Raw genomic sequence first — 464,439 nt, forward strand, 5'->3', positions numbered from 1 at the left:
TCCGTGTAGAGCTTGTCAGCTGGAGAGCAGATCAGTCAAGAGGCTTAAGCATAGGACTGGGAGGTAGCTGGGATGGTTGCTGTCTTGGCTATGCTGATAGATCACTTTAGGCTAGGTACTTAACATCTGTGTATTCTGCTTCCTCCTTCTGTAAAAAAAGGCTCATCCCTCTACTCATGTGTGTTGGGGTTTTCTCTGGCACTGGCCTGTGAAATGATATCTTAATGCCAACAAGGAAGGTGTTGGGAGACTCTGAGAAACTTTGTAAAGCATTCTAAAACTTGTGTTGGGCTACGTTTTAGGTGTTACCGATGCCTTCCCACCAGAATGTTTACCTTTGACTTGCGCCTTATGTAAAACATAGTTTTATACTGCTCTCTGCTCTGCTGAACAATGTTGAGACTTCTGTCATTTTCTCCCTAAACAGGAACTGTTTCACCTGGGTGTGGTAGGCTAGACAAGGATGTCCAGTACTGGAGTAAAAGGCACAGTGGATATAAGACTGGAGATGCCAGGGCTGTAAAGAGAGGACTAGAGCAGTCAACCCCTTAAATTAGTTCCATCAAAGTAGTACAGATTGCTGATCCTAATGTGGTTGATGATTTTTAGAGTTCTCTGAAATTTTCCAGTCCCTTTTGAACTCATGCAGAATTTCAGCATCTCCAACAGCCCTGACACAGAGGTACAGAGCCTAACCAAATCATACATGAAGCAGTATTTCTTTCAGGACATTTAAGTCAGGCAGTGTTAGTTTTATTTCACATGCCCTGCTTGTTACACCAAAAGGCACAACGGATCATTCCCTATATCAGTGGCACTCTGTTTTATAGATTTCTCTGGATTCCCACACCATCATCCCATGCCAAGGTGAAAGCGTCTCAGTCTATTTAGCCATTCCTCATAACAAAAAAAGTGCCATACAAAAGCTACGTCCCACTCTTGACCATCCTTGCCACAATTCCTTTTAAAACTTTTCAGTTCTACCTTATTCTTTTAAAAGAGCAGGGACTAAAGTTGCAACAACACGCATGAGACCAGCACATTCTGGATATTTAAAATGCTATACCTGTGTCTTTGGCTTGTCTTCAGTGACGAGAATGTCATTCATGGGCTTACACTACAATTATTTCAGGTGTGGCAATAACGCTGTTACAGCTGCTGAGGGTATACAAGAGCCACAGTGCTAAGTGACAGGACAGATAGCGGAAGGAACAGTCCCAACCAGCAAGGTTTCCTCTCCATTCTGCCTCGTTTGTGTCTTTGCTGCTTTATGATGCCCCACATTTTATTCGTCACCTTGGATGGTTTTCCTCTTATTGTACATTTGCTAGAAAAGCAAAAAGCCTCTCTAAAACTGCTGGACTGAAAATGAAATATAGGATGGCTGCAGGCTATGTTTTTCTTTGCTGGGAAGCACTACCATGATAATTGTTTCTACAAAAAGAAACTACTACTCTGGCAAAAAGGAAAAAAAAAAAGACAAAACAAAACCCAAGAACCCAGACACCCTCTATGTGCTTGAACCTACCATAAACTATTGCTAGTAATTATAGAAGCCGACTGCACAACAGCTTAATTTGACTTAATTGGCAATTTTTTAAAGCTGCGACACAATAAAAATAGAAAAAGAACTCAGTGCACAGGTTTTGGAGATGTTAAATTTCACTTTATGAAAAAGCTGTAAACCTTCATGCAACGTGTTGCCTTGTAATTCACTTCAGTTGGTTACATAGTATTTTCTTTTTTGTTGTTTTTTTTCTGTTGGGATATGAAAGTGTAGAAATATGCAGCAATAGCCGAAAGAGGACTAAGCTTTGCTTTTTCTCTCAGTGCTGGATTCCAGTCTGACAAATATTTCACAGTGAAAGGTTATTGAGAGACAGAGAGATCATCTGGTAGCCTTATTATTTTGTTAATGGCTGCAAGGTTGGGGCTTGCTTTCTTTATTTTTTTAAAGTGACTAGTAATTCTAGATGGTAATTTCTTTTGTTCTCCCCGAACACTTAAGAAAATAGTGGTCTACTAAAGCGACAAATCCTTTTTGAGCTGCAAATCTATCCATTGTGGGTTTAACTTTAAATAGATTAGTAGTCCCCTTTAGGTTTAGTGGGTATTACAGAAAATTAAGCCATCTGTACACACTACCAGTGAGATGATTTAATTACACAATGTTCTAATATGGTAAGAGAACAATTTATATTAAGTCAATGTTTATTTATTTGAAAGTGAGCTGAGGATTGTCTGTTATAGCATACAGATATTATACGAGTTGATGTGATGACAGAGTAAATTAGTTTATACTGTAAGTACCTAAAGGTTACAAATCTATGTACACAGTCAAAATATCAGGTAAGGATCTGCAAAAGCCAAGAGTTCGAAATTTACATCCAATACCCTATTTTACACCTCTCCTGTCCCACACAAAGCACCTAGTCCCAAATGCCTGAAGAGTGGCCCTGGCCACGAGAATCCCTCAAAGGTCATCTAGGCCCTTCTCTGGGGAAGGTGCTGTAGATGGGGGAGATTTGAGAAAGACCTAGGGCACATCACAGCTGGTGGATGGTTTCTACTGGACATTTTCAGATGACGTAGTTTATTGCAGCTGCAGGCCAGGCAGAAAAGAATCAATTCGTTCACACAATGCATCCAATACTATGGAGAATCTACTCTACACTTTGACATTAGCCCTCTGTTGGCATCACAAACCAGACTCTGCACTTTGTCTAAAAGAGTTCAAGAAAGGTGAGTATGTGAGCTGATTTTAAGCACATTTGAACTTCCTTAGTGCTAGAGTTGGTGCACAGTGAAGGCTGTTTTATGCTGCCTGGTTTCATTTGACCTAACTAGTCATGAGGAGATAAGTTTGCTTTCCTCTTATTTCCTGTGATAGTGGGCAACACGCTCACCAGTTCTCCAGTATAGCTTTGTAACAACGATGATTTGACTCGGTGGATTAAACTGATTCGAAAACTGTCAATAGAAACACAAGAATCATCCCAGATAAAGAGGAAAAATGAGCCCTATTTACAATAAAGCATGTACAAGATTCACACTTCCAGTGGCAATTGTGTGTATATGCAATAGCACTTAGCCACTCCTAGAAACAGACTTTACAGTTTCATACTTGGAGTGCTCTGTACTTATATGCAAGAATTATGCTGGATCGTTAGGCCTCAAATGTTATGGGACTCTCACTTTGGTTTTTATACAAGCTTCCTACACTCTGATGCTTCTAAGTACCATGCTGGAGTGTGGTTTAGTCCTGAATCGAAGAGGTACTGCAGGTAAATTCTGACATCATGTGGTGATGCATACATATACATGCCATTACTCTGTGATTTGCTTTTGGGAATGTTGTGGGTCTTTTTTCTTCTTTAAAGTCTCACTGCTTTATACAGAAAGGAACCATTAAAATGTGGAATTAGCTCTCTTGTACTGTCCAGTCAGCATTTAAAACCTACAGACCAGATAGATACATGTCTTTATGGCTACAGACTTTTCAATGAGAGTGGCAGCATGCTGCACACTCTCCACACTGGTTAGAAAAGAAACAGGAGGAGAATATTTGAGATTGGTGCATTATGAAGCTGCAGGAGTAGAAGATGGCAGGAGCTGTCACACAATCTAACTTTTTACCATCAGCTTTAGCCCTGTTCCATTGGGAAGAAGTTGCTAGCAACAGGAGCAGAACTGGACCTGTTAAATCATTAACACTCCTAACCTGCGTATTTAGTACTTGCCATCTGGCAACAAAAAGTGATTTGTCTGATGTGTTTGCTGAGCAGCAGAGAGCCATGCAGCCTCCATGGGGGACATGCTGTTATCTACTGAAATTTGCTGAGGGAGATATGGGGGGAAGTAGCAAAATCCTAGCTTAAGGACTGTGAATGGAGAGGGGCCCACTTTGTGGGTGCCTTTACAGTATTCCCAAGGCAGATGTAGCATTTGCATTGTTTTGTTGAAATGCATCCCAAGGCAGCAGAGGATAGCATACATGATATGGCAGTTACACAATAAATCAGACTTGTTGAGGTCATGAGGATACTCTGTCAACCACAGAAAACTCTGCACTATCCAAAATGCTTTCCCTACATGTGGTCAGGTCCTAACAACTGTGATCCCAATTTAGAGGTTTAAAATGGCAAGAAAAATTGAAACACCCAGGTGGGAATTTCTTTGAGACTGTCCAAATCTGGAGTGTTCACCTTAATTTCATGTTAACACCGTTTTAGCCAGTAACTTTATTGGGGGTTTTCTGGTTGGTTTATTTATTTATTTATTTATTATTGTTATTATTTCTTCTAAACTGGAAGTACCACAAAAGCGGGAAAAAATAAAGGAATCAGTGGTATTTGCACTTTAAGGGAGTAGAGCAGTATGTGCTCTCAGGCGCACAGAGAATTTAATGATGGCATGAATTTTTTTAAGCCTCGTGGCAGACTAAATATGGATTTTGCTGAAAGTTCTTGTCAGGTTTTTTATGACCTGAGATGGTTTGATGTCCATAGCTGGGATATTTCAGTTGCCACACAAATGAAACACTGGAAGTTTGGATCCAGGCATGGCTTCATCATTAGTGAAGATTAATTTACAAGCTGATTTGCATGTGCTTATCTTTTCTTTCCCCCAATAACACCTGTCTCTGATAAAGATTATTCTCTGTGTTTGAGTGGTTCCCCTAACCTAAATATTCATTTCTTTTCCCTGTACGTTGACATTGCCTCTGGCTAAGACAACTGTACAGAGCCAATGAGTGTTTAAGGTAGAGAGAAGAAGCTTTCAGCTTTCTATTCCCCCCCCAGACATCAAGGTTTCATTTCACATTTCACCTGGGAGTTGCAGGCGCACGTTAAGAGAAAAGCATGACCCCAGCCATAGCAAATATTCAGCCCTATTGATTTTGTTACAAGTTTCATTTCGCCTCTCCAGAAAACTGGACTAATTGACCCAAAACTGCAGCTGGACTGAGCCAGGGTTGCTCTGGTAGCTCAAGGGATCTATAGCTACAGTATTGCTCTCCGTGACTTATGCAGCTGAGAATAGGTCCTCACTCTTTGGTGGATAAATCATTTCAAGATGTTCAGAGCTGTACTTCTGCCAAAGAGTCAGCACAGTGGGAAGCATCTTGGACATGTGTTGAAACATCTCTTGTTCCTCTGAAGGGAATGACACTTAAGAGTGATCATTCATGGTATGGATAGTATAGCTGTAACCCAAGGAGTATTGCATAGGCAGAAATGGAATGCAGATAGGGTAACTGTTTGACACATCAGTGTATGGTTTTGTTCTTATTTCCTGGCATATTGCTCTTTTTCTAACTACTTCAGGGTTAATAGTCTTTGACTCAAGGAGCTGCTTTGATTTTAACACCAAAGTTTTGGCTTTCTGCCTATACTCTAAACTGGTGGGTTTTGGGGGGAAGGGGAGGATTCAACATAATCTAGTAATACAAAATACTGATCTGAATTCCCTTGGACTGGAGAAAAATTCCATCTATTTATTATGCACATTGAGTTTTCCCTAAGCTTTTTTTACTCTACATAAAGCTTGGCATGATGTGCTTAAACTAATACCACAGCAAGAACCATTGAAAAACTCACTTGTGAGTTGTGGATCATTATTTGTGATTACCTCACCTAGAGTCCCCTAGAAAGCGAGCTGCAATTTACCATGTGTTGTTATACTACTCAGGTGTTGTAAAGAGCTCCATTTTAAAAAAATGCAGAGAATTAGTCCACTTATAAAAGGCAGTATTTCCTATTCTGTTCAAATAGTTACATGCCAGAGATTTGCTCACAATGATTAGAAATGCTCTGTAGTGATTTTATATTCTTTTACATTCATTATCTTACATTTCATGACTGAATTTTCTTTATTCTATTTTCTATTCTGCTTTGTCCTGTCCTGTTCTACGTGTGATCAGAATAGGATACTCAAGGTCTTGTCTTAAATTTCTCAATAAATGCGTGGGATTTGGAGCTTATTCTTTGAATTTCTGATTTCATGCTGATTTCATCATAACCCAACAGCTTCTGATCACACTCCTCCCATACACAACCCTTGTTATGAAAGATGTAGCTCCTGTACTTGGGAATTAATTGTAAATGAACTCTTTGACCATAAATGATGTTTGTTCTTAGAGGTACCATGTAAATTTGTTAATGGAGTCAGGCCAAGATGTCTCCAAACAACAAACCTAATAATTTAAAACTCCACACCTCAGAAACAATTCATCTAATAAACCTTCCACTTTTCTTTCACTCATCCAAGAAACTCTTGCTTAAACAGATTTCCTGTAAAAAATTAAGACCAATGAAGGTTATATTTTTTTTCTGATCACTGGATTTTAATTGAGTTTTTCTGATTGATTTTTTTTTCTTTACCTCAGGATATTTGCCTTATATACAGCAGATACTCTTTTGTGATGTTCATTTCATAGTAGACACCTCACTGTTCTTCATCTTCAAGGATGTTCAAAGAGCTTCCAAAGACTGAAGTAGGAAGGGGTTTTCCAAATGTCAGAAGCCACAGTGAACATGCAGGTGAGCAAGGAGTTTCTTTTTCAAGTTTTCAAGAGTATCAAAATCAGTTTCCAAGGAGGAATAGCTTACCAGTGTTTTCTATGGGAAAAAAATGCGATTCTTTTCCCAAACTATGAGCATTTGCAGTAAAATATTTAAGGTAGTGAATAAAACCAAACTGAGATATACATTAAATTCTGGAAGTAATACTTTGGCCATGGCTTTAACGCATGCATTATATAAAGTACTGACAAAGTGATGACTTGATGAAGTACATAATAGTATATCATAGGTTGTGTTCTATCCTAGGCAGAGGAGGACATCCTGGAAGACCTTGACTTAATTCTTGGCTCTATCACAGTCCTTTTATATGAGCATGGACAGGACGCTTCACCTGACAGTGACTCAGGGTTTTTTATTCCATTGATCTATTCTGGTTTCATTTAGTTTATGAACTCCGTAAGGAGGAAATGCCTTGCTCTGTGCTCCTCTATGAAAAAGAAACTTAAAGAACAATAATGTAATGTAACTAAACTTTATTATTTGAAGAGGCTGACTCAGTTCAGTGAGTAGAGTGATGAACTCTGAAGGGTATGTACTTTGTGATGCTGTGTGTGGTTTGAAATCTTATGCAGAGACAGATTGAAATACTGGTATTTTAATGAAGCTTTAGGTATGAGGAATAATACACTGTCATATAAAATGACGGAAGTGAGTTATTTTGCCAATTTGCAAGTTCCCATAACACTGTAAACAAAAATTAAAAAGCCCTACCCTTGAAAGACTTTGAAAAAGAATCAAATCACACAAACCCCTTGTATTTGAGAATAGCCTAAATAGAAGAGTTGCAATATTATCACAATAATTTCAAAGTAAAAGGATAAAGCTAGGAAGCCAAGTATTTTATAATGAATGCAACATATAGCTTTTAAACAGGGCTAACATATGGACCACTAATGTGAATGTAAATGCAAATTAGATACTTTTGATTGCTTGAAATAAAGTCAGCAGAATCCAGGCTTCAAAAAGCAAATTGTGTGGATTTAACTACCTGAGTGCCACAGAAAGAATACTGTTCCTACCATATTTCCATATGAAACAAGGTAATGAAGCTAATTAAGATAATTCTAAGACAAGCTGCCCTAGATAACTTGAAGATGAATTGTATGGTTTTCTCTTGCCATTTTTTCCCCCCTCTTTTGGTTTACCTGGGTTTCTCAGCCCTGGTTTGTTTAACCTTTTGAGGCTGTTCTCTGCTAATTTTGTCACCCAAAGCTACAGGTACATCACTAGTATCTGTCATATTTAGAGGTGATAGAGCTTGTTGCAAATATGTTGCTTTTGTGGAGAATCATAGAATCGAAAGTAACACAACTGGTGCTGACTGGAATAAGCAGTCATTGGGAACTCCTCAGGTCATAAAGTATGATTTAGCAGATAGTTTGATTGGGCTCCTAACTAGTTCAGTTAAATAAAGGGAGAAGATTAGAGGTTGCTTTAACCTTGAAAGCGCTTGCGTAACATAGCACAGCAGGACATACTTTGCATCCAACACTGCTGGGCTGTGAGCAATTGGGAAAACTGGAGAGTAATACTTATTTTCTCCATGAGCCATTGGCCTTCATGCAAAAGCAGTTAGCTGCTCTTGGTGAGAGGGGAAATTAAGTGCCTACCAGGCTACCTCTGGCATAGCTTGTCCCTTTGCAACAGCTATATCATACCCTTGCTGTGAGCAGCTACTTGCAGGTACTGCAGGAGCTGCTGCTAGGATCTCTTGGGTGACGGATGCCCATGGAGCTGCATAGTCTGCAGGGGGAAGACTCTGAAGCCTGGGTGCTAACACATCTCCATTCCTGCTCCATGTCCTGCTTCATAGCAAAATCCACAACCTTTTTCTGTCAAACCATCTCTCCCTCATCCAGGGACACCAGCTATTCTCCAAACTGCTGTTCCCTGCAGTGAAACCAGTCCTTTAGCTCCCCTCACAGCCAGTGTTACCTGACCATGGTAAACATGACCACACACACTCCCTTTTACTGCTGATACTTCTGCAGCTGTGCTGGGTACTCCCCTGATGCCTTCCTACTGCATCTGGAGATCTTAATGCATCAGCAGCCTAAGTTGTTTATTAACATCCTTCTCATGCTTGACCCAGGCACATGGGTACCCAGGCCCAAACCCCTGCAACACCTGCCAGGTTTGGGGCAGTTGCATTAACTTCCTCTCATTGCAGTAACTTGAGGAAGGCTATACTGATCCCAAACTGAAGTTTAAAAGAAGAGGAAAATGACTAAATGAGCTCATTTACATGTTTGCCAATCACTTGCCAATTTGCAAATATGTGAATTAGCGCATTCTGAAATTTGCATAAATTCACACATGGAGCTGTGCAAGACTTGGCAGCTATGAAACAAAAGAGACAAAAATGTATTAATGGCTGTGCAAAAAGGAAAGGAAACTGGTTCCAGAATATAAATGCCTTTATGACTATATGAAGAATGGAGAAATGGCTTTTGAACCTAAGATTGCTTGTTAGATTCAGGACTGGTGAAAACAGATGCAACTCTGTTAATATTGTTGTACCCAATTATTTAAGTCCTGAAATTGAGCTTCGTGATTCAGAGCATTGATTTGGGCCCTCTTCTTTCTTGGGAAACCATGAAAAACATTTGTGAAGACTAGGAAAAAGAATTCTTATGAAAAGAAAAGTGCTGTGCACGAGGCTTTGTTTAGTGTTACTGAAGGGTTTGGGGGGATTCTCTATCTCCTGCACTTCATGTTTCTCACCAGCAGTACTCACCCCTGGCTGCGCACTTGCACTCTGAAAATGCTTTTGATTAAAGCAAATGATGTTTCTAACATATGGCTGTGTTAGAATTTAAACTGAGCCTGAAGGGCTTCTGGACGTCTGTTTTTGCACTCATGTTCACGTGTGGGACTTAGCTAGTAAGACCACTGATCTTAGCCTGCAGCCTGACTTGCAGTTTTCCTTCCTTCCTCAGAGCAAGCAGGTGTGTGGTGTTTGCAGCTTGATCAACCTCAGCTTGCAATCACTGTACAGGGCGCTGACTCCAACACATGCGTTCACATCCTCACCTATTTCAGGGATGGCTGCGTGCAGGCAAACATGTAATGTATAATCCTTGTTTTCTATGCCTTCCCAAGTGCTGCTGTCTCCAGCTAGCTACCTCTCAGCAGGCAAAACTGGCTGATAATATCAGTAAATGTCAATGACATGGAAAGCATCAGTTTATACCACACACTTTTATTAGCAGAGGTGTAGCTCCCATAGGTAGGGCAAGTTGTGAATTAGGGCACATGTAGGTCTGATTTACAGCTATACAAGGGGTACCTGACAGTATGTTATGCTATCAGAACTGGGCTTTTGTCAGTATATTCTGCTTTACCTGTAAAGTTTGGATTAATTGCTACCCAAAAAGCACACTGTCACTCCCAAAAAATTATAATTCCTTTTGCTAGTCCCATATCCTGTTACTGTTACACAAGCTGCTTCCATCATTGGTAGGTCTGACCTCTGTTGTCAACATCATGATCTTTTATGAGTTGACAATTAAAGGCTCAGAGCTCTGTGCAATGCGGTGATTAAGTATCAGTGTAAAGAGTCAAGGAAATCTCTTCTTTAAAAATGCTTTTTCTTAGGCAACTGCACTTTTGACTAGGATAAAAAATTGTAAGTTCGGCTGGAGTTTCCCAAACTCTTAAAAGCAACATTTAAAAAAGGAAAGTCAAAATTGCTGTTATAAATAAACTTATTTTAGACTAAAATTACCTTGTTTTTTTCACAACTGTATTATTTTACAAAAAATGTTTGGGATTTTTTGCATTATTAATATACAAATAATCTTTAGGAGATTTAGGAAAGCAGGAGAACTATTAGATATTGTAGGCTGACTTTTTAAAATTCAACTGAAAATGACCATCTTCATCCTGAAGTGCCTTGATACTGCAGACTTCAGGACCTTGCTAAAGTGTTTTGGATTATTAGATGCACAGTATTCACAAGTTTGCTTTCTCCTAGCTAAAAATGATTGGAACAAGTTAGTGCTTGGCTACCCCTGTTACAGGGCATATATATTTTATACATATATTCAATATACACAGTGAAATATAATTAAAATATTTTTTAATATATTAATGACATGTATTAATGTTTAATATATATGAAATATATTTAAACAAATATATACATGAAATGCATTAGTTATATGTGATATTAATGTATTATAAATAGATTTATATTTCATTGTATATTGCTATATGTTACATATAATGAATTTTTATTCATTATTTATTGTTATTATTCGTATGTTCATTATCATTGTATATTATTATATGTTATATAATATATATAGAATACAATCATAGAATCATAGAATAGTTGGGGTTGGAAAGGATATTAAGATCATCTAGTTCCAACCCCCCTGCCATGGGCAGGGACACCTCACACTAAACCATGCCACCCAAGGTTTTGTCCAACCTGGCCTTGAACTCCGCCAGGGATGGAGCGTTCACAGCTTCCCTGGGCAACCCATTCCAGTGCCTCACCACCCTCTCAGTAAAGAATTTCTTCCTTATGTCCAATCAAAACTTCCTCTGTTTAAGTTTGAACCCATCACCCCTTGTCCTGTCACTACAGTCCCTAATGAAGAGTCCATCCCCAGCATCCCTACAGGTACCAGAAGGTTGCTATGTGGTCTCCATGCAGCCTTCTATATATTTCAAGGGCTGTTTATTAGGCAGTATGTGAAGGTATAATATACAGGGGAAAGGTGGTATAAAAGTCAGTACTCTGTTTTACTTCCAAAATATCTGAAAAGACTCCCAGTCTTCAAAGTCTCATACGTTCTTCACTCCCTGATTTGATTGTCGTCCTCCATGCTGAATATATTTAGATATTTGGGTCACTGACTACCTTGTAGGCTACAGTAATTAATCTAATAATACTCCCTTTGGTGTGAATGACACAATTGAAAATCTGTCCAGGTACAGACAATTATGTAGAAGCGGAAAAACATAATCCTTCTGTCCCTGAAGTGACACAGTACGTATCTGCCACTGTTCCTACATTTCTTCTTGTGACAGTCAGCAACTATTTCCATTTCTCTCACTTTATTCACTTTCAAGTCATGAATAGATTAGAAAATTCTGCGGTTGCCTCCCTACCTTAAAATGCAGGACAGCAGAGCTGAGCTGATTCACTTCTTAAAGATCATTTAATTGCCTTAATGAGTTTGCTTGATTTTTTCAAATCTCCCATGAAGTCATAGCCAGAAGTTGAAATGGTTTTATTTGCCTTGGAGAAAATATATACACTCTGTACTAGACGGGAGGTTTAAGTGTATAAAAACATGTGTCAAAGCAGTCACAGCCTCATCTGTCCACAGCAACGATGAGGGGACTCCCATACTGCCCTTAGCACCTGGTGATGTGCAGATGTAAAATCTAGTTTGTAGACAAGAAATGCCTCAGATTTTCACTAGTGCTAAGTATTCTCAACCTGAAGCAGAGAGGAGCTGAAGGGGTGCAACATCCTGCCAGAATAAGAGCATGTTATGCAAAACTATCCATGCAAATATTCGTATTTGGGGTGGTCAGATCTGGGTAATTTGTTCTTGTATAGGTTTTATTTCTGATCCTCTGTAAAGAGATTTTCTGTTCTTCAGAAAGGAAGGGAAGATGATGCCCTGATGCCCTGATTCAAACTTCCCAGGTGGTCTGAAGCAGGTCATTTATCTTCCCTGAGACTTTATTGTCCACCCACCTAAGAAAGACATAGTGCATAAAGATAAATCCATTAGAGGTTGTGGGGTGCTCAGAAGCTGTTAGAATCATAGAATGGTTTGTGTTGGAAGAGATCTTAAAGCTCATCCAGTTCCAACTCCAACACCTTCCACTAGAGCAGGTTGCTCCAAGCCCCATCCAACCTGGCCTTGAACGCTGCCAAGGGATGGGGCATAATGGATGTGATGTGTTTTAAAACTATTGCAGAAGTAAGTGAAACTGGCCAAGGGGTATCCATAATCTCCATACCCTTCAAGTAGGTAGGTTAAATCTGGATAAAGGTTACTGGTTCAATTTCTGAAACAAATAAATGTCAGTGGGTCTATCTATGCTTGCAGGCTTTAAGACTTCACCTGCTTCTCCGGGCTTTTTGAATTAAACCACAGGAGATTTGTTTTGCGTTTAGGACTAGGAAGGATCCTATCTGCTAGTGAGGCACATAGCAGACATGGAGCTGCTGTGCAATCACTTAAAATACCGTTCTATAATAATTTTGGAAATCCCATCTGTAATCTTATCTGTGAGACAGAATATCATTCTGCTGAGACACGGGATTTCCCTGCATGTAGACGTTACCGTAGCTGAAGAGAGCATACTGGATAACCAAGCAAGAAATCAACCCAGTGGATCTAGATAAGCATCTTCCCAGCAAACTTGTGGGGACAGTTATCAAATACTGGTCTGTGCTCAGGGCTGCAGCTGAGACTGTTTTGTAAAAGACCAGAAGGGCACGAGTGATTAAACAGTGATTTGTTCCCATAGCAAGAACAAATGGCAGGGACTGAGCAGTGTCAGAAGAGTCTCAAAGCTATGTGGGGCCATGTGAGAGCACAGGATCCCAATGGCAAAAGCTGACCCAAGGCAGACAACCTGAGTGGGCTTTTGTGGTTCCTGGCAGGTGAAACTTCTGTGAGACCAGTAACATGAGCATCGTTAGAGTTTTTTAGAGAGCAAGAGAGGAAAAGCAGTGTTGAGCAATATCTGCTTTGTGTTTTTACCTGTCTCCTGGCCAGTTGTGTTACTGGGATTTTGATAGCAGGAGCTGCATGCTGGGGTGATGGTCACCTTATCTTCATTTGCTTTGGTGTGCTGGGTTACTGCATATAAGGCCACCAGCAGCCAGGCCTGGCACTTGGGTTTGTCAAAACCCCTTGCTGTAAGGCTTCTGTAGTACCAGCTGTGCAACACAGGACCTAAAGCAACTCCTCTTTCTCTTTTTCTTTATTCTGTTTCATCTTGTCTGAGAAATAAAAGACTGCATTTCAAGTGCAATAAAGCACTTAAGCGTGTATTTACAATAGCTTTACATATTTAATAAAAGCATTTCACAATGTTTTTGATGCTTTAGACTGTCACAGTAAGAACACTTTTAATAATGTTTTCTTCTTTAGTACTTCAGTGCTGGCCCTTCCTCTCCTGATCACAATTAGAGGAAATAAGGGTAAGAAATAAAACCCAATCAAACACAACCCTTTACACTTTCCCAAAGGTCTGTGATCTGGTTTGTTTCAAGTTCAAATAAAAGTTTGTGTCATTTCTTATTTAACAGCATTGTTTTCCCTTCTCTGAATTAATTCATCCTAGAGGCAGAATTGTCTTTGGATCTTTCTCGACTGCTTTTTAACGTGCTCATAGAACATACATTATTCTAGTGATGTGCTGCTTTTTTGAACGCTGCCTGTAGCAGAGGTCTACTGAGTTTAACCTCTTTGGTCTCTGGAATTAATGAGTGTTCATACTTTGCTCTGTATCCAGGTTGGACTAAATGATGACAGTAGTTGTGATGAAAAAAGTACATTTACTTTGGTATTTAAATTCCATGTCTAACCATGCAGTGAAGTGCTGAGCTGATGTGGGGCATAGAGGACACTAATCAGACTGTGGTAGCTGTATTTTATAACAAGAGTGAGCCTAGCATGTTTCCTGGACAGAAATACTGGCACATGAGCTGCCCAGTAAGCGGACAGTATTTGGGAACATTAGATCTGTTGCATGTAGTAAACGCTGCATGAATCAGATGTATCCTGGAAGTGACGCATTCAGTATACATGGACTCTGAGGTTTATCTATACTTGCTCATTGCTCTTCACCACAAAAACAAGGATAAAAATTTCTGTTTCAAGCAGCAGGAGAAGACAGGTCTGAGGGACCCCAAAACCAGAGCAGCTTTATGCAAATACCAGTTGTATGGTTTTTGTTTGTAGGTTATTTAACTACTTTAGAGATTGTTCATTGGGTGGAAGTGCCTTTTTCATCTTTGAAAGGAACTAAATCACTGTGTGGAGACTGGTGAAAAATGATAAGAGGCTTTGCTTGCGCTGCTTCACGCAATGCACCTAGAATTGTATCTGTGCGGCTTTAAAATTTAATTTAACATCTTTTTAACTCAGATAGAACAAATGTCAAATGAAAAACGACTGGCATCCTTAGTGAAAACATAGGATGTAGCAGCCAGAAAGAGTTTCTGCAAATCTTTTGTGTAAATGGTGGCACTGCTATTGTTGGCATTGCTATTTGAATTATTGAAATGCCTGATGGTTAAGTGAGAGAGAAGTTTTGATTCCTCTACAGGTATTTAGCAATAAACTTTATAATGTCCATATACTGAAGATCATATAGATCTAATTTTATATACCCAATATAAACAAGTACTGTGGTTAGATGAACCCACAGACTGGGTAAATTAAGATACTAAGGAATAGTTGCTTTTCTTGTGACCTTTGAAGTGTATCCCTCTACATTTGCAAATAGCATTTTGCATGCGAAAATGTATATTCTACAGATGGGACTTCAGTTTTTTAAAAGCAAGCTAATACAAAATGACTGCCACAGTATTAGGGAATCATGATCTCAAAATCTTCTTTCATAGGTGTACCAGTCATTGCTTTCCTTACTGCCTGCTACGAGTTAAACCTCCGTCCTAGTCATGCCATCAGACAGCAAGTTCAGGTAGGTTGCACACAGCTGCAGCATTTGAGTTCACTTGTCAGAAACTGCTGGTACTCATGTTTTCCAAACGATGTGATTTATTTTTTAACCTAAGTTCAGTGGGATTTGATCCTTTGAGCTTGCAACCAGCCTGTTTGCTGCCCTAAAAGCATGGCATTCAATCAGGTGCCTCATTTAGCACAAGAAGGGAGCTTTCTTCCCCAAATAGCTCTCCTGAAAGAGTGGGACGTGCCAGTCATCCTCCAGCCATGAACAAGCTTAGGCCTGGCCAGGACGGGCCACTGCAGTATCAAAGGAAATGTGAAGGTGTCACAGGCTGTGCTTGGAAGAGCCTTGCAGCAGGATGAGGATAGCTATCAAAGCAGCTGCTTGTAAGTTGGACTTTGCAATGCAAGAAGAAAGAATTTTTCTTCCCCAGTGAGCTTATGTTTGGAGGCAAGAAATTTATGCTGAGGAAGAGGAAGCAGGACTGTGTTGGCTGGTGAGAGCTGAATGTTGTAGGCAGAGCTGGAAAAGATGAGCATTTCTAGAGTTTCCTCCCATCAATTAGAAATGCAGAGGAAAAAAATAACATTGTTCTCTCACTAAGTAATTTTATCCCAGAAGAAAATGAAAGAATTGTACTCTCATTGCTGAACTTAAGTCCTTCAAAATGGTTTTTGTACCAAGTGCTGAAGGTGAAATTACTGGTTCAGACAGTATCAGTCCTTTATGATTCCAGTGTGCTCTAAGGTAAATATGTTGTTAGTACTTCATACCCTATTTTGTTACAGTATTGGGCAGCTATGGTGGCTTTCCAAACTCTAAAACCAGAGTTCTTCTATTTGTATGAGAGTGTTAGGAGTGGGATGCCTCCCATTCACTCCAGCTGTCTAGAGTGCAAATTTCTGTGCCTGAGATAGTTAACCTGGGTCCCTTTGCAGTCAGTCATTTGGATGAAAGAATCCTGCTCTAGATGTCTGAGATTCATGGGTGTAATATTCCTTTTAGATTTCACGTAGGCAAGATTGGTGGGTTTTATTTTTGCTATTCCACGCCTCCTGTTTTTTGAACTCTATCACTAGGTAAACCCTTTCTCCCATCAGAAACTCGATAATCCCATATGCTGTTGTTCACAAGAAGTTTGTACTGATTTCATTTATAAATATACTAACAGTAGTTTATATGTGCTAGCTGAAATATATTTAGCATTTTTCTAACTCTTAAAGAGCTCAAATATTTGTTTGTATTGATGGATGAGTGAAAACTACACATCTTTTCTTTCCCTCCTAGTTCCCCATACCTTGAGGGAGAAAAGGCAAGCAGTTATGCTTCTTGACTTTCGGAAGCTTTATGCCTCTACTGTCATCACAACCTGTGGTGTAGATATTGAGAAGTCTTTTGCAGTCTTTGTGATAAAGGCAATTTTTAATGAGGCATTTGCTGGAACAAAGTGAGGTACTTGTGTGAATGCTCTTAAGTCCAGGGAATGCACAGGAGATATTGTGATGGGATTTGTTTGCAGATGTAGCATCAGATTGGAGGAAGATGACCTCCCATTTGAGGTAACATCACTTTCTCTTTTTCTTGATCTTCTGTTCTCCCCCGGCATTCAGAAACTATGAGTCAAGCCTCGGAAGAACACCATGAAAAGGAATGGAAAATAACTGACTTGGCATGCTTTTCATTTCTCCATTCACAGTTGATTTTGCAAGCTTTTTCTTGTAATGACGACCACAAATTCACTTCCTGTTCTTGTAGAGCAGCTTAGATTCTTAAAGATTCACAGGACTCCAGTAGCTGGAACTTCAGGAATAATATTGTGATACATTCATTATAACTGAGATATATTCATGGGAGCTAGCAGCTGTGAAATAGATTTGGAGCTGAAAGTGTAAGTGTGAGCTTCCACTTTCCATAAGTGGAAGTATTTTGAGCTAAATGACCTGTAGCCTCCTTCCCTTGGGGTACTTTACTGGGTCAGGGCTGGAGCATAGTCACCTGCACTGCTGCTACATCCAAGTCCAGCTCTTGTTTTGAGGTTGTCCTGGAATGTTCCCCCTCATACTGGTTTCCGAGGATCTCTTTTCTTGATTGCACAATCAAAAAAGTCCAGGGCTCCCTCTGTGATGGGAGCTCAGGCAGCCCAAGAAGGGCACGAGTACCGCTTCCAGTTTGAAATGTACACACACACTTAAAGACATGATCTCTGAGCAGCAGTGGGACTTGTCATCATCATTTCTTGTGTGCCACGGTGACCATTTACATTTTGCAAAAAGCTGTCCCTACAGAATGAATTTTCAGCGTCGGGGAAATATGGGCAGCTTTTTATAGTTTTATAATAATTTATCAGCCTCTCTCCTGCAGTCCTTTGCTGACTGGCTGGCTGCTCTAAAAGCACACAATCAACAAGAGAGCAGTGAACAGAAATGTTTTCAAGAGCAGATGGGATGTACCTTCAAAACCTAGGATTGTCCCAGTGAAACTGGGACATCTGGCAACCCTAAAAAAACCCAAACTAGATGAAATAAAAATTATGAGATGGAGGAGCAGAAAAATATGTCTTGCATTGATTAGTAGGCAAAGTAATTAATCTCCTTCAACTCCCCTTTCAGTCCTTGGTGTAAAACAAGGAGAAATAGGGATATTACTGCTTTGCCAAGCATTAATTCCTGTATAGTGATTGCCGAGCAGTGTTTTCAGACTTAGAAGGGCTATTTCACATAATTTCCTCCTTTTTTCCTTTTACCCCCACTAACAGTCTTGGTGGCATTTGTAAACAAAACCTGCCCCTTGCAGGGCTGGGTCTAATTCAATGTTTTCCTGTTGTCTTTCAGGCACTTTGGACCAAACTCAAGCCCAGTTTTGCTGAGATTGTTATTGTGCAAGACACCAGCACATCCACAGTCCAGTTTATAATTGACTTTCCATCCTGGGACTGCTTTATAACAAGTAAACGTATATAGGCCTTCTCAAAACACTAGACAGACAAAGTAGCATCACTTCTGTAGTTTCACATGCATCATCTCATCCCCCAGTAGGTTTCGGGGTAGGAAGTTCACCATAATGCTGAATGTGAAAGACAGGGACAATTGATCTGTCCATTCAGGAAATTTCATGTATCTTGCTAGAAAAATGTGCTTGAAGTCCATATTAACTATAAAATTTTGTTCCTTGCATTGCAAAAGTTTTGAAGTTCTTTCTATGCCATCAGAAGTAAGTACACGCTTATAGCACTTACACAGTGCAGTGGGACCCTCGCCCATGTGGGATGCGGGAAAAATATCGTGTGATTTTACAGAGAAGCTATGTAGGAATGTTAAACAATACTGGTTTTGTATTGTATTTCTTCAGCAGATAGCACAATATATCCATAGTGGAAACTTGTAATTTCAGTAAAGGGAAAAACTGCATAGTAGAGAGGTGTTTGGTCAGCAAGTGCAGATGTTTTAATGACAGTGTGACAGTGTAGAGGGAAATGTTTTTCTTAGCTTCTTGTCTCCCAAGAGATGACAAAACAATGCAAAAAATCAAAGCTTCTTAATATCCAGCATAAGTGTACTTCCCAGTACAATTATATGAGGAATAGTAACTATTAACTCTTTTCTTATACACATCTATTTATCTGAATCATTGTGTTACTCTCAATGTTCATTTTGGATAATTGCACATTTTATCATATTTCCTATTTCTCTTTGTTTCTGTTTTTAATTTACTACAAAATTCCCATTTTTCTTTGTTCCTGTTGTTAAAGTGTTACAGTACAAAAGGGCAATGCTTTCTCAGGCTCAAGCCATTGCTGTGCCTAAACAGGTATTCCTTATTTTTCAACCTTTTTCCTTTGTTTTTTTCTTTTCCAAATAACAGATCTTATCTTTGCTAAAGCTAAAAACTTAAAACACACTCCCTTCCTAAAACACACCTGCCAGCATGCATTAGTTCATGGTTTGATCTTCAGGTGAATATTATGCATGTGTATGTCCTTGTGGAAACAGTCTCTTTGTCAGACGCCCCTCATCAACAGCCGTACCACCAAGGCAGTGTATGTGAGGGTGGGATTTGGCCTTCTGGGAAGGGAGTCACAGATGATGCTGGTACACACGAGAAAGAAAAGGGAGAAAACAGATGGCTCCCATTTGCCCACTGCATTTTTTACTGAGACTTACATGAAGTTTTAGTGTTGCACAGGCAAGTTTTTCCCAGACAAATATAATTTTTCAGGAAAAATATTTTGGCCATCAGAATTGCTTAAACTGACTGATCCCATACACACAAGTAACGTGAAAGCAGAGATTTTGTTGATATTGGACAGCACATACTGAAGTTGTTGGATCAAATTAAGAGCATTTGTTTAAGCTTTTTAATTTTCATTATATCCAGCCCCAGACTATTTGCCTTTATGAAGAATACCCTGGGCATTGGGACTGGTTTTAAGATATTCCCTTAGATAAAATGACAGAGGTTTTTATGAGCTCCTTAACTCATTCTAGAGTGAAAATGACCTCTGCTGGTGGAAATTTGCAAGTCTGTTCAATTTATCAAGTATTATCCAGCTCTTTTCATAAACATTTTTGTCCAAATGTTGTTATGTTGCTTTCTCAGTGTATTTTATTGCAGCAATCTTCAAAGGGGAACTGGAATATTTCAGAGTTAATGTATGTTACAAGATTGTCAGCTGTCTTCAGTACCAAAAAGATAGATGCCCAAGGAATATTAAGGAGGATGTCACAAATTCTGCAGCACTAAAGAAAAGACAGAGTGACCCCAAAATATTTGTTCTTATGTAAAGCATTTTGACTGTGGGACCCATTTTCTTAAAAGTAACAAACAGACTGCCAGCAAGGATAAAATTAGATCACATAAGTAATAGTAGTAGAATTATTTTACTCTTTTCTCCATGGAATATGGATTTGATTTGAAAGATCAGCATTCTGCACTTTCTTTCTAATCTTTCTGTTGGATCCTAGCTATTATGATGTGAATCATGTTTATAAAATATGTCATTTTCTGTCTCCTTTTCTACCTCTTATAAAGCACATTTAGTGAATGAAAACAACCAACAAACTTTGCATACACAGTGGTATTAATGTATGTTCAGGTATGGAGATATAGAAGATGACGGCCGCATAGATTTTGTAGATTATGGCAGTTTTGACAATGTTAACTGAAGTCATAGTACTAATTTCTAGATACCAGCTCACTGTTTTCTATGTTAGTGTCCACACACTTTTGTTATTGTCAAAGATATGAACATAATCAAGAAAAAAAGTGTGTGTAGGGGGGGGTTACCCACTTTTTTTTAGCTTCTGAGCCATGTTTGCCAGTTGTAACACAGTAGCAGGGTGGGAAAAGGGGATGTGAAAGCCGTGTAATGTCTTTCTAAATGTGCTTCTTTAGAAGCACGAAAACAAACTCCCAGCTTGTGAAAGCTTTATTCTCATACGAGTCTCAGTTTCAACATAACCCCATTTTTCACTGGGGAAAGAAAGCTCTTCGGAAACTTTCCAACCAGACCTCTCTAGGGAGCATGGACAGGGCAGGCCCCGTCGTTTCTATGTTGTTTTCCCAAATTGTATTTAGCACTATGACTTGGACTCTCCCACGTGATAAAAAGGATGCAGAAAAGACATAGCAAAAGCTCAGAATGTGCAAGAGAGCACATATTAGTTGTTTCCCCACCCAGATTTGTTCTTTGCCATGTTTCCATCTAACTTCACGGAGAATGCTGGAAAATATATACTTTCAGTACTTCTAATTTAGTACTCTCCCCGTATGCACCCGTAGAAAAGCAGACACATGCACACATGCAAATAGCTCCTTATTAATTGCTGTCCTGTTGAAAAATGTTCTTTTCTTTTTTTGTCTAGTATTCTAGAAATAGCTCTGAGAGGAATAGTTTCACTTCAGTGTCACGGGTCACCATCAAAACTTCTCTATTTGATTTGTACAGACGGCATCTGTGGCTCTAAATATCTGAGGAAAAAGCTGAATTATTTGGTTTAATTATTTGGGGTTTTTTACAGGAGGTGGGGAAGGAAGATTTTAAAGATTACTGCAGAAAAAATGACACAAAATCTCCTGCTAAAGGGCTGAACGCAGCTTGCTTACTTTCAAGTGTAAGCCTGTCTTCGTCAACAAAACAGTGGAAGCTGAGCTTAATTCTAAGGACATACGTTGCTGCTTCCAAGCCTGAACCCTGGCCATTTGCTCTGGATTCAGTGGGGAAACCAGGAAACAAGGAGGGAAATTTGGTCATTGGGGTGTTTGTGCAGATCCACTCTGTCCACAGAAAATATAACCTCATATTTGTTGGTGCCATCCCACCTTCTTTGCAATGGGTGAGACTGGATCTGCCAGTAATGAATGAGCAACCTTTTAATACCTGGTCTTTGGGATAGTCCTTTCCTGTGGTTCGTATGGATCTGAGATGACAGTATGTGACTTTCATTCTCTGCCAAGGGCCACAACAAAGTATATTCTCTCCGAAGTCCCAGCCAAGGCTTTCTTTATAGAAAGTCAAAGACTACGTGGAGAGAAGGGCAGGAATGAGCTGTGGTTTCCCACCAAATGCAGAGCATTTGCCTGCAAACCTGAGGAGCAGGTTGGGGAAAAAACAAAGAAAATATTAAATAATAAAGGTGGAAAGATCAGGAATATAAACAATCAAAGGATTTTGTATATGGTGAAAGTTTAGAGAGAAAACTGAGAATGCAGTTTGACCCAGCAGTTACATGCTGCAGAGTGAGGTGTTGTCTTTGAAACCCGGTTTGTTAGTCTTGATGAAAATCATCTCGAAATGATTTCCTTGTATAGTCAATAGATTGTGTTCATGACAACAAAAAGTTGCGTCATCCTGGCTGTCACAAAGACATTGAAGTACAGACTTGGCTAAAAAGCTGTGGAAAAACAAGCTAGTTTATTTCTGTTGACCTCTTTAATTTGATTCTTCTGACCTCAACTCTCTAGTACAATGATGCACTTAATGCTCTGAAAATAAAGGGAGGACAAGTGCAGAAAAATTGCTAATCTAGGCTGGGTTCTCCCACTTAAAGAAGCTGTGATTTCATTAGCGAAAATTACGTAATTTTGTGAAGGTGAGTTTGCTTTACGAGCATCAAGAACATCACTTTGTGTTTAGAGACATCCCTGCAGGCTCTGCTGGGCATCTTGCTGCATCTTGCAGCAATATCAAACTAGTGCTGTTAAAACTTGTTTAGCTCTGGTAAAATGCCATGTGATAGTGCAAGCTACTTAGTGCTGTACACCAGGAGTTTGCTGGAGCTCACTGTGATTATGTTGTGCTTATTTCCTGCTTTTTTACATCCAAGCATAAGCGAGGAGGGATAATGAATGGGCTGAAGTCACACGTGAAATCAGTGCTCTGTGTTTTGGACTTCCTCACTGACAAGATGGGAAGCCAAAAAGTGCAGAATACTGGAAGGAAGAAATTGCACTTAATGAAATCATGCGTTATTTATGTGTATTCATGCACGGTATGTAGTTTCCCTCCAGGAGCTCTTACAGAGCTCCAGATTAAATTCCTAGGTTTTCACTTGATCTTGCTTTGCCTAGTCTCGGTATTTGCTTAGTTAACCTACTTGACTACAGCTTCACGATCTATTTCATGTAGCTTTACAGGTTGTATTTGTTGTTTTTCAGGCTGTTTATTTTCTTTTCAAGTGTGATGAGAGCAGCTTTGTAAGCTTTGGCTGCGTTGTTATTTTCATTAGTTTTCAAGTGCTGAGTTTGTTTTGCTTAGTAGGCCTGTGGTTTTTAAAGGATTGTTTGTCCTTGGGATTGACATTTGAGAGTACTTTGTGCCATTTCCATGAGTCGTGAAGGTACCAGGAATTTTTAGTGTACTGGTGAACTCTGTGGTCATTGCCATTCCCAGGCACCTGACTGACAATTGGGCAGGCTGGCTTCTTGCAGACATATGGGCCTTCATACCTGTAGAAGATGGCATGGATTGACCACCTTAAGGCAGTTTTGAATGTTGTTGGGACAACAGCCTGTGTCTGCCTTACCCCACAGGATTGCCCAGAGTGTTTTTCATTCACGTACAAGACTGTGCACAGATAGGTTGTCTTATGGCATCAACAGGGCAATGAGAGGTATTGCTGGTCCTAAAATCTGTGCCATGTCAACTTCCCATATTGCTTTAAGGAAAAAATAAACAGTACAAAGCTTCCTGAACACATTTATTCCTGAATATATGTGACACAGAGTAGATAAAAGGTATTTGAAAAACAAGTTTCTTTTTGGTGTGAATGGTTGAGGATTATGAAAATATCAGCCCAGGTTAGGCAAATGTTTGTCCTCTCTCTTTTAGGAATGGGCAAGCTGTGAGAGGTTTTCAGAGTTGTTGAGCTCAGATGGGAGAGCTGCTGGAGACTATCACTGTCCCTCCTCTGGCTTCTGAAGGGGCATTAGAGGATGCTCTGAAGCTCCAGGGCTCACCCATGTAAGCTTTGTGTCCCTTATTCTTTATTGAAGCTGCATTCGTAAGCCTACCCCAGACAACCACTGCTGGCTGAAGTGTGATGCCAAGGGAAGTATCTTTGGAGGACAAAATTCCTTTTCTACTGTTCCATTGCATGAAAATACACATAACAGAGGGAGAAGGTCTGTCTAACACAGCATGACTGTGTCTCGTACTCCATATTCATGGGACAATGTAATTACCAGCAGCTAAAGCTTGAAGCTTTTGTCACTGAGTAATTAAATATACAGTGTCTAATGATACCACTATCAAAGATGTTAAGCCATGTAGTTTTATTGGTCCGTATAAAGTCAGATTGAGTTAATGACTTATCAACTATACTCTGTTTTCTCAGACAGAGAGGTAGGATTAGCAGTTGTTTAAATGAAATCCTTGTTTGACTAAGGGACATAAAATCTGGCCTACAACACTAAAGATTACATATACTTAGTGTCCCTCTCTGCCTTCCGCTGGTATGCAAAGCACACTCTTACCAACACAGAAAAGGAAAATGTTTGCCCTCAGGGTTTCCTGTGCCAGTACACAGATGGAGGAAATTAATGCTTGTGGTGGCTAGCAGAGTTCAATGTGGATGAAGCCTGAACAGCGTTCTTGGTGAGTAAATTTTGATTCACTTTTATAGTCCCAGAACTAGACCTGAAGCGACTGTCAGTTAAATAAGGAGTAATTCTGGGCAAAGTGTGCCTACTTCCTTGTGAAAGAAATTTAGTTGAAACCTTGAACTGATGAGAAAGAGAGGAGAGCAATTATGGTTAAACACTTGTCAGAGCAATTCTAGTGAGTATGTTCTATTTCTAACCTGTGATAGGAGATCAGCTTCATCTTATTCTTTCCTTGTACACTGACATACACTAAGCATGCTGGCTTCTGACTGAAATCAGCCAGGCTGCTTGTGAACTAACCTAAAGCTATCTGAATCTGATCCAAACTCATGGCAAAACTGGGTATGGCTAGCTGTAAGCAAGCAGAATCAGTGTTTGCTTCTCTGTGTTAGGACATTACTGAGTTATGAATGAAATACATACCTACCCCGTAAATCTGGTACTGGCTTTTTGAACTGTTGTTGTCCAATACAAAGTTTGAGCTTATATATAAGGGTGAGGTAGGGAGATAAAGGTTGGTGAGAACCAGATTCCACTTGAACTGTGTGGCTATAAATGGCAAAAAAAAAAAGTAAAAATAGTTTGCACTGATGCTATACTTTGAAATGAGCCTTGTAAGAATGACATTGCGAGGGCCAATACACTTCACTATTTCTGTATCCTTGATGACTTAAAGATCCTAGTTTTATAGAGAAGATAAAAACCAAATGTTCCAAATTTCAGTTCTGTAAATTTAGCTTTGTCCATAAGAGTTAGGGTGAGTTATTCTTAGCTCTGACAATGCCAAGAATAAAACCAGCATGGTGCTTACCTCTTCTGGACTATCTGTCCGTAACTCCCTTGAAACCAGTGGAAATAGCAAGGTATCTACCATTTATAGATTCAGCATTACCATATAGAATTTGCTGTGGTGCTGATGTGGGGAAGCAGGGAATGATGCTTTTCCCATCCCTCTTGTGGTTGTGCACGATTAGTAGAATTAAAGCAACAAAATGTTTTTTACTAAAATAGAGGACTGAACCCCCAAAGGGAATGGACCTATTGACTGGTGGACTGAGCCCTAGCTTATTTTCAGGCATTAAAGAAAACAGTGCTTTTCATAGATTATTCACTCCAAGTCATTTTGTCACTTGAGAGACTTAGCATCCTGCCTGCCTCACTGCGTCTCTACTGGCTTGTGTACTGATTCTTACAGAAATGCCAAGAAAACTGTTTTGTAATCAATTTTGTTGCAAAGGAAGGACAGGCTCCTGCAGGGCAGGAGGATGGAACTGAAAATAAACAAAATGCTAAGTTCATATTTCAAGGAGACCTACATATGGTCCGCATTTACATGTGCTTTGGCCTGACAACACGGGCTGGCACCAGCATTTTCTACTCTTCCCTGTTGCTGCTGCAGGATGCACCTGGAAGAGCAGTAAGAGCAACCCATGGATGACTTCTCCCCGCTCTGCACTGTTGCAAGGTGAGGCTGAGGACTTGAAGCTGTGGAGAGTTGTCAGAGAGAGCATGCAGAGAGAGCTGCCTGTCCAGGTATTTGCTCCCATTTCAAGTTCCATCCTTCTCCCTCTCCCTTCTTGACCTGCTTGATGCAGAAAGGGAGGAGGACATAGTAGACCCAGGGCTTTATTTCATTACTAGGTGCTCTGAAAGATAGAAAAAGACTGAAGCGTGTGTGTGTATAAAGTCCAATGATGCTTACACATGCACCAATGAGACTGCGAGACTGAGGCAGCATTTCTGTGGTTATCACTTACCCCCTTCCCCAGCAGCACATTCACTGGAAGGCCAGACAAAATCTGTCTCATCAGTAGCTAACTTAGCATTAGGGTTGGTGGAAATGCCTGAAATAATACTCAGGGTACATGAAGGTGTTGGTCTGGTGATGATGTTGCTGTGCACCTCTAGCACCAGCCTCAAGGGTGTATATTGCTGTGTCGCTATGGGATCTGGATGTGAGAGTTTGAGGCTGGACACCAGAGCAAAGAGGCAACTTAAACCTTCTGCAGAGCTCCATGTTCTTCACTTACAGTGTTTGCTCAGGGATACCATGGCTTGAGCTCCCTGTGAGCTTGGTGTTAGGAAATGTATTCGGGGATAGGCTTGGAGCCAGCTGCTTGCGTTAGAAGAAAGGGAAAAAGCTTCTGGGGCTGATGCTTCTCTCACTTGCAGACACCAGCAGAAAACAAATCCACTGATGTGAGTGGGATTATGTTGGAGCAAAGCTGCTATTTAGAGGACCTTTTGGTGAGCAAATGAATGGCGGTGGTCATCCTAATTGTCCCCCTGTACCCGTAAGGAACAGTGGTGTAAGGATAGAGGGAGATCTAGCTGCACCCTCCTTATCAAAGGAAAGCTACTTAAATGGTGCTGGTGCCCTGTCACCATCTGTGGGCCACTCTCCTGGACTGGGAAGCCAAGAAGAGTATCCTGGAATGATATAACTGCCCTGGCCCTATCAGAGATGTGCCTAGTTCAGTGCTAAGGGAGGAAACAATATTTTTGCCAAACGTCTGATCTACTGTCCTGGTTAATCCATGCCTAAAATCCCTTGGAAAGGAAACCCTTGATTCATGCATGAGGGCTAATCATTTGGGATCCAGTTACTTTTTCACTCAAACCTATGGCAATTTGGCTATTTCTATCCATAGAAGAAGGGTCAAGTATTCCATGTGAGTTGAAATAAGAATGATGTGTAACTATATATCTGGCAGAGCTTAAAGCAATAATAATTACTGACAATTAGCAATCTAATAGACAATTATTTGTAATTTGTTATAGGGAAACAAGAAAATTTCCCTCTTTGTTGTTAACTGTACTATGCTGGTTCCTACTAGGTCTGCTTAGGGGACTGCTCATGTTGCTCAGTTAACTGGCTTTTGTATAAAATTAAGGTACTTTATAGAGTGCTTCTGCAGGATGAAGAGGACACCTAGCTGGATAAAAACTGTTGCCATCAGAAGATTTGTCCGCTTCCTATTCCATTCCAGTGCTTGTGAAAATTGCTTGTTCCAGATTAGCAGCATATTGATTCAGCTCTAGTATCCCAGGGGGAAAAGCTCTAAAGCTGAATGACCACCATACCTATCTACTAGCTATTTCTCACAAGAAATGCCATTTCACCTGCAGATGTGCATGATTCTGTCTCTTCCTTCTTCATCTGAAACACAACATCCCTTAGCCTTGTTCTCTTGGTACCAAGCACAGACTCAAAGTTGGTGGTTTTTTCACTTTTGATCAGTCATAAGGAAGAACCTGGAACGCTCTGTGGCCAGAATATCAAATTGGGTGTCCTTCACTGCTCCTGGTCGTTTGCAATGCAAATGGTAGGCTTTGTCTCACATAGTGCCATATCCATGGTAACCAAATGAAGACAAGTTTGCGTTACTTCCTTAGCAAAGTGTAATCCTTCCCCTGGTACATGTGCCAAAGAGGCATACTGCGTTAAAGGGACAGCAATATATTTATTGGGAATGGAAGCAACCAAAGAAACTTCTGCTTTCTTTCCCTAATCCCCGTTGAGTTATCACTGCCTGTAGTTCTTCACTCTCTCTTTCTCATCTTTTTCTAGAGTTCCTATTCTTAAATCTAGACCTGTCCATGCTTCTGCTTTGAGGCTAGCAATCAATCATCTATCTGAACTGTCAACTTAAGCACCACTTCTTGGCAAACAGCCTTTCCTTGCCCTTCCTGGTATCTTTAAAGAAAAACAACAACAACTAATAGGAGTACAAAGCTAAGCCAAGAACAACAGTTCTTGTCCTTCAGTTTTGCAGACTTTGAGTCGGTGGCAGAGCAGAGGCACAGATGCATCAGCCTTCAACTATTCCATTATATTAGCAGCTGGATTGAGCCATACAGGTTGGAGCTTATCAATTTTTTCATTGTAGTGGTAAAAAATTTTAGAAAGCCTTTTTTTTCTTTTCTGATCTGTAATATGTGATGTGGGAAATATTTATTTATTTATAATTTCTGGATTTAAAGAGCTTTGATGTATTTCATAGCTTCTTTTGACCAGCCAGAGTGTGTTTTTTAGCAAAGGGATCAGACTCAAACTACATATACTGCAGCTATTGTTGTTTCTGTTTTCACTGTTGTTCTTCTGCCTAGTCTGTGACAACCTGTGCACTGAATTTATGCATTTTTCCCTTATGTATCTGGAAGTTAAAATACAACTCTTTCTCTCCTTCAGTACAGTTTTATGCAGTTTCAAATGGAAACATCTTTAGCTATTGTTATTTACCGTTATCTGTAATGTTTCTTCTCAGTTAAGAGTGAGTTCCCATTGTGATTAAAATGCAGCACGATGATACCTTCAGCTTCCAATGGGGTTATTCACAATGAGCAACACTGATTTTCTCAACCAGCCCTAGGACTTCTACTTTGAAAAGAGCAGAACAAGTTGATACTGTAGCCTCTGAACAGGAATTTTACCAAAGACTTCACACAGACAGAACCCTTCACAAATTTATATTTACCAAAATATGAGAAGGCTTGAAGTGTTATTACAGTTTTCACTACCTGGCATACTTCCAGGAAGGCTTCATTCCCTTGTGAGTTTTCACATGGATGTTGCAGGGGTGCTTTGCATATCAAACTGAGTGTCCTTCCTTTCTTTCAATGCAAACAAATGGTAGGCATGCTGAGACAAAATAAACTAATACCTTCCTACAGTAGCTGTGATTTCAGTGTGCTTAACAACTCAGACTTTGATAGGCAGGGAAAAGGGACCTCGACTTCATTTAGCTGTCCAAAGTCAGATCCTAATGTTAAAGTCTGAGAAGGCTTTTGTCATCTTCTTTTGTTTCTGAGTAAGACAGAGTAAAAGCAGGAGTCCTCAGTCTTCAAGCAGTAGCTTGTTGCTCTAAATGGCAACTGAAAAGAGTGAATATTACAGACCAGAAATTATGATTACTGAGGGCACCATGCTAGCTATATCTTTCTTCTCATTTACTGGAGTAGAGATGGGTAGATAGGTACTGTGAGCTTTCTCCCTGATGGAGCTGCCATAAAAAGCATAGCTTTTATGCAGAATGCAGAACACAACTGCATCACATAACGGGCTCCACAGTAATAGTAGGAAGAATCTTCTTTGTTGTTTTCCTGCCATTTTTTCTCTTTTTTTAAAGGTTACTTAAATGTAGCAATTGATTCAAAACTATATAAGAGTTCATAGAGTTGATAATGGAAAAACTTCTCATCCTAGCTATGGGATCTGAAAAAAACAGGGTTTTTTCTCCTATTTATTCCATGTTGCACAAGCATACTTAGTGTTCTGCTGTCATGCTGAAACAGAGCAGTCACCATAAATATGCTTAGTTACTTTTCTGGATGGATATGGAATGTCTTGGGAACGTAAAGGCTTTCCTAACTCCAAGTATCTGAGACTTGCTGCTAGCTCCTAATTCATGTCTGTATAACTGTAAGTTTAGTTGCATAGTTCTCAATATTAAAGTTAACTGTAGGCTGTCTACTCAAGTATTGGTGCATATGGATATGGAGATGTTTGCATTCATAAATGTCTAAAGAAAGTGGATAAATTCTAACCAAATGTGACTGAGTAATCACTTGACAAATGGAAAGAGAAGAATAATATTAACAGCATTATCCAGTAGGTATCATACAGTGTGAGGAATATGGTGTGAAGCTGATGAAGTTCAAGATCCTGTTTCAGTGAAACAAACACACTTTACTGTAGTTGGTGGCAAGGAGAATTGTTCCGTTAAATGCTGGCAACTGAAGTGAGACAAATCTATCTGGGAACCTGCCATGAACTGTTTATGTGTTGATCAGGTTTTAGAAACTTCTTATTTCTTGCATTTTGTTGTAAAGAGCTGATACAAATTTCTTGCTGGTGCAGGGTCCTCAGTTTCTGCCTCGGAACCTCCTTGGAGGATAGGGGGGAAGGAAAAGAAATAATAATAAAAAAAAAATTTCCAAGATGTTCTCAGTGTGTTATCAAATGAACAAAACACACAGAACATGGAAACCAGCCAGTCATTCATTCCATCGACAGATTTGCAGAGCTAAATTTGCTTCTGGAGAGCAGTTAGAAATTAAAACACACAGATGATGAGTGGTGCTGGCACCCAAACTGTGATCAAGAGGACACTCTTGCCTGAAAAGATGTACCCTATCAGATTAATCATTATGTGTTAATTAATTTGAAATCAAAAGGATGTATTCTGCTGTCTACGCACAGGAAATTAATGGTGATAGCACTAATTAAATGTAATGGAAGTTACCTCTGTACTTCCCACATCTGGGGCCAAACTCTTTATGCCCTTCATGTTCTGTCATTTACAGTTTAGTCCTGTTGTAGCATCTTACCCTCATTGTGCCCTGCTGTAAATGGCTGTGCAAAGGAGAATCAGGTGGGTGGATTACTCAACTAGGAAACTAGCTCTAAACTTTGACTTCTAAACTTGAGATGGTGTGTCATTGCATCTCCTCCACTGCAAGTCATCTGAACGTGATAAAATGGTCCTTCTGCCTCACTCTCCTCCTTTATTCCCCCCAGATACTACCGTTCTTTCTTTGACCTCCTTCTGTTGCACTGGCATTTCTCCTGGCAACTTCTTTGGCAGATGGGAGGCTCCGTTTCCTTGCAGTTTTTCTCTTTGTCCAAATGCAGCAACAGATATTTTCTTACCATTATAGTGTAATTGCAATGCTCCTACTGGAAGGACTTTGAGAGGCCAAAGAAAGTAGTCAAGACTGGATTCTCTCTGCCAAAGCACTTGAAAATACAGTTCATGCTGCATATCCCATACTCTGCATATCCCATACTCTGCACAAAGGATGTTGATAGCCCGTTCTTTTGGTCTTTACAAGCCCTCAGCTTAGTAAAGGAAATTACTAGAGCCTTATCCCAGTATTTCTCATGCATCCCAGGATCCACCACAAAAGAAGCAGCACAATAGGGCAGTTAATTGTTATGAACTGATTTGGCAGCACTTTACATAAGAACTCTGCTTTCATTTTTAGAAGACTCTATAGAGGAAAATATTAATCACTGGTTGAATTATTGTGTTTTGTAAGTTTGAGTCACATTATTAATTATTTGTTGCCTGATTTCTCCAATAAGAAATAGAATTTCTGTAATATTAAAGTTTCCAGTAGGAAAATTGTGACCCCTGCTCTGGATGATTTCAACCAGAAAAAGTAGCTTTTTCTTTTGCTCTTTCACAAGTCTTCAGTCTGAAACAATATGTCTTATTTAGGACCTAGTGCCTCGTGAGAAATGTATCTCAGTGCTCTGTTCATTTCCAGAGTATTCTTTGAAGGATAGCATTTCCCATCATGTTTCTGGATAACTTTCTGATCAAGCTATTTGCTATACCATGGGAATTTTGCAATGCTGTGTGTCCCAGGGGAGATATAGCCTGCTGCATGAGCATGATTTATGGCACAAACTGATTACACATACCTACCACGCCTTGAGGCAATGTGCTACTATAGGGAAATACAACTTAACCTTGAACTTACTTAAATTTGGAGGTGTTTTGTGCACCAAAATCTGATGTTTTTAAACTTTTTGTCTTTCTTCAGGATAAAAATGAAGTCTGAAAGACTGGTATTTCCCGTGAACTTTTAGGTATGACTTCATGCACTCACTGCTTCAGCAAGCGCAGCTGAAGTGTATTTAAGTTAGGCGCAGTGTTTTGCCAGAGAAGAAAAAAGAAAATAGAATGATGTTTGGAAGTAAGATGAGAAGCAAAACAAATAATGGTAATTGTCTGCTACAGTCATATCAGCATTTTCCAGTAGCAAGGTAAAGCCAAGTCAACCAAACTCATGCATTGCAGGACTGATGTCATTAATAATTACCATGTCACCATGTGCAGACACAGTATCATATAGATAAGATGCCTCTTATGTGATGCACTGAAAAGGTTTTTGCTTCCATTTTTCTCACTCCTGCCCCAGACATGCTGATTTAATTAGATTCTTGGTAAAATTTAAGTTCAAAAGTGACAGACTTATGCAGAATGCTAAAATTTCATCGGCTTTGCTTTAAGAATTAACTCAAGATTTGAATCTCATCACTTAACAAAGGACAATGTATGTTGAGGAGAAAGTAGGTGATGTTCACAGGCAGAAAAGGTTGTGCCTATAGGTCTGTTTATCTACCAGCCATCCCTCCCAGCTCATCCACGCCTTAAGTGCCCCATCAAACTGTCTCTCCAACGTCATCCCTTCTCAGGAAAGAGTAGCAGTTCTCTTGGAGCCATTAATTTCTTTGCCTTTTTTAATGGTTTTTATCTTACAGTCTATCTATAAGTGAGGATAAGCTGCAAGTCCCAGAGTAGGCAGGTAAGATAGAACGCCATTTATCATTTCCAATAAAGACTCTTAACTGTAAATGTCAAACACCACAGATCTCAGGAGGGAGCTATTAGGAAAATGTAGTACTCATTGATAATCAGCATATTTTTTCCTCCATTTGGTGTCATAGCAAGAAAATTCTCCCATGAGGTCCTCAATAGAAAAGACTTAGGCTCACCTCCACTGGCGTGATTTGATTTTCTTCTACTGAAGGACTGGAGGTCTCTAGAATGGGTTTGCACAGTGGTTTGGAAGTTATGGTGCAAAAGTTTCAAGTCACTGAAATTCTGCCTGACCTGAATGCAGAACTCTTGCTTGTTCTTATCTGCTTTTCTGATTTGGTGGATGTAGTGAGTTCAGACTTTTTTTCAGGAAAGCATACAGAAGCCCAAATCACCTCACTGGATCCCATATATTCCTGAAAATTTTCACATTTTTAGTGCTTTTGGAAGTCCGAAATATTATTTTCAGTGCTTCCGTATCCAGACTTTTTGTTTATTGGGTTCTCAAGTAGAAGATGCAGTTCAACAGTATGTGATTTAATCTTGTTTCTTGTTAATCAGAGATTACTGAGGCTAAAATGCCTTATCTTCCCTCAAGTATCAGAGGCCATGTTTTGCTTAGCAAAATATATTATTCATAAGCAAAGATATACTTAGATGTGCAGTAAACAGAGCACCAATTAGCACCACAGTTGGTTTACAAAGTATTTTCTGTTTGTTTGCTTGTTTGTTTGTTTGTTTTCATAAGGTTTTCTGACAGATTTCTAAAGGGCATTATTTCCCCCAAAGTATCTTCCAGTTTGGTAATGAGATTCAGTGTTTCTTGTGTCAGGAACAAAATACTTACACAGATCAGGAAATGTAAATACCGTACCCTCCCCATTACTATTTCTGTGACCTCTTAAATATGGAGAAAACAAACTCTAATATTTCAAAATGTCAAGCTCTATCCTCGTTAGGAACTTCTCATGAGAGTCTTCTCATTAAAGAAAGAAGTGGAGACTCTAACCATGATTGAAATGGTCCATGCTACACTACCTAGAGGTGCAAAGTTTGTCCTAGTTACGAGGGCTCCTAAGCAGCTCACTACCACTTAACAGGTTAGATGGCTTAGCCTTGGTAACAGTACATTGGCATGTTCTTGACCCACAGCAGTACAGGACAATTCAACTTAGTTTAGCCTACAAATGGTAGTTAAGGTTTCACATCTTGTCTTTGCCTGGTTTGAGAGTACAGCCACATCAGCTACTGCCTCTTACTCAACTTACCGTATCCTATCAAGTTCTGCACGTTTGACTTTTTACTGACCTGCTACTTCCTAAACCTCCTGAAGAAAACAGGTTTCTCATCATTAAATTATTTACTTAACACCCTGGCCAGTGTTTTACAGTACTAGAAGTTTTATTTGGCAGCCCTTTTGTTCATTCACTCCTGACAATATGAGGTATTGAGAAAATCACAGCAGCAGCCAGTTTGTGGTATAATGTTCTGTTAGAGAGAGGAGTGCCTACGTGCTGCGAGGGAAAAATTGTATTAACTCTCACTTTCAGATCTTAGTTTTTGCATTCTCTTGCATTTTTATGGTGAATCTACATCTTCTGTTGGCACGTGAATAGGAAATAGTATACAACAAGTAGCTGATTCTTATTCAAATTATGCTCAATTTGCTGCTAGAAAGTCTTGTTTATGTTACCACGGCAAATTACAGGATGTCAGTAACCTTTATGTTCTCAATTTGGATGGATATCCTTGCACTGAGTAAGCCAGAAGGAACTTATGTTAGAATTTATGAGCGGAAGAATAATCCAGTAGTGAACATGAAAGGATGTTTTCTCCTTCTTTATTGACACAATTTTGTTAAATGGAAAAGAAAACTTTAAAAGCTAGGAAAAAAAAATTATTAATCTTGTGGAATGCAGAAGAAGGTCTACTGCTGCTTGCTAGGCAAATGTTACCCCAACTTTCAGAGGGTCAACAAGTGTGTTATTGCAGTGCTAAGAGGGAAGTGACAACTACAGGCACTGTATATTTGCATCTGATTTATGCCCATTTCATCATCATAAATATAGCACACTTGGAGTCCATTAAACAATGTTATTAGTTCTTGGGCAAATATTTTCTCCTTCAGAAACTCTTGCAAGCATCCTGCAACTCTCAAACACATTTAGAGCATGATGCAAAGCCTAGAGAAATCGATATTCCCAAATACTCACAAAATTTCAGTGAATTAGACTTAAAAAACTATTATACACAAAAGAAGTTGTACCAGTTGTGCTGGAATGAGTATTTAAAATAATGTATTTTAATTGTTGGGAGGGGAGGTACTAGAAAAGCAGAGATTAATTTTTTTCACTGTATTTGCTCTACGTATATCTTCAATGTCTTTGCAGCAGCCAGTGAAACCCAACTGATAGTGCTTACTTTTAAATAGAAGGGGTTTGGAGTGTACTGCTACTGGTTTATGAAATGTAGAGACACCTATTTTCGCCTTCTTATTGACATGTGTTGCATTTACCTATGACTAACGTACAGCGTGCGTTGAGCTTCCCACAATGGCATTGTTCTGCAACTTGGCCACTTGGGTTAAAATGTTTCCTTATGTAATGGAATCAGTCTTTTGGTCTTTTCTCTAGTTTGGTGCATTGTTGTTTTGAGGGGAAGAGAAGGTAAGAAAATGAATTATTTTAATTTCTTCTTATTTGCAGATTCCCTGTCGGTACCAGAAATGGTACAAATGACTGTGCAAAGCTACAGGAGGTAGGTGTCAGACATCAGAGAGATCTGTTATAAATTATTTGTTCTTCCTTTTCCTTTTGACAGAAGAATGAATTTTAGTTTCTTTATTTTTTTTCCTCCCCCAAATTGATAGCTACAGTGTAGGTTCAAGAGTCTATATATGCCTCCAAGCCTGTTTAAGAAGAGTGCTGATGGAGAAGCTGCAATGGTAAAAATATCAACGCAATGCACTGTATATAAACATTTGCTTCTGACCTTGATAGGTACGTGTAGGTAAAGTTAAGCTTGAGTGTAACAAAACTATGTTGTTTTACATACCAAGAAAGACTCTCATGCTGCAGGAAATTTCTTTAGCAGTGAGCAGGCTCTGAAAAGCAGTTATTTATCTGCAGATTAGTGGATACATACACAATGAGAAGCAAAGCACAGAATTGTTCTCAGGTGCCACTCCTGTTGCAGCAAATCATTGTGCCTTGTCTCTCCAAAACTTTGTTAAGAGCAATTATATCTTTTGAAGTAGGTGGCTAGAGAAACCATGCTCCCTAAAGGTTCCTCAAAGATTCACCATCTGTCAAAAGTGAGCCATTCTGCCACCTTTATAATTAGCATTTACTGGTACCTCACACCTACATTCTCACACCTACTGTAACATACTGTTCTTGAGAATAAGTGTATTGCCATGCTCTCATGCCGACTCTCCTTCTAAGGCATCACTATTATGTATCATTATAAACCAAGAGAAAATGCAAATGTTTACTCTAGGAAATAATCATAATGACATCCCAGAGGAGCATATGAGTAAACACATTTCATTGTTGTTTTTTTCAAACCAGGTCCCTCCAAGAGTTTTCAGAAAGTCCGGTTATGTCAAGATGCAAGAGTCTCAGCTCTTCCAACTCTCTTACTGGTGCACCCCAGAGGTTAGTTATTTCCACATCTTTCCAGCTAGGAATATAAGGTATTATACCTTAATATATATATAAGGTATTATACTATATAATACGTTATATAAGTGTGTGTGTATGTGTGTATATATATATAGAGAGGTGTATATATATAGGTATATATCACATAAGCACATCTAGGGATCAACAAATGTGAGTACAATTTTGAATACAGAGTCAAGGTTATAGTTGTAAAAGGCATGTCCTCATTTATTTAAACAAGATCAAAATAACCTTCTTAACAGGTGGCTGGTCTCAAATGCATTTGTACCAATAAAAAACACAAAACCTACCTGAAAGTGCAGTGGGCTTTATCTGTTTTGTGTCTGGAGGGAAGTGAGCTTGCAGAGCTGTGAACCTACATCTTTTATTAGTGTTCTCCTTGATAAGATATCTAGATCCAACGCCATCAAGTTCCTCTGAGGGGAGGAACGTGTGTTAATCTCTTAGCAATGTGACTGAGAATTGCTACTTTCTCTTAAGCAGAAGTCTTCACAAGAAAAGATAGGAAAGGAAGATAATCATTTAATAAAAGTGAGACCAAATGGTAGACACTGCCAGAGAAAAGTGGTGCCAAAACAGTGGTGTAAATAATCCTGATGTTTTCATCGCAGCATCACTGAATGGCTGACGCTCTGGGAAAAGGATCCAGTGGAGATTCTGCTCGATTTGGGCTTTGGTACAGAAGAACCTGATGTCTGCACTAAAATCCCTCTTCGGTTCCTCAGAGGTGCTTCTGTAGCAAAAGGGATCAACATCCGAGTCTTCTTGGAAGCTCAGAAGCAGCGGATGGACATTGAGAGGCCAAACCTATATGGTAAGGGGAGACATTTTGGCGAAAGGAGAAGTTTTAACCATGAATAGCATGGGAGCTCCTATGTAGGGGAAGAATCTTCTGAAAGAAAATTTGTGAAAAAGGAGCATGCATTCAGGAGACATTGAGGATTCTCATGTACCCCTCTCTGGCAATGGTACTTCCTAATGTGACAGAAATATCGTGTGGCTCTCCTCAGCTGTGGGCTCTGATTTATGTGCTGAAGCTACCAGCTTGTGGCATTTTAAAACATAACTACCTATTCCTTGTAACACGTACCACACCACCAGAGATTGTCACTGGTGTTGCAGAGACTGAAGAATTGAGCATGGGCCCGTTACCTCAGCCATGTCACTGGCAGCACGTTAGTGCATGCCCATCATCATTGGTGGTGTAAGCCAATATAGTGGATTTTGAATTCAGCCAGGCCCTTTTCCCTTGGTGGGCACAGGACCCTTCTCACAGGGAAATGCGCAGAGCGGATAAGACCTTAACTTCCCATGACTAGAGCTGTCAAAGCTTGTGCATCAGACCCACAAATCTCTAACTAGAACCTACAGTTTTGTGGTTCAAATATTCCCTAAGATATAAATGAGGATCATATTTTAAGTCCTATGAAATTTCACCATTTAAAACACACAGTCTTTTATTCATTTAGATGGGGTTTGTTCTCTTTTTGTGTATTTTGCAGTTGAGAAATCAATACAAGGTCCTCAGCTTAAAGACATATCTGCATTAAAGCAGCATAGTTATTTCACTGGTATATCACCAATCTGAAAAGTCCAATTTTGACATCATTTCCCCTCATGTCTGTTGCACAGTATAGCCAGATGGCTCTTGAAATCTTCTGTTTACTTAAGATGCTCAGCAAAGCAGGATCTCTCACGTAGCCCATGCGTTCCCATTTAGAATTACACCAAGAAAGCAGTATGGATGGAATAAGAATTGAAACAGAAATGTCAGAGCATTGTGGAAAATGTGTTTTTCTCTCTTCCTCTCTTTTTTTATAGCAAGCTCCGTGCACACATTTCAATATTTACAGCAAACTGACACATCAAACAGGTTTCTCTGCTCTCACTCTCTTTTTCTCTCTGCAACTCCTCTGAGACAGAGGGAGAGGGATCAGAGATAATCAGTGTGAATGGATAATGGATGGAGACCTCAGGGAAGAAGGTAGAGAACAAGAAGGGAATGAAAGCAAGAGGAAGAGCCTCTGAGGGAAGGAGTTGAAGGCAGGCAGTGGTAAGCCAAGGTGTGAATTTAATGACTCGTCCTGCAGTCATCCTCAATGGGAGCTCTCTTAGTACATGCTAATAGCTTATCTGTACGGGGGAGTTGCTATGAAGTAAGATAGGATCTGAATTTCTGTTTTGGTGGGTGTGATGTCCATCAAAACATATTATCTTGCTTTTGACAGTTTGAGAGGGGATTTTCACACCATCTGCTTAGGCCTCCAAGTATGTGCCTGGGCTGAGAACATCAGATCCAGAGAGGTGGAACTGATCCTTCAGGAATACTTACCTCTTCTCTTTTCACTGACTATCTTTCTATATATGTGATGATTAACATAAGCCTGGTTCATTGCACCATATTATAGGCATTTAGCTGAAGCACCATCTCAAGGAGCTTAATCACTGTGGAGTCTATCTCTCCCCATAGCAAGTGAAGAGAGTCAGCCAACTCCTGCGAGTGATCATCCAGATACCACTTAAAACACCTCTCAGAAGAAGCCAGTCTGTCTCAGTGACCATGTAGGTAATCTTGCACAAGTACCTTCCTGTAGCTGGTGTTCCAGGAGAGGACTTACAGCTAAAAAGGGATGTATCAGGAATATCCTCAAAAGGCATTTGTTTGCAAAATGTTGGGATTCATTTCAATTTTGCCAACCTTAGTTTGTCTAATGATTTTTCAGTGATGTGTAGCAAGAAGGAGAGAGTGGCAAATTCATGTTTATTAGATTTTAAAATGTATTGCCTCTTAGAGTGGGACCTAATCTATCTGTCTTCAGTACTAAAACTGCACCTGTATTTTCAGGCATCTAAAGAACTGGCTTTTCTAAAGCAGATGCCTACATTGTCTTGTAAGGGCAAAGAGGAGAACAGGTGCTTTTGAATGTCTCCAGAAGATGACTCAGAAAAAAACTTTCAGTAGAAGGTTCAAGTCTAGAGATGTCCCTTGGCATTTACCTCTCCATGAACAAATAAGGGAACTCTAGATTCCTTACTGTTGGAGGACTTCTTCACCAGTGCATTGGAATGAAAGTGCCAAAATGAGGCAGACCGTGCAACGCCTGTAGAGATTCCAAGACTGCATTGAATGACTGTTCCCAGAGATGTGCTGAATGAATTCAGTTATTGTCACCCTGTTAAGTTTATTATCACTGAGCCATTTCAATGCAAATACAGTCTGAATCCCTCTCATTTGTCTCTAGCCATGGAAAAGGAAGAAATTGTTTAATCTGAGTTAGTGAATACCTGAGAGGTTACTTCGTTGTCAGTTTACTTTCTCTTGTTCTCTGAATCAGCAGAGAAACTTAATTGATTTAGTGCAATGTGTTATTCAGAGAAAGTGAGAAACAAGAAGAAAGATTATAGTTACAGTATGGAAGACAAGCAACCTGGAAGAAAGAAGGAGAGAGAGGTGAAAGAAACCAAGGACTTCCATAGTAGGGTGTTTCCTCTCCACTTTCATACTTAATTCATTTCCCAGTGCAGCCCTTTTCTGTTTATGTCTGGCTCTTCCCTGTTGCTGAATATAGTTTTCTAGGCATCCTTTACTGCTGATTAGACCTTTTAAAATGCATGAGGATTGCTATAGAGTTACTTATTAATTGTCCCCTCACTTGGTTCTGTTTCTCCACCATTGTCAGAGAGTTTTTAAAAGGTTTCATTCACAAGAATGAGGTGCATTTTCAAAAACGTCGGTCACCCTTTCAGTTTCTCAGCCAAATCCAAAAGAAAAGTTTATCCCCATGGTTAGACAGCAGCAAAAATTTTACTGACCTCATTAGAAGTGATATTTGACTTCCCAGCTGAGAAAATAGCCTCTTGACAATCAGAAATGATCTCAAGTGAAAAGTAGTTATGCTTCTGAATATATTGCTCCCCAAATTCTTCGAAAACTTCAAGTTTCTGAATGCCTTGGTTCAGAAACGTTGAAATGTTTCAATCTGACACTTAATGATATGAAACCGCACCACATTTCAGTGCCACCTGTCCTGACTGCCATATCTAAATCTATGTGGGGTTTGGTGTCTTGTTCCAGTGGATTTTTCACACTCATTTTCAGACTCATTTCTGTCTCAACTGCTGCAAGCCCCTTACTGGAGCTGTAGTCCAAGTCTCACTCTTCTCTGTGAGATGAGTGTATTAGGTGGACACCGTTTCCCATGACACGTGGTTCTCTTGTGACAAACACAGGTCACAGATATATACAGAAGCCTGTATATAAAGATACATGCATCAGCCTGTAAATACAGCCCTAGAAGAAAAATAAAATATAAATTGCTAAATGCATTCTCTGAAGTACAGCTTTGATTTAAGCTTTGATTCAGTATTGCCAGGACTCAAGCTGAAACAGTCTAAAAAAAACGAAAAATATTTTAACGTATGACAAAGTAGACAATGCTGAAATTTCATTTTTCCTTTTCCTGAGGAGAAAGAGCAATTCCATGTCTTGATTTCCCCACTGAAAGCTTTGGGCTTTTTTTTCCTCTGAATTCTGCCATTTGCTGTTCAAAAAAGATCTTGATTGCAAATTTCCTGCTGGCTTTGGCAATGCTCTATGTTATTTCATTCCACTGTGGGCCTACTGAAGACTTTTCAACTCTTTCATGCATGTAACTATGTCAGCCTATGTAATGTCACATTTAAGGTAGGAGGAGCAAAATTGTGAGCTTCCCTTCCTGTATTACAAAGGGGTTGATTGTAAAGTCATTAGCAGCCCTATAAAATATACAGATTCTATTGAAAATTCATTGATCTTTTTTTACAGCACGGCCATTTGCTCTTTCGGCTGAAGTTTCTAGTGAAAATAAATCCTCATTTATGTCCTTTAATATGTCATCTGTGCTACAGTTTGAAACTGGTTTGCAAGGACTAAAGAAATCTTATAAGCCTCTTGCTTATTTAAGGCATGATCCTTGGAGAGCACACCTGAAAACTGAAGGGACTGCTTGCCTGGAGGGAAACAGTCCACGGAGCAAGGCTGCCCCTGACATAATTTCTTTATGACTCATGTATTTATTATAGTGCACATGAGCAATGGGATTTTTTTCTGTTGTTCGTTTACTATTTCTGGTGTAGTTTGATTGGTTCTTTAGGTGTCCCAAGCTCTTTGAAATAACTCACAAAAGCTAAGCAGTGTGTAAAAACTATTTCAGATTGCAGCAAGTCTGGTTCTGGTTCAAGTCCAAAGAAGGACCGGACTGCTGTGCCACTATCAGTCAAAGGAGATTAGCACTTTGCATTTTTATGGCCTGATGTAGTGGGAACCAGATGAAATACTGAGGATAAAATGTGCTTTACAAAAAAAGCATGTGGTAGCACAATGAATGTACTAAACCCAAAATTGCTTACTCTGATGCCCCAAATTTATGCAAATGGAAACTACACAGCGCTGTAACTCCACATCAGATGAAACCTTTGCCTGTATCTTAAAAAGCAGTCATATTTTCCTTCAGTGTTACAAATCAGCCAATGTCTGGGACAGAGACGAAAAGGAATATTCCTGAGATATAGTAACTATCAGGAGATATATGTCACAGTATTGGTCCCCAAAGCAAAGCACCAGCTCAGATCCATGTTAAATATCCCCTTGTTGTCTAATTGTCAGTGAAGCAGCATTAGCAACAGCCTGCATGCAGACTGCATGCAGTAAATTTGGCTGCTCTCTAAGAGAAGTGGCAGCCAAGAAAGTTAGCATTTGCCATCTACTGTCCTCAATGAATCGCTCAAGGAAGGAGGAGTCCTGGTGACATGTTCATTGCCTCAGGATAGGTACAAACACGACATGCAAGCAAATGCGTTGTGTTTCTTTGTATGAATAACTTCATAATGTTGTACTGATGGAAATCTCCTCGTCCCTTTGAGAAAAAATTATTTTTTTCTCTTTAGATGTTATGCTATGGAAAAAATGACCCTGAAATTACAGGAGGTTAATACAATGAAAAGAATCTGGGAACCTTTATTCAACATCAGCTATGAGTTTCTGGGGAATAAGGGTTTTGCTATGTGCTGTTATGAAAGCAGGAACACAGCTTCTGTGGTCATTTTTTATCAGTTAACGCCCATATGCATTTTGCAGTTGTCCTGGACAGGTGCCAGCTGTAAACATTGGAGATCAGATTTTAATAACTTTATTCACATGAATTTTAGTAAGTCCTCAAAAACCAGCATCCAAGTCTGGCCCAGCCAACCAGAGAATTTCAGGCGCCATTCTATAACCTTTATTCACAAAAAACAGCATTCAGCTGCACTTGACCCAACAAATTCAATGTTGTGTGTTTGCCTAATAAAAAGAACTATGCAGTGACGTTTGTATGTGGCCTCAATGGATCCTCTGGAAGCCAGTGGAAAAATGTAGGCACTTCTGAATGAGGTACTTGTTATGTTTCTTGGCAATGATAAGTTTGATAATCGTTGTACCTGATTATTTCAAATTACACTTTTAAATAACCATGTTGCCTTCCATTCTGCCAAACTTAAGAACGTTTTCGACAGCTGGAAGTACTTGACCATGTAACGAGTGCACTCTCATCGTTGCTGACCGGCATCAATACCCAGCAGACCAGTCTCCTGGATACTACGAGGAGCAGACCTGTGGTGACACAAGCAAAGCGGAGAAGAATAGAACAGCTCCTGAAAAGGGCTTCTCGGCAGACACTGCTGCTGAAACAGGGCTTGCTGGCACCTGAGGAAGCCAACTTGCCCAGCAGGAAAGAGCAGCCCTGTTCTAGTGCAGACACTGCTGAGAGCGGAACAGTCCAGGCGTACTCTTCTGCACGTGTTACATTGAGCTGTCTGACCCAGGAGCAAACTCCCAGAGACAGAGGTGCCTCGGCATATCCCACATCCCAGTGTTCACCAACTCCATCAGGCAAAGCCTGGGCTCCATCACACCTAGTTGTGAAACCACTTAACCTTTCTCCTGCATCTGAGGTACCTGCTAAAGGCAGGCCAAGAAAGGAGCCACCTTTGCTTGTAGCCCACACACTTACAAAAGTGGCCAACCTGAACTGCAAGCTGCCAGACTCATTTGAAATGGAAGAGGTGAGGTGTATTGTGCTAGCAATGTATCACTACCCATATTTACGGTGTAAGTTTGGATTCTCTTTTTGAAGACAGAAGCTAAATTATTTCAACAAGCACCATGCAGCAGCATTATGGGGAAAAGCAGTAGGATTTACAGTGCTCATTGGGGTTTTGATTAGTTTAAATTGTCTTTGTGTTAGGAGACTGTCAAAGAAGTTGGCACTGAAGTTACTGACTTAGGATTCATTCAACCATTATGATAGTGTGAAGATGCCAATGTGGTTTATGTACTGCTAGGTTGGGGGGGTTTAATAGAAAGAGGTTGCAGGAACACTAATACATATGGTAAAGGATATTTTTATAGATCCAATCATTAACCAGGTTTGGGGATTTTTTTCCCTATTTTTTTTTTCATCCCCTCAGCTCATTTTCTGGTATGCTCTTTCCGAAAGTTTCATCACAAGAGTAGCCTTGATTTTCTAGCAGTGTTTGAAATACTTTATCGCTCTGTAAGCTGAGCATCTTAGAACCAGAATAACTCAGAACAGCAGCTTGTTCTCATATCCAGTCTGCGAAGTCCGTGATACTCAGCTCCCTGTATGTTTTAGCAGCAGTGGGCTGTCAGTGGGTGTTCAACATGAAGTAGCGGAGACCAGGATACTTGCCAGTCTCTTTCTTACATCCAGAGTTGTTATATGAGCAGCAGTTTTTCTGGCCATATATTGCAGAAAAAGGGCAATGACAGGATACTCTCCAATCATACAGACTCCACTGGGATGCCAACAGGGATACTATTGCTTTTCCAGCCATACTTCAAGAACAAGGAAAAGGAAGGAGTCCAAAACATAGGCTCTACTGTAAGAATCAAAGAAAGGAGGAGAAATGGAATGGTTGGAGGTCCCCTGAAAAAATGTGGAGAATGAGAAGGAGGGAGGAAAGGAGAAAAGAGAGGGGAGGAAGGAAAGGAAAGAGAGAGCAGCAAGTGACAGGAAAAGGTGGGAGGTTTAAAAAAGTTTTCAATTCCTTAAAGCTTTGGAAAAGATCAGGTTAAGATGGCATTCTTCTTGAGGAGAGAATATTTATCTTTCCAAGTCCTTCCAAAGGTGTATCTTGTATTTTTCTGTGAAAGGTTTGATGCAGCTTTCAGACTCAAGAATCAGCATGGGCCTGATTATCAGCCACCATGGGGAAGAGGGTGTCTTTCAGAGATCTCCAGCACAGTAAATTTATAGTCTCAAAGCAGCCCATATGTCTCTGTAAAGTACTTAGCATGCTGAAGGCCTCACTTGGAGTATTGTGTACAGTTCTGGTGTCCTCAACATAAAAAGGACATGGAACTGTTGGAACAAGTCCAGAGGAGGGCCACGAGGATGATCAGGGGACTGGAGCACCTCCCGCATGAAGACAGGCTGAGAAAGTTGGGGCTGTTCAGCCTGGAGAAGAGAAGGCTGCGTGGAGACCTCATTGCAGCCTTCCAGTATCTGAAGGGGGCCTACAAGGATGCTGGGGAGGGACTCTTCATTAGGACTGTAGTGACAGGACAAGGGGTAACGGGTTCAAACTTAAACAGGGGAAGTTTAGATTGGATATAAGGAAGAAATTCTTTACTGAGAGGGTGGTGAGGCACTGGAATGGGTTGCCCAGGGAAGCTGCAAATGTTCCAACCCTGGCAGTGTTCAAGGCCAGGTTGGATGAGGCCTTGGGTGACATGGTTTATGTGAGATGCCCCTGCCCATGGCAGGGGGTTGGAACTTGATGATCTTAAGGTCATTTCCAACCCAACTATTCTATGATTCTATGATTCTATGACTTGCAGCTCTGTGAGTAGAGGCTCACACAAATGTGAGGACATTGACTGAGCAGTAAATGCTGATGAACATAAACTGCCCAGTTTGATGTCCAAGACAATTTGGTGAATGCTGCATGTTCAAATTAGACAGGGCATGTATTGTTTAACTTCTGAGTGTTCTCTATCTCATCGTTAAGTTAAGGTTGTAAGAACAGTGTAATGGCTGAAACAATCAGGCCACCTAAACTGTTAGCCTGGCAATGGCCAGTAGGAGATGTATAGGGCACATATAGCGCAATCCTTCTCTTGTATTGTTGTAGCCTTTGACAATGAGGGGTTTAGAAATCTCTTGAGCTACACAACATGTGCGTTCATGTGTTACTTGTATCTAGAAGGTCCCCTTTTCTACTAAGCATTTTTCTGAAGGAATTTATGCAGCACCGTGACAAGATGTTCCCTTGATACTAAGAAAAAGTCAAATGGGTCTTCGTTCCTAGAGCAAAAAGAAATCCCAACCTTACATGCACTCTCTGGCAAGAATTTGCTTCCATATGGTTACATTTCCTTGGGTTCCTTCTAGTAAGTATTTTTTTTTCCCTAGGGATATTTCTTTGAGGCTGTTCAAACAAGATTTTCAGTGCATTTACGTGTTGGGAACCTTCATGTGTTGAAGACTTTGAGCAAGGCTTGGAAAGGTTCTGAGACTAGAGTGTGGTTTATGACAAGAACAGATATTTTAAAGAGGAAGCAACCAAAAAGGAATCGTCTGAAAGATTTTACATTTTCACATGGAAATGTCCAGAAATTTTTTTCCTGTTTTTAGTTCTACCCCCCCTCATAAGAAGGCATAATCATTACCATCATTAAAAATTGTTCCTCCTCTCTTCCTTTTCAGATTCAGAGTTTTGAGGATGAAACACTGTATGGAAATGCTCCTGACATCGCTTTAGGTGAGTGTTAAGAAACAGACAGTTTGGCCAGTTTTGTTTTTAAAACACTGTTCCCATGTAGCTGCTTCTAAAGTTTAGCCGAACAATACATTTTCCCTCTGTTCCCATCATCTCTGGCATTTGGATGTAGTACTCTAGATGTGGCAGTCTAGAATAACGATGATATGACCAGATAAATCATAGGGGTGTAAAATATACTCAGCTTGTCAGGCAGATGCAATGAGTGCACATGAAAAGGGTACCTCGCATGCACAGCTTTTGAGTGTGTGAGGTCCCTGTCTGATGCTCTAAGCAAAGCTTTCTACTCTTCCAAGCAATACCAAAGCTTTGCTCCTGCTTGATGAATTAGTTGTCAGATTCAGATGATCCTTCACCTGCCAGGTCTCAGACCTCTAGGGGATAAGTCAACTAGGAGACTGGAGATAGTGGCTGTGCAACTGCTCTGTACCCAACTCAACCAGGACCATGCAAACAGGTAGTTGTGTTGTCGGCATGGCCTCTATCCCATTACCTGAATATCCAGTATTACATAGACTATCACCCCATGAGCTGACATAGCACTGAATCATGCTAGAAAATAAGTGATTTGAGGAGTCTATGAAAGGATTAAGAGCAAAGCTGTTAGACCAGATGTTATGCTGTCATTTGGGGCAATCTGAATTTGGATCCTGAGTAGCTTTTGCTGTCAGTGGTGGCAATATTGGGGAAATGGCTGTTCAGCCTCCAGAGCAGGGAGCGCCTGGCCTTGCTCTCTAGGGACCCTTGCTAACCAGTGCTTAAAGCAGGACTGGCATGGGGGGGGGGAGAGGGGTATTATTGTCTTTTTTAATGGTACAGAAACTTCATGTGAAAGAACTAATGAATAGCAAGAAGCAAATAGAGGGCAACAAAGGTGAAAGTTCGATGAGCCTCACTTTTTAGGGACTACATTATATTACTTTAAGGGAGCCAGAACAGGTAATTAAACAACCCAAGTTCATACACAGGTATCTAAAAAAAACAACTCAGATATCCACTGGTGCTGGTCATGCACAGGTGCCATTGGCTAGAGTGCCATTGCAGGAGTGATATCACGAACCTCTTGAAGGTGGTGGCATAAGTCCTACTGACTTCAGTGAAGCCAGTGTTTTCATCAAAGTGGGGGGGGGGGTTCTTAGTAAATACTAGAGCTGAGTAAAGGTGGTGGAGTAAATGAAGAATTCCTTAGTTCTGAAGGGCTCATTTTTTTTTTGCATGTGACCTGTAAGCATACATTTGCTGTTTTGCTAGGGGGCTTTTTAGCTGTGTAATAGATTGCATACCTATGACATTCGGCTGTTCTTGCTGTGTCTTCTGGCAGGGTTGTATGTGTTCAGTCTATGTGTGGCTCCAGTGACTTTTGGGGCTTAATGTCAGGTCCTTGTTGTTATTCAGACTGTATGATTTGTCACCAGAATTCCATGAGGTTATTTTGATTTTATTTTCTGATGGATGTCTTGATCTTCATGAACAAAGACAAGCCTTCATACCAGTATGCTCGTAGCAGTATCTATACAAAGAATAGCAATTTCCCAGGACTGGTGCAGTGAAAAACACCATTTGGACAAACATTCAGTGAGAAATTAAAAAAAAGGAGAATGTGGACATAGACCAGTGGGGAAAAAAAATAAAAATGTAATAACATAGCCACAAATGCTTCTTTTTTCCTTTCTTTGTCCATCTCTAAAACATGGCTGTGCTATTTAATGATGAAGGGCATGAGTTAAAGGATTTAACAGATTGTATAGGTATAGCAATCACAATGTAAGGAGAAAAAAATAAGTATGTGCCCTGAATACTCTTTTAAGACACAGGACTAAGCACGTCTTTAGCAGTAATTTCATGACAGAAAACACAGAAAGTAATTATTTGGTTTGAATTCTGATAAGACTATAACCCACGTAAGTGGTCAATCAAAGTCATACAAGTCAACTGAACTTTTGTAAGGTTTATGCCTTTGCAGAACCATAATACTATTTCAGAGTTTTGCTTAAGCACTGGAATATTTCTCCCTCACCCTCTCTCTCTTTCTCTGTTGTTTTAGTGTCATTAATGCTTGGCCTAAATTTAAAGCGGAGATTTCCGGCTGGTTTTTACAGGCTTTTTTTCCATAGTCTTTCTCTTTTTCCCACTGCTCTCAAATGGTGCCCCCCTTCAGACCCACGGGAGTTTTGTTGCAGTTTCAACTTGCTCTGCATCATGGAAACAGCCTAAAAATGGCCGTTTGTGAATGTGGTATTGTTGGTAGTGAACAATACCTCTCTCTTAAGAAGGTTCCTACCAAATTCAGAAAATGTGTCTCAGATCCGTAAGCAGGGGTCCTCAAAATAGGCGTGAGTAAGAAACAGAGTCCATCAGGAGGCTGTCCAAGGCAAATTTCAGCTCCCAGGAGATCATGCCTGAATTTAGGGTTTGGCTTCCACATTCCCTTGGGCACAAGCTGCCTGTTTTTCAAGGCTCTTGCAGTGCCTGATACCATAAGGGCCCGTTCTTATTTAGTTGTAGGCTCTGTTGGAAAGGATGTGAGTGATGATGAAGATGTGAGAGCCTGATATGACCCTGCTGAAATGGGAGCTCACCTGAGCAGGAAAGTGCAAGGTGCTCCCTGTGAGAAGAAATAGAGATCGATAGGAACAGCCTGCTTTGCCTAGATGGAGCATATTAGAGACGAGTGACTTATGGAAGTGCTTTTCCCAGTGGTATTGTCCCTTGGCTCTGTAGCCTGGCCTCAATTTTAGTCCAATTGCTTAATTTTCTACACTCCCCATGAAAGCCAATTCCCTGGCTGCTGTGTGTCTTCTTTATATTTCTCCATAATGTAGATTCTGGCTGTTTAACTGCAGTAGGCTTTATGATAAGGCTTTTTTTCCCTTCTCTCTTGGCAGAATGCTGAGACTTAATTTTAAAAGACGCTCAAACCCCCAAACATCTCCAAATGACTTACAGGGAATTCAGAGTGTTTTCTAGCTCTGTTTTAAAAAATATTACAATCTTTTTTATTAGGCAATTTTATCATTGTTATAAATAAGTAATTGTACTGGGGAGAAGGGATAATCCTTATTTAATTAAATTCATCTATACTCCCAGGTTGGCAGCAACCAGACATATGTGAGACTAATACCCACAGCCTGCCTGTATGCATGTGCAATTAAAAATTCACTCTACAGTAGCACTGGCAGTTTAGTGTTGCTTTTGGCATTTACAAATTCTTTTATTTTGTGACTTTTTTTTTTACCATACACATATGCTGGAGCAGATGTTGCTTATTTGTTGTTTATTCAAATCTGTAGGCTCTGGCAGCTAACTCCATTGTTCTGTAATGAAGCTTTATTCACTGTCCTGTATTAGGACCCAGCAAATGCATGACAGGCAGAGTTAGCTCTCAGCAGGAACTACAGTTATTGTCCTTACTTATTGGCTGTTTATATTCTAAAGCTCACAGTTGAGAAAGCTGGCTGGGCAGGGTAAGGGGCTGGGGATGATGTGTGCAGAGGAAAATTACTTGACTCCACTCACTGTATCTTTGCCCTGATGAGCTGCAGGCTTGCATGTAAACTCATCTGTTGCAGGATTTCATATTCAGCTCTTGAAAAATAAAGCTGTTCTTTCCCTCCACCCCCTCTTCTGCCTTGTTCTCCCCCACCCCACCCCTGCTGCTCCTTGCTTTTTCAATTAGCCTTTGTAAAGCACTGAGTTTAACTAAAAGATGTTTCAGTGTTGCTCACCCCTGTTAACTCAGCACGTGCCAGAAAATTCATTAGCAGCAACGCCTATTAGGGAGGCATCAGAAGTCGGTGCTATTTCGGTGTGCATTGGAGTCACCCGCTCCCCCTTGCTCCTTATTTACTTCCTTCTCCATCTGTGGGACAGCCACGCGCCCAAAAGGCAGGAATTCCTGCACGGTGCTGACCCAAGCGGACACACCGCTCCCTGAGTGCCAACAGAAAGGCATTAGCCTGCTGGAAAAGCCCTTGGTAGCCCAAGAGGCAATCAATCAGGGAAGTAACCACCTCCATCTGGCTCACTGTGACATGGTAGCTCACTACCGAAGCACTTGTGATTCATCTTGTCCCAACGAGTGACGCCAGGGATTGCATCCACCCAGTTTTTGCAGCAGCTGGGAACGTCCTAGCTTGCCCGCATGCTGAGCTAACACATTAGCTCGTGTGACTTCTCAAGTAGCGATTCCTTCAATTATCACACCTTCACTCCTCCTACTTGCCAACTCCTCTGATGGTTTGGCACCATGGGAATATTTGCAGGATGCAATTGGTATTTCTTTTAATTGACTGAGTGCCAAGAATGTGAATCCTGTTTGTTATCCGTTATCCATTGTAACGTCTGCCTGCAACTGAAAGAACCGTGTCTTTAGAAGTGCAAGAAGAAAAGGCACATCTATTTCCTGTGCTTCAATGGGCACAGGGTTTTCCATGTACCTCTCTCCAGTTTCAGAATGAAGAAGTGAACAGCTATTTCGTATTTTGTAATTGCTGTAGAGCCTACACAACACTTTATGTATGACACAGTGACTTTTAGTTTTAAGTACAGATTAACAGAAAGTGAAAGGCAAAGAGATGGCCAAAAGCAAGACTTGTTAAACTGCAGTCAGAATCTTAACAACAAAATCCTACAACTGCTCTTGTGTTGAGCCTCCCTGACATTTATGTGAACTTCAGCATTGGTTAATGATAACGTACAGTCTCCAAATATGAGTCCTCCTTTCATAAAGCATGATGAATTATAGATCTATAATAGATAGACCCCTCTTTGCAACAGTTTAATTTTCTGCAAGTAAAAGGTGCAAAGGATACTTCCATTTTCTTTAGCTGCTTTGGGTTGCCTCCATTTGTTTCGAGATGTTGCAACCCACATTTTTCCCATCTTCTGCACATGGACCATGGAAAGGCCTTCTTGTTCTTTCTTGTTTCTTACATAAGGCACTTCTCTGTAAGTGAGAGGTGTGCCATCTTAATGCATTTCTTATCCTGAAGTAATCTGGAGGGAAAGTCCTGTGGTCCCAAGAATGAGCAGAGACTGGGAGAAAGAACAGATTGAAAAGCAAAGTCATGAAATAATGAGTCATCAAAACTTCCTGCCTCTTTTCGCCTTCTAGAAACATCCTGAGTTGTCTGGTTCCCTCAAAAGAGTCCTAGAAATACAATTTACTTCTTCAGCTCTCGAGAATGCCCTGGCTGCTTTGCTTTGTCACACTCTTCCTTGGTGTATCTCACGCACTTGCATATGTCAAAGTTCAGCAATGGAGGTGGTGATGCCACGTTCACCAGTACAGAGCCTAGATGGGCAGCAAAGAAATGAAGTCTGGCACCCACCAGTGGTGCCAGGACACCCTGCCTGCAGTCCTCGGGTCCAACCATTCATCCCAAGAGCTTTAGGGAGTTGTATGATTCTTAGTGAGTACATCCCTGAAAGTCATTGCACAGTCATTTCGTTGCATATATGTATCATACTTTAGGTCCTACTGCAGCAGGCTGATTCATCCTAGTAAGAAAGGATATGCATACACTGTATACTTAAAGCAGATGGCCTAGTGAAAGTTATAAAACCTGCTGTTGTTTAAATCATAGGGGGCAAAAAAAGATAAAATACCTTAGGTATTGAGGAGGACAACCAAATACTTAAAGAGACATCAGTTTAGATTAAAAGCAATAGTGTCTTACACAAGAAAAGTACTGAAATGAAATTGGTTATGCCAAAGTTGTGCTGAGATTTTGAAAGGTCTTTTATAATATTTCTTCCTCTGCCTTTTGTTCCCATGCCCTCAGCATGGGAGGATCAGAGCCTTGCCAGTGCAGTTGCAGATCTCCATGTTGCTATAGTAATTGTTCCACTTGACAGCTAGACCCTTTGAACCTTCCTGCAAAATTCATAATCCCAACCCCACATCCAGCTCAGGCTTCAAGGCAGCTCTGTGAGAGCATCCATACTTTTTCTGATGGCATCTCATTGCTTTGTCATGACTGCTATGAGAATGTTGATTCACCTGTCAGTGACACCCATGAGAAGGGTATGTTTGGTGCTATCCTGGTTGTATTTTTATGTTCTGGAGAACTTCAATTTCTTTACAGGTGTGAAACATGATTCTTATTCCACAGATCTTCTAGGTACTTGTCAGCTACTGGGTGTAGCTGTGGCTGCCCCATCCCTGGCAGTGTTCAAGGCCAGGTTGGACGGAGCTTGGAGCAACCTTCTCTAGTGGAAGGTGTCCCTGTCCACGGCAGGGGGTTGGAACTTGATGAGCTTTAAGGTCCCTTCCAACACAAACCATTCTGTTTTCTTCTTGGGAAAGTATCAGTGACAAAGAGAAGAAAGCTTACTAAGCTTGATGCTCTTAGACATCCTGCTCACAGTTTGAATAGAGCTATTATAATTGACTGTTGATTTCTACAAAGAAGCCGGACACCTGTTCTGACCTCCTAATTGCTTTGGGTACTGCTGACCAGGCAGAAGTTGCAAGGCCTAGCAAAAACATAGGGGTTTTCAATCATTTTTTTCTCCAGGGTCTCTGTAAGCTCTGCTGGAAGCCATCCTCCCTTTTGTGAGGTGCTCTCAGTTGCAGAAAGCCCTATGAGGCTCCCTGCAATCACTTATTTTTTATTCATTATCTCTGTGCAGCTGCTACTGGGAGAAGTTGTGATGTAACGTGATCTACAGTGTAGGCTGATGACATTCAGCTCTACCTCTCATTTTCATCAGAAGCAGACACAACCATCACCCGTCTCTCCCGACATTTGGCAGCAGCACGAATCTGAATTAATGACAGTTGGCTGAAGCTCAGTTGAAATAAGATGGAAGTGATACTGATTCTCAAGGAAAAGTAGGAGGAGGACCTGGCAAAGTTTGAAGCTGTTTCATCAGCTGAGGGAAGATAAAAGACCATTGTCAAAGTGACTGCAATCTCAGGTTTTGACTAGATTCATCACTACTCCTAACCTCCCAGACTGTAGAAACATCATTTATCACAGAGAGCTGCCTACAGTGTTCTCTCTTTTCCTGTCAAATTCAGCCCTTAGATTACTCATTTATACTTCTACCATTTCTAGGGCAGTGTGTTCTTTTGTAGGACAGGCAGGAGATGACGGGAAGCTCTGACTCGCAGGGAAGGCAACTGCCTTGCTCCCGAGCATGGCAGTTTGCAGGGGTGCGTCTGCCACTCTCAGCAACAGCGTGGGAGATTCACGATGTTGATCTATATTACCAAACCTGACACGACCTCTCTCCTCACCTACACTAAATGCTTTATGAGGCTCCAGTGAATCTATTAAAGGAGGTTTACAGAGCTGTGGACCAAATTGTAGTGGGGGTATTCTTGAAAGGGGCAAGGGTGGAGACTTCTGAATGGGGAACCTGTGCCACTAGTGCCCACATACGTCAGTTCTGACCCTCTCTAGAGACGCACAGTGTGATTCACTAGTGCAGGGAATTACACCCTTTTTACATATACAAGGTAGAGAATATACTCCTTCCTTTGCCCATATTCATCTCTGATTTGAGTAGGGAGGAGAGGAAATCAACATTAAGAAAATATTAAATTGTTTCATTTTTCTTTAATGAGTAGCTTTATGGAATATTACAGCTAATTCAGTCCTTCTCCAAAGCTTCCTTCTACACATGAGCTCGGGACAACCTGTAATGTGAAAGAGTGAGAGTGCCAACCAACCCACCCACCAGCCCCAGGCATTTCACAAAGGAGTATATTTATACCTGCTGTCGCGGTGCTGACTGTAGTGCACAGCAGATGTACTGAAGCTAGTTTTAAATCAGTAAATATGTGCACCAGCTTTAAAGCATCCTAGCATGTAGTGTGGGTACCAGTGGCTGTTTAGCCACAGCATTGGGGAGCTGACAGTGTACCCTCTCACCCTGCTTTTCAGGCAGGTTTTGCAACCTGGGCAGTGCTCCAGGCTGCTGTGTTCTGCCTGACGGCTCTGCTGTGCCACGAGCATGCTAGACATAACTGCACTCTACACCGAATCTTAAGCCAAAAACTTGGCTGGAACTTGGTGAAAAACTGCTTTTTTCCTTGAGCGTTCTGGAGGAGGGCTGAAGCTGAATGCTCTGACGATAGATGTAGATTTGCTACCTAGCTATGTCTGTCATACTCTAGGCTGGCACAGTTTGTGTCTTTAATGCTCTGTGACCTGATTCCTACAAGTACTAATAACTGCTATCTGGAGAGCATCTAGGCCAATGTCCTCCAGGGGGATGTAGACACCCAGAGCTCTGCAGGGAGCCAGGCCCTGGGTGAGGATGTGGAGCACAGCGTGTGCACTCCAATGCCCATGGAGCTACACATGTATCTCCTGCTAATGATGGCTGTGACAGCTAGACACCAGTGATAACCATGTAAAGAACCACAGGATGAGCGTGGAGATGAAGCAAGACCAGTAGCTGGTGCTTGTCATATGTGCCCACCATCTCTCATCCCTCCTGACCCTGTGTCACCTCCGCGGGGTGCAGCATACATGCATTCATGTCCCATCTGAAGTGGTTGCAGTCATGAGGACTGCAGGGCTTTCCCCTTCTTGTTTGCAATGAGTCTGGCTTTACACCCACAAAAAGAAAGGCATAGCTGGAGTCCTCCATATGCCAATGGTACCCAAAGTGATGAGGAGAAGATTGCAGACTGGGTGAGAGCTGGGGAAACTGGGTTTTGATAAGCAGAAGGAAATAACTTCAAGAAGAGTCAGGTTTTGTTCACCTTGTAAGCAATTCTGGGCATAGACAGTTCTCCTGTCCCATCTATACAGCATTTATCAGCATAGCGTGGCACAATTAATAATAGAAATTACTTTGTGCAGAGATTTTTAAAGATATATTTTCACCCAGTCACACTGTGTAAGATGATTGACGTGAAATTCCCTTTCAATTCAAAGGGAGCAGGGGATAGACAAATTTAATAGCTACATTTGGTTTTGAATAAGAATAGGAGCTTTTGCTGCACCTAGTGCATTTGGGGGTGTATTATTTGCTTTACAATAATATGACTATTCTAATAAGATGGTTTATTTCATTTCTGCTCCTTTGGAAACACGATTTGCGGTTTATGTGCTGCTGCCATCTGGTGATTGTTCTCCTGAAATGCAGCACAAAACTCAGATAAGATCGCTACAGAAAGGGGCCAGTGCTGCAGCCCTGCTCCAGTCGCAAGCATGACTGGACTGATCTCACTTCCAGACAGGTTATAGAATCGTTTATGGCGTGTGGGTAGAAAACAAATATAAAGTAGATCTTTCTCACGTCAGTTTGCTTGTTCACCATTTCTGCAATGTGGAAAGTGGATCAGGGCTACAGAAGTTGGACAGAAAAAAAGACTTAGATTTTCCTTTTGAGAGATCAGTGGTACAAAAGTACATAGTACAAAAGTATTATGACTACGTTCATAGTCAACAGCCACTAACCAGTGCAGCTGCCTATGGGGAACTACTTAGACTAAGTGAAGACAGTACAGTATGCTGGGAATGAACAGATTTTATGGGACACTTACATAGGATAAAGTTTTTCCACATACATGGGAAACTGATATGAATAACAACATTTCTTTCCACCAAATGCCGACAATCGTACAAAATCATTTCTTCCAGTGCATCCGGTTGGGTAAGCTTCAGGAAGTCCACTGTTCTGGGTAACAGCACTAAAAAAAGGCTTATGCAGAATACGTACTTTCAGTGGAGTTTTATCAGTTTTTAATAGCCATACTGTGGAGTGTGATACTTAAAAATTGGTGGTATCTATTCTTTGAGTAGCAGGAGAGGGGAGTAAGCTGCAACAGCTCTCCCATCATAGGACTGGACCATCTGTAACTGTGCTATGCAGCTGACTTATTCCTCTAGAGCATAGCCAGTTTGTCCTGCAACATCATTTTGTATGGTGCTATAGGCAAGGCAGTGTTGTTAAGGGTAACTTATGGATTTACCAATTTGCAGAGCAGGCAGAGATAAGAGTGAAACCTCTAAAATGAGATGAGATGGATCCAGTTAACTACTCAAATGAGCCCATTTCTGGTTTGAAAGCACTGTTTGAATATGTATTGTTGAAAGTCCCTTTTTGCCATGTAAGACACAAATTCTTGATTTGTTTTGTTTTGTAATGGAGAATCAGAACCTTCACATCTTCTGCTTGCTGCCACTAGAGCCATAATGCTGAGCTGCTTTGGTGGACCAAGCACTTCCAGTATGTGATGCCTGTGTTTGAGAGGCAAAAAACCAAAACATCCAGGATGTAATAAAATACCTATTCAGTTCTGGCACTTCTGTGGACATGGTGTGATCTTCATTCACCACATCTCTTAATTCATTTGACTACCATTGAATTCAACTGTCATTGAACGGATATGTTTCTTAAGACAAAATCAGTGAGATATTTGTGTCTCTACTTGACTCTGGATGTGGGAATATTGCACACTGATTTAAGCCTGAGCCTAGTTTTCCGGCTGAATTTAGCCCAAGTGTTTAAGCTGTAATGAATTAAATGCCTTGAGAGTTTTGCGTGAGAGACACTGCAAAATACCTTTGCTAATAGAGCAAAGCAGAAAAGACATGTTCTAAGTCCTTCAAGCTTCTTTTTCTTTTACAAAGCATCTCACTAAATTGAGGCTTCGGTGCATTGTTTAGTCCCATCTATGTAGCAGATTTAAAAATATCTGAAATTTGAGCAGCGTTGCTAGGTTGCAATTGGCCATTCTGCTTTTTCCTGTGACAGGATGAGCAGTCCAGATTTTCATTTGTGAATTTAAAGTTCATATTTGCACAAATGCTCTTGCCTTTGAAGTTTCTGTGCCTGTGCTTCCTCACGTATTCAAATGATGTCGAAACCAAATATTGAAGTACATTCATCGATGTTAATGTGATCCAAAAGACATGTAAAAAAATGTGCTATTATTTACAAGCAGTATAATAGCTCTCATGGTGTCTTCTGCAGTTTGCAAGTATTCTCCAGGCTGGAAACTAGAAAGAGGTTGTGCCGTTTGCAGCCAAGTCCACAGAAAACCAGCTGTGGAGTCTTCAGAGGAATGCAGAACTGTACTCTAGCACTGATTTTATTACTGATTAGGGAATATTCTTTCATTAATGGTAAACCAAGGAGCCTGATAGTTTCAGAAAGTTTCTGCAATGAAGGCTGCTGAAAATGGGAGCCACTGTATCTGCATGCAAATAAGAGGAGAGAAAATGTCTCTTAATGAAATTGAATTGATCAAGTAAAGGGCTGGAAAGCTGTGGGAGCTTTGGGGTTTGGAAAGCATGTACTTTCTTATACGATACAAAATGAAGCAGAAACCTGATTAGTAAGTTCCTCTAGCCTATTTTTATTTAAAATTCAGGCAGAACAGAAATGGGATGCAGGAGGTAAACTATCCCAGTTCAATTAGCACAGAAAGGCGAACAGCCAAGGTTTTCCTCACCAAGAGCTTCTGGGGCAATCCTCAGGTTTCCTCTTTCCAGCATAGCCAGATGTATTCTCCGCACAGGGCTCAGAGTTGTAATTTTTAGTTCATAGTTGAATACAGTCTGCGTCTTTACTTCTTCTCCAAACATACTTTATCTTTCCTTGGTGTGATGCTCTGCATGTATTTGCAGAATCTCTACAGGTTTGGGTGTCTCTACACACCAGGAGAACAGAGTAGAGCTACATGAATAATAGATACTTTGGTTCAGTGGTTGAACCAAATGGTTGGGGAAAAAATGCAGTTTGGGTAGACTGCAAACAGAAACATGATTTGCTTAACGTTCAGGTGATTTAACCCATTTTTTTTGCACCATTCTTCAAATTAGAAAAAAAAAGAAGTTGCTTTCAGGAAAACAAACCAAAAACTGTTAATTCAAAAGAGAAAGGTGAGAGCATCTAAAAATGTCAAAATAAATTATGTAAATTTTTCTGACCTCCCCTCCCATACATTTGCCCCACTTATATCCCTCTTTTAGGACAATATTCCAGTTGTTAAAAGGCTTTAGTTCATTTAAACATAACGAATTGTTGCTGTGAAGAAGCAGTGACCTTGGCCACTGATGAAAGGGCTTTAGGTGCTAGTCTATTCTGGCACAAGCCACCACCAGCGTCCAGTCTAGACATTTTCAGATACCTGGTAGATAGAGGAATTTGTCCTAGGAGACATAGCAAAGATCCGCTTTGGACCCCTGCAAAGAGTCAGTCTTCTGCTAGAAACTTGGTGCTACGTATATCCTCTCTGGGGAGTAGTGCCTGCCAAGAAACACTGGACTGTTACCATTGGCAAGCTATTAACATTGCTGAAAAGTTCACAAAGAGGGAGACTTGATTCCTCATCAGGAACGGTCTAATTTGAAGTGTCATACAGAAGTTAGGGACACTAAGAGGAAACGAAGTGATCGATCAGCCCACTCCACACCCAAAACACAGTTTCCCCACTATGAAAATTCTGCCTGCCATTATGCAATATATACTTGGCTCTGGTATACAGACATTAAACCAAACTATATTTACATAGATTGAAAGCTAGCTGCCTCAAACTGAAAAGGTTTTCGTGCTTTATTTGGTTTGGGCACATCCCCGGCTTGCACTGCGTCCTGCCTTCCCAGGGCAGCCCGGCTTCGCATCTCTCCCAGGGCCACGTTCTTCAATTTGAAGTCCTTGTGGGAGCACTTTGGCAACCTCTTCATAGCTTTTTACCCACCTTGAATTGGAGACCTGTGTTCATTTTTACTAAGTCTTCTTTAAAATTCAGGCTTCCATTGAAATCAAGGGAGTTGTGACTGGCTTGAATAAAGCATTACAGAGTCAGAGAAACATCCCTTCTTCCAAAAACCCCTTATCCTCACCTGCCTACTTTCAACAGGGCTTGGCATACTGGGTAGGATCTTGCAAGTCCATGTGGGACGTAATGATTAAATTAGGCATCTGAATGTGTTTGGAAAAGAACTGCAGCTCAGACCCTCAGAGACATCACTTTGCACTGACTGTATGTGGAATTTAAGCTTTTACTCTAGGAATATTAGGTCATTGCATATCTAATATGCAGGTAGGTGCAAATTTGAGGTCTAATGCAGTTGAAGGTTATTACTTGGTCTGAGGACAGGAAATCACAGTAACAAGCACAGTTGAACTGTGCTTAACATGGTTTTCCTTCTACTATACTTTTATAAGTTTCTATTTTGCTAACATAAAAAGTCTTAGAAACTGTATTTATGCTCAGAATGGTCATTAGGTTCTACTATATTGCCATTTTTAAATGCATACACAGGCAGCCTTTCAGAGGGCTTTGAACCTTGATTTATTTAGATACCTTGCATGTTTAATCAATGGGAGCCATGATAGCAAAGCAAACATCACACCTCCTTCCCTGGCAAGTCCATGGAGATACATGGAGGTCTTTCTGTAGCCTAACTGCAGTGATATTAACTTGGTATGCAGACGTTTTATCCAGTCTTTAATGGCTCACCTTGTACCTAAAGATCAGCCCTTAGTCCAATGTCACATGTTTTGGGTAGCTCTCTATCTAGTGCAGGAATGTAAATGTAGGTGGGAAGATTGCACTGTTGTTGGAAGAGATACATCACATTTAACTTAATAAATGGGTCAAATTTGGCTGCAGAAGATGAATTCTAGCTGCACTTACTCTTCCATCAAAAGCTACAGGGTTTTCATCTACATGTGGTGTGCCAGCTACTTTGGTATCCTGCACACCTAAGGAGAAAAACAGGCACCTTAAAACATTAGTAAACAGATTATGTGGTCTTCTAACTGCAAACTTTAAAGCCTGAAGTCAGCTGTTAGGGTTGTAGGATTTTGAATATTTGAAACTCAAATAGTTTGAGTCTCACATTGGTTGGAACTACAGCAGCTGAAGCTTTTCAGCTTTTCAAATCTTTCCCTAAGACTTTCTTCATTTTTATGTGTGGAAAACTCTAGACCAGACCAGCACACTGGAAGCAACAGCTGGCAAAGATGCAAAGGGTAATTGAAACAGCTTTAAAAAAAGTTTTGAGAATGTGTAGAGCAGCCTCCCTTGGGGAGAAGCTGGACCATGATGTTGTTTGTGGGAAACTGCAAGGATGAGCTTTGAGACCACCCACAAAACCAGGCAATTTTCAGCAGCATCACTGCAGATTTTGTAACGTGTGAAATGGTAACCACATATTTCTCATCCAAAATAAGAAAGTGACTGACTGGCTGGTGTGCTGAAGATGATACCAGGACTAACAATGCAAGTAATTAATTTCAAAACCATGAAATGATAGCTGCTTTTGATTTTACAGTTGCTGCCTACAAATAGATTGTGTGATTTTCATTAACTGATGTCCAAGATACATTTAATTAGAACATAGTCCGTTAATGTGTGAAAATATAATTTGTAGACTGCAGATTTTTGCATTTTCCAATTCACACAAATGGGAATTAATAACTCGGGTCTCAGAACTGTTTGGTGAATTGTCATTTTCCATGGATACAACCAAAAGATAAAAAGCCCTAGTGTTCAGCAGTGGTTATATATGCAAGGAACAAAAAAGGAAGTGTAGCCAGATTGTCTGTCTCCATTCCTTCCATTCTCCTCAGCCTGCTCCCCCAACTCTACCTCTGGTTTTGTGTCAGCTATCTGAGAATGAGGACCTTATCTGAGGATGAAAGTTACCTGAAAGTGCAAGTTATCCAAGGGCTGAGAGGTATCAGGATGTACAGAATAACTGAGGGTTTACTTTCAAGCATTTGTACTTTTAAAAAGGGTTGCCTTTTATTCATTAAATCAGCCAGTTACTGGTGCATATTTTGTCTAATTGCAAAAGTTGTAGGAAGACTTTATTTAGCCAGATGATGTGGGTGCTAGATTAGAAAACTAGATTAGTAAATCTAGAATACCTTCCTTTTCCCTTTTTGTCTTGCCATGCAATCCTGTATCATCTCTGTTACTGTGATTTCCTGTCCTCAGACCAAAAAATGGCAAAGATGATACATGGTGCTTCAAAGTAGAGACAAACTGGTTTAGGGAAAGGCTGGGATAGATCCCTTTGCCTGCAGGAGTCACCTGGTTTAAGCCACCAAAACTACATAGATATGAATGAGACTTGGTCTGTGCCAGTCCTAACAATCAGAAGTCAACATTTTTTAGCCAAACAAGCAGTTGGCTGCTTTATAGGTTATTTACATGGTATGCATTGTGTGAATATATCGAAATCTGAAATCTGTAGTTGATGATTACACTGGTAAGTCAATGCTTAGTAATATCAGCAGTAGCTATGCTGTGGTTGTAGCAATATTGCAGAGTTCTGGCCAGGATCAAGAATACTTCTAGAAATGGACAGTTTAAAGTGACCCTGCTTAGCTCCACATTCATTTTGGCCTGGTACCGCTTTCTGTCCATCTTTCTAATTTTTCTTATCCTTTTGTTTTCCCCAGAAGACGTGATGGTGACAAGAACAAGCAGCTGCCAGTCAGATAGCAGTGGGTTCATGGAGGAGCTTCCAGAACCTGCAGGTTTGCAAGTAAGAGATGAGCAGTAGTCATCAGTAGGTCTGTGGAAATTCAGTAACCCTGGCACAAGTAACAAGTAAATACATAAAAATTCATGGAGTTGTGAAAGCTTCAGGAAAACATATTGATCCTCCTGTAAAACCTCAGAAGGTGAGAAGCTTTCTCAGAACTTTGTGCACCACACTAATGCAAGATTGGTTCAAGGCTACAGCCATTAGGGAAGAAATACTACAAGAATCTTTGATTCTTTGGTTCATGGAGTATTTAAGATGTATTTAAAGACGTCCTGGGGTGCCAAGGGAAAAATAATGATAGGCAAACCAGTGTGATAGAACAAATGCAGTATTTCAATTCCTCTTGTTTTGTTTTTTCCCTCGCTTCAGAATGCTTCTTCATCAGGAAAGATTAATTTTATTTCTGATATCCGCAATCAAGAAGGAGCTCTGTCACACAGGACAGGTTTCATGTTAAATCAAGATTTTCAACAAAAGCCAGATGATTGCATTGCTAAGGTCTTTATTGGAGCTTGTGAGAGCAATTTGACAGTACCTGGATCAATGAAAGCAAGCAGCAACCAGGGAGAAGAGACTCATCTGCTGCTGACTTCAGAAAACAGCACATATCAGACATGTAAAGCTGAGGCACAGAGTTTTGTCCAAGAAATGGTATGTGACAAGGACAAGAAAGAGGAGAAGACTGAAAGAAAGCAGCTGGAAAAAGAGAGGTGCATAGAAGAGCGAAGAACTTGTTTGAAGGGTGATAGTGAGGATGATCCTGACTTCTCCAAATTTGATTGTTATTTATATTTTAGTAAAGGACACAAAAAGGCGAATGTAACCTTCACTGAATTGAGTGATCTAAACCCTGCAGTCATCAATGAGAACAAAATTAGAGGTGAAGATGAATGTAAGAAGTGCAGGACTGAAAAGGACATTGGAGTTGCATGCAATGAAAGTGCTCATGGAGGTAATACAGGACATGTTAAAGGACCGAGGTGGGATGTGGAAGTTGCCAGCAAAGACAATACCCTGCTTGCAGCAAATGAAGTGACAAACCGGCAGAAGTCGTGCAAAATAGATGGTGATTCAAGCAATACAAAATGCTCCCCCAAAATGGGGGTCCCAGAAACCCTGCAGTGGGGCTCAGCACCACAAAGTGGGAGCAGTGTGGCTTCTCTGCAAGTATCACAGGGGCATCCCTCCTTCCTAGCAGAAGGGCCTGGATTAAGTTCATCTGAAGATCAAGAGACTGGTAACACAGGGGAGATGTTAGGTGCTAACAAATCAGAACAAGGAGATGCTGTCCAAAAAGGTGAAATGGCTTCTGCTCCCCTGAAATATGTTACTGTTCAGATGTTTTCCAGGCTGGAGTTTACTCCAAGAGCAAAGAGCAAGGGGCAGAATGCTCCTCTTGGTGAGTGCCTTGCTAGGGAAGATCCTGTGGACTTCTCCAACATGTTAGCACACTGTTCTGAGGGTGCTTCTCTCATACAGTCAGATCCAGAGGCTTTGAAGGGTGGTGTGAAACAGACCATGGAAGCCTCCAGCCAAACTGATATCCCCGCCAGGAAACCTGGGTGGCCACCACAGCCTTATTCACCCCACACTCATCTGACAAAATCAGCCTCTCTTGACAGCATGGTTTGTGGCAAATACAGGACATGCTACGGGGATGAAGCCTCTGGCACCAGGGGTGCGCAGGGTCGTCGCTGTTGTCACTGCTGCTGTTGCCATGGCTGCTGCCCATGGACCTTCCCCATGGCTGTCTGTCCCCAGTGCCCTGTGGGCTGCTGCTCAAACCATGCCACTGCTGAGCTGCACCTCTTGAAAACATTGATGCCCCTACAAGACACTGCAACACATAACCCTGCTCCGGTGAGTAGCTTTCTCCACACACTTGGATAGCTGACACGTGAGCTAAATGTACAAGCCGCCTTCTTCCTTCCTCTCCTGCCATGCTTGCTTCTTTAGTGAGACATGTCCTGGGAATGTAACTGGGAAAATGAATGGGGAAAGAAACACTCCTTTCTGGGTAAAAATGGCAAACGTATCTCTGTGCCTTCAGTTTTGCCTCTTTTGGTAACTTGTGTACATCAGTTCAATCTTAAAATGGTTACTACAAGCTGGGTGATAAAGTTTACAGGTCAAATGTGCAACTGGAATATAAGAGTGAGCTCCTGTTCAGAACTGCTGAGGGTTCCCCAAAGTTGTGAAAGACTCAGGTTGTGCTGTGGAAGAAAGCAAGCAGGGAAGTCAAAAGTAGCCTTTACATCCTCAGGAAAACACGGTAGGAGCAGCAAACCTCCTGCTAGTTTGCAGGCATTTCCGTTTTCCTCTTCTATTTGCTCTTCATAAGGACATGAAACTTGAACTGCTGTACAAGTTGGGGAAGAAAATTATTAGATAAAAGTTCCAGAAAAATAAATTGATGAATTTTTTTGTTGCTACATCATTGAATAGATCCTCCTGCAATGTCTTGTCTTTGAACAGTATATTGCAAAATACGCCTTTTGTCAGCTGTCTTGCTATTGCCACAAGATGGCAGTGAGTCAGTACCTTATGCTGGACTGGGAAGCTTTTTCTCATTCACTACCATTTTAACGGCCTTCTAGTGGGGGCTAATGGTAATTTGTCTTCTCTAGTCTGTGGACAGGGAATGCGGGAGGAACAGACTTTGCACTGTACTGTTATCCAGCCTGGTCTGGTGGAAGTGCAGAGGGGGGTTGGAACTAGATGAGCTTTAAGGTCCCTTCTAACTTACATTCTTCTATGATTCTATGATCTGTTCTTAGGGATATGGCTTCACATGCGAGTCACTGTGCAATATGTGAGTGAATTTACTATTAGTCACTGCAGAGATTACATCCATGCCTACTTTGTACTTTGCATTACAGATGAGGTAGTTTCTACATCTTTTGCTGAGACAAATTTGCTCAGGTTACATCCCCTTTACCAAAGGCATTGCATGGGGAATGCAACCACCACAGAGCAACTGTTAGAGAGTAGATTTAACCTGCTTACATGCACATTACTTTGAAAAAGGTCTTGCATGAGAGTAGTTCTAGAACAGTTAATTCCCTCTCCATTCCTGCAGAGTGTGAACTCTGACTGAATCCATGTGAACTTGTGCTCTGCAATATACTCAAACAGTAAGTGACAGGGAAGCTGCCTGTACCTCATCCATAAGGGCTAGCATGACTTTGTACCATGGGGCACTGCTCACTTGCACCCCACACACTTCCATCTAGGAACAAGAAAACTGAGGATCAAGATTAACATTTGGGGTGGAGGAAAATGGACAATTTTGGGCAAACCTCAGTCTGCAGGTGCTCATTAACACACCAAACTGCTTCTCAGGGGTGTGATTGCTGCCCTGATCCGCAGCATTAAGAGCTACAGTTGTGCTCCACATGAAGCAGACACATAGGAGAGTTCACCTCCGCTGCAGTCACACAACTGGCCATATCAAACTACTGTTAGTCTCCAAGTAGCCTCTTCTGGTGCAAACCCATGGCTGTTGGGCCAAGACTTTTTCATTTGCTGCTATGGGATGGTTTATTCTGGGTCACTCATGTCAGGCGTGTGCATACATAGCACCTTCATTGAAATGGAGATTGAGAATGAGGTTTTTCAAATGCATGGGGAGCAGCTTTAGCCCTCTGATTGAAGCTGATCCCCTACCAGGGAGGGCTTCATCATGTTTCAGGTTTTACTGGGACTGAGAGATACATTTGAGCACAAACACAGATGTCATCAAAGGATATGATTGCAGGAATCCAAAGACACTGGGCATTTCTATGTTTTGCAAATATGCCTCTTTCTCTACCAGTTCCAGTGGTCAATAATTGAATGCAGGTCATGCACTGTCTTCCCATGGCTTACTAGAGACCAAAATTTGCTAAAATAGGAACATGTCAAACACCTTCTTGCACTTAGAGCACTTTCAGCATAATAGAGGGAGAGAGCACTTTCAGCATAATAGAGGGAGCATGTTTTCAGAAGGCAGACAGTATTGCCTTCCAAATCACTTGGATAATGCTGCCCTGCACAAGGTGTGAAAAGTCAAGCAAAAGTTTTAATGTGGCTTGAAACTCAGACACCGATGGTCTCCAGTTTTATTCTGATGGGCTGCTATCATTGTATTAGTCCTGTGCAGCAATGTAGTAACTTGCAAATCTGCTTATACTTTTTCATGTGCCATTCCTGCTCATTTATGTCCCCTGCCTTGAGAGATTCCTGGTGTAGATAATTACATCAGGGTGGATGTAGATGATCAGTCATACTAGATACCTTTTTCTCAATGAAGAGTAATGGTCACATTTGTGGCATAGGTTCTCTGACCTATTACAGATGTCTGCTTCTGGATCAGAACTATTGCTCTGTTGCAGCACCTGCACATATGTCGTTGCAGTAAATATCCGCACTGGGTTAGATAAATCCAAGTTTATGTTCGTAACTGGTGATAGATGAGAAATTACCAGTGTAATGATTGGCAGAACCCATCATGAAAGACTTTTTCCTTCTCATAGTTGATATTTATTTTCCCTCTCTTCCTTTCTCCTTCTTTCGCTTTTTAAAAACAGTCCAGTGGACAGTAATTTAACCTATCATTAACCCATAGCAACTCATTCTGTTCAAATATGATGTCTGACAACAGGGTGATAACATTAGATTTTGGTACATTGCATCAGATCTTTGATCAAAGTCCTTTTCCCTGTCAATGGCAAAAATGAAATCATCAGGTAGTGCCAGGAGTTGATCCTACATGCTTTAGGGGAAAAAGTGGTGACTGGGATGTGAGTGATGCACCCAGAGTGAACTCACTTGAAGTGCCATCTGGACTTCCATGGCAGCTGCTCACAGAGTCCCTGTTGTGCAGGTAAGAGGAAGACCCATAAGGTTTGGGCTGTCAGCTTCAAATGCACTCAACGTGGAAATGCTCAAAGAAAGGAAGTAAAGTGGGATGTCTTCTTGCTTTTCTGTGTAGTGTACTCTCAATGAGATAGAAGTGATGAAGAGCTCCTGCCAGCACTTCCAGGAGAAGCTGGATGAGATTGAACAGCACCTGACAGAACAGCAGGCGCTGTTTTCCAGCGCTATGCCAGATGAAGGAAGGTAATGGCAGCCCAACACACTAAATTCAAAACTAGCATCAGCAAAAGCCCATGGGCACATGCAACATGACTGGTCACTTGTGGTACCACAGCACTTCTGGTCAGTGTGGGCATCCCGCAAGTGGAAATATATTGTGATGTGGGTTTTTCTCAGAGGAAAGTGAGTTTCTCTCTGCATTGTTCAAGGCTCTTAAATAAAAACTTCCTGAAGGGGAAGATTGCTCCATAGATGTAAGCTAGATTTTTAGCATGGAAATACTATGTTTTAATAACAATAGTAACACAGAACAGATCTCAGTCAGCATGAGCTTGGTGTCCCAGGGAAAGAGGTGGGGATGATGTCTGACAAATCAGTCCCTTTAGGCCATGTATTTAGCACTCACAGTCACTGCAGGGGCAATGGAGGAAAACTTGAACTAGTTCTTCATGGACTCAGCCCAAGTTCACAGTGATTACCAATAAGCCTCAGGTTCACAAGAAGTCACAAGGGGCTTCCAGTCTCTGCTGCCTGAAAGTAGGACATTTATGCAGTGTTTGTGCTGGTGATAAATCAGAAGTGATAAACCTGCCCAGACTCAAGCTGGTTTTGCAACTACAGTGTGTTTTATCTTGCAACTGAGATAATAAAAGAAATGAGAGTCTGGCAGAGAAGGGCTGTTATTCATTGTTTTGTAAGGTATCCTGTGATCATGGGTAAAAACAAGAGTGCAATGGAAGGAGATACAGGCATTATGTTGGAGCTGAAGAAGAGGAGGTTGTTCACTGCTCACTCAAGTGTGTTTTCACTGCTGTCCCTACAGGGAGGAAGCCAGACACCTGCATCTCTTACGGCGAGCTGTTCGTCAGGAGGTTGCAGAGCTGGAATTTCAGCTGAGGGATCAAGCTTGCCAGGTCAGGGAGAGCATCCTTATGGTACGTTGGAGAAGCCACTGCTCTGGGTTGTGAGGGGAGAGTTTAAAGTTTGTCCTGCTATTCATTGTTCAAAGTGCTAACTCTGAGGTACAGCTGAGCAACCCTTTCACTGCCAAAAAGAGGAGGCTTTCCAACAACAGACTTCAGTTTATGTCTTTGACCCTCTTTTCCTTGGCTATGCTGCTTGAGCTCAACTACCCTGGAGAAGTGACAATATTTATAAAAGTGTCTGTATCCTACTCTGCTCTTGATTGCTAGAATAGGGTAACAGACAGTCAGCCTACCTAATCATTGAGAAACAGTTACTGGTCTGTTTCTTTTCTGGTCCAGCACTCTGGTCAATAAGGAAAGGTAAAGAAATGATGGTCAGGGTACTTGTCTTTAATTCTTCCCTGACAAGGTTAGGTTAGAGGGTCAAGATTGCAATGGGCACAGACTGAAGTCCATTTGCAGATTTTCCATTAGGCAATTAGGTCTAACGGTTTGAATTAAATGTCCTTTAGGCTTTTCTCTTCTTCTTTATGGCACCATCACATTTGCCAGATATTGCATGTCTTCTTCGGACCAAGCAGAAGAAGCAGGCATGCTTCATAGACTCTTGTGTATCCCGCTTGATTCCTTTTATTATATTTTTATTACTGCAATATGCTTTTCCTTCTACTTTCTCTGCAGCAGCTGGACCAATTACTAGCAGAACAATCCCATCTGTTTTCTGAGCTCGGACTCTCTGATTGGAAGGGAGAAAGAAAAGCCCGGAATAAACAAACGTTTCCAGATGCTGCTGACAGTGAGCATCCTCGAAGTGGGTGCGCAAAAATGGTGCTCCCAAGATCTCCTAGCAAAACCACAACAGCAACAGGCTCACTGTCTGCCCCAGAGCTGGAGGCACCCCCAATACAGTTTCCCACCAGGACAATGCCTGAGTCAAATTCATTCAAGCCTGCCCCACGGGAGCTCTCTACCAGTGTGAAGGAGATAAAAGGAACTCCCCAAGCAAAAATGGACTTTAAGGCATTTAATAATGTAAGGAGGTGTTTCAGTCTTACCCTCAAGGTTTTAAGTGGAAAGGATCTCTGACCTGCAATGCAATTTTACTATTCTGTGTCTCATTGCCACAGCCTAGATCAAGACCCTTTCCTGCTGTGCTGTGCAGCTCCATCTGAAGGGATGGAGCCTGTGTTTCAGGGCACTTTCAGTTCGCATAGGCAACACAGGCAGAACTGGAACTAGACCTGCTTTGATATTTCTCCATAAACTCTGTCAATGATCTAGATTCTTCAGAGAGAAGAACATACAAATATGTGGCTGGTATTTGGCTTACTTGGATTTTGAATGCAACTGTTTGACTAATTAGTACATCCAACTCTCTCTTTCCTACCATGTGAAATCACTAATTTATGGCTTCAGATTGCAGAGACAATTACCCAGTTTTACAAGGGCAGTAAAGGCAGTGAGCTGGAAGATTTGCTGTTTTTCTGGAGAAATTCAAAGTCAGCATTTCTGACTGCTCTGATCTCACTATGCAACCATAAAAAATTGTTTGCCTGCCTTTTGTAATACAGAATATGCCTCAAAAATCTCTTAGATAGCTGTCTTATCATTTAATGATCACTTCCACATAAACATTCCTTAAAGGATTTTTGAAGGATTAATCATTTCTCTTAAATTAACAATAAGGGTTCAATTCTGCAGAAACTTCATGTAAACACTGTGCGAGGGGATGCTCTTTATTATAGTCTTATAGTACTCTATTGATTTATATTAATATTACCACTGATAATGATGAGCAGAATCGAGTTCTTTAGCACACAATTCAAAGACTGAGAGCCCTAGACAGTGAGGAACAAAGAATTGAAATGTTTGAGGTCATCTTTTGCACCCATTTCCTTTTCAGACTAGCCTTGCTAATGCTTCTTTCCTTGTTCTTTTTTTCCAGTTGAAGAAATCTTTTCAAAATTCTTTAGGTGATGATCCAGCAGAAGGAAAAGACTGATGGAGGACTGACTTAAGGATTTTGTTTCTAGTAAATGTAATGTTTTTCCTGAAATGCATCGTGTATCTCAGAAACAAAGGAACCAAACATTGCATTATAGAATGTTCCGATCACAGCAGGTTCATTTGCAATGAGATGACTGGCCAGAAAAGCAGGTATTTTTAAAGGAATTTTGGAAGAGAAGTACTATGTATTTTGCTATTCTGTGACTGTGAAACCTACTATGCGCCCAATTGCAATCACATGGGATAGGGCTGTTCTCTGAAAAGTCATTTAGAAGGACGAGAAGAAGGCTTATTTTTAAGAATAAACTTCAGATCTTGCTGACAGCCCAGGAGATACCACTAGAAACGTATTCTTCTTGTCGCCAGTCATTTTAACAGAGTCCTTCAACCAATATTAATCCTCAAGCCCACACTACCTTGTATAGTCCTAGTCACGTTCTAAGTTTTATCTTGTTACTAATTTCCTCTCACTAATTTTGTAAAGTTTGTATCTACTGTTAGTGTCAAATCAGAAGCTCAGTGACAAAACACATGTTACACACCCGCTCTGTCAAAATATTGGTGTGAATAGTCTCCTGGCTGCCTTCCTCATATTTGCTTTGTATAAGTCCAATTGAAACCAAAATGAGATGAGAAACACATGATTTTCTGTTAGAAGCCTTGAATCAGAATCCTGGTTCCATTTACTGGGAGTACACAGAGCCTGGATTCACACAGAAAAAGCCATAAGAAAAGACCTCTCACATTTGGATCACAGCAAAGAAATTCAACCGGTTCATTTTCAAATCAGTGTAGTTTGTACAACTGCCTTCAATTTAGCACTTCCCAGACTGTGAGATGTCCTACTAGCTTGTTTGTTTAATGCTCTGGAGGGATCTTAGGTGTCATTTAGGCTTTGGTGTTGCAAATCACAGCTCTGCAAAGGTGCAAATAGAAGTAGCATTTGCACATGTTTAAGGAGAAAATGGAGTCAAGCATGCTGAGCAGCCTCGAGGCTCCCTGCACCTCCACATTTCCGCAGATGTTCAGGGTAATAAAATGATTGGGGGAGAGAGGTACATAACATAGCAACTGACAGGATCCTCCACAGCCTGCTGGGCCATGAATTTTGTCGGTTGAAATTTGCCCCTTCCTTGAGACCCCGCAGGGGATTTGTACACCACTTCCTCGTACCAAGTGCTTCAGAGTTTATATGTCAAGACTTGTGATTGTGACAGTACCTTCAGGCAGCAAGCAAACTGGACCAAAACATCCTTCACCTAAGTTTTGGTGGAACAAGCAATAAATAGGGCTTAATATTTACTCTTTCCACTGGCTTATGAACTGTGCTTGCAGATGTACCTCAGTTTGCTGAGGAAGACAAGTAAAGGATATGGTTGAATGACACACAATGATGCCAGCGCTGAAGTTCTCACAGAAGAAAGGATGACAAAGAAGCTTCATTGCCTCAGCCACACCATGGCTATGATTCTTCCCATGAAACAAGATGTTTTTTGCAAGTGCAGCATGATGCATAAAAGCTCTGTAGGTATGTGATGCTGCAACCACTGTCTGCCTGTCTTATGTCCATGTGTCCTGAAGATGGCATTGGCCGGTGGTGACTTCTTGATTAGAAAGATCACGCAGGACCTCTCGTGACACTTGAATTCTACCATTTGCATTCTCAACCAGGACTGAATCTGACTCCTGCTGACAACTTTGAATGGTCGCTAGACTGGTATGTGCAGTCCAACTCCTCATTTCAATTTAATGATAAAATCAGTTCATGCAAGCCACGGATGGGATAGGGCTGTCCCCTATGCAACACTTAGACACCCACAAATATTGTTACTGTGAACTTGTTTGCATTTATAGGTAGATGACCTTTCAGGCCCCCAATGTTGTTTTAACAGTTAAGCTGTAACCTTGTGCAATAAAAAACATCCTAAGCAATGTGAAAGGGAAAAATCTTCTGACTTACCTTAGAGCACAATGAGTGATATTTCACTTCATAACTCCTCCGAGCATGTTACAAGGATGGCTGGGCAAAGCCTCATAATGCTGCTATTGAAGATGGGAGAGAAAAGAAAACAGGCAGTAATTTTGTGATCAGGAAAGTCCAGAGGTAGCACTGGTGACAGCCAGCTGTGCACCCACTTAACCTCACAGTACTACAAACCCTTTGAATGCTATCGCTTCTTTCCCTTTAGGGCAGTCATAAGCAAATATGGTGGGAATCTTAATGATAACTCCACAGAATTAATGAAATACTAACATATCTGATCGAGTCTCATAATTGCTCTAGCTAGCTAGAACCATAAAAATTAGCTTGCAGGCTCACAAGGCAGTGGGTCATATCTTGGGGGTGGGGGGGACTACATTACTTGCAGAAAGCATTAGCACAAGGCAGTTTGCAAGTTCGAAATGTGAAGAAAACTGTGACACTGAAGGTCTTCAGACAGAAAAAGGAAGAGAAAAAGAGAAAAAAAAAAAGGAAAAGAAATGCAAGTATTTGAGCAGAAGGCTGTTTTCCTTCCTATTCCAGCTCTTTGAAACTGACCTATGTAGAAACGTTGGCTCTGCTTCATAGAACTGTTGAGGCCTCACAAAAGTCCATGCAATATACTTGCTGTGGAAAGGGGTAAGATACATGGGGGTGTAGGTATGTTACAGAAGTTGTTCTCCTCCCTGCTCTCTGGTGTTTTTTCAGCATCTCTTACCTGCAGAAAGCTAAAGCTGCCACCTGAAATCCTTGTAACTCCCTGTTAAATGCTCAGCATTTCCTATGTCCCGGTCCCACCTTCTGGAGGGCAAAGGCAACATGCGGCCTCACTGGAGTAGAAGGGAGGTGGGCAGGAGAGGGTCAATTAAAAAATGTTCCTTAGTGAAGACAGAAAATTCTAAACCTAATGATTGCTTTTGCCTACCCTTTTGTATCACTTGGATTTTACTTCTTTTGTCATTGTCTTTTGCCTTCATTGGTTTTCCCTGATGCCCCATAAATCTTTAAACCCTGAAGCTAAAAGAGGCTGCATTGTGCACCAGCTTGAATATTGATTTTGCTAGAGAGTATGAAATCTAGAGAGATAATAAGGAAATCCATCTAAGGTACCCTGCCAAGGGCTCCCATTAGTTGCTTTACCAGGCATCAATTCAATAAACCCTCGAGAGCAGCACATGAATAAACATCAGAGCCTCTCTGGCATGTTAATGCATCAGTTGCCTAATTGTCAATGCTGCCAGCAGATTCCAAGAAAAGTACTATCTTGGGAGTTCAGACCCTTCCAACTTCAAGTCCAAAGAAGATTTGACACAAGTTTAGAAGGAGGCAGGGCTCAGGAGAGGGTCCGTAACAGCCTAACAACATGGGCACGGCTGCTTGAAATGTAGTGTTGATCTGCTGGATGCAGAGCCCAGCTCTGGGTGCACTGCCTCTGTAATGCATCCCGGTGCATGGTGATGAGGTGCTCCAGGTCAGGCCCACGGTTTTCCCTGTGCAGGACTGGAAATTGTGTTTGGGGAGAAAAAAAAATCTCAAATCTTGGCCTCAAGCAAAAGAAATAAATTGGTCCTGAGCTGCAAGACATGAACAACTTCCTCCTTTAGTGCTACCAGTGATGCACAGTGGCAGGAACTCAGCATCTTTACCCTAGCTCTGCCATGTGTGTTTTCCCTGTGACCAGGACCTTTTTCTTTACCCCATGGGGACCTTTATTCCTGGCACAGCTTCTTTCTGTCTTATCTAATGAGGTTTTAAATTCCTCGCAGAGAAGTTATTCTCTCCTAATGTGTTCATACGGTGCCTGGCACAATAGGGGCCTAATATCAGTTGGGACCTCTACTTGCTGCTGTGATAATAATTTTATGAGCAGCCTTTCATTAAGATCCATTGCTACTTAAGAAACAGCTGCAGTGTCAGTTTATAAGGCTGGTGACTGCTTTAACTGCCTCTGCTCCAGAAGCAAGGTTTTGATGTTCCCTGTAGAAATGGATATGGCTAAAAGAAGCTTGAACAAAAAGGCAATTTTGTTATCAAATGGGAAAATTCTGGATCAGAACATCTCAGACTTCCAGGAATTAAACAAATGTGAAACAACACTGTTCTTACCTCGCTTTTGAATTCATCCATCTTAATTTCTTTCTTTTCCATTGTCTTTCGATGAGCGCATCACTCACTCAATTAGTACAGATCACAGCTAGTAAGAGGGACACAGGTGTGTCCCACTGAGGCTATTCAACCTTAATATGGGAAATATTTATTACCATGACAAATAATGCAGAACACAGGCAGCCTTTTCCTGATTTCCTCCCCCAGCCCCCCTTAAAATACTAAAGAAGCCTGTTACGGCATTGAGGCTTATAGTTAATAGTTATAGTTAATGATAGTCACAGAAGTAGTGAGGAAGCTGGAGGCAGGAGAGACTAAGGGGGTTAAGAAGCTTTTCCCCAACTCATGCCTTATCCTAAGGGAGTGCGAAAGCTCCCTAGGGCTTCACCTGACGCTGTTAACACATGTATCCCTTGCATGTCATGACAAGATCTAGCCCTGTCACCTGCAAAAGGCTTCTGCAAATACATAGACAGGTAAGATATTCCTGCTCCTCTGTGCTCTCTGCTTAGCCAGCTGCCACTAGGAATGGCTACAGTAAGAATTTATTACAGGGACTTCAGGTAGGGCAAGCACCTGCCAAGGGTGGCAGCTTACCAGGGGTCCTGAAAAGGACCACGAGTCAAATACTGGGTGGTGAAGAAAGCTGTGGTACTTACCGCAAATTCCCATGCTCCATCCCATTTCATTTTCATTGTATGAGTTTTGGGCAAATTGCTTTAGGATGCCTCCCAGTCTGTGAGGGTGCAATAAGATACACCTTTCACAAGCAGAGCTTCCTTTCCGACAGACAAGTCAAGCTATTGTAAGCCTACTATGAAACAAGGAGTGTGGCAGGGGAAAAGCCTGTAGTTAAGTATTACCTTGCTGATGAATTGCTTTTTAAAGGTTGACTGGACTTTCCAGAGGTTTTTAGGAGCTACTCGCAGAGAAAAAATATGGTGAGTAAGAAACAGTTATAGTCACTTAGGGGAAATAAAATAAAAAGCTAATTACTTGAAAAATAGGGTCTAAGAGTCTCGGTCACGCTTCTGTAATGTCCTGCATAAGGGCTCCACTGCCCTTAATTTTTGATCTACAAGGAATAGCAATAATGAGAAAATGTTACTCTCATTACATCAAGAGAGCTGTTCCAGATCTAGGGCTCCTCTAACCAGAGCAGAGCACTGTGGAAGCAGGGTAGCCTGGACTCCTCACATCCTTGTCCCATTTAACAAGGTGAGAAGTGGAAACAAGGGCACCCGAGTCATCCAAACCAGGTCAGGCAGATGTGAGAGGTACCTTTCTCAGGCTCGGGCTTTCTGCTGAGTAAGAGTGCGTGTGTGGGGCAGGGGGTGCGGGGGAGCTGGAGTGAGATGTCCAGGGAAATCCAGAGCAGCTGGTGCCAAAGAAATCTCATTCTGGGAGCCAATACAAAAGCCTGGTGGTGTTGGCAGGTTGTATCCAGCTGTTGCCTAGCAAGCCCATCCTCAGAGACAGGCAGCAGGAAGCAATTGATGCCAATGCATGCAGCAGCTGGGCTGACTACCACCCAGGCAGGAGATGAGCAAAGGGGTTCATGAGCAGCATGGGGGAAATGTAGCTATGGATGGGACAGGGGAGACTGGAAAGAAGGGGCAGACATAGAAAGAAATTAAGAAAGAGCAACAATAGAGCAAGTATAATGAAGAGGAGAGATGTGGAATGATAGACCTGAAACTAGACAAAGGAGAGGTGAAGTGTAAGTTCACCTATGAGTAGATTCATCTGTGTAAATGTAGCCTAAAGGTATTAGTCCAATACATGGAGCTCTTTCAGAAATAAGTAAGCTTAGCTCCCACTCAGAAACCTGAGAAAATAAATTCACTTATTGCTTTTTCCAAGAACACTTATGAGCACTTCAGGGTCACAGACTAGCAAAGGGGTTAGAGACCGCAGTCAGATTAAGAGAAAGCACAGAAGAAGGCTTAGTTTAATAAGAAGCACAGTTTAGAAGAAGCACAGTTGAAGGCTAAGTTCTCAATACAGCACAGAGTGGTTGAGAACATGAGAATTTACGGGGCCAGACCACCTCTGACAAGACTACATCTTTGACAGAGAAACTAGGAAATAACTTTTTCAGAAAGAGCCTGGCCACTTCTTTGCAAGCTGCTCTCCTCATATGTCCTCTGCAGCCACAAAAGCTGGAGACGGGACACTTGACCAACTGATGAAGCTCCTGGTTAGTAGGCATCTATCCATGGTGAAGAAAAGGGATGGACATCAGTGAAGCATCCGGTTAGAATCAGTTTGCAGATGTTGGCTAGGACTGGAAGATGGATGAATGATTCTCTTCCTGTGCTGTATGACTGTGCAGATGCTTTTCTGTTACTATTTTCCCCTTGGTTTATAGTTTTACTCCTTTACTGTTTTTATTCTTCACTTCTGCTATGGGAGATCCACTGACTTTTTTATATCATATCCTTTCAGATTCAGTCTTGTTTTTTGTGCCCTGTATTGCAGACAACCTGTCAGGTAAAGCTTTAGAGCCCACAAAGACAACCTCAGAGATCTCCATGGGAATATTTAAGCCAGAGGATGTGTTGGTCTTCTGCTAGGCAGCTAGCGTGTGAGTGCTTTCCCTCAATACAAGAGGGATAATGTTAACACAGTTAAGCATGAATTTAGACTTGTCACTGCTAATCCCTAGATTAACAAGAGGGAAGGAAATGTGTCAAAATAATAAAGTACCTATTAAAAAGGCTGTAGAGACAGACACTGATCCATAGTTAGCACTGATAGATGACAGAACATCGTCAGTGAAGCGTGAGCTGTCATCTGGCAACACTTTGTTCTGTAGAAACCAGATGAGTTAGGGACTTATGTCAGACTCACTGGGGATTTCCAGACATTGAAAGAAAGGAGTAAGGAAAGAAAATTTGGAAAAAAAATATATATTTATGTTAAATCCTCACTTTAATTTGGGGTGTTTAGGACTTCATCCTTTCTTTCTCTGGAAGTACAGTGGGAAGTGGTGATCCAGCAGAGTACTCTGAAGCCGTTTGGAGGAATAACTCAGTTACTTTCTTTAGCTCATACTAGGAAGGAGGATAAAAGTCTCAGAGGAAGTCAGGTAGGAGCCCCAAGAGTCGAAGACATGTGGAGACACTTGGGGGCTATGTGAAGCACAGAGCTTCTCAGGCGCTAATCCCATGTTGCTGATTTAATCAGCTAGCAGCATGTATGTGAAACTGGCTGATGTTGCTTTTTAACATTTGTTAGTGGTTATGCTTTCCAGACGAGAAAAGGGAGTCTATAAGCTGCTTTTTAAAGCCCACCATCCCGTCAGGGGAAGTTGGGGGAGAGCCGTGCTACAGCCCAGGGCAGCAGAAGGTGGATGGTGGTTGGGGCCAGTGCCTTGGCTCTGCCTGACTTCTGAGCAGCATGCTTGGCACCAGCAGGAACTCTGAAATCATTAAATGGAGGGGGAAAAGGAAAAGAAAAGTGTGTGTGGTATCTTTTAATTGCCTTATGGTCTTGAGCCTCATTCAGGATTTTCCTATAAGCAGGTGGGAGGTCTAGGAACTTAGCTGGATGTGTCATTCTGTGTCTCGTTTGGAAAATGAGCGGCATACAGTATTACAAGTGCTTGGGAATATGATCCATGGTAAAATCAAAGGGGAATCTTTCCATCTCTCTTTGCTATAGCTTAAGAAATACCTGCTTGCCATCCTCTTTAGCTGTCTCTTCCCAGCATTCATTAATAAAGCATCAGCTTTCAACGAAAGAAAATGTGGTTTTGCAATCTCTTTTGAAATGTTTTAGGAGTTTTCTTGCTTCTCCTTTCTGTGCTTCTGTGTTCAAATCTGCCTGTACTGTTTGAAAGGTTATGTGTCTATGGGTGGCTTAAGGTATCAACTTGATATCTGTTTTTATAGCAAGGGTGCCTAATTGTACAACTCCAAGAGAAGCAGTTCAAGGATAAAGATTAATTACTTTTAACATTGCTTCATATTTGTTATGCTGCAGATAATGCTTGTTTTAAGTAAGTGGAAACAGGTGTGTAACAATTGATTAAATTAAATTAAACAAGCAAGTAGGGAATGAAATGCATGTGACTATTTTCAAGGAGAGATATTGTAAACACTAATTAAACAGCTGGAAATCAATAACTGCACCAAACTATTCCCTCTTCCCAATTTTATGAGATGGAAGACGCTCTCATATTTTCAATCATTACATGGTTATTTATACTTTGCTGAGGTATGAATAAGAGGTGCCCATAACCAGGCCAGCCATGATACGTAGCCAGCTGAATTTTCTTTTCTGGACCTTTCTGAGTCCTGTAGAGGCCCAAGCAGCATGATGTAGCAACACTTCCAGACTGCCCGTTGATTCCCAAAAGAGAAAGCACTTGTCAAAAGTGAATCAGTTTCAGAACTAATTTGCAAAAATAATCCTCCATTCCCCTTCTGGCTAAAATTAAGTCCTTTTATATGAAATAAGGAATACCTAGTACCTTTCCAGTGCTGAATTACCATGCAAGGCTACTGTCAATTTTGTGTGTATATAAATAAAAAAGGGGACAAATGGATTTGCTAAATTCTCCAAAGGCCTCTATATTAATTTCTGCTCTTAGAGAGTCCCATTAGCATTGACCTTCTTAGTCAATAGATGTGCTCCCCGCAGAAGCACGGGCAGGCTCTTGGCTTTTGCAACTAATATCAGTTTGATGGCTTTTTTCTACTACTGCTAGCAGAATTCAACACAGCTAAGTAAGAGCAAGAAGCTGCTTTCCAGTCTGCTTTGTGCAATCCTACGCACAGTGTTTTACAAAGCTCCTAGCAGCTATCTGTGTGCTGGCTCACACAAGGCAACAAAAGGCTGATGCTGGATGCACAGAAGATCCATGGCAGACAACTTGCCTCATGGGGTTGATTTCACAGGTCTCCCCACGTTGGTTAAGGAGGGGGTTTCCCATTACCCAATGGAGCAAGGCTTGTGCTGGCTGAGGAGGAGGAACAGGTCCTGCTGCAGGTGGCCATCCCTACCTGCTTAGCATTTGTGTTCACAACTGGCTCTGAGGTCTAAGGTAGACCTCAGAGTCTACCTTAAAAAACTTAATATTATCATTATTAAAAATAATAATTGAAAAAGAAAAACGTGTGTGGAGAGGAGAGAGCTGCAGTCTTCTCATTTTGTCCCTAGGAGCTACAGGAAAGGTGACTGAAACTTGTTCTATCTCCATCCATGCACACCATCTCCAGCTAATACTGAATCAAGTCCAGGTATATTTTACAGGCAGAGAGTGGTGTGTCACAGGGTCTGGGTAGATGCAAGCTATCTGGATGGATGGAGCTGTTCACCTGGCATATATAATCAGAAATGAAGTGGAACACAGACTGGATTATGCTCATTCTTGCCTTCCTACATCTTCCTGCCATCATTATATCCTCTCTCTGTTGCTATAAGGGATGGGACGCCATAAAAATACTATTCCTGATAAGGGAGACTTGGAGGGGGAGCAAGTAGGAGAGGAGGCTCTTCTCTCCTGGCTTTACAGGTATTCATCTGCAGTTTTTATTTTGGATTGGAAGTGCATCCAGAGGTTTAAGTGCAAGGCTGGATTTACTTTCACCTGAGCACTTTCAGCAGGGACCCACACTGCTGCTTTCACGAGGTCTCTGGTCCTCCTTCCACATGTGTAGGAGCATCTGTGACAGTTGTTGTAGAAAGTGGGCAACTTGTTGTTATTCACAGGATCATAGAATGGTTTGGGTTGGAAGGGACCATAAAGCTCATCCAGTTCCAACCCCCTGCCACAAGCAGGGACACCTTCCACTAGAGCAGCTTGCTCAAAGCCCCATCCAACCTGGCCTTGAACACTGCCAGGGATGGGGCAGCCACAGCTTCTCTGGGCACCCTGTGCCAGCGCCTCAGAACTGTCACAGGAAGAACTTCTTCCTTATATTTAACCTGAACTTCTACTGTTTCAGTTTGAACCTATTACCCCTTGTTCTAACACTACAGTCTCTGATGAAGAGGTTTGCTTGTGGCTGGAAACTCATGGTGTTTTGTTTAAACATGTCACACCTTTACTGGATGAGAGTTTATGTAAAGAAAAGAAGGTTCAGTTCAGCTTGTTTTCAAAACCTACTTGCTGGAAGATCTGTCCACCTTTTATGCCATGCTTTATGTTAATAATTTCCTGGCCCTGATGAACAAAACTAAGACCTCTGTGGTCTCACTGAACCATTAAAAAAGAGAAGCAGCTCTCACCTGTCTCTGCAAAATTTTCTGATATTAGCAATTATTGTTCTGATGTTTTATCACTGGTAAGCAGGAAATCTACCAAAGAATGAGCATTTAATTAAACTACAGGCAAAGAGGCACTTGATGGTTAGACACTGCTTGAATTGAAGCAGTCTTTATTAACATAACTGAAATAGGTACTGACCATTGCATATCAGCTTCACAGATGTTCCTCTCTGACATTACCTTGGCATTGTTCAATTCACACTACCTAAATGGTCTCTTTTCACTAGGACATTACTTCAGAATACATTTCCCCAATGCCTTGCGGGGCAAAATAGTAGTGCTGAGAGTGGATATGTGCGTGGTTGCCCTCAGAAGAAGAAAAGTTGCCCAGTTCATTCTGGTGATGTCAAAACTCTATATGCGTAACAGAAATTGTATTGCATTAGCTGATTAATCGTGCACATTTTCTGTGTGTCATGGTAATGCTCCTTATTCTAATGGCTGCCTCAATAGAAATATCTTTCTGATAAGGTACCAGATCTGCCTTGCTAAGACAACAGAGAGTTTAATCTCCTGAGGTCTGGACTCCACTGAACTCACTCTTCTGGGAGAGTTTCCAGTTTTTATGTTGTTTTGGGAAATTAACTTTGTGCCATCTTGGCCCCATTAAACCAGTGGGAGTTTTGCCTTGGACTGCAGTAGAATTAGGATATTGTGCGCTCTATAATAATTGAACTGGAAATTATAGGAGCGCAATCTTCCTTCTGCCCTATTAATGAGCTTAACAACTTGCTAGGAGCAAGCTTCTGCAGATAAGGAATCTGTGCAAGTATTTACACAAATCCCACATGAAGTAAAGCTTATATGTTTCTAATGAATGAAATGTAATGTGCCCATGCTGGGCTCAGTGTTCAGCAGCTTGCTGCCAAGCCTTCAGCTGGGCTAAGGTCTATTGATGTTATAGGAAGAATGGATAAAATGCTAATTTCTGACATACCTTTTTGGTATTAGAATTGCAAACTTGAAATGCAGGCACTGAAACTGAGGGGAATTTTAGACTTGGTTTCAATGGAAGCAGAGCTCCTTCTACAAATTCCATCCAGCATGGGGAGGGAGGATTCTGTTTCTCTTTTCTCTATGAAATATTTTGTTATCTCCTTTGTACCATGTCGTGTAATGGAAGAGATTGTTCCAGACAGAGGACACCATCCTACTCTGAATAGCAGGCACCGATCTGTTTATCAATAGGAACTGAACAAGGACCATTAGCATATTTCTTTCCCTCTTCCCTTCATGGGATTGGCAATCTGAAAGTCGAGGTGTGTGAGTGAAGACAATGGGGAAAGCCCTGCACCACTGTTGCCCTGTTGCCACTGGTGATGCAACACTACTATCGTCTGGGCAACTTCGGATTTCTCGGGATCCACCACAGAATACAACATCCTTTTGTTTCCCTTCAGCCTTTAGCACAGCCATACTCTTCAGGAGGCAGGGCTACCAACCAGGCAGCTGTCAGTGGGCTGCAGAAAACCCTGCAGGAAGCCGGGGGCTCTCACTCTGATACCTTCTCTCAGCAGCACAGCACAGAAATGTATTGTAGGGATCTTTTGAGCAAGCTGTTAAGGACAGAGGAATAAAAATAAGATGCCCAGAAGTGGACTGGAAGATGCTTTAATTTGCTTCATTGGTCAACACTGTGGGAATCTTTAGCATTTTTATTAAAGCTCCTTCATTATGCAAGTAAAATTTTTCTCAAATTCTCAAGAATTACAAGTGATAGTATTCACAAAATGCATATATATTCTCTCTCTGTATATACATATATTTATATGTAGATACCACAAAAACAACTGCTTTTTCAAAAGCATATCTTGATGAGAAAACTGCATTCCTCAGCCGGCCATCATCACATGATGGCCATCAGGGCTCTGAAGGGGCCAGCCTTGATCAGGTAAGGACTTACTTACATTAGGTATTAGTCAATGATGATATGAAGAAGGAAAGCCATGGCATGTAGAAGACTGCTTCCTTGAACTCCCATCCTCTGTGTTCTCCAGCCAACAATTAATCTATTATGGTTTCTCATCTACTTAATTTTTCAGGACTATAAATACTGAAAATTAATTTTATTCTCCTTTGTAAAGTCAAAAGAAAAAAAAGAAAAAACCTTAGGGTATGGAAAGATATGTTCTTACCTCTTCTGGCTGAGCGATGCTGGACAAGTCAGCATCTCTGCCCAGAACCCCCTTGAGACCTGAGTCAGCTGCAAACCAAAGTTCATCAGCACAGTGATGTGATCTCATTGAACAGTAGGATGGTGACTAGCAACGAGCTTGTGGTGCTGCCATAAGGTGAAGAATAACAGGTGAGTAATATTCTTGCAGCAAACTGGAGATTCCCAGGGAAGCTGAGAGGAGGCAGTATTCACCTTCCCTGAATTTCTCTGAAAACTCTTCCATGTGGATCACTCTGATCCTTGCTTATTTTGTTTCATGCCCTGGGTTGAAAGACTTTTGGTCTGGTTTCAAACAAGCCCAGCTTATTCCTCTTTTAATCAGGTGTTTACTGGATAACACATGCTGAAATATCCTTTGTCAGGAAAGTTCACAGACATCTTCTCAGATGTCTACATCTCTTTGCCATCCCGCTGCTAGGCGCAGACAAGCAAAGGACAGCCCAACTTTTCTAATGAGTCTCTGTCTCTAGTCTGAGAGATAAGCACACGTTGCAGGCATTGGTGTTTCTCACACCCGTGCCTGTAATTTCTAGTCAGGGAAGTTGTTTTCTTCCCAGGTTGGCAGTCTAGTAAAACAAAGCAGCTGCATGGAGGGTGTCAGAATGGAGAGCAAACACAGTGGTGTTTTAGAAGCTGTTTAATATTTTAAGCTATAAGTGCAGGAGAACTGTGATGATGTTTGAAAAGATAATGTTCAGATGCATAGTTAAAAATGCTGTAATCTTTTCAAGTCCATAGTGTTTCATCAGAAAGACCCTGTGTGTCAACGCATGGGAAGACATGGGCTCAGCACTGAATTAACTGAAGCAAGAAGTTAGAGGGCAGGGTGAGGAACTGCAGCAGGTGATCCAGGAAAAGGAACAACATGGCAGATCTAATGCCCTTGGAAAGGGAAGGAGAGAGACTTCTCTCAGGGCAGCATTCACCTCGCCCCACCTCCCACCTCGCTCCATGCTGCATAAGAGTGATGCATTTATGAAGAAACACAAGTTACATGGGCCGGAGGTCATCTGCTACTGCTTTGTCCCAAGTCTCCCTGGAATATAGTTTTCCACTACCATCTGTCATCTGCTGGATTTTTACATCTGTCTTTCCCTAAAAGTTGCCCTCTCAAAGCACCCTGACATAAGGATCGATGACAACTGTGGACTGGGGTCTTTAGGAGCTTGAAAACCATCTTCCTCTCATTTAAAGCCACATCTTTTTCTTTCCTTGTTTTCTGCTGGCTTACTCTTCATGAAGTAAGCATGAAGACTTAGTTAAATTATCTATCTAAATGTAAAAGCACTGGTTAATCTACAATCATTTTCATTGTCAATTTAGTGTGATGATTTTCTCTTCTCTTGGCTTTGCACAAGGAGCCTTGACATGACACTGACTCTTGACATAGAAACTCCCTTTGCCACTCTAAATGGGGCTATTCTCTTGCAGCCTTTTAGGTCTCCTTCATAAGCCTCCTAGCCTTTGATGGGGCAGAAGGAAGGATGTTTGCATGAGAGCCATCTGTCAGGGTCGATAGAAACCCCAGACTTGTCTGGACCTTAGAGACTGCTCCAGCCTTGAAGGCTTCACTCAGCAGTACAACAAACACAGATGATTTCCCTCTTGGACCGGGGACAAACGTGCTGCCTTACAGGACATGGCAATGATTTTCCTCAAGAAAGCCGTCTGTTTAAAAACATGAACTATCTGTATGTTTAGGTCTGTGATAAATGCAACTTATACCCTTTTATGTGTATTCTTTTATATATAAGGGAAAATGTAAATATTTATGACAACTTTTCTGAAAAGTTAAGTGTGCTGAGTGCAGGTTTCAATCTATTGCACTTTTAACCTCCACAGCTTAAAGGGAAACCACCAAAGACAAGTGTTGGCTGTACCTCAACCAATCTGTTTGATAAAAAACAACACTGAACATTGATCTATCAATTGAACTGCTCTGGCTACAAAGTAACTTATTTAATCAACCATAGTGTGTTTTATACCTGTGACAAGTGACTAAATTAATAAATTGATGCTTACAAGATACAATTCCTTAATTCTCCATGTATGAATTTACTTAATATGATTAATACTACCCCACGTATAAATTTACTTATTTTATAAATTTATTTAATTCTCCACATATAAATTTAGTTTGTTCACGCACATGCTTTCAGCGGCTTAGGAGTTGGCATAAACCTGCACCAAACTTTATGTACCATGCATTACACTTTCACACAGAAATAAGCAGCACAGGCTGAAACTGGGCTTAAGCACAATAGGGTAGTGTTAGCCCTGAGTTAGCTCATCTGCAGAGAGTATTATCTCGGATGTAACCACATGTTACTGCATAGAGAAGCCACTTGAGGCTGGATCATTAACAGTTTTCAGATGCCCAAGACCTGTTAAAACGAGATCACCCTTCACCTCCACCTTCTCAGGGCTTCTTATTTCATCTGAAAATAGTGCCAGGGGTTGAAAGTCAAATCTGAACACAACCATAATGTAAGCAGTTGAATATAAAACCCTGAAAAAACACAGTGAAACATCTCCTTTGAATTAAGAGAATGGAGAGATCTCCTTTTGAATGGAGATCAAATACCTTTGATTGTATGCTAGTTTTCTCACAGTCTTCTGCAGTAGATACAGAATATGCAGAGATGACAAACTACGTCATTTTTAGGACAATGGACCTCCTGGTGCTGATAATCATGCTCACCCTCATCTTCCTTTGCATGGGAACATGCTGTGATGTGACTCACCTGATGGTCTCCTGTACCTTGCTCCTCTCCCTTGCAGCACAGTCTCACCCCCTTCCCAGCAGACATCCTTGCATTTGCAGGCAGCTTCAGCAGCTCTGCTCCACACCCGTGGCTGGTAGGCAGCCTTCTTTGTGTATTTGGCATTTTTTCCAGACCATAATGTTTATGAAAAAGGACCAGCACAGAAATCCATCATGTAGAACTATTTTATTCATGGTGGAGAGGAAACCCAAAACCGAGAAATCTCAGGCATTTTAAATGCCCCATGGCATCTGAGATTTGCCGGCCTCAGTGCTCTACTTGGAGTAATTCCCCTTACATCCTAAATGTGGGATTTTTATTTAATGTAAGACTTCTAAGCAGGCAAAAAACCCGCCACATGTTATGAATCAAGACTAATAATGGTTTTGTTCTAGCAGAATGTCCTCAAAACCAACCCTACAAACCCATCATACCAGCCATTTATCAAACTTGTTTATGCTGGTATGAGCACAGCACCAGTAATCTGTAAGGAACAGTCTTTTATCTGGCCACCCCTTCTATAAATCCAGTATTTTAACTGGTCATAATGGACTGCTGCTGTCATGAATGAGATCTGATTTTGGTCTTCAATTTGTACAGATTCAAAATGAGTTCACTGCCAGCAAATTAACAGCTGGAAAAGAATCTTTACTAGCCACCACAGTGTTAAAAAGCCAGCTGTGCTTGCGCTGCAAAACCCACTGCAGACCTACCATTGACCAGCAAGCATAACATCAGGGAGCACCATGCATCTTTCAAGAAACCACTGTTATGCTGTGTGCTGGAAAGCTTCAGTACGCCAAATATTCAGTATAGAAAAGGAAAGTTCTAACAGGAAAAGAGTATCAAAGGCAGGCCAAATTCTCACTGCCCTCTGGACGTTTGAAAATTTGACCCTTGAATTGCAAACCAAGCCAGAAACAAACACAAAAATAACAAATGCACAGATCAGTAATAGCTATACATACATAGACATATGCATATATGTACATATGTGTCTGTGTATATATGTGTTTGTGTATTTGGTTTCTATTAGATTGTCTCCTCCTTTCCCATCTGTCAAAGCTACATCTTCTGTCTTCTAAAGCACTAGCCTGGAAACTTTTAGACATGTGCTTATCTTTAATTACATGAGTAGTTCCCCAAGTGCTGATGGGAATACTCGCATACAAGGGAAGAGGGTTAAAGTGCAGATTTATTACAGACTCAGACTGCTTTCCAGGCTGTGTTTGTGAAACAACTGAACAGGAAGGATTAGAAAGCTGGCAGGAGTCCCAGCCCTCTTACAAGCAGGACAACAACTGCAGCCACTTAAAAGATCAGATTTGGGAGTAAATCCTTCATCACACCGGTGATGCGACAGCCTCTATGGAAAGACCGGGATAAATCTAAAGTGTTTTGTGGCATCATGTGGTGCCACGCAAGAGGTGACTAAGGTTGGATGTGTGATCCCGCTGTGAGTGATAGGCCACTTTCCTCGTGAGTAAAGCTATCCTGTAATATTCCCAAAGCATCCTTGGGATCCAGTGGCTAGAGCAGGAAATGATTTTCTTATCCTCAGGGAATTTTTCCAGTGCTATAAATGACTGACTGACTTCCTCAATCAGGACAATGAAAACATAAAAAGGCAATCTTGAGCTGAGTTTCAAGTTATAATTTCCGATCTGAGCATTTTGCTTCATGAGCTTATTTTTCAGTGATCTCATTCTGATTTTTCTGCGTTCATAGGAAAATAAGAAGTAACTTGTGCTTCTAAGTAAAAAGCATCCCAGTGTAAAAATAGAGGGTGTTTTATCTAAACTTCACTGCAACAGAGAGGTCTTGACAATGTTGAAAGTAAAATCAAAGTCATACGGAAACAATTTTTTCATGGGCAGTATGGGGGTTGTGTGGTTTTGAGCTTTTGGGGTTTTTTTGCCAGTCAGAAATCTTAATCTTACCCAGAAGTTCTTCACACACTTTGCTCAGGAGCCTATGCTCCATTTTGTCAGGAGCCATACAAGCATTTATGAACTTGCTTTTGAAAACGGGTCTCCGAGACACCTAAACACACACAACTTACACTCAGCGAGGTGAGGAATGTGCTTGTCTCTCCCAGTCATGGATGGGGAAAGCTCACGGTCCTTCCTTTAGAGCATTTAAAAGCATGCTTGGCACTTTGTGGAACCACACCTGAAACACACGGGATCTGAGAGTGCTGCACGTTCTGCAGGGCTGGCCATTAGCACTTTCTCCCTCTGGGTTTTCTGTACAATATATTATTTATGAAAAAAACCTTGACTAATTTAAAGCACGCTGGTGCTGTTGAACTGCAGTCGCTGGTGGGGGAAGAGAAGGAGGAGGTAACTACAGCTGTGAGCTGTCACAGGTTTTAACGGTGTTTTAATAAAAGGGCACCGACAAAGGCATCTTTGTTGCAGATGAATACTGAGAGAGGGGCAGCTCACAGCCCCGCCACTGAGTAAAGCATTTCTCCCGGAGCTTTTCCAACATCAGGCGTGTTTGTGTATGTTTTCCCTCGGTTGAAATAACAGCTCCATCCAAAGGCACGGGCTAAAATAGGAGAGACTGGTCTCTGCTGGCAAACAACCGGCAGCCACAGCAGGCTCCGTAAATACCGCGCCTGTGTAACTGGCTGTGGCCAGGTACGTACACAAACCCTGCAGTCACCGCTGAACCCCGGAGCTGGAGACGGTGTCCATCACTTTTAGTGCTTGTGGTGCTGCTCCCAGACACATGCCCTGCCTCCTTGCTCCTCTTTTATCCTCAGCTCTCCCCTGGGTCCCAAACGGCACCAGCCTCGCTCCCTCCCCTTGCCATTTTCTTCGCGCCTCCTGACACTGCTGCCGCAGCTTGCCTTTTGCCTCTGTGTGCCATTGCTCCCGCAGCCTCCCCTGCCTCACTAGAGCAGGAGAGATGCCCTCCTCGCCTTGAGGGGCTGCTGGTGTCCCCGCTCCATCGGCCTCAGGACTGGCGGCAGGGGCGGTGATGCGGCCGCCCCGCGGAGGAGGCCTGAGAGCGGCGTTGCCATAGCGACTTCGCACCACGCTCCCTAGATAAGGCGGGCGGCAGCGGCAGCGGCGGCCCCAGCCCGGAGAGGTCCCGCTGCAGCCAGCCCCGACGGCTCACCGCGATGTAAGTACCGCACCCTGCCCTCCATTAGCGCTCCTCTTGTCCTTTCCTTTCTGTTTCCAGCACCAGCGAGGAAAAGTGGCCCGCTCTGTGGGGAGCGGGCTGGGTATGGTCCCGTGCGGAGAAAGCTGGGGTGCGGCCGAGCTGAGAGTGGAAAGCATAGGTGATGGGGTTACAAGGAGGACAGTGCTTTAGAGATAACTGCTTTCACTAACTTTAACTGCTCAGACAGCTTACAAGCAGCAGAGTGGGAACTGGCATCAGGGCTTCTCACCCCACTAGAGAGGGTTGGAATGGGTGAGTTTGTAAGGAAATAATTATTGTAGGATTTATTATCTTCAAATACTAAGATGGTGTGACCAGAACCTGTGCAGATGTATCTTACTATTTTGTTTGTTTGTTTTTTCACCACCAATCAAGGTTTAACTGTTGGGATTTTCATTTTTACAAGTTGATGGGAAGCAGTGGGAGTCAGTCCTAACCAGGGTTTTGAACTAGCCCATAGAAGCTGTGAGAAGAAACTACTCCCAGACAATTCTGCTATTAGCAGCAAAAAGTTTTGGGTGGAGGGAGGTGCCTGGATTAGGCTTTCAAATACCGAAGTGTTTCCTAAATGCATTTAAATACATTTAAATAAATAGAAATCAGACTAATCTGACAAGAATACCTTGTGAGAGCAGCCTAATGCCCAAATAACTGAAGAAGCTCCGTGCAGCAGCATGAGGCTGTCTTCTGTGCCCGGGGAAGATGTCACTCCAATAGAGTAATGTTAAACTTATAGTAAAAGTGAACAGTTTGGAATGCAGAGCAGGAATGCCCAGACTTTCTACTTTTAGGGCATCTATTTTCTACTCTGGGTAGAGTTTTCTACTCTTGAGATGTGTTGCCTTGCTTTATTCACAAGATTTGCCCAGGAAGCAGCGGTAATGGGGCTAAGATAGGACCAACGTATAAGCAAAGGTGTGCATTTGCTGGTGAAGGAGCCAAAGCTGCCTGCTGAGTGCAGATGGAAGGAGCCGAATCCAGATGATAGTCTCTTATTCCTTCTTTGTAAATGACTTCATGCAAATAAGGGGCCTACTCACACTATGGGACCCCGCAGAGGACATGTGACAGAAGGAAGGACAGGTCTGTCTTTCCCTGCCACGTAGGGAGAGAAGAGTGGGTAAGGATGCTGGGAGCCTGCCTGTCCTTCCTTGCTCACGTGCTCACTGTAACCAGACAGAGAGAGGCAAAGCAATTAAGAGCTATTTAATAATCAAAATGTGTCAGGAGACCATAAGTGTGTGTGTGGTTGGAGGAGAGGCACCAGGCTTAAAGGGCAGACTCTGATGCCTGAGCAGTTCTTTGGGCAGGGCAGTGAAGCGCTGCCCTTGGTGCAGGCTGAACTAACTTTTACAGTCCAACCTCTGCCTCGTGTCTGCATGAGGCAGCACACTGTAAGATATTCCCACTTGTTCCCATTTCAAACTGTCAAGTGCATCAGCAGCACCAATGCCAGGTGCTGCCTGTGGGAATATGGACAAGCATGTGTGTGTGCTGTCCCACCCCAAGGCACCAGTTCTCTTCATTCCGGTTCTTGAACTTTCTTTCTCTCACCTCGTGGCAAAAAAAGTGTCCACATGCGGTGCTCTGTGTCCATGAGAAGACAGGCACACAGGGTCACACAGGCTTCTCTGGCAAATTCATTACCAACCGTCCAAAAAAAGTACTTATTAGATTCAGATTGCCTGCTGTCACCCAACAAGGACACTCTCAAGAGTACCTTTATTAATGTAGCACCCTTATCAACATGCCAATGATTTCTTCAATGGTTATGCATATCCTGCAAACTACTGCATGTTTTTTTTTTGGGGGGGGGGGATTTGGCCAACTGTGGGAGCAAAACATTCCACTGGGGGGAAGGGATGGGGAAAGAGAGAAAAATCAAAATCCACATACTTGTGGACAACAGTTTGTGGAGACCTTGCAAAGGGTTAGTGCGGCAATTCTAAGAATTCAACACACAAAAAATGACATGCAGGTATAACAACTCATGCCCTTAATATACAATGTGAGGACTATTGATGTTGATGCTCACATAGCCCATGTCAACTTTGACATGAATTGCAGATCAGAAATTCTTTTCTCCATCTTCTAGGTAAGAATGATTGCCTACTGATGTCTCATTTGAGTTCTGCATTGTCTCTTAAAACCAGCTACAAATAGCCATAGGTACCTGATTTCCTTCTAGCTGCATAGCACCTACAGCCATTCAAATCCTATGAGAAGACAAGAAATGGAGAGTTAACTTTCCCATATCCAAAGACATTTGCATGCCTAGTTCAAGATCAAATGAAAAAAAGTCCAGCTCTTTAGTTTGGTTCTCAAAGCTTTAGTTTTCTGTTTTATCTCATGAGATTCCATTTCACATTGGTTTAAATATCACAGGATCAGATGGTCTCAAAAAAAATTGCATCATTTTGGTAGAAATATGTGATAGTAGCTTTGCTGAGCATTCCCTGAGCTCTAACCTGATTGCTGGCCACAAATATCTACATTAATGCAGCTGCATGTAGTAATCTGAAATAGTAAACCAAAATTGGTTTCCTGGAACCAGTTACATTGATGACTTTTTGATAGAGACTCACAATTTAAGCAAAAAAAGGATACCCTGTTATTTGCATTTGTAGTGTTTTAAGATAGTGTTCGTGAGTGGTAGAAGCTGTACATCTTTCTCTGGATAACCTTATTTGGGCACTTTAATCAAGCATATGCAGCAACTGAGAACTCTGAAAAAAAAATCTTAAAGGTGCTTTAAGCTACCTAGGAATCCAAAGCAGATATCCAAAAAGTGAAAAGGTCAGATATTTGTCATCTGAATCACTATCTTTTACAAGTGTGTATGCCCAAAGGAGTCTTGTTGCTACATGCCAGTGACTTCAGCATGAGACCTTATCCACGTGAGGATGAAGAGGCTTTTACTCATACCTGCACTTTTCAGGCTGCCTTATCATTCCTTGCTCTTCTCTGTCCCTAAGTAGAGAAAATCCTATTGAATGCCAAATGTTTTTACAAGGAGCAAAAGCAAAACTGTGTAGCCAAAGCTAGAACTTGTCTCAAACAACAGATTGCTCAAAGAAGTGGTAAATGCTCCATCCCTGGCAGTGTTCAAGGCCAGGTTGGACAGAGCCTTGGGCAACATGGTCTAGTGTGAGGTGTTGCTGCCCATGGCAGAGGGGTTGGAACTGGGTGATCGTAAGGTCCTTTCCAACCCTAACTATTCTATAATTCAACCTTTAGGGAAGCATTTCAGGTGTTTATCAGCTCTGCCTTTTCCCAGAAGTAGGCACACATGTCTGCAGGGGGGTGGTATAGCCTAGCTGCCTTGCTCCAAAGTCCAGGCTAAATGACTATTGAGTCCTAACTCATACAGAAAAATCTATATGCATTTCAGGAAGTGTCTCCCACTGACTGTGATTTAGAGCTCCATTGTAACCACTACAATTGCACAGAGGATGAATGTGGATCATTATGTCAAGAGATATAAGAGTGCAAGAAAAATCCCACCTTAGTCCATACTGTGAATAGCAAACACTACCCACCAAGGTGACTGATAGCAGCAGAGAGCACAAGCCATGTGTGAAGGCTGCTAGGATAAGACTTTCATTTAACACACAGAAATCCAAGAAAGTGCTTCCATTGATAAAGGCGTATGAATGACTTCATACAGTCTCCCCTCGTCTTCCTTCCCATCTGAAAGGTTACTGGGGAATCTGTTTCTTTAGTGGCACGAATTGATTTCAGTGGTTTGGGAAAGCACCATTACAGTGCTCACATACATCACCTCTCCCTCAAACGAGCACTTTGTGCGTAATGCGCAGTGACAGGATGCAATAGCACTTGCAGGTTCACACGTCATATGCAGTGGGTATAGACCCAAGATACCGAAACTCATGACACATCATGGCAATTTTTCTCTTTTTATTCTTTTGTCACGCAGACTGTCTCTATGTGCAGTGGGAAAACACTTGAAAGTGAGGCAATGTTGGCTGCAAGCAAACTTTAAATAACAAAAACAGTGCGTGTGTCAGGAATTAGGCTACAGAGCCATATTTTAAAGCACTGAAGGTGCCAAGGGCTCGGCATCTGTGGCTATGGAAATGTGAAGACATCTAAGAGACTTATTTAGAATATAGTTTTTTCAAAGGAGTATAGTAAGAAGAAATAACTAAGGAAGTCTCCTAGCTGGCGTATACCTACATTAAGACTATTTACAAAGCTCTATTTTTATTAGGTGAAATAACTCAAAGAAACACTTCAGTGAAGTCAAACCAAAACTAATCGTATTTTATAAGGCATTTCCAGTCAGTATAATTTACTACCAATCTTACATGTAAATTTTACAATCTAGTCTCAGATTTTTTTGCCTCAAGACCTGTTCAAAACAAGTCCATAGTGTCTGAAATGGTTTCCCTGATTTTACTGAAGACTGTCTAAATGAGTACCCTTCAGGAAAGAACGTTTTTCCCTACTGTGATAATATTTAGTCAGTGTGGCCTAATCAAATCCTATAAAATCAAATGGTACTGAAGAACAAAGCCCCCTTCATCACAAAATGCAGTGTGAGCCTTCATACGGCCAGCTCATAAGTTTGTTTTTTTGCTTTAAATAAAATTGACAGCTTCATTTTAAGCATTTCATTTCATTAGCTATAGCTAATTTATACAGTGGATAAACAGAGCAGCCATGCCATGCTAAGGTGCATTCAAAGGTTTCTTTATACACGGTCTTCCCAAGTGGAAGATGATTTTTTTTCCATAGATGCAGATGGAGTCTCCAGGCAGTGTAATCCTTTAGTACAGATGTGAGGCTGGACTGGGGCAATTCTACAGTGAACAGACAGAGGTCAAACCCCCTATCCAGGCCCAATTCCATCAGGTATTCCAGAATGTATAGAATTTCACAGATTTTGAATACTGGAGGGTTTGGGAGTTAATCCCATACGTACGTTATGAGTCAGCGTTCCTGACCTTTATTACTGTCAGCCAGTGTTACTCCACTTACTTTGAAGTCACTGGAGTTTAGGACATGCTTTTTCATCCCCTGAAGAATTAGCTCCGTGTGTGATTATCAGTGCGACCTTTCATAGTTTGTTTGGCAAACGTTTAAGTGACTGGATTTTGCTTGAGGATTAATTGTTCTTTATATAGATGCAAGTTTAGTCATAGAAATGAGGTTGACTCCCCTACTGCTCAGTTTCTTGTTGACAAACAACCACTGCAATTTACAGAGAAGTAATATAGGTGCTTCCTTTACCTCCAGCAGGATAAAAGCAAACTCTCACAGAACAGTCCTCTACTTTCCCATCCTCCTTTTCGCTGTTTTTCTCCAACTTACCTTCTTTCACCCTTCTATTTACCTGTTCTTCTCCACCTCCCCTTCCTTCCTCCATTTTTCCCCAGTTCTCCCTCTTTCTTCTACTATTTATGTTGTCTCCTGTTTTTTCTCTTCCTCGTTGCCTTCCTACTCCCTACACGTAAACCACGGTCTGCCATTATTCCCTGAAAATGGAGAACAGAGATTGTAAGTAAGAAGCTACCCCAGCTGTTGCTGGCAGAAGGGACATACAGGATCACTCAGGCTGCACCTTCAGGTTGAAGGTTTCTTTTAACATTGCTGTAATGGGTTTCTGTTAAGCAACCACAGAAATGGTCAGCAGTTAAAAATGGTCTCGTTTCCCTCTTCCTGTGAAGACATCCAGGGTGGCCCCAGAGTGAGCGAGTCTGGGATCACATCTTCGCTTGGGAAATGCTGGAGGAGCTCAGGTAGGAGGCTGGGCTCCAGGATCCTCTGCAATTGTGAGAAAAGGGGGATAAAACAGCCAAAACAGTGATTCAGTGGGACTTACAGTGAATAGGTACTTTAACAGCTTTGTGAAACAGGCTCCTGTGCTCTTACCAAGGTGATTAGTAAGTATACTTCATGCTGGCTTTGGGGTCTGCGTGCACTGGCCATCCTTCAGAGGCAGCACTCACATGTGGGTCTTCAGGGGTATCAAAACTCTGTTAGAGGAGCTGGGCTTGTAAGATTAACTCAACAGAATTCATTATTAAAGTAAGATTGTATGAGAAACACCAAATATGATCCTTAGTATAGAGTTGGGAAAAAATGGAAAAAACCAGAACAAAACACCCTATTTCCTAGTGTATACTTTGTGTATGAGATAGTGCTTTCTGTATGCTCAAAGTCAGTATTCTACTATAAAGCCAATGTATTTCCTATGCTAGTGTGGGTTGCTTACAGCAAGGTAGGTGGAAAACCAGGATACTGCATGTGTAATCAAGGCAAAGGCAGTGAATATATGTATCTCTTAGCACATGTGAGCCAGCAGACTGCATGACAGAGAGCAGCTGGAAGACAAGAACTTCTCATAATCTGGCTAGCAAGTGGATACATAACACCAATATGTCTGATTTATGTCAGGGTGCAATTTCTTTTCCTTTTTTTCCTGGTGTAGTGGCTTCAAAGGGGAAGAAAAGCCCATTTCAACGATGTCAACAGAATGTGTTCAGCCACTTGATATCCCAGAAGACAGACTAGACAAGCGAGACTCACACTGTAACCATTTAGGTAAGTGTTATTAGATGATGTCATTGCATTAATTAGAGAGGTGTTGTCTTCACATCATTAGGCCCTGTCCAGTGTCCGTTTTTCCCCTCCAGCAACAAAACTGAGCCCTCATGAAACCCGATAGATTGCACCTTCTGCTGACACTTCTGCTGCCAGATGGAAAGGCAAAGAGAGCTCTTCCTGCATATAAAAATCAGCAAAGCTGGAGAGCAAAGTTAATTAAAGAGGAGAAAGAAAAAAAGAGTCATTGTTCTTTCCCCTGGTAAAAAACATAGAGCAGTTTCTCCATTTATACCACCGTAAAATAAAAGCCGGGATATGGCTGAGCCTTCCCTGAGCACATTTTATAGATGCAATCTCAGTAAAAGATTTCAGACATCCCCTCCCTTTGCCTCCACCGGGTCTGCTTTCTGAATACTTTTCCCCCTTCATTGTCAATGTTTCCTCTCTTGAACCTATTTCATACATAACTTTTGCACTGAGAGCACCAGAGGCATCATTTCTCCGCCACACTCCTAAATACCAAGCTTCATACTTGATAGATGTGCTTGTTTGCATATTCATGGTCTTTGCCTCTCCTTCAGATTCTGTTACTTCACTCCTGCCTTGCAATATTGTCATGAAGATTTAGCAACCCCGAAACAAAAGCCTATTTGCTTGTTGTTACCCTTGTGATGACAATAACAAAACACAAATGCAATCTCACTTCCTTGTCAAAAGACGTGTCTCACCGTAGGCAAGCACAATCTTATAAACTTTGTTTATCTGGCCTGCAAGGAAGGTATCCTAGTTCTGCCTCTGCCACATAGCATTCCTAGCTACAGGCACCACTTATACAATTGCTGGTATACCGAACATAATTGTTTCCATTCTACAGTTAGGAAACTGAGGCAGCGGGAGGTGAAATGATCGCATTAGGACCATGCAAAAAGTCTGTGAGTGCCAGAAAAAGACCCCACATCTTCCTGGGGCTTCATCCTGGAGGTTATCCTTTCCATGTGTATACCCACTTATAGATGTACACTGCTTCAAATAGTGTGAGAGAGCCTGGAATGAAGACCCAGCTGAAGCCAAGCAAGCAGCTTTTTAAGAAATCAAAGCATTGGTTTGTGTGATGATACCAATCATGGAATCACTTAGGTTGGAAAAGACCTTTGAGATCATTGTGTCTAACAATACACTTAATACTGTCAAGTCCACCACTAAACCATGCCCCTAACTGCCACATCTACAGGTCTTTTAAATACCTCCAGGGATGGTGACTCAACCACTGCCCCTGGGCAGCCTGTTGACGGGCTATCATCTTCAATATTTTTGGCTTGCATAAGCACCCAGAAATGCAGATTCTTGCAGAAAAAACATCTGTGTCGTCTGGGTCAAGGGAAAACCAAAAATCCAGTGTAATGTTTTGGAAATCAAAACCAAATACCAACTGCTCTGGAAATAAAGCCAACTCTTGAAGGGAACAATATACTGCCTCGGCTTACCAATACCTCAGGCTGACCGCACACATGTAAATCTTTCCTTCAGAAAAGTGCCCTTGTAACTCCTGAAGACACAGCCTGCACAGTTAGCACGGGATGAAAACAGGGATGGCCATGGGACTTCTGCACACCGTGGTACAGCTTTCCGTCTGCCACATAACACAGAGCTGCCCACAGTCTCGTTCTCTGCTTTATGTCTACCACCTACGACGCAGAAGGACCACCTAGGTCACTTGACTCCCATACAGTATGCCACATAGGCCCCTTGTGCCATATTAAGAGATGTTTCTCCACAGGCATTATAATTTACTTGGATGAAGGCAGTATTATTAAAGCTTTTCTTTTCACCATCTGGTTTGTTATTTCCATTCAATTTCCTTTTTTTTACATCTTTTTTTTCTTTTTCTTTTTTTTTGCCTCTGCAGAGGATCTTTCAGAGCAGCTGATTCAGAGCTGTGGTCTCAAAAAGAAACCAAGAAAAGGGAAAACCATCCTGGCTTCCCAAAACACTGAACAGGACCAAAAAAAGCCAAGGAGAAAAGATACACCGGCTCTGCACACCCCACCACCTCTAACAGGTGAACAATATACCCTGTATATATATATACCCTGGGCAAAGGTCTGGAGACTCCTCATTCACTTATGTTCCCCTGGATGTGGGCAGGAATGCAGATCAATGCTATGTGCACAGTGGTGCTGCCTTTATATGATAAATGATGTGTATTTGTCTGTAGCTGCTGAGCCGTGCTACATGTGCCATTAAATCCAGTTCAAAATCAAAAAGGATCTAGTTCAGCCTCCGTGATTTCTTGTGAAACATGTACCCAGTGCTCAGGGGGAAGCTGACCAGGGATGAGCCAGCTGCAGGATGCTCCTCGTAGAAATAACAGGACTCTTGTGCTCATGGGGACTCTGTCAAGGGCCAGGTGTTACAGGAAGCCAGAAACCACTGCAGCAACAAAAGGGCTCCTTGTAGGATGCTCCCTGCTGCTGTGCATTTACAGACCTCTGAAGTCTGAGAGCCAAATGCCACCAACCTGGGGAAGGGAAGAATGAGCAGGAGACTGTCACTGAAACCTGATGATCTTCCAAGTCAGCAGCAAGGAATAAACGTTTGTCGCCCCTCTCTGCTAACAAGCACTCCTTGTGCTCTCTGGGGAGAGAGCTGTGCTCTTTTATCCACTGCATTGAGTTCTTCTACCCATATTGCACATACACAGAGGAGTTAGCCAGTAACTACTTGCATGGTCCCCTGTGTACCCACAACAAATCACCAAGTCAAGAACGAGAAGCTGGGATTTGCCAGTATTTGTAATCCAGATATTGACTCTGTTCAGCTTTCATATGTATCATCTCCTCAATTTCCTATTAGGGAAGAGTGGTTCAGAGGCTAGAGAGTAGCATTTTGTGTCTGTAGTAGCTATACCATAAAGCATTATTCCACTGGTTAAAATAGGCCACTTCTGTCTGGTCACATTGCTCCCAAGCTTTAAGCATCCATATGATTGAGCTACTTTGGTAAAGATATTTAAGTTTCTGGAATAGAAGATTGCCCTCATCTTTACTACGATTTCTGATGAGCTGCAGTTTAGCGCATTAAGTACAATCAGAAGCCATTTGGCCTGATAGCACCACTGTCGTTAGCTTATAGGATATAATTGACTTGGAGGAAATGTATACCATTGCAAAACCTGAAGAGCAGGTACACCACGCAGAGCAGATCATGCACTCGGCAGCCTTACTTCAAAGTAGTCTTTGGGAAAGTTGCACAAGTGCCTATTTTCTTCGATGTGAGCAAGGCTTAAGTGACATTTTCTTTTTCGCTGTATTTTTTTCCTTGCCTGTAGGCATACTTTCAGACTTTTCTGACAGTCTGCTGAAAAGGTATGGTATCACAGAGAAGCCACAGCGAGAGAGAGTGAATCCAAGCTCTCAGATCACTGAACTGGAGCAGAAAAAGCCCAGGAGAAAAGATACGCCTGCAATACACATCCCACCTTTGATTATAGGTAAGAGAATATTTACGCCAAGGTCCTCCACAGAGGAAGCAAACCGTGGGTAGTGCCAGAGGTGTGTTTGGGAGGAGGCTGGAACCAGGTTGTTATGCCCAGTGTACTTCGCAGTTCCTGCTGAGCTGGACCTATTTGGTCAGTGTATATAATAGCAGTGGTGGCTCATGGAAAGTCTTTTCCATTTCCCCTGCTCATGCTCTGGGGATAGAAGGGAAGGAGAGTAAGAGAAGACATTAGGTCACTTGATTATCCGCAAACACGATGCTACTTTTGTGAAAGGCCAACGACTGCTCTGCTTTTCAAACCTGATCACATGCAAATTTTTAGGTCACCAGCACTAACAGTGGCTCATGCTGCCTTAAACAACCTGGAGCAAAGCTGTCTTGATTAACCTTCTCTTAATTCCACAGTCCTTGACTGCACTTAGGAAACCAAACTGTGATGAACTTCTCATTAACAGCACCTTAAAGACAGCTCTGTGCTTCTGGCATAACAGACAGTGCAGCACCTAAATTGCTTGGTGACCACATGAAGTCAGCCAGCCATGTTTTGGTCCTTAAGACTCTTTGTCACATTTCCCGCACTCCTCTATCACAGAAGAGCCTTAGTTCATCAATACTTCTGAAGGTGTAGAGGTTAATTATTAATACTAGGTAGGGATGCAGCTTTCAGTTGTTTTCAACTATACTTCCAACGACTCTTGCCTGCTGCTGAAGCCATCCTCCAGCACTCAGCATGGATTCAAAGCAGCCTGCTAAACGCTGCCTCTCCTTGTGCACAACTTTTCCAGATCCAGTATTCTGGGTTTGTGTTCTAGTGACTGACTATCTCTGGCAGGCTTGTGCCCATAATGGGGCAAAGTAGCCTGTGTGTTCGAATGCCTGAATTCCACTCCCTCCCTACTCTAAGGATGCACCGTACGGTGTTCTGCTGGTTGAAGTTTGCCAGTGGTGGTTCCATGACTTGCTATGAAAAAGTGACTCATTGTGGCTAAGGACTGCTCCAATATTTACTACTTGTTTACTTTCAGGGTTATCCCATCAGGTAGCAGACAGAGCACAAACAAACTGAGCTCTCTTGTGAAACTGCTGTGCAAAATAGAACCTGAATTATAGACTTGGAGACCTGAGAAGCCCCAGCAGGGCTATGTGTGCTAAATAAATGTAGACAGGCCTTTCTGTCCCTGTTTCCCTGTTACTGGCCTTGTTTGCATGTGTGCTGCATGTATCCCTTGTGACCTGCTAATGAGGATTGTCCCCATGTCTACCATTTCTCCTTCAGATCCTTCCCAAATGCCACTTTCAGATGCCAATTCAAAAACTCCACTTAATTGTTTGTAGTAACAGAGCTTAATTACTAGATTATCTTTTTAAGCAGCTGTCCACACAAATAGCTTTGTTGTAAATGTAGCTAAGAATGGCAGCTGTGTTATCTTTCTCCCTTTTGACCAGCTGGTTATGAGCACTCTAGGACAGTCCCTCACCTTCCTGGGTGCTCACAGAGATATTCTACCACAAACAAAAGTAAATCAAATAGCCCATAAAACGTGATGTAAATCAATGTATCTACTAGATGCCACATGATCCATGAGAGTAGAATCAGTTTTACACCTTGCAAACACCCAATCCAGATAGGAAATGCAGGTACAGAAAGGGGGCTGCTAAGTTAGGATCTTAAGGTCCTTTCTAACCCTAACTATTCTATGATTCTATGATCTGAATGTTACTGTCTGGAGAAATCCATGGCTACCTGTTGTCCACAGAAGGAGCCTGAGGAAGTCAGTCCTTAGCCAGCTTAAATGTCTAAGGATGGGCATCACAAAACTCTCCCCTAGAAGGGTCAGACTTCTAAATGTACATAACCTTCAAACTCCTACTGAAGTGGCACACTGTTCCATGTGCATACAAATGAGCCATGAGCAGAGCTCTCCTCCAATGACCAGTTCCCCTTCAATCAGCCGAGACCTTGTCCTTCTGAAGGGATTAGAGGAGAAGACAAAACACAACCACCATTTTAATGGTGGTTTTTTTCACTCTCACATGACAGCAAATGATTTGAATCTGATCCAGGGCCTGTACTCAGCTCTGGGACTCTGTTACACATCCCCACTTAGCAATATACTCAATTAGCTGAAGCATTTCTGAGAGCTCTCCAGGCCTGTGGGTTTGAGCAAGAATGTAAATACACGTGTAAATATGGGAACGTGGTTCCTGAAATGTGGCTGCTTGGGGTTTCTTAATCAGATCAGGGATAACTTGTAAATCCACAGTTTCAAACCCTCGCTCTTCCTCATGCCCTAGAAAACCAGTTAAGGTTGTCTTTTTAGGATAATATCATCCTCCCCCCTAAAACTCTGACTGACGCAGTGGAAACACAGCAGTGTAATGTCCCCTCTTGCCCTTCTCCTGTGCAAGTGATGCGTCTGGAGCACACCAACACTCTCCCAACCCAGCTGCAGGTGTTGTCTGTAGGTAGTCAAGTGGACCTGGTGCAGTCTTGGTGGGTTTCTGATTTTATAACCCAGGAGGAGTGGCTTAGATCTAGGTGGCACCTGGCAAATGGTTGATTTAAGCCAACTTCTTCTATTGCCTGTGATTGAGCTTCGTAACAGAAGCTCTCATGTCTCTGTGAGCCTTTGAGGTCCTAGTCCCTAGCTAAAAATTGCAAGGAGTTGCAAGTTCTGTTGGGAAAACGTGACTACATTGCATTTCTACTCTGCTTTCTTAAGTCAGACCCCTTGGCAGACACTAACAGAACCACCTAGCAGTCCTTAAAAGAGATCTGCAGGATGAGCTGTATTTCATAATACACACAGCTGGGAAAACAGGGGCAGGGAGGTTACGTGATTTGCTTAAACAGTAATCAGAGAAATACTGACTTACAAATGTTCCCCAAATCCAACATCCTGCTCCTTTAAGCCCAGAATTCCCAAATCGCATTCAGTAAAGCACACTTTCTCCACAAGTGATCGGTGGCATTGTATCAAAGGAAAAAATCCTTTCCCAGTGTTACAAAAATAACTCTAGTTTTGACATCACATTGGTATCCCCTTCGCACTGTTTTGCATTAAAAGGCTGATTTTAAAGGCATATAGTTGTCCTTAAAGTTACTGGTGGGTTGGAAAGTTAATAACCTGCAGCTCTAGGCTACATCCTCCTCTGAGCTTTGGATCCTGAACTCTACTGGAAACCTTTGGAGTTCATCAGTCACCAAAGCGATTTATTGATAATGATACATTATTTTGCTATTGATTGTGGTAAGTGTCTGTCATGCTACTGATGTGGGTCCAGCTGAGAGCTGGGGACCTCTGCTTGGCTGCTACCTTCCAGCTGTCTCTAACATCTGCTGATAAGGGCTGGTTTATGTGCTATAACCATCAGAATTACATAAACATACTTTTCCTTCCTCACTTCATAATTTAAAGAAGAGAGTGTACATGATCACAAGGCACAGTGCAACTTTATTTAACTTACGTTCCTGATCCCTTATTCCTGACTTTACTCCCAAAATAGGTAAGCTCTCATCAAATGATCACTGTAGCTTTGATTTTAAGTGTATTTTAGTCAAGTTTTCCTCATTCCTCAAACGCTCTGTGAAGAAAACAACCACAAAAAAAAACCCACTCCCTTCTAAAAAACACACAACCCAACCCCCAAAGACAACAGTGGAAAAAGAAGTGTCTGTATTTGCTTATGTGAATAGAAGTCTGGGTGGGGAACATTCACATCCATCCCCATAAAACAGCGTGTTCTTTGCAGTTAACAATGGTGTTTTCTCAACTGTTGCTTGAAAAAATGAAGTCTTTTGTGTTTCAAAATAGTATTCATTCGTGCCTTTCAGTCTATCTCATGGTTTCGCAGAAACCAGCTGGTTCACAAGAACTGCATATAAATGAAGCAGGAGCTAACTTAAATGAAGGGCAGTATAAGTTAATATTTCCATTAACTCATGAGCTCTTGAAAAGCCTCCAAAGTTGAAGAAAATCTTCCTGTGTGGTATTGCTCTATTTTCAGACCTCATCAAGACTGAAAGCCTTCTCTGTGAGAGGGCTTTTGATTCAGAGAGAAGCAAAACAGGTTGGTTTGACAGAACAACTCAGCTGGTTAGCACAGACTGAGAGCAAACAGTAGGAGACCGAATTAGGGGGAGATTTTGTTGGTCTCGACACAATGGTAACCCTCATCCTGTTTTTAGACTATGTTAACCTCCACACCAAGAAATGTAGGCATAAAATCTCTCTTACAGGTCACTTGTTTTTTACTGGCAACAGGCAAAACCAACACAATGTGTTAAAATAGGGATCAAGAACATTTTCTGGTTAATGTATTGTCCTCTCTTCACTCTATTCATTTAATATCTAATGAAGAGAGCAGTTACAATAATTACGGTATCTTGGTATCACATAAAAACCTCAAAATCCTTAAGGGGTGGACTTCTGCTTTTATAAAGGAGAGAAAGAGAGATAGAAGGAAGAGAGGCACAGATTTGTGGAAAGTATGATCCAGAACCTGAGTCCTTTTTCACATTGATCTTAATTCTGTTGTTTTTGCAATTTATTGATAATATATAACTTCAGTGGGGATGGCACTTGGCATGTGGGTATTCTAACGCTTGGCTCTTTTGGCAAGATCTAAGTAATAATGCTATATACCTACAGAAAACATACACACATTCACATAAGCTGACTCAGTCACAAAGATCAATCACAGTATTTATTTCATCATGTAAGCTCTTTTTTAGCTTTCCACATGCCTTTGACAAGCAGGTTCCCAGACGAAACTTAGTGTCTCTTTCCACAGGTAGCAGGAGTAACTCCCATGGTGCTGGAAAATGACATTAGCATCAAGAAATTAGAGAGGACTGAAAAACTCTTATCTGGATATTTTCTAAAGAAGCAATATTTTAAATCAACTTCTTTTTTCTCTCTCTCTTTCCTCCGTCTTCTTTTTGTTTGTTTGTTTTGTTTTCTGTGTCCTTCTGTTTTTAAGGCACTAAGCTGCTTACGGAAGAAAAGCAAACAGTGATTATGGAAGATGAAGAAAAGGATGGAGACGCAATCCCCAGTTAAGATTACAGTGATATTTCCAGTAATGCAGTGTAAATAATTCTGGGTCATTCAAAGTGGCAGTACATAGAAAGTAAAAAAAAAAGTCCTTTCATTTTTATAGATAATAATTCTCTTAAGCATGCACTTGAATATTAATTATCTTCAAGTGCTTATCTGCATCTCATGGAATCCCAGCAAGCATCATAGGAGATGATGACAGAAATTTCACTCACATGTGGAAGGATTCTCTCAGTTTGCTAAAAGTGGCTTCCCAGGATTTTTGTCACTGAGATTCCCAGGATTTTTGCCACCTCGGATCAGAACGAGCTTTGTGCATGGTGATAAGGATTAATATAAAGGGATACCACCAGTCAAGTGTACCTGGCACTAGATACCAGAGTGGTTGGTAGCACAGAGCAATAAAACATCAGATAGTGATTCAAATAGCATTTTTCTCCTGATAAATTCACCTTGTTTGTTCAGCTTTCCTCTGCTGGAACATCACTGACCACAGTGAAAATTCGCACACGCAAAGCTGATGGGACAGACGAAGAGGGAAAGAATCAATGCTAGAATCCCTGAAAGGCAAAGCACACGCTTCTTCTGCCCGTATCTGCTCGTGACTTGTGTTTGTGAGGAGAAAAGGGTAGATTTACCATAGAACGAAAACTCAACAGCTAAGGGCTGTCAGCACTGACACATCAAACAGGACAGAGGGCAGAGCTCTCAGAAGAGAATCATACGGGATGTGCAATGCCTGCCTGTTACACCAGTGTAGACCATTGTGGGTTTTTTTCTCTCAAACAGTTTCATGGATTAGTGGGAGATAAACTTGTTCTCCATGGATTTCCCCCCATATTTTTTCCTTTAACATTGGCTTTTTAACTTAGTCCTAGGTTGTCAGTCAGGAGATGAAGAAAATCTCCTGACAAAAATTAAAGATTAAAAATCACAGCAGGAGAGTAAAAATTGAGTTAAAAGGGTACTCAATGGCATACACCCACTGCAAGGTGGAACAGCACCGTGCTTTTTTTTAACAGTTTACCTCATTGATTCAATCAAGAATTGTTTTCACACCCAGCTACAGCCTTCAGCATTGGTACAAACAGAGAGAGGTACTTGTAGAATATTACACAAAATAGGTAGAACTGGGTAGTTTTGTGCTTACCTTAATAGCTCTGTGCACTAGATGGGGCAGCACTGCTGGCTGGACCCTTAGGGACCTCAGCAGAGAGGTTAAAGATTATCTATCTAGCCTGGCAGACTGAATTTAGTTATCATCTTCCTAACATCCTTAGGCAGTCAGCTAAGGAGCACACTAGTTTGGACTTCATCTGCCACAGTGACTGACCCTGCATCTTCCATGAGCACGCAGTCCACTCACAGGTATTCAGCTTCAAGATGTAATCGACAAGCTTATAATAAATAATCATGTGTTAAAGTCTACAATAGGCCAGCTATGTTATTGATGGGATGCCTGGCACCTAGGAGAGGTATTTGGCTTTTACCCTGTTAATCAATCAGCGAGATGAGCTAATATTTAAAAAATAATCAATAGCTCATGTAACAACATTCATGTCAGGTCCACAGTAAAGGATGTCACAGCAAGTGCGTAACAAGAGATACACGATTCGAGTCAAGATTTACCAGTGAAGCTGGTGAACATTTTCAATGCACAGTACAGCAAGAGCGACAACGTGGAGTCCCGAAAAGATTCAAATGGGCATCCGCAGTGGATTAGCTGAAAAAAGTACATGTTTAGATATGAAGACCCTTACCAACACAAAGCAGGAGCACAAACAGGAAGTGACTGACTTCACTGCTCTGAAGATTTGTTTCCAAGCCTGGGGAATGCTGACACAGCTTAATACGAAATAAAAAGAGCCCCCTTTAAGCCTAGTGCTATATGTTCTTCACCAAAGCGGAGTTATGGTCCCAGTGACATCTCTGATGGCACAGCAGCCTAATTTACCATCCCTGCGTAGATCAACTTGAAGCCCAGCCATAAAAAATGCTGCAACATACATCATTTGCTGCAGTTCATTTAAAATTGCATATTCATAGCCTGGTAATTCAGCATTTACTGTTTTTTTCACCCAGGAGCAACATGAGCTACTAAAAAGTAATTTTTCACTTGATCAATCAAGTAAAGAGGGTTTTTTTGCAATGTTCCTGGGAAGTAGTGTGAAGAATCATTTCTCAAAGCTTTCACCTGCCTCACTGCACTTGGTGAAAGCGTTAAATGTTAACTTTATTTGGCAATCAAATATGATCTTTTTCAAATCAGATTAACATTGCCCCTTTCCCCAGAACAAAGCCTCTAGGTGTTGCAGAAGCGTGTGTGGACTGTACAATGGCCTGAACATTGTTTATTGGGTTTATTTATTGCCTTTTGGGCTCTGAACTCTCCCTTTAAGACCAGACAGTGCTAAAACTGTACAGATTGCTCTCCTAGGCAAATGGTTGGAGTTGGTGTGCTCAGAGGCAGAAATGCTTTTGTACTCAGTGTCTACAAGGATCCCCCATGGCCATTACAGCAAAACCAGAAGGAAACAGAAAGCACAGAACAAGATAAGCCTTTCTATGGCACTCTTAGGACTGAGATGCTCCAGACGGAAGTCGCTTACAATGCCTGCACATAGACATGGGCTGCTTGAAGGCCTTAGTAGCTGGACTGCATTCAGATATTTAGCTGGAAGTGCATCTCCCCCCCAGAAGTCTGCACTGGCCAGGACAACCATTCCAAGTCCTCAGAGGGAATGAAGTGCTCCAGTCAGTGGGTAAAAGACTGACTGCAGTCAGGAGGCTGTGAATGGATAATAGTTTTGCAGGGAATTCTCAATTAACCTCTACCTAGAAACTAAGGGACAGGTCTCCATTTACAATAGACTTGGGACAAAGGGATTTAATGGCTTTGCACTGTCAACAAAGGATTGCATCACCCAACTGAAGAGGATGTATTTCTGTAGTGCTAAATATGAGGTGCAGAGGTTAAGTGGTTTGCCCAGCTAAACCTCAGCAGAGACAAATCCAAAGCAACATTCATGATGCTATCACTAACTCACACTATTCACAGCTAAAGCAGCATTTGCATGCATTGAGGTTAGCAACACACTGAAATTTTGTCTGGTTGAAATATTTGTCTTACCAGTTAATAAATCGATAATTGTAGAATGCTTCAACCACTTAAATTAAATAGACGTGGCTGGTTATTACAACCGATTGTCTTCCTGCATGTCCTGTGTCATTCCTGACTTCGGAGATCACATTTTCTATGCATAACCTTACAGTATATTTGTATGCAGGGAGACTGCCCAGCAATTACATCTACAAGCCAAAATCAGAAGTGCATGTCAGTGAAGCAAATGAGAAATTCTGGCTTCTCACTTTTATTTAGATAAGTTCATAAACGCATATCATTCTGTTACTTACATCCCCCCAAAAGCCACAGGTCTCTTAGAGTGAGGTTGTGCAAATAGAAATACCAGTATCCTGGAAATGTAGTTAGCAGATAGAAATAGTGAACATTAAAAGCCAGTTTCTGCTCCGTGACACTCTCTCTGTGGGAGAGACCCACGTCAGTCTGTTAGACTCAGGAGCTGTGAAGGGAAGCTTAACCACCCTTATACCCAACATCCTGAAGAATCCTGAAAAGACATGGACTTTGATGGAAAAGCAGCAGCAAAATTAGAAAGCACATTCCAGAAACAGAAGAAGCATTTTTGATGGACCATTTGTGCTTATTCTTACAGGTGCAATGATCCTGTAAAATACAAGCTGTGTATTTATAACTGTGAGACACATTGCCATGAGCTTTGGATTTTTCCAAGCTGTCGAGTCTTTTCCAACCTTCAAAGTAGGTTTTAGGTCCCCAGGTGGTCTTAGCATCTAGGACAAAGTTATACCTGTCCCAGGTTTGTTTTTCTGTATTCTGTTTAGCCTACAGGAGAGAAATCTTACAGGGATCTTATCAATGTATGTAAATGTCTGATGGGAAGGGGTAAAGAAGAGGGAGTGAGGCTCTTCCCAGTGGTACCCACTGACAGGACAAGAGGCTGCCTCATGACCTAAAGAACTGGAAAGGTCGATCTAAGCTGCTGAGCCACAACTCCTCCTCCCTCTTCCTCTTTCCTTTTCTCCTCATCTCTGCTCTGGCTGCTGCAATCGCCCTTGAGGACGCTGAAGCCAATATTCCTTTCCAGCCCCTGTTTGTGTAGACATAGAAATACACGAAATATAAGGAATGAATACTCAAGAGTCTCTCCATGCCTCACTCACTGTGGATTTTGACATTTAGATTTTTAATTCAGGCTTAATCCTTTTCTAAAATAATAAACAAACAGCTCCCTCACAAATAAGAAAGCACCAATAGCGACATGATCCAGTGATTAGAGCAAAGACTCAGTTCACAAACGGCCTAAACAGAATAAAAGGCTAAATTTGCAAATGTTGATAGTTGCAACAAGTAATTCATAGCAAGTTGAAATGGCATCATGAGTCTGAGCTCATAAGACTTTGCAAGAGGGACAGATTACTCAGACTTCTTTCTGTGCTGGCAACAAGTAGTTGTCTCAGAAATTATCACTGCAGAAAAAGGACGAGTGCGTGGCAAAGCCAGACCTCCCCCAGATAACACAGATTTCATCGCTGAACTTCGCTCTTAGAAAATTTCCCTTCGGTGTACACTAGATGTCAGGGTTGGACTGAAAGGATGAGCCCATCCACTCCACCACACAGCTCTGTGCATCCCGCCGGGTGCTACCAGCACAACTCGTTCTGCTCAGGAATTGCTTTACCTGATATTTACAAGGAACAGTCTGCACAAACATCCTCTCCCCCCGCCTTGCTTTACAGTATTTTGTTTAGGCCAAAAGCCTCAGGCTTCGGAAGAGGGAAGAGACATCCTGAGATCAGAACTACATTACATTTGTGGGAGTCATAAACACTCCCCATGACACCTCAGGTAGGTTGTTTCATTCCCCTGTGTCTTGACTACACAGCTGTACATTCAAAACAGCAAGTTCTCTCTGCTTCATGGCAAGGGAGAGAGTGTGGACCAGGAGTGCAAAGACAAAAATCACAGCCTTCGTGAGATGCCAGTGACACAAAACCAATAATCCCAATAAACTGTTGGTCATAATGATAGGCAAAATAAAAAAAGGATCCCCTTTCAATTTCTGCAAATGCCCCAGTGCTGTCTACTTCTCCATAGAACAGTTAGATGGGATTCTGTTAGGTAAAGTGTTAACCAAAGGTGTTCTAAGAGGAAGGAATGACACAGCCAGAAAACATGTTTGGAAAGACAGTATAATTTTACATTTCTACACAGCCTATTTCTGTAAAACATTTCAGAGTATTCTACAAGCAAAGCACAGTTCTTGGGGAATTCCTAGAGATCAATCACATTTATAAGCAGGCGGCTTTAAAGTGCATTCCTCTTTGCATTTGGCTTAGGCAGTGACCCAGCCCAGCTGCTGGAGTCGTAAGTTATGATGGTGGTTAAGGTCAAAATCATAGACATGAAGCACAGGGTAAACCAGATAAAAATACAGGAAATAAGGTGCCATCGGAGTCCTCAGGCAGTGCAGCAAAACAGTGTGGAACAGCGTCAGGCCTCAGGGTGAGCGTGCATGGAGTTGTAGTGATCCTCTCTAGGGGAGCAAGGGACATCCAAACACCCTGTCCCTTCTCAGCCACGATTTTAATGTGACTGTAACACAGCAGTGCTCCATACACCAGCTGGTGCAGTTTTGATGCTGGACATAGTTACAAACCTGTAGTGTGTGTAACAGACTGTGATTCGCAGTGAGTGAAGTATCTACAACAGAATCGGCAGGGATACTTGAAGAGGGGTCAGCCTAATTATTATAGGAGAAATTTAGCCTCACAAATCTTTGAGACTTCCTTGGAGCAGCCCGCAATGGTTTGCACTTTTCCATTTTGACAAGGTCCTGCTCCAAAGGCTGTCATGGATTGAAAGAAGATCACAACATACAATATTAAGATGGGTAAATAACTGGTTAACAATGGGGGAAACACAAAAGAAGAGAGAGTGGGATGAACTGGTCAGCATTCACAGTAAAGGAGTATTGTCCTCTCTGCCATTTAACATGATTATCCCAAAGATGTGATTCGGAAAAGGTATTGATGGAAGAAGAAAACACACAGGGAACAGAAATGAAGGACGTGAGGTTAAAAAAAGAAGCAGCAGCAGCAGCAGCATCCTTCAGTGTAATTGTCAAAACCACCAATTCAACGTTGGTAAGTGCAGAACAACACACATATGGAGAGGCAACCCCAACTCCCCAACTCTGTATGTGTGTTTGGGCTATAAATTAATCATGATTCATTATAGATAATGCTGCAGAAACTACTACTCAGTGCCCAAGGATGTGCAAAAAGGGAAAAACAATTTTAAAAACTATTCAGAACGGCATGGAAAACAGAAAAGAAAATGTCATTACATTGTTCCACACCTGCATCTTGAGTACTGTGTGCAGTGCTTGCCCTCTTCTTTCTGTAAAAGATTAAAAGACAGAGAAAAGAAGATATAGAGAAAGAGAGCAGAGTTATTTCCACTGCTTCTCACAGTGTAAAACCTAGGGGCAAGAGGAACCTTTTCAGAGGGGGCATGTGCAGCTGTGAAACTCAGGCCCATGGGACACTGTGCACCGAAAGAACACGTGGGATCAAACTCAACTGAATGAATGCCACAAAAGACAATCAGTGTTATTTAACATTCATCGTGGTTTGTGCAAAGAACAGTTTCAATGCTGCGCTATGTCTTCTTTTTCCAACGAGTGAAGCAAGAGGATTATTTGTACTTCAGCCTCCTACCTTCAACCCCCTGAACACCCATCACACTGAGACATTCAGGACATTTCTTCTCAGTACAGCCAGTACTGAGTTCTGTACTCCCATGCTGTTGGAAACAGGAGTTGTTGTCTTACCTGTGGTAGGCAGAAGGTCACATTGTGAACGCTGTAAGGACCCCAACAATCTAGGAAAGCATTGGCTTCCTTAATTTCAGATAGTGGTATACAATCACTTCTTTTAAAGTAACAGCCCAATAATTTAGTACTAAGTAGGTGTCTGCTGCAATAATAAGGAGGCTACTGAGAACATTTCTAGCAAAATGTCCATTATATTGCTTAGCTAAATCATACACTTGCTTTATCTAGAATTGCAGCTGCTGTACAACAAAGTATGGCCTGTGCAATGGTTACACACTGTCTTCTGTCCGGCTGTGAGAAGCGTCCTTCCTCTTTATCTCTTCTGCTATTTCCTATTCCAGCTCTGGGAAATATGTTGGATCTTCTTCATCCTTCCCCTCTGGTCAAGCAGCTTACATCTCACCGGGTGTTCCTCCAGTTTCTTGTGAGAGGCTGGGAAATAGTCTCCTGAGCTATGAGTGGGCCTCCTGAGGTGCCACAGCTGAGGTTTGATGGCTGGTGGTGACAAAGGAAGAACAAGGATGGTTACCATGCCTAGCATTCACTCGCTGCTGGGCAAGAAATCAATTCCTTGGAAGCTGCATCCTTCCCACTCATCACAGCCTATCCGTGCAAAGAAAGGTTCCTCAGCCTGAGAGCCAGGACTCTTTTGGGTTAATGGGTAGTTACAGAGGGTTAGGAAAAGGTTCAGGGGGAAAAAAGATCACAGAATCACAGAAGGGTTTGGGTTGGAAGGGACTTTAAAGACCATCAGTTCCAACCCCCTGTCACAGGCAGGGACATAAATCATAAATATGGATGCAAAAACTCTTGAATGAAACACAGACATCTCCAAAATTGAAATTTGGGCAATTAAACCCTTTGGAATACTTGATCTTGAAATCATGCCCTTATTCCAGCATCCCAGAAGATTACACCAATGCAGGTGAATGCCAAGGAACATGCTCAAGGTTGGGAAACAACAGTTTACACAAAAGATGAAGGTGCCAAAAGTATAAATGAAGAAGAAACATTATACTTACCTAGCTATATGCATATAGCTAAACATCGCACTGTCTTCAAAATACCATTGAGCAAGGTCATTTTAAGGCAATAAATGCAGATTAAGATCACATTTCCTAGAATTCAGGAGAGGCGGATCTGAACGGTTTCATATGATTTTCCAGTAAACTACAGGTCATTGTGAAAGTCATAAGTGGGATACAAATGAATTTGACTCTTCTCAGCTTCTTGACTCTGTTTATTTGAATCTATGCCTTGCTTTCTTACATCTTCACATAGATAGAATAAGAAATCCAACATGACCAAAATGTATTCATCTTCTGCTTAGTTATTATTTGCAAAATAATCAAGTAATAAGTCAATAATTAGCATGACAAGCACTTTAAAGTCATTGCTCTCAGCATGAATCCTAAGCAGCAAAAAGGATTCCCGTGTGAGCTAGCTAACATCAAACGCTAGAACAGTCACACTCTCATCTTGGTAAACTCTTTAAGTGATTAATCATACTCTAAAATGTCTTGGGAAACAAAAAACCTATGGATTTCATAAACTTCAGAGGTCCACATCCAGATTTCTGCATAGTCATAATCTTTCCTGTTCTCAACTAGAGTAGACTGACATTAAAAGCTTGAAAAATATCCAGGTGAGCTACTGTTCTTTGAGGCACATTCACTTTTCAGATTAATTCCATTCTCTGCACTCAGCATGGACTCAGCCAAACTGTTATTGGATTTTCCGTTGTTCAGCATGGGGGAATATTTATTGTTAACTGGAATTTTACTGAAGTTGTTGCCAGCAGAGTTGACTTGGCTAATAGGTTTAAGGGCGTTTATCCAGAACACTGGCGGTGCTGTTTATCATCCTCATACAGTAGTTGATAAAATGCATCCATGACATTTAATTTCTTCAGGCTTTAGTGAGTCAAAGTGATGCGGAGAAGGCTCTCTCAGGGCTCCAGAGGTTAGTTCCCAGATTTCTCACTCACTTCCTGTGTGACCTGGACTATAACATTCACCCCAGCTTCTCCACATGTAAAATGGGAATAAAAATGAGCATACGTGCCTCACAGGGTTTCTGTGGGCTTCACCAGGTTATGATTCTCAGGTGCTTCATGCATGGAGTGATGTATTACAAGTTTCTAACCTTGGTGCTGCTAAGGCTTGAATTTCCCTTTTTTCATTTAAGGAAATAATTCCTTTTTAAAGATCACGGCTACCTTCAGGCAATGAAAGCAGAGAATAGGTCTCACATCCCTGCTTGTTCTTTCCTTTCCTTACACCCCAGCAGTGGCTGCAGCTGTGCCTCAGGAAACAATCTGCTGAGGTGGTGGCTGCGAAGGAGCATCACGCCATGAACAGCTTGGAGAACAGAAACATGCTACTGCACATCTAAATACGGAGCCACACCATATCGCGTCTGCTGGCACAGCAACCACTGACAGTAATATCTGTAGTAAAACTTTTTAAGGACTTTGCTTGAAGTTTGGGGGTTTTTTCTTGGTGATTTCTTGTTATCTTCCTGCAGATTTGCTCTTTCTTTCAGCTACTGTTAATTATACATATATGAATGCCCTGCATATGCACATGCAAAATAATATCTTGTTCACACTAAGCCGTTATTTAGTGTAACTGCTCCATATAACCTCTCGTTCTTCTGACAATTGTGTGGGACAAAGATGAAGGGACTGAGAAAATGGTTATCATGGTGAAATAGAGACAGCAGGACTTGGTACATTTGTGCAGGGAAGGGCACAAAAAGAGCTATGATTCAGCGCATAAAACAGCCTTACTTTTTCCCTTCAGCATCTATGTCCACACGATAAAGGCCCAAATTAACTTGCCAATTGAATTTAAATAGTCTGTGAAGCCTGTACTGCAAGCCACAAAACATAAGGTATTTATCACAGAATCCCAGAGTTGTTTGGGTTGGAAAGGACCTTAAAGCTTGCCCAGTTCCAACCCCCTGCCATGGGCAGGGACACCTTCCACTAGAGCAGGTTGCTCCAAGCCCTGTCCAGCCTGGCCTGGAACACTGCCAGGGATGGGGCAGCCACAGCTGCTCTGGGAAAAAAAACAAACCACCCTGACATGCAATAAAGACCATTAAAAACAACCGTTCATTTGTTCAACCCCGGTGAATGGGTTTAACCAGTGAACGGGTTTAACTTGTTTAATGTGATGTGTAGAAGTCATGCCACATCCGGAGAAGTCATCTCTTCATGTCCATCTCTCAGACAGCAGGCACTGTGAGTGACTATTCTAAAGCTGTGCATATAAGCAAATAAAAGTGAGGTGGTACTGACTGACCTGGCAGTGTAAGGTGGTTTGCTGAGGAGCCAAAGCCCGAGAAGTCAGCTGAACGTCGTGCTGGACCTTTAAAAAGAAAGAGTAGTTTCAGCAGAGATGGATGAACCCGAGTCCCACCAGCCATTCAAACGCTTTTTGTAGTGCGGCCACCACTACAAGGTGTTTGCTTTCCTTCTGCCATTTCTTATCCATGGTTTTAGGTGAGGCTAAATGGCAACATAGCCTCACTTCTGGGGCCTTTTCCATCTAAAGGAGTCAATACCAAACATATCTTTCTTCTTTGTACTCAGGTATCTCTTACACTTACAAGGGTTTGGGTGGAGATACCCGAGTTATTGATTCTGGAAGTTCCACAGAAATTTTGGACCTCTGAACTGCTGTCAGATCCCAGACAGCTTTCCCTCCAGCTACTTCCGTGTCCCACAGAACTGGAAAACACCAGTTTTATTGCCCAGCATGGCTCTGAAGGCAGTTACACAGCACTTACCTTGAGTCTGGGGTGGTTTTGCAAGCAGCTGGCATCACTTTGAGAACCACCAGTTGGTAATGGCTCCAGACATTTGTCACTGGCAAGTCGTGCCAGAGAAAGGATTCTGATACTGTATTTGCAAGCAGAGGTAAGTCACCCGAATCATTAGATGCCTTTTCTCAACCATGTTTTCTCCCTTCTTGCTTCTGTAGCAGTCAGTGGTTTTGATTTGAAGATGACAGTCGACTGCATCAACAACCTCAATATCTATTAGAAAGTGGCAGGGTGGTTTCATCTCTACTTGCACTGGACTGGAGTTACTTGCAGACTCAAACCAAGCTGGTAAGGCATAAGAATGCAAGCAGGTAGAGTGCTGAGCACATTGCATGTTCTTCGGGATATCAATACCAGTGAACCTCCCAGAGAGGAAAGGAGTGATTTAAAACTGGAATTTTAGGCAAAACGGAATGAACAAAACCTTTCACACTTGTATTGAACATCCCTGAACTGCACATCTTCCTTAGAGAGAATGGCCTGGCCTCTGCCTCTCTTCATTGTGATTTTTTCCCTTTTTTAAGGAAAAGATCAAATAGCAAAACAGCAGATGTGAAAATTCTGGTCATTGCTTGTGTGGTGTGGTGATCACTGCACAGACACTGCCTGATTCTACCTGTGGGGTAAGGCGCTTTGTAGAAGGTGCTATGTAGAGATGTAGCTATAAGAGGTCTCTAAGAAATATTGGAGCACAGGACACCAGCCCTGTAGGATTGATGTTCATGCTTCAAGTGGCACAAGAGAAAACATCACACAATCAAGTGTTTGAGTGGGCACGAGTGTGGTGAGCTGTTGTTGGGTTAGATGCTCTTCTCTGCTCTGACTTTAGTCAACAGAGAAAAGGGGAAAGGTGAGGTTGGCATGTCTAACCTGCAAACAGGCAGAGATTTACCTTGGGGTCCTTAAATAAGCTGCATAGTTTCCTGTGTTTAGATATTAGGTAATTCCACTAAATCCTCCTCACAGAGGCAGGGGGTGAGCAATGACTGCTGTCCAAGCAATGTTCCCACTGAAGATGATTATTACTAGTAATCTATGGGGAGCTGGACACTGGAAAGCAAACGACAAGTGCCATGCCTGGATCAGATGTAGAAAGCACCAGAATAAAAGGAATCCTTCTACAGCTTTAATTCAAATGGAGCAGAGACCTTGTTGGTTTTATTTGATAATAGGATGAACATACATGGACTCAGTTACAGAAAAACTGGAATGTTGAGAAATGGTTTATACATTCAGAGACCACAAGCCTCTTCTTTCAAATAAGGAACTAGCAATAAATACATAGTGTTTAAAATTATTCTCACAACAGTTGAGAATACTTGGCATTACAAATGGCATCATTCATTTCGGGTTTGCATTTGTCTGTCTCTTTATGAGTCTTAACAAACCAATGAGGTTGTTTTTCATTACCCTGCCCACCCGGTCCCAGGAGCAAACGAGTTGAGATTTGCTCTCAGCATGCATTTTAACTTCTTGTCTAACCCCTGGTGCAAACCAGTGTAACAATCTGCCTCTTTCTTCCTTGGGAAACGGGAGAGAACAGGTTTCTGTTGTTTATTTTAGTTCATTTCAAGAAAGGCATCTCCATTACCAGTTCTGCTAATATAAACATAGGCTAAAGTTTATGTTCAACTTCATATATAGAATTCCCTGCAGAATCCCAGCTGAGAAAAGGTTATTTTTTACAAGACCAAGATCCTTTAATTTGGTTAATTTCCCTGTATCCTCCCTACCAATAGGTTTAAGGTTTCTTAACATTAGTTAGGACCTGTCACTGTAGGGTTAACCACAAGAGCAGTGGAATCTCCTGCCTCAGATAAGCCACCATGCTGAAGGTAGTCAGTGTGCTGTGGTATGACTTTGCAGTGCATACAAGAAGCAACATCATCAGAATAAAGAGGGGGATGTAGTCTTATATCAACACCTCGAGGTGGAAGCAGATCCTACCACAGCAAAGAAGACAGCACCACCCTGATGCATTGGCTTCACACAGACCACCCTGCGTGCGATTAGCTGTGTATGTTTAGGTTATTTCATTTTCAGCCCCAGTGGTGAGACCCAGCAGGACTTTGCATGCAATTTCCTTTGATTTCAGTGCAACTAAAAGAGCAATCAGGCCCAAGGTGTTATTTTGCTCCAAGCTGATGTTGCAAACACAACGGCTTTTGTTTGCTGGGGAGGAGAAAAGGGAAGGGAAATATCCCTGTGAGAATCTGGGCCTGTAGACAGCCAGAAGGTCTGGTAAAAACCCAACCAGAACCCTACAATAAAAATAGCAAATATTTAAAAAAATTGATATAAAAGTGTATAAAAAATATCATCCAAGCAAGAAGAAAAGGAAAATCCTCGCTCTATCATTCTACTGCTAGGTTTTATCACTAGAAAACCCCAATGGCCATAAGTAAGCTTGTTTGACAGATGCACTCCTACGACCACTGGCAGAGACAATAGCATTACATATATTCCTCCTACCACTGGATAGCTTCTAAACCCAGGGTGTTACGAATGCACAGTAGCTGATACACATACACTTGGAAGAAAATGAAAGAATACAAGATGCCAAGAGTGTGCTGGGAGGCTTGTGAACGAGTGCTGCTGTGCACTTAGGTGTGAGGGTAAATAAACTGCTAAACTGAGCTTCAGGTCCTCAATCAGCTTGCCTGAAACAGCTCCATTTTCTTTTAGCTGCTGGTCAAGTCACCAGAACAGGGAGAGCTGATGCCTTGAAGATCAGCATGTGTCCCAGTCCTGCTAGGGTACAGATCAGATCCCTCTGTGCTTCTTGGGGATCAGAAGGGACATTGCAGCAACAAGAAGGCAGGCTTAGCAAGTGAGAATGCATGGCCAGCGCCTGGCATTGCCTAATGGCATTGGCATTGGTTCTGCCTTGATCACAGTAATCGGATGGAGAAAGGTTGCCTGGGATCCCAAAACTTGTCTGCCTGTGGAAGCAGGAGGAGTACCAGGCACTAAACTGAGTCTGGAGCAAACCTGTGGTGGGTAACAAGAATGGGAAAAATCTCTGTACCTGCTTTGAAGGGAGATGGATTGATGCCTTTATGCCATGTGAAACCATGTTTTTTCCCCCTCCTTTCTACCTGGCCAGCACTGATGCCCACTCCCCGGAGTGATCTGCATGGAGTCAGTGCCTCGGGACTCCTTTGCATCCTCAGCCAACTTTTCCTCCTTTTGAGTGCTGATGTTCAGACCCCACACCAGCACAGCTCTAAGATCAGCACTGGTTCAACACACATGAAACGGGATTGCTCTGCTGTTATTAACTATTGGATTAAAACAGTAAGAGAAAACAACTTGATTATGCTGTCATTTGCTGAGTATAATGGCTACTGCATGGTATAGATCATTAGAAGATGATGAGTTTCATTATTATAAAATGAAATGTGAGGAAAAGGAGCCAATAAGAGATATTTAAGACCATCTCATGAGTTCCTGGAGATAGCCTAGTTTATTCCAGTTGAAATAAAAGAACTAGTGTCTTTGTCAGGTTCCATAATTTTGAATGTGAATAGATTATTGTGCTTTTTAATTAAAAATCTAGAATTGTAGAATTTGCAAGGCCTAACAGCAAATTTGGGTGGTATTTGCCTTTAGCTAGGTGAGCTCAGCATTCTCAGCTATCTAGTCAGAAATATTGCTTCCAGACTGAGCTTGTAAGACTTTGTAAGTACATATGCAACATGTGCATATTCAAAGGGTAGTTTGCAAAACCACCACCATATCCCATTGCTCTCCTGCACAACCAATTACATTTTGGAAAGTTTCTCTCCAGCAACAAAATTTATGCTTGAAAACAAGGAACATGGAAAAGAAGGAATCTGCCTCCTTCATGCACGCATCAGGAACTAGGCTCCTAAATTCCATATTCATTCTGATGCTAAACTTCCCAGTGTATTAATGCATAGTGTGTTTACCAGCCGCATTTCCTACATTGACTACTCTGGAACAGGTTTTCAGTTTAAAATTGTAAAATTTCTTGGGTTTTTTTAATCTACCACCTATTTTATCACCAGCAAAAAGAAAAGTTCTCTTCTGGCATCTTTTTTCTCCACCATGGAAAAGATTAGTGACATCCATCATCTTTTTATAATTAAACATAGAAATCCGACCATATAACTTTGGAAATAATAGTATTTGTGTAGTCTGTAAGGAAAGCTGCTTAATTTAAGCGTTTTGAGAGGGTGCATCACAGGCTTTTACGTTTGAAACAACAAATCCCTTATTTCCCACGTGTGAACACTTCTCGCTTGCTGTCACAGAAACACGTAGTTCAAATCACGGACTGAGTGCATCCCAGAGAACTGGCCACTTAAATAATGAACAGGATACAATGAGAGTGGTTAAACCCTGGCACAGGTTGCCCAGAGGGGTGGGAGATATCCCATCCCTGGAAACATTCGAGGTCAGGCTGGAAGGGACTCTGAGCAGCCTGGTCTAGTCGAAGATGTCCCTGCTTATTGCAGGGGGGTTGGATGAGGTGACCTTTAAAGGTCCCTTCCAACCCCAAGCACTACATCACCATGAGTCAAAGATCTGCTAGTTCCCTGAACACCAATCCCAGCTAAAGGGAAGACCACTGACAGAGATACTGGCAATGGAATCCCTCTCTATTTTAGGGCATAAAGTGACTGGATTCTCCCTCTCAAGTCACACAGCAGTTTCTGGGAAGCAGAAGGTGCCTGGTGTTCTTCCAGAAAGGCAGAGCTTCCCAAGAGCATCAGCAGTCCCTGCACAGAGATGGAAGGTGCATCCTTATCACACAGCTTCCCAGCCTATGCCGCCCTCCAGAAGCAGCACTGGCAGCAGAAGACCCCTCTGTGCCTACTCGAGGGTGCTCCCAAATAACTGTGTAGAATTGCAGCTCGAGGCCAATGGTAAGCTCCTTATCTCTGCAGAATTTTGGGCTTATTCATTGCTTGTATAGTCTTATTGAGGATGGAAAAAGATCTCCACATCTAGGGAAAGACAGGTAAGCGTGAAAACCAGAAATCCTTTCTCACTCTCTATAAACAAAGGCCATCAGCTGATGAATGCCTAATCCTTTTCCACCTTTTCTTTTGTTCGTTTCCTTTTGAGGAATAAAATAAGAGCAAGCAGTTCTGTTATTATTATCTTTTATTTTTATTGGTTTTGTACACAATTGCACAGTGGCTGATCTCTAGTTTGACTGGGAGGTGACTAAACATACCATTCCTTGGCTCACAATGCACTAGCACAATGCTGCAGAGTGTTCCAGGGAGGTGGGGGGGCAGAGTAGGGGGATGGAGGTGTGATCCTGGGAGGGAACCCCAAGACAGATGCTTTCATCTGGCCTAGTCTCTTTGCAGGATTTCAGTTTCTAGATTTCTGTTTCTAGGTTTCACTTTCTGAATTCCCAAAACTAATAAATTTCATGGGGAATTTTTGACACAACAAAAAATTCTAGAAATTGCTAACAATTCACTGTAGCTTATTCAAGTGATTTTAAAAGAGCAGGAGAATGTTAGAGCTAGCTCTGACTGCCTGCATATTGTAAACCATTCTGATGCATACCTTTGTGCTGAGATCAGTAACTCTGACTGTAGCATCTCTTCTGGAATGGCATCTCAGACCTGCAGCCCCCAGAAGATGGCAAATTCACTACTCCCCTTACTAGCTCCTGCTGGTGGTGGATAACCCTAACCATTGAGGAAAATCATTTTCCAGTCTGATTTCACACCTTTGTGCCAATGCATGAAAGAAAAGAACTGACCAGCTGTGAATGAAGCAGTCTGGCTTCGCTATCTGAAAGAAACTACTCCCAGAGAGATAGAAAATATATATCAGAAATAGATGAAGAAAGTGATTTAAGTATAATTAAATAATATTATTATTCTACTGTGCATAATCTAAGGCATCTTTAGTCACTGTATATCAGGTAATTGTAGCTTAAAAAATATTGACTAAACCATCCTGCACCTCTGACCAAACACTCCGTGAGGGGATGTTCCACCTGACTTTAGGGACTGAGTCATTGCTGCAGCATTTAGTTCTGCATTATTGATATTTCAACCAATGTGCCTTCAAAGAGCCTGGTCAGGGCTGGAAGTCATATTCTACCGCTCTTATCCAGGCTGAATGCTGATGGAGGGGGGAAAAGGAAGGTGGGAAAGTGCTACGTGGTGACACAGCCCTCTGCCCGTCACACCACATGGAGCTGGCTGTGGGGGCCACTGCCCTCCCAGCACTCTGCTTCCATTAGAAAACCTACCATTGAACCAGGAGCTCATGAATGGGAACACTACGTGCCCTTGTATTTATCTTACATAAATGAGCTGGTTCAGTGAAGCCAACTGCGAGTTCTAAGAACTGCAGGAGTTATTTCTGTACTTCTTCCTTCTGAAAACATGTGATTGAAGTGCAACCTTTTCACAGCATGAACCTAATCTAAATCTCTGGCTTTGAACAAACTCAAACTCCGGTGTCCAAAAAAAAAAGAACTCAAAATGTCTCTAGCCTCAATAATCAAAATCCCAGATACAAACACTCCTGAGTGAGAAGGTATTTATGTTTAAATGTGGATTTAGGCTGAGCTCACTGCTGGGATTTTTGCTAGTGTCGCAGGAAGCTTGTCCCTGTACATGCACAGTTTAAGCAAGAACAGAGACCCAAGCTCTAATATATAATATAGGCTGGTGGTAAAGTCCTGTGCTTTTGAACATGAAAAGGAAACACCAAAGATTTACCTTCCTAAGCCAATGTTTTGCATGTTCTCTACATAGCAAAGAGCCATGACAGCAGTCTGATTCCTTGTATAATACATACACAACTAACACAGCAAGACCTCATCCTGAACAAAAAGGAGTTAGTCAAAACAGCTGTATGTGTACGTACAAGTCTTGATTTCTGCACAGACAGGTAAAGTTACTTACAATTAATTGGATCCCTACCAAGACCCCAAGTCAGAAAAGCACTCACATACATGTCTGATGTTTCTCATACAAAGATACCTTCCTGAATCAAGGCCTGAGTTAGGTTTTTAACATATCTTCTTAGAAATGGGCCAAAATGATGGCTACTTTTCATGTGTCTAACTCCACTGGATGAGACAGTTTTATCCATTGACTCCAGCAGTGCATTTAGGACATACTGTTTCATTTTGGTTTTGTCTGTCTGTACTTCTCCAGCAATGCTTTTCCCTTTCTTTGGTCTGTCCATTCAGTCAGTCGTGAAAAAAAGACCACACTAAGACGAAAGTAACAACTGATCTGTGTGATTCCCTGCGTGATTCCCTGCTGCCCTTCGTCTCTTGGATCTTCAGGTCAGACAAGGAGTGGCCCATGTACAAACGTGGGGAACAGCTCTTTATCTGTAATCTCAAGTTAAGGCAGGCACATCAAGCAGTACATTAGCACATGCTCTCAGAGTCTGTCAACAAAATTGCCCCAAGGGAATATGGCTTTCATTTAATTATTCCTTTCCTACTACTAACAGCAAAACCAGGGCAAACCAGTGAGTCTGCCTCCTGTTTAGAAACAAAAACATTTTGCTATCATTGCATTGCCTAGGAAAGACATGAAATCCTCACAAGTGGTCAAATGACTCTAGAAATTACCATTCTCATTAACAAAGTCTTCTACAGCAAGGGTAAAACTGGTGGCAAATTCTGCCTACAGCAATTGGAAAGGCTCTCAGGAAAAAAAGTAGAAGTGAAGTATTACCCACAAGGATGATCAGGGGACCGGAGCACCTCCCGTATGAAGACAGGCTGAGAAAGCTGGGGCTGTTCAGCCTGGAGAAGAGAAGGCTGCGTGGAGACCTCATTGCAGCCTTCCAGTATCTGAAGGGGGCCTGTAAGGATGCTGAGGAGGGACTCTTCACTAGGGACTGTAGTGACAGGACAAGGAGTAACGGGTTCAAACTTAAACAGGGGAAGTTTAGATTGGATATAAGGAAGAAATTCTTTACTGTAAGGGTGGTGAGGCACTGGAATGGGTTGCCCAGGGAGGTTGTGAATGCTCCATCCCTGGCAGCGTTCAAGGCCAGGTTGGACAGAGCCTTGGGTGGCATGGTTCAGGTGAGGTGTCCCTGCCCATGGCAGAGGGATTGGAACTAGATGATTTTAAGGTGCTTTCCAACCCTAACTATTCTATGATTCTATTATCAAGTTTTCTTTTTTTATGTATGTATATTCTTTTGCATCATCCTAATGTTGGTTTCACAAGCTGAGCCATAGCAAAGGGCAATACCAGCTTTCAAAGATGACTCTCATGTATTGGTTTGACCTGTCCATAGGAACAGAACCATTGCGCGGTGAGGCACTGGAATGGGTTGCCCAAGGAAGTTGGGAATGCTCCATCCCTGGCAGTGCTCAAGGCCAGGTTGGACAGAGCCTTGGGCAACACGGTTTAGTGAAAAGTGTCCCTGCCCATGGCAGGGGGTTGGAACTGGATTAGCTTAAGGTCTTTTCCCATCCAAACCATTCTGTGATTCTATGATTTGCATCAGGAAACCACCACTTCTTTTTTGCAACAAAAAACTTCCCAAAACAACAGAAAATGCACAGATACAGAATCAAACAAACAAACAAAAATCAAACTGACCCCAAAACCAAGGCCCCCACCCTAGAACCCAGAGTCATTCGCTGTGAAGTAGCCAGTGGGAGGAGGAGTGCTTTGAGAGTTGTTTAACGCCTTCCCCAGAAACTGGTCTTTGCGGAAGGAGGAGAACAGGAATGAAGAAGCTCAGCTAAAATGATGAAAGAAATTTGCAGTCTCTTTTTTTATATGTTTTTACTCTTCTGTATCTGGAAAAAAAAAAAAAGAAAAAGAAGAAGAAAAAGTGTCAAATGCCGCCTTTCTCCCCTTTGTCCAAGGAGCGGGTAATCTGGGAAAGAGAAAGGAAGGTATCAGTTTAGACAGTCCCATTTCCTTCAAGCAGTGCAGCTTTGCTTAGTTGTTGAAAGGCTGCAAGGTGAAGCCCACCAAAGCAATACCTCTTATTGGCTTGACTAGAAATATCATAGTGTCTTACACAAAGTGAAGTCCACTGCTCTCGGACTAACTCTGTGGGAATTCAATCTTTGGCATCAGCAGGATCATGTAACAGAACCCTGCATGCTTAGACTGAGATCCCATTAGGTTTCTTTGCTGTAGGGTTCTATGATCACCCTTTGCTCACCAGCTCTTTCAGTACCTATTTTGCTCATGAAAGCAACATTGTACATGTGGTTTGAGGTGAAGAAAAGAAAACGCTTCAAACATTTGGACTTGATGATCTTAAAGGTCTTTTCCAACCTCTGATTCGATGATTCCATGAAACATAGAAGATCACTACCTTTTAAAAGCCCTTTCTCCCAAGCAGATTACAATGAGAAGCACAGTCTTAGGCATGGATAAGTGCCTGAGACCTGACAATATAAGTGACCATAAGACCTATGTGCATTCTAGAATCTGCATGATTCCTCTGTCAAATATTTATAATCCTTTGGCCTCAAAATTAGGCTCTATTTGACTAACATTATCCTGAATGTACAAACCTAACTTTTCTATGTAGTTATACCACAAGTGATTCTTCACAATGAACATATCTTCCAAGAAGAAATATAGGCAAGATAACCTTTTCTTCCTTTCTAGTGAAAGAGGACAGTTTCTAATGAGAGAAGACATTCTGTCCAATCCTCTTCATATCCTTCTCTAGAAATCCTCTGGAACAGTTTCAAATGGGAACATGAATATTTTACTGTATTGGCTGTCCCAACCAGTTATGTGAATGTACCTGGCACTCTGCTTAGCTACTGTTATTCTAGCAATGCCTATGCCATCAGTGTTGGAAAGTACACTTAAAAGGGTTCTCTCAACCAAGGGGATTCATCCCACAGAGAGATAAATTCATCTGTAAGGCTGGGCATGCCTTGGAAGATGTGACTACAAAAGAATCTCTTTGGGTCCCTTTCAAAAAACAGGTTTCTTTTGCCTTCATTAATATACTGCTCTATTTTCTTTAAGCAGTGTTTGGGCAAAGGTAAAACAAAGAGCGAATATTTCTACTGGACTGCAATATCTCTGATGAATGTATACAGTGGCTGCACAGATTCATCAGTGAGTTGGTATCATTTTCTTCTACTGCATAGTTAGCAGCAGGACTTCTTTCAGGATGGTCCCCTGTAGGTTGCTACTACAATATCTTGCTCACTGATGCAATTCAAAGACACGGTTGTAAACAACTAGGCTTTCAGCATTTCATTGGATTTATTTAGACTGAATCGTCACATTCCCAGCACTACTGTGGCAGCATAATCTACAACAGGCAATAGTAACAGCCGTAACAACAGTACTACACTTCCTTGATGTCTCTGATCTCAAAAGTTGAGCCTGATTTACTGTCATTAAGAGGATCGTAACAATCCTCTGACAGGTAGCATTAGCCACATTTTCAAGAGAAGAGTGACCCAGAAGGCAAGGTAATCATTTGGCACACGTGGATGAAATGACATCTTTGAGCAGTAATTATTTCTGAATCTCTTAAATGATGCGCTGAATCACACCAGGAATCTGAAACAGAGCTCCAAGTACCACCCAACAGGCTCTCCCCTTCCTATGCCTCTGTACTCACAAGACTTTTAACCCCTTTCATCCCCATCAACGAAGCAAGGGAAAATGCAATGTTTTTTCCAGACTCCAGACGTTCCCTGCGGAGAACTGAGTCATATATTGCTTTTTTGCTTCTGTTAGCCACATCACCAGCTCCAGTGAGAACATTCCCGTACACCATTTGCTTTAAATTGTTCTTCTACTTGGTGAAGCAGATGTGTTGGCTTCCTAGCTGAATTTTCCCTTTGGATACAATACAGCTTCCCTACAACCACGTTAACCTTGGATGTGATTCAGCTACTTTCTCATTTCAGCACAATAAATACAGTGCAAATATTAGTACATATCAACAGGGGTAACTCAAAGAGGAAAAAGAATGAATATGCAGCACTCAGTACACAGGAAAACTTTAAGCAGCTCACTTGGCATGTATTGAATTTCATTATCTGAAACAGCCTCGTCTGAATGCACATCTCAGTCCTTCAGTGTTTCAGATGGGTTTATAATGTTTGCCGAGTGTTGGCCTTCCCCTTGATCATTAATGCAGACACAAGTACTTCTACCTACAACTCTTGATGTGATAAATGTTAACACGTAACAGCTCTTCATGTTATAACAGTCTTCCAGAGCATAAAGGGGCCAAAAGAAACCTGGAGAGGGGCTTTGGACAAGGGCCTGTAGGGACAGGACAAGGGGAATGGCTTTAACCTGACAGAAGGGAGATTGAGATGAGCTCTTAGGCAGAAGTTCTTCCCTGTGAGGGTGCTGAGGCGCTGGCACAGGGTGCCCAGAGAAGCTGTGGCTGCCCCATCCCTGGCAGTGTTCAAGGCCAGGTTGGACACAGGGGCTTGGAGCAACCTGCTCTAGTGGAAGGTGTCCCTGCCCGTGGCAAAGGGTTGGAACTGAATGAGCTTTGAGGTCCCTTTCAACACAAACCAGCCTGGGATTCTATGATGCTGGTTATACCAGCTGGATATGGAGAGCTGACCTCTCTCAACACTGCTTCTGAAGGTGGCAGCTCTGTTGCTCCGGCCAAATGCCTGCCCTTTCCTTTCATCCCTTCCTCTCCAGCTGCCAAAATCACAGCAATGTTCAGAGAGGGCTCAGGACACTTCCCCATAACATCCAGTGCCACGCCAGGCTGTCAGGACAAGATCAATCCCTGTGGTTTTCAAACTGCATTTAAAAGAACACTGCTATTTTTTTCTCCTAACAAATAAATGGTGAGTGCAGACTGCAGGACAGTGTGATGTGGAATAAGGAATTCTGTGAGCAGGGTTTTGTTTTGGGTTGGGGTTTTTTTTCTCACAAACTACTTTGCTCGCTTGGCAGTCCCTGTCAATGGAAGCGTTTGTGAGGTTATTGCATGATCCCAGCTTCATCTGCTTAAAGATGCATTCCTTCAGCATTACCACCATACTTCTTTATGACAGAAGCACAAGATGACACCACAATTATCCAGGATTACACATTTAGATTTTCTTTCTAAGCAGACTGTGGTAACCTTGCAGTTCACTCATGAAAAAGCAGTGCTTAGCATGAGCACATCTCATCTGCTTAGCATGCTGCATGAGCAATTCTGCAGGATGGTTTAATGGTGGACTTGATGGTCCTGGGGTAAAGGTTGGACTTGATAATCTTAAAGTTCTTTTCCAACCTAATTGATTCTATGATTCGATGAACTTCACCACACCACCACATAACACTGAGGTACTATTACCTGAAGATATTTTTGAGTTAAGAGTTTTAATACACAGAAAAAGCAACAGAAGAGCACCTCAGTTAACCATATTCATTCAGCACATCCCTTACTGAGCTCCTTATGGTGATGCCTTTTCGTGCTTTCATAATGTAACATCATAAAGATATCAACCAAAAACATTAGCATAAAAATATATTAAGATGAACATTTTTGCATTTCAAGTAGTTTACTCTTGAAAATTTAGGAGGGAAAAAATGAATTCTACACGTTTTCTCATTGCTATTAAAATCAGATTCTTTTGTTACGTTCCAATAACCTGTGTGTAACAGGCTGTCAGTGTTTGGTCCTAACATAAACAGCAGACACTAAAAGGGATGCACCTGAAGAGAAGTTGAATACACAAAGTTTATGCACACTGACTTTTTAGCCTGAAAAAGGAGAGTTGCAAGGAGAATCTAATAAAAGGTAAACGAAATCATGACTGGTGCTAAGAATGTGAATAGGGAACAATTACTCACTGTTTCTCACAGACCGAGAAGTGGGTTATCAAATGAAACTATCAAGCAATAATTCTGAAACCAATAAAAAGATCTGATTTGTCATATAATGCCTAAGTCCATTATTTTGAATTGTATTGCCTCAGTGCCCAGTACACAACAGAGTACCAGGGCTGTAAAGATACTTAATGGAAGAAAAATCCATCAGAGGCTATGCAAGTCAGAGATTTGACCTCTGCCTTACCCCTCTGAAGACATAAGGTGTAGGGGGGAGGCATTGCTCTGCTTTTGCTCTTTGTTCATTAAGATCTCTGCTACGAAACGTTGTCAGCTAGGTGATGGAGAGCTAAAGGGCTTTTGGTCTGACCCAGCATGGTTGGTCAAGTGTTCCTAGAAAAGTTGGCATCTGAAAGTAGCCTCTACCCTCATTTATTAAAAGCCTAAGCTTTTCAGGATAATAGTATTCCAAACTCTGCCCTCCCTCAGAACCCTGTTCTATCCAGGTAGTGGTTGAAATGACAACAGAAATGACCAATTGTTATATGACATTTGATATCGTAAAGCCAATTACTGTTGATGCAGTGCACAACTAGGGAAAATAATAGTCAAATTACATGTGTCTCAGACACCTCATAATCCAAAAGGCAGTCATCCTTCTCACTACACGTGATGGAAGTATTTGCAACTGGTGGGGCAGATTGCTAAATCTGCCACTTTTAACTCCTTTTGTGACTCGCTCAGCATCTTGCAGGAATGACCCCTTAATTTTGTAAGCTTATTTCCCAAAGCCAGGGTATTTCCTGTCTCCACTGAGTGCTAAAGTGTGCTTAGTCCTAACCTGTCCCCATCTGAACAGCACTGTTAAAGCTACTCCTACTGCTCAGAATAAAATGAAGATGTTGAAAATCGCAGTGCTTAGTTCTCAGCACTGGATGATCCTACCTCCTCCTAAAGCCATTCAAAAGCCTTTTCAAAGAAAACTAAGACCATGAAGAAAGATAGTCAGCATATTTGTGATATTATCTTGCTTCTGTTGCACCAGAGATGAATGAGGCCTAAGAAACATGAAGATCAGTGAAATGAAGAAGAAATATGTGTTACAAGTTAATTCATCTTCGTTATCTGTCTTTTTAATGGATGAGAAATTTTAGAGTGATTATTTTTTTCAAGGAAAATAATGTTACTCAAAGCTGCTTGTGTCCTGTTTAAAGCAAGGAAAAACAAGAATAAATGCTGTTGGGAAAGAGTTTTGAACACTTGTTTTGTAACTGAATTTCATTCTAATTTAGCAGACGACCCAAGCGCTTCACATTCATTTTGCTGGGAGGAAAAATGACATTAACATAGAAGGTATTCTGATTTTTGAGCTTTGGCACATAATTATCCCTAAATCATTCTTGACATCAAATAATTTTTAGTCCTTTTCACACTGATGTTGAGTTTTCTGTTTGCTTGCAGCTTGTATTACCCTTGACCTGAGAGCACATCAGTGATGGAAGAAAGAGATTAGCTTTGCTTTAATATATGTTGTTTGCTTACCTGCACATTATGGAAATATGTAACAGCAGAGAAAAACACAATGAATATATTGGCAGAAGTTTGGTTACACCAAATGATGTTTGAGTTTCCTGAGTAAAGCATGTAGGTAAAAAATTAGACACTCATTACACAAAGCAACCTACAGGAGTAAGGGAGAAACCTTATTCTGTATTTGATAATCAAACATAATTCAAAGCTCTGAACATGTCTGGGGTAAAAGCTAAATCATGGATTTCATAAAGAGCTGTTCCACTGTGGATGGAAATGAAAACCTCTGTGCTTTTCAAAGCACAAAAGGGATGAGCTGCCATAGGCAGAAGGATAATCGAAGCCAACAAAGTTTTCAGCTGAATGCATGAATCAGGATTTTGTCATTAGCACTGGGCAAATAATTGCTTCTTTGATTGAGTGACTAAACTGAAAAATTAGAGTAATGCTTAGCTCTGGGTCAGACACAATTGCTTTCCTTCTCTCATGGCAAATATGACTGCTGGGGAGCAGGTTACTTTGGTGGGAGGAAAGTGGAGAAGAAATGAAAGATCAGGCTGAGCTTTTCATCTAACTCAAACAAAACTTTAATTTTTACTATTTACTTAAAGCTGGCTAAAAATGTGAGACATCACTTGGAAGCAAAAATTCTCATTTGGATATTTTTCAGTGCCTCTTCAGTTTTTGCCAATCACTTGTTTTGAATTAGACATAAATTCCTAAATACTTTCGCCTGATTCAAAATAGCACTTTTCAAGTAATATCACTTCATAGTTTTCTCCTTCTACATTCATTGCTGCCTCCAAGTCCCTGGTTTTGGCATTAGGAATAGGAAAGTAGTGGTTTAGAAACAGAAAAAAGAGCCATTGGCTAGCGATGGATCAATCAATGGTAATAAGTGGTAAAGATTACTATTAGGGTATGAGTTTCAGAAAACAAACCCATAAATTGACTCCCTCTTCTCTTTGTGCACCTTCTGTGGACTGAGTGGTACAGACCTGTCGACTAAGGGCACTGGTGTCCCTTTGCCTCTGCCCCCAGGGAGAGACCAGGCAGCAGGTCCAGCACACAAAGCAAAGGGCATGAAGGTACCCACCAAGCACCTGGCTGGCAGTTTGTAGAGTGCAGTAGAGTTTACATTTGTTGGATGTTGGACTTCCTTCTCCTTAACGCTTCTACTTACACTACCTTGTCAGAATCTCTGTCTGGTAAGATAACTATAGCTGGTATGCTCAGACTGGGAGCTAGTTGTTTCATGAAAAGGGGGATTAGATGAAAGCTAAAGGTCACTGAACTTTGGAGGACCCATTTCATATTCTTCTTTCCCTTTAGGCACGAGCTTGTTTCTCTGTTAGGGCTAAGTGTTACATGAGGAAAAAGAGGCCTGATTGTCATTGGATTGGACAGAAATTCACGGAGCTGGGGAGCAAGGAGGACTTTCCTCTTCCTGAAGTAGAGAGTTTCTATACATCATTGCACAGACAAATTAGCCTAAATGGGGTAAGGAGGACTGTAACAGAAGCAAGGTCACAGCTCCACTCCCTGACTGGTGCAATAAAATGGCTGGCTGTGCAAGATCAATGAGGAATTTCCATCATGTACTGTACAAGTTGTATATTCCTCCATGCTTCTAGGACCATGGATGCTACCCCCAGTGAGCAATGCGGCCATACGCTGTCTATGAGCAGAACTGTATTTAAAGGGCCACAGGTAACCTGAATAAATGTTCCCCCTAAAGTTAACTACTCAAAAAGCTACTTAAGTATCTACAGTGATTTTTTTTTTCACCATGCATCTGGAATGAAAATTCCAAATATTCACTTAAATGTGAAATCAACCCAAATGCCATTCCTGGGGCTGCATGTAAAGCAGAAGCAAAATGCAATCAAACATCCTAAGGACTTTCTAAATACCTGGCATGGCCTGAATGATGGAAAGCAGGCTAGGAGAAGAGATACGCAGAAGTCTCAAAGGAAAACCAGGTGCTTTCCATGAGATCTACACACACGCACTGACAAAACCGACAAGTTGCAAAATCATCTGCATAATTATATAAGGTACCTTTCTACATCCCTATATTCTCATTGAGCATGTATGCTATGGTGATGCAATGTTCCTGAGGTCTTGATGCTACCAATGCGTTTTGCATTTAGCTTCAAAGATCACATCACATTCATCTTCTATTTGATATTAAAACTGTGTAAAACTTATTCAGAGTACAACCGTCTATGTAAATTCCAGCTTGCCTTGGGTGCCACTTGCTAAATTAGATAAACACATTTCTTTCCCAGAGCACAAAAAGTATTTTAAAAAGCATGGAAGCATTTTCCCCCTCCAGTTATCCTATACTGCACTACTATGGAACAATTGTTCAGCAGAGATAAATTAGGGTGAAATATATCTTTTTGGATAGCAAAATGCCGTCATGTTTTCAAGCAAGCTTTTCCAGAAGGTATCAGTACAACACTTTCTGATTTCTAACTTGGGGCAATAATCTCTAATCTAATTCAAATAACAGGCCATAAAAAGAAGTAAGAAAAGGAAGGAAATTGTCTTTATAAGTAGTCTGAAACTACTGTAATTCCAATTTGCCACTGGTGCTGGATTCTGACATGTAGTATCAAAAGCACTATCAAGCCACAAGGAGGAATCCAATGTGTTTGCCTTACAAATTAAAATGGGCTTTCTGCTTCTGACAGTAAATGAAGAGACCAACCTATCTTTTGGAACAGGAATAGAAATGGCACTATTATTTATATGACCTAAAATTTACCTTTTTACCTCTCTCAAGAAGATATAGACAAATACTGCTCATTTATACGCTTGAGTAACCCCTTTTAAAACAACATTGGCATCATGCAGATAACATGAGCAGGGTTTTCTCAGAAGTCTACATAGTGTTCATCACTCTATAGCGGTCTTGGCCAGTCTGACACACATGAAAACTGTATCTGCAGGAGGCTATTCTTAAATGGATGAACACTTCGCAAAAAGCTGCATTCTCCTTAAATGAAGCTGAGAAGATTCTTGTTCATTCAACTCTGTCTGGGATAACTGTGAAGCCATTATCACGGCCCCTTCATACCATCATGTTTCTACACCAAAGGCATTCTCAGATGTGCCAGCTGTGCCAGCTACTCTGTCACTTGATTTCTGGGGACAAGTAGGACAGAAAGAAATGCAGCCCTTCTACTTTACCGTTATCATCAGGGAATTTCCCACTTGCTGATCAAGGAATGATTGTCAAGAAAAATTAAGGCCAAAAGCCAGTTTTATATGTTGGCATGTGCAATGTATAGAACATACATGAAATGCTTTTATCTTCTGTTTAGCAGCAGTAAAGCTTAACAGAATCAAAATAAAGAAAGCTAAAACCTCCATTTCTGGTAAGCCTGTTATGAACTCTTCGTAGAGCCTATTTAAAAGAATACATATTTAATTATATTACATTATATCACGTTGCATTACATTATATTAACTATATCCTATTCTAGTCTATTCTGTTGCACTGCATAGAGAAACTTATTACTGAAATTAAAGCCTGTCAAAACGCAGGGTTACGATTTGACCACGAGGTGGGAGCATTGCTCATCACACATACACAGAGCACATCAGGCTTTCTCTCTCTGTTCTAGCTGTTGAAACCACAAATACTCTGCATATTTCCGTGCTGTAACCTGCAAAAGTGCATGTTACCACCAGAAAAATGAGTTTCCAGAACAAACACAAAAAAAGAGCCTTTTATCTGGCTGTAACTGATAGGCTGAAAAAGAACATCTGAATAAACTGGTTTTTGGTTCCCAGAACAAAGAGTTGTACTGAAAACTTTGGATTAACATTGCAGAATCTATTCCCAGCAGGAAAAAAATGCAAAGATGGTACAGATAACCTATGAAAGTGGTAACCATAGTATCACAGGATAGCTGGAGTTAGAAGGGACCTTTAAAGGTCACCTAGTCTAAGCCCCTTGCAATGAGCAAGGGACACCTTCCACTTGACTCAGTTGCTCAGAGCCCCGTCCAACCTGACCTTGCATGTTCCCAGGGATGGGGCAGCCACAGCTCCTCTGGGCAACCTATGTCAGAGTTTCACCACCCTCATTGTAAAAAACTTCTTCCTTATATCTAGTCTGAAATGGGAGGAATAATTTTCTCATTTGTTGTCAGTTTCGTGAGTAGAAAAAAATTGCAAAAAAGAAGTTTGTAAATGCAGATAAAAATCATTTCCATGTGACTGCTTACAATTTTCCATTCAAAGTGTTGAAAAGCAACTATTTCACATGGGAAAGTCAGGTTTTCCAAAATGGTTTAATAATGTTCTATCCCACAGGAAACATTTGATGAACTACTTGTGCTGATGATGCCTCTGATAGGGCTGTGTCTTTGTGTGGGAAATGGCAGCCCCATCTCCCTTTTCTTGGAACTGAAGAAAAAGGGCAACAGTCCTGAGTAACAAACAGTACCTCTCATAGAAAAAAAAATAAAAGCCAATAATATGAAGATTAGATTAACATGAGGAGGGGACTAGCCTATGGTCAAGAGACTCGCACAGGATTTTGAAGCAGTTAAGACTGAAATCTAAGGCATGACTGCAGCTCACATAGCTACCCTCAAGCTAGCTTTAAAGTAGTTGACTTTGGTACAGATAGACCCAGTTGTATGAAGCTCTGGCTAGATGCATACATAGTTCCTTGGTCTCAGCAAGCCTGATCCCTGTTCCCGGAGGCGTGCCATTGAACTGTTCTTGGGTAAACTCAAGGTAACTCAAATACAGAAGCTACATTTCACACCTCTGAGTACAGTGTAGACATGCAACTTCATTGTCTTTGTGTCCTTGTGTGATAATTATTCTACATGTTCCTGGCCACTTGGTTCCCCATGTAGTAGGACAAACGTATTAGAAATAGTTTGGTGTGTATGTATGCCTGTGACAAGATATTAAAATAACTTCCTTTGTATATGCTCAAAAAGCAACTTGAATGCAGATCCTGCAAAGGTTTATGCAACATATACACTGCAGCTTTCTTCTCTGGATGCAGGATGCTTGTGCAGTAGGACAGGGGAACAGACCGACCTTAGATGGGTGTAGGGTTCCAGCTGATGCTGATGGGCAGAAGTGAGAAAGCTGAAGCCCTCATGGTAAATCTACACAAATGGGCACCTGTTCAGTACAAATACACTCAGCTACATACCACACAGAGGTTGTAAAACCCAAGCACCCTTGATCCTACAAGAAGTTTCACCCACCAACAAACCACATGTGGTGAGTGCATTATAGCTGTAACCTCAATCTTTCTAATTCCCCCACTTAATCTTTTTTTTCCAGCATGTGGAAGAGTATGGACTGGCACATGAGAAAGCATATGTTTGGGTAAACATTTCAGTAGTCTGTAAAGAGCTATGTGTTATCCATGGATAACGTTCCTTTCCCCACATCCTCCACAGCTGGTAAGGAAATTTGCTCTGGAGCGAGTAATGGACAGAACAGGTTGTACAGTTTGTCAAAACAGAACTCGCACCCTGTGCTTTCCTTTCTGAGGCTGATCATTCACGATTTTTCTCTTGTTCTATCAATGAGACTGTTAGCTCTAATCCGTCTACAGAGTCTGAATGAAAAACAGTCAGCCTACATATTCTCCTTGCATGGTTACAGTTGCTTATTCACTGTAATCAACTGGTCCCATGGTATTAGTCTTTTCTCTAAGGGGATGAGCGGAATATTTTCTCATGAGAAAACAAATATACATTAAATTTGTCAACATCTTTGTTGGTGACATGGACAGTGGGATTGAGTGCGCCCTCAGCAAGTTTGCCGATGACACCAAGCTGCGTGGTTCGGTTGATACGCCGGAGGGAAGGGATGCCATCCAGAGGGACCTCGACACGCTTGTGGGGTGGGCTGATGCCAAACTTATGAAGTTTAACCATGCCAAGTGCAAGGTCCTACACCTGGGTCGGAGCAATCCCAGGCACAGCTACAGGTTGGGCAGAGAAGAGATTCAGAGCAGCCCTGCAGAGAAGGACTTGGGGGTGTTGGTCGATGAAAAAATGAACATGAGCCAGCTTCAGTGTGCGCTCGCAGCCCAGAAAGCCGACTGTATCCTGGGCTGCATCAAGAGGAGCGTGACCAGCAGGTTGAAGGAGGTGATCCTGCCCCTCTACTCTGCTCTTGTGAGACCTCACTTGGAGTATTGTGTGCAGTTCTGGTGTCCTCAACATAAAAAGGACATGGAACTGTTGGAACAAGTCCAGAGGAGGGTCACGAGGATGATCAGGGGACTGGAGCACCTCCTGTATGGAGACAGGCTGAGAAAGTTTGGGCTATTCAGCCTGGAGAAGAGAAGGCTGCGTGGAGACCTCATAGCAGCCTTCCAGTATCTGAAGGGGGCCTGCAAGGATGCTGGGGATGGACTCTTCATCAGGGACTGTAGTGACAGGACAAGGGGTAACGGGTTAAAACTTAAACAGGGGAAGTTTAGATTGGATATAAGGAAGAAATTCTTTACTGAGAGGATGGTGAGGCACTGGAATGGGTTGCCCAGGGAGGTTGTGAATGCTCCATCCTTGGCGGTGTTCAAGGCCAGGTTGGATGAGGCCTTGGGTGGCATGGTTGAGTGTGAGGTGTCCCTGCCCATGGCAGGGGGGTTGGAACCTCATGATCTTAAGGTCCTTTCCAACCCTAACTATTCTATGATTCTGTGATTCTATGAAATAACTAACACCACACGAAGACTAACAACTTGCAAAGAACCAAATTCACCCCCTCAAGGATGATTACATATATATAATTCAAGTTCAAGTCTGCATGAAACATTCACTTCTTGGTCCTCCAGCCCAGCTAAATAGGTGCCCCTAATCCTTCTGAGACCTTGAGAGTGCAGGCCTTCAAGTGCAACCTGGTCCTCAAAGTTAGAGACTCCCGGGTCTACTCTCTTGGCTGGGATGATGCTCCTGCATCCTCCTGAAGAAGCCCCAAAGCTCCTGCATCCACCTGGCCCTCTTCACCTGAGGAGTTACGTGCTATTTGAGTATTTGCGCTTAATTTCTGCATGATCGCATGAAGAGTTGTGAGTAGTATTTGTTCAAGACTGTTTTCCTGACAGACACTTAACTCAAGCATGGAAATAACAGGACCTCTAAAGAGTTTTCCTGAAAAACTGTTGCTTAAAAAACCCCCCATATTTATGTGTTTGAAATTATTACATGCTTCTACATGAATATTTCTACATTTTTAAATTGAGATATCACATTTTGTTCTTTTTTATCACTTTGCTAGAGCAGTAGAAATTTCTCAAAGGGAAGCAATAAGAGAAAACACTCTATCATTCTATACTGCAGTACTTACAATAAGGTTGCCTTTCTTGACCACCAAAACCAAGTACTGTATTATTTGAACCTAGGAATAGTTGTGTTTCAGTGGATTCCACTGAGACATACACAAAGAAAATGCTAGCTCTATCATTTGTTTCTAATTTATTTTGCTACATAATACTTTAGCAATGGCTTTTGGAGCAACGTGGGTTCAGATACTATCTCAGAGCCCTGCGGTACAGACTGAGGAGGTGAAAAAAGGGTAAACATGCAACAGACCTAACAGGTGGTTTTCCACTTTGCTGAGGCTACTAAAGCATCTGTGGACCTCTACACTAAACTCAGACTCATTTGAAATTATTCCCAAATGCCCAAGAAAACATCCTATGGCTTGGGATCACTTCAGTTCAACAACGTTTCATCCCTTTTCTATAGCCTCCTTAGCAGGACCTTTATGCTGTGGTTCAACAATGCTTGGCAAATTCCCTCACAGTCAATTAAATCAAGAAAGCTTTGTGTTTGTATTAGCATAGCAGAACAAGCAACCATAAAAAACAGGGACACCTTGGGCAGGTTTTCTCTTAGCTCTGCTTGTTGCACCTTCTATGCAAAAAACTCCCATTCCTGTCCTAACAGAGAGCAGAACATGGCCCAAAACAACGCAAGATAGACCTCACACATCTACATTTCCTATTAAGCAACAGTAAGAATTCAGAATTTTTCCTTGCAGGCATTGTATAAAAGTTGATGGATAAGGCTTACTAACAGAGCAACTAAGTGGTGCTACGCATGATGTGAAAGGTGTGATTTTCCCCGGAATGCCCCAATGGCTTTTTTTGAGTCTAATGACTGTATCTGTTAAGTTTCTTTCTGGTTACCATGCCATTTTTTGGTTTTAGAATAAAGTGCAGATGTTTAGGTAAGAATAAGTTGCATTTAAAAATGGGTGACAATATGTAACAAAATGTTTTCCTTACCATCTGTTTTCTTTGATTCATCCCCCACACTGGACTGATCTTTTTTATCCAACTTATTGTCTTCCTTTAATTCACCTAGAAAGAAGCAATAAGAAACACTATAAGCATTTTAATGCAGACTGCAGTTTATTAATGCCTGTAACTCAAACTGCAACATCCAAAGGAGATGCTCCTTAGGAGAAAAGGTCTGAATTCACAAGGAACTGGATTAACACATTTTCACAGAATAAAGCACCAGATAAAATTTATCATATAGAAAATGAAGCTTTACAATCTATTTTTAAATTCATTCTAATTATTAACACCTTCTTAAGTGCACATGCAAAATCATACTCCCTCTGGTTGTATGTAGGCCATTAAAAACCTGAGCATAACCTTCATCTCAGAATCAGGACTCTGGAACATTTATGCTTCTAAAGGACTAAGACCCTGCAAGACTTCCTCATTAGTCTCTGCATTAGAGAACCACCTTACATCTCCCAGACAGTCCTACATGATTTTGCCTTACTTTCTCTTACCAGTTTCCTTTATCCACAGACTCATTTGGGTTGGTCCTTTGATGACAGTACCAGAGAACAATCATCCCAGTACTGATGACTGGCTTTAGAGTCTCTATAGCAAACCAGGCAAGCAAGACTTTGGCAGAGCAATGTTTGATGCAGAATGAAAATGGCAAGCTGAGCTGTGGTGTATTTTATGAAGCCAGGAAGGTTAACCAGAGTCATTCCAATCTTCTGTCCTCTGTAAGTCACACAGCAGAGCACATCAGACCTCTCCAGACCATACCTTCATTGAACGAGAATGCCCAATGCACACCAAATGAAAACTAACTTAAAAGGAGAGCTCCAGCAGAACAGGGTTCTTTCAGCTACAGTGTCCAAGCAGCAGCAAAGAAGGTGTCCTTCCTTCAGATGTTCAGAGAAGCAACGGCAGCCTGCCCAGATGGGAGCAGGCAACTTGTCCTTCCCCGGTGGAGGAGTAGCAGTGAATGTGTGATCCACAACTCAATACAAAAAGACTCACTTCTGAATTTTGTAACTGTGAGGTATGTTACAGGGCTGTATTAAAGGGATGCTTATTCCATTTCTATTATTAGTTTTCTCACTACAACTAGTTCCTGGCCTTTGGATCCAGATTATATGTATGATGTGTTAAAGAGGAGCTGATCTGCTTTCAAAATAGTCATGGCCAGTGGATATTTTTTTTACAGCTCAAAAAAAGGAGTAATTGCAGAGAAGTAAGGTCTCCCTCTTCCATACTGGGTTCTAACCAGTGGAATATTTGTTATTCTTGGATGACAGAGGATCAATGTCTCTCTCCAATTAAGCTTCATCATAGTATGAGAGAGGAATGGTTTTCAAATCTTAAAATATCTAAGAAGATGGAATAAACATATCCTGTTCAGTTCTCATTCAGTGCCAAAACTTCTCATGCTTTTCTTCCCAAGCTCAGTGAGAGGAAATTGAAAGCATGATACAGGACAAGCAGCGACCTTCTCAGCTGATCACATAGCCACTGACTTGGGCTCCAAGCAGGGCTGAGGTGTCTGCTTGATGAAGGTGGCTTCTAAAAGGAGGACACTGTCTTCAGGAAATTTAATGAAAATGTATCTAGCAAAGTACAAGTCTTCCTGAATTTCCTCCATTGTCATACGGCTGATGGTAACGATGAGCTATTAATGCTGTTTTTCAGCATTCCATAAAGAAGTTGCTTGACCCTAAGTGTGTGCAGGAAAAGATGATGAGCATACACACACACATTATTTAACAGTTTGATCTCTTGGAGAAAGCACACAGGCAGCCAGGGACTGAAAGAGACTTCAAACTCACTCAAAAACACAATTTCTGAACTTTCATTGAATATAACTTATTATGAACATGGGGCTTTTGAGTATTGTAATATCCACCCTGCCATAATGCCAGCAGCAGAGCAGAACGATGATCATAATGATCTTTTTGAAAGGGATTACAAAGGCAGAGAAATAAGAAGGCAAATACTTTACGATGAGATATTAACATATAGGCGTAAAGGGAGCTGTGGTGAACCCAGAGACATTAATGTGAGGATTTCATCAGTCTCCAAAGACTCTGCAGTGATTGTACCTCATAAAGGCCTTTTCCCATAAATTAAGCAGCAGAATTTCTTTTCCTGAGGATGACACTAATTTTCAGAAATCACTATAATTCTTTTCAAAGCATTTCTGACACCTGCAGCAGAGAGACACTGCAGGAAAAGGTACTGTCAAAATCACTAGAGCAAACTTTAATAACCCCGTATTGTTAGAAACATGTAAAACAAAAGATTTCAGAAGAAAAGCCTCATGCAGTTTAGATGGGATTTCAGATGTCCCCAACCTTTTTGCCTCTTGACCAGCAGCCAAGTGAAATATATGAGAGTCACATCAGGAATATTTTAAACTGGATTTCTGCCTCTGCTGCCATCTAAACTCACTGTCTGACTTTCAAAGCCTGTATGCTCAACTCAGGCTTTTCTTCAGAGGATGTCTCCAAGTCTGACTTTGCTGTTTTTGAACTGACTGATGATAGCCAAGTTTGTGACAGGTCTCATGCACTGCCATTTTCTGATAATGGCTTCAAGGAGCAGGAGCTGGGGAGTTAAGGACAGTGAAATGGCCTAGAGACAACTCATCTGTTCTAATGGGGGGCACAGGTTAATGTTTACTGCAATTTTCAAACATATTTCCACCTTTTCTGGGTGTAAAATACGATTTTTATTGTAACTCAGTTGTATAGAGAGTTAAAACCGTGGAAACAAATTCCTGACCAAACAAAAGGCTTGTGACTGCCCTAATAAATGAGCAAAGGAACACTGAATAAAATAACAAAAACAGACAGGACAGAAAATCCTCTGTCCCAAGCCACATTTATATCTGAGGCTCAATTACCTTTAATATCTTTACTAAAATACCTTTAATTTGCCTTAAAAAAAGTTTATAAGCAACCTTTGGCTTGTCCTCTGTCAGTTACCCAAGCACTGAAGCTGTTCATTGAACTAAGAACATTTGTTTCAGCTTTTCAGCCTGTGCACAACAGCCTGCTTCATTTCCACAACAAAAGTCATGTTTTCCTTCCCTCCAAAACTGCCCAAGCAGGTATGATGTATCCCATCTTCAACTGGAAGAACACTACTTGAGAGTTAAATAGTAGCTTCTGGTTCCCATATGCAGATGACTATGCCAGTGGTCCAGGTTCCCCATCACTGAGGTTTTAGGGCTGGATTTACATTTCAACGGAAGAAGAAAACTCACCATTATGGACATGCTGTTTCTCATCTCCCACTGCATGATGAGAGTCCATTCCCCTATCTGTCTTAGGTGTATTTTTCCCTTGAGAGGCTTCATGTTTGTTCACCCCAGTTTGCCGAGTCCCATTTGTATGATTCTGATTGGAATCTGCGCTTTTGTTTTCCCCTGGATTTGGTTCTTTGCTGTTCTCTGTCTTTGCTGCTGTGGTATCTTCAGCTGGCTTCTTTTCATCTTTTTCATCTGTTTTCTTTTCATCTGTTCCCTGATGAGCATTTTCCTCTGCTTCTTTCTTAGCTTTTTCTTCTGCATCCTCAGCAAAGAGAGAAGCAAAACAAGGAAAGAAATCACGATTATCAGTGAATTTGACAAGAATGTTACAACTCACACATCTAAATCTACTTCAGTTTTTCACATGCAAACAGCTTTTACTTCGATAAATGTAGGAATTGACCTGACATGGGAAAAAGAGCACAGAGTAACATTTAAGAAAGTATTCTGAATAATCCCAAACCATGTTGGCCTATAACGTATATTATTTGCATTTCTTTTTTACACCATGGAAGATTCATCTTTGAGAATACAGCACCTCAAGATTCTTAGAAGGCAAACTAAAAAGAGATATTAGCTATTGAAGGTTCTAGGGGTGAAGAGGTAGTTAATTTTTGACACATAACAATCATTCAAATTACATTCATTTTATCTTATACCATACCATGTAACCCTATGCACACAGAAAAACTTGGTTCTTTAATACCTGATTTTTCCCCCTCTTGTTCCAAGTTGCTTCCTAATCTCTTCCCTTCTAATTACAGTTACCTTTTCTTCATGGCTCTGTCCTTTCTTGGCAGACTCATATACTGCTGCTAATACTTGCCCTTCCATCCCCAAAAGCCTTACAGTCAATCACAAATACACAAAGGTGTAAATTCAAAAGTGAGTGTTGAGCAGCATCTCAAAATACTGTCATTCAGAAAAAATCAAATCACAGAGAAGCCAATTTCCCCCTTTCAAGATACTGCTCTTGTTGTTATCCAAATCCTAGGTACTGATGCAACACTTATAACAGAGGTTGCAAATTACTGCAGCTCCAGGTGTTGAGACCACTGTTTCTAGCCGAGGTTGGGTACAGCACACTCCCCAGACTCAGCTGCAAAGGCTCTGTGTGGCTTCCTGCATCTCACTGCAAAGCAGGACACAACCACAGTCCCTCAGCACAGCCCTCAAGCTATTAAACATGGCTGGGTGTGCAGAGACTCTGGGCAGAGACCCCATCATTTTCTTCCCCTTTTCCATGATCAATAGAGACTTCACCTGCAAAAGCAGCTGAGTAGCTCAGCACATGCTCAATTTGGAACCTGTGATCTTAAGCAGCTTCAGAGAATCACATACATCCATACCGAGTCTAAGCATTCAGATGTGACCACCCTATGTATTCAAGGGTCTGTATGCAAGATCTCTCAGTTGGCAATATCCCAGCCCACTCATTACCCCATCGTGGGCAACCAATTGCACTTTGATTGTGATAAGAATGACAGATGTAGGTCAGGTTGGACAAAGTCTTGGGTGACGTGGTCTAGTGTTAGGCACCCCTGCCCATGACAGGGGGTTGGAACTGGATGATCTTAAGGTTCTTTCCAACCCTAACTATTCTCTGATCCTATGTATGTTCTGAGCAAGCTGATTTAGTTGAAGATGTCCCTGCTCATTGCAGGAGGGTTGGATTGGATGGCCTTTGAAGATCCCTTCCAACCCAAAGCATTCCATCTATCTCCTGTTTTCTGAGAGATTGTGTAAGCTGATGAGCAGAGGAACAGATCCCACAAAACACTGAATAAAGTGTTGGTCCTATGGAAGTATTCTTGATGTCTATAGAGATGTTTCACTCATTACAGGAGCAGGGTCTTGGCCAGGGAGTAAAAATTACAAAATAATTTCTATGTCTCTTGTCAAATGGTTCTTATGAGTGAATCAGAACTCATTTTGAGGAAAATATAACAACGGGATACAAGAGAGAAAGGGGGAAATCTGTCTTTGATAAGAAATGTCAATCTGCGTTTCCTTGCCAGCAGCCAAATAAAATTAATTAATTTTTAAATTAATGAATTCTGGCTCACATGAAAACAAAATTAAATTAGATATGAGCCTCCCTCACTTTATTAATAATTCCTGAGATCTATGGTAGCTTCCATTGACGGCTCAGCAATGCACGTTGATGTTTTCCCTGGAGTCTCATGGTATACAGAAGGACACCTCTCATTTGGAGGTCTGAAAAGTAAAATGCTGCATTTTGCACCTGAGCAAGAGAGACATTCAGCTCAGGACACTGGGGGTTACTACAGCACCACTGGATGAGTGCCCCTTGTCAAAATTAGTGTCACAAAATACTTCATCTAAATGGTGCTTTGCACATCGGGGGTTTGTTTATTCAGCTTTTTCATCTGTGAGTATTTAATGATTACTCTTTAAGCAAAAAGAGATCAGGAATAAACCCCACTTACTTTGCCCACACAGTTCTAGAAGTTTTCTATAAATACCACACTCAGGATAAAAACAGCTCAGTGATGCTCCCAGGGACTACGCCATTACCAAAGGGAATAGAGTATTCTACAAAGAAATTATTATTATTATTATTATTATTTTCAATAGTAATTCATGATAGTCACTGTTTAATAATAATAATAATAATAATAATAATAATAATAATAATAATAATGGTTTCCTTCCCTCCCGGTCACCAGTTGCTATCTGCTGTCAATCAACTAGTTAAATGCTGTATCTGTCTTTGTTTAATAATTCTTAGTTTTATTGGCAGAGCATCTTTGATGCATTGGAAGCCACCGGCTTGACAGGGTCAGGAATTTTAACTCCTGCTGTGTGGCAGGCCCTGCTGCATATGGCAAAGACAGGCAAGGCAGATGGAGGGGGGTGCACAGACTTCCTGCAAGTCAGGAGCAGCAGAGCAAAGGTTTTGATGCAAGGCTTTGGGGTCCCAGTTCCTTAGTCAGGTCCCAGTCCTCAGCCACTCTGTCTGAGCCAGACATTTGTATAAACCTTTTAAAGTTAGAAAAATACGCATGGTTGTACTGCTAAATGCACCCAGAAACACAGACATTATGTGAAAGTCAATGAATGCAGATGAACAGAAGCTGAGACTGCTTTCTGAATCTCTGATCCATAAACTGAGGCCCCGATCCAAGTTACTGGTGACGAAGTTTGGCAAAAACATAAAGTAAATCGACTTTCCAGGGCTGAAGGTTGTCAGAAAGGTAAAGATAAAATGACCCACTCAGGAGCTCTCCTGTCTAATAATGCAGACTGTTGAGCTCTCTGCTTTCAAGTGATCAGCTAATTCTTACACAGACCACCCTCAGTAGCTGCTAGAAGGATTTTTTTTTTATGAGGCAATTAAAAATAAAACATTCTCGTCTTCAGCTAAAATATTAAAAACCAAACACTTATCGTCAGGATACCCCGTAAAGAATGGATATGAAATACTGCATCCAGACAAACTACCAGTGCCAGCATTAGTTAAGCAATGTGTGCACATCCACTTGAGTCATAACTTGACATTTACATGTGCACATTTAGGAAAAAGTCTTTATGCAAAGCAGTCGCTGCAAGTGGGTACAAAGCACATTTAAAAACTAAATATCCAGAATCTATTCTGAGCTAATTTATATATTTGTTTTAAATGAAATGTTAGATAGATTTTATTTATTTCCCCATAGGTGTCTCTCGCATGTAAGATTTTTATCCAGCAGATCCTTAGACAGGCAATTATATATGGTACATGTTGAAATTAAATCCTTAAAACTAGTCACCTGGATTGGCTTCATTTGCTCAACACCGCTATTCTCTAAGACACTATGTTAAATGCTCTGCTTGTTTGGTTAGCTTTAATTTGGTTGCTCCACAAAGAACTATTAAATGCCAATTGAAAAAAAAAAAAGACCACACAAAAAGCTACAAAAAAGCCCCTTGCAAAAAAAGCAGATTTTGAATTATGTTTTTGTTTTCATTTTCATAGAATGCCCAGAAAGGCTTTTCCTGAATGGCAAGTTTAAATCACAAAGGAGAATTTAATTTGAATAATAATGCATGCTTTCCTGCACCTTTAGACAGGCTTTTCAGTTGGAGAGGAACAATTTCCTCTGGCAAATAGGAGAATGATGGCAAATCTTCCACCAGCCCTGAAGCCAAGGCCACAGAATACACTAAAATCGCGCTCCTTCCATTTACATGAAATAAAACAACTCCATTAAATACAGGTTTGAGTAACAAACATTCAGCTCGGAGAAGAAATTGTATCACTAACAATTCCATGGAGAAAAAAAAACACAATCAGTGACACATTCCTCCTTTTTTGGTTCCAAAGCTGCTCTAAATCACCTGAGCGCTCTAGGAGACCATGGGCAATCATCCAGCCCCTGGAGGCAATGGGCAGTTGTACATGAGTTCTCAACAGATGGCTGTCATTGATTCCAAAAGATCTCTGACAATAGAGATTTGCCAGTGTCTAACTTATTATTGGTTTGTGATTACTTGCCAATTTTTTCTCCTCTTAACAGCCATGGGTACTTGAATAAAACCAAACCATAGCTCCCTTATTCTGCAGCTGCAGTAGTCTTCAGAAAACTGCTTTGAGCTACCAACAACAGTTATCACTTGCATTGCTGTACTCTGCAGTGGTCTGCAACTGGTCCATGTGTTTCCTGAACTGCAGTGGCCAAAACTGCACACAACACTGCTGTGGGGACCTTGTTACTGCTAGTAAGACACGAAGGATGCCAAGGGGCCTTAGAAGCAAGATCTGGTGATTTTTGTTGTGTTGTTTTGGGGCTTTTTTCTCTGTTTGGGGTTTTTTCCAATTACATGACAATATTGAACCCTGATCAACCTGCAACCAACACAGCCCTCATGCTTCTCTGAAATATTTGGAGTCCCTCCCAGGTTAATGATATCATGAGTATTTGCTGCACAGTTCCCAAGTCATTACCAAAGTTATCACTAGAAGTAGGAAACCAGCTATGAATGCACAATATCCTGTCCTTCCCTGAAAGACTATCCATAGCTCCTTCAATCTTAACAGTGAACAACTGATAACCTATCTCTACAAATGCAGTTCCAGCTATTTTTGCACCCACCCCAGTCTGACTCATGACTTCAGGGGACCTCCCTTACAACTGGTTTTTTCCCTTCCCATTGTCCACATCCTCTTCGTGAAGTACACTTAACACCACATCAGAAGAGTACAAGGCACAGATGAATTACAGTATTCCTATCTTTCTGAGCTCACTGTATGTTGCTGATCTTGAAAAGCAGATTCTTTCAAACTAACAAGTGCTTACTTGGAGAATAATTTGATTGAAGAAGAGCTTGAAGAAGAGGTCAAAAGAATTGTTACTCTTTCCCTAAGAAGCCTGGCTGTTACCTTTGGTGGCTTGCGCTTTCCATTTCTCCCGGTTCTGCTGCACCACCTCAGTCCAGGTGGCTTTAAAACATTTGAAATCCACAGTGAGTATGGAGCAGTTGAGTGAGGCACTTCCTTCGGACCCAGTGCTCTTGACACTTGATCTTTTAACTTCAGAGGGATTAATGCTATTCAGACTGGGACACAAGATCACAAAACACAGAAGAAATCAGTATCCCATTCACCCAAACATAGCTAAGAAGAAATGATGACTGTAAGTCTAAACTTAATAGAGTCCATCAGAAAAACAAAAACTAAGTTTGAAACCCCCCTTTCTCCCATCCCAGGTCTGATATTAAAGCAAACAGTATAACCTGAGACAGTACTAGAAATAAAGGGCAGCTTTTCCCCACTTAGTTTTTGGTATCCATAGTCCCTAAGACATAGAATCACCCAAAATGTTGCCATTACCTTCATTGTGCATCTTCACTCCCTACATATTCTTTGGAGAGTCACACGGTTCTAGAAATCAAGTATGTCAAAGGAAGAGGCTCCTAAAATTCACCAGTGGGAGTCATTAGGCACAGGACAGGAGGCAAACCTCTGTCCAGGTCTTGATGAGCTCAGCTGAGGCTGAAACCAGGCGCTCATTTTGGTTACACACCCCACAGTTGTCTTTCAAGGACGGACACTTCTTTGTGCACACTTTTGTAAAGGCAGCAAGGTAACTGACATAGAAAGATATTAGTGCTTGTTCTTCGTGCAACAGCCCAAGAGTAAAGAAGTCACCTAAGACAGGGAGCCTTGACTTGGTTGCCCTACTCTAGGGAGCACTAGCCATGTGGCGTTTGAATTCCAAGACTTGTCTTGTCCATGAAACAACTAAAAGAGTAGTTTCTCTGCAACAGCAGAGCAAGTTAAATTGGCCAAGACTCTTTACACCCAAACTCCATGTGAATCTGATGGTATTTCACACATACACATACTGTAACCCTATCTACTGTCACTAGGATGTGCTGATACTTCCCAGTCCTCTTCTGTATTTAAATGGCATTGATCCCATTTACACCTCCAGACATGAAGAACTGTGCGCCTCCCCATGACTCCCCTCTACCTTTTTTAGGACATTAGTGACTGAGAGCAGCACTAAAGTTCACCTGACTGCACGGCTAAAACCATTTGTGCTCACTGCCTTCGGAGGCATGGCTCAGGTTTATGTCAGCCTCCCTCTTTGCCCTCCCCTGGGCTGGAGTTTCCCTGCAACAAAGTCATGTCACAAGGTGAGCTGTGGTGTCAGCAATGCAGATATGGGCCTTTAAGCCATGTGGAAGATATACGCTGTGGGGAGGAAACTGGGGGAGTTGGCACAACGGCAGCATGTGCAGAGGGAAGGGAGAGGGCTGTGTTATTCACCTGGAACGCCTGAACCCGGACATGCCAGAGCGGGAAGCTTCGTCGATGAGCGGAGTCACAATCTTCTCAGTCATGTCAGTCAGCACAGTAAAAGTGGGTTCCACGATGAAATCAATGAAACCTGAGCAGAAACACAAGCAGAGTCAAGCAGGCAAGAGGAGGATTTATGTGGAGTCACTGCTTCAGCGATCGCAGACAGCCGCACTGTAAAAGACAGAGTAAAGAAAATTATACCTTGAAAGAGGGATAGGCAAACACTAGAAAAGGAAAACAGAGTTATACATTGATCCAACAGCCTGGATATAGCACACAATAAAAGGTACCTACTTAAACGCTGGAAAGAAGCTGTGGCAAATCAGAACATAAACAGATGCACCAGAGCTTGTTTTATACAAGAAGTGTGATGTTTAAGCCAAATTCCAAGCGGATTTGGCTAAAACCCAGTTTCAAAAATGAAGTCTCTAAAAGCAGAAAATATAACAGTAATAATAGTGCTAAGCTTTGCTGGTGTGGAGTTACATGCAAAACTCCCTTACTGCAAATCAGTGGGTTGCTGTGAATATTCTCTCCTCAGTGTTCAGCCAGCTTGTTCTTGTAGATAATAAAACAGATTTAGATGCTTTTCCCTGCATTTTTTTTAGCATAAAATAATATCTACTTCAGTATCCAGTTTGGCAGAGACGAATATGGCTCTGATCTGAATGTTGGGACAGGCAGACTGAAGGGCCCTATGGCCATAAACTCACAAGATGAGGGAAGATCCAAGCTGCATGATAAAAATGGGGAGTGAGGAGCTTAGAGTACTTTACACCTTCCCCTAAATTCTCATGGGGGACAAGGACTATTTCTAGTGTTCATTTTAGCACTTCACTTAGTAAATTTCTTGGTGCTGCAGGCAGCCAAGAAAACAATAAAGTCTTTAATCCCTTCTAAGGCACGTCAGGATTCAGGTTTTTCCCCACTATTACATTTTTTAAAGATTTGTAATTATCAACTATTGATTCTACATTCATGATATTATCATTTCTGTGACTGGGTCATCGTGTTTCGACAACAGATCCTGGCGATTCTAGGTGGCAACAACAAAAGGAGAAGAGACCACATGGGTCATGCACCTGAATTCACAGCAGCTTTGATCCACACCTGGAGAACAGTCAGTTGAGTATCCTTCTAGTTCCATTTCCCTTCCCTGATTTTGGCTAGATTTCTAAAAAGATGGGTAATTAAGTGCATTTTCATGCCCAGCCAAATGAAAAACATCACTTGCAAGTTCTTAGAATTTCACACTAACATTCTGTAAATGTGGAGAAAATATGCATTCGGTCTTATTTGAACATCTGAATCATGTGCCTCCATAACACTGAGACAGTCTTATCTATTCAAATTTAGGGAACAGGGAATTAGTCAGAAAGGTATGTAGTATAAAGCCGCAAGAGGAAATTGTGTGCTAGATCACAACCAGATAATCCCAGCAAACTTCATATCATTTTTTAAAACACTGGAAATTGTACTGGCTGACAACAGTGTTAAGTGTGCCACAAGGATCTGGAGGACAAGGAGAACCTGATTTACATATATGTGTGTCTGTTTCTGTGTCTTTTCTATTCCCCTTCACTCAGAAAAAAAATTACCTCTTAATGACCAAAGAAACCCAAGTCATGGTACCCTGTCACTTCTGCTTGGCAAGTAAATACCACTGCCATTTGCTCCATCACCACTAACGCAAATCCGTGCTATCAGTTGCATTACTGTGTCACTAACTGCAGCATCAAGGTGGTGGAATCTGCTTCCTGAGATACTCCACATTTGCACATAAACAAAAGGTCCAGTTGTAAGTGTTTGAGAAACAAGTTTTCCCTGGGAGAAGTCTTGCATCTTATCAACAGACAGGGAGAGGTGGCACAAGGCCACAGGTAAACAAACTGTAACACTTAGGAGAACTTTTCTTGAGTAAGTGGTATTTTTATCTCTATTCCCTACAAAATGGATAAGTTATTCCGTATGTTACCTTAAAATAGGGATTATAATACTGCTGGGAAACATAATCTGCTATCTTAAAAACAAAGCTTAGGCCTTTATTAAGAATGATGCAATTTATGCCATATTCTCAAGTGCCTTTCCCCACCCCTGTGTTCTCTCTCTTTGTACCTAAAGACACTGTAATTTAAATATGGTGATTTAGTTTGCTAAGTAAAACCCCTGAATATCAAATAAGGAACATGGGGTTTAAAACCTATTAATGCTAATGACCACTTTATCATCCTTTTTCTTCTTCAGCAAAATAAGCATGGTAAATATTTCTGTGTCCCAATGGCTAAGATGATTTTACCACTTCACAGTGCATGCTGAGGGTGGTTTCCAGGCACATGCCTAATGTTCATTCATTCCACATCAGAACGTCACCATAGCAAACACAGGCTAGAGGACAGTGTCCCTAAAGACCACCACTCAAAAAAAGAAAAAGAATCATCAGCATGCACTCATCAGCCTTTATCCAATGCTTTCTGAAGCTGTAATTTTCTTTCTTGCCAGCCAAAGGACAAAAATAAACGGATGCTGCTACATTCATCTGCAAAAGACAATGAAAACAAAGGCTGATCTCAACTCAAACAAGCTTCCTACAGTCTGAGGCAGACAGAGAAGCTTTAACTCCTGATATTCTTGTTGGGAAATATAAGTCTTAGCCTGGTTTTCTTTACAGTTTGTTTGTCTCTCTCATTTTGATAAGCAGCCCCACTTCTGGACATGAATGTCTCATGATTTCTGTACTTCACTGGGGTATGGAAATATTTACCACACTTACTCCACTGAAGAAGAAAAACAATGACAAACTGGCCATTACCATTAACATTATTAGGTTTGAAACCCCAGGTTCATTATTTGATGTTCAGATTTTTGAATTTCCAGTTTAAGCTCTGAACAAGTTCTTCACAGATTGAAGCAACAGGGCAGAGAGGCATTCTTTCTTTAGAGGAAGCTAGTCTGCATTTGTGACAATCTTTTGGTAATCAACATGCTTGCCCATTGTCACTTGCAGTGACCTTAGAGCAGTAAACCAGCAGCTACAAACAAGCCAAGCCACCAGAACAGGATTTCTGGGCTCTGCCCCTGACAAAATCAAGAGCCCAACTTTATTCTGCAAAGGACAGAGGGGTTTTTATCTGTGGGAACTGATGGTTGCTTGCTGCAGATAACAGCACAATTTGGGATTCAATAAGAACTTAGTTTTGTGAAGAAATGTTGTAATTACTATTCCAGGGAACAATTAGTTGAGGCTATTAATAAAGTAAATAAACGAATGGGAACAGATTCTTTGCTTGAGAATCTAGCCTTCAAAGTTGAAAGCCTTGTCTCAGCAGATATCCAGAAAACATAAGAGGTTTTGCCTTAACAAAGGAGACATCACAGAAAGACACTATGTGCATCAGACTGAGAAATGAACATTTCTAAAGTTATAAGGCAGGATTTATAGAGGGTAGCATGTTAATGTCAACAAATTACTAAACTGCACAAATCAAATATAATGACAAATAGTATATGACTAAGTAAGGCTGCCTTTGAGTGCTGACAAGTGCCTCTTTTATAAGGTTGAATTGTGTTGGTGATGGTTTAATTCATCATTAATTTTGCAGTGGCTGGACACTGGGCATCAGTGCAGAAGTTTCTTGGCTTTCCTGCCCTTCCTGAACAAAGAGGCACAGAAGAAGAGGACACGGAAAACTAGTTTCCAAGCATACACAACCCTATGTAGAGATACACAACTCCTCTTCCCTGTAAGGACAGAGAGACATATCTGAAAGCTAACAGAAAGGATGTGAAAGAGGAGTCTCTGCATGAACTTCCCTCCACACCAGCCAGAAAGAGAGTTTACCTTCTCCCACAGCACAGCAGTACTTGTAGTGTGCCCAGGAGTCCTCAACATGGATTTTAGCTGAGGCTGCAACACTTCAAGTTTGCTGCTGCTTCCCTCCACCGAGCTGCTGGCAGAACACACAGTTGCACTGCGCTTTGCGCACATTCCCACTCTTCTAGGTTTCCTTTGCAGAGCAGGAAATGCTGCATGTCTGGCAACCAGGCAAAGGGCTTTTCAAGTTCAGATTTTTGGCTGAACTGTCTGAACTTCCACAGCCAGAAAAATCTGGGATGGGGTCCCTCAGAGAACGGCTTGCCTAACAAGAACAGTGAAATGATTTGAAACAGAAACAGGCACAGATATGAATCTGAACTTCCCTAGGTTCAGGGATGTCTTTGTCTTGTTCTTTGTGAGAAATTTCATACTTTGAATTTTTTGTTTGTTTTCCTTTACTATATTCTTTCTTTTTCTGCTTCTGGTCTCAGTTCCCTCATTTTTAAGGTCTGTTTTACCTTTCTTTTATTATCTTGTTTGGCTCTCTATCCTCCAGTTGAAGTTAGATCACGTTCTTCTGTCCACTTCACTTGCTTCCTAGGTATAAAAATCCATCCACAAATCCACCTTTTCCATTGTAGTTTTTCTTTGCTTCCTGCCCCCCTGAACAGTTTTACCCCACTTGGCCCCTCTTGTTTTCTCACAAAATAGCAGCCCTGTCGCTCCATCCTTCTCCTACTTTTTCACTCAGTAACTGGAGGAGAGGTAGAGAAAGTGCTGTTGGTGAGTGTGTAAAAAGATTTGTGTTTCTGAATAGGTGGAGTTAGAAAAGGTTTGCTCATTGCTTGGCTTCAGTGAAAAATACTGGTTGGGCTGAAGCACTGGGAGGGATTAATGGTAAAACACACACTAGGTTTTGCACAGGTCATTGAAGTGACCAACATTACATTTTCATATCCACCAATGATACTCAAATCACAACATGTGCACCTCATCTTCGCAGCTCAGAAAATCATCGAGCAGTGTCATAACCAGGCGCTGTAACCATCTCTGCAGACACATCAGAGGTAACTTGGTTACTGCATGGAACCACCACCATAAATTTAATAGCTCCTCAGCTTTGAATAGTTGATCTGGGGAAAATAACGCCACAGTACTTTATTTCCTGTCTTTAAGTTTCAAATGATGAGAGATCCCCATGAACTTAGCCCTACAGAAAGTTTTGCTTTTAAGATGCTACTTTACATGCACCAAAAAGGACATACCTATTTGAGACTGAGCAACCATAGTAGACTTGCGATCGCACAGTGGAGAGAAAGGAAGCCCTAGTTCTGCTTCTTTGTCACCCTGGAGAAATAAAATGGAGAAGAAATGAGAAAAAGAGAAAGACACAAAGACAAGACACACTGCATGTTGATATCTTAGGTCATGACAATATAATTTCACTTTCTTTAATTCACTTTCTTTAATTCACTTTTTATTTTACTTTGATTTTGTTTTGCTTTTACGTTTAACACAAATTGTGAAGAATTTGATTTGAAAAGTTTATGAATTAAGCATCTTGATTCCTGTGAATCTTTCCTCAGAGCTTTCCCTGCCTGCTTCCATGCACCAACTAAAAATCCACTTGAGCATGAGAATGCTTCTCACTGCAAATCTCCAGAGAACTCAGCAGAACTCAGCTCTCAGAGAAACCTTTCAAGAGAAAACACCAGTGTCAGGACTGATGTTTCAGGGCTTGCACTTCTTTGCATGCCTTTTCTAGCCTTTCAGATAAGAATTCACAGGTCATGGCTGGCCAGATGCAGATTACTCTTTTCTCCCAAAGGAAACACTGACATCTCTCTATGACAGAGTAACCTGCTTGGTTGATGTGGGTTGAGGGGTGGGTATTTTCTATCTGGATTTCTCCAAGGCTTTTGATATGGTTTCTCACAAAAACCTCCTAGAGAAACTGATGTCTAATGGTCTTAACAAGTGGTCTGTGCAGTGGGTAGGGAACTGTCTGACTGGTGGTAAATAGCTCCTTTTCAAACTGGCAACCTGTCACAAGTGGGGTCCCCAAGATCAATATTGGGCCCAACACTGTTTCATATCTTCATAAGTGATCTGGAAGATGGGATCAAGTGTGCCTGGATGAAGTTTGCCAATGACACCAAACTGAGTGAGGAAGTGGAGACTTTGGAAGGAAGAAGCACCTTGCAGGAAGACCTGGATTCCCCAGTACTGCACACTTCTAATATTAAGCTGGACAGGATGCTGGGACATCTTGTAAAGACTGTGCTTTTGCCAAAAAGAGGTTGGACCAGATGACCCTTGAGGTCCCTTCCAACCTGGCACTCTATGATTCTATGATTCTGACACTGTCAATATTCTATGTACATTTCATTTTATGGTTTAGTGTGGGGTGTCCCTGCCCATGGCAGGGGGGTTGGAACTAGATGATCTTAAGGTCCTTTCCAATCCTAACTATTCTATGATTCTATGATTCTATGATTTCAGGTACAAAAGTCTAAACACTCTTTCCAGCCCTCAGAACTGAAAGTTTTTGATAAGATCACAAAATGGTCCAGAAGATCAAGTGTTATAATCCCATTTTTTCCCAGCCTTTCAAGTGGCATATTCTCAAAAAGCCCTTTAACTTGGTTCAATCACTCGGTAAGATATTGCTTTATGCTGAGAAGATACATAGGATGACATAGTTGCAATACTCCCCACTGAGAATTCAATTTTAAATAGCTTGTTAAATATACTATAGAATCAATTCCTTAAATCAGCAGCTCACATTAACTGCTCTGATCTTCTTGCCAGTTTTCTGACTAATGTCAAATGCAAGCTAAACCAGCCAGCAAATCAACCAAAGAAAAACTTCTGTAGGCATAAGAAGAGTTGAATTCTTCCTTTGTTAATGTAACAGATGGGAAATGGGGGCACAAGTCCTGTTAGAGTTTTGGGTGAAATAACAAGTAATAGTAATCTTCTATTGCAGAACAATTCTGCTTTATGTTAGGAGTCTGGTATACAAATACCAGGGTAAAACAGAAACAAGCCAGAAATATTTCCAAGTAATGTTCCTTTACTGTGTCAACTACATCTCTCAGGAAAACCATCTCTCAGTACTGGCTCTTACCTAATCATCAGTCTTCTTTTACTCCTTATATCTCTTATAAACCCCAATGCCTACTTCTCTTTAGGAAGGAACCCCTAACTGCCTTTATGACTGCTCAGAGTCACTTGGCTTCTTCTAATATGTTTGGGCAGCTCCCTCATGGCTAGCTAAAGTGCACTAGTAAAACAAATTAATTCATGCAAGATGTTAGTTTTAAGAGATGTTCACCATAGCTGCCGAATGTAAAAATAACAGTACTGTACTCAGAAGCACCACTCACACCTACAGTACGGTTACTTGGTGTAGGAAGACCTGAGTCACATCACAATATACTTGGAAATCAATAGGGCTGGGGACCTGTACTGATACAGGTTAAGTCAGGCTTTATGTCTCCATAGAGCACATAACAGAAAGGACAGGAGAGGGTCTGCAGTGAAGAGCACAAGGAGGTAAATACCTAATCTGAGGCTGGCTCAGCTCCTTATCACCATGGTCCCCTCTGGCTAGTGAACCTTCTCAGCTTGTGAGAAGAGTCTGTGTTGTTTTTCTGCTGTCAGACAGGGATGTATTTATTGATCCAGTACTAAGTAACTGCAATGAACGCAAGTCTATGTTTCATGGCAAGCTTATGGGTTTTCCCAAGGAGATAATTAATATTGCATCTCAATTTGGAACTACAATACAAGTTTTATATAACGCTTTATCTCACAGTAGAAGCATTTGCCATTCCAAATGGAAGTGGGATTTGTTGGCTGAAATGAAATTATTCTTATGAAGACTTATTTTTTGTCTTCAATACACGTGTAAAACAGACAAAACTTGGGGTTTTGTGGTCTCATATCTAGCTAATCCCTCACCAATCTTTAGGAGACTCAGTTGTGGTGTATTCTAACACATTTAGCATAATTTTGAACTGGAAAAACATAAACACGTACAGTTTTCTCTCAAATATATGCAAAAAATCACCCTTTTTGCATAAGCTTCCCATGTGGCAACAGAGACGACTGAAGGTATGATCTATGGTCTTCCAGCTAGTAAACCCATTCTTGGTTTGAAAAACAAAAGAAAAGGTTAATTTCAAAGCAAATTCTTGCAATTTCCTTATTAAGAAGGGATTCCCACAATCCCCTTTTTTAAAAAAAGTTAGAACTTTATTTTAGAATTGTCATATTTTTCTTATTTTGCATTCAGATGAAGTTACTGAACTTTGGGGGGAAATTCAGCACTTGGTTTTCTGCTTAGTTTAGTAATTCATAGTGCTGAAAAGTATCCTAAACACTAAGTGCTTTGTTTACTTTTAACTTTGATTTTTGTTAATAAGGCAGCTCTTTAAATGCTTTTAATTAGTCAGTTGGGGAGCTTATAGCTCTCACATAGAGCTTAATGGTTTGTCTAGATTTGTGTGTCTGTCAACAGGCAGTCGGTCCTTCGTGAGCTATAAACTAGATCAGTTTACTCCACTTAAAGTAAGGGTAATGCAGTTTTTACATCTACCCCCACAATGTAAGTACAGTTGTATTAAGTACAGCTACCTAAATCTGTTTTCTTAGGTTCTACAGCTAAGTAGAACATCACATATTCTATATTTTCTGATCTGAAACACATTAGCTTTCCAAATTGGAACTTCTACTATGTAGAAACATCTTTATCTATAGACAGTGTATGAGACACGAACTTCCCAAGAGGCATAATAGCCAATGCTACTAGTGCCAGATAAGAAAGCCTCGTATCATTTAGGAGGTTCTTGCATAAACCGGAGAAAAAGGAAAAGATCTGTGCTCATGTTTTCCTACTTCCCTGCCCTGTCCTACACATTCCTTCCGTGCTGCAGAAATAGAGAGACTTTCTTAACTTTACCTGTCTGAAGAACTCCTCTAGCAGAGACATGGTCCAGCGATGATGGAGATCCCAGGCCTTGGCTGGATGACTGATATCTGCTGTATGCAACAACAGTGATAAGGCTTTCGGCTTGTCAATTCTGAAAACCCAAAAGATCAAACAAATTAATTGTCTGCTCTTGCAGTGGAGAATGACGAAAATCCTACCTAAGCAGGGAAATGAGGTCATTAGAATCTTTGGCCAGGATACTAATACAGTGATTTCTGTGTTCATAAAACCAGACAGCTATGAAAGATTGTCTCACTTCTCCAACATACTCCACTGCTGTTGTAAAAAAGACATTAAGAAGTGCAAAAAGAAACTTTGCTGAGCTTGGCTGTGCTCCTTCCCAGGCTTGCTTGCCTGCACAAGCAGGGTTGAAGAGCTGCTGTGCTCCCCATTTCAGCTGGGCTGCATTTTATGTGGCTCAGAAGTTGGTCCCTACCACCTTACTGCAGTAAACAGGATCTGATCTCAGGGCCCCTGAAGAGTCTACACAGTAACTGATAAATGTTCCACTGCTAGAAAACTGATGCGGGATCAGAAGGGGATCCTTGCATCTGTTTCCAGATAACAAAAGCCATAACCGAAGAGGCTAGCACAGGATCCCAGTAAATAATGCTTTCTTGGGAGAGGTAGTCTTGCTTTTTTAATTCCAGCTTCTAACTATGTGAAACAGCTGGAAAAGTTGTAGCTTTTGAGAGGACCAAGTGGCCACAGTCTAGTCTGATCTAATTCTGGAAGGCTCTGGACAGACCTGTGTCCAGGGTGGAAAAATGATCATTGCTCAGAGCGTTTTGCCATATAAAATTAATTTTATGGGGAAGAGCTTAGAGAAAATATTACAGCTCACAGTGGCATATTGGGAAGAAGAATAGGCCTTCCCCATACTGCTCCATCTGTTATTTTCCAGTCCTTCCCTCAGTGAACCTCAAGTTGTTTTCATTTCTCCTCTGGTTATGGAGCAGGCCCCTTGGAGAGGTGGCAGCTGATACCATTTGCAGAAGGGCAATGCAAAAGTTGTGTTTTGCAGATCTTTTAACCTTGAGTCACACTCAAGCTGTCAAGGTCACTCAGCTGGATCATGTCCTTGATGTTACCCTGACAAGCAACGGAAAATGCACAGGGAGGCTTATCCCAAAGTGGTGACCTTTGCAAGCTTTGGTCCACCAGCACAGAACAGAGATGTGTGTATACGGGGGTGCCAGTCCACTCTAAGTGAATTCACTCAAAATTCAACAGCAGAAAGAGAATTGATGCAGACATCAAACAGAGTGAGGGCGTCTGGGGAGATGCTTTTGAAGTCAAACACAATGGCAAAGCACCAGCTGAAATGCAGCCCCTCACTGCACAGTGTTGTGAAGTGACTCACCCTTCTGGCTGCTGCAAAGCATTCTTCATGGCTTTGATTTGCTGGAAGTGACAGGACATATCGGTGGCCAACACCATCTCAATCACTAGAGCTCTGAATTCCCTTTTGGATGGCATCACAATGAGAGGAGCAAGGAAAGAGAAACACAAAAACATCAGACACACTGCAGTTCCTTTTGTTGTCTATCTGCAAATTATTGACTGTACTTCTGCTTTTGTACACTGCACTTACCATTAACCTTTCAGGAGTGAGGAAGAGGATGAATGACTATACACACAAGGGAGTCAAAGGGCTGCAAATTAAGCCAGGTTAATCCTTGGTAAGAAAAATCCTAGACGTTTTTGAAGAGCATGTTCAAATTAGCACCCCCTTACAATTAAGCACAAATTGATTTCTTTTACAGGGCATTCTTAGAAGGCAGTACAGAGACTGTTTAAAGCCTCAGCATGAATCAGGTGCACTTTTGAACCTAAATCTCTATCCACTTGACTAAAATTGGTCAATACCTAGTTCAAAGTTTACTCATATTATTAAAGGAAAAACATCATCTTAAATAAAAGCTCGTAGTACATATGATGCTTATATGCAGTCAAGACCTTTGAGAACCTGCATGACTCCCCTGATATTATTCATTCAAACTATGAATTTTTGTTAAGCAAACTGAAAAATATCAGGACATTCTGATCTAGCACTCAATACAAATTTACTTCCTCTTTCTCTCAGTTCAGCTATCCACAGATTGACAGAGGAAGAACACCCCAAGCTTAGCATCCCAGCTCGGGATACAGGAGATTCAGAAATGGGTCACCTTCCATCTAAAAATAAATGTTAGCATTCTTCTTTTCATGAATGTTTCATGAAGAACATGGTCTATTTTGATCATGTCTGTCTTGCCTTTGGTGGCTGTGCTCAAGTTTCAGCACCGAGCCACCACCATGTAGAGACTGTCACGTAAAGAGTGTTCCCTCCCCACCAGGAGTTCTGCAGACATGGTAAGATGGCATCATTTGGCCTTGCTTTCCCCCCAGTATACCCACCATCTTCTGCCCACACTTGTGGCAGTTGCACAGCCAGCAGCATTCAAGATGAGGCTATGCTGGCTGAAAACAATGCATCTTAAATTATTTTGTGTTTTTCTTTTGCCAGGCCTGCTCAGTTCCCTGGTCTGGTTCATTCCTAGCAGCACAAACCTCTGTCAATACAAGCAAGAGAGGCAGAAGAGGAGAACCTGAATGCATCAGAAGAAACTTTTACAAGAAAAGGGTCTGATTATGCTGTGGGAACAATTAGAGCTACATTAGATCCTAAACCAAATGCCACATACAATTTGGCTGTGGGAACAATTAGCGCTTGGGATTATCCCTGGGAAAGAGGAGACACTTTGCTATATGCTCTGGAGTGCCATTCCTTCATAACAGTCTGCATGGGATACTTTGTGAGTAGCTTATTACAGTAGGAATACTAAAGGGAAGGGCTCAGCTCAGGGGAACGATTCACCAGCTTCAGTGCCACAGCCAGTAGGGAACAGGCCATGGTGTCAACTGTCTTTTTACACCTTGGTTTCTCATCAACAGCACTATCAGGTTTGCTGCCAGGTGGAGCCATGGAGCAGACTGGCAGGTATCCAGCACAGGTTACTGCAGCTCAGGGCTTGCAACAGGGATGACATGAAGCTCTGGTGCATCTCGAGGACTTCATATCAAGTTTGCTCTGTACATAAGTAAAACCATGGGGGCTGTTTGGTCTCATTTAAGTGTGTTATTTTGTTTTTCATTTTATCTGCTAGATCATCTCTGTCCTGCTTAGAGAAAAAAAAAAAAACAAACCCAAACTACTCCATCACTTAATCATGTCTTTTCAGGTCCTCCCAGCTCTCTTTAATACTTGCTTTGCTTTACTGGGCTAAGAGATAGAACATGAAACCTTATTCTGTGGTCCTTGCACTGTGGCAACATGGGCTAGAATGGAACAGCACTCATTCATTCACAGGTGAACTGAAGCTCAATTACTAATAGACCAAGAAGCAACAAGGTGGAAAAAGGCAGTTCTGAATGCGCAGAGGCTGAAGGCTGCTGTGCTTGGGCAGCTCTTTCCTTCCAGTCACCTTTTTGGAGCAGAGCAGCAGCATGTGAAAACTGCCCTTTAATGGTTTGAGGAGAAAAAGGGCACCCATTTGCTCACCATTACAATGTAATTCGCGTTACTCAACACTGTATTATTCTTACAGATTACAGCCTTCAGTGCATTTTAATTAGCTAACAGCCCTAAAAGCAGCAGTGACCAATCCAGGATCTCACAGGAGGTTTGAGTATGCATCTTTACTAGTTGCAAACCTGACCTAATTCCTAATTACTTCAGACACAGAACAACTGACACAACTTCAATCAGAATTTGGCAGCTTGGATCAGGCCTTGAGACAGACTGGGACAGACTCCTTCAAAATATGTCTTTAGAAAACACTGCAATTCACAGGAGCAGTCTGCGTTCAACGCAGGAGGCTTGGGACATGTTTACAGGAGGCACTGCCACATGTTGCTGCTCAGGGAAGAGCACCCAGGTCTGGTCTCAGAACTCAAAGCAACATCATTGTGGCTATCAAGAGGCTGAAGGAAGGCAGACCACGTGCACAACAGGTTGTTCCTGAGTGCAAGAAGCTCTACAGCTGTTGAAACTGGCCTAGAAGACATAGCAGGAGCTGCGCTATGCCTTGTTAGCTTGCATCTCTCTGTCCTAGGACTGAAAACCCCACCTCCAGGCCCTGAGGACCTCCCTGGTTTAATATGTAATGTCTAATATCCACTCTGGAATCTTATTTCAGTTTCTCTAGTCCATCTTCAAATGTATTTCTGTTGTTTGTCTCGCTAGCCACTGTGGGAACAAACTGCATGCTAGGTATTTTGGTTTAAGCCTTCTACCCATTCCTGTCATTGCTGTCAGACTTTAGCTGCCTGTTGGTTTCCATGTGAGCCACTTCAGCTGGTTTTGCTGTAGAGATCGGATGGCAATCAGCATCTCCAGAGCATGGTTCTTGTCATTCTCAGATGAGTGGAATGAATTGTTCTCTGGAGGTACTACCTTGCTCCCTTAAGAAAGCAGAGTTTGCTTCTTCACATTAGGAGAAATGAATTCCAACAGAAGTGTGTTGGAAGAATCACTCCAGAGATCTGTGGCAGAGTGAAAAACTGACTTTGGATTTATGATTCATCCTCTTTTAGATCACTGTTTGTGGCAACAAAAATACAGTCACATGAAAGTGGTCGATACTGAGAATATTATGCTCTGCTAGAGCTTTGGAATCAGTTTTCCCGCAGGTCCCCTCAACTGGATATCCCTTGTACACTCATAGTCTTTTTTATAGACCTGGCTGTGCTGCTTGACTGACTAGTTAAGGAATTTAATATTTCTCATTACACTTCCAGATGTTTTCTCTCTCAGTAGAATATACACTTCCCTAAGGCCAGGAGCCCAGGAGACATCAAATCCTCTCACCTAGAGCCTCCCACTGAGAAAAAGTTACAAGTTACCAAATTTGATAATAAATCCTAAAATAACTTGCCCATGCCTTTTAATACCCCTGCAGAATTAGGGAATGGAACAATAAAGTGGAGAGAGCAGGTTGTCAGGGAACACACTCAGGAAAAGCCATTGGAGAAGAGGAAAACCTGAAGTGAATTTCCTGGTTTATTACTGTCACACGCTGAGTAAGAATTCATCCTGTGGCCACTGTCACAGCTTTGATTTTTTTGTTTTCTAACTGGTGGCCTGCAGATGATTCATGAGTAAAGGTGGTATCTGGCACAATCCCATGATCAACAACAGTTCTAGGGTATCTTTACTACAAGACAGACTCAGGCTGACTTCTCATCTGAATACTTCCAAGCCTTGCACTGATCCATCTGGCAAATACCTTAATTTCCTCTTTAGAATAATTACTTCATGGTTTTACCTCTCTTGCCTCAGAGCACATTACACCATTTTGTTGGATGGATCTTCACTCTGCATCAGCGTTCACCTTAGAGCTGTATCCTAGTGAAGGACTCTCACCTCCATGCACTCATGGGAAAGGGACAGGAAAAAGGCTACTTCAGATCACTTAATCCCTATGCTAGGAACCAACAATAACCTCTCCTAAAGTGAGCTGTTTCGCTCATTTTGTCCACTCAAAGTCTCAGTATTTTATTCTAAAAGAAATGAACAGGAAAAATGCTACAGTCAAGGAAACATTTTCAGTGACTGATTCTCACCATAGGTATAATATTCAGAATATGCATGTCCCCATCCTGAATGCATAGAAAAACTTTTGTACGCAAATGGTGTGATTACACAACCACATACATGCTGTAATGTACAAAAAAAGGCTCTGACCAAAGTTGTCTTCGGCCAAAAAACATTCCAAGTTTCTCACCCCAAACCCAAAAGGAATAACACTGATAGACAAGGAGGACTTTGAATTATTTGAGGAACAAAACCCCAAGCAGCTTTACTGATAAAGTCAGTATTGCATTAAAGGTCACTTCCTAAAGCCGTACTCCCATAAAGAGCTAAGGAGATAAACATTTTCCAGATGCCTTTTTAACCCTGTATTTGATGGCAAAGGGCTTCTGCTAAACATACTCTGTCTTAATAAATGCATAGAAATCATTAACAATTAAATACAGTGCCAGAAAAGGCATCTATAGCAGCGTCTTGGAAAGCATCTGTTCATTTTACAGTTTATTTTCTTAATTCACTGTGATCTGTTTCTGTTAGGGTTTCTTCATTTACTCGTTGATGACTTGCACAAGTGGGATTCATGAAACGAGGCAACTCAACTGATTTTCAAATATTTAATAAGCAACAGAGGGTTTCTTAAACAGAGAAAAAAAAGTAGTTTAAGTACCAGCAAGCATTTAACTCTTTTTCTCCTTCACTGTAGCCCAAAAGATTTTTCTGCCTCATCTGTTTTCCTTATAAAACCTGTCCCCATTTATTTTCCAACAGTAAAATGTAGCTCTAACATTCTACATCTCTTTCCTGCGAACACATTCCCTAACTAAATAACTGAATACTACAAAAGCGATAAACCCCACACAGACATATAGGATTGCAAAATCCACTGACCATCAGATTTTCTCTTACTGGTAATGTTAGAAAAGCAGTGAGAGCTTAGCTCATAAAGGCACTTAAGAATTTGCTTTCCAAAACCCATCACCGGGGCTTGCTGAGAGAGATTTATCAGGTATGTCTATAAAACATTAAAGTTACATTTGGACAGGCTTTCATAGTTTCCCAAAGCATCCTTCAATACTGAGGGCCCTACTTCAATACTGAGGGTCCTATTTTTTGAGTGCTAGTCTGGGCAACTCTGGGCTTCTTGGTTTTACTTTCAACACCTGGTGAGACCGCATCTGGAATATTGTGTCCAGTTCTGGGCCCCTCAGTTCAAGAAGGACAGGGACCTGCTGGAGAGAGTCCAGCACAGGGCAACTAAGATGATTAAGGGAGTGGAGCATCTCCCTTATGAGGAGAGGCTGAGGGAGCTGGGTCTCTATAGTTTGGAGAAGAGGAGACTGCGGGGGGACCTTATTAGTGTATATAAATATATAAAGGGGGAGTGTCATGAGGATGGAGCCAGGCTCTTCTCAGTGGCAAACAATGATAGGACAAGGGGTAATGGGTATAAACTGGAACACAAGAGGTTCCACTTAAACTTGAGAAGAAACTTCTTCTCAGTGAGGGTGACAGAACACTGGAACAGGCTGCCCAGGGAGGTTGTGGAGTCTCCTTCTCTGGAGACATTCAAAACCCGCCTGGACACATTCCTATGTAACCTTATCTAGGTGTTCCTGCTCTGGCAGGGGGATTGGACTAGATGATCTTTTGAGGTCCCTTCCAATCTCTAACATACTGTGATACCTCAGATCCTGCAGAAGTCACTCAATGCTTCCAGGCTATGGAACTTCAAACTGGCAGTCAAAAACAAAAGCACACAAATATCACTGTTTTGGAATTAAACCACATCCAGATAATGGCCTTTATCCTGCAGCTGCTGCTTGGTCAGCAGCTACAAAATAATAAAGCCCTATTTAAGAGAGAACAAATCAGCAACCCAAACATCTCAATATCTCTGCTTGGGCAGTTACAATATTTCTTAAAGGGATGGGTTAACCTTTGACACTTTGGGTCTAAGCATATTGCCTTAACAGAGTACACATGTTGACACTACAGAATCAATGAGAAATACCCAAAGCTAGCTGTGATTCAAGCAAAACCAGTTTCAAGCTGGAAGCAGACCATCTTCCTGCAGACCATATCTGTGCAATGAAGCATACTCAACGAGCTGCTCCACTGTTCCTTGTAGACACTGGCTCTAAGGCTGCTGTTTCTACTCAGTTGGTTCCTTCTGTTTTCCCCACCAACATAAAAAGAAGCAGTAATTCGCTGCCAATATTTGACAAGGCATTACCAGCTGTAGCTAAAAAAATAAATTAGGTTTTTAACACCTCTGTGCAGATTTTTTTTCTTCCAAGTTCCTGCTTGCTGCCCACCAGGAGACTGTTTTCTATATTGGGGGATAGAATTTCTCGGGCCACTCCTCCACAACACTCACACTGATTGAAATCAGGCATGTAAGCTCCTGAGTTTTATTCCTGGCGCTCAGCTATGTGATCACATCATTGTCCACAAGTTGAAATACATAGGAACTTCAGGTTACACAGATTAGCAAGCAGAGCCTTCTCTGACCAGCTTGCTATAAACCAGGCCCCAGAGAAGGGCTCATTTCCCCACATTTATATTAAATTAAGACTGCTCAGCATTGTATCACATTTAAGTGCATGCAGGAGGCACTGTGCATCACATAAGATACCACAAATTGCTTCTCCTTCCATGAGAAAGACCACAGAGCAGGATTCTTCCTGTCTAGCACACTGTGCTATTTTTAAAGTACCACCCCCCAGAGTTCAAAAAACCCCACAAAAAACCCAGAAAGCCCTTATTGGTTTGAGCTGTCTGCTATTAGAAAGCAAATCATGGGCTGATTTTGGCACATAAATCATATGTTGCATCGAGGCTAATTTTAAATTACAGCTCCTTACATCACCTTGGCATATATAGCACACTGATTTAAGATCCCTGGACTAGATTCTTTTATGCATGAAGTTGCATCTATAATTTCTAGGCAGGGAGTGTCAAAGTAAATAAAGGTTATGTTGATGCTTTAGGATGAACAAACAGTGGACCAGCTCTACACTCGATTACAAATGAATGTGTGTAAAGGGTGTCTCTGTGACACTCAGAAATTAGATGGGGCTTAGTTTGTATGTTATAATCCATTGTCACAAAGTCTAGTCTCACTACCGGAGGTGAAAGCTAAAAGCAAAAATAAGCAAGAAAAACACCTTTCAAAGCTCTTTTTCTTGTAGTAATACAAATATTAATATGCAATATACAGTAATGCATACTCCCATCCAAACAAGGCAATAACAGCCTATAGCGATGCTGCAATATTCATTTTTACCTCCAGTCATCCTTTGAGAGGTTAGATAAAATATTCATCTCTTCATCATCTTGCAAAAGACGATACGCTGCACTAACGTGGTGATTTTCAAGCACAGACCGGTCATTATATAGAATGGCTGAGTCTGACCTAGTATTTAAAAGAAAACATAGGAAAGGTTGTTTTTTCTCTGTCTAATGAGTCTCACATTCATAAGTTTTCCTTTGATCAGCTGCAGAGATTAGTTCTAAAGCACAGATATGAGCATTTTAAGAGCGCTTGTAACACTTTGTTCACTGCTGTTATTCAGTAGAAGAAAACTAAAGACCAAAATTCACTCCAAATCTATTTCCTCAGCTGAGACTTACCTGGACTCTTTGTTACATACTTTAAAAAATATAAATGCTGAGAGCTGGGAGAGAGGCATAAATCTAGAGTTGAATCATGAGGCTCTTTGCCAGCTCCTGTGTACGTTGCTCTCATATTAAAGCCTGACTGCACCTAAGTAAGCAATTGAAAGATGTGTCCCAGTATTATTTCCAGAACAGCAACTGCTGTAAGCAACATATAACTGAACTGCTTTTTGTCATCTGTGCACTAGACTATGCTGTCTGGAAGACAGTTCCCAACGGGACAGAGTAAGACCAAAGACACTTCGGGCCTTATTTTAAGCACCAGGGCGTAAATCTGAAATTGATGAATGGTTAAACTGGTCTGAAACTCTGCTCTGTTCTCTACTCTGCACTAGTGAGACCCATCCCTGCAGTCCCAATCCAGCTCTGGGGCAACAGCACAAGAGGGACGTGGAGCTGTTGGAGTGAGCACAGAGGAGGCCATAGAGATGCTCTGAGGGCTGGAGCAGCTCTGCTCTGGAGCCAGGCTGAGAGAGCTGGGCTGGTTCAGCCTGGAAAAGAGAAGGCTCCTTAAGGGGAGACCTTGTAACAGTCTGCCAATACCTAAAGAGGGCCTACAAGAAATCTGGAGAGGGACTTTTGACAAACGCCTGTAGTGACAGGACAAAGGGGAATGGCTTTAACCTGGCAGGGGAGATTAAGATTAGCCATTAGGCAGAAGTTCTTCCCTGTAAAGGTGATGAGGGGCTGGCACAGGGTGCCTAGATGAGCTGTGGCTGCCCCATCCCTGGCAGTGTTCAAGGCCAGGTTGGATGGGGCTCGAAGCAACCTGCTCTAGTGGAAGGTGTCCCTGCCTGTGGCAGGGGGTTGGAACTGGATGAGCTTTAGGGTCACTTTACACCCTCTGATGTTCAGTGTTACAGAAATTAAATTACAACAGTCCTTCCTTGAATTCTTCTGCAAGTACTTGAAAACATAGCAGATCCCTAATTCTTGCATGCATGAAGCTGTAAGAAATGGAGTGTGGCTTGGCCCAGAACAGAGACAGAAACATCTTTCTACATTCTCAGGCTTTCCTGAGCATATGTGTTATTTATCCTAGCAACCTTTATATATCTGTGATACACAGCGTGATTCAGCTAACATACTCCAGACATCTAATTTAGGGTAAGATGCAATGCATCTTAGAAATGCCCAAGTGTGCAGCATCAGTTGAGGACATCTAGACATTTTGTCATTGCTACCAGCACACTCCCATTGTCAAAGGAATACACAAATATTAGATGCCAATTACCACTGCAACTAGAGACTTCCCAATCTTTGTACACTTCTGAATCTTGCTGTCATATTCAACTCCTCCACCTCTCTTTCACCAACCTAAAAGCCTTATAGAAGAAGCCAAGATCAAAATGCACCGGTCCAGTCTAGCTTGTGATCAGCTCATTACTGTCTAATAATTTACAAAGCCATAAAAAATTATATCCCTGAACAGGCAATGGTAAGCATATCCCCTTGCTGCAGGTGTGGTTTTCCACTCAAGTAAAAATAGTATATGCGTAGTATTGGTGTTCACAGTTATTGCTGAATTCTTGATCTATGCAGTTAGTGTTTCAGTCTTCAAATTCAACAAGAAGTGTTGTATTACAGTATCTCCTCCAAATACCTTCCTCAAAGTACGTAACTCTGCAGAGCAATTTGTCTTTGGCAACTTTACACAGAAATATTATAGGACCTTCCTTTTTCCTGATTATTAATATAAAACAATGCTCAGAAAGCCAGAATACATGCATTCTATCTTAAATGGTTGAGCAGGAGAAAATGAAATGCAATGTAAGGACATGAGCTTTCCTTCTGTAACACTTGAAGGTAAAAGCTCCTGCACTTTTCTAGGCAGCTGTGCTGTCATCTTCCAAAGTTTTCCCTCTCCATTTCCCAACCTTTCATCATGATTTACAGTGGCCTCACCGCGTCTGGATGTGAAAGTTGTTGGTGGTTCCAGTGTGTTCATAGTCATGGATGGCAGCCGCAAAGATCATAGCGAAGATCTCCAGTTCTGTCAGCCAGTGCTGAAAAGAGATTACAGAGCAATCAGATAAGCTGTCATTTTCCCAGGCATTAAGGCTTTTGTCTTTTAAGGCAAGTTATCCCTTGCTGACAGGCAATGCTGCACGTCACTACCTTTCCCTGCAGCCTGCCAGCTGGTTTAAAGCAAACTTCTCTGGCTGATACACAAAAGCTGAACCAATGTTTTTCCTGAAGCTTCATCTAAATAAATTAAACTTCAGGAGCTAATAGGGCTTAAGGCAAGGCAAAGGGAAACATGTGCAATGTAAAAGAGCAATGTGTGAGGAAGAGGAAGAGAAAGCTCAAGAAAATCAGGGTTCTTCAAGTGGAACTTGATGATACATGTCTAAGCATGCACATAACCAACCGGGTATGTATTTCCGGCTCAGCTGACCTGGGTAGCAGAGCCTCAAATACAGAAGAATATCACTGATTTCCATTGACTGAAAGTCTTCATCAGTCACTGAATCATGAGAATACGGAGCACAACCACACAAGGTGACTTCTTGTTATTTATCACTTATAGAAACATTTGAGAAAGCTCTGAGTTGATTTTTTTTCCCCCTAATTTCCTAATCAAAGCCTTATTTTTCAATGTTTAAGTCACTCTGACTTGATTTCTGAATGACGGATCAAGCATTTTATGTCTGGTTTTCCACTGGTAGCACACAAGGAGTGCTGTTAACATCAAGCGCATCAGAGACAAAGGCTTTAGATACTGTAGATGCTGTAAATATTTGTATTAAATGCTTGAATGTATTGCATTTACACAAAACCTTTACCACGGTTGCCGAACATTTTTGCAACAGCTCACTGTCAACCTGCAAATGTTTTGACAGACCTTCATGTATGAACTGACTTTTAAAACACAGCAAAGGCAGTATGGTTTCATATACCTATTCTAAACACCCACTATAGCTCAGGGACCACCACTGGTCTGTTAACCATGTCCAGGGGAAGCACAGATAACTGTGGGGCTCTGCACACACCAGCCTAGCCAGCTCTCCTCCTGCCTTTGACAGACATCTCTGCATAACACACGAAGAATGAAGCCAGCCTCAATATTAAAGATCTCCTTACATTAAAGATGAGGTTTGAAAATACTGGGCCAGAAATATTTTGTACAATGCCACTGACCATAATCAAGGCAGCTCTTGATTCATTTATGAGGATGAAGTGATCAAGAAATGAGCAGACAACATAAACTATTTTCTCATTTCTACACAATTCCTCCAGGACCAGAATGGACAGCACTAGTGGTGGAGAAATCTGGGATGCTTTTTCTTCCAGGTGTGACTTGCGAACAAGGAATGCTTTACAGATGATGAAGAATGTGATTTCAACTTTCAAGCACCAACTTCTGTTAACTATAATGGGGGGAAAAAAAGGAGCCAGAGTTTCCAGGCTACATGCTTAGACCTGGACCTCCATTCCTCAACCATGTTCTGCCATTTTTCAAAAGGAGAGAGTGCAAATGATAGAAAAAAATCAGGCAGAAGTGCTCAGAACAGGCAGAGCAAACCCACATTATGCTAGCAGAACTAGTTTGGAACTCATGCAGCTAGTCTAATGTATCCGCTTCAGACCTCTGGGCATCATCTGAGAAGTCCCACTCCAACAAAGTCTCATCACCCAAGTCTTAAAGCATCACTAAGGCAATGAGCTCTGTGTTTGAGGTCTCCTACCCTCACCTTTTAAGACACATACAGAAAAAGTGCTAATTTGCTCTCCCTATCAAAGCATCACTTGTTGAACAAGTTTGGGTAATGGAAATAGGGTATAACACACCTGAGGAGAGGTATTAAATATCATGAGAGCATTTGAGGAAGACCACTCAGAATATGGCTTGGGATGATTACAATTGTGAACTGTGGGTAACAAATGAATCACTGTAAGTAGCACAAAGTCAAAATAGGCTTGCAAGTAACAGGAAGGGAACAGCAGGTAAATTGGAACCTTTTAGTTCCTTTTTTTCTGCTACAGCCTTGCAAGGAAAAGTAAACAAAATGGCAAAAAGCCTGCAGAGAATGGACACAATCTCCATCAAAGCAGTGATATTACCTTTCACTAGTCTGTGATGGACTTCATCTTGGGAACAGAGAGCTACTGTTAAAGAACAAAGCCATCACGAACTATTGAGAAAGCAGCAGGACGCTGTTGAAGGTGAAACGAGAACGGAAATGTTAAAGTTTTTAATTTCTGAAAGGTTGACAAAACCAATCCAGAACAAAACCTGTGAACTTTCTGCCATGGTAGGGGGTGAGGGCTGGCAGGGAAGAAGGCAGGAAAGAACTAGTATTGACTTCTAGAGTGGAAACAAAAAAAGGGTAATGAGGCATGACTGCCTTGCACCAACATACAATAAATATGAAGCATTAGCTACTAAGGCAAATCACTGGCATGTAAACAAAAGGATCAATGCATAGAGAAAGAAAAAGGAAGAGGAAAGAGCAGCATTTCCAATGTTAAAACAAATAGATGCATTTCCAAGAAAACGCCACAAAGCAATAATCAGCTTGTTTTCTTCCGCAGACTTTATGGTCTTTTATTCCAAAGTAGCCATCATTTTCAGAGCTCATGATGATCATAAGCTTATTAATCACAATAGTCTGGAGGAGAGGAGGATCTCACTTCCCTTTGGCACAGACAGATGTTACAGAAGCCCTGTGCTTCTGCAGTTTTCCAGGTCTGCTGTGGGAAACAGTCATTCTTGACAATATCAGGGAAAAACTCTGAAGTTTACCATTTGCACCTCATTTTCTGGATTCACAAAGAAATCGTATGACAATTCCTAATAATTGTAAAGATTAATCAGAAAATAATACCAAAGAAAGTAATAATCACAGCTGAACAACAGAGTTAAATAAAGGAAAGAATGAAGTGAGCAAAAGGTGTGCCAGCTCTTAGAAGTTGCTCCTACACATCATGCTTGTATACCAACCCTCTAAGAGATAAATACCAGAGTAATTCCAAATTCGCTTTCAACCTTATGTATATGAGAGAACCCAAAATATTCTATTTCATATGGTAAAGTCTAATGAATTCATTCCAAGCCATCATCCTGAGGAGGAAAAAAACCCCAGCAAAACTGAAGAGGTTTCAGGCACTGAATATGATTAGAGGGAAAGAAGATTTTTTTTAACTGAAGAAAGATGAAACCTGGAATAAAACTGTTGAGAGAGCTTGGAAATAACAGGGAGCATGACAAAGACAAATGAACCATGTAAAGATAAACCAGACAATTCTTTCTTCCCGTTGAGACTAGAATAAATTAACACTATACAGACTATTTAAATCTGAAAAGTAAAAGTGCTTTTTCCACATTGCAAATGACTTGTTAACAAGATAAATGAGGGTTTTTTTCGATTTTATTGTATGACTTTTTCACGTCTTTGTCTTCATTCTATTGAAGAATTAAACTAATGGCCCTAGCACTCCCTCTGAAACCAAAGTCTTGTGCTCCAGCATGTCCAAGTTCATTGCATAGATATTGTGAAAGTGATGATCTGAACAGCAAAGTATGTTAGAGTAAGGATACGATACCGATGTGAGCAAATTCTGGAAACAGGAGAATGTCCCCTACCTTGCTTTACCATGGGGGAACCTACTATGCATGTTAGAAGGTGGCCCTGCTGTGAGTAGGAGGTCAGGAGCACTGACCTCTGGAGCTCATTTTCAGACTACATGAATCTATGCACATTGAAATGGGCTGTATCCTGCAGGGGAGGTGGGGTGGAAACTAAGAAAGAGGGGAAAAAAAAAAAAAGAGAAGAAAAAACAAAGATTAAAAATGGGTTCTAACAAGGGAAGCAAAGCTGAAATGTCATGGTTGCAGTGCAGTGTTGGGAGTCCCCTGTTCCTGATAGCAGGAGTGGTTTCTTATTGTGTTTCATTAGATCCTAAACAAATGCCACATACCATTTGGCTTTTGAAACAATCAGTGCTTGAGATTATTCCTGGAAAAGAGCAGACACTTTGCTATATCCTCTGGAGTGCCACTCCAGCATAACAGTCTGCATGGGATTCCTTGTGAGTAGCTTGTTACAGTAGAAATACTAAAGGGAAGGGCTCAGCTCAGGCAAATGACTCACTGACTTCAGTGCCACGTGTACATATGTTCACACACATAAATGGTAGTTTCCCCCTAAAGATGTCAATTTAGCATATGCACATTATCTGACCTCTGCACATATTTCAGAATATGGTTTCCTCTGAAACAGAGAGGAAAAATACTTCAGATACATGAAGCAAGAAAGCATTTTAATGCTGACGAGCTCTTATTTGTCACTTCAGGCACCACAACAGCAGGTGACTTGGAGAGGTGAGTGGATGCAGACACTTACTGGAGATAGGTAATGCATGAGAGAAAAACTCCTAAGACATATGCTGGGGAAGATAGGTTTGTGCATTTGCTGCCAGGTTGAGATAAGGCTGAAACACATTACAGAGAGAATGGAGGACAGCTATTTATCCATTTCTTGTGTTTGCTTCTCAGTCAGGTTGGAGCCTGGGATGCACACAACTGTTACTTTTTGCTTTGTCCATCTTAAGCACTAAGCTTCTCCGACTGTCTTCAAAGTCTACAAAACACATTACAGTGCTGCAGTCCACATGTTGCAAAGCAGCGTCACCCAGGAGATCTATGGCAGAGTGAAGAACTGAGTTCAGATTTATCATTCATCCTCTTTTAGATCATTGTTAAAAGAATTACCAACATCTTCACCTTCCTTCTATTTCTAAATAAGCCTAAATCTCTACTTTCATTAGCACAGCCATATCAAATGAAGTTTGTCTACAGTGCAAATGGTTTTTACTGGGGATAATCATAATCTCCTTACTGAGTAAAAACTGTTGTAATCTCATTATATATTCAGGGTGCCAACTCTTGTACTTACTGCTATGCCTGTCTTGAAAAGGAGGTAATGGACCGTCTGTGTCACATCTGCAGCGTGCATCAGGTTGTGGTAAGGATTTTTATGTTTGCTGTAGCCAACCTCCAAAGCTTCCACAAAGGACACCAGGGCAGAAATGGGGATCTGAGTAAAGCAATTAAACTCAAATGAATTAAAAACAAAAGAATCACCTTTAATGGCTAGCATTCAGAGGGCAGCATTTTGATATGAGGTCCCAAAGGCAGTTTGTACTTCACAAATAAATAACACGTTAAAATATCTGAAACAGGCACTCAAGAGAGGGTGAATGCAGGTTACTTCCTCAAACAAGCTTTCCCTTCCCTAATTACATTATGGATGACTCATCCCACATATAAACATACACTAGTAAGTACACTACAAAATGCCATCTGGAAAACACACACAGCATAAAAAGTAACAGAGAGCACTTGATTGATTGATTACCCCTGGAGAAATATTTCTAATTAGGCCACAAGCATCTGTCTGTTCTCCCCAAACCCACTGGAATATGTCTCTGCTTTACTATGTACAGTCAAGATTTTCTAACGAACACATCATACAGCAAGTCTGAGATACTCCACTAAGAGGACTATCATTTATCAGACCTCTGGCTTTTCATGCTGAAATCACAGAATTACAGAATCAATGAGGTTGGAAAAGACCTTTAACATCATCAATCCAAACGTTCCTCCAGCATCTCCAAGTCCATCACTAAACCATGTCACTAAGGGCCTCATCTACATGGTTTTGAACACTTCCAGGGATGGCGATTCCACCACTGCCCTGGGCAGCCTGTTCAAATGCCTGAGCACCCTTTTGGGCAGACATTGTTCCTAATCTCCAATCTAAACCATCCCTGGTGCAGCTTGAGGCCATTTCCTGTTGTCCTACCACTTGTTGCTTGGGAGAAGAGACCTAAGAAGAACCATCCTATGTGCTTGCTGTACTTTTGTGACTCCAAGAGTAGAACTGTGCATACTTGAGAAAATGCAATTCAGGGCATTTCTAGAGAGGATACGCAGGTGGTGTCAGTTGGCAGCATAGGTTCTCCAGTTTCATCTCCCCAGAGAGCAAATACCCTGAACGCTTGTATTTCCATACTATAAGGGGAGCATGCAGTTCTGAACATTTAACTTCTTCAAGCAGGAGTAGAGGGAAGTTGAACAGAACCCAAGATGGAAGAAGAGACCCATCTTCTAACTACTGACCTTGAAGCGGTTGATCAGATCATAGCGTGTGAGAAGTTCATAGAAAATGAATTTCAGTGCATGATCCCCACTGGCATCATTTAGTGCAAATACATCAAAGGACCACTTGTCTACATTCTGCAAGAGGGGGAAGAAAAGACAGTTAATATGGTCATCCCTTTTACAATGATAGTTCAATTTCTATCACTTTACATCTACAAAGGGAGACTTAAAGAACCAGTGTAGAATCTAATTTATTCATTGGCATGGTATGACTCACGCTTAAGAAGCTTTCATTAAGAACATGTATGCTGTTTGTTTATTCTAAACATGGCAATTCTCCAGACCAGAATTTAATCAGGAAAGGCTAAATCTCAAAAGATTCAGTATCTCTTGTATCTGAAATACTGGGATGGCCCTATATGATTGATTTTACCACCCCTACCCACATGCTCTGTCTGTGAAAAGGAATATCATCTTTGAAGGAAACAGCAATAACAAAGATGAGCTTTTTAAGTATATTAAAGCCTCTGGATTTTGCTGTCCCTACAGAATTCTTATGACTTTGTATTGTGAGTAAAGCCCTCCAATGCTTTACTCGTGCTTGAAACAGAAGATATAGAATCATAGAATCATAGAATAGTTAGGGTTGGAAAGGACCTTAAGATCATCTAGTTCCAACCCCCCTGCCATGGGCAGGGACACCCCACACTAAACCATGCCACCCAAGGCCTCATCCAACCTGGCCTTGAACACTGCCAGGGATGGAGCATTCACAACCCCCCTGGGCAACCCATTCCAGTGCCTCACCACCCTCTCAGTAAAGAATTTCTTCCTTATATCCAATCTAAACTTCCCCTGTGTTTTTTTGCAGTTAAAAAAGTACAGACACCTGTATTTTTTAGCACGTACTGTTTAATCAACCAAAAGAATAACTAAGTAGAAGAACTACCTTGCTGTACCCAAAGAGCAACTTAAATCCTTCTGATTCTAATATTAATCCTGAATTGCGATTAATGCAGCCTAAACTGACCAAGGACAGCATGATCCTAATTTTCCTTTTTTTTTTTTTTTAAGATAAGTGATTCCATTTGAGCTTTCAGAAAACTACAGAGCAGGAGAAAATTACAGAAAGGTAAATTACAGAAAGGTAAGTGCTAACAAAGACATAAAAGCTAACCTTTATAACAGAAGAGTAAACATGTTGGGAAATAAACATGTCGTTAGTAAACTAGTTGGGAAAGTTCCAGTTAGCTGTAAATGATATTTGAATGTTGCAGGATGGTCAGTCAAGAGACTGAGGAGGGAAAGCTCTCTTCCCAGCTCATAAAGATGAAGTATAAGGTATAAACCTTCTTGTAGATGGTTGAGTTCAAGTCTCAGCTCTTAGGGAAGGCTGTGGGAGCTGACAGCACTCATTATCTAGCAAGATAAAGCTCCTTGATCTCAGAATTGGATGTGCCTGAAACCCTATGAACTCTTCTGTCCTAACAGCAAGGAGGAAAGGTGCAGAAGAAGTTATAGCTACAAGAATGACATACAGACCAACTACACAGCTGCATCTGGCACAGGACCAGATCTCAAACTTTCTTGCCTGCTGAGAGCTTTGATGTACTTCCCACTATCCAAATGACACTCCTTAAACCACATATTAAAGATTGACTTCTACACATGGAAGTTTCCTTCCACTTCCAAACTCTGTTGCAGGTTACCTCCTATTTCCTTGTGGCACTTCCAAGAAAGGACAACTACAGCTGTTCCCAGTGCAAGAAACAGGGTTTGGCTAGACGTAATGTTGAATACTGTTAAGGATTAGAGTCCATCTAAAAATCTGCCATCTTTTTTTTAGCAATTCTAAAAATGCTGTACTACAATCATCTACTGAGCTCTTAAAGCCTAACCCACCTTTGCTGTTTGTTGTCATGGTCATGTTCCAAGTTAGGACCTGACTTCAAGTCAAATGCAAAGGACAGTGACATTTAACCACCTTGTGGTTTGTCACTCACACATCAGCATAGCTACAGGCCTTCTTATGTTCTGAATTAGTCCAATGTATCCTGGTACCCCGTTTCTCCATAATGGGCTGATTCTGATAACCTTCCTACTTGCATAATGTTGATTACATAGAGCTGAGTTTTTCTCTTGTGGATGTACAGTCCACAGAGAGGCTAATTAGTGAGGCAATATCAAGGATGCTGAAGGTGTAGCTCCGCTTTCATCTATCCTAGTAAATCACTAGCTTGCAGAGCAGTTGATATTACAAGCTGTGTGGAGCCACACACTGAAAGCAGGGTCAAGCTTCTCCAGAGATGATTTGTGGCGCAAGTTACAGGAGAGCAATCATAAATTGCAGCATTTCAACACTTTCAGTGGGTGTTGGAGAGGAAAAACAACTAATCAGTTTTCCCCTGAAAGTCATAAAAGGGTCATTATTCCTGAACTGATTGTCACCTTGAAGACCTAAAACTGAGCAATACAAGAAATTCCCTTCTTTCACAGCAACTTATCCTTTTCCTTTTCCACCTCTCTCCACCGATGTTTTCCTTCTTCCCTGTGGGAGGTTGTGATTGATTCCAGCACACCATGAAGACCTCAGTTTAATCACTGTAATCTAGAACAGAGCTGTAACCTTCAAAACCTGATAATGGCCACAGCCTTGAACTCTATTCTTTCCTTTATTGAAAGGATATTCCCTTAGGCCAGTAAATGATTAATGTATGTGAACTAAACTAAATGTCAAAGAGAAGGAAAGAGAAAGTAGCAAGACCCCCTTACCAAGTCAAATATTGCAGTGTTACCTTGATGCTTTGTACAGAACCACCACACCCAACACCTTTTTACTTGGATTACCTTTAGCACTCCAATTACAGCTGGAGGGTAGCTCAAACCAACCATATTTGAAGTCCGTCTGTACATTCTACCAAGATAAGACAGATAAGGTAACACATAAATAGAATTAAACAAAACAAGCCAACCAACCAACCAAATCCAATAAAGCAACACACCATTACAGGAGACCTACTTAGCCCAGGAAACCCTAACTGCAATTTGGGGGGTGGATTTATTCCTCCTTGTTCCTAACTTGCTATTATATAGTTCCTAACTGACTTATATATTCTCTATGCCATTCTTTTTGTATAGCCTATCCTAAGACTCTACACTCCCTGCTATCTCATAGCTTGGTTACCTGACAAGACATCACAGAGAGTCTGCCAAAATCAGGTCTTCATCAGCGGGAAAGGCTACACTCAAATAAACAAGATGTTCCCCATTTGCTGCAGATGACTATACTGCTCTTTCAGTTCCCTCAGTCCCTGCTGATCCACATGTGAGCTAATTCTGAATATACTTCAGAAACCATTTGTTGTCTGCAATGAATCAACTCCAGTTCAGTACAGCTGTTACTGTTGTCTGAGTTTAAGATTGGTATAAAATCTTTTGGGTGTTCACCATGTGTATGTACGAGAGGGAGAAAAAGAGAGAAAGAATAAGGCAATAATAAACATCTGCAACCATACCAAACAAAGTACTGAGTATGTACCAGCTTTTAAACTTGTTTTCAAGCCACGCTGTTTTTAACGGGCACGGTGAATACAGAAACACCATCACAGCTAAAATGCCTTCCCACAGGCCACCCTTTCTTGCACTTAAGAAATGTAGAACTAAAAGGAGATGATGAAAAGTTCTCTTCTCCCATCTGAAATGATCCTGTGTGAAGTCTTCCTCCAATTCCCGCCCCCCCCCCCCCCTTTTTTTCTCCATGCTCTGCACTCAGACCTGAAAAAAGTCATTCCTCTTTGGAGAATTAAATTCACCCATTCCGCAAATTACAGATTTCTTTTCACCCCCTCCTCTGATGCAAATCACAACAGAGAAGAATGAGAGAACTCAGTGGGTTTTTTAAAATCTTCCCTGAGCTCCAGAGTTTTCACATTAGTCATGGACTACAGTTCATTCCAGCAATACTAAGCTACTAGAACAATGTAATTACATGCTCCTTCACCTTTCCACAAATATCCCAGCTTGTACTGCATGGACAATACTCCTGAACCGGGGTTTTTCCTCTGTCCTTTTGAGCATCATCCCCATTTGCCGCGTGAAGGTAGAAGCCAACCAGTCCCGGACCTCTGAGGGTACGGAGTCAGACTGGATGTCACTGAGCTCATCTTCTGTGTCCAGTAAACGCCTATAAAGGGGAGGAAAAAGACGGGTAAACAGAAGAGCAGTGTTGAAGAACACTGCAACATTTTTAACGAGAAAGAAACTCATATATATTCTAATTAAAGCAGTTGTTAAAAGTCTTTGGTTCGTCAGCCTTAATGGAACACAAATCATAAAACAAGTCTTCAACAGATTGTTTATTCTCTTGTATAGTTAAATGTCAGACTGTGAGACTTACTACTGGGCCAACAAAGAAGAAGCATCAGCCTTCTGAAGCACAACTACATCATCATCCACTGACTTCTCGTCTTCAGCTTGTCCATATTCCTGACCTTTCTGCCCTTGAGAGCTCATTTACTCCCAATTAGTATCACACAGTCCTCTCTCATTCTGGTCATCTCAGGTGACTCTACAAATGCATTTAGCATATAACAGAGAGAGGAACTCTTCTGCAACATCTTATCAGTCTACCTCTATCATGACCTTTTTTTAATTTCAAAGATTTGACACAAGTGAAAAGATTTGGAACTTGATGATCTTAAGGTCCTTTCCAACCCAAAATATTCTATGATTCTGTGATTTAACACTATTCAAAAGGAATAGAGAAGTAGGACTTTAGAAACTTTCTGGAAAAGTGGGACACAATTATTATGAAAACATTTCTCCAAGAGAATATATATTAAACGTATGATTGGTTTTGATCTCCTCCCCTACCACAGGAAACTTAAAGAAGCTTTTAGACCAAAGATTAAAGATCTGCTTTACACAGAATACAATATTTTAATGATTGAAAACATCATGCCTGTGAGTAATAAATCTTGGCTAAACCAACTTTTCAAGCTAATGTATAAATTACAATTTTGTGTTGTTGGTAGATATAGATATAAGAAGACTGCTGATGTCTGTAGCTAACTCACCTAGTTTCATCAATATATACTGATTCCAGAACAGTCGCAGCATATTCCAAGTTCTTCTTTAGGTCTACAACTGAAGCTTCCCCTCTCTCTAGCTGCTTTACCAAAGACCGCAACCTAGAGAAAAGAAAAACAAAAATCTGATTAATACAAAGAGAAACAGGTTTGAAAGTGAGTGTCAGTTCAAAACTGGATCTAGCATGAGACCTAGCATATATGACTGTTTTTGTTCAGCCTAGAGAAAGGAAGGCTCAAGGGAGACCCTATCATTGTGTTGCAGTATTTAAAGCGGCTATAAAGAAGATGGAGACTCCTTTTCTACAAGGAGTCACAAAGAAAAGACAGTAGGTAATAGGCACAAGTTATTTCCAGGGAGATTCCATTTGGACACTAAAGAAAAATCTTTCAAAATGAGAACAATCAGCCATTGGAATAATCTCCCTAGGGAAGTGGTGGATTCCCCAACATTGGACATGTTTAAAATATGGCTGGGCAGGGTACTGGGGCATCTAGTCTAGGTCATGCTTCTGCCAAGACAGGTTGTACCAGATTATCCTTGAGGTCTCCTCCAACCTGCTATTCTATGATTCTATGACTGCCAGGTGAAAACTTTTGGAAGTCCATGAGATTCTTTCAGCCATATATAAGAAATCAATAAAAATCCCTTTTCAAAGATCAGTCACAATGATACGAGGCAAGCATGACATTATATTTAGGGTCAAATAAGTCAGTGAGTTATGACTGTCCCCTACTCATACTGACATAAGTTAAAATAGAAATCACTTGGCATTTAACAGAGAAGCCAAGAGAAGGAAATTTCATTCCAACCATAAGAAAGGAAGTAACTTCTTAAGTAGTATCTGTTGGCATATATCCATTTACGAGGATAGGTGTACACATACATAAAATCATAGTACAGTATATTTAAAAATACTGTTGCAGAAATACAATACAAGGTCAGGAAATGCTGTGATTTTCCTTAGATCAAGTGGTTATCCTTAGGCTAACCCATCTACACTAAACAGAATTCACAGAAGTTTTTTATCAGGTTATTATCAGGGATGAGGGGAACAGACTCTGAAAACAAAGATGTCTCTTGTGTCATATACAATTAATATATTAATGCAATTTTCTTTTGTCTCCTCCTCTCCTTCACTCAACTATGTGTGGCAAATTAGAAAACAAAAAAGGGAAGAAAGAGGAGATGAGAATGCAAAAGTAAGAAGCAAAATCTAAATATTTTAAACAATCCAAGAATATCTATGCTTACAATCAGAAGATAGACATTATCCTTCCTTTAAAAGGACAATGGTATAAAGATTTGACATGTTGAAAGTTTTTTGTGAATATCTTCATCCTTGTTAAACAGCAGTTAAATAAACATTAAAATGTATATTTAGCAGTGCAGCAGAAATCACAAGTTGTTAATTTGTCCTATTCAAGATGAAAAAAAGTAGAGGAGTAGTCATGTCATATAAAATCTGTCTTCTACTTAGAGGACAACTCTTCCTCAGCTTATTCTATATTCCAGGGAGAAAAGTACCTTTTCCACAAGGTAATTCAGAGCTAGAGCCCAATACAGAGGTCTGCTCTCACTTTATTTACCATAGTGAGAGCCCAGCCTCCTAGAATAGCCATATGCAAGAAGTTCGTAAAATTAAGCATCTGTATTCCCTTGCTACTGCAATGCCCCTGTGGCATCAGTGCCTTCTAGAGAAATGAAGTCTCCATGAGGCTGTATTCCATGGCAGAGCTGAGGAACAGCCAGTCTGTCCGGTGAACTGCACCAATAGTTCTTTCCAGCTGGGTAACCTTCTTCCTCTCCCCACATAAACAGTGAGGCTGTGGAGAGCAAAGATCATTGGAAATACTGATTGGTCCTCTGGCCAGGTCACATAAACTCCACTTCTACTGACAGTGGTACTGCTGATACAGAGCTACATATTTAGCTTTACATAGAAGCTTTAGCATGAAGTGGACCCTCCATCTCTTGGAGGATTAACTCACCCACTTGTCAGCAGCCAAAAACCCAAAGTATTGTTCAACACTTCCTGCCTGATGTGGGAATGGAGATGGGAAGGTCAGTGATGTACAAGTGTAGTGAATGCAACTCTTCTCATCTTTGAAAGCCAAGTGGAGAGCATTCAACTATGCCAGCACATTTCCTTCCAATCCCGGAACCCAGCCTGGGTAATCCACGGAGCAACCTCAGCCCCACGGAAGAAGAAACATGGCTCGGTACTCCCATATCCCTCTTCTGTGTAACTGCACCATCAGGTGTGAGCAGCAACATGTTGTGTTTGATGAGCAGAGCTAGGAAAGGTGCTCCCCCACCTTTCAGCTTGATTCCATCCTCAGGCAGCACAAGCAGAAGATGAATTCCCTCGAGCCAAACCATTGATCCCTCCTAACCATTCCCAGCTTTTCATACCAATGCAGGAGGGAAGGAAGAGACAAAACCAAAACAACTTTCATACCCAAACATTGGTTCATATGCCTCCCTCTTCCTTCATCCCATGTATGGGGAGTCCATAGGTGTGACCCCTTAACTAGTTACCAGAAACATCATCTGTGCATAAACCACAGGAGTCAAAACTGCAGGAAGAACATTATCTTTGGCTTTTCCTGACTCTTACTTCATTGATTTAAGTACCTGGCAGCTCTGTGCCACAAGTCATTCAAAATTCATGTTCAATAATAGCACAGTGAGTAATGGTTGCTTCATGGCACCAACATTCATCATCAGAGATTATGCAGAGTACTGCGTGCATCAATCATTTGGAAAAACAGAAGTGCAGTTGTTATAATAAAACCTTGTCACACGATCGGCCGCTCTCATGTGAAAAAAAATTACACTGTCTTTGTCTTACCATCCATTATCTACAACTATTTCTGATTCATTGAGTCACAGCAGCTGCTGCCAGTTACCTTTACTAAATAAGACCCTGCTGATAGTTTGTCTTTAATGTATTCCATGTACCCCTGGGGTTTTTTAAGTAGTCCTAAATGCAACCACAAAGTTAAGGCCAGGCTGTCCCACTGAAGGGCATCCAGGCAGATTTATTAGCTGCAAATCTCTGTTTCAGGGTGGATGAAGTAATTCTGGAATTCAATCAAATTCACCAAACCGTTCTGACTGAAATAAAACCATTGCCAGAAACTTTTAACTTGTTTTATTTTTAGGAGCTTGTGTTAAAGCCATGGAAGCACATGGCAAGATGCTCACATCCTATCTTTACCCTACCGACTAGTCATTGCAGTGGAGTCCCATGTAGCGCTTCACAGGAAAATGCTGAGTCTGTCAAGCTGCTAAAAGAAATACGCTGATATAATTATCATCATCAATTTAAGGAGCACAGTTCATCATTTACTTTGCTTTTATTGGGATTGTTTTGTATGAACAAAACACTTTTTTCAACCAGAGCATGTTTTGTTCTGTCCTGGTTTTAAAAGTTCATTATAGACTGATCAAAACCTACATTTTCATTCCACTTTATTTCCTTTTCCCTGCAAATTCAGAACTAAAAATTCACACAGACCTCATTCCACTGAAGCCCATGGAGCCAGTTGTAGGAGAAGCATCCACTGCCTATGCATAAGGAGATTCCAGGCCAGAAGGGAGCTGGAAGAGAGTTAACTTCTTCTGGGAGGTTAACCTAAGCTGGGAGAGTTAAACACTTCTAATATTAAGCTGCTTTAAGACCATGGCACATGCCACGAGTGAGCCAGGCTGTAGGTCAGCCAAAAGGTTCTCAGATTATGGTCATCAGTACAGCAGTTACAAAGAATAGGTTAGTCACACAATGTTAGCTCTAAATCTAGCTGTTTAATTATATTAAGACACAACTAATGCCTTTCTTAATGAGATTTCCAAGGCAAGCTATTCCTCCAGTCTGCAAGTTCTCTGTGAACGTGTGCCAAATATAATGGAAAAGGTCTGACAGCCTTTGTTCAACTCAGTTATTTCATGTTTTAGCCCTCAGAATAATCCCCTAACTACCTAAAGGAAAATCCCAGCCCTGAGCAATGCTATGCATTTTAGCTTTCACTGACCCAACAGGGAGCTCAAGCAGCTGTAACATCTTGGAAACTGGCCCATTCCAAAGTACAGCCTCCCACACTGCCCTTCCAAGGAAAAGATCTGCATGCACCCACCATAAAACCTGGTGGGTTTATGGGTTTTATACTCCCTATCCCTGTGAGTATCTGCAAATTATCCCACTGAATTCAGCAGAGCAATGCATCTGTGTAAAGCAGGAGGGTTGGCTCCTCAGTGAAGGTGAGAGGTTATCCAAAGCTTTTCCGCAGCCCCACTCCTGTTTTCTTTAATGTTTCCCTAAAGTACTTGCTATCGTAAGATTCAGGAAGACAGAAACCAAATGATTAGACAGTGGGCCACTGTCCTCAGTCCATGAAAGTTACACAGCTCGAAGACCCAAAGCCACTCTAGATCCAAACCGAGTAACAGGGAAAAGTGAGGCTGTTTTCTTGAAATATGCAATTTCTGAGTAACTGCTCCAAGCATTGTCCTCTCCGTTATAAATAAAACAGTATCTGTGTACAAATATTTATCTCCTTAGCCAGAGGGCTTGCTTTTATGCTGTTGATATCACTGCAGAGATTAACACCACCACGGTCTGGATACCAGTCAGCTTCTCTTACCATGCAAAGCAAACATCTGAATACTTAAGGCAAGTTCCTTCAACCAGTGTGAAGTGTGCAAAGCTGCGTGGCTGGTCTCTGTGCTTCTTTTCAAAGCTTTATGATTGTGATTCACCACATTTTCAACCAAACAACTCAGCCTTTGGCTTTAAACTGACAGAGGGCAGAATGAGATTGAGACTGACCTCGAGAATTCAGGCAGTTCTTCCCTGTGAGGGTGCTGAGGCACTGGCACAGGGTGCCCAGAGAAGCTGTGGCTGCCCCATCCCTGGCAGTGTTCAAGGCCAGGTTGGACACAGGGGCTTGGAGCAACCTGCTCTAGTGGAAGGTTTCCCTGCCTGTGCAGTGGGTTGGAACTGGATGAGCTTTACAGTCCCTTCCCACGAAATCATCCTACGATTGGGCCAGTTGAGGAAAAAAGCTACTTTGAAAGCACATTAAAAATATCATTACAAATTACCCAGGATTTAATATTTATCCCTGTTTTGATATTAACACCTCAGCAGCTGGATATTGACTGCTGAACCTGATAAATATGTTGTTTCAACCACGATAACCTACTACCTGTCAGGTGAGGTCTGTAGAAAGCAGAGAGATTTTTATTATAGCTGGGAAAAGAGGGCGAGCTGTTGAACACAGCACTGCTAGAGCTGGTCAAGAACTCTCTTGAGACAATGTTCTTTTATCAATTGTCACTGATTCTTTGAACTCAAAAGCCATTCACAAGCCTCTGTTATGTCTGAGACAAGTTTCACTGCCCACAAAGCAAAAGCCCTTATCAGAGAGGGGAACCCTGGGATGAAGTGACTGCCGCTTGGTCCCTTCTAACACATAGTGAAATTGGACATCCTAGAGCTCAGGTGATAGACTGAGGGTATCATCTTTGGTAAGTCAGGCCCTAAAGAACAGCTCGGTGAGAGAAAGGACTTGTACTCTAGATCAGAAAATCCTCATAAGCAGATTATTATTATTATATTATTACTATTATTGTGAGTTATTATATATTATTAGTGTGAGTTCAAAAGTTTACTACAGGTATAAGTTGGAAGACATTATTCAAAGCTTCCCCTTGGCCCAAGGAGAAGCGGAAGGTAGACGTGGTCCACACCACACCAAAAAAAAGGTTTTGGATTCATCTTTCTGCAAATCATGAACATGTTCTGAAAGAACTTTCAGAGATCTCAGCAGCATTAGAACATCTCCTACCATCGCTAGTAGTGACACAGCTAGCTAAAATGAGTGGCTTCCAGTAACCCCAGAAAAGATGTCATTCGTATTTCATTTCACAGACATACACAGTTCATATACATAAATAGAGAAAACCTTTTCATAACACTAAATCATTCCATAGCTACAGCAGTACATGAGAATGTCCTTTCTCATCTCTTTTGTGAGAGTTTTACTGATGTACCAGGTTGTTCCAATGTAAGAACATATGGTAAAAGAAAGTGCTGTACAGAGAACCAAAGGTTATCAATGCCTAACAAAAACAGGTGTATGCAGCAACAAAACATCAGGAGTCGTATCCTGACTGCTGGTTTCCTGTCCCAGGAGAGAATCTGTTCATGCTATTCTTCAACCTTCCAAAGCTTTGGAATCAACTTTTCCATAGGCAGACCATATCCCATTGCAGTCAGTGTAATTCTGACACTGCAGTCCATTACCAAACATTTTGGGGTTCCCTATAAATATAAAGGATCCTGTAACACAGTCTGTAAGAAATCAGGCTTGTTCCCATTGCCTCTCCCTGTTCTTGTGAAGTAACTTTGTGCTGTTCAGTACTTCAGTCTCAAACGTCACCAGCTTTCAATGGGGATAATTGTAAAAGCTGTTGTAGCTGCATATTGGGTAAGAATGCAAGCTGCTACACTCACATAAGAAACCATGTCTAATAATATTGCCTTCATTAATGCTTAGATACACAAAATTCTCCCCAAATACTGTCAGCAATAATTTCAGTATGGGACACTGTTTAGAGTCCTGTTCATCACAGAGGTTCATGAGCAAAAACTGGCACACAATGAGATTCATCCCAGTTACAATAAGGTCCTTCATGAGTTTTCTGCAAACAAAAAGAACATCATTACTATTAGACACCAGTGAGGAACACCTTCAGCTTCAGCAAATCTGTCACTCCGGCCCTGTGGGCATGAGTTAAGAGGTACTTTCTGCTGTCACTCTGTGTTTATGTGGCTTTTGTTAAGTCAAGTTACCCTTACGTAAAGAAAACGCGAGAGAATGTTTTCAAAGACAGCTCATTTGTGATAACATTCTTGAACATTCCAGCCAGCTGAAATAGCTTAAAAAGAATCAAAATAAATAAATCAAATCAACCAGAAAAAACAATCAGAAATAGACCTGACTGCATAAATGCCAGCTTCAGTTTACACACAGAATAATTCCAAGAGATGTTCCTACTGGCTGGAAAGACAAACTGAGCTGAAAGACAACCCCCTGCCTTCTGATCTAGGGTATATTGCCCTTCTCTGGAAAACCACCATCATTACTGCTAGCAATGCAATGGTTTAGTCGAGGTGTAGGGCATAGGTTGGACTCGATGATCTTGAAGGTCCCTTCCAACCTGGTAATTCTGATTCTGATTCTGATTCAATCCAGGAGCTCACTGTGTCTTTTCCTAACAGTCAGCAGGTATGATTCACTTCACAGTCTGCCACATCTTAGTCTAAGGCTCTGTATATATAGTAAGTGTGAACCACTGAGGAAAAGACAACCTAGAAAGCCAGCTCCAGTAATCCTGGAGGTAAAAATCCTGGAGGATTACTGGAGGATTAAATTTGAGTAATCCTCAAAACACAACTGAAAACAGAGTCACTGGCAGCCCGTGACCCCATGGATATGTATTAGGCTGGATAGTTACCTTCTGTCACTGCTTCTGTGTAGAAAAATGCCAGTGACAACATCCAGAGGAAGAAAAAACATGTGTTTGCAAGGAGCAATCACTGAAACACAAAGCATTGCTACACTGGCATTTTTCATCAGAAGAAATTACAAGCAATTTCCCAAGTAATTATTTTGCCTTCCTCATGTTTCCTGAAATATCATTTTTCCTTTGAATAATAATAAAAAATATACAGAATTGAAGTAATCAATTTTGTATCATTTAGAAGCATGAAAGCACAACAATGATAAGTTCAGGGGCCTTGGTAGGATGATGAACAGCTGTTTCAACTCACCTTAAGTCAAAAAAGCTTTTGACCTCATTAGCCAACTATAAGTGAAATCGTGTTTAGTTCATATTTTCACTTCACAGTCATGAATCCCTTCATGCCTATTACAGGAACAAAGTCCTGTTCCCAAACCAGAAGCAACCTTTGGCTTACTGGAGGGTTTTCAATAAAATAACAGCTTATACAACTCCTCAACACCAAGTCCTTTGAATTACCCTTGTCTCCATCTCCTGCTGCTGGAAACCTCTACAGGGTGTGCTCTCCTCTCATGTGCAAACACCTTTCCCATTCTCAGATGCTGAGCTTTGGGAACTGAGTCAGAAAATATAAGCAGTAAAAAGCCATAATGAGGGTAAAAATCTGATGTCAGAGTCTTTGGTGATGAAGTCATTAGAAGCCTTGATCATGGGTCTTTCTTCATTCAAGTCAATTACCTCACCTAGCACCAAGTTTTTACAGAAATCAGGCACACAGATGCTTATGGAAGTCAGGGGAGCCAGGATGAACCACCATCAAAAGCTGTTTGTCATGTATTTCCTCAGGAAAGGGTGCACTGGCGTTCTGATGCACCTTCATAGCCCTACTAGTGATAGAAATGAGCTCAAAGATGAGCTCAGGCAGTCACTGTGGTTTCAGACAGATAAGACGAGGTGAGATCACTGAATAAATTGAGAGCTGAACAAGAGTAAATTTCAGACGTGGGAGAGAAAGAAAGGCTGCTGTATTCTGTCTTCACAACTAGCCATCTTCTAACTGGTGTTTCCCAAAGTAAGCTTTCCTTTTGGCAGACTACTTCTTTTTGGGATGTTAGTGTGAATTAGCTTTTTTGGGAAACTGTAGGATCACTGAATTTGTTGAAAATGAGATCCAAAGATAGCAAATGAGGTCTTCTGGAATTAAGGCTTTCCAAACCACTGGTGCCTTTTATAAAACATGACCTCAGTTACAACATTTCAGGCACAAATCTAATGATTTTTAGTTCGCATCTTTAAAAATAGACACCTGAAAATGAACCATCTACGTTTGCATTTGTGGCAACTAGCACATACTATCTGTTTAGTGTTGATGCACCCAATGACGCATTTCCCTTTGTTTTATGCAGATGGAATCATTTTCTTTGAAACCACAATTATCACATTTCTGGGTCCTTGAACAAGGTCATTCTTCCAAATCATGCTAGCAGATTGCTTTGTGCAGATCTGAATGTCAGAGCTCCACGCTTACTCTTTACTTAATGCTCACTGCAGAGATCAGGGAGAACTTCAACACAGAATTCCAAAATACTTCATTGTAACACTAGTTCTCCCCCATCTGTTACCATTAAAATATCCATGGGCAGAAAGTCTGCAATTATCTCATTCTTTCCAGTTCCTAAAATCAATTATGTTCCAGAGCAGCTTTTAGAAACCCACAGGGCAGTTAGGAATGTATTCAGTCTTCATGCAGAGTGAAGTTCAAGCAGGTGTATGTCCCTACCTGGTATTCAGAAATGCCCAGTAAGGAAAGGCAGGAGAAGTGGCTCACAGGCTGCTTGCTTTCAGACCACCTTCAGCCACCCGCACTTCCCAAGACCAAAGACTGTGTCTCACTTACAACCCATCAGCTATGGCAATAGGCAGGCATAGATCAAAGGCAAATTCCCGTATGACCTTAATGCTCTTTGCTGAGCTCGGGTTTGACAAACTTCTGTTTACTCTAATGGACCTCTAAGCTTCTCCAGATCCCTAAGGCAGCTGCATGCATTGCTGACCCTACTAGAGACAGGCCAGCTAATATAAACCAAAGATTTTGTGCTATACATAATCTGGATTTATAAAGCATATTCTCATGAACGATACATTTGACAAAGCTGCTAACTTTAATTTGTGCTGTCATCAGAGGTAACTCATTGATAAAACATTCCAGATTTTGTTTTATTCTGAACAGGTATAAATGGCAAATACTCAGATTTCTGGTTAAAAACTTCAACCACTTCTTTTATATTTAAAGGCTTATACACTTCATTGTTAGGTTTTGGATATCCAGGCACTGAGGCTTTTAAACATGTTTAAGATGCGGATCCTGACTTTTCTGCCTCTGATTTCCATTTGAGACAACATACTTGCCAAGAATATTACAGAACTAATTGATTGATATTATTTACACAGCTGATTCGCTGGTCTATAACGCAGAAAAATGAGCGAAGTCAGTATCAAAATCTTCCTTCTCACCATATTAAAGCTCTCATATGCACTTTTTGTAGCCTGAAGAAATCAATCTGAGAGTTCAGGAGTTCACCACACTCCTCTGGTAATACTAGCACATGCATTTGTTAGCTCACATATTTAATATGCCTTTTCTCAATACACAGTTTACCCTTTCAACAACTGCCATTAAAACAAGCTGTTGTTCTCCTAAAACCCACAGAGTTTGCATTAAACTGCAAAATCACTTCCCTCTCGGTGGCTGCAAGTTGGCCGGTCTATACTCCTACAAAACAAGCCCATTCTTGCTACCCTTAGTTATCTTCCTTTTGAGGGAAGCATCCCCAAAGGAAGGGGTAAACATTCCCTTGTCTTTTGCTAAGGCTGGAAAATCAAGGCCGCTGCCAACTTCCAGCTGCACACGATGGAGGTGTTGAGCTAGATATTGGTCATGTCAGGAATTTTTAACAACCTGGCCACTATCAGGAGAACCAGACTTTGCAGAGAGACGGCAAGAAGAAGCAATTACAAAATGAAAGCTGGAGGTTGCCAGGCCACAAACTGTAAAAAAAATAGTTCAGATAGGGTCCCAGTCATGGATTTTTGGAATGCAAATGACTCAGAGTATTCTCCACACAGTAGTCTTTACTGACACCCTGGTACTTTTGGGCACTGCAGAGTGCTTCTTTGTCTACTTTAATTACCAGCCTAATAGACCATAGAATCCCAGACTGGTTTGGGTTGGAAGGGACCTTAAAGCTCATCCAGTTCCACCCCCTGCCACGGGCAGGGACACCTTCCACTAGAGCAGGTTGTTCCAAGCCCCTGTGTCCAGCCTGGCCTTGAACACTGCCAGGGATGGGGCAGCCACAGCTTCTCTGGGCACCCTGTGCCAGTGCCTCACCACCCTCACAGGGAAGAACTTCCTAATGTCTAATCTCAATCTCCCTTCTGTCATTTTAAAGCCATTACCCCTTGTTCTGTCCTACAGGCCCTCTTCAGATTTTTTTGCAGATGTTATTGGACTTTTCTTGGTAATATTTCCTTCCTCACATATTGCTAAACAGGCACAATAAGTATGGATTAGCTTGAAGCCTTGGCACCAATACTATCTTCTTTCTGCCTTTCCTTCCTTTTTCTTCCTGTTTTCCTTCCTTACGCTCAGATTCAGCTCCACCATGACTAGTTGAAATTTCACTAGCAGCATCTCAGTGATTAGGTTTGCTTGACCTTCCTAAGGCCTATTTCTGCATCATGTCAATAAGATTGCACAACAACATCAATAATGCAAAATGGGACAAACACATACTGAAGCTGTCCAAAGCTGTTTTAGGTGTCCATCCACCTCCTTCCTTAGCTGATACAGCACTTAGATGGTATGGGAGGTGCTCTAGCCACTTCGTCATCCTCATGGCCTCCTCTGGACTTGATCCAACAGTTCCATGTCCTTGTTATGTTGGTGACACCGGAACAATAAAGCAAAAAATCATGATGAGTTTTAGCCTAAATGATATCTTTTAAACATAGCTGCTTAGGAAAAATGAAGCTGATTCAAACTGTCTCTAGAGACCAACGAGACAATTTCAAATGGTGTCAGAGTCTTCTAAAACATGAAGTTTGTACACATTGCCTGACAATAAATGGCCAGTATACATGACTGAAATCACAGCAACATAACCTCTCCACTATTATTAGACAACAAAGAATCTAGAGAGGGCCTTGACTCCAACACAGAAGAAACCAGACTTCATGACTGCCACACTTTTGATGTCAAAAGGCTCAGTGAGAACATAGTAGTCAGCCTCTCCATCCCTCTGAGCAACTGAGTAAAACCAGACTACCCGGCTGAACATGTATGATAGCTTCAGCCATTTGAAAACGAGAAAGAGGAGGGAAAATAGGTAACATTCCCCCACATTTGATAATTCATTTTGAAAAGCTGCCTCTAAAATTGCCATTGACAAGCAGAAAAGCTGGGAAAACTCATAAAATGCCAATGAAAGTTCTGCTGTCAGAAAAATTGCCTACAAAATTCACGTTCCTCGATGAAAACTGAAGTGGGGGGAAAAGATACAATTTTGGACATTGTGTTGTTTTGACTTAGAATTTACACAGGTCTAGTCATAACCGATGCTCTGCAAGTACACAAAAATACTCAATTTCGTATGGCAATCCCCAACTGCAACCAACACCAACTGAACAATACAACCTCCTGTAGATTCTCTCCTATGTGAACATTGCTTTTGTATGAATTTCCATTTGCAATGTTTTCCTGTCTTTGACACTTGCTGTAAAATTGCATAAGAAGAGAAGCAGAGGAAGTCAAATGCTCAAGCAGAAAGAGAGCTATCCCCATAATGAATTACACTAATTGTTGAGAAGGAAAAAAACACCAAAGCAACAAACTTGAGCAAATTTAAACAAACTTGTAATGTTTCTCTACCCTAAACTCAAAACCTGCTCACATTTTAGAGATAACTAGCTAAGAAAAAGGTCTTTGTAAATATTTAGCCTTACACTGTTGTCAGCATCAGGGGTATGGGAAAAGGGAAAACATTACAGAAGAGGCTTCTCTCAAATGCTTCTGGGAAGGAACAGGCTAAACCCATACTTGTGCTCTTCCCAGAACAATCTGAAAAGGGGCAGCAAAACTAAATACGGAAGCCCAGAATGAATGGATGAAATGACAAGCCAGACACAAATCCCAATTTCTTAACTTGTAAAAGCACTTTGAAAAGCATTTTCTTCCCTAACTCTAGCATCCTTCGGATGAGCACTCTCATAACTGGTTCTTTCACACAGAGAAGTCCAGCTAGAATATTTTAATTTACCAAAGGCCCTTATGGGACTGATGAATCTGTGTAGGGCATATGCTGATACTGGTATGTAACCACTTATGATACTTGCAACATAGCTTGCCTGGGATTCAGGCTCAGAGTCAGTGTTGTCCCATTGGTTTATGGATTACAGTCAGGATAATTTTTTTCCCTGAACGTTTATGCTTCAAGGCTGAAAGTTTGGGTTCTGCTCAGCAAAACCAGGACTTTGGCTTCCAAAAAACACAGGGGTGCAACCCTTGTCTTTATTTCACCATGTTAAGTTAGTGTAACTTGATCATCTTTAGGTAAAAACTTTTTTCCTGAAAGGAGTACAAGGGTGTTGTAAAACTCAAAACAAAGGCTCCTATGTATGTACTAGATTAGAAATTAGGAAGCAATTCTTCCCTGTGAGGGTGCTGAGGTGCTGGCACAGGGTGCCCAGAGAAGCTGGGGCTGCCCCATCCCTGGCAGTGTTCAAGGCCAGGTTGGATGGGGCTTGGGGTAACCTGTTCCAGCAGAAGGTGTCCCTGCCCACGGCAAGAGCTGGAGCCATTCCTCCTTGTCCTGTCACTATATGCCCTTATAAAAAGCCCCTCTCCAGATTTCTTGCAGCTCCATTAGGTATGGAGAGAAATGTGAACACCAGAGTGTGTGCACCATCCTGTAGGAGCTTCATGGCACTGTCACTGTTTCAGTGTCCCAGCACACTCCACCAGTATACTGAGAAGCCTCAGCAGAGTTCCAAACATTCCTCCCAAACGCAGAGTATTCTTGTGCCTAAGGAGAGAACTACAACATAGCCTGGGGACTGGCTGTGTGACTCAGGTCAGCAGTGCTTCAACACAGCTGTACTTGCATCTAGAGGCCAAAAACCTCCTGACACTAGCCTAACAAAGAGAGGGTAAAGATGAGGTAAAGATGGGCATGAGCAGCTACCTGGACTCATCACTGACAATATCAACCATCTGAATCCATGCTCTGTGGCCATTAAGTATTTTTGCTGGTTCGGTATTTGGAGTCATAGTCTTCCACCTCTGGCACTTGGAAGGTGGAAGCTTCACTTCTTCAAGTTCCACATCCAAATATATGCACAGCAGACACTTGGGAACATCAGGACAGAGGCTGAAAAGGAAAGTGAAAACTACCACTGAAAGACTGGCCATGAGGAGAGAAACAAAAAGAGGCAGTGAAATAAGAAGCTTTTGTAACAGCTGTGGAACTTTTGGGTGATGTTTTCTCCAGCTTTTCTAGGGTTTGTGGGTTGGTTGTTTTCCCCTTCTCATTTCCAGGAAATAAACTGTCATCATGGTGAAAGTTTGCATTGATGAATGTTTGCTGTATGAACTTTGTAGTGCTGCTCTGTCTTACAAATGTAAAAGCTGAAGAGATAACAATAAAACGTAATGTGATTGATTTTACAATTATTGTGGCAATAAAAAGAGTTGATGTACTTTCCCATCATCTTTACAAAGGAAGTGTAATAATCTCTCAAACTCTCTTTCTTCAGTAATCACTGCATGTACAATGAGAAGCTGAAATGTCACCATACACTCAAGTCTAGACTTAGGGAACTCTGCAGTTTGGAAATTTCCAGGTCATAGTATTTATCCATTGTTCATGCTCATGGATCAATTTATGTACACTGCAAAGTGCCTGGATGTTAATTAGCTAGCTTAAACAGATACACAGTGTAGGCCGATACCCTAGCAAGAACAGGCTAGGCAACATTTCCATCTACCAACATGCTGGGTTTATTTTTCCTGGGTTAAACAGTCTGAGCAAGGAAAGGTGCTATGTGCCACAATCAATCTAAGAGGAAAATGTTCCATTTCAAGCCTGAGAACTTTTTATCCAGGCCAAAAAAGAATTCCCTGTAGCTGTCAAGTAGGTATCACTTACCGCCAACCTGATTTTTTTAAAGGTGCAAAGTTATCTATAGTACAGAGGGGGTGGAAAGCCACATAGTTGGGAAAGAGCACTTGAGGAAGTCCTTTCCAATGGAAAAGCCAGTGGGAGACATAGCAGAGTGTTCCATTTATGAGACACATCAGATATAAGTACAACTAATTTAGTAACAATTCACAGTGTACTACTCTAGTGAAAATTCAGTAACTGGGCTGCAATGTTGATTAACTTCATCTAGAATCTTACTGCCACATACAGTGAATGTGAGTAACGAAAATAGCCAGAGTTAATTAACACAAATCATCTGGCTTAAACCTTCTTCCTCCCCTTGCTCACTGTCATACTGCCTCAATTTAGCTGGCTACCACTGGGCAACCCTGACTTACTTTATGCCTACTGTACCATGTTAAAATGCCTCCACAGACCATTACAGCGTGCTCATTAAGCACTGGAGTACTTCTAATAAAGGCAGGACCCAGGTGTTCTCCAAACTCTGAGGGTCACTAGATACTGTCACTTAGAATCATTTAGGGCACATAGAATCATTTAGGTTGGACAAGACCTTTTAGATCACTGTTTCTATTAGCTTCAGTGGAAGGCTGCAGGCAATATTAATTCTTTAATGAATATTAAGGATAAGCATACTCAGTTTTACTTTTTCAACATGAACAAGACTACCTCATTTCTGCTGTTGACATGGGCTTTCATCTCCATCCCAGAAACATGGGGTTTTATTTAGAATAGAATAGAATGGTTCAGTTGGAAGGGACCTCCAAGTATTGAAAGAGATTAGTTGTTTAGCTTAAATAAGTAAGTTTTAACTAGAGTGAGACACTTAGAGTTATAATATTGTGTGGTTTAGTATGCTGCTTGCTTAGCTTTACAGAGAGAATCCAATAAAGTGTTAGAAGATCCCAGACCACTGAACTAAAAAAGCACATGAAAAGTAGGTGCATAAACCATAAGGATATAATTGCCCAGGGATTTCTTTGTTTGGGGTCCATCTCTGAAGGCACCTAGCTCAAGCTTCCCCTTTTGCTGTACCACCCGACCCACAGGAGCTGCCCACTGTGAAGGGACTCTGGTCCCAGCAGTTAAAGTCTCAGGTGGTGTGTGTATGAGTCCTTGAGTGGGGGGTGAATGCTTGGGCAGCAGCTTTTCCTTTAACACAACAATCATCTAGTCCAACTGCCTGACCACTTCAGGGCAATCATTTCCCATCTTTAGACTGCAAAGTGTCATTTGTGAAGGAAAGAAAGCACAAAGAGGCACCCCACAGCTTTGATCAGCCATTTTCCAGACGCTAACAGTACAGACGCAGATTTCAACTATTATTTTCATAGGACAAAAATTCTTCCTGAAACATGGGAATATACAGCATCATTTGCCTCTGCTATCAGAGTCTAAATGTAAGCAACAGTACTCTTAAAACTGAAAACTGTTTCTTCTTTTTCTGGGGGGAAGAGCTGAGAAAAATCTAACCAATCCTTTGAGAATAAGTATCTTCTTTAGAGTGCTGTGATGAATGACAGTATGAAATTCAGCTGTTTACGTAAGTAAACATTAATCCTTCTTGCACAAGACCTATCTGAATTGAACGGGTTCTGACTACACTGTCTATCAAGAGAACAGGCACACACTGAGCTATACATGCTGTGCTCAGGGGCATAGAGTTTGACTCGAAAATCAATTATAGTTCAAATGCCTTGGTGTTGTCCCATTCCCTCTCTTTTCCTATAACCCTAGTTATACTAGTTCTATACTAGCCCTAGTAATACTAGTTCTTCCAGATGAATAAAGGTTGGACAGAAGACAGGTTTTCATGTTGATTCTCCAAATCAAGACCTTTAGTACACACTGTTTAAGGGAAGCTGCAGTACTTTGCAGGATCAGGTGCCCCAAGAGAATTCACATATTGAATTTAAGTTTTTATTAGCTGAACACTAATCCCTTTGACCCCATGTTTCCAAACCTGGAAGCCTTATCTTCCCTCAGGGCCTAGACAGCGGTGTGAGGTTTAAGATCAGTTCCCTGCCAGGCAGGTGACTTGGATGGAATGCCACAGTCAAGATTTCTCTGCTCCCTTTCCATCCCACTTCTAAGCCAGTCAAACATGACACTTCATCTGTGGTGGATGACTTCATTCCCTAGAAGAGCCAGTTCACACGTAGGTCCTCAAATTCCTGCTTTTAAGTATCTCTGAAACTAGACAGGATATTTTGACTGGCAACTTTGGATTACAGGTTAAAAACTGAAGTGCAGAGCTATCTCTTGGTTGACACAGCTGCAAAAGTACAGCTTTGTCCAGCCATGTTGCAAGAGGTTAACATTTTCCTAAAGAGGTGGCTAAAATACATACGTGCCTGTATGAAGCTGGGACTTGGCATCCAGAAATCCTTCTTACAACACTAACCACTAGGATTTCCTCTTGCTTTCTTTCCACGTGGCCTCACAAATCTGACATTTCTTTAGGTTGGAGACCTTCCAACCCTGCCACCTTAGTTAGCCTGGGAAGCGGAGGTCAAGGCACTCTCTGGCAACTTGATGTAAAAACCCTTTCCCTCAAGAGGAGGAGGAAAGTCTTGGTGTTGTCTATGCCAGTGCTCTACAAAGGCCACCATGTAAATGGGAAGTAAAAATGTTCAGGTTCTTTTTTGTCTGGTTAAGGTTTTCTTTTATTTGGTTTGGGTTTTTTTGTGGGGGTTCAAATAGAGTGCTGAGTTCTTGGGATATTATAAGAACTTACCTTCTAAAACAGAGTAATTATACCCCATGAACTTACCTCTATGCACTGGTCTCCATCTAGGAGCTAGACTTCTGGCAGGTAGGCACTGTGCTGCCCAACCTGATGGTTCTTACAGTCTTAATGAATACACTGTGTCATGAAATTTGCTGTCTATGCCATGAGAAAACAGAAAAGCTGCTTCAGCTCTAGGAGCTTGAAACTAATTTATTAGGATGACTTCTAATAGACGTTATGTAAAAGTGCCTTGAGATTAATTTTGCAGAGCAGAAAGACCTATTATAACTCCTAAAAATAACTCATCCACGTCTAAAAATACCACACGATCGTAGTCCAATAATTCAAGCCCCTTTAGGGTTGGTAATTAAAAGAAGCACTAATAAAATTGCCATCTATTCTTGTCAGTGAGTGAAAAAAAAGGCACATTTTTAACTGTACAGGACCATGATAAACTGGATTTAGTGTTTTAGTTCCTTTTTCCATGAAGGATAAAGCTTATTCTTCCTGTGCTTGGTGACTGGTACTTTGGAGAAGAAAATAAAGAGTCTTCCAAGCAATGCTTATGCAAAAACTGATAAACGTGGGCCAATGTGTATTCACTGTTACAGTGTGAAATATTGTTCCTTTGTTTTAATCTTCTATTTTAAATTCCCATACATTAACTCGAGTTGTTTTTTTATTCTTTTTTTACATCCATGAAATGTAAGAGCTTGTGCTGCACACTGCTGAGCTAGAACTGCATGAAATAATGAATGACTTTGACTGACAAGAGTTGACCAAGATTTTCATGCTTTGAAGACTTCTAAGCACTCCAGTTATAATATTCAGCAATGTAAATAATCTTGCATTAAACACCTCTGCAGCCTGATAAACCACTTTTATATGGCTCAAAGGCACAAGAGGACTGAAAAAACACAGCCTCCTGCCCCATTTCATACTTTATAATGTACAATTTAATAAAATTATTTTAAGGAAATGTATGGTTTTTAAAAGAAATGTTATATTTGTTGGCAGCAAATCTTAAAGAACAGGGTGAATATTATATATCTATATAGGTTTGAAAAAAAAAAGATGTATCTCTTTCTGACAGCTACTATTTAATATTTTTTTATATTAAATTGAGAACTGAGTCTCCTTATTCTTCAGAATAAAATGAAGTGGTACGAAAGGCTAGCACACTAAAACACCTTCCCTTAGGGGGCATATTATTGGGACTGAAGAACAGTCAGTTCAATCGGAAGCCATTGTTCAGGTAATACTGGATTAAACAGAATAAAGAAGACCAAACGCTATATTTATTCACAGTTGAAAGTATTAATGTTTCTCTGTATATGAATTTCTAAGGTATATTAGCACAATAACTCTTTCTCAGTAAGTATGACAGCAGCTAGTGATATCTTCTTCAAATCTGACCTACTTTCAGCACAGCAGCGCCACATGATACAACCCACCTGCTTTGCTTCTGCAAACCCTCATATAAAATATATTTGCTGTACACAAATAACAGCATAGAAAAGATGTAGATCCACATCTTTGAACTGCTGTCAAGTGTCTCATAAGCCCTTCAAAACAGCCTCCAAAGTGTAGAGGTGAACAAAACAGGCCAATTTGAAGGAATTAACTACTCTCTGTCGCACAGCTTCTGGTAACTTTACTATTATTTGCCATTTGATTCAAAAATCTTGCAGCAGGGGTGACTGCATTTCAGATGCTCGCCATGAGAATCAGTGCCTCAGAGATAACTGCCTGTACACATTGCATCACTCCAACCCTGCAACATTTATCCACATGAGCAATCTGAACCCTAGTTTGATTTACGTGTCTTACATTTTCCAGCACAGCTATCCCAGCAACTCATAAGAGGGATCATAGAATCCCGACTGGTCTGGGTTGGAAGGGACCTTAAAGCTCATTTTAATTCCAGCACCTTCCACTAGAGCAGGTTGCTCCAAGCCCCATCCAACCTGGCCTTGAACACTGCCAGGGATGGGGCAGCCACAGCTTCTCTGGGCACCCTGTGCCAGTGCCTCAGCACCCTCATAGCAAAAAATGGGATGCCAAGGGATGGCAGCTTCACATCTTTAAATAAGCTCTCCACAGACCTCCCCTCCTGGTTCCTGAAGGAGGATTAATGTGGTGATTCACCCCAACAGTCTCACTCACTTTGCCATTGCTGCGGCTGTCTGCACTCCTTCCTCTGCTCATTCTCCAAGCACAGCTGACAATCACATTGGGATTCATTCCAGTGACTTTGAGCTGCTATATTTTACCTCGGGGCAGATGTTCCACTGATTTCAACCAAACCTGCATGTCTTTCATTCAAATTTTTATGTTAGGTTTTTAAAGTGTTCTATAAACTGTATGAGAGTTGGATCACTCCCACTAAAGGTCAGTGGATTAAAAACAACATTAAGGCTAATTCTTTTCCTCCAGACATAAATGATATTCTGGAAATAAGCGTTCATATTTTCTTGTTAAACAACTCGGGATACTTCTACCACCTTTCACCAAAGTTATGACTTCAGTAGGTTTTCTTCTCTTTCAAACATGTTAATGTCAATATAAATCAATGTAAATGAATCAGACTTGCAAGTCTGTAAGTATTATGTTTCAAATCAAGTGACAGTAGAAAAACTCACAGAATACACAGTAATGTTCTGGACCTATAAACAAGCCTAAAAAACCTGATGTGCACAATAAGTCTGATTTAAATTGCATTTAAATATGAGATACTTTTGCTCTCATCTTGACTCTATACTGTGTGAAAAAAATAAAATAAAACAATAGACCCCACTTATTCTTGCCAACTTTCTGAAATTTAAAAGGGATCTGAGAGAAGATGTGGCAAACTTTGTACTTGACCCTCTCAAACATGCAATGGAAGGATCCACTTTTTCCCTAGTGACTCCACACAAGAACAAGGAGGAACAAGAATCTTTCTGGTTACTTTTCATGGACAAGTAGTAGCAATCTAATAGCCAACAACAAAGCTTTGGTGTGAACGAACTTCATTAAGCTAAAACAATTAACATTACAGAAACTCGGTTTATAGATCCGTCAGATAACAGAGACCATTTTCACATGGGTCACATTAGACAACAAGCAATTGTACCTTAAACCTGCACTGTTGTAAACTATCTCTGTCTCAAATTCAGTCCCACGAGTTAACAACCCCTAGTAACTTCTATTTTATCCACATTTCATTCAACTTTTTTAGTCTCTGAGATAGTAATTAGAGATGCACCCAATAGCTCATGCTCCTTCTTACTATAGTCTCTGAGAAAACAAGAGAATTCTATGCTCTTCTGAAATATCTATGCTCATTACTACAGCATCCTGTCCCCTCTAGGGCTGGAAAAGAGGAAATGAAGGAATGATAACAGTGTTGTCAGCAAGGGTTCATGACCGGAGAGTGGTTTGTTGAAAGCTTCTGGAAACATACTGGGAGAATAGGAGAACTAGTGAACAATTCAGTTACGGAATGGTAAAACAAGTTTAATCAGTGGAAGAACTAAATGTTTAAGACCCAGAACTCCTTTAAAAGTAATAAAGTGGTGAGTAATAAAAAAACAGATCTAAACTATTCTTAAAGTGAGAGGGAAATAGTAATAAAAAAATGCCTAAAGAACTGATTTACAAGGTGATTTGCTTCATTAGTTTCCACTGACCTCAATATGCACAGGCTCTTTCAGTGTGTCCCAGGTTGAGGGGGGCTTAAATTTAACATGGTAATTAAAAACAGGAAAACAGGATCTTGAACATACAACCACAGGTTGCTTTTGATATTCTCCCATATATATAGTTTGGTCAAAAATTGTGCTATATCCCTTGCCTTTGTCCTCTTTATTAGCCCTATCATTATGTCTTCTTAAATTAGGGTCTGACCTTGAAACCTTCTGCTTAACACAGCTGCACAACGTTGCAAAGCCAAGAATAAGTATAAACATTCATAGGATCAGTTCAGGCTGTTGCGAAATAGTCCATTTCTTTCTCTTGGGCTTGAAGAAAACAAAACATCTTACTTATTGATTTAAAATAATAAATACACTAAAAAAAAATCTAAAATCAATATTCTTATCCTGCAGTCCGCAGCAGTATCGTAACATTTTATAGATTGGCAACTGAATTTCATTGTCATGAACTTGGTAACATGTCCCTTACATGACAATTATTTTTAAATTCCTAATGTAGGGCATCACATATCTATCCAATAATCATTAAACATAATTACAGCTTGACTCATGCTGTTTAAGCCTAAACCACACTGACCATATTGTGATTACAGCTCTTATTCCTAATCAGTTTCATATTTCTCCTCTCCAGACAGTATTTTGATTTCAAGCTCCTATTTTGCAAATGACAATTTAAAAGCTGTCATTTCAGGAAGATTCACATGGTTTTCCTTAAAAATGGGCTTATTACCATGACAGGTAAAGCATTGCTCGGATAGCTGGAAGCAAGGGATTTGACCATTTACCCTGGATAAGCAACATGCTTCTGGAGAATGTACTACCCCATCTGGTATTACGTCTGGAGGGGCCACAGACCTCTCTATCTGTATTGCAATATGTTGTGTGCACACATCCTGAAGGAACTTGCAATATTTTGATTTGACAGCTTCAGCACATTTCAGTGTATCAGCAAACTGCAAAAACCCCCTTTCATGTGTGTGCAGAAAAACCCCCAACCCTGCCTTGTTTCACTGAACATTTTTCAACTGTGCTATTAACATTTTATAAGCAGTGTAATAGGGGAACAATTATGTGAAAAATGTATCGATCCTGCAGTTACTTTAGATAGTGTTACGGTTCATTGAAGTATTTGAGACTTCAGCTAAATGGCTAATAGCTTTGTATAATGAAAATGATAGCTTTTTTCAGGAAGGAGGAAGCAAACTTTGGAAATTGGCTAATTTTGCCATGCTCAGAGCTGGCCTAACTCTGCCACTAGGGAACACAAAGAATCTTTCTCTGACTACAGAAAAACTCAGATGTTGTATGACAGCCCACCCCAGCATCCTTGCATGGAAGCCGTAATGTGCCTGACTCTGGCTCTCTGACTTTTGCTGCTGGTGCTGACAAAGCTAGAAGTTGGACATAATTTTGAAGAATAAGCCAAAAAAGGTCAGGTTCAAACTGAGACATAGCTGGGGCTGGATTGATTCTTGTTTATAATTGCTTCCTTTTCTTTCCAATTGTCCATGATAACGCAAGAGGACAGGAAAAGTAGAAACCATTATAACAGAAGAAATGCTTTAGAAACAAAACTGTCACATTTGTCAAGGACATTTAGCAATGGCTCTTTTTGTCAGTAACATCCCTATTATCCTTTATGTAGGCAAAGCATTTGAGCCTCACTAATTAAGCCTACACCCACAACAGCATACTAAAGGATATGTGCTGGAATGGAGTGAATCTATCCTAACCATTTAAGGTTGGGTGTAAAAGACTTAACTACACAAATCAGGCCTTCAAATAACACTGGAGATGGAAAAGAATAACCATGTGTTTTGAATATAGTAACAAACAGCCTATTTCTCCATCTAGAGGAATGAATATATACTGTAGATTACCAGTGTAAGTGAACAAACATAACAACAGCAACTTTCCAAGCTACAGTATACAAACAATTTTAAAGAGGCTATGCAATAGCTGTGTGATTGAGAGCACAATCTTTATGAACAGTCAGCTTTTGAGAAGAACATCCCTTTGATCCATCTGGCTTTCCATTCCAGCATCACAAGAACAAGCCTCTCTCACTAGCAGAGAGTCTGTCATATGGACTAAGAACATATGCATTAACATAAGGGTATTCCCATCAGTGAGCAGAAATTGCTCTCTTGATGAAACCTAACCTAACCTAATGCAAGTGAAAGGCAAGGCACGTCTGTGAAGGACAGTGGTAGCAGCACTCTCTGGTCTCCTCTCAAGGTTGACTTTTTCCACTCAGTGATGCAAATTTTGTCTGAAAGTCAACAAAGACTTTCACAGAATCACAGAGTGGTTTGAGTTGGAAGGGACCTTAAAGCTCACCCAGTTCCAATCCCTGGGCACAGACACCTTCCACTAGAGCAGGTTGTTCCAAGCCCCATCCAACCTAGCCTTTCTCCAAGAAGAACAAGAATTCATATATATTGTTCATACTTTAGGGCATGATATACCTTCAAAAAGTTATTATAGAAGAAATCTTACAAGATCTGTAGAAGTCACTAAGGACTAAGGCATTAAGTTACTACTAGAGTCATCAACGAGGATGAATGCAAGACAAAGATAATCAGCTACGTGTCAGCGGAGTGCGTGTCTAATTTTAAACAAGCTCCTAACTTACTAATGCACAGTCAAGGAATCTGAAGGGCAGTGTTGACAGAAACTGTCATTATATTTAGATATGAGCTTTAATCATCAAAAATTACACAGATTTTGTGTAGAAGAATCAGCATGAGAAAAATCAAAGAAGGTAACCAAGTGTAGTGACAGCTTGGAGAGGTAGAGCAAAAAAATTGACCTATTGAAGGGGTGTAGCTCTTCCTAGCCACATAGGGAATGCCTCACATACTAGTTAGCCGAGCAGTTAGAGGGCAAGAAAGCCTCTGTAAGCAGAGGGAAGGACATTCACCAGTAAACAGTTTTACTCCTTTTTTTTTTTCCTGGAAAATGGTTTCATGTTATTTATTCCTATACCAATCTGAGTGCAGTAACTGCTCCTGCAGACTTGAGGCTTTAGGCCACAAAACACAAAGCTCATAGTGAGACACAGTATATTTTATTGGATCACCTAAAAGAGCTGAATAGAGAAAAAAAGAAAAGGTATGCTATTAACCTTAAAAAAGACTAAGTAGTTCTCAAACTTTCTGCCTTTCATCCAAATGGTCTATTAAAGATACTTTCCTTTTCCTTTTATAATACAACTGCTCATATCCTGGTGATGTATGATCACTCCCTCAATAACTTTTCAAACAAATAGACAATTGCAACCAAGTTGGTATCTGCATTGCACCAAGTTTTGAGTAGTAGATGTATACAGAAAGAGACTGAGAAAGGTGCCAGTTACTAGCACAACCTCTCCTAGACCTCAGGGTTTCCAAGCAGGAGTGACACTATGAATGCTCCAAAGACACTAAAAACGCTGCATGTTTTTTGATGTTGTATCTGCCTAATAACAAGCCACAAAGCCGTATGGAACCAGTTTTTGGTGTAACATTCGTCACTGTACCTGTTTACTACTGGAAAGGCAACAGCAGTAACCTGCTGCAATCTTAAAGACATCCCTTGTTGGTAAAGGGGCATTTGATTGATTCAGGAGTGAAACTAGCAAAAAAGGGATAAAAGCTTTCTGATCCATCTGTGTTATGTGTTCTTTCCATATGCTCCTTCTGTTGGCACTTTTACCCAATTGCCTTCAGACAGGTTTTAAGAAATTATGTTCCCCTTTGTATTGTTGCCCAAGGAGTGGGTATTGGATTGTTGTACTCCCAAACACAAGGCCTTTATCACTGTATATTCCCAGGATTGTTCCTTAAACTTGCTCTTTCATCCTGTAAGCAGATTCTTTCTTTCAGCCATTGAAACAGCCTGTTCTTATGATTTTAGAAGGCAAATAGTAGAGTTGGTTGGAACCAGGATAAATTCCTCATGAAAAGTCAAAATAGAAATTCTGAACAGTTTTAGCTATTAAATATAAGTGATTACCAGAAAAAAAACCAATCCTCCAAATGTCAAACACTGCTATTTCTACTGAATTGAGTCTAAAAGCTATAGAAGTTCCCTTTAGCACCTAGTTTCTTCTTAAATCCTTGGGGCTAAGTGTATAGTACAGACACTGGGACTGACAAGACAATGACAGGCGATTGTTACCATGCCTTTTATGCCTTTGTAACATCTGAAGCCCAAGGTTATGGTTGTCACTAAAGAGAAAGGGGGATTAGAGACAGGAGTTAACTGAAACATCACTCAGCCAACAGCCCTTGACATGGGATATTTACAATTTACAATCTCCAGCCTCTCCTTCTGACAAAGCCTGCAAGTTAAAACAGTAACACACCCACAGCTAATAATTAACCTTCTCTCAACTAATGCTAGACTCTTTCCAGGAGACATAAATTTACTTTTCTATTACCTATAGAAAGACTGATGGCTCAGCTGGAAAAGACCCATTTTATATAGGTTGAAGAAAACCCCATTTCAAGACATATTACATTATCAGTGACTGAGAAAAAGATTTCCTCAAACAGAAAAAAACATGAGCAAAATAAAAAAAAGATTCAAAAGTATTTTCCATAGTAAAGTGACCAATTGATCTTTTAAGTAATCTTCCCTTTATTTTCTTTAGCATATTCCCAGAGTCAAAGATTCAGAAAAAAGAATACATTTTCCTACCCTACCAGGTCAGACCTACCTATCATGAAACTCGCCTCACGAACAAGACACTTCTTCACTTGAAGACACTTCTGCAGGTATACAAGTACTTTAAAATCCATACAAAACCCCCTCTTTAATTCCTGGCCCGAATTTATCTGCTACTACGATGTTAATGCATTGTTGGCTTTGCACTACATCCAGTAGAATAGAGGTCATGATACTTCTGGCGTTAACTATTACTGCAACTTTAAGGAATGTTAGTGATGTCATTTAATGCGTGCTGCTGGAAAGCACTTTTTGTGGAAGGACTTTGTAAAAGCCTATAAAGACAAGAATATTTTCAGGAGGTATCTAACTAAGGCTCTGAAACCCTTAAGTGACTTAATTTCCCAAAGTATTAGCACCTACTACAAATGTTTAAACTCCTTGAGAACAGCTGAAGCCCCAGAGCTTGAACAACTTGGTTAGAAAGCTTGAGATTATCTTCTAATTTTCAAGGCATTTCATCTGCCTTGCTTGCCAACTTCTGGCACAGCCAATGAAAACAGCTGTTCTGGTGAAGTGTATTCTCAAATACTCTTTTAAAGATGCAGTAAAAAGCATATTGACTACAAATCTATTTTTAAACTGATTTCTGAGGAATATTTTGTAGCAGTATATCCATCCTGTTATCCAGCAATGAAAAAGTTAAAATTCTGTAAAGGACTATGTGTGTGAAAGCTTTAAAATCTTGAGTTTGGAAAAACACTGTTTCCTTGCTATGCTTACAGACCTTGAGGACAGGTAGAGAACCAATCAATGAACTATCTGGATCAGAACAAGAGTAAACTAAATTCAGGAAGATCAGAAAGAAATCCAGGGTCAAAAATACCAAAGTAATTTTGAAAAGTTCAGCAAAAGAAAGTAAAAGGTCCCTAAAGGAACTTGGTTCATGATAATAATAAAAATCACACCCCCTGAGATAACAGACCCTTGCCCACTGAGACCCTTACCCACAGAACACATGTAGTGAAATAAATACTGTATCTTTAAAGGAAGATGAGAAAATGCAAAAGACAATGATTGTAGATAGAGACTGTTATAAATACAGAAAATACTGATTTTCACTGTTTGAAATGTCTAAAAGTGGATAGCTGGGAAACAGAAGGTGTGTTAGCTTTGTGGAATTACCACCTAACACCTGTCTCTGCACAAATATGAATTGATATCTTGACTTCATGTGTGAGATTGGCTTGTTGCATCCTGGGTGAACAAGCCCATGTTTAGGACAACAATACTAGAAACAGCTCATAACTTTATTCAAGCATATATACATCTCCTAGAACTCAATAACCTATTTGGAAAGCGAATTGATGGCAATTTGATACTCTGTAAGGAAAATTATTCCATCACAGGAAGTTTAAATGAAATGCAGTACAAAGTGCAATTATTGTGTTTAATATTTAAAATCATTGATTCTAATGGCAATATACATTACTAAAAATTGCAAACAAGCTCATTAGATGCAATTTTACATTTCCTACAACACTAGCAAATAACCCTTTCCCTCTAACAACTCTATTTAAAATATAATGCATGTTTGATCATAATGGAGAGAATAGAAACTTCTGCTTCATACTAGAATTACTGCTTCTTATACGACCATTAAATCACTACATATTACTTGGTACCTAAAGCTGTAATTTACTATCTTCCTTTAGAAAATGGGCCTTGGAATAAAAGGTAATTTTATATTATGCATGCACATATGGCCTTGAACACTGCCAGGGATGGGGCAGGCACAGCTTCTCTGCGCAACCTGTGCCAGCACCTCAGCACCCTCACAGGGAAGAACTTCTGCCTAAGAGCTCATCTCAATCTCCCCTCTGTCAGATTAAAGCCATTCACCCTTGTCCTGTCACTACAGGCCCTTGTCAAAAGTCTCTCTCCAGATTTCTTGTAGGCCCCTTTTAGGTATCAGAAGACTAAAGACACAGGTGGACTTCAGTAGTGACTTTCTCATTCATACAATGGTGCCAGGCAGCAGAAAAGAAAGGTCATTTGATAAATAACAGGAAAAAAAACAATGAGGTAAAATATTGACTTCATTATAGATGTGTGCCCGAGAATTAACTGCCTGAAAAGGCTACTCCACTAACAGACCTGGAGTGTGAATTGTCCTCTCCACCCAGAGAAGGGACAAGTAACTGTATTATATTGCTCCTCAGCAACTTAGATAATAAGCTCTATTACTGTGCCCAGTCTGTTCTTGAATTTCTCAGGAGAGACTTAGCTTCATTAATTCAAGGAGAAAGATTGCTCTTATTCCCTACAGAAATATACCCAGAGCAGGGCACAGTAAGAAATGTATGACGTTTGTACTTCCACATAAATACAGGGAAGTAGCAGAAAGGTGACCATTTCAAGCGCAAGCAGCAAATTCAACACCCATCACTGGTAAAAGCATCACGGTTACAAATCTGAAATGGATCACTAAGTAAAGTCCTTTGCTATCAGAGACAGTTATATCATCACTTTTACAATCAGACAAATATGTGTCTTGGGATCAAGGGGACACTTCCTCCTCCTACAAATCCTATCAGAGCACTGTTCCAGAACATCATTGAAGGAATGTGATTTCCTATCTAAATTTATTCATGACCAGTTTATATGCACTGTTCATGTTCCAACCAAAAGGAAAACTGTTTACAGAGAAAGTGGTTAAGCCCTGGATCAGTTGCAGAATGTGCATTTTTGGAGACTTTTGAAAGCCAGTAGCATGGGACCCTGGGCAAGCCGGGCTAACTCTGACGTTAGCCCTGCACTCAGCAGGAGGATGGACAAATTGACCCCATAGGACCCTTCCAGGCTGAATTATATATATGTAATTTATATATGAATTATATATATGTAATTTCCTTACATGAGTATCCTTTTTGTGAGAACTGTGCAAGAACTTGTGTGCTTCTTGATGGTAGTTGGTGTAAAACAGGGAATCACACAGCTAAGCTACAGCTAATAGTAAAAAATGTACAAACCAGTTAATCGTGTGAGTTTTTATTTCCATAGAACAAGATTTACAGAAACATTCCAGTTTTGTCACTGGGAAATTACATATTGCCTCATGTTTCCAGAAGTGTTAAACTGTGTATGTGTGTACTTCCAGGCATCTCCATGGGCAGTGCTTGATTCCACCTAGGAAGACTTCAATAACTGAATGATGCAGAATCAAAGTATACTGCAGGTAAATCAGAAAGACCATTAAACCTAAATCATTCTTATAACAACTCAATATACCCTCTTCAAATCCGAAGAAAAATAAATCAAGACAAGAAAAAAATGTGAATAATATACCTTAATGTATTTCATGGGTGGGGTTTAGGCATTTAATGTGGAAGCTTACAGAGTGATGCCGTAAGCCTGTCTTATAGCAGCCTTCCTGTACATAAAAGGGCCTACAAGGAATCTGGAGAGGGACATTTTACAAGGGCCTTTAGGGACAGGACAAGGGGAATGGCTTTAACCTGACAGAGGGGAGATTGAGATGAGCTCTTAGGCAGAAGCTCTTCCCTATGAGGGTGCTGAGGCGCTGGCACAGGGTGCCCAGAGAAGCTGTGGCTGCCTTATTCCTGGCAGTGCTCAAGGCCAGGTTGGATGGGGCTTGGAGCAACCTGCTCTAGTGGAAGGTGTCCCTGCCCGTGGCAGGGGTTGGAACTGGATGAGCTTTCAGGTCCCTTCCAACTCAAAGTTTATGAGATTTGATTCACATCCACCACAGGCAACAGGGCAAATACTGATGAGGCTGGGAAGAGAAGTCACCAAGCATGTTCCTTTTCACCTCTGTTGAAAACCCACAGAGTGAAGTCACTCAAGGAAGTGAGGTGAAAGCATGAGGCCACACAAGGAGCTGGGGTAGGACTGAAGGCCCTGAACGCTTGCCAATGGGTGCATGATGATAAATAGGAAATCAAGAGATGGGACACTTGGGGGAAACCTCACGCTTTACTGGTTAGGCCAAGTTCTTTCGTAAAGTCATCTAGTTTTTACCCATGTGCTACATTTCTGAGAAGAAATTAACCATGCTGCTAAAACAATGATTATTTTGAGAGATGTCCATCCTCTGATGTCACAACATCCAAACTTCAATACAATCAGATCAGAACTTCTGTGCGGGCTCACCACAAAGGAACTTTTTGATCAGACCAGCCAACTTCACTGCAAGTAGACAACTAAGCATACAAGCTCCAGGTCAAAATGCAGGTTGGAGTGAAACATCTCACCTCCACTGCATCCTTCTCCAAAGCTACTACTTATAGCCCACCCTAACTAACCATGCATTTGGTGGAGCAATCTAGCCTTTGGTCCCAAAATAAACCTGTTGGCTCAGTTTAACAGTTTATCTCCGTACATTTTAGCCTGGCATGAACTATTTTTTCTGGATCTTAAGACAAAGCAGCCTGCAGATGCAATGTAACAGTCAGCCAAACAGTTTTAACAAGGCATCACTAACAACCAAAACTTCATTGCAACTATTGTATGGGATAATTGCACGACTCAGCTAGAGCACTTAGTAAAGATACACCATCATGGAAGACAATTAAAAATCATGCTTCAGAGAAAGGATGCTTTTAATAATTCAGATCGACAGAATAAATATTCAAATACCATCTCTAAAGGCCTAATTGCATTGTTTTAAAAATAATCACAATGATTTCACGGAAAACAAGAGGGTTTAAAACAATAAAAAAACCCCAACAAACAACAAAGTATGATCCATTAGAGCCAGTCTTGATTACTTGATGTAAATGAGGACATCATTATAGTTATATTAATGAACATTTATTTCTTTTTCCTAAGCCTGACTGGTGCCACAGCCAGGGGTTCAGTTACTTAGAGCATGGGACTTGCTTTGAGAAATATGGTCTACTGGGGGTTGACAGAGTACATCTGTCAGAGAAAAGGAAGAATGTCTTTGGTCATAGGCCAAGCTGGTGAAGAGGGCTTTAAATTAAAGTTGCCAGGGGAGGGGTACCTCAATCCATCTCACTTCTACTAGCCTGATGCCAGTGCCAGCAGGAGATGCCCAGAGACTGGAGAGGGATTGCACCTGAACAGCAGCATAAAGGGCATTGGAGTTATTCAGTCTGGAGAAGAGAAGGCTCTGGGGAGACTTTATAGCAGCCTTCCTGCACCCAAAAGGGCCTACAAGAAATCTGGAGGGGGACTTTTTACAAGGGCCTATAGGGACAGGACAAGGGGAATGGCTTTAACCTGACAGAGGGGAGATTGAGATGAGCTCTTAGGCAGAAGTTCTTCCCTGTGAGGGTGCTGAGGTGCTGGCACAGGGTGCCCAGAGAAGCTGTGGCTGCCCCATCCCTGGCAGTGTTCAAGGCCAGGTTGGACGGGGCTTGGAGCAACCTGCTCTAGTGGAAGGTGTCCCTGCCCGTGCAGTGGGTTGGAACTGGATGAGCTTTAAGGTCCTTTCCAACCCAAACCATTCTGTTATTCTATGTTTGTGTAAATACACAGTCAAAACAATTAGGTGAAAAGGTTACTAATTTCGTCAAATGGGGTTGGAACGGACTAGTAAATCTGCCTGTCACCAGTGACGACAGCTCAGAACAAGAACATGGCTGTAGGCCAAGAGGTGATAAAACAGAGTTGCTTTCAGTCTAGTTTTTACCCAAACAGGCTAGGAATCATGAGTTTTCATTTACTGTTTGGGTTGGCCTACAACATCAGAAATTGGTCTACATAAAAATGCTAGAAGCTGGTCCAGTGATGGGAACAAGCATTTTTGTTGCTGGTGGAGCCAAGGTTCAGTCACACGATGTTCTAGATTTGGTGTCTGGCAGCATTTGTAGGAACTGGCGGCAACTCAAGTTGTCAGATCTCAACTTGATCTAACAATGGAAATATCTGGTTTTCCAGAGCACAAGATAAAAGGACTGTTCAAGAGAGCCCACAGGTTATTTCTGGCAGGTAAAACATTGTTTATCCACCTAAATGCAATCAGTTGCACTATAAGAGAAGAAGTTTCTAACAAAAATGGGTATGCATCTATCCAAGGTGGGAAGAAGGCACAGAAATAAACATATTTGGGCCTACAGTTTTTGTAACACTGAAGTTATCCATAGACATGGCATAAGATTGAAAAATTCAGCCATGAGATAGCATATACCTGTGAGGTATTTTGCCTTCAGTGAAAGATAAACTGACCACAGATCTTCAGCCCAAAGAAAATACACTACCTAGAGGTATTGAAATGCACAGCTTACACAAACTTTCTCTTATCCAAGCCCTTCAATAGCCCTCATCACCATCGTATATGAGCACCTCAAACAAACATTAGATGATTTTGATGAGGTAATGATCATGATGATGATCATTAAAATCAAAACTATGATGAGGCAATTTAAATCATTTTAAACATGGAGAGCTGGGATTCAAGACCAGTTTGGCTGTCTTGGTCTGCATGGAAAGAGGAAAATCCTGGATGAAATAGGAGTTGAATAGAGTTGTAATGACGTCAGGCCTTATTCATTAGTCTGATCATACTTCCAAACTTCTGGCTTTCAACACTGAAGCAGAGCACAAACACCCCTCTAATATATATGCTTTTAAGTGGTCTGGGGTTCTAAGTTTCAGATTTGGGTTTATTTGAATACTGGGTCACATTTTCACCATGCCACGTTATTAACTGTAAGATCTCCTTTCATGCTCAACATCAGTAAGGGTGTCTATGAATACAGTACCCCTGAGGGGCATATTTTCTATTGCTGTATTGACATAAAACACAAGTATCCATTTTTCTCCTGATTTCCCTATGTTCCTGTCAGAAGAGGAAATAACTTGTTTAGAAATCTTTACCAGAATGTTTCTTAGGAAGCTGAACACACACCAAAGCACTGAGAGCAAAGGATGTGAGCAGAGCAATGGGAAAAGTACCTCTATGGGCAGAGAAATCTAATGTGGGCCAGGGGAAATCTGCTCTTAATCCCCATGATTGCCACAGGCCTCTGAGGATTGACCCTGCTGAATAAAATTAAAAACTGAGAAAGATAAACTCCTGCCTGCTTTTCCTATCACACAGTTCCCTTAAGGACATCACCACACAGGGAAAACAGTTGTAAACCCTTCGTTTATGGTGTGCACATGCAAACTCTAACTCATTAACAAGGCCTAGGAAATAGGTGTTATCTCTAGTTCACCCCATAAAAGCTTCAATACAATGAAAAAATCATATGCAAGCACACTATTGCTCCTCAGCCTCTTTGAAACAGAATTCCTTCAGTCTGAAACCAAAACTCCCAGTTCTCCGTTTTTAAAATTACTTAAATTACCTCACCATAGCACAGAAATAAAAAATCCTCTAGTTTTTGTTTGAGGTGCTCATATCTAATGGTGCTGAAGGCTATTTATGGCCTTAGATAAAAGCCCCTTCTGTCTTATGGGCCTCATCTTACAAGTCACCCTGGAGTCTTCTCCAGGCTGAACAAGCCCAACTCTCTTTGCCTTTCCTCATAGAAGAGGTGCTCCAGCCCTCTGATCGTACTTGGTCCCTTTTAGGATTCTTGCTCATCCTCCTCTACAGCCCCCCACAGCACCTGTAAGTGTGGGAGAAAGGGGACAAACCAGTGTTAGATGAAGAAGATGAAATGAAGACGCGTACATCTTTCAAAACCTTACTGTTGCAATTAATCCACTGACACCAACCATGGGGTTCCTTATTTTTTTCCAGCTTTCCAGGATTCCCTAAAAGCTTCCACACAAAACCTTTATTCTTTGTAAACAAGTTGCCCACATTTTTAAGGATCCCAGTATATAAACCAAAAGGCAATCTCATTGTCAGGAAGGGCTGAGGATTTTGAGTGGCTCCATTTATTGGAGTGATTACACTACTGCGCTTGAGCTTTGGAAGGACACAGTGCTGAACCTTCTAACTGGAAAGCCCTCTGAAGATATGTGGCACAAAACCTGAGGCTAATAACTTCTAGGAGGAGAAATACTACTTTTCAGCTGCTCCAGAAAACACTACTAAACTTAATCACTGCTGTAGCAGAGTGTCAGTGGCTTTGTGGCCCAGAATTCCCATCAATGGGGCTGCTAAAGAACATGCTTACAACATCCAAGGAAAATGTACTTCAGTTTAATTCTGCCTATCACATTATCTGGTGCAATATCCACATAGCTCTGGGCTGGGTAATTGAGAGCAATATTTCACTGCAAGTGTGCAGTGTACCAGCATTCACCAGAGGAAGCAATATTAGCTATTCCTTCAAGGAAGCAAGAAAGAAATTCCCGACCTAGAGCTATATATGTTAAAAATGGTCACGTGTGTGCCATTCTGCCCTTGTTGCCTTTGTTAGTTTGAGTTTAGATCTAGCCAAAGCTAACAAGCAGGAAGACCTGGAAACTGGCAGTTTACGTTTATACAGAGAAGGCACACAATATGAGCAGAAAGAATTAAACTGACTTATGGGCAGCTAATAAAAGACCATCTCTGGAAGTAAATTTGGTCCTTTCTCTCTTAAGATCAGTCACCAAATTGACAGTTCATAGTGCAATGTAAGAGTAATTGCAGAAGTGAGAACATTTTTATCTAAGACCCAGCTAAAATAATGATAAGGTAGGAAATTCATCATAAAAACTACATATGCTTGCAGATATTCAGATGAAAGATGTCAGGCTAAGGATCAGATAACGAAATTTAGCCAAAGATTTCATTAATTCTTTCTTTTATTTGAATATACAGCAGCTTCTTTCTACGCTAATTCAATGTTTCTTTTCATAATAAGTGGAAATTAGGCCTTAATATCAGAGGAACTTCTTTTCTTTTTTATGCTTAGGTTATTCTCATATATCAACTCATCATTTTATCCTGCCCACAAAAGGAAACTATAGGAAAATTGAAAGTTTTCATGCCACATTCATCTGCACCACCTGTTTACAGAATGAGGGAGGACTATGACAGAAAGGTTTTAAGTTCTTGTCATCAACTGAAAATAATAATGGACACATACAAGAAGGCAACAAAGAAAATTGCATAGAGAAGTATATCTGGCATTCCCAACTTCCCAGTGCTTGGCTCTACAAAAAGACTATCAGCAGTATTGTTCTATGTATTGTCCTAGATGTTTTTGTCCTAAAATAACAAAGCTGAAAACAAACTCTCCACGCAACATCTTTCCCCCCTTTAATTCCATGTATGTGATGGCCTGGGATGACCCAGGATGATTTTTATTCTTCCATGCACAGAAGCAGGTCAGACTTTTCCGTGATAGAAAAAGCCATTTCTGGGTCTCAGGAACAATTCATAGCTGATAACGTTTTTCCACAAACCAGGAAAGTGTCAGTTTCTCCAGTGATTATAATAAAGAATCCCAAGGTTGGTGTATGACACAAAGTCTTACATACTTTCAAGCGCAGTGGCCTAAAACAGAGCTTTACTGAAAACATAACCAGAAACATTATTCTCAACCTGGAAGGATCCTTCAGTATGAAAGCTTTGGGATTCACTGATAAATTCCCTTGCCCCCTACATGGAATATTAGAAAGGGTTATAACTCTTGACCCCAGCATTAGAGCCATAAAATCACCAAAACAGGCCTGTTTCTCCTTTTTACAAGCTTTATTTGTGTCATCTCACTGACTGCCATCAAGTTACTCCTGCTCCACTTAGAAATGAGAGATGACTGCACGGTACATTGAATGCTTCCAAGGTGTCTGGACACGGCTATAAAGCTTCTTCAGTTGTTTAACAGAGAGAAGCAACCTCTGCGTGGAGCTTTTTGTAAACTCTACAGCTATTATAAAAGATGATTTTGCAAATCATGCTGTAGACATCAGGATAAGCTATGGTGTTTTATAGCCAGTGTTCACCTTCCTATGGCTATGCCTGAGCCTCTTATTTTCAATGTAATAACAACATGTCATCCACCGCTGTGAGCAGTTATATCATTCCCCCAGTCTGGTGTGTGTTTTTAAATGTTTATCTGAAAGCAAAAAGAAAAAGGGTCCATTTCACAGTATTATAGACATTTCCACTTCTGAACACCCTGAGTTCTGCAGCCACAGAAGGACTGCCATAATAAATCTGTGCTGCGGCCATCATATTTGGCTGTAGCAAGACATTTCACAGCTAACACAAGTAGTTCTCACATCTTTCATGATGTAATTTTATTGATATTTGAAAAATTTATTTAAGAAAGATTTCATCTTTGGAAGATACTGAAAAGGCATATGGACACAGTCCTGGGCAGCCTGCTCAAGGTAGATCATCTTGGATGATGATCTTGGATCCTGGAGATCATCTTGGACCAGATGATCTCCAGAAGTCCCTTCCAACCTCAACCATTCTGTGACTCTCTGGAAAGCAAACACATCCACTTGTGCAAAGGCAGAAGGTGAACAAGCTTTCAAGACTATATAACTAGTCCCATACTAGCCAAGACAGTTTGAATACAGAAACATGTACAGTCAGTGCTTTCAGTGCTTTCACTGACAACTAGGGAATAAAGAGCATGTGAGGGAAGTTGCTTCTTAACTCCATTCATGAACAGATTTATGTCTTCTGTATTTTTTAATTTCCCCAAATACAACTGTGGATGTTTTCATTATTGAGATAAGTGGATAATCCCTTTTTCTGGATCCTATCAAGCTTCTCAATTTCTTAACCTCACAATAAAATCAACAATCAGCTCTTACATACAATTAACAACTAGCATTTGCCCATGGTGAAGTCACCATACATTTGAATTTGGATAAAAAAGCTACAACTACAATTCCAGCTAATAAGGGGTCATTTTATTTTATGAAGACACAGGAAGTTTAAGCATCTTGGTTTCAGTGTATCTGCAAAACTGCACCTTACCAGAGAGGTTTCATCAGCTCCATAGACCTTGCTGTGCATTTTGCTCCCCGCTGACATGCCTCAAACTTGTGCTCTTCAGCACCACTCAAAACTCCACACAACCTTCAAACACATCATGCATTTCCAAATACTAAGCTTAAAACACTGATAGTTTTAAAATAATTTCACCACTGAAAAAGCTAAGGAGTGGGTAAATTGAATCATAGAATTGTTGAGATTAGAAAAGACTTTGAGATCATAAAGTCCAACCATTAGCTCAACACTACCAAGTCCGCCACTTAACCAGGTCCCTAAGCACCACATCTACAGGTCCTTTAAATACTTGCACAGATGGTGACTCAACCGCTGCCCTGGGCAGCCTGTTCCAATGCTTGACAAGCCCTCTGGTGAAGAAATGTCTCCCAATATCCAGTCTAAACCTTCCCGGGTGCAATTTGAGGCCGTTCCCACTTTTCCTGTTATTTGTTACTTGGGAGAAGAGACTGACTCTCACCGCACTACAACCTTGTGTCAGTCAGTTGTAGAGAGTGATAAGGCCCCCCTGACCCTTCTCTTCTCCAGACTAAACACTCCCACGTCCCTCGGTTGTTCCTCATCAGACTTGTGCTCCAGATCCTTAGGCTTGACAGCACTGTGCTTAGAGATACTTTCTAGAGAAAAGCAAGCTAAGGTCACCTAGAAAACCAATGTCAAAACTGATGTCAAGCTCTGGATATTGCCTCCTCTAGTCTCCCATTCTAAAATCCTCCATCATCACTATCACATTTCAAACACCAATCTGACACAAATTGATTTTGATTGTTAAAAATGAAGAAAGGTTCTCTTACAATGGACTGAATGCTCATTAATTGACTGTCTGACCAGATTGTCTGAGACTGTTTGGACAAACAAGAACAGGAATTCCTAACAGATTTTATTATATTAGTAACTACAGCAAGCTTCTGCTAATACCTACATTTAATAGAGCACATACCTTATTTGTACAGCCTAACGAAACAACCATTAATGTACTTTCTAATCCCATCAACAACACTGCCAGCAGAGATAAAAACATGGGAACTTCAAGGTCCTAAAGAAGTAAGGAAAAATTCTAACTGGGAAGAAGAAGATGGAAAGAGAAGGCATTTGTATCATCCAGTGCTCCCTGCCTCCTAAGTATGTTAAGCCTGCTGTTTGATGTGGCTGACGACACTTATCTCTATGGGCATATTCCTCTTACCTGACTTTAGGGACTTCACAGAGTCTCCTGAATCATGACCTGGTTACTCTAACATTACCTCTGTAACCAGTGAAGAAAGGTTTCTAACCCATGGACCAATTTATGTAGCTGTAATTTATGTAGCTATAACCAATTATGTAGGACTGAGAAACCACCTCTGCAAGTGCTTCTCTTCATTATTTGCCAAGACATCCTTGGCTCTCTGCCATTGGGTAGACAATAAAACTCAGATCAGCTTCACTAGCATTGTTGCTGTGGTTATAATGATGTAGGGCAATGCCTGAACACTTTAGCCCTGACATCAGGGTCCCTTTAATGGCCACAACAGAGATCTCAACTTCTAAAACGTGCTGGAAAACCTGCCTAAGTATTTCTTTGAGTTTCAGCTTGGTGAGAAATGATTCAAACATCCTTGTACTGTATTAAAATCACAACAGCAGGTTCTGCATGATCATACTCAGAAGTCTGAATATGGCAGTTTCTGTCATAAAGATTTAATGAGATGACATGGCAAAACCAGGGACACTTTGCAAGAGCTAAGGATAGGACTTAACATATTTGAGCTTGCCAATTTGACTGCAAGTAACTTGAAGGAGTTTGAGCTCATGAAAACACTTCGGTTTCACTAATACAGCTTTTTAAAAACAAACATTTCGTATCATATTGGTTCTTCATTGGTTCAGAGAAATACCAGCCCAGTACAACAACTTCTGCATAAGTACAGGCTAGTGATACAACAAAATGTTATTTTGCTTCTACTTAGAGTTATTTGAAGAAGAATAAAACCCCAACAATCTATTGGTTCTGCTGCCTAATGAAGCCAAATCAAAGGGCTTTAGAATTCTAGCTCTTTGCTAGAGTAAGAATAAAACAATGTTATACCAGCCAACAAATGGGTCAGATTTCTTGAATCCATGAATTACCAATATATGGCTGAGAAGATGTAGGTCCTTTTCATTAGCCAGGAAAATACTATACATAGTGGGAATATCTCCACTGTACATGTTCATGTATTCTTGCATTTCACATCTATATATTCTTAAAAAGAATGCTTATATATTCTTACTCTTATTGTAGCTCTCTGTCTCTACATATATATTGGTTATGCACGTGTTAGATGAAAAACATGACAGGCAATGCATCATCTTTCATCCAGCACCTTACAGACAACCCTGAGAGCCCAAACAGCACACACCAATCTAAATGTCTCAGCAGGTCCTGTCCTAGCTGTGTCTTTAAAGCACTCTTACAAAGAAAAAGCTCTTCTTCTAGGCTCTGAGCAGCCCACAAGATTAGATGTGCTTTATGTTTTTAGCAACTTGCTTTCCAGATGTTAAATGGCTCTAAGGATTAGATGCATTTTATTAAAACCACCATGTCCCAGCTTTGAGCTGGACTTATACACAACACGAAACACTGTGTATTCCACAAATCATCAGAGAACAGAAGGACACCACTGAAATCACCAGATTAAGGTGAGCGTGAGCACAGATTTAGCCAAACATTTATTTTTCTTTCTCTAAATTCCACAGAAATATCTCCCTTACAGATGAACCTGTTTCCATATTTCCCATTCACGTTTGAAGCACTGAGAAAAAAAGCCCAACAATTCACTTAAAACAAGAGAAAAAAAAAAAGGACAGGTGCAAAAAGCCTGCTTCCATATATACTGCTGTTGGTTGTGTTTTATGTCAAGCCTACAGCTTAGTACTTTTGATCACGCAGTGCAGCAGACTAATTGTTTCCTGTTGCAATTTCCTTAGCTGATGAACAAATCCTTCCACCTTCCAAGGCTGTTTGGTCCCTGCTGACCCTGATCCAGGAGGATGCATTAGCATGGAAACAAGAGACAGCCACTGATCTCAATGAGACGGTGCTGGTGAGTCAATCTTCCCCTGAGTGGAGTGTATGCAAGTGACTTGCCTGGGTCAAGGAGCAGATCCCAGGATTGATAACAAACCCCAGAATAAATCTTTTCACCTCTTTTGTTTTCAGCAAAGCATCTTTCATTTGGGAAATATATTAATGAAAAACAAGCAAAAACTATGAAGTTCTAGTATTTTAAAGGAAATCTCTGCACCTCCCTGCACAGCGAACATGACAGAAAAATGCAACCTGCCCCAGTGTCTCACCACCATCATAGTGAAGAATTTCTTCCCAATGTCTAATCTAAATCTCCCCTCTGTCAGTTTAAAGCCATTTCTCCTTGTCCTGTCATTACACGCCCTTGTAAACAGTCCCTCTTCAGATTTTTGTAGGCCCCTTTAGGCACTGGAAGACTGTTACAAGGTCTTTTTCATCCAAGCCTCCCCCTTATGCAAAATAGGAAATGCTGCTTTGAGTGACATTTACTAGATTAAAGCTGCAGCCAAAGGCAGGTTTTGGATTTGCAGTTGGCCCTGGGTATAAAAAAGGAAACTTTGTCATTTCACCTTCAGCAGCCTCCTTCCAGATCACTTTTTAAAGCCCTGCCATACTCGAGCTTACACTGTGGTGAGCCTTTCTAGACCCCTGCATCAGTAGGAAACCAAAGGCTCTCAAGTTCAGCAAGATGCCTGCTGAAATAGAAAATAAATCCCTCAACAGAAGACTGGGAGAAATGGGAGGCATATTTCACTTGCTGAGAGAAATGACTCACTTCTCAGCAAACCTCATTTCCCTATGGAGCTGCTGGGAGCCAGGGAAGGAGGGAGAGGGAGAAGTGGGAAGTGCAAAAAGTAAAACTGCAAGAGCAAAGCTTTTAGCATTTTCAGAACAGCCCTGATTAACTGCAGCTTGCAGAGACCAGTGGAAATAAAAGACACTTTCATTTTCTAAGCTTGCTTAATAGCACAATGGCACTTAATAGCACTGCATGAAGCACACACATCAGCTCCTGAGCAGTGAGCTATACCACCACATATTGGTCAATGCCTTTGGGCTTATACTAAAGCAATTGCTCATTGCTCATATTTTTTTATTATTTACAGCACCAGCCGTGAAGGAAAGCCCAGAGAGAAACCCCTGAGTTAGAGCACAGTGAGAAATGATGAATTGGTAACCTGTGAGTAGTGGTTATATCCACTAAGAGAAGTGGATATGAGCATATTACAGTGACAAACAAAAAGTAGCTGCTTTTTGCTCAACTAGTTATCAGTATCTGACACCCTATTTCCAACGTTAACCCCTAGAAAAAGGAAATGAAGGGAAGGAATTATATAGAATCACAGACTGGGTTGGAAGGGACCTCAAAGCTCATCCAGTTCCAACCCCCTGCCACAGGCAGGGACACCTTCCACTAGAGCAGGTTGCTCCAAACCCCTGTGTCCAACCTGGCCTTGAACACTGCCAGGGATGGGGCAGCCACAGCTTCTCTGGGCACCCTGTGCCAGCGCCTCAGCAACCTCACAGGGAAGAGCTTCTGCCTAAGAGCTCATCTCAATCTCACCTTTGTCAGTTTAAAGCCATTTCCTCATGTCCTGTCACTACCTGCCCTCACAGAAAGTCTTTCTACAGATTTCTTGTAGGATCTCTTTAGGTACTTTTATGTATTTAAGTATAAGGTGGCACAGTACCTCTTAAAAAAGGACTGAGAAATTAGTTTACATAATTGCTTTAGAAATACTAATCTTGACAATGTTTCTATAAGGCAAGTGAACATATTAGGAACTTTCCCATGACTACAAAAATGGGGGGAGGAGAGACATGGAAATTAAGTGACTTGTGAAGTAGCCAAGACAATGAATAATATGAAAGTCAACATTTTAATTAAAATTTTAAATGACTGAATTTAATTGCTATATCACAACTCTCTCTAGCTGCAAAAATCTATTTCCTTAGGCTCTAATTCACATCTCACTCATAATTGTGTAATACTTTTGCAGATGTCAATGAAGTACGTAAAACTAATTTGAGGAAAGAAAGAGACGATTAGTATCTGATGAAGATGTAAGAAGTGCTATTTGCTGCTGTTTCTGTTGACAGCACAAACAGAAAGGAAATTTCTCAGAAAAGTCCACAAAAATATTCCTGTGACCATAAGAATAAAGGTCCTTTCCAATCCTGACCATTCTATGATTCTACGAATAAACATTGGCAGATCTTCTCAAACAGCAAAAGAATATGTTTATCTATCTAATAATTGCTTGCTAAAGGGAACATAATCCTTGTTAAGAAGAGCAGGCAAAAGCATCAGGCCTGTAGAACCACTTCTTTCCCAGTTGTACTTGCTAAATAGATCTCCAGGTGAGAATGCTTTCTTAGTAATTTGTCTTTGCCTTGAAATGAAAGCTACAAGCTATTTGATAAATGGATCAAAATTGCCTCCCATCCTCCACCCCCAGAGGAGCTATCTAGGAAGAACCTTTTACTCCTTGCATAAAATGCTGTTCGGTAATACTTTACTAGCACAAGGCAAGCACTGCCAAATTAAAGTTTGAAGATTTGAAGAATTCTGAACCACTGTTGAAACAGGTAATGCTTCTGAACCCTTTTCAGTTCTGATGCATGTCTGAGGAAAAAATAGAACATTCTTCACCAGGATATCTACACTGATGTGATAGTATGTGCACATGAGCACTTGAATATGAGGTGCTGAGAAGAGCATCATCTAAAAAAGACATGGAAGTCCTCCAGTCCAGGAATAAAAAACACCACCAGTGACCTTGCTGAGCCAGAAGAAACAGCACGTTATGAGTAGTGAACACCTCTTCAAGTAGTGATTCTGGTGAGTCATTCAGCAAATCCACAGACTGGCATCCTCATATAAACCATCCAGGTAACTATTATAAATTATGAACAAACAAGCACAAATCACACTCTGTTCACTAAATATTCAAGCACCAGGAGAACAAGTGTCCAAGCCATTTAATAAATCATCTCTCAAGAACTGTTGTCCTCTGCTTTATTTCCACCTGCCCACCAGCAGATGATGCTTGATTCTCCCTGGTCTTGTTGCAGCAGCAACATGGGTCTGTAAACACACTGGGTGCCCCACAGCTAGTGTTTTGGCAGTGTTGTGCCCTCCCATCTCCTCTCCACCTCCACCAGGGCCTGCTCTAGAGCAACCTGGGTGGAAAACCGGCTGCACATCTCCACACATATAGTTCACTTCAACCAATATAAAACAGTGATTTTATTTCCCTCTTCATAGAATCATTGGTAAGATGAGCTCATCTTCTTCCTCCAAATTTATCTTTTCACTATTTTATTAACTATGATAGCCACCAAAACTGCAGAATCTGGGTTTTAACAACTTTCCTAAGTTCTTCTCACTGATACTGCCTCTGGACAAGTTTTCTGTTTGCCTTATTTCACCTTGCCTGGCCTTTTAATTATTCTAGCCAACAATCCCAACTTAGTCCCTAAAACCACTCATACACAAAGGTCTGTAATTCAGTAACTTGGAATACAGTGTGCATACAGACCCATTCCTATTTTATTTAGGAATCAGTTTCTTGCAAATGCACATGTCACAGGCTGAAGACTGGATGGTACTCATCTCTGCCCTGATGCTCAGTTCATTGACACATCTCTTCATCTCCACATAACCTTGGGCTGACAAGCAAGAGGCAGCATAAACTCAGCTTAAAAACTTATTTCGTGAAGAAAAGGAAAAACTCTGTTATCGTGCATTTTTGAAGTGTTGTATTTTCCTTTCTTTTTGTGAAAAACCTAGCTCATTCTTTCAAAAGTATCTAAGATGTGCCCAACAGTAGACATGCTGGTACTTGCATATATACCATTGATAAGACTTCTGTGGTGGGTCAGCCTTGAATTTTACTTAAAGGTACAACAGAGACACTCAGAAGTGTATCTGATTCCTTGTTTTAAATATAGGAAATATCTCTTAATCTGTAATCTCTCTAAAGCTAGAATAAATGTAATTGTACCGACTAGAAAGGCAACTATATAAGGCTAATCACAGTAATAAAATAGCAAAATACAACAGAAGTACAACAGACTTTTACAAGCAGACCATCCTATTCCCCAGATTATTTGCTGGTAGAGTTGATCAAGATGGCTCGAGCCAGGAGCACAGGGAGCAAGCAAGACAGCTTCTTCTAAGGGAGTAAGATCAGGATCAGATGAAATATCACTGACACAAAGCAGAGATCATTTAAATCACATGAACCATTTAACTTTTGACCTGAACAATTACACAAGGCCTAATCAAGGTCAGAAAAACCTAAACAACAGCTAACTCTCCACCGTTTTCCCCTTAGCATTTAGAGAACATGGACAGAGGGTTGTAAGTACAGCCCTTCATGGGATATTTTCAGCCAAAATTCTCAGGTCAAAGCTTCAATGTCCTTTCTAGTATATCGTTCAACAGTCAACTCAGATCAGCTTCATAGAACTTCAAGATCAAGTCTTTGTGAGTAAAAAGCAATTTCAGGTTGTCCTAACAACCTAGCCTACAGAAACACTGGTTTTTTTTTTCTTGTTCCCATTGAGTCTACCCACTACCCTCTCCATGTTACTTTCATATCCTGCCTTTCTCTCATAAATATATCTTATCTGAGTAAAGTGAAAGTAACAGCACAAATACAACGGTGCTATTTCATCATAACAAAAAAGATAACCCAACACCTTAGACTTTAACCCAAGTACATGAAAGCTGAGATGGAATCCTTGTTCTGACACATTTTTTCTGTGTCACTGTAGGCTAGAATTTTAAGGTCATTTAAATGTTTTTTTTTTTTTGCAGCTTCTGCCAAAATTGCTTTATTCTCAGTAGCTGTGTGTAAAATAGGAATGAAAACACCTACCTCCTAGCAATAACACCTACTTTTCTGGAGTATGCACCAAAGGCAAGACCACAGACTGCCTGGATATCACAGGAGTGGAAATGAAGTCAGCAGAAAGAGAGACATGCAATTTTAAAAGTTCTTTTCTCAGGACTTACATTTTCATTTCAGTTACAGATTCTTTTCAGAGCATTACGGAAGAACAACTATTCAAACCCAGGGGTTGAAACATGGAATTGTATCGAGAAGCCTAAGTATCACTGGGTATCTCTTGCCCTTTTTTTCTTATTCTGATAACCAAGTTGTTCATTTCCATGCACTCCAGAGTCTTGCCAGTTTGTTTCCCACATTATCTCCCAGTCACGGTGGGAAGGAAACAGGAAGAAAGAGTCAGCTGAAGGAAAGCAAAGGAAGTTTCCCACCCATCCGGTGACCCACATGCTATCTCAAGAGGACTCCTAGTTATAAACCTGCAGTTGAGAAATGAACATGTTGTAAGGATCTGTAGAAAATCATGAGTAAGGAGAAATAAACAAAACAAGTAGAGAGTGAAGCGATTATATTCATAGTGAAATTTTGAGAGGAAGAGCTGGGCAGAATGGTTAAGAAAAAAAAGGACGGGACTGACTATATAGAAAACCTGAAGAAAAATGAAGAGAAAATCTCAGAAATCTTATGAGAAAAACAGTGAAATGAAACCAGAACAAGTGAATTTTCCCAAGAGGAATGCCAAGGGTGCTTTTAATGGCCACAGAGAAACCCCTATTCCCAACCCTCCTTGATATCCTGCAATGCTACTAAAGTATAGAAAACAAGCAGTGGCAGTTACAACGCAAGGAAACAAGCTCCACATCACATTCAGCACAAAAAAAAAAAAGGGAGGAGGGGGGAAGCATGAAGAGAGTAAACCAGCAATGCCAAGAGATGCCTTTATTTCTCGGATCTGTTATATTAAAACATATACTTTTATTACCACATACTTCTGAAGATTGAAGTCCTCTTCAGAGGACTCAAAGGAAGTGGCCCTATGTACAGCAGAAACTACTGCTGTTTCTGTACACCATAGGAGCTAAAAACACCAAATGTCTCTCAAAGCCTCATTTATTATATACACAACAGGCAGCACATGGTGTAATCACTACAAAAATCTGAAATGGAAGCAATTTCCATTCTCTCTCTCTTTCACCCCGCAAGAAAGGAAGAAATACATAAGGAATGTATGTCTTCTGATCTGAAGAGGATCTTGTTTGAGAAAAGCTTTTCTTGAACAGGTACTGGGGAAGTTAAGTCTTCAAGTGTTTGTCAGATAAATGCACTATACAGATAAAGCTTCAATTCATTTAATTCCAGGACATAAGACAAGTGCTCTTGTGTATAACAGGGGTAAACTGTAGTCTCCATGTACAGTCACATCATGGACCTGCAAGTATCGAATCTTTTTGCTCTTATGAATAAAGCTGTAACAGAAGCTTGAAATCTCAATGACTCAATGTAATTCTTCTGAATAAATGTGATAAAGAGAATACATCTATGTTATTATCACAAAAGTAATAGTTGGTTTTTTTTCTGCTTCTTCATTTTCATGGAACTTCAATGCTGATGCTATTTTTTGGGTGACATTCAAAAGAAATCTCCGTAGAAGAAGAAGAAGCTCATGTGAGAAATACAGGTTTTTATCTAACATTTCATTAATAAACCGAAACAAGACAGTACAGCAATGCCAATGAGTAACAACTGAAATATTTTGACAAACATGAAGATGTCAGAGACCCCAGGACTCATCTTGCAATGTCCTTAACACTAAAGTGACCAGCTAATATTTCATCAGCGTTATGTAGGTCAGTTAACCCAATGCACTTGCAGAAGATACACCAGTTCCCTTCATTATCACAAACACTCATTAGTGAACAACCAATTAAAACTGTTTTCAAGACTGGCTGGCATTAAGTAATAATGGAGCAGAAAAAGTGGGGAGCAGAAAGTGGAGAGGGGGGCTAAGAAGGGGAAAACGCTCCAAACAGGGAGAGCTGGCAACCATGAATGCTGCAGCTCTGCACTGAAGAGTTTGTCTTCAGAGGTTTTATTCGAGCCAAGACAACGCAGGCAGAACTGCCTGTCTCAGGGCCTTTTGATTTTCTGCTTCTGCTCAAGCAGACGTTTGAAGAACACACAAAATAAAACAATGTATTAAAGAAAATGAATCACCCCGTTCCACGGAAAACAAATTTTATGTCTAAGGCAGTTCCTGAATCCAATTTGCTCCCCCTATCCCTGCAATAAAGTGGAATCCCTTTGTCTATATCCACAGCTGAAGCTAGGTGCACCATCTGTCGACATTGACCGTTTTCCAGAACCCTGACAGGAATTTTTCTGATTTCTTATCAGGACAAATCTCCTCATTCTGTATAAACACACTGAAGAATGGGATTTAGAGGTTTATTTTCCTTCATGTTTTACTCATGGTCTCACAACATGTGAAGATATCACTCACTTGCATAGCTGCTCTATGTGCACAGATGGTGCTTTCTGTATTGATTCAAGTATTGATTATCCAGAGTATTTGAAGTTAAGGAACACTCAGCTCCCTCCAACTGAAAAAATAGCCAAGTGCAGGGCCAAAACACATTCTGGAAACTGAGAAGAAATAGAAATAAAATGTGTAATTCATTTTAACTGCCTTTTGACTGCTGAGATCCTCAGATAATCCACTCTGCTCTACCTCTCAGGACTAAAAAAATCTCTGATTTTTGTTTCTTTCTTAAAAATAGAAAAAGAAACTCATGGGAAAAAATATGAAAACTGGCAACAGCACATCTCCTTTGGAGAGCAGAAGTCACTCTGCAAAAAGTGCATGTAAAGGTGTTGCAGAAAACAAAGTTAAAAATATTCCTTGGAGAAAGCTGAATAGCAAAAGAATCTCTTTTTGGCAAGTAAAGTGCAAATGGGTCTACAGATGAGATCAAATCAACGCACTGAAGGGATCACATGAAGTTCTATTTACAATTTATAGGCTGGGGCGTTATCAGTGGGTTTATGATTGCCTTTCAGGCTTCAGAATAGAGGAGACAGAAGTGCCTTTCATGAAATTAAAGGTTTAGAGAAGGTATCTCATGTATAACATGAATCATAACTAAACAACATGCTAGGTGAAATTCAGCTGTTGCTTCTCAAGGTAACTGGCAATTAAAAAAACAACTCAGAAAACAATGTTCATTCACTCGTGGTAAACAGAGTGACAGCATGTGGCACCTGTACCTGTGGTATGTGCAAACCTGGTCACCAGGATGTGTCCATCTAGAATGACTATATCATGGGTAAGAAAGCTCTGCAAAGTCTCTTCACGCACAATAGGATACATCTATCCTTTTCAAGTGCCTATCCCACCAGCCCACTAGTCTTCACTTATTCCCCCACATCCACATGCTCCATCTCAGCTCTTGGATATACCCAGCATCCCTCAGGGAAATCCCAAAGCAGAACAACTTCTTCCAGTGTAACTGAACTCCAGGTCCATAATCTCAGCTACCCTTTTCACTACCTCTCTCTTCAAGTCTTCTCTTGCTCCAGTATCATTTCCATAGATCCAGTGGTTTCCTCAGAAGGAGTATGTTCAAAATGATCTGTCCCTTCCCTGGTGTCCATCTCTCCCCAATTCTCCCATCTTCCTTCCCTGTCACAAAAGACTGTTCTTCTGTTGAAGTTTTCTCAAATGAGTCATTAACTTCTGACTGTGATGCCTCAGTGATGATGAAGTTTATTGAACTATCTTTATTTCATTGTCTTCTGATGTTCTAAATGGCAAGATGATAGCCGCTATAGCAAAGAATTAGGATTTTAGAATATAATGCTCTTGTACAAAACCATGAAGATCAAACTGTGAATAACAGTTCTCCCTGAAGGTGGGAAAGCATGCTGGGAGCAATAGCATCCACTTCAGAAGGCAGAAGTCTGTATGATATACCCAAGGGTGCCAACACATAAATGGGTAAGACAGACAAAACAATCAAACAATCAAAACAATCTCTGCCCACACAGATTCCAGCAGGTACAACCACTTGTTTATCTCCCATCACTGAAAATGTTGTGGCCATAATGAAGAATGTCAAATGTTTTCCTTCTTGTTATTCATTACTCCTGTATTCCCAACCAGACGAGATGACAGTACACAAAACCATTCTGGCTCCACTTCATACCCCCACTGGGGAATTATGAAATCATCATTAGGTTGTGAAAATACTTTTACAGCAGTGAAGTAGCATCAGTATACGCCAGAGTCCTTCCCCACTTCTTAGCTGCTTTCTAAATCTCATACATCAGTGTAGACACAGAACAGAAAGAAATCACTGAGCTGTAAGCCACTGGCACAAGCAATCACATCGTTTATCAAATACCAAATCAGATACCAGATTGTCTCTCTCAAACATGTCAAGTCCATCGGAAAACTAGTTGTGTGTCTGGCCCTCCGTTACTTTCTGAGAAATAATTTCCTGAACCTCCTTACATTGCTGGTTAACACCATCTTCTCCAGTCCTGGCCAGGTAAAAACATTTATCATTTACTTCAGCAACACTGTTCATCAGTTCAAATGGTTCTTCTCCCATTCCTTCATCTACTTCTTTGCTGTACTTACTAGCAGCAATTACATTCACTCTAAGCTTTCATTTAGGGATAATGAGCCCGGATCTTCTAGTTCCCACTCAAGCTACCAGTTCTTCTCTGCCTCTGCTCAAAACTTCTTGAGTATGAATGGTGTAGTACTCTACATGGGGACTGAGCAATGGCTTCCTTGAAATCCTACCTCTCAAATGTCTTGCCTGACATTGTCTAAGATGTCAGTTGCCCTTTTCCACTACTACTCATTTCATGTGAATGAACATTGGGCCTAAGAATTTCTCTTCTGTCACTGCCACATTACAAAATTTGAACTATTTTCTTGTTATTAAACATAAAATGTATATAAGATATCCAACTTTGCACTTACATTGCTAAATTTCATCCCACTGTAGTTACTCCACCCCTCAGCCATTGTTTTTCCTACATTGTCCTACACTCCCCTCCACTGAAAGGACTTTCTGAATATAATTTGCTTTTCTTTGAGTGTTCCTGGGACTGAGGTAGAAACACTGCCATTCCAAACCCATTGGTTGGAGCCTCTCCAACGCTAAGCTTTCTTTATATGCAGTATAAACAGAAGTTGGGTTTAATTGCAGCATAGACAAAGGTTCCTCCTTCCTTCATCTCATCAGTCAGCATTTCAACTCTGCCACAGACTGGAAGTGCAATTAAAACATTTTTCCACATGCACCCACTCTCTGGCAGGACTGACAAGTCAACATATAAAATTATGTCATTGCTGAGTAATGGCAGGATACCAAGTGATTGATATTGGTGCCTGGGACTTCAAGGTAACTGTAATGTGCATTCTAATGGCATACATTTCAGCATAACAAACTCTTTCAAGATTACTAATGACTATAAGATTCTTTTTTAATGATGGCTACTAAATAATGGACGGCATAAAGGGCTGAATGATATTTTCAATTACAGAAAACAAATTTATTGACAGCTTCACTGACATTGCAATGGAAATACAGAGACAAAACAAATGCATTTAAATATCCACCCCATCAATTACATGAATTGATAATCTCACAAAACACCCTTGTAGAGTTAGAGCGCAACTGACTGCCAGGATTTTTTCTAACATTTTGCCTAAATGTTTTTATATTATGTCTTCAATTTCTAAAATAATTGAATAATGTTCCTAAGGATAAGGCATGCTCCTTTCGGGCAAGGGCCTGTACCGTGAGCAATTCAGAAAGGGCTGACAGAGTTGTTCTCTGTAACAGCACCTGAAACATGCAAACTCTGGGGCAAAAACCCCAAGAAACAACTCATATCAAGAGCCAGAGGACAACATCCCCTGGACTCTAATAGGCTGACAGTGGTATCATAGAATCCCAGACTGGTTTGGGTTGGAAGGGACCCCAAAGCTCATCCAGTTCCAACCCCCTGCCACAAGCAGGGACACCTTCCACTAGAGCAGGTTGCTCCAAGCCTTGTCCAACCTGGCCTTGAACACTGCCAGGGATGGGGCAGCCACAGCTTCTCTGGGCACCCTGTGCCAGTGTCTATGCCTAACTCGAACACAGGGAACAGCGAAATGACATGGGAAGCAACCCTACTGCTCAGAGATTAGCCTCTCTGGGCAGATTGGAGCTATACAGGCATTTAACATGCGGCCACCGTGGAATAATGATATACTCTACCAGCAACATGTAGTAAGCCAGGCTGAGGACTATGCTAAGCTATGCAGCTTCCATTTCAGAGTTGATACATGTCATGTTGGTGATAAGCAAACAGCAAGCACGTAGCTGTGAACATGCCTGTTGGTGTGCTGTGGTGGAGAGGGTTCTGGGTTTTCTTCTCCATGTTGGGTCCTGCAAGCACAATAACTGCGATAACATCTCAGTTGAGCTGCACAGATAGAGGAGATCTGACCTGGGATATTAGACTAACACAAGGCTAAGCCATCTACCTGATCAAGAGAATGGTTTTAGACTTCCACTGTTGATGCTTTTTAGTTTTGGCAACTCATTTAAATGCAGAAACACTTCGAGGAAGTAGAAAGAAGTTAACAAAATTCCCCACCTCCATTTCCTGTCATCTCCTGGGTCTTATTACACCAGTAACACAACCCCTAGAAACTAGAGAGCTCCCAGTGAGACAAATTAACATGAACAGCAAGACAGAGCTGTCATTCCATGCAGACAGTTCAGCAGTAAAACACACCCCTAAGCGAAGGGATCACTGCTTATTCCTGAGGTACAGAAATGACTCTGAGGAGCCAAATGAGGTTTGGTGGAGTTAAAAGTGCCCCTAAAAGCCACAGGAGCACCCACAGAGCATGACAAGTCTTCAGCAGGCAGCCTGCACTGCTCTCCATTCTAGCACATGCACAGTTAATGTCTCTCTCAGCTCTCCCACCTACCTAAAGAAAGTCTGTTCCTCTTACAGCGTGATATTTCAGGAAACAGGCTTCAATAGAAGTGTCATGATTCTGCTTCTGATCTTTCCCGAAGAAGAGATTCCATAAACACTTTGTTAGACAGTACAATGATGTAACATTACAAATGACAGTCGCAAAGGGAATAGCAGAGCTCAGATACCTCCTTATGGAGACATGCAAAGTTAACAGGTATTTTTGGCAGGAATTCAGTAACACGCTGCCAGAAATAGAGGCAATAGTGGGCTTTACTTTTATCTTTATATCTGATCTTTACCAAATTAAACACACTGAGGTTAACCCATCTTCTCCTCTACCCCTAGCCTTAAGATTCTTTTACTTGAAGAGATATTGGAAAGACTTGGAGAGTGGCATGCACCTCATTTCTGCATTCACTCTCTCCATAGATCCATCAGGAGGTATATTTGAGAATTTTCCAGCCTCAGGTATGTACAATTTTAGCTAACTGCATTTCAAAGTAGATAAAACAATTTAAGTGATATCTACCACCTTTCTGGTTTTGGGAAGACCACATATTGCTGAGAAGGATATTCACTATGAGGGTGCTGAGGCGCTGGCACAGGGTGCCCAGAGAAGCTGTGGCTGCCCCATCCCTGGCAGTGTTCAAGGCCAGGTTGGACACAGGGGCTTGGAGCAACCTGCTCTAGTGGAAAGTGTCCCTGCCCATAGCAAGGGGTTGGAACTGGGTGAGCTTTGAGGTCCCTTCCAACCCAAACCAGCCTGGGATTCCATGATATACTTCTGCCGGTAGGGAATGGCAGAATAACCAGGGACTGCGCATACCTGTAATGAGGCTGGGGTACTTTTCGTTAGAACCAGAGAAAGATTTTTTAACGTGTGAGACAACCCCATCAATACCTCACAGGCCGGACAAGTGTCCTCAAAAGTCTGGACAAGCGTGTTGAGAAGACACCTTGCTATAACCCTCCCCTCCATTTCAAGGCAGCTGGCACAAATCAACATACACCTAGAAGTGGTAAAGAAAATAATACGGTGTTAAAGCCAAGGTTTGCCACACTCGTTTTGTGGTTTGCATCTCATTAACCTATGCCAAAGGATTCACTTGAATGTAGATGGATGTAAGAACATGCTTATTCTTCAAAGCCTGTTATTAGCTGACTTTTTCTGAATCCATCCATTTTCCTCTTAGTCACTTACAAAACTGTAAGCTTTAACTGGCCCACAGGGGTACAGGAAAACTGAAGGTGTCCAACAACAAAAAATCTTGTATATTTGCATGCATGAAATCTCAACAGCTAAGTCTTTGCACCAGCTTACTCTGGGCATGGTAGGACAGAGAGCAGAAGGCCAAAATAAGACACTCTGATTTACAGAAAATCGTTCAACTTACACAGAGAATGGTTTTGATAGGGAAGACACCAATAAGGGAATATATAAAGGAAAAATTTATGACTAAAGCGATGGAAGAACCTAGATTATGGCTGGGTTAATAAAAAGAAGAGGTTGCAAAATCAATACCCGACTAAGAGCTGAAATGACAGGTTGCCACAACATTAGAAAGATCTATAAATTTGCTTTCTCAGTTAAATATACCACTATATTAAAATAGGTCTGGTTAGAAAGACTGCCTAGTAAGGCAGCTAAACAAAAGAAAGGAAAATATTAAAGGATAAAAACACAGAGAATTGCATGCCTCAATATGGAAAAATATTAGGGCATGACAGTAAGCCCAGGAGCAGCAGATGTAATGACTCCAGTGGGAATTCTCTCTTAACTGCTGGCAGAAACAGGTCTTAGCTTGCCACGAGGACTGGGTGCTTCACTGGAGAACGCTTTCCTTATTCACCTGAAGGTGAAACAGATCCAGGGATCTCAGCCCAGGCTCCAGAGGACAGGAGCGTTAGGTGAAGTTAGGTGCAGCAAAGCACAGGCTGGTCCAGAATCACAGAATCAACCAGACTGCAAAAGACCTTCAAGATCATCTATTCCAACCACTCCCCAGCACTGCCAAGGCCACCACTAACCCATGTCACTGAGGGCCTCGTCTGCACGGTGTGTGAACACTTCCAGGGATGGTGACTCCAGCACTGCCCTGGGCAGCCTGTTCCAATGCCTGAGCACCCTTTGGAGAAGGAATTATTCCTAATATCCATGCACACACGTAAGCTCCAGCTTCTAGGAAAGCTTCATCTTTGCTTGCAGTTGTAAGAGTAATAGTGGCTCCACAGCCCCAAGCAGTCTCAGACAGCTACATTTATTGACAGCACTGAGGTTACTTGCATGAGTAGTAAATAATAATAATAAATATCACCACTTTCAGAAAAGGATACTTTCAAACTTCACAGAAAGGACACTTCTAGTGCTCCCATTAAAGGCTGTTGTGTCTGACAGCACTGGAAGAAACAGTCAAAAAGGTTGGTAGTTACTTGGCATCAGAAACACTCACAGAAACACCCAGCTTGGCACATTATGTCTTCAGAACCCCAGAGGATTTCATTTATGCACCTTCCCCAGGCACAAAGAGGTCAATGTGCGCAGGGTGCACGTTTCCGAGAACTGAAGCATCTGACTAGAAAACAATGTAATGAGCAACAGATGCAGAAGCGTAAGAGGAAATTCAGTTGTTCTTTGGGAATGTGGGAATAAATCGGCCTTTACAAAACAAATAATCATAATACAACCCCTCATTTATACACAACAGCCTTCAATTATCAAACATCTAAGTAAGAGGCAAACAGCTTGGAGAAAAGCAAAAATCAACAAGGCCTGGCAAAGAGGGGATCCATGGGAGGAACAAGGCACCTTTGCCTTCTCCTGCTGCAACCCAGCCAGTATGGCAATAGAGCTGCAGTGACTGTCCATCATGAAGGCTGGGGTGGACTCACAAAGGCTAGCTTAGTAATTAGCATAATTATCTGTAATCAAGAGGAAGGAGAAGGTTCCTCTGGAGGGCAAACAGGAGCAGGAGAAACTTAATGTGGTTCTTCAAAGCACCCTCTGTAAGAGTTCTTCTCTCTCCCCCCTCTCCATTTATTTTAGATGGAGACCAGGAAGATTTGCCTGTTCCTCATAATTCACCAAACAGTACATAATAGCTTCAGGGTTTTATTTCATTTCAGGCTAAATTCCGCTGCAACTCGTAAGTGATTCCCAGAAAACATTCCTCAGTCACCACACTCGGAACATGGAGGCAAGCAAAGATCAAAACATGTTCTGCAGCTTTTTCTGTCAGAAACACTTTTCAGCACAAAACTCTGTGATCATAAAGCTGAGTCTACTGGGTTCCCTTAGGTGAGACCTGGGGTCCACTGACAGAGATTGTATTTCCCAGCTTGCATCCCACACCAACGTGTCAATTTCCTCTTCCTGCACCCCAGAGTCATTCAGCTACAGCTTGCACCTAACGTGGATGCCTCTCCTGTACACTGAAGGCAGCCAGAAATCCTTAGACTTCCCTAGATCCTCTCCCTCCCCCTATAAATATAAATAACTTGGTCTCCTTAAAACTAGGCGGTATCCAAGGGGAGAGGAGGAAGAAGAACCTGGGAGGAGAAAGAATGCAAGTGGGTATTGCACAGAAAAACACCAGCATGTAGTGGAAAAGCAGCATGTTTTTCTAGTTGTTGAGCACTAACCCTCAGCTCCTCTGGCTGTTTTCATGCTGATGCAAAGCTACCTGAACTACTTTTAAATGTGGGTACTGGTCACAGTTCAGCTGCAATGATACACTTCTTCCAAAACAGGCTATGAATTCACTCAAGAGCTCACTCCAAGTGCTGCATAGACATGACTAGACAAAAGACACAAAGAGTGTGGTGGTGGTGATGCTACTGAAGATCAGTATTAGATGGAGCCATCCTTTCCAAGTCTGTGGATGTCATCAAATTTGGGGAAGCAGAAGATACAAGCAGGAGCTTGGAATACATAGCTTGCAAGTGGACCTTTCAACCCAAATTCTTCTATGATTCTAGGACACATAGACCAACACAGAGTTAAGGAGCTTCCACTTCTGGTACCCACCACCAGCATAGCTGCTTTTTTTTTGGCAAACTGAAAGCTGGAGGACAAACTAGCTCTATCCTCTGACTCTTCTTTGCTACGTTGCAACCCCATCTCTCAGAAGTACACTAACTGCATGATCTGTGCATGTGGGAAACACTAGTTCTGTGCCTAATGACACCGAGATAATTGGCTGGCATATGGCACCATGAAGGCTGATCCCAGCAGCATCAAAGTGCTGTTTGTTACCTCCTAGAACTGGGTGTTGGCAGAGTAGCAGTGATTGCTTTTTGAATACCATTTGTCCAAATAGGAAGCCTTAGGACTCTTCTGGGCATGAAATGTCTACAGCTGCACACCATTTATTCAGTAGGAACACTTTAATGTTTTTCAGCCTCTGTTAGACTGAACTATTAGGTACAGACAGTTAAGAAGAGGTGAGCAACAGCAGCACAGCCTGTAAAGGTGGAGAAACAGACCTGTACTCAAAATGCTGGTTCATTGGTGAAAAGGAGGGTTCAAGAAACATAGTAAATGTAACTCAGCAAATGCATTGTTGATCTCTTGGAGTTACCTGCTACTCTGAATCCTCCCAGCACATACTTGCTGCTCAGAAAATAAGAAGAAATAAATTTGGGAAACATTGGCTGTAGTGAAACATGCTAAGAGACTGGTATAATATCATCTAGCCTCAATGCAGCATGGAAGAATGTGTTGACAAAGTACTATATAAACAAATGCCTGTTAATTTGCAGGATACCCTCTCCTGTACCATTCACAAACATTCATGTTTCTTTTGCTACATATGTTTCAGGAGTTAAGAGAAAAGAAAGAGAAAAGAGGAGACATCACAGATTCACTCCCTGTACAATACAGACATGCCATTTGAATGCATAATGCAAAATACACACTAAGCATATTCAGAGGCTCTTCAATATCCTACATTTTCCCAAAACAACACAGACAAGCAAGTTTAGAACAACAGCATATATTGCTTTGCATGATGATTCAGAATGCAGAAGGACTAAGCCCATCTTCAAAACTATTATCTTTTTCTCAGAGAGCATTATTTTGACAACTCCAGAAAGCACTATCTATTAAGCCCTCTGCTTATCAGTATTGTTAATTCATTGCATGAATAATGAGTATGCGTTCTTGTCTGAAAGCAAAACTGAGAAAGGATTAAATTATGGAAGGAAAATTGGGTACCTAAGGTGACATGAGCCTGCCACCACTGTGATCCTAGGGAGTCCTTTTCTCTCCTCTCCTTGGGTCTCTGGGGCAGGGTCTGCCCTGGAAAGCACCTAGCACATTTGCAGTGCTACTTCAGGTTGTAATCATAGAATACCAGGTTGGAAGGGACTTCAAGGATCATCTAGGTAGGCAAAGCATGACCTAGACTAGTTGTTATTTTCCCAGCTGCAATAACTTCTATTACCCACAGTTCAGCTACCCAAATGACAGCCAGCCACCTCAAGTGCTTTAGGCAATCCTATAGACCAGGGGGGTGAAGACAACACTGCGATGACAACCTTTTAGCTAAAAAAAGACTCTCATGACAGAGCAACTTCCCCCACTGCTCCTGCTCAGCGGTGCTACTCTTGACTAAACATGAGTGATGCTCAGGTAGGTTTCCAAGCTGCACACACTTATGCCCATCTGTCAGAAGGAAGCGCTGCTGTCAGGCGTGACGGGAGGAAGGATTCTGGGCACAAAAGGCCGATACCAAGAAGGAAATTCTGGGCTGCAATCCGAACCTTCCCCGTGATGCTTGCTCTGCACGACGCTCCGGCTCAGCGCCAGCTCTGCGGTGCCATATGCCTATTTATACTTTATACCATGCACCTATTGGCATGTGCCCAGTTGATGCATGGCGTGCTGGCATGGAACTTAGAGAGGCCTGGGGTCTCCTGGCCAGCTTTCTGATCTTCAGGATGTCACTTATTTCCCCTATGCTGACAGATACCTTCCTAAAGCCCTTGAGAGCCAAACCCAATACGTTTGCCTTCCTCCAGACCTTTCCCATCCTTGCTTTAAATCTCTACGCGAAGTTGAAATACATTTTTTCGAATTTGCTGACAAGACTCTGGAGTTAAAGCTTTCTTTTATATACAGGTCCTTCCTCACCCACTGGAGGCAGGAGGAGCTCTAGGTCTCTCTGAGGATACCCACACCTCCCCAGCTGGCTTTCCCTTGCTCTCACCAGTTGAAAGGACCCTCTGTGCTCAGTACAGGGCTTTCTGCAGCTGCATTCAGGAGCAGGAATTGGATGACTACAGACCATAGTTTCAAGTCATCTCTTTTGATGAGATCGATTTTATACAAGATAAAACTATTCACTGCTACAGTATTTGGGACCAGACAAATGACATTCGCTGCACGTTGACCGTTTTTGGCCAGAGGGATCCTCATTTCCCTCCCAATGACAAGCTGAAAAAGCTTCATTGCTTCACTGTGACAAAGAATCCCTCGAGAGAGAAAATCGTTCTGTCCAGGAACCACATATTCAGAGACAGCCATGCTCCTCGCACCCCAACTTAGCTAGATTGAGCCTGCATTAGTTCTGTGCATGTACAGTTGTGTTTTGTCAGTGGAAAGATAAGAGGGAATATAAAAAGAACAGCTTCATATGAGAAAAAGCTGCCTGCCTGCTTTGTCCATGATGTGGTCATTTGTCATTCACTAAATATTATCTCCTGCCCGAGTAAAAACATGTCATAAATACGGGAAACTTTCAGACCAAATCTTTTATGTGCTTGGATAGAAAGTGAGGATGAAAATAAACCATATGTGTCCATTAAAAATGCACACATCACATCGTAAAGGATGGTAAAAAATACTCCTGCATCTGTCATCCCAGTAACGTACCATTATTGTGCCTCCAGAGCATACCCAGTCACACAGGTTGTGTCTCTATTTTGACATCCATCACTGAAGATATTTTCCCGGCAGAAGCAGTAGATAGAGCATCCAAGAGAAACTTCAGGGTTTTTTGCTGCACATTTTTAAGGAAAAAGGAACTGGTTTTTAAATTCTTCTTTATTTGGTAGACACTGTATTAGGACTTTCTTTTCTGCACCTAATTTTGATGATTACATGTTTTGAGGAGGAAATTTAAAGGCAATAGTCAGCAAACATGCTTGACTTTTACTTTAACTGAAAAGGTATAGCAATATAACTTTGGTAACTATCTGTTATATCTGATGATTATTGCATTAGCACAATTTTTATATCCATGAAATAAATCATAAACCCATGATTCAACATTTGCCATCTGAAATGGATAACTAGAATAAAACCATAACAGTAAAATAAGAAATAAATGGCATGAACTATTTGAAAGCCAAGCAGATACAAAACCAGCTATGAATTAAAAAGTTTACAACCACAGCCTGTGTAAATCAGATAAAATTCAACTAGATTAATAGTCATTCTTTCAATTTTCTTGATTGAAACTAGGAGATGTGAGCCATATTGATATTTAGTGGGTGAACAGAAGCCAATGCTCAGGCCTGGGTCCTGGCTGGGTTCACAAGTCAGAGACGTGGCTCCGAGGATGTGTCTTGTGTCTCACCGGAACAATGCAGCTCAGCCACTAAATGTGAACTTCTCTGGTAGAGGCTTCTTCCAGTACTTCAGGTGTCTGGGTGGTAACCAGCAATCCCTGATAGAAGCCAATCCCCTTTTCCCAGCAATCAGTGACTGAATTTACAGGTACAGTTTTATCTGCAGTGCTTTGCACTCTCAAAACCCAAACTTTAAAACCTGTTTCCATCAAAAAGCTGGAATAGCCATAAGGCAGTGCTTAATGCATATTAGTACAATGGAAAATCATGGAATCCCAGAATGGCTTGTGTTGAAAGGGACCTTAAAGCTCACCCAGTTCCAACCCACTGCACAGGCAGGGACACCTTCCACTAGAGCAGGTTGCTCCAAGCCCTGTCCAACCTGGCCTTGAACACTGCCAGGGATGGGGCAGCCACAGCTTCTCTGGGCACCCTGTGCCAGCGCCTCAGCACCCTCACAGGGAAGAACTTCTGCCTAAGAGCTCATCTCAATCTCCCCTCTGTCAGGCTAAATCCATTCCCCTTGTCCTGTCCCTTGTAAAAAGTCGCTCTCCAGATTTCCTGTGGCCCCTTTAGGTATTGGAAGACTGTTATTTGAGACTAAAGTCTCTGGCGATGTAAAAGAGCTTAATTCCACTGGAGTTTACTCAGATATTTTGTCCATTTATAGAAGCAAGGATCTGGAACATCACACCAATTTCTTCTTGTTTAACTGAAGCTACTCACTTCCAGCTCTGTCAACTACCTTCAAATATTTTGATTAAGGTTTTTCTAAGTGTGGAGGAACGGGTGGGTGAGGGAGTGGAGTAAATTATGGATTGTCATTTGGTTTCTGCCAACTTAAATCTGGCTCAGATCTCATGAAGGAGGTTGTTTGATAGTTTCCTAACAGTCCTTCATAAGCCTCAGAAAATAACCATTCATTTTTTCACTCCTGATTCTTCTTCTTCAAGACAGCATCTGTGCTGGAGGCTGAGAAGCCGTATACTGTGTCTCAAGACTAAACACCTGAAGACAGAACTGTGGTATTCCACTTTTCTCCGGGTGTTGCCCAGGCAAAATGCATCCACCAAATGAAACTAAGAAAGATGATAGCCTATTTAGCTCAGAATCAGTCTGTAATTGAGATGCAGCTGATGCGTAAATGTGCCATGGTTACATTTACATGCACATTTCTGCATGTTGTTATGTGAGTGAACTGCACAGTAAACCTTGAGGACTGAAATAGTTATAAACATATAACATGAAATAGTATAAACAGTTATACTTCCACACTCACCTGCCACAGTCCTGCCAGTGCTTAGGCAGGCTAAATATAGTGTAACTACTAAAGGCAGAGTAGTTTCCCTGATACAAATGACACCACTGGCATGGGGTATAACTACCAGCATTAAGCTCTACTGTATCCACACTGCTGAGTGAGTCCTAGCAGGGAAAACCCCCTTCTTCTTCTACTGTTCTTCTACTAGGGAAGGAGCTAAGAAGAGACACATTTCAGAACGCATTATTAAGAAATGGAAAAGCCTACAGAACAGCTTGTGAGTGAGTGCAAATTTCCTCCACTGATTAAAGCAGGTCTACCACGTCAGCACCGCTGAGTCAGAGCATCAGATTAATTCTAGAAGTGCTCTGTGTAAGAGCCAGCAGTGTTGAGGAAGGTCACAGCCAAAGTTACTGTGTCACTCCTTCAGGACAGGGCTCTTAAATAAGCCATGAGGATCATTTGTATCTGTTCCTAATATAGAATCATAGAATAGTTAGGGTTGGAAAGGACCTTAAGATCATCTAGTTCCAACCCTCCTCTTCACCTCCAAGCCTGATGGCCAGGGCACGGGGGAGAGAAGGCATTATTCATTAATAGAGGTAGCAATTTGAATTTGTCAGCCAGCTGTACCAAAACCAAAACCGAGGTGTAGTTTTTATAACTGGACCCTTTGCTCCCATAATGCTATAGTGAAACAAGCAGCCACCAAGCTCACTCTGCATCCTTAAAGGATTGCGCTCTGCACACCCTGTCATAGGTGATATATATCTGCCTCAAGAACAATTTCAAGTAACCAGGGACTCTAAACACATCTTAAACTGCTCATCAGCAGTTATTAATAAGGGCTTTGAGCTGCAGTGAACAAGCTATTTGTCACATCTACTTACTACAAATCTTACAGCAGTTACTTCTCCAGCATCAGAAAGGAACAATTTGCCTGCATATACATGTAAGCATACCAAACATTATCCATAAATACAACTTAATGTTGTATTTACTTAAATGACTGAAAAGGCACAGGAATATTCCTATCTCTGAAGACATGCTGTTCTTCTTGTGGCATATGGGACAGCTCATACTGAAAGAGTGAAATGAGTGGTGATGCTACTACTGACCTGTTTCGGTACCTTTTTGCTGGTCTTGGTTTTGCTCATGTGTGCAGCAGGCCACAGCCAAGAGCAGGATGTAGAAAAATACCAGACTACGCAGGTCTAATCAGCAGGAGAAACTCAGACTAGCAGAGTTATGAGTTCTCACATACTGCCAGATCGCTTCTGGCCTACACCAGAGTGTGCTTTGCATGGAAGCCCAGGCATGAAGGGAAGGATGGCATGTGAGCCTTATCTTTACACAAAACAGGACTCGGCTGACATACACACCCAAAGTTAGGAGGCAGAAAGCATTCTCAAGCTCCCGAGGGTCAATGTGGTCTCCTTTATATTCAGTACTGTCAAGAATATGCCTGTCTGAATTCAAAAGTATCAAGAAAAACACCAAAACAAAACACAAAATTCTATTCTTCCAGAATGAAGACAGACAGTAAGAAGCAAGCTGTCTTCTTTCGTAAGTTTTGGACTTTTTTTTTTGTTTTCAATGGAAAACTAAAGTTCAGAAATTCAACAATGATGGTACATTTGGACAAGTTACAATGGATGACCATAAGAAAATCTTGACAGAAGCTGTATCAGAATTTTAGCTAGACTTGCAGTATACATAGTTTCAATACAAAAAGCAGAAATCAGTTTCAGTGAGTGGATAAGGCACTTTGGTCTTAAACACAGTATTACAGACCTGAAATAAGTAATAATATTACTGATTTTGTTCCTTCTTGTTACGCAACAAGCAATAATAAATACTTTATCAAAACGAATGCAGGTGGATAAGGTTTTGTTTGGTTTGAAGTAAGGCATTTTAATTTTATTGAAGGTAGAAAAAATGATTCCAGTTTTCTGCGAGTGGAACCTTCGTTAATTTTACTACTAGCAAGCCCTATGATTTTCTGCAGGCAAATTTCACAAACACCAATGTGAATTCACACAGCGTGGGCAGTATAAGCCTGTCAGCTCATATAAATAAGTAGTGCTCGGGTTTTATGGTGGTTCCTATAAACTCCACAAAGTTGGACTGACAGCATGTGCTTAATAGCTAGACCAGTGATCAGCACTTGTGCATTCTTGAGTCTCTTACTAACTCACAACATGACTGGAATGAAGTCATGGGGCTCTCCCACACAGCAGCCTCCCTGACTTCACAATGACACTCCACCATCAGTGTCCCATAAAGAGGATTCTGGGGCCTATTCAGGTGGGGTTTATGGCGTTCTGCAGGTGCTGCCATCAATGTTTTTCAGCTGTAGGGCCTTAAAACACAGTGCTCACACCAGTATTGTGCTCTACTGTTCAAATCAATAAAAATAAATAATTAAAGGAAGTTCACTTATACATACAAATATATAGGTGACAAATACTGGAATTGCATTAATATTGATCTTTCGGGTCTTGCCATGAACCAAGAACAGATTTGAGCACAAAACAGTGAAACCCAGATGTTGTGGCTCTTAGCTTATTTACCTTATTTACCTTAGCTTATTATACCTTATTTACCTGAGCACCCCACCACTCAAAAGATGACATATTTTATTCATCTGAGAAGAAATCCCTGCCAATATACTATAGTAATTTTGCCACTATATCTTGCAACTATACCTTCTCTGTGCATGGTCCCTAAAGGAAGTGCATGGATACCAGAAGGTATGTTGTAATAATATAAAATAAGAAGATGCTTATTTAGCATCTTTTGACACCAGCCTCATTTCTGAATCTCAAAGCTTGGTTATTTTTACAAATAAGCTTTGAGGAGCCTGTGAGCTTTTTGTCCTGTGAATCTGATCTTGGCACAGAATTATAGCAAGGGTAAGACAATATTATGCAAAGCAAAGCCAATTTTTATTAGCCTCTCAATCTTTCCTTTTTTCATTAAGGAATTCTGCAGTCAAAGCAAAAAACAAACGCCAATATACCTTTTCAGAGCAGTCTATTCAATTTTAACTCTAAGTGCCATTCATCACAGAGTTAGTTGCTTCCTTGCAACACTGCAAGTTCCAATTCAAGTACATTAAGCAATTGGCCTTTTGATAATGCAATGACTTGATGGCACTGCAATTTTATTACAGCTGGATTGCTTGTCAAATAACACTTGTAGAAGTCTCTGTCTTCAAATAGGAAGAGTAAGGTAAAGGAGCAGTAAAGGGAATTCACAGAAATTAAGTGTTGTAGTCTACATAAAGCTTTTTAAAATGTGTTCATTTGGTTTGGGGGTGGGTTTAAGCACTGCCTGGGACAAGTATTTTGAACATTTATGGCATATAGGCCTTTAAACTGACTTTTTAATAATGCTGTACAAGGAAAGAAAAGAAAAGCTGGAAAGCTGGTATTGTAGGATGAGACTGCATTGTAAACTCATTGGGAAACAAACAGTACACAGTGGTACACATTGTCACAGTTTTGGCACTCTGCATCCCTGAATTTAATTGTGACCTCCAGGCACTGACAAATTAAAAACAACAAAGAGCAGCTCTAGTGATAGTGAAAAATGATCCCAATCTGGAAATCTCAGAGATCAACTCAAAACACTGGCATTTTTGGGAAAACTTACTTAGGCCCAAATCCGGTTTTCTATTTAAAAATAGCTTAAAACATAAAATTCAGCTTGTTAAATTAATAAGAAAGGCAGGATATTAAATGTAGAAGATTGAAACGTCAACAGAATTGGTAGGCCAGTAAACCACTTTTAAAATAATGAAGGCAACAAAGTATATTGGTGGAAATTCTGAATATGTGCAAACTTCACATGAGATACATAGGGCTATGGATAGGATATCATCAGGAACTTTCAGCTGTCCTTACACTTCTTTAGACTGTCCATAAGCAATAGCTTAAACACTTAACAAAACATAGCTAACTGCTAGAGAAAATTGTTACATCCATGAGAAGAGAAGAGTTTTTAAATGCAAACTTTTCCTTTTTATTGCTTTGTTTTAAATCAAATTATCCATGGGCAGTAAACCAATTTTCTTTTAAAGAACCTTTGCAGTTCATAAGACCTATTTTCAATGTAAATGGCTGTTTCCAAGTCGAGTGCTTGCTTGGCCACTTGACTTAGGCAAGCATCTAAAAAGAGAGAAAGTCAGATGCAAGATAGCAGCACTAAGAGATTTTCTAGATATATGAAAAAATACTATGTTGTGTGGATCTGTGTGATATTAATTCACAGGGATTCTAATTATTAAAGTCATGCTGGGCTTTTTGATACAAGTATCTATTCTAAGCATTACCTTCTCATCTCCTAATTGGTCCTAAGCATAAGAACTATTTTGCTGCATAAGAAGACTTAAACTTTCCCTTTATAATTCATTATAAACTACAATTTCTTGCTGGTATTTAAGGTCCTTACTCACCCAGTTTGCTTCTGTATTGCACCAGAATTCCTCTCTCCAATTGTCACAAAGGAAAATAAGAACTGCCATCCTAATATAGGTCAATGTCTAAATCTACCCCAAATCTCTCTTCAAAGGTAGCCAATAGCAGATGTCTGCAGGTATTAAACTCCCCTTATGGATATCTATGTCATAAACCACTTTTTAAGCACACACGGATCAATTTATCTCCAGTCAAGATGTAAAACTCTGAAGAAGGAGGCATGGCGTGTCTCCAGATTTCACCTCACTGAGCATTAACATGAAAGTGCAACATCTGGATATATAGCACATTCACTGAGTGGCCTGAAGACCACATCCACACAGCCATTTCTATTACCTCTTTTCCTCAGCTACTCTCTCATTTGTCTTGTCCAGCAGTGGCATTGCTGGGCAAACCGAACCAGCTTTAAAACATTTTTAAACAGCCTCTAGCACCACAAAGCACAGACTGGGTGTTGAGCATAGAGGCTTCAGTCAACCCTAAAATGAGCCACATGCATGTTTGGTAAAACTGACATAAGAAATGAAAACATATTTATTTTCTTCTCCTTTCTCTTCCCAACACACTCGTATTTTCTCCCCACAGAATGCATGGAAGTTGCAAGTACAGGTCTGTACATGGCTTCTAGTAGGTCATTCCCAACAAGCAAACATTGAGCTTACTTATCAACAACTCATCTCCAGTTTTCAAGAGGTGATGAGCACAGCAGAAGGGGTTCAGTTCATAGGTGGCAGATGAGCTTTTCATAGAGTTATGAGCTGAAAATCCCAGCCCTGAACCCAATCCTCTCAAACGTGCACACAGGCTCTCCCTAGACTGAGTTTAGATGGGTTCTCTACAACACGTGGGCAATCAAGGAGAAAGCAAACAATGTTTGGAAATAAAGAACCCGTGTCCCCCAGAGAAGGCTGAAATGTTTTCCCAGCCCGTTCCTTCAGCTGCCCATCTGTTATCACACACTGTGTGTCAAACTTGATCTCAGAACCATCGGCACAAAAGGACATGACAGACTCAAGTGGGTGACGCGAATAAGGAGTGACATTTGCAATGTTAATAACACAAGCTGGAGAGATTAATCACTGGCTCCGACCTCTGCTGCTCTGCCCAGTAACTATTTCCATGCCAAAAAGAAGTGAACTACCTCTCTATTACTTTATTACTCCGGATTATGGATTTTGCTGCTGTGACAGATGGAGGCAAAGGTAGTGTAGGCTTGTTTGTCTAAAGGCTTCTTAATTTTCTGTCAAATTTTGGTCCAATAAAATATACTACTCCTCCCTCCAGACTCTGCCTGTTACTGCATGGGCCATTAATATTGCAATTACATATGGCATTCTGTCTAGATCAGTACAATAAAATATCACTTAAAGACTTGACTTCTAGTTTAACAGTCCCTCTCTGCAGCACACTGGGACTGCTTGTCGCATTAGTATTTCATTTGCTACATCCCAAAGCAGCAAATTAATAGACCATCTGCATAACCATCATCCATTCACTGTGCAAAATTCCTCTTCGTAAGCCTCCTTTCAAAGCCAGTGCAATCTGATTACAAGCATCTAATGACAGTTTACACCCAAAATAGGTTGAACAACAATTCGCATTCTCTTCGCCAATTCTGTGTCATGACATAATTCGTATTGGAGGCAATGAGCCCATTACAAAGTCATGCATCAAAAACCTAAACTGAAGTCAACGCATATTTTACTAGAAAGCAGGGTCCAGGTTCTGACATTCTGCTGTGAATGCGTAATGCCCCACTTTGCATGAAGCCCCCTTCATAATGTAAGGACTACACAAGGTGCCAGAGGGTCTGAACAAGAGGAACTCAAGTATGACTCAAAACCAAAGTGTATTAGAAACATCCCAAGTGATTTCCACTGTCATTTTTCTGGAAAGAGTGAGTAATTTTGACATTTCAGAGCATTTTGCAATACAATCCAACCAACCCCAGACTGAAGAATTCATTAAGGACTGTAGTGACAGGACAAGGGGTAATGGGTTCAAACTTAAACAGGGGAAGTTCAGGGTTTAGGTTAGATATAAGGAAGAAGTTCTTCACTGTGACAGTGGTGAGGCACTGGAATTGGCTGCCCAAGGAAGTTGTGAATGCTTCATCCCTGGCAGTATTCAAGGCCAGGTTGGACAGAGTCTTGGATGACATGGCTTAGTGCGAGGTGTCCCTGCCCATGGCAGGGGGTTGGAACTTGATGATCTTAAGGTCATTTCCAACCCTATTCTATGATCTGAAGCATCCAGAAATCTACTGCCCATCAGAAAAATTAGGTAAGCAAACACATGCACCTTTCCTTTTCTTCTTGCCTAAAACCTCTGCTTCCCTTGGTCGTGGTTTGCTTTCTTTTCATTTCATCCTTCTGCCATCCAGTATAAGCTAATGAGCCACACAAGGCATTCAAGTCCTTGAGAGTGCTCATTTCTGTCTAAAAAGTTTTAATGAAAAAAGTTTTCAGGCGCTAAAATTAAATCAAAATAGTGTAGGATCACTTGTGATTTTCAACAAGCTGCCAGCCTCTTTTCTCATCCCTTCTTCCCCCTTACTCCAATTAAAGTGAGTATTTTTGAGATCAGTCTGCAGAAATACATTTCACTTTGGAATTCACACACGTGTTCTTTAAAAATCACTGAGCTGAATGGAATTCATATCTGAATGACAATGAACACAGTTATTTGAAGAGGAGTTCATTTTCTGTACTCATCCTGTATATCGAAAAGGAAAAAAAAAATATTAAAATTGTCTTTTACCCTCACAGAGATATTGAAAAAAATATACTCTGAAAAAAAGTGCGCAGAATATTCAGAGTCTCCATCATCATCTTAAGAGGTTCTAACAGTCACTAAGGTTGCATTCGCATGCTGCTATTCTGGATACCTTGATGCAGAATTAACACTGGTACAATATAATCTTGCTGTTCTTTCACTTCTCTACTAGCCAGGCTTTCTTATAGCGCTTTCAGAGACAGATTTAAGAAGAATGTTCAACTGCTGAACTGCTTGGCTGTTACTCTCACTCAGCATGTCTTGCCCTGTGTACAAACTGTGGCACAAACTGCTCATAAAGCAAAGCGCGGATCCCGTAAGTCAGATAATAGACAGACTTCATGGTCTTCGGAAAAGACTTCTTATATATAAATTAGCTGCAAATGTTCTCATTCTTTGTAAAAGCAGCAAGCACCACTGTGAATTCTAATGAACTGGTTGCCTTACAAATACACAGCTTGATAGGGCACAGTTGTATTTATCAAATTGAAAGAATTGCCTCTCCTTTACTTTTCTTCCCTCTGCTCGTTGTACTACAAGAAAGCGCCAATGCCTGTTCTATGTCACGGGCTGTTTCTAGAACACCAACATATCCACTCTGATTTATCTCATCTTTAAACAAAAGTTTCTTCATCTTTCTAATCTTCCCTCACACAGAAGCCTCATCATTGTCGCCATGAGGCTTAGGAATCCTCTCTGCTCTACTTTTCATACCACAGAGACTTACCATGAAATGCAATATTCACAGGGCAGGAGGCCCATCATTTCCCAGAAGCGCTCTTCAATCTTTTGAATATTATGTCCCATCATCCATTTGCTTTCTGACTACCTCTGCAAACTAAACAGAGCTTGTTCTTCCAGCAAGTCTGTCCAGAGTCAGCATCCCCATGCAAAAAGGGACAAAACGCAAGGCACCAATTAAGAGACCCTTAACCTACGATATATACTCTTGCAAGATATATACAGCTCTGATGCCAATCCAAAAAGGCTATTCCACCTCACTTATTAGTACCAGCCTGTGGCAAAAGACTGGCCAGGCTCCGCCACAATGTACCTTGGATACCAGATGGGCAAGCCTAGAGCCATCACTAAAAACAATTTGCTAGCTAGTAATTTGAAAAAGTCCTTGCAAAAGCAACTCCATTATTTCTGCCAGTGTAAGCAGATAGCCAGGTAGTTTTGATCCTTATTGCCTCCATTAGATGCCACTGCATTCTTTACACTGTGCACATCTGAAGAGTATTCATAGTCTGGATCTCAGGCTGATACAACCATTCCGTACCAGAACTAGAAAAGCTCAGTAGCTTATCACGCATTGAGCTGTTTGGAAAACAAGAATACTGACTCATGAAAGAGAAACAAAAAAGAAAATCAAGGCTTCAGAAGTTTACTTCTAATGCCAACACGGAATGAACTCTTTTTCCAGCGTCTTTTGAAAGCAAAATGGCAACCTAGGGCAGATGTGTGACGATGTTTTGCGTATCAGCTGAGTAACTTAACCACGCAGGCAGTATCCTCCAACTTACCTTTCCCCTGTCCCCTTCACAGGCCTGTCCCAAACCAGATTTGCTTATCCTTAGAAGAAGTTCCATTTTAACCAATATGCTTCTGGAAAACAGCTCTGTTTCATTTAAGAGAAATTTTGAAGTACTCCATCGGTCTAGCCAGAAGCAATAAACTAGGAACAGGCTGTAGCCAAAGTGGGAGGAAAATTGTGAAAACAACACTGTGTGTTGTTTCTGCTTGCTGTGAGGTTGTTCTGAATGGTGGTGGGTGCAAAACCATAAACATGCATTCAGGCATGCCGCAGGCAAAGGTATTATTAACAACATGTGCAAGAATTCAGGAGTAGGGAAAAGTCTATGGGTTTGTGCAGAAACCTTGGAAATCTTCCAGCCCCATGTGGATACATCCCAAATCAACCTGGTCTGAGCTCATTGCTGAGCCTGCTTTTAATAGGAGACTGGAGTAGGGACCTCCTGAGGCCCCTTCCAAGCTGAGGGAATCTGGGGGGAAAACATGCTTTTATTCAGTAGCAATCACAAATCTGTCTGCAAGGAAAAGGTGGTAGTCAGAGACAGATAAATTTGTCCATGTGCATGCAATTATGGACATTTTGTTCCATTTTAGTAAAAATTTCATGCATTTACATGAGACAGAGGTGTTAAAGAGGCTTATATTTAAAGATAAGTATGCACCAAAGTAAACTCCAGATAATCTACCATTAACTAAACTAGGATGACACTCCTACACTTTAAGTTATTCCACAAAAAAGTTCCCTAGTAAGTGTACAACATGCTTGATGAGATAGAAAGCTCAGATTCATAGCCTTGATCCCACAGCCTGCATTATTTTATTTATATGTATATACACAGATGCGCCTGTAGAACTGAGCAGGGCAAAAGCAGGGCTGGAATCACAGCACCTAACACTGGCCATCTAAATAGAATCTTTACTCTCTTCTCCAAGGTCTTCTCCTTAAGCTCACTCTACAGTTGCTCATAGAAGAGTCACCTTCCACTAAATCTCCCCTTGGAAGACAAATACAACTAGGCAAGATGAATTCCACCCTTAACAAGACCTTTTACAACTAAGCAGTTAAAGCCAAACACTATAGTGAAAACAATTGTCCCTAATAACACTAACCAGGCTGTAACTGAATTTATAGCAAGCACATAGCAAGCAATAACTCTTCCAATTCCTCTCATTTACTCCTCAGGGTTTCCCAGTGTGACTTGCTGGTTTAGACCTCTCGTTTAGCCTGTTAAATTCTCTTCAGGGCTGGGGACTGCTCATGTCACTTATCTAATCCAGGACTCCTGCCACAGTTTAATCTCCAACACTTGCATTAGTTGCATATAACTGTCCTGAAAGTCACTCTACCTTTCAGCAATTATCTCTGTGAGATAATTAACTCAGTGCATATACCAAGTTGACTGAAAACAGAGAAGATGACATTTAAAGTGTGAGACAGGCTTTGCACAGAAAAGTTGAGACTGTGAGAAAAACCAAAGGCAGTATTTCTAAGACAGGAAGGCTTTCGTGGTAGTCTCCCTGCTCAGCCCCATCTCCAGCCTTAGCTGCATCCCTACACCTCAGCACCCAGCCTTCACTTGCAGCTCTGCTTTGATGTGAAATATCCTTTCATCTGGAGGTTTATTTTGCAATTTTTCTGATTGAGAATCTTGCCATTTGAGTTGTCACATACGTGGTACGGGAGCTTACACTGTCCCACCCAGTCCAAACTACAGCCTGTGGGGCTATAGCCTGGGTGGGGGCTGGACAGAGAGAAAGAGATGAGGAAAGACATCCAGTCTCCAAAAGCCTGACCTAAGAGAGTTGGTTACACATGGTTAATGTGAATCAGGCATTTAGCAACCAGCTCAAACTGAAATAAGTGGAGTATTTTCTGAAGATCCAGAGCTTCACTGTATTTATTCATTTTCTTCTCTGTAAAGGCACATAAACAGGCTCTTGTGACAAACTTAAGCAAAAACCTTTGCACACTCACACGTGCACACCGTGACTGACCGTATGTGAATGATCAGACTGTGGAGTCGCTCAAATGTGACCACTGTTTCCCAGACCAAGTTCCTGAAACAAAGAAAGTCCGTCAGCTCTCCAGCATTCATCATGCTCCCTTTCTGTAGGGTCAGAAAAGAGCCTGAACTCTAGATGGTGCTTTTATAAAGGCTAGAAGAGCATACACTGTGTTTTCCAAGATACAAGATGGAACTCTTAACCAACTGAAAGCCGCTAGATGCCCTTGAGCATTTGTACAGGGACAAAAAAGAACAAAGTCTTTTAAGCCCCTTGTGAAGTTCAGTGAGGGTTTGACTGATGACCTTTAACCTTTTAAAAATCCTTCTTTAGAATATGAAGGAAGTCTACTATTTGTCTCCATAAATAATACCTTTCCAAGTTTTATTCCTGCCTGGAATGGACTCAAGATTTTAAGTGAAGTAAACATTGTTTCATAACCTGAGGAGTGCCAAACAACAAAATATTTCCCTTCTAATTTGTTTCTGCTGCATAACATTAGTTTATAACATAACAGGCAAGTGAGAGGAAAACATTCGGCAGACCAGTTTTTATGACATCTTCCGAGGTAAGCAGTAGATATGGGGCACTTAAAACTGTTTTTGCACATGACATGAGGAAAGATTAATTAATTATTAAAAATAAATACAAATCAGTAGTAGAATGTGACCTATAGAATTCAATAAACTGTTTAGCTGAGGTTTAGAGATACTCCCAACCAAAAATGAACCTCAGGTCATTTGAAAAGCTTCCCACAGAGCTGCAAACCTGCTGCGGATTATCCCCAAACTAACAAATCAGAGGACGGGAATGTTAAACATCTCACACAAAGCAAAGGGGAAATACGACTTCTAGGCAAGGTCGTGCTACCTAAACCTCAATACTTCCTTGCAAATGTATTTTTCCAGACAGGGCAAACATAACTTCCCTTCTGCAAGGTCTGTATCTTATTATTCTCTGTGATGATTCACACTGTACGATAACATTTCTACTGGAAAAACAAAACCAATGCAACTTTTAAACAAGTACATATTTCCATTCAGGACACTGCATGTTTAAGTTGATGAGCTGTTTGATCCTTTGAAGACCTATATAGTTGCTCTATTTGATAATCTACCCAGTTTTCTAGGTTGTTTTCTCCTTTCATTACAGCTGCATCTTTTGGATAGGATACTGGCATCATACCACTGAATCGTTATAAGACTCTCCACGTGGCCTGTGGCATATGTGAAGTCAAAAGGCAGGTAATAAAAAAGCATCACTGAACTATTCAGCAGTACTGGCAAAGTTTCAAGCCTAAGGTTTCCAAACAGCACAGCTTGGGAAGTGTTGATAAGACCCAGGCAGTAAACAGACACTAAACAAATGTCTCAGGAATGGCAACGTGAAGTGACAATTCAAGCTAACTTACCACAATGAGATTATTTTATCTCTCTGTACTGCGAAAATAATACGTCACCACTGTTCTTGGTAAGTGACAGAATGAGGTGCTGCAGTCCCATGCAAGAGTAAGGAGCTCACAGGGAGGGGAACGACACAGTCTTTGCACAGGTTTCTTCCAGTTCTCACCAAGGATACTTTTAATTAGTTAGAGGGTTTGAGTAGTCACAGAGCCGCATCCACACACTACAGAACAGGCTGCGTGCTGCCTACAAAGCATGCTTTAACATGGCTTAGAAACAGCCACTGTGAAGGAAGACAGATAAGTTATTCCAAGGGCAAGAAGCAAAACAAACAGCTTTAGAGTATCTTCAGCCATAACCATTAGTTTCACTGATGACTGTAAATGTGTAAGGAGAACTTTTCTGAGAAGGAGGCTTGGAACTAGATGAGCTTTAAGGTCCCTTCTAACCCAAACCATTCTGTGAATCTATGATTCCGTAAGACGATCTTCTGGAAGCTTTTTCAGTGCAAGGAAACTGCTGCATGATCCCTATGCATGGATACAGTCACAGAGCTGCATTTAGACTTCAGCAGTTATCCACTGTACAGTTTTCCTAAAAGCTCTGCTTCAAACACATCGGCTTTTAAAACTGAATCACTCCTAGGCAGAATAGTGTTTAATCGACATGCACTTATCTGCTTGGTCATTCTTTCACTGTGTGAGAGGGTGGTGGTTGTTAGAATTGCCTAAGAGGTATTCTTGGAGATGGAAGTTTCTTGCCTTTCCCAGAAAATTCTGTGGCAGTGTCTCTTCACACTAGCTTGGAAGAGCCCTGTGTGGAAATCCATGTCCAACATAGCCTGAAAACAGACAGTACTGCTATATATAATTTGGGATAAAATGGTTTTCAAATAACAGAATGAAAACACATATATATTATAGCAAGCTTTAAACCACTAGAGCAGACAGAGCACATTGAGCCTCCATCTGTTAGCCAGCCAAGACAATTCTGTTTCTCCTTGCTTTGGAGATTCCTCTTAAAGACTTTTAAATGCATACATTAAGATAAGGTGTATGATATATTAAATCCATCTTTTTCTCATCTAGACTAGGCATCATAACTCAGTACCGCTTGTGTGATATGGATATGTTTGTGAAACCACCTAAGGCATCAAACTGATTTCCTGTGAACCACTTGGCAACCTGGACTGGTTTTCATACCATACAACAAAGCTGAACAGCTCTATAATCCACCCTTTGCTTTCCCAGTACTGTTCACTCATTCCCTCCTTTCCTTCTTTGGCTACAAGTACACACACACAGAGGTCACATTTCCTATTGATTTTCCAATATTGTGCATGATTTTGATACTAGAATAACAGGAGGAACATTTAAATAATATCTTTGTCCTGATACTGACCTAAGATGTCTCTCTAGCATCTAGAAATACAGCTTGCGACTGTATTTCTGCCTGACTTTACACAGTGACAAGAGTGATAGTCACCTAAACAAACCTATCTGAAGAGCCCTCAGCATCCAAAGCATCTGCAGTGGCTTGGCACAAAAGACATAAAGAAGACCCATGCTCTTTTGAAGCCAGGGGCCACACGGTTTTGTGAAGCAGCATAGGATTATGTGTGTGTTAGCACTTAAGTCCTCAGTTTGAGATTAAATGTGTGGGAGTTTAACTGATAGACTGGAAAGACATGCTTCCAGACATATAAATCCTTCTTCAGCTCTGAAATACAGCTAGCACCTAATAGCCATGATACCTAGTTTTCTGATCCAGTAACAAGCTTTCTACTTTTGAGGGGGCTGAGCTCAACTCAATTTCAGGAGAACACTACTAACCTATATTCACTCAAGAGAAGGAGGATGGGGAAACACTGCTGAACAGAAACACAGATTTGTTAAAAGCTGTATGACATAGTTATGGCTGTTCAAATGTCTCATTCAATATGTTTGTTGGACATCTTTCTCATGGAAGAGTAATGCCTAACAGCACAGTTAAACTAACTTCACTCGGGGTCCTTTCGTTTTCCCTTGATACAAAACTAGCAGCAATTGAAAGACTCCGCCGTGTATTCCTCACCAAAATATGGATGTCATTTATTAATCCACTGAAAATGTATGTAATTTCTAAATATTAATAATTTTAGTTCAAAGCAAAAAGTTTACATTTTTGTTTCCAGTTGAGTTCATTCTTTCATTAATGTTCTGTGTCTATTCCTCGAGCTGAAATCCCTCCACAGAGACAAATCCATCATATGCTTATAAAACCTGGTGTCTAGGTAGCACATTCCTAACTCAGATTGAAAGCTTTTGCTGAATCCGCATGCATATGATGCTTAGAAGAAATACGTTTTCCTAATTACAGCCTTTCAACAAACAGCTGGAAGAGCAGACAGGTGAATGCTGTAAAGTCTGCTCTTACTATAACAAAACAGGTTTCCCAGTTAAGAATGGGCAGTTACATATACGCAGACATCACAAAGTCTGCAGCTGAAAATGCCAGTCATCTTTTTTACCCCCTTCTGCCTATTTTCTTCAGCATGTAGAACTCTACCAGTTCATTCACCAAGCAAGTCCCTCATCCACTCTCAATACATGGTAATCCAGATGTCAATCACAGCCCTAGTGAAGAGTTACGCTAGAGGACAAGACAGTTAAATATGGTTTAGCTTATGTTACTCCTGCTTCTGCTTCTCTATTGGCTCCTAATACTTTCTTTCAGATGAAGAGGCTGAAGACACTTTCCACCTTTTCTTCCACCAGCACCTTTTACAGCCACAGCATCTCTTTGTGCAGGTCTGCAGACAGCGTGCAAGGCTTCTCAGAGCCATCTACATTTCCACCACTGAATAAATGAGAGCAAGTCACAACTTTCCAGCTGCACATGGCAGACAAAAGTGCTTTTGCCGGTGACATGACAAACTCCCTACATCTGCGAGGTTCTGTGCCACCTTCTCTCATTCTTTTAACTGTCCTGACTTGGACCCAAACCACCTGAGACAGAAGCCACGTCCTCACCACACAACCTTGTAAATGTGTTAGTATGTGGCTGCCCCCTCCCTGGCAGTGTTCAAGGCTAGCTTGGACAGGGCTTGGAGCAACCTGCTCTAGTGGAAGGTGTCCCTGCCCATGGCAGGGGTTGGAACTGGATGAACTTTAAGGCCCCTTCCAACCTGCAGAGTCTGTGATTCCATGATTCTATTATTCTATTAATTGAAGCATTAAAGGATAATAAAGATGCAATTCAGAAATATCTTTACATCTATTCTTTAAACTCCCAAGGGAAGGTTACTAGACAAGGCAAATCCAGCTTTAATGATATTTTCCTTCTATGATGTTTCAGTTCTGAATTCAGATGAGAGCACAGTGCCAAGGCTATGCTGATAAGTAAAGGCTGAACATTGCTTTCGAGAGATAAAAAGTTGAGAGTTGATGTCGATCACCACTGGTCTCTCACTGTTTCTCAAGGATACAAAAAGCAAAGCATTGGCCTGCCCATAGGGTCCCACAGACAAAATAACTGGGATGCTGCGCTCCAAGCTTTCAGAATGTCCAGATAAGAATGGGGGTGAAATTAAACTGAACTAAGCCATACGCATTGGGAATAGTCATTCAGAAAGTCCTGAGAGATTTGGGAGAGGCTTTTTCAGCCATCACTGAACTTCTTCAGGTTTGGCCCCAAAAGAGTCAAAACCTTCAGCTATTTCAGGTATTTTCTTCACACTAATGCACTGCTGTGTTCAGCTAATTCACATCTCACTTTAAAAACAGGACAGATGCATCTATTCCATGTACCTTTGTATCTCCACCCTGATATTCACCGCTTCCAGATGCACAATGCAAGGTAGCTGTGATAATGTGAACCCTGACACTGAACGATCTCCAGCACTGTCCTCCTCCAGGGGAACTGCTGTATGTGCTGAAGACAGAGTCCTTCAGGCTCTGAGGATAAAGCTCTCACCTCTGGACTGAAGTTGAATTAATCTGGTCCAGCTTTTACAGTTTTCTCTAAAACAGCCATCAAAACGCAGCATTGTTTGAGAAAGCAACAAGGCTGCTGATTGATGATACCTACTGTCACTTCAGTCCTTGGTGTCTTTAAGCTGCGTCAATAAACAGATCGGTGCTCAAGCTCTCTGGGCCTCATGAGTCATTAAATTTGAAGCTATAACATGAAATAGAGCAAGTTGTTGTCACCATTGTTTATTAGTGCAGAAACTCCCCAGAAGGAGCATTTGTCATCACAATCTGAAAACATTCAGAGTATTGCCAAGGGAAGAAGAAAAATAAATTAAAGAAATCACAACTGCAAACTGTAATAAAGCTGAGATAGAATCACAGACCCAATTGCATGGGAAAAGACCTTTAAGATCATCAAGTTCAACCACTCTCCAGCACTGGCAAGGCCACCACTAACCCGTGTCACTGAGGGCCTCGTCTACGCAGTGTGTGAACCCTTCCAGGGACGGTGATTCTACCACTGCTCTGGGCAGCCTGCTGCAGTACAACCATCGCTATAGCTTAGCCAGTCTAGAGAAAAAGCAGCAACAAGCAGAATGCTTTTCAGAGCATGAGCAACATATTTTTATGGCAGTCTTAGTTTTCTCTTCTAAGCAAATCTACTCCTGCCAAAAGGTGTTGGATAAGCTGCTAGAGATCAAACTCACTTATTTATCCATACACAACACAGTCGGTATTCATAGTTCAAATGTCTATCTCCTCACTACGCTTTTAATCATGGCCTACATGAGTTCAGCTCAGCAGCAGATGGACTATAGCTTAGTCTCACTGCCTGCTCACCCCTTGAGCATTCTCATGAGGATCAACATGTTGTTTCGTTTGGAAGGGCTTAACCAGATGCTCCAATGCCAGTAATTTACTTCACAAAACCACAGGACCATTACTGTTCTGGGCGATGGATCCCACCAGCTCTCAGAGTGGGTAAGTATTTGCCTTGATTATACTACTTGGCCATGAGATAAAACTGGCAAAGAAGTTCTTAGCCAGTCATCACTAAGTACTGCTGGAATTTGTTGATATGTTATTAGGTAGCTGGGAAAAAAACTCTAATAGAGAAATTACCAGCTCATGTGGAACTCAGTTATAGCAGGATCTGTTTTGGTAGGAACAGAAGTAAAAAACCCCTAGAATTTAAATCATGTTTTAGCAGACAAAGAAATCAGATAAACAGATTCCATGTACAGAGCTAACAACCCAACAAAGAACCACTTCCATCCTATCCACTCATTACTATTAAGGCCCCAGATCTTGAGAAGCAACCCAAGGAGACAGTGCTCTACAAGCCTAGAATAACTGTGTGTTGCCGATCAGGAAGTCCAGAGAGCACTTGCTGCACTGCATGAAGCATTGTTTCTGACAATAAACTTAAGAGAACAGAAATACTTTTCCCCCTTTTAAAAATAGCAGGTATTAATCGAGACAATAATTCAAGATAAGCTGAAAACGTGTTTTATGTAAATACTAATCAAGAAACATTCTAAAGTTATGAACCTTAATTACATGCACCACTAAATCTGAATGTGTTGTGCAGGAGCACAGAAATAAGATACTTGTATATGCAGAGAGTAATAACCTCAGAAAGAAATCATGATTTAACTATAGCACTTCTATTATGTTCAGACAATTGTTATTTCTTCTCTCAGAAGGTATGGTTGTAGCTAGGTGAGGGGAATGTGGGTTTAAGTACTCTATGAATCAGAAGGAAGATTAGGAAAAAGCAGCTATACTGAAAAAAGCACAAGCTTAAAAATAGGTTTTCTGACCAGGCACTGGAGGCCCAGATATCCAAAGTCCTGTGCCTGCATCTTGGGAGAAACCAAAGCACTTCTCTACTATAAATGTTCCCAAAATCCATGGGAGAAAATAACTGAAGATGACACAACACAAAAAAACCACCACACATCTTTGGAAATGATCTTGCCAGTCTTTAATCCTGACAGCTTGGGATAGATTTTACTAAACTGGATTCATCTAACCTACCTATTGTGCATGTACCTGCTCATACATCCACACAACCAGGCATGTTAGTATCTCTGAACACAGGCAAACAAACCCGCAATATAAATACCTCAGATACTTTACAAAGCCCTTGTGAAGCACGGTATTTGCAGGTAAGTAGGTAACAACTGGATGTTTCTACAGGAACCTGCTCCCTAGCAGGAGAACAATTGTTCTGCTGCATAATGACAGCTTAACATCATCATCCACTGGAGCATAACTGTAATTCAAACCTTGGAAAAGTACACATGAGATTCTGTAACAGCATCTGCATCTCTTCCAGTGCATCAGTAGATGGATGGGATTGAGGGAAGGAGATGCACCAGCCAAAAACTAGAGTAAATTGCTTCTTAATCTTCTCTGTGGTGGTGCTCATTGAAACGTGTATTATGGATATTAATGTGTGGTTCCTTTTTAAACTAATGCATGCATAAAGGAAGCCCAAGTTCTTTCCTTCTACTTAAGGCTTAATTTCCATTTTTGATGTTAACACTCGGAAGCCTGCCTGCCAAAATACATTACTAGCCCTGCCGCACTGTGCCTGGGGAGATGGCATGGCCCTTAGCAAGGATCTGCCAAGGCTTTCACAACAGACTCTTGTGGATATTTTCACCTTAATGTGTGATGAATCCCTTGGCACAGAGAGAGTGCAGCATCCATGTAGATATGGCATAAAGATCTGGAGGACTTCTTCACCTGTCACTGAATTAAAAGTTAAATGCCATCCCAAAATAGGAAGGACAACACTGCAAACAAAATACATTTGTTGGAGGTGGGGGAGAATTAGTCATAATACTTGGATAGTCTGTTGAGGATGTGCTAAAGGAAACACAGAGCTTAATCAGCAGAAATCAGAGAGATGTGGCAATGAAGAAAAAGGGTTTCTAGCATTGGTAAGACTTGTCAGTGGCTGCAGTGTAATCCACACTAAAAGTGAGAAATCTCTCTTGAGAACAAGTCACACTGCCAGTAGATAGCTGACTCTCTCTGGGGCACATTATCTCAGCAAGGATGCCTCATCCGTTGCATCTGATAGATGTTTAACAAAATGCCTCAGGATTCCCTCTTCATCATTCACAAGGGAGACACACGTTTAGGAAGTGAGGGATTCTGAAGGCTAGAAACTTATACAGGACTTCACTTATATTGCCCTCCCCCAGAGGAGGTCCCCAAATAAAAGCTCATTCCCACATTACCTGCCAAAATCATGCAAGTCACTAACCATTTTTGTCTTTCTCCCTCTCTTCTCCTCACATCCTCCTCAAATGTTGTCCTTTGGTCTGACTGCCAAATCAAAGAGAGGGATTAAAACAACTCATTATCAATTCAAATTGAATTTGAGTCGCAGCTAAGACATAGGAGTTCTGAATTAGTCATGGAAATGCTGCATCTTAGGGTAATTCAAATGACCAGGTTTTTGTAATTACCCAGCTTGCTGAAAATTGCCTGGAAGTTGCTCTAGCTCATACATTATAAATGCTTGATAGGAAAAATAAATGGAATACCTATCCACTATTTGAAGCACTGGCTCCAAGGGGTCAACTCATTAGCAGCTGTTGGGATTATTGGTTTGACCAGATGCAATTTAGCATTATTCACTTAAAGAAGAACAATCCATTTAGATTATTTTGTTTTCTTCCTTCTAGTGGTGTTTTATTCCCCAGGAACTTTTGGATACGCAACTGAAGAGTAGAGTGATACAGCCTAAGAGCAGCAAGAGGGAGTGAGATCCCAAATCTGAGTTTCCCACTTGTTTCTTGAGGTTTCCCTTGGAGGAATAAGATTCAGAAAACAGATAAGGAGGAAACAGATAAGATTCTGTGATTTTGTGTGTAGTGTGTGTTAGTGGAAGACCAGTGGGATATGGAGTCTCAAGACTAAATCCTTATGTTGTGGATTAGAAAAAAAAATCACATACAGCTAGGAAAGAGGGATGAAATGAACAAAGGAACAGGAAAAGGCAGCTGGGGAAAGCAGGACTGGAGACAGATGTCTTAGCATTTGTGTTAGCTGTTCTTTTCAAGAAATAGAACATGATTTTATCCAGATACTTATGCAGTTTTTCCATGAAGATTGAGAGATTATCAAGAAACTGCAGTGCAAATAAGAAGAAAAGGACAAAAAAAGTTCTATAGAGCTCCAACAAAAGAAGGCCCCTTACTAAGCAGCATAAATCGTTTTCATGCAGACTTGAGAAATGAACAGTCTGATTATCTATAGAAGACTGCGTGAGTTGCTCTTATGTTACCAACATGACCATCAAAGTTAATGTGATTGTCACTAAGGAAGTTTCACTGCGTTGCATGCATCAGACCCGAGTAATTCACTTCTCAAGGGTGAAACAAAACCAAAAAATCAATAATATTTTACAGGAAGATCATGTCTCATAGGCAATAATATAGGGCTTAACTGAATTCTTCATTAGTTTTTATTATCCTTCGTATACAAATTATGTGTACATCATGGGAGAAGAACTCCCTGCTGCATCCCCTCACCAAATCCTAATCTAATTCTCCAAACATGCTTCAGTAAAGGATCTCAGGGTAACTCAAATGGAAATGAACACTTACTGGTTGGTACCTGTGCACCCACAAGCAGACTTATAAGCAAAAAGCAAGTCACTTCAACTTAGCTAAAAATAAGTCACTGGGAAGACTGGATGCCCCTGAAAGAAGCTAAGGTAACCCAATGGGAAGGTGTCTGGAGACTGGGTTTATTCTCCGTGCAGCTTTCCAGATTCATACATGCATTATTTGGCTTGCTTCCAATCGGTGCAAACAGAAGTGCCAAACTATCATAAGGCTCTAGTGTATCTAATCTATATCACCTGGTTTAGGAGTGTTAATCACCCGGGTGTATAGTCAGTGAAAACCTATTCTCCAGCAGCTTCCTTGCAGACAACCTTTCATAACAAAGCCTAGAAAAGTAGTAGAAGGCACAAGACTGATTCTGCTCTGCCTCTCCCCAAGATTTGAACCAGGCACTCAGAAATTTAAAATAGAAAACATCTGTACTGTGCAAAGTCATTTGGGTTTGAACATCTGATACCAAACGTTTGATAGCAGTTTATCATCATTAAAGACTATGACTTTTCAACATCATTTTCATCGTACACTGATCCTATCCTAGCAAAAAGGGAACAAAGCCTGCAAATCTAGGGACTACAAATAACTTGCAACAAATAGACACAAACAGGATCCAGAAAATCTGAATCTAGAGGACATCACAATTCCACTTTGAACACCAGTGTCACACAGAGAGAGGACCAATGCAAAAGAAAGAGTGTGTCACCAGTTCTGCTGAAAAGATACTGAAGTTTATGGCTGAATTTCACCTAAACATGAACAGTTTTAGGAAAAATCTGAACATAACTTTCTTTTAATTGGTAAGAACACTTGCCATCACAGTATGAGTAGCAGAAGCTTCTTGTTTTGTTTTCAAATCTGGCAGAGTCCGTTCCTTATCAAGCAAGATGTGTTATTGTTACAACAAATTCTGCACAAACAGTAATATTTTAGGTATTGTAAATCAGCTGCAAAATTATGCTCAATATAGTCAATATTAGTCATTAATCATTAAAGACTTTTATTTACCGATAATTATTCAGCACTATATAAGATATGGAAAGAAAATTAATTTTAGTAAAATAACAGGAATCACAGAATCCCAAGGGTTGGAAGGGACCTCAAAAGATCATCTAGTCCAACCCCCTGCAAGAGCAGGGTAACCTAGAGTACATCACACAGGAACTTGTCCAGCCGGGCCTTGAATATCTCCAATGTAAGAGACTCCACAACCCCCCTGGGCAACCTGTTCCAGTGCTCTGTCACTCTCACAGTAAAGAAGTTTTTCCTGATGTTCACATGGAACCTCTTATGCTCCAGTTTACACCCATTACCCCTTGTCCTATCACTGGAATATACTGAAAGATTTTATATCATGTATATATCTATAAAATACATAATAATGGAATATAAAAAGAAAGATTTGGTCACTATTTAATCATGCTTCATAATTATTTTGCAGTTGCTCCTGCTCTGGATAAAGAAGTCCCATTACTCATGACAGGGATTCAAAATTTATAGCCTCCTCTTCCAGAGACATCACCTTAAGGAATGGCTGCCTCCGGTTAGAGCAGAAAAACTAAGCAAGATTTCAAAGCAGGGAAAAAACAATATAGAAATGTGTGTATCTGTCTGGAGCTCAATCTCACTGCATCGTCCAGCTCTCTAAAACAGAGGGAAGGAGAAGGACAGAAAGTAGGAGGATATGTAAAAGCCTCCATTACTTTCAGTGTTTTTTCCACTTACAGAAAGTGTCAGGAGAATAAAAGCTGGGATCTTCTAGAGGTAGGCTACCTCCTCTCCTCTCGACATGAAGTTTCCCTACACACAGCCAAGTAATATAAACTCCCTTCATAAATTAAAGCACAAACTCCACTTAAATTTGTTCACTTGAACTACAGCCCCCTTTGCAGAGCTGTGTAATGCTGCCAGTATCTGACTGCACTTAACCTGCATTAGAAGATCACTCAAGTTACACCCAGAAAGCCAGGAAATACCAAATTAAGGTTACCAGTGTCATTTTGATTCGCCCCCTTCACATATAGATTAATTATACACTTTACTTACATGACCACGTTCAATTTTTTCCCAAAGCACCTATGACTCTGCAGTGCAATGAATACAGAGCACTCAACAAATTAATACCTTTCTACTGAAATTAAGTGTTCATTAAATTTAACAGAACCAGCTTCACTTGTAATATTATAGAAATAAGTCAGATCTCCTTTTGCATAATGACCAGCAGCCTTGAACTGAAAATTTAACACCAGTTTCCCTGAAATGGAGAGTTTCAAGAAGTCCTACTGAAGTAACAGGGAGCCAAGGAAGTCTCAGCACCCAAAAGAATTTGGACATATCAAGTCCTGCATTGTGTGTGCACACTACTGATACTATATGTATGTATATATCTATATAAAAACTTGAGCTAAGCGGTATTATAATTACTTTCACAGCGTAAGGAATTAGGGGTATTTTTATTATTTGTAATTAAGATAACCTTGCAAGGTCAATAGATAAGCTGTGGAAACGAAATGGTATCAGAACTAGGGACTAAGTATATTGTCAAATGAAGTAAGTTGATGAATGCCAAGAGTCAATCAGAGCCACAGTGATGTCCTCAAGCACCAAGAGCTAGAAGAGATGACTTGACCTCCAGAGGTCCCCTTCAATCTATGTTACACTATCACTGGGAGGGATAACTTCCACCATATCTAATGCCTTTAAGCAGAGAATAAGCTTTGAGAGAGCACTGATGCTTCATTCCAGTGCTGACCTCTTTAGTGTGTCCTAATAGCACTAAAGGACAAGAATAATCCCAGCACAGTTTTCCTCACAGGATCTGGTCCTGAGTAAATGCCTAACTTAAAGATTAAATAGAATGAGACCTGTGAAGTGATAAACTTGCCTGTATTTTGAAATAATGCAAAAGATGCAGTGGATTCTTGTAATAGAAAGAGGTATAAACATGAGTAACACTGAAAATTACTATCAACTAAAGCTGGCAAAAAAACCCCCACATTTTCCCACTTATTTTGCATGTAACACTGTGCATTTATGGTTTCACGTTTTGTGCTATACATGAGCATAAATACATAATCTTTTTCTTCATTTTTTAATGGACGAACATATTCACATTCACATTTTCCTCCAAGAGTATGTTAACTAAATGCTGGAGCAAACTGGAATTAAGAAGCACAGACATAGATGAGAAAGCATAGGAAAGCATGGGAAAGGGATGGAAAGGAAGATCTCTGCTCATGAGATTCCTGCCTGCTCATCAGAAGGAGAAACAACAAAACCCTCATGAAGATGGGGAAGGCCTGACGTTCCGGCCATGTGATTTGTATCGGATATCAATATTTTTTAATTAGAGTACAATCCTTCTTAAAGAAATGACATTAGTATTTTGCAGGGCCCTTTAGGATGCTTCCTTTAAGGGTCGCAGCCATATTTCAAGGGCACATTGGTTACATTTCCTTTTCTACTTTGTCCTTCATGAAAGCAGTAGCAGGTACTCAGGGAAAAACATCCACCCATCCATAACGGATGGATAAAATATCAGGACTCTTTTTACTTGACTTTTATCTAAAATGAGTTCACTGTAAAAGAATTTGCACCTTAGTAGAAAATTAAACTATATAATTAACCAACAGGTAGCTAAACCAAAACAGCAACACATGCAATTCTGTTACTTGCAGAGTGAAAATGCAAGGCTATGGTTCATAGCCATGTAAGCTAACACAGATTCTATATCTGACAGATTTTGAGAAGATAAATAGGCCTTCATTGAGTCCTTAGAAGTGCAGAACTACCTGCACTATCTGAATGTCACCCAAGCACGAATCTCATCTAGGAGAGGATTGCCATGAGCTACTTGAAAAGCTCATTTCCTTGTCAATATCCCAGGGAGCTGAAGGAAACCACGGGCAGCCAACAGCTGGCTGTCTTCAGGATAACTGGGACTCCCAGCAGACAAATCAAACGTGACCGAGGTCTCAGATGCTCCAGAAAAAGCAAACCCAACCCAGGACCTGACAATTCAGGAGAGCTTTGGCTTCCTGTCTAGTTCTCCCACTTGCTGACTACCCCTCCAGTCACTATTTAATAAGCTTATACCTACTATTCACTTACCCAAAGGCAACTAGATGGGAGAATGATAGATGACCCGACTTCTGATTAAATATCCGGCTTCTCTGGTATTGCTGTGATTAATCTACATCACAGTTCAGCAGTTCAGATGCAATTACTAGGTTGGGTCTAATGAAATTAGGGTTGTCTAGACAGCTGTGAAACTTCCAAGTTTATAAGGAAAATCATATCAATATATTATTGTTACAAAAGCATTTAAGTCAACTCAGTTAACAGGATGATCAATGCAAAAATCAGTGTCTATCATTTCTATTTGCAATTAGAATGGTTCAAATTTCACTCTGACTCTTTCTCCCCACATTTTCTTGCACGTACCTCATCTTCCTTCCCAACAGGTCTGCACCCAGGGGAACCTGTTTCTTTAAACTGCAAAGCACAGAGGAAAGCAGTGTTTCCTTCTTCATACCTAAGTGCTGCTTACTATCACCTCAGCATTCCTATGTGGTAACACTCCCCAAAGAGAAAAAAAAGCAAGATACAAAAGCAAGTGGAAGACAAAGATGCCCAAATGGCTGGAGCAGCTCTGCTTTGGAGCCAGGCTGAGAGAGCTGGGCTGGGTCAGCCTGGAGAAGAGAAGGCTCCTTAAGGGGAGACCTTAGAGCAGCTCCAGTGCCTAAAGGGGCTACAAGAAACCTGGAGAGGGGCTTTTTACAAGGGCTTGTAGGGACAGGACAAGGGGGAATGGCTTTAACCTGACAGAGGGGAGATTGAGATGAGCTCTTAGGCAGAAGCTCTTCCCTGTGAGGGTGCTGAGGCGCTGGCACAGGGTGCCCAGAGAAGCTGTGGCTGCCCCATCCCTGGCAGTGTTCAAGGCCAGGTTGGACAGGCCTTGGAGCAACCTGCCCTAGTGGAAGGTGTCCCTGACCATGGCAAGGGTTGGAACTGGATGAGCTTTAAGGTCCTTTCCAACCCAAACCGTTCTATAGTTCTATGAAGATGGCTCCAGTTCAGCTGTCAGCCACCCTCCAGAGCCCAGCGACACTGGAACCACCAAAATCGTTTTGAAAAAACATAACGAAGGAAAGAAAACTCCACAGCAAATGAATATGGGAAAAGAAAGTGAAGACCTGAGCCAAGTCATCAGTTTATGTTCATTGCTAGAATTACCAACTCAACAGAGATCCTACTTAAACCCAACCTTTAAATGAACTACCGTCCTATCGCTTCCTTTTGCCGGATGTTACACTGCAGCATTGGATGGCAGCATGTGCAATTTCCCATTTAGTACCATACCTTAATGACACAGCAGGTGGTAAATTCAAGTCAGAAGCTCACTATCCAGCTAATTTGCCCTAGGTGCTAGGAAATTATGATTCCCAACCACAGCAGCCACCCCGCTGAGCTGCACAGCACTCCAGCCAGCAGCCGGTGCCCGCTGAGCAAGGTTATCAAGAACAAAGCAAAGTTAGCAAGGCACAAAACATAACCCTGTAATGGTATGTTTAAACAGCCTGACATACTCAATTCTCTGTATGTCATTGATAGAACTGTGTACTGAGCTTGTAGGAGCTTTTAACATACTTCTTCTCTCTTCCAAGGCTTACAGAAAGTCTCCTGTACAGATGCTGGACACAAACCTCTCTGATGCCATGGTTATGTACACAGAAAACACACCCAAATAAGACACACTACTGAGGACATTGTGAGCAGTGCAGAGGGGACACACACAAAGCGCAATCACTGCTCCTGGAAATTATCTCAGCCCCAGAACAAATCCTTTTGCAGCAACTCAAGACCTCTGCCCAGAGACATGTTCATAATTAATTAGCAATCATGGCAGCAGCAAGGGAAACAGGGAGAAAAGTAGAGCTGCAAACAGGACTGGTGTCAGCTCCACATTCAGGAAAACAGCTGGGAACGTATCTACTTTCTCCCTGTTCTTGTGCTCACACTACACAAAGCCCACCACACAGCTCAGAACAGAAACCTCCAAATCGGTATTTCCCACTAAACCGTCATAGCTCAACGCGACTCAAGACACTGCACTTCAGTGTCTAGCAGCTGTGACACACAAGCACACACGCAGCCCATCCAGCCAATGCTGCAGTGGAGTGATCATCTTCAGCGTAGCATGATAGCAAACAGGAGGGGTGGCTGCGACGTCTTAGCCCATCACATCACCATGCCGGCTTATCTGCCAGCTCTCTCCATCATCACATAACATTAAAGGGCATACTCAGCAGAGCTGCAGGGTTTAGTCTTTAGGAAGCACTCTGCAGGAGTCTCAAATCCAGTTAAAGTCAACATGAACTAAAGATGCTCAGCACGTCATGAGATTAAGTCACCAATTAATACTCCCCATGCAGTGAAGGAGGAGTCAGTTTAGCACCAAAAAACTTTGTCCTGCAAAGTGCGGGCTCTGAAACAACCAAATACAAGGGCTCCAAAGAAAGAAAAATGAATCTGTCAAAGCCCCCCATTGGTCCTCTCTCCTGCAAGGAGACAGTACGATAACTAGATCAGGTAGCTGTAATAGGGCCTGTTTATCAACAGGATCCCTGTTTTCCTTCAGTCTCCTGCAAAGGTGCAGATCATTAGCAACACTACAAGCCCACAATCCATTTTGTTATTACAGAGTGAGTAAGCGATAGGAGTTAGAACCAGCAGATCTTGTAGAAGGAACAGAGAGATGTTTCATAGGGCTTGATACCTTCAAGGATAAATATTTCTGTCCTTACTCAGGGAGAAATACCATTAATGGCAGAGGGGATCTGAAGGAATAAATAACGCTAGCAACAGAGGAGATCTGAAGGAACAGCAGTGTAACATGGTCCTTCAGAGGGGGAAACAATCAGTACAAGGGCATTTCCCTGGGAACAAAAACAATCTGGTAATAGGAAAATCCTCCTTCAAACCCCCTAACAAAAAGAGACAGATGACTCACAAATAGCTTCCAGTCCTCTGCGATTTACTCTTACCTCTGTGATGTTTTCTTGTATTTTCTCCTGCAGGAAAAGAACAAAATACAACTGAGATAAGAACACTCTTCTGGTGAGGAGGGGAAAAGGAGAGGGTCAGAAATCAGGAGCTATTACAGGAAGTCACTTCTGCCATGAGAATGCCCCAAATGTGATGCAGCCAAACCCTTCTGCTAACCTCATGGTGGTTGCCACTAAGAAAAAGGTGTGTGTTTGACTGCATGTGCATCTTGCCTTTTCTTGTAAGAGAGGGTTGCTGCAGCTAGGAAAGAATGAGTTACTACTCTAAATGACCTAACAGGAGGCCCAAGTGACAGAAACTTACTTGTACTTACTAGTAGTAAAGTAGTTTCTATGTCTCCATCCAGCAGATAAGTATGGCCTTATCTGTGGAGAGCCCCCTACGATGGCTGGGTGCATCACAGTACCACCACTCCACCTTGGCTGTGGTCACTCAGTGGAAAACTCCAGCGGTTTCACAGCTGCAATGCTCTAAAAATGAAGTCTAAATCCTAGCAAGTTCTTTACTCCATCAAATCCCAGATACCACACCACAGAGCTTCACTTTGTTGCACATATCTTGGGACCTAACTGACCTGAGCCCAGGAACAGGAATGGCAAGAGTGGACAAGCACACTGACAGCGCCTCTTCTCCTCAACCTCTTAATGTGCTTAGCACAGCGGACTGTCTTCTACAGCAGGCAATGGCACAAGCTGCTAACGCTAAGAGTAAGGCAATAACCATGAGCCCTTCTGCATGGTTACCTACATGGCTATAAAGAGGTGTATCAGCACTGTATGTTCTCTATGAGCTCCTCATCCTACAACAGCCTTTTCCAACAGCTTCACACAGTGCCTGGCAAAACAGGGCATTGATTGTATTTGAGCTGAGCTCTGCTTTTATGTTTTAAAATAACACTAATGATCTTTAAGCTTCCCAAGCAGTAATGGGAACAAGTCTCAGTGTCGACTGTGATGAAGGGCGCAAGATCAACACCCTGTTGTTTAGCCATAGAGACGTTCCTCACCTTTTTAATGTGTAGGTAATATTGTTAGAATGGGTGTGCTGTTTTATAGCATCAAGTGCTGCTCTCATACTACTGCACATGGAAAACTGTGGCTAAGGCAGGCCCAGAATCATAAAAATCCTAAATATTTACTTTAAAAGGATTTACAAATATTTCATTTACACTTTACTGTAGGAAGAATTACTTAAATTTGAATAGATGCAAAGGAGTAAAAGAGTGAATGTTCACAGCAGTATCAAGATTATTATTACTATTATAATTATTTACAAGTTCATTCTTTCCCTGAAAGAGTCAGATGGTGTATTCCAGCACTGCCAGAAGTATTTTCCCTACATTGGTTAGTGACTTTCATGTAATCTTATGCAGTGTTTCTCTTTCAGGCAAGCTTCACATTTGCGCAAAGATACCATCCATTAACTCCTGATTACCTGAATTTCCTTGTATATCTGAAAGAGGTGGCCAAGCCTTAGGGTACCTTTTGCATTTCAGTAATAATGACACTTTTCTGATCTGTTACACCTCTTTTTACTCAACAATATTTTTTACTGCACTAGAAAACTGTGTACTATCACAGATGACTACCAGGAAAAAAGCATTTGTCTGGTCACAGAAGTTTTTAAATCCATATATACATTCTTTATTACTGTAGTTTATGGTTTCCACACCTGAAGTTCAATTACAGTTAAGGTTTACATGTACCAAGTGACTGCATTTATAAGCACTGAATTTGCATGTTACAGTTGAAGAGAATATAACTAAAGCTACCCGTGTTTGTAAATTCAGTATTGCTACTGCATGGACTTGCTTCAGAAAGACCACCACTAGCAGATTCTGATATCCAGCAACAAAAATTCCTGTACGCCTGAACTTCCAGCATTTCAAAACCAAGGCCTAACAATGCTACTCATCAATGTTATAAAAAGAAGGAGTTGATAACATAGTCTGACAATAACTAAAGGGGCCTACAAGAAAGCCGGAGAAGGACTTTTTACAAAGGCAGGTAAGGACAGGACAAGGGGAATGGCTTTAACCTGACAGAGGGGAGATTGAGATGAGCTCTTAGGCAGAAGTTCTTCCCTGTGAGGGTGCTGAGGTGCTGGCACAGGGTGCCCAGAGAAGCTGTGGCTGCCCCATCCCTGGCAGTGTTCAAGGCCAGGTTGGACGGGGCTTGGAGCAACCTGCTCTAGTGGAAGGTGTCCCTGCCTGTGGAAGGGGGTTGGAACTGGATGAGCTTTAAGATCCCTTCCAGCCCAAACCATTCTGGGATTCTATGATAGTATAGCCTTCAGTCAACATCCACCTCCTTTATGCTTACAACCCACCACTGACACCTGCCTTTCATTAAATGAGATCATTACAACCAAGGAATTAGAAGGTACCTTGCTTTTAATGCCTCAGCCAGCACCAGAGGCTGGCTGCAACCAGCAGCCATGTGTGAATTAACAAGGGAAAAGTAGTGAGTGAGGATCTGGCCTTGTTTTTGTGGTGTTTTGTTCAGTTGTTTATTTTCTAAGAGATGTGGGACAGACCATCCTGGTTCATCTCCCCAGAAGGAGCCTCCACAGACAGGAACTAGCTGCTCAACTACCTTTAGATCTGGGATAAACCTGGAAACAGACACATCTCCCAGTCAAGATCAAGGGACACATGATTTTCCGAACAAACCCTAGCTATCCCTCTTTCTGAGAAGGGAACAAATGGGACCTGCAGGAGGTGGTGTTCCAGCCTCCCACACCTTTGGGCCATCCTATGCTCATGCCTGCAAGAGGCTTGTTGATAGCACCAGATCTGTGCAAGTTCAGGTTCTTTCCCTGCAGCACACACGCCGTGCTAGAACCGCCACATCCATTCATTGCCTGTTACCTGCTGTGGGATGTATTACTCACAGGTCTACATTTAGCTTACATTAAAAAAATAAGTTAGAAAAAGTAGTTGGTGTTTTTTTCATGCTGAAGAGAATTAGCAGGTGACTCACACGAGGTAGGCCCTGTATTACCAGTGTAAACTAGAAATAACTTCACTGAACTTAATGCAATTATACCTGCACGAGTGTAGTATGAAGTGAGTCAGTCCTTGTGCAAGTAGTCTGCTGGAGCCTAATGAAAATAAACCCAATCAGATGTTTAAAAATAGGTATTTTGTTAACTATCAAAACTAACCAAAGTGGTGGATGGGATGACAATTTTGTCTCAGATGAGATGAAATCAACCAGATTGTTGAGCCCATTTCAGTATCTGCTCTTCTGGGAATGAAAGAATCCTTCATGTGCCCAGAGGAAAAGCAAAATATACTGCCCCAGCACAGAATTAGGACAGACTTTTGAAGGTATTTAAGCACCAACAGGATGTAACTAGCTACAGCCATATGGGCACCCAACTCCCATTGAAATAAATAGACATGCAAAATTTCTCTCTGTGCTTTGATACCCATCAATTTCTTCAAGGATAAGTATCTGTTCCCAGGGTTGTGGTTTTGCCATTTAATTCCAGTGCACCCTCAGGCAAACTGATTTTTTTCCTCTATTTCTCCTTTAGACCCTTTTCCATTGTATTTTCAGCTCTTCGGTGTTGCGCCTTTAGAGGTTTTGCACATCAGTTTATGGCAGTGAGGCATAACTGGAGCTCAAAAAACAGTACTTTTGAGTTGCTGCCTAAAGCTTCCACCCTACCTGTGCGTCCAGAAATGATGAAGATGAAGAGAATTTAATGGAAACACACAAAAACTGTGTCTGAATTTGGTAATGACATTCTCAGGCTTTATTCTTCTGAGAGGTGCGATGGAGTTAATGCAACTAAGTAGGTATGGAGAGGAGTGAGGGTGGGGGGATTGGGGGCATTAAGTGAGTGCCAACCACTCTGGTTTTGCCCCATAATCATACAACTCAGAATATCAGCTAGCTAGATTAATTGCTCTTTCACTCCTACACAGCCTTCAAAGAATAACTGCACCACTTAAATTGCTTTACCCATAACAGAGTTTTGGTTAACGTGGTGTTAGTCTACATTCATTCCACAGGGGTTGGTATTAATGGCATCTTTTCAGCATATGGAGTAAAACTATGGGTTCTGCAGAAGTAATAGGAAGATCTTTGCCTAGCTTCATCCCTGGAAATTTATACTAAAACCAGAAAGTTGATGACCATCACGCTCTGCTCACATACTGCTGCTAGAGACTAAGGGTTGTATCTGCCCTTGGTAAGGTCTCTGCAGGCAGCAATCAGCCTGAGGCCACCAGTGGTTAACATGGAGTTAGCAACCTGAGGTACACCAGGTGACACTTCTAACTGAGTTAATGCTTCGTGGCTCAGGAATGCCAAGTACCACAAGCACATCCTTAGCCTGCTGAGATGGTGAAGTGACTCAACTTTCCAGCTAAAGCTCAGAATCAGCACTGACAGCAGCTTACTCTAACATGTTTTGTTTTGCCTGGCCATTGCAAAAGGTTCAGAGGGCACACACAGCTGGTCTAATCAGTTTAGCAAGCCAGCTATACTTCCGAAGATCTGAAGTCTTTAAACCTGGTGGCCCATGCTCTCCCCTTTGTACCACCAGCTGATAATGCATAAGCCTGGACTGACCACAGTATGCGCTTAGTGAAAAAGAGGGCAACGACTCCTCAGAGAATAGCTAAAGTGAATCTGCTGCAGTGGTTTAAAAACCATTGTCCCCAGCACCCTCAGAGCCTGGCAGACATGGGTGCATCCCTGTGCATCACCTGCTTCAGTGCAAAGTTCAGCCTTTTGGCTTAAACTGCCCACAACGGCGGCTTTAAGCCAAGGTGCCAGGTTTGCTACTGCCACAGCCAAGGTGCGCTCTGTACTCCCCACTCTGGGGTGGAGGCAGAGAAGAAGAAGCTACCAGGACGTAAACTCCTCCAGCTGATGCAGAGAGCCTCGCCAGAGCTTGCCTGCCATACCCCTGATTTTGTGCTGACATTGGTAAACAGGATCAGAGCTACCTGCAGAAAAGGGAAACTGCCTCAAGTGGAACATTTTACATAAGCTACTTCTTCAGAAGAACCACAGTCATTAAAGGAAGCAGTTGCCACAAGCAAATATTTAGTTATTCATAGGCTGGAATAGAAAATGGGACTTTTCCTCTTCTATATTTAGAAGCTTTATAATTAGCATGTTTAAGGTGTGAGTGGGAGCTTAATCATCCATTAACAAAAGCACCCAACAAAGTCTGTCCTTCAGTCCTGGAGTCCCACCACCTCCATAGCTCATCCAAGGCTATTCATCATCTCCGTTTCCCTGCAGGGCTCCCCCCACCAGCTCATTTGGAAGCACAGCGAGAAGAAGCCACCTTACCACAATGAAATGTGGCAAATCGACCTCATAACAAGCACATTCTCCTAAGTCTTTTTCTTTATTTCCTTTCCTGCCAGAGCTGACCTTCTGACAGTAGAATAAGGTGTTAGGCTGTTAAGTTCAACATTACTGAAAGCCTGTAGTTTAGCAAACCAACAGCAAGATAAGCAATGAAATTTGGCAAAAGAGAAACAAGTCTGTCTCCAGGTCAAATCTGGAAGACTCTTCCTGCTGTTTTGTTACCCACCAGTGAATCTATGGGGAAGGAACATTATCCCTCCCCCTTTTTTTAATGTGAGAGATGACCACAATTCATTTACTGCTTTTGTCTCCAAATCCTTCCAGCTCGTTGGTCCAGAATCCCCAAGATTTCCCCCAGTGGCCATGCCTAGGGTCAAGAGTATGTCCATCTCCCAAGACCTCTGTGACTGTATACCAGTGGTGTAGCGGTTCACACTGGGGGTAGATGCCACCCCCCTGTCCGCGGCTCCCAGGGAGAGGCAGCTGGGGGCTCACATCCAGCCACATCTGTGACTGATGGGATCACTTAAATAAATTGAAAGCCTTCCCTCCCAGCAGCTCAATGCTCTGCATCATGCGGTGCATTACCAATTAATCATCATCATCACAGGATTAGTGATGCATTTACGTTACGTTACCAAAGCCTGTATTAATAGCCATGTATAAATCAATCCACAAAACCCCAATCGCACAGCACAGATTACGGAATGGCATCTGCCAAAGCTCAGGATCCCATGGGAGACCTGACCAGAACTCAGGAATATACTGAGATCACCAGACTTCAAAGGGTATGATGCCATCAACTCCTGCTGGGGTTTTAATACCTGAATTGAAACAGGAAGACCAGTTTCTTGCTTTACTCACTCCCTAGTCAATAAAGCACCACCCAAACAAACTCATTTACTTTTCCTTCCACATTTACCAGAATACTGTGCTGAGTTAAAGACAACATGAGCATACAGTGCCAGCAGAAGAGAAGAAACGGGTGCAGGAAGGGAAGATTTCTGCTGGTACTTGAGATTTGATGGAGGATTTATGTGGGATTTTAAAAAACACAAGAGAAGTCATTTTAAATTGGACTCTGAACCACACGGGGACATAGTGAAATCATAAGAGGATGAAGCAGTCACTTGTCTCATTTTAAGTAGATTAGAAGGTTCCGCGTGCTCTGAAGCATGGGCATGTACAGTGCAGGCATACAGACAAGAGTTGTTCACAACCTGAAACAGGTATGAAGATTTCAGCAGAAACAGAGACAAGACAGCTGAGAGGCACAACAGATTTACAGTCAAAAATGGAGAGAGAAACATGCATATCTTGAAAACAGGAAGTACTGCTATGAAGTAGAAATGAGGCTTGCACTCACAATCGGTAAAAAAATGTACGTAAATAATTTAAGGTCAAAAAAATCCTCACTGATTTTGCCCAAGGAAAATGCTATTTTGATGAATTAGCCAATCTGGCTGACCACTGGATTTCTCCAGTCTAGTTACTGAGATCTCTGTATTTACTGAGTTTCCCATTTGCAGTTGGTGTGGATTTAGATTTTTTATATGAAATAAAAAGGAAACAGGGTCTGTTTCTGAACATCAAACCCTTCAGGAAGAATATGATCTACTGCTCATTCTGCTTTTTCTTACTATAGAAGAAGCAAATTCTCTTGTGCTTCATACACATCACATTCTTAAGAAAAGTGGGTGCACAGGAAAGTATATTTCAGGAAAATAAAGACCTGAGGTCTGAAAAGAATAGACAGAAGTTCTCAGTATCCACGCTTAAAAAGCAAATAATACAAAAGATACGGATTGTCAAACCACTGCAGAGCATTCACCATAGTGTACGACCAGCACATATTTACTATTTGAAAAATAGATACAGGCTTAGCCTGACTGAGCGTTGTTTTCTAGCTGGTCACTCCACATGCCTTATGGAACATTTGGCTCTGAAACCAGTAAAGGTGATGACCTGCAAAGTACAGGATGGGTGGTACCTCAACATGCCTATTCTGTAGCCTCTCCCACTGGAAGAGATTGTGGCACTTAGAGCACAATGGGATCGGAGAGGGACAAATACCTCCCTTCTGCTCTGAGCATAGATGTGCTTCACATCGTGCTCGCACAGCAACACTGACCTCCGCAAGCGGGATGCAGCTTCCTTGCTATACAATGTCTCAAAAAAGGGAGTGAATACACAACCTTTCCTGTGCGGTCTTTAGTTGTATCCTGTTCGTTTCCCTAAGAAAACAGCTTGTGAAAACGAGTCATATCGACAAGGAGTGTACAGGGGAACAGTTCCTCTTGGAATAAGGTAAAGCAGAATGTGGCAGAGCACATATAGGAGCAATACTGATGTACTGTGTATGCTGGAAACACGTAATACTGTTTAGTGGGAATTCCATTCCCCCAGTGGCAAAAAGCTGTTAGGTTCTGGAAGAAACAACCATGTACAGATTAAAAATGTACTCTAATCACTGCTGCTATGTAAAATGAACATACCAAATTCTGCAGGAGCCAAACAGACAGCTATTTCATGCAGGGTGGCTCTGTGATTAGTTACAGCACGCACCACGATGGGGAGGGAGAGAATCATTCTTCATACCCTGGATTAAATATCAAGACAGGAAACATGGACTGGAATTACATCAGAGCAGACCAGCCGCGTGTGTGAACTCACCAAACAAATCTGCATCTTGCCCTAAGCTCTAGTAAATCTATTTGGTGCTATTTGTAAATCTAAATGGTGCTTGTTATTGTTATTTCCCCCCCCTCCCCTTCAACACAACCCACCCTCTCTGCTAGTAGACAGCTGGTGTGACGCAGAACTTTAAATCTCATGGTTCTGTGTCAAGCCCTCTTCTGACTCCAGGTTAGAGGCTGGAACACTTGGATTACTGTCGGACAAGCCTAAACACGCGGAAAAAAAATTGCTGCACAAAGATGCAGTGTTCCCTTTCCAAAAGAAGGGAACTTCACTTCCCCATTGCCCCCTCCGAACCCCCCTCTTTCAGCACGCTGGAAGCTTTTTAAAGTTCCTCAGCCTTTTAGCAGCACTACCTTGTGTAGTGAGGCAGGACTGCTATAGCCCTGGCAGTGCCTGCTCATTCATAGGCCACTTACTAAATGTCACTCTTAGGAAAAGGCAACATTGGACAGGCTGAGAGAGCTGGGCTGGTTCAGCCTGGGGAAGAGAAGGCTCCTTAAGGGGAGACCTTAGAGCAGCTCCAGTGCCTAAAGGAGCTACAAGAAACCTGGAGAGGGGCTTTGGAGAAGGGCCTGTAGGGACAGGACAAGGGGAATGGCTTTAACCTGACAGAAGGGAGATTGAGATGAGCTCTTAGGCAGAAGCTCTTCCCTATGAGGGTGCTGAGGCGCTGGCACAGGGTGCCCAGAGAAGCTGTGGCTGCCCCATCCCTGGCAGTGTTCAAGGCCAGGCTGGATGGGGCTTGGAGCAACCTGCTCTAGTGGAAGGTGTCCCTGCCCGTGGCAGGGGGTTGGAGCTGGATGAGCTTTACAGTCCCTTCCAGCCACTCTGGGATTCTACGATTTACCTGAATGAGACAGTGACACAGAAGCAGTGGTTTGTACTGCATTTATAACCAGAGGTGTTCTTGCAGCATCCAGGCTGTCCTTCAAAGTCTTCTATTAGAATCTGAGGCAAAAAATACTGCACTACAAATTGGGCAGCATCTTCAAATATCCTTGAAGGCAGCTCTTGTCCCTGTGATTTTCAGCAACACCCAAACTCCTAAGTTGAGTATGACTTGCATATATGTTGTGCTATGAGCTATTTTAATCTGGAAGGAAACAAATCTAACACTTATTTACGTGCAGGGACCTGAAGAACTCACAGGGCTACTTTTTTATCCACCACCTCGTTTTTTTTAAGCTCTCTTTGGTTCTCCTCTCCGCCTTTTTATAAGCCAGTATGCTCTTTTGTAGATGATCTCCACAGTTCTCCCCTCCCAGCTCAACCCCCACAGCTTCCTCTCTTTTCAGACTTGCTTGAGAAGTGAAGGAAGAGAGTTCTCCCATCTGACTGTAGCTGTCCCTGCTGCATCAGTGTGTGTGTAGAGGCGCATATTTAAATTGTGTATTCAGACTCCTTGCTTAGCAGACACCAGTAACTGCTTACTGCTAGTGAATCCCAGAAAACCAGCTGCTCCACAGGAGGCATGGGAGGAAGTGTGATCTGAGCATCATTTACAGCAACCATCTGAACCGCTCAGCCTTGCGAGGGGGTTTATGCTCTGCTTCTGTTCCTTTGCCCCTGGATGCTTGCTGCAGCTTGTGCCACGCGCACTGCAGGGACTCCCTGCATGCCACAGCTGTAGCTCAGGGGCTCTGAGCAGTCTTAGCTGTTAAAAATTGCACAGATCTGATGTTTAATTTGTGCTTATCTTGGTGTTGAAATGAGATTTGCACTAAGCCAGGATTCGTGCTACAGATGGATGTAGTGCAACTTTCTGTCTTGGATGGGAGTTTTGTGCACAAATAATATCTGTCCCTACGAGTGTAAAAAATCACTCCTGAAGTGATGACACACACCTACTAATAGCCATTCAAAGTGCCACATTAATAACAAATGACCCTACAGCTTGACAGCTATGGAAAAAAAGCAAGCAACTTACTATACATGTCTGTACACAGCTTAATAACTGAACTGGTTCCTACATCTCTGTCTCCTAGAAAGATTACTCTCCAAGAAAGGCCAGGTTGGACAGGGCTTGGAGCAACCTGCTCTAGTGGAAGGTGTCCCTGTCTGTGGCAGGGGGTTGGAATTGGATTAGCTTTAAGGTCCCTTCCAACACAAACCAGTCTGGGATTCTATGATTATGAAAATCCTCTCCCGCTGCACGCCTGAGCTCACATGGAGTTCTGCATCCAACATCACCAATTGCTAGGTGTGGAGGTCCTCCCCAAGAATGTAAAGCAGACTGTTACAACATGAATTGGACTCCTTGGCAGAGACGCTTCCTTCCAAAGCTCTTCTCGACATCCATGTAGAGCAATGCCTCCTGGAGAGCTCTGCAACCTACTTCTTGGCCAGGAAAGTTCAACAATCCCCAACATAGACCTTACCAATTCAGTTGATTACATCTAGTTTGACCAGAGTCTGAGCTGCACTCTTCATCTACTGACAGATTTTCATTCTGGTTTCTTTGTATGTAAAATCACAACTTCAAAATGAATCTGCTTTTCAAATATCCAAGACAACAGCAGACAAATCTTGGCAGAGACCTGGGGTGGTACCGACTGCTGGAAGAAGGACTATTGTTCACCTACAATTCACATTTAAGGACAAAGCTGGCTTTAACACTGTCAGTGAATACTTTGCGTTGTCACAGGGCTAAACAAGTGTTCTCAAGCATCAGTTACTTGGAAAACTTAGATTTTCAAAGAAAACAAACAAAAAAAAACCCAGCTCCAAAGACCAGGAACTGGATTCAAATTTCACCCCTGCAAATGCATTGGTATCAATGGGGTTGCTCTTTCCAATGTCTACAGCACAGTTCAGGAGATGAAAATCAGCCTTAGGAACGCAAACAAACCCTTCTAGAAAACCTGGCTTTATCCAAATCCCCAGTGTTTTAAGAGCATTTTGGATCTGTACAGGTGTTTTACAGCTTCTGTAGTGTTTGAATGGGTCAGCCCTTATACATGAACCTCATCATCTACCAGTCAGGATCAGAGTCCGACCATTCCTAGTGTTCTGAAGGGGCTGAAGTGATTTTGTGATGGAACAAGAGAAGAGAGACTGGAACAGGAAAATCTCACATGAATTGCAGGAAGAGAAAGAAACACACTAAATAAAAATCCTTTCAAGGGCTGAGTTGGGTTCAATTTAGTGTTTGAATCCACCAAAAGCTGGCAGATTAGGAGATGAGCTGATCTCGCAGCCTTTAAAACACACACACAAACACATACACACACAGAGGATTTCCCAGTGCTGTCTTCCATTGGGTTTTATTCCTTTCTGTATGAACTCCTATCCCACCAAGACAGCTTTAAAAAAGAATTCCAGAAAGAGATCCTTCATTTCCCTTTGACCCAAGGTCTGAATGCATCTTTCCCAAAACAACATTTTTTATATCCTTGTTTCCTATGCAGGATTGCAAGCTTTATAGCAGCAATATTTGAAAAGCACTGCATTTAATATTACAAAGGCAGCCCCTTTCTCCTATGACAGACTGTGGTGGTCTTCTTATGACTGCTGGAATCAATAATTGCTTTTTGAGCTGCAGGGATGATTCATTTGTACTACCCCCAGAAGAACAAAATCTTTTTATGATTATGGCAAAAACTAGAGGGTGTATATTATTTCTTAGTCAACATTTTAGAATTAAACATGAAGTAGTCTCTCTTTTGTTACCTGCAGGACTCATCTATTGATTTAAGATTCAAATAAAAGTCACTGGGAGGAACAAAGTAACAGAAGGGCTGTGGAAAAAATGGATTATGTACTGAATTACTACACCTCGAAACACTGCACTTTTTAATTAACTTTGTCTGAAGTGGCTGTTCTGCTATTTATTAGAACATATTCTCTCCCCTGTCCATTTGTTCAGGCTTGAGATTAGCAGCTGGCAGCATTTCTCCTGTTCCCCTTGCTCCTTCAAGGACTCCAGACAGCATAAAACAAGCTGTTACAGGTTAGTCTAAAGGTACAATTCAGCCTTCCTTCAGACTACAGGGAGAACAACATTATGGATCAACCAGACCCTGACAGTCCTTAAAACCAGTTGAGTCATTCCTACCCACAGAGCAGCTCACCCAAACGAAGAATCACTAAGTCACGCTGGAGCAGCGCATACCCAGCACCCCCTCACTAACCATTGAGACCTTCGTAATCCTTCTAGGAATCGTGACAACTACAGGGAAAGTGAAATTCAGAGCTCGGAGACCTACAGAGAGGTTTCCTGACATGGCTCTCTGACAAATAATCCCTGTCTATGCTCATTAGGAAAGCTAAATGAGAAAAAGGGTGGTAGCAGCTCTGTTTAAATACTGGTGAAGGTAGCTCAGTTCTGCTCCCAGGGCTTCAGTTTGAACCTATACCCTGAGGAGGCTCAGGAGGACAGAAACCAAGACCAAAGACAGCCCAAAAGCCCCTCTTGCCTCCAGAAACAAATGAGCATATTCGTGTCTTCCACTTGAAAACTGACTGATTTACATGTTTGCTAGCCAAGTGGTGATTTCTGAGGGGCTTTTTTAACCTCTGCTGCCCACTAAACTATTTGGGGACAAAGCCTACTTTTTGTAGAGTGTGCCTCTGGAATTGAAGGGAGGTCTCTGTTTTTCTGTTTATGATGGTCCCATGTATGAAAACAAAGCAGATCAGGATACTGTCACTGGCAGAACCAGCTGTTCTCTATGTGACATATTTCAACTAAGAAAACCTAAAAATATCATACAGCAAGTACAGATAAGACAGAAAAACAGATAACTGAGCAGTGCCACTCTAATGCTTGCCAGATCGTCTTCAGTCACCAAGGCTCCATGTTTTCTCATTGAAATCAGCTGCTGCTTCAGCACTTCAGGAACAAATCTGGATCTTACACAAATGTTTGCACTGGGACCTCTTCACTGTCAGTAGGACAGCATGGTGCTTTGTAGAGGAAACTGAGGATATGCCCTAAGTGCTGAAACAGTGTTCCAGTTCTTCAGCAAAACCATGAAGCTTTCCAAGACAGTGATTTTCATGTGTTTCTATCTTCTTTTCCCATCAGATTTCTTAGACCAACTTCTACATTGACAGGTCTGAGCAGGAGTGTCCAAAACATGAGTTCAAAATCAAGCATCCTATCCAAGGCACAGTTCAGAGACTGTTGCCATCTTCAGTAGCATGAAGACAAAAGAATTTGTTATGTATTTATCAATTTAACAATGTAGTCCCAGCTACTGGAAAGAAGGTTAAAGTCCATTTTCTCTCCTCTCCTTCTGCAATGTTTCAGGCATTGCAAGGGCACCAGCAGATGCCAGTGATGCTGGTACTATTGCAATAGCTAGAAACCACGGGCTTATTTGTCCGTATAGAAGCAACCAAAATCAAACCAAGAATATCTCCAAGCTGGGTCTTCACATGCCGTAAACGATCACCTCTTTACTGAAACCAGGAAAGCTCTTTGGGTATATGCCTCTGCATTCTCCAGACCTGTCAGGCACAATGCCTAATCCTAGTGTCAAAAAGGGCTTCAGTGCTTCCTCTGTTCTTGAGAAACTGGGAGGCAACTGAAGCCACTTCATGGAGCTTTAAGAGTCCAAACTAACAAATGGGAGTTCACAGTCCTACAAGCTAGGCTCTCAAGGGCTAAAACAAGAACACCCCAACACAGCCATCTCCACTCATACCTCCCTAGAGAAACCATCAGATTGAAAAGCAACCATGCAGCCATATTTTGAAATCAAGTTCTGCCGCTAGCAGTGTACTGTAATGGGTCCCACCTAATCTTAACTGGTATGTTTTTCAGAGCAGAAGGTTTCAAGCTTAACAGAGTTATTAGCAATCATAGGATAGTGGAGGACAGACTCATATGCAACTCCTATGTATACAGTGTCCAAGCCTGGAGCTACATGAGGCAAGTCTGAACAAAAGACTGCCTTCTGGACAGGATCCATGGGGCAAAGAAGACAGAAGAAAGCAAGAGACTCAAGACCCTTTTTCTGACAGCAGCAGCTATTGAGAGCCATAAGCAAACCTGGATGATCTTTAAGGTCCTATCTCAAACCATTCTAGGATTCTACATAAAAGACATTTATTTCACAGACCCCTGGTTCGAGACACCTCAGTATTTTGCCACAGATATCTTGCTGCTCAGTAAGGCAATTTATCACACACCCTTAAACCCGAGAAAACACTATAGGTCTACTGACTTGATTCTCTTATAAATTGCTGCACAGAATCATTAAGCCATGGATTTGTACGTTAAATAAAAACATTTCACTATTGTTACTGCACTAGCATTTTACCTCATTCTTAAACAGTAAAGGCAAAAGGAATCTGTACATGGCCTAAGGACCATCACCTCATACTGCAACCAGGCGCTCTCCTAAGAAAACAAGTCTTGGAATGATACATAAGGGAAAGGAGAAGGAAATCCTTCCACTCCAGAGGCAAATTTAATATCTTGTCTGACTCTTACAGCAACGTATGACTCATGTTGCAACAGACACCTGGCTTCAGCCTCACAAGAACCTGCCCTTTGCATGCTGTCCAAAATATTCCTCCCTATTCCTTGGAAATACACAGCTCATGCTCAAACCTCCAAAGGCCAACTATCCTGCAGGACAGAACTGTACCAGGCATATGGCAAAAAAAGCCCTCACCAGGGCGTCTTAAGCAGAAAACACACTACATAGGGGAATCTGAGAAAAACAACACCCCTTCGCAGCCTTTGGGTTTCCATTCCCTTCGAACCAAGCAAGCTGATGGGGTGAAAATTAGAAAAGCCTCTTTCCCTGTTCCTTGGAAAAGGCAGGTATTGCAAGAGGTGATGACTGAGTCACGGTGAATAAACTCACCAGCTGGCACTGGGGGTGGGAAGATGGAGAGGAGGTACCAGAGTTGCCACAGGTGAAGTCCTACAAAAAGATGTCCAAGCCAATGCTGAGCACCTGAGACTGTTTAAATCATGACAGCCCTTCTCAGTGAAGAAGCTGTGTCAAGACCTCACTACCTGCTGAGTATCTGCCTGCTGCAGACTACAACTCCCCCAGGCAGCTTCAGCCAGCAGCATGCTTGCTCTCAACCTGTATAACACTGTTGTACCTCGTAACTAATCCCTGTGTGATATGGCTGTCGGGGTACCAGGAGCAGGGGGGAGAGGCGCCTGCACAAGTAGTATTTGATCTCTCCAGGATTAAGCATCTTATTTAAGAGTAAATTAAGATGGCTGTGCACATCCAATCGTTCTTCTTACACATACAGGCATGCATAAAAACGGACAAGAAAAACCACGGAACACGATGCCAAACCTCAGTTTGTGTGTGTGAGTATGCATGTGCTAAAAGCCTCATTAAAATGACTGGGAATGGAAAATCTTCTGCAGTCTTTAGTTGGAGCTAAGCACATTTCAGTTTTCATCTTGTGATCAAGAATGCTACAGAAAATCTATCCCCTCTTTAGGCAAAGAAATCCTGCAACTCAGGAGGAGAAAGGATGCATTTGTTACACTCACACACACTGCCAACAGAGAGGGCTATACTGAAAAACAGCCTGAGGTTTAGTTATTATGGACCTAGAATAAGTCTTAAGAGTTTTGCCAAATTTCCAAAAGAGGGAAGAGATCAGAGCTTGACGCATAATACATAGACACTGCCCTGTACTAACAGCATTCTCAACTACAATGCTGCAGAAGAATTCTCTATGAACTTCAGGTAGAATCCAAATCAGCACGCTCCTAAACTCCTTATTAAACAGGAATTCAAGGACTCCTAATACTACAGCATGACACAGACTTGAAAATAAGAGGGTTTGTTTTGTGTGACTGTTCTATTTGGAAGGCTTACAAGACAGCTGTCATCTACTTTGATTAAGTTCCTTCACAAAACAGGTTTCCTGGAGTGATGCCTTGAAAGAAATACATATTCACGCACATCTTAGACTCCTTGGAGTCCTACAGAAGTTTTAGATATGCTTTACAAAATATGCTTTACAAAATATGCCATCCCTGCTCACACAAAATAACACTCAAAGAGCAACTCAAGTTTAACTTGGACCCATTTGTTTTCAGTTATTAGCCTACTCTTTCTACGTTTTCTTGCTTCTGCTGTTTCCCTCCCCCCTTTCCCTGGAGGGCTGAAATCTTAATAACTCTAACATGTGAGGCTGAAGAGAAAAACCAACAACAAACCATTCTGAACACAGGGAGGGATGCAGCTTAACGTGGTAATGCTCCGCTTTGCCTTGGCCAAAAACTGATGGGCAAATAAATGCTTTGCTGCCAGTAATGGATTTTATTGCTGGTAGACAGTATTTTACATACTGAGAATCTGAAAAAGACAACAGACACTCACTCTAAATAAGCTACACAAACTCTACAGCCTATAGACTTTAACTCTCCTGCAGTGTTAAGTTCTTCTTTAAGTACAGGTACTTTATGCAGTGTCCCATCATTTCATGGTAAACCAGGCTTAATGTGTAAATTAGTAAGTACAATCCAATGCATGGGACATGAATTTGCTGCCATTACAAATGCTGGTAGAAATGTTTCCCAATTGTGCCTTCTCTGTCTATTTTACCCTTATTAACCATGTCAGTGCCACGAATGGTGTACACTTACAGAGGGTAACATTATTGAAAACCCGGAATCCAATTAAGCCCCATTCAGGCTACATAACAAAACTTTTCTAGTCTAGCAGCTAAAGTAATTAGCACCTCGTAACTGCTCAGATCTCACAATGCCTCATTAATGACATCTCTACATTCCACCTGGAAAATGTTTGTTCAATGTAACAAGCAGCTCAGTTTAAAGAAGCAAATGGATCTTTTGCTAAGATTAAATCACTGTATTGATGAGAACAGGTGTGGAAACTCCTAGTACCGGCAAGAAAGGAAAAAGAAAAGTGCCACCATCATTTTGACAATGGGAGGAAACGGGAGAAGGGTAAGGGAGGGAAAGGAAAGCACTACTTACAAGCCTCGGAGACGGAGCCAGATTTTCTCTATCTGCTCTGGCTGTAGGTATTTCAGAGAGTTGCTCTCAAATTCTTCGATCTCTTTAGTGGGTGACTCCATAGCTGCGGGTGACCGCTTCGGTTAAAGCTCTGCGAGGACGGCGGCTGCCCCCCCCCCACACAGACACGCTCCCCCTTTAACACTGCCCGGGAGCAGCCAACATTGTTGGCAGGCACTTGTCCCCCCTCCCTGCGTGGGAACCGCGGTGGCGCTCAGGTGGGCACGGGGGGCAGCCGCTCCAGCAGTGCCACCACCATCCGTGGGCTGACCCAGGGGATTAGAAGCTCATCTCCAGATCGCAAAGCCACACGGGGCTTGTTTCTTTTTCCCCCTTTACAATAAGGATACCATCTGAGGGATATTTATCAAGGGAGACGGGGAGGAAAACCCCTCGCTGACAAATGAGCTGCCTGCATGGGTCCCAAGGGCTGCCCACCGCGGTGCGAGCGGCAGCTCCCCAGCAGGTCGGTCAGCCCGGCTCTCCCTGCCCTGGCGTTGTTCTGGTCCCACTTACCAGCAGCGCTGCCGACAGGCTGGAAACCTGACAACTGAGGGAAAAGTCGTCTGTCAGCATAGCCCAGGCACGGCTTCTCTCTCTGCCTCCCTCGCTCCCGCACACACACACACGGATTCAGGCACGGGAGGGAGAACAGGCTATTGGAGAGGGGCTGGCTCTGATTAAAAACCCAACCAAGCCAAACCATTTGAACAGAAAAAGGGTAAATTACAGAAAGTGAGCGCCTCGCTCCTGGCAAACAGCCATCTGCTTCACTGCAGGCAGCCTGCTCTGCTGGGAGAGCGACGCCAGCACGGGCTGGAAGGCTTCAACTGGGGCAAGCCCCACTTGAAAATCAATACATCAAATCAATAAATCATTTAAAATAAATCAATAAATCATCAAAGCACAATTGCCTAAAGCCCCCCCAAACGTGTCAGGGACAGTCTGTACACTGAGGAGAAGTCAAGCCCCACATATTAGTCACGGATATATCACTGCTTTTCAATAAGAACCACAAACAATACATTAAAGGAGAATACACTCTTCGTAAGGCATGAAACTTGAAACAGGAAGTATGGATCAAACTCAAGAGGATCGCACCCAAGAGGTTAAAACCCAATACAATAGGACACCTGCTTTTGGGACCCCCCAACCACAGCAAGGACCATGACATGGAACATCCCTCTGTACACCTTTGGGGTTCCTGTTCTGGGCAGGAGGTAGAGCACGGATTTCCTTCACGGCACCAACCCCATCAATCACCTCTCAAACTCTGCCAAGAAACCCTGTATGCCTCTCTTTCACTACAGTTACTGATGTGATGTTTTCAGCCAAAGCCACTAGAGCAGAGGGAAAGTAACAATCAAAACATGGAATCCCAGACTGGTTTGGGTTGGAAAGGACCTTAAAGCTCACCCAGTTCCAACCCCCTGCCACGGGCAGGGACACCTTCCACTACAGCAGGTTGCTCCAAGCCCCGTCCAACCTGGCCTTGAACACTGCCAGGGATGGGGCAGCCACAGCTTCTCTGGGCACCCTGTGCCAGCGCCTCAGCACCCTCACAGGGAAGAACTTCTGCCTAAGAGCTCATCTCAGTCTCCCCTCTATATCATCCTAGCCTTAACATATTTTGTCACAGATTGCAAAAGTTGCCTCTTGAGAAGCAGAGCCTGCAATGGAGGAAGACAGGCCCCAGTGAAAGTATGCTCACTGGTAATGACTTTCAACTCCAGATGTGCAAGTCCACACAGCAACACTGCATAGCTTGTGGAAATGTGAGGAACACATCAATTAGCCTCATCAGGCAAGCCCCTGTTTAAAGGGCTTAAATCAAGATGATGCAGATAAAAATGCCATTGCACTCAACTGCTGAGGAATCTGAGGGCTGGACCAATATGATGTCACAGCAATGATATTTATAGGAATTCAATGTTTGCAAGAAATGAGGTGACATGCAAAACATGAACTGGGAGAGGAAAGAACATTGGCAAGAGATACACCAGTGTTGGAGCTTGTGGAAGCAAATGGAAAGTCTAAAGGCAGCCACAGAGGAATCAGGAACGTGTCTGAGGATGCTGCTTCTGCCAAAGGCAAACACTTCTACAGATGTGACACTCAGCTGAAGGAAGTTGAGACAAAGACACCAGTTTAGCTGCTCAATGCAGGCAGAGATGGCACTGACACAAGGTGGCTTCCTGCCCCGTTTGATTTACTGTTTTGGAACAATTTGGGGCTGGGATAGGAGAGAGGTCCCTAATGAGATCCCACACAGCAGCACCACTGTGGTAACAAATTAAAAGAAGCTATTAGCAAGAGTTTCTCCCCCTCAGTCTCCATTACTTCTCCATATGGCTTTTTATAGAAGATGACTAGAAAAAAAGTCATTTGGGACTTCCTAAAAATAACCTTTCCTTCCTTCTTTAACAAAATATGACAGTACAGTAACTCTTTTTATCTTCCCATGATAACAGAAACTCCAATAATTAATTAGAGGCAACGAGGAATTCCCAGCAGCTGAAGCAGCATGAGGATCTTAACTTCTACCTGGGTAGAATCAACTTGCTCTAGTGGAATGTGTCCCTGCCCATGGGAGTGGGTTGGAACTGGGTGAGCTTTAAGGTCTTGTTCCAATCCAAACCAGCCTGTGGTTCTATGATTTTCAGAAAGCTGGTTGTTTAACCTTCCTGTTGCAAGGTGCTAAATTATATCAGCCATCACTCCAAGAAGTTTAAATCCTTCCCTAGGAGTAGTTGTTAAGGAGTTGCCCAGGTACAGCACTGTTAACCATCTTCAGCTCTCTACAACCTAGCGAGATCCTCAAATATAAACAGCAGGCAGCTCACTCAAGTTGAGACACATTCAAGGAACAGAGACAAGTTATGAGACCTTCAAAGCCCAAGGTTGAGCCTGGATTACCCTCTGCTGCTCTGTTCCTGGCATAAGATCGAGGCCAGGACTCCTTCCTGAGCTCTGGAAGCAGCTTTTCTTGCCCCCTCCACTCTCTTGTGGGAGACGAGCCAGGATATGTGCCCTGGACAGCTTCTGCATGCTCCCTTCCTATGGTACTATGTCAGCTCACACAGCGAGAGCACAGGATGAAGAGCAATTCTGGAGTCCCAGGCAGGCCAAGCAAGCCCTACACCAGCTTCCTCCCTTATCAGAGCACATATACTGGGGCAAATGGGGGCTTTGCCCTCTTTACCTTCCCTTCCTTAAAGGTACCTCCAGTTCCTTTCTTTTATGTTTTAAGCTAAGACTAGAAAAAGAGTGGGAAGTTCAGAGTCCTCCTTGCAGACTTCACCAGAGCTAAGTATGTACAGCAATAACATTTAAAAGGCCCATTGAAATACATCCCAAAATGCTTCCAAGGCAGCAGCCGACAGAAACAGCAAATCAGAGCAATAACTTCAAACAGCAAGATTCCTGAAGGCTTTGCTGGGCTGCATCAAAACCAGCTAAGGTACCCCATGCCAAAGGGGTAGCACAAGACACTGGAAGCCTGATGAAACATGCCTTTTCCTACCTACCGCCTGTGTGAGCATACGTTTTCTCCCATCAAATAATCTGATTTGACAGAATGAAAGCTCCTAGCGTTGTAACAAGTGCTATAATTAGTACAACTACAATGTATTCGTATGTCCGTCCATGCATAAATAATCTAGAATATATTTCATTCTCTTCCCACTAATGCCTTCAACCAAAGTTGCGGCAGAGTATTTGTCTTTGCCTTCATTATTGTAGGGCTGAGTCTGGATCTCTGAACTTCAGTTGTGGCAAGCAGTGTGATGAGCCTGCCAGTACCATATTCCAAAATATTATGCTAATACTAGATTCAAACAGTTTGTAAAACACTGACATTTCTGCTAATGCCAAAATAAGATGGGCAGATTTTGCTCAGTCTTTATCCTAGCAGGAAGAAAGTTTCTTGCTTGTTTTCAGTTAAGAACAAATCTGTTGTGTTTTGTTTGGAAGGGGCTTAGGAGGAGGGAGAGAGGAGCAGCCGCATCACTGAACTACATTTATTCTAGTCATTCTTCATGATGAAATATAAGACAGTGACAGGGAAGTATTCAGACATCGCACCCAACTTGGGTATGGTTTTGATGAAAATCAGAATTACAGTCCCCTATCCTGAGCGAAACCTAACTTCAGAAGGTTGAACCGTGAGAAAGGTAACCACTGTGCTATGTGTATGAAGGGTTAATCGAAAAATCATGAGGCTCAAAAAGCAAATAAATCAGACAATTCATCTAATAGCATAATTAACTGTCACACTTCACTACAAAATAGATGGTAGTGAACAGAATTACTTGTACCTGATTCAGCTTTTAGCTGCTGAAAAAGCATTAATATTCACCTCAATATTAAGCATTTTTGATAGCGAGAGACTGTCAATGTGTAGATGCCTCCGTCTCATTTAGTCAGGAACATTATACGGCCCTGAGCCTAATGAATGTGCTCTGAAGAGTCACAATTCAATCATACATTGTTCCAGTGTGAAGCAGCAACGTTCCTGTTAGCATCTGGAGTTACACTGGTATGAATGACGTACATTGGTTTCAGATTTTTGTTGCAATTCCACTTTTTAGTTTTATCATACTAGATCTAGGGCTTCTCAAACTGTAGTTTGCAAGTGAAACTTAATCTCTTTTTTCTGCCTAAGGTAAGATTTTAGGGCTTGATGGTAACTGATTAACACCATAGCTGCAGATCCATTAATACCATTCTAAGTGAGGGCTGGAAAACAGGGCTGCAAGGGTTAAAGCTAGCCAAGGAACAGCAATCTAAGGGACTGCTAACTGCCTTTAATTACAAGCAATCACCCAGTTTCCTCAGGGCTGGGAAATTGTGAATTCTGCTGCATCCAGTAATTGCAGATAGTTTCAGCTTCTCTGCCTGGAAGAAGAAGAGATGCAGCTGACCTGGGGAATGCTGCACTTCCAGAAAGCTTCAAAGACAGTGAACTAGATAGATATGTAGAGATAAAATCATAGAGCTCCAGACTGGTTTGGGTTGGAAGGGACCCCAGAGCTCATCCCGTTCCAACTCTCTGCCACAGGCAGGGACACTTTCCACTAGAGCAGGTTGCTCCAAGCCCCTGTGTCCAACCTGGCCTTGAACACTGCCAGGGATGGGGCAGCCACAGCTTCTCTGGGCACCCTGTGCCAGCACCTCAGCACCCTCACAGGGAAGAGCTTCTACCTAAGAGCTCATCTCAATCTCCCCTCTAGCAGGTTAAAGCCATTCTCCTTGTCCTGTCCCTACAGGCCCTTGTCCAAAGCCCCTCTCCAGGTTCCTTGTAGCCCCTTTAGGCACTGGAGCTGCTCTAAGGTCTCCCCTTAAGAAGCCTTCTCTTCTCCAGACTGAACCAGCCCAGCTCTCTCAGCCTGGCTCCAGAGCAGAGCTGCTCCAGCCCTCTGAAGACAGGGTGAGATTGTTGGGCTTGTTCAGTCTGGTGTATAAGTATATATATATATGCACACAAAGATATATATAAAGATTAATATATTGAGACTACTGCTGCATTTCCTGCATCTTAACAATGTGTTCATTTTCAGACTGCCACCAGGACTAGGCATACTATGGAGAATTCCAAGCAGGAATTCTAGGAGAAAGCATTTATAGCTTTTCATCTAAGATAACTTTAAACAAATTACAAAAGTGGCAGTAAAATCATCAGCACAAAAAAGATGCAGCTGATGAAGTTGGTGGAAAAGGTGCTGTGCATTTAAACTTTAAGTGAATAGAGCTGACAGTTTCAATTAAAAGCTCTGATGACTGGCAAGAAGTGTTTTGTCAAATACTATCAACTAATATCACCACCAACACAAGTGAGTACCTCTCTTTAGCAGCGTGTCCTTTTAGACCCTGAGTTGCTCAGTTTTTGTGAAGGCAGATTTAAGAAAACTTGCAGAAACCTTCAACTTGGGAGCTTACCAAAATGAGAACATTTCCATGCTGATGCCACTTGTAATTACTTAAATCACGGCGCTGCAATAGCTCCGCAAAAATTCCTATTACTGTACATGACAGTTTAGGAAGGAGGCATGAGAAAGGAGTGATGGTTAAGAAAACAGGAGCTATACAAACTGTTTTGCCAAAAAGAATGTGAAGAACTTGAAAACTCCAATATGAAAGAGGTGAGGTGTGAGTAGTAGTCCAATCAATCAGTTAGTGAAAAGAAAAACATAGAGGATGAAACAAGAACTGGCTTTCTGGTCTTTGCTTTTTTCACCAGCAAACATCCAGTGATGCTAAAATAGACCATTTTGAGGACATGAAGCCTCTCTACAACATTCTCACAACTCGCTGCTCCAGGTTCACATCTTCAGATGCAAAAGGATTGAATAAATACTGAAGTGTATTTAAAATAAGAGCAAAATTGACTCAAAGGGGTTTTTAGTCACTACTTAAATGTCTGGAAAGAAGAAGTGTGAGATTTTTCCCTTGTCTATGTCTCGTACACAAAGTACATTCTATTACACAGGCCAATGCTGCCCCCTGTACCATCAAAGTGCTACATTTGATCCTACATTCAATATATTCAAACTACAGAGAGTAGACAGAAATCCATCATATAATATCCCTTATGGGATAATATATTATATATATTATATATATTCACCATATATTATCCCTTGTAGAGGTAGGAAACAAATTCATGACTATCATGGAATATCTGTGTATATACCATTGAATTTTAGCAACTTAAAAGAATCTGGAAGTCATTTACAAACCAGACGTCTACTCCCCGCTCCCCCTCCTTTTGTTTTTTGAGGGGTTAGAATCTGCCCTGCTGCTGTACAGAGGAAGATTGTCCAATTGCTTTGTTGGACTACCACTGTTTTTTGATGCCAAGGAGCCCAAGTGCTGTTCCTTCCCTTCTCATCCATTGTCTCCTGGGGGGATAGGTATCCACCTCTAACTGCTCCACTTGCCTTTGCCAGCAGACACAGCCAAGTCAGGGCTATTTAACTAACCAACACTGACAGATCACAGTCCAGATGTCAAATGTTAGCTTTGGGACCTTACGTAGGTCCCTTTCCACCTCCAAACCTCAAATTAAACTAGTATTTCTCTTATTTTTCCATGGACAACATGCACCGGACATGGGCGGAAGTGGAAGCAAAATGCAAAAACATACTACAGAATGCAAGACTGCTCTGAAACCAGGAAGCCCATAACAGCATCATCAAAGACATGCCTGCCTGGTAGCAAGGATGTACAACCTGCAGGGACCTTTTACTGAAGTGATTCACAAAGTAGAAGCTCGTTAGTCTGATCTCAGCAGCGTGCCAGGCATCAGAGCTCAGAGGAAAGAATAATTAAAGAGAAGCAGAATAAAAAGCAATGTCTATTTATCACACTGGATCATGGCTGATTAACCTGGTGTCTTTCTTCCTGAATCCATGCCCTGTGATCACACAAAGGTGGTAGATCTAATGTATTTAGAGTTTACAAAGGCCTCAGTTTCAGTGTTTGGAAAAGAATGAACAGAGAACTGCAATGTGAGCAGGGACATGACTAAAAGCAAGATGAGGATGTGGAGTACCACTGCCACACCTGGCTCGTCTTCCCTACTTGTCCTCACTTATGCAAACCCAAAGGGATCAGCTGCTTCAAGGGAGTAAAAGGAAGGCTAAAACCAATTGCAATTGTGCTCTGTCCTTATCAGAGGTAAACAGCAGGGAAAAAAAAACCCAACAAACCTTTAAATGAACAATCTTGCTGCAAGAGCAAATGGAAATAAACTGGCCTTAAATACAACTTGGAAGCTGGAAGACTTCTAACCACCAGAGCACAGAGCCTCTGGAAAAGCCTCGCAACTGGTGCAGTATGAGTGAAAACCCCTACCTCACTTATTTTGAGCTGAAAGCTGGGATTATACACAATGCAGCAGGCTAGACTCAGCGACCTATGCCAAGTCCTGCGCCCTGCCGACGTTCCTGCTTCTGCACAGTAGAGGTCTTGGGCTGACACCCACAGGGGAGGACAAGCAGCCCATGGCAACCTGCTCGTCAGAGAGGAAGAACACCAGAAGGTAAAAGGGGTTTCCTCTGGGAGGAAGAGGGGCAAGAAATTATTACACTGTTATTCAGTACAAATGGCTCTTTACTTCACAGGGAGGCTGCTCCAAAGTTTTAAGAGGCGTTCCTCAAAGACCACTCTTTCCTCAGCTCCAATGGCCGAGCTCCCTTGAACAGCTTAAGGGCTTTGGGGCTTCCTCCCTTCTCATAAGTTGTCTGCTGCTAAGAAGAGGAAAGGCCTGCCCTTGAAACCTATGTACCTTTGCCCTGTGACAAAAATAAGAGGTTTGTGAGCCTGCAGGTAGGTTTAGACACTTCACTGCAATGACGTAGCTGCAATTAGCCTTTCTGTAATTGATTCTTCCCATGCTTAAAGCCAGTAATGTTTATAATAAAGACAAAAGTTACAGAAAAATGGGATAGCAAGAAAACCTATATAGCTGTGCAGACTCCAGACACTTCCCAAATAACCTGTTTCCCCATTTCCACTGTACGTTACCAAAACCTCGGCCACCAGTGGATGGACTTAAGAAGAAACTGAAGTATTGAAGATGGAGGTGAGTGAAACCATTGACATGATAGCTCCCACATATGGCAATCAACTGGTGCCTGGGAAGAGTGAGGGAGCAAACCATCCCCAAGGGAATAACCATCACTAATTTCCCTCTCATGGCTTGTTGGTAAAGGTTTAATTTGGCAAAGGGTACTTTGGTCCTTACAAGCCACTTTTTCTCACTTTCAGTGTCTGTGTCGCTCTTCACCTGCACATTCAAAGCAATAGAAAATACTTAGAAACCTTTCAGCCAAATCCTATGCAAGAACCTCCAGAATATAACTATGACTATCCTCTCCAGACATCTCAGCTTCAGCTCCATCACATCGGTCCATCACATGAAAATCAGTGTAGTTTCACAATCTGATTAAGAGTTATGTCTGCAACATAGCAGGAAAGGGTTCACTTGTATAAAAAGACACAGGCCATGTTTTGAAAGGTTTCTGAGTACAATCACTACATCTCTGAGATGAAATGAGTTTGGAACTTTCCACAAGTGCCTTGTGAAATTACTTATATAGGTCACACCTAAGAGAAATTTCAGCAGTGCATTTACACACTATAGCACCCCCGAGAAAAGTTACCCAGGAGAGGCATTTTAATTATAAAGACAACTACAATTAAATCACTTTGGAATCAAGATTCTATTACACTACAGTCCTTTAGGAACAGATCTATCTTTGCCCTTCCTTTGGATAGATACAGTGCAGTGTCATAAATCCACCAAGCTGCATCTTAACACAACCTGTGCAGATCAAAGAAGTATCTACTAGCTTCATCCATGCCTCAGTGTTTCCTTCTCACCTGCTATCTTCATTTTTAAAAGATAAGCTCAGCATCAATCAGTTCACTCATACAAATATCTGAATTATATGTTTGAAGCATCTGCCACCACAATAACTCAGTCCCGATCACTTCTAAAAGGATTATTATTGCTTTTGGATTCCTGTGTCTTTAAATGTTTATTGAGTCTTGAATTATCACTTTTCTGTATGTCAGTTGTGACCATCTGCACAGAACCTGAAATTGTATCTGTGTGAAAGCATCTGTGTGTGTGTTTGAGTACAAGGGTGAGACCAAACACAAGGATGTTCAGGTGAAAAAGGCAAGCACTAAAAGTTTAGAAAGAGCCAGTACAAAGAGTGCACAGACAGCCCTAAGAAATTCTGTTACATGCCAACAATCTGAGAAAGCTTTTAGCTATGCGATTATACCTGTTTCCATACTGCACTGTCCACTGAGGTCTTTCCCTATGGCCATTTCAGGGGTATCCATCCCTTCTTGTATTAGGCTGCTCAGCGTAGCAACCAGAGCAGATAAAGTCTATAGTGCTACAAGGCCTGGGAATAGTCTTACAACAGTGATTTGGTTCAGTTTCCACATTTTCACTCAGACACATTAGACACTGATATTAGGAAGGACGAAGTTGGAAATAGCAGCTCTGCTTTATGCAACATCTCATTTTCATCTTCGTTCCTCTACTGTGAGGCACTTCTGTCTCCAGCACCAGAATGAAGCATCATTATTCTCCTGTATTTTCCTCAAATGGTCTTTGTGTTGATTTTTTTAGCTGAATGGGTGTTCTGAACAGGGTATTGGGAGCATATTAAGCACAGACTCTGAATACATTTTAATGAAATATGCTGCCACAAGAGAACTGCCACCCCTGAGTATGTAAGTGTGACTTGGGGCCTGTTGTGCTTATAAAACATATAGTGCTTGGATTTGGCTGTCTGTAAAAATACAAAATATTAATAAACCTCCTGGTGGATCTTGGCAGAAACTGGATCCAGCATCATTTTGTACTGCATAAAATCTCAGTCTATAGGTAAGTGTTGAGCAAAATCTGTGCAGTATTTAAAACTTCATTCACAGTTAAACTGCCTTATCTGCTCAAAGCCCAACAAGTATACTGCAAACCCATGAAGTTGGTATCACTTGTTGTTACTCCCTTCAAAGCAACACCTTCTGCAGTGTGACTCTTTCATGGCATTGATTTATAGCTATGCAAAGGTTCCTGGAAGTCACCTCCCGTCTGTATGTATTCACAGGGAGAAAAAGAACTTCCCTCTTTTCACCAGCTCTGACTTCATGCTAGCAGGGCCACACTCCATTATAACGTGTCCTGAAATGGATGCAGTAAAAGAGTCTGAGCAATTCTAACCTACACGACCTAACAAATTGTGACTCATACTTTTAATCAGAGCTGAGAAACAACATTTTGCTGCAACATTTCATCTTGTGTTAAGAGTGTGTTAAGAGGAAGAGAGGAAGGGGAAAGCTTTTTCTGCTTTCAATTGGAAAATAGGTTACACAAGCTCCCAGAGAATGAATTGTGTGCAAATAATTATTAGAGTTGATGGTATCTGCTGGTCTGATTTAGTCTGAGATTACTATCCAAGTAAACCATAGAAATCAAAAGTTATGGCTTAAAGACAGGAAGGGAAGGAGGGAGGGAGGGAGGGAGGGAAGGAAGGAAGGAAAGAAGAGAAGCACAAAGCACTATGTGAACGCAAAACAATCAGTGGTAGCACATGCCACACCTCACACCAAAAACCCCTCCCATGCAGAAACATGGGAGAACGAATATTACTTTGCTTTAGTTGCAAATATCTCAGTGACCAGGTCAAGAAATTTAATGTACTACATTTTAGTGAAGTCTTAATCGAATTTGTAATTTCCCAATATATATTTGACTGCATTTCCACATGCCAGCCTAAGATTGCTACCAGAACAGGCATCTGTAGTAGGATTGGGCTGGTTATTTCCTCATGGTGAACCTCACATAGGCCTTATGTCTGTGTATTAACAGGCTCGAAATTGGAACAAGGAGTCCAGCTTTGTAAGCTGTGAAGTGCTTCCGATTTTAATTACACAATTACATTAATACAGAAGAAGGCAACAAAATTATTTAACTTAATCTACATTTTTTTGAATATTAGTTTTAATTTTACTTTTCAGCGAAGATTGATCATCTTCGGACACAGAGAGCTCCTGAACGGATTCCAATCTTCTCATTTGTACTGGAGGGCATTAAAAACAACCCTGTATAAACATGAACTCAGTCCTATTGACTTTTGTACGATCATAGAATAAACCAGGTTGGAAAAGACCTTTAAGATCAAGTCCAACCATTCCCCAGCACTGCCAAGGCCACCACTTAACCCATGTCACTGAGGGCCTCATCTACACGGTGTGTGAACACTTCCAGGGACGGTGACTCCAGCACTGCCCTGGGCAGCCTGTTCCAATGCCTGAGCACCCTTTGGGGAAGGAATTGCTCCTAATCTCCATCTAAACCTCCCCTGGTGCAGCTTGAGGCCTATCCCTTGTCCTACCACTTGTTCCTTGGGAGAAGAGACCAGCCACCTCCTGACACTACTACATAGAAGCTCAATTGAAAAGCAAGCCTGCCTGCATGTAAAGAAGTTTCCATCTCCCTTAAGCCTCAAGTAGAATATGCAAAACTGTTTACTGTATAGGATCTAGGACAGCAAGTTAGTGGTCTCATATACAGGTACACAGCAGCAGCTACCAACTTTATCAAAAAGCTTTTCTCTGGCAACACTCGCTCATTGAGTCCCCTGGAACTGGCTTTCAAGCTGAAACCTAGATAAATGTCCACTGTGTGCGCTTCATTTCCAAACACCAGTAGGTGACACAGTTGGCTCAGTTCATAGAAAGGTCCCTCCTGATGTCAGACAACTAAGCACACACTGGAGACCCATACATTGTCCAAACAGACAAATTTGCTTAGAAACAATCTAAGCTTCTCGCTTCAAAGACACTTGCAGTACCCAGCAGGAACTTCATTCAGAGTTGCTCTCAGCAGCAGCAGTGTTGAATAAAACTGGTGGAAATACTGACTGTTTTAACTGAAGAGGTGGCTATATGAGCCCAATGTTTATGGATGGGGAATGTCTCCTCAGAGGCATGGGGTATTTTTCTTCCAAAAAAGAAATGAACCCCCATTGTGGCAAAAAAAAAAACCAGACTCTGGGATTCAGTTGGAAGAAGTCCCATGCTTACATCTCTAGCAGGCTGCCTAGCCTGCACTGATGTCTTGGTGCTGGCTTCTCTGGAGTATTTTCTCCCTGGCAGTATAATATGGAGCCCTTGAGTATTAAATTATAAAGCATCAGTTTGCCCAGGAACCTAAAAAACCCCCAAACTATTATTTTTATTCGGAATCAAATAAAATTGGACATTTTAAAAAAGTCACCCGTGTCACCACAGCACTAAAATAATACGTAAGGCCCCCTGACTCTGGTAATCTTCCTATCCAGGAAGATTACACTTGTGAATCACTGAGGTATGCAGACTGTAAGCAGAATCTGATCTATACCCAAGGTATATGACACTCATATAATACTCATTTACGTACCTGTAGTAGTCAAGTGAGTCAAGATACTCATACACTTCTACATTTGGTAGGATGAAGCACTCAAACCTTACATTTGTATGCCCTTCGGTAAAGCATCTATAATAGGTACATACTTTAAACAGGTTATAGAAAAACAGCAGATACATGCAAGCTTTAATACAGGGAATTAAAATCACGCAACTGAAAGCTCAGCTCAGCAAGAAGCAAACCTACTCCAGATTTGACAAACTGGATGCCTTTAGAGTTTAGGACAGGTGACACACTCAAAATTTGCTAAAGCAAGACAAATGGCAGTAAGGAGATTAATTTACCTTCTAAGATATCAGAAATGTGTCACAAGTATTGGTAGTTCCTTTAGAGAAAAATGATCACATCTGCTGCTAGTTGTCATTTACTGTCTTGCACAGAACACGGAGATATAAACAGGTGGGTTTTAAGCATTCCTCTTCAGTTACCACAAGTAATTCCATGCTGCCCCATCTGACCACAGGACTTTCAAGAGGGTTGTTATGGGGTTTTGAACAAAAATCAGTCATTTGAAACGGCACATTGTTGAAGGCAATTGGATATGAAAGCAATCTGCAGGTCTCCAGCTTTCAAGGTCATATCAGATACGTGTTCCTACAGGATACCTTTTTCATTTCAAAAACTACTCTGCTCCTAAGGCAACTATAGGAACCTTCAAAGGCCGCTACAGGAGTGAAGTCAAAATAAACAATTTTCCACCCACAAAGAGCAATCTGAAATCTCTGGCAAGCTGAAGGCTGGCATTCACATGGGTAACCACACCAGCAGGCCCCTATTCCATGAATTTTTAGTTATCACATGGTCTAATAGATGGGCTAAATGTCAGGACTCCCTAAGTTCAGTGAGTAGACACACAGCAGAGATTTCCCTATGTCAATTTAATTCTAAGGGAAAACATAGCTAGATGCAGCAGTTGAAATTCAGAGGTGTCCTCAAAGAGTTTCTAACCTTTGCTTCAAGCAAGAAAGTTGCAAAACCTCAGACACTGGTTACAATTTCAGGTGAAAACACACTGCCATTAACAAAGCAAAATGACAGAGAGCTATGAAAGAGGGTGACATCTGTATGCATTGATATACTGAGGAACACCACAGGCTTTTGCTCAGATGTATGTGAATTCCTTTTCTTTGTGGTGGCAATATATTTTACAGATCAGCTGTCTTCTGGAACATGTATTCCCACTGCATAATGTCTCTTACATAAAATTAAACTGTTAAAGGAATAATCTATATAATGATTTTAACTTCACGCGATATTTGGAGGCAGAGCTGTAGAGGCAGATGGAGATGTGCTCTATAGATAGAAAATGGTTCTTCATAGGCAAATGATACTCAGGAGGAACCAGTTTTACTGGTAGTATGCTCAATAGTATCCAAACATAAAGAAAATGAAGAACAAATCTTTTATGCTTTCATGTGAAGAGCTGAGAGCATCGCTCAGCATCATTCTGGCTAGCACCATCTCCCGAGAACATCCCAAATCATACTTCCTATCTCACATGTATTTACTCCACTACCATCACCTGTTATGCTCACGTTACCGTGCTTTGCAAGCAACAGGCATAAGCTTGGGCAAATCTTGCTCATAGGAAATAACATCTCTATCCAGATGCCTGCATTTTGATGCTGCCTTCCTCCCTCTCACTACAGCCAAATAGAAGCTTGATTTTTCTGGAAGAGATTCATATTACACAAAAAAATAGCACCTTATGCTTTGCATGACTGACCAGCATTGCTGATGGGGTGGCAGAAGCGCAGTATTTATAAGAGAGCTGCTCATCCTGGAACGACATAGCACAGTTCTGTCCAGACACTCCAGGGCTTTGGTACATGCAGGTATCATATGGTCCTCATCAACCAAAGGATTATATCGTGTACAGTGACCACATAGGATGATATAGAGACAAATAATGAACCTTAATGGAGGTGAAGAATCATTGCCTGGGAAGTTACCTATGAATGTGATGTGAAAGGAAAAGCTCTTCTGTGTTAAAAGACATACTAATGGTCACTGCACACAGATACTGAAATAAGATATACAACAGCTTATTATTGCCTCCATGTGGGAGATTAATATTTAACACCAAGTAAAGAATTTCCCTTAATATAAGGTTCACAGACCCTTGAAGAATTCCAGGGTCCTCTGCAACCCTGGAGGCCCAGCAGAACTAAGATGATCTAGAAGTTCCCATCATCATTTTTTGCTACTGTCAAAATGCTATCACTGTTTGCATTCTTAAAATACAAACTGAAAAGAGGAGAGAGCTCCTATCTGTGTGTGCTTCCATTAAAAGTTGTAGCTGTAGAAAATTCATTTCTTCTTCCTGAACACTCTTGCCAGCTCATTTACAGGGAATCCAGCTAACAGAAGTGCTTTCAACCCAGCATTTCAACTAGGGAGCCTTTTATATGTACAGTGTAAGTAACAGTGTGCATCAGGTCTCAAAAATATAGACGAGGAATGAGAACAATTTTTATAGCTCTCTAAAATTTTATATTGCGAAGGCGAGTTGTACTTATGTATTGAAGGGAGAATGTGCACCCCCCGGGATGTTGCAGCTACCAGTGTGTGCCACGCTGTCACACCAACAAATCAACAGGCATCATAAATTGGGGTATTTCTGGCAAAATAAATAAATGCTCGAGAACACAGTTCCTTACTCCACCACACATCAAACAAGGAGCCTAAAACAAGACCCATCTTAGATGATCCCTTTACGTGTCCAGCAATCACATCCAAAGACTGCAGTTCAAGTACTTTCAGTGGAAAAAAGGACCAGTGATCTTTGCCAAGAAAAGAAAAGAATCTGGAAAAAGGGGAAAATCCTGACTTAATCCCAGCTGACTCCAGGCACTGCAATGCCAAAGGACTTAACCATTCTATGCTGCCTGGGTAGTCGGCAGTGGAAGATCTTGAGGTAGGCTGAGTTATCCCCTTGACATATGCAGTTGCCTACCTTGAGAGAGAGCAAAAATAACTGAAGATTAACCTGAATCCAAATCTCTGAGCCTGTGGCTTTATTCACGGTATTAACCATGGGGAGAGATTAGTCTTGCTTCCTTCCTGTTTCTCCAGTGAGATAAATCATGCATACTAAGAATTCCACTTGTCTCTAAGGTAAAGGTTTTGACCGAATGATATGCCTGCCAAAAATTTCCCTTACAATCATCCTGATCATGGGCACACACGTGGACTGTGTTCACCGCACACTTCTGTGCAGTAAAATGGGTTCCAACAGGGCCAGCAGTATCATCATCCATGTCTCCCTGCCTTTTATCCAGCAACTCATCAGTCAGAGCATCCACTCACAATGTGTGAAACTTCAGGACACTTTATGACTTGTCAGAGGGTCAGCAGCGCTCCAGTCCAGCATCATCTGTGTGGGCAATGCTCTGGGTGAGTCACAGACATTTGGGAGGCCGGTACTAAATGTGCCCGAGGTATTCACTCTTATGAAGCAAAACAAGATGAGGCATCTAAATCTTCTTTCATTTCTATTTTCAGGCTTCTCCTTAGTTTTAGATGATACTTATTTATAGAAAATATAGGTGTTTAGGACATTGTGTTAACCTCACATGAAAATACTGAGAGTTTCTTTAAGAAATGGGAGAACAGTTGGGAACATCAGAAATGCCATTCTGGGTCAGACACATGGTCCATCACTAACAAATAGAGATATTTACCAGCAGCAACAAAAGATGGAATTGAGGGACAGCACACAGGTCTGGATATTTCCATGATGAGTTCATGTAACTGACCTAATACTCTTTTTAAAGGATTATTTGTTTTAACTTGTGATGGATCACTGAGTTACCAGTATAGTTCTTCAACTTTAACACTTGTGTAACATTACTAAATGGATGTGGCCCTGGTCTGTTTAAACAATTATCCTCCCTTTCAGAAAGTTAGGAGGGAAAAAGTGAGCACCTCAGTTTGTACACTGGCTTATTCTTCATAAGTTTTCTATTTAAACATGTGTCAGGCTCCTTCAAACTGTTTTTCTAGGCTGAACTGGTTTCTGTTTGTAACCCCTCTCCTTTGCCTCCTGGGTAGGAATCTCTTGGGTTCCCATCCAGCCATTTCTTCTCTCGCCAACGCAACTGTGTAAAGTGCACTCCTGTTCTCCCTCATGTCACATCTCAATGCAAACTCAGCTCTGTTTCTGATTTCAGTGAGGTTAGTTGAGAAAGTGAGATGGATTTTGGTGGAAAAACAAAGAAATGTAATTCCTGTGTGGAGCTGTAAGTCAATATACTAACGAAACTGCACAAACTGTGGGTGAGTCAAGTGATAGATGTAGAATGACACAAAAATGGAGCAGGATCCAGTTCCCATTAAATTCGTCAGGAAAACTTGTATTCATTTGGGTTAGGTGGCCTCAGACTTCTTTACAGAGGCACAGTAGAACAAAGAGTAAATAGAGAAGCTTTCTTTTACTTATCCTGTCCACAATGATTTACTTTACTGTAATATTCAATCCAACAATGTGTCTCCATACTGGTATTCAGTCTTGAACAGATACCTGCCTCCTCCAAATAAGAGTTTGACAGGTATATTTCTAAATGTTCTAAATGTTTGCTGGCCTGCAAAGTGCCAGGCTCAGAAAAATCAGAGGAGCATTGAAGAAAAAGGAACAAAGGGTACTCCTTAGCTTAAATCATTGCACATCCAGTCTTGCCAAGCATCAATACTCTGGTTAGACAAATGGATTGATATTTTCATTCTGCTAAGATGCTGTCACTATAACACTACAAGTACCTTTAGACCTCTGCACAGTCTCATCTTCATCTGGATCTGCCTGCTGACAGATAATGCTCTTTGAGGCCGAGCTGTCTGTCTCAGGTAACCACCAGAGATCATCCCTCCCCTTGCAGTACTTCTGAATTAACTGATGTCATTTTATTCTCTCTCATCACTCCAATGTTGGGTTTTTTTAATAAGATGAATCCGCATGTTTATAACCCGAACATGAATTAAAGTTGCAGGCTCTCGCATTTATGTCCTTTTAAGCAAATACAGTTCTCTCAAAGCAAAATAAATTAATTGTATACTAGAAAGGCCACTGGAAGAGATAAAGCTGAAAATCTGGCCACATACTCAAGTGCAACGATGCCAGTTTCTAGTAGTTGAGGATCTGGTCTGTATTCTGTAATTAAACTGAAGGAAATATGCTGCCTATTATGCAGCTAAAACCTTCATTTATTTTATATGCAAAAATAGAATTGATCTTGGAAAACAAATATTGTCTCTCTTAGTGAACGCGTTGGAGGACTGTGCTGGCCTCAGCAGTCACATTCCACATCACTGTGTGCCTTGTCTCCAGGCCCTCGCTGTTTTTCCTCTCTTTTTAGACAAAGACATGTAATTACCCACCTTCTCCTGCCCTTCACAGGGCACATAAGGTTTTATGACTGAAGCATGCTCAGAGCAGAGGGCACTACAAGCTCCGTAACACTATTAACAGTAACCAGCTAGATAGGAACACAGCCCTGTGGATCAACAATCCCATGCAGTCAAAAGTCTCCCCTTCCCACAGTTTCACGTTAAAGAAACCTGTTCAAGCTCTACCCTGCATAAGCCTGTCCTTTTCCACAGAGCTCCAAGAACCAGCGCACTGCTGTAACTTGTCCTATTTGCTTCCAGAGTTAGGTCATCCACAATTTTAGACCATTTTATCTATAAAGCAAAATTGTTTTCCAAGGGCTTTTATCAGCAAGCTGGGAACATGCACAAAATGTCTCTCCTTTCACTCTGTATCTGGACAAGACTTAAGTGGTGTCAGAGAAAAAAGCTTTCTGCACCCTCTTGGCAAGTGTTTACAAGCAAGGCTTCTTCTCTGATGTTTTAAGAGCACTTCACTATCCCATTCTCTTCTTACCTCTTCATTCCACCATTGAACTGTGTGGTACTGCATGTATACACGTATGTATGTTTAGAGATGCAGATAACAGTATAAGGTATTAATTTTGTATTTGAAATGTCAGGCCTATCAGGTGTTTTCACATAGCAGACAAAGATGATGTCCTGGATATTTTTATCTATTATTTAGCAATGACAAAAGAAAATGTGAAAATTTGGAATTTTCTCATAAGAAAAAAAGAAAAATGAAAATAAAAAAGAAGAAAATCCAGGAGAAGCAGAATAAAATCTGAGTGTTTTAAGCTTGCAGCAAGTCCAGGGTTTCAGCTGACTACAAATAACTATTTCCACAATGCAGTTTGAGGCAGGGCTTCTTTCTGGTTTCAGTTAATCATTCCGTCAAACAATATAATGGTATAACATTATTTTTGTCATAGAAGAGGAAATTAAAGCCATGAGAATGCAAAGGATGGAAAGGGAATCAACAACACCTTCACTTCCGAGGCCAAATGGCATTTCAGAAGTTGGGAGGCACAAGTTCTGTGATCTTGAATATGACTTTCAACTCACTTTCATTGAGAATTCTGTTCCTATGCATCCATTTTCTTAGCAGAAAAGTCAAAATTTTAAGCAAAATTATCTTTCATAGTGAAAAGGTATTTCATTTCTCCTGACACCACGGCAAAACTGGGTAAGTTCTCAAAAGTTTAAGTGAGGCAAAATTAGAGAGCAGCTCAGAGTATGTAAAGGAGGAAAAAAATACATTCCAATAACTGGTAGATAAGCCTAAGTCACCTAAATAAGCTTGTAAACCAAAATGTGTTAAAATGTAAATGCCTTTGATGTATATTCCTTTAGCAGCTGCACTCATGTTGTTTTGGGGTATATAGGTGCTTTTACAAAACAGAACTGCAGTGAAAATGTCATCCATCTGTAAGGCCTACGACACGGTCCCCCTCAACATCCTTATCCCTAAATTGAAGAGATAAGAACTTGATGGATGGGCTGTTCAGTGGGTGAGGGATTGTGGTTGGGCGGTCAGATCCAGAGGGTAGTGGTCAACAGCTCAATGTGCAGATGGAGATCAGTGACAGTGTATCTCAGAGGTCTGTACTGGGACTAAGCACGTGCTGTTTAATGTCTTCATCAATGACACAGTGGGACTGAGTGCACCCTCAGCAAGTTGCAGACAACATCAAGCTCTGTGGTGCGGTTGACATGCTCAAGGGACAGGATGCCATAAAGTGGACCTGGACAAGCTCGAGAAGTGGGCTCATGTGAGCCTCCTGAGGTTCAACAAGGCCAAGTGCAAGGTCCTGCGCTTGGGTCAGGACAACCCCCCATATCAGTACAGGCTGTGGGATGAAAACATCGTGAGCAGCCCTGCAGAGAAGGGCCTGGGGTGCTGGTGGATGAAAAGCTGGCAGCGGCAGCATGCACTCACAGCCCAGAAAGCCAACTGTGTGCTGGGCTGCATCAAAAGCAGTGTGACCAGCAGGTCGAAGGAGGGGATTCTCCCCCTCTACTCTGCTCTGGTGAGACCCCACCTGCAGTAGTACATTCAGCTCTGTACTCCTCAGCACAGGAAAGACATGGGCCTGTTCAAGCAGGTCCAGAGGAGGACCACAAAAATGAACAGGCTGGGAGAGCTGGGGTTGATCAGCCTGGAGAAGAGAAGGCTCTGGGGAGATCTTACTGCAGCCTTTCCATACAGAAGGAGCCTCAGACACTTTAAGATAACATAGTCTTACAAAATGGGGTACTCCTTTTTGTGCATGGTATGTTTAGAGCAGACCCCACACTTTCAATCACCTAAGCTATATTCCTCCAACATAACCATGCTTGCTCACAGGCAGCACCCACCCCCCATGCCTCACCATCCACGTACTTTAGCAAAGCAAACCTGATGCTGGCAGCACCTCCTATCGACACTGTAACTCCACATACCTTTTCACTCCACTAGAAACCTGTCAGGTTTTTTATCACACATCAAGTCAAGCTGACCTCAAACATCCATAGCAGTAAGTGGCTGAACACTTTCTCCCACGATTTCTACAGGGAGCAATACCTTACTGTCTTGATGAATACTGTGTGATGGTACCTGCTTTATGTGAACTTCAGGAGGATATTGGGGGGTTTATTCCTTCCCAGATTTTGATGCTGATGGCAGTAGGTGAAACTGTAATCCATGCTTCTTAGTTGTCATGGTAAGAGGAAGAAATAAGAAAACTGATTGCTGAAAGGCAACTCGTATTTGTTGCAAATTAGTAAAGGGACTGCAACGTGTTGCACACCAAGCACTGTACAAACTGAAGTTCAATCTGTTTTGCTGAAGGCTTGGAATTGTTTCTTTAAAAAAACAGGAGGATTTGAAGAGTCTACAGGTCATGGTTAACTGAGAGTTGTGTGATGCTGCATCTCCAAGCCTAATCTCAGAGCTGCCTCAGGATAGCCCAGCAAATCGCTTACTAGACTATAAGCTGGAGAGCATCCTGAATCTACCTGGGGCAGGATGCCTGTAACATGTCCTGTCCATCACCTTGAGATATGCACAGAATTAATTAACTGGGTTCATATTCACAACAGAAATGCTGACTGCCATTAATTTTGCCTTCGCTTGCCTGCCACAACACTTCTTTTGTCTCTTGTGCTACACCAGTGTCATAGCTCAGCAAGGCTAGCAGCTTACCAAGAGCTTTTTCATCTCCCACTTCTAGCATTGCTCTATCAGATTTGCTTATAGTAGTTGACTTCCCTCCTCTGTGTTCCACAGAATTATACCACTAATAACCACACACCAGTCAGAAAGACTTGAGTCCAGCTGCTTTGAAAGTTATTCTCCAGGATGGAAGAAGCAAGAAGGAAGACACTATTTCTGCAAGTATCTATAACATCAGGTCTTTTTCATATTGCATAGCTTGATTTAACTTGGATCTCCTGTTATTAATGTTAAGCTATCTGTTCACTAACTCACAAGATACAGAGCTCTTGCCGTCATCAGTTTGCTCCCTCAGATAGTCCTCTGTGTGCTCTGCTGAGCTAAGGTAAGTCTTGACTTCAAGGAGCTTACAAGAGAAAAGCCCCTTGTGGTGGATTTAGTGGGGCTGTTTGAGGACCACCACGTGAAAAGGGGAAGAAAGCCAAAGAACAGTGTAACAAACAACCCTTTATGAGCAGGCCTTACAGGAGTCACAGTGATGTTCGCTTCTTATGTCACAAACTTAAGCATCACAACCATAACCCAATACCAAGACATGAATGGAGCCTAAGTAGCCTTCTACTATCTTATTCTTCACCTTTCCAGGGCTGCTTGTATCCAAAAGGCCATCCGATTATACAAGCATCTGTGACTAACCCAAGTTAGACATGGGGTTGGTGATCACACTGTTGGGTCCATGATCATGACTGCGGTACTGCAGTTTGACCTGTCATTTACTAAGTGACAGTATTGAAACCCTGTCTACATAAAAACGTGTTTTTAAAGCTTTTGTTGGGAACTTGGAAAATCAATGCTACACACATATTTAAAACCACTTAAAAATCACTCTAAAGGCACTTAGGAATCAATGCTATAAAAACCCAAATTAATTTTTCAAAGAATAACAGTGTATCCCATTTACTAAAATGATTAGCTGGGATAGCACATCAGCAAGTGCTCAGGGAATGGAACATGATGAAATATGCTATTACAGAACCGACAGAAAGCTATGGGAAACCATAAAAGACAGCATACGTACCTATGAAAAATGGGTTGCAGCTTGCTACAAATCAGACATAGATAAATATTTTACTTCCAGCCAAACTTCTCTCACAAAACATTTTTGACTGTAGACTCTGGAAACAAAAATATTTAGAGTGTCTCAGAGCAGAGCCCAGACTTATCTTTTCCCTTTTGCACGCTTTTCGAGCCAGTTCTATTTAGCCCTTATGCATGAAAATTCTGTTATGCAAGATGCACTGAGATACATTTTCTTGTTGGGAAAAAAAAAAAGGGGCTGCACGTGAAGATTTCACCTTTGATACAGCCCATTACAGGGGTCAGAAAGACATGTAGAATGAGTTAGCACTTCAATGCCACTTTCAAATGCCTTAAGGTTATGTGTGTTCGTCATGGAGCAAGTCAGTCTCAGGAGCTCTGCCTCCAGCCTTCTCCTTTGACCTTACTTACACAAGGTCTTCTCAGGACTTCCCTTTAGAAAGATGACTGGCTGTGACACAAAGGGAAGATTTACATAGAGGGATTAATTTTTCTGTGTACACAAAAGAAATACCTTAAGAGGAACAGGAAGCATTAAAATAAAATGCAATGAAAGGGCAACAACAATTTAGAAGTTTCAAAATTCATAGAATCCCAGACTGGTTTGGGTTGAAGGGACCCCAGAGCTCATCCAGTTCCAATCACCTGCCACGGGCAGGGACACCTTCCATTAGAGCAGGTTGCTCCAAGCCCCTGTGTCCAACCTGGCCTTGAACACTGCCAGGGATGGGGCAGCCACAGCTTCTCTGGGCACCCTGTGCCAGCACCTCAGCACCCTCACGGGAAAGATTTCTGCCTCATGTCTAATCTAGACATTAGAAATTGCCTGCTTCTTTCCAGTTGCTTTTGCTACTCAGCATGAAGGAAAGGCTCTTTCTGCTGATGCCTGCTCAGCACTTTTAAGGTCTGAAGAGATGCAGGAGTTGCCAGAACTCTGCAAGAATCAAGCTAAAGTAAATGCCATCGCTGCCCGTTGAGCATCTTTTTTAATTCCTACTAAAATGCAAAATTACTATGAAAAAACACTGGCCCTTGGCATCAGGCCCTTATGGTACAAGTTCTGGACAGACAAGAAAATCATAGCTAAGCCAAAACCAGTGAAAATATGCCTAACCTAGTATGGCACAGTGGGTAAATGCTGACTTTCACTGATGACAGGTACAAGGAGCTTTCTTTGCAGTGCCTCAAGTTTACAATTCCTGTTCCAGTACATCAAGGCTCCTGGAATGAAATGACCTCTGACACTCCCCTGCCACTCTTCAGCTCCTCAGTTAATGCACAACTGCTAAAAAGTGGTCTCAAGCAGTAGAACATCTAGATGATTCAAGGAGCAAACAGTAACCTAAATATCACTAAGTGTCCAGACCTCAGTGGGTAGTAAGAGCTTCAAGGAACAGCACAGCCCCTACTGGATTTCCTGGATCACAATTTCCATTTCCCAGGGAAGTAGCCTGCAGAGTCTAATCTTTCACATAGAAAACTAGGTGGGAGTGTAAACTCACAGTATAAATAGGCTGCTTCAGAAACCAGAACAGGGGAGAACAAAATGAATGGTACATCAGAATTGCTTAGCCAGTCTTAAATAAAACTGAACACTTGACAACAGCCTGCTGGGGTCCTGAGGCCAGGGTACCCATGTGAGGTATAGCACAAGACGGTCTGCATCCCATTTACACCCCATTTTGCTTCCAGTAATTGAAGGAGAAGGCTGGTTTAGTGCTGTACTTCAGCGTAACTCCAACCAGCCCACTGAGGAAGTGCTGCCAAAGGCATCCTGCTGCATTCACAGCAACCATAGTGGGCAATAGCAGCTCCTGAAGCCTCCCTCACCCCCAGACGTCCTTCCCCCCAGCATAGCTGCCACGATCCTCCTATCGTTCTTTGACTTCATTTCCAGTCCAGCTCTGTGCTAATTGTAAGTGACAGATGGAAGCTGCAATACTTCTCCAGCTCCAGATCATTAAATAAGATGACCTGTATTTCCTGCAGTAATTAGACATTGCTGCAAGTTACCTCTGCCTCATCTAAACCAGGGCTGGCAAAAGGACCTCTGTGATCATGGAGGGGATTTTGTTTGTTTCTTTCCAAGTTCAAACCATAAGCACTCATATTTCATCCTTTTGTTGGAGCGTTAAAATTTGGAAAAGAATGAGAAGCAGATAGCCTCTAACTGCAATAACAGTTAAAGAAGGAAGTGCGTAGCACCTGTATTTTCCTGCACCTACTGTCAGAAAGACATAAATGCAAAGTCTTAGAGGAAGGTGACTTTGGAGAAGAAAGCATTATCAGCACATGAAGCAGATGGTCTTGCCATTTTGGTGGATTTTAATTGTTTTCTCACAGAAGATCAAGATCACTTGCCTAAGGTTATAAAAGTCTTGCTCGGCTGGAAAACCAATTGGAGAAATTTGAAGTGGAAATGAATGTGCATATTAGGCAAAAAGGAAGGAAAGGGTGCTGTTACCTGTGCTTTCTCCTTGCTTTTCAACCTTGCTGCTGGGAGAGGAGGAGGTGGCTGCTTACTTTGTGCAATGCGGTAGATGTGTTTTCTATTTGTCCTTCCTCACTCCATGGAGGGATTTGAAGAAAGCACCTCAAGAAAGCTCTCATGCCTTCAGTGACCAGCACTGCAGTTGATACTGCAAGTATTTTCTCCTTCGGCCTCTCTCATTGTGGTTATTCTGCTTTGTGAGAAATACTTGAGTAATCCTTGGAGCAGGATCCAGACACTGGTGACTTCACACCATGGATGTGCCCTGACCAGCAGAACAAAGACTCACTCTCCCTCATCTTACTGCAGACTCTTACATCTGCCTGGCTGGTCTGGCAAATCTGGGCATATAGAAGGAAATTCAGGAGCTCAGAGAATAGAGTTGGGCAGGGAAATGGGAGAGAACGAGATGATACTGACTTTAGTAAATGCTTGCTTCCTTTTTGGCTTTATCTCATGTGTATTTGCCCAAACAGTTTGATGAGAATTCAAAACCAGATTTGCAAATAGCTCAAGACTGACAAAGTCTGTATCTAAGGGCAGGTTGTTCACCCCAAAAAAGCTTGTTCAGTCTTCATCCTGAACTTTAATCCCAGAGCTGACATAAAGTCTCCATATGGCCTTTTTTAATCACATGGGCATCTTTAAGGACACAAGCACAGATGGACAGTTTCACAAGTGGCAGTAAAGTAACACTGCATTCATTTCAATGGATTTGTCATTTTTCCTCAGTTTCCTTATCTGTCAAGTAAGCCAAACTGTACTTCCCAGCAGCATAAAGCAAAACACAGACTGATCTCGCCACTTCACCAATGAGTTTCTAACTGACAGCTTGGTAAGACTCAATTTCTCTCTTTATCAAAAGAAGCAGCTTTCCCGCAAATGTATTGTATCAGTAATCATCTCGAATTTGATACACTTCTCGAAACAATCATTTTCTCATATTCTGAGATGCTTTCAGTTCTGTGTCACTTTACAGTCATATGAGATATGATTCGGCAGTCCTAAATGTCTTCTAATCTGTTACACGATCAGGAGAGAGAAGGAGGGAGGGTTTATTCCGTAATGCCATGAAGATGGTACACTTTGCATAATGTAGTAGATATTATATAGCAGAACATTCAGGGGGGAGAAAACCCAACCTCTGACATGTCAACTGTAAGCGGCGACACAAAAGGACACAGGACAAAGCCACTGCAGCATGCAAGAATTTGCAGGCTGTTGGTCTCTCCTGGAAGTAAGAGGGGGAAATGAACCTCAGAGATGACTCAGAAGGTGACCTCATATTTTTTCTGCAACAGGACCTTCAATCAGAGTAGCCTGGTGCTTATACGCAGTGCAAAAGGCAGGCAGAACAGGAGCTTGAAACTGAACTGCTCACCTCAACGTCCTATCTACCAGTGTCTTCAGCCTGAGCATATTTTAATCCCTCTTCCTCCCCCCAGCAATTACCGCTCTCAGAAATCCCTCTTTGCAAGATTGTTGCCACTGTTTTAAGCGAGAGATGCTATTGTCAGCGGTACTACAAATTTCAAGTAGATTGTGTAACTGATCTCGGTTCATCTGTTCATCTAGGTATTCAAGTGCACAATAACACTCAGGTAGACCCCTTTGAAAGCAAACCCCAGATTCCAGGCCAGAATATACTGGGCACTTGCTGCCAGTTACCAAACCATTGTCCATTAATTGCCAAGTGAATAAGCTTTGCAACTTGAAAAGCAGCCACAAGGCCCCAGGACTGCAACATGTCCCTAAATCTTGGGCAGACAGATGGGGCAGCAGTTGATTTGCCACGGGGGCCTGGGTGTTCGTGCTGCACCAGCCCCTTCCCCCCAGTAACCACAGTGGCTGGAAAAGGCATTAAGATTGTGAAAACAAGCCTGTTTCCTTTGAACAGCATCAGTCCTACAGCATCCCTGGATAGCTGCTTCCAATAAAGAGGCAAAGCAAACAGGCATATTACAACCAGACCATACAAACCTAGAACATCTGCCATTGCTTCAGGTACAAAGGAAATGTAAACCAGGCTCTGCCTTTGGTTTTCATCCTCCTTCCCTGCAGGAACTGAGGATGTTCCACCTTTCCTCAGTATAAGCCTCTCCTGCTATCTTCCTATTCCTTAAGCTTAATGTGTACTCTTTTCTAAAGCATGGCATTTTGCAGTTGGACCTTTCATAAGTTTATACGTATCTGTTACCAGGTGAGGGACTAACATCGGCACGCTGACTGTAGCATCTCTACTCTAAGATCGCTTCACAGCATTTTCCCATTGATAACTACTGATGCCAGACAGACATAACTCAAGTAGATGAAGTTTATTCATGTTCTAGAAATACGGGCCCTGCAGTGTTTATCCACTGGGAAGGGACGCAGCGTCCCAGCACAGCCGGCCAGCCTTGCACGGATGAACCAGCCTGCCTGAGGCTCTGGTCAGGTGGAGCAAACAGCAGGGCCACCGCAGCATTCCTCTCTAATCTCCTGAGGTGTTTCCACGAGGCTGGCTATCCTGGTATCTGGGTGCCCTTTTCACAACAGCCCCTCCACTGCCAAAGCACCGACACTGGAAGCAATAAGGCCAGCTACAGTTTCATTACAAAAGACAGAAAAAGGTAAGAGACAACGTGCTTGTGAAAAGGGAAAGAATAACCAGTCTCTGAGGTGTGTGCCTAATGGAAGACTCTATGCAGGTGCCTACAATGAGTATGTGACACAGAAGGGATGGGAGAAAGCTGGACTTGCTTATGCACCCCCTGCCACTGAGGGTGAGGCAGAACTCCAGGCTTCTAGCCCCCTTCACCCTGCAGACATTTCTGCTGGCTTCCCGCATCCCCCACAGCGGTTCTAACATTGCTAGTGCTACAGTCTCCTACAGCCTTGCTAGAAGTTCTTTCAGTGGAAGGAAACAGAGGACAAAAGCTAGCGAGTAGTCTGCATCTCCTGCAGTGTCCTCAGACCTTTAAAACACACAGGCAGAGGCCCAGCAGATCATTTATCCCAGTCCTGCCGCTGCTTTGAACTCCTATTACAGGAAGTCATTAAGGAAGCCATACCCATGAACTGAAGTTTCTGCTCTGCCCTCTGGTCAGTGCCTGTATTTTGAAACGATACAAACATTTCTTTATTCATGGCAAGCTAAAAACATTTTTTCCCCCTAATATTGAATTGTAAACGATGCCAAGCCAAAACCTCAGAGCTGGAAACATCAGCTCGTCTTTCAAATGTCCTCCTGGCTTGCGTAAGTCCTGGAGGAATCTCAAGCAAACATGTGATGCCTCAGCCCACGTGTGTGTTGAGTTATTTGGGCATGCTGGCTAGGGAAGAGGCTGCTGAGATAGAACAGATCTGTGCTGTGCTGCACCACCATGAACTCACAGAAAAGGGGGTGTGTGACTGCTGGGATAGCTCTAACCACCTATACTAGAACTAAGACGATATTTAATTACTTTATGACAAGTGAATTCATTAAAAATGACTAAAGGAGTAAAGTTTTCCTTTCTGCCATTTTAATCACTGTTACATTTACAAGATCATACCGCAAAGTTTCCTCAAAACTCATATTCTTTGGGTTTAAAAGGATAAATTTAGGCAAATGGGTTTTGTACACTGCTCTCCGAAAGCTTCAGGATCCCTCCAGCCATTTTTCCAGCGTTCATGTCCCAAAGGCAGAACACTCCTACCATTACCACTCTACTGCTAGCATAGCAAGTGATGCAGAAGTAAAAGGGAAGATGCTAACTCAGGTATACAGGAGTATTTCTAATTTTACCAAATTCAGTCTGCCTATCTGAAAATCAACCCTGTAATTTCAATTGGGCACAGCGTTCTTTATGTCATTCTGTTCAGTTACGCTGATATTATAAGGCTGTATTTAAGAGAAATGCAATTAACTTAGACAAATCTTTAAGTTAAAAGCTGTATTTAGGAATAAATGAAGTCATTTATACCTGTGCTGTTTTAAGAAGGCTCATGTTAGATATGCCTGGGCAAAAAAAATCCCATTATCTATGAAGACATTCTATGTAAATTTCATTTAATGGCTATTTCCTTTCAACATTGTTTATAAAATATAATGATACCATTTCTTCAGCCAGAGAAAATGATGAGTTGTAGTACTACAAGAAATGGATTCCTGAGGATAGCAGGAAGCTAAATACTTTGCTAGGGAGTTATTGATGGGTTTATTTGCTTTTTACTTATTTAATCTAGTGATGACTTTCCCCTTTGCCTGTTCTGAGCCAGGATTCACTCTAACAGCTGGTGACCAGGCAATTATGCTCAATAAATAACCAAATACCAGGGGCCATCATTTGCATATCCATGTTAATCTGGTTTTCACAGCGCATCCTTTGGTTCACTTATAATAAATAAATCCTACAAAGAAAATAGCAGATGGGAATGAAGGCTGCTGTGCTGCTTTAAAAGCAAAGCAATAGCCCAAGGAGCCTCAGAAGGGCTCCTGCCCCCTCTACTGAAGAGAGCAGCAGCATCCTCTGCAAGCAGTAGTGCTGGTTTCACCAACAGGCCCTGTGAAACAAGGTGCCCAGTATGAGGGTGAAGAAATTGAGCCCCACATCAGTCTACTGCTGGAGCAGTTCCTGGCTGTGCATTTCCCACTACAGTCGAAAGGAAAACTGATTCCAACACTGCAGAGGAACCTTTGGATTTTAAAGCAAACTTTTTCCTCCTTTCCTGTCAGACCCTGGAGCCTGGCGAATGGCTGCACTTTGTGGTGTTCTTGACACATCACTGCTATTGCAAAAGCTGCCACAAATTACTTTTGCTCTCTATTCAAGGAGAGTTTCACCCATCTACAGCAGAAAACAGCAGCTCCAGTTTAAATCCAGCCTGCACTTTGTGCACTACTAAATGGATACAACTAGCTCTTCTATCGCTAGAATCACCACAGAATGCATCTTTGGTGTAATTCCACTCAGTCTGGTTCACTTACTCTGTGGATGAATTTTGAGTCCTTGCATCTTATCAATCTCCCCAAAAGCCTTCACAGTCCATGTAATTCTGCACTTTCCCATGTTCCTATGTGTCCCTTTCACTAAAGTGGATAAACCACCCATTTTGTTTTCAGATCGTATTATCAAATGCCAGATAGGCATTGTCTGACCCAAGAACCCATTAACTGACCCAAGCTTTGCTCTCGATGAGACAAATGCTTTTAAAAAATTCAATATTTAAACGTATTTCATAAAGACCATATATATATCTCCATATATATATATAATCCTCCCTGTTCTAAACAGGCCCCTCTGCCTCTGACTAGACCCACAGATACTACCTGAGGTTGCTCAGAGTACAGTGCTGCTTCATCTTTGTACACTTAGAAGTATCTTTATGAATGATATTTCACAACATGCTCTTGCATGTCCCCTTCAGTTAGCAAAACACCACTGATATGCTCCACATATCAGCATCTGTATTCCTAAAGTTGTCCTGCTTATGTAAAACTGATTTTAAGTCAAGATGTTATGTAGCCTACATCACAGCTGTTCCTTAATTAAATTAGAAACCATAAAATATGATGGAGAAAGTACTACCAGGTTGCTGAAGGTAAATATTCATAGATGAAGTCTGTTCTCCTTAGCTTGAAAAACTATGCCATTTAGGGATCATAACTTCTAAAATTAATCAAAATCTTGGCAGATGTATTAACAAAAATTAATCTTGGTTTAAAAGCCAAAAAACCACGATACCACTTAAAAACAGTCTGCTTTAGCTCAAGCTCTGCTAAAATTACCTGAGATAAAGGTGCCTAACTTGCATCATGTGCAAGAAATTCTATACATACACCTTGTTATACAGTTAGTTACCTGCATTGCTTATCAATATTCATTCCCTTGTTCACACGCCATGCTCATTTGAAGCAACTTACTTCATTAGAGCTATTTTCATTACAGCTTTCTTTGAGTACCATCTCATTGTCAACATCAACTGGTCAACCCCTGGATATGCCCAGGATTCCCACAGGTACCTGCACATCAGTCTCATTTGGTGCATTCAAGACAGATGCTGCATCCTCTAGCCACAGCACAGACAAACACAGGACTACAACTTGTGTGATCCAGTGAATTTATTGTGTGAGAAGGGAGAAAATGGAAGAGGATTTGCCTTCTGAAACTGGACTGTACTCTTTCCAAGAGAAAGAACTGCCACTTCTGCTGTTTTCAGAATCTGCAGCTAAGAGGACTCTTCTTTGAGCTGAGTACTTAACAGTCCTTCTCCACTCATAGGTACTTGACAAATACAAGTGTATTGTCCCTTAGGGTGTGTTTTGGCTTGACTGGGGTTTTGGTTGGTTGGTTGGTTCCAGAAGAAATTATCAGAAAGCAGTAAATGCCAACAGCTTTTCAAGTACTCTTGCATGGGTTTCTAAAGTTTGTAGCCCTGTCTCCAAAAGAAACACACGTGCACACAATTTAGTGTTGAAACTACTTCAGACCGTACTGATGGCTTTTCTCCTTCCCAGACTCAGATTATAATTGTTGGAAGGAAGTTTTCTAGTTGTAAAGTTAGCTGAGCTATTGCAAAAGCCTGCTGTACGTTCCTGTTATGCTGCCATCCACCAGCATGGAACTTACTGTCCTCTAATAACTATATATCTCAGATTATAAAATACATATGCATGTGTTCATAGAAAACGATTGGTTATTTATTTCCTAACTGAAGAAACATATCTCAATGTGAGAAAACAAATACACCCCTACTTGCTCAACTGGGTATAAGCTTCACTGCAACACACCTTCTATTTTTAGTTTATTTCCAGAGGGGATGATAGATAACAGGAATATTATATTTCACCTACCCAGAATGCTATTTCAAGTTATTGCTTTGTGATTAATACAAAGATTATACTGTGCTATGGCTTGAAAGGCTGACCATTTCTCACACACTCTGCAGAGTGCGAGGGTTTGTACATGAATAAGAGAAGGGTGAATCAGCACAGGTAGATCAGGGAGTTGTCTACTTCACACATACAACAAAGTGCTAATAGGTTAATTTGCAACTTACTTTTATCCTTACATCTCTAGCACTGGTAAGCCATTTGGGCGAGATCCTTCAGCTCTGGACTTCCAACTGGTTTACGTTGCACTCAATATTTCCATCTTTAAACACGGACCTACTCAAATCAAACAACTGATTTCAGTTTTAAAACACTTCCAAGTTTGATAGCAGCCCAGTTATATGTGCAACTCCAAAACATCCCTCACCTGTAAATCTATCAGTCTGATGTTTTACATCACAGATCCTTCACTCTTTCACCGAGCACAATGTTCCTGAGGTGGGTATGATGCAGTATGCATCCATGTAAACTCCTTTACGTGGCCAGGGAAGTTCAAAAGATACTTTAGTGTGTTTGAGAATCCAGGTTGGATAGAAAAACACACAAGTAGAAAATGATGATTTACAGAATGTCAAGGCACATCCTTTCATTGCCTGCATGGAAAACCCAAAGCGGGTATGTTATGGAGATCTGCTCCTCCACCCCACCATCGCCTCAAAGGACAAGGGGCAGACTTTTCACAGTGCTTGGGACAGATGCCTCGCTACCCATGAAGATCTATCTATAAATTGGTATTATGCATCTGAAATGACTGCATGCAGCTTCTGCATCATGCTAGAAGACAGAAACTCTCCTGCTGCCTTTCAGATATTCTGCAACATCCAGGCCACCTCAGAGGTCTGCACATCCACATCAGTTCTCCTTGGGTGGACGTTCCCGCAGCAGAGAAATTCCACAAATCCATGGCACGAGAAGGATACCCACCAAAAAATGGTACATTTTCTCCTTGATAAACTCCCTCTGGACACAGAATTCCCTGTCTACCCCTGCTCTGCAGCACACTGGGACACTCGCCCATCAGTTACATCCTACATTTTCTCCATGCTGTTTTTTTCTTGCGCAGCACTTGCAAATAACCACTGGGGAATATGGTAATCCCAAAGCACTGCTGCCTCTATGCTACAAGGTTTTATCATTCATCAACATTAGCTGTGCATTAGTGCATTATAAACTGCTGGCTTATTTGTACAGAAAGTAAAGACAAATGAGGGAGTTTGCGTACTAACATTTTATCAGCCCTGGCTTTGACACACCATCCTATCCTGTTCTAGAACTGTGGAGTTGAAATAAGCTGTACAAAAATTACACATACTCTCTACTTCTAGTCCACTTTCCCCACGATCAAATCCCTTTTCAGATATATAAGAAGACAAGCAATGTAGAAAGCATCTGGAAGTTTACCTTCCTGCTTTTCCAATAAACTGTGTGGGTGGCTGCCTCTGGAAAAGGAGCTGCATCAACACGTAAGGAACCTCAAACTGAGGGACATTTTGGCCTGCTGTAATTGTCACTCTGGCCTGAAACTGAGACATCCAGCACAGCAAAGATCTCCAACACAGAACAAAATCAGCAATGAACAACAATGAAGATAGTTTCCCACACAAAACAAACCTCAATCCTTCTTCTGAACAACTGCAGGTTATTTGCTTAGAGAAGTTTTGTTCAGCTATCAATTCAGCAGCAAAATTGCCATCAAGTAAAAAAACAACACAAAAGCATAATCTTGATGCAGCTAAGAGAGACCCCTGCTGTCTCTAGGAGAACTAAGGTAGATGCTACAGATTAAGTTTATTTTAGCATCAGATCCTGTTATTCACTAAAGTCATAACAGGATCTGATTTCTCTTTTATCAAGCCTGATACACATCTACTTATTCCTAACTTAAAGTGGACACAGTAAAATATGGTTTAAGCATGACTTGTGCACTTATATTCTTAAAAGCAGAGGATTTCTGCCACTCCTGACATCCCTGTTTCCCCTCTATTTAATCTAAAAGCAGCATTTATTGAAACGATCACAAATTACACACTGGCATTTGGCCGCCTTTGTTAAAAACTGTCACAGCCTCATCACAGCTCTCTATTGCCATCTCCCCATTGCTGGAGCTAAATACAGCCAGCATGGCAAAGCAGCTACATCATTTACTATTCATTCAAAGGTAGAGATGCCATAGCAGGTGGATTTGTCAGGTTTTGTCCATTACTTTGTACTTACTTATTCTGAATATTTAATCTGCATACTGTACATTTTGGTAGGTGGAATAAGAACCATTGATCTAAATCAGAATGATTCATCACAGGAATATTTTTCTCTCCTGCACCTCATATAACATTAAATTCTCCTGGATCACTATTAGCACACATCTGTTAATAGCAGAGTCCGAAAACTCCTCACTCCTCCATTAATACTGCTCAGCAAAGCATCCCATGACTGAAAGGTCTCAGGATGGCTATGGAAGCTTTCTGTTGCAGGAACTGAAAACCTTGAAAGACACTTTGATGAGGCCAACAAGATTTCCTGAAGTTTGTTACAGAAAAAGAGTGCTAACTGGTCCAAATCATAGAATCAGAGCACAGTTTGAGCTGGAAGGGACCTTAAAGCCCATCCAGTTCCAACCCCCTACCACAGGCAGGGACACCTTGCACTAGACCAGGTTGCTCCAAGCCCTGTCCAGCCTGGCCTTGAACACTGCCAGGGATGGGGCAGCCACAGTTCCTCTGGGCATCCTGTGCAAGTGCCACAAAAACATATACAGCAAGTTGCCTGTATTTGTATTTCATAACTCAGATGCTGACATCTGAATAACTGGACAGTGAGCTGGAGGCTGGCTGTGTTACACCAGCCACACAGTTCTCCCCAACAAGGCTCCTCTCTTGCCCAAGAACAATAAACTCATATTGTTTAGGCTACAGGAAAACAATTTCCAAGCACTAGAGTAAGAAAAGTTTTGGGTATTTAATTCTGAATAATAATAAAAAAAATGCCATCCGTTAAATATAAACCGACAGGACCTAATTCTTTCTGTCTTGGTGTTGTTCACCAACCTTTCCTTTGCTTTCTTTAATAATACCCATGACGAATTTTAGGAAGGGTTCAGTGTGGATTACTTGAAGTGTAGCAAGGGCTGTGTCCTGCGCCAGAAGCTTAAAAGAAAAGAGAACTGGGGCAAATGGAAAGAATCACAACTGCAAATCTGCAAGCACTTAAGTGATAAACCACCACTGTTTGATATCCTAATGTGGTGAGCAAAGCAACCACAGTGAGCCTGCTCCTGCAGTGACAAGGTGCAAAAGAGAGGACAACCATCAGTCAGATGTTGTGACAAGCCATCACTTCTGCATAAAATTAAAGTGCAACGGAAACAGGCTGAAGAAAGGGAAATACAGAGAATGGGTGTGGAAAGACGCCCCTCTGTGTTACTTCAGACATTCATGTATAGGAAGTGAAGGGAAAAAATGACAGGTGTTGTATTTGTGATTTCTTGATGCTTCATGAGTGCCTGAACTGGCACAATAGCATCTTCCACACAGGTGTGCTAGAAAGGGAACCTGCCCACCTCGGGTACTGAATTCAATTAAAGAGGTGCAAGTATCAGGTTAATGAACTGATCACTACTCACTGCTGTTTTCATCGACAGACAAGGTCAGAGCCTCTGTGACTGAATTTATTTTAATCTACAGGCTTGCAGTTCCTTAGTCTCTCACTTAAGGTTATTCCTGATTTCACTCCTGAAGCAAACAACTGGAAAACAAAGAGATCCCTATCCCCATGGTTACTTGCAACTAATGATAAAAGGATGGTCACAGCGCATACTTTTAGGGTTTTATCTGCCATTTGACAACACTTCCAGCTACTCACTGGTCAGATAAACACTAAAATTAGACACTGCATAGGTCTGGCTTCTCAGAGCTATCACTCCTCTGTCACTGGGTTCTCTTATCCACAGCTTTTGTGAGCCACGGCAAAATAGTCACATGAAAGTAGAGCTGGGCATGACCTTCAGCATCAAGATCACCCATCTCCATGCTCAGAGCAGCAGGGAAGCCTGTGTTCCTTGGTGAGGAGCGAGGCTCTGCAAGCCAACAGAGATATGGGAACACAGTGCCTCCTACCATGGATGCTACCCTGACACTGTCATCACTGCTGTAGCAGCACACAATCATAGAACAGTTTGGGCTGGAAGGGACCTTTCAAAGGTCATCTAGTCCAATCCTCCCCTGCAATAAGCAGGGACATCTTCAACTCTATCAAGCTGCCCAGAACCATATCCAGCCTGGCCTTGAATGTCTTCAGGGATGGAGCATCAAAATGGTAATGACAACAAAAAGTCTGAAACCAACTTCCTGTATTCTACATGAGAGGGAAAAGTATGTGCTTCCCTCCAAACTATGCTGCTTCTCCCCATTTTAACTTAAAATTCAGTTGTTTTTTTGCATCTGCTCAGAGTTGAGCACATGTCTGGTACCTCTTGACAAATTTCACTGCCAGCTTCTTCTAACATCTAAGTTATGTCCTTCAGTACATTTTCAGGCTTCCTACCTGGCTGAGTTGATGCAGTGTGTTCATAGGTGTCAACATATGATACTGCCCTGAAAACAGCAAGATTTCCATTTGCTGATGCTAGAGAGGAAACAGACTTAAGGCTATGGCAGGCCACAATTCCTCTTCTGCTGCCAGAGTGAAAAAAAGCAGGTACTTGGTACCATACACACTATTTTTCCAAGATATGCCACCTTTGTCAGGCTTCCCACAGAGAAAGCTCTTGAAGAGGGAAGACAATCCAAGGGTGAGTTATCCTGGAGGACCACCAGCATCTCTGAGCAAGACCTTAGTCTGACATTCAGGAAGTGGCTCATGGCTCTCCCTGTCTGCACATGAATGCACACAGAATACCACCCATCAGCTCTCACTCCTCATTTTCCTTTCCATGGCATTCCCATTTTTGCTGTCACAAACTAGGTATCCCAAGGAGAGTGTTGTAAGGAAGGTCCTTTGCAAAGCTGGTAAGGTAAGATTATGACAAACCATCAAACAGAGGTGTAAAAACCACAAAGCATATTCTGGAAACCATGCAGTGCTATTTTGCTATGCATTTTTTTCATGCTGCTTGGCAGTGTGCATGTTCACAGTGCATCCAGAAATCCTGATGAAAACATTTTGAAGTGGAAAGAACATCCGCTGTAGGAAAAAGTGCCAAAGAAATCTCAGAAATTCCCAATATTTACTTCCTTCCTCAGAAATACAACAAAATAATAATGATTTTCATTGCTATTTCATTTAACTGAAGTATATTTTCTATCTCATGAAATGGGAAACAAGCACAGCATTACCCTCAGTGTTAACATACTACTCTCAATTAGCTATACCATTATATTAAGTTCAGCTATGAGACATTTACTTGCATGCTTCCAAACATACAGTTGGGTTATTTAATTTTAGAGTCTGTGCTGCCTGGAAACTCTAGAGCCAGAACTTCTTATTTTTTTTCTTAAAGAAGCTTTATTTTAAGGATATATGACCAAGACAAGTAAAGCTGAGAAGAAGGAATTTCAGGAAACGTATATAAATCCAACTTAGCAACCCTCTCTGATCTCTCCAGTGGTTATATAGAGACTCTCCTGTCAAAGCCACTTCGCAGGCTAACTTGGCCATATGTTCACATTGCCTAGGCTGCAGCAGGGCCCCAGCCTTGGCTCAACAAACAGTAAGGCTTTGAAAATATTAGGGTTTTGATACAACTTTCCATTCTGTAACTCGTATGTAGTTTGGATGCATCTTCTGGATTCAAGCCACCTGAAGCATCGCTAATCAATGCACCCCTGGAGAATGGGTATAGCACATGGTATTCCCTGTAACCACTGTATTCATATGGCCAGGTCAGCATGATGCTATAGCCAGTGTGACCCAGAAATCTAGATGCAACAATGCAACACAGCAACTAGTCATGATGTGTTCTCAACACAGACACCAAACAAGGATGTTTATGGTCAGACAGCTGTCACCGGGCTTCATAAGACTAAACTAACACCTGGGACTTGAATGCTAACAAGTCTGAGCCAGATAAAAGCCCTAAAACATGCAGAGATCTTGGACTTGATCAGCAACACAAGCATAAATGAATTGTTTACTGCAGGCATCCCAGTAAAATGGTTAAGTGCCCCACAAATGGACACTATCCTCCAGCAGACACTACACAACAGGAATCCCATGACTTGCCCAGCCCAGCCAAGGCTGGCTTTCTCTAAGATGATCAAGCCAGGTGGCTGTGGTTTCACACACCTGCATGCTTCAACAACCTAGTTGATTCTATGATACCATGATTCCAACAACTCTGACACTGATTGTGGTGACAGCAACTGGAGGCTGCTGCCAAGATAGGGAGGCCACAGAGTAGTGCGAGTTCGGTGCAGACAGAAGAGGATGACCACCCTCTCCTCCTGGCCTGGGCAACCCATCCCAGACCTAGTGCTATTCCAAACTTGCTGCCAGCTCATTTAGCCCATAGCTCAGTCCCATAAATCCAATCCTACCAAAGGATGCTGGTGCCACTCCTCCAGAAACAGCCAAAAAACCCACTCACAACAAAACTGACATGGGAGCTAGACTTCTGCATGTGAGCCAGCTATCCACAACCATGAGGAGGTCACCTCAACTCTTCTTACCTGCAACTCTGGCTGTCCTACAGCTGAACCCCTTCTGCCTGTCCTGTCTTGCTAGTAACATTACAGTGTAAATAATCCTTTTGTGGTCACTCAAGAACAGCCAAGGAGGACACTGAACACTCATAAGAGTGACTTATAAAGGTGACAGTGAGGTGGCCCTGGGGTCCACATGATTACAGAGAAGTCAGGTATGACACAAGCGCTCATCAAGATCACTAGGCAGACATCAGGTCATCAGGTGCTGGGGCATAGCAAGTATCTCTCATGGCACTCAGCCCTTCTGCACTGGAATGCAGAAGCAGTGTGAACATGGATGCAGTTCTATAGTCAAGAGTAGCAGCCATGGGGGCATACTCTGAAAAATGCACATAGCTGGCATTTTATCTCAGAGTTCAACAAAGCCAGTGGTCACATAGCAAACCTGTTTCTTCCACCCTCCGCCCAAAAAAGTATCTCTTATTCCAAAGAAGACAGAAATTGTTGTTATTAGAATCATAGAATGAACTGGGTTAGAAGAGATCATTTGGTCTTTTAACTAAGGATAAACTTTTGACCAAGATGAACTTGATGATCTTAAAGGTTTTTTCCAACATAGGTGATTCTATGATTCTACAAGTTGCCCCAGCACTGCCAAGGCCACTACTAAACCATGTCATTAAGGGCCTTGTTTACACGGTTTGTGAACACCCCCCCAAGGACAGTGATTCCACCACTGCACTGGGCAGCCCTTTTGGGAAAGACATTGCTCCTAATCTCCAGTCTGAACCTCCCCTGGTGCAGCTGAAGGCCATTTCCTCTTGTCCCATCACTTGTTTTTGCTACCTCTCAAGCTTCGAGTGAAGCTAGCTTTTGTTTCTACCACCAGATTCCCTGAAGTTCAAGCAGAAGTATGAAGACACTCAGAAGAGATCAGAGAATTGGGTGACTGATTACCTTTCTGTCTCTCTCTGAAATGCATTTAATTAGCTAATGTCATTCAGCTTGCGACATCTCAGTTGCCTTAGGCATATACTGGTACAGCTCTGCTCAAGTCAGGTACTCCAGTAAATCTGCATGGATAAAACTGGCAGAGAATCTCATCTCATGCCTGAGGCAAAGCCTTGGCCAACAAACCAAACCAAACCAATTTTAGATGCAATAGAAAATATTTAACAGGTAGTTCCCAATACAGTGTCTGGGGAGAGATGAGTTTGTTAAGATGACTTTGTCTTGAAAAGACAAAAGAGTTATAATCACTTTTTGCACATCAATAGACACAAATTCAGTAATTGAAAGGTTAATAAGAGAATTATTTGCTTTTCTGTCACTTTGCCTTATATCATGCCAGAGGAAATACATTACAAAGTTTCCTATGTAGTATGCTAGGCCAAGTTCTCAAGAAACCAACTTTAGTAGAGAGCATTGGTTAAAAACAGATGACACCTTAGTCTCTTATCTCTTGAAGATAAATATTTAAGCAATATTTCTTATGACCTAGAGGAAAGCTCAGCAGGACCCCCATAAATGCTCCTGCAAAAGCAATAAGCAGTAACCTCTGTTACCAGGCTTTGACTCACGACAGATCAAAGCGTTAAGCTGACCCTGGAAATGAACTCAGGATTTCTATGGCTACAAATCTCACTAAGACCCAATTCATGATGACTGATGAAAAAGTTTTCACCAGTTCTTTATGGAAGTTGTCTCTGCCATATGCACTTCCCCTCCCTTTTAGAGCAAACTTTTTCAGACAAATTTAAACTGCATTTGAGGATCTGTATTAGTATCTCACTACATGAGTTTCTCCTTTCTCATCATCTACATGAGCTGTGAACTCAGTGCCATTCTGTTCTGGTGGCTGGGAGACAAAGCTTGCATTTTAATAAACTTCTCTATAGAAGACTCAATTCACAAAACGCCCAGTTTACAGAGGAGAGAAGAGTTACAACATGTTATTCTGGTTTGTCTCCAGCACAGATGGGGAAACTCCAGGGAAAAACCCCAGTTGTAAATCTGCACTGCAAACCTCTACTTCATACTGACGTCAGAGGGAGTTCCATGCAGCAGATGTGTGCAGATGATGCAACAACAATCTGCAATGCAAATAACAGATCTGAAATGCATATCAGACACAAGGACTTTACTCACAGGTTGACAGATCAGCTTCACAGTTCCCACCACAGAATCACAGGAACGCTGAGGGTGAAGGGGACCTCTGGAGATCACCTAGTCCAATCCCCTTGCTCAAAGCTATGTCAGCTACAGCAGGTTGCCCACAACTGTGTTCAGTCATGTTTTGAGTATCTCCAAGGATGGAGACTCCACATGTTCCCTGGACAGCATGTGCCAGTGTCTGACCATCTTCACAGTTACAAAAATAATAGAATCCCAGACTGGTTTGGGTTGGAAGGGGCCTTAAAGCTCACACAGTTCCAACCCCCTGCCACGGGCAGGGACACCTTCCACTAGAGCAGCTGCTCCAAGCCCCATCCAACCTGGACTTGAACACTGCCAGGGATGGGGCAGCCATCCAAGCTATTTCAGGTCATGCCTTATCAACACCATCCTCAGATGCTCCGCAAGTGCCTTGGCTATGTTAGGATCAGCATAAAGCAGTGGAAAATAAAGGCAAGCTGTATGGATTCAAAGTCTGCAGACTGCACTGAGTTTTTGTGAAAGCCAGTGGGCATTCCTCAACTGGGAATTTGCTGGATCTAGCCCAGGCCACTTTAAACGTATGATTCAACAGCATTACTCATGATTCACTCATGATTCAGCAAAAACACTCTGCCATGTTTACCAGATTAATAACATTAATCAAGAAATAAACACATTTTATTGTACCACAACTGTTTTGAAATATCAAGCCACATACTTAGTATGAAGGTGGTGAGACACTGGCACAGAGAAGCTGTGGCTGCTCCATACCTGGCAACACCCAAGGCCAGGTTGGACGGGGCTTGAAGCAAGCTGCTCTAGTGGAAGGTGTCCCCGCCTGTGGCAGGGGGTTGGAACTGGATGAGCTTTAAGGTCCCTTTCAACCGAAACCAGTCTGGGATCCGGTGATACTCAACTGCAGTAAATCAGTATAATGCCACAGAAGTCAACTGAAGTTTATGCCAATTAACACCAAACTCAGCCCACTTACACTACTAGACTCCAATGCTTTTACTCAAGTATGGCTGACATTGCTGATAATTATGTTATGAGCAACTTTAAAACAATTTAGGAAGTGAAGCAAACCCCAAAAAGAGGTACTGTGCCATAGGAAGAATCCAATTTTTTCAACATCTCACCTTCAGAACGAACAACACTCTTTGGAATTAGGGCAGACTTAATTATGACTGCTGCAAGAAGCAGTAGGCTAACAAACATCTCTTTGATTCAGGAGTAGATACTAATGGTGATAATTATCTAACAAAAATCAATCTTGAGGCTCTATACTGGCAATAGAAATGTTGTCTTCATCTTAGAAACTGCAAGTACAGATGCTTACACCGATTTAAACGTGGCTTGCACTCATCATTTAGAAGAAAGGATAGTTTTCCTTCTTACAATAAACACTCTTCAACAGCTGTTATTTAAATAAAAAGAAAAAGAACTTCAGGTCTGGTCTTTTTTTCAGCTGAGCTGAGAGAAAATTTGCTCTGACAAGGAACTTAAGAGCTCACGTGGAAGAGAAGACAGATCAAAGGTACACATATAATAGAAGGAACCACAGGGCACAAGCAGGGTCCCAAACCCTATATTTCTGGATCAATTTCCACTCTTCAACATGAAGATCTTTCCACCAAAAGAAGACAGGAGATTGCTTTTGCCAGTAAGAACAGCATTGGAAGCAAATTTAGACTATAGGCCTGGTTTCAAAATAGCCTGAATCAATTTATAAAGTTTAGATCAATTTCTAAAGTTCAGCTGGAACCCAAGGAACACGATAGTTTTAGCAGTCTTGCTGTGAACACTTCAGTAGATTCAGATCCAAAAATTATTGGAACTAAAAATAAATGTCCCAATCTGCAAACCACAGACACCGTGACTCTGACATCAGTGAGTGCCGAGTACTCAGATGGATACTGTGTGAACTTCCAAATGAGACCTTTCTATTACATAAAAGAGCTTTTAGAAATTGCCAGCAGGCAGCTTAACATGCACAAACCAGAGAAAGATCAGCCATTAGCAAGTTCTGTGGGCAAGGGGTGTTGACAGTTGGCAGCAGCTTTACTAACCTAGATGTTGCTGTATACCTCCCAAGTCACTGGGAGGCTGGGCTGGGAGGTTTTGGCAAAAGCATTACCAGCAAAATACAGTCATTACCAAAAATCATTTTGCGTGAGAAGGAAAACTGGCCAAAACCTTTATTGGAGACCAAAGTCAACAGGCAGATACAGAAAGCAGGGGGTGCCAACCGGAGACACCAAGAACCTAGAGCCTGGTGGTAACACCATACCCATGGGCATCGACAATTTGATCCATTGAGTGGGTGACAACTGTAATGGGTATGGGCAATTCCAATGTATCCCAGGTAAATGGTTAGCATAGATTCTTTCCTGGGTTTCATTAAATAAATAAATAATTCTGAAATGTGTATTTTAATGCATAAGTGGCCAGTATTTCCCCAAAACAGAATACAGTTCTCTAATTGCTGCACTCAATTAACTGGAGCTAAGCATCCTTTTCTCTTCCTCCTTCAAAGCTCTTCACATTAAGAAGAAATGCAGGACATTAGTGAAGCTTAAGCTTTTCTCCATCAGCCTTAAGATTATTTGGGGTAATTTCATAATTGCTGTTGATGTTACTCACTTCAAAATATTCATGAACTCTTACTTGCAGGTTTTGTGGTCCCAAAACTAAACCAAAACTGTTCCTGATTGGACTGATTTGTAGCCTCATCTAGGTGTTCCTGCTCCGGCAGGGGGATTGGACTAGATGATCTTTTGAGGTCCCTTCCAATTCCTAATATTCTGTGATTCTGTGACTGAATATAGAGGATATTTTACCACATGCTTTAGAAAAACAGTATAAAATACCACTTTGCCTTCAACCAGTCATTTAAAAGTAGATGGAACTATACAGGAATTTCCTTTTAGTTACTTTTTAATGTATCTTGCTTATGCAAATCAAAGAACTCAAGATAAAGCTTCAACAAATGATTACTCGAAGACTTCTATCTTCACTCATCACAGTCTCTGACTGCCAAGAGTAAGAAAGCCACTATCCCATTTTATTATTGGGAATGAAACATATACTACGACAAGTCTTAATAACAGGATGAGCAACCTGCAGTCCAAGGGACATGCACAAACTGTCAGGACAATAGATCTGTTCCAGAGCCTGCAGGCCCTCCTCCCAAGTGCCCTTCAAGTACGGCCCACAGGCTGGAGGAACCAGCCATGCAGCCACTAGCCCCTTTCTAATGCTATTGTGCCTGAAAACCCAGCTGTTCTTCCCCATTTGGCGACACTCCATGTGAGTCATTTCACATCAGGAAATCTCTGCACGTGCATAGAAAAAACACAATGGGTTTAACAGATATTCTCTCTCCTGTCCATTCCTTCCCTGGGATCCTTTCTTATCGTACCATCAGTTTTCATTATGTAGGACCTAAGTACCTTTGAGATGTCTATCATTGTGTTAAGCTACTAATGAAGTTCAGCTATGTTTAAGAAGTTAATAGGAAGGCTGACTTGAGAGGCAAACAGCAATTTCCTTAGGAAAAGGATAGCCAGTTTTCCTTAGGAAAATTATGCCAACAGGAAAAGCAACGCATTCCAGTTTGGTATTAGCATGCAAAGGCTATTAATCTCTCATGTGGAGATAACTAAACAGTGCATTATTAAACACTACCTTCAAATACATCTATTTTCCTATATACAACCCTCTGCCCACATCCAGTTTCTTCTGTAAACCTGCAGGGAAGACTGGGCTGGCACCTTCAGTAAGCCAAGCAACTGATCACAGCCCCTGAACAGCCTTGTCCACCCACGAGTGCTGCACAGACATGTGAGACTCACATAGTTGTACAGGTATACCATGTCTGGATTAAAAGCCATATCCACCCACTGCGTGTGGTGGGGGCTAACGCAGTCTATGACAAGAACTGGGCTGACCTGTGTGCTTACAAAGCCAGGACCGGAAACCTTGCACAGCTGCAAAACAGGTGCTCAAACATCATTATGGCACAACATTCAGATGACATACATCAGGCAGAGAAGCATGGGCAAGGACAGGCACTGAACAGTCCTCAAAGCAGGACTTCTTTACTACCTGGAGTTTGCTTATGCATGAATCTTCAGCTCAAGCTCATTCCCATTTGGGAAGTGAGTTTGTTCCCTGCCTTTCAGGGGCACAGCTCTGTTAAGGACATCCACAGTCCATGTGAATTTCTCAGCTTGGGTCTTTTGATGTGACTGGTATTTTACAGGGACAGAATCGCTGGGTTTGCCTGTCATTAATAATACATCTATCCTGTGAAGAACAAGAACACTGTGATATCCAGAAAAAGAAAAGCAAGAGAGAAGTCCATTTCTATTTTAACTGCCTGAAAAAACACCTTCCCCTTGGACCCATGTGGGCATACATGGAGAGAGAGAATCCTGCCTTTGAACTGTAACTGGCATAAATCTTTCTCCTCTGATCATTCCCTCTCTGACTCATAAATCTCCATCTACCACGAAATGAGCACATAGCTCTCACAAAGCATAGCATGCACCTAGAAGGGAGGCAAAATTAAAAGAGAAAAGAGAGACAAATTATGTGGAAGCCCATTTCCTTAATGAACAGAACATATTTCACTACTTATTTATTGCTCTGAGTATCAATAAATAACAGGAATAAGCAACAGGCTTGAATAAAACACGGATGAATTTAAGTTTCATGCAAGTAATATTGTTTTATAATAAGTCTGGATTGAGAAGGATGTTGAGAAGGATGGTTTTCAGAGACTGCTTACCTCCCCCTCTGACTTTCAGACATCACATATCAGCTCATGTAGCTACAGCTGAGCTTTGGTGCTGCCCAGAAAGCATCAACAGAGAGGGAGTAAAGGAGGAGTCCTGCAAGTCCCACATATCTGCCATGTGACTGGAGATGGGCTCTTGGGGCTCTTGCAATGACTCAAGTAAAGGAGGAGAAAAGGTGGCTCATACCCCTTATTCCCACTGATGCCACCTTGACCCACGCATGGTTCAGGCTCATGGGCTGACCCCCAGCACGTGCTGCTGTGACTGAAGTCTTTGCATTTGGAGGACTGTAGTTTCACCTCTATGCTGTACACCAAGTGGCCGGTCACTGGCATGAGCAAGAGTTTACATCACACACAAGCAAACCAGAAACACAGGCAGATTAGCTGCTAGCGTGATTTAAAGCTTCCAAAGCAGAAAAGGAAAGCAAAGCAAATTGTTCTTGGAAAAATAAACTTTGCAGCTGGCATAGCAAAAGTAGCTATTAAGGTAAGCAGCGGCATTACCAGCCTCAAGCTAAAAGCTGGAAATATTTCAAAAGGTTTCAGAATAAGCCACCATGCAAATCTTCAGCTTAAAAACACTGTGACCTTGAAGGAACTGCCTTTCTGGTCCCCTGGCCCTGGACCAGGATGGAAGGTCTCAGATGAGCATCTCCATTCTTCCCTGAAGATCTCAGTCACCTTGTACCAAGGAACCCCTCCTGACACAAGACCCAGTGCAGCCACTATATTGCTTAAGCACCACCACAGTCATATACCCCAATGCAGTGTCCCACGTCTTCAGACTCAGAATAACACTCCATCTCTCATGTACATCAAAAACAAATGAGAGTCCAGAAGAAAACATAAAACCAATGAGGTTGGAAAAGACCTTCAAGATCATCAAGTCCAACCATTACCCCCGCACTGGCACACCTATTATATACATTGTATATATATAAAAATTGTATGAGAAAAATAATTGTATAAGAAAAATATAATAAGTGTATCAGAACACTTTTTAATTATGCACTACATTAATCATGCAGTACACTTATTTGGGGTGCAGAGAAGGGGTTGGTGTCATTTGACTGTTGCTTCACAACTTAAAGATGGATTACTATTGCAGGGAAAGTATGTCTGAAATGACTGAAATAACCACATTCCTCCTTTTATGTTTAAATGTGTTTCAAGCTCATATCTCAATGCTGAACAAAATTGAACATTGATCTCTTCCTAATTTTCCAAGCTACAGAACAGCAAGTACTGCACAGTAGAAAACAAGAGCTAATACAAGAAGCAGCAACTGGGATTTCATGCTGCTTATGTGTATTCACATAAAAGGATACGCAATTAGAAGAAAGTGTGACTCATTTGACACTGGAGAGACATCTTTTTAACTATGCATGAAAGGGATCATATTGCCACACACTGCTCTAACAGCAGTGAATCACAAGCAGCATTTTACAGTTCATAGCAGTCATATTGGAAAAGAAGGCCTGGTTCTTCTCCCTGTAAAATCAGTTCAAACAAGGCCAACACTGGCCCCCAAACCCTCTGAGATTCAGCCACCAGATTCCCAATGAAGGCATTCTTGACTGGGCAACTTGCAAAGCCTGTTTCATTCCCCAAAAGGCAGCAGAGTAGTGAGATCTTCCATTGGTGTCTGGTAAACAAGGAAAGCACAACCAGAGAATCTCTGGCACTCAGACACACCACTCTCACTCTGTCAAAGAAGCAGTTGAAGGTCATGACCCACAAAAGACCCTGATGAATCAATCATGCAACCCATGGTACAAAAGATGCTACAGCCTCCTAAGCCCCAGTTAGCACCATGACATCAACAAGACCCCAAACTGAATAAAACTGCAGTGTTTTCATTTTCTGATGTCTTCAGACAGTAATTGCAATGTACTCTCTTCCACTCCTCTGCATAGCTCAAACACACATGGGACTTCCTTTCCTTATAAAACTAGGCAGTTTCAATTTAGTCTGTAATGACAATTTGTTTGGATTTCCAGCTACAGAAGCCCCCACAAAATGCCACATCATACAGTAATGCATATACTGATGAAATACAAAGGTTCGGTCATGTTTGTAAAGCCTTTTAAACTGCATTAACAGAACTATTTTGCTACATTTTCCAACTCATCAGTCTTCATACCATATACAAGATTACTTCTTCCAAGAGTCACCCCTACTCACACAATCAAATCATGCCATTTGGAACACTGTGACATTATTTTGTTATATAAAATGGTTGAAGTTATCTTGACTATAGCAATGTAATGTTATGAGAAATGAATGCTGAAGAAGAGTTAGATCTCTTGAAATGGTAGACTTGAAATGGCAGAGACACAACGTGTTCAAAAGCCATCAAATACCACAGGTCAAGTCATCATAAAAGGAGGATGAGGGTTCTGAAACACTTGTGCTGAATCATTTCGATGGAAACATTAAAAAATGAAAATGCAAGATGGAATTACAAGATTTATTTACACAGACTGACAAACTCACTTTCTGGTTGATGTGTTTTTAAATGGCAAGCAGTATAAACAAAGTATCTTAAATTACTACCTAATATAACGACTTAAATAAGTACCTTCAAAATAATGATTATATGAAGACTGAAATAAGAATGACAGACTGAGGTACAAGTAAAAATCACTGTAGTCAGAGAGACTTATCCAAAGCAAACCTCATTTTACACTTGCACACATGTCCATTTAGTATAAAAGAAAACAGAGCATGGTTTTTCAAACGGAACAACAAAGCTCAAAACCACTTGGAAAAGAAATCAATTCTGCCACTCTGCTTTTGCTAAGACACCAGCTTCCACATTATGGTCACGGATCCACTGCATGCACACACAGCTTCTCATTTCTACCTCACTCTGAGAAAACTGTTTTCAGAAAATATGCCTCCAAGAAACATTTGTACATCCACATGATTAATAAACAAGAAAAAAACCAGCAACAGATATATCACACACTTTACAACACCAGCAATCGCTTGCAAGCCCCTGGCCAAAACCCTTCTCCTTGACAGAATAAATTAACACTAGACCATTCTCATCAACAGAAGTTTTAGCTTTCCCTTGCATCAATAAAGCACATCATCAGATCTAAAGTGCAAGTCTTCATCACTAAACCACTTTCAAATTAAACAATACCAACCTTCAAAGACATCTTCATATAACAAGCTGTCTTTCTTGACAGTTTTGGCTAGCTACAGGCTTCATATCTGTCTAGCCCATAATCATTTAAGAACGCTAATCAAAGATGTGTCCAGCCAGTATTACTTACAGACCTCTTTCTTTCACTCTCATTCAGTACAAAGATATGCAGCATGGCAGAATCCTTTAGTATCTATATCTCCCACCAAACCCACACTGCAGACTTCATCTTCAAACAATAACCTCTCAAGGATAAACAAAGTAAACTCGTGTCAGTCAGACCTGAAAGATGTTTTCACCAATGCTTCAGGACTGTCCACTGGTGGTAGTTCATCCGCTAGGATTTCTTCAGGAGGTCTAGGGTCATTGATGATGGTCGGCTTTGGCCTTTCCTTGAGGTTGCCAGTTAACCCATCAATAATGGTGTTCCACAAGCAATTTTGTGATTTAGAACCTGCAAAACCAGAGCGAGAAGGAAAATAAATTTACAGGCCTATCATCAGTCTCCCAGCAGTCTGGAAAACAGAGATGGTCTTATCTTTTTGCTTTTGCATCACTACAGTTTGGGATTAAGCCCGAAAGCCTGAAATAAAGCTGGAAGTGGAAGCCAGCACCAACATTCAGGTCATTCCAAACCCAAGGCTGTATTGCTTCCCATAAAAAGATTTGATTACAGAACATGCAGTTGTCACATCTCAATAAAAAAACCATCCTCTCCACATTACATTTATATTATAGTTTAGCATGTATTGATATGGCTGCACTGTAAGATGAAGAGCTAATCAAAAACTAAAGTACCAAATTGACACAATATTTATTACTCATTGATTTTTTTAGACTAGAGTCAATACTGGTTAAATTATAAAGATATTGCTGAAGGACTGAAAACATACTTCTGTTGAAACATCAACTGTTCTCAGTAGACATTCACATGCCAAAATCTTTCTATGGATTATCTTTTTTACAAGGGTCAGCAAGTGCCTCTTGCACATCATTCAGAGAACCCATCCTCCCCTATAAGTCTAATTCCGCTGACAGAGTACAATTAGCATCCTTCAGTCACATCTCCTCCCCGCCTCTGGGGAAGAGGATATGTGACTTACTTCTTAAAATTAATGTATTTGTTTCATACTTTCAACAATTTTCAATAGCTTCTGAATAAATGAGGCAGTTCTGAAAATCCCAGTGACACTACCAAACTGAACACCTGTGGCACATTCTCACTTTAGAGCATTATATTATAGAATATACATGGGTGAGTCAACAGATCCTGAGAGGAGCACCTCAGTACTGAAATACTGATCATTTCAACTAACAGACTTCCCACAACAGAGGCGCAGCAAACATTAATCTTATTGGATCCCAAAGTACTAAGACATATTAGCTCTGCTAGCAGGCATTCTCCATGGGCTTTTTATCAATATACAAAGGGGAGGGAGGGATAAATCTGGTAAATGGCATATTTCTGTAGCCAGCAATTGATTTTCATAAGACATTGCACAGATAAGATTTTCAAATATTTTCCCAGCATTCAGACTTAATTATCCAACAGAGACAATTAAGAAGCAAGTAGTAGACCACACGCATGGATTAATAAGGTTGACTTTTGTTGTAGCACACACTAAGTACATAAGAGGAAGCCAAATAGAAGAACTGTTATGCAATGTCTTCTGAGAATACGTCATGAGGAACTACTCTGTGAGAAGCTGATGCTTCTGATCCTGTTGATGTTGATGCTCCAGACAGGTGATGGCAGCCTTATTTTGCTGGTTGTCCTAAATGTCTTGTTTTCACATCACCTAAATCGTGCAAAGACAGAAGATCTGGAAGATGCTCAACTATCTCCTCCATTCCAAAATAATTTTCAGACTATTTCACAGCTAACCAGGAAAGCTCCATACTCATAGGCTTCTCCAGAAAACCATGCAACATCAATACATATTTATCATTCAAGGGCTTGAGATGTTATGGCAACAGAATAACAGACTGGTTTGGGTTGGAAGGGACCTCAAACATCATCTAGTTCTAACCCCCTGCCACAGGCAGGGACACCTTCCACTAGAGCAGGTTGCTCCAAGCCCCATCCAGCCTGGCCTTAAACACAGCCAGGGATGGGGCAGCCAAAGCTTCTCTGGGCAACTACACGCGCTGTCACTACATGTCCTTGTAAAACGTCCCTCCTCCAGGTTTCTTGTAGCTCCTTTAGGCACTGGAGCTGCTCTAAGGTCTCCCTTAAGGAACCTTCTCTTCTCCAGGCTGAACCAGCCCAGCTCTCTCAGCCTGGCTCCAGAGCAGAGCTGCTTCAGCCCTCATGGCATCTCTGTGGCTTCCTCTGGACTCACTCCATCAGCTCCACATCCCTCTTGTGCTGTTGCCCCAGAGCTGGACACAGAACTGCAGGGGGGTCTCCCCAGAGCAGAGTAAGGGAGAGAGAGAACACCCTCCTTCGACCTGCTGATCATGCTCCTTTTGATACAGCCCAGCACACAGTTGGACTGCAAGCCAGATCATGGTGAGCTTTGTCCTTTAAACCACCACCCAAATTTCTCAAAGATTCTTACTGTTACTTGAAAAGGTAAGCATTCATTTTCCAATTCTATAAGGGGAAATATAAAAGGTGTAAGAGTTTTAAGTTATCTGACCATACCAGCCACTTGTGATGGAGCCAAAAAGACTGTAATTCCCTACAATATGTTGAGGGGACCATTTCTTTTGAAGAGTGCTCAGCACAATTGGAAACAGAAGTTTACCCATCAAGAAAGAAAAATCACTTGTCGACCAGCCATGTATGATGTACACTAAAGCAGGAGAGCAGGATATCAACACTCACAGGAACAAGCTGCTGAGGGCTATTAAAATCACATTGTGTTGAAAAGAGGCTCTCTGAAGCCGTTTCAAATGGTGAAATTTTCCCCTGAAATCGCTGCAAAGAATCTGCTGAGCTTCGTAAAGCATCACCTCCTCCCTGTTTCCTCAGCTGTACCCTTTCTTTTACTCCACAAGCCTTCCAGCTTGTCATGCACAGGACAACTCCATGGTGCAGGAAAAAGACACATTAGCCTTTCTCTACACTTACTAGATACAAGTAGCTCGCTGTTTGCACTTCCACTGAAAACCAGTAGTGGCAGGTTAACTAACTGCCACTGAGAAAACCATATAATCACTCACATGGAACATTTTTTATTTTTCTTTTTTCTTAAGAAAAAAATGCAAGAAAATCAAACACTTGTTTCAGCACATACAGTTTTCCTATGTTCTCTGCACCTACACCCATACCTTTTCTTCTCGACTGGGTATCCATCCAAGCTGTAGGCACAGATCTATTTGGCTTTTACAAAGATCAACAGCAGCCATGGTGTGTGCCATGCCCACCTAATCAGTGTTGAGCCTGCCCTCAGCTATGATCAGCTGAGGGGAATTAGGCAAATAATTGGTTTGCTTACCAGGTCTGCCTGAGCTGACACAAGCCAGGAGCTTTCAGCTGCCTGAAATGCTGAAAGTCTGATGAATTTACACCTCCACAAACACTGATGGCACCATGGTACTCATAGCAAGATGACATAGTGAGATCTCAGGCACATTAACTGCTGCTAAAGGCAGGAGTAACCTCTTAAATTCAAAGTCTCCTAAATGGAGTGGAATTTGCCATTTAGGAGCACAGGAGATTGGGTCAACCTAACATTGGAATCAATGACATTTAATTTTCATTTCAAATCCCTGTGAATATCCAATCAAATCTCCCTGATTTTACTGTCAAAGATGATTAAAGCTGAGCTAGAGACAAAAGCAAAATAGGTCTAGGTGTTACAATTTAGAAAGCAGAATTCTGCTTACAGACTCTGTGAGTAGGTGTTAAATACCTTCATCATACAGCCTGAACATATTCTTTAGCTGCAAGCCACCAGTATTCTCAGCACACATTTGGACATCACGTTAGCACAGCACATGCCTCAGACTTTTTTCTCCTTTCCATACAGCTACCATTCCCATTGCCTTACTTAACAACACCAGCAGCCTTTCCCTCCTTGTGCATGAGCTAAAGGGGAAACAAGAACATGCTCCAGAAGGCTGCAGGCAACAGTCAGGCTGGACAAGGCTCATGTGGGTTTCAGTAGGTGATGTCTGGTTGCATGCACAGGTAAATAAGGTCAGTCAAAATGGGTATGGTTTGTTAAGTGCTCAATGACACCCTAACCAGGATCCCACTGAAATCTCTGAAGGTTTTACTACTGAGTTTAATAGTAAAGTGCAGCCATTACAGAGCAATGGAAATCCTGCTCTCTGTTGCGAAGATGAAGTTAACAATTGCCTCTGAATTAATCATTCAAGTGAATGCAAAAGGCACAATCCAGGAAGATACCTAGTCTCTGGTTTGTGACTCAGACACAAGGATAACAACAATAATACTCTATGACTTCAGTTACTGCTTGCATCCTTGTCCTCAAATGCTGCAGCTTTTCCTGACATTCAGTCAGGATGTTTCTGAATGCTCGATCTGCACTCTACTGTTTGATCAATGAAACATGGTGTGGTAGAGTAGGTTATAGTACTCTCAGCACACATTTGGGCATCACGTTAGCACAGCACATGCCTCAGACTTTTTTCTCCTTTCCATAACACAGTTCCCATTCTAATTTTCCTTCCTATTGCCACAGAGTTGTCACCTTATACGGCTCATGACTGCACAGTCATCATTAATGATACTCTATGAGAAACTAGCTGGATCATTAAATCCTTAACCTGACTCCTAGATCACTAAATTTAACTCCTAACAGTGAAGGTGTGGTTTACACTTTGAATTATCTCCCTTCATCCCTATGTTATGCCTCTGTGACTATTTCCCAACCAGGCTTATCTAAGTGTTCCTCTGCATTGCATTTCTGTTACTCTCAAATAGCCTTGATCTCACCTCTACACTTAATCCCATGCAGCACTGGGTCATAGGATAAGGCCTTACAAGGGGTTTTCCTGTGCTTTCATGCAGCTGATAGCCATGCGCTGGTCTGTTCTCTTCCATGTAATGCCAGGCACCCCTAAATCTGCAAATAAGGCTTGGCTGCCTGTTTGAGAGTCAAGATTATCAAGCAGGAACAGACCCTGGTTGTCCCTATGTCTCAGAGCACCCTATATACATTCACCAAAAAATCAAGTTCTTATGGATGTCAGAGGCAGAACTGGAAAGCCAGCTCAGTTTCAAATGTCATGACAATATGCTTGACTTACTTGTCAGGCAGTATTGCAGCATGAAGGCCTTGTAACCCAAATGTCCAGGAATAAACAGTACTTGGGCTGAATCTTCTAACTGTGTACCTAGTATTCAGGAGCCATAATGGACAAAAAGCTGGTGATAACAAACTTGAAAGTGTTTGCAGTTACAATCACATTTTTATTCTCTGTGATTTCCTTTGCCATATGAATGTTGAGGGTTGAACCAGGCAGGACCAGCCCCTTTTTAAGCTTTACTGCCTACAACATGAAGGAAAATAAACCCTAAATAAGGAATGACAGTACAATTTTCTCTCAGTCGTCTCCACTCTGCTCCATCACATTGTAATTCACTACATGCAACACATTTCACAGCTGCAGAAGTTCCTTCTACATCACCCACCTTAGATACCTCTGTGAGGTATGGCATGCTCAGAGTGCCATCCTGTGACTGTGTGAAATACTGCACCATAGATGGAAACTGATGTTTTGATCTGCACCACCCATGATGATGGCAAATGCCATCATGGAGAATGGAATTTTCCCTGCTAAGTGGTCACAAATCACCACGAAACTGTGCATGCATTAAGAACAGGATTTCCTATCTTTGCCCTCAGTCCTACATACTTAGTTACATGCATCTTTAATAATTCATATAGTCAAAGTCATGGCCAGTTGGTGCTACATTATCAGCTGAATCCCTTTGTTTTCTTCAAACCTGGCTCACTTATTTCAAATCCTAAGCCATAACTTTAGTTCCTAACCTTGCTGTGTGAAGCTAAAAGTGATGAAGGAGCTATCAATAAGGTTTCACTCAATTTTTCATATGCTACTTCGAAGGCTTGACCCAAACCTCTTTATAGCCACTACAGTCAAGTTCAGTTGACTTCGTGACACTTACATTGTTATAACTTCTTATTCTTGAAACAACAGTAAGGCCACAAAGCCTTCCATTCTTCACATTGGCATCACCTCTGTTCAACAAGACAACTTCTGTAACTGACTTTTCCAACTAAGTACAAGGAACTGCAATAACAGGGCAGCCAGAATATGAGATTAGAAGACATATTAAATGTGTTTTCTACAGTAGCTATAGAAATCAACCAGTTTAAATAAGAAAAGCTACTTACGGGCAAATCGGGAGAGTGGTCGTGCACTTTTGTCACCCGTCTCATTCGCAACTGAAAGGAGAAAATACAGAGAAATAAAAAGCATTACATTTAAATGTTACATTAAGATTAATGATAATACCAATTCTCATGCATATAAAGAGCAACAGCAGTTGGATATATACGCACATAGATAATACTTTGTTTAATGCCACCAAATATATTACTTTGCATGTTTGTCTGTCTGTTGGTTCAGTTTGGCTTTCAGAGTCAGCAGGGCACCTGCAAACCTTGCCGTGCCCCACATAAAAACTGAATCATGTAATTGCCCAACATTCAAGCACTAGCCTTTAATGGTACATAGCAATACATGATTGCAGTCATATCCTAACGAATCCTATTTTATGTTGGACTTTTTCTCAACTGCTAAATAAAATGCAATTCTTGCCATTTGCATTAGGGAGTACAGCAAGAAAAAAGTAAGATTATTCCACCAAAATAAAGAAATGCACTAGCAATTTTGGAAGCCCAGAGAATCATTTAATAGCAAATTAAGTGAAATTCAAGGATCTGTGCAAAGGAATCTTCTGACATTTGGAACTGTATACAGGTATCACCAAGGATAAAACCAACCCCATACAAAACCTGGTTTTTTCTGCCTCAGATACTGGCACAGCTCAACAATTCTGTGACCCAGCAGCATGCAGTCAATCAAGAGCATAAACAACTCTCTGGGGTTCTCACAATATTAAACTACAGCTGAAAAAAAGAGTGATATCACAAAAAGGAATTACCATCCATGGCTTTCTTTTTTGTAGCTAGAATAATGATGAGGAACAGCATTGATGGGCACATACGGAGGAGGCCAGGTTGCACAAGGCGTGGGTCTAGTGGAAGGTGTCCCTGCCAGTGGCTGGGGGTTGGAACTGGATAAGCTTTAAGGACCCTTCCAACCCAAACCATTGTATGATTCTAAGTGCACACAGAAACCTTACCAATTCTTTGCTTTCTTTAAAAATGTTGTTTTCTAGAGACAAGACCAACCAAGATAAGAAATTCCAAAGGATGCAAACTATGACCAGAACCAAGACTCACAGATTCCTATCAAAATAATTTAACTAAACAAACTGACTTTTGAAGCTGGAAAAGACTTTTGATGAAATTCAATTCTTCTGACAAGTCTTAAGGTTGTAGGTTTAAGTCTGACTTTATGTAAGACCCATATCCAGTGTCACCCCAGCTTTCCCCCCTTGCTCTCCAACCTTTACCTGGTGATTAAGGTGGCTCTAGCACTCGCTTTAGCGAACAGAGAGGCATATCTAACAAATCACTGCCTCATTTTGCTCCCATTAGCCAGCAGATGGTGCCCTTAAAACACTGGTGCGCCTCTATCAGTCTGAGGAACTAGCCGGAGCGGGCGCCTTGAGGTTCCCCCGTCCTGCAGGACGCCCTTCCTTGACTTGAGTCCATCCCAGGTACCCGCAGCACAAACCCCAGCCAAATAAGCTCTCTCGGGATACCGTGTGCAGAGACAGAGGGACTGCACAGTTACGCAGGTCCTGAGCAGTGTATAGTTTGAGAGTCAAATCTGGCGCTGCATGAGGTGATGGCATGGTGGAGAGGCAGCGGCATTCTTCATGGGGCAGGGATCTAAACAGTTGGACTCAGTGAAATCAGGAACCATGTCAGAAAACACTACTACAGCCAATATGCAAAGGTCAAGCAGCCAGGCTTTGTCTTTAACTCAGTGATGACGGCTTGAAAGGGATAAGCAGAGAGATCACCTACAGTGCTGGTCCTTTTTGTGATCTTATGTACTTCTCCGTATCGCAGCAGAGCCTGGGCAAATTCATAGTGTGTACTGATGTTCAAATTGGGGTAACAAGTGAACTATTAGATCAAAGAGGAAAGAACCTGCTAAGGGCCTTTCAACCGTACTATTAAGTATATCCTCCACTCTGGTGGCAGACGGCACTCCCCGGGCACCAGGGGCTTCAGGTACACACAAGGTTTCCCCTTTGTGCCACCCTCCAGCTGGATGCTGCAACAAGAGCACTGCACCCAGCATCTGTGTTTGGGCAGCTCAGCTCCCAGACTGGCAGCATCCAACAAAACAGGTGTCTTTAACCCCCTCAGAAATAAGCCTTTTCCAACTCCAGGCTTTGCACAGGTTTGTTGTCAGCACTTTCCAAACATCAGATGGTGTCACATACAGAGTAACACCCATCCATCTGCTACACAGCCATATAAAGCAAAGGTGCAGGCAGAACAACGAGCAATGAGCAGGACAGAGAGCACTGGCAATGCTGAACCTGCCTGCCTAGCAATATTCCTGGTACCAGCGAGCCAGCTGCTGTCTGGGTATTGCCTGGGACCAAAGAGGTGAGATCTCAGGTTTGTTTGGCCCTGCAATCAAAAGAAGAAGGATTCAGAGGCAAAGAGCATGTATGCGTTTTGTCTGTATGAAAATCTTGGCAGGTTTTACTTGATGCAGTTTTCACTGTGGAAAATCTGCACATATATATATAATATATATATAGAGAGAGAGAGAGAGAGACACAGCCGTCTTAACAGAGTGTTTGGAGAGACAAAGAACTAACAGACCTATGCACATGATACATGTAAATGAGAAGACTTTTTCCCCAAATGGCCCAAAACCTTCTCAGCCGTGTGTTTACTCAAGTTTACTCAAAAAGTAATAAACTTTCGGCAGAAAGCAGGTATGGCAGGGGGCTGGAACTGGATGATCTTAGGGTCCTTTCCAACACTAACTATTCTATGATTCTATGAACTAATGAAGCTGGAAAAAGAAGCTCGATCTCTGAGGGAGCAAGTCACAAGCCTCACCAAAGATGAGTTCTGGTACTTTCAAAGATTTCCTGTACCACTGTGTCTTCATTATGCTTATTCTCCAGCTAAACTCTACCCTTGTAGGCTGAAGTCTCAGCTGTTTTCCATCTCTGATTAGATGAGACTGTCAGCATGCAAACTGCAGGTATTTACTTCCTTCTCTTCAGTGGGTGGGACCTTCTTCAGTTTCCATCCAGCATTTTCTAATTATCTTTTTTTTAATACTAAACCACACACACATGAAGTTACTTTCTATTCTAACCTGGTGAAGGGTATAGCAAAACACAGGTAGCTTGTAACTCCTGTTCCTTCAGAAAGACAGTCACAACAAGCAGGAGACTCCGTCCTGTAATCATCATGTTAGACCAAAACACTCACGCACTGACCACATAGACAACAATTTCTTCATTTCAGTAGTATTATGTTGTATCGTAACTTTGGAACTATGTATCATAACCTGGAACCCTCAAAAGCCTCTTACTGCAATTGTATCTTCAAAGGCATGATGAGTACTTTGAGTAACATGGATCACTCACACACAGGTTCACTGCTTCATATTTTAGTGTCTGCCCTGTTCAACCATTTCCTCCAGCTTGCCACTTCTTCCTAACAGAAGGTATTGATTTCACCAGTCACCCCCTCAGCCAATTTAGCTTTCAAAGATCCTTTGTCAAACTTCTAGTACAACGCAAAGAAAAACATAGCACTTCATAGTATTGACTCATCAACACTGACAGACATTAGCACATCATCTATATTTTGCCATGAGAGTGAAAAAAGAAAGCCAGGTATTTTTTTACCCACCATTAAATACATTATTTCATGAAGACTTTTTTTGCCTTTCTTTAAAAAAAAAAAAAAAATCAGACAAAGTGCAGATGAGCTTAACTATGTAGTTACATTTTGTCAACATTCAGAAAAGGACATTAGATAAGGTGAACACAGATACATAGATAAATTTACACTGAATCATAAAATCATAGATCATAGAAAAGGTTGGAAAAGGCCTTTAAGATCATCAAGTCCAACCGTTGCCCAGCACTGCCAAGGCCACCACTTAACCCATGTCACTGAGGGCCTCGTCTACACAGCGTGTCCACCACTGCCCTGTGCAGCCTGTTCCAATGCCTGAGCACCCTCTGGGGAAGGAATTGTTCCTCATCTGCATCTAAACCTCCCCTGGTGCAGCTTGAGGCCGTTTCCTCTTGTCCCATCCCTTGTTCCCTGAGAGCAGAGAGCAGCGAGCAGCCCCCTCCTCCTAGCTCCATCCTCCTGTCAGGCAGTTGTAATAAGAGAGTGATACGGTCCCCCAGAGCCTTATCTTCTCCAGACTAAACTCCCCAGGTCCCTCAGCCACTCCTTCTCAGACTTGTATTCTGAATAAACTCTTCTTTTTCTTTTCTTTCTTTTTCTTTCCAATGCCACATATTTTGAACAGTATTCCTGCTTGCCCTAACATACAATCTTCTGATAATCATTTCCTTTAAAACTCGGGAGAATAAGAGACAGTACTGAGCCAACTGTGTCTGTCTAGCTTATATAGGCAAATCAAAGTGAGAGCCTTTCTGCAAAGTCTAAAGTTTTGCTCTCAAAGACTCTAAAGCCATTATAAACTTTATAAACTTATCAAGCTCCATCTTCAAAGTAGCTTGGTTTTACGCTTACCTAGCTTTGGAGACTTTGCCAGAACCTGACTGCAGGATCAGTCATGACCTAACATTTAATTTGTGTCAGTTTATATCAACTTGTTCTTGTGCCAGCAATCCCTTTAAGATGAAGTATTTATTTTTTCCTGGTGTTTAATCCTCCTGTGACTTGGGCACAGGAGGACTGAATTTCCCCCTTCCACCATCATTCTGTGGGCTAAACACATCATGATTATCCGGTTTAGCCTTAGAAAACAGGTTTGTTCATACCCCTCTCCATCTTTATCGAGCCTCTTCAGTGTTGATTCATTTTCCCACAGGTACCACATGCGAACGTTAAGATGCTTTATTCTTGCCTGGTCTCACATCAGTTGTGTGCTTTGACACCCCTTCATACAACTAACAAGCTCTTAGATTGTAGTAGAAGTTTTTAAGTCCTCATCTGTATGATCTTTCACTCCACACTCCCTAATTTCAGCCTCTGTTGTTAACCTAACCCTCTAGGTCACATTGATCTCATTGTGAGATATTCAGATCCTCCCCTGTACTGTGTTGTCTCAGCAGCAATTACCAGAGCTTCCCTTTTTCCTGTGTTGCAGTCATTAACAAAATTCCTATACAAGATCAATCCCCCACAAGGATCTGAAGCACAACAGTACTGAAGGCAGGCTTTCCCGGTGGCTTCCTGACCCACAGAGAAGCTAAAGTTGCTCCTAAGAACACCTGTTCTTGGGGGATTATGAGTCCAATAAAGAGATCAGAAAACTCTCAGACCAAACAAATAATGCCTCATAATGAGGAAAATTCTACTTGTAAGAGTTTTTATCCAGCACTACATAAATTGCAAACCAGTGTGTACATTACTGACGTGCACTTAAGTACATTAATGGTTTAATGAGCACTTAGAGCTCATCCAGTTTCAACCCCCTGCCACAGGCAGAGACACCTTCCATTAGAGCAGGCTGCTCCAAGCCCCATCCAGCCTGGCCTTGAACACTGCCAGGGATGGGGCAGCCACAGCTTCTCTGGGCACCCTGTGCCAGCACCTCAGCACCCTCACAGGGAAGAACTTCTGCCTAAGAGCTCATCTCAATCTCCCCTCTGTCAGGTTAAAGCCATTCCCCCTTGTCCTGTTCCTGCAGGCCCTTGTCCAAAGCCCCTTTGCAGGTTTCTTGTAGCCCCTTTATGTATTGGAAGACTATTATAAGGTCTCTCTGAGCCTTCTCTTCTCCAGGCTGAACCAGCCCAGCTCTCTCAGCCTCAGTTTTCATAGGAGAGAGGTTATTCAAGCCCTTCCAGAGTCAGTCATACAGAGTTTTCTAGTGGTGAATCCCAGTACCATGCAGGAAACGCCAGAACTTCATATGATTCGAAATGCTCATGCTGTAAACATCAACAGCACAGGCAGGATAAACATACCCTATAAAACAAAACAGTAGGGTCACAAAGTTACAAGAATACATAGCAGCCTTTTCTGATAAAAAATATTGGATGACTTGACTGTCTCTCTCAAGATTCTAATTACTACAATTAAGCAATAAATCAATAACACAGACGGAAAAAGCACAATATGTGTGTCTTGGATATACTTTGAAGATCACAAAACACATTTGAAACAAGAGCTATGTTTCAAAATACTTCTGGAAGGCAGGAAACTGCAATCTTCACTTCCAAGTAACAACCAAGAAGCATACGCCACCCAGCATTTCCTGAAATAACTCCTAATGGATTTTTGTTGCTGCTGTTTGCCTGGCAACAGCACTGCACACCAAACATTGTCCTTCTTCATTAACTGCAGAGGAACACTGCACACAACACGACTCATTTTCCTTATAAAAGGATCCTTACACTGTAGGCTGTTTACATCTGTGATGGCAAAGTTGCTTCAGGCTGAGGGCTTGATCTTTGAGCCTTGCATAGGATTTTGCCACAGGAAACCTAGCAAAACCGGATGAACCCGAAGGAATTCCAAAATCCATACTTCTCAATTGCTTTTTGCAAACTTGTGCAGATGGTCAAAGAAACCAGTAATGAAGGCAACTGGCAGAAACAACCACCCTTGCGATTTCTTCTCACTTTGCTTACAAAATAATAATGTGTGACTGTGACAAACACTTCTGAGTGCAATAGGAACAATCTGGCTGTATTATGAAAGGTTTAAATACTTGTCGCTTAAATCCCCTTTTCCACATGGGTCAAGATCTTAACATCAAAATGAAATATAATGTAAACAAGGAACATTCCAACATTTTCTTCTGTGCTCCGGAGCCATGAGAGTACTCATGTGACTAGGGGATTCTAAATTATAAAACAAACCTTCTAGCAAGGATGTTGCTCTAAGCTTCTTCTACCTGCTGGTACTGTAGCAAACTGACCATCTGCACCGTCCCATTTAGACTTGCACATTGCCCTAGTGACTGCCACAGCTGTTCTTACAGCATGATGCAAGATGCCCTCAACTTTGGTGGATGCAACTGAGGGAAGCAGCATCAGAAGAACAGCTCTGCAGTGGTCCCTACGTACCACTGCCCTCCATGTGGGGCTACGTGGGCTCACTCATGAGCGCCCACACTCCAGGCACCTTATCTATGGATGTGGATATCCATCATTTACAGATTTCTTTGGAAGTCAGTGAAAAATATCTGTTGCATTGCAGATTTAAACAATGCTACAAATAGCATCAATCAAACACAAGAAGGTGGTAAACGGACAACTTGCAGCCTTCCCCACTCATAAGAAGCATGGGGAGAAGAATAACTCTGCACTACCTTGAATCCCAGATCCTCCTCCAGGGCTTCAACAGAAAGAGAATACATAGCAGCTCTCACAGCTTCTGTGGATGATACTCCTCTCAACCTTCCTCCAACCTCTTTTTAATCCATGCTCACAGTACAAGCACAGGAGGCAGCATCAGTGCCTCACAGGCTGTAATCATTTATTGCCCACACCTTTGCAAGGAGGAATGAGAGTGAGCTCTGTAAAGAGAAAGGCAGAGGAGTGGAGAAAACGTAGGTTCAATGCTACTGCAGGTGGTCTCTCAACTGTTACTCATACTATAAGGAAGTACCTGAAAATCAGTACTGATGTTCCTAGGAAGGGGAAACAAAGAGAGGGAATGTATCTGGTTTGCAGTTTGGCACTGCCAGCTTCGAGGGCCTCACTGGCCGCTTGTTCCACCTTGCTTTTGGCAGCAGGAGCATGCCAGTGCTTTGTTCCTATCCCTGGTGCATGCAGTTTTGTTTCCTGCTTCTTGTTTCAGCTCCCAGAGCATTGCAGATCCCCAGAGCTTTCCCCTAGGTTTTGGCCACTTCCTGGTTTCTCCCTTTGCCCACCACATCCTACCCATGGATGATGGCTGCTTTCCATTAGGTAGTGCAGTCTCCCTCCTCAGATTGCTCTCCTGCCATAAATACAGTCACATCCAAACAGAAATGGACAAGGAGAAAATGTGTGATCGCTACCCCAAGCTCAATAAGAGATACATATTTTCCCCTCTCCTCACCATTTCCAGCATAAGTGGTTCCTAAGGAATCTGTAATTAACCTCCAAAAGCTTTTTGAAGTCACATATCCAAATGCTGTTTGAAATCATGGACCGACAGCCATCCAGGCCATGCTATCCATGATCACCTCAGCAGGTGGATGTAGTTCTGCCTACCCTGATGCAGCTGCAGCCACCTTCCTAACAGACCTGATGTGGCAAATGCAGCCTCACCACCTCGCTTTATTAGCCAATGACAGGGGTTGTTCCCAGCTCTGGCAAGGCCCTTGTTGTTCCCCTACCTCCATCTCTAAATGCTGAGATGAGTGGCTTCCCTCTGAATGTGTTTTGAAATGAGTGCTATCTTGTCAGGTTTTCACAAGAAATGACCAAACTTCTTTTAAAATGTCAGGTATTAAGAAAAATAAGCCTGCAATTAAAGCCAAAGCACTTAGGACCTGCGATTTCTGAAACCATGATTTCCGTGAGGAGGCATACAAAAATGCCTGAAACTATAATCCTAACAGATTACCTGCTACAGGCTTGCATTTTACCAGTGAAGTTTCTAAAGTGGTTCTCATAGAAAGAACTTTATGGGAATGTTATTAAACATGGATCATCCTCCTCGCCTCTGTTTAGCTAAGAGCAAAGGAAACAATGGCATGATGATATGTTTCCCACTGTTTTGACACTTAGGAGTGTTCTGGAGGCTGCTTACATTTAGCACACAGTTTTAGGTTGGAAACTGTAATTCCCCCATTCCTGCAGAACTACAGTTCACCATTACAGGCCTGAGATGCCACCAACACCACTTCTGCTTCTTCTCTTCTCAGGTTTGTGTTACATTATTCACCTCCCAGGGGCTTTCACAATCCCTCCCAGGTGTAAATTGTTCCAGAAACGATCTTTGGTTTACATGCAGGATCATGGCCTCAGATCCAGTGTAACACAGCCACCCACTTGCAAGTGTAAATATTACCAAGTACGATATTAATCAAGAGGATGGTGGAGGCAAACTGATTTTCCCAACAACTTAAACTTGGGTATTTTTCCATTCTGCACAGAAGAGAAAGAGATGGAGAAAAAACAAAACCAACCAGACCTCAGCACACAGAAACCAAATTGCACTTCTGAATATTCTCCCAAAATGGACTGTACCAGTGAGATGGCTCGTTAGATCCAGCCAGGATCTCTTTGAACATGAGCAGAGCCTTGGCATGTCTCTGCTCCTGGGCAGATCTCAAAGGCAGGGGTGTTTCAGCATCTCTTTGACAACGAAATTTCAACCAAAACTATCCCAGTCTGACCAATGTATTTAGGTCAAAGATTAGCTTACACGCCAGCAACAGCAACACTAGAGCCTCCCCTACCATTCAGGTTTAGTAACAAGCTGAATGTCCCACCAAAACATGCAAGGAGAGATTTGTTTCACGAGTCATGTCTTAAAAACATACCCAGTCATTTATTTAAGTTGAAATCACAGCCAAGATTTGGCAAAAGCAGGTCTGGAAAGAAACAGTTTACACACATGACTATACATCCACGTGGCTGGAGGAGCCGACCTGTCTCACAGTAACGGGATAAAGTTTAGACATTAAGGTGCACCATTAGCTTTTCCCCTGTTCAATTCTCAGTTGCTGTAGGCTCAGTCTTACTTTCTGATCCAGGTCTGGTACAGCTAAATGCACAGTATGCACTCCTCTCGCACCAGCCACCGTGCTGCTGCTCTGCATTTTGCATTGGACTGTCATCCTGTATAGAACATCTACCCACCAGACTCTGGAACCAGAGAAGCATTACAAAGGTTGGTCTTCCAGAAGGGAAGCCAAAATTTTTCAGTAAGCCCTTTTTACATACGAATATAAACATTTGGCTCCTGTGGATGAATACAGCAAGCACAAGGCTGAGTTATGGGGTGTGTTTTATTGTATCACGATTGCCAGAGGGGTCATTCTCTGACGTTAACAGGGTCCCTATGAATGGGAAAGCACTTCCTGCACACCGTGATGCTGTTGCAGAACATCCAAAGAAAGCTGCTGGACACTGCTGTTGTTCAGCTAGTACATGCTCATCAGGAGGCCACAGAAACTATGAAAGAGACCCACAGGCTTCTTAGCCAGCATTTTCAAAAGTCAACTGAGGTTTTAAAGCTATAAAAAGCTACAGGAAAAGAATGGAGTTATCATAAGAATTTCATATTAGTTCCGTAAATAATGGAAGACTAAACTTTATGGCTTATTATACATTAAAGCATCTCTCTCTGTCTGCAATTTATAGGGCAATGTATTTCACAGAAGGCAGCAACACTCCTGCCAGCGTTAGGCCAAGTTGGAGGGAACCACCATGGAAGGATTTGATCCTGCCAACATAAGAATGTATCTTCAGCTTCTTGCAGGAGAATTGGGAAGAAAAGTGCTCTCAGGCACACGATGCACGCTGAGCAGATAGACGTAGGAGTTCCAAACACAGAAGGAAGCTAAACCAAACACTCCTCGGTGATGCACATGGGTCACTCAGTTTGGCTGACTTAAGATGTACTCAAATCATAGCTACACAGTTCAAAGCCTGCAGGCTGGGGAAGCCCACAGGTTCTCCCCGAGTGTGCTAAAAGAAAATAACTTAAAATGCGGGGTTTTTTTAATTATTAAAAATTAAGTATGTTGATTTTTGTTAGCTTTTGATTTGGTTTTAAATCACACTTTCCATTGTTATGGAAAAATACTTCTGGAACAAGCTTACCTCAGTTTGCCAGTTTTCTGATATTTGTTACAGCAAGTAGGGATAAATGAGCTTTGGCTAAAAGGTAGCACATACACAAAGTGTCTTTCTATGAAACTAATTTGCTATGATCTACAATTTCGCTCACACACATGAAAAAGGCTTCTGGAGTACTTTGGTTTAACTGCTTGCGAAGTGGCATCAGCTATAGCAAAATTTATCAGGAACACAACTGCTCACACTGCATAAGTATTTAAAAGAATGGAAATTTGTTTGTCTTCCATGGCTCAAATAGAGAATAAAATAAGTACTTGGTATTTCCTAGTGCCTACAAAGTCTCGTTATCGCTTCTCAGACTGTAACTGTGCATGATACATGCCAATCGGGGTTCATAATGCCACCAGCTCCAAAAAGAAACCTGGAGCTCTGCAAGAGCTAATGATTACAGAGCTATTAAAAACATATATACGCACACAAGTCTTTTATCCCAGGAGCTAAGTGATAGCCAAGTGGATTTCAAAGAATAGGGAATTTCTACATGTCTGCAATAGCTGGATGTGAACTGCAATAATGCCCCAAAACTGAAACATGCAGGAGTTCTCATAATAAAAAAACAAACCAACAAACAAACAACGATGAGACTTGATTTCTAATGCATTTAATTGACTGAATGTTCTCTATAGAGCAACATGAAAACCCTGGTATAGTACTGAACAACCTGTGTAAGGAGACAACAAAGTGAGCTTACTGCCAAAGAGACATTTCTGCAGCTCTCATGCTGCAACTGACAGCTCAAATTCTTCTGTCACTCTTCACATTCCTCTGCCACTATTCACAATCCTTTGCCCTCTTCACATTCCTCTGCCCGCTTCACAATCCTTTGCCCCTCTTTGCAATTCTTTGCCCCTCTTCACAATCCTTTGCCCCTCTTCACATTCCTCTGCCCCTCATCTCATTCCTCTGCCCCTATTCACAACCCTCTGCCACTCTTCTCATTCCTCTGCCCCCTTCACATTCCTTTGCCCCTCTTCACAAGCTTTTGCCCCTCTTCACAACCTTTTGCCCCTGTTCTCATTCCTTGGCCAATCTTCTCATTCCTCTGCCCCTCTTCACATTCACATGAAGAGTGCTCTCATGATTGCCCAGAGCTGGTGTTGCACACAAAGATTGCTGGAAAGTGGCAGCTGCTCATGGGCAACAAGGATGGAGCCATTCCAAGCACAGGCTGCTTCGCACAAGCCAGAACCCCTGGGGAAATGGAGCCAAGGGAAGAGTAGAGCTCGCTCCTGCTCCAAGCTTGCACTGGACAATGGAGTCAGAAAGAGCCAGGGCACAAGTGGTGCCCTGGAGGTGTGAGAGCAGCAGGAAGAACCGAGCCCAAAGGGGAGCCCTGACAAGGGGCTGTGCTCAACGGTACAGAGGAAAAGCAGCAACCCCTGGGCCACCCCAGGGTGTCTACAAAGCCTGAATGTGGGCACAAGGAGCCACCTGTGTGGAGCAGAAGCAGCAGCCTTTGGGCCACAACAGCCCAAAGGAGTCCTGTCAAGGGGCAGGCTCACTGCTGCAGAGGAGCATATATTTAAAGATTTTATGGATGTTTCCCAGGCAAAGTACTGATTTCTGTTTCAAAGCTGAAGCTCTTTCAGCTTGGGCACCTTTTCGTTTTACAATGAAAACTTAGATTTCTCAGAGGAAATAGAGACTTGTACAAATAAAGTTTGTGAAAACTCAGCTTCCTATTTCAAACACGTACAATCAGGCCACACTGGGCAATGCCATTAGTCCCTAAGATAACCCCAGATGAATACCAGTTCATAAGGCATCTGTCTGCTTGGTTGTCTCATGCATGAAATCTCACCTGGCAGATAAGGCTCAGGCTGAATCCCATCGTACCTCCATCTTTAAGACCTTTGTGAAGCTCTTATGCTTCACAAAATGAGCTTGCACAAGTGCTCCCAACCTCAAGTCAGCACCAATTCTTTTGATAAAAATAACCTGCTGTGATGTCTGAGCAATCAGTCAAATTATACACCACTCACATACAGCTCTGTAACAATATTGGTCTAGTGGTTCTGATACAATAGAGCTGCTTTATGGCATAGTAAATACTAACACACTGCAATACGTAAGAAACACATAAATCAATACACTTTTGCAGGGAAAAATATTTTAAACTGTACATTAGTACAAATAAAAAGGCAAAACCCCTCAAAGTCTGGAGGAAAATTCAGAACTGCTTCTGTACAAGAGGGTTTTGTCCCCTTACTTAAACCAGCTGGAGATCTGAATAAAGCCGCAGTTCCTTCTCTCACCTTACTCTGATCATTTTCTGAAATCCAGTGCTTAGCATGCTCCCAGAGCTTCCACTGAGACTGGATCAAGCATCAGATGCTGCCATTATTTATAAACTTCAGCTCCCAGTCTCTCCTGTCATTTCCACATCCACTTTTCCCCTAGCAAATAATGCATGAATCATCATCAGAAATCACTCTCCAGTCCATTAACAAACTAAACACAGACCCACAGCAGTACACACATGCCTATCATTACATCTGCCCTGATATTACAGGGATCAGCACTATAAAAATACATGCAGTTAGCAAATATTCATGTTGTATTTATTAGCACTTGCATTGCAGTACACACATTATGAAACAGCGTTCCTGTGGTAGGAGGAAGCCAGCAAGGAAGACTGCTTTGCCGCTATATTAATAACTTACAGTGCAATAATCCTGTGCTCTACACAGTTTCAGACTGGTTCCCTGGACAAAGAATAAATTTATATGACTTTAAAAGGCTTGTGTATTGGGTCAAAAGTGCCACAAATATTACAGCAAATCCCTGAAATAACAGAAACTCACCATGTTGGTCCAAGTCTATCCAGAAACGTATTCACCAGGGCCAGGCCAAGGGCCCTCTGCTGTGCCTGGCTAATTTAACAGCAGGGCACTCTGCTTGGGAAAACCAGTAATCCCCAAATGTAGCATAAAAGATGAGACCAAGACTACAGAAATGTTTATTCAACCGAGCATGAGAAAAGGCCCGTGTCTTCCTGACCCTCCACAGTTTCTACAATGTCTTAAACATGACTTCAGGAGATAATTTTACAGGAAGTGACTCCTAACAGAATTTTCAGACACCTTTAGGAATGAGACAGGATGCCAGTGATCTCTCTCCCTTGTATCCTACCTCTAGAAAACACACCTGAGAAACAGGAAAACTGCAGTGAGGATGTGGGGAAGTCCATAACATTATTTACAGCAGTGACTCCCATTCGACCAGATGAAGACTGGCACAGTGTTAGTACAGGCATGGAATAGATGTGAAAGCCTCAGACATTTTGGACCATTAGGCAACACGATGGGACATAAATGAGAAGATTGTGGTCATTGTTTTTCACAACACAATGAAAAGTGAAGTTAATATCGAATTCACCCCAGAAAAGATGTCCACGCTACTCAAGTTATAAGAGGAATAAGCTGTCTTAGGAGACTGAAGGAGATGTACTCTGTAAACACACACATCTCTTGTTCCCAAGCCCCTCATTCGAAACTGCTGTCATCAGTTTATTGTCTCCCAGTTTATTTTCCTTCTCCAGTGCAGCAGATGTCACGTCAGTGAACACCACAACACAAAGCTGCACTGAAGATGGACAGCGCTGCATGAACTTCGCTGTGGCACTGCAGGTGAATCTAAGTATCACCCTTACTCATGAACTTCCATCCAGTTCAGTGAAAGCAGAATTGTCTCTGAGGTGCAGGAATGATAAAGAGAAAACTCTGCTTTCGGTTATACCTAAGAACAGGCTTGCAGAGGCGCTAGTGGGAAGGCTGCTGAAAACGAAGGTGCTGCCTGGGAGTCAGGGAAACAGGATTTGCTTTCCATCACCTAAACAAGGAGCATCTTTTCTACCACACCACTCTCAGCCACCTTTAGCACTGCAGCTTTTTAACTGCAGTCCTACTAATTTGCACTTTTCTGCGTATCAATGAGCCAGTTCTATTCCCAGAGAAGAGTGGTGCTGCTGCTGAGAGCTCAGGTCAGGGCTTGAGCCCATCTCTCTGTATTCCTCACATACAACTGAAAAACCCAAACAGAAGAGAGAGAAGCTGTTACATTTCATCACTCCACCACCACCCCATCAGGTTTTGTCTGTTTGTTTGAAGATACAATCAATAATACATTCCAGGTGTATCCTGATTCAGAAGTACCTCCTGCAATACCACAAATCAATGGCAATCCCCCACTTAAAAGAACACCCTCAGTTTGACAGGTACCAGGGGTGTTCTGACCTTGACGGGCTTCTGACCCTGACAGCGTCAGAGAGGCTGAAACAGCTGGGCTGGTTCAGCCTGGAGAAGAGAAGGCTCCTTAAGGGGAGACCTTAGAGCAGCTTCCAGTGCCTAAAGGGGCTACAGGAAACCTGGAGAGGGGCTTTGGATAAGAGCCTGTAGGGACAGGACAAGGGGAATGGCTTTAACCTGACAGAGGGGAGATTGAGATGAGCTCTTAGGCAGAAGCTCTTCCCTGTGAGGGTGCTGAGGCGCTGGCACAGGGTGCCCAGAGAAGCTGTGGCTGCCCCATCCCTGGCAGTGTTCAAGGCCAGGTTGGACGGGGCTTGGAGCAACCTGCTCTAGTGGAAGGTGTCCCTGCCCGTGGCGGGAGATTGGAACCAGATGAGCTTTAAGGTCCCTTCCAATACAAACCAGTCTGGGATTCTACTACCTGGTCTGTGAGCTCATTTAGGAGAGAGATTAAATTGCACTGGAGGCACCCAGACCTTTAAAGACCCACTCCTTTAAGTTCAAGAATATTCAGCTCTGGGCATTTCATGCCCCGACTCCTATATTTTCATCACAGATTTCAAAACGTTTGTGTATTTCCTGCAGCTTAGGGTTGGTAACAGCACAGCAGATGCCAGGAAAGGCTATCAGAGACATCGCAGAAACATTCGCAACCCCTTGAACGCTGTTTCATAACGCCCCTTCTCCAAACCAAAGGGGTTCCACGCTGTCTGTCACAGCATATGTCCCCAGCAAGAACTACATACAAACAACGTGGTGTTCGAGGCCACCGGCACAACCCCACATGGCCTCGGTCGGTGACACCTCCCTAGCAGCAGCCTGGCGCTCTGTGACCCACAGCACCGGGCTCAGCTCCTCACCCCAGGGCCGCCACAGTGCCTCTTCCTCACCCTGCTGCCGCCTGACAACGCGCGGAGGAATCCGAAAGGCCTCACTCGCACAGAGGTAAAGCGAGCGAAGGGGCCGAGGAGAACACAGGGAAGTGAATGTGAAAGTGACCAGGGAAGCTGCAGCAAGCCCTGCTCGCTCTCCAGCCCAGGGGCGGCGGGTTCTCCTCCCTCTGCGCACTGCGGGAGGGCGGCGATGTCCCCGCCGGCTTCCTGAGGGGGGCTCCCGGACTCCCGGCACTCTCGGGCTGTCTGTGGACGTGCAGGGAGCGGCCGGTCGGCGGGAGGGTGCCGCGCCATGGGGCGGGAAGCGGCCAACAACCGGCACTTGGGCCGCGGGAAGGGCCGCGCCTCGGCCAGAGCCGGGCACGCTGCAACCGCCGCTGCGGGCTGCTGTCCGACCGCCGGCCATGGAAGCTGGTGCTGTGCGAGGCTGGCCGGGGCCTCCAGAGATCGAGCGGGGCTGCGAGGAGCGCTTTGGGGCTGCCCGACGGGAGGAAGGAGGCAGGAGGGGGCTGCTCTCTGCTCCCAAGGAACAAGGGATGGGATAAGAGGAAACGGCCTCATGCTGCACCAGGGGAGGTTTAGATGGCGGTGAGGAACAATTCCTTCCCCAAAGGGTGCTCGGGCATTGGAACAGGCTGCCCAGGGCAGTGCTGGAGTCACCGTCCCTGGAAGTGTTCACACACTGTGTAGACGAGGCCCTCAGTGACATGGGTTAAGTGGTGGCCTTGGCAGTGCTGGGAAACGGTTGGACTGGGTGAGCTTAAAGGTCTTTTCTAAACTCATTGATTCTGTGATTTACATCAAGAATTACATCACGATTACATTTGAGTTTCCAGACGGGCACTAAGTTACTTGCTTGTACTTAAATCTGTGGTAACAGTAAGATGCAGCTGCCAACTTGCTTAAACACTGACACTGTACTGCAGTAGTTGGCTGTCTGGTTGACACAACCTTCTAAGGCAATGTCTAATGGGTCACCTTTATCAAAGTGAGTGGAAGCCAGCCACAGTTTTCCAAGTGAGCAAAGCCATTATTCTGGAATTCAGAAAAAACACATTTCTCCTAGAATAGAAACTTTGGTTCACATAACAAACCCCATAGCTTCAGGTGCTGCAAGTAAGTAAGTATACCAGGTATTTCCTAGTACCTACAAGGTCTCGTTATCGCTTCTCAGACTGTAACTGTGTCTGATACATGCCAATCAGGATCCATAATGCCACCAGCTCCAAAAAGAAACCTGGAGCTCTGTAGTAGCCAACCATGGGTGTGCAAGAGCTAATTATCAGAAAGCTATTAAAAACATATATACACACACACAGGTCTTTTATCCCAGGAGCTAAGTGATAGCCAAGTGGATTTCAAAGAAGAGGGAATTTCTACATGTCTGTAATAGCTGGATGTGAACTGCAATAATGCCCCAAAACTGAAACATGCAGGAGTTCTCATAATAAAAAAACAAACCAACAAATAAACAACCAATGATGAGACTTGGTTTTGATGCATTTAATTGACTGAATGTGCTCTATAGAGCAACATGAAGACCCTGGTAAACTACTGAACAACCTGTGTCTTCAGGAAGACAACTTGACAGTCAAGGAGACATTACTGCAAAAGAGAACTTACTACAGCAGTCACACTCCAACTGACAGTTCAAACGTAAGGATTTACGTTATTCTGTCACTCTTCTCTTTCCTCTGCCCCTCTTTGCATTCCTCAGCCACTCCTCTAATTCCTTTGCCAATCTCCTCGTTCCTCTGCCACTCTTTACGTTCCTCTGCCTCTCTACACATTCCTCTGCTCCTCCTCGAATTCCTCTGCCCCTCTTCACATTCCTCTGCCCATCTTCACATTCTTTGACCCTCTTCACCTTCCTCTGCCCGTCTCCACTTTCCTCTGCCCATCTTGGAAATCCTCTGCCCCTCTTCTCATTCCTGTGCCCCTCTTCACATTCCTCTGCAATCTGCACAATCCTCTGCCACACTTCGAATTTCTCTGACAATCTTCTCATTACTTTATCACTCTTCGCATTCCTCTGCCACTCTTCACAATCCTCTGCCCCCCTTTGCATATCTCTGCCCATCTTTGCATTCCTCTGCCGCTCTTCAACTTCCTCTGCCACTCTTCTCGTTCCTCTGCCCCACTTCACAATTGCTTGGCCCTCTTTACAATCCTTTCCCCCTTTTTTCAATCCTCTGCCCCTCTTCTCCATCCTCGGCCACTCTTCTCAGTCTTCTGCCCCACTTCTCAATCCTCTGCCCCCCTTCTCATTCCTCTTTCTCTTTCCTCATTCCTCTGCTCGTCTTCTCATTCCTCTGCCTCTCTTCACAATTTTCTTCCACAATACAATACTTTGCCCATCCTAATAATCCTCTTACCCTTTTTACAAACCTCTGCCCCTCTTCATGATCCTCTGCATGTCTTCGCATTCCTCTGCCACTCTTCACAACCCTTTGCCCCTCTTCACAGTCATCTGCCCCTCCTTTTTCCTCTGCCCCACTTCACAATCCTCTGCGCCCTTAACATTTCTTTGCCAATCTTCTCATTGCTCTGCCACTTTTCACATTCCTGTGCCCCTTTTCACATTCCTCTGCCCCTCTTCATATTCCTCTGCCCCTCTTCAAACTCCTCTGCTCGTCTTCTCGTTGTTTCAATCCTTCTCTCGTTCCTCTGCCCCTCTTCTTGTTCCTCTGCCAATCTTCTTAGTTTTCTGCCCCTCTGCACTTTCTTCTGCCCCTCTTCTCGTTCCTCTGCCCCTCTTCACATTTCTTTGCCACTTTTCACATTCCTGTAACCCTCTTCATTTTCCTCTGCCCCTCTTCAAAATCCTCTGCTCCTTTTCTAGCTCCTCTGCCCCTCTTCAAATTTTTCTGCCCCTCTTCTCATTCCTCTGCCCCTCTTCTTGTTCCTCTGTCACTCATCTCAGTTGTCTGCCCCTCTTGTTTTTCCTCTGTCACTCTTCACATTCTTCTGACTCTTCTCTTTCCTCTGCCCCTCTTCACAGTCCTCTGCCCCTCTTCATATTCCTCTGCCCTTCTTCATATTCCTCTGCCCCTCTTCACAATCCTCTGTCACTCCACAATCCTTTGCCCATCCTCATAATACTCTTACCCTTTTCACAATCCTCTGCCCCTCTTCATGATTCTCTGCCCCTCTTCAAATTCCTCTGCCACTCTGCATGATTCACTGCCACAATTCACATTCCTTTGCTCATCTTAATCCTCTGCCGCTCTTCTCGTTCCTCTGACCCCTTCACAATCTTTTGCTCGTGTTCGCAATCCTTTGCCCCTCTTCTCGTTCCTCTGCCACTCTTCTCAGTCGTCTGCCCCTCTTCTTTTTCCTCTGTCTCTCTCCACATTCTTCTGCCCCTCTTCTCGTTCCTCTGCCCCTCTTCACCATCCTCTGCCACTCTTCAAATTCCTCTGCCCTTCTTCACGTTTCTTTGCCAGTCTTCACAATCCTCTGCCACTTTTCACATTCCTCTGACCTTCTTCGTATTCTTCTGCCCATATTCTCATTCCTCTGCCCCTCTTCACATTATTCTGCCCCTTTTCTTGTTCCTCTGACCCTCTCCACATTCTTATACACCTCTTCTCATCCCTCTGCTTCTCTTCTTGTTCCTCTGCCACCCGTCTCTGTCACATGCCCCTCTTCTTTTTCCTCTGACCCTCTTCTCATTCCTCTGCCACTCATCTCATTTGTCTGCCCCTCTTCTTTTTCCTGTCCCTCTTCACGTTCTTCTGACCCTCTCCTCATTCCTCTGCCCCTCTTCACAATCCTCTGCCCTCTTCACATTCCTGTGCCCCTCTTCACATTTCTTTGCCAATCTTCTCATTCCTCTGCCCCTCTTCTCATTCCTCTGCCCCTGTTCGCATTATTCTGCCCCTTTTCTTCTTCCTCTGACCCTCTTCACATTCTTATACACCTCTTCTCATCCCTCTGCCCCTCTTCTTGTTCCTCTGCCACCCATCTCTGTCGCATGCCCCTCTTCTTTTTCCTCTGCCCCTCTTCTCATTCCTCTGCCACTCATCTCATTTGTCTGCCCCTCTTCTTTTTCCTGTCCCTCTTCACGTTCTTCTGACCCTCTCCTCATTCCTCTGCCCCTCTTCACAATCCTCTGCCCTCTTCACATTCCTGTGCCCCTCTTCACATTTCTTTGCCAATCTTCTCATTCCTCTGCCCCTCTTCTCATTCCTCTGCCCCTCTTCTCATTCCTCTGCCCGTCTTCACAATCCTCTGCACCTCTTCTCATTCCTCTGCCACTCTTCACAATTTTCTGTCACTCCACAATCCTTTGCCCATCCTCATAATCCTCTTACCCTTTTCACAATCCTCTGCCCCTCTTCATGATTCTCTGCACATCTTCATATTCCTGACACTGCACAATCCTCTGCCACATTTCACATTCCTTTGCACATCTTACTCCTCTGCCCCCCTTTACAATCTTTTGCTTGTCTTCACAATCCTCTGGCCCTCTTCAAACTCCTCTGCTCGTCTTCTCGTTGTTTCAATCCTTCTCTCGTTCCTCTGCCCCTCTTCTCATTCATCTGCCCCTCTTCTCGTTCCTCTGTCCCTCTTCACAATTCTCTGCCACTCTTCAAATTCCTCTGCCCCTCTTCACATTTCTTTGCCACTTTTCACATTCCTGTAACCCTCTTCATTTTCCTCTGCCCCTCTTCAAAATCCTCTGCTCCTTTTCTAGCTCCTCTGCCCCTCTTCAAATTTTTCTGCCCCTCTTCTCATTCCTCTGCCCCTCTTCTTGTTCCTCTGCCACTCATCTCAGTTGTCTGCCCGTCTTGTTTTTCCTCTGTCACTCTTCACATTCTTCTGACTCTTCTCTTTCCTCTGCCCCTCTTCACAGTCCTCTGCCCCTCTTCATATTCCTCTGCCCTTCTTCATATTCCTCTGCCCCTCTTCACAATCCTCTGCCACTCCACAATCCTTTGCCCATCCTCATAAATACTCTTACCCTTTTCACAATCCTCTGCCCCTCTTCATGATTCTCTGCCCCTCTTCAAATTCCTCTGCCACTCTGCACGATTCACTGCCACAATTCACATTCCTTTGCTCATCTTAATCCTCTGCCGCTCTTCTCGTTCCTCTGACCCCTTCACAATCTTTTGCTCGTGTTCGCAATCCTTTGCCCCTCTTTTCGTTCCTCTGCCACTCTTCTCAGTCGTCTGCCCCTCTTCTTTTTCCTCTGTCTCTCTCCACATTCTTCTGCCCCTCTTCTCGTTCCTCTGCCCCTCTTCACCATCCTCTGCCACTCTTCAAATTCCTCTGCCCTTCTTCACGTTTCTTTGCCAGTCTTCACAATCCTCTGCCACTTTTCACATTCCTCTGACCCTCTTCGTATTCTTCTGCCCATATTCTCATTCCTCTGCCCCTCTTCACATTATTTTGCCCCTTTTCTTGTTCCTCTGACCCTCTTCACATTCTTCTACCCCTCTTCTCGTTCCTCTGCCCCTCTTCTTGTTCCTCTGCCACCCGTCTCTGTCGCATGCCCCTCTTCTTTTTCCTCTGACCCTCTTCTCGTTCCTCTGCCCCTCTTCTCATTCTTCTGCCACTCATCTCATTTGTCTGCCCCTCTTCTTTTTCCTGTCCCTCTTCACATTCTTCTGACCCTCTCCTCATTCCTCTGCCCCTCTTCACAATCCTCTGCCCTCTTCACATTCCTGTGCCCCTCTTCACATTTCTTTGCCAGTCTTCTCATTCCTCTGCTCCTCTTCTCATTCCTCTGCCACACTTCACAATTTTCTGCCACTCCACAATCCTTTGCCCATCATAATCTTCTTACCCTTTTCACAGTCCTCTGACCCTCTTCATGATTCTCTGCACATCTTCACATTCCTGACACTCTGCATAATCCTCTTTCACATTTCACATTCCTTTGCCCATCTTAGTCCTCTGCTCCCCTTTACAATCTTTTGCTTGTCTTCACAATCCTCTGCCCCTCTTCAAACTCCTCTGCTCGTCTTCTCATTGTTTCAATCCTTCTCTCATTCCTCTGTCCCTCATTCGTCTGCCCCTCTTCTTGTTCCTCTGACCCTCTTCACATTCTTCTGCCCCTCTTCTCGTTCCTCTGTCCCTCTTCACAATTCTCTGCCACTCTTCAAATTCCTCTGCCCCTCTTCACATTTCTTTGCCACTTTTCACATTCCTGTAACCCTCTTCATTTTCCTCTGCCCCTCTTCTCATTCCTCTGCCCCTCTTCAAAATCCCCTGCTCCTTTTCTAGTTCCTCTGCCCCTCTTCAAATTTTTCTGCCCCTCTTCTCATTCCTAGGCCCCTCTTCTCGTTCCTCTGCCACTCATCTTAGTTGTCTGCCCCTCTTCTTTTTTCTCTGTCACTCTTCACATTCTTCTCTCTTTCCTCTGCCCCTCTTCACAATACTCTGCCCCCTTCACATTCCTCTGGCTCTCTTCACATTTCTTTACCAACGTTCTCATTTCTCTGCAACTTTTCACATTCCTCTGAACCTCTTCTCGTTCCTCTTCCCCTCTTCCCATTCCTCTGCCCCCTTCGCATTCCTGTGCCCCTCTTCACATTTCTTTGCCAATCTTCTCATTCCTCTGCCACTTTTCACATTCCTAGGCCCGTTTTCACATTCCTCTGACCCTCTTCTCATTTCTCTGCCACTCTTCACAATTTTCTGCCACTCCACATCCTTTGCCCATCCTCATAATCCTCTTACCCTTTTCACAGTCCTCTGACCCTCTTCATGATTCTCTGCTCCTCTTCACATTCCTGACACTTTGAACAATCCTCTGCCACACTTCACATTCCTTTGCACATCATAATCCTCTGCCCCTCTTCTGGTTCCTCTGCCTCTCTTCACAGTCCTCTGCCCCCTTCACATTCCTGTGCCGCTCTTCACATTTCTTTGCCAATCTTCTCATTCCTCTGCCACTTTTCACATTCCTAGGCCTGTTTTCAGATTCCTCTGACCCTCTTCTCATTCCTCTGCTCCTCTTCTCATTCCTCTGCCACTCTTCACAATTTTCTGTCACTCCACAATCCTTTGCCCATCCTCATAATCCTCTTACCCTTTTCACAATCCTCTGCCCCTCTTCATGATTCTCTGCACATCTTCATATTCCTGACACTGCATAATCCTCTGCCACACTTCACATTCCTTTGCACATCTTAATCCTCTGCCACCCTTCTCGTTCCTCTGCCCCCCTTTACAATCTTTTGCTTGTCTTCACAATCCTCTACCCCTCTTCAAACTCCTCTGCTCATCTTCACATTATTCCATCCCTTTTCTCATTCCTCTGCCCCTCTTCTCATTCGTCTGCCCCCTTCTTGTTCCTCTGACCCTCTTCACATTCTTCTACCCCTCTTCTCGTTCCTCTGCCCCTCTTCAAATTCCTCTGCCAATCTTCTTAGTTTTCTGCCCCTCTTCACATTCCTGTGCCCCTTTTCACATTCCTGTAACCCTCTTCATTTTCCTCTGCCCCTCTTCAATATCCTCTGCTCCTTTTCTAGTTCCTCTGCCCCTCTTCAGATTTTTCTGCCCCTCTTCTCATTCCTCTGCCCCTAATCTCGTTCCTCTGCCACTCAGTTTTCTGCCCATCTTCTTTTTCCTCTGTCACTCTTCACATTCTTCTGACTCTCTTCTCTTTCCTCTGCCCCTCTTCACAATACTCTGCCCCCTTCACATTCCTCTGGCTCTCTTCACATTTCTTTACCAACGTTCTCATTTCTCTGCAACTTTTCACATTCCTCTGAACCTCTTCTCGTTCCTCTTCCCCTCTTCCCATTCCTCTGCCCCCTTCGCATTCCTGTGCCGCTCTTCACATTTCTTTGCCAATCTTCTCATTCCTCTGCCACTTTTCACATTCCTAGGCCTGTTTTCAGATTCCTCTGACCCTCTTCTCATTCCTTTGCCCCTCTTCACAATTTTCTGCCACTCCACAATCCTTTGCCCATCATAATCTTCTTACCTTTTTCACAGTCCTCTGACCCTCTTCATGATTCTCTGCCACTCTTCACATTCCTGACACTCTGCACAATCCACTTTCACATTTCACATTCCTTTGCCCATCTTAATCCCCTGCCACTCTTCAAGTTCCTCTGCCCCCCTTCACAATCTTTTCTCATCTTCACAGTCCTCTGTCGCTCTTCACAATCCTCTGCCACCCTTCAAATTCCTCTGTCCCTCTTCACATTATTCCATCCCTTCTCTATTTTCTCTACTCCTCATTCTTCTGCCCCTCTTCTAGTTCCTCTGCCCCTCTTCACAGTCCTCTGCCCCTTTAACTTTCCTGTTCTTCTCATTTCTTTGCCAGTCTTCTCATTCCTCTGCCCCTTTTCACATTCCTCTGACTCTCTTCATATTCCTCTACCGGTCTTCTCATTCCTCTGCCTCTCTTCTCTTTCCTCTACCCCTCTTCACAATCATCTGCTCCTCTTCTCATTCCTCTGCCACTCTTCACAATTTTCTGTCACTCCACAATCCTTTGCCCATCCTCATAATCCTCTTACCCTTTTCACAATCCTCTGCCCCTCTTCATGATTCTCTGCCCCTCTTCAAATTCCTCTGCCACTCTGCACGATTCACTGCCACAATTCACATTCCTTTGCTCATCTTAATCCTCTGCCGCTCTTCTCGTTCCTCTGACCCCTTCACAATCTTTTGCTCGTGTTCGCAATCCTTTGCCCCTCTTTTCGTTCCTCTGCCACTCTTCTCAGTCATCTGCCCCTCTTCTTTTTCCTCTGTCTCTCTCCACATTCTTCTGCCCCTCTTCTCGTTCCTCTGCCCCTCTTCACCATCCTCTGCCACTCTTCAAATTCCTCTGCCCTTCTTCACGTTTCTTTGCCAGTCTTCACAATCCTCTGCCACTTTTCACATTCCTCTGACCCTCTTCGTATTCTTCTGCCCATATTCTCATTCCTCTGCCCCTCTTCACATTATTTTGCCCCTTTTCTTGTTCCTCTGACCCTCTTCACATTCTTCTACCCCTCTTCTCGTTCCTCTGCCCCTCTTCTTGTTCCTCTGCCACCCGTCTCTGTCGCATGCCCCTCTTCTTTTTCCTCTGACCCTCTTCTCGTTCCTCTGCCCCTCTTCTCATTCTTCTGCCACTCATCTCATTTGTCTGCCCCTCTTCTTTTTCCTGTCCCTCTTCACATTCTTCTGACCCTCTCCTCATTCCTCTGCCCCTCTTCACAATCCTCTGCCCTCTTCACATTCCTGTGCCCCTCTTCACATTTCTTTGCCAGTCTTCTCATTCCTCTGCTCCTCTTCTCATTCCTCTGCCACACTTCACAATTTTCTGCCACTCCACAATCCTTTGCCCATCATAATCTTCTTACCCTTTTCACAGTCCTCTGACCCTCTTCATGATTCTCTGCACATCTTCACATTCCTGACACTCTGCATAATCCTCTTTCACATTTCACATTCCTTTGCCCATCTTAGTCCTCTGCCCCCCTTTACAATCTTTTGCTTGTCTTCACAATCCTCTGCCCCTCTTCAAACTCCTCTGCTCGTCTTCTCATTGTTTCAATCCTTCTCTCATTCCTCTGTCCCTCATTCGTCTGCCCCTCTTCTTGTTCCTCTGACCCTCTTCACATTCTTCTGCCCCTCTTCTCGTTCCTCTGTCCCTCTTCACAATTCTCTGCCACTCTTCAAATTCCTCTGCCCCTCTTCACATTTCTTTGCCACTTTTCACATTCCTGTAACCCTCTTCATTTTCCTCTGCCCCTCTTCTCATTCCTCTGCCCCTCTTCAAAATCCCCTGCTCCTTTTCTAGTTCCTCTGCCCCTCTTCAAATTTTTCTGCCCCTCTTCTCATTCCTAGGCCCCTCTTCTCGTTCCTCTGCCACTCATCTTAGTTGTCTGCCCCTCTTCTTTTTTCTCTGTCACTCTTCACATTCTTCTCTCTTTCCTCTGCCCCTCTTCACAATACTCTGCCCCCTTCACATTCCTCTGGCTCTCTTCACATTTCTTTACCAACGTTCTCATTTCTCTGCAACTTTTCACATTCCTCTGAACCTCTTCTCGTTCCTCTTCCCCTCTTCCCATTCCTCTGCCCCCTTCGCATTCCTGTGCCGCTCTTCACATTTCTTTGCCAATCTTCTCATTCCTCTGCCACTTTTCACATTCCTAGGCCTGTTTTCAGATTCCTCTGACCCTCTTCTCATTCCTTTGCCCCTCTTCACAATTTTCTGCCACTCCACAATCCTTTGCCCATCATAATCTTCTTACCTTTTTCACAGTCCTCTGACCCTCTTCATGATTCTCTGCCACTCTTCACATTCCTGACACTCTGCACAATCCACTTTCACATTTCACATTCCTTTGCCCATCTTAATCCCCTGCCACTCTTCAAGTTCCTCTGCCCCCCTTCACAATCTTTTCTCATCTTCACAGTCCTCTGTCACTCTTCACAATCCTCTGCCACCCTTCAAATTCCTCTGTCCCTCTTCACATTATTCCATCCCTTCTCTATTTTCTCTACTCCTCTTCTCATTCTTCTGCCCCTCTTCTAGTTCCTCTGCCCCTCTTCACAGTCCTCTGCCCCTTTAACTTTCCTGTTCTTCTCATTTCTTTGCCAGTCTTCTCATTCCTCTGCCCCTTTTCACATTCCTCTGACTCTCTTCATATTCCTCTACCGGTCTTCTCATTCCTCTGCCTCTCTTCTCTTTCCTCTACCCCTCTTCACAATCATCTGCTCCTCTTCTCATTCCTCTGCCACTCTTCACAATTTTCTGTCACTCCACAATCCTTTGCCCATCCTCATAATCCTCTTACCCTTTTCACAATCCTCTGCCCCTCTTCATGATTCTCTGCACATCTTCACATTCCTGAGACTTTGAACAATCCTCTGCCACACTTCACATTCCTTTGCACATCTTAATCCTCTGCCACCCTTCTCGTTCCTCTGCCCCCCTTTACAATCTTTTGCTTGTCTTCACAATCCTCTACCCCTCTTCAAACTCTTCTGCTCATCTTCACATTATTCCATCCCTTTTCTCATTCCTCTGCCCCTCTTCTCATTTGTCTGCCCCTCTTCTTGTTCCTCTGCCAATTCTTAGTTTTCTGCCCCTCTTCATTTTCTTCTGTCCCTCTTCACATTTTTCTGTCCCTCTTCTCGTTCCTCTGTCCCTCTTCACAATTCTCTGCCACTCTTCAAATTCCTCTGCCCCTCTTCACATTTCTTTGCCAATTTTCACATTCCTGTAACCCTCTTCATATTCCTCTGCCCCTCTTCTCATTGCTCTGCCCCTAATCTCGTTCCTCTGCCACTCATCTCAGTTCTCTGCCCCTCTTCTTTTTCCTCTGTCACTCTTCACATTCTTCTGACTCTCTTCTCTTTCCTCTGCCCCTCTTCACAATACTCTGCCCCCTTCACATTCCTCTGGCTCTCTTCACATTTCTTTACCAACGTTCTCATTTCTCTGCAACTTTTCACATTCCTCTGAACTTCTTCACAATCCTTTGCCCCCTTCGTATTCCTGTGCCCCTCTTCACATTTCTTTGCCAATCTTCTCATTCCTCTGCCACTTTTCACATTCCTATGCCCATTTTCACATTCCTCTGACCCTCTTCACAATCATCTGCTCCTCTTCTCATTCCTCTGCCACTCTTAACAATTTTCTGCCACTCCACAATCCTTTGCCCATCCTCATAATACTCTTACCCTTTTCACAATCCTCTGCCTGTCTTCATGATTCTCTGCCCCTCTTCACATTCCTCTGCAATCTGCACAATCCTCTGCCACACTTCACATTCCTTTGCCTATCTTCATGATTCTCTGCCACTCTTCTCGTTCCTCTGCCCCCCTTCACAATCTTTTGCTCATCTTCACAATCCTCTGCCCCTCTTCTAATTCCTCTGCCCCTCTTCATATTCCATCCCTTCTCTCATTCCTCTGCCACTCTTCTCATTATTCTGGCCCTTTTCTTGTTCCTCTGAACCTCTTTGACATTCTTCTGCCCCTCTTCTCGTTCCTCTGCCCCTCTTCTTGTTCCTCTGCCACTCTTCTCAGTCGTCTGCCCCTCTTCTTTTTCCTCTATCCCTCTTCATATTCTTCTGCCCCTCTTCACAATCCTCTGCCACTCTTCAAATGCCTCTGCCCCTCCTCACATTTCTTTGCCAGTCTTCTCATTCCTCTGCCCCTCTTCACAATCCTCTGCCCCCTTCACATTCCTCTGCCCCTCTTCACATTTCTTTGCCAATCTTCTCATTCCTCTGCTCCTCTTCTTACTCTTCTGCCCCTCTTCACAATCCTCTGCCACTCCACAATCCTTTGCCCATCCTCATAATCCTCTTACTCTTCTCACAATCCTGTGCCCCTCTTCATGATTCTCTGCCCCTCTTCACATTCCTGACACTCTACACAATCCTCTGCCACACTTCACATTCCTTTGCCCATATTAATCCTCTGCCACTCTTCAAATTCCTCTGCCCCTCTTCACATTATTGCATCCCTTCTCTCATTCCTCTGCCACTATTCTCAGTCGTCTGCTCCTCTTCTTTTTCCTCTGTCCCTCTTCACTTTCTTCTGCACCTCTTCTCTTTCCTCTGCCCCTCTTCACAATCCTCTGCCACTCTTCAAATTCCTGTGCTCCTCCTCACATTTCTTTGCCAATCTTCTCATTCCTCTGCCACTTTTCACATTACTATGTCCCTTTTCACATAACTCTGACCCTGTTCATTTTCCTCTGACCCTCTTCTCACTCTTCTGCCGCCTTCACAATTTTCTGCCACTCCACAATCCTTTGCCCATCCTCATAATACTCTTACCTTTTTCACAATCCTCTGCCCCTCTTCATGATTCTCTGTCCCTCTTCACATTCCTCTGCCACTCTGCATGATTCACTGCCACACTTGAGATTCCTTTGCCCATCTTAATCCTCTGCCACCCTTCTCGTTCCTCTGCCCCCCTTCACAATCTTTTGCTCGTCTTCACAATCCTCTGCCCCTCTTGAAAATCCTCTGCTACTCTTCAAATTCCTTTGCCCCTCTTCACATTATTCCATCACTTCTCTCGTTCCTCTGCCCCTCTTCTCATTCCTCTGCCACTCTTCTCAGTCGTCTGCCCCTCTTCTTTTTCCTCTGTCCCTCTTCACTTTCTTCTGCCCCTCTTCTTGTTCCGCTCCCCTCTTCACAATCTGCTGCCCCCATCACATTCCTGTGCCCCTCTTCACATTTCTTTGCCAATCTTCTCATTCCTCTTCCACTTTTTACATTCCTATGCCCATTTTCACATTCCTCTGAACCTCTTCACAATCATCTGCTCCTCTTCTCATTCCTCTGCCACTCTTCACAATTTTCTGTCACTCCACAATCCTTTGCCCATCCTCATAATCCTCTTACCCTTTTCACAATCCTCTGCCCCTCTTCATGATTCTCTGCCCCTCTTCACATTCCTGAGACTTTGAACAATCCTCTGCCACACTTCACATTCCTTTGCACATCTTAATCCTCTGCCCCTCTTCTCATTCCTCTGCCCCCTTCACATTCCTGTGCCGCTCTTCACTTTTCTTTACCAGTCTTCTCATTCCTCTGCCACTCTTCACAATTTTCTGCCACTCCACAATCCTTTGCCCATCCTCATATTCCTGTTACCCTTTTCACAGCCCTCTGCCCCTCTTCATGATCCTCTGCCCCTCTTTGCATTCCTCTGCCATTCTTAACAATCCTCTTCCCCTCTTCCCATTCCTCTGCCCCCTTCACATTCCTGTGCCCATCTTCACATTTCTTTGCCAATCTTCTCAATCGTCTGCCCCTTTTCACATTCCTATGCCCCTTTTCATATTCCTCTGCCAATCTTCTCATTCCTCTGCCCCTCTTCTCATTCCTCTGCCCCTCTTCACAATCCTCTGCTTCTCTTCCCATTCCTCTGCCACTCTTCACAATTTTCTGCCACTCCACAATCCTTTGCCCATCCTCATAATCCTCTTACCCTTTTCACAATCCTCTGCCCCTCTTCACATTCCTCTGACACTCTGCACAGTTCTCTCCACACTTCACATTCCTTTGCCCATCTTAATCCTCTGCCACTCTTCTCATTCCTCTGCCCCCTTTCACAATCTTGTGCTGGTCTTCACAATCATCTGCCCCTCTTCACATTATTCCATCCCTTCTCTCATTTCTCTGCCCCTCTTCTCAGTTGTCTGCCTCTCTTCTTGTTCCTCTGCCCCTCTTCTCATTTCTCTGCCACTCTTCTCATTCCTTTGCCACTCTTCACAATCCTCTGCCTGTCTTTATGTTCCTCTGCCTCTCTTCACAATCCTTTGCCCCTCCTCTCATTCATCTGCCCCTCTTCACATTTCTCTGTGCCTCATTTTTCTGCTCCTCTTCACAAGCCAGAACCCCAGGGGAATGGAGCCAAGGGAAGAGCAGAGCTCCTCCCACTCCAAGGTTTCACTGGGCAGTCGAGCCAGACAGAGCCATGGCACAAGTGGTGCTTCAATGTGTGAGGTCACCAGGAAGAACGAAGCCCAAAGGAGAGGCCTAGACAGGGGGCTGTGCTCAGTGGTACAAAGAACAAGCAGCTACTCCCAGGGCCACTGTGGGAGTCTAGAAAGCTTCCTCGCCCCTGATGTGTTCACAAGGGGCCACCTGCATCGAGCAGGAGCAGCCAGAATGGATCAGAGGAGCCCGGACAAGTGGTCCTGCTCGATGCTCAGAGGAAGGCAAAAAACCCCCCGGGACCAGTGCCAATGTGTCCGGGGGGAAAATTCCTTCCTGACCCCAATATGGCGATCGGCTGTTCCCTGAGCATGTGAGCAAGACCTGCTCCCGGGCCACAGGCTGCGCATGCCTACCAGGAGATGCCCAAGCCCTCTTCTCCCTCAATCTGGAGCCACCTGAAAGGCTTCCGAGATTGGCCAACAGCCCCTGGCCTGGTCAACCTTTGGGCAAAAACCCTTCCTACAGCTGGCAGGGCACCAGTGGTGCACCAAGAACCAGGACCCCGGCAACATATCTGCATCCTTTTCGGTACGGCTGCTGGCACTGGCTCCACAGTGGATGAAGATGGTGAGCTCTGCAATGCTCCTCAAGAAGGCATTCCCTTGTTTCAGCCACTGCTATCCAGCTGACAAAGCCTGACTGTCTCAGCAGCTCCAGGGCTTGGTACTGCTCCTCCTCTCCTGCAGCCTCATCCACTCTCTAGTCCTCCTCCATCAGCCTCCTCTAGGCAATTCCACCGGCTCCTCCAGCGCTTCCTCTGGGATGCGTTCAGGCAGCCGCGGGCCATCTCTGCCAGGGGACAGAGAGAGGCTGCTCCCTTTTATACTGCCCCAGGGCATTGTGACTGCCACGTTGCTGGGCAGTGGCACTGTGACATGGTGGTGATGGGTCTCCCCATGCCCAGCCCTGCATGCTGCCCCTCTGCCCAGCATCCTCCAGGGGAAGGCAGCGCATGTCTGCTCACTTAGAGAATCTCAACACTGGGGTGCAAGTTCAGTGCGACAGACCAGGCCCCTGCATGTGTTCAAATGGGGGTCTGAGAGTCAGGAGGTTTCAAGGAAAAAAGCAGACTATAAGAAGCAAGAGCTTCTCACAGCATGAGACTTGTGAGCTAAAACATATGCTTTGAGTTATGCTTGACAACAGACTGATAGCCAGTGCATTTTAAGAACAAACCTTCTCCCTGCTAAAGGGCCACACAAGGCAAATGCATGCTGATGTGGCACATCCTGAAACAATTAGCTGTAGCTGTACTAATTGCATTCCTGTAGTGTGGGGGATGCTGTCCTGGAAATTGAGCTTCTTAATTTGAAAAGGATGTGAAGGTCCTTAAATGCATCCCAAGGAGGGCAGCAAAGCTTGGACAGGCTGGAATGCATCTGCATATGCTGTGAGGAGCGGCTGATGACATGGGGTGTGTCTTGCTTGGAGAGAAGGCTGAGGGGCAACCTCATGGCTCCCTACAGCCTCCTGAGGAGCAGAAGTGGAGACGGAGGTGCTGAGCTCTCCTCCCTGATGCCCAGTGCCAGGATGTGTGGGAATGGCTCGAAGCTGCATCTGTCAGGGGAGATTTGGCCTTGACATGAGGAAATTGCCTTAGGGAGGCTCCGGCCTCCTGGCACCCTTGGGCTGTCTGTGCATCTGGAGGGAATAGCCAGTCCCTTACAAACTTCCAAACAGCAGTTCCAAACTGTCCATGTGAAGGCTGCTTGAGCTATCACCAGTTTTGCCTGCAGACCTAATCAGCCACAGAAGGATCCAGTCTCACATACTAGAGCTGCTGATCTGATTATTATCTGAACACATGAACTTGCAGTGTCCTTTCCGTCTCCAGTAAGAAGTTTCTAATGGACTCAGCTTTAACAAGTACATTCTGAAATGCACCTTAAGATGCAGAATTTTCAGCAGAGCTGAATAAGAAAAGCTGAAAAACTCATAATCTGCACAACAGAAGCAGATCATGTTTTCTTTCTTTTGCTTTCTTGTGAAAGAATCAAGTGATACAACCTCCTTGGGTAATCACTGTGTGTTTTGTAGCTGGTTTTAGATGGAAACCACACACAAATCCCCCTTACTGAAACCTGACGTGACAGTGTAATGTAATACCACAAGAAAACCAAGAGTCTCCAATTTCTAAATACAATCAGTCTGTTCCTTCAGTATAAAAAGTCACATGAGCTCATTCCAGATGGTGACATTTGTACAAGCAAAGTCATTAGAAATCATGAACCTCAGCGAAGCACACTGTAACCTGGGTTTAGATTGGTCTGTGCATGTGTATGAACACTAACGTACACATTGAACATGTTTAGCTTAGAACCAAAACAGCTAAAAACCCCACAGTGTCAGTCTTTAGAATGCTTATATTTAATAGAAGTTAAATCCTACTGTAAGGAATACATTTATAAAACTATCAAGCTTTCAGTAGGCTTTATTAGTTTGGGTACAACAGGGTGATAACATAACTAGAAGATACCTTCTAGCCTGAAGCCAGCTGGGGTCCATCCACTTCAGAACCAGCTTCAGTAAGTGTGTATGCAACTTTATATAAGGTAAGTCACCAGCCACACACAGAAGGTGCCTATAAAACTGCACTAGTTCTCTCCAAGCTCCTAGCCTACAGCTGATCAGCAGCATCCATAGTCAACATTCCAGCACATATCACATTTAATAGCCTTTGGCACATAAAGCATTTCTGTTTGCCATGTACCAAGCTGTCCTACAGTTCAGGAGCAAGTCCTCTGCACAAATCCCTTTTTCTTCAAATTTCATTGCTCACTGGTGAAGAACTAGAAGTTTCTGGGCCCTGGTTTACGGAAGCAATTTCAAACTTCCCATGTATTCACCTTTCTGAGGTTTTAAAGTAGTCATTTCAGTGGTTTCCCTCCTTCACACTTTGTTCCTCTGCAAGGAGGATCCGGACTGTAAAGCTGTGCTCCATATAATGTTCTTAATGTTGATGTATATATAATAGCTGTGAAGTTTTAGAGAACTTAAAACTCATGAGGCAGGAAAAGTACGCAGAAAGGATAACATCCAGGAAGTCTCAAATGGCACAGTTTAAATTTCAGAGTATTCCACAACACACACGACTGGATTTTGCTGTCACACCCTTCTGCTCTCAGACTCAGGCTCTGAACACTTCTGAATAGAAAAAGGAGATTAAGGGTTTAAACACATGAAGAAAAAGAGCTATGTCACACTGACTAAAACTTTCACAGACTCATAATATGTTTTGAGCTAGCAATCCAGCAGTCAGAGACATTAACCTCTGAGCAAACTTAAGCATTGCAGAAATGGGCAGAAATTTGTTACTCATAGCATTGACCAGGTTGTGCAACTGAACTCTGGGTCAGACAGACAAATAATAAAGGACAATGCCCAAACCTGAAGTAACATTTTCACAGTTTCAAATATATCTGCTTCCTAGAAGAAAACCAGCTGTATTTGCAAGGCTAAAAACTACAGGTTGAAGTTGTTCCATACACAACAGAGTAATAGCATCCATGTTTGTCATCCCGATTGCTAAATTTCCCTTCAGTAAGTCCACTAGCAAATAGCTCAATCTGCAAATAGCAGGTGGTCACTGCAATGAATCTAAATACTAACCACTTCATCTGTGAGTGCATGGAAGAAGAGACATCAGGCCCACACAAATTAGTTAAATTATATTTAATGATTTCACAGGAAGCGGATCCAGACTCCTCAACACACTCCAAAAACGTTGAAAGCACGACAAATGTCCTTGGTTTCTAGATGATGCCTAATGAGAATAAAGCAAGATGAAAATGCACTTTCTTCTTAGAGCACCATTTGCTCCCTAAATTATACTTTGTAATTGGAAGACTGACATGTAAACTTCACCCTTTGCAAAGTTACTAAAAGATGCCAACTGCTGATCAACAAGCATCACACAACTGGATTTCTGCTTTCACCAACACTTTAGGTTAGCATGGTGACTAAAAGAAGCAATCCTATCTTTTCATCTTCCACTTATGCCCAAACCTACACCAAGCTCTTCCTGCCACTGGGAGAAAAGACAATACTGATTTTATCCAGGGTCAACAACTAGCTCTAGTGCTCTGCCCAGATACAGCACCCTCTGCAGTGGCTGAAGGTGAAGAGGATGCAGTGACACGTAGCTAGTTGGAGGGAAGTGGCAGAGCTTCTACTTTCAGTGGTACCAGTGGCCTGAAACACCTTGAACTGCCCAGGAAACGCTGGTTGGACTGTCTGACTTCTACCATTAGAGAGGGGGTAAGGAAGTAATACACATGGTAAACACATCCACTGTCACATTTCAAATTCTCTCGGTGCCAAACATTCCTGTTACTACAACAGGCAAAATAGGGGAATGAGAGAGAAATAGTAAACGTTTATTTTTTTAAAGCACCATTGCTGATTGTTTTGAACCATGTGAAATCTCCTCAGATGTCCCATGAAGCATTTAGTTTGTAGGTATTAAGTCTGCCATTTTTATTGCTTTTCTGACATTTAAACTATCTTACTCAGATTTTATTTCCATTCAAATACTCTACAACACTTCATGCATTTTGAGCAGCCAAAACTCTTTGGCAACCCCCTTCCCAAAAAAAAACCAACACCACAAAAAACCTTGCTCAAGAAAATCTCTTTACAAGAAAGGGCGAAAAATAAAGAGAAAAGGAAAAGAAAAAATCCAACCTGTTTGCTTGGGTTTGGTTTGTTTTTTTAAATACATCCTTGAGGAACAAAAGGAGGAAAACCAAGCATGTGTTGTCCTGACAGCAGGAAAGAAGTGTACCAGTAAGTACCTTTGTGTTAAGTAGGAGGCTGGAACTGATGGAGTGCTGGGAGCTGAAGCAACTTGTGGAATGCTTCCACAAAAAAGCAGACAATCAGTACTTCTCAGTGTCTTGCTATCCTTATCATTAGAAGTGTTTACCCCACTCCTTTTGCCCAGTTCAATCACTTTTACATGCATTTGAAAACTGCTGCATGTGTGTCCCTCATTTCATCTTTTCCAGGCTATACAACTACTCATGCTACCTTTTTTTCTTAAAGGCGTATTTTCTAGACCTCTAGATTGCAAAAGCATCTGGGGAGTGAAGGGGGTGTCCCTTCAGAGCTGGATATCAACAAGTGTGATAGTCATCCGGGCTCCCTTTATAGTCAATACAAAGCAAATGTCACTTCTAGGGCATGATTCAGCTCCCCCTGAGACTGGTATCTAAAACAGGTCAGATAAACAACATCCTACAAGGACTTATGTCTGTACAGTGATTATAAAGGAAGTCAACGTGATTACCTCAGGTGAGGATGCCTTAAATGAGGTGCAATCCTGCCCTGACCTGGTTTCATGTGCTGCTTGTACATATTGTGTTGGAGACTCTCTCCTTGACAATAATTGGGCTGTGTAAAAACCAGTAGTATCACATGGGGTTATACCTACAGCACCAGAGCTGCTTGACCTCACAAACGCCTGCTCCGCTGGAAGAAAGTTCTTCTTGGGCAGGTTTCCAAGCAGGCTCATTAGAAAGTTACCATGGAAACATTTATTTCCCATTGGTAGAGCACAGTTGGCAATTAGCTCCTGGGGGTGTGACCCTTTGGGTTTGAATTTTGTAATACCAGTAAATGAGGCCTCCTGTGAATTTCTCACAGGCACCTTTATTTCCTTGCTGAACACCAAAACAAAGGGATACGAGTGTATGGTGCTGTTCCACACGGGGCTCAAATAGAGCAATATATATATATATGTATGCATTAAAAAAAATCATTGAGCTGTGCACAGCTAAAGGAATGCCAGACCAGAAGTTCAGCCTCTGATACGGGTGAGGTTTTCCTTCTCACCAAAGGAACTGGCTTTAAGAATAACTGAATCCATCACAGAGCAACAAACCATCTCAGCCATATGTACCTGCCAGCTCTGATAAAACAGCTTGGTCATAAAACTGCGATGCAGCAAACCAACTGAATGTCTAGCATGGGGGAAATGCAGTAGCTCCAGAGCTCTTTGTCAACAGGTACTTCAATTGACCATGATACAAAAGCATCCTTGCTAAGCCCATCAGGTACTTCTGTTACCTGGTGTACTGGAAATACAAGACTGATGCAGCCATTACTCTACATCAGTTCTAACATACAAAAGCAGGTAATGCTTTGGAAGCACAAGTCTTGTTTTTAAAGGTCGGTTCTATAAGTACTTGTATCATACCTGAAAGCAGAGCCTCAGCTCCTCCATCATGAGGAGCTTTCCCAAATGTCATCCATTATGAAGACAGAGAAGTACTTTTCTGGTAGCCATCAACAACAGCACACCTCTATGATCTTAGTGCAGTCAGGCTGTAAACAAGCTGTTCCTGAAGAATTAAGAGAGCTGGAGCCTTTGTATCCATAGCAAAGGTGTCTTAGGCTACTGTGGTAGTGACAGGAACATTCAAGGGGGAAAAAATGGACCTCAGTACATTGCATTTTCTTTTTCCTCCTCATTGTCCCAGATTGTTTTCAACTGCCTTGCAGTAAACCTCTGTACTGATAGTGCCCAATATGTACCACAAGACACAACGTAAGAGGTCATGCAGTATTAGATTGATTTCTTCAACAAATGCTGAGCAACTACTCCTATTAGTTAGTGCTATACTTCCCATTTAAAAAGTGATAATCATTAGCTTGGACCACATGTAAAAGACACTTGGGATCTGGGAAGCATGGCTGCAATAGCTAGCTGTAGGGCAAACCAGCATCTCCAGCAGCATGCTCTGCATACATTTTCTCTCACCAGGTCTATTTCAAGAGCCAAATAGAAAAGAGGACCCATTGCCGCCTCCGATTTCAATTGAGTTTATATCAGACAGAGCAAGAGATGACTGGGAGAGGGAATAGGCATTTCTGATTTTTCTGAAGAGATGAACTCACTACTTTGTGTTTTATATCTTTTCCTTTCCAGCATCCCACTTTAATCATTAAGCTGTATGCACCCCAGGGATCATCAACGTCCACTCAGGTTTCCATCTGGTATCTTTCTTTGCGTGGACAGGTCATACTCAGCAGAGAATAGAAACATGCTGTGTGCTCTGGCTTGGTTACCAGCTCCCAGGAGAGTTCACTTTAAAGGAACTCCAAAACATGCAGTCTCTGGAAGCTTCATTCACAAAATATTTGGGTTTGCAAGGCAACAATCCCATTGTTTTCAACAGGGACCAATTATACACCATTTCCTTCGCCCTTCTATTTCAGTCTGCAGTCCCAGGGGGACCCAGGTTTAGCCCTCTGGCTGTGAGTGGGACTCCTGAGGAAGTTCCTCTGACGCCTGCTGTCCTTCCCTTCCCTGCCAGGCTAGGACCTCAGGCATTATCCAAGCCCAGAGATGACCCAGAGCACACCTAGATAGCACTAGAGGAAGCACATGCCAGGAAGCCCACACCTTGTTCCACCTTTCCCTTGGAGGAGACTTACATCTGGTTACTAAGATGCAATTTTTGCCATTCGTCTTTCCCTACGAGTCACTTCTAATGTTTCCTATGAAATCAAAAAAGCCAAGAGGCTGAAAGAGAATAGCAAGGAAGGCAACTAAGTGTAATCAATGCCTTTCCAAGTAACCCTCTCTTCTGTTTGTAGCTTTAACAAATCCCAGGTCCTAACTGCCTTACACCTTTGGTCATTTGTATCTCTGCTAAATCTGTGTACAATTGCTGTGTAGTTTCTTTACCTCTCCCTGAATCCATAAATCCAGACAAATACACATGTGCATATAGCAAATGAGGCCTTGGGAATTCCTTTCTTGCCCCAAACATCAGCACTTGAGCTGCACGCTGACAGAAAGGCAAGCAGAGGCAGACAGAACTGCTAGCTCTTTTAATCACAGGAACAGATGACCATTGCACGTGCCACACAGCAGAGTGGATTCACAGCGCAAGTACATGGATGTACTTGGATCAAGTTGTGGCTGCCCCATCCCTGGCAGTGTTCAAGGCCAGGCTGGATGGGGCTTGGAGCAACCTGCTCTAGTGGAAGGTGTCCCTGTGTCTTTTCTATGGGAGAATAACATCCTTCATAAAAGACACAAAAATAAACAAGGAAGTAAAAAATGAAAGAGACATTATTTTTAAAGGTATGATTTTCTTTTTGCTTTACCTTAACCTAGAGAAACTTTTCATTCACATACAGACCCACTAACAACTTTGGTTGGGAACAACCTTCATGAGGTCGTGAGGTCCAACCCTCGCTTAGAGTAAGGCTAACTGAAAGCACACTGCTTGTGAGCTACAGGATGAAAACAAATGTTTAAAGCTTTATGCCAGTTACAACCCCGTGCAGAATGGCTCTAGGAATATTGCAGAAGTGGTTCACTACTGGATGTGCACTGAGTTTCTGGCTTCCTTCATTCCTCGTCACTTTGCGGGCGCAGCTGATGTGCCGCAGGATTCCTTCATGTACACTTTGGCACAGGTGCATGCACCCTTTATGTATTTGCTTTACAAGCAGCATGTGGTCAGATATAAAGGACTTTATGACCTATGTCAGGACTCCATTCTGGGTGGCTGGGTAATAAACACTACCTTGCAGCGATAAAGCATCCTCAAACTCAGGATATGATAAGACCTTGTGCCTATGTGCCTGTGCTTCAGGGAGCAGGCCAAGAGCAGGGCAGGAACTCATGAAATCAAGCCTGATGTTTAATTAGCCCAGCCTAACACCCCTCTGGCCTCCCTGCCAGGTGGCACAGAGTAGGGTATCTCACAGACAGAGAACAGCATGTGCAAAAAGCTGAGGAAGATAATCCTGGTAAATAAACTGCTCATTAATAGGTGACACAGTAAGTCAAGCATACAGTAACACTACACCGCTTCCTAAGCCGCCAGTGCAGATGTCAGGAGCACCATCATATGTCTCTCTCCTTTCCAGCTTGTCTGCTTTCTACCAGCTCACAGCAGAGGTGGACGGGTAATGTGATCCCATCCAATCTAATTGTTTCAAGCAGCTGAAATTCAGGTCAATAACTAAAGCTTCTGGTGCATGTAGAAACAAAGTGCTGCTTCCCAGTTCCCCAACACTGGGAGCCTGCTGGTGAGTACTTGCAGACAGGTCTTCTCACAGCTGCCTTTGCAGCTACTAGTCTCCAGTCGCAATGCAAAAGAATTCACTCACCCAAAATGCATTTTAGAACAAAGACTCTTTTCTAACTCCTCTTTTAAAATCTCCACTTTGAAGCAAGTACAGCCAAGAAATTAAGCACTTCTGACGTGAAAAATGCCACCCAGACTATTTGCCAGTGTTACCATTGTTACTTCACATAAACTATCAATAGCTGTAAAAGTAGCTACCAGTGTAAGATATACCCTTCCCCCAGTGCTGTCTTCCTACTTTAAAGAGGACAGGTTTGTCTTATCATACAATCATAGAATGGGTTGGGTTGGAAAAGACCTTAAGATCATCCAGTTTAAACCCCCTGCCATTGGCAGGGATGCCTCATACTAGACCATGTCACCCAAGGCTCTGTCCAACCTCACCTTGAACATTGCCAGCGAGGGAGCATTCACAACTTCTTTGGGCAGCTTGTTCCAGTGCCTCACCACTCTCACAGTAAAGAACTTCTTCCTTACATCTAACCTGAACTTCCCCTGTTTAAGTTTAAACAGATTACCCTTTGTCCTATCGCTACAGTCCCTGATGAAGAGTACTATAATATATACTATATGCTATAATACTATATAAATTTAAAATTAATATCTTTAAAAGATTCAACAAGCTCCACATCCAGGTGCTGTCTACCTGTGATAAAAGGAAAAGAGGAAAGATCCAAGCCCTGAGTCAGAGCATTTATCACACTGCACTTGAATATATACCCTTGGTGAAGACTCCAAGCGAAACACTGACACTTGCTAATACATACTGTCAGCCGTAGGTTAAAAGTTACATATGGCTCTTTAATGAAAAGACTGAAATTTAAACTAGCCAGGGAGAAATACTTGTGGGGTTTTTTGTTCTTCTGAAAGCCACTAAAAGAAATGCCTATGAAAAGTGATTCATTCTTTTCCTTGGTCATACTGTGACTTCATTGCTGGTGCCATGCAGGCTGAACCAGGCAATAATAAATGCTATGTCTCCCAACAGACTCCTTGGGTTTTAAGGCACATCCCTGATTCTGTATAGAGAAAAAAACCTCATAGCTCTTTCCACAGACAGTGCTAATTCATCAGCTCCAACCGAGGGCAAGGCAGGCCACAGCGAACGTCTCATCTGTGCAACACACCAAATACTCCGTTTTCTTGCTGAAAATAAGATATAATTTAGGTCTTTGTGCTCAGATGTCAGGAGGTGGTCATGTGCTCATCAGGACAAAGCAGCTGTGGTCTCTCTGTGCAGCAGGAGCTACCTGCTGGCCCTACAAGTGCACAGCAGAAGGTATTAGTACCATTGAGGAGCTATACGAGAACAGTGTGAGGCCTTCTGCCTCAATACACGTGATGCTGTGGATGCAGACCACGCTCCTTTATAAGTTCTTACAGCAGTACCTCTCTACAGAGGACACAGTTTGAGTTTAACTATGTTTTACTGAGTTGTTCTGAGATGACTGCTGTCTTATTTACTCAGGTTTATCCCAGGAAGAGGCAGAAGGCATGACAAACGTGGATACCTCAGTGGAAGCATCTCCTCATATTACTGAAAGGTACTGGGAACAGAGCACTCTCAAACCCCACAAAACCACTGCTTCATAAATGCATGGGGTGCAGCACTGAAGAGCTGGATGTCTGAGCTCCTGAAGCAAAGAATCATCTATATTTTAAAAGTTATCAGTACGAACAAGTCTAATTTGGCAGCTCTTGCAGTCATAAGTACTCTCATTTACTGTAATGGGACCAATCACATTGAAATGCATGACTGAGCTCAAAGTACTTCTCATTTACAGACTCACAGATTGGTTTGGGTTGGAAGGGACTTAAAGTTCATCCAGTTACAACCCCCTGCCACAGGCAGGGACACCTTCCACTAGAGCAGGTTGCTCCAAGCCCCGTCCAACCTGGCCTTGAACACTGCCAGGGATGGGGCAGCCACAGCTTCTCTGGGCACCCTGTACTCAGTATTATTTTCCACTTCCTGCTTTGTTCACCTGTGTCCCTGAATTTCAGTGATCAAAGAATACCTTACAATGGCACAAATTACATCTGCAGCAAACTGGAGAAGAGAAAACCAGCAATTCCAATGGGGAGCAAAGTTATCAGATTAGGCACCTCACCTGCAAGTGTTGTGGCACATGGCCCTCCAGACACAATGAACTGTCAAACAAATGCTCCTTTCATTTAAATCCCATTATTGTTATGCAAAATAGCAGTCTTGTTTTCAGACATCAAATAACTTGGGCATAAATCTGAAATCCTTCCTCTTATCACTGATATTGTTAGGGATTTGGACTGAATAAGAAATATAGGCTAAATCCTTAATCCTATATTTTTTAACTATTCCTGCTCCTCACTGCTCTGTTCTTTAACAAGTTCTGGAACTGCTGCTGTGTCGTTCTTCACCAGCCATACTAAGAGATACCTTTATTTTCCAATGCTAATCCCTCCTACAGTTTATAGCGGTTTAACAAATGGGGAATTACATATACAAGTACAGACCTTATATAGACTGAAAGGCAAGGCAGGACAAAAGAACATTCAAAATATTACCAAAATGATTTCTTTTTAGCTATCAGATGATATTTGGTGGTCATGACACACCACTTCAAAAGATTCTGTTCTTTGTTCCTTTTTGAAAGCCCAAAGGTACCAAATCTCACTTCATACAGCAGTCACAAATGTCTTAGCCATTTGAATGCTGCTCAGTGACTTCATACTGCATGGGCAGTTTACTGGATGTCGTAAATCCACTAAATACATCAAGCTCATCTTAAAATTGAAAGCAATTAACACCAATTGTGTTTCCTTCCAACCTAACACTCATTTCACCAACATGGAAACATCCTCTCCTTCCCAATTCAGAAGGATATTTATAACAGCACCTGCGCACTACAGGCAGAATTCCTCAAAGAGCTCAAAGGCCAAATTCCCTTTGCCTCTTGGCTTAGGGACCTAAAGATACAGGCATTCTCCAAGAAGGCTTATCCAAAGCATCTGAAGAGATTAGTGCCTAATAAACACTAAAATGATCAAAGCTAAAAACTGCCCAAAAGGACACAGAACTTGCTGCAAACAACATAAGAGAGATCAAATGCAAGTGAGTGAATACACCGTGTAAACACACAACCAGCTGGGAACACATCCCAGAGGTTTCATTTAAGTATTAGCGCAGAGCAAGAGAAAAATAATTACGTGTGTAAATCGTTACTGTAAATGATAGCTAATAACACAGAAGGTTCAAATGATTGTTGCTGCTTCAGAGGGCAAGTAGGCAAACACAATCAGACAGTAAATGACAAGTTGTCATGCAGGATTTCACATCAAAAATGCCACTTTGCTTAAATGGCACAATGAATTCTAATTAATAGGAAGCATTAGACTGGAACATAAGGCAGCAAACGTCACTGAAAAATAAACATATTCGCCCATGAAGGAAAATTTACTCTGATCATGTTGTCAAGATGACAAGAGCATCTTCATCAGGGACTGTAGCGACAGGACAAGGGGTAATGGGTTCAAACTTGCACAGGGAAAGTTCAGGTTAGATATAAGGAAGAAGTTCTTTGCTGTGACGGTGGTGAGGCGCTGGCACAGGGTGCCCAGAGAAGAGGTAAATGCTCCATCCCTGGCAGTGTTCAACCTGTTGATACTTTGGGGATGGAGGGATGCTGGGGAGCGTTGGCAGACCGGACTGAGAGTTGAGGCATTTGCTTAGTTACGGTATGTAACTCCAGCTGATGGATCTATATTCAAGTCACAGCTTCAGCCTGTCCATGTGAAACATGCGCAATGCTTAATAACAGTCAGAATCCTCTGTTCCCCAGGCTGCTGGTTTTTCCAACAGCAGTGCTTTGGTCAGGGTTCCTCTCCAGCTGTTTGCCTTTATCCTGTGTCTCTCCCAAAGGTTGCTCCTGCAGCAGGGCCAGCCAAGAAGAAAGGGCTTAACTTTCACAGCCACATGAATTAAAGTTACCAGCTGCTCTGTGCAGCAAAGTGGTCACTGAGGAGCTGCTACACCTCCCGTTCAACCAGGTCCTGGGGTAATCATCATTCACATACAGATATCTGGGTTAATTCATCATATCAGTATGCCAGGCTCCAGCACCAACATACACCAGCATGCTGTGGCTTTCCACTCTAAGGCAGGAAGACTCCATGTACTTGTTTCTATCTGTGTTTACCAGGGAGAAGAGTTAAAACAACTGCCGTAATATCCACCTCTCTCACAACCAGAAATTCACAGTGTGGAAAAATCCATCAATTTTGCCCAAAAACACATGCACCCAAATGTCATTAAACACTTTCAGCTCAAATCTACCTGGAATTATGCTTGCGAAAACTCTGAAGTCACTCTGTTGAAGAGAAGCAAGATGCTCATTATCAACTGATCTGTATATGCTGCATAATTTATTACAAGCAGACAATCAACAGAAGTCGAAGGTTAGCAGCAGTCATTACATCTTAGCTATTTCCTGCTGGAATTCTGTTCCAAGTGTTGAGGTTACCAGAAAGAAATTAACGCTTTATCTGCAAAGGAACTTCCCAAAGTAGCACAGGGCGTTCTCTCTGGGCTTTCTAAAGGAGTCTATTGATATTTGTAACAGCAGAGTTCCAAATGCTGCGGCTTGGAAAATCCCACTGTTTGCATTGTTTGAGGAGAAGCCATGAAAGGAGATTCTGTAAGTTAATGCTGAAAAGTTATTTACTTTCTTAGGAGTAGAATTTACCGCAGTCCCTTGTGCTCTGTATCATTATTATACACTAATTTTTACTGTACACCATACATACAGTATATGGACTACAAAATATACAGATCACCCTTCCTATGACTCCAATTGAAAGCACTTTTGATTACGAAGTTCTATGTTAATATTCCAGATTTTGACAAGGAAAAAGAACCCCACAGCTTTGCACAGATTCCTTACATTTGCTTATGGGGCAGTTTTAAGAATAATAATACACACTGCAGGCCAGGTTATGTTTTGTGCTCCCAGGGTTGCATAAAAATCAGAACATTATTTGGTCTGCAAGATCTGTAATTCTAAATTATGATAATGTTCAAGGTGCAAAGAACTTGATTGCCTGTAAATCAAAGGCTGGCAGCTGGAAGAAAAAACTCTTGTAGATTAATAAAGCATGCTACAGTGCCACCAAATAAGGGCAAAATAAGAAATATTAACATCCTAAAGATCCCATTTTCAAAGTACATTTCAAGGAAAACCGTGATTATTAGCAGTATATGTGTCTGGTAATAACCACAGCTTTGGGAGTGAGGGAGGAAATCAGTATAAACTAAATGGGTATATTATTCTGCTATTCACATTGCACACAGCAGTGTATAAAACATCCTATCCTGCAAAACACCAGTTTTAATGGGTAAGGAAAACAACACGTTGCATTTGGAGCACAGCTGGCAATAGCACCACGTAACAGTCTTCCAATACCTAAAGGGGACCAATAAGAAATCTGGAGAGGGGCTTTGGACAAGGGTCTGTAGGGACAGGACAAGGGGAATGGCTTTAACCTGAGAGAGGGGAGATTGAGATGAGCTCTTAGGCAGAAGTTCTTCCCTGTGAGGGTGCTGAGGCACTGGCACAGGGTGCCCAGAGAAGCTGTGGCTGCCCCATCCCTGGCAGTGTTCAAGGCCAGGTTGGACAAGGCTTGGAGCAAGCTGCTGTAGTGGAAGGTGTCCCTGCCCGTGGAAGGGGGGCTGGAACTGGATGAGCTTTAAGGTCCCTTCCAGCCCAAACCAGTCTGGGATTCTGTAAGTTTCAGAAAGTCCTTTTTCTCCATGCACTTTCATCCTTTGCTCACTTAAAGTGTTATGATTGCCATCGTTCCCATTTGGTATTTGATGGAAATAATGGTTGATCTCATCTAATCAGGGAACGCACTTTTATCACAGAGCTTCCAGCCTGCAACTGAGGACCACTTGTTTGAAACATCTTGCAACCTCAGTAAGGTTTCATGTGCACAACCAACAGCAGAATCATGGCCTAAATGTAAAACTATGCTTTCTTAAGGGTATCTGCCTGGTGTGTGTAAATCAGTAGTCTTTATCTGTAAGGTTTATAAACAAAAACCAAAACTCAACTCAGTACTCAAAGCAGAGGAACATTTTGCTGCAAGTAGCTTCAGAGAAAGTTAACATATTTATAGTTTTTACTTTGAATCTATTTCTGAAGAGGTTTAATAAGTTGAATTAGCAATACAAAAAAATCCCTGGCAGTTTTCTGTATGTGTTTAGCTGTGCTTTGGGACTAGAGCAAGGAAGCTTAGTTTTCAGTGGACGTGATTCAAACTAGATCACACTGGCATTCACGAAGCACAGAATAAAATAAGAAGGATAAAGCATAAAGAGGAAAACACAGTACAAGTTTTGGGGACTAGATCCATTAGCACTGTTAACAGTACAAGACTCAGAAATGGAAAGAAAAAAGGAATGTGGAAAAGTGAGCCTGTAAAAAGCGTTTAGCAGGGACATGGGGGAACTGGAAGAACTTACATGGGGAAGCAGCTTGTAAAATACAATTTTGGAAAGCTTTCACCCCTATTGAGCATTCATTGGCAATACCACAAGAGAAAGGATGCACACCTGAATGCAAACAGTGTTCCTCATCCTCACCTGGGAATGGTACAAACTGTGTGCATCTACTGAATGTAGAAGAGGCACTTGGAGTTGACACTGAATGAAGCAATCCTGTGTGAGCAGGTTGTCTGCCCTGTCCCCCTTTCCCAGTAAATCTGACAGGTTTCATCACCCTGCATCACTATGAGAAGAGGGGGAGCAGGTAGCTGGAAAGAGCACTTCATCAACAGAATGAGACATAGCATCACGCAGCAGCAAGAGACTAAACACCAGGCGCTGCCATTTAATGGAGAGAGATAATGTTTGCTGTCTTCCTAAGGGAAATTTCCAGGGGGCTGATTGCAGCTGCTATGACAACAAGGGAGAGGATGTGATGTCACCCCACAACCCAAGCAACTGCTGTCCCACTGTCCCAGCGCACAGCTCCACTCGCTAGCTGGGAAGCCAGAAGAGACCTCATTAAGTGTATCTGTCAGTAATTACTACAACTTTCCCCATGCCACGCTTCCAGCTTCGCACACAGCCACAGAGCACAGCTAGTGATGTAGTCAAGAGGGTCAAGTTCCCAGGCCTCCGAATGTCAAGCCTGTAGCTATTAGAAATCCGTGATTTTAAGCAGGATTGTTAGGTACAGGCAGGAAGAAGTGGGGAGCAAAATCACATCAGCATAATCTTGATGAAGTCTTAGAAGTGAGCCATGGAAAAGCTGCATGATTTGCTGCCTTTATATATAAAGCAGCATTTAACTTTAACTTACAGCAGCATTCACTGTAACTGGAAAAGACTGTTCAGGGTAAACCCTTAGCTCATTTAAATCATTGCAGTTCTCCAAACTGCACTGGAGTGATGCAGACTTAGCACCAGCCAGGATCCCGCTTCTTGACTTGATGTGCACCAGTACACAAATAAGTGCAGGATACATTCAGGAGATTTTGCCTTTCTTATTCATGCCGAGCTACAGAACTTGGGAAAATGAGCTTGCATTTACACTATACCACGAAAATAGACCAATTAGTACAGCACAAGGGTTTAAAATAGAAGATCTGCAACAGAAATGCAAATCCCCAAAGGCAATTAGGTTTGAAAGCTCGTAGACTGTGGTCCTCACAGCAGCACAATAAGGCTTTTGAGGGTGTAGGCCATTGGGTGACATTAGTCCTTGAAGCTAGGTTCAGAGATGATCGAGCACCAAAACCTGGACATATGTAATTCACCAACCTTAAAGTAATATAATAATTACATGAAGTAATTGAAGGCATACTTCCTGACATTGATGACAATTGTTTTATCCATTAACATCTCTCCTCACCCAGGGCTCTGGAAGTTGATTTCCCATGTGTGGAAGTCAGCTGCAGAGAACACGGACAACTATCCACTCACATCAAAACATGCTGTGAAGGCTTTACTGTTTTCAGCTTCCCTGAGAAATAAACATCAAGAAGAGGAAGGAAAATAACACTTTTGATGTGACCCTGCCACAGGAACCTGGAATCTGAGGCTGATCCTTTGTGAGCTGGCAAAGAACCTGGTGTGCAGCCCTGCATGGTAATCTCTCACTGTCAGATAACAGCCCCAAACACTTGTGTTTCTGGATGCCAAGATACAGGCAGCCGAGCACAGCTGTGACCAGCAGGTAGCAATGATGAGGTAGACCATCCACAGAGGCAAATGGGCAGAGCTCCATGCAAACATTGCCAGGCTTTTCACCACATAAGAATTACCACTGCAGTCTTTCCAAAGTTCCTTTAACTCAGCTTACAGCAGTCCACACCGGCAGCATTGAAGATGTCAGTGCAATATCAAGACCCTGTAGATACCACAGAAATCACCATCTCCACCCCTATAGGAGCAGTTACAGGTTAAGTACAAACAGCAGGAATTCCTGTTGCCCATCACTGTGACAGAGACCATCTGCACCATACAAAAGGCCAGCTGGGTATCTCACCCATAGGCATGCCAACTGCAAAGACTCCTTGCAGGTGTATTTTCAGGCAGAGCAGAGGCACACCAGACTGGTCTGAAGCTAAAACACAGCTTTGTAATAGAGAGAGCAGAAAACTCTCTAACTTCAGCACTTTGTCAAACAGGGTGCCCAGAGAAGCTGTGGCTGCCCCATCCCTGGCAGTGTTCAAGGCCAGGTTGGACACAGGGGCTTGGAGCAACCTGCTCTAGTGGAAGGTGTCCCTGCCCGTGGCAGGGGGTTGGAACTGGATGAGCTTTAAGGTCCCTTCCAACCCAAGCCACACTATTATTCTATGATCATTTCACAATCTATTTGCTGGCAGCTTTCTATAGGTGAATTTGCTGGGGATAAGACAACATTGGAAGAGATTTTAATTCTTTCAGGTCTATTTTAACAACAACAGACTTCCTTAAATAACATTAAAAACATCTCACGTCCTATTACAAGCTTAATATTTGTATTATGTTAATAAAAGCAGATTTCCCCATTGCTAGATTCCAGATGACAGCATTCCACTGGTTACACAGAAATCATCAGTGCTTCCTATCAGCCCTTAATGAGAAAATATCAGTGAGGTCTATCAGGAAAGAGAGGGAGAAGAAATAACAGAAAAGAAGCAAAGTTTTGCAGATTTCATTGTTGTGGTTTTCAGATCTTTTTCTGTTATAACAAAGAAAATGATAGGGTTTAGGTACTAAGACAAGGAGAGCCTCCAGTCCACTGCAGGAGTGGTGGCTATGCATTTCCCTTCACCTTTCTGCACTCTGTTCATGTGCAGGCAGATACCTCTCCTGCCCCCGAAAGCTGACTGACCCCACAGACAGATGTTTCTCTCCTTTGAATGAAGGCTACGAGTGACACACAAGCAGAATTAGCAAGAGGTTTGTCAGCACCTTATAATTACAGTGTGCTTTCAGCCAGGTTTTATTAGTAGTAGTATTATTATAAGAAAACTAAGGGCAGAATCAAAGTAAATCTCCATGAAAATGAACTGTGTATGGGCCTGTGGGTATCTTCTGCTGAAAACTGCCTCTTTTGTGGGTTGCAATGGTACCATTCTCTTCAGATAAATGACAAACTCCCATAAGGCTGAAAAAATTAATACACAAGAGCAAAACAGGTAACTGAGTTGTTATAATGTACACAGTTCTCCGGCCAAACACAATACAAAAAAGGAAACTGCTCTTATTTCTCTATTTTCTTTCTAGAATAATCCCATTCTTGTCTATTCCACACCTATGGACAGCCTTGCAAGAGAGAATAATAGAAAATCCACAGCAGCATTTTCTTTATGTTAAGCACATGACACAGAGCTAAAGGTATTTTTCCTTATCCCAATCAATCTGAGTTCAACATTTAACTTGCTTCCAGTCTTCCAGACCAACACAGCACATGCACCTCCTCAAGCAACATTTTCTTTGACCACAACACAGGAAGTGGTTCTGAAGGGATCTGTCAGAGGGACCAGCAAGAACTACTTTGGCAGTTGTACCTGTGCCATCGAAAGGGACGTTAGAATCAGTTTCCAGTAGTGAACTGCAACAATAAACCCACATTTTTGAAGTATTATTTCAAAATAGGGTCCAAAAGCACCACCAAGCAAAACTCAGAGCATCCATAAATAACAGGAGGGAGAGTCATGCGCAATGAAGACAGTGTCCTCCTAAAGAAACTTTCCTGAAAGGCTTAGAAACAACTGTTGTGAACTAATCTAAGTGTTTCAGCACCACATCCCTCCTTCTCCAGTAGCACCCGAGTTACAGCAGAACTCCCCATCGCTTCATCTCATTCTAACCTATAAACATAAAACTATTAGATGTGTTGGACGGGACAAAACAGTGCTACCAGGTGCTTCTGGATATGAAAAGCAGAGAGTGGGAGCTTTAATGAAGTTAGCTGTTAGTCATAGGAGGGTGATAAATGCAGAAAGAAAATGTCCTTTCGTTACTGTCTGTGTTTCTCATTTTCCCAGGTTTAACGACAGGGGATGTTTCTGTCTTGCACCTTCAGTCAGTCAATTACAGCAGCAAAGTCACACAGTAAGATGCTGGCATTTTGATTTAATAGACTTTCCTTTGCACAGGAGCGATGAGACAAGGCACAGGATCGGACTAAAAAAGAAAATAGGCCTTAATTCTTCATTTCTTTTCCTTTAAACTCAGCTGCTGTTCTGGTCTGTTTTAGTGAAGGGAAATTTAGCCAGAGTTAAACAACAGCTCAAATACAGTAACTTGTGTATATAAACCTTCACAGACTCTGAAATTCGGTGGCATAGCTCATGGCAAATAAAGATCATGAAGCCTTCATCTGAGCAAACTAAATTGCATGGCTCCTGTCTTAAACAGTCCCAACTAAATGACTCACACTGTGGCTCCACTATAGTCCCTTTACATCATGCTATCCTATGGTCCCTTTACATCACTCTACCAATGCAAAAAGTGCATAAAAACAGAATATCCCAAACCACACAGAAATCCACAGTGGGCATAGGGCAGCACAGCTCCGTCGTCAAGAGGGTATCTGTTGAAAGGGTGGTATCTGGAGGAAGGGGATTTGCAATTACCTTGTTTCTTCATACACCAGAAAGCTATCGAGCATCGGCATACATTTATTTGTATTTCTGGTATGGCATATCCCTTTCTTCTGCAGGGATGTGAAGCCCTTGGGAAGTGTGGGGTTCCCACAGCTCTCCTGTCCCATCAACCAGTGCTGTAAGCAACCAAGGTGAAAATCAGAGGAGTTGAGAAGCTGCTTGAGGTTGCACTGCTGTGCAAATGGATGCTGACCATGTCCAGAGACAGGAGGCTATCTAACTGCACGCAATCAGCAGAGCTCTTCTTGCACCAGCCTTTTTCCATGCCCATATAATTTCATGTTTGATGTTAGGCCCATTAAGATTTTCATTAAGTCTTATTGTAAGCTACCTTCAAGAGGAAACGGCCTCATGCTGCACCAGGGGAGGTTTAGATGCAGATGAGGAACAATTCCTTCCCCAAAGTGTGCTCAGGCATTGGAACAGGCTGCCCAAGGCAGTGCTGGAGTCACCGTCCCTGGAAGTGTTCACAGACCGTGTAAATGAAGCCCTCAGTGCCATGGGTTAGTGGTGGCCTTGGCGGTGCTGGGGGAACGGTTGAACTTGATGTTTTTAAAGGTCTTTTCCAACCCAGTTGATTCTATGATTTGTTAAACCACTGTGAGGATCATCCTTTCTTAGCACTTAGTATAAAAGGGTGAATCAATGCAAAATATTTTTTCAGAGTGATAGAATCATTTACATTGGAAAAGATCTTTAAGATCATTGAGTCCAGCTGCAAACCTAACACTGCCAAATCACTTCTTACAGCCAAGTCCACTGTAGAAGTGATGGGATACCCAAACATCCTTCTCTAGGTGTTCTCCACAGTGCAGCTGGAGGTAACGATAGTGAAGATAGGGGTTATAACTTTTGCCATGCTTCCCTTCTAGCAATGCAGACATTTCACCACAAACCTACCCAAACTCCCATGTGTTGCTCCCACCTACGCTGGCGCTAGCTCTGGCTGGAGCAAAGCTGGACAACAATTTGCAAGTGTTGCACGCCGACAGCTAAGCTTCGTTTTGTGCCCAGATGGAAACTCATTTCTCTCCAATTAATATTACTCAGTTCTAAAGGGTATCAGCCTTCTCTCCCAGCTGACACTGCAACAGCAGATGCAGCAGCTCAGCATTTCACAAGAACTTCTAGAAATCTGCAGTATCCCAAAACTAGAAATCGACACAGAAGTCTTCATCTGATGGAATGTTGAAGCCCGTCCCTGACACACCAGCGTTGCTGTGGGATCTTCTGGATGCATTCATTTTCTTTGGTATAAAGATTAACAAATCTTTTAACAACCTTTGAGCTCACAGCCCAGAACCCCCCTGTGTGCTGGCTGCATCCCCAGAGTGTGAGCAGCAGGGAGGGGATTCTCCGCCTCTGCTGTGCTCTGGGGAGACCCCCCCCGCAGTCCTCATCCAGCTCTGAGGCAACAGCACAAGAGGGATGTGGAGCTGTTGGAGTGAGTCCAGAGGTGGCCACGGAGATGCTGCGAGGGCTGGAGCAGCTCTGCTCTGGAGCCAGGCTGAGAGAGCTGGGCTGGGTCAGCCTGGAGAAGAGAAGGCTCCTTAAGGGGAGACCTTAGAGCAGCTCCAGTGCCTAAAGGGGCTACAAGGAACCTGGAGAGGGGCTTTGGACAAGGGCCTGTAGGGACAGGACAAGGGGGATGGCTTTAACCTGAGCAACCTGCTCTAGTGGACCAGGTGTCCCTGGCCATGGCAGGGGGTTGGAACTGGATGAGCTTTAAGGTCCCTTCGAACCCAAACCAGGCTGGGACTCTAAATACATGAATCATTCAGGTCTGTCTGCCACACGGCGCTGGTAATACTAGATAACTTGTTTACAAAGCTTCCACGCTTATGTGAGTCAATCCAATGCACACTTGTCCCAATATAAAAATAAATGTTATATAATGCACAGATCACAGAATCAATACACTGGTTGTGTGCACCAAATAGAAGAAAATAGCACAGGAACTCCTATGCAACAACTGTCCTGAGAAGCAGAAAAAGCTGCAATTCTAAACCCGAGTCATTTCAGCCAGAATTGTTCTAGTTGGTTTGGGAGAACAAATAGCAATCAAGGCAGCAGAGCAGCAGATACAGCAGTCCTGTTGGCTTGCTCATGAACAAAACCAATCTGTATCTTCAGATTATGTGTGTCAAGAGGGAGATGTCTATGTTCCAGACTGACCCCAACTGATGAAACAACACTATTAGTAATGGTGATTAGAGGGGGGAAGATTAAACAGGGGGTTCAGAAGTGAGCATGTTGCAACTTAACCTGTGGAAGAACTACTACCTTCCCATTAGAGAAAGACATTTGAAAAGTTGCATTTGCTGGCACTTTCACCTTTACAATGCTATATGCACAGGTACAGGTGAGTACGTGAAGGTAAATTAAACATTCATTTCCACCTCCTATTTTTTTCCAGCAAGTTTAATGCTTGCATGATGTGAATGACTGCAAAACAAGTTTTCCATAAAGCAAAGGAATAAACACGTGCCTCTTCCCATATCAATAAAGAGCTTATATCCATCATTATTAGATGAAATTGTGACCCCATCACACTAGCACAAATCAGGGAAGACTTTCCTGATTTCACACTGCTAGGAAGCAGAATCTCTCTCATCTTAAAGGTATCCAAGGGGAATTTGTATCAATTGATTATTACAAGTTATCATGTATTTTAACTTGGATCTCATCTAAACATTAGAACAGGACATAAGCTTTCTCTGTTTCCAACATCTATAGTTGGATTTACATAACGTAGCCTCGTCAGAGACACAGTTTTAGTAGAGCTGCCTGCTCAGGGAATCACTTTTGCACAGCAGGTCCCCTGGACAGATACGGAGGCAGATACCTGTGGCTTTGAGAAGCCTCACTTTTCCCTAAGCCACTGAACACAAACTGCACCCTTCAAGCCTGTACAACTAACTAAAATGCCTACTCTCCCCTTGCACCTTTCCCTGCCCCAGCAATATTGCTTTCTGTGTATGAGACAACAAGCACTGTTACACACATCTTTACGCAAGCCGAGAAACGGCAAAAGGTTACAGTATTGGGAAACACTGGCTAAGTAAACAAAGCAATATTGGAAACAAAGCCAAGGCTCCCAAGGGTTATGTTCCCGGCTCATCGGAAGGAAACACAGCCAGCGAGTTGGAAACCTGCAAGCCTGAGAGCCAGGCTTTCCTGAGATAAGGTTCCAAAACAAAAAGTTCCCGGTGAACTCCTGCCAAAACCCAGCACAGGGGTTTAGAGCAGCTGCGTATCAAAGGCAAGTTTCTTGGGCAGAGGAAAACAGAGAAAGGCAGAATGGGAAAGCAACCCAGACAAAAGTTGCAGGGCATCTGTGCATTTTAAAGGCAGACATCGACAAAATGCAGTTGTCAACAGCCGGTTTTTACCTGCACTTACTGGAGCTGCAAAGGAAGAGAGGAAAGGAGAAGAAGAGAGACAACCGAGGTAACGAAGAGGGATGAAATGAGGCTCACCGATTGTAAAGCTATAGCCATCGATGCTGAAAGTGGCACTCCGGCATTTTTTAAATCCCTCCTTTCTGCTGCTTGGCTCTGTCATGATCCTGCCAGCTTGCACTCGCAGCAGCAGCCTTCCTCTCCCCCCGGGGAAGCAGAGCACCGGAGCTCACTCTTAGCTGCCCCTGCCTGTGTGCCTGTGACAGCACGCACACCCAGCCTCACACATCTCCCGAATCCAGGAGGCATGCACCCAGCAGCTTTCTCCTCCCCCAAACACTCTGGCTGGCATGCTACCGACGTGCCTACTCACAGTTTAACAACTGCTCTGGGGCTCCGCTAGCTAAAGCAGCAGTTAATCAGTGCAAGACTACCAAGTCAATAAGCCAGCTGTAGCTGTTAGAGCTCTAGGTAGGAGTCAGCACTCAATTAAAAGAAGACGAAGGGGTTGATTTCTCTGTGATCTACCCACTGGTGCTCCCTGTGTTCCCTGCTGTACTGCAGGCTTCTGCTTCTGTGGCTCCCCTTGGTCGTGGGGATTTCTGACATGCAGCAAATTGTGCTCAGATTTCAGCCCTTCAAATCCATGTGGTTTTAATCATTTGAGATAACACTGAATCAAGCCAAGACTACAGCACACCATCAGTCATCTAGGGGCTCGGAGCTACCTGCTCTAGTGGAAGGTGTCCCTGCCCATGGCAGGGGGTTGGAACTGGATGAGCTTTAAGGTCCCTTCCAACACAAACCAGTCTGGGATTCTGTGATTTACTACTTATACTAACAGGCAGTCTATAGAAACTGGCAGCAGAACATGAGACATCGTCAGTGAGCAGGAACGTAAGTGACTGGGGGAAAACAACAAGAGTAATTTACCAGCAACAACGATAAACCGAACACAATGTACAGACACACACATCTGAGCTCTTCATCCTCCTGCTGGTTCACCACACCGTTTGTAAACTCCTCTGTGCAGTTTTCTTACCCAATGATGTATAAAAAGTGTGATTCAGAGGGCTTGCAGCAATCTGCTGAAAAAAGGCAGGCAAATCATCGCTATCCTATGAGCAGGCAAGGGAAAGTTTTCACAGAAGGCTAACAGTAAGCCAAGGTTTATAAATAGGTATCCAAGAAAACACTGTCAATCTCTTCATGATCTCAGTTCACATAAGTCTGTGCAATCCTTTTCCCTGTAATGTGTGTTATTACAGAAACATGCCCCTAAAGCGCTCAGGTTCTCAGGTTCCCAAGCATAAAAGTAAATTCCAGGTAAATTCAGCAGGTTTTGCATTGCTCTGGGAGGAAACCACATGGAGACACTGAGTTTCAGGAAGGCTGATATGAAAATAATAGCCCAGACAGGCTGCTAAAAGCTTGCTCAACACACCCCAAAAGGTTGACAAAACATCAGCAAACCTGGCCTGTGTTTAAGATACAAACCTCAACCCTACCTCGGTTTCTCAACAAAAGCTGAAGTTAGAGCTGTTGCACTTTTTAAATCCCCTCTCTTCAAAGGACGGAAGAGAGTCACTGAGCTCCAGTGGTTAACTTAAACACCGCTTGGTTCTACCTCAGTAAAGAGCCTCAGTAAATAGACCTTTTTTGTTAACAATTCTCTTAATGATTCAGATGCTCGATAGCACAAGGCAAGTCCATTAAGAAAAAGCTGTTAGCAGTGAGGCTTTGTTTGTTGGCTTTGTTACAGGAAGGAGGACCTGGTTTTCCACGTTTCTCAGCCTTTCAAGACTGAAATAATAACAGCATTTCCATCACTTGTACCTGCGATTATTTTTGACTTCAGAAAGTTGGGCACAGCTCAGGGAATTGAAAAAGTTGCTGTTACAAAGGCAGCCACTGCAATGAGGAATTCTCAAGCAATTTACTGGGGTCCACTGTGCAGCTGCCTCTCCTAAATGAGGTAGAAAAACAGCGCGAGTATAAAGTGTTTTGAAGGAGTCATTTTCTCTGTCACTGGTTATGTAGGTCACATAAGCACTAATGCTCTGCCTAAGAAAGCAGAAGCATAGAGTGTTACTCACACTGTAACTAGAAAGCACAAAGTGAAATGTTATAGAATCCCAGACTGGTTTGGGTTGGAAGGGACCTTAAAGCTCACCCAGTTCCAACCCCCTGCCACAGGCAGGGACACCTTCCATTAGAGCAGGTTGTTCCAAGCCCCTGTGTCCAGCCTGGCCTTGAACACTGCCAGGGATGGGGCAGCCACAGCTTCTCTAGGCACCCTGTGCCAGCGCCTCAGCACCCTCACAGGGAAGAACTTCTGCCTAAGAGCTCATCTCAGTCTCCCCTCTGTCAGGTTAAAGCCATTCCCCTTGTTCTATCACTACAAGCCCTTGTAAAAAGCCCCTCTCCAGGTTTCCTGTAGCCCCTTTAGGTATTGGAAGACTGTTACAAGGTCTCCCTTATCTAAAGGAAAGACAGACATTGGAATGGCAGGGCTTTGCTTGTTTTGTTTTGGTTTTAAATTTATTTATTTGATTATGCCATTTTTTCCCTTAAGCCATAGAACACTGATTCTTGAATTATAATAGTGGGAAGATACCAGTGATGATCATGAAGCTTCAATCAAGTCTTAGTCCAGGAGAAACTTCCTTCCAAAAAAGACAGAGAGACACAGTCTCACTTACTCCCTGGCTTGGACCGTGTACTTGTGGTAGGAATCAGGAGAGCTGTACTGGCATTTCTCATCTCAGGAGAGTATCCACATCACCAAGCTACTGATCTCCTTCACTGGGGCTTCAGCCACCTTGTACAGACCACCAGAGAGAACATGACCTGGCCATTCAGCAGCTGTGCACGCCTGAGTTACCTTGCAATGAGATCTCTTTCAAGCTCTACCTAATACTAAGTCAATAATTTGATAAGCTTATTGAGGTCAAAGTGAGCAGTTCCCCCGGGAAGAGTAAAGCCACTCACTCAACAGGGAGAACGGACCACAGAAGGATAGAAGCCGGATCTCCCGCATCCCTGAAGAGGGCCCTCAATGGGCTGGCTGCAGCAGGATGCTCTTTTCCTTCAAAACTCACCTCAGGGTGGGAAGGGAGAGGTTTTGACCTGCAAGTCTGTCGAGAAGGAAAGAATTTCCTCCCAGCTCTAGTAAAAATTGAAGCCAGCTGCTCAAAGAACTACCAAATCCTATCAGTAACTCAAGACCTAACCCTATCTGATTCCTTGCATTTTGCTGTTCAGCTCTTGGCCGCGTTTCAGGTCTGCCATTTACATTCTGCTTTCCCAAACAATCCCTACAGATTCACTCCGGGTACAGTACGTTTTCTACCTTCCACTGCCAGGCGGTACCAGTAGAGATTGTGAAGCAGCCCTTGTGGCTGCAGCTCAGTGCTGTGTGAGGCAATCCACGTCCGTCATTGGTAAACCACCTGAGGATCCTTTGAGATGAAAAGCACAGTGTGAATTGAAAACATTTATTATTATTGCTGTAAACAGACCAGGGTATCCATGGCAACATTTAATTTGCCCACATATAAAACAGCAATTACTTTATTATTTTCCCCTTACTTTTCAACGTGTAGAAGAGTTTGCATGTTTCAGGAAGTCTGTTTTAACCAAAGACCATATCCAAATTCAACCAAATATCCATCCAATCTGACATCCTCCAACACACATGCTAAAGGAAGCTGGGAAAATACAGTCACCTATAGCAAACAAATATGCAACCCCACCTTCCTGTCCTTAAGCAGCCCGTTTCTGCCCTGCAGTATAAAAAGGCATATTATTTAGGTACATTTGTCTCAGGAAGGCTGAAAGATTTTTACATCCAAATACTTTCCCAAGCATAAACCTTGAAAAATGAACTGAATGGAGAAATGCTTCTATGTATCTGCTCAAAGACACGACTTGTTATTCCAGTCCTATATCCCCTGGCTCTTGTAGTGTGAGAATGGGAAAATAAAAGCATTAAGTAAAATCCTAGCTCCATGGAAGTCAAGGACAATCCCCCCCCACCCCGGCTTCAGCAGGGCTGGAGCTCTATCCTCCTGGTTTTCCATCCTTTTATTCCTGTTGACTCAGTTTCTAACACAAGCATGTTTCACAGGAGCAGTGATGAATTTAGACCTCGGGCATCCATATGCTTTTGTGGTGCCTGTCACTGAAGTGAGTGGAATTAGGATCTCTCAGTTTTTCTCTTTTCAGAAATGCTTCAGTTATCCTGAATCAATTGGCAACTTGACTTTGAAAATGCAGTCCTACAGGGTCAGAGCAAAGGTCCACTGAACCAAGTGTCCCGTGTCCAGCTGTGTATCACATCCCCATCACTGCACAAAACCAGATGCTAAAAAATGAGTATGATGGTAGAAATTACCAAGAACAAGGCAGGCTGTGGTCATACTGGATATCCAGTCACCACCAGCTTGGGTACTTCCCAAGACACCTGTGTGTTCTGTATATTCATAAACAGGCAAAGTTTTCTGTTCAACCAGCTTAAACCATTAGCACCCTCATCATCTGTTGGCAGGGAGTTCCACAGCTTAACTAAACACTGCATGAAGACTTCTTGCTTTTGTTTGCTTTGAACATTTCTTCTTACTATGGGGTTGCTCTGTAGCCTAATACTCACTTTGATACCAATATCTATTCTGAAGCCTTCTGGCTATGAATCCAAAGGTGAGGAACAGTTATCCGATTCATAGAATGGATTGGGCTGGAAAGGACCTTAAGATCATTTAGTTCCAACCCCCTTGTCATGGGCAGGGGCGCCTCACCCTAGACCATGTCACCCGAGGCTCTGTCCAACCTGGCCTTGAACACTGCCAGGGAGGGAGCATTCACCACTTCTCTGGGCAACCCATTCCAGTGCCTCACCGCCCTAAATTGCCAGAGGATTCTCGAGCATGCAGGATTTCCAGTAGTCACAATCCCTTCAAACTGTGGGCTCTGGTAAGACTGGACCACAGAAGCACCAGGCAGGTCCTGCCTTTGAAAACATCATTTGGAATACCTTATTTTCCACGAACTTCAACTGAGTCAATTTTATAAGCAGATATTTTTCAGAGCAGTTTTAGAGGGCTCTTCTCATCACTGGTATTGATGTTACTTGAAGACATTTAATATCCCAAAGAAGAGCTCAGCACTTTTCAGGACTGGGCACGATGCACCAAGAATTAATAAGCCTCTTAAGAAAATGTCCTCCAGCTTCAGTGAAGAAATTAAGCTGAAATCCCCCAAGGTGCTTGCTGTATTTCCCACAAGCAATAATGCAGTCATGTACTGCAGGTTGTTTCTGGAGAGGTGGCATTCTTCCCTGAAAGCTTCTCTGTTTCACTGTTTCCTAGAAGTACTCCATCTGCATGTTATGATGCTTTTATCAGCCATCGTCAGTGTCAGGAATATCCACAACATTTAAGTTATTTTTAGGTGTGACAGCCAGAAGGCAGTATGACTTTTTAATGTTTGGCTGTTCTGATGCTTTCTGCTTGCTTCAAGCTTTACCATTTTCTCCTTTACCAAATGCTGACAGAAGGAAGAGTCTGGTGTGCTGGAGAATTGTCTTGGTTTATGCTGCATTTCACAATATACACTCATTTGGTGTTATTTAAAGCAACCCCAAAGATGAGTCAGAGCTCCTAAAACCCAAATCATTCACTGGAGAAGCTCTTTCCTTGGAGGACCAAGAGAGCCCGAGGCATCTAAACTCTGGAAGAGGTAGCTTAGTGAGTAGACTAGAGTTGAGCAGCAGGATCCTTGGCTATAGCTTACACATCCTCCAGATTGCCTGCAGACAGGAACACAGTAAATCATAGAATCACAGAACACTTTGTGTTGGAAGGGACCCCAAAGCTCATCCAGTTCCAACCCCCTGCCACGGGCAGGGACACCTTCCACTAGAGCAGGTTGCTCCAAGCCCCTGTGTCCAACCTGGCCTTGAACACTGCCAGGGATGGGGCAGCCACAGCTTCTCTGGGCACCCTGTGCCAGCGCCTCAGCACCCTCACAGGGAAGAACTTCTGCCTAAGAGCTCATCTCAATCTCCCCTCTGTCAGGTTAAAGCCATTCCCCTTGTCCTGTCCCTACAGGCCCTTGTAAAAAGCCCCTCTCCAGGTTCCTTGTAGCCCCTTCAGGCACTGGAGCTGCCCTAAGGTCTCCCCTTAAGGAGCCTTCTCTTCTCCAGGCTGAACAAGCCCAGCTCTCTCAACCTGGCTCCAGAGCAGAGCTGCTCCAGCCCTCACAGCATCTCTGTGGCCTCCTCTGGACTCAATCTTCTTCCAGGTAGACACAATCCATGCACAACAGTGAGGTCCATTTTTTGTGATGTGTCCAGGAAACATGCAATGTTAGCAAGATATCATATAGCTTTCCAGTGCAACCTGTCATTGGGCAAAACTAAGCGGTGAAGAAGCATCTGGTTTGGATATTTGCAAAGTTAAATGATGGGAAAGAGGCTATAGCAGGAAAGGAGAAAGTAAAGGCTTTGGAAGACCCCTGTAGATACACCTACCCCCCTTCATTTCCTTCACACACTAACTTGTAGTTCCTAGCACCATGAAAGCCAAAAGCATCCCTGCCTCTGGGTGTAGTTCCACTTTTTAAATGAGATTTTTCTGCTTTTTTGTTCGCAGGTTTTTAAACAAATAATAGAATTTCAACAGAAAAACATTTTTAATGCTCCAGTTTCACAGTGCTGCTGATCAGATTGTGTTTGTCTTTACATTTTAATTTGATTTTTTGGTCTCATTTTGCACACTACTGAAGTATGATTCTCCAGTGTAATGCGATTCTCTGTATTACAGCAGCAGTTCTTGAAAGCAATTCAACCAAAATCAGAGCCAATAAAAATTATACCATTAGACAATCAACTAAAGCTTTGGGCTATCATATTAAAAAAACAGACTTGCAGAAGAATGAATGCTACAGGATTTTGTTATGTACATGTGATGATGACAGCATTCTGCTTCTAATACGATTCCCGGGACTATCCCCCAAGTAAAGTAATACTGATTTTCCTTTCTGTCTTGTCAGAGACATTTCTGATCCTCATGGCATTTGCACTGTAATTTACTTTGTTGGATTTTCCTTCATTCCTTCCCACTATCCCTCTTGGAAAGTCACCACATAGCAGAACAGCAGCGACCAGTTAGTGCATGCATCCAAATCACTGCATCCCTGGCAGGCATTGTCCTCCTTGATGATTTGGGCTGTGGCCAGTTACATCATGAAAGCCACTATTTTGCTCTGCAAGTCACTTATTATACAACTAGCAAGTTTCCCCTCGTTGAATTTCTCTCTCCTCCTCTCTGCCCTCTTCTGCAAAGTTAGTTTTAAATAACAAAGACATTTCTTTGTGCTCAAGGAACCCACAGACATGCTTTATCTACGATGTGAATGAAAATCTTGAGGGCATGCTACAGTAGACAGAGCAAGGAAGTAGATCTTGTGATGGTGCAACTTCACCAGACTCAACAAAGCTGCCCTAGCTCTTAAGGTCAAGATCTGCTCCTTCCCCTCCAGCCTGGAGGGGAAACGTGGCTGCTTATCAGCCAATGTCCTGCATGCTTGGCTCCTCGTATCAGTATTTGGCTTTTAACATACCACTGGTTCCACATGGTAACAGCAGATTAACTATGTACCCTCCCAAAGGAGTCCAGAGCATTGCTTTTCCCTATTTTTATATAGGCTGTGTATATACTTGCTTTTACTTGTATTGTAACCATATGTTACTTCTGCCTAGATTTTACACTTCATCCTTTCTAGACCATAAGTTGAATACAAGTATTGGGGTTATCATGACAGCTGAATTCTTCAAATTTACCTAAAAAAAGGCTAAGAAGCACCCAGGTATAAATGACAACCTAGCAATGACAACCTAAGGGAGTGCTGCAGCTGCTCCTGCTTCAATTGTACCAACACAAGTGAGAAAAACAAGCAACAACTCCAACTCCTCTTAGCAGGTATCTGGAAACAAACTGCCTGCTACAGCCACACAGTTCCTAGACTGGATCCGTTCCTTTGGCTGGATCAAAGCGTCCTTGATGATACATGAACACAGACTGCATCCTGTTTGCAGAACTGGTTGTTTTCCTTGTTGATACAGATACACTTGAATAAATGGAAATTAAGCCTCAGAAGGGTGGTTTGAAACGAACACACAACACACCCCCCCACAGGAGCACACACACAAACACCCTTTCATACCACATACAATACATCAGTGATTGTTCTACCCTATCTCTTGGGAGAAGGGCGGCACAAAGCTGCCTTGTCCCAGAAGAATTAAATCAGGAAATACTACTGTGAAAGAGAAGGGAGGAGGAAAAGGGGTTTCCACAGGGAATAAGAGACAGGTACCAGACCTGTCATCACTAGGTACATAGCAAATTTACTTAAATTGCAAAACTAACCAATTCTATTGCTCTGATCAAAGTGCTGAATTGTTAAAAACTAGCTTCCCAGGATGAATATTTTAACCATAAGCATACTCAAGCTAGTGAAGAGAAACTTCCTTTGAATTATATACAGTATAAGTTAATATTTTATTGTCAATCAAAAGTCAGACATTCAACAAGCATCTTTTTCATGGTTAGAATTCCATTGTTGTCAAAGTCTATGATGCTTCTGGGTTTTCCACTTCTCTTACTGCTTTAATCTGATTTTTTTTAATTATAAAGTGGGTGCACTGAGAATTGCCAGCTAGAAAGTGTTTTCATACATAAACCCACATCTTCCTAAACATCTGAAGCACCAAAACTAGTTCTAGTATCTCATATACTATTTTAAGTATGAGAGACCCAACACATTCTATTTGGCAGCCGTCTGCCCTTTACTTCCTACTAACTTACTTTGGGCTAAACCTTCGTACTGCAACAGGCAGCTTTCACCCTGGGACATTGAGCTGGTAGCACACTGCCTTTGCTTTCTACACTTCCCATTTCTTGCAATTACTTTCATTTGAATTCCAGCCATTTGAAAAGCAGGCCTCCAGGTTAAGCTCATCGGGCAGACACACTCTATAATCAAGGAATAGACATAGGTACCTATAGAGACGGGGTTGTTCCACACCATTTTAGTTAGAATACAGGGAGAGCCTAGCTGACTAGCTTGTGTGCTTGCCTAAAAATTGGGTCTCTGGCCATACAGGAGGTGAATCCTGCCCAAAATCATTAACTACCAGGAAAGACAGGAGTAATTCATTCACTTGCAGCTTGGAAATAGTAAGCACTGCTCTGCTGACTCCTTCAGGATTGCTGCCCTAGTGACCTGGTAAGAGTGTGAGGTGGCCCATGGCCACATACCAAGGGCTGTCCACTGGTATCTTGCCCATCCCAAGTCTGGCAATGTGAAGTTAAGCAGACAGCTTCCCTCAGAACCCTACTTCCTATGGGCGTCTTGTTCTCAGCCCACTCAAAAGGGTCAAAAGCAGAAAAGGTATTGCCTGAAAACCACCTAAACCCACCAAATATTTTCAGCCATGCAAATTGTTCTCAGAGTTCGGACATACCAACAGTGGAAACACTAGAAGAGGTCATTGGCTGTCTACAGTACCATGCAGATACCAAGGTGTCACTGAACAGAACCACTACCCATGAGATTGTCACTACAACACTGTTCACGTAAGAGAAGCATTTACCCACATGCAGCCAAGCCATCAGATAACATGGACACACACCCCATCCTGATAACCTGAATGACTTCAGAAGGAGAGACAAGGGGAATCAGACTTGTGGATGGGCAAAGAAACAAACATCTAGGGCTGCAGAGGTAGCAGTGTGTCAGGAGCGTGTTTCTTCATTTTACCTACACACACAAAACATGGTGGTATGAGTAGAGTTTGGGGCAGGGAAGCAAGGAAGCAATTTCAGTGCTAAAAGTACCTGCAATGCATAATTGCACAGTAAATGAGACTACTTTAAGGTCCTGCACCAGGAGGAGTAGTGAAAGGTGGAAATTCCCAAGCAAGCAGATGCCTCTCGACATTGCAAGGGATCCTGAAAAAATGAACAGGCAAGCAAGGAAACAGGCACAGAGATGGTCCTCACCCAAGGGAAAAATCCTTTGGGACCCCCAGCTCTGGGTATGGGTTTAACACAGAACACGAAGCGGCAGAGAGGCTTTTCCATTATCCTTCAGAAACTGTTCTTTTAGTTTAATTGCACCTATATTTACAGCGAGCAGCCACAAGAAACCTCTTAAGAAAAGCGGAATTCATAGTAACTAAGTACGCATTTCAGATAGCTGACACACGAGGCAGCTACCCTTGGTGATTAGGGAGATTTTTATGTTGTTATGCTAATAGAAGTACTTGGCACGTATTATTGCTGATTACAAGACTGACTTTGGAGCACTCCCTTTCAATAGTCCCTGCCTGATAGCAGGATGCCAATACCAAGTGCTCACACAGAGCCAGCAGACTATGAAAAGTAATGCAGGAAGAAATTAGTTTCCTTTAGATTCACGCAGCCTTTGTACACCTTTGGCAGAGCAGGCAATTTGGGACAAGAAAAGAGCTGTTTAAAACCTCTCTGTTTGAAAGGGCCTATTTATTTCGTATTTATAATTACAGTACATAACTACAGACATTTCAAGAGAACAATGTGCAATAGGCCACCAAGACTAGCAAAGGAGGGAAGACTTGAAATATTCAATTGTGAATCATTAACATTCAGACATGAATACAAGGATTTATTTAACTTTCACCCTAATGTAAGATTCAAGTCACCTTGCACTGAGATGAAGCAGACAGGATGCAGGGTGACTATGAGATAATGCAAGAGGGAAGCAGGACCATCTCCTTTCAGCAGTAGAAGACTGGAAGATCCCATCAGCTGATCCAACTGCATCCTTACCTAAATCAGTTTTGCATTCACATCGTTGCTTTGGAGTGTCTTCCCTATATAAAAACTCCTGAAGGATAATCCACTCAGACCTCTGCTGTCCTCTCAAAGAAAGCCCAGAAATGCCCATGGCACAGCCTTGTGTGCAACTTCAACTCAAAGGTCTATGATACCTTGCTGTGTATCTCATTACACCTTGGGGCTGGAGCATCAGACCTGAACCACCTCTAGGAGCTCTCAGCTAAGAGACAGAATAATTAACATTGCTCATTATAATTAATCAACTTGAATGCCTCTAACAAGGCCAGAATTTAGTAATCAGATGATAAATGCACTTTCCATTTATCATTGTTAAACCTAGCAAGGCTTGTGTTCCTCAGGGGGGAAATCATTTGAAGCTGCAAAGAATTCAGCTTTAGCGAGCTCAAAGGACTGCCTCCTTCCAAAACTCATGAGAGGCTTGATGAAGTTACAGAGCACCAGGACTTCATGGGCACTGAAAGGTCTTAACGGCTCCAACCAGCCTCATCTGAGACCTTTCCCTACACCCTGTGCCCAGGGCCCCAGCCTGAGCTTTGTTTTAGGTGGCCCAGCTCTGCTCCTACGTCTTGGATGAGCCTCAACCCTCCACTAGAGGTAGCTCATATGTGGATATTCCAGTTCCATCTCCAGTCCTGATTCCCAGATGGACCTGGGACCCCTGCTGCAGCCTTCTCTCCAGCTACATCATCTGCTGCCTCCAGCCAGACCTTGAACCAGGCTCCTTACTCATTACCAGCCCCTGGTTTTTCTCACTTGGTTCAGACCACAGCAGGACAGCACCCATGGGTGAGCCATGTGCCAAGGTCACTCACAGCTCCTGCTTTAGCTGCTCTGAGGGAGCAGCCAGCCAGCGGCAAGCACGTACACTGTAAAGATAATAAATGTGAAAGGACAGTGCTTGAGCTCTTTCAAGGTAGAGAGAAGAGGAAGGAACACACCTCCTTTTCAGTAAATCCACTTTCCTCCCAGTCCAAATGACCCTACTAATGCCACAGCTGCACTTTGTTTTCACAGTAATTATCACACTGGTCATGCCATCAGATGTGTCAAGGGAAAGGCTAGGGCCTGAGCCAATAAAGCCTAGAGCTAGCACAGGACATGAGACTGCAAAGATGTTGAACCCACCTCAGCTTTTCCTGTGATCTTTTCCCCTCTTCTTGCAAGAGACTAAAAGGTTGTGCAGGCAGAGAGATAAAAGAACAAACCACTCTTTGTAAAGCTCAGTGAACTTTTGCAATTGCCAAGAATGAACTTGTTGCCTTCATGAGTAAAAAGCTTCTGGGTCCACTATTTAGGGAGACAGTAATAAACTAATAAAGAAACCTTTTCATAACAGTAAACAAGCTATTAAAAGTAATAAACACACAAACCCCACAGGTCCCAGCAGCATCAGTTTTGAACCTCTCTGGATCCAAGCGCACACAAAAGTGCAGGTAAATATAAGAGATTTCTGTTCATGGATTAACCAGCGCTAAGGCAGGAATGTTGGGTTCACTCAATTTTTCTCATGCATTCACAAAATCCTTCTGCTTTGGGACTTGCTAAAAACCTTTAGTCACAAAAATATGCTTTTGGACAAGGAAACACTGACTCTAATTACTCTAATTGTTATAATATGAAGCAATAGTCTGAATCAAGTAAATAGTATGTGAAAGAAAGAGTGGCGTTAGAAACGGTCACTCAAGGGCTCAAAAAATAACAGGAAGAGGAGGTATAAAACCCTCAGAGACAGACCTACTCCAAGAGACAATGGTGGGCAGCACCTCCTTGCCTCACTGGCAACTGCCTGGCCAGCAAAGACCCATCACATTCCTGCACTTGGCACATTCACACTTAGCCCAGCAGCGTCTTAGCAGTACAGAAGATAATTGTCACGTAGTCATAACCTGTTTACTCCTGCTTTCCAGTGTCTACACATGGTTAAAGATGCTCATTAAAAATCAACTGAAGAGCTGAGGTTTCTGGCCACAAAGTATTCCCACTCCCACACATCTTTCCCACCTCTGTGCCAGAGCTTACCACCTCCTACAGTTGTGTTTTGTCACAACAGGGAAGTGATCCATGTTAAAAACAGCCGCTAGAAGACTGGGGGAGAAGAGCAATCAGTCAAGGTCATGGCCCTCATCTATTTTACCAGTAAGTCTACCAGTGTACAGAATACGGAGGCAAACCAAGAGCAGGAACCACTGGTTGGATGTCAGAAAGATTGCCTCTTCCGCCAGATGTGACCACAGGAGTGTATCTCAAGAGGTCTTTGATCCTGCTGCTACAAGCCCCAGTGGGAGCAGTAGTGTGCTACACTGAAATCACAGCTCAGCTTGTGAGCAGAAGTTTATAGCAACAGTAGACTCTATTTTCTCCTTCGATCTGAAAGGTACTTTCTGCTGAAGTTCAAAGGCCAGACAGCCAAATAATGATCTAGACAGTGTGATCATAGAATGGTTAGGGTTGGAAAGGACCTTAAGATCATCTAGTTCCATCCCCTCTGCTGTGGAATCACGTATCATGAAATGCTGAAGACTACGGCCTCAAAGCTTCAAATTCACTTGCCATCTACTTTGCTCTGTCTTCCACCAGAAGTGCACAGTAGTTTAAAGCTAGCAAAGAAACTGTATTTGTACTTCAGCTGCAGGCTGTGATGGTCTATGCCCTCCAAAACAGTAAGCGAGAGGGGGAGGCAGCATGCAAGGAAGAGAAACATCCAAATGCAACTCATTTTGGTAGATGATAGGTTCACAAGAAATAATTCTGGAGCTAAAAGCAATGAAACATCCAATTCCCATTAACTTTTCCAGGATTTGAACACTTACCTGTTCTGCCTGTCATTGACTATTTACAGAAATACCTAACGCTTGGTTGGTTGTTTTCTTCAAGTGTCTCAGCTTCTCTGCTCCCCAGAAAACTTCCAGTATTTTTCCAAAGTCTCCAAACAATGAATAAGCACTTAAACTTGTTTATCTGAGTAGTTCTAAGCTTTAAGTTTACATGCCAAGGTCTGTAAGCTAAAGGGTCCATAGCAGCACCTCCTCGTTCTTCCATTAGCTGCTCTCATTATAAAATACTGAACACTGAGCTTGACAAAACCTCTTATCTAAGTTATCTGAAAGTAAATACCTGATATTACTTTAACAGATGTGACCCTAACAGGGTTCTGGTGTTTTAAACGTTCATTGTCATTTTCAAAGCACATCCTCACAGTTCAAACACTTCACAGCTCCATTCCCCCACCGTCCTTCACTCCCTATCTCTAGAATCACTTGAACAAACGGAAAGTGCATCTCACTGCAACCTGAGCTGGCCTTCCAGTCCCACAGATGTGTGGCATAACAACAGGATCCACAAGCACTTGCACAATGCAGATATTGTTAATGCATAATAGCCTTGGGAAACCACAACAAACAAGTAAGAGAGTGTTGAACAAAAGGTTCAAAGATGTATTTTTTGTTAAACACAGAAGAGTCATTGACATTTTATTTTACCTTCACATACAGAGAAAGGATTATCTGAAATCATTAAAAACTAAGTTACACTGGGTTTTTTTGTTCAACATGTTTTTATACCCTGCAGCTGAAATGGTAATCGAAAAGGAAAGGAAATAATGTATTGCTCACCTCTCCTTGCAATCTCCATTTCACAGTTTCCTCCGGTTCCACCTAAAAGCCTGAGCAATAAATTGACCCAACCCCAGCCCACGCTGCCTCCCACCACTCCCCTAAAGATGGATGCGGTCCAGCTTTTATCATATTGAAGGACGTCAAAGTAGTTTTTGAAGGAGAAGAGAAAAAGAGGGAGGGAAAGAAAAATAAAGGAAGTAAAAAAGGTAAAACCTGGAAGATATCTCTCTTATTAAAAATTACTGAAAAAACAACATGGGCAAATAGAACTGCTTCAGCCAGTCTTTCCCATCCTAAATGCTACTTTTAGTTTAAGATTTTACAGGAGCTGCCTACATCGGCCCCATGGTTATGCTGGATTTTGCTGTGGAATAATAATATGAAAAAGACTTGTAGCTATGCACAACAGGGCAGGTGGCTGGGCTGTTTGGGCAGCCCATGGAGTCCAGAGCTGGTCTGACACACTGATTTCACAAGTTGCTGGAATGGTCATTTCTGAAAATCCCAGACTGGTTTGTGTTGGAAGGGACCTTAAAGCTCATCCAGATCCAATCCCCTGCCACAGGCAGGGACACCTTCCACTACAGCAGGTTGCTCCAAGCCCCGTCCAACCTGGCCTTGAGCACTGCCAGGGATGGGGCAGCCACAGCTTCTCTGGGCACCCTGTGCCAGGGCCTCAGCACTTCCATAAAGAGTATTTTCCTTAGGTCCAATCTAAATCTCCCCTTTGTCATTTTAAAACCATTGCCCCTTTTTTTGTGACTACAGGCCTAGATATAAAGCCTCCATCAGCCTCTCTTATGAAGTTCCCTTGAAGCATTGAAAGGGCTTCAGGGCTGCAATAAAATATCCCCAGCGCCTTCCCTTTGTCAGGCTGAAGCATTCCAACTCATTCAGAAGAGCTATTCCATCCCTCTGATCATTTTCCTGGTCCTCCTCTGGGTCTGTCCTAGCAGGTCCATGTCTTACCTGTGCTGGGGACCCCGGAACTGGAACCCATACTCCAGGTGCGAGTACTCATGAGAGTGGACTATAGAAGGAGAGTCACCTCCCCTGACGTGCTGGTCACGCTTCTTTTTATGCAGCTGACAGCTCCCAAATCACCTCAGCTAATACAGCATAAATAGTAAGAAGTATTTTAATATAAGCATGAAGCTCTGCAGTTTTACTTACCTGAAGCTAATCCGTGTAAATCCTAGCGGTGGTGATAACAAGAGCTGACCTTAGCTAGCCACAGTGATATCAACACCATACCTGTCCCCACTCCACCATAATATTTCATCAAAACAGTTACGAGAGATCATTTCAAGGTAAAACTAAGCTAGAGCTTTGCACTATCCTCTCATACTTTACTGGGTCTGACTGGGATGGAGTTAACTTCCCCATAGCAGCCCATGTACTACTGTGCTTTGTATCAGTAGCTAGAATGGTGTTGATAAACTCACCGATGCTTTGGGTATCACTGAGTGGAGCTCACACAGCATCATGGCTGTCTCTTCAACACTCGCCAAAGACCAGTAGGCTGGGGATGGACAAGAGGCTGGGATGGAACACAGCCAGGACAATTGACCTGAACTGACCAAAGACCTTATAACAGTATTCCAATACCTAAAGGGGGCCTACAGCCCATCTTGAGAAGGACTTATTACACAGGTATTTAGGGACAGGACAAGGGGAATGGCTTCAACCTGACAGAGGGGAGATTGAGATGAGCTCTTAGGCAGAAGTTCTTCCCTGTGAGGGTGCTGAGGCACTGGCACAGGGTGCCCAGAGAAGCTGTGGCTGCCCCATCCCTGGCAGTGCTCAAGGCCAGGTTGGACGGGGCTTGGAGCAACCTGCTCTAGTGGAAGGTGTCCCTGCCTGTGGCAGGGGGTTGGAACTGGATGAACTTTAAGGTCTCTTCTAACCCAAACCAGTCTGGGATACTCCACACTGTATGATGTCATGCTCAGCAATAAAAGCTTAGAGAAAGGAGGGCAGGGTGGGGCATTTGTTATTAAGGGGTTGGTCAATCAAAGCAACTCCTATGCATAGCTGAGGTCCTGCTTCCCACAACGTGGCTGCACATCACCTGCTGGTGGCAAGTAGGGAATAAAATTGTAATTGGTTTCCCCTCCTCTTTCCTCCTGCACAAGGCCTTTGGTTTTTTTTTTAACTAAACTGCCTTTACCTCAAGCCATGAGGGTTTCTTTCAGTGTTGCACGAAGTTGTGTTGCACACATCATGGTTTCGTGCAAGTTTTACTTGTTTAATTTTTCTAGCTTCGTATTCTTTTGACATGAACACTTCCTTAAGTGCAGCATTAAGCATAGAAACCTGCCTTAAGAACCAAGCGTTTTATCATTCTGGTTTGCTATCTCTGCTGTTCTAAAGTGGAAGTTAAAGATTAAAGCAAGAACATCTTTTATTCCTTATTTTATTCACACCAGAGTTTATTCACACAGGAGGCGCAAGGGTTAAATTATTTCTTACAACGAAGAGATGAGAAACTCTAGACCACGACCCAGCAAAGCTACGTGCATTTCCAGACCTACAGCTCCATTACCTTGACAAAACTGAGACATCACAGACTCAATTCTGCAACACAATGCACACTGAAGAGCGGTGCCTACTTTTAGGCAATTGGCTTTCACAGCTCAATCTATTAATCACAGATAAGGAAAAAAACTTCCTAGCAACAGCCCAAACAACTGAATTGCTAAGACTTCTGAACTTGATGAGATCATAAAATGAAAGATACTTCCAATCTCACAGAGAGCATTCAATTCACTTCATTACTTCAAAGAAGAATATTACTTTCCTTATGATTCAGTGCACACTATAAATGTGACAGTGAACATTATCTTTAATTGACAGATAAGAATATATACTGGTAGGAGTGAAGTATCTCAGAGTAGCTCAGGTTCATGTTTTCCCTGAGAGAAATATAAGTAAATCAATCAATCAGAACATAACCACTTTCTCCTGTTCTTTATTCTTCGCTGTAGATGATACACGAATAAAGCAAAGACTTCCTAACTTAACATTCCATGCATCTGTCATGCTGCAAATGGTGTCAGCTACAAACAATTCTTTAAGCTGCACAAAGACCTCTGTGACAAAGAACACAGAAAACCAAATTTAGTCATGATTCCCTAGGGAAGAATATGGTTCAGAGGCTGACAAACAATCCTGGGATGAGGGCCACAGAGCTTTTATATAAGACTACTGAACTGATCAAAACAGTGGGACTCCTCTGCCTTCACTTTAGACTCTTCATTCCCACCAGCACCAACTGCAGCTGTACATACATATGAAGGAGAGAAGCAACACTACCATTTGCCAGGCTTCCTTATTGTTACAGAAGTACTAAAACCAGAGTATGCTGGTTTAAATCTCTAATTGTTACCAATGTATTGCTGATACTCATTTAAGGAATATGCCACCCTGTTGTAACCAAAGGACGTGAATGTGACCATGTCCAGAATCTGCTTGCAGCCCTGTTGACACCAACTTCGTTACTACTGTCCATACCTTTGTGCAGTATGCCACAGTACTATGTCATTGTTCATGATATTCAATGTTCATTAGAAACTTGGATCTTGACAGGCTGAAGGCAGCTTTGATCTACCATATTTAGCTTCCGATCAAGGGGATGCAGAGCAGACACACAGTCAGCTCATTCACATTGTCCCACAAAACCTGATAAAGAGCCCCTCTAAGCTCCTGGCTGACCCCAAGTACAGCTTCTGCTGTAATGACTCCAGTTACCACTACACAACAGGTTGGAAACAGAGCACAGGAAACTTGATTTTGAATTTTTAAAAGCACTGTTCTCAGAAGAGAAAAGAATATCTGTTGTTGAAGGGATCGGCTGGAGGAATGCGACCATTTCACTTGCTGGAGGAAATAAAAGGCCACAACATGTGAGACCCTCCCGATGCTTTCATTGTTTTGACCACTTCTAGGATAGAGATTCAGCCTTGGATACACTTCAGTCCAAACTCTCTACATTGTCAAAGCCCCAGTTCCTTGCCCAGGCTTCTCTGCATTCAATTGATATCCCAACATTAAGTACTGCTGATGTAGAGGTATCACTGCCTGTTCAGACCTATCATGGCCACCATTTAAGCACAGGCCAATGCACATACTTTGTCATTGATTGCATGCAAAAGAAACCCTTCTGAACTTCTATTTTGATGGTAGGGGAATCTTTTACTGGTGTATAGTGTTTCTAAATATGAGCTTGTTGAAATAGAGCTGGTGTTCATGAAACAACTTCATCAAGAAATGAGGACAAGATGACTTAAAACTCATTGCCCTGATGAATAAATGTGTGTAGGTAAAGCCCACCCTGTGTTAGCCAATATATGCTTGAAAAAAGGCAATTATTGAGTACATTTCTAATTTTACATATGAGAAAGTAGCTCTCAAGAGAGCCATCTGTCAGTATCTCACCTCCCACCAAGGAGGACAGAAAACAGGTAATGACTTGTTTGATTTGATGAATCAGCAAGCAGGAATACTAACCACTGACATAAGGTAGGAAAGCACAAGCAGCTGTCAGTGGTTTGGTATATTTTATATAACGTATGCTCACCCAGCAGCGTTTTCTAGTGTCCTCCCTCCATCCTCGGCAGTAATCTTAATCCCACAACACAGTTACTATTACAGAAGTTTTATTTAGTCCACAGTGCACAAAACAGCACACACATTTGTGTATATTAGGGGCAACGCAATGTTTATGTATGATATTTACCTGGAATCAGGCAGCTCAGGGTTCCTTCTGAGGCTGTCAATGGTTTTAGTGCCTGCTGAGCTGGACTCACTAACTCTTGCCTACTCCACTAGTTCTCTGGGAAGACTTGAATGCACTTTTAGATAAGAGACGTCAAAGAATTAATTCAGGGATCCCAGTTTCAGGATTTCAGGGCTCCCTTGCAGTTTCAGAGTGGAGGAAAACATTCACTGCGGAATTTCATGGCAAACTCATTGAGAGCTTTTCAATTCATCAGAACAGCACCCACTTCGCATGACTGATGCGAACTCACAACTCTTGTTTCCATGGATTTTTTTCCTGATTTCCTACGCCATTACTGGCTAATGCTTAATTTGCCAGTCAGGGACATCATATTATCATGAGAAAAGCAGGAGGTTAGAGTTGGCAGCAAGTGGGAGCATGAATGACTTGGTTTGGGAATGCTTTTAGATATTTAAGCTACGTTAAGACACTTTCCATTATAATAATTTCTCTCATACATTTAGCAACATGATTTTCTAACACAATACCAGAATAATAAAGGTAATTTGTATGAAACACTCCCTCCCACAAATGGCATGCAAGTTTGGCTCCTCTTTATACAAAGATCTATTACTGCCTGTTGCAGAACTTCAAGGCTTCCTTATACTGATTTTGACATCACTAGTGTCTGAAGAGGGAATAATTTGGGGAGCAGGAGGAAAAAAACCTACTAGAAGGAGACTTGGAAACATCTTTCCCCAGAATGTATTTGTTTGCATTGTGTCCCTGCAGCCCAACCCATTTTAAAAACAAGATAAATGTTCTCTACAGTTATCCTCATAGAGGTATAAATGCCAGGAGTAGAAAAAGGGGATTTAAAAGTATCTTTAAGAGCTCCCCCATCACTATCTTCACTATCAGTACTGAAGGCCATATTCAGAAACGTCACTGAAACTAGTAACTTCACATGACTTATTTCTTAACATCCAATTCAAGCAGCTATTTGCAAGCTTTGTGTCTTTAACTTCCCATAATGTTAACCAGTCAAGAGCTTTACCTTCCCCAGTCAGACACCCAGCCCTACTTGCTCCAGCACACCAGTGGCTTGGCATTCCTCATTCCCATCCCACCAGGAAGGCTTACAGTTCCTCCCTTCTTCCCATCCTCCCTTTTGCCTGTTTTCCACTGTGCCAGGAGCCCTGTGGGGTGCTGCCCTCTTCTGAGCCTCTTCTGCTCCTTCAGCCTGCACACCCTTGTGCTCATCGTTTTTGCTTGGGAAAGAAGTCACTTAGGTACAAAAACAGGGCTCTACGAGGAAGTTTTTCTCAGCCACTTAGCCCCATCTCTCCCCCCTTGTTTGTTTCTCCAGTGAAGGTTTCCAGCCTCTGAACTGCACCCGTTCAGCTGCTTTGGATAGAAAGGAAAAAAGCATGACAGGAACGTACCCTGGCTTTTATTTCAGACCATTTCATGGATCAGAGACCCCTAGCATCCACGCTTCATGTTTTCATTAGCTTTCTGCTCACTGGTCAAAGTAAGTAGCATTTCTCTGCCAGCACCTAACATCTAGTTATATGCTTTCTCCAGACCACGTGCCTTCAGCAGAAAGTACTATTATCCATAATTCAGCACCCACCAGCTCTGACCATTGTTACCTAAACACTACCAATTTTCTCTCCCTGATAAACCAATCCTTCATTGTAGGATGCTCCAAGACTGTCTTTCATAGAATCCCAGACTAGTTTGGGTTGGAAGGGACCTTAAAGCTCACCCAGTTCCAACCCCTGCCACAGACAGGGACAGCTTCCACTAGAGCAGGTTGCTCAAAACCCCTTCCAAAGCCCCATGGCAGGGGGTTGGCACTAGATTCTATGATCCTCAGCCTGATTAAGAACTTGCCACACATTCAGCACCTGGGGTTTTCCAGAAGCCTACAGTCTGATATCCTCTGCACTGCCTTAACTGATGCCCAGGTTTTCCAAGCTGTGAACTCCCCTGAGATATCTCAGTTTGGGTAGTCTGAAGTTCATGTTTTTGCTGTTTCCTGGCAGCCCAGAATGACACAAAAAGGCAGTCTTACTGGAGACAGATTGCTCTCTTCATTACCAGTTTAAAAAAAGCCTGGTATTTCTGCAGCATATGTAGTCACACAAGCTACAAAACAGTATCAAGGTAAACTGGAAATTAACAGGTCATGGAATATGATTACAAATGACCCGTCCCTGATAGAAATCAACTGACACTACAAAAACCTCAGAAGGCACAGTAAATTCTTGCAATGTATTCACCCTAAACAAGATTATTCTCCATCCTATCTTACAGGTTAGGTGGAAAGACCACGCAAAACCAAACAGGACTGTGGAGAATCTCAATTTCCGCCCCCCCTTCCCATCTTTCCTTCCCTGTGAATACCCTGGGATGGATTCTTCTCTACATTGGCCACTGATAATGCGCTATACTACAGCTATTGTAGAGCAACTGAGTATTTGGGTGAAAATACCAAGAACTGATTCAGTCTGAGCTGTTTGATTGAACTATGATGTTAACAATATCCTAGTTTTAGGTATTAAATAAAATCATGAGACAGGTTCCAGAACTAAGAGCTTCTTTAAACATAAATAGAACCAAGAGGGGGAGGGTCTTCACTTTTCTCCCAATATTTTAAGAGTCTGGGATTACTTAATAGCTTAGCTTATTATAGACAAATGAAGTATAAGAGCTGGAAAATATTCTTCCCCATTTCAATGAAACCAGGAAGGAAAGACAAAAGACATTTGTATTTCAAATAATATACGAGGGTCAGCAACATCTGACTGATGAAAAGAGACCTGCTAAACAGCTGGACAAATAACCTAATGACTGAGGGGAGAAGAGGTAAGATGAAGACTGGTTTTGTGCTAAGTCAGTAAGAAAACAAAAAGACCCCATAAACATTTACATATGGGACCCATACTGTGACTAATTTATTCCATTCATCAGCATGCAATTATCAAGCCAGATTTTACCTGTTGGAGAAGAACAGATTGCAGTAAACCATGTCCACCCATATTTGAGCATAATGTAACTAACTACGTTTCTTTTGGATGTATAGAGTTTAGTACTCGACCATCTCATTGTCATTGTTGCCTTGGATACAAGAACCGCTCTAAATCAATTTAATAATTAAGGATTTTATCTTGGAAGATTCTGTGCATTCTGGCTTTCATCCAGCAAAGCACTTACCTACCTGCATACCTTTAATCACTCAAATGGTTTCAATAAAGTGCGACAATTTACTGCCTTAAAGTTCAATTACATGCTTTAATCTTGCTGAATTACAGCCAGAGCACTGAACACCTTGCAAACCCCAAGCAAGAATGGTCATTATGAAAGGGAGTAGCATAAATGTGGTACATTGTGTTGCTAAGCTTTTGTAACACAAAAAGGTGCATACTTCTTTATTGACTGCAGATTCTTATCTGGTAAGAACTTTATTACATGGTTTTTATTTAATGCATAAAATCAAAGTTTTTTCGGGGCACAACAGCACACGACATGTAAATAATCTAACCTAAGCATGTATTCAAATTGCCTCTTGACCCACAAAGTGCAAGGCATTAGCAGGAGCAGACACTGGGTGGGCTCTGCAGAGAGACTCTGTGGTCTTCAGCTTCACAGTGTGTTAGGGGCTGCTGAGGTTACTGACCAAGTTTGTTAATTCAAAGATCAAACTCAAACTGACTGCAGGTTTTGATGTGAAGCAGGACCTCTCTCCCATCCCCTTGTCTTCGGGTTGTTTGACCCCTCCCTTACAGTGGGAGCCGAACGCAATGCACACAAACAAGCCATTGTTATCAACATAGAAGTCCTCAGGGTCAAGTTTACGTATGGGGCTTTTTTGCTAAGCAGAATTAAAGTATAACCTTGGCAACGAGGAAAGAGGGGGAAAAAGAAAGTCAAATCGCCATAGGAGAGACTTAATGGAAGCTCTTACACCTCCCTGGAGAAGAGCAAGGGGGATAGGTTCTCCAGTGTTCACACTACCCCTTTCCTTATATCCAGGGCTGGCACCCCTTTCCCAGCAGAAGGGCCTCACTCTGCACAGGGCCATCCACAGGTACAAAACATAGTGAACAAACCAGCTGGAAACGTTTGGAGCAGTGCTGGGAATGAAACTCAGGGGTGCAAACTACTGGGTTTTCCAGAAGGAACACTGTCTATCCACCCTGAACAAGCAACAGGCCTGGCTTCCTACAAAGGGTGGAACATTAGGATACGAAGATGGGGTGTCAAGAGCCCTGGGTTTTCTCTCCAGTTGACCTGGACACAGGCTAAACAAAAAGCCACTGGAAGAAAGAATTAGGGTTTTGTCACATTCGCCAAAAATGTCCCCATTCCACACTGTGTGCTCTTGGGAAAATGAAGAAGGTTGGACAAGGCCTTGAGTAATTCGGCCTAGTGTGAAGCATCCCTGCCCGCAGCACAGGGTTGGAACTAGAGCTTAAGGTCCTTTCAAACCCAAACCATTCTGTGACTCTATATCCACTGCCCAACCTCAAGCCTCTCCTTTTCCCCCACTCCTTTAAATCACTGTTGAATTGGCCAGACACACTTTCTGGGTCCAATTCTCTGCCTTGAACCATGTGATTGACTTTCTGAAAGTGTTACTGGTCTTTGTGAGAGCATTTCAGATGAATAGACACAAGTAAAAGGGCTCTGCGACTCTCAACAGAGCAAAAATTCAAGCAGACGGGAGAGTCTACTCTGGTACAGAGCCCTTACCTGTGTTTGGAATATGATCCTAGATCCCAGCAAGTAAGATAAGCAAGTTGAGAAAAGGTATTTATAGAGAAAGCAATAACCCCGTTTGCTTTCCCTCTTAATCTTCACCAAATCAAGTTTCAGAGTCCTCTTATGCTGTCCTTGAGTTTCTTATACTTTAACCCAAATGTTCTCTGCAGAGCACAGAACACTCTGACACAAGGGGAAAAAACAAGAACATGTAAAGATATGAACTGTTCTAACTTCTCTCTCACCATCTTCCCTTCAAACTACATAAAGCCAGAACAATAGCATCTATAGACCAATTAAACTTGATAGGTTAAAGCTGCTCCCAAGGGAGTAGTCATAGTCTAAGCAAACAAATCCTTTCCAACACTCCCGAGGACCATTAACAAAAGGTCACTTTGAAGTTTTGGCACTCTCTTCAGCTGCTTAATTGCAACAAACCAAAATACCACTTTTATAAGCAAGAAGCACACTCTTCATCCCCCAAAACCAGCCAAATCATCCATGTGCCCTGCTTTGTATTAAGCAGGCACAAATCTCTGCCGAGCATCAGGAGTCTACCAAAAGGCTTTATGTCCATAAATATTTCTTATAAAATACATAACAAGGGAAGGGGGTGGAGGAGGAGGAGATCAGACATTGACAAGGCTGCATGGAGAAACTGCAGTTTCTATCCCGTTCTGTTCTTAGCTTCCTGCTTCTCAGTGCTGAGGAATCTGCTTTAACCTTTTAATTGCTTCTTCATTTTGCACTATATCAAGAGAGAAATGGGACAGCTGCTAGTAAGTAGGGCACTATTAGCAAGTAGTACTGCTCAGAGCACCAGCTGTCCCACAAACACTTACCAGACTTTCCTCATTAATGACTAATATATTCAGGTAGTAGCAAATGACAACAGTTCTGCTTTTCACCAACAATATGGATCTTTAATACAGCAGAAAGTCTTGCCTGTTTATGAGCACTGATAGGAAGAAAAACAGTCGAACAGCTGGTCCTGGGGGAAAGAATTCATGATTTAATTACCTCGGTGTATGAATTTGATTATCATCATTTTCAAGAAGAGGGGCTAAGAACAGTGCATAAATGGAGGTGAGAGAGGAAAAAGAGTAAAATGGGAGTTTAAACCTTTCATATGACAGCTTCCCTTTGAAATCACATGCATCCAAGACAAGCCCATCAGAGATCTCGACCTGGCCTGCAAGCTGCTTCTAAACAAAAGCCTTGCTGTGAGGGTTCATGCCCTGGGTCAAGGAAGGAATTAAGTAATTGACTTGGGTTTTCTTTAAAAGACTAAGCACCACCATACCCACAAGACCCAACACACCATAAACCAGCAGCATTCTGGAAAAGACATTCCGACTGCTGAAATGGGATGAGAGAGAGCCTCAAGAAAAAACAGTGTCAGTAGAATAAAGCAGCATGTATTTAAGCAGAAGAGAGTTTAAGAGACTATTTTCCATTCAATAAAAGTCTGGGTCTGTCATTCTTGTGCATTTCAGACAGAAAACTTGGGTGAGGCTGTGTTCTTCCCCACTCATCTTTTCCTAAAACAGAAAAAGCTGAAGTTGGTACCACCACAAGGAACAGCCTCTACTCATACAAGTGGAGAAGACATGCAAAGTTTGGTCCCTTTTCCATGGTCTTCCCTGGTAACTAAGCATCTCTACTCTCCATGAAACCAAAGCACAGTTTAAGCTTCAGCACAGTGTATTTAAACAAACAAGTTGTCCCTGACACAATCAAAGATGTCCCCACATGACTGTACTACTGTGAGACTAGGAAAGATTCCCTTCTTGGTAGTACAGTGTAAATCCAAAGTCACTGTAAAGGAACTACATCACTGTACAGCTCACATTTATCTCAATATTGCCAAGGAGACCTGAGACCTCTGAATTTTTTCCATCTCTTGTCATATTTATAACAACGGAGAGAATCAGTTTGTCCAAGACAAGTCAGTCACTGGGGAGGGAGGAGTAACAACCAAAAACATGTCAAACATGCTTCTGTTACAAAGACACCTGAATATCCCATTATTGCTGTGTGACAAAGAGCATGATGCGGTCCATAATGCTTCATTAATGCAAATAGTCCTCAGGGAGACGGATCTATTTGGTTATTACGTATCAGATCTTCCCCTGTAGCCTCCAAACCAAAGTTAAGAACAGTTCTATACTCTTTATTTATATATGCAGAGTGAACGAAAGTATTCTACAGGGGAGCAACTTCACTGCATACTCTACAGTGGTGCTTAAGGTAGCTTGAAATGACTGAAGCATTCAATTCCTTTTACTTCAAACAAAGGCTACTCTGAGTGCTATTTTAATCCCTATTCGAATCTCTTCCTCCTCCACAAAACCCAAGTGAAATAATCCCTTTTAGCATGCAAGCACTCGCATGTCATTTCAGCCCAGGAATTAAGGACTTTGGAGGTGGAAGGAAAAGTTAAAAATAGGAAAAAAGTAAAAGGCTGAAGGACTCAACCTCAATCTTCACTTTTTTCACTAGATGTCAAGTGCAACTACGACCAGAGACCACCACAATTCAACTGGCTGACCTGGAAAATGAGAGGATGAAGAAAAATACACATTCTTCAAGACAACACAGCTACTCCCACTGCTATGACCTGAAGTTTCCTCACAGTGGCTTTTGCACAGGCAAAACCAGCCCATAACTTTGTATGAGCATAGGTTCAATATCGCTCCAGAACACTATGACGCCATAGCACTGGGATTTGCACAGAGCAGCATATAAGAGACTGATGTCCTTGATGTTAGCTCCAACTTCATATTTAGATCAAGTTGGTCATGGACTTGCCCAGGTGAGTTTTGAATCCCTGCAGGGATGGACATAACAACACTTCTGCAGTCCCTAGTTCTGGTGTTTGACCTCCCTTGCAGTGAAAGGGTTTCTTACAATCTAATTGGGATTTCACATGTGGCAGCTTCTGTCCACTGCCTCCCACCCTATCACCGTGTGGCTCTAAGGGGAGCCTGGCCCTGTCTTCCCTGTAACCTCTCATGATGTAGTTGAAATCAGCTGTCAGATCCCACTTAAGCTTTCTGTTCTTCAGACTAAGCAAAGTGGAGCCTCTTCTTATAGATTTTTGATTTCTCAAGGCTCCTCCTGGAGCCTCTTCTTATATCCCATGCTGCCTTGCCCCTATCATTGCAGTAGCTGGACTCATTCCAGTGTGTCAATAGTACTGGCACTGAGGAGCCCAAAGCTGGACACGTTGATACAAACACACCCTCACAAGCACTGGAGAGAGGTGTGGAAACTCCTTCAAGACTGGCTATGCACTTCATAATATGCCCATGTGGCTAGCTCACTGCATGAAGAGCAAGGAGGGAAAACAGCTGGCTGTGGTCCAGCTTGAGAGGTTATCAGCCCAGGCTTGGGCAAATCCTGTGACCGAACTGATGGAGTGATTTTAGTAAAACTTTCACACTTTAGGACATGTCATAATGCTTCAGCAACAAGGTTGTACAAAAATTACAGCATCTTCCACTCCAAAACGTAGCCTCCCACTGCTCCAAAAAGCACAGTTGTAGCTGTCTTGACATGGGCAAGTGACGAGCTAGCAAACAGTGTTAAAAGACAGATAAAGGAGAAGGGAACTGTTTATGTTTTTCAAAATAGGTATGGCACATGGGAAAGAAAACCTCATTCCATCTGTGCCCCAGTTGTCTCACTACATGAACCATCTTGAGTTTTTGGCCATCTCTGGCTCTGCCTGCCTGCAGGCTGTGGGTGGAAGAGGTGTTAAAAGCGTAGGGTGGGCCTGTCAGCTCACAGCTCTACCGTGTTGCTACTGCATTTCTGAAGTCCAGATTTACTCAGATTTTACTTGTATTCCTGGGGAAAAGTTAGTCACGGGTTATTCTTTTTACACAGCACTGGATGAAAACACTTACTCATTTTACCTTTTCTCTTGAGAAATCTTCATATTTGTAGAATGTGTGGGGGATGATTAAAAATAAAGCAAATTTCTAAACAGCTCTTGATGAGAAGCACTTGGATAAACACTTGTTTAACCTGCCTGTAGATTTTCACCTTCTGCACTCATCTTTGCTCCAGTTTTCCTTTTCACGTTCTCTTTTTCCTCTGCAGCACCTCTAGAAACAGCTGTAGCACAGTAAAAGTTAGCAAAACCAAACTTGGCTACTATAGTGACAACACATTTATAGAGTGATCAGTGCTGTAATATTATGCCATTTTTCCTGCTGTACTATCATCTATCATATTTATAGAAACTGTTAAAAGCACTATTTCTTCTGATTGAAAATAAATTAGGAGATGTGGGCTCCTGTGGAACTTCAGAAGTGTAAACTTGATGCAAAAGTGAGCTCACTTTGTTCCTGCACCTTGCCATGCAAGTGAGAAGAGTGAAAATAAAAGGTACTAAAGAACAGGAATGTAAGTTTTAAGTTTTACAAGAGCACTTCATTTGATGAAGAACAAGACACACCAACATAAAGAAACGAAGTCCATGGCTATGTCATTTCATCAATGACAAAGATATGCACAAAAGCTAGACTATCCACAGAGTCGGGGGGTGTTCCTAATGTTTTCTGTATTCAGAGGCTTTTGATCAGTGTCATCAAACTTCCTGTGTTAAAGAGCACATTTGAAGGCAATGAGAACCACCTCCTGCTAATTCTGGCACATGTCAGAGACCAAAGACTGATAGAAATCTGTACAACACGTTTGTCATCCCAACCAAAGCCAGCATAAAGCAACAACTGGGAAAGCTAAAACTCGGGCACATACACACAACCACTGCTCTGGTAGATGGGTTAACCTTTCAGCATGGTTGCAGTTGCCTGACGAGACACGACCAGAACATTGTCTGAAGAGTATTTGATTCCCTTTTAATTAATTTAAGCCCTAAACTGTAGTGTTCCCTGCAATCCGTGATCCCACTGACTTTTCAGGTTTAGAATCGCAGAATATCTCAAGTTGGAAGGGACCCATAAGTGAATTATTTCCAGGGGAATAAGGATGCTCCTTTCACATCCTCCTCCCCCTGCCCCAGATACTTTGAATCAAAGGATGTCACAACAGTGTCCCATTAAAGTATTAGATCTGCTATCAGCCAAGCATGGCCCCAACCACTGTAATTTAAAGTCAATGATTTTTCTAATTTGACTGCTCAAGACAGTTTTCAGGTTTCCACAAATACAGCTCTTGAACACACCCAGCACTTTCTGCTGTCTAACTGCTTGCATCAATTACTCTATAAATAATTCCTTATTGCAGCAAGGAGATGTCATTTAAAATTACTACCCAGTACGATTTTCAAAACGTTTCTCAAAGCACAGACCACTATTTATCTATGTGGGGTTTGTGCTGAAGATATAAAGGTCGTCGTCTTCTACAGGAGACAAACACTGAGCTTTCCACTCTTATGAAGATGAGTGTGACTGGCTATTTACCAGACAGCAAAACTTGCCATTTCCAAAACATCACATCACCAGATGATAGGCTATCCTCCATGTAGGCACCAGTTTCACTGGATGCATATGGAACCAAGACCACACATAAGGAAGGAAACAAATGAGAGCCACACTAGCTCCTATGATGCTCCGCAGTAACTCAGCCTACTGAGCCATCCAGGGAAGTATCAAAAATATCAGCTACTTGTACTGGTTTTCTGGACCATAAAGGCAGAGGTTTCAGTAGCTGACGAGCAATCTGAAATTATTTGGATGATGGTGCCAAGAAATGGCATGTTGTAGATTATGCACACATCAGCAATTTCTAATTAAACAATCCAAGGGAAGCTATGTATGCATTTTCTAACCAAAGAAGTATCACATCTAAAGAATTAAATACTCAGGGGTATACACTTCCTTAGTGCAATGAAGGATAAAGCTACAGGGTGCCTGAAGCCAAGAACACACCTCTAAGATCACATTAACTTGACAAAAGTTAACAATAACAGTGCAAGTGTGATGCCATGGCTCCAGTGCAGGTTGATGACATTGAGCAGGGAGCCTAGAGAGCTGCTCCACCGACAACAGCATGTGTCAGGACTTGATCTCCCACATTTGGAAGCAACTATAGCATCATCCACTCTATGATGGACAGATACCATCAGTGACTACAGCACCAGAACATCCTGTAGCGAATAGCCTTTCTCTTAAAAGGCCAGGTCCTTAGAATTGGGAATATCAGTGCCAAGGACTACAGAAGCTGATAGTTTTGGATAGGTGATCTTTGCAAGATGAGCCGTTACCTTGAAAGTAAAGCAGCAATGGAGGACGTTTTAATAGAGAACATTTATTCTTCTACACCCAGAGTTATTGGGCTGATAAGTAACACATCAATATCAACATCTTAAGTGTTGCATACACAAAGCTCAGCGTATATATAAAGCTGTATATTTACAAGGCTGCATGTAATTTCATTGCTGTATTCAATTAAATACTTCAAAACAAGGATCGTAACTGTTATTTGTGTGGACTATTCTGAAATGGAAACAAATACACTATGAAATCATTCTAGAGTGATGCAAACAAAACATTTAAGCAACTGAGATGTGCTGCAGGATCTAACAGAGAAGAAAAATACCACCAAAGCCCTCAAATGTCACAAAATTTCATTGGAATGGAAAATATTGCACATTTTCTGTCTGAATTTCTATGATACTTATTTGCTATGAACTGTCTGTACACGATAATTCTGAAACAGGCTGCCACCCTCAGGTCCACCTGTGATTAAGGTGATTAAGCCTGTGGTGAAGTCACTTGTTTCCACATGGACAGACCCTCTTAGAAAGTAAAACAACCCAGAAAAGTAGAAGGTCCAACAAGTACAAAGGAATTTGCTTTAAGGAACACTGAATCTAAGCATTAACTCATTTCACAACAGAGCAAAAGAATACCCCCAGCTACTACTCATTACCATACTACAGTGGCATAGACAATACAAGATGTTGGGAAGGGGAGGCAGATGTGTTAACTCCCTCTGTAATCACAACTGCTTTTACACTCACCCAAGGCCTCTTACACCAGCATACCTCCCTCTGGTTACACAGTAGTGTCCTGTAGGACACTCACATCTGTGCCAGAAACATACTCTCCAGAGGCACCACATCCGACTCCATGTTCAACTCCTATGCCAGAGTTTGGAATGCAAAACATCAGCAAACAAACATAACTAATGTAAACCTTTTGACACTTTCTCGTTCTTCTGCTGGTATATATTGAATTTATTTTGCCTGACAATTCCTACATGGCCCTTCCAACTAGTCCTAAATAACTTCATTAATCTTAACACAGCAGCCTGCTCAGTATCTGTCAAGTTGGGATACTGAAAGAAGAGCCATCTACTGCTCAAAGATCCCTAACAACCTGTATCAGCTCTCCAAAAGAGAGAAGGGAATTTTCTGCAGCATCTTGATGTATTGTCATTGAATGTTAATTTACTTTGTGACCTATAAGGCATCTGGAAGCAGGATATGATTACTGAGATGAGAGACCCTAATGCAATATATCTGTCACTATTTGTTGCTGTGGTTACGGTTCCCAAAGGCCATAATAAGGCCCATTATACCAGATTAGGAAGAAAAAAGAAACTAATAATTGCCCTATTATTTTTCTATCTTCTTCCGCAAAAGAGTTCAAACTGGTTTGAAAATTAGTGTTATTAAACCTGACTTCAGAGGCAAGAAGCATTTTATCACTCAGCATTGTTAGCAGTGATAGAGCAGAGAAAGAGCAGAGCAAAGCTCAATGGGGAGGGGAAAAAATACTTTCTAAAGAAAAAGAGCAGAGGCACTTTCATTCAATTTAAAACTCAGTTATTCCTGTAGCAGACATACATGGGTCAAAACTGACCTCGCATCTTTTAATGCATAAAAGCCCTGAAGGCTGCCCCGCAATCAGTGGCAACTGGTGACTTGAATCATGTTAAACACTGGAGAGTCAGGCTGGGTAGATGGTCTCAGATCTCTCTTCTCTCACCTCTATCACACTAGTACCATAATGGTGAACCCACCTGGCAGGTCAACAGCCCAAGTGCTGCATCCACCACCTCCCTCCAGGGTACTAGAGAGTGCAGTGATTCAAACAGATGCCCCCAGCCACAGGGCAGCGTAAAGGAGAAGTCGAATGTGCAGAACCCTGCTCAACGTTCAGCCTTGACCAGATCTGCAAGAACAAGGAATGAATTTACCTGTGAACCCTGGAAACATCTGCTATTTGATAGGGAACAACATCACTGACTCAGAAGTAGGCCCTGTTGTCAAGCAACAAGAGGAGGAAAGTGGTTGACCGAGGAAAAACCTCTGGCATTTTGTGTTCCCTAAAACAGTGTTTGTTTTCCTAAGTCATGACTGAGATGTGGCCTCTCCTCCCACACTCAGTGCCTCTAAAAAGAAAGAAAATAAACATGTCTGTCTCTTACAGCAAGGGTCTTTTGCAGTTTATTTCCTTGTGCCAGGATAAGACAGAACGACTGACAGACTCACTCACTGTCAGCTTTTCATGTGTTATTTCACAGATAACATATACATCAAGCTTCTGTATACCTAGCTGCTTGATGCAAGTGCCCAGAGGTTTGTGTTTCAGCCTGCCTCATACTGTTTCTGATAGTCTGGATTAGTGATATACAGTAAGAAGTTCAGTATTTAAGATCAAGCCCTCATGAAATTGTGTTACTGATTGAAGTCTGCTGAGAAAGGCAATAAAAGTAAAGCATGCAAGATCGGAGTGAGCCTCAAATAAAGGATGCTGCCAAGATTTATTAATGACCCTAAAGATTCAATACAGCAGGAAAAAATAACCAGAGCATATAACACCCTGCTACACCCTCACCTTCTGCCAGACACTATAAGAAGTGATCTTGGAAGACCCTGCTAAAGGCTTCTAGCCCTTCACACAGTTATGGTCATTCTGCTTTTCTCTACCCTGCTGCTAACCTGAGTGTCAATGTAAAAATGCTTTCTGGAATACATACCTATAAGGATGCATACCTGTTTGCAATTCCCCCCATAAAGACATCTGAGCTATTCCTGACTCAGCTCAAGTCAAGACTTGGCCTAGGTGACCAGAATCATAGAATAGTTAGGGTTGGAAAGGACCTTAAGATCATCTAGTTCCAACCCCCTGCCATGGGCAGGGACACCTCACACTAAACCATGTCACCCAAGGCCTCATCCAACCTGGCCTTGAACACCGCCAGGGATGGAGCATTCACAACCTCCCTGGGCAACCCATTCCAGTGCCTCACCACCCTCTCAGTAAAGAATTTCTTCCTTAGATCCAATCTAAACTTCCCCTGTTTAAGTTTTAACCCATTACCCCTTGTCCTGTCACTACAGTCCCTGATGAAGAGTCCATCCCCAGCATCCTCACAGGCCCCCTTCAGATACTGGAAGGCTGCTATGAGGTCTCCACGCAGCCTTCTCTTCTCCAAGCTGAACAGTCCCAACTTTCTCAGCCTGTCTCCATACGGGAGGTGCTCCAGTCCCCTGATCATCCTCGTGGCCCTCCTCTGGACTTCTTCCAACAGTTCCATGTCCTTTTTATGTTGAGGACACCAGAACTGCACACAATACTCCAAGTGAGGTCTCACGAGAGCAGAGTAGAGGGGCAGGATCACCTCCTTCGACCTGTTGGTCACGCTCCTTTTGATGCAGCCCAGGATAGGGTTGGCTTTCTGGGCTGCGAGCGCACACTGAAGCCGGCTCATGTTCATTTTCTCATCGACCAACACCCCCAAGTCCTTCTCCGCAGGGCTGCTCTGAATCTCTTCTCTGCCCAACCTGTAGCTGTGCCTGGGATTGCTCCGACCCAGGTGGAGGACCTTGCACTTGTCATGGTTAAACTTCATCAGGTTGGCATCAGCCCACCCCACAAGCGTGTCGAGGTCCCTCTGGATGGCATCCCTTCCCTCCAGCATACCAATCCTTAGGTGCTCACCATGTGAGGATCGTTCTCTGATGTGGCTATAACAAAAGATTTTTCTCTCTTCCCAGATAGGGCAAAAAGTCACCACCACATGCCAGGAAAAGAAAAGCCACAGAAGATGGCAGGAGAAAGAATGCTCAAACACTTACCAGCAGATAGAGTGCATCTGCTTGGGCAAGTGCACTACATCAGAGCAGATACAGACACATTCCTCTGGCGAGGCAAGCTCTCCACTGCAAGCCACTCCTAAGGTCAGGATGCTACAGAGGAATTTCATAGACTTACAGACTCGTTTGGGTTGGAAGGGACCTTAAAGCTCATCCAGCTCCAACCCCCTGCCACAGGCAGGGACACCTTCCACTAGAGCAGGTTGCTCCAAGCCCCGTCCAACCTGGCCTTGAACACTGCCAGGGATGGGGCAGCCACAGCTTCTCTGGGCACCCTGTGCCAGCGCCTCAGCACCCTCACAGGGAAGAGCTTCTGCCTAAGAGCTCATCTCAATCTCCCCTCTGGCAGCTTAAAGCCATTCTCCTTGTCCTGTCCCTACAGGCCCTTGTCCAAAGCCCCTCTCCAGGTTCCTTGTAGCCCCTTTAGGCACTGGAAGCTGCTCTAAGGTCTCCCCTTAAGGAGCCTTCTCTTCTCCAGACTGACCCAGCCCAGCTCTCTCAGCCTGGCTCCACAGCAGAGCTGCTCCAGCCCTTGGAGCATCTTCATGGCCTCCTCTGGACTCGCTCCAGCAGCTCCACATCCCTGTTGTGCTGTTGCCGCAGAGCCAGATCAGGACTGCAGGTGGGGGTCTCACCAGAGCACAGTAGAGATGGATGCAGCCCAGGACATGCTTGGTTTCTGGGCTACAAGCACACACTGCCAGCATTCACATCTCCCAGAGTTCCTGCCTGCAGCTGCCTTAAACTGAAGCAGAACCTGGTGTTACCCATACTACATTTTCCAGATTTATTTGTAACTGTGATCTCTAGAGCTTTTGGTTTCATTTTAAAAACAGGAAAAGGAGATTCGATTTCTCAAGTCCCCAGATAGGAAGTAATTTCTAGGTTTAAAAAGGGCTGCAGTGTTTATAGTAGTATTTGGGGTCGAAAAAATTAACACTGTGTTCCTGAAACACTCTGGTAAGCTGCCACAGCAGAGAGTAATGGGGCACCTTGTACCAGACCTGGCTCACACCATGCTGCTCTCCATCTGTAAAGCCCATTCCCACACTGCACAATAAGCACTGGCTAACCCTGGCGTTTCCTGGAGGACTTCCAAACCCACATTAGTCCAGAAACCGGGATTTTTTTCTCTGCACGACATCCCTGCTCCCTTTGATTTCATAGATCTTTGTAGGCACCGCAGTCGTGGAGACCAAGTTTGACTTGGCAAGCTGAGTCCAGTGGCCACTAGATGGGGATAAAAGAAAGGAAAGGCCACAGCTCGGGTGAAAGGACAGGGAAAAGGGGGAGAGGTGCTTCTTGAGAAGCCTCAATGGATACGGGAAGTATCCATTACTTCCCGTATGGGTACACGATAATGGATACAGGAAGTCCTGTTCTGTTGAAATTATGCATTTATATTGACAGACCTTGATATTTACCTGCAGGGTCCAAGTGAAGAAATGTTCCTCTCTCAAAGTGTTTTCTCCATGCAGAGAAAATGAGGAATTTTGCAAAAAAGCACCTCCAAAACCAAAAACTCCTCACACTTCCTTTGTTTCTCTTTTCTGGGATACCTCTGGAACAAGAGCTGGCAGCATACTGTGTGCTGTACTTATCCAGCAGCACTAACCTGTCCTTTCCTGGCTATCTCCACACATGCCCCAGCTGCTGACAGTCCTGGGGCAACAACAAGAGCAACGCAAGTAAGCATCTTGCGCTGTTTGAGGTGTTCTTTTGAAGACAGTGACTGCTTTGAATCATTGGCACTAAACATTTGGTATGTTTTATTTTTGGACACGGCTCAGTGAAACAAAACAAACTGCTGCAGTAAAAAAAAACCCTAAAAGATAACAACAAAATCACATGCACATTTCTCTCATATTGCTACTCATTGTTTCCAAATGTCAAGTTTAAACACCTCCAGTTTTGTTGTTAGATGTATCTGGACAGCCAAAAAAGCTACTCTAATCTTTTAGACGCTGTCCCCACAATTTGAGCACAAGATGTATCTTAGTTGCACACACAAACTTGGTTAATGTTGCTTCAGTCAGTATTTGTCCTTCTCCAGATCTTCACAAGATGGGAGGTTCTGTTTGTTTGTAATACAGTACTCATTACATTTAGAGTGCAGACATGTCAGGCTAAACACTTTAGACCTTTACCCAAACTAGAAGCTACATAGCAAGGTGGGCAGGCTGGCAGACACTGCAGCGGTACAACATAACCCTGCTGGTAGTCCTGCCAGACTGACTGATTACTAACTCTTCCAAAGAAAAAACACAAAACTCTCCCCAAACCATAAAGAGCTGTGTATTTCATAGAGTCATCAAATGGCTTGGATTGGAAGGGACCTTAAAGCTCATCCAGCTCCAACCACTTGCCATGGGCAGTGACACCTTCCACTAGAGCAGGTTGCTCCAAGCCCCATTCAACCTGGCCTTGAACACTGCCAGGGATGGGGCAGCCACAGCTTCTCTGGGCACCCTGTGCCAGCGCCTCAGCACCCTCACAGGGAAGAGCTTCTTCCTGATGTCTGATGATTGTAACTCACCACTGCTGTTGTTTCTGTGGTAACAAGATAAAATAGCATTAATAATGTAATTTAATGGGTAAATTAAAGCAGTACTCCAGCTAACACGTCAGCCATGTCCCCATTAACCAGACATCATGGTGTAACAAAGGCTTGTTTAAATTTGAGTTACCTCCTGACACACAACCTTTCCCTAGAAAGACTGGAGCTAAGCCTGTGGATGCTGGTTGAGCTCTATCAGTATTTCTTTTAGGACACAGAGAAGGTGAAATATGGTCTTCTTAAGAAAGCTGGCTATAAACACCAGGAATTTCCACTGCAACTATAACTTGACTTTTCAAACCTTTCAAGGCATTTTGTTCTGAAATTCTGGCCAACACCTTAATGCTCTACTTCAAAGATTAAGACAAAATATTTTAGTCTTTTATGATAACAGACTACACACCTGCAAATCAACAAAGAACTCTTATTAGCACTAATATAGAAAACCAAAGCAGTGCCATACGTCAGATTTATTTCTTATCTCATACTGGCAATGTTTCAAAGTATGTATTGAATTCTATTACCCTTCACCATGTCAATTCAAATGGGTCAGATCCCTTGGCCCATGCAAAATGAGCATCTCAACAGCTTTGCTTCTCCTCTAGGTCACTGGAACAGCCCAAAAGGGAAACCAGGATCTGGGTGATGCTTATATGAAAAGCACAGGAGAACAACATATGATGAAGCACACATCTGTATCCAGGAATTAGGAAAAGCCTAGGAGGGGACCAAAGTGAGAGAGGATTCAGCTTTAAGTTGCATTAGCAATGATGTAACAGCTGCAGTTACTTGTTGCAGCTATATGTATTCATGCTTGGAGTTAATAATAACTATCAAGTTCCCTTCAAGACCCACTGCAATAAGATGAGCACTTAATTATAGCTCAGAACAATAATCTTTAGTCACGCCTTGTGTTGTAAAAACCCCAGTGTCAGGCTTTCATGCAATTACGCCCTTGATAAGCAAATGTGAGTCACAAGTGTTAGCAGCAGCTACAAAAAGGCAGGTTCCTCTCTGCAGTAGCAAGGGCGTGCAGACCAAAAAGACCTCCAGAATGTAGAGGAAGAAACAGAAATGGACAAGAAAATGCACACAGAAGTGTGCCTGTAACTTCCCCCATAGAGTTTTACAAATCACACTTGGACACTTCAAGGAAACAGGTGAATCCAATACAGAAAGAAAATCTTCATCCTCAACCTGCCACTTCCAAACACTCATGAAAGCCCACGCAGCTCCAGGCGATGGTGCTGGTATACAGTGCTGATGGCAGCCAGTCTCAGCACCTTCCTCAGCAGGCAAAAAGAGAGGTTTCCCTGAACCACAACACAAGAGCCACCTTAGTAAGTCAGCCCAAAGGTCCCTTCAGCTCAGTACATCACCTGCAACAGTGGCCAAGCCCTTGCAAAACGGGTAATAGCAGCAGAGGTGTACAGCTATAATTTTCTCAGAATAGCTTCCCAACAAGGGCCTGTAGGGACAGGACAAGGAGAATGGCTTTAATCTAACAGAGAGGAGATTGAGATGAGCTCTTGGGCAGAAGCTCTTCCCTTTGAGGGTGCTGTGGTGCTGGCACAGGGTGCCCAGAGAAGCTGTGTCTGCCCCATCCCTGGCAGTGTTCAAGGCCAGGCTGGACACAGGGGCTTGGAGCAGCCTGCTCTAGTGGAAGGTGTCACTGCCCGTGGCAGGGGGTTGGAAACGGATGAGCTTTAAGGTCCCTTCCAACCCAGCCAGTCTGTGATTCTATGAGCACCCAATGTGCTTTTCTTGCTACCAGAAATTAATCTGAAAACAGATCACAGAGATGAAATAAAATAGGATCGGCCTTATTTACTCAGAAAGGAGACCAAAACTTTTGCCTACAAAAACGCAGCAGTGCAAACATTACTTTTGTATTTAAACTAGACACATAGTAGTCTATGGACCTGCCTGCCCTCCAAAACCTCAGTCAGAATAAAGCTGAATTTCCTGTCACAAGAACTCAATGTCCATTAGCTTGGAGCTGCTGACACTTGGAGAGCTGTATACTGTGCATCCAGCCAGGTCTTTTTGTGATCCCTGACAACAGACCCCTCCAAAATACAAAAGAAGAAAAAAACCACCAAAACAAAAGCTTTCTGTCATCATACTGGCACACCAGAGCTGATCTAAACTGTTTTGTCCCATCTTTAAGAGCAGGCTGAAAGGTTGCTTACCAGTCCAGATGCAGTAAGAGCTGGCTGCTCCTCAAGGGATGGGGCTCTCCAGGCCAGCATGGTCTATCCAATCTCCCCAGTACAGCAGTGGGGCAGCCCCAGAGATGGCCACAAGTCCAGATCACCAGACAACCCCATGGTGACAATACAGGTCCAATACTAAGCAAGGAAGTTAAGTCAGGATCATATCCAGCAAGTGCAGCTGAGGTCAGACACGGTTCCACAGTGGCCAGGCAAGTCTACAGTGACAAGACAATCAATAAGCAGGCAACATGCAGGGGCCTGGAGCAATGAAGACCAGCAGCACTCCTGCAGCACTACTGAAAGAAGAGGCAATACCCCCAGGCTGAGCTTAAATGGAGCCCCTGGGCTGGGGATAGGGTGGATAGAGGGCTCAGCAGGAGCTAATCAGGGTAATTAAGGCAGTTACTGCCTTCAGCAGCTTGGCACCGAGGGCTCCTCCAGCAGAGAAAAAGTGTTTTAAAAGATGGAACAAATATTCCCATTTAATAATGGGGAAGGTAACTTCACTTTATATAACAGGCACTGGATACTGAGATCAAAAGTATAACATGAAATCTCCCTCCTACTAATCCCAACGCCCTCACTTGCCTGGACAACTCAAGCTCATGTCCAAATACTGCAAAAGCATGAGAAGAACTCATATTCCCTCTCCCTTCACCATCAACATGCAAAGCTGCACTTCTAAAGAAAGTACAGGCAGGTCAGTGTCCAAGAAAAGCTGAAGCAGGGGATAGTTTTTCACTGAGCTTTCAGGAGTAAGTTGGGGAAATCTTTCTGTCTGCTTTGAGTGCTTAGAAGATGTGGGATACCTTTAAAGTACAGAGTAAACATTGTTCAGAAAAGTACAAGAATGGTTGCATTCATCTTCCAAAATGCTCCTTCTCACCCAGTACTATCTCCTTAACCCACTTGGAGCAAAGTGGCTCTTTCCACTACGCACAGGCGATTTAATAGGCCATAACTGCATCTAGGAGGAAATAACAGCACCCAGGTTTGTCCAGTTGCTGTTAGATGCAGTACTTGGGCTGCCCAGGATGTTCAGAGTTGTGCCCCAGAGGGGTTTGTGCACTGTGCCTGCCAAATTATAAGCTCTGTCTCAAAGGTCCTCAGCGCATGAGGACCAATCCAGAGGTCTTCAGAAAGGGAGAGAAGTTCTCTATCCAAGTATTTTTTAGCCAAAGAGAAGCAGTGCTGACCTGAAAACCCCTGGACTATGACTTCCATCTCCTCCACTGGAAGGTGCTCAGTATTTCTTTTTCACTCCCAGTCTTCACTACTAGGAAAATAACCACATTCACATGGATTATAAGTGTCAGGGGATTTTAAAATTAAACACTAGAAAGAAATGTGAGAGTCTAATATTTAAACACAAAGTTCCTCTATTTAAGTTCTGCCTTTCAGACTACATGTTTTCTCAAACTCCAATTCCAATCTTTCCTAGCAACCTTTCCTAGCATCACAATAAAATGCAAGCTTCCTGCTAACCACTGTGATCTCGTCCATGAGCTTGTCAAATATGTTGTTATACACAAACAATTTATCTAACAAACTACTGGCAGTGTGCACCTTATATGCTCCAAAGGGTAATAAAGTCTTGTACTGCTGTGTTGATTATTCCATTAGCTGAAATATTGGAGATGTGTGCTTTGGACCAGAAGGCTGTGGGCACACCAAGCATTGACTACATGGTATGTTTGTTGGAAGTCCCTTATTAGCATTTTGGCAACATGCCCCCACTACCCTGAGAGTTAGATACCACCACCTTGAAATAACGTCAGCCATTTAGTTTTTCACAGCACTACCTCAGCAGCATATCCACCCAAACCCCTCACATCAAATCAGTATTTCACTGGTTTTACTTATTTTCAGCTAGTCCAGATCGTCTGGATTCTGATCTTTCATATATCATAGCAGTAACCACATTGCTAGCTAGTAATTAGCAAGTTTTATCAGCGCTGCATGCTCTTACCCTCAAACAGTCCCCAAGAGCCCAATTTAGTGAGATATATCTCACTTGTTTAACACAAATTTAGCCTCCTAAATTATTCCTTTTTCCATAAACAGCCAGCACTAGAGCCCTAAGGCACCATAAGTAATTAATATAGATGCATTCTTTAACTATTTCTGTATGCATATATTGCCAGAAGCCAGCCACTTTCTGTAGATTTGCAACCATGAAGAGATGTAGCTCTGGATGTCTTAGAAAATGATCAGGAACAGAGACAGTAGAGAAGCCAGCAAAAATGGAAAGCAATAAAAATCCATTAACATTGCATTTTCACGTATGAACACAGCATGTAAAGAATGGCAGGTGTCTGGCAAAATGTTGTCTGGTAACAGAGGAAGGTCTCAACTCCAAGAATGTTGTTTCCTTAAAAGTCAAATTAAAACCTCTGAATATTTTTGCTGATGTTAGGAAATTGGCTTTATGCTTATGCTTGCAGCTCAAATCCACCAAGACAAAATGCCCTGCCACCCCCTACTCATTTCTCCTTTCCCCACCTGTACTGGATGCAAATCACTCCTCGAGCCGGTAGAGATAATGATGGGGCTAACAAAGAGTGTCATGAAGTCCAGTGGATGAAAACATGATAGTAAAACCATCTATTACCTTCCTATAACTGCTCTTCAGGCCTTTGAAGAGATGCCCATTGTTCTGATGTATGTATGTATGCATAAGTCCAGCTTAATAATGTGCCCTACAGATTAGACAAAATGTTTTATGGATTAAAAGAAATAAATTCAGAAAAGGATCTGGAACAAATATATCACATCTCAACCCCAGACTAACCACAGGTAACTTACTCTCAAGAAGACTAATATTTCTACATAGCCTTTTTCATTAATCTAGCAGAAATGTCTGTCATTAGGAACAAAAGGTGCCTAATCAGAACCTTACTAATGACCTGTGTTCTGACTGTGAGGACTGGGACTGTTTGACAACAGGGCACAGGAACAAAGCTTCTCCTCTCACCCTTCATACTGATTGCAGATAATGTGTTGGGCCCTTTACGAAGGAGGTGGAGGTGTAACATTTGTGATTGGACATGAAAGAGCAATTTAACATCTGAGGGCTCTATAAAGGAAGGTTAGGTTGCTGGGAGACAACGTGGGCTGTTTGTTTGTAAGCTAGCCCTGAAAAAGAGCACTCTTGCCTCAGGTGGATTTCTCAGGTCCTTGATTGAGGGCCAGGAAACGGCTCTGAAGGGATCAGAGAAACTTGTGACTGGAGTTCAAGTTAACAGGAACAGCAGTGAAATCAGTGGGGGAAAGCTGGAGGCTCAACAGCCATTGATAATGATATTTGAATTAAGCTCTTCAGTAAAAATGTCCTGTTCCAGTAAAGAGGAAAAGTGGAGAGTATCCCTGACAGGACAAGGGGGAACGGCTTTAACCTGACAGAGAGGAGATTGAGATGAGCTCTTAGGCAGAAGTTCTTCCCTGTGAGGGTGCTGAGGCGCTGGCACAGGGTGCCCAGAGAAGCTGTGGCTGCCCCATCCCTGGCAGTGTTCAAGGCCAGGTTGGACACAGGGGCTTGGAGCAACCTGCTCTAGTGGAAGGTGTCCCTGCCCGTGGCAGGGGGTTGGAGCTGGATGAGCTTTAAGGTCCCTTCCAGCCCAAACCATGTCGTGATTCTATGAAGAAGTTAATTAATAAGTTTTTATCACTAATTAATAAATGAGGGCTTGACTCTTTTCCTACATTTCTCTTGTGTGATCAGAAGTGGCTGGTAACTCACGTGATTTAGGCATACTGGCACACTCTCAGAATAAACCTTTTTTCCCTACTGTCTGAGGCCTTGTGATCAAAAAGTCATTAGAGGTAAATTAAGGTTTTGTTAATTTATGCCTTCCTTTTGTCTTATTCATATACAACCACACTCTAAGCAGATAGTCTTCCTGTAATCGTAACATCATAATGCATGAGTGTATTATGCTACTGTGACTTCAAGACTAGGCCTTAAGTTCAATAAAACCATTGGAAGCCACTTTGCAACTGTAACTGAAATAGATTTTACTCTTAAGTGGATGAAAATGCTCCTGAGTGGCAAGGCCACATGCTGGTACTTCAGGCAATTCAGGATGAATTGTGTTGGGCCATTTCTTTTGAAATATGTGAGAGGAACTGAGCTAAAAAGCAGACTTGATTTCCCACCATCCCTATACCAATGCTGCCCAGAGCTCAGGAAACTACCAGGTAAATCTCTTGAGCAATGGTGTCTTCAGGAACTCACGTAAGAACACTGCATCTCTGCCCCAGTGATGCTCTTCTCTCCTGTAGAGTGAAGAGTTAGAAAGCATAACTAGATAAATCTTAATGGCAAATCATTGGTATCAACCACTATTATTACGTCTTTCTCAAGGGATGACAGCATCTCAGGATCTGACAGTTTCTGAGGAATTTGTGACTTTGGCATTATAAGGGTGATCATATATCAAGTGCGTTACACTGAAGACATAAATACAGGACCTGATATGAAAGGACAGATGAGTCAGTACTTATAAATAATTGATGGGACATAAAAACAGTTGCTCCAACTCATATAACATCATAAACAGGAGATATTAAACAGGAAAGAATGGAATGAATGAAAAGGTCACCATGTCAAGCCTTTCATGAGAAATATTGCATTTAAACATGAGGAGACACATTTTGCATTTAGGTAGATGAGTACTCTTAAGCTTTGTTAGATCATTGAGATCAAATGATTACATGTGTGGTGTAAAGAGTAGACACAACAAATAAGAGCCATGAAGCAAGCCTCATTAAACAGTTATACTCACCTACACCTCATGTAACTGGAGCTGTATGAACAAGAAAAAGCTGATGTTCAGCAGCATAAAGAGCAGGTTATTTACTTCCCTGAGTATGTAACTTTGTTTTCATATGAGATTACATTCCTTTGCAATGTATTAGATATTTCTGACCAATGCAGTACCCAGACTTAGGCTTTTATTACTCCAGATCACACTGATCATAGAATCATGGAATCATAGACTGGTTCGGGTTGAAAGGGACCTTCAAGAGCATTCAGTTCCAACCCTCCTGTCATGGGCAGGGCACGTTCCTCTAGATCAGGCTGCTCAAAGCTCCATCCAGTCTGGCCTTTTGATCATTTTTAAATCATCCAAATCATTTAAATAATTTTAAATCACTAAAAAGTATGGTGTGCCATCTTGAAACTGAAGGACAGCACTGGGAAAACTGTTGCATGGGCACACACAGCATGACCATAAATCTCAGCTGACTAAGTTTCATCACAGAAGTAGGAACTTCAAATAGCCAGCATCCCAGGAAGAAACTCGTTCTTCATTCTATAGCTATACCCAGACAACCGCATTAGAAAACCAGGAGGCTTAATGCAACCCCCAGTGATCTGGCCCCTTCCCCATACAACACCGCTAGAGCAATCTCCGCTCGGCTTTTAAAGAAGCCCCGCGGATCCGCGGCCGGGATCTCGCCAGAGGGAAGGAAGGAGCTGCCGGAGGATGGGCTTTTTCCCCCGCACACCCTCGGAAACCCCCTGCTCGTCCCTCGGGGCTTCGCGTCCCTCCTCGCATCCACCTCGCAGACACTTACGGGCGCTGGGGCTGCCGCTGGGCTCCCGGGGCTCCGCGGGGCCGCCCGCCGCCTCTTCCTGCTCCTCCCCGCAGGGTTTCAGCACCGCGGACAGCGGAGCAGCGGGCGGCGCGGCCGGGCGGGGCTCGGTGTCCACCCGCACCAGGGCGCGCCGCTGCCGGGCCAGGGCCGAGGTGGCGGACCCCATGGCTGCCGGCTGAGCACCGCCTCTGCGCCGGCAGCGGGCACGGCACGGCCGGATCGCCGGTCCCCTCCCGGAAGAAAAGCCCCGCTCCCGGTGCGGCCGGGACGCTGCTTCCCCCGACACACAGCCGCCTCAGAAAGTGCGGAGCGGCGGGAGTGGAAGAACTAACTCCGAGCACCTCCCGACCTGCGCGCACTCCTCCCACCCCGCCGGGGGAGCGTCCGCCCCGCGGAGGCAGCGGGTCCTCACGGACGTGGGCTGCGGTGCGCGGAGGAGAGTGGCTTCGGGGAGTTCATGGCCCCCTCGGCACCGGTTGTGCCACGGGTGGCTGGAGGTCGGAGAATCCCAGACTGGTTTGAGTTAGAAGGGACCCCAAAGCTCATCCAGTTCCAACCCCCTGCCATGGGCAGGGACACCTTCCACTAGACCAGGTTGCTCCAAGCCCCTGTGTCCAACCTGGCCTTGAACACTGCCAGGGATGGGGCAGCCACAGCTTCTCTGGGCACCCTGTGCCAGCGCCTCAGCACCCTCACAGGGAAGAACTTCTGCCTAAGAGCTCATCTAAACCCTCCCTGTACTCTGCATAAGAAAGCAGGAGTAAATTTAGCACTTGTTATTGCTTCTCACTGTCCTTATTCAACATTCAGTATTACCTCCTGGGGCAGAGAAAGGGGTTACCTTGTCACAGACGGAGGAAAAGGCATCCATGGTGGTACACAGCAGCTTGGCGCTACCCGCCCTGCTCTGGTTGACCCTGCCTGTAGCAGCAGGGTTGGACTAGAGGATCTGCAGAGGCATCTTCCAACCACAACTATTCTGTGGTATTAACCATGACAGCATCACTGACCATGCCATATTTACAGCTCGTAACTGTAGAGTTTACAATAGATCTGGCCAGAAACTTTAACAGTATCAACTAGCACAGCCTTGTAAAACAGAGACACAGTTCTCAGCCAGTGGAGATTTCGAAAGCCAACTTTAATTTTATATCTGTAAAATGGGCATCATAAAACTTCACAAGGGCACTGCAAAGTGCAAAGGCACTTCAGTACCTTCGTTAATATAGACTGTGATACTGAGCTTGTTAGGTATTTAAAATGACAGCAGAATATAGATACATTTTCCTACACATATGGTCTCCATTTCCTCACATAACCCTTTAGAAAACAACCTTTAGCAAAAAAGTAACAACCAACTGCATCTCTATTGAGAAGCGTCACCCCACTTTCCTCTCATGCCTGGAAAGAATCCACCCCTTTGCAAGCAGCTCTGTTTCTCAGAGCTGCTAGCCACCAGCTGCTTCACTCTCCTCTTGTGACCTTACTGCAAGATCCCAAAGCAACTCGACACTGTAGTAACAAACTGTGAACGGGAATTTCGCTTGCTAAGGCCGTCTTCCTTTTCTGGATGAAACAGTGTCACTACTGCATCTGAAAGCAAGAACGCAGCAGCACACCCAGGCTGTCCGTTTGAACCCTCTGCAGCTGCTCAGTTCGTTTTTTAACTCCGTGTCTCTACCTGTGTTTTCGTCTTGATTCTCCTTGCAGGGAAAATGGTTTCAGCACAAGAGCGTATCAGGTAGAGAACACACCTTGCTCTATGGGAATGTTGCTTGATAGGAAGGTGTGGGGATGTGGACCTGCTTGAACAAGTCCTGAGGAGGGCCATGAAGATGCTCCAAGGGCTGGAGCAGCTCTGCTGTGGAGCCAGGCTGAGAGAGCTGGGCTGGTTCAGCCTGGAGAAGAGAAGGCTTCTTAAGGGGAGACCTTAGGGCAGCTCCAGTGCCTGAAGGGACTACAGGGAACCTGGAGAGGGGCTTTGGACAAGGGCCTGTAGGGATAGGACAAAGGGGAATGGCTTTAACCTGACAGAGGGGATTGAGATGAGCTCTTAGGCAGAAGCTCTTCCCTGTGAGGGTGCTGAGGCGCTGGCACAGGGTGCCCAGAGAAGCTGTGGCTGCCCCATCCCTGGCAGTGTTCAAGGCCAGGTTGAACGGGGCTTGGAGCAACCTGCTCTAGTGGAAGGTGTCCCTGCCTGTGGCAGGGGGTGGAACTGGGTGAGCTTTAAGGTCCCTTCCAACCCAAACCAGTCTGTAAGTCTGACTTCTCACAAGCAGGAGGAGATGAGACTGGAAATAGAAAACCTTTCTTCTAGAACCCCACCTCCCCATTTGCCTCAGTTTTGGCATGTGGCAAGGAAAAGCCTGGTTTATTTAAAGGTTAATTTCTAAAGGATAAAACTTAAAACTGAGGCTGTATTAATGACATACAGCATTGCAGAATTATGAAATACAGGCACAAAATTTTAACAAGGAAGAAAAAACTTGCTGCTCAACATGAAGCCAAATGGCACAAAGGCACCGCAATTCCATCTTGAAATGTACAGTCCTGTGCATGGTTCTTTTCCCCCCTCATACCTCCACCTTCAGGCTCCAAATACCCTACTTCCATGGAGTCTCTTCAGACAGCTACATGCCCTTACTACGCAGGACCCACACATGCAGCCTAGAGAATAATACAGATTGTTCGTGAGCTGAGGCCATGTCAGCTTTTAAGGGGGTGCATGACACATACTCATGCTTGGTGAATCACCAGCTAAAATGCCAACGTGATGGCAGGAGCAGCTATTACAGAGTTAAGGGTTGAGTCAGTTATTTTTCTGAAATGCAAAATGCATGAAATTGGGGTCTGCCACAACACAAGGCTCGAGTTCTTTTTCTTGATCTACCTGAAATTGACTATGTTCCTATATTTTAGCCTAAAGGAAAATAAGGCTTATAGGCTCTCCTAATTTCTTAAGTCCTCATCAGATTTATCTCAATCTAAAGGGGTAAAAGTGCTCAAAGAGGCAGAGCTAATGCAAGTTTCGTGAAAAGGTTTGGAGGAATAAGTGATAAAACCTCCTCCCCACCGTGGGAAGGATTGCAGCATTCACTTATCAGCCATCAGCCTCTACATTCAAGTCCCAAACTGGCAGGAAATGAGAGTACATGAGTTCATAGAACAGCTCACATTAGGGATACCTGCCTCCCTCCGCTCAGCTGCCAGGGCTGTGTCCTGCCCGTGAGCCCGCAGAGATGTGAGCTGGATGCCCTTTCCCTCAGCCAGGTGACAAGCTTTGTGTCAGGAGCTGACATTTCATCCGTGCTGAAGGCCGACAGAGAAGGACCAGCAGATACATGACACCAAAGCCTGTCCCTGATAGAAGGACAGGAAGAGTAGCAGTGCTCAGCAACTGAAGAACAAGTGTGCGGGAGGAAGACTAACAGGGAGAGAAGAAAGTGAACTCCTTCTGCTCTACCAGCAGCCCAAACACTTTAACTACAGCTCTCTGGAAAAGCACTAATATATATAGTAGATACAGGCTTTCAAGCAACAAAGCCAGGTCCACAGTGCAGGGTGGATAGTCCTTCACATTCTTGCTCCCTCTGTTGTTTTTCTCTCTCCTGAAGAGCATAAACCACATGTTCAACCCTCAGGCTAATCTTTTTCCCCGCCTCACATACCAACCTTGAGGCTCAGCAGCAAACCTACAGCTGTGCTATTCAATAGAAAGAAACCCTCTTGACCACACCATTTCCCTGGGCTGTAGATCTCTGTACTACTCCCACCTCACAGGCAGCAGCTTTTAAACATTCACAAGTTGTGCAAAGGAAGCTGTTCACATGGATTAACTTTTCATTTACACTGAAGACTATTTAAGTCATGATTTCTAGCCTTTGGCCATTTGACAGGATTCCTTTGTCAGGTCTGAATGACTTGGAAGACAACAAACACAATGTCACAGACGAAGCAGTTTAGACACATTTATTTAAAACATTATTGCTGATGAAGTGGGGTTTTATTTTAGAAATACCTGATTTTTAGCTAGCTGTGAGCCTTCCCTCATCTACCATAAAACAAGTTTCAGAGTACAAAGTTAATAAATTCCAACTTCGGAGATGGAACGAAAAGTGGTAAAACCCAGTTGAGATCAAGAATTTTTTAGGCCTGGGTAGCTTAAGGTGTCCTTTTTCAGAACCACAAAGGTCACGCTCCAAGCCCCAGTTCCCCTTTCTAGACAACCATTCCTCATTTCCCTTAGGCCCAGATACCCTCACTGCGATGCCATGAGAAGGCAGGAGGACTCACTTAGTACTTTCTCAGCAGGAGTAACATTTAAGTAGAATAAGCTGGGGCAGTTCTCTGGTATTTAGTGGTACAATGGATACCCCATCCCTGGCAATGTTCAAGGCCAGGCTGGACAGGGCTTGGAGCAACCTGGTCTAGTGAAAGGTGTCCCTGCCCGTGGCAGGGGGTTGTAACTGGATGGGCTTTAAGGTCCCAAACCAGTCTGTGATTTGCTGATTTTATGATTTTTGAAAGTCTTAAACCACTTACACAAACAAGTGGGATTAGATAACAAACAGGATTTTTAAAAAGGCGTCTTCTGATACTTCAATTTGACTCAGTTTCTATAACAGCAGGTCCTAAACTATGATTTATGTACGCTGCCTATTTGTTGTCCTGCAACTTCTCATCTATATCTGTGCTATTACTGTATTTTTCACAGCTGTTTTAAATTCAAGGTAACACTGATCTCAAATATTAAGAATGAACCATCATTTCCTCTAACACAGAGCTGTGAGCTACTATCTAGACGTATATTATACTCATGAGATCAGAAACTCATAATCCCTAAGGCCGCTAGATGGGTTAAATAATAAATCTTGGCTGATGAACTGTCTATATTGCAGCTCCTTTATACATTTATGTACATAAACATCAAGACAAAACAACTCTGTGTCCTGCACGTCATTTTAGACAGAGAAGACACTGATGAACACAATTAGACAATTAAGATGCTTGGAAGATTTTGCAGAACTGACAGAAAGGCAAATAACCAAAGAGGAGCAAAGATGTATCACAAAGATAGTTCTGCCATTGGATGTTTTCTCACTGCTTTCTTATACAAGTTTGTATTATAAAATAAAGCTGTTGTACTTTGTCTTTCTGAGCTTCCCATTCTTTGTGAACTGTGACAAATCTGTGCAAAACTGAAATACCATCCTAATCTTATGTTGCAATATTAAAAGAAAATCATAGAATCATAGAATAGTTAGGGTTGGAAACGACCTTAAGTTCCAACCCCCTGCCATGGGCAGGGACACCCCACACTAAACCATGTCACCCAAGGCCTCATCCAACCTGGCCTTGAACACCGCCAGGGATGGAGCATTCACAACCTCCCTGGGCAACCCATTCCAGTGCCTCACCACCCTCTCAGTAAAGAATTTCTTCCTTAGATCCAATCTAAACTTCCCCTGTTTAAGTTTGAACCCATTACCCCTTGTCCTGTCACTACAGTCCCTGATGAACAGTCCCTCCCCAGCATCCTTGTAGGCCCCCTTCACATACTGGAAGGCTGCTCTGAGGTCTCCACGCAGCCTTCTCTTCTCCAGGCTGAACAGCCCCAACTTTCTCAGCCTGTCTCCATACGGGAGGTGCTCCAGTCCCCTGATCATCCTCGTGGCCTCCTCTGGACTTGTTCCAACAGTTCCATGTCCTTTTTATGTTGAGGACACCAGAACTGCACACAATACTCCAAGTGAGGTCTCACAAGAGCAGAGTAGAGGAGCAGGATCACCTCCTTCGACCTGTTGGTCACGCTCCTCTTGATGCAGCCCAGGATACGGTTGGCTTTCTGGGCTGCGAGCGCACACTGAAGCCGGCTCATGTTCATTTTCTCATCGACCAACACCCCCAAGTCCTTCTCTGCAGGGCTGCTCTGAATCTCTTCTCTGCCCAACCTGTAGCTGTGCCTGGGATTGCTCCGACCCAGGTGTAGGACCTTGCACTTGGCATGGTTAAACTTCATAAGGTTGGCATCAGCCCACCTCACAAGCGTGTCGAGGTCCCTCTGGATGGCATCCCTTCCCTCCGGCGTATCAACCGAACCACACAGCTTGGTGTCATCAGCAAACTTGCTGAGGGCGCACTCAATCCCACTGTCCATGTCACCAACAAAGATGTTGAACAAGACCGGTCCCAACACAGATCCCTGAGGGACACCACTTGTTACCGATCTCCAGCCGGACATCGAGCCATTGACCACAACTCTTTGCGTGCGGCCATCCAGCCAGTTCTTTATCCACTGAGTGGTCCACCCATCAAATTGATGTCTCTCCAATTTAGAGACAAGGATGTTGTGTGGGACAGTGTCAAATACTTTGCACAAGTCCAGGTAGATGACGTCAACTGCTCTGCCCCTGTCCATCAGTTCCGTAGCCCCATCATAGAAGGCCACCAAATTGGTCAGGCAGGATTTCCCCTTAGTGAAGCCATGCTGGCTGTCACCAACCACCTCCTTGTTTTTCATGTGCCTTAGCATGCCTTCCAGGAGAATCTGCTCCAAGAGTTTGCCAGGCACAGAGCTGAGACTGACTGGTCTGTTAATTCCCCGGGTCATCCATTTTCCCCTTCTTGAAAAAATGGGGGTTATATTTCCCTTCTTCCAGTCATTGGGAAATTCACCTGAATGCCATGATTTTTCAAATATGATGGACAATGGCTTAGGAACTTCTTTCGCCAGCTCCTTCAGGACCCGCAGATGGATTCCGTCAGGTCCCATGGACTTGTGTACATTTAGGTTTTTAAGATGGTCTCGAACCAGATCCTCTCCTACAGTGGGCCTGGGGTCCTCATTCTCACAGTCCCTGCATTCGCCTTCTAAGACTTGGGTGGTGCGGTCAGAGATTTTGCCAGTGAAGACTGAGGCAAAGAAGTCATTCAGAACCTCAGTCTTCTCCAAATCCTGGGTAGCCAGTTCTCCAGATGTCTTCCGAAGGGGGCCTACGTTGTCCCTAGTCTGTCTTTTATTCGCTACGTACCTATAGAATCCCTTCCTATTATCCTTAACATCCCTAGCCAATTCAATTCTAACTGGGCCTTAGCCTTCCTCACCTGGTCCCTAGGTGATGCCATAATGTAAAATTCTGATTCAACAGCACTGGTAGTATTGGTCAATGTCTTTCCTTTAAAGGCAAGAAACACATCAAGGTGGCACCTCTCTTCTGCACATTCGGAATTTCAGCACCCATTTCTCCAAATATTTACAGTATCCAAATTTGAGTAATTTCAACTTCTGTACACACAGGCTAGAGAAAGTCACTGCCTAAGTATGTGAGTGCTAACTATGCATCTATATCTTACAATGTCTGTCCAGTATGAGCAGAGCACAGGAATTCAGCTACTTCCTTACACTTGTACAGCCATAATGTACTTTTGGTTCATCCCTAATCATGACTATAACAACCAACACTCAGGCTGATTGCTTGGCACAAACCTCTTCCACGGCACACTGAAGTGCAGACTGAGTAACAGTTCCCCTTGCCTTAAAACCCACTAACATTTCTGCTTGAAGATTGCCTTGATACTTGATTTTTGATATAATCTTGGTGGGGAATGAGGTGGGGAAAGCAGCAATGCAAGAGAGGGTTAATTAAACCAACACACTCATCCGCTTGGTCAGTTGGGACTATTGCCATAGTGAAATGCTTTTTATATGCAGCAGACTAAGAAACACATGGCAACTATTTGAACTAAAGTGGATATGCTGTGCCTGAGTGCTCATGGCACCATCCCATCCTCTGGGAGACTCCAGCATGTCAGAAAAGGAAAAAGAAAGATAAAGAAACATAAAAATCAGCAGCAAGAAGAGTGTTGTTTCTTCTTTGTTTAGCAGATAAAAGAAATAAAGAAGATTAAGAAATAGATTTAAGTTAAAACAGCTCTTCCCCAAGAGCTTCACATTCACAGCTCTGGTCCATAACAATATAGCTTTTATGCTCGACCCCACTCTTAAGTGCAGAGGACAACCAGTGTTTCTGAGAACAATAATTTACTTTCAGCTAAATGTTTAACTTGAGACAAAAAACATCGTTATGGGTAGAAGAAATGGCATTCTCGTAAAATTGCTTCTCCACATTTTGTTCTGTAGGGAAAACTCAATGAATTTGTTCTCTTTTCTTTAGGTTAGCATAGGTCCTACAGCTAGCATATAAGGGAGAGAAGCTTAAATTATATACTGCTATTATCTATAGGAGTTATTCCCTTTTAGTCCCAATGGGAAGCAACTTCTCCCCAATGTACAGTTAAATCTTTGCAAGAGGAAACTATTAGCTTTAAATTTGGTGTGTAAATTTTAACTATTTATAAGGTTTAACCATATTGATGGCTTCAGCAGGAAACAGTAAAGGATTTCCCTTTTCAAGCTGCCCCTGTTGTTTGCATAAATTGCTAATTTAACCTTGGAGCAAGTACATGTTCTTTCAGTACCCACCTCAGAAAACGTCTATTGACTCAACGTGACAAATCACTTCCCTTTTTACACAATCTGAAACTTCAGCAATAAGCACCGTGAATTTGTTATGTGAAAGCTCAACTTCAGTTTAATGTTAGTTCCTTTGTGTTCAATAACAGATTACTCCTCACATGTTTCATTTAGCTATGGCTAATTGAGAATACACATCTTCACTTGTGAAGAGAGCAAGTGATTTGGCAGTATCACAGATTTCTGTTCCAGGTACCTCCTGGCAAAATTCTCCTGTCATAGTTTCAGGGTAAGTTATAAGCCATGCCAGATGTCATTAGGTTCTTGTGTTGTTACGAAACATTAATTTCAACTTATTAAACATGCTGCATTATGGCATACACACAGCTTAGCATTCACAAGAACTCTGAACAGCGGATAAAAGAAATACACTGGTAAAAGCAGTTGGTTACAGCTAAGCTTGCACCTGTAAGGTAAACTCTGGCTTTGGTCCAACAAAGTGTACAAGCTGTAGTTCAGTTTCCATTGTACTTTGTGTTCAACATCCAGGTACTACTGGATCACCTAGAAGCTGAAATTTCCTTTTCATGAAGTGTAAGCACATTTCTTTTGACTGAGCCAGAACTTACAATGTTATGACAGTTTTAATGCTTTATGGGGGAGGAAACAGTACATGACCCACCACAGAATCTTCCAGGACAAATTACTCATTCAATATTTATTCACAGAACAAATCAGAATAGCACCTTTCACTGCTATGCATCATAGTTGAGTGTTCTAAACTAGTGCTGAGTGTACTAAAACCAGATGTGCTGTTTCAAGAAAACATAGTGCCACTTGAATTCAGTAGTTTCTTCTGTTCATAAACATTAATTCACAGAATCACAGAATCCTGAGGGTTGGAAGGGACCTCAAAAGTCCAACCCCCCTGCAAGAGCAGGGTAACCCACAGATCTGGCTGATTATGGTTAATTGTCATTACAAGGCAAACTTCATTTTCTTGGGGGATTTGGGGAGGTTTGTTTTTCCACAACCCTTACACTCAGTGCATTTTAAACCACTATACTGATGATGAGAATAGATTGGGAAGATTTAGGTTGGGTATAAAGAAGCTCTTCCCTGTGAGGGTGCTGAGGCGCTGGCACAGGGTGCCCAGAGAAGCTGTGGCTGCCCCATCCCTGGCAGTGTTCAAGGCCATTAATTGTGCCCTTAAAAGCTTCAGCAGACCCATAAATTCAAACCTGTGACATGTTACTTAGTCATATCATTTCTGATATCCAGGACATATGAAAATAAAACTTTCAGCTCAATAGTTGTCAATGAGAAAGATCTGAGTTAATCTAGACCATTCATCCAGAGATGGAATAGCACTGCATTAGCTAAGTAGCCTTTATTAAGAGGTTAGAATTAATTTCTCAGCATCTTCTAAGTTTCTAAGCATGAAATAATTAGTGTAGCTTGCAAGATGTAGAAGAGAAATATTTTGGTATCATAACCAAAGTAGTCTTTCCCTCTGTGAACTGGAACACAATCTGTACTGTTACATTGACACTTCAAAACCCACTCTGTTTCTCCTCTTTTCTCATCCCACATTTCCTTTTAGCTATTTCAAGAAATTCTTTCATTGTCTATCTCATAAAAAAGAGAAATAGATTATTATGGAAGAGCTTGTAACATAAAAAGTCAATGCATTAGACTGCGATACAAAAGTTATTTGAGATACATTTATATTTGAGCTTCTGATGAATTATTGAGTTGTTTATAATTTCTAGGATTTCCCTCAGTAGTAAAACATTGGCAATGTGCATAAGCATGTAAAACTATTCATGAGGTACATTCATCCTGTGTGCAGCTAAATGAAGCTTTTAAATCATAAAAAGATTTGGCTGTGAGACATTATGTTTAAACTACACAAGATAGTAACCAAAACCACAAGACCACATCTGTCATACTTTGCTCCGTTTCAGAGCAATCTCAGCTTCCAAGGCAGATCAGTTTTCTAACACAGAGATAATTAGGGCTCACACAAACTTCTCATTTAGAAGGCCAGAAAAAGAATCACAAAGAGACCAAGTATCTTTTGTGCCTACTGACAGCTGTTTTAGCTCAAGAAGTGCTATGAAAATTGCTTTCTCTAAAACAGTGTTCCATTTATTAATCTTTTATTTTGCTCCTGAAAACAATCGTATAACTTAATCCTTAAAATTATTTTTCAAGTTTTGATTTTTTTCTAATGAGTAACAACACAGGAACATTCTAAATTGTTTAAGCAAATTCAGTATTTGCTACAACCGCACTTGATCAACATCTCATTTTTATCCCAACAACTGAACAAGTGCAACCAAGTTTCTTTCAAGAGTCATACAGAAAGAGAAAGTATAGAATCACAGAATCCCAGAATGGTTTGGGTTGGAAGGGACCTTAAAGCTCATCCAGCTCCAAACCCCTGCCACAGGCAGGGACACTTTCCACTAGAGAAGGTTGCTCCAAGCCCCATCCAACCTGGCCTTGAACACTGCCAGGGATGGGGCAGCCACAGCTTCTCTGGGCACCCTGTGCCAGCACCTCAGCACCTTCACAGGGAAGAACTTCTGCCTAAGAGCTCATCTCAATCTTCTCTCTGTCAGTTTAAAGCCATTCCCCCTTGTCCTGTCCCTACAGGCCCTTGTTCAAAGCCACTCTCCAGACTTCTTGTAGGCCCCCTTTATATATAGATTCTGCTCTGTATGCTAGCAAATGAAGAAGCTGCTATCAATTTGAAAACTATATAGGCTCTGCTGTGCCAATTTTGAAATGGAGAAGAAAAACATCCCTTATTGCTTTAATATTTAGGTCCACATTTTCTAAGTAGGTCCATTGCTTTGAGTGACTAACCTAGTCACTCAAATTACCTAGAACAAACCTTATTTTAGTACAGTATCTGGTTGTTAGCTGATAAAACAGTCATTATGTCTTGATTAATGACATTAGATGATTCCATCAACATATTTCTGTCTCAAGGGTTCCAACTCTATTTTATTTTCCAGTTACGCATTCCTATCCAACTCCTAATTCTGACTTAGAGGTGAGCAGGGCACAATTTCTCCAATGTCTACTGATCACATGGGGAAGTCAATAAATCTCATTTCCATTGGTACAAGCAGTTTGCAAAGATGAGACAGCTTGTTCTGGTCATCAACTTACCCTGAACAAGGAGGAAAATACACAAGGATCAATAGAGAAGACCTTTGGTACCAGGGAACCCAGACCAACTGGTGCAACTTCCTTCCCTATTGATCTGAAAAGAATGCTGTTTGACTGTCACTAATAATCCACATATTACCTACTGCTCTTTCTAGCCAAAGGGCTAAGGCTGTGCCACCAGCAACTCCATAACATACCCTGAAACAAAGATCAGATACTACAGCTAAGGAAACAGCACCAAAGGCAACATGGAAGGCCTGGTAAATGACAGTTGTAAGTCATTAATAATTTATCATGGCTCTGTTTCAAATACTTACATTTTGCACGACTTGGATCATGCCTATTACTCTGCGATCATGCATCACCTATCACACAAGTGTAACTTCGTTAACTTTGAAATAAAAGCTGCTAGACAATGTGCAACTCTAAGTCACCCAAGCAAGGGAAGTACACCATGATTCCACAGGCAGTTTGGAATTGGACGCCTGACTCTGATTTCTGACTTTGAAAACCTCTCTCCAAATCACTTACCATGTGTCACTAAGATCCAGCTTCAGTTTTCTCTTTAGTCAACTGAAGCCCACAGAGCTGCACTGCAAGCTTGAAGACCAGCGTGCCAGCCTCATGTCCCATTTTTGTCACCTAGCTTTTATGTACCATTTCTCACTAATTAAAAGGTACAGTGATTCCTCACCACGAAACACTTCAGTTAATACATCCACGTATCTTCTTTTGCACCATTATATTTGCATGGATTGTTCCTGAGTTCTCCAGTTGACATACTGCCTTTCAAGAAGGGTATAGTATAACCCAGTGAGTGCCTACAGGAAGTCCCAAGTGGGTGCCCAATGATCTACAAAAGTCTGACTTCAAAATATAAACTGAAAACCAGCTGCTTCACCTGGAAAGGAACATGCTGAAGAGAAACAATAATGTTTAAACATCTAAAAGGTAGCTATGCAGGAAAACTTCTGGGTACATCCACTGCACACAGGACATACAGTAATGGGGTTTAAATTACCATCTGAATCATTTAAGATTCGTAGCAATCTTTGCAACAGTAGCAGCAGCTACAGGAAGTTTTAAAGAATAAATTAGACATGCATTTGTGAAGAAAGATACAGAAAGCTGATCATTCACCTTTAGAATGAGAACACTAGGCTACCTTCAAAGGCTCTCCTTTCACCATTGCTGCCCTTCTGTGTATGTCTATGGCCAGCAAACACGAGCATCATCCTCAGCTGTGCACCTACAATTATGTATGCATATGTACATGTCTACCTATGCAAATCTATTTCTTTGTTCCACACAGTTAAAGGAGATTAGTCATAGGTAAGCCAATTTACATAGATAGCATTTGAAATTTAAACACCTCAGTTCCTTGCAAAACATCAGCTCAGCAGATCAGTTAGCAATACGTAAATCCTTACTCCAAAACTGTATTCTCTTGAATCTTATGAAAATCTGTGCTAATATAAAGCCCAACTCACCTATTTTCTGACATTCTTCTCTTATTAAAGGTACTTATTAGACAGTAAAACAACTGATTGGGAGCACATACCATGACAAGTCGAATAGCCAACATCTGTAGCAGTTGCATATTACATCTCAATGTTACCATTTAGTAGGTATATAGGTAGATATGTGCTTATAAATGCACAAGAACTGGAAGAAGTAATCTGTAACTGGTAGACTAATGGCTCTGCAATAGATGCACGTGGATCTAGGTTGCATGCTATGGGAAAGCATAGTACAGAAACATTCTTCTGGATTAAAACAATATGAGCAGCAGCAGGGAAAGGTATTTGGAAAGTCTTACTTGCGATCCACTGAAATAATGTCTGCAACAGCAGTCAGAACATTGGTTTCAAGGCTCTGTGGAACAGAAAAGGTAGTTTGCCAATATGCATCTTCTGTTGACAGTTGCCATTAAAACACAAAAGCATTATGATCAACAAAATGTGTAGGACACCAGAAGTGACATTTTTTAATATATCACATACAAGATACTCAGTATCTATAAGGTTATACAATTGTGAAATAACTGCTGAGAACACGAGTCCTGGAGTCTGCCTTGGATTATATCAGGATTTACAGTGTGTTTTCCTGCATTTTCCCCCAAAGTGTTTCAGAAATAAAAGGATCCTGGTAAAGTGATTCTCACACACTGCAGGAACACAGTGTTTCTCCTACTGAGAGAGGAGTACAAAAACACTCTTATCTCTATGTCTGAGTGACCGAGGTCACAGGAGAATCTGTACTTTTCCACTGATTAAAAGGTGCTTTGTGCCTGTGCATACAGTTGCCTGGTAACTTGCTCTGAGCTATTGCATATTAATCATACAGACATGCAGGAACACAAAGCTGACCTCTTCGGTTTATCACCCAAAATAGGTCACAGCAACACTAAGTTTATAGCAATTCAAGAAGTTTAACACTGAATTTTCTGGAATTTAGGTATGTGCTTATATGGTTCAATGAACACTATTTTTATGAATAAAAAGGAAGCAATAGAAGCCATTTGTGCAATAGAAGTTATTTATATGTGATTTTAGAGCATACAAAAGGCATTGCCTACAAAGCAAACATCAATTATTACCAATATTTACTTTTTCATAGGGCAACATGTAATGTCTCAGACTCCACAAGCATAACCTGACAGACTTTCATGACTTGGAAGTTTTACAGAAGCTCCAATAGTGCAACCAAACCGGAGGTGTTTCGATATTTGGGATAGACTCATTATCTTCAGTAAATATACCTCTTTTGAGGTGGGCTGCTGACTGTGTTCAATAGTCACAGCTGACGTAGGAGCAACTTGGTCTAGTGGAAGGTGTCCTGCCCGTAAGTAGGGGCTTGGAACTGGATGAGCTTTAATATCCCTTCCAACCCAAATGAGTCTATGATATGAGCATAGGTAGGAGCAAACTTCACTCATTTGGCTTTAACTGACACTCCAAGTGTTTAAAATAATTCTTAAATTGGTTGCTTGTTTGATTACCCTTCACACAAAACGCTCCTTCAAATGTAGGTTTGTTCTTTTCAGATTTAATGCATGAGCAGAAAACAAGCCTGCATAACCACTGAAACCATTGCAAAGTTTCAATAAACTTTAGCAGGGTCAGAAATTGTCCTCAAAGATCTTCCATACAGCAAATGCTTCCTTCTTCAAAACTTTCCTAAGCAAATGTTAGTGATGCTGCACCACAAATACTCACCCCCAGTCACACACATTCCTCCTGGGACCAGTACACAACTTAGGATTTTAACCATCGCCATCCCGTGTACTTGATACAAGTTCTCCCCTTTTCAAAGTCTGTTGATAGGGAAAAGCTGCAAGTGCTATACAACCAGGCAGACTTACCGCTTCTTGCCAAAAAGATTAAGCTTTATTAAAGAATACGCCTATTGCTTATTTTTAAGGATCCCTAAATCTATGAACGGGTATGATGGCTTGTTAGCATCAATATTTAAACACAGGTATGAAAAATGTCCTTCAGTTGAATGCCAAAATCAATTAATTAATTGCTAGGCAAATCCCCAAGGATAAAACACCTATTAAAAGCCAACAACAAGCCAGAAATCTCTTTCCATTTCATGTGGTGAAAAAAAAAAAATACATAATAAATCTTGAAAAAGGGTCTAGACACTGAACAAGGAAAGCTTATATTTTTACAGGGCAAGCACACAATTTCACAACTCCAAACAGCTGTCAACTATGGCTCCAAGTAAACTGAAACAGTAGGTAGAGAGGAACCATGTTCATACTAAGCCAGTTAGCCTTGTAGCAAAACTAAAGATAATTGGAACCAGTGCTATCTTAGAGAAGAAAAAAAGCCCCAAAATCTACAAAATACAAAAACTGAGAGGAACCATCACTTTGCATGGCATAAGTAAGAAGTTATTTTAACCTGATGACTTCCCTGCTCTAAACTTTAAGCACAACTTTTACATACTTTTAAAGCCTAGGGTTATTATGTTAAATGACCTACTTGTAGTGGCACCCTAAGTGGACACCAGTGTCTACAACTTCTACAGGACAGTGCAATATGATTAAACACTAGATTTCTAGGCAAGGGTAAAAAACCCCACCAGCAGTGACTCATTCCATTGAAAAGCTTATTACCTGCACTTCCAAAGCAACAGGCTACAGGAATACTGAATGCAAAGCAAGCCAGATCCACCTGGAATACTTAGTATTCTCAGCTGAAAGTTTGTAAAAATAAACTACCTCTTTTCATATTATAAAGGATTAACAGCATTTGGATGCACAGAAACTGCCTTTAGAGTGATGTCTGCAGACCTCCAAGTCATGAATTAAAATATCTTCCTAAAATGTAGCAGTCTTAGCACCTCCTCTAAGTGAAGAAAAAAACCCATAACCAGAAAAGGACAGTGAGGCAATACCGAGCTTTTTTCCTAGACATAACAAAATCCTGAGGGAACAAGATGTTCGTGCTATCAGAATAAAAACCCAAAGACACAAAATAGTTCACCTTTCCCCTTGTAAAGTTGCTTCTGAGCCAAGATATGCTCTTTTCATCAACCAAGCATGAAACCTCTCTTCAGTTTAAGAGCGTTTTCAAAATCCTGAGTGAAGCAGAAACCAAGTGCACACACTGGAACATGCATAGAATCCTACTGATAAAAGAAAATCAACACAACACATAGCATTACATTGGCTAGAACACTAAGTGTTCTGATGAAAAGGCTCAGCTTATTTCTAGGAAATAAAGCATTTGGAGCCCAAATCAACTGATGACATTCCAATCAAATGCAAGTTCAAAGAGTATTTTTTTTATTGTATTAAAAATAAATAAATAAATAAATAAATAAATAAAAGCTGGAGAAGGAAATGGGGTCAGAAATGAAAATCCATCCAGGGAGTCACGGGCATAGCTTGTCACCATGTAGTCTGAACAGGACAATAGCATGTATTTCAGAACAAGCAAGTCCAAATACCCCATTCCCTGGGAGAGAGAAGGGAGTCTCTTTCCCTTTTCACAGGCTAAAGCAAGAAGTTCTCAATGTATTTCAAGGCAAGACACAGCTACCACAAGGCAGATTTTCTGACAGATAAAGCAAGGCAAAAGGATCTTCCTTGCAGTTTCTTGCTCCTGAGCCCCCTTCTTCAACTCCTCTTCTGGTGGCAGGAAGGCAAAGCACGTCCTGCCTCTGCGAGCCTGTGCACGCCTTGTCTGCAGTAACAGCAGGCACCTGTGATTCCTCTCCAAAGACTTTTATACATTGAGATCAGTTGAATACTGCATTATGAAAGCATAAGCTGCAACGGACATGATTTAGAATCAGTTATTTTTTTGCCCATCATGACAAACTAGAAACAGCAATTCCTTACTTTATAGACACTCTCTTAAAGTAGCAGTTGCTCCAAACATCTGTCAAATTTTTATATCCAAGGAGAACAGATGCAGCCAAAAAGAATGTTTATTCTAAAATGACTACTCTGAACTTCACAAGTAGGCAGGGGCAGCTCACAATTTAATTAAACATACACACAGCAGCTCCCAGTTTAATTAAGGATACACAGCACCACTTAGTGGTGAAAGAAATCACCACTGATGTGGATGAGAAGTACCACCAGCCTTTTTCTTCACTCCCCCCAAGCATGAACCAAGTCTGCTCTGTCTCTCCTCGCTGTCCAAATACTATTTACAGTGTCTTTACTACAAGAAAGCATATCTACCAAGCAAAAGATGTCCAGGAGAGCTGAACCTCAAGGCCACTAGAGCCAAAGGCTGCCAAGTATCAAACAGATGCATCCACTTTGAAGAGCTTTTCAGCATTCTCCAACACTGTACCAGTTTCTGGTGCTACAGCCTCAAGCAGTGTTTAATCAAATGACGCAGCTTAGTATCTGCCTGTACTCCAAAGAACAGCAATCTCTTGGCTCACAACTTCTCTTTTGCGTAGACTTGGGTCATAAACAAATGCAACAGATGTAGAAAAACTAAAGACCGACTTTCCACTCCATCAACCAATTATAAAAACTAACTTGTGCACTTAAATAACAAAACACAATAACTAAAAGAAAGCCTTTCATTCAGGACAGATTAGTGCATCTTTACAAGAATGTAATGATTTCAACTTAAGAAGTCAGTATCATCATTAGCAGTGCACCTTTCCTGAAGAGGAAATCCCTGTCTGTTATCAAATATTAACTGCAAGAGTGCATAAACAAAATAAACAACCAACAAACCTACCCATATCCCAAAATCTCTATTTATATTATATTCTATACATATATATATATATATATGTCTTCATAGACGACAACTGTATCAATTTATACTTCAGGTCCTTCCCTCCAGGAACCAGCTATAAAAGAATAAGACAACTGTGTGTTAGTGCCATAGATTTGAGTTTTACAAACTTGTATGTGACAGTTCTTGCTTTAGAAGATTTTAGCAGATGGAGACTTCATGGTAGACCACAAAAGTGGTGTTTAGATTTTATATTATCCTCCTCTGGCAACAGAAGTCAGTTACTGCCAGAGAAGCACGTGCCAAAAAGAATCTCCAAAACACTAAGAATGTTTAACAAGACACAAAGGAGTTCCTAGGTAAGACACGTTTTGGGTTTTGTCTTTGTTACTCACTTCAAGGAGATTTTTTTGTCTAGAAACACTACAGCTTGTTTTCAGAAAGACATAGAACATGCTTCCTTTCATGTAAGATTTCTCCAATTGCTTATTCTTCCCCAGACTGTCGCTATACTGGGAAGTTGGTTTCCTCTTTTTGACTTCTATTGCTAAGCATGGCTCAAAAACTAATAGAGCCTGAACCCTTCTAGGCAGCAGGCTTAAGTCAGCACAGCATTTTCCTGTGAAGAAAGTAAAGAACTTTCTTTAAACAACTGAATAACAGAAAAAGAAATTCAAAAGGAAAAGTATGAATAAGGGAAAAAAAGAAGAGGATAATTTCTTTCACTGACACATTCCTAATAGTTAGCTGAGCACTTCTAAAAACAAAGAGCTCTGCTGCTTTTGGGACCAAAGTAAGAAAAAGTCTAAAGCACAGTTTTCCTGATGTGGGACGATGTGTCCCCAAAAGAAACACGAGATCTAATACAGAAACATATCCATGTCTTGCTGAAAATCTGCACTCTAAGAATCCCCAGCTTCTGCTTCGAGGGCAGCATCCCACCAGCTGAACTGGATGGTAGTAGTTTTATCCCATACAAGTAGTCAGAACACACACTGTCCTTCAAGGATGCAGAACAATAACCAAAGCAGAAAAAGGCTTAGAAATGAAGTCAAGATGGCACTTGCTGAGACACACAGTGAGGATGTGCAAGGTAGATATGAGAGAAAAATAGAGATTATTCCTAATTCGCACACAGACAACTACACTCTAAGTCAGTCTTCCTCTTCTCTTCTCACAAAATGAGGAATGCCCTTACGTAGGAATGCCAGACTTCAGTGCAGAGAAGCAAAAAACTCTGGGTCTGCTTCTGTAGTATTTAAGAAGTTGCAGAATCCAGCTTAAGGATGCATAATGATATCTAATTACTGTTTCAGTACTGATCTATATACATCAGCACATGATAAACAAAACCCACAGTGCTTTCCATCTGGCATCATCCAACAGACCTCCAGATATTTTTTCAGAGCACATAAAGGTATATACAGCTCTCTGAGCATCAGGTGGATAATCATCACCAAATGACTCAACAAGCTTGTAAGCATCCAAACTGCTGCAAACCCATTTTTATATACAACAATGGATAAAACCTATTCCACCTACATACTTAGGCAGGCAAACACTCATAGGGGTTTAAAGGCACTGTATGAACCAGCCTCCAGAGTGGGTAACAAAACCAGTGATTCCCTTGCACACCTCAAGACCTGAAAAACATTCACCTAAGTAAAATCAGGGTCATGCTCTTTCTGTTATTCTTTTTAAGCTGTAACATGAACCAAGTAAGGCAATAATACCACTTTTCCAGTACCACTCAAAGACAAATATGCCCTGGAAGGTATTTGAAAGTACCTTATGCAATGGAACTCTCTGGAAAGCTCAGTTTAAAGTAATTTAACTTAGTGCTGACAGACTTACAGGTACAGAAAATAAATGCATGCAGCCTTTTAACCACGATGACTTACCATTGTTATGTTATTTCCATTTAACAATATCTGGTCCAGTTTTGTGATTCTTCTGCCCTCAGGTGTAATCTCACTGAAGCAGCATTAGAAAAAGAACATAAGAACATGTAACCAGGGACAATGATTCAAGCTTTTACTACAGAACTGACAAACACCTCTACATTAAGATGACAATTGCTGGAACTAACAAAGACATCAGCCACACTGCAGTGTAACTGACCACCTGGGTAAAGAAAGCTACCTGGCAACTAAAAAGTTCCATTGTACTCTTCTGCTCTGTACATAAAGACATGGATTCACCCTGTAAATCTTGGCAATTTCTTGACCAACACTCAAAATAGGTTTCAAATATAAAAAAGGCACAGCCAAATAATAAATACTCATCTTTAAGTCTGCCAGCTTTTTAAATCTTTGCTTAGACCTTAAGGAAATATAAAAGCAAACAAACTACTGGGAAGTTCTACACACAACCCATGCAACATTAAGGCTACAAAATAGGAACCTGATTACAAGTATATATCATGCAACAGCTACTCTGTGACACAGCTGTCCTGAACAGATCACCACCTATAGTTTAAGTTCAAGATATAAACTATTCAGCTGGCAAGTAGGCAAGTATTCAAAAAATTTAAAAACACTTTGCTTATAGATTTTATACAATAGTTTTTCCTCAGGAAACCAAATAGAAATAATATGTACAATTCTGTAACATCTTCTAACACCATATCTGAATGCCCAGATTCAAGGAAAATAAGACCCAGAGTCTTAAAATCAAAATACTTAAAGTTATTTTCATTTTTACTGAACTGTGATTCTATCTGTAAAATAAAAATACCAGAATAATACAAGTGACCCATACAAAAAGTTTCTTTCCAGTGAACTCAAACCTCTCCTCTCAAATACAATAAATTAATTGAGCTGAGGCATAAAACATTTCCATCAAAGGATACTGACAAAGTCATCAAATCCTAGAAGCGTTCCAACAATTTCTTTGTCACTCTTCATCACAATATGAATGCGGGAGCCTATGCATTTGTCCACAAGCTCTGCAAATAAAAAAAACCAATAAGATTGAAAAGTACAAGAGACTGTTCTATGGAACAGTACACTTTTTTGAACAAAACCCCTAACATTGTGTGCGGTGGAAATGTATTTTTAAAGGCGTACATGTACTGCTAGTACACGACCACGTTTCTGAGGCTGGAACTCTGCAGGAAGACGTTCCCTTCAGTGAGAACACTTTAATGTCATAGAATCATAGCTTGGGTTGGAAGGGCCCTTAAAGCTCCCCCGGCTCCAACCCCCTGCCACGCGCAGGGACACCTTCCACTAGAGCAGGTTGCTCCCAGCCCCGTCCAACCTGGCCTCAGGCACTGCCAGGGTGCGCAGTCCATTACCGCACACCGGCCGAGCACCAACACTCGGCCCCAGCCGGTGTCTGCTCCACACCCACAGACACCCACCGGGATCCCCGTTTACTGCAGGCGCCTCCAAACTCGTTCACCCCATTCAAGCTTCCCGCCAAGCGGCAGCACCGCCCACACCAACCACAAGTGCCCGCAAACAGGCTTGACTTAGCTTAGCTTTGCTTTGTTTTGTTTTGCTTTGCTTTGCCTCCCCTCCTGTCCCCGCTCCCGCCCCTCTGCAAACCGGAAGCACCGCCAGTTACCGAGCGGCAGCAGCTGAGACGGATTGCTGGTCGCGGTGGCCGCCATGTTGGACCGAGCCCTGACCAATCGCTGCCACCTCCCGCTTCAGATGTGAAGGGCGATGCGGCAGCCCCGACGAGCGGATCGCAGAGCAGTCGCTCCGCCGTTTTCCCCTGAGTAACTACACTAACCAAACAGCTCTTCTTTTCGCGGGGAGTGGCAGGTGGAAGGATTTTAATCGCTGTACGTCAGAGCTATCTTTATTTCCTCACCCAGATTTGCTCATTAATTCACAAGTGGGCTGCAGCAAGAAGGATTTTTGGAAGCTCTTTTGGGTACACACATGGCTTGGAGCAAAAACCACTGGCTGTTCAAACACACTTTGCTTGCTTAATACTGCAGCACTGAGCAACCTGCTCTAGTGGAAGGTGTCCCTGCCCATGGCAGGGGATTGGAACTGGGTGAGCTTTAAGGTCCTTTCCAACCCAAACCATTCTATGATTAGATAAAACTGGTATTTCACATCTAGAGTCACCGCACATCTTGTGCCAGGCTGCCTCTGGAAGAATCAAGCCCAAATAAATTCCATCCTCTGCCTTAGAGAGCATGAACCTTTGGAGGATGTAGAGCTGCTGGCTGCAGGGCAGCTAGCTCAGTTCTTGTGTGGTTAGTTCCCAGGCAACTCTGAATGTTCACAAAGTCAAACCCAACCTCTGGCATCAGCAGATGCTGTGTGGCTCCACACAGGATCACTTCACGGTGACCAGAGCAATGCGAGGCCAGACTTGCCTCATAGCAAGGGTGCAGGGCTGTGTCTCTCCCTGGAGCAGAGTGCGTACAAGGTGGCAGTTGGGGTAGTTGTAATGATGACGTAAGTTGGCACAGGCAGAGTGCAGGGACAGCCACAGAACCACAGGTGAAATGCAAAGAGTAAGCTTATTTTCATTATCTCACCAAACAGAGGATCCCTGAGCAGAACCCAGGCAGAGCCACATAAGCAGGGACACAGGCATCATGGAGCTTGATCCATGCTGGAGGATCACCAGCACTGCTGTTTTCCCTGTTAATCATGGATTCATTCAGGCTTCATTTACCACTGTGTTTTGATCTTCTCCATAACAGGGCAGGAATTTCAAGTGTATCTGACCAGATGCCTCCATGTATATCATAGGTCTACGTTACTTAATCACAGATGCTCTGCTTGTCAAGCACGAAAAGACAAACAATTAGTATGTGAAAAAAGCACACACTTCACTGGACTGTGAACGTCCAGATCCTGATACTAAGCCTAAGGTGCAGGACAGAAAGCTGGTGCTGGGCATCACGTAAACATGGTGCCCTCCACAAGTGACACCAGCATGGCAATCCACCCTTGCTTAGCCATGTAAACCTCCATCTGTGTACGACCACATAGGGCAGTGCTCTTAGACACACAATAAACCAGGTCACTAAGTGCGAATGTCCAGACCCTTTTCCTAAGCCTACTGTGTTAGGACAGAAAAAAGGAGCTGAGCATATCCCACACATTGTGCCCCCCGGAATAGTGCCACCAACATGGATATCCTCAATTCCTTATCCAGCTAAAAATCCATCTGTGTAAAGCCTCACAGGACAGCACTCTCTGGTGATAGAGATACCAGCTCCCTAAGTGCAAATGTCCAGACTCCGATGCTAAGACTAAGGTGCCAGGACAGAAAGCTGATGCTGGGCATCAGCTATACATGGTGCCCTCTGCAACAGTGAAAATCAACATGGCAATCCACCCTTTCTTAGCCACGTAAACCTCCGTCTGTGTACAACCTCACAGGGCAGCACTCTCAGGTACCCCATAAACAAGGTCTCTAAGTGCAAAATCTCCAGACCCTGCTCTTAAACCAAATGTATTACAAAAAAACAAATAGCTGGGCATGTTCTACACTGGGTGCCCTCTGGACCAGTGCCTTCAATGTAGAATCATAGAATAGTTAGGGTTGGAAAGGACCTTAAGATCACCCAGTTCCAACCCCTTGCCATGAGCAGCCATGCCTCACACTAGACCATGTCACCCAAGGCTCTGTCCAACCTGGCCTTGAACACTGACAGTGTTGGAGCATTTACCACTTATTTGGGCACTCTGTGCCAGTGCCTCACCACCCTCACCGTAAAGAACTTCTTCCTTATACCTAACCAGAACTTCCCCCATTTAAGTTTAAACCCATTACTCCTTGTCCTGTCACTACAGTCCCTGATGAAGAGTCCCTCCCCAACACCCTTATAGGCCCCCTTCAGATACTGGAAGGCTGCTGTGAGGTCTCCATGCAGCCTTCTCTTCTCCAGGCTGAACAGCCCCAGTTTTCTCAGCCTGTCTTCATACAGGAGGTGCTCCAGCCCCCTGATCATCCTCGTGGCCTCCTCTGGACATACTCCAACAGCTCCATGTCCTTCTTATGTTGGTGACACCAGATCTGGACTTAACCACTTTTTGTCCAATAACTTTTCAAGAACAGTATTACTGCTGTACCCAAGTGCATTATAAATGCTATCAATGTTAGTCTCATCCCTTCGATACCTTAGTACCTTGTTCCCCTTTTTGCGTTCACTGAGCAGAGACCTTCACTGAACCATCCGTAACAATTCTGTTCCATTTCAGAGCTAGCTGCTGCACTTCACTGAAAATCCTCTTAAATCTTAAGGACCCTGAAAATTGTAGAAAATACTATACGGACTGGATGGGATGGTCAGAAGTATCGGTTTCTCTGGTAACCACTGGATAGTTTTAACAGCATGGCTCCTTACTTCAGCCTTAATTGTAATAGTTGAAAAAAAGCAAGCACAATTGGAGAAGGGCAATCATATAGAAGGAAAAATTACTTCAGAAAATGCACAAAAGCACAAACAAATCATTATGCCTTAGACCTTTTATTACTAAAACTGAGAGAAGGAAGGGACGCTCCATGTGTCAGTCACCTTGCACAGAACCTGAACAGTGCAGCAGCAGAACAGTGGAAGCCAGTAACAGAGAGACCCAAAAAGAGTCATTCTCAGTGGAGAGGTGATTTTCTCCTAAGAACAACTTTTACACTCACTGTGAAGTTGAAGAGGAGCGCACAGCAGAAAACGATACCTGACAGCAACCACAACTTGGCTGCTTAGAAAACTGCTAACTCAGCACACAGAGTATTTGCCTCTCAGAAATGTGCAACTTTCCATGAAAATTTAAATCTGTGGGAAATTCTGTATATTGAAATCCACAGAAAGGCTCACTCACTGCAAGAACAATGTTCTGTGTCCAAATGAGATGCCTTTCCCGAGGCAGTACAGCATCACAAATATAGTACTTTTAGATGCCCACTTTCAAGTTGACTTTTCCCTGCATTTGCAGTAACACCAACACTGCAGACCTCTACCATTAAAAAAACCCTAGTGTGTGAATATTGAAGGTCATTTTTAAGTTCATGCAATCAGTCACAACTGAGTACTGATGGACATCCTTTTGCTGACCATTCTTCCTTCACAGCGGCTGTATCTTTAGGTAGACACCAGTAACAAATTGCAGAGGAGCGAAGTTTTTCCACATCTCATGGGATGAACCGGGGAAGATCTGGGTCTGTGGAGAAGCCCGGAGGCTTTGCGAGATTCCTGGTACTCTGAGTAAATATATTGTTAATGTGAAGGACAAGAAAGGCACACGGGAAGGGGTGACTTTCCTTCACATCCCTCCCTCTCCCTTCTGATCCAGAACAACCTGTGAAGCCCTGACATGCTTTGCAAGGCTGCTGGGCCATTAGGTGAGCCCCAGTTACACAACCGACTCCTTGGGAACCCCCAGACTTGATGCTGAACTCTTCCACGTCCTTCTACCCCTTCCAGCAAGGTTCTCCTACCATGTCCCCTTGGTCACTTGCACCTGAGGCTTGCTGTGTTCCCACCAGCACCTCTGAGGGCCCGCTCCATCCATCAACGGCTCCCAATTCAGTGTCCCAGTGATGCTGTTTAAATCAGGGCAGGCTCCAGCCTATAAAACCTGGGGTGGGGGAAGGCAACCCCCTTTCTCTCAGCCAGGATCAGCTCCTATAGGAGTAGGTACGGAGGGGGCAGCAGCATATGTTTTGTTTTGGAAGACCAGCACCTCAGCCTGGAGAAAGGTACGGTCTTTACTGTGGTTGTTAACTTGTGGTAGAGCCCCATGTTGTTGTTGTTGACTGGTGTGGGAAGGTCACTTGGGCAGCTTGTGGAATCATAGAATGGTCTGGGTTGGAAGAGACCTTAAAGCTCCATCTCCCCTCTGGCAGGTCAAAGCCATTCCCCCTTGCCCAAAGCCCCTCTCCAGGTTCCCTGTAGTCCCTTCAGGCACTGGAGCTGCCCTAAGGTCTCCCCTTAAGGAGCCTTCTCTTCTCCAGGCTGCACCAGCCCAGCTCTCTCAGCCTGGCTCCAGAGCAGAGCTGCTCCAGCCGTTGCAGCTCCAGGCATGGGGCAGCCCCAGTTTCCCGGGGCAGCCCGTGCCAGTGCTTCACCACCTTCCCAGTGAGGAGGTTTTCCCTAGGAGCTGATCTAAATCTACCCTCTTTCCACTTAAAGCCATTCCCCCTCGTCCTGCGCTCGCAGCCCCTCTCCAGGCACTGTCTCTCCTGGCAGGTGCATGCCTGCCCCCAGGCTTGTGCTGCCCGTTCAGTGGGCTCAGCCCGGTGCCTGCCCCGCCACCACGGGACGCGCTCCAGCGCCTCAATGTAAACACCCGAGCCCGCCCGTGTCCCACAGACCCCGTGCACACGGCGCCCTCGGGGCACGTCCCCCGCGGGCCTCTGCCGCGCACGGCCATTGGCCGCCGCTTCCCGCCGCCTTGCCGAGGGACACCTGCCATTGGCCGCGGCGGGGCCGTGCTGCTGGGCGGGTCGGGGTTGCCAGGGAAATGCTGGCGGGTCCGTTCGCGCGCAGCGGGGCTGCGTGAACCCCGCCGCCATTGTGAAGGGGGTGCACGGCGCGGGGTGTGAGGGCCCGCGGCCGCCGTGAGGAGGGCTCAGAAACACCCCTAACAAAGCACCTCGATGGAGACCCGAGCTTGTGTGTGCCGCAAAGGGCCGATGAGGTGCGGTGCAGGGGCTTGGAAGCGTTTGCCTTGCCCTGAGGGACGCTGCTCGGTGTGCACAGCTGCCGGTGGTGGTCTTGCTCCTGTTACCCTTTATTTCTCTACCTGTGACTGGGCTGCGCTGCCGCTCTCCTTCTGCCTGTGTGAGGCTTCAGTGCAATGACACAACTGCTACAAAGCAATGTGCTGTTGTGTGTCCCACAGGACAGCACGGAGTTCTACCCAGGTGGAGTTACCTGTGGTGGTAATCTCTCACAAATCCAGCTCCTGGGCTGTGGCTGTTCGGGGACCGGACCGGGTGGTTTTTTCCCAGTGGCACTCGCTGTTAGCAAACTGGGAGCTGTTTCTACGAGGCAGGTTTGGAATAAAGAAGCTTGTGCCTTGCTCAGTAGGATGGGTTAGACTGGGAGAAGTTTCTGTGCTCAAGGCAGGAGCAGCTTCAGAGCTGGACCATGCACCTGAGGGAGTGTGACTTTGTCCTTGGTGGGCAGCGAAGCACCAGGCATCTGCTCCCTCAACTCCACTTGCTCCTGCTGTGATAGGGGATGGAGGAATAAAAGCAAGAGAATGTGTGTGTGTGGAGGTGTGTGTCAAGATTTAACAGAAAAGAAATGGTCTGAGAAGTGGAAGAATTGAAGAAAATAACACAAGTGAGGCAGAGGCAACCACTGCCACCTCCTGTGGGCAGGCTGATGCCAGTCTCTGAGCAGAAGATGAATAATCTTCCTAAAACCCTTCCTTTTCTCTCGTTGCTGAGCGTGATCCCTGTTCAGGTAGTTTGGGTCACCTGCCTGGGGGTGTCCCCTCCCAGCCTGCTGTATGCCCTGCAGCATTCACTGCTGAGGCCTCAGTGCTGTGCAGATGCTGTTCAGCAAAAGCTGCATGGCCGTGTTGAGCTGTTTTGGTCAAACTCTAATCTAGAGCGCCATGTGAGCTGCTGTGAAGAAAAGGAATTCTGCCCTGGCCAGGGGGAGCCCGTTTGAGCAGAGACAAACGCCCAGAGGTGCTTGTGCCCCTGTGGGCAGGTGGTGCCAGGGCCTGTGCACTCCCACTGTATGTGTGTAGGGAAGTGGGGGGGGGGGGGGGGGGGGGGGAGGTTGGAGGGGAAAAACGGGGTGGGGGAAAAAAGTGCAGAAAAAAAAGGAAAAATATGGGGGGGGAATCCAGGGGAAAAAAAAAAAAAAA

General features: G+C 42.3%; 3 protein-coding genes and 1 pseudogene across 4 annotated transcripts; 2 read left to right on the forward strand and 2 right to left on the reverse strand.

The window, feature by feature from the left end:
- Positions 1–25,760: 25,760 nt before the first annotated feature.
- Positions 25,761–69,665, forward strand: ITPRID1 (ITPR interacting domain containing 1; the record flags this gene model as incomplete). Its single annotated transcript, XM_080611532.1, is given in 13 exon segments — positions 25,761–25,833; positions 25,836–25,889; positions 35,392–35,443; positions 36,256–36,342; positions 36,981–37,183; positions 42,887–43,449; positions 46,116–46,170; positions 61,573–61,658; positions 62,031–63,521; positions 66,634–66,761; positions 67,561–67,672; positions 68,345–68,695; positions 69,609–69,665. Coding segments are annotated over 13 exon segments (3,282 nt in total). The 5' UTR covers positions 25,761–25,790.
- A 24,974-nt stretch (positions 69,666–94,639) lies between these two features.
- PPP1R17 (protein phosphatase 1 regulatory subunit 17) lies at positions 94,640–103,282 on the forward strand (the record flags this gene model as incomplete). Its single annotated transcript, XM_080610891.1, has 4 exons — positions 94,640–94,718; positions 96,628–96,780; positions 98,050–98,211; positions 103,203–103,282. 4 exons carry the CDS (start codon positions 94,640–94,642, stop codon positions 103,280–103,282), a joined length of 474 nt encoding a protein of 157 aa, XP_080467017.1.
- A 7,257-nt stretch (positions 103,283–110,539) lies between these two features.
- Positions 110,540–392,468, reverse strand: PDE1C (phosphodiesterase 1C; the record flags this gene model as incomplete). The annotated part of the gene is made up of 19 exons (XM_080611752.1): positions 110,540–110,709; positions 113,523–113,588; positions 136,627–136,701; positions 139,895–140,194; positions 145,323–145,498; positions 146,715–146,835; positions 151,827–151,908; positions 155,528–155,648; positions 156,921–157,022; positions 164,419–164,547; positions 166,716–166,816; positions 171,710–171,850; positions 172,936–173,052; positions 175,765–175,831; positions 176,918–177,100; positions 177,993–178,106; positions 332,316–332,487; positions 338,369–338,419; positions 392,384–392,468. The coding sequence occupies 19 exons, from the start codon at positions 392,466–392,468 to the stop codon at positions 110,540–110,542; spliced, it is 2,373 nt and encodes a 790-aa protein (XP_080467878.1).
- Positions 392,469–454,722: 62,254 nt separating this feature from the next.
- On the reverse strand, positions 454,723–458,255 carry LOC308217348 (U6 snRNA-associated Sm-like protein LSm5; annotated as a pseudogene). Its single transcript has 5 exons — positions 458,210–458,255; positions 457,491–457,586; positions 457,240–457,267; positions 456,541–456,613; positions 454,723–454,754 (listed from the first exon to the last, which is right to left on the reverse strand). The product of its transcript is annotated as a U6 snRNA-associated Sm-like protein LSm5 (transcript).
- Between the last annotated feature and the right edge of the window lie 6,184 nt (positions 458,256–464,439).

This window comes from Psittacula echo (assembly GCF_963264785.1).
Source record: "Psittacula echo genome assembly, chromosome: 2".
Classification (NCBI taxonomy): Eukaryota; Metazoa; Chordata; class Aves; order Psittaciformes; family Psittacidae; genus Psittacula; species Psittacula echo.